Source organism: Musa acuminata, chromosome BXJ2-10 (assembly GCF_036884655.1).
Source record: "Musa acuminata AAA Group cultivar baxijiao chromosome BXJ2-10, Cavendish_Baxijiao_AAA, whole genome shotgun sequence".
Lineage (NCBI taxonomy): Eukaryota > Viridiplantae > Streptophyta > Magnoliopsida > Zingiberales > Musaceae > Musa > Musa acuminata.
The window spans coordinates 25,297,958-25,847,233 of record NC_088347.1 but is presented as its reverse complement, the minus strand read 5'-3'; the positions used below and the strand labels follow the sequence as shown (position 1 = coordinate 25,847,233).

Here is a 549,276-nt window from a genome sequence, read left to right as displayed (position 1 = left end):
TTACAGTTTGACTTGAATCTTAAAAGTTTTTTTGGGGATGATGTGTCAATTTAATATTTTGTCTTCACTTGAATTCCAGGTCTGGTGGTCATCCTGTGCAGATTGTACAGAGGCACCATTTTGCCTCTCACTTGAAAAGAATGGGTGTTATTGTTTGTATTCAAGAACAGTTTTTTGCATTTGTGAAGGTTGGTACTACTTTAAAATAATTTCTTATGTTCTTTTCCTTTTGGATCAATTTATGATGACTTTGTTAGTGCCTATGTATATTTGTTTCACTAATGTGTACGTGGTCAAAGGTTTTGATGAAGCTGGATGCTTTTACTTCATGTCCATACCTCATAAATGATTTCTTGTTCTGTAAATTTGAGTTATTTTTTCCCACTTGTCCTTAGGAATTATTTAGTTCAAAATCATATAATATTTCGTTGCTTGTATCTGAAGACTGTAGAAGCTGAATGAGTTTTCACATGGTTGCCTGAAAATCTTTTTTCTATGGAAAGAACAATCTGATTATGATGATTAACTGTAGTCGAAAGATCACTTACTAGTGTCTTCTCTCCCTTCATCATCTGTCACTTAATTGTATGTGATTCGCTACTTAATTAGTGTCTATTCACTTTGTGTTAGGCAGATGTTATTACAACTTCTGTTATTAGCCGAAACTCTGTTAGAATCTTGAAGCAGGGGCTAATTGTTAATGACAGGGTGCACCAGAGACTATTCAAGATAGGCTAATCGATGTTCCTGCAACTTATGTCAAGACATACAAGAAGTATACACGGCAGGGGTCGCGGGTTCTAGCTCTGGCATACAAGACGCTTCCAGAAATGACTGTAAGCTTAATTATGTTGTTGTATATTCTCTGTTACTTGTGAGATAATAATTGCATCTAAGAGATGTGTTTTTTTATCTTAAGATGTAAACTGTTGAGATATTTAGGCATATATTGGTTGTCAAAAAAATCATCATATATAATGACTCTTTTTGAGTTATTGTACTGATCACTATTATATTTTTCTTTACAATTTCCTTATTATTGGTTATCTTTGCTACTCTGAGGTTGTTAAATAATATACAATTATTATATTTATATCTTTTGCCACAAGATGGGAAACTGAATCAAATAAGTGCTAATATGCCTTGACAAGGGTATTAACTTATGGGGTTGTCATGTCCAAGGCATGAAATCCCTTGCAATTTCTTCACTATAAATAAAACTTGATTGAATGAACCATTGCCATGTGCTTGATGGTCTACTACCTATATGTTATGAAACTTGTGCAGGCTTCTAGCATAGTCAATATCAAAACTTGGCATGATTTATCCTGAAAGCACAGGCTAATGTGATAATATTGTGTGCTAACATATTATATAAGGGTAAAGGCCCATGTGAAACATAGAGTCATGTGGATTAGTTGTTGGATTAGATTCTTCGTTGGAAGGAACTCATATAGCAAAAACTACAAGTAATGGTAGTGCCACATGAACATTGTGTACTAAATTGCTAGTGTGAATTTAGTGGGTATGAATCCATAAGAATCAGAAAAAGAACATGGGGTTAGTCTTGTCATCAATGGTTGGTATTTTTTTCCTGTAAACCTTAATGGTACATCATTGCTTGAAACTAGGTTTTTGTCACAAAACAAACATCTTCGACTATTTGTGCTGTCCAGCGGCATGGGGTTGTGACAGTACATTTTTTCATGATATGGTTGGCTGAGTTTGATATGGTAATGGAGTATAAACCCAGAAAGGCAAATGTCATGGTCGATGCATTGAGTCGGAAAGTGGAGCGTGTGAATGTCGTATAATTGAAGGGCAGAGGCCAAGCAAGTCAGTTGCACTCCAACTTTCTTTCCAGGATCAAGGATGGTCTGTACAATGATCCTCAGGCAGTAACCCTGATGCAACTCATTAAAGAAGGCAAGGTACGACGGTTTTGGGTCCAGGAGAGACTCGTTTACACTAAAGGGAATAGGGTTCGTTTACACTAAAGGGAATAGGGTTTATGTTCCTCGAGTGGACAATCTGAGGCATGAACTCTTAAGAGAGTGTCACGATTCCCTTCGAGTGGGACACCCAGGCATTCACAGAACCTTGGCTCTTGTGGAGAGGGCCTTCTACTGGCCGAAGATGGGGACTGATGTGGAGGAATATGTTCGAACGTGCCTTACTTGCCAACAAGACAAGGTGGAGCAGCGGAAGTCGGTGGGACTTTTGGAGCCGTTGCCCGTACAAAAAAGGTCGTGGGAGAGCATTTCCTTGGACTTCATATCAAGCTTGCCGACAGTAGGGAGACTCGGATCGATACTCGTGGTGGTCGATCGATTTTCAAAGTAGAGCAACTTTCATTGCTGCTCCCCTACACTGTTCAGTAGAGGAGGCGACCAAGCTGATGATGAAGGATGTGGTGAAGTATTGGGGAGACCCGCATAATATCATCAGTGATCGAGACGCTCGGCTCCTGGGACGATTCTGGACCGAGCTATTCAAATTGTTGGGGTCAAAGTTATACTTCTTCATAAGCCTCCACCCCCAGATGGATGGCCAGACTGAAAGGATAAACTCGCTCCTATAGCAATATCTTCGGCACTACGTGAGTGCCAACTAACGAGATTGGGTGAAGTTGTTAGACATTGCCGAATTCTCCTACAACTTGCAACGGAGCTCTGCGTCCAACAAGAGCCCCTTCGAGATCATTACAGGGCAACAACCATCAACTCCTCACACCATGATAATCGGGTATACTAGGAGTAGTCTGTTAGCCTACCACTTTGCAAAGGAGTGGCACCGAAATGCAGATATTGCGCGATTTTACTTGGAGAAGGCAGCAAAAAGAATGAAGATGTGGGCTTAGCTGGAATTGCCTAAGTCGTGAGGCACCCTTGCGGCAAAGACGCGAACTTAGCTTGCGTTGCCTAAGTCGCGCCTATGTGTCCGCAAAGATCAGCCCACTTGCAACCTCTCGCAGGTTCCGAAGGACCTGTAAAAGAGAAAGTTGATTAGTTCAAAGAACGAGCTGTCACGGACTTAGCTGATTTGCCAAAGTCGTGCGGCACCCTTACGTGTCCGTCCGCAAAGGTCAGCCTCCCCGAAACCTCTCATGGTCCCTTAGGTCCTACAAAAGAGAAAACGGGTTAGAGAAAGCGCCTCACTCGGGATCCACAAGTAAACATTTCAAGAAACACTTCATAGACAATGTGAATTACAAATAGACTTATAAATAGGCGTAAATGGCCTATTTATAAATAAAGGTTCGTGTCTTGTAGTTTGCTTGTCTCTCCAAAGTATCCTTACCATATTTGATTTACACCTAATGAAATAAATATGTATCACAAAATGGAATTATGGAGAAAATCCGAGGGTAGTGACATTGTGCAACATATGCAGTGAAATAAGTTCTTAGATCATGTTTTAATCACCCTGCATTATCCAAGTGAATTGATGAATGTTAAACAGTTAAAGTATCCTAAAATTTTAGGGTTTAAATTTGGACAATGAATTCTTTATCAGTCCTAATCCCATTACCTATACGGCAGCAAATGTATAAGGTTCCTGCCAATGCTAGGTCTGACAAGTGTCAATGTGTGCAGCCTTACTTCTGCGAGCTGATAGATTGTTTCCTTGACACAAGCAATATTACTATGACAGAAACCCATAGTTATGATTCATAATATATAATTTTCTCCTGAGAATTATCTCCTAGAGTGGTTGAGTAGAACACATTATTAGAACTACACCAACAATCCACTTGAACTATTTGGATTTATTTGTCATTCTGCTTTTTTGGTATATAACCTTTTATATATTATTTGGATAATACGGAATCATTCTTTTTGATAAATTGGATGCGATTACTGTCCAGTTATATAGTGTAGTGACCAACATAAATATTAGATTTTTTTTAGTACAAAGCACTGTTTTGTTAAAAGATTGTCAAATCTTATGACATCTTATATTGACATGACAGGTAAGTGAAGCTAGAAACCTCGAAAGAGATGTGGTGGAGAATGGTTTGACTTTTGCTGGTTTTGCGGTAATGAAGCTTACAGACTTGCCATTTATGTTTCCATTTCTTGTACTCTGCCCTTAAGACAATTTTTTGAAGTACTGATGATGATCATAATGCCGTTCAAATTACTTGTGGTTTGGTCTTGATGCTTAACAGGAATTGTCTATCTACAGGTTTTCAGTTGTCCAATTCGTTCTGACTCTGCCACTGTTTTATATGAACTGAAAGGTTCATCACATGATTTGGTATGTCATGCATTGCCTGGCTTGATAAGCTCAAATCTTCTGATTTATTTATTATTACACTATTGAATCTTTTTTTTTTGCCTCTAATCGAAACATAAATCATCTCAATGGTGGCAAAAAAACATGTAGTCAACTCCAGATAGTTGGGAGTTTATCTTTTACTGTACCTTGGAACTCTGTGAGTTGTAAGTTGAATTGAGTTCATCCATTATGAATGTAAATAGAGTAGCTATATCTTGTTGTATTTTAGCTTTTCTATCTGACTTTTTTCTTTCAACTTCCTGTGAAGTTTATTGACGTCAAATCAGTATAGAGAATGTGAATTAACATCTACTATACTATAGATGTTTGTGATTAGTTAAAATGTGTCATACTGGTTAAAACCCATTTCTTAGAGAGAGGATGAAAAACGGAAAGCTCTTAGATGATTTCCTGTTGTCGATTCTGTTCTATCCCTGTAGCTATCAGAAATTAGTGGACTTTGTTTCTCTTTGTCAGTATTTACTATTTCAAAGGAGGATGGCACCTACAGTGCACAAGAGGACAAAATGGAGAAAGGAAATAATGAAAACCATGCTCAAGACTTAATTAGGAAATTAAATTGACATCTAATGATTAAAGAACATTTGCGATGAACAAGAATATGTTCTAGTGCATTATAGAGAGAAAAACTAGGAGCAAGAGAAAGGGAAGCAAGAAGTGTTCCTCTTGTTTTCCCAATCCTTGCTTATTGTATGATAGTTGTTGATTTTGATCATACTCCAGAATGTTTTGTCAGCATTTGGGTACTCCTTAAGTGTTTGCTATAACAATTGATGCAAGAAAAGGACTGTATCTCTTATAGGAGCAAGAGTCCTTTGCATATGGTGGTGGGCTTTTTATCTTAGTATCTCAACTTTCTACTTTGATTTGTCATCATGGTAACAATAGTCTTCTTCAAGGCTTGGTGGAATGGAATGGTAGAAAGTCATGGTGGGAATAGAAGTAGAAACAATCTTGACAAAGAAGAAAAGATATCTGCAGGCCAATTGGCCAGGGAAACAACTTCATTTTCATTATAACTTTATAAGTAAATTACACAATCATCGTCTTTCTCTAATGCGGATACCTGTAAATATTTTTAGACTCAGCAGTACAACTTACAGGAGAACCACAGACCACTGAAAGAAGAAATAATATAAAGGAATAATTAACCTACCCTGCTACCCATCCTTTCTAGAGTTTTACTTATTCTTGGACTTATAAATTTACCTCTATTAAATATTAGCTGTGTTCTACCTTCCTGTCTGATTAAGAGTTTAAGACATCTACAGAACTGGCTTTCCCTTTGCATAAATAGCCCATGCCACTTGTTTGAGTCTTAATAGGACTCTTGAGACTATATGTTAGCTACTTTAATGCCATGCCATCCATCTATTTTAGAGAAGAAACTGGAGTCTAAGTCTCTCTAAATGGAGGTTCTGAATCTTACCCATAAATGAAATCTAGACCATACTGTAACTTGTTTGGTATGTAGCAGTTACCTCCACCAATATTAGGTGGAAACGAGCTATCATTTCCTACTAACAAGCCGTAATGGCATTTCCTGTTATAATTAGGACTATACCTTTTTTAAGTCAGGACTTTGTGAATCTGATCTGAATTTTAGAACTATTAGAACTTATTGTAATTTGACTCCAAAATGGATCTACACCTGAACATGACTAGCTTTACAACTAGATAAATACAACACAATGTTGATTCAAACTTTATTTTTATCATAACTCTTGCATCATTCTGGATCATTCATCTAGTAGAATTGGAAAAGAAATATTCAAAATCTTTGTATTAAAAATTTGATGTTGTATATGCTAACAGATATATTTGTGTCAGGTGATGATTACTGGTGATCAAGCTCTGACAGCTTGCCACGTGGCCAGCCAAGTTCATATTATCTTTAGGCCTGCATTAATTTTGGCCCGAACAAAGTGTGGCACTAGCTTTGAGTGGGTGTCACCTGATGAAACTGAGATGTTTGCCTACAGGTAAAAAATTTGGTCAAGTATTGAGTCTGAGCTACTTGCACTTTTTTAGGTATCACAAGTAAAATTTTGTTCAGTCTTTAGCAAAGGATTACCTTATCATATAAATTTTGCTTTAATATCTTGTTTCTATACACAATATCTTGTCAGTGATACTTGCTTTAAAGAAATCAATCTATGATCTTTATACATCTCATTTGGATTTTCTTGAGATAAATAAATCTTGAGTTTGTGGTTGTTACAGTGAGAAAGAGGTAGAAGCGCTGTCAGATACACATGATCTTTGCATAAGTGGGGATTGCTTTGAAATGCTGCAGAGAACTGGGGCTGTTTTTAAAGTTATACCTTATGTGAAGGTTAGTAATGTCATCACAGTTTTCATGCCAACTTACCATATATGCGTCTTTTTTTTTGCAGCTGATGCCACTGCTATAATTTCAGGTTTTCTCACGGGTTGCTCCTGAACAGAAAGAACTTATTTTGAATACTTTTAAAGCAGTTGGTAGGATGACACTGATGTGTGGAGATGGAACCAATGATGTCGGAGCACTGAAGCAGGTAAGATGCCTTTTTCCATTCCATTTTGTTAAATATGAAACTGGCACTCAGTATGTAGTCCCTAGTTGAACCAAGATGCAGGTCTTACTTGTACCAGAATACTGGCACTCAGTATGCTGGTACAAGCTGTGGTTTCAAGAAGGATGGGGGAGGAGAGGAGAAGGAAGAGGAGGCAGTGGAGAATGAGGAGGTTATGGGTGGGCAGGCCGGTAGTGGCCAGCAAGAAGGCAAAGACATGGGGTTGTAGAGAGATCGTTGGCACATCATTAAGGAAAAATGAATCAGGTGTCTCATTGTCATCTAACCACATTGTTATACACTTAAGCATCAAAGACAACTAAATTTAGAGAATGTAAAACTCATCTGACAGATGTGAACCAAAACGCAGTACAAGAAACATTAGCAGTTTGAGAAATAATGTTACAATTGGGGTTTGAAAACCTGCTTGCATTGACTGAACCAGGTAGTAAATAGTAAATACCAGTTCGATGGAGACCCAGGCTGCAGACCAGCCCATTTTGGGCGGTTTGGGTCCAGTTCGAACTTCAGGATTATTATAAAAAAAAACCCTGGCTATTTGTTTATAATGTGCAAAGCTGGTTTTGTTCTCTCTGTGAAATGGGCCACGGAAAAATTGAACTATTAATTTATGAAACATTTGCTGTCATCATTACAGTATAAGCTATGCTTTTAAGTTTTACGAAACCTAGATTGATGTCTCCTAATTCCATTCTTCTCTTTTTAGCCTAAACACCATTTAATTTTTTTCTGATGTTCAGGCACATGTAGGTATTGCTTTATTGAATGCTGTACCACCAGCTCAATCAGGTGATGCATCATCACAGAAGCAACCATCAAAACCTGAAAATAAAGCAGGAAAAACTAAAAAGCCAAAGGCAACAGCTGAGTCATCTCATTCCGCTGAACCTGCCAAAAGTATTACAGCAACAAGCAACCGTCATCTCACAGCGGCTGAGAAACAGCGTCAAAGAGTGCAAAAGATGATAGATGAAATGAATGCAGAGGGTGATGGTCGCGCTCCAATGGTTGTCAAACTTGGTGATGCCTCAATGGCCTCACCTTTCACAGCAAAGCATGCCTCTGTGGCCCCCACTCTTGATATCATTCGTCAAGGTCGGAGTACCCTTGTGACTACGCTCCAAATGTTCAAGATTCTTGGTCTGAACTGCTTAGCAACTGCTTATGTGCTGAGTGTCATGTACCTGGACGGTGTGAAGCTTGGAGATGTTCAGGCTACCATCAGTGGGATATTCACAGCTGCTTTCTTCCTTTTCATCTCCCATGCTCGTCCTTTGCAGACACTCTCCAGTGCTCGACCTCATCCCAACATTTTCTGCGCCTATGTCTTTCTTTCCCTCATCGGTCAATTTGCCATGCACTTGTTCTTTCTGATTACATCTGTCAATGAAGCCTCAAAGTTCATGCCAGAGGAATGTATCGAACCAGACTCCGACTTCCACCCGAACCTAGTGAATACTGTATCGTACATGGTGAACATGATGATCCAGGTTGCAACCTTTGCTGTTAACTACATGGGCCATCCATTTAACCAGAGCATACCTGAGAACAAGCCTTTCAAATATGCATTATTTGCTGCAGTCGGTTTCTTCACAGTAATCACCTCAGATTTGTTTAGGGATCTAAATGACTGGTTACAACTAGAGCCGTTACCTGAGGGGATGAGGGGGAAGCTGATGCTATGGGCTACCCTCATGTTCCTGGGTTGTTTTGGTTGGGAGAGATTGCTAAGGTGGGCATTTCCAGGTCGAATGCCATCATGGAGAAGGCGGCAAAAGCAGGTGGCAGCTAGCATGAACAAGAAGCTTTTGTAACTAGTTTTTCTAATTAATATGGTACAGCCACAGGATGTTCACTTTGATTACTGATCAAGAGGCGCAGACACATTTGATGAGTTATGAGGGTGTTGCTCTGCCATTTCCAGTATAGCCCGACAATTTTGCTATAGATTTGATGAAATTGATGTTAAACAAGCATGCATTGATCTATGTCAAGGTCCAGATTGTTTTGCATTCTCTCAGACATGCCTGCGATATTTTTTTTTTTTTTTGCTTTGCATTCCCACTGTTGCGGGAGGGAAATCATATGCACACGAAACTGAACTGCAAATGCAGCCTTATTTTACCTGTCATCGAAAACAGAACATTCACTTGTTTCATTCTGAATTAATGGTTAAACATTTCGTTGCAAATGAATGGTGCTTAATTGCCTTGTTAGCAGGAGGTTGCTTGCAGATATTGATTGCGTGACATAGTTTTGTTTACTTTCCGTTTTAGACCTAATTGAGCTTTCTTGACAGGATGATTCTAACAGACAAAGATCAGCTTGCATGCATGGCTTGGCTATTTTCTACCTTCTGCCTATCAAACGAGTAAACTGCTTTACCTGAAGGGCTCTTCTATCTTTATACTCTCCTCAACAAATTACTGTAAAATCATGTTTCTTATCTAAATTAATCTCTAATGGATATAAATTTAATGACCATAACAAAGTTACATGCACTTCAAACACAAAGTTGATGAATCCAAGGCACAAATCAATCTCCAAGGAGGGAGAAAAAATAAAGGCACTACGAGAGTGGCGTCCATGAACTACACCGTTTCGGAGAGGATTTATCGCCTGGAAATTTGGGACCCACAAAATTGACATGAGCTGCGATAATTGAACGTGCCATCTCAGCACGCATCGCGCAGGCGTAGAATCTGCACGCACGAGCAGCATTTTGGGGAACACGAAAGTAGATCCTTCGTCGCCCCAACTCTGCCAACCCGACCTCGAGGTCTCTCGCCATGGATTTCTTCAAATCCGTCTTCTCCGCCGACCCGGTCTCCCCACGGGATCAGCATCAATCTCAGCCGGAGTCCCCCCACCGCTCCCCGGAGGCCGATGAGCAAGGCGATGGCGCCCGCGGAGCAGGCGGTGGCAGTGGTTGGAGAGGGCTCATGAAGACCTTCGCCACCAAGTCCGAGTCGGTGATCCAAACCTACCGCCGGGATCTCGAGGAGTTCGGGTCCGGCCTCAAGAAGGAGACGGCGTCGATCCGGGAGGCCGCCGCCCGTGCTGTCCTCGACCTCCCGGGCTCCCTCGAGGCCAGCGCCTCCGCTGCCCAGGAATCCCTCGAGTCCGTCGGCCACGCCTTCGACGACTTCGGCGGCTCCGTGTGGCGGGGAACAGCTGAGATCCTATCCCAGGGCAAGGAAGCGATCCTCTTGATGGAGGCCGAGGCCGGTGGCACCGATCAGTACCCAACTGACCATGGTTCGCAGAGCGCTACTCCTTCTTCGAAGAGGTACAGCAGATTCGAGGCGCAGGTGCTGGCGATCCAGTCCGACGTGAATACGTTCTCTGAGGAGCCGGAGGATGCCCAGGATTTCAATAACTGGAGATCAGGGTTTGATTTGGCTGAGAAAGAGGAGGAGATCGATAAACTGTGCTATGAGAATGGGGCTTTGGAGGGGTTTCTTCAAAAGCTTGTGCCTCGATTGGTGGATTACGAGGCATTCTGGTTCCGGTACTACTACCGTATTCACAAGCTTAAGCAAGCAGAGGATGCAAGGGCAAAGCTTGTGAAAAGGGTGATTTCGGGGGAAGAGGAGGAGGATTTGAGCTGGGAGGTAGATGATGATGCAGACGAAGAAGTGAAGAAGGATGACAAGAGAGGTGAAAAGTTGAGGGATAACAAAGAAACAGAGGTGGAAAAAGAAGAAAAAATGGATGAGATTAACACAGTGGTGCAAAAAGAAGACATGAGTCCTGAGCCCATGGAGCTGCCCAAACATGTTGAATCCCCGCATGTTGAGAACTTGGAAGCTTCAAAAGAAAAAGATGATGAGGAAGTGACTTCGAGTGCAGGAAAGGCTGAAAACTCTGAATTAACTACTGAGGGGATGAAGTCGAAACCGGACGACAAGACGAATGAGACTACAGTGCCAGAAGGGAAGACGGATGCCGCAGGGACATGCGAGGACAGTGGCACTTCCATTGTCTCAAGCCAAACTTCGGTGCAGGAGGAAGATGATTTTGAGTGGGATGAGATCGAGGATCTTGGTGAACACAATGAGAAGAAATCTGGTGACACGAGCGGGAGTCCTCTTAGGGTGGATTTGCACAAGAGGCTAAATGTTGTCGAGGATGATGAGGATCTGAGTTGGGATATCGAAGATGATGATGATTCTACCAAGCATTGATTGAAGGGTATTGGAATGCTAAGAACTTCTCGTAATTGTTTGTTCTTTGCATTTATTATGCTTGGTTTGCTGTTTGGCTAGTAATATTTCTCCTCTCATGTTGTGGATTTTAATGTGATAAGTTTTCTAATATATTGAGATACTACTTGTTATCTAATAATCTATTTGCATATTCAAATTTGGAGCAGTTGGTTGTGGCATCCTTGGCCTTGAATTATATTTTCTTATCTTGCATTCTTCAAATAAAAAAATGAAATATTTTCTTCAAATTGTGATTCCCATACTATTCCTATCACTTACATGGTTGCCAGTTAAAGATTGAACTAGTTATTGATGTTTCAGTGTGCTATTTCTTTTTTGTTGTACATTCATTTAGACAAATTTGGACTTTTGCCAGAGCATTAGTTTGTTTTAGTTAATGTATGTGTTCTTGAGCATGTTATGACCACTTGTATTCAAAGATGTTCCGACTTTCTGTTGATTGTAGTAAATCTCTGAACGGTTGCCACAAAGTTGTAGCTATTCATGTTCCTTAAGATGAGGCTCATGTATTCTGAAAGCATTATTATGGTTGTTGTTTAAGCATATGTTTAGCTTTTAAATAATCATCATGGAATAGGTCATGTATAGCAAAAATTCTTTATGTCATCCATAACCTAAAATGCTTGCAGATTAGTGTAGCGGTGTGCCTAAGCATATATTTATTAGGACATTTTTCTAATGCATCTGCACTTTGACTACCTTAAGTGTTGGGAGACTAGTCTATGGATGCCATATTGTGTCATGGAAGTTTCTGATTAAAATCTCCAGTAAGCAGCCTTAACCTCAGAACCATAATGACTTCGACAGGATCATACAGATCAAATTAGGAAGCATCATCAGTGTAGAATGGTGCAGTTGGAGCGACCTCGTAAAATCTCCAATTTTTAAGGTCGAAAAGCTATGAGTAGTAAATAAAGACAATTACCTACTACACCCGGATGTTAATGGAAGATGTTAGTTCTTCCTTCATACTGTAAAGAAAAGTGATACACTAGGTTTAAGCTGTAATAAACAAAGGAAACCACAAACTGAGAAGCCTTTAATCAGGTTCTGACATTGGTTCTGAATTGCTTTCAGCCTTGTGATGGAAACTTAAAACCACAGGTTCCAAGACTAAGAATCAGGAGCTATTATGATGTGGTATTATTGCATGCTTGCTTGATCAGATGAATGGCATGGGCATGTGCATGGTGGTGAGTTGGTTCTACAAACTTATCACAACACTATGATTTCAGAACCATCATATGAGGTGAATTGCAATGGTCTTATTTCATGACAGCTTATGACCTACCCCAGCACTAGAGATGTTGCTTCTTTTCACCATAGCTTGTCTCCGTCTGAGTTGATGCTAAAAATATATAGCTGTGTCAGCCAGAAGTAGTTTGATATATGTAAAAATTATTACCTCTCCATCGCTCCTTAATGCTCTCAAAATCTTGGAGATTAAAGCGATATCATACATGCTCGTGCAAACTCTCTTTAATGGAATACATATTTTTCTTATTAACTCTTCAGTAGGAATATTACAACAAGCTTCAACATGTAAACTAAAGAAATGACAATTACCACTTACAATATAGGAAACTGACTGCTGACCCTTGGTAATCTGAAAGGATTCAAACATGGCATTTCATACAGTTCTTGTAGCATATAACAACAGAACTTGCATAGATTTTCATTAGGTTGACATGCAATTCCTTCAATATGAACATATGTTAGATCATTAGTCGACACAAATAACTCTAAGGATTCGTCTAAAACTTTAGTTTCAGAGCAAATGGCATCTTGTCTGCGAATGGTGGGTCGGCAAATTTCCCAGTGAGTATTTGAGATGATACATGATGATTCGCAGCCTCCGTATAGTGTATGCCATCCCAATTAACATATTCCGCGGTGTCATCGCATGCTTTAGCCGTCACCGAGCCTCCGTCCAGAACCTTTGTTTGTCCGCAAGAGATTCGACTATCATAGTTTAAAGGCAGTCCACCATACCCACAGCATGCAGTTATTGGATTCTCAAAACCTGAAAAAACATTGTGAAGCAAATTAGGTTCTTTTCTTAAATCTACAAATGCTTCTGATAGAACTGGAGCATGCATACACACAAAGTACAGCAACGAACACAAGATTGTTCAAGGAACTGTAACTAGTTACATGATAGGGTAAACCAGAATGCAGCTACCAATCAGTGATTGTTGCTTTTGAACTTGTCCACTTTGCTCTATAGAGAAGCTTACAGTTTTATGGCTGGCGATCATATTTTCCCAGGATTCCATAACAAAAACACACGCTTCTCCTCTTAATAGTACAAGAACTTGAGATGGCTCAGTGCAGCATTATTGAAGATGTAAGTATAACTATTTAAGAAACATGATGCCTTGAATCACTAAGAAAATTCCACACAAGTAACATATATACATTTTCACACAACATAAATAAAGAATGATTGATTGCTTTAGTACAAGAACTTAAGATGGGGAAGAGGTAAGTATAACTATTTAAGAAACATGATGCCTTGAATCATTAAGAAACTTCCACACAAGTAACATAAATATATTTCCACACAACATGAATAAAGAATGATTGATTGCTTTAGTACAAGAACTTAAGATGGCTCAGTGTAGCATTACTGAAGTGGTAAGTATAACTATTTAAGAAACATGATGCCTTGAATCATTAAGAAACTTCCACACGAGTAACATAAATAAATTTCCACACAACATAAATAAAGAATGATTGATTGCTTACCATAACGAGAATAGTTTGCTATGAGGTTGAATTTTATGGAGAACACATCGATGTAGGTTATAGAAGCATCCCCGAATACACCTTGCAGCTTCGTGCAAAGTGCATGAAGCTGTAAATTGAAAAGCCTAGCAGCTTGATTGTGAGAGCTTACACATCCGATCTCATCAAGCTTTGATGGATCCTTGGCAAAAAAGGCTATGTTTTGAGCTAAGCACCCAAGTGGACCAGTATTATGAATCCAGAATCTCCTGGCACCTTGTTCATATAATTTCTGGCAGCATAACCAGAAGGCTAGGTTAAAACCATTACCACTAAATAAATTAAATCATTCACATCACAGATCAAGTACATTGAACTCAAGATGTATAAAAGCATAAAGTAGATGAATTGACAAGATAGAAGAGATCTAATAGTTTCAAGTGTTAATTAGGACAACAAGAGGCAAAGTTTAGTGTACAATTCGATACAAACTCAAAAGACTGCTTCTAAATCAGACTATTTCACATAATAAAAGAGCTACTCTGGCAGCAAAAAATTTCTTGAAATAAACATAAAGTGAACAACACCTTTAATCCATTTTCAAATTCCAACAATATTGTTGGAATAGAAGCAATGACTTGGTCCTCGGTTTTGTAATAGAATGCACCAGCAAGATCATTTTGGCCAATATCAAACATGTAAAGCCCTCGACTAAAGTAATCTGCTTGGGGAATGTACTTTTTGAACTTTTTGCCTGCAACAGGTAAAAGAAAATAGCTGTTATCCCAACAAGTTCAAATGCCTCTGCCATTATTCATTAGTGTTTAGGAAACGCATGAAGACAAGGGATTTTGACCAAACAAAATAGTAAAGGCAAGAAAAAAAACACATTTATCATTGACTGAGATCATACAGCTACTGTAGTTCAGATCAGAGTTAATGTTTTCCCAGATTTCAATCTGGTATTCACCAATACTCCATTGGTTAAATATAGTGTAATGATTTGAGAACATTTCCGCGTACCTTTGGCTAGTAACTGAAGAACTCTGTCTTTGAACTTAAAGAATTGAGCAACCTGCACCCCGAAAGAGAACGGGCTGATCGAATTTGCTGTTGCTGGAAGAATAGTAGATCCAGCTGCAGCAAAGTTGCAACCTTTGTGAAAGATTGGTGCACCAATCGAATCCAAATATGCATTAAGCAGCGGCATATCCATAGCATCCACTGCAGAATTAAGAATGACTTTGATAAATCCAAGCACCAAAAGACTGTACAAAGAAAACAGCTTGCAGGTTGGCACTATAAATGGCAAATATAGTTAGAAAGGTCGAACATTCATCCTGTGTCCCAACAAGTTAGGTCTTTCAACACTTCAGCTGATCAATCAATAGAGGCAAAAGGACTTCTAAACCTAACCAAAGAGTCAATTAAATTGCTCACGATATTAACACATACGAGACTGAATTGACTCCACATTTTTGGTGCAAACTTTGAATTCTTAGACCTCATTAAGCAATTAATGTATCCTAACTTCTGATGACTTTTGATAGGGATGAAGAACACCAAGAACTTCTAATCTTGTGAGAAATCAGACTTTAACAGCCCATTGTTATCAATGTCTCCTTTAATTATCCCTTTTCTTTATCTAACTAAAACCCTAATTTATGCCTATAGAAAGTTGCCGACTTATTAAAAGTTTAATCCGAACTTATGAACAGGGAAATGGAATGGCGGAAAGAGAGCAGTTGTTACTGAGGAAGTCAATGATGAGGCGGCCGTCGCAGAACCTCCCGGCCGGCCTGGAGAAGTAGGTCTGCCCATTCGGCGGCAGGAGGGGTTCCCCGATGCCGGCGGCAACGAGGTCTCCCGTGTCGGAGTTGGAGTCCCCGAAGTTGAAGACGGCCGGGTAATTGAAGTCCACGGCCGAGGCCAGCGAGAGGAGGCAGAAGGCGCAGACTGCGGCGAAGACGGAAGTAAGAGCAGCCGCCATCGTGGCTCCGGATGAAGGATGAGCAGGAGGAAGCGATGCCGCGAGCTTTATAGTGAGGCGGTCACGGTCGGTGGCGAGTCTACTGCCCACCCAACTGCTGCTACTGCGAGCGCCAGTGTCTTTGCACGAGGGAGGGTAACTGGCAAAGCCATGCTTGTAAGAAACAGGTGTCAGCCCGAAGTAGGCAGCACGGCAAGGAAGGCCAAAGAAGAATCGCAAATGAGAAGTTACTGCAGTGGGATAACACACTTCAACAACTCCGCGCAGGCGTCACATTTACTTCATTCGTCTCGTGTTCCTATCGAACAAAGAGAATAAAACCAGTGGATGTTGGAAAGAAAGCGGATGGTTTCGACAAGAACATCCCATTTGCTTGGATTTCGTTACCGTCTGCGCAGCTGTCATGCAAATGTCGGACGGAGACGAGATTGTCCATTATATCACGCAATTATCTTATATATATATATATATATATATATATATATATATATACAATAAGAAAAAAAAACAGAAAATTAGCATTAAAGGTATCAATATAAAATTGGGTTACGGGTCGACTCCCGCGAAGAATCCGTCGCTTCGGCTCCCGTCTTGCTGCCGTCGGGAGATGGAAGCCAGCGTGTTGGCGCCGCGTGTTCCCTTCCTCTTGCGCCCGCCGCCGCCGCCAAGACCGTCAGCCCGACCGATCGGTCTCAGCTCATGTCGGCCCGCTCTCAGACTCAAATCACCTTGGTTCGCAGGTTCTTGTGACCACCCATCTAATTGCTTGGCTTCTCCTCCCCTTCTCCTTGCGCCGAGCTTGGTCATCTTCGTTCACACTGACTTTTTCGTGTTTTGTCTTCTTTAATCCCTGCAGCTGCGCAGAAGAACGCGGAAGAAGCGGTTGGCGCGGGGGATGGTGAGCACGCTGGCCTCCCGGGGGAGTTTAATGACGATGTGCGTGCTCTTCTGACCTCGTATTTCTCTTCCCTTCCTTCATGATTGAACAAAAATTCAATTGGTGAGCTGTTGGTTTGGGATTTTCTTGTTTCTTCAGTCAGGCATTTCATCAACTAGATTGAAGCTGACTCACCTTTGCGACCTTTGGTGATGATATTGTTTGTTATGTTCTTTTGTTAGAAATATCCTCTATATTGCACCTGCTAAACCGTTAGATGGTGTTAATGTGGTGTTGCATAGCGTGGAGCTTTTGCTGCTAAAATATTTTGATGATAGTTGGAAATTTTCATTAGGAATTTTCTTGTCTCAGAGTTTTCTTTTGATGTTATGTGTTTGACTTTGCACTAAATACTGGAAGGTCGTTGGCTCAAATGGTTTAGCATCATAAGAATCAACTTTGCAAGCGTATGTACGAATTTATAGTTATAATAAACGTTTTGCTACTTGCATCATTATATTAGTTATGTTACAAATCATAAAACTTCCTACATAGATGTACGTTGTTCTGGTTAGCAATTGCATAGGTTTCTAAAGTTTCCTATGGATCAGCCGTCTAGCAACATATGATCGCCCTGGTTAAATTGACCAAGTTAAGATCCACCATTTCTGCAAGTATTGAAATCTTAATAAACCATCCGTGCATAGATAGTGTGGTCCTTTTCATGCTTGATGGATTTTCAATAAAGAATTTACTTGTTTTAGTCGGATTATTTTTTTGCTGTAGAGGACAATCTGTTCTGAAGGTCTTGTTTCTCTCCATCTTGTTACTCCAGTGCTTGGGTTCTGTTTTGCAACCTGCTCCCAAAAATCCTTCATGCCAGTCATTATAGAATGACACAGGCTCGGATTGGCTAGCACATTCTTTGTGCTAGCTAACACAGGTCGACTTGGTCTCTATCCAGCTGGTAAGGGTGTCTAACAAAGTTGTGTTCTCAATTGGCACACTTTTGGAACGACATCAAGCCCCATGCTGCAGCTATGCCAGTAGGAACTGATTGGTATGGTTGACACGTACTACTCTTTATCTAAAGTGATCTAGAAGTTGAAATCCTGTGTCACTCTCTAAAGTTAGTGTCAAGTGTTGATCCATCGTTATTTATAATATGGTTTCTTTGCTTGACACCTTTAAACTGAGATTTCAAGGTTTTATCTGTTTCACAATGCTGGACATGGAAATGACCTCTTCTGGTTTCATCACTTGTCATGCCCCATGCTGCTACTTTTCTGGTGAGAATTGATCAACACTTTCTACCTTGATAAGTAGAAATGCAAAGTCCATATTTTCTGAGCCACTCTCTAGTATTGGTGGAAGTGATGATACGTTTGCTTCATATAACATGATTTCTAGTAATAAAATCTGGCAAATGAAATCTCAAGGACTTTTTATTGCGCGAAGCTTGACATGGGTAAAAGGCCTTCTATTAGTTTTTTATCATTATTCTCCTTACAACCATATGGATTATGATTTACTGAATTTGACTGTGTTTCGGATTAGCTAGTCAGAATTTTTTTAAATATATTTTAGTTATCCTTTCACATTTATATTCCCAATATTTGTTACTGACATTGTCCTCACTAGGAGTGGCAAGCACGCCAACGAGAAAAAACAAAAGAGTGGCATGCTTACCGACAGAAGGAGGAAGAAGAAGAAAAGAGAAAGACCAACGAATATCGGGAAATAGGCATGCGCTTAAAGGGATACCCTGAGGAAGAAGTTCGCAAAGCAAGGAAGTTAGTTTCATCTTTTATAAGATCAGCCGAAGAAGTTGAAGAGGTAATTTTCCTCGTATAAGCAATTATTGAACATTCTTTTCGTGGTCTCATATATTTTTATGCCAATAACTGTGAGTTTTGACTAGAAAGAGACTTTCTTGTAGTATGTTAGTGACTAAATCACTGCAATTAGTACTGAATTGTCTTCAGGTTTTGGCTCACAGATATAAGCTATCATCTTGTAAGTTTCTATGAAATAATGTCTATGAAAGCCATAGTTGTGAAGAACAATTTTTAAAGCCTTTACATTCTCCTTTTCTCATTGCTGAAAGATTTTAAATCGTGAACATGTTGATCAGTAAATTGTGGTTTTACTACAGTGTTGGTTATTTCGTTTCACATCATATTTCAAATTGGTTTCCCCTGGTAATGTTTGCATGTACTTTTTTGGATTAAATTTGTATAATCTTGATTGACAAATTAGGTGAAGGGAGATGTCCACTCATAATTCTACTCCAACTGTTGAGAGGAATTTTGCTAATATTACTGTTCACAACCTGTATTTGGATTTTTGCATTAACTTTTTGGAGTTGGAAAATGATTGATCCTGTAACTTGCATATTCGATTATCATATAAACATAGAACATATGGAAGTATCTTAAACAATTGTGTTGCTTGAGGGTGTCTTGTAGAGATATAACCAAAAGTCTGAAGGCAAATTTTTCTGGGATTTGCATTCTGGGTGTTGATTTAAGTATTATTGCAGGCATAAGCATTATCTGCTTTGAGGGAAACAGTTCGGAAGTGAATCACAATGTTCCGAGTTAGTTCTTTATGTTTACATCTTGCTAGTCTGAATCATTATAGAAAATGCACAAGGACTGAAAATCACTATGGATCTTACCTTATTGAAAACACCCGATCATCTTGTATTTTCTTTCATAAAAGATATGACAAAATGTGCTAGAGCTTTTGTGCATATTAACAGAGGCTGCTAGGTTTAACTTGACAATTGCTATTCTTAATAGCCACAAAAATATTCTGTTGCTGCTTTAGTAATTCGCCTTCTAATTTCATGTCTTGATATTGTTTTATGAAAAATCGACATGTTATTAACTTTATTCTCTTGTTAAACATGGAATTTATTTACAAATAACTTGACTTCAATTTTCATTCCATCTGTTCTGCTTTTATTTGAGAATAAACTTATTTTGATATGTCAATACATTGTACATTTTCCTGAGTCTAGTCTCAATTTGACTTTCTGGATTTATAGTTGTCTGTGTGTTCCTGATGTCTTCATAAATATAGGATTAGGTTGTGATATTCAGTCTTTTTTAAATATTTAGTTGAGCTCTTATTGTTTATTTGCATAAGAAATCTGAAAATTTATGTATGTATATTAGTAATATCAATTTGTCTTATGTGCAGAAAATTGAGGAGGCTGCTGAAAAAGGAGAACTTACAGAACTTGTTCTTATGGTCATTTGGAATCGGCTTGATCTTGCTCGAAAAGATGTGTGGGCAGTTTTAACTGTTTCTTTTGTCTTAAATTGTCTTTATCACTATAAAAAAACTTGGTTCTTCTATTGTCATGATATGAAACTCTTAATATTGTTCTTGGCACCATTGATACTGTAGGTGATTGCAGTTATGGCATGACTGCTGTCCTTTGTTCGGGCATAGTCATCTGCTGAATATAGCATGATATTGTTAACATGAACCTGAAACCTGACCTATGTCCTTTCCCTCTAAGAAGTTTCTAGTCTTTGTTGAACTTAACAATCATGATTTTGTGGACATATGGAAAAATATCAGTATGCAGAATCTTTTGAACACTATCTTGGCTGAAAGACAATGTTGCTGAAACACGTTTCAATGGTTTATACATGAAATGTTGATAAACAGGTCCGATTTTAGTGCTATTTATGATTATTTTAGACTGAACAAAAGTGGCTAATCTTACCAATATTTAGTTTTATAGATGCTGCTCTACATACATATTGCAACTTCTATTGTTCTAGCCTATCGTATGCCCCTGCTCAAAGAACAGAAAATTGGCTGATCACCCTGGTAGCTAAAGTTGAATCCTATTTCTCCACAATCCAGTTTCCGATACTACTAATAGGGGTTGACAAAAAACAGATGTGCATGTTAGATAATATTGTTGAATTAACCTTTGAGCATGCACATGCCATCATATTTTTTCCACCTAATGGTTTATGCTGTTCAGTTTTGCCTTATTCTGCCAAATGGCTGCAGTAACTTATGCTTTGTGCATTTGTTGCTGTGTTAATATAATCATGCATTATTCTGTTCTCATTTCCAGGATGAAAAGGATGTGATTAGAAGCCTAGACCTGTTGTACAGAAGGATAGAGGTAAGAACCATGCTTGAAGATCTTCTCCATGAATCAATGCACATAGTATAATTTTACCATTTTCTTTTTCTTCTGTAGCATAGTTCCTGTTCATTTTCTTATTCCAACCAACAAATTCTTATGTTAGTTATCTGTGTTAAAGTTATATTACTTTGCCTGGGGAATGCTTGATTCTAAAACCTCAAAATATTAACATATGCAGACAGAGATTTTGAAGAGGGAATCTACACCTGCTATGAGATTGCTCAATGACCTCCTGAATCTCCATGATGGATTTGATGATGAAGGGTGGCTTAAGAAATGCAGGAAGTGCATGATCGACATGTTCCCAAGAGAAGATCCTTTCAGCATGCTAGTGCCTTCTGGGTTCGACATGGAAAATGTACGTCCCTTTAAAGTTCATAGAGCCTTTTACTTAATCCTGTTGGCTTGTTTTAAGTTGAATCAGCCCCTATTTAGTGAGTTTTACATATATGAATGTCCCATATGGAAGTGTTCTTGTATGAGTGCTTAAGATTAGTATGTGCAATGAAGAACCTATTTCCACAATTAGCACAACAAACTGTTTTCATCTTCTTATGTCTTTTCATCTTCTTAGATCTTGGATCTTAGACATTACATCATGTCTCCCATGGAACATGACTCTGACAAAGAATGGTTTGATGGTTCCATTGAAAATTAAACTTTGAAAATGTAGAACAATATATTCTTCCCCTGATAGATTTAAAATGAATCTCCAAGTATCAACTAGCAAATCGTGCCTAGTCTACAAGCTATTTCGTTTATATTTTGAATAAATATAGTTATCCAGAATATATTGTTGACTTCAATTGCACACTGCTGGCCGTAGTTATGCATGTATGTTGCAACCAAGTAGACTTCCACATCATTTGCTTCATCAATTTCTGTGGAAACTAAGCAGCAATACAACATATAACTTTTTTGGCTATTTGATGCATGCATGACTGGGAACTTACAGTTTAATTGGCAAGTGCTTCTCTTCTTTTGATTTGCACATTCTTTATGCTCCATATATATTCTGGTAAACCTACTAATGGTTGGAGCCTTCATTCTAGCTGTATTTTGTTTTAAGCATTTACATAATGCTGTCCCCCCTCCTTTTATCAGCATCAGGGCCACATAGGACTACCACCCGAGGATGATGATGTTCTACTAAGGGTTGATTTTGTCAGAGAGGTTGATTTGCTATTGCAAGAGGTCCGAGCCGAACAGCAAAATTTCCAACCTCCAGAGGGATTCGATCCTGAAGCAGTTGCAGCCAGATTGAGGCAGCAGGAGAAGCAGACGACTATTCAACTAGTAGAGGCACTGCTGGAGTTGGCAATTTCATTGAAGTGGTGAAGCTGCGAGGAGATCACAGCAAGTCTTTTATGTGCCGACCAACATTAGGTTCACCTCAGATGCTTCGTGTCAAGAGCCTTGCAGAGAATTGGATCTAATTTATGACACCGTTCATGTTCTTAGACATGGGTGATTCGATCAGTGGAAACAAGTGCTCAAAATTCTTGTTGCTGTTTCTCAGTTCATCGGCATTCCCTGATCTTAATGCCTGCAGAATGACTACAAAAGCGTGGATTCTTGGTCTCCGAGGATACATTTCCAGTGATTAGCGCAGTATATATTTAGTGAAGTAGTTGAGGGTTAGATTTCTGCTGTTAGCATCTGGTGCACACTGTTTTGCAATACTTGTATCAAACACTTAAAGGATTATTGAATGTAATGTTTGGGGGCATCATATTGTAATAATTCTTGGATCCTAATCTTTACTTGGAACTTCTATTTCACAGGTATTGTCACCGAGTGTTCTATACCAAAATTCTAAATATGAATGCACCGAATACAAAGTTTGGCCTCCAGAGATCGGACTTGCTGTGGTGAAACGTATGGAATTAGAAGTAACAAAGAACAACGAGAATGTCTCCTCTCTATATCTTGTTATTGGAATCCATTTTTGCTCATCCACTGTCAGCAAATCAACAAGAACCTTAACATTTTAGAGGTTAAACTCGTAAGCCATTTTTACTAAATTGGTAAACAATGTGATTGACTATGTTCTAAAAATTACTTTTCCTTGTAACTTAATTATTACTGGAACATCGAAATTTACATTATTATTATTTTAAGACAAATTAGACAAACGTAAAAGCAACATGATACTGGTCTTTTTCATCTCATATATAAGGAAGATTTTTTCTGAACCAAAATAAGGAAGATTTTAATACATGCATTGCATGTTTGGATTTTCAACATTTGATGCATACTACTATTACTTTATATTAATCACCATACAACAAAAAATAACAACAATCACTAAATCTTATTATCCTTCACCAAATATAAAAGGTGTATATTTATGTAGCGATCGTAGTCTCATCCAAATGAGAATGCGTAATTAATTATCTTAACGAAAATTATTTTATTTCCATAAATATGAATTTTTCGGTAATAAAATAATACAGCAGTCTTTAGAGTCCGCTATATTTGACACACTGGTTTTTTTGTTTTCTATTTATAACCATTTATCTATATTTATATTTTATCCCGTATTTATCGCGCACATTTGTACAGTACCAAAGTGAGCGTATGCGTCAGCCGTGTCCATTAACAAGTTGACAAAATGGCAAGGAAAGATCCCCTCGCCGCTCCGCCTCGGCGCACAAAAAGAAAGGGTTGGTACTCGGTCGGCCACTATCGGCACCGAAACCCCTCACTTCCTCCCTCCGTCGCCGTCGATTCGATGCCTGCGCGCCCCTCCTCCGCCCACCGAGCCGTGTCGCCCGTGGACAGCTCTCCTTTTCTCCGCGAAGAGAGGAGGGGAGATCTCCCCCGGCAGCCCCAAGACCCCCTCTTTAGATCCCGGAATCGCATGACCTAGCCCTAGGCGGTTGGGTCGGCGGCTGTAGTCCTCTCGATGGGGTCCTCTCGGAGGAAGGGATCTGGAAGAACCGCCGCCGCCGCCGCCGCCCAGCAGCAGTGGAAGGTCGGCGATCTCGTCCTCGCCAAGATGAGGGGATTCCCTGCGTGGCCGGCGATGGTACCGTCTTGGTCCCTTGATTCCTCCTTTTTTGTCCCTCCGAGTTTAATCCTTCTCGTTTTTTTTTCTGCGCGCCATTTTCTGGATGTCTTCGCGGTGACGCATCTTTTATTTAGTTTCTTGATCGAATCAAGGGAAGAAAAATGATAAGCCGTCTTTCGGGGCTATTCTTAGTTTTGATTAGAGATCTGGATGAAGTAAAATTTGCTTTTGTTGCCTTAATGCGACACTTGCACTTTACGGTTTTAACTTGTTATGGAGATAAACCAGAGTTTCTTGTCTAACCAAGACGCTTTCGTCTTGTTGTGGACCCTTAGTTAGTTCCTTGTTATTTTTGTGACTACGAAGTACCTTCTGTGGAATATATTCTTTGTTTCTGGTCTAATTTGGATGTTGCTCCCTTGTTGTGGATAACGATTTAGTTAATTCCTTGTCGATGACTACGAAGTGCACGCTGATGACTGTACTGTAAAATCTTACAGTAATCTTTTTTTGGTTCTTTATGTTCGTTGGGTGGACACTGACATACTTTGCTCGTTGACGTATTTGATGGTTGGCAGGTTAGTGAACCAGAGAAGTGGGGCTTCTCCGCTGTGCGCAAGAAATTGTTTGTTTACTTCTATGGAACTAAACAAATGTGAGTACTTTCAAACCAAATCTTTGTATTTCTGTATGTCATTTAATGATTTGATAGAAGTTTACTGGAAATACGTCATTGAATTATTTGATAAAAGTTTCCTGGACAGTTATGGTTATAGACAGGTTTTAGTCTACATGTTACTGGAAAAAATAATGACTGAATTATTTTGTTTTTCTAGTTTTTAGTACATGAAATGATTATCTTAGATGGGTATTGTTGTGTTTTAACATCGACCATATCTTTTATGTAAAAACCAATATAACAAATATCATGATCAGATTTAACTGTCTGGTTCCATGTATTGTTCCATGTATTCCGATACTATAAGTTGGATTTTGTTTTAATAATTGTGATCATGTGGGGCTTGAACTGTTCAACTTATATACCTCTGGTAGTTCGAAGTTGCTAGATTTGGTACATTCTGGTTTATCTTTGGAAATAAGTTTCAAATTTGTTGGTGCTATTTTCTGATTTGTTTGTTTCTCAACAATACTAAATGTGCATCACAAGGTTTGTGTTGGTGGAAGAGTAAGACAAGGTATTTACTTATTGCCTTGTTGTAAAATGTTTTTGAAGTTTGATGGAAGCTTTAAAACCTTAACATCATGGTTTTTTTTGAAAGGAACTGAATTAGGCCCCAATTTTTGGAATTTTGGAAAAAATAAAGATATTAATATTTTTGTTGGTATGAACATTTTTTTTCTGTTTATTGGTCATCTTACACATTTTGATGGCATCTTTTTATGTCTCAACTTAATAACAAACCTAACAAATATAAGGTGTTTGCAATATCTGGTTTCAAGGAGCTAGTTTCATGCATAAGCTTCTATTAGCTTATTTCTTACTTAAAGTGGTATAAAGTAACATAATGATTTGGAAGTCTAAAAACTTTAAATTATATTTTTTGACAAATTTTTCAAGTAACGATTACATTCTTCATGAGATTATAATACTACCTGCCCTAAGGTAAGAACTAACTCAATTACTGATGAATCATGTTTCTTGCCGTTAGACATTCCTTTTCTGAATTTTACTGTAGTCCAAATTGTCATCTCAAACACAACAGCCTTAAAGTGCTCACTCCCAACAAAATAGCTGCACTTGTGAAACTGAGACTAGCCTTTACACAACAGCCTTACAAGTTGTCTGTTATTTAATGCTCTGGCATAAATGACTTGTTCCTTGTGGCATTAGATATCATTAATCTTGAACTATTAGCTTCCTTTGATTGTATGTTGTCATCATATACTATTTATGGTTTAATCACTTTTTTTAATGCCAATAAATGTTTATGATAATTGCATTATGTACCTAGTTGCTTGTAGCTCTGTGGTACACTTCTTTGCGGTGTTTGGAATAAATATTTTTAGGTTATCATCTTGTTTCTGATGTGGAACATCATGTAGTGCCTTCTGCAATTATGCTGATATCGAAGCTTTCACTGAGGAGAAAAAGAAGTCCCTTTTGCTTAAGTGCCACGGTAAAGGGGCTGATTTTGTGCGAGCAGTTGATGAGATAATTTATATCTATGAAACTCTAAAGAAGCAGAATCTTGATGAATTTAGTTCAGGGGATGATGAAGTCAAATCAAATGCAGAAGATTTGGAATTTGTAGGAACTAGAAGCAATTCATCTAGCTTTAGGAACAGTTCAGAACTTGGCTTGCATACAGATGCCAACCATAAGTTAGAATCTGCATGGGTCACAATAGAAACCAATAATAGGGTGGGTTCACAAGAAGTTTCAGCAACCTCAACTGCTGATGAGTCTCAAAAGAATTTAATAATTGATGAGCCAATTCAAATGCTGACCATCCTTAATCAACCTAGACAGAACTCATCAGCTACTAATATTACTTCAATGAAGAAAAGATTAAGTGGTGCTTCCCAGCATAACTCAATTTTACAGAAAAAGGTGCCATCACTTCGGACATCCAGGAGTTCATTAATTTCAAAAACTCAAGTGTCAGCTTCAGTATGTGATTATGATATATCAAGTGATTTGATTTCTGATGTGATTCAGAGTGAGAACACAGATTGCAGGAGTAAGCAGAACATGTCATATACACTTAATTTTCATCTTATGGATATTCCTTGTACTGCTAGTATGCCTTTAAATGGTTGCAGGGAGGAAGTCAGTGCTAAAATAGCAGAAAAAGATCATGAAGCCTGTACTGATGAAGATAGGGTGAAACAAAATCTCAAACTCCCCACAAATAAGAAGAAAAGGAAATTAAATAGAAAACAAGTAAATGATGCTTCAGAATGTGCTGTGTTGAACAAGGACGATGACTTACAAGTTGTGCTTAGTAGCAGTCGGCCAAGTCCTTCCAGTGAAGAAAAAGAAGATGTTCACAAGACAGACGGAGATGAGTATCTTCCTTTGGTGAAGAGAGCTAGGGTTCGGATGGGCAAACCAGTGACAGAGGTGGCACAATGTGGTGGAATCGTTTGTGGTGATGAGAAATTGGAAACATCATTGATGATGAATAATTGTGATGGACATCATACATCTACTACTGCTGGAAATAATATTTTTCTCAATGAGAAATCATTAACAGCTAAAAAAGACTTGAATTCATCATCACTAAATAGTTGCTCTCCACCATTAGGGGAGACCTTTATGTTCTGGGAGGCCAAGTATAAATTGAAGGGTTGTATACTGGATGTTGAATCAGCTTTGCCTCCATCAAAACGCCTGCATCGTGCTTTGGAAGCGATGTCTGCTAATGCAACTGAAGCTGCAGATACTTGTGCTGAATCTCCAAGGGTCATTGACACTAATGTCCCCATGGACTCTTCTAAGATGAACTTCCTGCATCTTTCTTCTGATACAAAGTCTGAAAGCCCTGTAAGATTGCAGAGTATACACTCTTCTTGTAACACAAATGTGATTAGTCAACTAGGATCGCCCTTGCAGAATTTGGACATCCCTTCATTATCTTGTTCAGAAGTGAAAATTGATGATATTCTTACTGAAATTGTTAGGAGCCCAAAAAATAAGGACTGCAATAAAATATTGAAGGATGTTGATGAATGCAATGGTCTTAGCATATCCAAAGCCATACTTGGTACTGCTCAGAACGGAAGTCAACCTTCTTCTTCCAAGTTCAGTAGTAGTACTGCTGAAGGCATGGGTAATAGGGTATGTTCATTGTTGGATAAATCAAATAACAGTATCATAGAAGACAAGGATGAAAGTCACCATGTTTGTGTGGACCATACTGGTAGAGATGGAACTGTTGAACCCATTAAACAACGTAAGCAGAATGCTTTCTCCAAAGCTGAAGGTGGTGTTCACTCTGAATCTCCTGATGAAGGTGTTCTGTCTGTATCAGCTGCATATATGTTTTCAGTAGCAAGCAGTACATCTGGGGCCACTATGTCTTCTTTTCAGTCTGATGAAGACAGTCAAACTTGTGACAAGTAAGCTTTTAATTTTTGAATTATGTTAGCTAACGAGTTTTTGTTTAAATATGTATGTTCATAAACTGTAAATAGTTTCAATTAGCTATTTATGTACAACATCTCTCTAGTTTAATGATTGAGTTTCGGTGTGTTTGAGGTTTCTTGGTAGTGCAACATTTTAGAGAAAAAAGGCTTAGAGAAAAAGGAGATAATGTGTGGTAGTCCATTTCAAAGTTGTTTTTAGGTAATAAAAAGCCAATAATGAGCTTAGAATAAGCTAGAAAATTTTGGAATTAGTGTATACTTCCATTTACTTGCTATTTCATTGTATACAAGTGCATTCCAAACTTTTTAGTTTTACCCCCTTAAAAATATATTTTTGGGAATTTTGTTAACTGAAGTTTCTAGATAAATTTGATATATTTTGATCTGGCATAAACTCATGCGTGGGTGAGATTTGAATTGTAGATCTCGACACAATTTTGGTGAAGTGTCATTCACTCCATGTTAAATGCTAGAACTAGAATGCCAAAACTGCGAAGAGTTTGGTCGACTTTTCAAACGTTTAATACAGGTTAATGATGTTAGTTACTGTCCTTAATTAACCCAAGTTTGAGCAAACCATGTCAAGTTTATGGCAGCTCTGTGGACTGTTTTATCTTGGATGTTCTTTGTTTACAATCACCAAAAATACAGTGGTTCAGCTAAAGATCAAAAAACACTTCTAAAAGAAGTAGCATGTTAACACAACCTGTGCCTATTTATTCACTCAGTCTTTTGTTAGTACCTAATATGTAGATAACTGCATGAATTATTATTACTGTTAACTCTTTTTACAATGAGCCGCCTACTATTATGCTTTGAAAGCTGAAACTACTTTTTTATTTCAAACAGTTCATCTCTTATGGTATCCATGGGATTGTTTCACAGAATCTGTTAATTTATTTTTATTTGGCTTAAGGACAACTTGAGTTTCAAATCTATACTCAGCATGAAATCTGTTTCATGCATGTAGTAGTCCCAAGTTCTTTAGCTGACGACACTTGTAATTTAAGTAGATCCAGATCTATCAATGCGGTATTCCAGGAAAAGATAAAACATCGAGCAAAATGTTAAATTGCCAACCACTATTGGTACAATTTAATGGGAATCTCAAGCGAATATGAAAACATGTGACAGTGTCTACCAAAATTTTCATGATCAGCTTGTATTTGTTGCCATTTTGTCCAAGCATGTTTAAATAGGAAACAAGCATAGTTCAAGTGCTCATTGAAGCTTAACTTATGAGTAAACAACATGAAGCCGTGCTACTTACCAAAATGCTGGATATGAATTTCAACTTTCATATCCTTGCTTGTTGTGAGCTTGAAATCATAAGAAATTAATGTTCAAACTAAAATTGAAATAATAATCTTTTAGATGGTGATTTTTTATCTGGGAAGCATGGACACATCGTTTTGGCTAGCGGACACGAGTCGAACACAGATACATCACCGACATGGCTTGTCACATCTTATTTATTTATTATTATTATTTTTTGGGACATGGCATATCCCTGTTGTACATCTCTCACGTTTGTGCCCTGATGCTTGCATGCGATGCCGAGTCACGTGGTCTTCACATGAGGACGGGGAGGATGGAGGAATTTGGCGAATCCGATGAATTTGGGGATTTCTCGTCGAACCTAGAGGATCAACGCCGTTAAATTGCAGCCTTCGGGAGTTTAGGGAGACGTGAAATCGATGAATTCTTATTGGAAGGCAAGGTGTGCAAACACTAGCGACAAGCGGAAGCAAATTTAAAATAGCTAGATTGTAGTGGTAGTAGTAGAATGCCATATTGCAACTGCAATGGTGCCGCTGCAGCTCTGCCCTAGTGCCCCAATCTTGCTTTCGTCGTCCCACTTGTCATGTGGCGTGCGCCCTCACTGACGTATACGGCCGCGCCCTAGACAACCCATCGCTTAGCACTGCATGCGCTTGGTGTCCCTCCCACCCTCAAGAACCCATTGCCTATCACCAGCGGCCTCGCTTGTGAGTTTCTCTCGGCATCCCTCTCATTGATCCATCGCCGGCAACAAGGATTGTGGGTTCCCTCAACGTTCCTCTCGTCGACCGTGTGTAGAATAGGTGACCCATCGCTCGTGATTTCAATCCTTCCACTTGTTTTTAGTATTTTTTTAATCAATTGATCATCTTTTATATTTGTATTTAGATGCCTGCCTAAATTATATGTTAGAAATATAATGTCTTACTATTATAATGTCCGCCTACTATAATAAGCCTAAATTATGAATAAGACATAATAAGCCTCCTATAATGTCTGCCTCTTACTATACTGTCTAAATTATAATGTCGGCCTCTTATTCATAGTAACTCAGTGTATAACAATAGTAAGGTCTTGCTATTATGCTTTTTTATTACTGCCTCTTATTTATAGTAGGTTAGCTCTTATTTATTATGTTTTTTAGCTGTGATATATGTTACATTGTGAATATATAATGATTATTGCAATATAATTTTATTTTATTTTTGATTTTATGAAAATACATATAAGGCATATATTGACATGAAAATTCAACCAGAAATATAATTAGATTTATATGATTTTAATTATTTAAACTTGTGTGATGATATTTATTTGTTCACATTGCTAAGTCTATAAAATTTAAATATAAATGCTATAAACTCATGTTATATATATATATATATATATATATATATATATATATATATATATATATATATATATATATATATATATATATGATCCTCACCATATCCGTATCCTAATTTTTTTTAAAATTGATGCGTCACCATGTCCATGTCATGTTGTATCCATGTCCATGTCCGTGCTTCTTAGTTTTTTTGTAGGATGATGTGGTTAAAGATTTATCAACAATTAATTTCTATAAACAGTACATCACAAAGAGTACATTAGTTTTATTGTAGTTGCATGGGATCAAGGCCGAGTATTTCTTTTGGGGCTTTTGGACTATTTGTTGTTTTGTGGGCTTATATTCTGTTGTCCAGTTGCATTCTTTACATGAATCGTTTAGTACCTGGTTCTCTGAATTATGAGGGAACATTGCTTGTCTTGGCATTTAGGCAAGGTGCTGCAAAAGAAGCTCAACACAGACAAACTTCAGATGCGAGGTGCATCTCTTCTGATTTGACACCCATGAAAGGATTGATTGCTGCAGCTCATGCCAAGCAACTTTTGTCTCATTCCATTTCTTTTTCTCATAATTATTTAGATGGTAAGTTTGTTCCTGATGCATTGATAAGCCCATCTATCGTTCATAAAGGAGATTCTTCTGGGCAAGGCTCTGCTCTAAATAGTTTGGTCAACCACACATGTACTATCAATTATAAAAATGGTGCTCTTCAGAAAGATCACAGAAGTCCTCACATTGGTTTGCAACTTAAAGGCATAAACAGATCTAACCATGCAGAAGCAAGTGCAGCATGGAAAACTTTCCAAGCGTTGCTTTGTACACTGTCAAGAACAAAAGAGAATATAGGCAGAGCAACACGGCTTGCAATTGATTGTGGCAAGTATGGAATGGCTGGAGAGGTTAGAGCATTATCATTTTTCTGTCCTCTGCTGCTGGCCTGCTGCTGGTTGAACAGTGTTTTATGTCTTTCTATTTTTATGTTTCAGCTTCTCCTGCTACAATTGTTAAATTTATTTTATCATTTACTTGTCTGTAAGTATTACCTCTTGTTCTTGAAGGATAATTACACGAGTTTTGCTGATTAGATCTTGTTCTAACTTTACATTAGATTATACAGTTTGATATTTGCATTTTTTTTCCATATAGGCCTAACTTTACATTCTATCATTCTAACTTTACATTAGCATAATAATTTATCATTGTGAAATAGATTGTGGACTAGTACATTTGTTAATGTAAATAATTAAGGTTTAGTGTTTAGTTTGAGGAACAGTAGTTGAGACCATAGTTTGCAATACCGTATCGTACCGCTTGGTATGGGTGGTATGTACCGATCTGATAGAGGACCGGTATGGGTGGTACATCGTTACACATTAGTGTACCATGTGTCGATATGCTTGGTACAGCTCGGTACGTATCGTACTGATAGCTGATCGGTACACCGATATGGTACGGTATTCAGAAGTCAGAACCTTGGTTGGGACATGACTTCTTCTTCTTCTTCAGTGAACTGAGTACACAATTGAGGAACTATGTACTAGGAATTTGCAAGTGCATCCCCTTTGGCTTTCTGCAGATTTACACTCCTAGTAAAAATAACTCTGATACAAGTTATCATTTTTATAATTTAGGAAAAGCTTTTATCATGAACATTTCGTAGCATGATGTTTGGTTTTTTGTTTTAATGCATATGCTTGAATAGTAGTGAAAATTCTTGCATGCCTACATGAGCACACTGTTTGTTGCACTGTTATGTGCTATAAAACAGGGCATGGATAAACAGATTTTCTGTGTAAGTACATGATCTCTTGTTTGTTTTTATTATGGTGTTAATAACGTGAGCATATAAACGTCGGAGAAGCTAGGGAACTCTGAGAAACAACATGCTTAATTTTTGAATTTAATGGCTTTATGATCAGGAATTGAAGAATGATTGACCTTATGACCACAGCCTAAAAAGTAGTTGAAAGTTGAATGCCAAAAAGTTATCACCTAATTACTACTTTCTAGAACTGTCGATTTTTGCATGATCAGCAGCTGGTTTGTTGTCCTAATAAATTCTTAGCTAATGCAAGTTGATTTAAGCTCATCTCATATGATACAATTCGAGCTATAAATTTGAAGTTTGAAATAATTCTGAGGGTCTCTGCTTATGAGATTTGTCCTTGTTGTCATGGGCGTAGTTGCTCGCCATATGTTATTGCATTAATATTGACAATATCTCATCTATTTACGTTAATATTGATACCAGGTAATTGAAATTCTTCTCCAAAATCTGGAAAGAGAACAGAACTTGCACAGAAGGGTGGATCTTTTTTTCCTTGTAGATTCAATTACTCAATGTTCTCGGAATCATAAAGGTACTTGATTGAAGCTATTCTTTCTAAATGACTTTGTTTTTGTGTTTAAATAGCCATACATCTAACATTTGCATCTCTAAATTTCTAGTTGGAGCAGGAGATGCCTACCCATCTCTTGTCCAATCAGTGCTTCCACGTCTATTGTCTGCTGCTGCACCTCATGGAAATGCTGCTTCAGAGAACCGTAGGCAATGTCTTAAGGCAAGAACATTAAGCAATTGCATTTTGATTTTGTTTACCATGCAATGCTATTGCTCATCATTTTTTATTGTTAAATAAGGTTTTGAGATTGTGGCTTAAAAGGAAAACTCTGCCAGAATCAATTGTTCGCCATCACATGCAAGAACTTGACTCCACTTGTGAACTATCATACAGTAGTGGTTCTTCTCGATGTCCATCAAGAACAGAGAGGGCTATTAATGATCCTCTTAGGGAGATGGAGGGAATTCTTGTTGATGAGTATGGAAGGTACAGTTCTTATGTATTTTTTGTCAACTTTCCCTAATGTTTAGGATATAGAGAGATTTTTCTTGCTCTGATTCATGCAAAACTAAGTGAACTTTATTGGAAAAGGGAATAAAAAAGGTGAATACTGGTGCGCAGCTCCCTATCTCGTTCTGATGCTACTCAAAATTGCTTTGAATATACACCTTCAAGGATACTAATGGCAAGGATTTTGGTACCAAATTGGACCAACGTAGTAGTGACCTTCTATACTGATATTGTTTCACCACTGGTGGGTATCAATTAAAACTAATAAAAATGACCAGAAACAAAATTTCACACACAGTCTCTCTATATTTGCATATCTATACATATATATTTTTGCTTGCATGCTATCTATTTACACTAAAGGAATATGATTTTGGTCAGACGTCAGATCATTATATGTATGGGACCAGACTGTTGTGTAGCAGATGTAGAACTGTATCCCTTCTCTATTAATGATTTATCTTGTAGAAATTATATGATTACCTTATCAAATAATATTCTTACAATGCAGTAAATTGAAAGTTAAGCAAGACAAGAAACCAATATACTTTTTTTTATTGTTTTATGCTTAGATTTGACTACTAATATCCAACATAAATCACTAGCCTGTTAGAATAATCTACACCATCAGCAAACCATTCAACTATCATCTAACGTGCAGAATAGGATCCTGGTTGTGATTCTTTATTTAAAAGTTATCCATAGTCTGATGCTGAAGCTGTTCACATGGTTTGGCATGGATTACTGGTTGTCAAGTGACTAGGTAGAACAAGTTTGCTACTTATGTTTAATATATTACTTGATTAAATTTTGTGTTTGTTGTTTGTTGATGGTAAGCAGATGGACATCAGGTTAACTTTGGGGACATGATACTTTTAAGGAAATATTATCTGTTAAGGATTGCTGAGATGAGATATGTAACATGATTTGCTTGTTGGTAGGGGTTCCCTGATATGGTCCACACTGAATGTATTTGGTCCTTGGGTGCAAATTTAATATTATTTTAAGATATATTTCTTGAAATATGTTTTCAAAGAGAGCCACTAGAATCAATGTTATCCCCATGATGTTGTCATTGTTGCCATCATATTTTCATCATTATAGTTGCTTTCTTTTAAGCCTTTTTTCAGCTTGTGACAAAAAAATTCTCTTTTCGACTCAAGCAGGCTTTACATAATAACTAGCAACAAGCCCCATGCTATGCATGGAACAAATTGTCCTAATTTACTTGAATCAAAAGGGATAGAAGCAGTATAGGATATATATTGTATGGGAAGCCTGGCTTTTCAAAGGTTTTGATTATGAAATACCCTAGACATGGTTCTTTGTGCTAGCATTTTAAGGGATTCTAGTGTAATGTCCCATGCAGAAGAAACACTCTGCAGATACTTCTAAGAGATAGTCCTTATAATTGCATGGCATCATGATATTTAGCCTACTTTAGTTTGTTGCAGGCTGCAGTCCAATTGGGTGAAGTAAGAATATTTGGAAAAATGAACAAGCTATTTTATGATTGAACTTTATTACATGAAGGATATGATATTTGACATGTTTGACTTGTAAATTCTGTGAGCTAATAATTTCATCAGAAACATCATTCTTAGTGATAATTACTCTGATTACATGTTTTATTTGGGGCTATTGGTTCACAGTTATGGTTGCAGACAGAGATGTAACTTAAAATGTGTGCTTGTAGTAGTATATGTCAGTAGTGTGGTTTGATGATGTATTGTAATTTGTGTTGGCAGGCTTCACATGCAATTTATTAATATTTTTAGTGGCTATTATAGAGATTATTAGTGTGTTACAATATCATTTACTATGATGTTCTTTGCTTTTTCTTTTTTTTATGATTGAACTTTATTACATGAAGGATATGATATTTGACATGTTTGACTTGTAAATTCTGTGAGCTAATAATTTCATCAGAAACATCATTCTTAGTGATAATTACTCTGATTACATGTTTTATTTGGGGCTATTGGTTCACAGTTATGGTTGCAGACAGAGATGTAACTTAAAATGTGTGCTTGTAGTAGTATATGTCAGTAGTGTGGTTTGATGATGTATTGTAATTTGTGTTGGCAGGCTTCACATGCAATTTATTAATATTTTTAGTGGCTATTATAGAGATTATTAGTGTGTTACAATATCATTTACTATGATGTTCTTTGCTTTTTCTTTTTTTTTTCATGTATACTTGAACTGCTAATCTTTTTTTATTTCACTCCTACATCTCAGTAAGACAGATCCTTTATTTGTAATTCATTGTTTCCTTTAGATATATTAGTTCTTTGATATATGCAGAAAGATCATTTACACGATCTTTCTCTTTATCAACATCAGCAACACCAATTTTCAACTTCCGCGCCTGCTACATACTAATGTGCTTGAAGATGAAGGAAATGCTTTTGATGATAAAAGTTTTGAGGCTGTTACTCCAGAAAGATGTACCAAAATTTATCATGAGATTGGGGCAACTCAAACTTCTACTGAGAAGAATCGGCATGTCTTGGAAGATGTCGATGTTGAGTTTGAGATGGAGGATGTTTCTCCTCCATCTGAAGTGAATATGAACTCCACATGTCACGTGGCAGGAACCGAGACCATCAATTCCCATCATCAAATTGATCAACACTCAGTACCCTTTGCTCCTCCACTTCCAGAAGACAGGCCACCATCTCCACCCCCTTTGCCATCATCTCCTCCTTTTATTTCCCCCTGTTCAATTGCACATGCTGTTGTTCCACAGTGGCGATCAGGACTGGATGCCCTTGCTGATACTGCTGATTTGCATGTGCCGGAAACTGTCCCTGTGAGTATTATGTGAATGCATTATCAAAGGAGATCTTATGGTCACAGTACTAGTTGTCATTGTTTTAAGCATTTTTGTTGTGTGCAGAACATGCAAAATCTACAATCTAATTCATTTAGGCAGCGGCCTGCTAATCAAAATGCCTGTTTGATGTCTTGTAAGCCTGCTCCATACTATGGTCTCAGTTACGGATGTCTGCCTGGCCAGATGCCACCACCTCCTGTTTCTTATGCCAACATCTCTGCTTCTCATTCGTCTATTCATTCTCGGAATGATTTCCAGTCTTTAGCCAGCACTTCTTTGACGGATACGGGTTATCACTTGCAGCCACCTCCACCAATAGTTTCGAACCAATTTTCTTATGTTCAGGCTGAACCTCAACAAAGAGCACAGCCTTGGGGTAATTGTTCCATCCCTGAGAGATTTCAGTATCTACATGACAGCCATAGAGTCAATTTGCATGGTGAACAAGGTACAAGGGGGCCAGTCCATAATGAGATAGTTGCAGAAAACATGCAGCCTGGTAAGTGTGGTTCTCTTTAACCAGTTCCTTCAGTTTGTGCTTTTTGTTAACACTGTATTATTGCTAACAACGAACTTTTCCTTTTTAGGTCCATCTGTTAACAAGATTGATGCATCACCTGCTTCACTGCCACCTTATGGCTGCCAACCTGAACCGTCATTCATGCGATGCAATGGCTGGTCACTTCCTCCAAGGATGTCGAATTACTCTATACTTGCTTCAAGACCATCAGTAGAGGGTACAACTCCAACGATGACCGGAGGTGAAATAGTTGGAAATCACCTTTTCATTATTTTTAAAAATGTTTTTTATATGTCTCATCATCTGACATTCAAATCATCTTATCTTTGTCGTGTTAGTTTATATCAAAAAAAAAAATCTTCTGAGAAGATTCAGTAATCTCTCTCTTTTGCAGCATGCGACTACTGGAGACCAAGATAAGCATGTTGCCCGCACTAAGTGGTATGTTCAACACCACCATTACTTTGGCACATGTGTATTACTCATATTGATGCAGTTTTTATGTCATTTTTTTTAATAAAATCACGTTGATGTAGGTGTCTTGAAGTCTCAGATGTGAACTCAATACCCTGCTAGTGAAGCAAATTCTTTTTCCTTGGAAAAATATGGGAACCGAGATTCTGCAACTTCTGGAAGTTGAGCTTAGTGATCAGTCTCCTTGTACATACTTATTTTAGCGTGTTATTCTTCAAACTAACGCAGAGGTTGGAGGACACCGGCATTGCCGGCCGAGCTGTATCATCTCTCGGTAGGTTGCCAGTTATTCTTCTATTTATTGGTATATTTAGTTGGATAGTCATATACATATTCGTAGAAGGCAACTGTGATTTTGGCCTATCAATATGTATCATTGAAAGTTCTGCACCAACACTTACTTTGAAACTGTCAATATTGTGGTGGTCAAATCAATACCAAATTCAACATTATAATTAGTGCCATATGATGTTTCTCGACAAATGCTATATATAGTGTCTTCTTTGAAACTGTCAAAATTGTGATGGTCAAATAAATACCAAATCCGACACTTTAATTAGTGCCAAATGATGTTTCTTGGCAAATGCTATATGTTTAGTTTTTCAGAAAGATTACGAGAGAGAAGAAATGGCCATATGTGAAGCCCTGATGACTTGGTTGCAATGGGCATAGTTGTTGCGGAAACTAAGATTTTGACCATGTGGTCGAGCACAAACATCAAGCACTGGTCAAAGTCAAACCGTGACCAGACAGAACTCATTTTGAAGTTACTAAAAATTTATAAATTTTTCTTAAAAAATTAGTAGGTATGTCACGTTGTTTTCGAATAGAAATTCAAAATTAATATATTCAGGTCTTCAATTTAAAAAAAAAACTTAAAATTAAAAAATCACAAACTCAATCTTGCAAGGACTGGAATTATTAAAAATATCTATTTTAAAGGCATAAAAATAAATAAAAAAATATTTTAATCCTTTGTAATTTATTTTTAATTTTTAATAAAATTTGAGAATTTTTAGAAAACGCAAGTCGGATTACTAAAATTCTTTTTTCTTTAAATCTTCTGTGATAATATTCAAGTGATTTTTGATTCAAATGATTGTAAATTCAACTTAGATCGGATAAAGTTAAATAAAGCATAAATTTAACCTTTTAGGCTAAAATCAATGAAAATACTTATTTTAATAAATAAAATAATTATCATTTAGGTATTTGTAAGCAACGTTTGGTTTGGTTCAAACTGACACCGAACGAGCCCGGAAAAGACAAGACAAAAGTGTAACTGAGAGTAATTTTGGCCAACCAAAAAAAAGGAAAAAACTATAATGCATGCATATAATTATAAACTTAAGTTCCCTTTACAGGAAAAAGGATAAAAATATAAGGCTTTCTACGAAATCATCCTATATAATAATAATAATAATAATAATAATAATAATAATAATAATAATAATAATAATAATAATAATGTATGTATCAAAAATACCTGGAAATAAGAAAAAAATAAATAAAAATCTTTTCTACATCAGCCCTAAGCTAAAACGAGGGAATGGACCGTGAGGTCGAGACTAATATTATTTCAATATTAAAATAATTTTTATTAATTGCTATTTACATATATACAGGTTGCAAATGGCATTTACACAAAAAAAATAATTATTAATTATATGGGTGAAGGAATAGAATTATATGACATTTACAAAATCACTGGAATGGTGAGGAGACATCTGACAGGTGGATGGTCTGATCGGGTATTCGATTCACGACGGGATTTCCCGATGCATCAACATCAAGCATAAGAGTGTCTTCAGGCTTGTAATCTCCCGTAAGAATTGCCTCACTAATCACATCCTCGACGAGCCGAGTGACAGCCCTTCTCAAAGGCCTTGCGCCGTAGCTTCTGTCAAAACCTTGTTGACACACCAAATCCTTGATGGCATCAGATACTTGTAGACCAAATCCGAGAGACAAAAGCCTACTCTTCACTTGTTTCAGCATTATATCGAGAATCTCCATCATCTGAAAAAGGATTGTGATAAATTGAGTATATTATAATGACAGATAATGCCAACTTGACAAATCTAAATCTACGTGTTGTAGTAAATCTAAAATTAAAAGTAACATTGACAAGCTAAGAACAAACCTGAGTTCGCTCAAGAGAGCGGAAGACAATGACCTCATCAATTCTATTAAGTAGCTCAGGCTGGAAATACGCCTTTAACTCTTCCATCACTAACGCTTTCATTGCAGCAAATGAGTTAGACTGCTCGTCTTTTGAAATCAAAAAACCGATGCTCCGTTTGCCCTTGGAAATTGCTTCTGACCCGACATTGGATGTCATGACAACCAATGTATTCTTGAATGAAACTCTCCGACCCTATTGAACATGGAGAAGTGACTACAGGCAGAATATATTTCATGCAACACAAACAACTTCTTAAATTTCAGAGTTCTTAACTATCTCAGAAGAAAATGATATAAGACCTTTTAGATACAAGGGTGAAGTATAGGAAAAACAATCAGAGGATATCACAAGATATTGCATGGCAAAGAAGGGTGAAAAACTTAGCAAGCAATGAATACTTGGAACCACATGCCCATAGTCAATGGCACCTGGTAAATTCAATTGACAAAAATAGTAGTAACTAAGCTCTTCATGTTCATCAAAATAGAGAAAAAGAAAGAATAAAGAATTTCTGTGGGCATCATAAAGATAATTCACAAAGATAGCATCATGCTATGATAAGATATATAAAGGGAAAATGCCTATTTGAAATATATGACAGATGCTAATTATCTGTGGCGAGAATTAGGGAACAAACATGTAGTGGGCTTTTGTCATGAATTCATTCTGATAGTATGCATCAATATCATTTAGGACCTAAAAGCACCAGCAGATAGCAAATAAAACTAGAAACGTATACAGTGTCATATACCTTAGTGTCTCCTAACTTAAGGTGATTTGACAAATTATGCAACAAAATGCATGACAAGTGACAGCTAATTAAAGACATCCATGTCTGGTAGTATAAATGACTTCCATTTGTTGCAGTAGTCAACTAGTTAAGATGTTGGTCCATTAGACAAGATCAATGAAGCACACGGTCAGATGTCCAATAATAAAATTAAGGTTCAGAAAATCTTCATGCTATTGTCGACATTCAACAAGATGCAGAAGGATCACAATACTACTGTCTCAGGATTTATAACTTCATAACTTCACACACAGTATTGAGATCCTGAGAACTTCACTATGCTGTTGTCGTATAAAGCGGTGAAGCGTGTTTTGTTATGCATGAAAGTATTTTGTAACAAGTTTCAACTGTTATTATGTCAGTTGTTGATCAAGTAAGTCATAAACGTAGTTGCAGGTAAAATATTGGACCTATCACATGGGGACATAGGAAAACAAAAAAACAGGACATGAATAACTGTGACATCGTGCTAATTACTGCAAAAATTAAAAAGCAGCTTCCGCTTAAATTTTTAATCAAGAACACATTAATATACTTGACAAGCTTTTGTAGATAAAGCCAAAAGTATAGAGCAGCAGAAAGACAACGTCAACAAATCATTAATTAAATTTATGGTTAACAATCTTTAAGCACCAACCTGAGAGTCAGTCAGGTGACCATCTTCAAACACTTGGAGAAGGATATTAAATATAACAGGGTGAGCTTTCTCTATTTCATCAAGCAATATTACTGTGAAAGGTCTTCTCCTGACTGCTTCAGTCAAGGTACCACCATCTCCATACCCAATGTATCCAGGCGGAGATCCTATTAGCTTGCTCACAGAATGCCGCTCCATGTATTCGCTCATATCCAAGCGGAGTATGGCTTCCTCCTTTTTTGTTAAAACACCATATCAGACCATAGCCAAGATGCAGCAAAGTTTAAATGGATGGAAAAACTCGCATGGCTATTGCAACACAAAATGATCATCTTAAATCTGTTTTTTTTCACATAAAAACAGAAACCATACAATTTATTCAACTGCATATTCGACAAGGCTACCTACTACATATATTATGGAACTCATCTTCCATTTGAAGGATCCAGTGCCTATATAGTAATCCAAATGGTAAAAATAACTAACTCGCTATTCTGATATGCATACTGATAGATGGCAGAGATGAGGGGGAAAGGACAATACCGATCCAAAGTAGGATGCCGCTAAAGCTTTTGTCAGCTCGGTTTTACCGACTCCAGTTGGGCCACAGAAGAGCAATGCAGCAATAGGTCTGCCAGGATCACTTAGGCCGACACGTGACCGCTTAACAGCTCTAGAAATGGCACTAACAGCATCATCCTGGCCGATTACCCTCCTTTTAAGTTCTTCATCCAAGCCAACTAGAAGCTTTCTTTCATCAGCATTGAGCCGCTTAACTGGGATTCCTGACCAGAGAGAAGCAACTGTGGCTATTTCCTCTGGTCCAACGGTAATCTGTCTGCATCATAGACCCAAGGGAAATAGTTGTGGACTTTCAGAGGATTATGGCTGCCCATTGTGTCACAAATATAAAAAAGTGAAATATCTCACTCATCATAATTTAGCGAAGAGGAAATAGAAGACTCTGAAGCATCCTTCACATCACCCATAATTTTCGATTCATCTGTGACTCTAAGATCCGTAGAATAATTCAGCTTATTTGTCAATACCTGAATGGTAAACAGAATTTCACCATTTACCATTGAACAGAAAAACACAACTCGAGGAAGGCATGGTTTTTAATTTCATCAAAATGATCTACCACAAATGTACAAATTGAAATTCAAATCAGGATAAGGCTAACAGAGATACCATCTCAATATATTCACTAACTCGTGATACCATAGCATTTACTTGTTTTATTAAAGTTACAAGGTAATCATTCATACCACTCCAAATGAAGTTGTACTTTTGGTTTATTTATGTCTGCCATTCAGATTATACTATTTTAAGTTTATAATATATAGAAATGCCATAGAATTCAATTGGATGTTTGTATCACCTATAATGCATTAAAATTTACTTTGTTTAACCTTTTTTTCTAGTATTTTCTCAAATCTGAGTTTTACTAGAAATCCTTACTGTCTATGACACAAGAATGACCAAAACATATCCTGAAAACATTGTGACTGTTGAAACCAACTAAAACCAAACTGAAATTGGAACTGATCAGTAAACTTACCATTTCATGTAAAACATGACTTGAAAACATTGCAACTGTCGAAACCAACTAAAACCAAAACTGAAACTGGAACTGATCAGTAAAGTTACCATTTCATGCATTGCCTGGACAGCCCTAATCTCTTGCCAGTATTCTTCTGGTGACTTCGAGAGCACAGAAATCTGCTCCTCCTTCTTCCTCTTGAATGCATCCATGCGAGCTCTACTACCGGCTTCATCTATCAGATCAATTGCTTTATCAGGAAGATGTCTGTCTGGAATATATCTAGCTGAAAGATACACTGCAGCATTTATGGCTTCCAAAGTGAATCTGCACTTGTGATAAGTCTCATATTTCTCACGCAAACCCAATAAGATCTTCACAGCATCCTCCTATAGCATATTAAGTGAAAAATAAATAAATATTGGAGAAAGAAAACAAAACCAAGAAGATTAAAAAGGAAGAACACCTAGCATACCTGGCTAGGTTCATTTATAAACACTGGCTGGAATCGGCGAGCTAAAGCTTTATCCTTTTCAAAGTGTGTCTTATGTTCGTCTAAAGTTGTGGATGCAATGCACTGGATACATCAACTGATTTAGTATCAACATACAGGAAAATTTCAAAATCAGACTACTATAAACAGATTGTCAACAAATCTACTTCTAAGATTTTCTCCAGTGGAGAAAAAAAAATGGTGAGTCCCCTAAAAAGCTGCAACACTTTATAGCAGGTGCACTTTTGATTGATACAAATATAGCAAATACAGAACCAAATTCAGGTTAGAAACACAAAGACCACATAAGAATGAGTTGAAAAAGAGGTTCTTTTATCCAGATAAATGTGGTCCTCTACTGATATTTCGTTTATCTGAATTAAAATGAATGTGGACGTTAGGTGGCATCAACATGAAAATTTTTGGTGGTAATAGTAATTATTGTGGGGAACTATACCTGCAATTCACCTCTACCAAGGGAAGGCTTCAACAAATTAGCAATATCCAGACCAGAACCCTTGTTTCCTCTCCCAACAATCCCAGAACCAATAAGTGTATGAACCTCATCAATAAAGAGTATAATGTCACCTGCATTAGGCCAAACATTTATAATGATCTCAAAACACAAGATTCATATAGCCAAGATTCATATAATGATGCTCGAGCTAACCTGATTTTCGCACTTCACGAATCAAACCAGTAACCCGGGCTTCCAATTCTCCCCTCTCTTTAGCACCTGCCATCAATAAGCCCACATCTAGTGACAATATGCGTTTTGCCTGCATAAAAGAAAAACCTAGAGTTGTTAGTTCATGTAATTTGAGCAAACAAATTTAAATTCTTATCATAAAGCAAGCCCACCGCAAGAAAAGAAGTAATCTCTCTTTTAACAATACGAAGAGCCAATCCTTCAGCAATTGCAGTTTTTCCAACACCAGCATCCCCCAAAAGAATTGGGTTGTTCTTTCTTCTTCGGCATAGGATCTGAATAATCCTTTGAATCTCTGTATCTCGGCCAATTACTGGATCAATAAGCCCTTCACTAGCCCGAGCAGTCAGATCCACACAGAATTGAGTTAACAGACTTTTCTCTGGGAAAAAAAAAAGAATGACAAGTTGAATGACTTTGTTTATCGCAAGATATTCAAGAAGCAATTATTATGAGACATCATATGTCTATGGCTCTTGAAGAGGACCAGCAACCTTTTGTTTTCTCTGGGTACTTCAAACTCACAGGCTTTCCAGCAGGAGATTTCTTTTGTATCTTGCCAGATGATGCCAATGGTTCTCTACCATCCTTGGCAAGCTCCCCTTGGAGTCTAGAAAGTGCCACCAACGCTAAGTGACTGGGATCTGCTCCCAAGCTAAAATAATAAACCACTTATTAAATCATCATTCAATTATATGGAAACTGGTGCTTCAACTATCGAATCTATTTGAGAAAGTTTGGAAGAAAATGTTTCAAACATTCAGTATGAAGTATCTTTATGAAGCAATTGTTTTTTAAGAGAAATCTTAGCACTAAATATCATTGTTATCATCTAAAGTAAAGGAATATAAAGAAATCCTACACATAGGATCAATGTTATGTATGTTATAAGCTCGACTTAGTACTCATGATGTTTTATCACAAAATACTGACCTGCAGATCCGTTGCCACAGTAATATTCTACCACCATGAGCTTAGTGCAACTTCAAATGAGTGTGCTTTGGTTTATTTGTTCTTTTGACCAGGTTTCTACAGCTCTATGCAAAATTATCAAACTTACAGTATCCATCTATGTGTTCTTGTGCTGCAAAATTATTTCGGTCAACCGCATTTCCACATACAAGATAAGTAATATCTCTTCAAATGAAATATAATTCATTCTTCTATTCTGACATAGACACCACAGTTCTGCTTTTTCACTACAACACTTTCCTCAAACAGTAAACTTGATTAATTGCTTGGCATGGAATAAACATCGCTAAAATTACTTGGTTAAGTGAGCTTAAATAAGGCGGAACACACGAAAGAATCCATTCCTTTGATTGAGAGGTGGAGTTAGTCAGTGATGATCTTAATATGAAAACTTGGATATCTAAGGTTAGAAAAAATACTGGTTCTTGATAATCCTTTTACTCCATGTCATCAATTGATATGATGGTGGTTGGCACTGTGCAGGCGAGGTAGGAGACTGTACTACCTTCTGAGCACCTGTGCAGCGCTGCCGTCATCGGCGTTGAAGAGACCGATGGCTATGTGCTCGGGACCGATAAAATTGGAGCCCATGTTCCTGGAGCACTCGACCGCGGCCTCGAACACCCGCTTGCTGCTGATGGAAAAGGGCACGTCCGTGGCCAACCCGGAGGAGGGGGGCCGCATCCGCGTCGGATCAGCGGCGGCCGCCTCGGTCCAGATGGTGCGGACGGCTTTCCTGGCGCGGTCGATGGTGATTCCGGATCCGAGGAACCCACCAGGGCCGCGGTCCTCGGCGACGAGGCCGAGGAGGAGGTGCTGGTTGAAGACCATCTCCTGACCGAGTGCCCGCGCCTCCCGCTGGGAGAAGATGACGGCCTTGATGGCGCGCTCCGTGAACCGCTCGAACACCGCCGAGATTGCCTTCCTCGGCGGCCGGCGCTGGTGGCATCGCTGGGAGGAGGGCAAGAGGAGGGGGAGGGAGGTGGTACGGCAGCGGCGGAGGTCAATTAGAGAGGAGGCGGAGGAGGAGGCCTTGAATCCGGCAACGGTGGGGGAGGGATAGAGATGGGTGGCGGCGACCGTGACGGCGAGTGGGTGGCGGAGGGCGGAGGACGGGCGTAACGTGTGGCGTGTGAGGAGGGAGGCAGCGGAGGAAGAGGCGCACGCCGCCTCCATTACTTAAAACGTTCTTTTCTCTGTTTCTTTTGGAGGGGTAAAGCAAGACAATTAATTTGGCGGGAGGCGGGCGGGCAGAATGGATGAGCAGCGATGGTTGGCGGAGAATACGATGATTAGTTTCGCTTCGCGGAAGATGATATATTCTCATGACAATAGATTCTTTCTTTCGCTTGGCGTTACAGCCTCCCCTCCTCTTTTGTTCGCATATAGTTCTGAACGTCATATACTTTGCTGTCGATCGGCGACTCGTTCCAAACAAGTTGAGAAGAGAAAGTGAGTGTTCTTTTCTCCCGTATAACTGATATGCTTGTCTCGTTACACCTTACGTGGGTGGAAGAAGAGGAGTGGAGAGGAGGGAAGGGCTTCTTGCAGTCGGAATAAGGAAACGAAGGTCGGGACCGATAAGGAACCGTCGGGAGGAGGGGGATCGCACGCCAGGGATAGTCATCGCGCGTAGGTTTGTTTCCTTTTTCTTTCTTTCTTTTTGTGTTTTCCAACAAAAGCCAGTGACCGGCCGTATCTTGTGTAATTTGTGGCTGGATTCAGATCAGGGATCGGACCCATTTAGTAGGCAATCTAGTGTTCGCGGTCGCTCCGATTAAAAGCCCAGTCCCTGACGGACCAGGCCACGCCGTAGCGGCGATAGCCCATGGAACTCTCGTTATCTTGCCATGCCCTGCACTCTCCCCTCCGGTCCTGAACGAAGACGCACGCAGATCGTCCTTCCACCAGCCACCCACCCACATGATCAGAAGAACTGCTTACTCGTGTGCTTGCACGGACACTTTTCCTTACCTCGTGGATCGATGATGGATGGATACTATAACCGAGTTGTTCTTCTCCGATGTCGGCAATCGCATTTTAGGAAGATGGACCCGTCCTACGCTAGAAGAACATTAGAGGTTGCGCTTCACTTTTCACTCTATCCATTCATCTCAGTGTACCTCTCGTGGTGGAAGAAGAGTGAGGAGAAAGAGTCTGACGTTGGAAGACCATGCCTATTATCCACCTTTATTTCTTGTATTTTTTATTTGTTGGTACCTTATATTTTTTATGATGTGATGGTTGTGTGAGTGGGAATATTCACAGTTTATTCATAATACCGGCCTGCTCCGCCAACCATATTAAGAATCTAATCAAGCATTATAAGGGCAGTGATGAAGGCAAGATAACATCAGGAAACATCTTGCAAGTGCCCACGATATGCGTTAGGCATTATTGGCTGTCTCGAAGGGGCCAGGCGAATGACGTTCCTCCTCTTCGTTTCCCGAACACAAGAGCGATGATTTTTGGACATCTCTTTCCCTTTTCCCAGTTATCCAGTGACCTGTTGACGCACGATAAGAATTAGGTCTAAGGAAACTCTTTGGAATCCTCCTACTCGTGTCTTGCTCCCACACCACCGGTTTCACTCGCCAGGGAATGACTGTCACCGCGGTGCTGTGAATGGATGGAGTTGGCAGAGCGGCTTATCTGCCGAACTCCCGAGTACTTCCCTCGTTTCTGATCATAAGCTGGATGGAGTACATCAACACGTTACACCTAAGAATGCTAGAGAAAGAGGAATACATGTGTAGTATTTCCTAGTATAAGCTTCCAAACTTATGGTGCAGAGAACTCATGGAAACAATCCAATCATCATCCATAAGGCAACAAACTTTGCGCGGTAGGACGGACGAGCTAGTTCGTTCTATAGAACACCCATCACACGACGCATTTGCCAGGACATCATCAGCCATCCGAATCTGTCGAGTTCGTCGCCCACCCACAACCATGGCTATAGGTTACACGGTTCGATTAGAGCAGCAGCTACTTGAGCGTTGCTTGCGGACAACCTAACTATCCTTCCCATGCAGTGGAGAGCAGCTGCTCTCAAGGCCGACCATGGATGGCGATGCCGACAATAAAACCAAGAAACCAATGCCGGTATGCCATAATAAAGCATATCCTTTTTGTCCAACACCTGCCAGCCTCATATGGATTGCTGAACTCCAATAACATCTGCCGATTGGTTTCTCCCAACTCGTGCCATCGCCATACGATCCCACAAACGGGCGCCAATTCACCATGGAGCAGTTGTGAGAGTAGGTATGTCGGTTCACCTCGTGGAGAATTCGTCGACGGTTCGATCGGACCGAATCAGATCGATCTATCGAGGATTGTGTTCAGACCTGTCGTCTCTGGATTTATGCCCCAACATGCTGCCACCTCATCCTCCTACGGTTGCCGATAGCTGGACTCCGAGTTGACCATTTTGGGATGTCCAACTGCCCGCTAATTTCGCAGAGACATAGTCAATCTAAATTTGGCGACAATACAATAGTCGCAGATGAGGCAGCTGAGATCGTCGTCAAAGTATTATACACAATTCCGTCGTTTCCCTATCGACCTAACAAATGATGTGAACATTGAATTCTGTAGATAATAATTACAGCCCGAAGAACGAAAGATATATAGCATGAGTTAGTTAATCCTTCTTTTTTTCCCTAATCGGAACAGAAGATACCTACCATTTGAGGTAAGCTTAATTGGTAACACTCTTATGACCCTTTTGATTAGAGTTCCAAGAAGATAATTTTTTGTTTCTTTTATGCCGGTAATAGTCAGACAATTGATATTAGAATAATTTAAATCAAATCCTGTCTTCGAACGTAATAAAACCACCAATAATTGCTTCTTCGTGCTCGTGATGCACGACGAGAAGGATAAACACGGGAATAAATGTGATCTCTGATCACTGAGAATAATGTTGTAATCCCACGATCGAGACAAAAATCATGTGTCTCAAACCAAGTCGGAGCGAAATGAGAACGGGCGCATGCCGCAAGTTATTATTCTCGGATGTGAGGAAACCCGGGAACTTATTCGCCCGGTCGAGCACGACGTGGACGACTTGCCGCTCTTTTGTTTTAGCCCGCATGGAACATAACACCGACGTGACAGGGTGGGTCGGCTTCTCCACACGTGTATTCTATCACACGGGGAACGTAATATGGCCTAACTTCTGTCCTTAATTAATCATTAGACAATAAAATAGTAACGTTTGCTAAAACTTGTTGTGATGATAAAATGTTAGTCACATTAAAATTTCACCATTATCCACAGGTAGGCCACCTGCGGGACAAGAATGACAGTTGATCTAAAGCTTGATGAATATATAGTTAGGTTACCTAACTTGGGTTTGAAATAGATAATTTTTGCGTCGTCATAAAATTTCAGTTTCCCTTCTCATAAAAAACAAAATTGACTTGACAATGCGACAGCTTTTTGAAAAACGGAGCATATATTCTCTCCATTATTATTAACAGACGCTTCGCTTACCATCGGATGCTAGTGGAGTGATGCCCATCGATGATGGGTGGGCCTCCTCGCTATTTCAAATATCTATGATGGTGTTAGCAGAAGCCTTTAGGGGAGAAAAAAGATCCGATTGGCCGTCAAACTGGTCCCATAATTTTCTGTGTCTTTCCCTTCTTCTCATTGCGACCCGCTCGACGTGCATCGATTCGATTCCCCTGACATCGATCAAGTGTCGTCAGAGCTGTTTCCTTTAGCTGGAGATGGCCTTCGTTCATTGTATTTCCAACAGTAAGGTGCACTGTGGTTTTCTATTTGGGCCGCAAAGTCCAATGGTCCTTTGCTACAACAAATGGCATATGAAACGATATGTGCGGTATATCAATCTGTCTTACGCATATCATTTAATACGATTTATATATATCACCTTAAAATACTATTGGTTTATGTATGTATATACATATAAGACAAGGAAATGATGGTGGGCTCATGCGGTACAGCTCCTTATAAATGGCAGGGAGGAGGAAGAGGAGCAGGAGCAGGAGCAGGAGGTCACGGCATCCGACGACCCACGCCAAAAAAAACAAAACAGAAAACGAGCGGTTAGGAACAGAGAAAGCAGAGGATCCCTTCGCTCCTTCCCTTCCCCTCCACTCCTCGCTCTCCTTAGACCTCGCCTCTCCTCTCCTTCAGGGAGAGATCGAGGGGAACTGCTCAGTCGCTCCGCCATTTGTTCTGTTTCTCTTCCTCAGATCCATATCCCAAGAGTCTGAAGAGAGATATGGGGATTTACAAGCTCATCAAGAGCGATGACGGCGTGGCGGCCGCTCCATCAGCCGAGCCCAACAAGGTCGTCGTCGACGACGTGCTGTTGTCTCAGCACAGGGACATCGAGGCCGGCGGGAAGCACAGCCATGGAGCCCCGCCAGAAAAGGAGGCCTCCGCTTCCGGGAAACGCGGGCAGCGCCTCGTATCGCTTGACGTCTTCCGAGGACTCACCGTCGCGGTAAGTTAGCCGCTCGCTCCGCATTGTTTGGTCTCGTCACTATTTCTTAACGCCTATTTAATCTTTACGTTAATTCCGAATCCTCCTTCCATTTATTGCTCATCAATTAGGTCAAAAAATAACAATTATTGCACGATTCGATTCGGATTCTCAGCTATTTTTCTCCATAAATTTTATTGCGGTTTTCCTGATTGAGTACGTCCCTCCCGCTTCCGTTCTATTTACTAGATTTTATGACACTCATCCTATCAATGCCTAGAATTCTTTCTGTCTCTACAGAGTAATCCCTAAGAATATTTGTGCTTCTCTACTTCCCTTCCGCATTTAGTTTTCCTCACTGTTACTCGGTGCCATTGTTTTCATGGGTACCATAAAATATGGCAACTAATAATTCATGTCATGTCACTTCTCATCGAATCGAATTCCACTCGTGGATAGCATTACATCCCTGGGAATTGTATTCTCCTCCTTTTTCGGCCTCGCGCTCATTGTCCATCAAACCAGGGATATGGGAATTGGGCGCACACAAGAGGAAACTTGTACGTGTTAAAATGCCCGCTCCCTTCTCTTGCGTGGCTTTGAATCCATTGCTTCCTTTCCGCGTCCATGATCCACAAGTGTCGGCTCCCAACCTATTCGGCTTCCAGCTTCGTTGAAGCAACGAGGAGGAGGAGGAGGAGGCGAGAAGTTTCTTGTGTCGTCTCCTATCGTGTTGTTTTGATCTGCCGACACACATCTTGCGTTGTTCCAAGTGGTGTCAATCGGAGGTTTGATCGGAGCCGATCGATCTCTGCGTCTCAGCCGTTGCCCCCATATACGGCGTGGGTCCCACCATAATCTTAGGACACGAACGCGACCCGGTTGATCCATGGTCCCCGTCCGTTTAGGTCGCCTCTCAATTCTGGCCACCTAATGGAGATAACATAAATCATTTCCATTCATCCTTCAATTTACATTCATTGCATGCACTTTAATCTATGCTGTAAGTAGTTAAACTATACATGTCCGTATGTACTTCATAGCGACCTCGAAGAGCCAACCAAGCTCGAATATGACTCGTGTGGACGAATCCATTGGATGTAGACTTGGTCATGTGGTCTAATGTTGTTCTTGCTTTCTCGAATGATTGAAACACTAACTGGGAAGGTGGAAGTCATGCTATTTTTTATAACATAGAACAGTAGCAGTGACGGCATCATACTCAGAAGGCAGAAGCGGCGTGTCTGAGAGTTCATTTCTTTCGGAAGGTAACTACTGACCGCTGCAGCAAGCTTCAAATTCTGGGGCAGACCTCGATTGGATGCGCGGTCATGTCATAGAGGTTGGCACGCAAGTCATCAGTGCCGACCATTGGAAAGGAATCTCGCCAGCACCATATGTCCACTCCAACTAAGAATCGACAGCATCAGAGCTGCCCTTCTCCTGCTCTGGTTTGCTTCCCGACGCCCACCTTCAGTAAATAATCTGTACGTATAGCAGTTGCAGTGCTATATGTTACAGAACTTTCCTTCCATGTACTGTTTCCCACAGTCAACCTGTTCAGGTATCTGGATGCGTGGAGTGCTTGGCACGCTTGTATCATGTTCTGGTTACGGTCGGTGCTTTCCCTACCTAAATCCTCTCGTTCCATAGGACGTATGAGTTCTGGTGTAGAGTTTCGGTAAGGCAGAGGACCACTAGGGCAAGATCCTTTTGTCTGCAGAGGTGGGTAAAGTATATGGCTGCTGCAGACCTGATCTCAACCTTTTCTTCTTCTGGGCGGTGGCTGTGCCCATTAAAAAGTGGAAGCTCCATAAAACAATCACTCTTCGATACCTGGATCAGGATTTGGCTTAAGGGCTCCTGTACCTCCCATCCCTGAACTTTCCGCCGCGTGATCTGATGGATGTTATTGCCTTTACTGTCGTTGCACCGCCAAAACAAAATCCTGGTCCCGAAAATGAATACGAGTTCGTCAGAATTGCTTTTTGAGAAGCCTTTCTGAGAGAGTGGTCCCTGGTCCTTCGGTGAGTTTGAAGCCTCAGTTTGGTGCATTAATTGAGATTTTGACATTTTTCAGGTTTTCTATATTTAAAATAATTAGAAAGCTAGAGAAATAGCGAAAACATTCTCATGCATTGTAGACCTTAAAACACAACCAAATAACTATCAATTAAAAATGAAGTCTATGATACCTATTTTTAGGATTTCTGTGGGGCAATATAAAGTTCATAGACATGAAACTATTTCCTAATCCTACAAACCATGAAAATTAACATGTACTTCGAGCCTTTGATCTTTGTTTCAAGTGGCACTTGATAAAAATCAACATGATGTTGGACAGTGTCCCTTGACCTTTTTTTAGCTGAAGGTGTTCCGTTAATAGCAGAAATTTTGGCTGAAATGATACTATCTATGAACAATGCGGAATGAGCCTCATATAGGGAATACTCCCATTTACTTTTTTATGTCTTATGATATTGTTTCCTGTTTTTCTCTTTTGATGGAAATTGCGATATAATTCTTAGTCACATATTTACTGCAGCTGATGATATTCGTAGACGAAGCTGGATCATTTTTTCCTGCGATCAATCATTCTCCTTGGGATGGTGTGGCCCTTGCTGATTTTGTCATGCCATTTTTCTTGTTTATAGTTGGAGTTGCACTTGCACTTACATACAAGGTAAGCTAATTGCTTGACCAAATGCTTAATCCTATACTGGAAATTCTACATTTTAGTGGATTAAGTAATTTAATTTGGTAGTTAGAAAAGAATGTTAATGGATTATAGTTACAGCATGCATCTTGAGTACAAGAAAGATGCAATTTACACTTAGCTTTGTGCTCAGAGAGTCACAAACCAAGCCGTAGCAACTTGGAAAGCATTACTTCGAGCACTGAAGCTCTTTGTTGTAGGTCTCGTTGTTCAAGGTATACAGCCCTTCCCCTTTACTACTTCAAAATACACTAATATTTCTGTGAACTTATTTGAGGAAATTTGGTTCCTTTTTTGTTTTTGTCACCTTATTGTGTATTTGGTTACTTCCTAAATTCTTATTATTTTCTTAGGTGGCTATTTCCATGGTCTTCACAATTTAACTTATGGAGTTGATATTTTGAGTATGAGATGGATGGGCGTACTACAGGTAGGAGATGCACCCTGATGCTCACAAATAATGTGTTTTACACAGTGCCATTAAGCTTTATGATGATTTGTACACAATCATTGTAGTTTCAATTTTGCTGTCAAAATTAAGCAGTTACGTCGATTTCATCCCAAAAAGCCTTTTTTCTTTTTAAATGGATGAATTTAAGCACATTGTAATAATTTGTATTAGAGATGAACATTTGTTGTGCTCATTAAAATCTTCTTCAGACTCAGCTAGATTGGAGCCACCTATTTGATTTCTCTAAACAAGTGAAATCTAAACAAACAGTGTGAGATGAAATCTCTCTGAACAAGAATTCTCTGTAATCTTTAGAAGCTCCAATTAAACTCCTTAAGAGCCCACAGCCATTGGTCTAATATAAACCTTATAGAGTATATACAAGATATCTGCTGATAAGATGCTAATGATCATATCCACTACGTTGCAAATAGTGAAATTTGTGTTGTCCACTAATTATTAGGCAATCGTTTTATGAATTACTCTTGTCTTTTGTAGAGGTTATCTATTCAACTAAATAATCTTCCTTGCAGAGGATAGCGATGGCCTATCTGTTAGTTGCAATATGCGAAATCTGGCTTAAAAGTGACGATGTTGTTGATTCTGGATATTCCTTGGTCAGGCGATACCGATTGCAATTGTAAGTATGTCAAGTGTGTTTGATCAATCTTTCAAAGTTACTCTCCAGTCAAGCATCATGGTGACTGTATCAACAAAAGTGTTTCAGAAAGCTAAAAGGCTTAAATAAACAAATGAAAAAGAAAGGAACAGATACAGAGAGAGATTATTGGAGAGTCGAACAAAATAGGTAGAGAAGCATTAAAGAAAGCTAGGTAGCTAGACCAGTCTATGATTGTCGCATGTATTAATGATGCTGTAATTCGATTCAATGAAAATTCCTTGTTTCATGTAGGCTGGTGGGTTTGATTCTTACGATCATGTACATGGTTCTTCTCTATGGTTCGTATGTTCCTGATTGGGAGTACCAGATTCCAGGGCCAGGCTCCACGCCAAAGACCTTATCAGTAAGTTGCACACAGTGTTAGATCAATGCCTAGACTTTGTCATTTTGTACCTTGTGATCTCTTCCAATGATGAGTTTCTCCCAGTATATATTCCATTAACATTAATATTTATATTCATAAACTCTAGGTGAAATGCGGAGTGAGAGGTGACACAGGACCTGCCTGCAATGCTGTGGGAATGACTGACCGCCAAATTTTTGGCATCCGACATCTACATAGACGTCCTGTTTATGAAAGGACAAAGGTTTCACATACGCTGCATCTACTTCAGTTGATCAATCCGTGAGGTTTCCCCTCCATAACTTTTTGTTACTCTTTCTTCAGCAATGCAGCATAAACTCACCAGCTAGTGGCCCACTACCACCTGATGCTCCTTCATGGTGCCAAGCTCCTTTTGATCCTGAAGGATTACTTAGGTCAGCTTTTCTTTTGTCTTTCTTGCTGCCAATCTGCAGTTTTGTCTTCGTCTTCTTTTGATGTCATGGCAACTAAAGCAAACAAGTTGATGCTGCAGTTCTGTGATGGCAATCGTGACTTGCTTGATCGGTTTGCAATTCGGACATGTTATCATACATTTTAAGGTGCTGATAGTTGATATTTGTACACTATCTTTGGATCAAGAAATTTTTTGTTGCGGTGAATACTTATCACTGTTGAAACACTGCAGGATCACAAGGACAGAATCGTTCAATGGTTGATTCCTTCCTTTTGTCTGTTGGCCTTGGCCTTCTCATTGGACTTCTTCGGTATCCTCCGGATTACCTTCCTTAACTTCATTTTGGTTGTGATGTGTACAATCAACTAAACTCATCTTTGTTTCAGGAATGCGTATGAACAAGGCTCTGTACACATTAAGTTATACGTGTGCCACTGCTGGAGCTGCTGGGATGCTCTTTACTGGAGTATATGTGCTGGTTGGATATCCAAAACTTTTTTTCTTCTTTCCGAGCACTAATGTTCTCTGCTTGTATCTGAAACGCTGCTTAATCTTTACCATTTTTGATGTCTACAGGTTGATGTCGGTGGCTATAGGAGGCCAACCTCGGCTATGGAATGGTTGGGGATGCATGCGCTTATGATATACATTCTAATTGGCTGCAACGTCTTCCCAGTTCTTATCCAGGGATTCTACTGGAGGGAGCCTCAGAACAATCTTGTGAGTAACCTACTCCGGTAAACTCTTCCCTTCATGCCAGCTTCTGCTTCCCATACGTGCATGCTATAACCACACAAGCAATTGTTTCCATGGTCTATGAACAGTTGAAGGTCATTGGCATTTCCTAGACCTCCTCAATAATTGACGAAGGAATCAGATTGCTGCTACATTCTGTTGAGGATCGTAGTCTGGCTTCTAACCCTCGTCTTCACCAAAGTAAAGCTATCTCGAGCGTCTAATGCTTGGGAGACAAGACTCTAGATGTTGTAGGCTCTGCTGTGATGAACACAGAGGTCCATCCAACAGTGCCCTTTTCTGAGCCTATTATGTGGTGCTTGATAACTCGAGTTGCAGACTACCAAGTTTTGTCATGTAGTACTACCAGTTCTGGCGCTGACCAATTTCATGCAGTGCATGCTGTATACCCAGTAACACCAGATGTTTACTATTGATAGAGATCTACGTGGACGAAATTATTTATGTTACTTGGAGACCAAAATTATCCATGAAATTTTAGCACTTGATGGCAGCAGAATGGTACCACCAGAATAAAAGTTGCATGCTACTGAACAAAAGGAGGGGCAAGTAGGGGAATTAAATAGGGGAAATTAACTCAGTAGACGAATCATCTGGAGCAACAAAGATCAACAGCTGCTTGTTTTTTTCTTTTCTTTTAAACAGAAAACAATTTAATTGAATCAGCGAAAATATCCAGAGTCCCAAATACTCCGGACTTGAACTGGAGAGAACCCCGAGAGAAAGACTTATCTTGAGTAAATATATTCATATTTCTACTAATGTGACAAAAAATTATCATGACCCTTGACATGTCCTTGAGGATCTATTACAAGGACCAAGGAGGATGATGGTTAATATGGTTGATGATTTCTATCTAGCTAGCACATCGGATCGGACGATCACCTTCGTCCAACTAAGGTTTATAAACCTTTAAGCCTGTTAAGCCTGTTAACTAATATCTTAGCTAAAAGTTTATAAACCATATTATACAATACAATCGGCTGATAATCATTGGTGTTAGAACATTTGAGATTTTTTTTAAAAAAAAAATAAAAAATATTATCCCAACTTAAAGAAAAACTAGCTTGATAATGAAATTTGTTAAAAGCTTCAATAATGCTATCCTTGATGATGTCCCAATAAGCTCAAAAGAATTCCATAGTGTTGAACCCGTCACACCCCAAACTCTTGCCGAGACCTAGGGACTAAAAATCTCATCCATGGAAAGTTTTTGGACAAATCCCAATAGACATCATTAGATAAACAGAGAGGAGCATGCAAGTGCTTAGTATCCCAATGGACAAATCCCACCCCTAGAAGTAGCATTATCTCCCAATCGATTCATGTACCAGTCAACAAAACAATTAGATATTTCATCCCCATTCTCTACCTTAAAACCATCATCTCTGGTAAAAAAAGTTGATGTGATTTCTGTAAAAAAATCTAGGGGCAACATCATATGTGCAATGGAACAACATAAAATAAAAATCTTAAATTTTCTAAAAGGTATTTATCGTTCTACAAAGATTTATGTACAAAGACTCATAAAACTGAATATCACATGTGAAATAATTATATTACGTAGAGAGATTATATATCCCTGAATTCTTATATATCTATGAGAGAGAATGAAGGAGATCAAGTATCCTCCTCTCTAGCGATGATCCATATAGTAATAGCTACAAAGATGTTCCTCGAATCGCTATCCAAATCTCTACACTTGCTATCTGAGGAGGAGAATGAGAAAAGAGAATAGAAGATAGCAGTAAAAAAATGTTTAACGTATGGTCCTTTGATTTTCTCCTATAATTAATAAACTCATGAAAAAATTTAGTGTTTAGGTCTCTTTTCATAATCCATTAGGTTTTAGCCTTATTTCGTCATTTATGATGTAGTTGACAATTGAGAGCTAAGACTTTATTATGGAGATAAATTAAGTTAGTTTCCTCCCCCTTATTTAAACACTTTCAATCGGTTTTGTCCTCAAGCTTCTCAATCTCATAACTTATTTCTCTACGCTTCTGCTTAAGACTCTCTTTATACCTCCTCCATCTTATAGTGGAGGCACTCAAACCATTGAGAATATTGTAAACATGGTCTCTATGTTCCTATTCAAATCCAAAAATTTTGCTTTTTTTCTCCTTCTCAACCCTACAAGGAATCTGAACAACTTGGGTAAAACTATAGACATCCAACCAGCTATCATTCATAAAGATCCAATCAAATTTGACAGAAATTGTTACACCATGTAAACCTAAGACCATGAAAGTTGACTTCAATTAACCCAAAAGAAGAGATAAAATTCCTAAAATCCATAATAAAAAGAGAGTAAAAGAAAGGTTTAAACCCCCCCCCCCAGCTTTATCATCATGTGAGGAGATTATATTCATGTCTCCACACAGAATTCATGGCACATTATTAAACTCATAAGAAGCAAGTAAATTCCAATGATTCCTACGATAAAAGAAGGAAAAAAACAGTACTTGCATAAAATTATCGTAAGAATCCAAGAGAACTTACCTGTGTTGTTGAATACTATGCTAATACATTTGTGTTTACTAACCATCTTTGCCTGAAGTCGCTCCTCATCCCATATCATTAGAATCCTTGGCGTAATAAGTGCATAGCAAAGTAAACATAACTAAGTTATACTCTTTTATGAGATATTTAAGATGGGCTACGCAATTTTTCTTGGCCGCACATTTGCAATTCCAAAACAAAAAATTCATTCTTCTTTGACCTATGTTTAAATGAGATTACGAGAGGGTTGATACTTCCTAGAGGGAGTTTTTTTCTAGCTTTCCTTCCTTGACTTCGGGATCATGAATTTGGGTTTCAGCTCTTTAGCTTCATTTGTCACTCTTCGGAAGACTTTAGCTGTCTTTTTTTTATCAATACTAGGAAGGGGATGATGATGATCCTCATCACTAGCTTGGAATTAGTGTCCTCTTGTCTTTTCCATATGCTTCGCTGCTTGGAACCAAAAGTTGTCAGCACCAAGGTTTCTTTCCTTGCTCCATCACTGGGTCAGGATGATGATCCTCATCTCACTCTCCTCGTTTTTTATCTAGAGAGTTGTCTTACTTAGGGATATTCTTCTCGAGCAAGAAAAAATATATTTATTAATTATATCAAGAATGTAGTTTGTCTATATAAATACATGATAATAAAGATAATAAAAAATTGACTTTTGTCAATCCTACCTAATCATGTCATGCACTTTCCTGTCATATATAAATAAGAATTAAATAGAGAAATACTACATCTCGAATGTGATGTGGTAGATTGCATTACATGGGATCACCTGCTCTATCTAATCAACCATCACCGGCTTCTTGCCAAGCCATGCAATTTTTCACTTGCAAGGTACTGAAATCATGAAATTAGTACATATGGTGCCACAAACATTGAAGATTATATGGTAACCAATTTCATAACTATATCTACATCACGAGGACCCGAGTTCTAACCCTTTCACTAATTAATTCATCAGAAGTTTCAAAGCTAAACAGCTAAACTACTCTAGCACTGTAACATTTGCAGCAGGAACCACAGTGACAATGCTCCCACACATTTGTTTACTCTGTTAAAAATTCTCCTGGCAGGGCAGCAAAAATATCCATGTACATATACGATCACATAAAATCACACCATAAGTGTGTTAACGTTCAAGAAAATCGATGAATGCCAATTATTTTTACTAGCAATCACGGAGTGCGATTAGTTGGTCCACGACACTGGGGTCAGCAAGTGTACTGGTATCTCCGAGCTCGTCCAGCTGCCCGGATGCAATTTTTCGTAGAATCCTTCTCATGATCTTTCCACTTCTCGTCTTTGGCAGTCCGGGTGCCCAGTGAATTTTGTCAGGGGCAGCAAATGCACCAATCTGACAGGAAATCCTTTTTGGTTAGTGAATCAACAAAGGAGCTCATTCATGCTTGTGTTAGAGACAATGATCCTAAGTGAAATAAAAAAAATAGTTGTTACCGAGGTGATAAGGTGATACTGTGCATCCATATTCTGAATGTGAAAAAGTGAATAAAGCAATTCTATTGTTGTTCATTAACAGTATGATATATAGGCACAATCTTCTACGAAGTTGTTAGTTGGTGGTAATCAAATAGTTATTGGCCACTTGTATTTTGAGCTCAAGTACATTTTAGATTATCGAAACTATACCTGTAGTTGTACTTTTCTATCAGATCAGTTTTCTTGATTGGTAAGATACAAAGATCTACAAGAAGAGTGCACCTGGTTTCTAACTGCCAAAACAAGGCTTTTCCGGAGCTCTTCACTGTATGGAATGCCCTCCACCAAAGTGACAAAAGCATAAATGCCCTGCCCTTTGATCTGATAACAAGAATGGTTAATGAATCAGAGGATGACATATGAATGATGCTTAATGCTTTCTTTGTTGCAGCCACCACAAAGAAGGTATTATCATACCTCATGTTCAACACCAACTACGGCAGCTTCTGCACACTGGGGATGCGAGACCAGAGCAGATTCTACCTCTGCAGTGCCAATACGGTGTCCACTGAAAAAGAATTCAAACATTATAATCCATCAAGGTCATAAAATACAGCAATAGCGAAATTGTCGAGAAATGCTGTGGCTTGATGAAAATCTGTCTAATTGTAGTGAATATGCTAAGCATGTGTGTACCTCACATTGATGACATCATCAACTCTTCCAGTGAGCCAAAAGTAACCATCCTTGTCTCTACCATAATAATATAATAATGGAACATTATAATAATCAAAACCAAGATTTTTTTCCAAATTAAACTATGCAGAGATCAGCATTCATTAAACATATATTGGTGGAGATGAAAGAGGAGCTTTCGATCAACTGACAGTCTGGGGAAAGTTACCTTCTGCATCCATCGCCAGAAAAATAATAACCAGCAAATGGTTTAAAATATGTGGTTTCATATCTTTCATGGTCACCGTAAAGCGTACGGAATGCACCAGGCCATGACTTCTTGATGCAAAGATATCCACTGCATTCACCTTCTATCTCATTCCCTTTCTCATCAACTATGACTGGCTGCAATAGTATCTCAAACAGTATTGGAAAATTAAAAAAAATATATTTCACATTTAAAACCCTTATTTCCATATGTGAATTACATTAGTACATACCTCGATTCCGAAGAAAGGAAAGGTAGCAGAACCGGGCTTCTGGGGCCAAGCACCAGGTAAAGGCGTAATCTGTACACAAACCATAGAAGTTAAGCCATCGGACTTCGACTGAAGGAAAACAATTAAGTTGTGATTTAAATAAAAATTCACAGAAAAGCATACACATATTACATCAAAACAGCTACTGGCCACCAACAAATACAAGGACAGGAACATTCACTTACCATGAAGCCACCTGTCTCTGTTTGCCACCAGGTATCTGATATAGGGCATCGTGAATCCCCAACAACATTGTAAAACCACCTAGTTTGATGAATATAATACATTTAAGAAATCTTTTAAGCTACAAAAGCAAGACACAGAAAGGTAGTCCAAGGAGTTGGGGCCGAACCTCCATGCACTAGGATTAATTGGCTCGCCTACACTACCAAGAACACGCAGAGACTTCCGGTGGTAGCGAGTGACATACTGCATGAAAGCACGTGCCAGTGGGATCAATAAAAATACATACTCGGATAGTTAAATGGTTGAGGAAATATGTATAAAGAGAGTAAGTATGCTATTCCGCACAAGAAAATTACTTGTACACAATTCTTGTTAGTAGGGTAAATATACCAAAAGAAAGAACATTTACCTTTTTGCTCCAAACAGGAAAACAAATAAATATACAGAAGGTATAGCTATCTCTGTCATTTTCGTAGAATAGGTTATTCTGTTGGAAATGACAAATAACTTGAAAAACATATCCCTTTGACCAGTCAGAACAAGTTCCAAAAAGATAAGGTTATTTGGCAAGTTATTACAGGTTATTCTTATTACAACACGTATTCCACAATCAAACGGCCCCCCTATTGCCTAATAATGGACAGAGACACAAAAGTGTGACTTAAGGGAGCAAATTCAACAAGATGGAGTTTCTTGAATGCAATTTACAATATAAATGCTGGTGAAGTCATGCAAGAATGTTATAAGGAAACACATGCACAGTAGATGGCATGGTTTGTGGTCGAGGAACTTCACAAGAAATTATAAGACGAGAGGAGGGAGGTAACTTATGCAGGAACTTCCAGGGTATTAATGAAATGCTCAAGAACCTACTTTAGTTTATCGGGCATGTAATAAGACACACATTTAGGATACCATTGGACAGACATAGCATTCACTGGAACAGGTGAATGTCGAAACTAAGCAGCTATTAAAGTCTGAAGCAAAATGGACGTAAAAAAGTTGAATATGAAACAAACCAAAAAGTGCAATCATGATAGATGAAGTACACCCCAAGGTTATTACCTCATCACTCTCACGCATTAGCGAACGCACCAGGGTTGGGGCTGTGTAAAATATTGTCACCTTGTACTTATCAACAATGTCCCAACAACGTCCAGAATCGGGATAGTTTGGGGCCTGCAGATATTATTCACAAGGTATTAACAATATCAGAATACCTCATTAACATGAAAAAATAAAAACAGTATTGAGAGCCAAACATCTAGTAAAAGATAAGAAAAAAGGTGAACAAGGTTCTAAATTTGCAAACAGCCGATGAGCTGAATCTAAAATTTTAGGAATCAAAACTGAGGACATTGCATTCAGAAAGGACATCTATTCAACTTCTTTGTCGTTCAAAAGAGGAAAGGACTATTGCAGATAGTTACCCCTTCAAATATCACAACAGTGGCACCATTCAAGAGAGGGCCATATGTAACATAGCTGTGCCCTGTTATCCAACCACAGTCAGCAGTGCACCTGAGTCAGAAGGATAAGAGATAAGAAAGCGTTGCAGAACATATTGCCAAAATTACATTAATAAACATGCTCTGGAACAACCCGTGAACACAAACACCAGCATACCAGTATATATCTGATGGCTTATAGTCGAATGCATACTTGAATGTTGCCGCAGAATACACCATATATCCCCCAGTTGTGTGTAGAACACCCTGCATACGAAAGCATAAATAACCCACATTCAGCATTAAAAAAAAAAAGGCTGAAAACAATTAAGATAAGAAAGCTCTGTAACCTTTGGTTTTCCGGTGCTACCACTCGTGTACAAGAGAAATAGTGGATCTTCTGCATCAACCCATTCCACAGAGCACTTTATTGGAAATTGTGGGACAACATCCTGAATATTGCAATATGGAAGTGAAAAATGGTGTTTCATGTACTAATTGCAAATCAGAGAATGTAATCAAGACGCCAGTTTTGTGCTAAGCATTCAACGGTAACACATTTCATCAAATAACTCAAAGTTCATCTGAATTATGCTGATACTAAGCAACCTATCGGACTGACCTGCCACCATACATCTCTTCCTTCCTGCCACTTGCTGTCTTCTCTCTTCATGGCCGACTTGTTTTCAAAAGTCAAACAGAGGCCTGGTCAACCCAAAAGAAAAAGACACGAGTGTGATCAGTAAAAGGAGAAAAGAAGATCACTCAAAGGTGAATAATGCAAAGTATAGAGAACAAAAGCCGACAACAAAAGAGAATTCAGCTCGAACAGATAAAAAATCTTTCTATCATGTTGCACACAGAACATCGAGATTCCTTATCATAACAGCTTGACGAGACTAGATACACTTAGTTTAATCCCATGGCAATTCCAAAGGACATGTAATAATGTCATTCTCCATCTTTCTTTAAAACTTTGCATTTGATACTCCTTGTATACATCTTAGCCAAAATAGATAAATCAATTTGGTAGTAAATTAAATGGATTATTAAAAAACCCCGAATATGGATGTAAATCAACAAGGATGAGAAAAAACTGTCTATATTCAGAGGCAGACAATTCAATGACCTGCCATGATATACATGTATTACTCCATGACATATTAAAATTACACATTTAAAAAAACTAACATACCTACGGAGACTCCATTTTTGACAGATTCAATTAGAGCACTGTCAACTATCTCTTTGAGGCGAATTGCTTTGGAACCTCTCCTCACAGCATTGCAGGTAATTACAACTTTGGGTTTGCAGTCAATAATCCTTTGTGCAAGGGCCTCCGCAGAGAAGCCAGCGAACACAACCTTAACAGAGTCTCCAGCATGTCACTTTACCAACACAGATCTCAACTCCATTGCTCCGAAGGAAAAATCCATCAGCTTACCGAGTGGACTGCACCAATTCGCGCACATGCTAGCATTGCAATTGGCAACTCCACTAGCATAGGGAGGTAAATTACCACGGCATCTCCTTTCCGAACACCAACATGTTTTAAATAATTGGCAAGCTATCACAGCATACACAGATGATCAATTAAACCCATGGTTCTTTCAATCAAATTTGGAATGGTTCACAGCGTACCTGGCAAACCTTCTCCAAAAGCTCTGCATAGGTCAGCTGCCCATCATCACCTGGTTCATTGCCTTCCCAGTAGATAGCAACTTTTCCACCATTCCCTGCCTCAATGTTCCGATCCAAAGCATTATAACTTATGTTCGTACTGCCTCCTTTGAACCACTGCGATCAGCAACGACAATACCACATGAGGTCTAGTGCAGACGATCATTTCAAATCGGCCAAGCTTAAACATCACACGCTTACCTCGAACTTTACAGTCCCCTTCCTCACATCAATGTTCTCGCTGTAGACCTCCGGATCCCACTTGTTATTCCAATAGAACTGCGAAGCAATCTCCGACCAGAACCCCGCAGGATCCTCTATCGAGCTCTCGTACATTTTTCGGTACTAATAGTTCATGAAATCAATGCAGAGATCATAAGCATGCAGATTAATTGGAGTAGAAAAGATTTGCCAAAATAGAAGATATCATAATCTCTTTGTTCTAAAAAAAAAAGAATATTTTCTTACGGAAGGAAAAAATCTTCATAAAAAAACAGGATCTTTAAGCCAATAACCACCCTTTTCCTCGCGACAGCCCGGATCGAGGGCTTTAAAGGGACGGGACGCACCTGTTCGGGGGAGGAGACGAGGGCCTGGCGGGAGAAGTCGTGGGAGGGGAAGACGAGGTCGTTCTCCTCGGAGGCGAGGGACTCGCCGAGGATGACAGCGTTGAGATGGGAGATCCGTCCGGCGCCGGACGGCAGCTGGGCCATCGACTCCACGTGCCGGAGGCGGTCAAAGGACGCCACGTGCGTAGATGCCGCCTCCGCCTCTGCCTGACGTGCCGTCATCGCGGAACGAAACGGTCACGTCGACCCGCCGCCTCGGCGGAGACCAAGAGACGTACACGGGAAGAGTGAGGAGGAAGGCCCCGACGGAAGGAAGCAATGCCAAGGAGATGCGATGTCCATTCGAAGCAAGAATTATTTATTGCAATCGTGATGCACCATTCCGCAATACAATTCAAATATTGGTAACATTCATTTACCTATTTATCTATGAGATTTACTGGATGGGAGGGGTAGATCAGACAAGACAAAGATTGGGTTGGTAGTTGACTTCACATTGGATCACACCACTTGGTTGGCACCGCAAGAACCGGAAAGTCAAAGAGGATTTAGGTGACGGTCATGGCACGGACTTGAATCATCGTTGGGTAGTGGTAGGAATAATGTGGACATCTTGGATTCCGGTGTCGAACGTTTGGGTAAGCGACGAGCGTCGTAGCGAGGATTTGCTGATGCGAAAGGGAAATTTGCCGTATACTATCTATGTCTGGTATTCATTGATGATTGGTTGGTTGTTTGTTATTTGGGTATATTTCGCGTTGACAGAGGAACTAAAGTTCAAATCTTTCATTTGACTATGTCAAATTTTGTTTTGCGTATGTGAGCCCGAATTTAAGCGTACGGATCGGATGTGTGCATGCTATCTTTCTACTTACCTATTGGCGTTAGGTGGATCCCGAAACCTTCGACTACTCACCACGCAGAATGCCATCATACGAATCCTTATTTTCAAGTGATTGTGTATGGTGTTCTATAGCTGACAAGAAAATAGTTAGTATAATCATGTGATGCCCGAAGTGGTGGGGTTATTGAAGTCTTTGTCACTGGGATCGTTGAAGCTGGTGACATCCAATCATGACATGGACAACGTACAAACACTACATCCAAACATGGCAGAGGAATATGGGCCTTCATTGGGCCGTAAAGAAGGACGTGTTGATTTGGGCCTATTCGAGAACAATGTCTTGAATTCTTACGTCCATAAATCCCGATAGGACGTGACATGCAATCCGACCGTGTCTTGGAGTAAGAACACCAACACATTTTGGGGCTGATTGCATCAGAATCGAGATAAATTTCTTAGGAAGTATTACCATCGATGTTGGTTCAATGGTGCATGGCATGGCATGGATGATCGGGTAAAGCCAGCCTACTGACGAATCTTTGCACAGAAAAAGTTCTGTACAATGTCAGAGATGCACAAAAATCTCCTGCAGGTGCAGGTCATGGCCACACTGGACTCAGTATTCTCTTGCCTCTTGGCAAGGTTGTAAGGCCACTTGGAAGCAATGATAGGATGGCAATTGGATCCGAAAGAGAACCACTAAATATTAGTCACCATCAGGTCTGAGCTGATACTTTTTGTCCTATACGTGCAACCTGTCTGTTGTCTCATTAGCCAGGAAAAAGGTTCGTGTCTGAAGCTACTTATGTAAGTCCATTAGCTCATGTCTTCTACTGTATGGTCGGTCGATTAAGCTGTTGCAGGGGCTGTCAGGAGATCACATCCTTCCTAAACCATGCCATTGACATTTTATGTCTCTTTATCGAGACAGAATAATGTCATTCCCACGTTGATAGAGTCGAAAATAGTACATGAAAGAATAAAGAACGGGCAGTTTATCAAAAGAAAGCCTTTAAGAATGAGTTTTTAATGCATCTGTATTTGATTTTTATCCAGAAGACATTCCTTCTCGAGGTTGAATCTTATCTTCTTACCACCTACGAATGGATTCACAATACATGTTTTAATCATATACGTATAACCATCAGAAAAGTTTTCTTAAGAACAAGAAGGAATCGTGTTATATTGCCCACATTCAATCAACAGTAGTATAATAAGGAAATTTTCTATTCTTCTCACGTAGATCATAGCATTGAGCTGTGCTGGTGCTTTCCCATGTTTCCTTAGTTTTATGGCCATCACATAATTACACCCACTCTTTCTATATAAATGAAGAACAATTAGTGGAATCGAGTGAATATTATTGATCATCCAAGTCCGTAATTATGTCAATTTATAAGCAATCCGAGTCTTACTCCTTACCTGAAACAGTCTGTGAAGGGGAGTCGGCCGGGAATTGACCCGTCGACGGAGTCACGGCCAGAAAAAGTCGCTGAAAGCAATAGCGGATTGCACCCATCGAGGAAGCTTTCGTTACTCTGTCGTATTCGAAACGATACCTTTTATATCTCCTTTCTATTACGCACCAAAAGACAAAAAAGAAAAGCAATCCCATTTCCGATGAACCATGTAACATACGCAAATTATACCTCGAAATGTGTTATATGAAATAGAGTGACTCGATGTTGCATGTTATTCTCTATAATATTATAGTTATATTTAACATCTCGATTTATATATATATTTTTTTTAAATTATATTTGTTATTTCTATATTTATTATAAAAATAAAATATTTAATTATATTTATTTTCACATCATTAATTTTACTGATGAAAATATTATAGGATTTATCACTAGAATGACTCTAACTTGATTTATCATCAAGTATTGTGTACGTGTGATATTTTCTCATGTATGAAAAAAGAAATAATTTATTTTTATAAATATAAAAAATTAAATATAAATGTTAAAAATATAAAAAAATAAATAAATAAATATAAATGTTAAAAATATAAAAGATAATTAGTTGCTGGAGATCATATCTAATTAGCTCGGTTCCGAATCCATGCGTGCACGACGTTCGTGTTGCAGTTACGGTGCGTCACTCTCCTCTGCGTGGGCTATCCTCGGCCAGTCGCGGAGGTCTTCGGGTGGCAGAATTCGCGGCTTGCATGTCGCGGTGTGAGTGAACGCGAAGCGCGCCCCGCCCTCGAGCCTCGCTCTCTCGTCTTCTCTTTGGCCTCCTCTCCCACCACCTGCTCGCCTCACGCAAAAAAGTCCACTTCTTTTTTCTGATTCTGATGGATTCCCGCGGCCCCGCGACTCAATCATTCTGTCCCGACGCCGAGAGCAACCGATGTGTTCGATCCCATAATCTAATCTCAAGTTGATGGGCTTTTTAATCAATCAATATACGCAGTGGAATCCAACACGCATCTTGGGAAGCTGGTCAACCGGTCCTTCTTCTCCTCTATATCTTCCTCCCATCCGTGCCCTCCCAACCACGGACTCAGCCGAAACCTCCTTCAGGCTCCCAGAAACCCTGTAACGCAACTTCAGGTTGGCAGTCCCTGCACAGCGTCTCCTTTTCGTCTGCGCATTTTCCATCATCAGGTGAGTCCCTTGTGAGCCTCTGTACCCTTGCGCTTGATTTCTCTGGATACCTTGTGATTTATAGCGAGATTTGGTTTTGGAAGTTGCTGTATGCCGATAAATTTCTCTGCTTTTTTTTGGAGATTACGTCTCGGAAAGCTAGAATTTTGCTCGCTATGATAAATGTTTCCGACTCAAAATTTCATGTGCCTATAGAAGGAATGGTATTCTGGCAAGGTTTACTTGTATGTCGTATTTCTAGTTATCGGAATCAAGGAAAGCTCCTCCTGGCTACCACTTCGATCTGTTAGAGCGATATACCATGGGGCAAGCAGGGCATCTCCATCGTGTAATGATGCGTGTGATTTGAGTTGATGGAAGCAGTGGTACATGTCTCGAATCTGGTCTCGTTTCCTTTTCGCACCATGTGTTATCGTTTGGCTCTAAAGTCCCTCTCTCGCTTTGATTGCAGAAGGTGTCTCTTAAGAAATCAGGTGTTGGGACTGTTCTTGCTGGATCTTACCCGTGGGTTCATTCGTTAAGCAGAAGACCCCCCTTTAGTTGGCAGGTGATGCCTTTTGCCCCTTATCTGTTCGTGTAATTTCCCGTATGGAGAGGATGGATTTCAGGGAAGCAGAGGTTTTCTTTGAGGATATTGTAAAGGTTTCATCATTACTTTTATGTTACAAAAGATTGAATTTTAAAAAATTAATATACCATTATCCTCATCTAGGAAACATGTGTTTGCAATATAGAGAACAATCTTGCCACTTTCATTGTGATGAATTGCACGATTCATCAAATTTACACATTGGAGGAGTCAGTTTAATTTTATCTCGGACTGAGGGATGCTTTGTTTCATATTACAAGATTGTACAGCGACATATATGTTGGCCTCTTCATCCACTTTCCTACATATTTTCCCTTCCTTTCAATAGCTCGTTGAGGAACATAAAAAACCGATACAGTAAGCTTCCACCAAAAACAAGTTACTTTTGCAGGTTACCTATTGAATCCATATGTTGACATTTTTTTGCAGGTTATGTGTGTTTTTGAGTACAAGTGTAGAAAATTCTGTCATCTCAAGAAAAATGGGAGCAGAAATTTCTCTTGAAGAAAGAGCCAGGCACAACCATCAATGCACGAGAAGCCTCCCATTTCTATGTTCTGAGAAAATGGAGGAATTTGAGAAAAGTCCCAAATCTTCAAGTGACCTCAATGTCAGCTTTGGCTACCAGTGCAGTGCCTATCAAAGCAGTCTTTGTTCTTCTGAAGTTAATTATAAGTTTGAACTCTCTTCTGGTGTTAATATCCAAGAATCTAACATCAACAAGATGCGGAATAGTTCTTTCTCTTGTTTGTCTGGTGCTGCGCTCAGTGCAAATCATACCTTGGCAAACACAAATATATGCAATGGTGTCATTGGAGAGGAGATTTTACCTGAGCTAGATTCACCGCAGTCTTTCAAAAGGGTGTTATCTTCTGCATCTCTTTCAAGGCTGGACTTGCATTCACCATCTTCTCCCTCTGACAGTGGCACACTTGAAGGGGTTCGATCATCGAGCTTTTTAAATGCTATGGATGTACAAATGGCTGGTGGAGCAGCCGGGGAAGACCGCGTACAAGCAGTATGTTCTGAAGAGAATGGATGGCTCTTCTGTGGAGTATATGATGGTTTTAATGGACGGGATGCTGCTGATTTTTTAGCTGGAACACTTTATGAAAACATAGGCTATAACCTATTCCTGTTGGAGTGCAAGATTAATCAACAAAATAATGAGAAAAATGTTCAACATCCATCCGGAGGACGCACCACTAAAAGTGAGCTGTCTTTGGCCATCGAGAGCTTAAACAACAAGTTGAAGCCAAACTTGTCACTGAATTCTACAGAAGAATGCTCAACTGAGTCATTTCGGCTTGGTGTCCTGAATTGCCTTACTAGCGCCTTAGTCCAAGCTGAAAATGATTTCATGTATAGGGTTGAGCAAGAAATGGATGATCGCCCTGATCTAGTTTCTGTTGGCTCTTGTGTCCTAACGGTGCTTCTTCATGGGATGGTCTTGTATGCTATGAATCTAGGAGACAGTAGAGCTGTGTTGGCTACAAGTAGTCTCATTAAAGATGATCCACCTCGAGCTATTCAATTAACTGAAACTCATACACTTGATAATGAGGAGGAATATAGAAGAATTTTAGCTGATCATCCTGATGATCCTTCTCCCGTAACTGGCGGAAGAGTGAAAGGAAAGCTGAAGCTTACTCGTGCATTTGGTGTTGGTTATTTGAAAAAGGTAATTTGGTATTGTTAGCAATTTTTTTGTCAGTTTAGAATTTTGGCCAAACAGATGTATCGGTGTAAATCCTTTTTATGTCTTGTGCAGAGAAATTTAAATGATGCTCTCATGGGAATTCTTCGTGTTCGTGACTTGCGTAGCCCACCATATGTTTATACTCATCCATTCACCACAAGCCACGAGGTTTCGGAGAATGACTTGTTTGTTGTTTTGGGAAGTGATGGATTGTTTGATTTCTACACAAACGATGAAGTTGTGCAACTGGTTCATCAGTTTATAGAGGATCATCCATTTGATGATCCAGCAAAGCATTTGATTGAGCAGCTTTTGCTAAGAGCTGCAGAAAATGCAGGTATTTCACAGTTTATAATGTTCTTTAATTAATGATTCATGTACATATTCATGATATACTAACATATGTTGCAAATCAATAATTATATATACATTATTGTATAATTGATTTGATATCGAACTGAAGAGAACATGCAGCAACAGACACGAGTTTCGATACATGTGCATCAAATTTATGATTTACAGTTTTGTTATTCAACCTAACTTTATAATTTTAAAATTTTAAGCCTAATCATATGGTTTGCAAGCTTCATTATGATGTTAAATTTTAGATTTCCTCTGTCACTAGAAAAATTAGTTTAAGGTACGGGCTTATGTAACTCTGTTATTATTTGTTTTTTCTTTTTCGTCCTTTTCGACCAGCCATATAATCACCTCCTTTGGATAAACCACAACAAAAGCTGCAGCAAGTAATAAAATAATCTTTCAGATTTTCTTTCTAATAAACATGGATTCCTTTCATGTATAATTTTCTTATTTAGGTTTATATTATTATTTCATGTAATTTAGTAACTTCTTTTGGCAAACAGGTCTTACGACTGAAGAACTGATGAACATTCCTCTTGGGAGGAGGAGAAAGTATCATGACGATGTTACTGTCATCGTGATCATTCTAGGTAATAAGCAAAGAACTTCAAAGGCATCCACAGCAATTTAGATGAGCATTTTAGCATGTTAGTGTACGTTACTATTATCCTCGAGACAGTTTGACGGAGAAGCTTTAGCTGATGAATAAATGTTGTCGTTGCGTCTATATCAAGATGTCTGGCGATTAGTGCCCTGTTGCCCTGTTAAATGGTCTCATGCTCGATACATGTTACAAGTATCGCAAGTATTGCTTTGTTTTCCAAGACAAGTTATCCATTGGTATTTAGTCTTTGTTAGTCCATATGTTGATGTAGCGATTGCTCCAGCCAGTGTTTAGTCAAGTGTTACTTGAAAGATTTTGTCTTGATTGTGATGCTGCCAAGGTAAGGGTTGGATAGGAAAGGCAAGTACTCATGGAACGGTTGATGATGATGATGGTAATGTGTGAGTGGCAATCCATAAACAACACTTTCTGGTGCTCAAGCTTAAACCTTCAATAGAAAATCCACAATGGCATGCTCACAACCTGAAACGAAAAATCCAATGAAAACAACTGAGATAGGTAGATCCATGGAGCGGTGGCCACTTTTACACTCTCGCGAGTCTAATGGTTGTTGGCTTCACGATGATATCATTAGAAAAGTGCTGCACGACCTTTCAAGTTGCCCATATATGCGCCACATCGTTGTTGCTACAAAGGCACACAGACAAGCTTTGAGATAAAGGAATCCAGCAAACATTAAATGACAACAGGTACACACTGCCTTTGGGTTAATCATGGACTAGCGCAAGTAGATAATTTAGAACAAGCGTTAGTCTGACATTCTTTTGAAGAAAATAACACCAGATTTGTGTTCGGGTGCTCCATGTTACATAAATGACAGAATTTGCTTCACCATCCAAAATGCGGAAACAACTGCATGAAAGGTAGGAGAACTTTTCCGGAAGCAAATCTCCTCTACGAAGCTTGATTTTCATCAGCAGCTGCTTCAAATGTCTCTCCAGGCACCAGTTCAGGGACATCATCCTCATCATCATCCTGCTTTGCAGCGGGACCTGTACCCGGTGCCTGTTTCTGCAAGTGCTCTGCAAGCCTCTTCAGGTTCTCTAAGTTATCGGGCCCTGAAGAAATTAGAATATTATCATAATGTCATAACATAACAATCTGAGAAAAATGAAATCTTTTGTAAGTGTGAGATAGCAAGTGCAGCAATTTAGACAAGCTGTTCGCCAGTCCCATACAAACAAATGCAAACAAAGTGGAAATAACCACACAAAATAGTTAGTGAACGAGGAAATTTTGCCAGCATTAGCATTCAGCATTTTGAAAAGTAATAAACATAGTAAACATGAAATCAAAACAATGCAGCAAGATCAGACACAAACAGTTCAGCAAGGTCCCTATTTATCAAAGATATATAACTTGAAGCCATGATGCATGTGCATTTGCAAATTAGTAGACTAGCAGAGATGCATAGGTTGTGGTGGAAACCGAACATAAAGTCCAACCCTTTGAAGAAAGAACGGCAAAAACGGGCTGGTGGGAGTAATAGTACCGAGTTGGTTAATGATCCCAGGTAGCAGATCTTGAAGTTCTGTCACCAGAAAATGCCATGTGTAAGTTGTACCCAAGAATTTCAGAAGAAAACATTTCAACAAAAAATAATAATAAATAAATAAAATAAAATTCTGTTAACTATCTGTTAACATAAACCAAAATCAGACTATTACGAGAGATATTTATGTACTTTTTGTCTGAGGAGAGCCACTAACAACCCATGTATTGGCTGCAATAGAAGCTTGCACTGAAAAAGAAATAAAGTAGGAAAAAATCATTAGGTCCTTATCAAATAATTCAGTGTTTTTTTAATGCATACAATGTTCATTACCCTTAGGGTTAACAAACTGAATAACAAGATCATCCTTAAAAATGTTGACTTCTTCTATAGCAGGAATGGCATTTACGCCTATTCTTTTCAATGTGCTCTGTAGCCTCTTATCGTCTGTTGTTGTAGTCTTGTGAACTGCCTTCTTCTTCCTAGTCAAAATGCAGGTAAAAAGAAGACATTTACAGCGTTCTCTAATCAGCCTCTAAAAATAATATTGCAAATTGCAGAGTAAAGAGTTTCAGCCTCCTAACTATACAAAAGTAACTAGTGAAGGTGTTATCATTCCAAAGAAGGTGCCAAAACAATTAAAACCTGCGCATACTGCCCTTTCCACCAGTGCGAACAGCACCGGCCATCTTCATGAGCTTCTCCACATTCATCTGCAAGAAAAAAACATCATATGATGATGGAACTAGAAGGTGATATTGTCAAGCCCTGGTGAAAAGACATATTCCAACTAAAGCTTTCAGCTCTCAAAGCCAGCAAACAAAACCAAGTCCCTTTCGCTGACTGCCTATGATGACCACTAGTATAGGATCAGGACGATCTTTACCAGGAATGAAAAGCCCGAGTAGCAAAAGCAACAATAAGGACTTTCAGATAGGGATTAAACATGACAAGGTGAATGATTGAGAAGTGGTCATCGAGCAGCTATATGAGTTTTTTATTACATTAGTATTTATAGCATCTCCATTTGCTTCAATTTTTTTTCAGAGAAAAAATAACAATGATAACGATCTCTGCTGCTGACTTTTAATTATTATTATACATCACAAAGCTTAAAAATCTTAAGGTATACATATACGCAGCAAGAAGATTAATTTGGTTGACTACAAAGCACTCTACACACTCGAGGGGCGCCTTTTGCCTACGCCTGTGAGATACTAGCCCTTAATGCACCAGCTCAGATAAAATGGATCGTTAAAGAAGCCCGAACCATCTAACATTCAGCATCTCGAACAGAGGTAGGACACATCTATGCATCAAAAAACGACCAAATAAAGATCAACATGCATTCCCCATTCATAAGATGGCATCAAAAGTACTAGCCCTAAGAGAGAGGCTCTGGAAACAAATTCCACAGGCAAGAATGAGATGAGATCAGAATTCAGACACCAAACCTTTTCCAGATGGCTAAATAACCTGCAACATCTAGTGAAACAGCTAAAACCCTGAACCCTAATAAATGAGGAATCAGTCAACCCTTCGAAGCAGTCGTTAACTTAGCGGGACGGGGACATTTGAAGGTGAGATGACAGGAATCACCTTTGCAACGGAGGGAGGGCAAGACGCGAAGGAAGAAGAGGAGGTGGTGTCGCCGGTGGACGCCGACGCCGCAACTGCGCTACAGGAGAAGGGTAGGGCGGACGGAGCATAAATGCTTCGTCACTCGACCAGATTACTGAGGTGCCCCGGTCCTTGATTGGAATTACGAAATTGGTCGATTAATTCATCCAAACCCGACCCGATATATATATATATACATATATATATATATATATATATATATATATATGTATATATATATATACATATATATATATATATACATATATATATATATACATATATATATATATATACATATATATATATATATACATATATATATATATATACATATATATATATATATACATATATATACATATATATACATATATATATATATACATATATATATATATATACATATATATATATATACATATATATATATATATACATATATATATATATATATATATATATATATATATATATATATATAATATTCCTCATCTTATTTATATTCCAGTTAAAAAGGGAGGGAAAACACTTGCGTTGATATAAATCGGTGCCTTCAACATTTATTGGTGACGGGTGATACGTCCAATTGACATATATAACCACATTTCCCTGTGCTTATATAAAAAAATAGTCTTTTATCCTGGGCCGGGTCGAGAAACATCTTTTGCAGACCGGCCCGGTCAAGGTCGGTGCCGTCGCATGGAAACACCTTGGGCCGAGGCGTGGCGCATTCAAATTCTGTAGGTCTTCCAGGTAGTTCATGAGGCCATGCTTCGTCTTGGGGACAGAGCGGGAAATGGCGCTACGGAAAGGTTTCCCTCTTCCCTTCCTCTATTTCTTTTCTCTCCGACGCCGAAGGTTTTTTCCTCTAATTTACTCCACGTTTTTTCTTCTTTTCTTGATCGCTTTATCTCTATCTCTGTTGGTTGTGGTTTATGGATCTCTGTAAATCTATATTGGTTTTGATATGTGAGAAGCCGATGATGACGAACACTGTTGGCGCGCGCGATCTTGGATCAGTCGCCTTTGGTGATGGTGAACTCATGATTCTTATGATTATATATGGCCCTCAACATAGATCTTAAATCAATTGTATCTTCTCTTCGATGTTTCGTTTTCTGGTCGTTATAAGGCGATGGTGGGGCAGCTTGGATGGTCGGCATGGGAACCGCAGCAGCCATGTTTAACTCTTTGGATGGGATTCGGTGGAAGAGAGAAGAAAAAACCAGATCGCTTCTCCTCCGCTGATAAGAGAGGAGAAGATGCAACATCACTTCTCCTCCGCTGAGAAAACGGAGAAATGCAAGATCGTTTGTCCCCGTGATGAACAAGTAGCGAATCTGAACCTTCCCTATTTATTATTATTGTTATTAGATCTAGAGTTATGGCACTTATGTTGGAGTTCAGTCTGCGTCCACTTCCAGCAGCTGCCTTTCTCCAAGCCTAATTTTGGCACCCATGTTGGAGTTTAGTCTATTTGCTCAAGTGATTGTTTAAGGTAGCATTTTGCCCGGGAGCATCAAAAACCCTTCTGTTTTTGCATTTTGTTGAAATAAAGCTTGGGCATGAACCTGGGAGTATCAATTAATGTTGTAGAATTGTTTTTATTTTTCCAAGCTTATTAAGGATTTAATAGGTTTAGACCAGGATTATCCTATCTAAAGTATCCATTTGCTCCAAAGGTTGTTCTATTCATTAGGAGCTGAATCAGATTTATAGGAATCCCTTTTGTTACTCCACTCAATAGTTTAAGTGTAATACTCTGTTAGCAATGGTCGACATGAACCATGTTGATTTAGTTATTATTGCCTAAAACATGTGATGTTTGAAATGGAAGAAATATGTAAGCAATCACCTTTTGTGTCTTCACTCTTAGGCAACAGAGTCTTGATTCTGTAGAAGTATAAAAATTGTGTTGGCTCTGGATGCTGTCACACTGTTTGTTGTCACCCTTAGACTAGCAGAGTCTTTTAGTTTTTCTGCATATATATGATTTTTGCTTGATTCTTAACAAATTTTCTGCATTGATTTCAATTTTTTTTTTAACTCACCACTGCTCCTTATCATGTTGAATTTCTCCATACAAACGATTATTTTAGGCAGCATTTGAATCTGGGAGTGTTAATTGGTCGTTAAGAAGTTAATCCAGCATATTGTGGTAGGGAGGAATTATAAGCCAATCAAAGTTATTAATGATGATAGTTTTAGTTGAAATAATATGCCAAAGTATGGTTGTATTTTTAGCATGTTTAGAAAACACTTCATGTATAATTAGAAGTTTCCTTTGAATCTTGTTGGTGTATACATTCATCGTATTGGAAATTTTTGCTGGCTGTACAGTAGATTGTTGCAATGGTGTGCAACATGTTCAAAAGATTTACTTCCGGTGTCAATTGTAGATCTCTTGCACATAGGATTTGGCATTTCCATGGATAGTATCCAGAGATGTTTTTGTTTGAATAATTATTAATGACATGATTAATGTTTATGTTTATGTATATATCTAATCAGGTGCATATATGGGAATCAACATGTTTGCAAGATGTCACGTTCTTTATTACTGTCGGAGCGATCTCGTCTTAAATTTGCTTTATTGTTTTTACACATGGTGTGTCCTTTGAAATTGTCAATGCGATGATAATGGGTGATACCATGCTTCATGTGTTTGATCCATGTCTGTCCCTCACATTAGGTCTTTGCAAAGATGTTTTGGCAACTAAGACAAAACATGTGTTATCAAAATGTGTCAACACATTTTGATATTGGTTAAGTTTACTTTTTCGTTCCTCCAGTGTATGTATGTCATCACAATTTTTCAGGAAATAGAGCTTTATTCATGATTAAAGTCTAATTATCTTGTGTTGGCCATGCATGCACTTCATCTTTTTTCTAAACAAGTCACTGGCCTCTTTTCAAGTTTAATTCCTGGCACTCATGTCAGACTACTGGCTCTAAAAAGATTAATATATGCATTTGTTGGATCTAGGAGCGTTAATTACTGGGTTAGATATTTGTCTATCATAGAGGTTGCGAGGGATTTGTCAATCGAAGTAACTTGATGAGGATGATTTTGCTTGAGACAATCCATCAGGAAGTGAGGTATTGTTAGTATGTTTACTATGAATTTCTGTCTTCATAAGTTTCTCAATGTTATAGGTATATGTATTCGGTATATATGAAATATTTGCTGGTTGTACATGCTTCTGCAATCAATTTATTCTCTTGCTGAGCAAGATTTTGACGTTTATATGGATAATCTCTTTAAAAGTCATTTGTTTGTATAGTGATACAAGATTAGTGTGAACAGATGCAGAATTTAGTTAAAATAATTATTTTCTTGCTGTTCATTTTCTATGGATAACCTCTAGAAATGTTATTCGTTTATATGTTCATATATAGGATTAGTGGAAGAACATGCACATGTCTAATTTCGATACTTGGCTTCTTTTTCTTTTTATCGCCTCTCTGTTGTAGTTCTAAGAAGAATATGCACTTCATGTTCTGTGGGTAATATTCTCTTGTAGTAATTTCTACAAAGGTTGTTTGTTCGAAGGATCACGTTGGATTGGTGTAAATGTTCTTAATTTAGATATCTAGCAGCTTGCTTTTTCTTTTTTCCCTTCACTTTTGGGGGCAGTTTGTTTGTATATGATGTCTATCAAGGTTTTTACGTACACAATTTTGTCTAAAATATAAGAACTCTTGATCTTAAATTGCACAAGGATGACTTTATGGTAGCAAATTGTTTGGGATTTATATACAGATCTTAAATTGATTGCTTTATGATGAACTGTTAGTAGGGTTTCTTGCTATCTCAAACTTAGTCATTATCATCAGACACGGCATGCCTTTTATATCAAATAATGCAGTGTTAATTGTTGATTCTTGTTTACAGATGTTTCGGCTCATTAGTACCTCAATTCAAACTTCTTTTTCAGCTTTGGTGCATTTTGCATGAACAACACCTATGCGTATTGTGTGATAATATTGGCTCCATATGCTAGCATGAGTTGACGTTTGATATTAGTCTAAATTTAAACAACATTTTAATGAGAATGTGCTGTCACAATGCAGCTTGCATGCTACTTTAGGCCTTAATTTGAAACTTGGCTATAACCATAATTTCGCATGGGATATTACTTGCGTTGGGGAAGCCCAGTCTTTTTGTCAGATTTAACCCCTGTGAAATCATTAGTGCTAGTACGGCTGCCATTGTTTAAAATAATTTTAATTATCTTAATTTAGATAACTAGCAACTTGCTTTTTCAAGGACAAGAGATGGGATTTTGGATTGCCCATCGTGCAACGTAGGGCTGCGAGCCCGCCTCCGCCATCACATCAAGCAGTGTAGGGCTGCAATGCCGACACATCTTGGAGCCTGAAGTATCATTGATTGGTTGTGGTTCACCGCGCCACGTTGGGCTCACATATGTACATCTCTGGCTGTGGTTTTCCGTAGCGAGATGCGAATGACAAGTGCTTTCGAGGGAACAAGACAAATTCTGATGAATCATTAGTACTGATAGGGATAAAAGTGGCCGGATGACGTGCCATGACGACATCCCCCAGGAAAGCAATAACGCTAACTAGACCCACGTTGACAACTCCCACTGTCGTGCGACGACCTCCGACCTCGCACAGTTGACCACGGCAAAGCAGGACAACGACCTGCCCCCGCCCATGCCCTGCTGCAAGCTGCCCCGCCACGCGACCCCAGCGGCCGCGTCAGACGCCATCAGAGGCACCATCTCACTCCAGCAGGTGGCCACGTCAGGTAAACGCTAAACCTATCTATAAATACCCCCGAACTCTCAAGAGAAAGGGGGGGAACTCACTCAGACACAAAACACTCGGAGGCTCTTCTTCTGCCTCATCCACAATCCCCTCCACATCTTTCTCTAACTTGATCGTCGGAGGGGTCGGGCCGAGCTCCCGGCTCGACCTGTGTGCAGGTGCGAGACGGTGTCGCCTCTTCCCGAAGCTGCGGCGGAGCTGCCTCCCGACCCGAGCCGCCGACCCGAACCGCCGACCCGACCTGCCGAACCGACCTCCCGACCCGAACCATCGAGCTCGACCGCCGGGAGACCTCGAGGAGCGCCCCCACGGAGATCACCGCCTTCCGGACCCGAACCAAGCCGCGACGGCCCCGACGCCACGGCTTAAACAGGTGCAGACCGCATCAGAATGGCGCTAGAAGGAGGGCCCGGAATAACGGTACATAAGTCTTCTCCCTGGTTGCTCCACTGCAGTCGACCTGCACCAGCAGCAGCGACTTCTGGGGCTGGTCTCGGCCACTCTGCCTCATGCGCAGCCAACACGCTGCTGCCTCGGCCCCATGCGCGGCAGCAGCCACGCTGCCTCGGCCCCTCGGCCCCGTGCGCAGCCAACACGCTGCCTCGGCCCCGTGCGCAGCAACACGCTGCTACCTCGGCCTCGGCCCCCCGGCCCCGTGCGCAGCAACACGCTGCAGCCAACACGCTGCTGCCTCGGCCCCATGCGCGGCAGCAGCCACGCTGCCTCGGCCCCTCGGCCCCGTGCGCAGCAACACGCTGCAGCCAACACGCTGCTACCTCGGCCTCGGCCCCCCGGCCCCGTGCGCAGCAACACGCTGCAGCCAACACGCTGCACGCTGCCTCGGCTCCTCGGCCCCATGCGCGGCAGCAGCCACGCTGCCTCGGCCACTCGGCCTCATGCGCAGCCAACATGCTGCTACCTCGGCCTCGGCCCCCCGGCCCCGTGCGCAGCAACACGCTGCAGCCAACACGCTGCACGCTGCCTCGGCTCCTCGGCCCCGTGCGCAGCAACACGCTGCAGCCAACACGCTGCACGCTGCCTCGGCTCCTCGGCCCCATGCGCGGCAGCAGCCACGCCGCCTCGGCCCCTCGGCCTCGTGCGCAGCCAGCAAGCAGCCTCGCTGTCTCGGCCTCATGCGCAGCCAGCACGCTGCCTTACTGTCTTGCTGCCTCGGCTCCTCGGCCTCGTGCGCAGCCAGCAAGCAGCCTCGCTGCCTCGGCCACTCGGCCTCGTGCGCAGCCAGCAAGCAACCCGCTGCCTCAGCACCTCCGCCACATCCTGCCGAGCCCCCCCTTAGAGCAGCCTGCCCGCCTGAGCGGCGTCACTCGGCCGCGGCCTGCCTGCGCCGAGCTTCTCGACCATGCACTACCGAGCTCCTCTCAGGGCGGCCTATCCGCCTGCGTCGCGTCACTCGGCCGCATGGCCCTCGCGACCACGCCTGCGCGGTCAGCCCGACGCACGTCGTGCTACTCGGCCGCATGGCCCTTGCGACCACACCTGTGCGGTCAGCCCGACGCACGTCGTGCTACTCGGCCGCATGGCCCTTGCGACCACACCTGCGCGGTCAGCCCGACGCACGTCGTGCTACTCGGCCGCATGGCCCTCGCGACCACACCTGCGCGGTCTGCCCGCCTGCGTCGTGCTCCTCGGCTCTTCGGCTTTACGCCACCCGAGACCACACCTGCGCGGCCCCAGCCCGCCTGCGCCGTGTTCCTTGGCCCCATGTTCCCGAGACAGACCTGCGCGGCCTGCCCGCCTATGTCGTGCTCCTTGGCCCCATGTTCCTGAGACACACCGGCGCGGTCGGCCCTCTTGCGCCGAGCTCCTCGGCCATAGACGGCCGAGCCCACCTCAACGCGGCTTGCCCGCCTGCGTCATACTCCTCGGCAACATGTTGCCCGAGACCACCTCTGATCGGCTTGCCCGACGAAGTTGTGCTCTTCGGCTGCGTGTCGATCGAGACACGCCCATGCGGCCTGCCTGCCTGTCGTGCTCCTCGGTTCATAGCCCGAGTCGCTCCAGTTCGACCACCGACTTGCGACTCCTCGGCTTAGCTCATAGCCCGAGTCGCTCCAGTTCGACCTCCGACTTGCGACTCGTCGGCTCGGCCCGTCACCCGAGACACGCCTACGCAGCATGCTCGCTTGATCGTGCTCCTCGCCCGCACGTTGTCCAAGACCATGACCTCTACTCGGCTTCCCGATTGAGATGTGCTCATCGGTCGCACGTCGCCCATAACACAAGACACGCCTACGCGGCCAGCCCGCCTGCGTCGTGCTCCTCGGCTCTTCGGCTTTACGCCACCCGGGACCACGCCTGCGCGGCCAGTCCGCCCGCGTCATGCTCCTCGGCTCTTCAGCTTTACGCCACCCGAGACCACGCCTGCGCGGCCAGCCAGCCCGCCTGCGTTGTGCTCCTCGGCTCTTCGGCTCTACGCCATCCCGAGACCACACCTGCGCGGTTGCTCCGCCTGCGTTGTGCTCTTCGGCTCTTCGGCTCTACGCCATCCCGAGACCACGCCTGCGCGGCCAGCCAGCCCGCCCGCGTCGTGCTCCTCGGCTCTTCTGCTTTACGCCACCCGTGACACGCCTGCGTGGCCTACCCGCCTGCGTTGTGCTCCTCGGCCCCTCGGCTCCATTCTCCCCGAAACTGCGTTTGTACGGCCAGCCCACCTGAAGACAGAAGCCATGCATCGGACTCCCCTTGCGTGACAACCGACGCATAGCTCCTTTCGGGGGGGGCATATGATAGGGATAAAAGTGGCCGGATGACGCGCCATGACGACATCCCCCCAGGAAAGCAATAACGCTAACTAGACCCACGCTGACAACTCCCACTGTCGTGCGACGACCTCCGACCTCGCACAGTTGACCACGGCAAAGCAGGACAACGACCTGCCCCCGCCCATGCCCTGCTGCAAGCTGCCCCGCCACGCGACCCCAGCGGCCGCGTCAGACGCCATCAGAGGCACCATCTCACTCCAGCAGGTGGCCACGTCAGGTAAACGCTAAACCTATCTATAAATACCCCCGAACTCTCAAGAGAAAGGGGGGGAACTCACTCAGACACAAAACACTCAGAGGCTCTTCTTCTGCCTCATCCACAATCCCCTCCACATCTTTCTCTAACTTGATCGTCGGAGGGGTCGGGCCGAGCTCCCGGCCCGACCTGTGTGCAGGTGCGAGACGGTGTCGCCTCTTCCCGAAGCTGCGGCGGAGCTGCCTCCCGACCCGAGCCGCCGACCCGAACCGCCGACCCGACCTGCCGAACCGACCTCCCAACCCGAACCACCGAGCTCGGCCGCCGGGAGACCTCGAGGAGCGCCCCCACGGAGATCACCGCCTTCCGGACCCGAACCAAGCCGCGACGGCCCCGACGCCACGGCTTAAACAGGTGCAGACCGCATCAAGTACTATTCTGATACATCCACAAAACGACTGAGCCCAATTACTTGACAATTCAAACAATTGCATCAAATTTGTAAGTTATCGATTCGATCAAGATCCTGCGCTCTAAATTTCATAAGATATGATTTGATCCAGCGTCAATAGCAGGGCGATGTACTAATCGTGTTAGGGGCTTGCAGTAGATCGAGTTCAATTGTGATGGGCTACTAAGAATCTAAGAGCACATGTCGGGTCAGGTCCAACCTCATCTGGCGTGCGAGATGAGTCAGGTCAGCTTTGTCAGGGCATGGCTGATCCATGGCTGCCTGTTCGAGCCCCGATTGTATCCTCGACGAGCGAAATGCTTGACCCGAATGGAGAACCCGATTCGCCATAGAATAACTCCACCCCACAACGCAATCGATCGTCCAAAACATGTCCAGGCAAATTCCGCCTGCCAGATTTGCGTTGAGATTCGCGTTCGGGGTCGTCTGCTGCTGACGCTGTTTCCATGTCCTGCATCAGTCGCGATGTCGGTGGCCGAGCGGCTCGATGTATATATAACTCAGAAGGCCGGTCCCTTTCGGGTCCGATCGGTCGTCCATTAGGCGCGCCCAAAACTTCCAAGGTAGCACCTCAACAAAGTCCAGACGAGCGGGAATTAAGGCTCCATCATTCTTTCAATTCCTCCGTTGCTTCGTTCTTTCCTTGCATCAATCCCCTCTCGTTGCTGTCATCCTTGATGCGGTCTGCACTTGTTTAAGCCGTGGCGTCGGGGTCGTCGCGGCTTGGTTCGGGTCCGGAAGGCGGTGATCTCCGTGGGGGCGTTCCTCGGGGTCTCCCGGCGGTCGAGCACGGTGGTTCGGGTCGGGAGGTCGGGTCGGTAGTTCGGGTCGGTGGGTCGGGTCGGGAGGAAGCTCCGTCGCAGCGCCTGGAAGAGTCGACCGTCTGGTACCTGCACAAAGGTCGGGCCGAGGCGCTCGGCCCGACCCCTCCGACGGCTAAGTTAGCGATGTGGAGGGGGTTTTGGAGGAAGAGGTGCCTCCATACAAGTATGGAGTGTGAGTGTGTCCTCTGGCCCCCCTCTCTTTAGCATGCGAGGGTATTTATAGGGGAGTATTCTGCAGTATGTACCTCGGTCAGCGTGTTGGACCTGGCTTTTGCAGGATATTAATGTGCCTTGGTCAGTGTGTTGGACTTGGCTTTTGCAGGACATTAATGTGCCTCGGTCAGCGTTCTGATCAGTTTGACCAAGTGCTGAGGCGTGATGGGACAGGTGACGTCAGCCCGTCTTGTCGCCATTATTTCCCTCATCATATTCCCCCCCCTGAAAGGAGCTATGCGTCGGTTGTCACGCAAGGGGAGTCCGATGCATGGCTCTTGTCTTCAGGTGGGCTGGCCGTGCGGTCGCAATTTTGGGGAGAATGGAGCCGAGGAGCATAAGGCTGTTGGACAGGTTGGGCCGACAAGTCGCAAGTCGGAGATCGAACTGGAGCGACTTGGGCTATGAATTGAGCCGGCGAGTCGCAAGTCGAAGATCGAGCTAGAGCGACTCGGGCTATGGTTTGGGTCGGCGAGTCGCAAGTCGGAGATCGAACTGGAGCGAGCAGACCGCGTAGGCGTGTCTCGGGTTATGGGCCGAGGCGGCGAGTTGCAAGTCGAAGATCGAACTGGAGCGACTCGGGTTATGGTTTGAGCCGGCGAATCGCAAGTCGAAGATCGAACTGGAGCGACTCGTAACATGACTGGATCGCCGAGCCGCGAGTCGGGAAATGAACTGGAGCGGCTCGGGATAGCTTTTGGACTGGCGAGTCGTAAGTCGTGAAGCGAACTGGAGCGACTCGTAATGACTGGATCGCCGAGTCGAGGGTCGGGAACTGGACTGGAGCGATTCGTAATGACTGGCTCGACGAGTCGAGGGTCGGGAACTGGACTGGAGCGATTCGTAATGACTGGCTCGACGAGTCGAGGGTCGGGAACTGGACTGGAGCAGCTCGGGATAGCTTTTGGACTGGCGAGTCGCAAGTCGTGAAGCGAATTGGAGCGACTCGTAACATGACTGGATCGCCGAGCCGCGAGTCGAGAAATGAACTGGAGCGGCTCGGGATAGCTTTTGGACTAGCGAGTCGTAAGTCGTGAAGCGAACTGGAGCGACTCGTAATGACTGGATCGCCGAGCCGCGAGTCGGGAAATGAACTGGAGCGGCTCGGGATATGCACCAAGGAGCACGACGCAGACGGGGAGGCAGCGCGGGTGTCTTGGGTTATGGGCGACGTGCGACCGATGAGCTCATCTCAATCGGGAAGCCGAGCAGAGGTCATGATCTTGGACAACGTGCGGGCGAGGAGCACGATCAAGCGGGCATACCGCGCAGGTCTGTCTCGGGAACATGGGGCCAAGGAACACGGCGCAGGCGGGCTGGGGCCGCGTAGGTGTGGTCTCGGGTGGCGTAAAGTCGAAGAGCCGAGGAGCACGACGCAGGCGGGCAGGCCGCGCGGGTGTCTTGGGTCATTGGCAACGTGCGACTGATGAGCACATCTCAATCGGGAAGCCGAACAGAGGTCGTGGTCTCGGTTGGCGTGCGGTCGAGGAGGACGACCAAGCGGGCGGACCGCATAGGCGTGTCTCGGGTTATGGGCCGGGCCGACGAGTCGCGAGTCGGTGGTCGAACTGGAGCGACTCGGGCTGTGAGCCAAGCCGGCGAGGAGCACGACAGGCGGGCAGGCCGTGTGGGCGTGTCTCGGTCGACACACAGCTGAGGAGCACAACTCCGTCGGGCAAGCCGATCAGAGGTGGTCTCAGGCAACACGTTGCCGAGGGGTATGACGCGGGCGAGCAGGCCGCGCTGAGGTGAACTCGGCGGTGTATGGCCGAGAAGCTCGGCGCAGCCCGCTGCGCCGTCAGCCGAGCTGTTGACACAGGCTGGCCGTGCATGGGGCCGAGTCAGCAAGCTGCGTCGTCAGCAAGCTGTTGATGCGGGCTGGCCGCGCAAGGGGCTGAGGCAGCAAGCTGCGCCGTCAGCCGAGCAAGCTGAGGCAGGCGACCGCGCGTGGGGCCGAGGAGTCGAGACGCGCGGGCAAGCCGCTCTGAGGGGGGCTTGGCGGTGTATGGCCGAGGGGCTCAGCGCAAGAGGGCCGACCGCGCCGGTGTGTCTCGGGAACATGGGGCCAAGGAGCACGACGCAGGCGGGCGGACCGCGCAGGTCTGTCTCGGGAACATGGTGCCAAGGAGCACGACGCAGGCGGGCAGACCATGCAGGTCTGTCTCGGGAACATGGGGCCAAGGAACACGGCGCAGGCGGGCTGGGGCCGCGCAGGTGTGGTCTCGGGTGGCGTAAAGTCGAAGAGCCGAGGAGCACGACGCAGGCGGGCAGACCGCGCAGGCGTGGTCGCGAGGGCCATGCGACCGAGTAGCACGACGTGCGTCGGGCTGACCGTGCAGGTGTGGTCGCAAGGGCCATGCGGCCGAGTAGCACGACGTGCGTCGGGCTGACCGCGCAGGCGTGGTCGCGAGGGCCATGCGACCGAGTGACGCGACGCAGGCGGATAGGCCGCCCTGAGAGGAGCTCGGTAGTGCATGGTCGAGAAGCTCGGCGCAGGCAGGCCGCTCTAAGGGGGGGCTCGGCAAGATGTGGCCGAGGTAGCAGCGTGTTGGCTGCGCATGAGGCCGAGTGGCCGAGGCAGCGTGTTGCTTGCTGGCTGCGCACGAGGCCGAGTGGCCGAGGCAGCGTGTTGGCTGCGCATGAGGTCGAGGTAGCAGCGTGTTGGCTGCGCATGAGGCCGAGTGGCCGAGGCAGCGAGGCTGCTTGCTCGCTGCGCACGAGGCCGAGTGGCCGAGGCAGCGAGGCTGCTTGCTGGCTGCGCGTGAGGCCGAGGAGCCGAGGCAGCGAGGTAGCAAGGCAGCGTGCTACTTGCTGCGCATGAGGCTGAGGAGCCGAGGCAGCGTGTTGCTTGCTGGCTGCGCACGAGGCCGAGTGGCCGAGGCAGCGAGGCTGCTTGCTGGCTGCGCGTGAGGCCGAGGAGCCGAGGCAGCGAGGTAGCAAGGCAGCGTGCTACTTGCTGCGCATGAGGCTGAGGAGCCGAGGCAGCCTGCAGCGTGTTGGCTGCAGCGTGTTGCTGCGCACGGGGCCGAGGTAGCAGCGTGTTGGCTGCGCATGAGGCCGAGTGGCCGAGGCAGCGAGGCTGCTTGCTGGCTGCGCACGAGGCCGAGTGGCCGAGGCAGCGAGGCTGCTTGCTGGCTGCGCGTGAGGCCGAGGAGCCGAGGCAGCGAGGTAGCAAGGCAGCGTGCTACTTGCTGCGCATGAGGCTGAGGAGCCGAGGCAGCCTGCAGCGTGTTGGCTGCAGCGTGTTGCTGCGCACGGGGCCGAGGTAGCAGCATGTTGGCTGCGCATGAGGCCGAGTGGCCGAGGCAGCGAGGCTGCTTGCTGGCTGCGCACGAGGCCGAGTGGCCGAGGCAGCGAGGCTGCTTGCTGGCTGTGCGTGAGGCCGAGGAGCCGAGGCAGCGAGGTAGCAAGGCAGCGTGCTACTTGCTGCGCATGAGGCTGAGGAGCCGAGGCAGCCTGCAGCGTGTTGGCTGCAGCGTGTTGCTGCGCACGGGGCCGAGGTAGCAGCGTGTTGGCTGCGCATGAGGCCGAGTGGCCGAGGCAGCGAGGCTGCTTGCTGGCTGCGCACGAGGCCGAGTGGCCGAGGCAGCGAGGCTGCTTGCTGGCTGCGCACGAGGCCGAGTGGCCGAGGCAGCGTGTTGGCTGCGCATGAGGTCGAGGTAGCAGCGTGTTGGCTGCGCATGAGGCCGAGTGGGCGAGGCTGCTTGCTCGCTGCGCACGAGGCCGAGTGGCCGAGGCAGCGAGGCTGCTTGCTGGCTGCGCACGAGGCCGAGGAGCCGAGGCAGCGAGGCAGCAAGGCAGTAAGGCAGCGAGGCTGCACCGTCAGCCGAGCGGCTGACGCGGGCTGGCCGCGCACGGGGCCGAGGAGCCGAGACCAGCCCCAGAAGTCACTGCTGCTGGTGCAGGTCGGCTGCAGTGGAACAACCAGGGAGAAGGCTTATGTACCGTTATTCCGGGCCCTCCTTCTAGCGCCATTCTGATGCGGTTTGCACTTGTTTAAGCCGTGGCGTCGGGGTCGTCGCGGCTTGGTTCGGGTCCGGAAGGCGGTGATCTCCGTGGGGGCGTTCCTCGGGGTCTCCCGGCGGTCGAGCACGGTGGTTCGGGTCGGGAGGTCGGGTCGGTAGTTCGGGTCGGTGGGTCGGGTCGGGAGGAAGCTCCGTCGCAGCGCCTGGAAGAGTCGACCGTCTGGTACCTGCACAAAGGTCGGGCCGAGGCGCTCGGCCCGACCCCTCCGACGGCTAAGTTAGCGATGTGGAGGGGGTTTTGGAGGAAGAGATGCCTTCATACAAGTGTGGAGTGTGAGTGTGTCCTCTGGCCCCCCTCTCTTTAGCATGCGAGGGTATTTATAGGGGAGTATTTTGCAGTATGTACCTCGGTCAGCGTGTTGGACCTGGCTTTTGCAAGATATTAATGTGCCTTGGTCAGTGTGTTGGACTTGGCTTTTGCAGGACATTAACGTGCCTCGGTCAGCGTTCTGATCAGTTGGACTTGGCTTTTGCAGGACGCGGGCGGTTTGGCCGCGCGTGAGGCGCGCGGGTTGGCCGCGCGTGAGGCGCGCGTGGGACCGAGGTGCCGAGGCGCGCGGGCTGGTCGCGCGCGTGGGACCGAGGAGCCGAGGCGCGCGGGATGGCCGCGCGCGTGGGGCCTAGTGGCCGAGACGCTCGGCGCGGTCGGGCTGGCCGCGCGCATGAGACGCGGGCGGTTTGGCCGCGCGTGAGGCGCGCGTGGGACCGAGGGGCCCAGGCGCGCGGGCTGGTCGCGCGCGTGGGACCGAGGGGCCCACGCGAGGTCGAGGCGCGCGCGTGGGACCGAGGTGCCGAGGCGCGCGGGCTGGTCGCGCGCGTGGGACCGAGGAGCCGAGGTGCGCGGGATGGCCGCGCGCGCGGGGCCGAGTTGCCGAGACGCTCGGCGCGGTCGGACTGGCCGCGCGCGTGGGACGCGGGCGGTTTGGCCGCGCGTGAGGCGCGCGGGTTGGCCGCGCGTGGGACCGAGGTGCCGAGGCGCGCGGGCTGGTCGCACGCGTGGGACCGAGGAGCCGAGGCGCGCGGGATGGCCGCGCGCGTGGGGCCTAGTGGCCGAGACGCTCGGCGCGGTCGGGCTGGCCGCGCGCATGAGACGCTGGCGGTTTGGCCGCGCGTGAGGCGCGCGGGTTGGCCGCGCGTGAGGCGCGCGTGGGACCGAGGGGCCCAGGCGCGCGGGCTGGTCGCGCGCGTGGGACCGAGGAGCCGAGGCGCGCGGGATGGCCGCGCGCGTGGGGCCTAGTGGCCGAGACGGTGTCGCGGCTTGGTTCGGGTCCGGAAGGCGGTGATCTCCGTGGGGGCGCTCCTCGAGGTCTCCCGACGGCCGAGCTCGGTGGTTCGGGTCGGGAGGTCGGGTCGGCGGTTCGGGTCGGCGGCTCGGGTCGGGAGGCAGCTCCGCCGCAGCTTCGGGAAGAGGCGACACCGTCTCGCACCTGCACACAGGTCGGGCCGGGAGCTCGGCCCGACCCCTCCGACGATCAAGTTAGAGGAGGATGTGGAGGGTGTTGGGGATGAGGCAGAAGAAGAGCCTATGAGTGTTTTGTGTCTGAGTGAGTTCCTCTCCCCCCTTCTCTTGAGAGCTCGGGGGTATTTATAGATAGGTTTAGCGTTTACCTGACGTGGCCACCTGCTGGAGTGAGATGGTGCCTCTGATGGCCTCTGACGCGGCCGCTGGGGTCGCGTGGCGGGGCAGCTTGCAGCAGGGTATGGGCGGGGGCAGGTCGTTGTCCTGCTTTGCCGTGGTCAACTGTGCGAGGTCGGAGGTCGTCGCACGACAGTGGGAGTTGTCAGCGTTATTGCTTTCCTGGGGGGATGTCGTCATGGCGCGTCATCCGGCCACTTTTATCCCTATCACCGATGATTCTTGGCGTTCTTTATGCTTCTTTTATTCATTTCTCTCATGGAATGCAGTGAGCGCAACAGCGATCGTGGACCGAAGCGGGAATCCCAACCCTCTCGTTTGGGCTTCGTTCACCTTCAACCCCTCGGGGACCCGCCTGCGATCCGACCGGGTCTACACCGTCGGCCGGAGGCACCGCAATTGCGATCTTGCGCACTAAATTACATAAGATATATCGGGTCGGATCCAACCACGTCTAGGGACATGACGTGACACAGTGCAACTTCGAAGCTTCGTCAGGGTATTTGGCTAATCCATGGCTGCCTGTTCGAGATCCAATTTTATTCGAGGAACCAAACGTTTGACCCGAACGGAGAACCCGATTTGCTGTAATCTGACTCGACCCAAACATCTCCCGGTAGATTTCGCCCGCGTGATTTGCGTTGAGACTAGCTCGAACCATCTGTTGTTGGCGCTGTTTCGATGTCCTGCATTGGTCCCGATGTCGGTGGCGAAGTCGGCTCGACGTTATATAGAATTCATAAGGCCGGTTCCATTCGGGTTCGATCACTCGTCCTCAAGAAATAACTAGACGAGCGGGAATTAAGGTGCCATCATCCTTCCAATTCCTCCATTACTTCGTTCTTTTCTTGCATCAATCCCCTTTCGTTGCTCCCATCATTACATTGAATCCTTCTTTTCTTGGCATTTCTAGTGTTTTTCTTGAGTCAGGGAATTAGGGTTCCATCATTCTTTCAATTCCTTGTCTGCTTCATCGGTTTCTTGTGTCAATCTCCTTCCCTTGCTACCATCCTCGCATTGATTCTTTCTTTTCTTGTAATTTCTAGTGATTTTCTTGTTTCTTTAATCGGTGTCCGTTGCTGTTTCAGTCCTCTTTGATTTTTATTTGTTATTCCGATGATTCTTGGTGTTCTTTATGCTTCTTTGATTCATTTCTCTCATGGAATGCAATGAGCGCAACAGCGATCATGGAGCGACGCGGGAATCCCAACCCTCTAGTTTGGGCTTCGTTCACCTTCGACCCCTCGGGGAACCCGCCGGCGATCTCATGTGCCTGCGATCCGACCGGGTCTACACCGTCGGCCGGGGGCGCCGCTATTGCGATCTTGTCCTCCTCCAACGCTGCATCAGCAACCGTCATTGCCAGATATTTCTGGATGGATCCGATCGTAAACTCCGTTTGATCGATGGCTTCCTTTTTCCCCGTCGTTCCCATATCTGCGAGATCAGTCGAGGCTTTCAAGCCGGAAGGCAGTGCTCGAACGCTAGGGTTTCTCTCAATGGCGTCTTCGTTAATGGTCGCAGGGTCCAGCAAGGCGCGGTAGCAGAATTGTCTGTCGGAGATGAGATATTGTTTTCTTGCAGAAGTGGATCGAGCAATAGTTGTAGAATTAAGCGTGGGTTTGCCGTGGATAAGGTCTTTTTCTCTGAGGTTAAGATTGTTCGTGTGAATCGTTCACTCTCCACGTTGGAACACAGTCCTTTGGCCCCAAGATCATTCATTCTGCAGAGCCAGCTGAAAAGTATACTTGCCAGCTCCGATCCAATATCCTACCTGAGGAATTTTCTTGATTTGCAACAAGAAAAACATGTAACACTTCCATTGGCGTTGGAAATTGGATCCCCTGCTTCTCCGGACTCTGAGGGATGCTGTAAGACAGATGGTTTGCGGATTAATGTTGCTCAAAAGGTGGTCAGTTCCAATCCGAATGTTCTGAGTGATGAGCACAGAAAGTCCTCCGTAAATGCAGTTGAAATCATGGAAGTCGATAATTGTGAACTCCATCCAGATGATGATGGGGTAGTCAGTTATTCAGATGGCAGCACATTCTTTCTGAACCGTCTCAAGCCCACTGGTCCTGGCACATCTGTTCACTGTGATGGAGTCACTCTGCCTGAGCTTTTTCATCCAGTGAAAACACTGCTTCGAGTTTTTATTGCAACATTTACATGTGATGTTTCTTGGTGTGTTATATCTCTCAGCCATTCACAAATATTTTAATATGATCTCGCAATTCTATCATATGATTTCTTTTGTCTCTTGTGCTGATATTTAACAAAAATGAAAGTTTGACAGGTTTTTGTCATGTTGTCGATTACCAAACCACCTGCCAATAACAATTGCATGCCACGACAGTGTAAGATGTTGGAGTGCTTGCCATGATAGTAGGACTTCTGCACCATATATTAATTATCCAAACCTATTGTTGATGTATGTATCTTTCTATGATTACGCTTAGTTAAGTTCATTGCATTTTTTATGAGAAGTATATGTTATTTAGTAGCTCAAATTGATTTTCATGTTTATTGCCTTTTGTTTGCAGTTATCCCCCTTTTCCAGATGTAATAGCCTTTGGAAAAGATCGAAAGAAAAAAGGTGTTGCATGTCATCATCCAAAGCTTATTGTCCTGCAGAGGGATGAAAGTCTTCGAGTTATAGTTACTTCAGCAAATCTAGTTCCAAAACAGGTAAGTATAGATATATTCATGTTTGCTCACTGTCTACTAAAATAAGCATTGCTCTCTGTACATTGTATTATTTGGTTTCATCTTCCCATTCTCACTCATTTTCTATAGGGTACTAGCAAACGTGGTTGCATTGTACTCTTCAATGTGCATGTCAATCATCCACTTGTCCCAGTTCATGTTAATTGACAATAGTGTCTTGTTCTTCCTTCTAGACGGTTGATAAGGTTTAAATTCTAGTGAAGCTTCCTCTGGTAATCACGTTCCGTTTGACTTTGTTGTAAATAGATAGTTATGATCACATTGGTTGGCATTTGTAAATGCATGCCCTAGTACACCATATGAAAGGCAATCTGTAGTGTGCATATGCTATCTTTCTACTTTGGATTTCCTTAAAGGTTCATTGAAAATGGTTTTCCCTTTTTCCCCACTTTTGGCATGCCATTCACCAAACTATGCAGCTTCTTCAGATGTCTTCTCCAGACAACATTGCCCTTTAATTCTTTTTAATATATCTGGTTCTGTATCTAGCTCCTTTATTTCAATGTTGACTAGGAATTTCTTCCTCTAGTTTATTATTGGAATTTGTACTTTTTAATCAGACAAATATTGTTCATCAGTTAAGATCTCCGATTATCATAACTGTGCTATCGTACTTAGAATACCTGCAATCTTGTCCAACTCTAGATGTTTAACCATTTCAGTTATGATGAATTATTTGTATTTTTCCTGTTATCACTATTTGCTGCATTCTTATTTGAACATAGGTGTTTTCTTGACAGTGGGACTATTCAATGAACATTGTTTGGTGACTTATTTGTTTTTTTTCCATTATGATTTCACTATATTCTTATTTGTAAGTAGGTTTTTTCTTGACAGTGGGACTATGTGACGAACACTGTTTGGTGGCAAGATTTTCCTCGTAGAAGTACTCTAGATTATTCAGCTTTTTTTGGATCAATTGAAGATTTAAAATCTGACTTTGCTGCTCAGTTAGCTGGGTTTGTGGCATCACTTATTGTTGACGTGCCCAGCCAAGCGCACTGGGTCAATGAGTTGGCTAAGTATAACTTTGGACAAGCTGCTTGCCACCTTGTTGCTTCATTGCCTGGAGTCCATACACAGAGCTCTTATTATCTTGCGGCTGATTATTGCTTATCAGTGAGTAATTGTAGTACATCCTGATGTAAATTCAATGTCTGGTGAGCTGCAACTTGTTGGAGCATCTTAAAATAACTTTTCAGATATGGATAGTGTTATCTACATTTCATACATCTCAGATATGGCTGTTCAAAGGAAACGTAAGATAGCAATAAAGGATCATTTACCATTTGAAAGTATGAGAAAGAACTTAGATGATAAAGCATTTGGGAAAGTATGAGAGAGAGCTTAGGTGATAAAGCATTTGGAGCAGCCTTTTTGTTTATTTTACAAGGGTGATAAAAGGTATTCCATGAGGTTCATGACAATTTTGGAAGACAGATTCTTAAAATTGCCTGCCATAACTGAGATACTTACACGATACTTCTTAGATAGGTTGAGGTACTTTCTCAAAGTATCTGTTATTAGAAGAAATTAGTAATATTTTTGGATACTTTTAGAATACATTGGAATACTTTTTGGAGAACTTGATTTTAGGCAAAATGGATGTACGATTGGACAACTGTTTAATGTCATTTCTATTGATAATATATTTATGATTAATGATTAAACTAATGAGCCTACACCACTTATCAGAAGTCCTTGTTATTTTACATTTCTTTAAATTCTGTTTGTTGAAATAATTTTTTTCAGTTTGCATGCTAGTTAAGTACCATCGAAGTATATGTTGCTATGTGATTTAAGTATCTTTTCATGCTATATTTTATACTTTTCTTGAATCAAAATTGAATATGTTGGCATGTTCACATTGTTTTATATCTGATCTGATATCCATGTCCATGCATAACAAATAAGTATTAAAGGGTTTAACAAAATGGCTTTAGGTACATTTTTGATATGTAGTTAATATATTTATGCATGTGTTTTACCATGGTAAAAGATTTTTTTTCTTATAAATGAAACGAAGTATCATTTATATGTGTTCAGAAACTGATATCCAAGGTCATTTACATCAGACTATCAGAATAATGTTTTCTGTCTCAATGCATATATCAGTATTAAATTAATACACTTTATGTTTGATGATCACCTCAAGTTGATAGAGTTTGTGTATTTCTTTCTGTCTTTTAAACTAACTAGAATATGCAACATTTGGTTAAATGGGAATTAAAGGTGTTGATGTTAGCTTTCTTGTATCTATTCCTTGGAAAAATATATTAAGTTCAAAAGATGAAATAATTTTGACAATCTTATTGGACTGAAGGAGTGTAATTTCCTCCTCCATTGATTCCCTTGTTCAGGCAAATTATGTTTTCTTATGGATGCTTATACTTTATGGTTTCTTTTATATACAATGACTCCCCATGTATAAAGCCAGTATGCAAGCAGAGCATGTGATTTATCAGTATCTATTCCTTTCTCCTATGTGTTGAGCCTTACAATCCATTTCAGATCACATGAATTTGTCACGAGTGCTTTCTTCAATATGTTTTCCTCCTCTTTACTACATCATCATTCTTAGAATAGTGCTTCTTGAGTTTGATTTGTTCATGCAAGACTTCAATCCAAAATTTACTTCCTATTGCATTTGAAATTTTGATATGCTGTGTCTCAGTTATCTAGTAATCACTTTTTTTTTCCTAACAACCATTGAAATTAGCCTTTGTTGCAGGCTAAACAGATCATGCAATGTAAGACTTCTTCTGGGCATTTTTTTGGTTCAGTTCAAGCGACTGTAGTTGGTTTAAGCCATCGATTTCATGCTTCCCCTGACCCAAATGGTGGTCGATTAAGAGTTCTAGCTTCACTTTTAGGAAAGTGTCGAGAGAACACTAGTGGAATGGTAGAAGTTCTCCTGAAAAGAGCTACAAACATACCAGCAGATACTAACGCTGTGAGTGTGGTTGTTACTGCAGATTTGGATAAATTTTCTGTAGGAGGTAAGCACTTTCAATCTTTTTTACAATCTGGGTAACTTTTCTACTTGGTCATGCAACAAATGTTTACAGAGTCTGAAAAGCATATCCGACTCCAGATGTCACTGTTAGTGTCTGATAGAATTGAAGTGTCTTGTGTATATCAAGCAATCTTCTTGCAATTGATTTATGCCTGCATTTTGAGATCAAACATGTTCTGTCACATCTTCAAGATATAATTACTGACTTCATCTTTACTGCCCCAATAACTCCAAGATTCAACTGTTACCAATTCATTCAACAGATTCTGTGCAACTTGGTTTTCTGCCTAGAGATGTTGCAAAATGGTTGTCTCCTCTCAGTGACATTGGGTTTTTTAGTTTTTCGGCCTTCATCTATGCAAAGGAAGCCCTTGCAGCTGCATTTGGTGGAAGCAGCACTAGAGTACAGCTGTTAGTTTCTGTCTCAAAGGCAAGTTAGTTTAACATTATTTTAGGCATGTCAACATTGATAAGATGCTCTTTGAAACTGAACTGTTTTCATCCTTAATGTGCTTTGACGAAATTCTAGATACCTTCTCTGACTACTACTGTTGTCATGTGATGCAGGGGCCAACATTTTCTGAAATACCAAGATTGATCTGTCCTGAGCATTATGTGTCTTTGTGCTCACTTGTTGCTTCTGTGCAGAGGTGTCTTGGACTTTGGCGTTTAAGAGAGGTACTGATAGTACCTTGAAGCCTTTCATCCTAAATCTATGTGATATCTAGTTCATAGTGTTTGAGTTATGCATAATTGTAGCAAGGAAAGAAAATTAAGTTGCTGCAATGTTGATTTCTGGAAAAATCTTAGTTTTAATAGTTAATTAGGAGGGAATGCATGAGTTGCAATTTTAGAAATGATGTGAACGGAAGAGAACCAGTTAAATTTAGAAAATATCAGATACGAAAACTGTGGACTGATAGATTTTATTTTTAAAATGTTGGATCTAGATGACTATTTGTAGTTTAAAACTATATTGAAATACATGCAGTAGTTATGGAGAAATTAATTATTCAATCTTTCTTTTATATAATATGTTGGTAATAGGAGGAATGGGACAAAGTTATGAAAAAAAAAGTTTATATGGATAGTGGACATTGTAGTATTTTTTGGTGGTTGTTTCTGTTCAAGAGGTTCGTGGTACTGATCTTCATAGGTAGGGGTGGGTAGGAAGGTAGACAAGTTTTCTTTATTCCTCCTTGGCAACCATTTCAGAAGCCCTGGGAGTGGCATGTGCCCCGCATCTCAGGTTTCCTCTGGCCTTGATCACTATATTGAAGACCTACAGCTGTTGGGTAGATAATTGATGATTGTTAAAATTCAGCAGGTCATGAATAGTAGATCTATCTGAAGTTTATCCTAACATTTGTAGATTTTCAGTCTCCAGCTGATTGCTAGTTGATTATCTCTGCCCTTACAGATGATAGGCAATTAACACCACCGTTGGCAGACTATTGTTGATTGACTCTTTTTTTGCAAACTGAGATGATCAACAAACCGCTAGGTTGATTATCAGTAGTTAATAAACCTGGGCACTGTCCAAGTGGTCGCCACAGCCTGCTGCCGTTTGGCTGCATGCAGCCACATTCTACTTTGGATGACTCTAAATTCTCCATTTAGGAATTTTGAATGGAAGTGACCTTTAAGTTGACTTGCATATGGTCTTTTGTCAAAACTAATGGTTTTACTTTTCTTATTTTATTAAAGTATACAATCATCATATACAGTCACCATGAGCAGAATTATCATGTGTGTTTTACACCCGTACTTCTTCCTTAGGCTTGGGTAGAATAGCAGAGCAAATACATTTATTAGTAATATGACAAATGTGTTTTGTGTTATTGATGTTTGCTGACCAATGACCACATGCTCTTAGATGTTATTGGAGAAGTTGCAGTGGTTGAATTAACCAGTGTGGAAAGTTAGTATTGGAGAAAATGGTTTTCAATTAAGTGTTGTCAACTTGCATGCATGTTGAACAAATGAATCTCTAGTTGAAATAATAGCTGATTGATCAGCCTTCTCTTTGCAAGTATATATGTTGTTGCACCGGCAAACACAATTGACAACACTTATCTTTTATGCTGAGACAAGATTCATGTTGACAAGGATTTTTCCTCTTTTCTGTTCCCATCTGCTGCAAATTTTTTGTAGTTATCCATGAACTTTCTATCAGTTGGATTCTCACCAGCTTTTGGAGCTCTTTGACATTTCTCCTTTTTCTGGACAATTTATGAGAGTATATGGTGTGATCAGATAAGCAATGTAACTCTTATATTTGTTTTGCTTCACTGTAGGTCTTGTCGCGACACAAGTGGCCTGAATCACTAGAGGTTGATTTTGTGTATGGTGAGATCAGATAAGCAATGTAACTCTTCTTTGCTCAAGTAAATAATAAACAGTGCCTCATCTTACTAGTGTGTTTTTGTAATGTAAAGGTTCATCCTCCATTGGAACTTCAGTCAATTTGCAATTTTTTTCTGCTTTCTCAGCTGCAGCTGGGAAAAAGTCGTGTCAGTATCCTGATTCTAACGAGTCTGACCCAGCGGTAATGTACCCTTAGTTCTTCTGTTGTGATCTGGTTCTTGTTGTTCTGCGACCACTTATAAGCAGTTTTTTCAGTGGGGTTGCTGGACTTCTGCTGATGAGCTAAATAGACCATCAATTAAGATCTTATTCCCCACCATTGAACGAGTGAAAAATGGACGGCGTGGCATTTGGGATTCTAGGCACTTACTTTCTCTGTCAGAGGTAAAAGTCTTTTTCTTTATCTATTTGTCTGCCAAAGTACATGTTGATTTTCTTCAAGGAACTCAATTTGCTGCCAAATAGTTGTTGACATGATGAATTTCTAGGTAACTATGTTTTTCTTGCTAGGGCTTCAGAAATGTCGTCCTCTCATGTTATGGTCATGAAAGAAGAGCCACTTATTCTAGAAATAGTTAATAATGCTACGTTTCTCAAGATAACCTGATCTGTTACGCAGAGAACCTGGCAAAGGTTGACAACTACTGGTGTATTTCATGATGCCATTCCTTATCCATGTGAAAGGCTAGGATACCCAATGCATGTCAAGGTATCTTTTCCACATCATGAGTTGACTTCTGATTTCTGTAGTGTTACATTATCTGTGAGCCTGTGATTGAGGTATTTTTTATTAGGTAGCTCAGAGACGTTTCCAATCTGGAAATGGTATGTTCTCATTTGGTTGGATATATATTGGGTCACACAATTTCAGTCCTGCTGCTTGGGGAAACACATTGCTTTCTTCGTCAGAATCAAAGGCTCCAAAACTGCATATTTGTAACTATGAGCTTGGTATCGTCTTGATTGTGCCCCCGCCAGATCTTTCGGATACAGATGGTAGAAACAGATTTAATCTTGATGATTTCGTTCTGCCATTTGTTATGCCTGCACCAGAGTACCAAGATGGTGATAGACCAGCTACAGCACAGGCCATGCGAGAGGCCTGTGTTGAAGTCACTTCATCAAAGTTATTCTTGTCAGAAGATGCAACGGAAGAACTGAACGAGGATATCCTAGATGAAGAAGTAACTTTTGAGGAATCTGACTTTTCCATCCAGGAGAGTGAAGAAGAGAAAATTTATGCTGAGATGCTTTGGGGTCAAGTGGACTCCGCTGGAATCTCTTTGTGAAGTAATGCAGTTTCTAAATGTAGAGATCTGTGCAACTTATTCTGATATACATAGACAAAAAAACACACATATACTGTATGTTTGTCTATATATATATATATATATATACAAAAATACATATACTGTGTGTATATATATGTATATATTTGTATATGTGTATATACATAGACAAAAACATATATATATGTGTGTATATGTGTATATGTGTACATATATGTATATTCGTGTGTTTATATATATATATATATATATATATATATATTTGTGTATATATATATATATATATATATATATTTGTGTATATATATATATATATATATATATTTGTGTATATATATATATATATATATATTTGTGTATATATATATATATATATATTTGTGTATATATATATATATATATATATTTGTGTATATATATATATATATATATATATATATATATATATGTATATTTGTGTGTATATGTATATATTTGTACGTGTATATATTTATATATGTACATATATGTAGTTTTAATTCATATAGACCATGCTCATTATTTAGTCTATATATATAAATATTTTTTTTTTTAATCTCATATTTTAATCTGTGTTTTGAGTGACGCAGGATGCTTCGATCAGGATGAGATAATTAAAGTAGGAAAAATCATGTTGGGTCGGAGGAACATGTCAGAAGATTGGATGTCGGGCCGATGAATTGGTCGACGTATCGATAGAAGGTTTCGAGTCGTGGATTCGGGTATCGGGCCAAGAAGAGCGGAAATTACGCCAAGGATATCGGAGTTACGGAGTCAATTGGTCGATTGGGCAATAGGTCGCAAGAGAGGACGATGCGTCGAAGAATCGGACGAAGCCTCGAGAGACCAATGACATGTCGAAAAACTTAATTAATGCTTAGTATTAATTGTCTAGATCGAAGTTTGTTTAGCAAGGCATGAAGCAAAATGAAGTCCCGGAGTTAAGGACGCGATCACGTTGGGAGCTCGAGAGTTCGTCGGAAGTTCTAAAGGAACCAACCGAGAAGTCTCGGAGCTTGCCAAAGAAACTCGTTAAAACTCACCAAGAAGATCGTCGTGAAGTCCAGGAGTTTACCGGGGAGTCCACCGGAACATTGCCGAGAGATCGTTGGAAGTTCGTCGGAAGCTCGTTGGAAGAATAGACTTACGGACTTTGTTTAGCTTAGAATATGTCTTAGGAATCGTAGTTAGCACGGGCTTGGATTAGGCTAACCCAATAAGGGTTGTCTCCTAAACCCGTGAAAAGGAGAAGAGGGGTGTAAGGAGTTGGTCTTCGCCTACTGAAGGAAGACTTTCAGTGGACGACGGTGACCTCGTCGGAGGAGGAAGCCAAAAGTGGATGTAGGTCAAGATTGACCGAACCACTCTAAATCTTGGTTTGCATTTACATTCTGCGCTTTATCTTATCTGCATACTGCCTCCTTTTGATCTTAAGTTAAAGTTCTTTACGAAACAACTTTTACGTCGGAATCGGTTTTCAATGTACGAGAGATTTAACGAAGTTGACGTTTTTATCCATCGCACTAATTCACCCTAATCCTAACAATTGGTATTAGAGTCACGATTTTCTAATTTGGTTTAACACCGAAATAGAAATGGCTCTTTTCAGCTTTTAAGAGGATCACTCTCACATTCGTCCTCCGTTTTTCAATGAGACGGGCTATACTTATTGGAAAACTCGAATGATAGTTTTCTTGCTTTCGATTGATTTGAATTTATGGCACACAGTCGAAATCGGATTTGAAATGTCTTTTCTTCCAATGAACCATTGGAATGATTCGGAGAAGAAGACGTTTTCTCTAAATGCAAAGGCTATGAATGTCTTATTTTGTGTCTTAGACAAAAATAAATTTAATCGGATTTCTTTGTGCGAAACGGCTTTTGATATTTGATGCACTCTCTAAATGCAAAGGCTATGAATGTCTTATTTTGTGTCTTAGACAAAAATAAATTTAATCGGATTTCTTTGTGCGAAACGGCTTTTGATATTTGATGCACTCTTGAAATCACACAGGTACAAGTAGTGTAAAAGATTCTAAAAGGAACTTTTTAATGCACGATTTTGAACTTTTTTAATGCTCTTGACAAATGATTTTCGGATTTTGAACTCGTAAACAAGATTTTGTGTTCTCTTAATAAGAGGAAAATTTTGAACAATTTTCCTCTCGAAAAACTTATCGGGTCCTTGATGACCTATGAAATGATGTGCAATGCACGTAAAGAACTTAAGAACCACCTTCCAAAGACATGAAGGATTTGGGACATAGAACATTTGAAGACCACTCGAGCATAAGCTCAAGTGATGGTGAACTTAAACTCACAAAGAAACTTAAAAAGTTCATGAAACAAAAATTAAAGAACAAAAAGAACGGAACTACTTGCTTTGAACACAAGAAAAAGAACACAAATTGGGATGAATCGAACTCCTCTGAAGACGAGGAGAAAATCAGCAAAGGCGAGATGGCAAACTATGCCTTAACGGCATTCGACGATGAGGTAATCGAAATCCCCCGAATTTACTTCGAAATTACATGATGCTTTTCATGATGTATTTTTTTTGTAATTTAGTTTTGAATTAATTTTTTTGAAAATTAAATGTTTAAAAATAAAAATACAAAAATATGATCATGCTCGTAAGTTTGAAAATGATAATGAAAATTATATATTTTATGTTAATGTAATAAAATGTTAAATATAAATCTAATGATTGTACACTTAATAAGATTAATCTTATGTATGTTCTTTAGAAGCAAAAATGAGATTAATGAGTTTGATGATTTGAATTTAAAATGAGTTTTATCAAAATCATGATATTGATTTCTTGAAATAACATTAGATTACCTTTGATGATCATTTTGATTATTTTGATTCATAGAATTTTGGATTTATGACTTGGTCTTACATTTGTTTATAACCTTGTACCTTTGAATTATTCCCTTCTCATTTCAATTTTTCAATTTATGCATATTATATGTCAAACATTTGGAATCATGCATATCTAAAAAATGTTGATTTGATAAATTGAATGAGTTAAAAATGAATAATAATTTTTCTCTTGAATATAACTTGTGATATTTTTTATATAAATCATCATCTTGATTTCTCGATATTCGATACATGAAATTTTTCTATGAATCAAGATTCTTTCATGATATGATTCTTCTTGGTACTCGACATCTTGATAAATGATTTGAATTTTATTATGTAAAATTCCTTGCATTCATGAAATGTGTATCTCATCACCAAAATTCTCTTGATATTTTGAATGTGATGAAATGAAATTATGCATGAAATCCAAATGAGAAGTTAATGATCATGCATGATAAGATGTAATGAATTTTGACATTTAGATACCATCATTTGAATAGCTATGATCATATTGCCAAAATGATATATCATGAATGCTTGAATATCATGTATGATATGCTCATAATATTGATTGATTTTTCGATATCGTGCATGAAAAATAAAATGTAAGGTTTTAAAATTGTGCATGTCTTAATTTGAAAATATAATGATGCACAAATAAGATTAATACTTACCTTTGTCATGATTTAGATATTGACGTAAAAGTCTTCTCTTCTTTTTGCCAATGACAAAGGGGGAGAAAGAACTGCTAATGTGCACATCTCAAAACAAAAATTACTAACTTGCGCATTGCAAAGAAAGCAAAAATAGCACTTCTCAAAACAAAAATTACTAACTTGCTATATTGAATGAACATCACCAAAATTACTATCTTGCCTATCTCAAGAAACAAAATATGATAAAGGGGGAGAAAGAGTTGCTTTCTTGAACTTCTCTAATTTGTTAGCTAGCATGATGTAGAACTTATTATCTTGAACATTATAAAGAAATGCTATCTTGGAAAGAAAAGCAAATATGCTAACTTGCACTTGCTAACTTACTACCTTGCATATCTACAACTTGATAGCTTGAATGTTTTAAGCATGACGTAACACTTGCCAAATTTTCTAACTTACAAATTGCATGATGATAAAACTTCATGTTTTTCATGCAACGATTTGAATTTATGTTTAAACACATGAGAATTGTACTTCTCCTTTTTGTTGATGATAAAACTCGATATTATGTTTTTCATGCAATGAGTTGAACTTATATTCCAAACACATGAATAATTGGACTTCTCTTTTTTGTTGACGACAAAGGGGGGAAAGTATGTTGATTTCATGCATGATTTGATCATGACATATTTACTTAGATTTTTAAATCCAAGAGTTTCTATCAATAAAGCATATTGATAGGGGGAGTTTGGTTAAACTCCGAGAGTTAAGTTTAACTCTGTCATTAATTGGTTGTCATCATCAAAAAGGGGGAGATTGTTGAATCTCGTATTTTGATGATGAAACCAATTGATAATTGTGTTAATGTTTTAATCTGTGTTTTGAGTGACGCAGGATGCTTCGATCAGGATGAGACAATTAAAGCAGGAAAATTCATGTTGGGCCAGAGGAACATGTCAGAAGATTGGACGTCGGGCCGATGGATCGGTCGACGTATCGACAGAAGGCTTCGGGCTATGGATTCGGGCATCGGGCCAAGAAGAATGGAAATTATGCCAAGGATATCGAAGTTGCAGAGTCAACTGGCCGATTGGGCAATAGGCCGCAAGAGAGGACGATGCGCCGAAGAATCGGACGAAGCGTCGAGAGACCAATGACATGTCGGACAACTTGATTAATGCTTAGTATTAATTGTCTAGATCGAAGTTTGTTTTACATGTGCAAGATTAACTACGATAGCAAGGCATGAAGTAAAATGAAGTCCCGGAGTCAAGGACGCGATCACGTTGGGAGTTCGAGAGTTCGTCGGAAGTCCGAACGTTCGTCGGAAGTTCTGGAGGAACCAACCGAGAAGTCTCGGAGCTTGCCAGAGAAGCTCATCGGAACTCGCCAAGAAGATCATCGTGAAGTCCAGGAGCTTGCCGAGAGTCCGTCGGAACATTGCCGAGAGATCGTCGGAAGTTCGTCGGAAGATCACCGGAAGCTCGTCGAAAGAATAGACTTACGGACTTTGTTTAGCTTAGAATATGTCTTAGGAATCGTAGTTAGCACGTAATTGGGCTTGGATTGGGCCAACATAATTACGGGCCAACTAGACCCATGTAAGAACTATGTTGGGCCTAATAAGAAGCCCAAACAATGCCCCAAGAAACTTCATCGTCATGGCATAGTCTTCGAGACTGTGTTAGGCGATGGTACCACCAGTCTAGGCGATGGTATCGCTAGTCTAGGCGATGGTACCACCCAGCACTGGCCCCCAAGCGGTGGTACCGCCAAACCTAGGCGGTGGTACCGCCCAAGGCAGTGTCAGCGTCAAACTGACACTGGGCGATGGTACCGCCCATGCTTGGGGAACCCGGGATGAGATGTTTTTAGGCTCCAAGTTTGAATCAACTTGAAGCCTATAAATATCCCCTCTCATCCCTGGTTAAAGCACACAAACACAGAGAGCAAAAAAGGAAAGAAACATTGTAGAAATCACTTTAGAAATTCCCTCCTCCATTCTAAGTTTAGAATTCTGTAAGAGGAGTGTGAGTGCTTGTTAGTGTTGTCTCCTAAACCCCTATTAAAATGAGAAGAGAGGTGTAAGAAGGAATTAGTCTTCGCCTATTGAAGGAAGACCTCTAGTGGACGATGGTGACCTCGTCGAAGGAGGAAGCCAAAAGTGGATGTAGATCGAGATTGATCGAACCACTCTAAATCTCGATTTGCATTTACATTCTGCTCTTTATCTTATCTGCAAACTGCATTCATTGCTTTACACCAACTATACTTCTGTTTTGATCTTAAGTTAAAGTTCTTTACGAAACTTGTATATGTGTGTGTGTTTGTATACATATATATACGTTTGATCTTAAGTTAAAGATCATCTCAGTTTGCAAAAAAAAAGTCCATCAATAGTCTGCCAACAGTGGTGTTAATTGCCTATCATCCGTGAGGGCAGAGATAATCAACTAGCAATCAGCTGGAGACTGAAAATCTACCAATATTATGATGAACTTCAGATAGATCTACTAGTCATGACCTGCTGAATTTTAACAATCATCAATTATCTACCCAAAAAGCTGTTGACACCAATCTAGTGATCAAGGTCAGAAGGAAGCGAGATGGGGGGCACTTGCCACTCCCGGGGCCTCTGAAATGGCCAAAACATACCACAAACCTCTTGAACAGAAACAACCACCAAAACATACTACAATGTCCACTATCAGTATAAATTTTTTTGTTCATAACTTTGTCCTGTTCCTCCTATCAACAACATTATTATATAAAAGAAAAAGTTGAATAATTCATTTCTCCAAAACTACTGCACGTATTCCAAAATGGTTGTAATCTTCAAATAGTCATCGAGATCTAACATCTTAAAAATAAAATCTATTAGTCCACAGTTTTCATATCTGATATTTTCTAAATTTAATTGGTTCTCTTCCATTTACATCATTTCTAAAATTGCAACACATCCGTTCCCTCCTAATAAACTAAGATTTTTCCAGAAATCATCATTGCAGCAACTTATTTTTCTTTCCTTGCTACATATACTATGAACCAGATATCACATAGATTTAAGATGAAAGGCTTAAAGGTCCTATCCGTACCTCTCTTAAATGCCAAAGTCCAAGACATCTCAGCACAGAAGCAACAAGCGAGCACAAAGAGATGGGATGCACAGGATCGATCAATCTTGGTATTTCAGAAATGTTGACTCCTGTATCACATGACATACGTAGCAGTCAGAGAAAGTAGCTAGAATCACGTCAAAGCGGATTATGGATGAAAACTGTTCCAGTTTCAAAGAGCATCTTATCAATGTTGACATGCCTAAAATTATGTTAAACTAACTTGCCTCTGAGATGGAAACTAACAGTTGTACTCTAGTGCTGCTTCCACCAAATGCAGCTGCAAGGGTTTCCTTCACATTGATGAAGTCTTGCATTAACAAAATTTCAATGTGAAGTCGTGGATTGAAGTAAGCACCATTCTCAGAATGATGATCATGTAGTAAAGAGGAGGAAAGCATACTGGAGAAAGCATTCATGACAAATTCATGTGATCTGATATGGATTGTAAAGGCTCAACACATAGAAGAAAGGAATGGATGCTGACAAATCATATACTCTGCTTGCATACTGGCTTATACATGGGGAGTCATTGTATATGCAAGGAACCACAAAGTATAAGCATCCATAAGAAAACATAATTTGTCTGAACAAGGGAATCAATGAAAGAGGAAATTACAATCCTTCACTCCAATAAGATTGTCAAAATTATTTCATTTTTTCAGCTTAATATATTTTGCCAAGGAATAGATACAAGAAAGCTAACGTCAACACCGTTTCTTCCCATTTAACCAAATGTTGCATATTCTAGTTAGTTTAAAAGACAGAAATACACAAACTCTAACAACTTGAGGTGATCATATGCATTGAGACAGAAAACAATATTCTGATAGTCTGATGTATACGACCTTGAATATCAGTTTCTGACCACATATCAATCATACTTCCTTTCAAAAGAATGTCAACATTCACACTTTGTCCCATTTATAAGAAAAAAATTCTTTTACAAAGGTAAAGCACTTGCATAAATATATTAACTCCATATCAGAATTGTACCTAGAGCCATTTTGTTAAACCTTTTAAGACTCATTTGTGATGCATAGACATGGGTATCAGATCAGATATAAAAACAATGTGAACATGCCAATATATTCAATTTTGAATCAAGAAAAGTATAAAATATACCATGGAAGTAAAAGATACTTCAAACACATAGCAACATATACTTCAATGGTACTTAACTAGCATGCAAACCGAAAAAATTTATTTCAACAAACAGAATTTAGAGAAATGTAAAATAACAAGGACTTCTGATAATTGATGTTAATGATTATCAATAGAAATGACATTAAACAGTTGTCCAATCATATATCCATCTTGCCTAAAATCAAGTTCTCCAAAAAGTATCGCAATGTATTCTAAAAGTATCCAACAATATTACTAATTTCTTCCAAAAACAGATACTCTGAGAAAGTGCCTCTACCTATCTAAGAAGTATCAAGTATCTCAGTTATGGCAAGCAATTTTAAGAATCTGTATTTCATAATTGTCATGAACCTCATGGAATACCTTTTATCACCCTTGTAAAATTAACAAAAAGGCTCCTCCAAATGCTTTATCACCTACGTTCACTCTCATACTTTCCCAAATGCTTTATCACCTAAGTTCTTTCTCATACTTTCAAATGATATATAATCCTTTATTGCTATCTTACATTTCCTTTTAACATCGTTTACATTACCTGATATGAAATGTAGATAATGCTGGTCATATCTGAAAAGTTATTTTAAGATACTCCACCAAGTTGCAGTTCACCAGACACTGAATTTACATCAGGATGTAAGACAATTACTCACTGATAAGCAATAATCAGCCTCAAGATTATTAGAGTTCTGTGTATGGAATCCAGGCAATCAAGCAACAGGTGGCAAGCAGCTTGTCCAAAGTCATACTTAGCCAACTCATTAATCCAGTGCGCCCTTGGCTGGGCACATCAACAATAAGTGATGCCACAAACCCAGCTAACTGAGAGGCAAAATTAGATTTTAGATCTTCAATTGATCCCAAAAAAAGCTGAATAATCTGGTGTAGTTCTATGAGGAAAATCTTGCGACCAAACAGTGTTCGTTACATAGTCCCACTGTCAAGAAAAAACCTACATTCGTATAAGAATACAGTGAATAGTGATAACGAGAAAATACAAATAATTCATCATAACTGAAATGGTTAAACATCTAGAGTTGGACAAGATTGCAGGTATTTGAAGTACGAAAGCACAGTTATGATAATCGGAGCTCTTAACTGATGAAGAATATTTGTCTAATTAAAAAGTACAAATTCCAATAATAAACTAGAGGAAGAAATTCCTAGTCAACATTGAAATTAAAGGAGCTAGATACAAAACCAGATATATTAAAAAGAGAAGTGATATGTGGATTCAAAGTATAATGAGACTAAAAAGAATTAAAGGTTGGGGTCAACTAGAGAAGACTTCTGCGGAAGCTGCATAGTATGGTGAACGGCAAGCTAAAAGTGGGGGAAAAGGGAAAACCATTTTCAATGAACCTTTAAGGAAATCCAAAGTAGAAAGATAGCATATGTAACCGACAGATTGCCTTTCATGTGGTGTACTAGGGCAAGCATTTACAAATGCCAACCAATGTGATCATAATTATCTAGTTGCAACAAAGTCAAAAGGAACATGATTACCAGATAAAGCTTCACTAGAATTTGAACCTTACCAATCGTCCGGAAGGAAGTACAAGACACTATTGTCAATGAACACAAACTGGGACAAGAGGATGATTGACATGCAAATTGAAGAGTGCAATGTGTATGTCTATGAAGATGAGAAAACAGGATATAAATTACTTGAGTTCACCTATTCTGCAACCATGTTTGCTAATACCTTACAAAAAATGAGTAAAAAATGGGAAGAAGAGGGAACCAAAGAAGACAATGTACAGAGAGCAATGCTTATATTAGTAGATGGTGAGCAAACATGAATATATCTATACTTACATGTTTTTGAACTAGATTTGCTGAAGTAACTGTAACCCAAAGACTTTCATCCGTCTGCAAGACAATAAGCTTTGGATGATAACATGCAACACCTTTTCTGTTTCGATCTTTTCCAAAGGCTATTACATCTGGGAAAGGGGGATAACTGCAAACAAAAAGAAATAAACATGAAAACCAATTCGAGCTACTAAATAGATATATACTTTTCATCATAAATGAAATGAACTTAACTAAGCATAGTCATAGAAAGATACATACACCAACAATAGGTTTGGATAATTAAAAAATGGTGCTGGAGTCCTCCTGTCATGGCAAGCACTCCAACATCTTTCTCATATTTTCAAATGGTAAATGATCCTTTATTGCTATCTTACATTTCCTTTGAGCATCCTCTACATTACCTGATAGAATTGCGAGATCATATTAAAATATTTGTGAATGGCTGAGAGATATAACACACCAAGAAACATCACATGTAAATGTTGCAATAAAAACTCGAAGCAGTGTTTTCACTGGATGAAAAAGCTCAGGCAGAGTGACTCCATCACAGTGAACAGATGTGCCAGGACCAATGGGCTTGAGACGGTTCAGAAAGAATGTGCTGCCATCTGAATAACTGACTACCCCGTCATCATCTGGATGGAGTTCACAATTATGAACTTCCATGATTTCAACTGCATTTATGGAGGAGTTTTTGTGCTCAGCACTCAGAACATTTGCATTAGAACTAACCACCTTTAGTGTAATATTAATCCGCCAATCATCTGTCTTACAGCATCCCTCAGAATCCGGAGAAGCAGGGGATCCAATTTCCAAGGCTAATGGAAGTGTTACATGTTTTTCTTGTTGCAAATCAAGAAAATTCCTCAGGTAGGATACTGGATCGGAGCTGGCAAGTATACTTCTCAGCTAGTTCACCAGAATGAAATGATCTTGGGGCCAAAGGACCGTGCTCCAACGTGGAGAGTGAATGATTCTCACGAACAGCCTTGACCCCAGAGAAAAAGACCCTATTCACGGGAAACCCACGCTTAATTCTACAACTATGACTTGATCCACTTATGCAAGAAAACAACATCTCATCCCCGACTGACAATTCTGCTACCGGGCCTTGCTGGACCCTGCGACCATTAATTTAGACGCCATTGAGAAAAACCCTAGCGTTCGAGCACTGCCTTACGGCTTGAAAGCCTCGCCTGATCTCGCGGATATGGGAACGACGGGGAAAAAGGAAGCCATCGATCAAACGGAGTTTACGATCGGATCCATCAAGAAATATCTGGCAATGACGGTTGCTGATGCAGCGGTGGAGGAGGACGAGATCGCAATGGCGGCGCCGCCGGCCGACGGTGTAGACCCGGTCGGATCGCAGGCAGATGAGATCGCCGGCGGATGAGATCGCTGGCGGGTTCCCCGAGGGGTCGAAGGTGAACGAAGCCCAAACTAGAAGATTGGGATTCGTGCTACGCTCCACAATCGCTGTTGCGCTCATTGCATTCCATGAGAGAAATGAATCAAAGAAGCATAAAGAACGCCAAGAATCATCAGAATAACGAACAGGAATCAAAGAGGACTGAAACAGCAACGGACACCGATTAAAGAAACAAGAAAATCACCAGAAACTACAAGAAAAGAAAGAATCAATGCGAGGATGGTAGGAAGGCGAGGGGATTGACACGAGAAACCGATGAAGCAGACAAGGAATTGAAAGAATGATGGAACCCTAATTCCCCAAATCAAGAAAGGCACTAGAAATTCCAAGAAAAGAAATATTCAATGTGAGGATGACAGCAACGAGAGGGGATTGATGCATGAAAAGAACGAAGCAATGGAGGAATTGAAAGAATGATGGAGCCTTAATTCCCGCTCGTCTGGTCTTTGTTGAGGTGCTATCTTGGAAGTTTTGGGCGCGCCTAATGGACGACCAATCGGACCCGAAAGGGACCGGCCTTCTGAGTTATATATACATCGAGCCGCTCGACCACCGACATCGCGACTGTTGCAGGACATGGAAACAGCGTCAGCAGCAGACGCCCCCGAGCCCGAATCTCAACGCAAATCTGGCAGGCGGAATCTTCCTGGACATGTTTTGGACGATCGATTGCGTTGTCGGGTGGAGTTATTCTATGGCGAGTCGGGTTCTCCATTCGGGTCAAGCATTTCGCTCCTCGAGGATACAATCGGGGCTCGAACAGGCAACCATGGATCAGCCATGCCCTGACAAAGCTGACCTGACTCATCTCGCACGCCAGATGAGGTTGGACCTGACCCGACATGTGCTCTTGGACTCTTAGTAGCTCATCACAATCGAACTCGATCTACTGCAAGTCCCTAACACGATTAGTGCATCGCCCTGCTATTAACTCGATCTACTGTCGGAATCGTGTGTAAACATCAACGGAAGAAACATTTTTCACCATCACGGAGCCAAACTAACTTACAAATTTGATGCAATTGTTTGTATTGTCAAGTAATTGGGCTCAATCGTTTTGTGGATATATCAGATTAGTACTAATGATTTATCAGAATTTGCCTTGTTCCCTCAAAGTCACTTGTCGCTCGCATCTCGCTGCGGAAAACCACAGCCAGAGATGTAATATGTGAGCCCACAGTGGCAAGGCGAACCGCGACCAATCAATGATACTTCAGGCTCCAAGCTGTGTTGTCATTGCAGCCCTACACTTGATGATGTGATGGAGGAGGCGAGCTCGCAGCCATACGTTGCAGGATGGGCTATCCAAAATCTCATCTCTTCTCCTCCTCCGCTCGATCACCCACTGCGTCCACGCACCACAAACTTCCCTCCTCTTATCTTCCCCTTCTTATAAGCTCCCCTGTTTCACTTCTGCTGCTGCCGCTTCCCATCCTCTCACCGGCATGGCCTCGGCGACGCTCACGGCGGCCAATGCCTGTCTTCAGGTTCTCCTTTCCTACTGCTCTCACTTAAAAGAATTCAAATTGCAGATTAGTTCCAGCTTCTGAGAGCTCTTACATGTTGCATCTGTGGCGGCAGGGCAAGGGATTCTCGGACTTCTCGGGACTAAGGAGTGCTTCCTCTTCGATTCCCTTGAGAAGGATCAACTCCTCCGATGACTTCCTTTCCGTCGTCGCTTTTAGAACCTCAGCGGTGAGCTATTTTTCTCTTGCACTTCCTCGTATGTTTCCTGCACGGCTTAACTACTACTTCTTAGTGTTCAACATATCGTCCAGTGAATTCAATTTGAAGTGACGATTGCCATGGTGGATAGTAAAATCGTCAGTATCACCGATTGTTCTAATGAGTTTCTACCTCACTGTATATCTCATGTAAGAAGATGCAACCTTTAGGGAATGCTGTGTTAAGGTATCGAACATAGGTGGGGGGCGTAAGAGCGATGCTTCACGTACAGAACTGTAGGTCCCAATTAGAGGATGTGGGGCATGTCACCCGGGCACGACCGGGTTTGGAGTTGGAGAATTTGCACTACTTGGGACCCGAATCCGAAATCGAGTCAGTACAAGAAAGCATTGCTCAGACAAGTAGTATATATATAATATATAATAATTATGGCGTACGATTGTATCTTAGTGTTAATTTATGCAGTGTTATAGGATATGTCGATGATTGTAGGATATGGAATAATTTATTAGTAATTGCCACATAATTTATACATTTGGTCCAAATCTTTGGCTACTTCAGTCGTTTAATTTGTTCTTCTTTCCCGGCGGGAAGCCTGACGAAATGATTATGGGTTTCTCTGGTGGTGGTGGTGGTGGTGGCGGCGCCGCAGGTGGGCAGCAGCGGAGGGTACCGGAAGGGCGCGGCGGAGGCGAAGGTAAAGGTGGCCATCAACGGGTTCGGCCGCATCGGGCGCAACTTCCTGCGGTGCTGGCACGGGCGCAAGGACTCGCCCCTGGACGTGGTGGCCATCAACGACACCGGAGGCGTCAAGCAGGCCTCCCACCTCCTCAAGTACGACTCCACCCTCGGCATCTTCGAAGCCAACGTCAAGCCCGAGGGTGACTCCGCCATCTCGGTCGACGGCAAGGTCATCAAGGTCGTCTCCAACCGCAACCCCGCCAACCTTCCGTGGGGGTATGTTCACGTCCCTTCCTCTCACTGCGTGCATGCTCATTCGTAGATGGTTGCAGTCAGTCAATACTGTTGGCGTTGTCTCTGTCTCTCCTGTGTGTGCAGTGAGTTAGGAATAGATTTGGTGATCGAAGGGACGGGGGTGTTCGTGGACAGGGAGGGAGCAGGGAAGCACATCCAGGCCGGCGCCAAGAAGGTGCTCATCACCGCCCCGGGCAAAGGTGACATCCCCACCTACGTGGTGGGCGTCAACGAGGATGCGTACAACCCCGATGAGCCCATCATCAGCAACGCCTCCTGCACCACCAACTGCCTCGCCCCCTTCGTCAAGATCCTCGACCAGAAGTTTGGTGAGCCTTTCATCTTTGCTCTGCTAGCCTGCTATTACGAGATGTCATGACCTCTGTTTACAGTTGCATCATGTCTTTGTTTACAGTTGGATCCGAGGTTGAAACTATAAGAGGTCTTTTTAGTTTCTTCGAGTAGTATAATAATGACAGAAAACTTCCATTAATTCATTTCTATCATGAAAGGTGTCCTGTTCGTGTTTAAAGCATAGCCTGCTTTTGCTGCTTCTAAGAAACCTGCTCGTCATTCCGCTACATACCTTTCTTTATGATGAGATGCAACCTGTGGTCCAAGAATTAGAAGCTCTGTAGTTATATTTCTACCGATTTGTTCCTTTAGAGAGGTTATGTGCTTTTGAATCCATTGGATGTATGCTTCTTGAAGATATTGCGTATTTGTGTCTTCTGCATTGCTCTGCACCTTCTGCTGTCACACTCACATTCCCACAAAAGATGATACAGGGGATGGACACAAGAAATTTGAACTCTTCAAATTTTGAGTGTACAGAGGAACTTCTCAAAACATTCTTTCGGGAGCATTAAATTCATTGCATCACATGAAACCATAAATCCCATATTAGATTAACTGATGAACTACAATTACTTAATGTCACTACTGTTTTTGGGGCCCCTTTTCTTTGGGCAGGTGAGCTACTGTTTCCTCTGAAGACACTCCTAAATTTTCTGTATAGATTAGGAATGGATTTCTTAGTTGTGATGTTAGGAAAGGATGGAGATAGGTCTGCTCACTAGGGGATAAATGAAATGGCTCATTTCCAGTGGGCAATGGTCTCATCAGTTAAAGACAATATGACAAAAAAAGACATTGTGATATCTCCATAACGAATCTTAAAGCTGTCAAAGACAAACACAATCAAGCATCTTGCAGAACATGTTCTGATTACTTACTACATTTCTGTTGTTATCAAGTTAAACTTGACCCTTTGCAGCTCGCTGAACATTGGAATGGAGAAGAGATGTCAAATAACTATGTTTATAGCTTATAAAACTTTGTTCTATTCTGCATGAGCATCAGGTAAGCTTCCATTAATGTCACTACACCAAGCATAGGACGATGCTAGTTGTACAAGACTCATGGTTCATATTTCTTGTCTATCAGAAATGTCATATAGGAAATTCTTCATGCCCTCTAAGCTCTTAATAGAAGAAGATAGGTAATCGTCACTCGACGAATTCATGCAGTAGTGCATTTGAGATTGACAGATACAGTATTGATCGACTCTCATGGTCTACTCATGCTTGTGCTAATTATATTGGGCTTCGTGTTTTGTGATCTTCATAGGGTATATTATGTGGTTTCAAATGTGTGATTCATGATTGCTGTTTTGAGTTTTCATGATGATATATAATAGCTAACTTATGAGATGTGCTATCGTTAGCTTTTCTTGTTGCATGGGAACGTAACATGGTTTCTGCCATCCAAACCCATGACAGGAATCATCAAGGGAACCATGACCACCACTCACTCCTACACCGGGGACCAAAGGCTGCTTGATGCGAGCCACCGCGACCTCCGTCGTGCGCGAGCCGCTGCGCTCAACATAGTCCCCACCTCCACCGGCGCCGCGAAGGCCGTCGCCCTGGTTCTCCCCTCCCTCAAGGGCAAACTCAACGGAATCGCCCTCCGTGTGCCCACCCCTAACGTCTCGGTCGTCGACCTTGTTGTGCAAGTATCCAAGAAGACCTTCGCCGAGGAGGTCAATGCCGCGTTCCGAGATGCTGCCGACAAAGAACTGAAGGGCATCCTCTCCGTCTGCGACGAGCCTCTTGTCTCCGTGGACTTCCGCTGCAGCGATGTGTCGTCGACCGTCGATTCGTCGCTGACCATGGTGATGGGCGACGACATGGTCAAGGTGATTGCTTGGTATGACAACGAGTGGGGCTACTCGCAGAGGGTTGTAGATTTGGCTGACATCGTAGCCAACCAGTGGAAATGATCGGGGCGCATGAGAATGGACGATTAAGTTGCCAGCTTTTTGCTTCTACTAGATTTCCTGCTTTCCCAAACACTGTGATGAGAAAGAAATCCATCTCTTTTCGTTCTTTCAGTATATTATCCTTGTACAACTCCACCTCCGCTCTCAGTAATCTGTATCACATAAACTCATCACCCATCATGGAACTGTAATGGGCTATCTCGGCTTTGAAAGTCCATGTCATGTTCTATGTGCTGCATTCAGTTTTATCTTTTATAGCTTGTTTCTCAGTCTCTTACAGGATCGATTTCGAAGTAGACTTTCTTCGATTACCAAAAGGAACCTAATGATTCTCTACAAAAACTTCCTCCTAAAATGTCCTCTATATATACATTTGGGGGTATAGATGCCATGATTCGACATCGATAAGTATAGAGTTCAATGTTGATGTTAGATGATTGCTTTTGATTTGATTAGGGAGATTATCCTACATGCAGCCGATCCCATCATAATCATCTTTGTCGTCAAATGCATGCATCCACAGGTTTACCAGATCGTGTGGAATGAACCAAACGAATACAGACTTGCTTGATGCTACCAGCATTTTCTGACACAAGGCCACATATCACCTAACATTGAGCGAAGTCAGAAGCAGGAACCTAACATTCCTCTGAATCAGATAGCAGTTTGAGATAGGTCAAAGCCAACCATGTAGTTAATGGGTGGACGAGCTGACTTGATCCTTTCTTACTGGCAACAATGGTCAGGCATTGCGGCATCACAAAGACTCAAAGTGAGGCAAAATTTTCAGCCTGTCTGACTTCCCAGCTCCTTGGGTCTCACTAGTGTTCTCTTCTGACTCTTTCCACTGGTCTTCTGCCTAGTTTCAGAGCTGCGGCTCTTGCCGCTACATTGCCTCTCCTCTGGAAACACTCCGTTCCTGGTCCATCATAAAGATTCACGAATCTCGACGATTAGCATTACCTAGCAATTCAAAGGTCAACGTTCAAGCTTCCTTGTGTTTCTCCTGCTCTGTCATACCATATATACAAATCACTATCAATTTCTGAAAGGTAGCAGTAGGCATGCAGTCTTATAGGACTTTTCACAGGTATTGGCTGGATTTCTCACAGGAATGGAACAATAAATGGCCTTCCTTTACTGCTTCAACGTTGCCAAGATTACGACACCTTGCGACTCAAATCTGTTCAGAACGCGTCATGTACAAATGGTTTGCATCTGGAAAAACATGGGGTCTCAGATTGCAGTCAGTGCCGTGGTTTCTATGTTGGTTAACAAACTGTACAAGTAAGAGAGATGTAATAATCAGTTCTACAAACTTTCTGCATCAGATGGTGCACTGATTCAGAAACGTCTTCTTTCTACCGTAACCTCAATCAGAGGGATCATAAACTGGTGAAAGTTGACTCCTATCCATCTCCGGGTAAAACTAGAATTCATAGCAAAAGGAAACATATCACATTCAGCGAAATAATTTGCTGTTGACTATGCACTGCATAACTCCATTTCTGTTTGCATCCGGCACCGGGAACCCACCCCACTGTACACCATTGACACCTCTGCATCACTGGAATTTATTGTAGGAGCCACCATGGACCATCTCGTCCTACACATACATCCACCCTCCTCAGGTCCTGTCTACAATGGTGACCTCGGAGGTGGTCCTTGGCATCAGCCTTTCATGAAGGCAGCCTATTTATTGCAGTCTAATCGACAGCACGTCTGCGCATCTTTCCAACTGTTGTGGGCTGTGGCGGTCCTCTCCGCTCTCTCAGACGTCCGTCCAACTCCTCCAACGCTGCAGCTTCCGCCCCTGGCTATCGTCCAAATGACCCTCTATAGGTAGCACGTCTCTACCGGGACGAGTTTGCATGCCATCATATTTTAATCCAGTGACCAGTCTCCATCAGTGTTTTCTCCCTTGCTCACTGGCCTTGTATGAAGTTTACCACTGCCTTCCATTCTCCTCTTGTGATGATATGACGAAGTTTCACAAGATTAAGGGTCAATGAGAAGTACTCGTGTATAGGAATTACAATTTGCAGGATGGAACACGGGATAGGACGTAGTTTGGTCCCGACTGTGATGCATTTATTCTCTGGAGAAAAAGTAAATGTCCATGAGAAAGAACACATCGATGAGGCCAGAAGTCCGGCTGATTGAACGCTCAGAAACTCAAGGACATATGACTTCTGCTGCATGATAATTATTCATGAGGGAGACGGGTGTGTTTGATACGTATGCACACTGTTCTCACTACAGCCACGTAATAGAAAAAAAGAGTACGAAAAGGCTCTATCACATGCATGCATTGAATCCCATAGCAATCAAAAACAGCCCGCCCATCTTTTTGTTTCTTTTTCTCTCTCTTCTTTAGCGAAAGATGGAAACGATGAGCAGAAAAGAATATTTATGTCATGGATTTTCTCAACCTAGTCCCCCTCTCACTACAGTTGATGTCATCTTCCACATTCCCATGCACCGTCCATGGCTTCGTATTAAACCCCAGTTGGTGTCACACTGCATCAACCAACTGCTAAGAGTAGATAGACTCCAGGAAACATAGATATTCCCTCTCTCTCTCTTGTTAGAAGATTTTCCATCACATAAAGTCTAGTTTGGGTGCTGCAAGAACTTTTAAAAGAGCCCTGTAATGCCCGTAAAGGAAGCTGCCTTGAAGAGACGAAACAGAGCAAGCTTGCCTCCCCAAACAAGTGTCTGCTCTTAAAATAATAGGAGAAAGGACGTCCCACGCACCAAGGCAAGTAAACACTCACAGACTTTGGGAGGGGAAGAAAAGGTGGACCTTTTTCTATTGACAAGGTTGTGAGATTCGAGGGAGACCTCTTGCATTAGTTTTTGGAGGCTTCTTGGTAGCGGATAGCGGTACCCAACTGTAGCGAAGGGGAGGCGATAAAGAAACCCAGCAGCACTCCGGCCTAAGCTTCAATGGCCAGAAACCTGAGGCAAAGCTACAGGACATAGAGCTGGACAGGTCAACTGATATCCACGTTCAAACAACCTCAGCCGAACCCCCGTGGACCCCCACCACCATGCTTGAACACCACAGGAAGCCAAGGGTTTCGATGAGCATTCAGTACCCCCACCCACTGAGTGCAGGAAAACCTGTTCATCTGTCTTCTTCTCAAGGCGTTTTCCATTCCCCATGCAACTTAGGGCTCCATTCACTCGCTCAGCGTGGGTCAATTACCACCACCTGTTAAGCCAAGGAAACGGCCAGAAGAGTGTCGGACGAAAGCAAAGTGCTGCTTTAATATATTGTCACGAGGACACCGAGATATGGGTGACAACCATATATGCCTTTTCCCTTCATCTTCTCCACCGAACCCAAGACCGAGAGGACGAAGAGTTGGTGGGCTTAATGGGATGGAGTGGGTTTTAGCTTTCACCACTTCACATGCCATGGGGCATTACTCTAGTGGAAAATGACATAATGCATGCATATGGTTGGGCGAAAGAAACATGTATCGGTAGTCTAAAGCAAGGCATGTGAGAGCTTTGCCGGTGGCATCTGATGCCATAAATGTGATGCACATCACTTTTCCTTTTGTCCTGCTCCATAGCCTTCAAGCTTAGCCGAGAAAAAAAAAATTAGAAGGAACAAAGAAGAGACGAGCAAAAGAAAAAGAAAATGTTCCAAGCCATGGAAGGTTTCCACAGACGCTTTATTATCTCTCTGCTCTGCACCCTCTGCGGCCACTTTGATACAGTGTTTCAAAAATGGTTCTGTAGGGCGATTGCCTGCAACTTTACGTCGAACTTTTCTCAGTGCTCAGAACAAGGTTGAATGATACAGTCCAAAACTATCCAATATCGGCACCACTGCATACAACTTCTGAGGCGCTGATTGAACCCCATGTAGTACTAATTGCCAACACGATTCAGGACCTCTGTACGTCGGTAAACGTAGACGAGGACAATCGACCTGTGAGTTCAAGCATGTACGAAATTTTCACGTCCAGTACATGGTATTAATTGTGCTTGGAAGAAGGCAATCGCACATGGCGCGTGAAGAACAACCAGCCCAAGTTGCGTACCCCATCATGTCACATGCATCTCCCGCGGTTGCTTTTATTTCCGCTGCTTCATGCACCAGTAGCTACTAATGGTAACTGTTCATGTCGACCACTGCTTCTCATCCGGATGAATAGAGATCGTTCCCAGGGTTAGACGATGAACAGTGTGGTCTCGCAGTAAAACTCCGGGGGGTAGGAGATCAAGGTGAATCGATCCTACAACTCGGATGCAGGAGACGAACTCGTACCCACATGCTGCACAGTTAAATACTTCGAATATGGTGTCTCTACGATGGTATATTCATATATATGTAATCATCTAGCTTTGACCAGATTCATCGCAATCAAATGCGCTTCCCGATGAATATGTATGAAGCGTTAGCAACGAGCGGAAACGTCATTGAAGCTCCTGCAGATGTCGCAGGCATCAAACCTCGGGGCTCATTCTGGATTTGTAAGTCAAATATATCTATGTATGTATAATATTATATATATCCTATAGAATGACTCAAGATTACCATGGAGAATTCATGAGACCTCTTCCACCAAACAAACAATCCGATCACCAAATTCATGAGATCCTCCCTCCACCAAATGCCCCCACCCGAAACCTAAAAGCAAAAGAGGAAGTGATAATGGCACCACGGTGCGGAAATAATGGATGGCATGAGATAAAAGGAAGTCTCCCCATGAAACACCACCCAACACCTTCTTCCTTGGTTGTCTCAAACAAAATTAGTGGCGGAGTGCAGTGCATCCCATCTGTCGGCCTGCACGGCTTAGCCATGACACTAAGCATCCATTAACTCCTGACCAAATCACATGAGGCGGCATCATATAATACAACCAGAATACTGCCACTTTTGGTGTTTCCCCCCATGTCATTATTCTCTGCTATAAAGCCTATATAATAATGGAGCATATCCTGAACCCACCATCCATTACTTGTCTATAGTACACAGTCCGTGACGGGCCCCACGAGATCTTTCCCTTTCCCTTGTGTGCCCTGCCTCACCCCCGTGGCCCTCTTTATTAGGGTCATCTAAACGACAATAATAATTATCGACATATAATAATCATGCTGCAGTCTTCAAATAATTCTCCATACAAACACCGTAATCGGATACCCAACAGCTGGAGAGGCTAAAAGAATCCTCCTACAGCAAAGAAAGGGTTCGCTCGGAAGAGATCCCTTCAAATCCCAAATTTGAAGGCAGAGACACAAATGCATCGTGAGCTAATTTTGTGATAAGAAAACCACAGAACATAAATGCTTTAAATCTAGAAAATCTTTAGCAAGAAATAAATGTGCAGGTCTTACAAAGAGAAGTCCATACATAACAGGACTCATAAAAGGGACAGAAACGGACGGCCGAGATTTTCACGACATCGCGATCTGAAGGCACGCGTTCTTAGCGGAACCACACGCTGGACACGCGTCAATCATTGATTCGCAGATCTTGCATAAGCAAAGGTGCCTGCAGGGGAGCAGCAGAACGCACACGTCCCTTTCGCCGCACGACCTGCACGCCGCCCTCGGCCGCCGGCGGACCTCCTCCGCCTCCGTCGCCGGCGACGAAGCGTGCCTCCTATCCGCCACCGCCGAACGGCATGACTGGGCATCGTCGTCGGTGTCGCCGTAGCCCTCCTTGACCTGGGCGGCCGCGGCGTTGTGGAGGAGGACCTGCTCGAGATTAGCCCGCAGGCTGGCGGCGACGGACTCGTTGTTTTTGGCAACACCGAACCACAGCTCTGTCTCCGCGGTCAGCTGGCGCACCGTCTCCTCCAGCTCCGCGTTCAACCGCCGCGCATTCTCCAGCTCCGCCTCCTTCTCCCTCAGCCTCTTCGCCACCCGCTGCTCCACGCACCATAGCAGCGCCTTACAATGCCTATTCCGCACCTCCTCCAGCCCACTCCGCAGTCGTTCCCTCTTCAAACGGATATAGATATTGATGATTTTGGCACCGTAAAAGACAAAGAACAAACAAAAGTACTTGCAGAGACGGAAAATAAGAGGATAAGATAGTCGTAATACCTGAAGGCGGATGAGTTCATCGATCTCGGCATTCTGGTAAGAGAGATGGGAGACGAGATCTTGGGTGAGAGGGGACGCGGGCCGACCGCTGGTGGAGGTACCGCCGGAATCGAGCAGGCGGGTCTGATGACAGCCGGGGGCGGATAAGGCGGCAGCAACAGCCCTCTCCGGGACAGCTGTTACCGTCGCGAGGTTAGGGTAGCAGAACGGCGGCAAGACGGACTCGAGGTTAGATTGCAGCACCACCGCGGGCGGCTCTTCCCGCGCCCGCTTCCTCGTCCCGGAGGCAAAGCATGTAAGCTCGCTCTGGGGATCACTGAACACGGTGGCATTGTTAACGCCACCGAGGTGGGTGCTGTACCGGCCCAACATATCGTGATGTTCCAGCAGCATCTGGAGGTCTTCCATTACATTGTTCCCGGCCCTGCATATATATTGAAGCAAGGAACCAAGGTAAGTAATAGTACGGAGAAAAGAAACTGAAACCGAAACGCTTGGAATTATATGATCGACGCAATTACGTAATAAGCCTTCCTAAACTGAGCAGAGGTACACAGGATGCAGGATATGGAATCCCATGCGACAAGGAATGAATCGCTCGATAGCAAGTAAAAGTGGGAAGGCAAGGTTGGCTCACCGGCCGCGGAAATCCGGGGAGAAAGCAAAATTGGAGGGATACTGCGCTTGCACGGCCATGATCTTTTCTGTACGTGGTCGATCCAAATCAGGCTCCCACCACCACCACTAGGTTATGCCTCGCCGCTGCTATAAGCTGTAGATAGCGGAGGAGGAGGACAGATTCATTCGCGAGCGAGAGAGAGAGAGAGCGAGAGAGAGAGAGAAGGGGGGGAGGGTGAAGGAAAAGTATGAGATGGGAGATGGACGAAATGGCGTAAGGAAGGCGTGGTGGTGCACTATTTATACACTCACGAGACGAGAGAAAACGGGCAGAGTAATTGTTTACTGATAAACCATGTAAAGAAAATGAGGTTACGAGTTACTATTTTGATTATGAATTTTCCTCGGAGTTTGGGTACTGACAGTCGCACGTTGCGGACATCAATGAAGACGCCGGAGAGAGGCGGTCAAGCCAACAGCGAAGAGACGATGCACAGGAGATACGGAGTTGGGGGGTCGCCCTATCTCCCACACCTTTCAGCCATTGCTTTTTCCGTATCCGGTCGATTAGAACGATGAATCCTATCCTTGCCGCCGAGAAGAAAAGGCGGATTGTTAGGAGAGGGATCGCAGTCCATTATTATAATTCATGCTGCCCGTTTTTGTCAGCTTCGTGCAGGTAATACTGGGCATCTATTTTTCAGCTTTGTCTGCCGGAGAGAAGTGCCTGAATGGATGGGAATTCCCAGACGAGCTGTGTCGTTTTCTACTGAAGTTGATTGGCGTTCTGTCTCATTACAAATGTAAAAGACAGATTGTAATATAGAATACATGTTTGTTTGGATCGCTGGGACAAGTAAATCCGTGGATGCTTTCCATCGCAAGTTATCACAAGTCACAGGGACGATCATTTTAATTACCGGATTATGCGGAATAATCGAGAGTTTAAATCACAAAATCATATTACACATATTAAATGGAGAGTTTTAAGCTCTCCATTTAAGACAAAGATCATGATTTTTTATGTGATTGAGTTCGTTGATGAAACAAAATAATCAAGATTTAGAAAGCGTTTAATTATTGATTCGGTGCACGAAATCCACAGGCTATCGGATTGGATGCCTTCTGTAACCTTTCGTACTGAAATTTGTCTGTAATCGGATCCACACACCAATTCTAAATTTTCATACGTGTCTGTTCGATCAATATATTAGGTTTATTTTTTGAATAAAAATAAAAAAAAAGTATAAAATATGATGTCAGCAGAACAGAGGGTCTGACTTGATGCAGTGTATGAAGAAATTCAAATCAAATCAAATAAATTATCATTTGGGAACTTAACCAAAAGAAGCCAAATCAAGCGAACGTAAGATATTATGATTTGGTCTGATTTATATAGTAGAAGAATAAAGTCGAAAGGTTGTGTTTTGATAAAAAAAAGGAAAGAAAAAAATGGAACGCAGGTTGTCGCAGGACAGCAATTACAGAGTTCCCGCAAACTCAGTCGGTACGGGCAAAAGCTAATTGAAGTCCGTGCAGGAACCCAACCGAGCCACGTCCACATCACGTCGCCGGCGGGGACGTGTCCGTGCCTTGGCCACCACGGAAGCGTGGCGGTGCTGGGGGTCCGCCATCCCCAGTAAGTGGTGGTCTCAAGGAAGGAAGGAAGGATGGATGGATGGAGGATGATGATGATGCGGTGGTCGCTGCACTGATCGCTCGCCCTTTTAATGCTCCCCTCTCTTTTCCTTTTTCTTTTCTCTCTCTCTCTCTCTCTCTCTCGTTGACACCGCTGAATAGTCTTGTAATGATGATTCGTATGCTTCTGCTACCCACTGACCACCATTTGTACGGACGCCAAGACCAGGAAATGCAGCAGAGAAAGCTACAAAGTTGTGTCCAGAGAGAGAGAGAGAGAGAGAGAGAGGGGCATCTGCCATCACTGTTCTTGAGCTCCTGCTCTGTTTGTGTCTGCTGCTGTACATAGTTTATCTGTCCATGAATAGTATTAACCATTGCCATCGATTCATCTGCGGGCATACCAAGTGGGTGCTTTTGTTCTTACGTTAGAACTGCATCTGGAACGGCAACTCCGGCAGAGAGCCGTGAGGAAGGAAGGTGGGTACTGTTCCCGAGTCCTTTCACCTGTTTCCCTTTGCTTTAACTGCACACCTGCTCTCCTCGGGACTCGTAAAATTCCGTGCCTCCAGCAGCATCAGCCCTTCTTTTTTTTTTCTTCGTCTTCTTCGGCTTGCATGCAGTAAAAGACTTTGGAAAGGAGGGATAAAAGAAAGTATTCATTCATGTGCATGCATGCATGCATAGGATGAAAAAGCACAGTGGACCAGGATTCATCAAACGCAATGGAGACCTGTCCTTCACGCTGTATATGCTCAACGAAGAAGCCTCAGCCACGACAATGCAGTGCAACGCAATGCAAATGAAGGATCATGAAGTTTCACCGAATTGTCATGTTCTCCCTCGCCAGTTTCTGGTGACACAGCATCAATACTTTTCTTCCGGGAGACAACCTCTCACGTCTCGCCGGTGAACCCAGCAATGGATTGGAAGGGAGGGCTCGGTTTGGGTTGGCGTGGCTTAGCGAGCAATGGCTTTTGTCGCCACCGCCCACGTTGCATTCTATTAGAAATCTACTTGTCTCCTTTCCCCTAGTGTATTCTTTCGCTATCGCTCCATCACATGCGAGGCATGGTCTCCAAGGCGTCACATGTACGTCCATGCCGGAGCCAACCAAAGAGGACAACGTATCTCTTCACCTCACCTGTCTCTTTCCGGTCTTACATATCATCTAATCCAATCTACTTGACACTGCTCATCCTTGCCAACTCCGCAAGCCTTCCTCCTTCAACCAACTCTACTACGTGGGAGTTGAACCTTTGTGGTCTGACACTGGCCCTTTCCCCGACCTAACACCGAACGAGAAACACGATGATGCATAGACCTAATGGATGAAGGAAAGAACAAGCAGGTGATATATCATTTAACTCTTTGGAGATTAGGATGCCACGAGCTCCCCTCATCCACACGGCCTTGTATTCGATGGGACGGTCAGTGACATCAACGGGAATGGGAATCTGGAGCCAAGTATATGTCAGCTTCCATGGTCCGATGCCTTGAGTGAAGGGGCAATGGAGGATGGACTTGGGTAGAAGAAGCATAGTTGTTCAAGCAATTAAGAAGGATTAATTGTGATGGATCCCGTAACATCTTCCTAGGGGAAGAGTATATATAACCTTAATACTCGTGATAATGGTAGCCTGATCTACTGCTAATCACAACTTATTGCAAGGAAATATATTTATTCTTCTCGGCCATTGACTATAATTTTCTTTAGATATAAAACATCTTTTAACAATGCATGCTAGCTTAAACTATGATCGAGCACGTTGATGACGATTCGATTGAGATGTTTTGTACGATTGTATAATCCACTGACGTGGGGCCCATAAGGTGGGTTTGGGGTCAATTAGCAATGAAATAGAAAGGGGTGGGATGCAATGAACAAATATAGCCTTCAATGGGGCTGCAATCTTATAGCGAGTGATCGCAGCCTCCATGTGAAATATCTGCGAAGCAGAGGATAAGGAGAGAGAGAAGATTGATGAGCGCAGGGGCCACATAAATTGAAGGGGATTGATGACCTGCTTCACCACGCGAAATCGTACATATCCATCTAATGTCTCTCACTGAGTGGTGCTTTTGCCTCCAAATGTCATCAAGATCTCTCAATCCGGCACTTGCCATGCTGTTCCTGCTCTCGATTGAGTTTGACTTCCTTTCCAGGCAAGACAAGAAAGGTATACAAAGTATAGTGACTTCAGAATCAGGCAATATAAATCTACCCTACAATAATGAAAGTGCCATAATGGACTATCAATATAACAAACAATAAACAAAGGTACCGATTCCTTGGTAACCCAAGAGTCAATCAATCTGTCATCTCGTCCAGCCTCATCACAACCACTGGATTGATTCATCGAGCGAGCAGACCAAATAAATATCGAAATACGCGATGAAGATAAATAATGATATGCGGTTTCCTATTCTTGGATAATCAAATCTTGGGTAGAAAATTGACTTCAAACTATGTGGTTGGTCATTGCTGGTTATATGGTATATGCGTCACGTTGAATTATAATCTACGCTAAGATCCAATCGGAAACACTGTCCAAAATTAGGCCTAACTTGCCGACCAGACTAAGAACTGCATCTGGAAATAAAATTCAACCTTCAATTTATACTATCTATAATTTAGTCAAATATGCATACTATCGATCTTACGTTATATAAGAACAAAAACAAGATTGTCGTAATAGAATTAGCTGCTGGATCGGAATCTTATCATGCATGACTGTACTTCTTCTTGGAATTGATTGTGTATCTTATTCACTTTATTTTAAATCTGTGCTTATTCTTTGTCTTATTTCGTCGTCAAATTAGCTATGATGATAGCTTTTATGACATCCTTTTGACTAAAATAAGCTAATTTTATCTTAAATCGAATCCTGGTGGCATTTTCTATATAGCGGTTAAATTTCTCTGATGATCTTTTGAGTTGATACGATAATTATGTTATTTACTTGCATATACATATCTGGAAGGAATAGTCTATTGCAACAAAGGGAAAATTTCTTTCTTGTCATGATTAAAGAGATCATTAGATGAAGGAAAATTATGCCCTACTTCAGAATGGAAATTCCTACCTGGAAAGATCAAATTTTGATTCCAATCTCAAGTGGAATTATAATAAGGTTCGATTGTTCCGTCCGTAGTACCACATATTTGTTGTCTCGGTTGGAATTATCATACACTCATATATATATATATATATATATATATATATATATATATATATATAAAACCAGGTCAGGTCATTGTGTGGTAACTTTAGAAATCTTCATGCGGACTTGTCCCTCTCAAGCCATTCTGCGTTAGCTGTTCACATGAAGACCGGGCAAAGCAGTGGCCGCCTGTGGTTGGCTTTTGGGTAGTGGATTGATGGCTTCCTTCCATGTATTGGTTTGCCCAAAAGGTGACATCCCCAGAGAGAGAGAGAGAGAGAGAGAGAGAGAGAGAGGTTTGCTTTAAATTTATGTATCGCACCACCCATCACGTCACGTAGGGCCGGACATGACCGCCTCCTCTCTCTGTCTCGCTCTCTATACAAACACAGAGACGGCATGGGAGAACAGAAAGGGATGGCCATGGCTGTCTGCTTTGTCCTGTGGTGGTGACGGAGTTCTCCCCCGGCATGCACTTGCAGTGGTCCTCTCTCTCTTCCAACTTTGATCAAAAGTGACAACATCTCCGTCGGTTTCCTCGTGGATTCCGTCCTTGGGAAACCCATCGAGAGGGCTCCTTTACCATCCGGACTTTTCCTTTCGACCTGATGTGTATACCCTGCGGCCTTGCTCGGAACGGACCCTTGGGTGGCCACAGACGCCGAGTCCAAGACGTAGAAATAATCCATGGTAGATAAATGTCTTTGTTCTCTCGTGATGTACACATCAAAGAAACTAATGCTAGCAAAGATGTTGGATGCGTTGACAACTCCACATTGGCTTCCACGGCACGCATGTCATTGACCTTCTCGCTTGCTGTATGTATATCTCCAAACGTCAGCAGGGAATTAGCAGAAAGATTAGGGTTAGGAGTAACTGATAGGGAAAAGAACAAAGACTCATGCAACCTTCGTTTTTGACTGAAACAAAAAACAATCCATCTCCATCGTCCTGCCTTGAAACGGTAGTAGACTTCTTTGGTGGACTTGACTAATGATTTTTCAGCAAGTTGATGATAACATCATGGATTAGTTGTCTGCTCCAACCACAGCTCATGGCATTCAAACCCTGCGTCTTCCTCGCCGTTGATCGTGCCACTTTCCATACCAATTTGGCAGCCCATAGGAAATAATGACAAACCTCATCTGTAATCTCCACCGAGGAAGAAGAGTACAAGCGTGCAAGAATGCTTGATTCCGTTTATATTGCTTCCACCATATCCATAATGAATCCGACCATGAGAACAGCAAAAGGATAAAGAGGAACACGCAGCGTCCCTTCCTCCCTCCCTGGGTCTAAAATGGATGACTTAGAATTAGCATGCTTAATCTCGCTAGATCTTTCAGATCCAACATGCGAATCCATCATGTCACACCAGGAGGATGGGCCATCGTGGTTCGCAATCACCGCACGTCAATCGGCACGATCGCCATCCTTGTCTTGATCAGCTTTGGACCAAAGCACGAGAGTAGGTTTGGACCTGCGAAGGCTATCGGTTTCCTTCTTAACTTATTGTGGTCTCTCGAGATATATTGTATGAAAATAATACACATAGCCTCCGCATCGGTTTGGTTTTCCGATTGAGGTGTAATGTTGTTTTCAGTTCACAAACTTTGACCACTGTAGTGGGCTGCATCGACTTCCGAATGAGACCATTGAGAATATGGTTCTAATCAATGAAGGAAATTTCGTAAATCCTTCTCGGCTGGCCTTCATCAACAATGTTATGATTGTTAACACGAATAATATGTGGTATGATTTCCAGCCGCCTGCCTGCCACAATCATATAACACTATTCTTGTTGCTCGTCATCAATACAGCAAATATGTCGAAAGATATGCAGGTAATGGCCTCCTGTTATTTCATCTTGGTGCATGCTTCTCTAGCATAGGGTTGGTTGCCACGGTGCAATCGTAGTCTTCTCGACCAAAATACGATTCTTCTTATCATGTTTGCAAGTATATCTCCTTCATGACGTAATGCATATTTTTTTCTTTCAAATAATTTAAAATATTGCATAAACATAAATAAATTAATATGCATGCTAAAAGAGTATGCACAAGTCGCATGGCTGTTATATTCCCCTCCTGTATATACGTGCACGACGCATGCAACGCCATCGTAAATGTGCAGGATATGCGCCGTGAACATATGCGACATCACCTAAGCCAACCCCTTCCTATTGATCTTAACACTGTTTGGTAGAACATCGACCATCGAGAGGAACCCTAGATGTTAAAAACAAGACAAGCAACGAGAAGGGAACATAACGAAGCCATCAGTGCAAGAAGTCATTAGGTAATCGCCAAACAAAAGATACAAGATCGAGGATTGATGAAACGATGAATCGTAAGAAGGGAGGCGGCGACCACGACCTTAATGGATCGGGACAACGAATGACGGCAAATCGTAGATAATTCCAATGGCAAGGTGCCTCGCAAGAACAGTATACAATGATCTAACACGCTGCCTAATCCATTATGTCACGTATCTTATTAGTCATAACGACGTCTGGGATTTGCTAAGCAAAGATCCTCGTCTGAGAAGATTAATTCAAGCTTCTCGCTTACTAAGTTTGGTAGAATGAATCGGTGGTTGAGGTAAGAACGGGTTGCATCTTAATCAAATGACGAACGCATCCTCATCAAACAAATATTTTGAGGATTGCATCAGTGAGAAGGAACTAAACTAAGCCTTACAACAAAAGTCACGAGAAGGAACTGGGCCCTACAACAGAGGTCACACGAGGCTAAAGAACAAGTAAAAGAAGAGGAACGGAATAGTCAACACCGCCGCCTTTGTTGTATTTTGCTGTATGTAATGGCAGTTCTGGTGGTTCACCTAAATGTCGTCTTCCAATCCTTCTCGTCTCGTTCTGCAATTTTTCAGGTTGTGTACAAGAAGGAAAAAGAAAGGAGACAAACCATGCTGGGAATTCCTCGAGTTTTACTATGATGGAGGGGAAGTGTTTTTTAGGCTCGAAAAGAACGGAAGAAAGGAAAAGCATATAAAGACACTTCCATCCCTTTCTCCACCCAACCCCACATCACTCGCAACATTTCACATTTCCGTCGCTTTCCACAGCAAACGTCTCTGCCTCACAACTGGCCACCACACCAAATTCAAGGAGCCATCAATTACTCGTGAGAAAGAAAGAACAAGAGAGAACGATGTGCATATATATATATATATATATATATATATATATATATATATATATATATATATGATTTATCTTCCATGGAAGTTAGCTGGAAGAGGGGAAGTTCATCCTTCTCCCATCCGAATCTTCTTTGAATGAATGATACGTATCTGTTTCTTTATCGCTCGATTAATCTAGTCTCATCTCGATGGATATGTATAAAGATCGACCTTTCATCAGTGCACATAAAATAATAGAGTGGAAGAGCTTTTGTGGTGGCGGGCATCACAAGGAGTACTCTTGGTCGAATCTTATGACTTGCAGAAACAAGCACAAACGTGGAATGATGCTCCATGACTTTCTATTATTGTTTTTGATCGTAGCCTGAATAGGTCAGCCCCATTATTCTGACTGCCATTTCATATGATGACTTGCACAGGTCGCCCCTACTGTTTAATGGATCGATGGGCATGTGTTTGTCACATCTTGGCGTTTTGAATGCTAAACAAGACGTGATGCATCAACTAGTGATTCTTGCAGGAGGCAAAGCAGAACCAAACAAGTATTAGTCGAACAGAAACAGGTGGCCATGTTTGCCATCCTTTCAGCCTCCGGTCCTTCCACACCAAATCCAACACAATCGTGATGGATTCTAGAATTCATATCATATAGCATACGTGTCATGGATCGATCTTTTAGATTCCACCTCCACATCATGGATCGCAGAATGAAATCAGATCAAAAATTCCATCCATAAAGCTTCAGACACACAAGTCAACGACCGGGCCGAGGGATTCCCACCACCACCTCCGCTTTTCAGCTCTCCTCCGCCTTTGGCAGCAGAGGATGTATCCTTCTTTTCCTTTTCCCTTCCGACCATTATGACGCTTTGGATGGATGACTACAAAAGATTTGTTCGCTTCGGATGCTTCTGATGGCTAATGGTGGTCGTATAATCTGGTTGAGTTGGACACACCACCAACGGAAAGCATTATTATCAGTGCTCCTAATCGTGCTTTGTGGATTAGAGACCAGCGGTCAGCACATCTCCAGTGATTGTTCACATCATGTTCGTAGCTTAAGTTGCACTAGGCATAAAGCCGATCTCCCACAAACCGACAGCGATGACAGAATCGCAGTGTTGAGGAAGAATGGGCCCAAAAGATTACGCCCAAAGAAATCAAATGAAGGTGGTGGAGAGGTATCTTTTTTGACTTGGACTCGTGGTTCCTTCGAAAGGAACGGATCCAAGGAGTTGGTGGCAAGCAAAGCTTTTGGTTTCACAAATCTAATGTCATCTTCATTGTAGTCTCTGCATCTCTCAACCAAGTTTAGATATGGCCTCTGCATGTGCTGCTTATACGACGAGGTTAACTACGGGCCACCACTGTGATGATTAACGCGTGGTGTTCCGCACTTGCTGTGGTGGTCGGAAAGAGCGCGAAACACGGAGCTTCTTTGTGTGGAGGTCAAAAACAGACGATGGGAGAAGGACATCAGTAAAAAGTGGTGGTCATTGTGATTCCCCATCGCGTGGTTTTCAGTAGGCACTGATGACCGAGTGCACTCCTACTTCCCATGATCATGCCGTGTGGGTGGCGGCGCATGGTAACTACGAATGCGTGATGCCGTGGTGTGTTGAATGAAGTCAACATGCTTACACTTATTAGCAGGATGGGCTGTAACGCCACAGCCATGTAGAAACATCACATGCTGTACATATGTAAAGCAATTACCGACCGTACAAGCTTATAGCCAAGATGAAGCTACACATAAGCAGTCTTCTCACAGTGAATTATGTATACAGATGATATACGTACGTGCATCTACAGGGATCGAAGACCCTCTACTCTACATACAATAGCCAGCCGATGCTTCTTTCAAAGGACTCACATCCGGCCTTTATCGAACAAATGCACCTCGGCCTTATCTGATCCAAGCATGGATCCATAGGCCCAGAAAAAAGTCCAAGCCCAGGCCTGCGAAGAATCTCTCTCTCTCTCTCTCTCTGCAACTATAGATTGAAGTGGGCCATGGAATTGTGAGGTCAAGCATTCGTAAACATTGCATAAATATCCAGACAAAAATGATGATAAAGCGTTGGATTCAGAGGACAGTGTTTCATGTCTTTTGTCGCCGATGCATGACCTTTGCAGTGACAATGATCCGTCGGGACAGGCTTTTGCCCGTTTCGTCGCGACTCGGTGATCCATTACTCGAGAATTTTTAGGGACACAATAGCGTGTAGCGAGGAAATCGGATTTGTCGTGGCGACATTGCTCGAAGGTTTTCCGTGTTGAACGGGATTCTGGAGTGATGTTGAGAGGATTCGTCTTCATTTGTTGTGTTGGGATTTTTGGTCCAAGTGAATTAAATATGAAGAAAACTTATAGCCGTTCATATATAAATAAATAAAATTAATATAAGAATAATAAAATGATTGACACTTCAACATCATATGATCAATATAATCGACATCATATGATCGATATCTTGATGTCATGAAATCGATTACTTCCAACACCTTGGTTGCTGGTTGCATCATACCCTCTAAATTTAAGATGATATGATTACTTTTGAAACTAAATAAAATATTTAAATATTTGACATTAATTTATTTCTTAACTTTTATTCTCAATTAAGCTTTGATATCTACTAACGAATATCAAACACAGAAATAATTTTCGGAAGAGCTCTATTGAATATGCTTTTGACATAGTTCATGTAAGGTTCTACCGATCCAAATCGAATAGATTTGATAATTTCGGTCTCTAAGTTGAGACAAATACATAATAAAACTTTGATTGATTTCGAATTAACATCTCATTTGAATAAAAAAATTTTATAAAAAAAATATAATTACTGGCATCTCATTGTTATATTTAATAAATAAAATAAAATTGATATCACAATAATATGGTTGCCACCACATCACGTGAGTAACTTGTCATTGTTACTTTCGACACTTTAGTTGCTGGTGGCATTATACTTTTTTAGATTTAATATGGTATTTTTGATAAAGAATACGTATAAATATGTGACATTAAGTCATTTCTTAACTTCTTAGACTTTTTCACCTTTGATACATTCAATATTAGAAGCTTTGATATCCAACCAATACCTTACACTCAAAACTAATTTTCATAAGGGCTCTATCATATGTGCTTTTGACATAATTCTTGTAAGATTAACACATTCGAATCGAGTATATTCGATATTTTCCGTCTCTAAAGTTGAGATAAACTTAGAATAAAATTTTGTTTGATTCCGAATTAACATCAATTGAATAAATAATTTTTTTTTATAATAGTACAATTCTTACTCTTATAATTATTCTAAATACATCAGGTCAAAGGCTAGACGAATGAATCATTCGATAGAACTTGCGCTCAAAAATCAAAGTTTGAACATCTCATGTCTCTCGTCTCTCCATTAATGCACTATTGACTTCGTTCGAGAGCTTATCTCTTACTATTCTAATTTTTCTTTGTCTTGACATCCTTTACTATAGTAGATACATATCAAGACCTTTCATTTATCCACTTTTTATAGTAAAGTATGTTAAGAATACAAATTTATATATTGTGTCTCATCCTCATCTATAAAATTAAGTTTCTAGGTGCAACGTATTAAATGATATTAGAGCACAAGTCACGTATAAATATATAAATATATATAATATAAAAGAGGCTCTAATTAAAAGTAATGACATTGATGTATAACATTTCATAATACGTTTCTCCCGAGTATCTTCTTTTTCATGAGGACCCATGATTTGATGTCCATACGAGCAAGAAAATTATTTAGGTCGACTTCATTCTGACTCGACAACACCATTAGAGCTGAATATGCATTTTAAAGTGACTCAAAAAAGAAAAGATTTGATTCTTAATTCATCTCCGTGGAAGGTGAGAACCATGGAGGATCGATCTCCTTACACGACACCAATGAGTGCAAGCATGCAAGTCCACCTCCTTCACCACGTGTGTTTCTTCACCTAATCCTTCGAAAGCCAACCAATGTGATCAAACCCCCTTTGCGAGAGTTTGATCCTTCCAACGCATCTTCTTCCTCAGAAGGTATGACATCTCACCAACCATTGACTAGTGAGAGGGCCGTCGCTTTTGCGTCATGAAAGTGCCCATCGTTTACTGATCGTAGATTACGCTCTAATGTCGCCACAGCAGGACACCGGTAGCAGCAACATCATCATATAGACGTCAAAGACAATTAAGGCTCAGTTGTAATGGAAATTTCCTATAGTATCATCCGCCGTGTGCAGCTCTCGCAAACGAGGTATCAATACACAGATAGAAACTAAAATGCAGTATTCCATTAATTTTAGATCACTCTCTATCTACCGACTTTTCAGGCATATGTGTTTTGGTGCGGTAGCCATTTACTCTGCAGTCAACTCGAGCATCGAAGCAGGTAGCCATTCAACATGTCGAATGGAATGTCACACACACACGCATTTTGATGGGACAACTTTGGTCATCTCTTGCTACAACCCCAAGAGAACATAATTTCCCTGCGTAGGGAACCGAACGACGCGAATGGTGTCTCTCAAAGTACATGATATGTTTTGTGAGCACACTCCATTGCTTCCTCTCTTTGTTTTCGTGGACAAGCAAACTAGTCAAAGTTGATCGATATGGACTAATCGAAGGTGTCCTTTTCTATCCTATGACTATATAATAATAATACGAAACAAATGGTTTATCCATAATGAGCGACGACGGCGACGATGACGATGATGATGATGATGGTGGAAAGGTCTTTGTCAACGAAATAAAATTAATGCTACCACGTCTGATTCAATAAAAAAACTGAAGCTAAGTTTGAAGGGATTACCTCCGAAATTAATGATTGTATACATCTAAAAGGTTGCTTGTCTAACCTTCCATTTACTTTCTCCTTGAAGCAGGTAAGGGACTTGGCGATGGCTTTCATCTTTGACTTGTTAGAGTAAAGAAAGTAATCGAATCTAGCGATTATTCTTAGTTGATAGTGATTCCTTCAGGCTTCGAGATCAGTATTTAAAGAGTAGTATTACATCCTTTTATTTTTGAAATATTATTGTTCTTTTAGTTGGCTTATTAGCTTTGGCAGATTACATTAGAAAATATTTCTTTTGCAAAAATAATCGCAAGTGTTCAATTTAGAAGTCACACATGCTTAGATTTTTTTCTATATATTTTAATGCTACAAATGCGTAGGTGGAGAGATTAAAGTGACTTTCTTCAAGTTTAGTTTATTGTATGATTGTTCCGATGCTTGTCCCAAAGGTATTTCCAACATAAAACTTAGAGTGGTCAACGAGTTATAATCGACCTTTGGATCCTCTCATAAATCATCCTGTCCACATATCGGTCCACAGCCTTTCTTTTCTATGGACCTACCGATCCCGACCTTAAAAAACCCGAATTAATGACATGAGACTTGCACAAAACGATTACTTCTTTTGTATGTAAGCTCGTGGTCATGATTCTTCCGTTCCAACACAACCCGAATACGTGCAAAACGAAGCAAGAAGAGAGGAGAGAAAGAGCAGCGTCCTAATATATTTTTTCATTATTTTTATATAATTTTTTTATTATTTTGGATTAGATCGCCGAGATGATATACATTCCAATACGATATTGATTAGATATCGATTCAATTCAAAAACTTAAAATTTTAGATTATAGATCTAAGCTAATATATATAAATTACTCTTTTAATTCTTTAAGGCATATTTCATATTTTGACTACGTCATGATTCACGTCACGATCCATCTCTGGCATTAGCACAAACACGGGTTCTCGGGACATGGACCGGATGCCACGTCGGATACACCCCTACAAATTCAACGTAAGAGCCACCTTCACCTTGCATGAAGCTGAAGCTCGTACGGGGAGGCGTCTCCTCGGCAAGCCCCGTTTCGAAAAACTTGGGACGACGTTGCATGGCGTCGTCCCGTGCATACCGGAAGACAGCTACACGAAGGTACATACTTGTCACTCGAGGGTTTGACCGTCATGCCAAATTCGCATACGATCAACTCTCGGGCACCAGTATAAAAGCTCTTGACCAGCATCTAGCTAGGAGAGAAAAAAAGAGAGAGACAAGAGACAAATCACTGACTTAATCTATGAGGGGCCTAAGTTGGGAATCCCCCGACCCAGGTCTGTGCTCAGGGATGCGACCACTCCCAAACCAACTCAATCTCGCGCGCTGGAGATGCAACCACCCCGACTTTTGGTCTAGCTCGGTCTCGGAACCGCCTCCGATCGACTGAGAGACACGCTCAAGAGCATTGACAACATCGGACATCGACCCATAGTCCTCGATCACGACACATGAATTCACTAAAACATACCAATTATCCTTTTAGGTATATATATATATATATAATATACATATGTATATATATACATGTATATATATATATATGTATATATATGTATATATGTATATATATATGTATATATACATGTATATATATATATATGTATATATATATATGTATATATATATATATATATGTATATATATATATATATATGTATATATATATATATGTATATATATATGTATATGTATATATATATATATATATATATGTATATATATATGTATATGTATATATGTATATATATATATATATGTATATATGTATATATATATATATGTATATATATATATATATATATATATATATATATATATATGTATATATATATATATATATATATATATATATGTATATATATATATATATATATATATATATATATGTATATATATATATATGTATATATATATATATATATATATATATATGTATGTATATATATATATATATGTATATATATATATATATATATATATATATATATGTATATATATATATATGTATATATATATATATATATATATATATATGTATATATATATATGTATATATATATATATATATATGTATATATATATATATGTATATATATGTATATATATATATATGTATATATATATATATATATATATATATATATATATATATATATATATATATATATATATATATATATATATATATATATATATATATATATATATATATATATATATATATATATATATATATATATATATATATATATATATATATATATATATATATATATATATATATATATATATATATATATATATATATATATATATATCGAGTGGGCGCTCGTCAGATCAGTGAAGGTCAGTGTTAGGAGGCTATCGACATCAGCAAGGACGCGACGAACAAAAGGCCGAGTGCATGCATTACCGATCAAACAGTGTTGGAGAGAAGTTCTGTCGATACAAGTGAGGGTTTCCTCCTCGTGAAAACTCAACATCGCATTGACTTATGGTGCTGAGAAAGCAACGCGTGTTGTGCATGATCTTCCCGCACCTTCCACGACTTGCAGAAACGAGCAGTCTTGCTTGCTCGATTCATCAATTAGATGCGGGTAAGATTTCTCTTTTGAGAACGGCAGTCTAATCCGGTAAAAGTTGACTAAGAGAACTTCAAGTGTCTCACGTACGCTGCAAGAACATGAGATGAGTCAAGAAGAAGACAACCCAAGTGCTATTGCGCTGACTGAAACAAGAATCGGGGTGGTCCGATTCACACATAAGAACGTGTTACAACCTCTCTCGTGATGATGTGCGTGTGGGATCATCGTGGAATTGTCGTCGAAGAAGTGACCCAAAGCTCCACAGTTCCAAGTCTCTTATCTCACGTTTTGGTTCATAGCACATAGATTATGGATAGAGTCCGAGGTTGTTTTCCCTCCAACATCGCAACAGGTCATCACACAGGAGACATGAACATAGATGAACGTGATCATAAGAGAATCGTGATTGGACATTCTGTTCGATATGTGTGGCTTTCACATCACAAGCCGCCCCTCCAATGATTTTGTATTTATCCCTCTAGCAATCAATATATATATCCAAATAACAATTATATTAGATATTTTGTAACTTTAATTGACATCAGTATCATTTTGAAATTCTTTAAAATGTTAAAATTAATATTTAAAATATTATAGAAAATTTAATTTTCTGAAATATTTTCAACTCGACTTCAATATAATTTTTTTTATATATTTTCAACTCAACTTCAATTTATCTTGATTTTTGGAGGGACGTATAATATTACTCCAAATTTTGTAATGATATTTTCGTTAAACCTTCTGAGAAATTATTTCTTTCTTTCTTTGTTTTGTTAAGCAAATACATGATGGTTTTTTTGGGCTTACCAATTCGTATTTCATTATACAATAATAGTACACTAAGTTATTGAATTTGGTAAACACTTTGCAAGTTTCTTAATGTATGTATGGCATCAAATGTAGCATGGATTAGTTATAAACTTTAATACATAATAACTTTAAAACACTAGTTTTGCACAACAAATTATAATCGACTCTGATGATCACATGAAATATGTATTATAAGATATTCATAAATATATTAAACAAATATATATGATAATTGACTAATAATACTTTATGGATATAAGTATGGAACAACTAAGAAAAAATATATGCAAGAAGTTTATGTGATTGAGATGAGAATATTGAAATAGATGCGTGAAGTTATCAAGAAAGATATGAAAAAAATATTTTTATTTGTGACGAACTAGGTATCACTTCGATAGAGAAAAAAATTATTTAAGATGATATAGACATATACAAAAGAGACTTCCGGATGAGACAGTCAAAGTGGATGAAATAATTAATAGAAACTATTAATTATTTTAGTGACATTATGGTAGGTAGAGAAAGACCTTAAATTTTTTTTAATAGAAACTATAAATAAATTTAATTAGATAGATAATTTTTTATAGATCTTAATGATGATAACGGATGTCGATCTCAAATAATTAAGAATTACTATTATATTATTATTATTATGGTAATAAAAATGTCAAGTGATCTAAAACTAAAAGTGAGTCAATTTGAAGACGTGGAGGAAGTTAACCACATACGAGCCAACACGTAGAAACACAAGTGATGTGGAAATTGAGTTGTCTCACGATTACTATACGAGAAGATAGGAGAATGCGATGATTGAAATATGAGAGAAATACTTTAGTTTAGTCTATCCATCTAAGAGGAGACAAGTGTTAGGCCATAGTCCAAAGGTGCAGAAAATAATATATTCTGAATCAACCGATGTTGTCCGATAGATTCGAGTAGGCCTTCGCAGGGGATCCAATCGCGAGTCCAATCCTCTTCCATCGTGCTCGCATGGATACACACATTCGAGCATGAGTTGTGAGTCACTATGAGCGGCTGCGGATCAAAGCATCGATCACATCACGCGCAATTGCAAGCCACCGGACCACCACCCCAGCTGTTATCCCACAAGCACCGCAGTAATCGTAATCCCATTTTATCGCCTCCAATCCCCGTTGGCTCGCCTACCCGACGTACATGCTAGATTGGTGGGCCCTATCAACCTCACGAAGGATAAGAGATCGACATCGAGGCTAATGCCACCTAAGACATTCCTCATGTTTGGTAAGCGGTCCACGAACCGAACCACACTCCTTTTTCCAATTAAGACTGGAAAGCGCGATTGATCGATCATACAGTCAGTAACAGTGACCTAGCCATCGAGCCGTTCCGTAGCGTAAAGCACCCCATTAATATCGCTGACATCGTAAGACGGTATGAATTATCTTCGAGCAACATACGATCCGATCGTGCGGTCTAAAACCATCATGATTCCACGCGAAGCAAATAGCGGCTGTCTCGACCGCGAGGAAGTAAGCCTGAACCGGTCGTCGGTCAGCACCCTCCAACTTTGATCCTTGACACATCGAGGAATAACAAATCGAACGCTACATTTCGATACCCGCATGTTTCCGTCCGCACCCCCACCCAGCTGCGGGACCCGTTACCGGGGGCCCATTGCCTTCTTCCCTCCTCTCCGATCACCTCTCCGCACTGCACGTGGGTGGGTCGCGCGGTCGTCCTGTAAAATCGTTGCTCTTTGAAATTTTATTTTATATTTTAAACGTATTTTAGAGTTTTATAAATAATAGATAAAAACTATAATTTAAATGTGCTAATATTTTTTTTATATTTATTTAAAGAATATATATTTTTATATAAATAAATGTAATCTTATAAAAAAATTTCATATGACCCAAATATATAATATAATTTTAGATAAAATCATATGATAATTTTATAATTTTGAAAATTATGAGAGCATCTTGTAAATTATGAAATATATTATAATATTTAAATTAGATATAATTTTATTTTATAAACAAATATTAAAGATTAAATTATATTTAAAATATATTTTGAGCACACAATTCATATCTCAACTATGTTCTTATCGCACTCTGTGACCCGTCTGATGGTTGTAGCAGGCGAGTGGCGAAGATAAGCTTGCACCGGGAAAGGTCATATCGCTATGGGTCCCAACTATCGTGGTTTGTTTCGACGGATGGGGTTCACATGGAGCTGAGAATTACATCGGAAAGGGAACGGTGGAACATACACACACACACACACACACCCCATCGAGGATGATTGCCGTCACCAACCGCCGACTCTCTCTCTCTCCGCTTTCCCAACCATAGAGGCGTAAAAGCTCCGTCGCTTACTCTTTCCAATCTACAGCTATTTATTTACAGAAAAAAGTGGGATGAGCAGCCATTCCCTCCTTCCTTCCCGTAACTATAAACCCAAGGCGGGAGGATAAACCATGATTTAGCTGCTCCTCCACTTCTTCCCCGCCCTCTTCTTGTCTGTTCTCTGTAAATTTGAACGCCATACTTCGTTTGTGTAATCCGTCAGTGGGATTCTTCTATTTTTGGTTTTTGTCGAAGTCGGATTGGAGATTTTGGGGCTCGCAGATCTCTGATCGGGGATGAAGAAGATGGGCCCGACCGAAGAGGGGAGAGGGGGCGAAAGCCCGACGGATGCGATCGAGGTGGAGAGTACCGGCGGCCGCATCTCCTTTAGTGGCCCCTTGAGCGGGCCTCTCAACAAGAGGGGGGAGAAGAGCGGCGCCCGGGTTAGCTTCCCGGGCTCGCCTTCGTCTGTGGGGTCGGTTAAGGGGAAGGAGCAGGAGGAGGAGGACGACGATGACACGTACGTGGAGATCACCCTGGACGTGCGCGACGACACGGTGGCGGTGCACAGCGTGAAGGCGGCGGGGGCCGGCGGGGACGCCGCCGGGGACCCGGAGGTGGCGGCGCTCGCGCGGGAGCTGGAGAGGCGGTCGGCGTTCGGGGCGTCGGTGATGCGCACGGCGTCGTGGAGGTTCCGGCAGGTGTCACAGGAGCTGCGGCGGCTGGCGTCGTTCGGGCGGCGTCCCGGGGCGGGGAAGTTCGACCGGAGCAGGTCCGCCGCCGCGCAAGCCCTCAAGGGCCTCAAGTTCATCAGCAAGGCCGACGGCGCCGCCGGATGGGCTGCCGTCGAGCGCCGCTTCGATGAGCTCGCCGTCGATGGCACCCTCGACCGCTCAAAGTTCGCTCAGTGCATCGGTCCGTTCCCCTATCACTCCGATCGTTTCCCCTCTTCAACCGCCTTCACATCTATTTCCGTTTATTGTTTCCTTTCTTTTCCTCCAAAGCAAAAATCGTATTGTTTTCTATGCTTTTACAATCTAAAAAAATTGTAAGTTGGGATCGATAGGAATGAAAGAGTCGAAGGAGTTCGCAGGCGAGCTGTTCGATGCGTTGGCGAGGAGGAGACAGATCAAAGGGGATACTATCACAAAGGCGGAGTTGCGAGAGTTTTGGGATCAGATATCCGAACAGAGCTTCGATTCCAGGCTCCAAACCTTCTTCGATATGTAACGATTCAAACTAGTCCTCAGTTCTATAGAGATTACAAACAGAATAAATCATGCCATCATTGATTTGGCGTCCAATGCACAGGGTGGATAAGAACGCGGATGGAAGAATCACGGAAGAGGAAGTCAGAGAGGTGATTCAGCTAAAGTCCCTGTAGCCTTCTGATGAAGACAAGCAGATTGCGTATCACTTATTACTTAATTCTGGCACCATTATACTATTGAATTATAATAGTTTTTAGTCTTAGCATATACGTGGTTGGCAAACAGATCATCTCGCTGAGCGCTTCAGCCAACAATCTCTCCAAGATTCAAGATCAGGCGGAGGAGTATGCGGCGCTCATCATGGAGGAACTGGACCCCGACAGTCTTGGCTACATTGAGGTAAAGGATTCGGGCGGGGCACCGGAGAAATGCTCGGGTAGATTGGGTTATGTTGGCTCGATGATCTGGGGAACAAACTGACGGTGATCATGGCCTCAGATATACAACCTGGAGATGCTCCTGCTGGAGGCGCCCGGCTACTCGGCGCAGCTCGGCACCACCAACAGCCGAAACCTGAGTCAGATGCTGAGCCAGAAGCTGAGGCCGACCCGTGAGCCAAACCCGCTGGTCCGGTGGTACCACGAGGGGCGCTACTTCCTGGAGGACCACTGGAAGCGGGTGTGGGTGATGGTGCTGTGGCTGTGCGTCTGCGCCGGCCTCTTCGCGTGGAAGTTCGTCCAGTACCGGCGGCGCGCGGTGTTTCATGTCATGGGTTATTGCGTCTGCGTCGCCAAGGGCGGCGCGGAGACCCTTAAGTTCAACATGGCCCTCATCCTCCTCCCGGTCTGCCGCAACACCATCACCTGGCTCCGCACCAAGACCAAGCTCGGCAAGGTCCTGCCCTTCGACGACAACCTCAATTTCCACAAGGTACGACGACGACCCCCCTCGGAATTGCTCTACGGCCTCTTGTGCTCCTGAATGCAAAATGAATAGGACTGGGATTCGTGTCGTTGGCTGCGTGATGCAGGTGATCGCGGTGGGCGTGGCGATCGGTGTCGGGCTTCATGCGATCTCGCACTTGACGTGCGACTTCCCACGCCTCCTGCACGCGACGGACCAAGAGTACGATCCCATGAAGCACTTCTTCGGGGACACCCGGCCCAACAACTACTGGTGGTTCGTGAAGGGCACGGAGGGGTGGACGGGGGTGGTGATGGTGGTCCTTATGGCCATCGCCTTCACTCTCGCCACCCCGTGGTTCCGCCGCAACCGGCTCAACCTGCCCTGGCCCTTGAAACGCCTCACCGGGTTCAACGCCTTCTGGTACTCTCACCACCTGTTCGTCATCGTCTACGTTCTCCTCATCATCCACGGCACCTTCCTCTACCTCTCGAAGAAATGGTACAAGAAGACGGTTCGTGATCCACTGACACGCTCAGAGTTCAGCTTCCTCGAGCGACGATCCACTGACACTGTCTCTCTATGTTAATACGTTTGCAGACATGGATGTATTTGGCGATTCCGCTCATCCTCTACGCTAGCGAACGGTTGATCAGAGCGCTCCGATCGAGCGTGAGGGCGGTCAAGATATTGAAAGTGGCGGTGTACCCTGGCAACGTCCTGACTCTTCAAATGTCGAAGCCACAGGGCTTCAAGTACCGAAGCGGTCAATACATATTTGTCAATTGCGCAGCGGTCTCCCCGTTCCAGTGGTAAACACCGCACACTAAATTTTCCATACCGTACCTGTCAAATTTAACAGCGACTTCTTTCGTATGAGCTTAATCAAGTCTGTTGTTTGATTGTTTGTTTTTTCCAAACGACAACAGGCACCCATTCTCCATCACGTCAGCCCCGCAGGACGACTACATCAGTGTTCACATACGGACCCTGGGGGACTGGACCAGGCAGCTCAAAGCTGTTTTCTCTGAGGTATACTGTGCTGCCTTTTGTCTGCGCTATGCCGGTAGAGTTTTAGTAGACATGGCAGGATTAAGCGCTTTATTTAGTGATCTGCGAGCGAATGTTTCGCGAACTAGGTATTCTATTTGTTCTTTCTTTTGGGGGGCGCGAAGATGAAGTGGGTTTGGATTTGGTGTTTGTAGGTGTGTCAACCACCAACAAGTGGCCAAAGCGGTCTTCTTAGATCAGACTACGACAGCAACAACAACCTCATGTAAGTTACTTGCTCGCCTCTTCTGGCTCTCTTTTTGCCACCATGAACTGTGCTTGTCGTCCTTTAGCCTGGTCTATTGTAGGTAGCAGTAACTAATTGATCCTTAACGTTGTTCAGTATCCCAAACTATTACTGTAATAATCATTACAATGATGCTTGTAATGATAATCACAGAAACTAGCACATGGTACTCGTGCTACCACATGTACCAAAAGTCGTTATCTGTCAGCCTCGCATCGCGAACCTAAGAGGGGCCTCCTGCGATGAGAAAATTACTGGAAGAAGCTCTTATACGGAGCATTATTCTGCGTTGCTGTCCATGTTTGATGTTTTTTCATATTATGTTGTCATCCATTGTATGTTGATTAATTTACTAAAATTTCAAAGTGGGTTCTCATGAATTATTAGACCCATTTACGAATTGTTACATCCGTTTAATATGCTTGAGAAAAAGATATTAGGAGGTACCTAACGAATAATTGGATATGCAGCTTTCCAAAGGTGCTGATTGATGGGCCGTATGGAGCACCAGCCCAAGAGTACAAGAAGTACGACGTCGTACTGCTGGTGGGGCTGGGAATCGGCGCCACCCCTTTCATCAGCATCGTCAAGGACATCGTCAACAACATGAAGCAATGGGACCCCGAAGAGTCGTCCGACGGCGACGACGTTCGCGACGCGTCGGAGGGCGGCGGCGGCGGCGGCCACAGTAGCAACCACCGGAGGACGGTGACGTCGTCGACGTCGTCGTTCAAGACGAGGAGGGCCTACTTCTACTGGGTGACGCGGGAGCAGGGATCGTTCGAGTGGTTCCGGGGGGTGATGAACGAGGTGGCGGAGACGGACAAGAAGGGGGTGATCGAGCTGCACAACTTCTGCACCAGCGTGTACGAGGAGGGCGACGCCCGGTCCGCCCTTATCGTGATGCTACAGTCCCTCAACCACGCCAAGCACGGGGTGGACATCGTGTCGGGCACTCGGGTCAAGTCCCACTTCGCCCGCCCCAACTGGCGCAACGTCTACAAACGCATCGCCCTCAACCACCGCGATCAACGAATCGGTACGCTTCCTTCTCGACCTCCACCGCATGGAAACCCACAACATTGCTTTAAATTAATTCCTCCCGGCTTTCATCCTCCACGCGCTTACACATTTTTTTAATCCTCAAGTACACAAACGGTAACGCAATCACCACAATTTGAGACTATTAACCATCCAAAAAGAACAGATCCTGACAAGAGTCGAAGGTTTTGGTCTTGTATTTTAAGTTTTTAGACGAATCGAGTCTAATAGTTAATTCCATTGAGGTGAATTGACGATTCCTTCACATGGTACACCACAGATATAGTATCATGCAAGTCCTAATACGTTTCTGATATTTGCAGTTAGGTGGTACTCAACGATTTCTCCACCAACTCTCATCTCCATAAAATAAGCCTAATAAAACAAGGAACTTATTCCATTTTCTACTCCCAATTATGACTATGCCATGTGGACCAAATCACGTAATAATGGTCCTATGGTTGCATCTTGTGTAATATAAAGCTAGAATCCTGATAAACATACACATTAGTGCCTACCTGTGTTATTGTCCAAGTGGCTCACGCGCATGTACATTTTTTTCTGCTGCTTCTCGTTATAAAATATCTGGTAGAGAGAATCTTGTCCTGGGGTCAACCAGATATCCTAGTCATATTGGTTTATTGCCACTAATAATACCTGTTCTCATCTTTAAACAGGTGTATTCTACTGTGGAGCCCCGACCCTGACGAAGGAGCTGCGCCAGCTAGCCACGGATTTCTCAAGGAAGACCAGCACCAAGTTCGACTTCCACAAGGAGAACTTTTGAAACCATTCGATGCCATCACACAGTCACTTTCTCCTCCTTGTATAGATATTTACCTGTTGGTTTCTCCTTTAACATCTGAGGGCAGTGGCTGCGTAGTTGAACACAACCGCAGACACTGGAGAGTATGTAGGGTAGGATAGTATTTGCCAGCCCCATTGGGTCTACTTTCTTGTTGTTTCCATTATTTTTTTAAATTATTTTGGCCCCTGTTGTATTACTAGCTATTGTTGTGTTGTATAACAAGACATGTCCTACGCTTTTTTTTCAATCTCTAATAATGGGAGATATTCTAAGTTGTTGTTCGATGATACGGAAAATAATTCACGCGCACAGCAGAAGTAAGCAGGAGAAAGGAAAATTTGGCTGGCAAAAGATACTTTTGGACAATGTGTTCACAGTTTCAATCGGTATTCAAAGGCTAAAGGTGACTGACTACATAACGGTGAATTGTATCTATTCATCTCCTTCAAAGAACGGAAAGAGATGTGCACATTCAAAGAAAATCCAATGGGTGCTTCAAGGGAACATGGCAATTGTCTATGGCCCATTGAAAGAATGCAACATGTGAAGGAACAATATTCCCCAACTTTTCCACAGACTCGAAGGAGCACTACATGTCAAAGAATGGCTTAGTTAACGCCTTACTGGCTATAATCTATTAATCTAAAGGAAGTTGACGTCATGATTGGGCTGTATGTGATCACCCGACTTCACGCGTTAGGTTGAGCACGATGTACTACTCAACTCAGTCAATAATTTAAACTGACTCGCTAAGGCAACTAGGTTATAGTACTGTTCTACTTTGGCATGACAAAACCTAGTTTAACTCTGTTTACATAGTTTTCAAAATCATAACCTTATCCAGCATCAACTTATGAAATGACAAGATTCACCTTAAGCTCAGTTCAGTGGTTTCCTAACTGAAGCTGGAACCAACGACAATGACAGGCCCACCGGGTGCCGAGAAATAATAACTTATGTCGAGGTCAAAGCGCAAACCAGTGACCATCAAGTGGCTCTAAAAATACAACGGAGTTAGGAAGCATATTATGACCTGCTCCACATGTAGTAGTGCATCCTAACCTGGAGCCAGATCATGCACTCAATCTGCGTCATACAAGACCTACAGCGATACTGCTCCACGACGGTGACAGCCCCAATGGACCAAGCACCGCGTGAATAAGAGCACTAAGAGCAGACAATGAAATCGTTATAAAAAGATCACGGCTGATGCTAACACGCACTGCCCGTAGCAACAATTGCAGAACGCAAAAAGTAACCATGATCACCAGGATGTATCAGGTCATATAACTATGCTTTTTTAATCATTTTTTGATGTTGAATCCTAGGATTTGTTATCATGGATGGATGGATATGAAGCAGGTAAGATATGGCCCGACATCTTTGTCAAGCAAAAGAAAATTAATTTACCTGAATCTTGAACTCCAGTAAATTGATGTCAAGCTGCTTTCCATAAAGCTTCAAATCATCTCTTGGAGATAAGTGGAGGGCCAAAACCTACGTGAATAATGGATTGCTTTAGACCAAATAACAAAGGGGGTAAATTAACTAACTCCAGGCTCACCTTCCTGGGTAATCTCCAAGTGGACCAGGTGCCTTGTAGCAACAAAGAAAAGTAGAATTAGTGAATATTGTTATTTTTTAAAGAAGAACAGCAATCTAAGGGAGAAGTCCACAATCAAAATTTGAAAACATCATTTGTGGTGAGGAAACATTCTGCCCATTTTGGAAGCCATGTAGTTTCTAGGAACCGCTCACCCAATGTGGCGAACACATGAGATTGGAATCTGCACCAAGATCACCAACCCTTGTGGATACTACTTTTTGAATGCCCCACTGTTAGACATCAAGCTGCAATGAGAAGCGCAGGCATAACTGCTTAGCATGTTCGATGAAATAGACTGTAAAAACTCATTCCTAATCTACTCCAAGTTCTGGTGGACATTAGGACCAGCTTGTATAAGCATAAACATTACATAAACTAACGATTCCATAATTCATATTCAGCTCCTCTCAAAGTGGCATGTAGCTGAAATTTTAACCTTTGGACTTAGTGGCTGACCAAAGCTTGAGTTGAAATAATGTTATGTTTTTATATAATTAAGAACAGAACAAAAGAAATAGAAAGTTTGGTTCATCTAATGAACAATATTGATGCCTCTTACACCAATAGCTGTTCCTTTCTAATAAAGGGACTCCATGGAGGTGAATCCCTTCAGATGAAGAAGCCCCATAAAGGAAGTATATTGTTGGGCACACCAATGAATAACTACAAATAGCCTATTAAGCCACTGGTGTGAAAAATAATTTTTTCTTTATGAATCTACAATCTTTATGCTGTTTTTCTTCATTCTGTACTAATTTTGGTTTACAAATAAGGTTGAATTGAAGATATTATTACTTCACATGTTAGACAAGCATTCTGAAGATAAAATTTTCCCGTAATCATCTCCAAAGATAATTTTCTAGAATCATTTTGTCTAACACTTCTAATAATTTTATTTTTCTTCTCTAATTCTTAAAAATCGATATTGATTTTCGTTGTTTTTATTGTTCATAAATTCTGCATAACAGATACAATACATTTATAATAGAAAATACAGCATTTATAGAATAGAAAAGTTTAACCACAACAAGTAGTACAATAGCTTATTTTATCTTCACACTTGAGAAGTTGCTCGATTAGATTGTGGCACTTTTTGTATGTTTTTGTTGCTTCAGAGCTTCCAACATCTAGAAAAATCTTGACTTTTCAAATATGGAGATCAGTCTGATCTGACAAATTTGAAGTTTGAATATTAGACTTTGAAGTGCATCATTTGTCTTCATCTTTAAGGATAAACTATACTTGGACACGGACATAAGAATCAGATTATGACATGATATGCATCCAAGCTTTCAGCATATGGATTACAGCACATTAAGGACATTTGTCTTCAGTGGACCAAGAGGGCCAAAATGAAAATTTGAAAAATAAGAAAGAAACAAAATTTCTATAGATTACAGCACATTAAAATCAATGTCAGGGGAGTCAAGATTTCAGCGTATGGATCCATAGGGGACCTTGAAGGGTGAAGAGAAGTCACTCATTTGATAATAGAAGATATATAACCAAAGATTTAAAAAATTGTCCAACTCAGGAATATATACATGCACTCATATATATACAGATATATAGACATCAATGCAAAATGCCATATAATTATAGTTTCTTCCACACCATGATGCAAAAAAAATTCTTTTCTGATACTGAGTTGACTGTGATCATGGAAGATCATATAGTTGGACTGGGTATCCCACAAACCAGCTTATATGCATGTTCTATCATCCGACAAATCAGTTAAATAGCCTAAGATGCCTTTAACACCAAAATTTGAATTCCAAGAAGAGGTAAAAGGGTTTATTTATTGGCCTCAGACACCAGACGATTCGTAATGTCTAAGATGTTCCAGTGATGAACCACTTTGACTTGTAGAAGTATGACACGTACCTTGTTGAGTGTTGTAATCCCTTGGCCAACTCGAAGCAATCAGGCAAGTTTTAAATCAAGAAGAAAGAGCAAAATGTAACCAATGAATAATTTTGACATTCGAGAAATAGTTGTGAAACAGAACTATTAGTTGGATTAACGATGCAAAATAGTATCCACCATTAGTTGGACACTTTACAACTAATGCAACTAATATCTGATATAGTGCCTCCATATTGCACAAGTTAAGCTTTCAATATTAACGATTCTCTTAAACTTGCTCTTTCCTCTTTAAGAAGTTCTTCCTTCTCCTAAGTATATAGATGGGTTTGTACTGTTTAATTTTTACATATATGAAAACACATTGGATATTCAAAATAACAAAGGCACTTTAGGCCATGCTCTCTGTTTCTCTTTGGATTAAAAATTAAGGGCACCTTGACAGATCCAAGTGTTAAGAGAAAATGAATGAGTTTAGCCCTTTGCATCAGCTAATTAATTTTCCAACACCATGTATCCTATTAAAATCAGACTGCACAGTCGATCAATCAATGACGTAAGTTCCCTTTTGTCCCCGAACACGTCCTCGATAGACTGATTACAAATGTAAGAATCCGAAGATTCATATGAATCAGGATGACGATCTCACTCTACAATGACCTCGATATAGCCAGCAACACTCGATCGTACATTCTCGCCTTCCGCTCAATATCCTATAAAGCAACTAGTGTATCGAGTCTTTATATTTCAGTTTTCTCTTCAAGAACCAAACTCATGTCCGATGATCTTACGAAATAGAGATCATGACATTGTTCAACTAGTTGCATACTGACAATATGTAGTTTTGATTGAGATTACAGACGCATGGAAACAGAAAAAAAATGATAGGCAATACACAATTTTTTTCTAAGATACAAGAAGCCAAACCGTAGTATACCTCCATAAAAGATTCGGTCACGGGAATCCATGGCAAGAATCGGAAGTAGGAAGCCTTACAGCATCGACGGCATCGAAGATCACTCTGAGTAGGGGGAAGATCGTAAAATCTGATCGGAGAGATGGAACGAAACGATCAAATGTTCGTAGCGAGATAGGTCGGATTACCTGCTTCGATCGCGGAGCAGCGGAGGGCATACGGCTACAGAACGGCGAAAGAAGGGGCGAAGCGCCATGGATTCCTTTACTCGCAAGCCTCGACCGCGAGATTCAACTTTCGAATTCGATCGGTCTGTCTATTTATATAGCACCTGCCGCCTCGCCTTGAGATTCGTTTACATTGCGTTTGACACAGGCCCGAGAGATACAATCTGTCGGCCCATTGGTCCAAATTCGAAAAGAGTAGCCCATTCGTTGGGATAGAAATTTTATTTTGGGCACAGACAAGACCTCAAGATTAGAAATCTTCAAGCAACTGTATCTCCATCATGATGACGCAAACACAAAAGAAGCCACGTTCCTCTTCAGCTCCTGTTCTACGTGAACAAAAACTCACACCAAATCAATCAGAACACAAAGAAATCCTAAATACTTTCAGCTAACATTTCTCTACTATTTAGCTGGAGATACAATTGCAAAGCATCCTTCACAGTAATGACTAGCTTGCAAGGGAAGACGAAATCAGATTGGAAAAAAAAAAGGCTCAATAAAAGCATGAAAACTGCCCTTGATGGCTCAATTAATTGATAACTTTTGTTCTTAAGTCCAGACACTGAATATTATGAGCTCTGGATGATTGCAGAAAATGTGAAAATGAAAATAAAATTAATTCATTTTCTTCTTCTTCTTGGTTTTTCAGTAGCCTCATTGGATGATGACTGCACAGAATTGATCCCTCCTCCGTCGGAGCTCTTAGCCGATACAGGTTGGTTAAATTCTTCGGCAAACCCAGATGAGTACTTCTTTATCCTCAAGGATATGAGAATACTGGAAGCAATTCCAAGCAACGGAAAAATGTATGAGTAGACCTGAGACTTAGAGCCAGTTGTTGAGGCTACAGCAGCACCAGCAAGGCTGCCAAGAGATGTGTTCTGGAGGATCATGGGCAAACAACCGGTAACAGTAGGAAGAAGGAAGTCAACAAGAAAACCAACTTCTGTGGCGGCCAAACCATAATTGATGACATAGGATGGCAAGGGAGAAAACCGGGCAAGAAGCACAAATTTCCAACCGTCGCGTTCAACTCCTCTAGCGAGGAGATGGAAGTATCTGCTGCTATGTGCCCATTCTGTTGCTGATTTTGAGCTCCTAAAAATTGCCCTGGACAACAATTAAAGAAACCTCACCATTAGGATATGAAGGCCATTACTGTAGATATCGTGTGATCTAAAATGGGAAATTGGAATTTTTACTTAAGCGGTATATCAGGTTCAATCCATTCAGCGATATCATTCACAAATGCAGACTCAATGTTAAAAATCATCTGATGGGCTTCTTTATCAGGCACTTTCTAAGTCCAGCAGAACCCTCAATGATTGGCTCATCAGGGTCTATTGGCACCAGTCCATGTCAGGAATTGTAATGATTACAGTGGAAAGATAAACAGTATATAGATTAATGCAAGAAAAAGATACATAAAAAAAGAAACTGAATGCACAATATAACAATGAAAAATCTGATTAGGATCAAGAATTTTAGACATTTAAAGACAGATGGTACATAAGCTATCGACAGGGACTAATAAAAAATAGGACCTAACCATCAAAAATATCATTTTTTAAGATTATAAATAACAAATTATTAAAGGCTCTTTCACCAGCTCAACAGGATTAAAAGTTCAAAACTTGAATACTTAGCAGAACAGTGATCCATCAAAATTGCATCCTCCGCTTCTCAATGCCTTAAGATAGGATGATAAAAATATTCAAATACGCATCTGAAAGCTAATAAAATTTCTCATGCTGCAAGGATGGTATCAAAGAAAGCAACCAACAAAAGAAAACAAACTTTTACCAAATCTTTTCTTATGAAGAAAATTAGACTAAAAAATGTAATACAAGGCATACCGAGAACTTCCATTTGCCAATGACCAATTAACTGTGATCATGCCATCACCTGACACTTTGTCTGCATATTGAGTATCAAATCACCGAGGATCAGACCCAGGCAGAGGACATATTCTGCCACTGCAATTACTGAATTCTAGAGATCTTAGGTACAGGAATCAGAATGATTTTAAATTCCTATCTGGCATTCCATTAGAAGCTACCTAGACCTAAGTATTCATGCACAACTAAGAATACTGCACCATCATGAAAAATATCCAACTAATGAGAACAAACTCTACCAAGTAACAGATCTTCAAAAGTTGCCATCCCTGAAATCTAGTTTTTGGTACACTCTTCAGATGTGTTTTTGCATAGTGTAGCATACTTTTCTGACCTTATATTGGCTCACATATCTTATGATCACCCAGCAGATTTACCATGTCACAAAGTAGGCCGCCTATGATCATTTTGCATATCACTTTAAAAGAATTCAGGGATATTAGTGATCTAATCCACATTATAGAGGAGAAGAGGACCTTCAACATATTCTCTGTGAAAAGACGAGTAACAGTGTGATTGCTTCAATTCTTTCTAAACAAGCAGTCATTGTGCCACAGTTCGGAAGGTAACATATGCACATGGACAAACTCCTCGAGGGCAAATCTTGGAATGAATAGCTTTGATTGAATAAACCAATGACCAAAACATATTTTATATATCAGGAAAATTATTCAAACCACCAAGTTAGGTCACCTTTGTTCCCTCTTGTTCAGCAAAAAACAGGTTCAAGATTCTACAATGAGGCGGTAATTTCTCTTGATGAGTTGTGCAAGCATAATGTCCCACTAAACCCTTATAATTTCAATATAAGAGAGGCCTATTGCACACAAGAAGAATAGTAAGTTTGGTCACCGAACAAGGAAGCTTCATTCTTTTCTTATCAGTCGCATCGAACCAAAGAAAAAGATTAAGAGAGCGCTAAGAAAGAATACCAACCAAATCAAATCACGGATACCAACCAAATCACGGATCAAGACAAAGAAGGCAAAGAAAGAATGAAACAAAGGGGGCTTGATGACAAACCGTCCGATCCAGAAAGATAAGGAGGCGCCGAGGACTTTGGCGGAAAAGACGCAGAGGACGGCGGGAAGGAAACCGAAGAGGAGGGAAGCGCCGGCCTCGAAGAAGACGGCGTAGGGGAGGCAAAGCGCAAGGGTGAGGGTGTGGGCCGCCACGTACACCGGGATGGCCCACATCCCGAGCCGCTCCTCCAACTGCCGGAACGGCCGGAGCGCCGCCTCCGCGTCGAGCCCGTACCGCTGGCCCGCTCCCACCAGTAACGCCACGGCTCCCACCGCCACCCCCAGCCGGATCCACCCCTTCCCCATACCCCTCTACTTTCCTCCCTTCCCTTCGATCTCCTCCGGCCGCTATTCCTCACGCGCGATAGCCGTGCGAAGTTCCCCGTCTCTTCTCCTCCTGCCGCTGCCTCTTAACTTGCATAAGAAAATAATGTTTCCCGTTCCGGTGAAAGGTACACCATTTATCTCCATGGTTCTGATTGGACGAGATCAATGGGACCCGACAAAGGCGTCATTTCATCCAATGAAAAAGCAAGTGGAACCAGTGGAGATTTTATCCGGGTACGAAAGGGTATTTCCTCATCACCGCCGCGGACCTATGTACACGCATATCGAGTGAAGGGGACAATAGAAGGGCAACACGTAATTGAGGTCATGTCAAATGACTACTTTACCCCCTGTGATTAATTCTACCCGTTGCCAGTTTCGATAGAGTTTAGGCTTAACCACTGACATTGGCGTGGCAAACGGTGCTCATTGGTTGGTCCACCGTTTTGATCGTGCTCAGGACATCGATAACTTTGTGAAACGAGCCGGATAGACGGTCGAGCGAACTCCACCCGTAAACATATGATTAGGTCAGGTCAGGTCAGTTCAGGTATTCATACTCCCACCGCACACACACCCCGACGCACCACAATACGTCAGTTCAGGTCACCATACGTCCTTCCGGACACCCCAACTCTTGTTCTTTCTTATCTCCGGTCCATCCGTCCAGAGATCATTCTTCCAGCTTCTATTTCATTTTTGGAAGTCGTAAGGACTGTATCTCAAGTGGAATGACGAAAACAGAAGGTTGGATATCGCAAGCCACTTTAAGCTGTGGCATCGGGTTCACACGATTGGGTTCGGATCCGAATGATTGGGGATCTTCATGAGCGACCTTTGGGACTGATTAGTCCCACATCGAAAGTGGACATGATTAAAATTAACTTATAAAAGTTCGATGAGTGTATAATTATCAACTTCAGCTTAAACATTTTGGTTAGTGATTTAGACCAAACGAAGTTGATAGACTAGTTAACCCATCGAACTGCTTCCCTTTGCAGGAAGCAATATCATACACCGTCGCAGATGCCGTTGAGACTCACCTGCCTCCAAAACTATCTGTATCATCCATCTTGTCTTGTCATTTTAATTTTTTTAATAATAATAATAAAAATAATTAAACGAACGGTTCAGATTAGAAGGGGGAATGGATGGACGTTTTGGATATTTTAAACGTTTTTATAGTGCACGATTCAAAATATTTAAAGCTATACTAATAATTATAAATGCATCTCAACTGTTAACTCACTTCTGACAATTAGCATAGACTGCAAATATTTTAGAGTTGCAGGAACATATAAGGATGATTTTTTGAAGGAATTATGCATGCATGTTGGTTTTTTATTTTTATTTTTATTCAGACAATTAACATAGATTGCTTGCTTTCTATGATCTTACCATCAACAAATTAGACTGTTTTTACCAGCTTCAAAATTTATTCGATTATATTTTGAATGTTAAATATTTGGGAAGTAAATTTAGTACATTATAAATATTCTAAATTGACAAATACTAACCCCCAAGATTATTTGATTAAATTTTTCATGAGAATATCATTTTGATTGGTTCCATTACAATAGTTGTCTACGTGCGCATAATATGTGTATATATATATATATATGTATATATATATATATATATATATATGTATATATATATATATATACATATATATGTATACATATATATATATACATATATATGTATACATATATATATACATATATATACATATATATATATACGTATATATACATATATATATATATACATATACATACATATATATATATATACATATATATATATACATATACATATATATATATACATATACATATATATATATATATATGTATATATATATATATATGTATATATATATATATATACATATATATATATATATATATATATATATATATAGTGCAAAACATACGTCATTTAAAACTGAAAATTGGGAGATTCATCCGATCTTTTGAGAGGAATATAAATGCCATTTGCGAATTTGGGTAAATATATATACACAAAATTTTCCGGGCCATCGTTCGTTCGCATCTTCGTCGCGGCGGAGTTCCCAGCGAGACCATCCCAAGGATCATTAGCATTCCTATCGGGCTCTTCCGATCCGTCGGAGACCTGCCCTCTGTCGAGATCGGATCGAGGTAAGCCTCCTCTCTGGATCTTATCGATTGTTACGAAATGGACGGCGTTTCCCTTCCGGAAAAGACTAACTTTTTTTTTTTCCTTTGATCGCGAATAGATTTCTTCTTTCTCCGAGGGGATGACAGGATTTACGTTTCTTGCGATTCTTCTTCTTTTTGTTTGCGCTGTTTTGCTTCCACTGGTGCCCATCTGCTGCTTCACTGCTGGTTTCTATTTTTGTTCGTTTTGATATCCCTTTCAAGGGTCCATGGATGGTTATTTTTTTCGATGTTATGGAGATCTGATGCGATTCTGTATCATATCGATTGAAATGTCATTGTCTTCTCCAGATCTGTGAAAAGATCATAACTTTATGCGCGTCTCATGCTCCTATGAAGATGTTATTGCTAGACGTTGGACACGAAAAGGAGATCTTTTTGAAATACACGAGAGCTAGTTACTTAATTAAGTATTATCTCCAGCAACACTACATTTTGGTTGACTTAGCATGATTTCCCTGTCTTCTCTTCCCTTCTTTGGCCTATAATTACAGCAGATGAGTTGTTGGTGCTATCTTTTGGTGGTTGTTTGCTTAACAAGAGAATTTTATGCCGGGTTATGATTGCATGATTGAAACAAGAATTGTGTTATGAATAAAGAGGCTTGTCGGTCGTTCTTGGATCATATTCTACTTTCCTTGTCGTGAAACTGTGTATATTGATTCTAGGGCTTAGCTCTCGACATGGCGTCCACAGTAGGAGCAACAGGATGGCTGAGAGGAAAAGTCAAGGCCGTTCCTTCAGGGGATTCTCTGCTTATCATGGGAAGCACAAAAGCAGAGATCCCTCCCGAAAAGACCGTCACTTTGTCTTCTCTGATCGCCCCTAGACTGGTATGAGTGTACAGTATGGATATGATTGTTCTCTGACCATTAATTATGAGGACAAATAGACCAATCTGTGATTTGTTTGGTTCTCAGCGCATCCTGATTATGGTAACATACATTTCAGAGGAAAATTTTCAGTAATTATCTTACAAAGAGTTTTGATTCTTTAAATCAATGCCTGAACATGTCATAGTTTTCTTTTTTTTAACCCTTAATATGGAGAAGTACTACTTCTGCCTAATGCAATATTGGATTGTGAATTAGGCTCGTCGGGGTGGTGTGGATGAACCGTTTGCATGGGAGAGCAGGGAGTTTCTGAGAAAACACTGCATTGGAAAGGTCCTTGATTGGAATCTTCCTTGATTTCCGAGTATCTTATATATTCTTCAGAAGTAAACATACACCTCATAGTCTTGATTTCTTCAGGATGTCACTTTCAAGGTGGACTACACAGTTCCATCTATTGGGAGAGAGTTTGGCACTGTTTTTCTTGGAGATAAGAATGTCGCCTACTTAGTTGTTTCTGAAGGATGGGCAAAGGTACTAGTAACTTACACTCTTTGTTCTTTGCTTTATATGCTGTTCCAACAATTTCACTGCTGATATCTTATCTGTATTTTTTTCATCAGGTTAGGGAACAAGGCCAGCAGAAAGGTGAAGCAAGCCCATATTTGACAGAGCTACTGCATTTGGAGGAGCAAGCCAAGCAACAGGGCTTAGGTCGCTGGAGCAAGGTTATCTTGCTTTTTATCTGGTTCTATTTGTTATTTCTTTTGACTGTTTCCTGTAAAGAATAGCATCGTTTTCTCTTCTCACAAAATACGTGTTTGCATCCTTTGTCTTGTTTATCCTATATGCAAAACCACGAGACCATCTAAGTTTGGGCTTGCTGTGGATATTAATGTCTCTTGAAATTCAAACCTTAAGGGTCTGCTTTTTTATTGAAGTTTAGTTTGTGTTTATAAGATATATGACAACAACCAACAAGCATTAAAACATGTGCATGATAATTAAAGATTGGAGGAGTATCACACGTTTTTTATTGATCAACTTTTTTAGGTACCTGGTGCTACCGAGTCAGCTGTAAGAAACTTACCACCTTCAGCCATTGGTGATCCTAGTAATTTCGATGCAATGGGGCTGCTAGCTGCAAACAAGGGCAGACCCATGCAGGGCATTGTTGAGCAAGTCCGTGATGGCAGCACTCTTCGTGTCTACCTCCTTCCTGAGTTCCATTTTGTTCAAGTTTTTGTTGCAGGAGTTCAGGTATGTTTTAAAACATGACCAAGAATATTTTATTTTAAATGTGATTTTCTGAACAAAACTGTGGAATAAATGTTTACTTTTTGCCCTTCTTTTACTTATGTGGCAAAATTGTTTTTCTTAATTATAGGCTCCTTCAATGGGAAGAAGGCCCACTAATGACACAATTCTCGTGACTGAGGTGTCTACTGATGATACAAATGGAGAAATTTCAGGTGAATCTCAGCAGCCACTAACATCGGCCCAGAGGCTTGCTGCTTCTTCGCTGTCAATAACTGAAGTTTCACCAGATCCATTTGGGAGGGAAGCCAAACACTTTACAGAAATCCGTGTTTTGAGCAGAGATGTAGGTTCTTTTTGTGTTTTTAGCTACGTCTTAGTACCAAAAGTTCTATTCAATTTTTTCTTCATTTGTTTTCTATGATCTATATCCACTGAATTTCGAACTGTGCAGGTCAGGATCGTGCTAGAAGGTGTAGACAAATACAGCAATTTAATTGGCTCAGTTTATTATCCTGATGGTGATACTGCAAAAGATCTTGCTCTTGATCTTGTGCAAAATGTATGTAAGGTTATGCAATCATATAGCAAGCAATAATTACTGCTTATGTGAGAACACTGAAACATTGTGGCACAAATTTGACTTTTCTAGTGATAATATTACTAGGGATGGAAATGGATCAGATTCTGGAAAGGCCAGTTCTTTATTTTCTTGTAATTACCAAATGCTAATTTGGATATGAATTTTAGACAGACACTACATAATCAGTAATCATGTTTGCTTAAAATGCATATGGTAGATATGAATAACACGTGACATTTATGGATTTAACGTGAATGTTATATAATCAGCCACAATATCAACAAATAGTTAAGAAAATCACTTGAATATATTTTTCATATTGTCTGGATAGGATACATATATGAACAGAAAAAATAAGAATGAAAAAAGAGAATACACTGAATGAAAGAACAAATCAATTAATGTCTTTTGTGGATTAATATAGGTAAATTCAACAGCTTGAGATATATTTGGATATCAAATATGATAATTTAAATATGCATGTGAATATGTCATACACATTTATGCAATCACATAGTGAACAATTGTGAACGTATATTATCCCACCTACTTTTACCCAAGATATTATACATTTTTAATGTTGTGTTGTTTTAATTCTCTTCATTGACTAATTTTCTTTTAAATATCCTTGTTATTTAAGTGCATCCTCCCTATGGTCTCTAGTTAAACTTGTATGGTACCATGGAGTAATAAGGCATCTATGGTAGTTTCTAAACCTGTATGTTAACATTTTTTGTTCATGAAATAATAATAAGGATATCTGCAGCATTAGATGCTAGATTGTTAGCTCAGAATACAGATATAGAAAAAAATCCGTCTCTTTTTTCCTTCTTTTGTGTGGGTTTGTTGCGAAGGAGGGGGCATTGAAAACTTATAAGTTGTTTTCTGTTATGATACTTAGATTGCTAATTATGGGGCTTGACTTTCTGATGACCTGTAGCCTAGTCAATTCCACTGTTGATATTATCAACCCTCGCCAGTGATATCATACCGGGCCAAATAATCTTCCCAGATGATTTCAAGCTCGGAATTGAGGCCTCTAGAGGCAACGGAGTGTGCATACCCATTTACACTTCTTGGAATTTCCTATACTTAACAGAAATTTAATAATAATACAAAGACTAGTCTCATCACCTGAATGACATTCATTTTAGGCAGCTTATTCTTATACAAGGTTTATGCCTTGTTTTCTGTCTGAGTGCTTTTGTTTAGGTGATAAGCCATTGTGCTTTGCTATGCATTTAACTACACTTGGTATGCATACTTCTTTGCATTTTGCAAGAACCTGTTGTTGAAGCAGTAAATAAAAGATGATACCATGATCATATCAGTTTTTCTATGCATTGTCTTGTTTTTTTAATCTTGTCATTCTGTGGAGTGATGCTTTGGGCATTTCCTTTAAAGTCTGGTTAGGAAGGTAACTGTTGTTTGCGTATGAATTTTCTAGTTCTGCGTTAATATATTTACTCATACATCTGAACATTTTGATAACAGTTACTTCTATGCTCGTTATATAATACAAGCTATGTCCTGAATGCTAACATTGTTTTCCTTCCTACAAAGGGTTTTGCTAGATTTCTGGAATGGAGTGCAAACATGATGGAGGATGAGGCCAAACGAAAATTGAAGGCTGCTGAGCTTCAGGCGAAGAAGGATCGCCTTAGAATTTGGACAAACTATGTGCCTCCAGCTTCAAATTCGAAGGCAATTCACGACCAAAATTTTACAGGAAAAGTATGCGTTTTTTTACCCAGGTCTTCTTGAAGCCAATTACATATCATTCTTGTGCTTGAAGTCTGCAATTGATTTGTCAACTTTAGGTAGTAGAGGTTGTGAGTGGAGACTGCATAATTGTTGCTGACGATGCTGTTCCCTACGGCAGCCCCTTAGCTGAGCGTAGAGTTAATCTTTCAAGCATCAGAGCACCAAAGATGGGAAATCCTCGGCGAGATGAAAAGCCAGTGCCCTATGCCCGTGAGGCCAGGGAATTCTTACGTACACGTCTTATTGGCCACCAAGTATGCTTATTTGCTTGATGTATTGGATGGAGAAGATGTATAAAGTTAGTAGTCTCATAATGCATTTGTTGCCAGGTAAATGTGTCAATGGAATATTCTAGGAAGGTTGGTGTGGCTGATGGACCTAGTACAGTAGTATCTAGTTCAGCTGATTCTAGAGTCATGGATTTTGGGTCAGTCTTCCTTGTGAAGAGTGAGAATGATGAAACCTCTTCTCCATCTGTTAACCAACCAGGAGTAACAAATGTTGCCGAGATGGTTGTCTCACGGGGTTTTGCCACTCTAGTCAGACATCGAGATTTTGAAGAAAGGTCAAATCATTATGATGCTTTACTGGCTGCTGAATCTCGTGCGATTAATTCAAGGAAAGGGATTCATTCTGCCAAGGATCCTCCAGTTATGCATATAACTGATTTGACAATGGTCAGAAATGGAATAATTGTTTATTACATGACACAATCTTTGTTTGTCATGGTATGTAATAGAAGTTTCATGTTATCTGCACAGGCATCTGCAAAAAAGGCACGAGATTTCTTTCCTTTTCTGCAACGGAGTAGGAGGCATGCTTCTGTTGTTGAATATGTCCTCAGTGGTCATCGATTTAAGTTACTGATTCCTAAAGAAACATGCACTATTGCATTTTCATTTTCTGGTGTTCGGTGTCCTGGTCGGGAGGAGCCTTTTTCAGATGAAGCTATTGCTTTGATGAGAAGGAAGATATTGCAACGGGATGTTGAGGTGCCAATTGTCCATTTATTTAGCTTGAGGCATACCATTTTCATTACTAAGATAGATCTCATGGCTATGTTGGACAGATTGAGGTGGAAACAGTTGATAGGGCTGGGACATTCTTAGGCTCCTTATGGGAATCAAGGACCAATATGGCTGTTATCCTCTTGGAAGCTGGATTGGCTAAACTTCAAACCTCCTTTGGCTCTGACAAGATTCCAGATGCTCACCTCCTGGCACAGGCTGAACAGTCTGCAAAGCACCAGAAGCTAAAAGTAAGTTACGGTTGCTGAGTTATTTGTTATTGAAGCTTTGTATATCATGGTATATAACTTTTATCTTTCCTTTGCAAGATCTGGGAAAATTATGTTGAAGGACAAGAAGTTTCAAATGGTTCCTCTACTGAAGCAAAACAGAAAGAAATGCTCAAGGTGATCTTCAAGAAAGAGTATCTAACTTGCTTGCTATTCTGACACCTAACCTATAAGATGAACATCTTTCCTTGTTGATCAATGCAGGTCGTAGTTACAGAAGTCCTTGGTGGTGGAAAATTTTATGTCCAACCTGTTGGTGATCAAAAGGTGGCTGCCATTCAACAGCAGCTTGCTGCATTAAACATTAAAGAGGCTCCAGTAATTGGTTCTTTTAATCCTGCAAAGGGTGATATAGTTCTGGCTCAGTTCAGTGTAGACAATTCCTGGAATAGAGCCATGGTACGTCCTAAGTATTGCTATGATTTCTTTCATCTATTTGTTAGTCGGACTTAATTGTCGTGGTAGTGTTATTTAAGATTGTTTTAAGTGAAATATTGTTGTCATCTTTGCTAAGATTGGTCAATCACATTTTTATTATCTTGTAGCGACAAAAAGGTTCTAGGGTCAAGATACAGGACAGGGTGGCAATACAAAATAGCAAGATGACAGGACAGTGTGAAATTTGCATAGGTCATCCTATAACCTGTATCCATCGATGAAAAAGATAAGACAAGCGTACCTGTGATGCTAGATACAAAACCCCATGTAACTTAGGTTTTTTTATCCTGGCTCAGCCTCTGTAGAACCTGAGATCAGAGGGAAATCCTGATTTTCAAATTTGTTGTGCACTTCAGAAAAGGTTCCCTGAGACCCATGGCCGATTTGGGGTATCAAGATAAGAATTGTCATATGCTAACCCCTCATTGACCTCTATGATGAGGCCATCAAAGAGGACCTGTCCTCGAGCACTGTAGTGTACAACATTGGTCAGTGTATGTAATGGCATTGCCACAACTATTAAACATTACATTGTTCCATTTCGTTAGCAAACTAACCAGCAAGTTACAGGTAGACATTAAATGGAAGCTACATCAAGAGCATGCTCCTTTGTAAAGGTAAAAAATGAGTTTAGTTTATTAATTAAGTGCTTCAGTTCTATGTAAGAGTACGGGCACTTGTCAGTTCTTGCAGTTCTATCTTTTTGGCTCTTCTGATGGTAAATACTCTTGTTTTGCAGTTTGCAATATTGATTGTTCAACATTAAGCTTTTATTTTAGAAACATGTGCCACACCCTGTATTCTAGTCCTCGACTGTATGTGAATGAAAATTGTGCTTCATTAGAATTTTTTAATTGGTTTCTTGATGTCTGCCTCTGTAATTACTTCAACGCATGCAGATTGTAAATGGACCACGAGGGGCCGTGAAATCACATAATGACATATTTGAAGTCTTCTATATTGATTTTGGAAACCAAGAAATTGTCCCATATAGTCTCCTACGACCTCTCGATTCTTCAATACCATCAGCACCTGGTTTGGCTCAACTTTGCAGCCTTGCATACATAAAAGTGCCTAATTTGGAGGACGATTTTGGTCAAGAAGCTGCAGAGTATTTGAGCGAATGTACATTGAACAATACAAAAGAGTTTAGCGCTATGATTGAGGAAAGAGATGCCTCAGGAGGGAAAGCAAGAGGACAAGGAACTGGAACGGTGTTGGTGGTGACTCTCGTTGATGTTGGATCTGAAGTTAGTATTAATGCTGCCATGCTACAGGTTTGAGCATCTGATCTTATCTGAATATATTTTTTTCATTAACTTGATTTTTAGTCATCTTATTAATTAACTCCAGTAGAAATCGAAACTAGTTCAACCTTTAATAAGTCTGTAGGTTAATAATTTAACTTGATCTGTTGGTGTCAATCATGGATTGGATCTTGTACTTATCTGATGCTGTCTACAGAAGAACATTTATTTGATATGTTTGGTCTGGTAGCAACTGAAATTGCAAATTCCTTGGAGTTCTTTGCGGTTCTGTATGACAATGTACAATTGATCTATGGGAATGTTATCTTCTTGGATTTTAATTTGTACCACGAATTACTTCCTTTTCTAGAGAATAATGGACTGGATGGTCCCATGTCTAAAAAAATACTTGGGCGCCATCACCTCCACAAGCATAGAATCTCTTCAAGATGATACAAACCAACCAGTATGCCAAGGCCTGGTCGGCGGTGCTATGTCGCTAACCAAGTTTCTACAGCAGAAGCAACAAATGACTAGAAATGCAATTTGCATTTGCACTCCCCCTCTTCTAGATATATAAATTCTCCTACTTGACTCCAAAAGACATCCATGTTTATTTATTGCTTTTTACAAATTGAAACCGAACATATAGGACTTTATCTCATCCTACTGGCTTGTTCTGATCCGATGATCCTTGTTTGTGCTTGATATTCGACCTGTTTGTTCTTGATTACTCCAAAATTCTATTATATCATGCACATTCAGCTCGAGTTTTGTTAGTATCCTGTTTCTGATCTGTTGAATTGTACGAACACAGGAAGGGCTTGCTAGACTAGACCGAAAGAAGAAATGGGACACTAGAGAACGCAAGGTAGCTCTTGATGGTTTGGAAGAGTTTCAAGCTAAAGCAAAACGAGAGAGGCTGAAGATTTGGCAATATGGTGATGTCCAATCTGATGACGAGGAGTTAGCTCCACCACCTCCAAGGAAAGCTGGAGGCCGTCGATGAGAGAACTGATGCGAGCAAGGGTAAAAATAAGGTTCCGAGATATAGGGAGAGAGTTTGTAGTTCATAGTTCGCTTTGAGTAGCCATTTATACCTCTATATTTCTCACTTTGGATTTTGTTTTCCTTTTTATCCCAAGACTTGAAGAAGTCATTTTTTCCCCCCTAGCTTTAAATAAGGTATCACCCATAACTTATCTCTATTTGGAAACCAAGCTTGTATGTGCCCGTAGATTTAATTAAAACTCACCTTATCTTGTTTTCATTTTACTTTGTGGAAAGCAGGAACTTTCGTTCGATCTATATTCGTGACTTTTCATGTCAACCTTGTTCATGTTCTTTACGATTACGACTGCCGCCGGGAATAATTTCTCTGGAGCTACAGAAAGCTTCTTGTTTGAAATCTTCAATGTTGTATAATGTCATGTTTGTTTTACGACGATGCAGATTCCCTTGTCTTGCATATTACTTGAACATTTTTGTCCAGTAGAAAAACTATATTACTATTTGGCGTTGTAATACATAGAACAAGCACTGATTCATGATGGTTTCATAAATTGGTATTGTCTGATTCTTCTCTTTTTGGCAACTCGGATAATATGCACTCTGATCAATGATCAGGTCAGGTCTCATGTATGTAAACCCAAAATAAGAGGAACATTTAGATTATTTAAAATTAACAAGTCAGTCCAAAATAATGATCTGAGAATATTACAAAAATGATGAGACAAAGACAGTAGAATATTTTGTTTATATCATAGAATATTTTTCCCAACTAACCCATTATACTTTGATTTGATATAATAATTGAGATCAATTATTGTTTATTAAAATTATGTTATATCTGTCGGTTACTAACTTAAGCATCGATCTTGATCTTCGTACATGTTCATCATTAAAAATCGAATAATCGAAACCATATTAATTTTAGATGATTATGGTTCTGATTATGAAATTGCCGATTAAGGTTTCAAATCGACACTGTCATTTTTTTAAAGATTTTTTTTATTAATATTTAATTTTAATTTTTAATTTTAGTCTATAATGAGTTGAATCGAACCAAAACCGTGAAATCATTGATCGGTTCTGATTTCAATTTTTGACCGATTCGATTCCGATGTCGTTGGTGGTTGGAAGCGCCATTAGTTTAATGTGCAGGTACAGCAGAAGAATGAAGCGACGTGTGTGCAGTCCACGACCAAGCGAGCGAGTCCGGTCGGCTGCAAAGATTCGCAACTTCGCACGTACTCCCCCGCACGTATACGAGTCCCAGGAGTACATTCCTGCAACTCCTCCACACCACGCACCCTCGCCCCCTCTCTTTTCTGCCCCTCTTTGCGTGCCTGTTTCACCCATACCAATGCATGCATGGGTAAGGGTGCGACGCAGAGACCTGCCGTGGTTGCCACCCTCCCATCGGACCAAAGCAGGCACAAAAGACTATTCAAGTGGAGAGACCGGGAATGGGTTCCCCAAAGATGCCGTTTGCCTCTGAAGCTTTGAACGCTTCGGGGTTTTGGGACTTTGTGTCGATGTGTCGTGGTAATTTTCTTTCCAAGGCTTCTCCTCTGGGAATTATTCTATCTTGGACTTTGGGCGATGTGATGATAACCAGTCAAATCCCGCTTTCTGAATCCAACCATCGTCTTCATCTGATCCTCCATTAAGAATCGACAGCTCCAAGCTGCACCGAACTCGTGGTCAGACGGTGTGTGCCATTCGGACGTGCAAGTGGACCAAACACACCATAAATATATAATCACATTCAGTCTAAGAAAATAAAAATGATACCAATGGATTTGAATTAAAATTAAATTAAGTTAAAATAAAAATAAAAAATCAATCGATTCGCTAATTCTAAATTGAATCGTAATCGGACCTAGATGGTTCGATTATGATTTTTGATTTTTGAGAATCGAAATCGACGATTACTGAACCGATGATTCATAATTAAAAATATATATGATTTTTTATATATTTTTTTATTTAGATATAAAAATTTCTATGATCGAAATCGACGATACTGAAACCAAACTTGTGGTCAAATGTTATACCTACGTAAGCGGACAAAAGATATCTATCACAAAACGAAAATAATGTACATAAATATTTGTATTAATCGAGTTAGAACCAAAACCAAGTCAAAATTAAAATCGAAATCGAATTGTTCAGATGATTCACTAATTCTAAACCGAATCAGAATTTTTGCTAATTCTAAATTGAATCGAAATCGAACCTAGATGGTTTGATTATGATTCTTGATTTTTAAAAATCAAAATCGAAATTGATGACTGATGATTATATATATATATATATATATATATATATATGATTTTAAATTTAAATTATTTTTAATTTTAAAATAATAAAAAAATCGGTGGATTGGAATCGACCATTCCATTCGGAAACGTGAGTCTAAGTCTACTCGCATGGTTTGACACGGCCAAACCAAATTCGAGAGACAACAGCGGAGTCTCTATCACTCTCACGTTGACCGAGTCCATTCTCCTCTGACCACGCAGTCTTCGGCACGTGGATAGAGACAGTGGAGTCGCAACTACTAAATTCCCGGCCTCAACCGGCGTCATAGAAAAAGTAAAAGAGAGAGAGAGAGAGTGTGTGTGTGTGTGTGTGTGATGGGTTTCTAGAGATTCACATCCTGTCTCATCCAACGATGTGTCCCAGATAAAAGATCACAAATCGAACGGCGGAGGTAGAAAGAGGAGAGAGAGAGAGAGAGAAGTCAGTCAAAGTGTCAACCTGCCACCAAACCAGAACGAGAGGTCCTACAGAACAAAAAACTACTGTACAAAAGAGAAGAGGAACAGGAAAAAGAGAGAGAGAGAGAGAGAGAGAGAGAGAGAGAGAGATGGCTCAATAGTTGGACAGAGATGCCAGTCTTCTGCTGCTGGACATAAAATAAAAGAGCTCTTCCCACATCTCACGCTTCTCCTCTCATCCCCAGCAGCCCAAACAAAAAAGAAAAACCAAAGATGCCAATGCCTCACAGACTATTCTGCCATCGCCAGAGTACAGCCTTCGCTTTTTGTTTGAACCCTACGCTGGTCATACTCGCATCCATTATATAAATCCTCCCCCCCACACATGCCTTCTCTCCTCTGATCTCATCCTTATCACCCTCTTTCGACTCCACCCATCACGCCTTTCTCTCACTCTCGAGTGCTTCTCTTACGCACCTTTTGTTCTCCGACTCCGTCGAGCATAGACGAGTCGTGCGTGCGGTGTACATATGAGGAGTGGGATCGTCGCAGCATAGATGGGACTCGAGTCTCTCGGTCTGCAGATGATTCCATGGTGCTTCCACGTGGTGGCCGGCAGTCGGACCAGCCCGTCCCCTGCGGCGCAGGCAACGGGGATCAGGCTCATCGGCTGCGACGGCCGGGTCAGGGTGTACCACCGGCCAGTTGCGGCGGCAGAGCTCATGAAGGAGCACCCCTGCCACCTCGTCTGCCGCTCCGACGCCTTCTTCATCGGTCAGAAGGTCCCACCGCTGGCCGCCGGCGACCAGCTCCAGCCTGGCCACTCCTACTTCCTCCTCCCCGCCCACTTCTTCCGCTCCGTCCTCTCCTTCGTCACCCTCGCCACCTCCCTCATCGGCCCCAACGCCGGCGTCGCGGCGAGGAAGACCGCCCTCCTCAGGCCGTTCGACATCCACAAGACGGCCTCGGGGACGCTTCAGATCAGGGTCTCCGACGAGTTCCTCAGAGAGAGAGTCCGGGAGGAAGAGATCTGCCGCGGTAGCAGCAAAGTTGTCTCCACGGAGGCGTTGGAGAAGGAGTACAGGACGTTGGTGAGGTGCAGGTCGAGGCGGTGGAGGCCGAAGCTGGAGACGATAACGGAGTCGGAGAGGCGGAGAGTAGTCGGGCCATTCGGTGGCTTCAGGAGGAGAAAGACGACGACGACGACGACGAAGAAGAAGAAGGAAGAGATCCAATTAGTTCGGTAGTAGAGCAGCAATCTCTTCTCTCTTGTACATTGTAAATTAAGATGAATGGTGTCCTAAGCCCGCCCTAACTATATATTATTAGGATCGAAAGAATCTTTATCCTCGAAAGAAAGCTCTTCCGTGCTGGTCGGTTGGATGTTTTCACCGTTGGATTTGATGTTCGAAGTTTCTCGCTTAGCCGTTCAACCTATCATCCAACTATGCTTCAGCCCAATGAATTCCTTAGCGGGCTTATGGGCCACAACTAAAGGCATTTAATCTATCACACATCATCAAATCAAACTGCAGAGACACATTTGGCAGTATGAGAGACACACTTGCTGATTTCTGGACTCCTGCATCAGTGCATTATTCTTCCAGCACAGTTTCATTTGTGGAATAGATGCCATATATATGTTATATTTTAATTATGTGGAAAAATGAGTGCCACCTGGCATATAATATTAGAGCTTATTAGGTCCGATGTAAGTGACCGAAGGATGATGCCACCCATATGGTAATGGCCGAGCATTATTTTCGACACTCGATAGGATGAGCAGAACCACGAGCCATTATGATTGATTGATACCTTTGTCTGTGGCTCCTACACGCTCCTCAGCAGCATCTCTTGATACCTTTTGAAGGATTCCAGCTTCTGCAACCTCATCTGCCTGTGAAACCTCTTGATGAATACGTCTGCTGCGTGGTCGATCTCGTCCTCCAGCCTGAACTCAGAACCATCCTCCTTGGAGTTCTTGACGAGATCAATGACGGATCCGGTGGTGTTCCCAAGCTCGTCATCATCTTCTTCTTCTTCTTCCAAGTCAAAGAGTGAGTGCCTCAGATCTGGATAGTCGTCGTCGTCATAACAGTACATCGGTTCCTTGTCGGTTGGGTTCGTCAGGGCTGCATTCTTCGCAGCATCGTAGAGCACGATCGCCTTGTCGTGATCATCGGCAGAATGGGCACCTCCTTCACCTTTCTCTTGGCCCATCAGCGCATGGATCTTGTGGTTGATTGCCTTCATGAGGAGCTTCTTGTTCTGAAGGAGCCTCAGGACCAGGAGCCTGGTCCTCAAGGCACTAGTTTTGCTCTTCACCGCCATCGACTTGGCCTTCACCATGGCCACAACCGCGGAGCACATCTGCTTCAAAAAGGAGGAAGAAGCCCGGAACTTCATCTTTGAGGTGGTAAAGAACTGAAGATAGTCGCGGATCAAAGAACAGTTGGGAAGTGCATGAAATGCTGATCAAGAGAGAGAGAGGGGGAAAGAGATCTGGAAGGAAATGAAGTGCTGAACGTTGTGTTTGTAAACGGATCAGAATAAGTGGAAGATGTGGGGAGGAAGAAGAGAGTAGTAGTAGCGTTTGGAATAAGAACCAAGAGAAGGAAACATCGGAGAGTGTCGCAAGTGACTGTTTTTGCATGGGCTTTGTCTCGAGGGATGACATGGGTTTTTATAGAGGATTGAGGCAACGTTTATGCACTTGACTGAGACTAAAGAAAGAAAACTTAATGGCTAAGTAGTGAAGTGAGCAACCAGGAAAGTGAAAGCTCAAAAAAGCAGGAAAAAAAGTGGAAGAAAGCAACCATGGCATGTGAAAGAAACCAAGGCGTGGAGGAGTCGTCGTCGTTTGCCGCAAAGGACAGTTGTAATAGTAGGTTCTTTTGAATTATTTGGTTGCTTTGGTGGTCATCCACAGACCGAAATATCTGCTGATCCATCTTTTTCTTTTGCAACGTTTCTTTGCGCTCTTTGAGTGCACTGATGATTGTAATGTCTCTGAGGTAGCCTTTATTGCTATTGCTTTTTCTCTATGCCTTTTATCTGATGATAAATATCTGCCTATATCGTCCATAATTTTCTTAAATCTCCGCATTATGTATGATAGTAAATATTAGTTTAAATTTTCTTACTGGATTCTTCATATTTCTCATGGAATATTAATCTTATGATATACAGTAATTTTGGCTACTTGTTGACATGCCATCTCTAACGATCAAGCACTTGGAGATAGAGATTAAGCAAAATCACATATAGCGCCTGCATAGTTACGTACATAGCAACCATGAAGTATATTAGTACAAACGAAGGTTCGCCATACCGTACCGTACCGGCGTTTCGACCCGGGCTCGGTACCGATACGGTACGATATACCGCTCGGTACACCCAGGTGTACCGAGCGATACACTCACGTGTATCGAGTACTGTACACTACTACAGTGCTACTGTATATTGCTACAGTGTTACTGTACACTGCTACAGTACTCGGTACGGTACGAGACGATCCACGTACCGCTGGCCTGTCGAACCGGTACGTACCGGGGCAGTACAGTCCGGTACGACAAATCCAAACAATACAGAATAAAAGAAGCACACGAGTAATTCTAACCGTAGTGGTATGGCGCTTAAAGAATAAATTTCGATGGTGCTCGAAGTCCATAAGTTACGTGCTCAACCTCATCTGACCAATCTATCGATTTGACTTTTTAGGCGTATAGTTCAGAGAAGAAAAGCCACAGTTCTGTTAAATTAGCATATGAATCCGATTGCCAAATTGGGCACAACACATTTTGAAACAGTATCCAACCACAGATCATTCTCGTTACACACTAGACAGTTAAAAGGGGGAAGATTAATATATCTATACATTCATGTTACAAGGAGATAATAAAAGAAACATTTGAAGGAACAACAAGATTCGCTTCCACCGGTCCCCCCACACCGGCAAAATTAAGGCAGCAAAGTCCTCGTGTCCCTCGTTTCTGGATCGTTATCATCTATTGAAGGTTTACCCCATTCTGTGTTTCTAAGAGGAATGAACTTTGCTCGATCATAATTAGTTCCTCTGAAACCTGTTGTTCTTGAAGACACCATAGGCATTACAAGTACCGAAGAAGCGCTAATTGACTCATCACCAAGACCGAGTGAGAGAGAACCAGCTGCCTGCAAGAGGAACATTAGAAAATGCTAACAAAATATCTTATATAGTTATAATACCGTCTCATTGTTTTCTCAAAAGAATTTACAAAGCCAAAGTACCTTTGCCTTCAACAGAATAAACTTCACTTTAGTAAGCACTGCTTGTGCAAGTGACCTCACATCACTTATTTCAGGATCTTCTAATGGTAGTAGCATGGAGCCCCTGCAGTTCCAATTATCAACATTATATATCAGCTAGAGTAGATTATATACATCACCATAATTGCTTAATAACTTCAAATGGAAATCATCTCAATATATGAAACGTGTGAATCGGCCGCAGAGAAAGCCAACATGTAATTTGAAGTAATGTACAAATTAATATTTAATATCATACAGTTAATGGAACATCAATTTTATGACAAGCAACAAGATAGAGAGGGGATGGCAAGTACCTGTTCATATCAGTTGGAAGGTCTTGAGCTGAAGAAGGCAAAGAAGAATCCTTTGTTTCACTTCCTAAAAGTTGTTGGCAAAATTACTTTAGTTAACACTAATGATGCATAAAAAGAAGAACCATTAACGATCTGTAGGTACCTTTAGAATCATCAGGTGCTAATAAAGAAATGCCAATAAATACAAATGTCATCCCCACTACAAACATAGTTATTCTTAATGTGTTAAATACCTGTTAAAGCACTTAAGTTAGCTTCATCTAATGAAAAAAAAAAAATATATATATATATATATATATATATATATATATATATATATATATATATATATATATATATATATATATATATATATATATATATACACACATAGATTTCTATGGATAAGGCTCACTTGATATTCTTGAAAATAAACAAATCCTGTAAAGATAGAGAAGAAGGTCCATGCAATCTGAAACATGGGAACAATGAGGATTGCATCGAAAAGAGACAACCCTTCATTCAGTCTTGCCATCTGGAATTTAAGAAAAGCTATATCAGACATCTCAGAGTAAGGAAGTCTCAAGGTACAGTTTACTTGGGGCTTTGTTGACATCATTACCCAAAATCCTGCCGTGCTAAAGAACAACAACAGCATACAATATGTAAACCAGCTATGGAACTGATAGTTGCTGCTCATGGTCAGTCTTAGCATATTAGACCTGGAAAGTGTACACATCAAATATATAAATAGAAGAAATCAAAAGTATGCATAGAGATCAATTAAAAAATATTGCAGCTTATCTTGCAGAAACAAGGAATGAAATTCTTAAGACGCCAACTTACAAGGATTTTGCAAATAACACTGAGCAAGAACCCACAGCACCAGAAACAGTGGCATAAGAAAATGGAAGCAAAGTCCGCCAATAGGAACTCTCTGGATCAGAAACTGAAAGATATGCTTCTCCTGTCCTGATTGTTATAGTAATTAGGATAACTATAATTTGTAGCACAGGGATTGGATGATAAGGATAAGACAAACAAGGAGGCTGGCTTCTAACACCCAAAAATAAGCTGGCTCGACGTGCTAACAATTTTAGAAACTATTAGTCTGCTCACCTGTAAAAGTACTGGTTGACACCAACTATCAATAACAAAGTCAAGCAATAGAGAAGAAAAACCATGCTGCTGTATTTTGCAATCAACTCCTCTGGTGTATATACTGCAAAGAAAAAAGAAGAAATATCATTTAGTTGATTATTAACTATTCCTTCCCTCTATTAGGTTGATGTTAATACCAGGTGACTGGTGGTTTCCAAAAGACACTAAGAAAATGTTGCCAAAAACAATAAAAGTTGTTGCTACCATGACCCTGCAAAACAAGTTGTCATATGAAATCATATTTCTGCATTAAGCATATGTCCGTTTTAAAACAATGTCAATTCTGAAATGACTTACTTGACTGACACTGTCTTACTGAGCACAAAGTAAGCAAATGCAATATTAGATATGAACTGAATTGATCCCAATGCTGCAAGAAGTGACTGCAATCGCAAAACACAAAATAGCCTAGTCAGGGAAAAAAATAATCGAACTGGTCATGATTATACAATCCTCAAAAATAAAAACCAAATTTTAAAAGCATTTCCCACCCTGTGAACCATCCTTAAATTTTGGACCGTAAATTACCCACAAATTTCTTAAAACGATGGTGATATGTAAAGCCTTAAGAACTTAAACTTCGATCTAATAGGTAGGTAGTCATTGACTAGCCAATCAAGAGCATCTTAATGCCCTGAATCATTGTGAACATAGCCAATACATTAAGAATCAAAGAATTCTTGAAGAGATAAATGGATTAATCAAAGAATACATTCAAATCCTGGGTGACACAAATTTCTACTTCCCATCACTATCATCGTGGACAAAATGCCAACAAAAAAATAGTGTACATCACATTTACAACAGTAACATACATGTTTGTGAATAATGCTCTTGCTGAACCCAGATTTGAGTAGTGAAAGCCCAAGAAAGGCACATTATATCAAGATTAACATTTTATACTAGATGATATATTTCATCAGTAACTCATGAACAAAACCAAAATATTTAACTTGACCTGTGCAGCATATGCAAAGGAAACAAAGTTGAGGCAGTTCCCGAAAACAAACAAAAGAATGCCTGCATTAGAAGGTGCACCATTAGATCAGCTAAAATATATATTTTTCAAAATAGAAGATATCACAATGTAAAGTATCACCAATTCTCCAGGTCTGGAAATGTATAATAGATTTCACATTAACTTTGATATTGGTTCCATCACAGCTAGGCATATAATGCTTCTCTCGCTGCAAACACAGAGACACACACCATGGGAAGAAAATTGGCATGTTAGTACATGAAGTAACAGTGTATGTAGTACAGTATTTATTCGCAACAAGCTATGACAGGAGAAAAAGACCGCAGATTTTCACACTGGAGCAAACAATAACAGGAAATGGTAAAGTTACAGGAAAGCATGAACATGTAACACAAAAATACCTGATCATGACCCAATTTTAGAAGGTTAGTCCCAAAGTTTATAGTAATACTCCCAATTATATTAATAAATGCTCCAATAATCCACTCCCCCATGGATCAATGATGATGAGGAGCTCTTCTATAGTGAGATAAATCAGTTCAAGACTTTTTTGAAGGTCGACTCTTGCACATCATTGTTTTAGTCATTGGCGTTCAGGTCTTCTCGATCTGTAGGCAAATCCCATAGTGCATATGCAGACTCTTTATACAGTAGAAATGATTGAATCAAGTTCTGCACTCCTGAAAATATCAAAGTTATCCACGAATGCAGTGCGTATAAGTTGATCACTAGAAGGGTCAAGGATAACGTCAGATTATTAGATTAGCCAGAGAATAATAACAAAGACATCCAATGATTGGAAAGAACAAATAATGTGAAAAGATAACAACATGTGATGGCAATATCAAGGTTCTTGCTTAAACATGCTATGCCACTCCACAACCTGCATAACATTTAATATTTATCTTAAGAAAATTTGCCAAATACATAATCCATAACAAATTTATGGACAGTATCGACTTGAACATTTCAGCTTATGATATCAACAATTCAGGTTGAAAGAAGTAACTAAGAAAAAGAACAAAAAGACTACAAAGTAAATTAGTTTATGATTTACTGGAATCTTATTTATCTTAGAAAAAGCCGCCATATCTTCCATACTTCAGTAACAACAAATGACATACAAAAGATATAGAATAAGTTCAACTTAGAAACATATGGCTAGGTTCAACAGCTTGTTCCCAAAGGCAATGTTGAAATGTTTCCTATAATATTTAAATGCCTTAATCCTGCTATCCAAAGACTCCTTTCTATTCATTAAAATCCCCAGGGAGTGATTAGCATTAAAGCCACATAACTCTTTAGCAATCATTCTCTTGTTTAGATAAATATGGCAATTTTTGAATGCTCAGCTTGCCACGTAGCAATTGCTCTCCAGCTTGTTAAAACAACTCTCTCCATAAAATATCAGAACTGTGAAAATTGATATTGAAAAGATAGAAATTAAGGGCATGGCTCAGATAATAACTTTGATTCAGATAAAGTGTTGTTTGCTCCATCTTATTGAAAATCCAGCAAAAATACTTCCAAGTAATGCCTTCATGCGGTATGTGGTCAAGAAAAGCTCCGAGAACTTCGCTGGTCAATCAAAAATGAAGTTTTCTAAGTGTTCCAAGAAGTCTATGTGGTTCCCGATGGTACAGTAGGTCTGCCTATATCTAAGACAAATGACCATACTTCAAAAACTCACCAATTCCATTCCATAGAAGAAAAAAAACCCACACCTGCCGTACATTGTTCTTCCATAACTAGCCTTTTAATGTATGACTGCTGTACATTATGAATCACGCCTTGTAAGCCAGTGACTTCGATAAAAATTCTGATATGCCTTGGTAGCAATATCTCCAATAAAAAAGGCAATAGGTGCATGATGCTACTGCCAATATGATATAGGGAGGGTTACGAGGAGGAACAATGCAGGCAGCCCATATACTATTGAATTCCCCTTCAGCAAACAATTGCAAGCTTTTGTTAAATGAAATTCTCTAAACTCTGAATAAGCGACATATTTTAGATGTTAATCCTCATGGTAGGTACACACCAACAGTTTCTTTTTCCAGCTTCCTCTTTGTCTTCTATACCATAATTCCCTTGAAAGAAGGCACAAAGTCCACGACATCTGTCTTGTCCAACTATCAAGCCTAAATTCACGCGATTGGATGACGGAGCTGCGATTAGCGATCATCCGATAGGACGGAGAGTAGAAAACCCATCGCAAATCTAATTGCCAGCATAAATAAGCTCCAAATTATAATGATAAGATACAGATAGTGTTGAGAAAATTCATGGGCTAAGAAGAAACAAAAACACATTATATTCCCAAAGAGATTCTTTAACAAAATAAAAGAAAAAGAGAAAGAAAAGGAAAATCGTTCAAGAACCTTATTTGCTGTCACGTAATCTTCCAGCTCAAGATACGATCACGAGCACCAGATCTGACAGACAAACAAACGCATGAATTGACGATAAATTAGGATCCTATCTACCTCATCCGCACCGAAGCGGAAATGCTTAGTAGCCAGATCCATAATCTAGAGTCAGCGATTGAAACAAGAATGTATAGATCACACCGGATCTTGAAGCATTGACCAAGGAAGAGTCATTTTCCGGGGGCTTTACCTCGCGGGAATGGTCGCGGAATCCCCCTCCGGCCGTAGCCGAGGCCCAAGAAGAACGAATCGATCGATTCGAGACGAACAGGAGAAGAAGATGAACCCTTGAAACTTTTCTTGCGACGGAGGAGGACGAGGAAAAGGCGAGAAGATCTGCAAAATTAGGGGCGCAGATCACCGATCGCTTTTCCCCCCGTAGTCGAACGTCACAAAAATAACAAAGAATAAGAAGTCATTCACCGAGGCTACTTTTTATATTGGCGAATTCGTGAGTTCCCCGAGCCCTTTCCCGCCTGGTGAGGATCTTCTGTTATGGCACAACGACAAGAACCAATATTTCCCAATCATGCAACTGAAGGGACCCACTGATGGAAAGAGATCGCACGCTGATTCTATTTTTCTGGTGGATAAAAATGCTGAACTCTGTCTCGGATATAACAACTGTTAAGCCATTGTTCGATTAGTACTTTTTTCGCTTTAGTATCATTACAACTTTTATTTATTTCGAAGAATGACAAATAAGGCGTTAGGATCCCAAAAAGACGAAAGCCACGACTGAACGCTTTCACAGCCGTGGCTGATGACCTCATCAGCATCGGTGTCTTTCTCTCGGGTGTTTTCTCGGGGGAGACTCCTGAGAGTGTCTTTAAGGCGTATCTCGTCGTCTTAATCTCTGAATGGTCTTCGTTCGGTCCCACCGGTCCACGTTGGTGGTACAAAGTTTCGCGTTCCTTTTTCTTCGGCACCCACAACTTTCTCGCCCATACACCCAGTGACACGTAAGGCCACAGAAGCGGTGGACCCCGCAAAGCATCTCTGCATGCGGGGAGGAACCAAGGTTTGGGGACGATTGTCGGGCGGAGTCGCTTACTTTAACACCTTCATACGCGTTACGGTCACCTAAACCGTACGATCGGCGTTCACCACCATCTCACGTGGCTCTTTAAGACGGGGGAAATCACACCTGGCCCCACCATCCTCAATCACCATTACGTTCGTTACAGCAAATTTAGATGGATTCCATTCGATGAAGAGTAATTGTTCATCCTAGTGACTGATACAATCCAATCTTATCTATCCTGTTCCTTTTTTTGTGACCTTGTTTTGCAATGGTACAAAGAATAGTGAGTGCATTGTAATCATGACAATGGAAATGACAGTATCAATGGTGACCATGACAGCCCTCTTCATATCTGCTACCATATGTGGCCACAAGTTGAAGGATGGCAAAGCTGCAAAAGCAGCATTAAGACCTTTATTGTTCTGCAGTCCCTATCATCAGATCATAAGTTTACCAGTTCAGGACACAACAACTAATCATTCATTAAGAATCACAGAAGTTTGTTCAGGAGAAGAATTATCGATTGACTTCGTAAGATTCACACTCGGATAATATAAGAAGGTTTACTTACAACTTTGGATCTGACACCAGCATCCAAGATACTACTTTTAACGTCGGAAATATACACAGAAACCTCAGGTATGTACAGGACCAAAACTCTCCTTGAGACTGATGATTAAGCAGGGTCAATACATTATCACAGACAGCGAGATCGGGTTGAGTTGTGAAGAGGTCAAGCAAGAGCAGGGACAGCACAGTGGGATTCTGAGTTGCCACAAGCAAAGCCTTCAATTCTTACTTCCGGGGAAGAACCACAGCTTGGAGACCCTTTTTCGACTCTCCCTGCCTGCTTCATGCTGAGGGAGACTCCAATTGGGGAAGGTAAGAACTGGCTATGTTTGCCAAACTCTGCATCTCGGACTACGGGATTGTTAGTGCGCGCAGGAGGTGATCCACACAAAAGGCCCACCTGGCTGCCGAAGTCTCCATCACCCTCAGGGCATTCCTAATAAGCAACAAACTTGTCACTAGGACCATAAAAGAGGATCAATGAAAAACAAACTTTCTCCCAAAATACGTATTCACATTGCAAATGTAAATCATTACCCTTCTTTGGAGAAGATCAAGAGTTTCAGAAGCATAATCCACTCTATGAATTTGCAGAATGCTGGAAAACAATGATAATTCGGAGTAAGTGATAAAGTGATGCCATAAAGAAAAATAATTGATGATTTTAAACATTTCCGCTGCAGAGATAATAACAGTGGTTAAAAAGGTTCATTATTGCATGAGAAAATGGGCACCAAACTATCCATCTTATGCTACCAAAATGCTGTTAAACTCCAGACGCAAAGCATATAATTGACTGACACAGAACTGGAAGCATATTGTCATCCAAAAAGAATTTGCTTGTTGGATGTCATTACCAAACTAACATGTCCTATGGGGCTATCAGTGAGGAACTTGGTTAACTTGCTACAGGTAAGAAAATGAAAGGAATTAATGTTTCTAAATAATTAGAAAAAAAAACATACCCTTTTGGATTGGGACCGACTCTATTGCAATATTCCATGAAATAAGGAACCCTAGTTACCCAACGAGGTTGAGGACAGATAACTTCAGATCTAGGAAATGGTTGGTCATTGATTTGCCAAAACCTCGACTTCTTTTCAGACATAGGATCTTGACATAATTGGTTTGTTGTATTAAGTCTCATTGGGCACTTTTCCATTTCGACAGTCTCCTGGATCATCAAAAGAAAACAAATTAAGAAGCAAGCAAAATGAGAGGGATCTAGAAAGTAGTTCTACAAGACTAGTCTAGGCATAGTTATATAGAACAATGTTAGAATAGAACCACCAATCACAAGCATTTGTAGTTCTGTGAAAAGTAAACAAATTTTGACTCATAATCAGGGGGACAACAGGTGATGAAGTGATTTAGCATTCTGAATGGTGAAGGCTGAAAAAATTGTCTGGTTAACTTAGCTTTCTGAAAAATCCAAAAGAAATGTAAGAAGGTCAATAGCACCAATGAACTAAAATGTAAAAGAATAAACAATTATATCCTATGATGTTAAATTTAAGAAAATATAGCAAATATTTAAGGACCACCGGATACTTTATGAAAATGAAGTTAAAAGCAGACCTATTAGAAAAACATAATTTTGACAAAACCAAAAACTAAGGCCGAATGTACTGGCACAAGTAAGAAAAGTAAAGGTTATTGGTGCAGCAGCAATGTATCATCTATCTTAAAGATTCTAACATTGTAATTTTGAAGCAAGAAACTGTCAGAATGACAGTAGGCAACTACAAGCCTTCATCACGCAAGCAGTGACTATTTTATAGGTTAAAATGACTAAACAATAGCACACCAGTGCGGTACAAAGCTCCGCAATAGTAAAGAAAATAATGAAACTTCTGAAGCTAAACATAATCTTTAAAAGGCATGCAATCACAGCAAGCAAAACTGCCTTCATCTCGGAAGATTGGCATGTACATCTATCATGGGTTCATGAAACAGATGCATAAGTATGATAATTTTCAGGCATCACTGCGACAGTAGCAGCATATGCAACATACATCAGAATAACTAGAACCAAAGTCTTGATTTCACATATACATTTACTTGAAATCCCCTTAGCTGAGTCCAGAACTGATTCTTTCCGACCGGTTTTGCAGTTCAGTTCAGGACACTCTTCACTTTTGTTTAGGAAGTGGAGGGACGGCAGAAACCTTACTTTTTACAAGAACTGGAAGTAGCTCCAAAAATGAGCAGAAAGCATTCGACGCGACGATCTTTTGCGAATCCAAATTTGTGCTACAGCATGAAATAAAATAGTTCGGTCAAAATATTAAAACCCAAAGGGTATTCTCTCTTCCGTAGTGTGAGAGAAAAGGAACAATTAGGTTGGCTTAGAGCCATAAGAAGGCAGAGGAACCAGCAATGTCGGATTAGCAAGCCGAAGGTCGAAACTTTCGGCGATCAAACTCGCCAATCCCCATGTCTAGATCTCAATTCGACCCCGCAGGTTCCCAATTACAAACTATATCAGAAACAACATCATGGTCCAACCCATACCTCACAACAGGGAAGACAGAAGTATTTTTGCAGCTAAAAACACACAAATCCAAGGTAAAAGCTCATTCACCAGACTCTGTATCCATACCATCTGGAAACGGGCGGATCCGACGCGACAGCTCTAGACCACCTCCGAGCCGCCAGATCTAGCTCGTCATCACGGCCTACGAGATCCCCCTCATGATCGAAGCCACGGATAAAACGCAGCAGGCCAAGATCCCACCATTATATGCTGCTGCGGAAGAAGGGAAGCAAGAGAACCAAGGCGCGAGAGAGATCTTTACAACTCGCGTCCACCCTCCTCCCCTTCTCTTCTTCCCGCACGGCCTTTTAACGCGGAGCGGGGAGGATGGTGGTGAAGCGAAGCCGAGGCCCCGCGGTTAGGTTAAAATCCCAAGCCTAATCCGGAGGTTACGCCACGTTATTAATCTCATTAAGACTCCATTAATTTTGTTCCTTTCTCCAATTAATACACTTTAAGAAGTAGCAAATAAAATCGAGAACAAAATATGATTTAAAAATATATTTTTTTGTTATAAAGATGTGCTATTTTTTATTTTTTAAAAATAATCTTAATTTTTAAGAGGGCAATTTATTTAAATTCAGGTAAATTAAAATTAATTTATTTTATAAAAGAATATTACGCGGAAATTGTCGTTCGCAGACGGTGTTGTTCGTCGACAGTGATGGCGTGCGAAACGATCGGTAATTGGGAACTCTGTGGCGACACGTGTCGAGCGGATGGTGGCCCTGAGGAGTCAGCGCTTGGTCAGCATACTAAGAGGGCGAGGTTAAGCTTATCAGCTGCTACCGCACTCGTGACGTACGGTGTCGACATGTGGATCATACGAAACCCTCGACCGCTGATTTCATGGAGATGATGTGGCGTCAAAACTAGAATTAGTAATTGCACTATTCAGTAAAAATAATAAAAGTATTTTGGAATTCTCATAACAAAGGAAGAGAAAAATACGTGGTCGGCAGGATTCGAACCTGCGCGGGCAGAGCCCACATGATTTCTAGTCATGCCCGATAACCACTCCGGCACGACCACTTGGTTGTGGAATTGGGAAACTAATAAAATGATATGAAAGATAAAATGTCCTGCTTATAATACATGCACAGTACAGAAATTGCTGCTCGGAAACTAATCAGACATGTCTACATAATGCTGAACGATTAGAAGTCTGTAAGTTGTTAGCTTCTGCTGTATCAAGTTTGGATAAGATGCTTCACCAACCTTCGTACATGGTGGGTAATAACACATATATAGTTGCATGTCTTTATTGGTTTAGGCTCATAAGCAATTTCCTACCTTATCCAATCATACACCCACACCACCTTGTTTCTGATATCTAATTAATCGTCACTCGTCTTGCTTTCTAAAAGCATCCCACCTCGCGTTGTCCTCCAAAACCTGCACTTTGTGACTCGAATGATCTTTAGCTTTTGGTTATGGGAGCCATGTGTGCTGCTTCGATGGTCTCCATCGCAGCTCCCCGTGCTAAGTAAACAAAACTTGACCATGTTTTCAGCGTCGCATCGTCATCCATTATCCAAGATCAAGTGGGTGACGAGATCCACGAATCCACGGCTGTAAAGTAGTTGATATCCATCGTTTTATGATGCGAAGAAGTATAAGGAGTGTGTGGAGGATGTAGAATTCATGACGAAGAAGAGAGAGAGAGAAGGAATGGGAACTTGAGCTCGACTGGTTCCTGTTTTGACTTCGTCCTCTCTAAAGATGCGGAGGAAGAGGAAGAAACTGATCCATAAGGAGCTTGTCATCCTCTAGCTCCCCAGAGAAAGAGGAGGAAGACATGAACTGAAGCTACAGAGGCAAGTCATATAGGCAAAAGGGAGGCTAAGCCTCTCTCTCTCTCTCTCTCTCTGTCTCTCTCTGCTGTTGATGTTATGGTGCTATAGGATTTCAGTAAAGACGGTCCCTGAGACTTGTAAAGAGCTCTGTTCTTGTTGGGACATGGTGATGCGGTAGAAGCATCAAACATGTTACAAAGTCTCATTCTATTGTATCAATAATGCAACTTTGTTTGTACTTCGTGCTTGAGATATGGTACTACTATGTTCCTATTGTATCAATAATTAATGTGCTCGATGTGTTTGTTGGTTGTTCTCTTCCTTTCCTCTGTTCCTTTCTAATCTTCCAAACTACAGATTTATTTGGATGAAGTAAAATTTTGACGGATACTGAGACTTCAGATAGATTGTGATATCATTTATGTGAGGTGTTGCACTAGGAAGAGGGCTATGTAGAAGAAGACTAGTATGTGCTCTGTAAATAGGTTTTGGATATGTTCTATATGCAGTAGAAATCAATCTCTTCTTATGGATCATATCTTTGTTTTTGTTGATAAAACTGCAATTTTTAGCTGCACACCAAAGCAAGTCAATGCTCTATGGAATTCGAGCAAATTCTAGGCAATAATATTGGATTTATGTCAAGGAGGGTTGATGTGCTTTAAATATTTAAGAAGCACAAACAATTACTGATTGCCAATAAGCACATGCGCTGGCATCGCTCTCTACAATATAATAATATCATGAAGAACAAGTAAATAAAAGAAACTCTTTCCACAAATAATGTGTTAGTGCAGGAATAAAAAAATTAATATTCGATTAGGAAAAAATAAGTAAAAATATAAGATACATTAAATAGGGAGCTAGAAATCAAATATGAGGACACATGATCGTTAATTACTGATTGTCCTTAGTGTATTCCCTCATCGTTAATTCTCCACATACATGCACGTAGAAGAATCAACACAAATGTAATCCCAATCAGTTTCCTCAAGGGGTACCAGCAAGAGACCGAGTGAATCAACCAACTCCTTAATTAATTTATCTCACACTTTTAATCAATTTCGTTCTAATCAAATGCTAATTTTTTTTTATCACTACTAACACAATGTACTCAGCTCAGTGTAGCAAAATTCATAATGCTAAACAAGTATGACAGTAGAAGAAAAAGAGGTAAAAGTGTTAGCATAAAATTTGTAGTTATACTATCTATAATGCGGAAAAACTTTTATGTCAAGATTGAAATTAAATAAATTGAATCTAACAATATTACGATGCATACATTTTCTTGTTGTTCAGAAAAATAAACCTTATCTACTCTTCCTACCTTTTTACAGGACCACCAAAATCACCCAAGAATGAACTCCCCAACAAAATCACCCAAGAATTACAAACTATTACCCTATGTATATACCAATATGTGCACGTATAAAGAAGTCCTACAAGTATTAACATAGAATATTCAGGTTCAACTAATTATTCTTGTGAAAAGCATATTGTTTTACCATATACATCATCAACTGAGACTTTATGGTTATTGTTATCTCATCCGTGATATAATTTGTTCTGCATACTCTATTAGTAAAGGGCAGGTTCAAATTACATTACGAATTCTACACGAACTGCCAACTCTAGTAAAAAGCATCATTTGTGTTACGTCTTCTCGTTACTGACAACTAAAACAGCACCGAATTAAAACTCACGTATAAATTTGATTCCAAGCTTCTTAAAGATTTACCAGGAGAAAGGATGAAAAGCGCAGAGAGAGGCTCAATCGCCTTTTCGTCGGAAAGAGCAGCCCTCGGTGAGCCTTGCACGCACGCCAGTCGGCTGGCACAGAACGGTCTGGCAGTTTCCGCAAACCACAACAGTCTGCGAGTGGCTAAACACCGTAGTCCTGCGGCATCCAATCAATGATAGCTTCAAGAACCATAAAAAATTACGAACAACACGAGATCATCATTAAATGCAGTGATCAACAGCAGAACTTACACGCTGAAGCATCCTTGACATTTCACATCCTCCTACAACATAGACCAGAAGAAAGAAACATCAATCACAACCGAAAATTACGCGGGAGTGAGGAAAACTAAAGAACTTGATGAAACGAATCGGGGATCACCATGAAGAAGGAGCTGGGAGATTGAACGAGACGCTTGAGTTTGTGCCTCCTCTTCTCAAGCTCCGCTGGGGGATTGAGTAGATCAATATCATTCGGTAGAACCTAATCATCCACAACACCACCGGAAAAAGAAAATAAACAGTAACAATAACCAGACTCAGCATGTTCGAAAGGGACATATCGAGATCGGCGAGCGTACCAGCTCGTCTAAGCCTCCGGCGGCGATGGAAATCGGTTATCGCGGGGTTAAGAGCGGCAACGCAAGATGGATCCCCAAATTGAATGGAATTTATATGGAACATGTTTGTATTTCAGCCGTAGGATCGGGCTACGAGCGATCACACGCGTTAATCGGACTTCATCAAGAGTATGGAAAACATGTGGGCTCTTCCCCGGATCACAGCACAGGTTGACACGTGCTGTGCACGGCCTGTGACGCGCTTCGGGGCCGGCGCACTCCAGCCTGTGTCGGCTCGTTGTGAAGCTTACTTATGTTAAAAGCATCTCTTTTTCTCTAAAGCAAAATTAATCTTAATTTTGTAATGTCTTCTAAAGTTCTATGAAAAATACGTGTAATTTTAAAAATATATGTTTTATGTTTAAATCATGATAATTGTATCATGTTGGAATTTCTAATTAACATTTTTTCTCATTTCAAAAAATTCAATGATATGCAATGTTCAACAAAAAAACAATACTTTTCGCGAGTACACAAACAGTTAAAATGGTTCCGACCAAATCTCTTGAAATAAAAAAAAAAATCTCATAGTACACAAAGGTGGAAGAACAGTAAATCAAATTATAATATTATTTATGAACGAATGCGACACCAATTGTGATGAAATAAAAGATAGGTAGCAAAATTAGCGACGGCGGACCAGTTGTTATAGTTAATTAGGTAGCTTCCCTTTTTCATTAATGGGTGGCTAAAGTTCTGGCTCCTGTCGGGTCTCCCACATTCTTCATCAAAAGCACCTGGCAACCACCTGACACTTCCAACGTCATGAATTATCTGGCCTTGGGCAGTCATGGGTGATTTGGCGTCCAAGGCGGATTAACCAAGTATGCGTCGTCCAAGTCATTTGACTAAGTGGATGCGGAGGATTTATTTCAGGGCCCACTTAGCAGATTTTACGTATGAACGACGGACGCGACGCACACCGGTGGAAGGGAGGCGAAGTGCCTTCCCCTTGCGCGGTGTCACTGCTTCTCGAGTCTCGATCCGACCCTTCACGGCGAAGTGCATCTTCCAAGATCAGAGAAAGAGGGGCTCTTCCTCTACCCGTTGACGAGGGGCTCGATCGCCTTCTGGTCTGCGACAACCAGAAGGCCACGAGGTGTGCGCGCGGCAGATGAGAGATGAATAAATGCATGGAGTCGGAGTTTACAGGTTAAGTTTTCAGCTGACGGAAAGAGGAGGTGGTCACCCGCATGGTGGTCACTGTGCCTAGCCTCCCACCAATCATTCTCTGCTTCTCGTCGCTTCCCATCTGCTCGTCCGTTCAACCCAACCAGCCACCGCTATATATCTCCCGCCTCCTCATCTCCAGACCGAACCATCAACTCTTCGATCGACCTAGTACTTGGTCCTGCTCCCACTTCTAGCTCATGGCCAAGTTGGCGGAGATCAGGCAATCGCAGAGGGCAGAGGGTTCGGCGATGGTGCTTGCCATCGGCACCGCCACCCCTGTCAACGTCATGTACCAGGCCGACTACCCGGACTACTATTTTCGCATCACCAAGAGCGAGCACCTCACTAAACTCAAGGAAAAGTTCAAGAGAATGTGTACGTGCCGTTTCTTTAATCTAAAGTGTCATTCATTTCTTAGGTTCCCTCTTCCCTAACAAATAAATTCGACCTGCGCCTTTATATGTGTTACCAGAGAGACGAAAAAGAAAAGGCATCCTCTGACTGGTTTAGTTGTTCCTGCGATAATTACAACTGTTCAATAAATAAAAGAATAAAACATGAACATGATACGTGAATTCGCATGACATAGTTAATAAAAGAGACGAAGTTGTTCTTGTGTAATCGTGGTCTTTGCACTGCATGCTGGTTCAAGGGACAAGTGTGTGATCCAAAGACGAAGTCCTAGTTTTGATCCCTGTACTGCATGCTTGTTCAGGTGACACGTCGATGATCCGCAAACGTTACCTGCACCTCAACGAGGAGATCCTGAAGGAGAACCCTAACATCTGCGCGTACATGGCGCCGTCGCTGGACGCTCGGCAGGACATCGTGGTGGTGGAGGTGCCGAAGCTAGGCAACGAGGCGGCGGTCAAGGCCATCAAGGAGTGGGGGCAGCCCAAGTCCAAGATCACCCATCTCGTCTTCTGCACCACCAGCGGCGTCGACATGCCTGGCGCCGACTACCAGCTTACCAAACTCCTTGGCCTCCGACCCTCCGTCAACCGGTTCATGATGTACCAGCAGGGCTGCTTCGGGGGCGGCACGGCGCTCCGCATGGCCAAGGACCTGGCCGAGAATAACCGCGGCGCCTGGGTGCTCGTGGTTTGCTCCGAGATCAACGCTCTCAGCTTCCACGGGCCCTCGGAGTCCCACCTCGACAACCTTGTCGGGCAGGCCCTGTTCGGCGACGGCGCCGCCGCCATAATCGTCGGCGCCGACCCCGACCCCGCAACGGAGCAGCCGATTTTCCAGCTCGTCTCCGCCAGCCAGACCATCCTCCCCGACTCCGAGGGCGCCGTCGACGGCCACCTGCGGGAGGTCGGCCTCATCTTCCATCTGCTCAAGGAGGTGCCGGCCCTCATCTCCAAGAACATCGAGCGGAGCCTGGTGGAGGCATTCAAGCCGCTGGGGATCAGCGACTGGAACTCCATATTCTGGATTGCGCACCCCGGAGGGCCCGCGATCCTCGACCAGGTGGAGGCCAAGCTCGGCTTGGAGAAGGAGAAGATGAAGGCAACGCGGGAGGTGCTGAAAGAGTACGGGAACATGGCGAGCGGCAGCGTGCTGTTCATCCTGGACGAGATGAGGAAACGGTCGGCCGAGGACGGAAAGGCGACCACCGGCGAGGGGCTGGAGTGGGGCGTCCTCTTCGGGTTCGGTCCCGGGCTCACGGTGGAGACTGTGGTCTTGCACAGCATCCCCATCGCTGCCTAGTGACGCAAGCTTTTCCTACTGTCACGTGAATCTCCCTGTAACTGGTTGTGTGGCTACTGCCATTGATATCCGTCGTTGTGGATTTATTTGGCTATGAAGTTGTCTGTAACTACGACATCAAACCCTACTATTTATCGTGCTGAAGGCGTGGGAGAAAACGTCATGTAGTGTTATGTTCCATGGTGCTTAATAAACTCTCTTTCGTCAAACACGTTAATGTCGTACTTCCTCAGTGTGCATGTCTATGTGGGTCCCATAGGTCAGGCCTACAAGGGAGCCACGAAGGACGAGGAAGTCTGTGGGTTAGGGAACCTCCGTAAGTGTTTTTGAACCAAATATATATACTCAGTTTAATTTTGACGTAAAGTTTGTGGTTAATTATATATTAGTTACATTTAAAGTTAAGGTTTCTTTAATTAAAAATTGAAATATATAACTTCGTTTCTCTTCACGTTCAGTGGTTAAGGTGAGATGACTTTAAGTTTCGTTGATTTATTACGTGATCATTATATTGAAAAAGATGGAAGTCACACTATTTTCTTCACTCAAGAATAGATCTCTATGTCAAGTGTTTTGTCCGTGACTTTAGGGGGTATTCATGTTTGGCACATGACTGCTTTGACCGAAATCTTTGTGGATAATTCCTACTACAATTTGACAAAGGAACTTTAGGACACCCCGGAGGAAATACACATGGTGCAGTAGCTAATAGGATGGCTTTAGAAATGTGTGTATAAGCTCGTAACGAGGGACGTGATGTTGCTCTATTATTTGTTATTGGATCCATAGGATTGGAGAATTATGGATCCTTAGGATTGGTGGACTTTTCTATATCTCCTGATTTCAAGTCATAGATCAAGATCAAGCCCGAAAGGCTCTATTATCCATCCTATATATTGTTTTTTTCATTCCATGTTAAAATAAAATTTTAATTATTTGATTATATGAGAATAAATTCTTTATTTTTTATTTATAGAAATAAACAACTATCACTATTTTTTATAAAAAAAAATTCTATCAATATATATTGAAGTGATACCTTGACTTCCCACAAGAAAGAATCATTTCTTTCGATACTTACTCATTATTAATTAATAATCCTAAAGATTAGGATTAGATTCGTATGCTTAATTATGTAGAAAGACTCTATGGGAAAATGATGGTTCGATTCAATGTTGTCTAACTAGAAGTTAATAACATATTCTAAATGAGACAAGAAAAAGATTCTTAGTTAGAATCATAATGGTAATTATAGTTTCACTAATATTGAAATCAAAGATATTTGGAGTTTGATCTTTGGTGATACCATTATGACAGTTACTTTATATATTTTAATATTGAAAATTAGATTTTTGAGGTTGACAATGATAGTTCTTTGATAGTGAACTAGAAAAAAATACTTTCTAGTTATTTGAGTAGGGGGTCTAACAAAAAGAATCACTACTATTATCATTATATTATATGTATGATACTCAATTTAGTTGGAATAATCATATTAATAGTTGCATTGATAGTTATATTCGTTTTGAAGTCAGCATTAATAGTTCTATTTCGGGTGGTGCCAACAATTACTTACTTTTATAACTTTATTTATACTAAAAATAAAAAAAGTAGTGAGAGTGGTAGGTTTAGTAAAAGAACTAAATTTTTTTTTAATGATTTTCACGAAGAAGTAGAATCTGATTTCCGTAGAATCCAATAACTAAGATATAAATAAAAATATAGACATTTATGGGTTCAATGCAAAAAATTGTTATGAATTAAATTATAAAAAAAAATTAGCCAAAAATGAATATTTGTGAACAGTGTGGATATCATTTGAAAATGAACAGTTCAAATACAATTGAACTTTCGATTGATCCCACAACTTAGATCCTTTGGATAAAGATATGATATCTATAGACCCATTCATTTTCATTCAAAAGAGGAATCTTAGTGAGATGATATCGATTTTTAATCAAAGGAGGACAGCTAATGCTATTCAAACTAGCATATGTCAAGTAAATGATATTCCCATAGCAATTGGTGTTATGGATTTTCAATTTATGGGAGGTAGTACGGGATTTGCAGTAGGCGAGGAAATTACTCATTTGATGAGTATGCTACTAATCGATCTCTACCTATCATTATTGTGTGTGCTTAAGGAGGAGCACACATGCAAGAAGAAAGTTTGAGCTTGATGCAAATGGCTAAAATATCTTCTGTTTCATTTAATTGTTAATCAGATAAAAAGTTATTATATGTATCAATTCTTACATCTATAACCGGTGAACAATCAATTTTGATATGTTTGGGGATATCATTATTGATGAACGTACCGTCTATATTACATTTGTGGATAAAAAGAGTAATTGAACAAACATTAAAAAAGATAATACATGAAGGTTCAAAGTATTTATTTCAAAAAAGATTTTTTTTACCCAATAGTACCACATAATCTTGAATTTTGAAAAATATAAAGTATAACACTAGATTCAATTATTTTATTTGTAGCAAACAAGTATTTAATTCATCGTAATAAGGTGTTTTCTTTGGTGACATAAGTTCTCCTTATAATAAGAGTCAAAGGTTTCGGATAATTTTTATTTTATATTTTATTATTCTTTATTTATATTATTTTTTATAATTTATATTATTTATAATTATGATAAAAATATAATATATATAATATAATATATAATTTTTTTAGAATATTTTAGAATATAGAATATATAGTTTCTATCTAATCATATAGAATTATAGTTGATATTACTTATTACTTATGAATAAATAATATTTTTATATTTTTATAATATATTTATAATATAATAATGGCTTGATATTACTTATAGTAGATTTATCATAAGTAATAGATATATCATAAGAAAATATCTTTCTAATAGATAGAAATGTTAAAACGGATAGAAATATTAAATTGAGGCACAAATTAAGATCATAACTTAACCTCTATTTTTATGCTTTTAGTGGGCTTAGTATTTGCAACAATTGTAATGATTTTTTTTATTTCTTCGTGTAAAAAAAAAATAAGATTGTCTAGACCCAGTGTGACTTACTCTTATCAATTTATTTCAACATTGGATGATAATATAGATATTTATCTCGTATAATATGGTTTGATACGTGGCTTTTCCAAACACACATATATGTCGATATAGTTGATTCAAAATAGATTAGTGAATATTTTAAATATAAAATTACTGTATCTAACTAATTACTCCTAATGTTTCATAATAGTGCTAGTTGATGAAAGTTACTTTCGGATCAAGAAAGTTAAAGTCCAAATTTATTTTAGTTATTCGCTTTAATTTTATTGACGAAAAATACTATTCATACTATCATAAAAATAATATTAAAAATAAAAAAATAATTTATATGATTAAATAATATTAAAAATTAATAGACGATGGAAGGATTGATTCATGGATGTGGTGGACGTGCGTTCATTACTTCCTCCCTATCATCACTTTGGCATGGACTAGGCTGACTTGATCTGTTTTGGCCGGGGAGGATGTGCTCTGTTTTGACATAGTCCAAACTAGCCAAAGTGATGATTAGAAGTAACGAAGCTAGTTTTGGCATGGGAGTGATGACCAGATGATTTACCCAGTGGAATGAGCTCCCTCAACCCTCCTTGCTTCGTCCACTAGCCACCGGCTCGGTAGAATCAGAAAGGTCACTGTGACTCATATTGCAACTTTCTCTATGTGCCTCGCGGGGTCTCTTTCGTAGTGTCACGGACTTAGCTGATTTTGCCTAAGTCGTGTGACACCATTGCGTATCCGTCCGTAAATGTCAGCCTCCTATGATCTCTTAGGATCCACAAAAGAGAGAACGGGATAGAGAAAACGCCTCACTCGGGATCCACAAACAAACATCTCCAAAAAAACACTTCATAGACAATGCAAATTACAAACAGATTTTAGAACAGTTGCACAACAAAAGGTAAAATGGTCCATTACAAACCAAAAATCTCTCGCACATGTCCACATGACACAACCTTTATTTACAAGCCTAAAGCGACCACCAACCTAACTAAAATGAGTCTATTAAGCCTTTGACCGTCCCTCTACATGTTGTGCAAAGCATGAACATACCAAAAGACACGGACATACATAAGCATTACATCAAACATCTTGTTTAGAAGTTTGTCCGTAACATTCTCCCCCACTTATTCCTTCGACGTCCTCGTCGAAACCTTTGTCGACACTGCAACTCCTCGCTTTTGCTCGGTTTTCAATCTTCTGCTCCAACTGCAATGCGCCTCTTGGCTCCCAATTGCTCTCCGCTACTGTTTTTGAGTAGTCAAACATTTGATCCGTCATGCTGCTTCAACTCGCCAATGACTCTGACTCTACTGTGGGGTTGGCTAAGTTGTGTTGATCCCTGTTGGTTCATACAGATCCTCCAGATGAAGGAAAAGACTATCCTTACTGTGCTAGTCTCTCAAATGCCTCATACTGCTTGAACTGGGTGGATGCTTGTTAGAGCTTTAACGAGCATCATCTCGCAAACTTCTGAAGTTTTGGGTCCTTCCTCCATAAAATTTGCTCATTGACTCTTCTTTCACTTAGTTGTCACATCCAAGTAGATTCGTATCACTTCCGCTTTCAATTGGCATTTCGTTGGGAAATGAAACGGACAATCTACTTCTCAGTAACACTGATCACCATTGATGAAGATTTAACAACTATTGTCTTCCATTATCTTTGAAGGGTCTTTGAACATATGCAGAGCTCCTCTGCTGGATAGATAAGAGAATTGGGGTACTCGGTTTCACCCATTCTCTTACGAGTTGAGAAGGCAAAGGCTTCTTGACTTCGCCCGCCTCCTCAATGTTGTACTCCATGCATCGAGCTGGTTACTGGCCTTCGCCTGCTCTTTGCTCACACTTCTGAAGCACTTGAAGTGTTTGCACTCATTGCGTTAAGTAAGTTACTGTGATTCACCTTCTCAATGTCATCGAACTTCTGGAATGCAGGAAGTTTTCACCCCAACTTGGAGTAATTCTCTCATAGGTTTGGTCGCCTCTAGGATTGTACCGTCTTCTCCATCAACCCTACCGCCTACTCCACTGAGTAGCAAAGGTACATCACCGCGTACTGCCTATTTCGTTCCTTGGTCATGCACTCTTGCTTGACCCGAAGTCCTTCACTTTCGGCTATCTTGATGAGAAGCTCGTTGACACCGGTTTTACGAAGTTCCTTGGCCTATGCCCTTCAACCTTATCTCGGTACTTGGAGTTTGCATCTACATGCTCCATCTCCTTGGCCCCTTTCATGACCAAGCGCTCTCCCTCCATGAGAGCAAGAGATCAATGACTTTCACGGAAGTCCCGCCTCTGCGGTACCATGACGCTGCCATGCCCATGGCACTACTATTCGTCGTCTCGCATCTGCATCCATTTTCTTCATAATCAGTAGATATGCCTCTATGGTACTCCTCTGAGTCCACCTCCATTCTAACTGATGCTTGATTTTGGGTAGCTAAGTCCCTCTGGACTCATCGTCGCTTCCTCGCCCCTTTTGACCTCCTGCTTCAACACCTCTGTGTTCTCCAAGCAGCTCCCTTTGGTCGATGGAAAGACAGACTGCAACTCCCATGCATGGCCTCTGCCATCACATTATAGGGTTTGCACCGATTCTATTCTCCTTAGCTTCCTTAGTAGCAACGTTCGCTTACTCGACCTTGTCCTCTGACTTGTCGGGCTCCCTTAAGCGAATATGAGCTCTGGAGCAGTCCAACTCTCCAGCTGCTTTGATCATACCGCTGCATGATCAAGTCCCTCCTATGGGACTCATTGGTACTTGCATTCGAACTTTTCCCTTGGTGGAACACAACCCCCATATGCTGATGACCAAGGCTTTCATCCGATGCAAAATTCGATGCACGCACGGAAGACCCGCCTCTGCAGTGCCATGGCCTTCACTCCTTGAATACATAGCCCTTCTTGTCGTCGTGTTGTTCACCGAAGTGGAGCTTCTAGTAGCTCCCGATCATACCTCCGTTTGATCTAGTCTCTCACGGGGCTAGATTGTGTGTATCGCATTGCCACGAACTGTTCCACCATGATCCGCTGCACCATGTCGCCTCCTGGTGACATCTCCATTGCATTCTGATTCTTATAAGATGAACTCGAATTGTGGTCCCTCCATATGTGGCCTCTGCCAATACATCGCAAGGTCTCTTCCACCTTCGATTTTGTTCGCTCCTTTGGTAATCAACCTTCATCCACCCACTCTTAGGTCACACCTAGATGAAGCACCGCTCTAGGAAGTGTTTACCCTTTGTTGTGCAATTGTTCAGAGCTTGTAAAGTCTGTTTGTAATTTGCATTGTCTATGAAGTATTTTTCGGAGATGTTTGCTTGTGGATTCCGAGTGAGGCGTTTTCTTTACCCCGTTCTCTCTTTTGTGGGTCCTAAAGGACCATGGGAGGCTTCGAGGAGGCTGAACTTTGCGGACGGACACGCAAAGGTATCGCATGACTTAGGTAAAACCAGCTAAGTCCATGACAATGGAGGTTCCGCTTCAGGTAGGAAAGGATAGCTTCTTCAAATGCTTAATGAAGAAGCTACTGCGGATCAATGTCAAATTTGTAGTTAGTGATTGGAACCGTAGGTTTTGGATACAACAATGTGGACGGCAGATATTTTTAGGTTGGTTTGCAAATATGCGACCTTTTAGTCCATCGGTTCATATAGCAGATCGGTCATGTCAGAAACAGCAGTCAAAATTCCTTCACCTTTTTTTTCTCTAATTTGTCTAAATCGATTATTTATTCTATTAAAAGATGTGGATATATCCATGAAATTTGAGAAATTATTATAAATATTTTAGAGGCTTTGCAGAGCAACACATGAAGTGTGCGCATCCGAAACCTACAGATGGTCTATTGGGCCATGCGGATCATGTGAATTTAGCCCTCCGGTTCAATTCAACCTAAGCCCGGCCCGTTTCCGACTCAATCCGGTCGTCATGCTTATGGCACGTGACCGTCACCCCCCTGTCTCGGCGATAAAACCCTCGTCCAAGCCCCCCTCGCCGCTCCACTCCATTCTCCAGCTGAGATTTCTAGGTTTTCCGGCGATGTCGGGGCGAACGTTCATCTTGAGGCTTCACTCCATGTCCCTTTCCCCTCTTCTCTCCTCTCGAGCTCTCGCGCTCCCACCCGCCCGCTCTTCCCCTTTGCTCCGTCTCCGCCCCCTCCTCGCCGCCGCCAGTTACCCGCTCCGCCTCAGCGCATCAGGCCTCGGGACCCGATGCTTCTCCACCAGGCCCACCACATCGTCGCTTAATGATCCGTCGCCGAACTGGAGCAACCGTCCCCCTAAGGAGACCATCCTCCTCGACGGCTGCGACTTCGAGCACTGGCTCGTCGTCGTGGAGCCTCCGGATCCTTCCCTTACCCGGGATGAGATCATCGACAGTTACATCAAGACCCTGGCCGAGGTCCTCGGAAGGTAAGCTTTCTCCCCCCCCGCCTTTTTTTTCCCTTTCTTTTCCGCTTTAGTTCCTATTACTCTTTCTATTAGTACTGTAAAGATCAATTCTTGGCGTTAGTTTGAGGTTTTTGCTCTTTTATCTTTCAGATTAATGTGGGGATAATAGATAAAAGTGGTTAAGGGCAATAATATTGGATTTATGTCAACAGTTTGAAGGGTCTAAGTTTAGCTTCAACTTCAGCTTCTCTTAATTGTGCGGATTGAGTTCTTAATGACTTGCATAAGTCACTTTTGTTAATGAATTGTCACTTTTGTTAATGAATTGTGCGGTTAAGGTCTATGTTTTTCTCTGGACAATACTTGCATAAATCACTTTTTAGTTGGATTAAGTATATCTATAGCATTTGAATCACTGTTTTATTTGTTGGTTTCTTGGCTCTTCTGCTGGTCCGATAATTGGCATCGTGTTACAGTGAAGAGGAAGCAAGGATGTCAATATATTCAGTGTCAACAAAGCACTACTTCGCTTTTGGGTGTAAGGTTTCTGAAGAGATCTCGTACAAGATCAAGCGTATGTCCGATCTATTTAGTTGTTCTTATATATGTGTATTTAAATATTTATTCGTTCCACTTATTTCTGCTCATAATGCAGCTTTGCCAAAGGTGCGCTGGGTTCTCCCTGATTCATATTTGGATGTAAAGAACAAAGATTATGGTGGTAAGGGCCAAAAAAACCTGTTTCACTCTTTGCCCTTTTCTTTCACGTCTCCCTTCTTCCCTCTCTTTTCTTTGAAGAACCTAAAGTTATAAAGTGTATATTAACATGCGGTCTCTCATAGTAGATTAACATGCAGTCTCTCAGCTTGTGACTATGATATGATTGGATATTGTATCTCAATTCTCCATTTGTTTATTCTGGAGTGTGGGACATGGTTTTTAACTTTCCTTTTTGGCTAGTATCTTTTCTGGACATCTGTGCTCTTGCATTGCATTCCCTCAATCTGTTCAGTATGACATTTAAGCATGGATGGGCATGTAATAGAACTGATAGGAATAAGAAGGTAATGTGGTTAATGAAAGCCACGGTTAACATTTTTATGTAATGTCAGATTGGACCCTCACCTCGTTAATGACAAACTCGGGGGGCTGATATGGGTTGGTCTAATTAGATCATTGGATGAGAACTGATCAGGGTTTGGCCCAGGAATGGTGAGGAAGAATGGGATGAGTTGACATTATTTAATTTGGTTGAGTTTGCTTTGAACTTAACAATTTGGTTTGAAGCATTGCCAGTCTGTTGGAGTTAGCTAACTGTTAGTCATATTTGGTCCAATTCAGTGGGTTTTGTAAGCTTTTGTAGGGATGAATAGGTTTTTGTAAAAGAAGATTATATGATTCAAATTTAAAGGATAAAATTAGCAGGGAAATGAGCACAAATTGTATTTGCTTACTTCAGAATATTTGGCTTTTTACCAGATATAGTCTTGAGCCCATAATTCTTTTCACATAACGAAGTGAAAAGTTCTTATGCCTCTACAATCTAAGGTTTTCAGGTTTGCCAATTTCAATCAAAGATAACAACAAGATGCCAGGTTGTTGGTGATCTTAATTGTTCATCTTGTTCTGCATTAGTTCTTTTTCTGAATGATGGACATTGTTTCTTAGAGTAAAAACAGAGAACGATGACTTGCTTACACTTTTATTGTCAATGTTTTGCTTTAGCTGATCCTTTTACATGCAAATCCTGGAAATGCATTACTATTTAAGGCTAGTAACTTTGACACATTTTTTTTGGTGAAAATAACAGGAGAACCATTCATAGATGGTAAAGCTGTTCCTTATGACCCTAAATACCACGAGGAATGGGTCAGAAATAATGCACGTGCACAGGAGAGATCGAGGCGGAATGACAGGCCTCGCAACTTTGATCGGTCAAGGAACTTTGAGAGGAGAAGGGAAAACATGCAAAACTTCCAGAATAGGCCTCCACCAATGGCAAACCAGGATTCTCAGAATCATAATGCACAGAACGCCATGCCACCAAATGCGCAGAATCCTATGCCTCCTAGAGATGCTCCTCCGATGCCTAATCATGATTACAATGCTACACCACCTACCGCAGGTGGTATGATGAACTACCAGAATCAAACGCCTAACCCGCAGAACACCTATGTGCCAAATGCTGGTCCTAGCCATCAAGGAAGTGTTCAAGGCTATCAAGGATACCAGGGTGGCAGTCCTGGGGGTAATATGCCAGGTTATGTGCCAAATGCTAGTCCTAGCCATCAAGGAGGTGTTCAAGGCTATCAAGGACACCAGGGTGGCAGTCCTGGGGGTAATATGCCAGGTTATGTGCCAAATGCTGGTCCTAGCCATCAAGGAGGTGTTCAAGGCTATCAAGGATACCAGGGTGGCAGTCCTGGGGGTAATATGCCTGGTCGAGTTGGTTATCAAGGCAGTGACGCAGGTTACCATGGAGGTGGCTCTGCATATCGAGGTAGCCCTGGTCATCACGGAGGTAATCCACCTTATCAAGGTGGCTTCTCCGGTTATCAGCCAGGCAGCTCTACTTACCAAGGTGGCAATCCAAACTATCAACAAGGCGGAAGCAATTATCAAGGAGGTGCTCCTGCTTATCGAGGAAGAGACGTGTCTGGAAGAGATGAGTAGAGTACCATAATCTGTTTCATTACAATGAGGCTCTTAGAGACCCAGATTATATTTTCATCAATATCACCTAGTGTTTTATTTAATGATTTCTATGGTATTTTTAGGCTGCTGGAACACAAGTATAAGAATTTACTTAGAATTGTGATCCACTGCTATTCCTCGTGGTGGACTGCTCCCCAAAGTATTTCAAGTATTTCTGAAAATTGCCTGATGTAATGTTTCTGAAATTTCTTGTTAGAATCTGCTCTATTTGTGGAAGAGTTCATGGAACTGTTGAAAGGTGTATTAAGGTTGTAGTGTAGATTTAGATGCAGCTCTCTTTGACTATATATATATATATATATATATATATATATATATATATATAGTTTTAATTCATAATGGCTAAAAGTTTACTTTTGTTTTTTTTGGTCAACGTTTCCTGAACAAAGAAGCCCACCCAAACCCTCGCCTGTTTCACCTATGAAGTCATTATCTCTTTGTGCTCTGCATAATTTACTTGCCCTACTAAAGCCAAGAATGAAACTCGATTGAATATGATGCACCTTGCAGCATACATATAAGATATTGCTAGACAATTTGACATCCATTTCAGGAACAACAGAGTCACAATGCAATCAGTAACATGGATAACTGAGTGACCAAACTTACCTAAAAATTGGCTTGGATTCTCAATCACAGCCATTGGTTGTTCCAAGTTTTGTCAGGGGCAGACCTATAGCTTACATGCCCGGACTCACCTGGAAGGTCTTAACATTGGCAACTTAAAGATATGCCTGTGATTGAGACTGCCACAGAAAGTACTTCACAAAATTACATGTGTTATTCAAATCCTACCGTCTGCTGATTTAGCTTGAATGGACGAGGAACCATCAGCAGAGTGCTATGGCATGATCAGCTGCAGTAGGCTTTACGATGCAGAAGCTTGACGACACCGATAAGTCGGGAACAGTAGATACAAGTTTTTCTGTCAGAAGGTTTTTTAACGAATCAAGAGCTTCACGCATCCAATCGTAACGACAAAGTTCATAGGCTTCTCCCAAAGGCACCTATTTCGGGTAAAGCAAGAACAAAAACGTATATAGTTTCTCAAATGATGAAGTCGATACGCATCTTTATTAATGTGGAGTAGATTATACACTAACCCATTTCCTATCGCGGTTATCCTTCTCCGGATAGCAGTCTAACTCCTCGGTGACCTCCAAGGCAAACATGTAACCCTTGCAAGTTCCTTCCATGGTACAACTATTCTGTCTGCTCTTGCTTCTAAATTCCCAAACACCTAAGTCTGTATCCTGGAAAGACAAAACAAAGAAAAACACCAATGAAGATTGCATAATGATCATGAAGCAATAACCATGAAGACCAAGGACACACTTCTGGGGGTCGAAAAAAAGTGTTTAACAAGATAGTTTTATGTAATTTAAATAAGATTAATGCAAAAAAGACCTTCACTCGAAAATTCGTGATATAGCTATCTCGAAAGTTAGGTCTTCATTTGTTTCGGTTATAAAATGGAGAAAATCACGAATTTCTAGTTCACAAAAGAAAAAACATGGTAAATGATCTCTCTCTTCTCTCCTAATTTAATTCTGTAGAAATTCAACTTTAAAAAAATGCTACCTCCATGTACATCGGCATACATAAACTTCCTTAACAATGCTATCAAAAAATTGCAGACGGTCGTAAACTTGACCCACTTGGTATTTAGTACATATGCTATATAACTCCAATGTAATTATGTTACCCAGGAAGTGATTATATTTAATATAAGACTAAAAACCATTCTACTGTCCCACTAGAAAAAAAAAAAAGAAAAAGGAAAATTACTTGTTCAAGTGGTTTAGATTCTCATCACCGACTTATCGGAACAGCAGGAGTTAGGCAGACAAGAAACACATCACATGCGTGTTAGTTGGATAGAGCAGAACTTTAATCTTACTAGAATCCAATTGATGTGAGGGTCCAGAAAGATTTCAGGAGTAAAATATTTTCCATGATGTAACATGTATCAGATATGAGAAATGGAATTGCAAGGCCCACAAGAATGGTAAATTTATTGGTGTTTTGAATGAAATCATAATCCTCTACTGAAAGTACACTTAAAGGAGAACTCTTGTTCTTCTCTAGTCGTAAATCACTCATGATTTCGGAGTTTCGACGAATTTTCTCATGAAAAAGATGTTAGATGAATAGAACAGTAGGTATGTTCATCAGACAAGCTTCATCTCATCCAACAAAAAGTTTGAAATGCTTACATTCAAAATTCCCTTCACTCCTGCTTCTTCCATAGCTTCGCGGCATGCCGCTTCGCCTGCAGTCTCATCGATCTCCCATCCACCCTGTCGCAGCAGATGAATCAAACACATATTTCAAGCCAAAAATAGCTTCTTGCTCGGCTAAATCCAAAAGAACAAGGAATTCTATTTCTCACCTTCGGGAAGACAAGATCAAGTCGACCTGGAGAAGTGATCATAAGGACTTCCACTCTGCCGAGCAGATCACTAGATCGGTTACCGTCATCTGCTTTTACCTTGTAGGGTATACATCTGCCCCAAAAGGAACACACACGAGAAATCAAGCACTAATCCACTATGCTGGTTGATAATTTATGCTATTTTGGTTTCGAAAACACATAGATCAACTATACTTTTGGCACACAACCTTGGCAAATATTTTAGATGAAGCAGAATCCATACCAGAACATCACATAAATGCAATATCTGATGGGTCTGGAGCATCCATATTGCCACAACTACTTCAGACATTGTCACTCTCAATCAAACAACAATTTTACTTTTTAACTTCATGGAATTAGATTCTAGCACAAGCATTATGGCTTCCACTGTCAACTTTGTGCACTATGGATGCCTTATTTTCCAGCTTCATCTGCTTTTTTGCTTTAAAGAATACCATAACACAACCAGCTAAGAGCGGTTGAGAGAAATGATTCTTCTTTCTCATTGGAGCATTGCTACAGTAACTTTGAAGTCATCCAATCCAAAACAACATGTAATATAAGTTAAAAGTGAGATCTAAAACTGTGAGCTTTGGAAGTACCCTGCGACAAGCCGGAGCTGGTTGTCATAACGCTGTTGGTGGCGGCCCTTGCGAGCGAGCAGAGGAGACGACATACTTCGACGACAAAAGAAGGAGCTCCTAACTTTAACCAACAAAACAGGACCAGACAGATCACAGGAGATCAGTAAAGGCTACAAGACACCAACTTGTTGGGAGAAATTAGCCCGAAGCAACATGCTACGCCTTCCATCTCACCTGAGACAACCACCGACTCTCTCAATCGGCGAGCAGGACACCACCCTCATAACCCTCTCCCAACTGCGTCTTTTCCCCGGAAAGATCACACCTTTCTTATCCTAAACCTGCACGCTTGCTCTCCCAACCTTCCTCGCCGCTGCATTCGAGGTTCTCGAAGCCCAACGCCGTATTCAAAAGCTAGGGAGACGGGGAACAGAGAAACGACAGTCGTATGGAGGCGAGGAGGTGCTGCTGCCTCCTATTCCCGCCGCCGAATATAATGCCTCTGGGGTCAACCCAACCGCCCGAGCCTCGACTAATTTACGCCTTAAACAACGCAGCTTTAATTAAGTCCTGCAAACCCTCGAGCGCAACACCGACGAGGGGATAATACTACGGGAGCAGAGCCCGCGCGCCCAGAAACTAGGACTTTGTTAACCATCTACGATCGCAGCCACTACCAGAAAGCGGAGAGGTTGGGATCCTTCAGCGAAGCAACGCACCCCGTGCACCGAAGCTGTGAGCCAGAGACCTAAGATTCGAGGGAAATTTCCGGCGCGACCAAATCAACTGCAGTCGTAGATAGTGATCTACAAAAGTAGCTTTTTTATTGATGGATTCAACAACAAACGATAGGAAGGTACGAAGAGAGAGAGAGATCAGCTGATGATGTTCTTTCTTCTACTGCAATTATTGGACTAGTGCGTGATGTTTTCACGTTGTGTCTTGACGCTGCTGTTGATAGAAACAGGACACAGAGATGCTTGTTTTCTACGTGTTGTTTCTTTGGGAAATAGATGAACTGTTTTCTTCTAATATTTTAATGTTTTTATGTACATCTCATCAATCTTGTTGTGTACTTGTCTTCAAATACAATAAAGAAAAGGGTACTCTTCCTGTGAACGAGGTTCTTTCTAGGAGAGGCTCCCCTTGAAATCATCCTCGTCATATTTGCGAGGTTCGCGGAATGTGTCGAAGATTAATGGCTTATATCGAGTCCTCTCGAGCTGCATCCACTGAACCACTGGGAATTGGGAGTGCAATTGGTAGTCATGCATGCATGCATGCATGCATGCATGCACGCATATGGCGGGCGAATCTACGAACATTACGAAGCACCAAATTGTGTCTTTGGTTCCGCTGAGATACGACAAGGCTGGGGAAAAGTTGCACCCACGGGGATTAGTTTGTTCGTTTGCGCGATTAGACTTCACCGTGCGAAACATTCTTTCATGTGGATTATTTGAGTGGATTTCTGACTCGACTGACCACTGCTGTCTTCCTCGGGGAGAAAGGTCGTAAACAAGCCAAACCCGTTTCTGAGGCGATGTCCGTGTGCAGGCGAGGCTGTCTTGGAGCATATGGGCTCCATATCCATACGCGGACCATTCAAATACCAAGAGAAAGAAAATAACAGTCAGTCGTAAACACGAAAGAGAACTAGACTCGTCTTCTCATTTCTTTTTATTGTTCGTAACACATATCTATAATCTTTTTACTTATATCACATATCCACATATTCATTTATTATATATATAGTCATCGTGTCTAATTGTTGCTAGGCAAATTCGTGTTCATCTTCTCTTGCTCGTTGGTGGAGGCAAATTTGTGTTTTACATGGAAACAATCATACGAATAATTAATTGAATCGCTTTTGAAAGACCTGACAATGGTATAAGCTTTAACGCTCCAACTAATCATCATAAGCAGACAATTAAGCCGCTCATTTACTTTAAGACGGTCGCTTAGCTTACTCGAACAACCACACGAACCACAAGTTGATATTAATTAGCGATGGGCTTCTCCTCAACGTCAACATGCAGCAGCAGCGCCGCAAAAGATGCCGCTATCGATGACGTGAGAAAATGGATAACCATGGTCTTCAAAGTCTTTCTCAATGCCACGTGATGTCACATTTGTCCCTTTGTATTTATTTATTTTATTTGGAAGAATTAATTAGTGATTTGTATGAAACATTTACCATGAAAAGTCCTACCGACGGTGACAATTTTGTATTAATAAAAGGGGTTGTGATGATGAAATATCGAATGGTTGGAGATTTATAATTCCCGTTCATTGGGCGCTGTTACATGCAACTAAACCTATTGGCCGGTCGTGGTGGCACCCCACCTTTTGTGTGCCGACGTAGGCGATGCGAGGGGCCCTTTTAAATTGCATCACAACTTGGTCCATATCTATACTACACGGTGGAGTTGATAGTGTCGTGAGATGTGTTTTCAAGGCTGGGAAATTTTCGATGTTATCTTTATCAATATAATTGAGTAAAAAAGGCTGAGAAGATAGCAAGAAGAGTTAATACAAATCTGACATTTTTACGAGAGGGTTAATAAAAAGCGTTTGATGAATGATTAGGGACACATGGTTGGTTAGATGAGGGAGGGATATGGTGGCGACGCTTACCCAACATTTCTTCTTGTTGTTTTTATTGGTATGGAAGGATCGCACCGCCATGATGCCATGTTACCTGTCGAACATGGGGAGGAATGGCAGGGTTGCAATGCGGTGAGGGAAGGCTGCCTCAGCAATCCGCCAGCCACTTGATGCGATGATTTCGGCAGCGGACCGGGAAATCGGCCGGTTTGACGATAGGTCCGACTAATCTAATTTTGCTGCTATTTCCAGGATAATAATAATAATAATAATAATAATAATAATAATAATAATATTGCCCAACTGGCGACCGCCATCCGATGCATCGTGGCTTAGGTTAATTCAGCATTTCTAAATGATTGCTGATTGAAATTACCATAACTTAGGTGGCATCTTGAGGTTAGATCTAGCCAAACCGAGGAGACAAATGAGCCTTATTATATGTTTTATATCCACGGTGTGCCAACTATGTTTCTCGAGCATTATATATTAGAGGATAATTGTACCTATCATGTCATTTTCTTATTTAATTAAAAAATTAACTCGGATGATTGTGATTTAGAATCAAAGATGATCTCGAGCACTCGTTCCGACGCGTGGCTGATCTGTCACCGTCGGATGGTCTTGGAGTGTTCTCGACCATTCTCCGTCCACCCATCCATCGACGGTTGAGTCCACTACCCCCGCTTTTGTGGAGTTTTAGCAAGCATGAGAGAGGAGCCATAGCAAACTGTATCCTTCAACTCACAGAGACGTCTCCTTTAATGCCGTTCCTTATCTGCATCACCATCGTTTTGTCGTTTCACTTCTTGTCGCCTAATGAAGAGTCGTCATCGTAGGGGCTTAGGGATCGGTGTTTCTCGTCGTCTAATGAAGGGCCTTATGGAAGCTTTGGAGGAGCAGGTGCCTCGTCCTATTCACGTACACAGTAATAAACGTTTACATCACCGTCTTTGTCTCGCCTTTGAAATACTGACGTGTACCGGGTCCGGGAGTCCAACCACGTGAAAGCTTGCGGGCCCCCTGTTGCGTTCGATCTCCCACAACCCATTTGTCGTCGAGCGGCAAGAAACAAAATTGCAGTTCGTGAGCACGCGGGTCCCGTTGCGGCGATCGTTGTCGCTGCGGCCAAATATAGGGAGTGTCAGGATGAGAGCGTGGTGAGCCCGACGGGAGTCGCCACGTTTGTGCCGTCGTGCTCTGTCTGTATCGAGATGTATCCAAATGAAAAATAAAATGACGCTGCCACGTCGAACCATAAAAACAAACGAAAGACGCGCTGCAAAGAGACGATCTCCAACGTCTCTGATGTGGTTAATCGTTCGCTCAAATAGAAGCAGTGATTAGTCTATTCTTTGTTACCTTCGTCCAACGTCTCCTTTCTTTGATCTGCCAACTAATCAGCTCCATGGGCCCCATATGTCGCGTCGGCCCAGGCACTTTATTTCGCTAATTAAACTGTCTTTGCATGATTGAATTGGGCAGATACCGAGTTGGCAACCTCCAAAATGCCACATAATGTTTCTCGACTAAGTCAGGTACTCATCCGGTAAAGTCACGAAGTTAACTAAAATTACCTAAGTCGTGAAACACTCTTAAAACTTAGCTCGAATTGCCTAAGTCATAAGACACCCTTGCAACATATGCATCTGCAAATGGTCAACCTAGTTGCAACCTCGTATAGGTCCCGAAAAATCTATAAAATAGAAAGTTTATTAGATTGAAAACAAGCGACGGATAAGTCATGACATCTCGAACATAGAAGCTTTACTAACAATTCAACAAGCACTTTGAGTGCAAAAGAAAAAAAAGAGAATGGAGAAAAGAAGGACTTTAGCTGTTTTGCGACGTTGAACACAGGAAGCAACAATCGAGAACAATAAAATGAACTGTAAATCTTTATATATTTCAAATGTTATGAACTATAAATTTATATATTTTTGAAAATTATAATTTTTGAAAGTTTACTTAATTAATTCATCTCACACTTGTAAATATTTTTGTTACAATCGAATGTAAATTTTTTATTCCTACTAACACAATGCACTCAGCTCAGTGTAGCAAAATCCATTATGCTAAACAAGTATAACACTAAAAGAAAAAGAGGTAAAAGGTGATAGGGATATAAATAAGAATAACCTTTATATATGAACAAATACTAGAACACCAAGATATACGTGGAAAACCCCTTCAATGTGAATGATAAAAATCACGGGGCAAACTAGAGATAATCACTATGAGAATAATGAATATATAAATCTTAATCTCTTACCCTAAACCCTAGCAATAATCACAAGAGAATAACTGAGATACAAAGATCACGTCACTGCCTACAATATCTAAAACCTCCTCAAGTAATCACAGCAAGAGTCTACTGTAGATTTGATCTAACTTGAGATGAGAACACTACTAAATGATTGAGAACAACCTCTCTGCGTTGTCCTTGTCTTCCCTTTCTTTCTATTCCTTTTCTGTCTTGTTTTCTTCATTTTCTTTGGAATCCCGTGGATGTATCCTTCTCCCACGTTGTTGTCCTATTTATACCTTTTTCTGCCTCCAAAACGTAACAACCATACCCCCTAATGTTAATTAGGATTAGGTTAAGAGGGGGTGAGCTGTGGGCTGTCCAAACCCACTATGGGCTGAATTTGTGGACTGTCAGCCCAACAAAAGGAACAACAAGGAACTCCCCAACAAAATCACCCACAAGCATATTCCATCAAACAAATGAATTAGAAATTATTACCTTATGTATATACTAATATGTGCACGTACAAACATGTCCTAGAAGTATTAACATAGAACATTCAGGTTCAACTAATTATTCTTGAGAAATGCATATTGTTTTACCATATACATCATCAACTGAGACCGACGGTTATTGTTATCTTATCCGCTAGTATATCATATGACATTTTTGTGCATCTTCTATTATAGTAATGGGCAGGTAGAGATTTCATTACGAATTATACATGAACTGCCAACCCCAGTAAAAAGCATAATATGTGTTACATCTTCTCGTTACTGACAATTAAAACAGCATCGTGTTAAAACTCGCATATAAATTTGATTCCAAGCTTCTCAAAGATTTATCAAGAGAAAGGAAGAAAAGCGCACAGATAGGCTCAATCGCCTTTTCGTTGGAAAGAGCAGCCCTCGGTGAGCCTTGCACGCCCGCCAGTCGGCTGGCACAGAACGGTCGGGCAGTTTCCGCAAACCACAACAGTCTGCGAGTGGCTAAACACCGTAGTTCTGCGGAATCCAAGCAATGATAGCTTCAAGAACTATCCAAAATTGTTAAGAACACGCGATCATCATTAAATGCAGTTATCAACAGCAGAACTTACATGTTGAAGCATCCTTGACATTTCACATCCTTCAACAACATAGAACAGAAGAAAGAAACATGAATCAGAACCGAAAATTACGCGCGAGAGAGGAAAACTAAAGAACTTGATGAAACGAATCGGGGATCACCGTGAAGGAGTTGGGAGATTGAACGAGACGCTTGAGTTTGTGCCTTCTCTTCTCAAGCTCCGCTGGGGGATCGAGGAGATCAATATCATTCGGTAGAACCTAATCATCCAAAACACCACCGGAAAAAAGAAAATAAATAGTAACAATAACTGGACACAGCATGTTCGCGAGGGATATATCGAAGTCGGCGAGCTTACCATCTCGTCTAAGCCTTCGGCGGCGATGGAAACCCTAGATATGGCTTCGCACCGTTATCGCGGGGTTACCCGCGGCAACGAGAGACGGATTTCGAAACCCCGAAATTGAAAGGAATTTATAGGGAACATAAACGCATTTCAACCGTAGGATCGGGCTACGAGCGATCACACACGTTAATCGGACTTCATCAACAGTATGGAAAACATCAACCGTAGGATCGCAGCGCAGCTTGACACGTGCTCTGCACGAGCCAGCGGCCTGTGACGTGCTTTGGGGTATTAGGTTGGGCCGGGGCACTCCAGCCTGTGTCGGCTCTTTGTGAAGGTTACATATATTAAAAGCATCTTTTTTGCTCTAAAGCAAAATTCATCTCAATTTTGTAATGTCTTTTAAAGTTCAATGAAAAATACTTGTAATTTCAAAAAATATATGTTTTATGTTTAAATTATGATGATTGTATCACGTTGTAATTTTTATTTAATTTTTTTTTCTCATTTCAAAAAATTCAATAATATATAATGTTCGACAAAAAACAATACTTTTCACACAAACAATTAAAATGGTTCCAACCAAATCTCTTGAAATTAAAACAAAAATTCAGTACACAAACAGTGGCTGAACAGTAATCCAATTTATATTATTATTTATGAACGAATGCGACACCAATTTGTGATGAAATAAAAGGTAGGTAGCAAAAAATTAGCTACGGAGGACCAGTTGTTATCGTTAATTAGGTAGTTTCCCACGTTTCTCGTTGGTTGTAGCTAAAGTTGTGGCCCCTGTCGAGTCTCCCGTATACATCAACAGAAGCACGTGGCAACCACCTGACACGTCCAACGTCATGGATTCTGCGGCCTTGGGCATTCATGGGTCTTTTGGTGTCCATGGCGGACGAACCAAGTAGTCGTTGTCGACGTCATTTGACAAAGTAGATGAGGAGGATTTATTTCAGGGCCCACTTAAGCAGCGATTTTACGTACGAACGACGGACGCGACGCACACCGGTGGACGGGAGGCGAAGTGCCTTCCCCTTGCGCGGTGTCACTGCTTCTCGAGTCTCGATCCGACCCTTCACGGCGAAGTGCATCTTCCAAGATCAGACAAAGCGGGGCTCTTCCTCTACCCGTTGACGGGACGCTCGATCGCCTTTTGGTCTGCGACAACCAGAAGGCCACGAGGTGTGCGCGCGGCAGATGAGAGATGAATAAATGCATGGAGTCGGAGTTTACAGGTTAAGTTTTTAGCTTACGGAAGGAGGAAGCTGGTGACCCGCGTGGCGTTCACTGTGCCTAGCCTCCCACCAAACCTTCTCTGCTCCTCGTGGCTTCACATCTGTCCGTCCGTTCAACCTAACCAGCCACCGTTATATATCTCCCGCCTCCACCCCCTCTGCCTCCTCATCTCCGGACCGAACCACCAACTCTTCGATCGACCTAGTACTTGGTCCTACTCCCACTTCTAGCTCATGGCCAAGTTGGCGGAGATCAGGCAATCGCAGAGGGCAGAGGGTTCGGCGACGGTGCTCGCCATCGGCACCGCCACCCCTGTCAACGTCTTGTACCAGGCCGACTACCCAGACTACTACTTCCGCATCACCAAGAGCGAGCACCTCACTGAACTCAAGGAAAAGTTCAAGAGAATGTGTACGTGCCGTTTCTTTAATCTAAAGTGTCATTCATTTCTTTAGGTTCCTTCTTCTCTAACAAATAAATGGGACCTCCGCCTTTATCTATGTTAGCACAGAGACGAAAAAGAAAAGGTCTCCTCTGACTGGTTTAGTTGTACCTGCGATGATCACAACTGTTCAATAAATAAAAAGTATAAAACATGAACATGATACGTGAATTCACATGACATAGTTAATAAAAAAGACGATGTTGTAGTTGTGTAATCGTGATCTTTGCACTACATGCTGGTTCAAGGGACAAGTGTGTGATCCAAAGATGAAGTCTTAGTTGTGCAGTTGTGATCCCTGTACTGCATGCTTGTTCAGGTGACAAGTCGATGATCCACAAACGTTACATGCACATCAACGAGGAGATCCTGAAGGAGAACCCTAACGTCTGCGCGTACATGGCGCCGTCGCTGGACGCTCGGCAGGATATCGTGGTGGTGGAGGTGCCGAAGCTAGGCAAGGAGGCGGCTGTCAAGGCCATCAAGGAATGGGGGCAGCCCAAGTCCAAGATCACCCATCTCGTCTTCTGCACCACCAGCGGCGTCGACATGCCTGGCGCCGACTACCAGCTTACCAAACTGCTTGGCCTCCGACCCTCCGTCAACCGGTTCATGATGTACCAGCAGGGCTGCTTCGCGGGCGGCACGGTGCTCCGCATGGCCAAGGACCTGGCCGAGAATAACCGCGGCGCCCGGGTGCTCGTGGTCTGTTCCGAGATCACCGCTGTCACCTTCCGCGGGCCCTCGGAGTCCCACCTCGACAGCCTTGTCGGGCAGGCCCTGTTCGGCGACGGCGCCGCGGCCATCATCGTCGGCGCTGACCCCGACCCCGCCACAGAGCAGCCGATTTTCCAGCTCGTCTCCGCCAGCCAGACCATCCTCCCCGACTCCGAGGGCGCCATCGACGGCCACCTACGGGAGGTCGGCCTCACCTTCCATCTGCTCAAGGACGTGCCGGGCCTCATCTCCAAGAACATCGAGCGGAGCCTGGCGGAGGCGTTCAAGCCGCTGGGGATCAGCGACTGGAACTCCATATTCTGGATCGCGCACCCCGGCGGGCCGGCGATCCTCGACCAGGTGGAGGCCAAGCTCGGCTTGGAGAAGGAAAAGATGAAGGCAACGCGGGAGGTGCTGAAAGAGTACGGGAACATGTCGAGCGCCTGCGTGCTGTTCATCCTGGACGAGATGAGGAAGCGGTCGGCCGAGGACGGGAAGGCGACCACCGGCGAGGGGCTTGAGTGGGGCGTCCTCTTCGGGTTCGGTCCCGGCCTCACGGTGGAGACCGTGGTCTTGCACAGCATCCCCATCGCTGCTCACTGACGCAAGCTTTTCCTTCCATCACGTGAATCTCCCTGTAACTGGTTGTGTGGCTACTGCTATTGATATCCGTCGGTGTGGATTTATTTGGCTATGAAGTTGTCTGTAACTCCTCCATCAAACCCTCGTATTTATCGTGCTGAAGGCGTCGGAGAAAACGTTATCTAGTGTTATGTTCTATGGTGCTTAATAAACTCCGTTTCCTCAGACACGTTGTTCTCCTACTTCCTCAGTGTACATTTCTATGTGGGTCCCATAGTTCAAGCCGACAAGAGACCCACGAAGGACGAGGAAGTCTCTGGGTGGCGTAACCTCGGTACGTGTATTTGAACCAAATATATATTTTCCGTATAACTTTCACGTAAAGTTTGCACTCAAAATTAACGGTGGACGCCGTTACGGCGGTGGGAGAGACGTTTACGTAAGTCGTATTCTGGCCAAGTAAATTGCGCCGTGAAATAAAATAGATTTAATGCACGCCCATTACAACCACTACGACTCGAGTCGGAGGACGATAAGGTGAGATAGCATGCACGTGCTCCCATTAATAGGACGAGGAAAAATGCTTCTTCGCTATATAGTCAACTCTTCAACGACTTCGTTACATGAGACTAATCACAAGCATCGACTTCATCAATAAAATTCATATGAAAAAAAGAATTATCATAAATCACGATAAAATCTCATCGTTTTCATCTCATCATGACCATCTTCGTCTCACTAACATATCAGAAGAGAAAGAGAGGTGCCAATAAACGTTTAGGATATTAGATAAAAATAGATCCATCAAATAGAAAAAATAAAAATATTATCCAGAAAAGCTCAAAAATAAAATTTTCAGATAAATCATCCTAAAATTAATATGAAAAAAATAAATAAACTGAAGGAGAAAAGAGTATTTGGGCGTCTTGAATGTTGCATGTGTGGCCACCTAACTTCCTAATATGAGAGAAAACCACCGGACCATCGGCCAACTAGCTAATTAGCAGCAATGGCTCAACCAAGGATTTTGCAAGGCATTAATTCTATCTGATCACAAGGAAATGACAGAATAACATGGAGCAGGTTGGACAACGCTTGCATGGGAGGTACAAGTCGACCACCCGATAAATCGATCGCTATTAACCGATCACGCACAACTGATATTCGTTCACAAGTATAAAAGCCTATCTCCTGACCAGCATCAAGAGAGACACTTCGAACATTTAACTCCTTTTTTCCATATAACACTAACTTAAATTCAGAGGGGTTGAGTCGAGAAATCTCTCTCCCGACCTTGGCCTGTGTATAGAAGCCTAATGACGAAGAAGCAGACCACTCGTCAAGAAAAAAGATCACATTCAAGAGAGGAGTCTCAAACTCAACCCGACTCAACACTCGCTTCGACCACCCAAACTTTCGAGTGAACAATCTTGCGCATTCGGGATTGGACTGAGTCATACCGACACCTCGGTCATGACGTAAAAATTTATTAACAAATATGATGACTAGTATGTGAAGATTGGTTAGGCGTATGACAACTTATTATATATATGGAATCAATTATAAAAATAGTTATGAAATTATGAAATATATATAGTGTTATATGATTATTAATTATCTGTTTAGTTTTGATTAACCTATAACAATTATGCCTAACTTAATACTCGCATTAATTATTGCTTCTTCGGGTACGATTCGATCCAATTTGTTGAACATAAATAATACACTATATAAAGATTTAATATTGAAATAATAGAATATCAAGAAGCTGTTGCTATTGACACGTGTCCGGGGAGACGGATATCAATATATGTTGTTTTGTTGGCAGCAATTGTTGGGAGCAGCGCTCGATGGCACCTCCCGACTCTCACGTGCTACTCATTGCTTCCTTCATCCTGTTATTTCCCATCTCCTCCACTGGTTCTTCGCCACCGACCACGACAATACCAGCAGCAGGAAGGAGCGGAGAGGGCGCGTCTCCTACCCCGACGCCATGGCCGCCGCTGTTCCACTCCCTCCTCTACACCAATTATAGCGGCGCCCTCTCGTTCGTCGACCTCTGGTACGACTGGCCCAACTCCCGCAACTTCAACATCATCCAGCACCAGCTGGGCGAGCTGCTGTACGACCTCGAGTGGGGAAATGGCACCTCCTTCTACTACACCCTCGACGGCAATCGCCGCTGCCGCACCGTCCACTTCGACGTCGGGATACTCCGCCCGGACTGGCTCGACGGCGCTACCTACCTCGGCAGGGAGGCCGTTGACGGCTTTATCTGTGATGTGTGGGAAAAGGCTCAGTTCATTTGGTATTATGAGGACGTCGAAACCAGGCGGCCTGTGCATTGGCTGTTCTACACCGGTCGGTTCGATGAGTGTGCATTACCTGTTCGATGAAAATCCTCAACCACTGGATTCGTGCTTCGGAAACCGAAAAAATCCAATACTTTTGTCACACGATATCCAAAATCGTATCTTTGGAGGCGCCGAAAATTTTGATTTCGTGGTTTTTCTGATCTCTGATACAATTTTTTTCATACAAAATCTTTCTTTTTCTTTCCCCTTGAATGCCTCTGTGAAGTTGATTGGATGCTTTGGAATTCGTATTCGTGTAAGAGTCTCTTTTTTCTGAATTCTTAGATGTATGTTTAAGTACTTACGATTTTGCTATTTCCTAATTTTTAATTGCTTTTGGAGTCATGGTCTTTGAGTCTCTGCGTAAATATACTGTTTTATTACAAGTATTTTGATGTATATTATTGTGTGATGAGCTGCAGGGAGATCTGCTCATGTGATGACATTTGAAGTGGGAGCAGCACTCGAGGATGCAAAATGGCAAGCCCCTGCTTACTGCTTTGACAAAGACGAGGAAGAAGACCTAGAGTACCAATCTGGTCTGAGCCAAATGCTTGCAAGATCGCTGAAAGGACTATCCCAGTATGATATGTAACGATGCTATGTGCTAGTAAGTCAGTAACTTTAGTCCTACCTCAAGGAAAGATCCATTTCAATAAGATGACTGCCTCTTTCTCATTTGCCTTGCTATTGTTTGTGATATATATGCAATGCATGACAGACTCGTAATGCTGCCTCTTTAGTTTCCCTGAACCATTTTATGCTGCAAATTTGAATGAAGATGTTAAGAAACATAATTACATTCATACTCTGTAGTTTTTGGATAGAAATGATAAGAAACATCAACTGGAAAAATGTTTATGGAAACAAGTCTTTCCTCAGTGATGATATAGAAGTATTAGAATACAATTGTGGTATTTGCATCTGTACTCGATATTCCTCTGCATATCAAAAGTCACTACACATGAAGAGTATGAAGAGCGATCCATGAACTTGAAACAAATAGATCAGCTGATTAGATGACATCATTTATTTGCATTATGTAAGCAATGAGAATTTTTCTTCAACTATATATTCCTAATGTTCAAGGATATGTTCATCGACTGTGAACTGAAGGGATAAGGATCTTTGAGCATTTCTCTCTGCAATTTCCTTCCCTTAGACACCCAAAAAGCTGCTAGGAAATCTTTCTGTCACTTGCAACATTTTTGTGCAAGGATTAGATGGCAACTCAAATTTTGCAGACATAAACTGATTTCTAATCTGTCTTAGACATATACATAGATACATATACACAATCATACTTCATCATGCTGTTGCTACAGCTGTTGATTTTTGATCCATCTCCAGCTTATGTGGTCACTATTCTTCTACAAGCAAGGATGTATATAATCATGCATCTCCATTATTTTTGTACCAATCTAAATGGGGATGGATCTGCCTTATTCCAAACTGGTTGAAGTTGAACTCATGAACTCAAGTAGCTTCTTCGTGCATTGTACATTTATGCTACTGAACTAGTAAGGAGTGGAACAAAAGTTCTTTTGATCCTTGTTACCATCTGTTTGATTCAGCTCATTTCCACAATTTTTATGCTCCTAAGCAAGTTTTAAGTGGCTCTTTTTCAGGTTAAAACAAGTTATGTCTGTTTATCTCAGAGCTTCTGTCTTTTTACAGCATGTTGCTGTTGAATCTTGATGTTACATCTAATATCGAGCTTCTTTTTAACTACAGTGACCGCTACATGTATCTACCATTTCATGTTCAAAAGGATGAAGTATGATGCCCATCTATAATTCCAGGGGAAGGCATCTTTTTTGCTATATCACTGGATGGAACCAAAAAGTTGGAGAGCTCCTTACCACATCATCAAATAATGTGGCTTCATATCATTGTTTCCAGAATGCTGCAAGTAGTCTGAAAATTGTCGAAATAAAGTTGTGGCTACCTTCTAATTTGATGCGATAATGTACTCGTTTATGGTTGTATCTGAATGGTTTTGAGAACTGGCGTTTACTTATCTCACTGTTTGACAAACAAAATCTGACACTGGAAGCAGAATTCTTATAGTTACAGAAACATAGGAACCTTCGATTGAACCAAGAAAAAGAGCTTTGAAAGTTATGCAGTGTATTGCTTCTTGCCCAAGCCATGCTTGTGTTTGAACAGACTAGTAGACATTGTTGAGGTAGAAATAAAGGCCAGCCAACCCTGCAACTCCGAGCGCTATAGCGACAGGTAATGCTCGCCTGCAGAACACATGAATGCATCTGAGCAACCAATCTCACCCATCTAATTATGTTCAGTGGGATCAGTTTACGATCGTAGGAGTTACCCGATGGCTTCATCTTTTTTGATCTGTGCCTTCCTTGCCTTACGGACGTCGGTGTCATTAGCGTTCTTGGCTACTGCCGGTTCGTAAGCCCTGAATCTCCTTTTAGGAGCACCACAAACTGCAAGGAATAGAAATATCCTTGAATCAGCTTTTTCATGTCCAAATAAACTTGGAAGGAACAGAGAGTTGTTATTAGATTCGAACTCAAGGAGATTGACCGCACCGGGGCAGAAATACTTGTCAGCCAGCTTCTCAAATGGAGTCCTATCGTTGTAGATATAGCTGCAAGTACAGTATCAAGGAAAACACAGTGAGCGAGGTCGATGAGGGTCGAGTCACAGCAGGGAATCATGGAGAAGGAAGAGAAACCCGCAGTCGCGGCAGATGTAGGCCTGCTTGGACACCACGCGCATGGAGAACCGCGGCGCCGCGGCGGGGCCTCGGCTCGGCGCCGACAGCAGGAGTTGTAAGGAGGGAGAGAAGAATGCGGAGCGGAGGGCGTAGCGGTCTGAAGGGCCGCGCAGGCCTGCGTGGCTGGGAGGTGCCGACAACAGTGGCGGTGGAATGCTCGTCCGAGAGAGCGCGACGGTGGATCTCAGTCCCGCCGGTGCTTGAAGCGCCATATCCTTCTCTCTTTCCCTCTTCGCTATCTGCTCCGCTTCCGTTCTCGGTCTCTCGTTAGAAGAGGCGAAGGGATAAGAGAGGAGCGAAAAGGTTGGTGTGGGTCATTGGCATCGTTGTCAACTTGCCATTGGCGTCTCTCTCTTTTCGAGGACGACCTGCGTCCAGCAATAAGGAAACGTGGAAGCTTGGCTGCCATGTTAGTCTCTATTACATGCTCGGTTTTCAGCCTTTGACTCGACCCGAACTCGATTTAGTCCGAGCCAGACTTCACCCGCACATAGGTCTAAAAAGGCTTATTAATTTCTCGACATATTAAGGTGTAATACGCAAAATATTTCTACAGGAGAAGTCCTCTGCGACGTGCCCTTCTCCCGTTCATATGCTCGTCCGTGAAGGACGCTTATGAAATAAGAATTCCGAACGAGGGGCTTAATTGAAAGAACCTCGATTATTCCTCTATTTTACCGCTATCGATTTCTCTATCCATTGGCAGTACCGGTAGCGGTGGCAATGGCAGCAGCCAAGCCTTTCCTCCCTTCGTCTCTTCTCCCGGCCCCTCCTCGCCGGACCGAGCCGCGCCGATGTAGATGTCTGGGCGTTCCGGTGGGACCCCGCCGGCCGCGGCGGCAGGGGCGGGGGGCCTTGGCGGCGGTGGCTCGCCTGTCGCTCTTCCCTGACCCGCTGTTCCTCCTCGACGTCTCGGCGGCGGCGGGCGACGTGGGGTACTCCCAGGCGAGCTACTACACGTCGCTGGGGCTGTTCGTGATCTCGGTTCCTGGTCTCTGGTCCCTCATCAAACGCTCCGTCAAGTCCAAGGTCCCTTCTTCCTCGACTAACGCCTCATTCTTGGATTTTCGTCGATCATCCTTGAACTTTTGACTCAAAGTCTGGATTTTTTCCATGGTAGATGTTGGAATTAGTTTCATAATTCTAGGAAATTTTGGCCTAAAGGTGCTTTTGGGAATTTGCAAGAACAGATAGTGCAGAAGACGTTTGTAAGGGAAGAGGGAGCGGCGGTGACCCCGAACCAGGTGGCTGGAGAGATCTTATCCTTCTTCACTCGCAACAACTTCGCCGTCTCCGACCGCGGCGAAACCATCACGTAAATCCACCTCGCTTCTTTGTTTTGGGAAATTTTGTACCTTTGAAGCTTGATTATGTCTTGAACATTGAACATTCATCTATTGTGAGAAATCAGCAAGCTAGCACAGAATCCAACACAGTCAGGCTGTGACTATAAAGGCTGCTATCAAATTGGTGATTAGTAGTCAGGATAAACAAATTCGAGCTATTTACTCTCGGAAGCTCAATTACATTCTCCACAGCATATGTTCATCTTGTCATTGTGAGAAATGATGAAACTAATATAAAAAATCGAATTGGTTAGGGAAAACAGTTTCAAGATTTGATGTCAATTGGTAAGCTATTATTCAGACAGGTTATTTAAGCTATATACTCTGTGAAGTTCAGTTAGTTTTTTGGATATTCATCTTGTTGTTGACAATGATGTCGAAGCTAACAAAGTACTTCAAATGCTTAATGAAGATGCTACGTCGGATCAATGTCAAATTTGTAGTTAGTGATTGGAAATTTGGAACCATAGTTTTCGGATACAACAATGTGGACTGCAGATATTTTTATGTTGGTTTGCAATTATGTGACCTTTTAGAGTGACTTGGGTTGGTGTGTGCAATTTTTATACATTGCAGAGCATTATTATTATGTGGCGACCTAGACTCTTTTTTTAGATCTTTGTTCTTCTTTTTGAAATGAAAAGGATTCGATGATGACAATCTTGGGAGGCTACAAATTATACGGCTTAAATCGGTTGTTCCATGTTTCTGTTGTCTGCAACCATAAACTTTTGGTTAGGTTCAATTCTCTCTGCAATTTGTAGATAATTTGGGCCTTAATTAAGAGCTTTAATGACCAAAACCTTTTTTTTTTTCTCTTTTTATAAATGAAAAGAAAGAGAAGGTGAAACTGTGACATGGCACAATTAAGTTTTTTTTTCTTCCTTGGATTTCTTTGGATTTTCTGCAAATTTTCGTATGACAAGAGGCTTTTTGATGTTCTCTCAACTTTGCACATTAGAGATTTAGTTGATAATTAGGCATAGAGCCATCAAGATGGTGTCGAATCACCCACATTATGTCTTGCTTGGAATCCAACTATCGTAAATTCCTTTTCTTTGTCTGATGTTTTGTGGCATTTATGTTCTTTTGATACCATAGAGCGATGCTGATCTATAAAACTAACGAGTGCACTGTTCAAAAGATTTGAAGGCATGATGGTTCCAAGCAGAGGGCAAGCAGCACTACTGACCTTCTGCACCTGCATTAGTCTAGCAAGCGTTGGCCTTGTCCTGTCGATTGCAGTTCCAGAAGGAGGCAATAACTGGTTTTGGCTAACAATTCTAAGCCCACTGGCGTAAGTTTGTGAACAAATGTTCCATAGTATTTGCGGGCAATACATGTAAAATGATACAATCTGTTGCAATGATGTTTTAGGGGATTGTATTACTGGAAACGGGCATCACGTAAGGAAGAGATCCAGGTGAAGATGATAGTTGGTGATAACGGAAGCATTTCGGAGATCGTTGTTCGTGGAGATGACCAGCAAGTGGAGCAGATGAGGAAAGATCTCCGTCTAAGCGAGAAAGGAATGGTTTATGTCAAAGGCATCTTTGAGAGATAGAGATCGGAACTGTTCTTCAATATGTAAAAATCACAAAACCGAGGAAGAAAGAGATGTTCCTTTGTTTCCAATATCAATTTTGTAGCATAATTATCTGCATAAGAATGAGAAGTTATTCTTGAGATGTGAATATGAGCTCAATGAAATCTGAAGATCTTGCATCAGTGTCAGCAGTTACGACATTGTTGTTCTGTTCATCTCCGAAGTATTTGATCTCCACATATACTATCACTTTCATTCATAGCAGCAACTGGTTCTTAGATTTAGCAGCGAGTTATTGTTGGATTGAGACACCCATTCAAGATTGAGATGAGACTGCTTTTAATCCCATTATATGGGACGTGGATTTGAATTCCATAGCTCTCCATCGAGCAACAGACGGCTTCTAATAAGATCCGATTCCTCAGAAATCTCCAAGAAAGGTCAAAGACTCGACTCATCCATCACTTGTCCTCAGGACTCGGTCTTCTTAATATTTCAGAGGCAGGACGAGAAACAAGGAAACAGTTGCACACCACGAAACTTGGTCAACTAAACCTCTTCATTCCTAATCTCCATCACGCCTAGCTTACTCCTTAAATAGGTCGCAGGATGCACCATCAAAGGCCAGGCCACTCTCCTGCATCCATTGCCTTGCTCTTTCTCCTCGTTGCTTTCTGGCTCTGTAAAGTTTCTACACGCATTGGTTGAGAGCGAGGGGAAAGACCAATGGCCAAGCTCCAGCTTCTACCTGTCGTTGCCGCTCTCTGCTTCACCCTCGCCGGCGTCGCCCTTGCTACTCCAAACTTCAGAATTCAAGGCCGTGTTTACTGCGACAAATGCCGTGCCGGCTTCGAAACCAGCGCCACCGACTACATTGAAGGTAGCCTCCTCCCATATACAACGAGAATGCTATGAAACTATACATGCCTGGGCTACTGTTATTGTTATGTTCGCCTCCTGACGCCAAGGATTTGAAGGGAGTAGTAATTAGATGATGGCTTTGACGTGCAGGTGCCAAGGTAAAACTGGAGTGCAGGCAATACGACACTGGTGTTGTGGAGCAGACCGCCACGGCCGTGACGGACGCCAGCGGCACCTACACACTCGAGGTGGAGGACAACCACGAGGAGGAGATCTGCGAGGTGGTGCTGGTGGAGAGCCCACGCCCAGGCTGCTCCGAGATCATGACCGGCAGGGACCGCGCTCGCGTCCTCATCAGCGCCGAGAGCGGCCTGACTACCAGCGTCCGCTACGCCAACTCCCTTGGCTTCCTCAACGCGGCGCCCCTACCAGAGTGTGGGCTTTTGCTCCAGAAATATGCTCTAGGAGTCGACGGCTGAGAGACCGAGCATTGACAGAGGAGAGAGACGTTTCTTCCGGTGATGTATGGCCCCAATTATCCGCCAATAAATTATATCATAATAATTATTAATTGCCACAAGTTATTAATGAAGCCGTCTTAGCTCAGCCGGTAGAGCGCATGGCTTTTAACCATGTGGTCGTGGGTTCGATTCCCACAGACGGCGTTTCTTTTATTTTATATTGATTTTTTTATAATTAAGATAAATTAAATCTAGCTTTAGCTTTATGTGATAATTTTACCGAAGTCTTTTTTGGTCCTCCACAAGTTGGATGACGTGATGAACATTTTGATTTCTGAACAGATATAATCCACTGTATTATGCATATCAAAGAAATGGTGAGAGGATCCAATCGAACCAACATAAACACTGTGGTCGAACTCCCTTTTCATTCCCACTTGTATCACACCATATGTTATCAGAGAAGGATCAGCAATGAATACAGGTATTATCTTTCTATGAAACAGACCAGCATTTCCAAGTAAGTCCCATCCCTCAAACACAAGATTGGTCATTGTCAGGGAGGTCGACTGCTGTCTTTATCCTTGTGATCTCCATAAACCCATGAACCAGAAGAAGAAGAAGAAGAACTGTACGGCGAGTGAGACGAGAAGCCCAAGAACTGCGGTAGAGATCCCGACGTAGAAGATGGCGGGGCCTGAGAGGGCGCCGACGTGAAGGCGCTTCCGACGTAGAGGCCCGAGGCTACGCTCTGCAGGTTGTCGTCTCCACTCTGGAGGAGCTGAGCGTATCGAAACAAGTCTGGATATGAAGACGCCGGCGGCCGCGTCGGTGGCTGTGGTTGCCTTCTGGGGATCCCCGGGCTGGCGAGGAAGCTGAGCTCCGCCCGGCCTTGGACTCGCTGGGGGAAGTTGAGCTTGGCCTTGCTGCCTTTGAACCTCAATGCTGCCTCATCGTAAGCGACGGCCGCGTCCTCGGCGGTGTCGAAGGTCCCCAGCCACACACGTGCAGCCTTCTTGGGATCCCTTATTTCTGCTGCCCATTTGCCCCATGGCCTTTGCCTCACCCCCCTGTAGTGTCTTCTCACATTCCCTTCATTATACCGCGTATGAAAGAGAAGGAAGTATGGAGGTCAATATGGAGCATCAGAATCATCAATCCCCATGCAAAATAAAAAGATATAAGATGAAGATTCTTATATATACCCAAAGCTGCGTAAGTGCCCAACATAGATCACAATGACTCCATGGAGGATGCCACGGAATTCTCAAGAAGTGACAAAAAATTACCAGTTATTTTAGTAATTAAAACCTACATGATATATCTATCCATCATATATACAGACATGACTCTATTCTGTTCTAGATATTACAAGTGTTGCAACTAAAATCTTGTGTTCCGATCAATCTATTTGTGAGAGATCTCGTGATACAACCAAGAATCTTGATAGTCGCCTAAATTTTGATTACCAAAAGTCTCCTAGAAAGGCTATAAATATAGAGAGGAATTGGTGCAGGATGCTAAGCTCATACCTTGCTCTTCTGAGATCTGGATGGCTTGTTTCTCCCCAGGATCAGCGCCCTCCAGTTTAATCCCTTGTTGGTTCACCGTCGGCTCCCCGGCTGAGGCGTCGATGACCGACGAGCTCGAGCTGATCACGCAAGAGAGAGCAGAGACCATGGCCGACGCATCCTGGTCGGCGCGCACTGAGGTGTACTGCGACCACACGTGCTGATCTCCTTCCTTCTCCTCCGGCTCATCAGGAGGAAGGGGCCTTTTCCCATGCCGTCGATCCACCTTAAAGGTCCCTTAACCCTCCTTTTCTCTTCCTTCGCTCTCTCGCATACAAATTCCAGTGGACAACAAAAGATCTCACGATATATGTTGTGGTGATGCTGGTGACGATAACAAGAAGTAGGAAGAAGCAGGAGAAGCAAAGAAAGGATGGGTGGAGATTGCGATAAGAACAGCCTACTTTGTAAGGTTCCTCTGCTATTGGGTAAGGGCTTTATAGCTGTTGTCCTATTTCGGCTTGTTATATATTATACTAACATCTCTTAGGCCTTTGACTACGTATAGATAGAATCACAGAGTTTACAGGTAGATTTAACCATTGAGAGAGACTGAAAAAAGCAGTCAAATGCATGCCATGATCGCAGGTGATTAATGTTTAGGTAGAAGAACACTAAGATGGCCAAAGCTCACCAGGATCAGATCAAATCCAAAGAAGAGAAGTTTGGGAAGTGTCATTTGTTTCTAACATGTCAGCTTGAATAAATCATCCCAAGAAATCTCCATCAGGCATTTGACTGGGTAAACTAAAAAGCTTTGGAGCAAATCTAAAAGAAGAGGGAAATGACAAACTTGGATGCTTGTGGCACCTTACCAACTTTGCTTTTATCCAAAGTATATACATGTATGCATTATATATGTTTGGCTTTGAATGCCAAACTTGCCTCGTGCCGTGTCTGTCTTTGTTTCTTTCGGCTTTTGTTGGGTTTCCTTTGCGTCCGGAGAATGCTTTCCGCCACAAAACTATACCATTGATTTGGTCTTTTCCCACTCTCTTCTCTTCCTCTTGCTGTGTCGGAGGTTCCATCGCTTGATTTCTTGGCTCCTATAAACGTTTGATATGAATCCTATGCTTCCACTTTTCCTTCTTCCCAGAAGACACGTAGCCTAAACCCCAAGTCCCATGCATGGGTTTTTGGCTTCCTCCCCTGTGAGACAAAAAAGAGTTCCATCCCAGCCGAACTCCTCTTGGAAATAACTTCTTGGATATTGAACATCTTTTCAAGCAAAGATATCTTTGGACTCGTACAAGTTTCGACTATGTGTTGCTCGGGAAAGTGAGATAAATAGTTTGTGTTCCTTTTCTGTAGTCAAATGTTGAGCTATTTTTTGTCTTTGCCTAAGTTTGGCATGATCTATTCCAAGATGGTTTTCAAGATGACATCATTCACCCGAAATCAACAGCTATGCCATGCTTCATGTCTTGTTTCAGAAACTTTGACCAGATTCTTGACTCTCGGGACACATGACAGATGCATGAAGCATGGGCACGAAGCTTGAATTATGATGGTCCATACTTCTGACCTTATCACCGGTCTTTGGAACCATGCGCTGGAGATGGAAGGATCACATCCATTGGACTCCTATGCACCTTCCTGTTCCTCCCACCTTGGGATGGCCCTTTGTATGCTGTCACTTCTCTCTCTCATGACTCATCTTCGCACTGTGAAAGTTGGCATGGGTCTTGTTTCAACTACAGTTACTTAATCTTTGCTTGTGGACAAGTCGATAGATATCCTCTGCAACTCCACAGTTCTGCACTGTACATGATAACATGGTTAGAATGTCTTTTCTTAATTGAGACCCGCACTTGACGCATGCAACATGTCGACATACATGCATCTTCATGCATGCCCCTTATTAAGGCATACTTGAAGGAAGTGGTCGGTGACTTTGTGTTCTATATTCTTAGTTATTATAACCACAGGCAAAGAGAACGGGTGACGGTGAACCCATAAATCACATCAAAAACGTCGAAGACAAGACGTTAAGCAAGACGACATTGATATGCTGCAAAATAGAGCCAAGTTGTTGTATTAGCTGTAAACATTTTCTCGTTGAATATTTCTGATGTGCGACTTATACACAATACGTTTAACTGTAGAATAAGAAGTTGTGCTTCTTTACGAGTTCATGCCGTCTTTGTCCAAGCCCGGTTCATCTGATCCGAACCGGTTCGAGCTAAGTGCGGCCGAGTCGGCGAGCGGGCCGGTTTGGACTTGGTCTGCTTCATCATTGGTCGATAAAGTACGGTCGATTAGATTAGAGGAATATTTGGAAACGAGGCGATGACGGAGTTATCGCCGTCGGAGATCGAGTACGTGAGATATGGTGGTGAGCACCACCTGCCGCTCATCATGGGACTCGTCGACCGCGAGCTCAGCGAGCCCTACTCCATCTTCACCTACCGCTACTTCGTCTACCTCTGGCCCAACCTCACCTTCCTCGTACTTGCGAAAATCTGTCTTTCTTTTGCTTGTCGTTAGGGTTTCTCCGCCGTTTTTTGCGACGAATTAGGGATGATTTTTATTTTTGGTTTTACGGCGAAATGCAGGCGTTCCACGAGGAGAAGTGCGTCGGGACGGTGGTGTGCAAGATGGGGCATCATCGGAACATCTCACGGGGATACATCGGGATGCTGGTCGTCATCGAGCCCTACAGGGGCAGGGGCATCGGTAAAACAACCATAAACTGACACTTTTCAGATGTTTAGTAACGTTTTGCTATTGATTATGGCCTGATTTAGATGAAAAAGGTGCAAACTCTGGTGAATATATTTAGGTTGTTCATTTGGTGTCTGCTACTGTATAGCGAAAACCAATCGTAGACATTGATTTTAAGAAACTTTGATGTGTTTCTTGGTTGGTGATGGAAAGGGGACGCACTCTCATGTTATGATATGGCATCAGAGTGCTTGAAGGCATCATTAATGAAATTAAGAGCCTAAGACATCCTAAACTGCACTTCTCTGGTTTGAGGAACAGAAGAAGCCATCTCGAGATTAATCTAACTTAAGTTATGGATTTATTGCTGAAATAATTTGTTGGAAAATATAGGACAAGTTCTAAAGATGTTATTTAGTAGTCTTAGAATCCCTTTTATATAGACTTCTATCGCCTAAATATCATCACTGTAGTCTGATAAGACCAAATGGTCCTGAAATAATGTTACTGTCAACCCAATTTTTGCCCTGGCGGAACACCCAAGAGTTTTCAGCCTGTTTGGCTTCTCCTAAAGCTAGGATGCCTAGATATGAGCCTGCCACTTTCCCCTAGATCAAACATGGAACTCATATCTAATATGATTGACATTTTGACCCATCCCGCTGCAATTCGGACTACTCCTAAAGAGTTGCCATGTACCTCATCATCCTTGAAGGACCGAACCACATCATCTCCACCATTGAAAATTTTGGTTAAGTGCGTTCCCCGAGTGCATCACTGGCATGCTTAGTCATTTAGTTAGAAAGCTGGTAGTGCAGTTTTGGTTCCTTGGTATTGTCATGCAATTGAAGAACTGATCGGCTCTGAAAAGCCAATTTGTCAGGGTCACCACTGCTAAACCTCAGAGAAATTCATCATTAGCCTGCCTGTTTTCTGTGCTGACATTTTGTTGTGGTGCTTGACATGCATATTTCCTGCTGTTCCTGTTGGTAACTACACTAAGCTTATTGGTGCGGCAGCCTGTTAGTTAGCATCAGATAATGTTGTTGGCTGTGGCTGGTGCCCATATGGATCATACTAGCTAATGTTGCCTTGGCATGTTTAAAGGTGCTTGTGGAAGAAGATGGTGATAGGGTTATACCAAAAGCATTGTAGGAGCATGCTAGTCACCCTAGGAGTCAATGTGTCTTGAATATACAGTTTCCTATTTCATCTTAAGTTCTATAAAGCATGCATATGATTTGACCTTTGAGGAATCAGATGATTTTCTCCTTTGGATCTTGTAAAGTTGAATGACCAGATGATGTTATCCTTCATTCTTTGAAACTGACACTAGTCTTGCTTACTTAACAATATTTTCTGTCTGTTTTTGTTGTCTACGTTACCATCCTTTGGTGAATATGTTATGCTGCAACTTATTATACAAATTTTGACACCGCAGCAACAGAACTTGTTACTAGATCTATCCGGGTGATGATGGAATCCGGATGTCAAGAGGTAAATTGCTTTAACCATGATAGAAACAGTATGTTATGAAATTCTATAAAAAAATTGGAATGTGTTTTGACTACCTTATATTATGTGTGATAGTTCTGCGCCACTTCGATTTCATGCTGCAAAATATTTATGTGCATTACTCTTTTGTTCTCAAGATCTTTTTCTTGGGTTTTAAGTAATACACCTGATGTTTTAATGACTCTTTGTGTTGGAGTAATTTCTTTGGTGACAAGACTGTTGAATGCTTAGAAGATTGTAAGTAAGCCTGCATTGATCAACCACATTTTATACTGTAAGAGGTTGTGCGATCCAGCACTACAGCTAGAATTCATTTTTGCGTGGCTCGCTTTACTAGGAAGCATAGGTTCTGCCCTTGTCTAATTGTCACCCAAATTCGGAACTCTTTTATTTGCATCTTCAAGTAAGCTTGTTGAAAATACTGTTATTATTCATGTAAAATTGTTTAAATAGATGAATGCTGCACATCAGCTGCAGCACAATTTTCAGATATTTGCTTCTAGAAGCTATTCTCTGTAAAGTAATAGATCGAATAAGGTATGCTGTTATTGTTATTATGGCCCAAAACTTGCTTTAATGTGCTTTCTGCTCTAGTTTATGACTTTTAATCTTTTCAATTCTTGTTGTGTAAAAATCAATATTCTGATGTATTTCTACTTCTGGCGGAAGTGGATGAATTAATCTTTATACTCAGCTGTGTTTTCTGCACCGGGGAGCATCATCAGGCTGACATGTGAATAATGTACGATCATGTGCAGGTAACACTGGAAGCCGAAGTGACAAACAAGGGAGCCCTTGCATTATATGGCCGCCTAGGGTTTATCAGGGCGAAAAGGCTGTTCAGATACTATTTGAATGGCGTCGATGCTTTTCGCCTAAAGCTATTATTCCCCAAATGCAACCCCATGTTGCTAGCTACATCAAATAAAAATGGAGGCGATGACCAACCTGTTAATCGCTTATAGATGTCTCGGGATTTCTAGCCCATTTAACGATCTTGAGCATGATCTTTCTATTGAAGCGTTTTGTGATAACAGCTTCTGAAAATTTTTATCGGTCTCCATTTGGAGCTGCAAAGCATTTGGCTGCAGAGACCACATCGGTGATATTTTGTTGTTCCGTTGATATAGTCAGTGTTTCCTAATTGGGGCACGGGAAAATATTGAAGAATATTGTGACATCTTGTGTTATATTAATGAATATGCTCTCAATTACGGTACTCGGAAAGATGTTTCTGCAAGTCATGTATTCAATGTTTGGACCTAATTTATAATTTTATACTACGATCTCTTTCACAATAACCCTAGAGATCTTGACAGAAGGTTATATGTTCATCTCAAATCAATGCGAAGAAATCGTTACGTCTAAGTTCATCAGCCACAAGCATTATAAACAAACACTCAAAAAGAAATCGTTACGTCTAAGTTCATCAACCACAAGCATTATAAACAAACACTCAAAAAGAAAACGGAGTCTCAGAAGCAATTGTAATAGACAACAAAAATCAGATCACTTCAAAATTCATGCCACACGGTTGTTTATAGCAGGCATACAGACTCGATATCATGACAGGCAGAGCTCCCGTGAATCATTCGACCAGCCCAGCTTCAAAAATAACAGAACAGAAGAACCCAAACCAAAAGAGGGTGTCTCCAAACTCGGACAAGCACAAGAAAACCAGAGGAAGAAAAGGCCAGGAGATGAAACGCAGAGAAGACCTTCTCGAACCGCATCGCACAAAGTCATGTTATCCTGTCACTCTGGAGCTTCTGTACATTGTTTGCTCCTCTCGCGGCCATCCAAAATCTTAAAGTTCTCCCTGCGCAGTTGACCTTTGCGACTTCAGTTACTGCTTACATGAACCAGGAAAACTAGAAGCACTCTCACTCAGTGACACAGACGCAAAACTAAGGGCTGGAAATCAAAGTTATGGTTGCAGACTCTCTATTTATCAGCAGTATGAAGAAAAGTAAGGAAGGGGAGCAGAAGATGAGGTTGTGTTATGTGTCTGCTCCTCATAGTTAGTGCACCAGGATAAGTAGTATGGGTCACTCCAAGTCCTTTATAGAACCTGGAGGAGAGCCAGCTGCGTCGCGAGAAGCTTCTACATTTGCAGAAGTGGATGGACTTCCTTGGTGGTTCTCTTCGCTGCCACTCACAATCCTTGATCTGCCAGACCTGGACCTGATGTTAACCCCCATAGGAAAGGGCTCCTGTCGAAGAAGATCCAGTAAATATGTTAAGTACTCAAACAAAAATCCTGTCCCAAGAAAATGACCCAGCAAAAGATTCTAGTTCACAATAATGCAGAAACCAGAATGATCAGTATAGAGATCCAATGATGCAATAGTGAAGAAACAATCCATAAATGTCATGACTATATCAAGCAAAGAATCTTGAATCATTACATTTGGATGAAACCCTGATATACAAAACATGGAACAAGAATTTACTTGTTACTGTGGCTAGGCTGGTTGGTACATGTTTATAGTATGATTTACTAGGTAGCCACAGAGAACCCACTTGGTCTTTCATGGCTTGTGAACCAAGTTGAGCACTTTGCAATCAATGGTTAATTCAAACAAGTATAACATGCAATTCTTAGATGACCATATAAACTGAAGATCACTTGCTATAAGCAACATGGTCAAGAGGTTGTACTGAATACTGATGATCCACATGCATTATCAACTAAAGTCGGAAGAACATCAATCATGATAGCACTTGAGCTAGGTGAGAAACAAAATTTTGCAGAAGTATGAATAACGAAAAAAATTTCAGGATACTTTGAAGCTCAAGGCAACTATACCAAACTTGAAGCTTTCTTGGAAACATACATGATAAATCACCATGAAAAACTGAACTTAATGAAAAGGAAAATAAAAGACTTTGATCTCGTCGTACCTGATCCCCTGCATTCGGTCCATCTGAATGGAAAAGGATAGGACGGCAGCGTTTATCTTCATTCATCAGACTAGAATTCTGGAAATGTGCGATAAGAGCAGCTTTCCCCTGGATTCTAGCATATGCAAGCGAAGCAACTTTTTCACTGTTAAATTTCTCCCATTTCTTGCCATTAAATGACTGCAGAGAATCACACTTCCTATCTTTAGCATCTTTATCATGGAATAAAAAGAAACTGAATTGATAGTGTTACAATAAATCTAAACTAACACTGACATCAGTAAACAATAAATATCATGCAAATAAAAAATATATGTCAAGAATGCACTGGTATCCAATAGGAAGCACCAGAAACATGAGATTCAACAAATAGTTCTCTACGTTAAAATTTATCTGAGGTGATCGACCAACCTGATAGAATGGAATGATATGCTGAGGTTTGGTCATGTTTATAAATGCATAGCCGACATTACACTTGTTCTGAGAAAAGAGAAGAAGAACACATCCAATTAAGTGAACCAATAAGAGGAGTGAAAATCCACAAGAGTGACAATTTACAAGGGGTCGTGCGATTACCTTAAAATCAATGGGCAAATAGATGAAATCATAAGTTCCTCGATGATTTTCATCAATTGCAGCCAGCAGCATCTTTGACGTGTACCTGTAAACCAGGTTAAATTTGTTCACTTTGTATTCATATTGGTAATGAGGACTGCTTTGGTAGGAATTATAAGTCTTTAGGTCTAACAAACTTACTTGTTAGGGATGTTTTTAATCATAAGTGTTGTACGAGAGTCTTCCCCACGTATAATGCGTTCAATATCAAGTTCATACAGCTTTTTGTTATCAGCCTGACCAGAATTTGCATCATTTCTTCGGCTCTTCATCCGATCATTAGGACCATCGAGTGCACCAGGCATGGTAATAATAGGGTTCCTACCATTGAATATCTGGCACCTTTGCTGAGGTGAAGGAATCCCAACATGTGCAGGAGAAACAGAAGGGCCTATACAGTTTCCACTAGCACGAGGGAAGATGCCACGAGAAGCAAGTTCTAGTGGGTGCAACTGAGGGCTGTCGGAAAAGCTCATGCTTCCAACAGATCCTGGATGAAAAGCATGTGGATCTGTAAAATCACCAGCATAGCCATGTCGCCTGTCCCAAAGTGATGGATTGACTTGAGGTGCTGAACCAACATGGTGTAGAGGTAGAACTGTATTCAGCATATGAGATGGTGCTCTTGAAAGTCCATTCATCTGAGATGGAGCATGAGCAGGAATATTGTTCATGAATGACGACAAACTTGACCACAACATGTGTCTAGGAGGCTCCTGGTGGAATGAATTTGAATTATTCCATATATATGAATGTCCATGAAGAGGGCAGCTTCCATTTCCAGGAACTCCAATAGCTGTAAGCAGGTCATGTGTTAGAAAGACCAAGGAAAAGGTAAAAGGAAATAGATCATGAAAAACCTAAGTTTAGGAAAGAAATCACAAACATAAAATTCAACAATTTGATAGCTTGCTACTATCAGAACACTACCAGATTAAATGTCATTTTACACCTAAATCACTGCTAACTAAAGCCAACAGCACTCCTATACAAAATTCACATTTGCAATTGAGAAAGAATAACTGCATTAAGAAAAAAAAAAATTGTTCTATCGCACTTACAACCTTCGCTGTTGTCAAAATAATGGCTGTTAAAGCTACCAGAGTCTACTTTGTGAAGATGCCTGTTATCTGTTCCTTCAGCAGGTCTGGAGTTGATTTTGGTACCCATAGCTGATACTGGGTTTGATGATTTGTAAGGAAGGCCGCTCGTGACTCCATTTTGAAAATCTGGAAGTGAGTGAGGATGGAAACTAGGCATGCCTTGGAATCCAAAATTCATCTGGTTTAGAGAATTGCTAAGATCAGCATGGGCAGCTTGATTACTGTGACTTCCTACCGATGCAACTCTCACAGCAGATGATAAATTCTGAGGCACACTGGAAGAGATTCCATGGTGTGTGGTCTCCATAAATGGGTTATTTGTTGTACAGACAGCTGCATGTAGGCTCTGGATTCCTCCATTTTCAAGGCCATTGGGTGTAATTGCTCCAAGAGAGGCAGATCCTTAAAAAAAAGGGGAAAAAAGAAGACACTTGTTCAGGCAATGCAAGCCATAGGCATAAGATGACCCGAGAAATGCAAAGAAAATATCATGGTTATCTGAAATAAGAAAAGGCACAAAGAAGAGTACCAAAACATCCAGATGGAGAGTGACTGGGGCTGTGCTTCCATCCATTTGATTCTTCCAGCTCCAACTCGGGAGAAAACTGCTGCATCAAGCTGCTGGTTCAAGAAATATGTCACCCATGGATAATCCACAAAGGAAAACAAAATTTACCTAGGTAAACATAAAAAGAACTAATAAAAGATGAAAGACAACCAATACAGAAGCATAAAAGGAAAACACATATGACTTAAACATATTTATGCATATAAACAAGCATTAGGAATGTCTTCTTAGTTTTTGCCAAAAAACTTAATGTACTGATGCGGTTTGTTGGACCAACCCAATTTACTTTCAGTTAAATTCATCTAGTACAATGAAGACCAACTAAAACTAAATTCTTGCATGATCCGTCTTGACTGAGTATATTGGATACACCTATTCTGATCAATATGATCAATTCAACTTCAACAACATCAAATTCAAACACTGAACTTATCAAATTAAATCATGCCAAGGTCCACCACAACTTATGCCACAAGAACTAACTGGGGATCTTAAGTTCCGGGAACTTGACTTCCAGGTGAACAGACACTTGTGTGGAACTCAAGTTCAAAAAGAAATTTGAGTTCTAAGAATTCAAAATCAGGGATGATTTGTTACGGATTACTGAAGTTGTGATTTCATTGCAATGAGACAATTATTTTCTTTAATAACCAAATATAGTATATGCTAAGCTCTGATATATGGCTTGCAGAGCTGCCATAACCACACAAGCTAAACCAAAGAAAAGCCCATGAAGCAGAGTTACCACTGATGATAACAGTCTGCATGGAAATCCTGAAGCAGATGATGACTCTGGACATTTGCATCTTTTTCCATCTCAGGCTTCTCATCCATAATCATATAAGTAGATAACTCATCTAACAGCTTGGCAAATTAATTCCGTTAAGCTGCAACGTAGTACCAAAACCATGCAGATTTATCCTTTTTTTTCAATCACACAAAGAATATCAAAGTTAAAGAAGTTGATGGCATGGTGTCAAAACCTTAGCTCAAATCCAAACATGAAACCATGAATATTACTTCATTCGTTAAAAAGGGTATAGTACCAACTGAAATATAAAGACCAAGGCCTTCGTTTTTTTATTATTTGCATTTGGTGTAGCAAATAAATGACAGTATACAATCAAAATTCTTATCAGTATCTTCTAATGATAACATATCTACAGTAAATCCGATTCAGCTAGTAGTTATATGGACCCAATGTGACAAATATTTTTTTTGTTTTCTGGATGTTAGGCTCTCTTACAAACCAATTTTGTTTATTCCGCACACAAAACTCACACAAACTAAACAGATATAGCTTTAAGCTCAAGAAGAAAATATATATACCACATTATAAATATATTTGTCACAGAACTTGATGAGACTATTGCTTTAAGCTGCTAGAGGATTGTATATGAAAAGATTAGAAAAATGGGTTTGCTTGGATAGTACCCACCGTCTTGCACCTCCAGGACGGCTAGGCTCAAGCTTAATTTTCTTGCCTGCAATATCGCTCCTGTTTAAAGCACGAAGAGCAGCTTCGGCAGCTCTAACATCATAGAACTCAATAAATTTATGATGGCGCCTATGAGGAGTCTCACGTATCTGGGAGTTAAAACTCATGTTTAGCATCAATATATTTCAGTATAACATTAAAAATACATGAAAGAAGCATAAAACTGTCACCTCTTTTATTTCACCATAAGGGCCAAAAATCTGACGAAGATCATCATTTGAAACAGACAAATCAAGGTTGAATACCACAAGTGTCCCCTGGTTTATGTCTTTCTCTGATGGATTGTCCTAATAAACAGAATTGTGAACAAATAAACAAGAATATCAAGTCCATAGACATGTTGTAGACAGTTGATATGAATGAATAATTGTTCTAACAAATATGGAACAAAGCTTCAGTAAGATAGGATAGTCACGTCACTGCTTCTGTAACAACTTTCGAAGAATAGCAGATGAACATGTAAGTATCCAAATAAATGCATTGTGCATTTGTCCATGTAAGCCAGAAAAGAAAATGCTCATATTAAGAACAGGTATGCATATATTCTTCATGAGCAGTCACATGGTAGGCATCCATCAAAGTCGATTATTAAATTAACAAATAAATGCATAAAGTTAAGCTCAAATTTTACCAATTTGAAAGCAGCAGATATCAAAACTGTCATTGTCATCATCTGCTACCAATATTGTTGGCCATAGTATATTCAGGGTTCTCCTAATTCTTTCCGGATATGTCAGAACTTATAATCAACTGGGCTTGAAGAAGATTGTGGTGGAGCAACTATCATTCTGTAACATTCTTTTCTAATTTCTATATTGCTTCTAAAACACATTGAAATTGACACCACCTACTTGCGTGCCTTGTGACACATCCCCATTACTTCCAAGTATTCAGAAAAAGTTTCTTCCGATAGTTACATTGAATCCGCCTAAGAGGTATCCAATTTATATTACTCAAGAGACAATTTGCTTAAACAAGCAACAAAACAATTGCTTTATTTATATTACTCTCAATCAATACTGCTACCACTACAACAATAACAAACTAAATAGTGCATGATTACCTTTGGAATTGAAAAGTGGATATCCAGCTTCCGACGCCTCAATGGCTTGTTTTGAAGTGCTTTCATTGCATTTCGTGCCGCTCTTATGTCATAATAAGATATCATAACAAAACCTCGATGTTTGCAGGCAGTATATATTGTCCTTATGTCACCATATTGCTGCACATTTCCAGAAGAATACAATCAGGACTTGCTAGATTCATGACTGCACATATTCATTACATACTTAGAACTGCTTAAAGGTTTTGCCCAACAAAAATAAAACAATTGTCAACATCAAAATAAAAATCATAAGGTTTAAGTACCTCAAAAAGGACCCTTAACTCAGCATCCTCAACATTGCTATTAATGTTTCTAACAAAAAGCGTTCTTGAAGGATGTTCGCCAAAAGGGTGTTCACCGGCAATTGTGCCATTCGGTCCCACTTGCTGACCATTAGATGCTCCTCCACCAACAAATTCTAGACCTTTGCTCACATTAGTATCATCATCGGGCTCCAGTTCCATACCTCCCCCACTGTAGAATATGTCATCATCAATTTCATCTCCACTATTTGGTCGAGCAACAAATCCAAGATCATCAATAACACCAGATAGCAAGTCATCATCATCAGGGAGAAGATTTCCAATTGTCTGAGCTTCAATTTCCTCCATTGATTCAAAAGGCTCATCTTCCCCTAAGTTAAAGTGATTTTCATCGACAGACGTACAGAAAACAACATTACTTGATGACAATCTCACTGCCCCATCAAAATGATAAGAAAGTTAACTTTTTGAGTACGATAAGCAAGCAAAAATTCTGTAAGAGCAAACAGTCATATGTGAAGTGCAATGTCAAGAATCTATGAGAAATTAGTCCTCTTAGAAAAGAATAGTTTATGAAACATAAGAGTGAAAGAAGAAAACATACATTTTTTTGCAAATATATCTGATAAAGTGCTTGAGAAAAGACCATTCTCATAAAGGCATCCACTTTGATCTTTTGATTCCATAATTGAAGAAGCAGATTGACTTAACAGATCAGATCGGAAAGTAGAATCATGGTCATCGGCCTTCCACAAAGTTGTTGACATGCCAGTTATCGTCTCTGGCTCCAGCTGATGTTCAAGATTAAACTTATCTTTCTGCTCCTTGACCATGTGGGACTCCCACTGTCCCAGACCTTCCGCAGAGTCTGCTCCCGGCATATGAAACTTATTAAGTGGAGAAGAAGAAACTGACTGATTTCTTGACACCAACGTCAATTCCTGCGTTCCTGCAGAGGATAAACACCAACACACTAAAGCCCTTGACTGCCCAAGATGACAAAGGGGAGCAAATATATTCCTCCATTAAGATTGAACAGAATTCAGGAACAACCTAGCAACACACAGACACTGTTCATGAACTTATGAATTACCAACTCAGCCTGCTGATTTCATGCAAATGCCTTTCAATAAAGTTTTTCTATTATGAAAGCTTCCTAAGCGACAATTATCGTTTATCATCTAATTCTAACCAACCCAGATGAGTAGAATACCCAGTCTAAACGGACCCAACAGTTCAAATTCCCATTAGTAGCTCACAGTTGAACTTTTGTTTAACTGAAGAAAAGGAGCAAAGCCGACTAAAACCATTGGCGATCAATGAACTATGCAGGATTTAGCTTCTTACAGGTGGATACATTCTCCATCAACATAAATAAGTCCCTGCTCACTTTAAGAATTATCTTTGTAGAGATGTAATAACAACTTTCCAAAATGTACATTGAGCCCAACAAATTAAGAATGTTTGGAGGTTCGTTGCATAGGGTCACATAAAAACTCCAAGTTTGACAAAAGCAAAGAATGGTAGTAATATCAAACAAAAAAATCCCAGGCTCCACCAAAATGTTATGCTCACCATGGTGATCAGGCACTGACTCAGGTTTCCAAAATCCAACTTGCCTCTGTAATCAAGAAAAGATTAGCAAAAAGACATGCATTAGATATTATTTTGGTTTCGCCTGAGAATAATGTTCTTTCAGATGAAAAATACTTAGAGCAAAAGGTAGGAGGTGCCATCAGCATCACTTACAAAAAGAGCTTATTAACAACAAGAACCAAGAATTTAACAAAATAGAGAATAAGAGAGTACAGTGACTGATAAAAAACGAACTTCTTTTCTCAAAGAGCGAGGTCCATTGACACCCTGGAAAGCTAAAAATCTTACCTCCGTAGGAAAGCGTAGCTCCTCGGAGAAGAAGGAAGAGGCCTCCGAATTCCGGACGAATGGGGACAGGCGACTCTGATCCATTATTCTGGTCGGCATCTTGCAGCACCCGAACAAAGACTAAACTTTACTCCAGCAACAAACTTCCAATGACGCTAGCTACCCTCAGTCAAAGGAAACTCTCCTCCGCTGCGCAAAGACAAAACAAGATCAAGCGACCATTGGGTAATGAAGGCTTTAAAGAGAAACCAAATGTAAAGAAGAGAGGAAAACAAAAAGGGGAAATTATCATGACTCAAATTCTTCTGCTATTTCTGCAGACATTTTTAAGAAATAAAAGTTGTACTCGAGAATCGAAGAAAGAAGGGTCAAACTTTGTTTTTTTAAGTTTTTGGCGCTGAAAAGATCTGAAAGCAAAAAAGAAGACGATAATAGTAGTAATAAAATTCAAAATAATATATTCGGTCACGAGATCACTGAGAAACCAAACTGTAAGAACTAAGTCCGAAACGTCAAAAAGAATAGGAGATCATCGGTAATTAAGAAAGATCCGGTCGAATTCAAGTAGACCGAAATCAAGCCTGGATCCCATCCCTGACCTCAACATCCAACGTTTCCACAGCGATCACAACCAAATCGTAGATTAACACCAGAATTCCGACCAAAACCCAGAAGAAGGTACGAAAATACATGGCTAAGTCAAGGAAACCTCACCGGATCGACGTCCTTTCCCCCTCCCGTTCACCGACAGCCTGCGGAGAAGGCACAAGATGAGCTGGAGCGAGCCGTAATTTAAAAGAAGCAACCCGCGGAGGAATGGATTACGCCATAAGGCAAGAAGGAGGAGGAGGAGGAGGTGGCGATCGAAGAAGGAAGAGAATTCCGCGAAGGGATCCCCTCGGAATCCGTGCCGTGCGCGAGCGTCCAACCCCCACCCATGGATGCCCCTACCTTTCCCCAACCTCCACCCTTTCCCCTCCAATGCAAGCAAAACGAGAGCTCCGTCTCACCACCGCCGCATTCGAATATTATTTTACCCCAGGCTCACTCCCTCCCTCCCCTCTCCTTCTCCTCTGTGTCGCCTTGTTAAGAATTTGGCTCGCCGATCCCGAGCACGCCGAGCTCTCGGCGGTTTCCGGAAGCAGGCGCCGGTGTCGGCGGCGATCCGCCGCTGCCTCCGCCGGCGACGGAGGAAGGAGGCGTCGAAGAGAAACCCGAGGAAGAGGAGAACAAAAAATAACACGAGGAAAGGCTTCGCTAATGTAGGGTTAACGAGACAGAGCAGGGCGAGGCGGAGATTGAGGCGGTAGGGAGAGAGGGCGGAGGACCGGACCGCGGTGGCGAGGGGTTCGGCGGAATTTGGAGTTGGTGGGGATAAGAAAAAATGAGAGACAGAGACAGACGGAGACGAGACGGCGATGCTGCGCCGTTATCGTCTCACACGGAAGATATGCCACGGTGTCCCACCGATTCTTTCGGCGTCCCATGGACGCCTCCATCGAACGAACCATCAGGACCGTCCACTGAACGATCACGTGTACAACGGACGCTCAAGATTACCTATCACAGGACAGCGTTGCTATTACTTATTGACCAAACCGCCCTAGTACTCCCCCTCTATTTTCATGCAATCGCCATGATGGCAGTCGCCCGCAACAGGGAGGTGTCCCCACCCTACTCCCCGGAAACCCCGGTACTTACCCCAATCCCACAGGGCATTATAGTCATTTAGGTGATGTCACGTTAAGCTTGCGGAAAGGCGAGGCTTCGCGCCCGCAAGCTTGCGTGCACCTTCCGCCACGTGGCTGTCTCCGATGCGGTGATTCGAAGAGATAAAATCCCGCCACGGATAAACACGACCAAAAGATTGTTTCCCGACACCCCTTAGTCTCGGCTACCTGTTTTGTAACCGGACGCACTCACGTCCGGGAATAGGGGCCCACCTCCAATCACAAGAAGCCAAGTCAGGCGGGTAGCGACCGCGTTGTTGGTTAAAGAAAGCAAACGTGATGGCTATTTACTACTGTTCACGGGTAAGATATCGGAGATATTCCGAGGTATCCGAAAAAAAGATGCCGTAATAATACCACCTGTTTTCTAAAAATTACACGTCATAAATTAACCCAAATCCTCTGTTATACGCGACATTAATTCGATTGGATTATCGCGAAGTTGAATCAGGTGGGGTCCACCAGTCGAGCTGCTGTTTCGTGTCTGAGGCCAACGACGGGATCCAGCGGGGGTAGCGTGTGCGTGCTCTACACGGATTCAGATGTGTGTGTGTGTGTGTGTGTGTGATGCACTACGATCTTTTATTATGGCATGACAATGACGCAAGCCGGAGGATAAGGCAGAGGAGACGGAAGGCATTTCGAAGAGAGAGATAATTGATTTGGTAAATAGAAAAAAAAGAAAGAGAGAGAGAGAGAGAAATGGGACCAGCCTGCAATTTCTATGGACCTTCTGATTGGGATTGGAGGGACCAGATGGAACGGGATTGATGGAAGATGGGCTGACGCGACGGTGCGTACCTTGGTTTTGGGGGACCAGCCATCAGCATGAGCATGTGCATGTGCATGTGCATGTGCATGTGCATGGATGGCTCATTAATGTCACCATAGCCGGCCCAAACTTTAATATACGAGCTCGTCTCAAACCTAACGAGATGTTTATTTTTTTTTTCCCTCATTAATAGATATTTTAATGCGACTTTAGCGGATTACACTGATGCTATTGTCTATGAAATATAATAGAGAGAGAATGCTGAATTTAATATAATTGTACTAATTATTTAAATTCTCAAACACATTTTATTTCATGAATATTATAGACTATTGAGTTCCATGTGACTATAAATCTTAGAAAATATTTTTAAGCTATTTATGATTAAAAAAAAGAGTCTTTAATCATAATCAATGATATCTCTAACTGTAAAAGTGGTCTTTTCTAATATTAGCTTCTCACTCTTCTAATTTTAGATCATTTCTATTTTAAAAATTAACTTTTAAGCATTTACTCAATTAGGTTTCAGAGTTATTTTTAGGTGATCTTGAATATTGAGCTTTTTTTTATTTTTTATTTGTATGTAAATAAGAGATGTTAAAGATGATATTCGAGTCTAAGATCTTATGATAATCTATCAAGTTCTTTATGAACTAAACTAGTTAATGTGCCATGATTCATCTAAAATTTACAATATGCCAGGTTATAGTTTTTATATTATATCATCATTATAAATCTAATTCTAAGTACAATGAGACTTAAAAAATAAATAAATTTAAATTAATTATAGCATATCAAATTAACGATCAAATTCGATGTAATAGTATCGTGGATTCGACTCAAGTATCCATATTTATATTTATAATTATTCCAAACCCAAAAACTAAGCATGCATTCTCACTAGAGTGATCAAATCTCAAAATCAAGAATCGATAGATCATCAATAATTTTATTCCCTCGTATGAGTTTCATATACATATGAGACGGTAATATGAGATGGGAGCATAATCTTTTATAGTCTTCATCATGGGTTATTAATTTTCAATGATATCAATTTGATCAGTCTAATTATACTTGAAAGGATAAAATTATATAACCCTTTTATCTTTCAGATAAAAAATTATAATCAAGTTAGATGACTACAGTATATTGAGCTGCAAGCTAACAAAACCTACCACATACATGATTCATATTTGTTTTTTGTTATATAATTGCTTGCCTGAAATAAAATCAAATTATAGAAGCCATCTACTTAATGTAATATCTGTTAAAAGAGCACATAAATGAACATGTTATCCTTCTTGGTCTGATGGCCACAATAAGAACCATCATGGATCAATTGATCGGTGACTTTAACCTTTGTCTATTGGTTTTTTTTTTCCCTGCGCCTTTCTCTCTCTTTCTCTTCTCGTGCCTCGATCAAAATACTACAAGAAACTATATCCAAAAGGTGTTGAAGAAGATCACCACCTATCGATGAACTCTCTCTCTCTCTCTCTCTCTCGTAGAATCAAAACGGGAGAGTAAAATGATGGGTTAAGCATAAATCCATATACTGTTTGTGGGCACAGGACGGTGAAGCCTCGCTGCTTCTCCTCCCTCCGACCAAAGTTTTTACTCTCAGCTCAACAGTGCCACTCTCTCTAAGCTCTCCTCTCTTTCTCTCTCTCAGCTCATTCAGCTTTTATTCCGTTGAATGAGTTGGAGATTTCTAACGCCACACACACATATATAAATATAGTGTCTTTGACGACGTAAACAGAAAATTTTACCATTGTCATCTTCAAAAATTTCTACCCCAGTCCAAATTGTGCCTCCACCCTATCAACAACCCCCTTTCCTAACGATAAGTCACTATCTTTTTCCTCACCTATGATTGACGATGATGATAAGACATAAAAAGACTATGTGATAAGAAAGGGGCACAAAGAGATTCTATGGTCTCCCATCAAATCTAATTGGACCATCAACTCTCATTGTCATCGTTAATCTAAGAAACGTTATATAATGTCGATTATGCTCTTACTCGTGTGAGGATGGCAAGGATTGCCTCTGCCCTTACTTCCACAAGGATGATGAGAGTTATCGTTAGCCGTAGAGGTATTGTGTAACATCATCTGTATTTACTTCCGTGAGGGTGGCAAGGATTACCCAATCATAATAATGGCCAAAGGTTACAACGATCATTTTGATTTAAAAAAAGGACAGTGAAAAATTTTCAAACTTAAGATGTTATTTGAGAAATTTTAAAACTTAATTTTTTTAAAAATATATATATATATATACACGAAGAATTAATTATTTTTTTATTTCATGAAAACCGTTGGCTTCACTTGTAATGAATGCCTACCGATCTATAGGCGTCCGGATCCCAACTCGTGCGTAGTCCTCGTGGTCTCGGCGTGGGACCCCACTCGCGGCGCTCGTCCCATTGGCTCAGGCGCCCACCGGATCCCGCATGACAGTTTAGATAGAGTTCGATTCGAGACCGCTTTACCATGTGCTCTGATCCTTGGTTGGATGACAAACCAAATTGTTCTCCGCCACTTGGTTGATTGGGGCCCAGTCACTTGTCACCGCACCATCGTCAACTAATACCACCCCACCGCCTCACTGGGACCCAGCCACCATCTCCAGCACTGGGCATAGTTAGGTAACTCCAAGGTTTAAATAAAATAAAATAAAATAAAAATACAAAAGAAAAATTAAAAAATACGCACCTCGGAAATCGTGCGATTTTGTTCATGCCGCCATCGTGTCCGTCCACCGGACGCTTCAGATTAATGGATCCTTCAATGTACTTCGCGGCCGCAACCCGTGAGTATGGACAACGAGGGGGCACGGCCGACCACCCGAAGTGGGCCCCGACCTGCCCCGTAACGGCTAAATGGCCGCTTCCCGTTAGGTGACGGCGAGGGGACGGCCGACGTGACCTCTTTGCGTCCATCGACTTCGATATACCGGTGCTCACTCTGTTGCTGGCGGTAACCACGGTAGGCGGTGACTGTAGTCACGGTCTTATTTTTATTTGATCGCCTTCTTTCAACGGCTACGAGCTGTTGCTTGATGTGGGCCCGCCCCCGTTTCGTGATGGTGGTGGATTTGGATGCGCGCTGACGTGTTTAATACCTTTTTTTAATATGTGTATATAAATATCGCCACATACGCTTCAAAATTGAAAGCAATGTCTTCCACCGTCATGAATGTTGCCGGTGTTTGTGTGGATAACGTCGGTTGACCGAGTCGATTCGTCAATTTACGAGTCAACCAAGTTAGGATGGACGAAGTCAAATCTGTGTTCGACATAGCTTCTTTTGCTTGGAAACTTATATTGATGGGAGAGCACAAACGTTTCTTAGTCCAAGTTTGCATCCCCACACGCAACCTTACCATGAAACGTGTCCGCGTCTTCCAATAAACGCAAACAATTCAGATGTCAAGCTTATCCAAATTCCACACGCTCAGTTGACTCTTTGACAAGCCAGTAAGGCTTATATGCTTAGTTATATATCGCAGCAAATTCTTCAGCCTCACCACATCATGTCAACACCAATTTGATCACTCGATCATGTTCATGAGATCTTGCGTTTATTATTTCTTGGACCACAAAGTGGGTATGTTATTAATCTATCACCATTAGAAAGATTCTTGCAGGTCTCATCCCTGCCAAATGCACTTGCAACACCTTTTCTCCAAAGGCTATAGTTTTAACATACACTTTTGATTTTGGGAACCATAAGACGAGTATTTTGGTGAACTCTTCCATCACAAATCTCTCTCTCTCTCTCTCTCTCTCTCTCTCTCTCTCTCTCTCTCTTGCATGTTTTATGAGTAAATTTGGTGGGCAGAGACAAGATTCCCTTGCCATCACAGCCACACTTGAAGCAATCATTTATGGCACCCAAAACTAGCCAACAACATATTTCTGTTTTTTCCCTTCACTTGAAACCAAGAACCCACAACCACAGAGTACCTGCCCCAGCTACTCACTCCATCATCACTGGTAGGGAAGCTATGAGAATGGAGGAGGAGATGCAGATAAAACTAACAAGGATGGGACAACAATCTACTGGTGGGTCTTGTAGCTGATAAAGGGGCAAAGGCATCATGAATCTTGAAACCCATAGGAAACTTCACAAGGCAACCCACCAATCCACTCAGGTCAGCAGAACTTGCAACAGGATGAGATGGAGCTGTTCTGGCAATCAATGATGCAGAAAAAGGTAGGGATGAGAGTGACGGACTGGCCCCCAATGGACATGTAGAATTTTGTTCCAATAAAGAATTCTGGATCATCTATCTGCCACTGACTGGTCCAGTGTTGGTGGGCACACCCATTTCTTGTCCCATGTAAGCCTTACCCTCTTCAGGAACAGTGGCTGTTCAACACTACTCCACTCCACGGTCACTGATCCCTGAAACCTCTTCCATTCCGAACCACAGACGCCACAGTTCATTCCTGACATTCTCTGCGTTAGCAACATGGGTTTAGGATTCTAACCACTGTGATTCTTCAGGATCAAAAATGCACTTGGCATATGCTGCACTGCTAAATCATGGCTCCGGAGGCCCTGTTGGAGTCAAATGCCATCCAGCTCAGGGTGCAGTGAGTGTTGGGCAACTTCACTGGCGGGTGGTGTTCATCATGTCAGGGTTTGGACTGGTCGATGACATGGTGATTTGAAATGAGAGGAGCAGAACCCCAGCAGGACCTTAGTTTCTGTTCCATTTTGTACTGAAATCACCACTGATTTGGATGCTTCTGCTGCAATTTCTTCTGATGCTCAACTATTGTACAGTTTACCCTTTTGCTTCTCTTTCTACTCTCCTGTACCAAAGCTACTGTCCAATTATCAATGTTTGCAGCCAAGGTTATAGCTTGGAAGTTCTCTTCAAGATTGACACACAAGACCAGTGAAGAGGAATATTCATGGCATACTGCCAAAAAAACAAGACTAATTTGGCTTTTCGTTTACAACTTGAATGGATATTGTTCTCTCTCTTTCTCCTCCCCTCCATCAAGGTGCTGTACATAAAACAATTATTCCAGTCAGTGTTAACTTGGAAGTGAGAACAGTATACCAATGAAAAGGAATGCTCATGTCATACTGCCAAAGAAACTAACTTGGCTTTTGGTTCACAACTTGAACATTATTCTCCTTCTGCTCCCCTGCATTAAAGTGCTGTACATGAAATGATAATTCCAATCAATACTAACTTGGAGGTTTTTTAGGACCAAAGAAGAATACACCAATGAGAAGTAATACTCATCTCATACTGCCACAGAAACTAGTTTGGCCTGTAGTTTCAAACATTAATTGCCATCAACCACCCCAACTTGGAAGAAAGAGAATTGGTGGTTTCAGTGAGACTGATGGATCATGTGACCCTGAAAGCAAGCATTTCCTCACAAGGTGGGGTCCACTTCAGGATGTGATGGTAACAAAACAAAGGAAAAGAGATAAATTTGGTCTCCCCAACCTTCCCTTGCCACCTCAAGAAATGACCCAACACCAATCAAATCAAATGATGAATGCATTGCTCTGAGTCCTGTGTTTCAGTGGAACCATTCGCAAGAGAAAAGAAATACTCCAAAGCAGTTCCTGCTTGTGCACCAGTTCTGCTTATTATCTTGGTGAAGTTGATCCACCAATTCATGAACATGAGTTATGGCAAATTTAACACCCTCTGAAAGTTCATGGATAGAATAACAATTCTTCATATTATTCTTTCAACTGTCCACTTGCTATATCAAGGATTTGATGTGAAGGAAGAAAAGTAGGATAACATCTTAAACCACCACTTGGGTTTGACCACCCTTTCAGAAATAAGTTTGAATCAGAGATCATTCCCTTTCTTCTCATTTAACTTCTTTTCTGAACTCTTCATTGGATCATTTCTACAGGGGGGAAGAACAAGTTGAAACAAAGTAGCTTGTTAGAAAGTTGGGGTGAGGACCAGCCTAAAAACACCTTCTTCTTTTGGCTCTTAATGATGGAGAAGAGTGGCGAATGTTATATTCCCCTCCCCTCCCCTCCTCCACACAGCTGGACTCAGCCCCTCCTTTTCTTCTTTAGATGCCTCAACCTATAATGAATGCAGGCAGCTTAAACTAGTAACAACTACTGTGGACACCACTCAACAAGAAAGCATGAACTGCTCTGAGCCCCGTGAATTCATGTTCCTTTCTGGTTTCATCACCAGCTCAGAGCTTAAAGCATCCACTGACATCATTTGTTTAGTCCCAAAACAATCATTGATTGGGTGCAGATAAATAAAACATATTGGTGGTGTGACTTTGTCATGATAACAGGAATCTCCCTATAAAATAAAAGCCATAATTAAGCTGTTTGTTCGCATCTCAATGTGCCATAGTGCAAGAAAAAAACATCGACAACGATTTGAACTTGGTATCTCTATAAAGACATGGATGCGAATTCTATTATGCTGTGTGAGAGTTGACTGTGTCAAAAGAAAACAAATAAGGAGACTTGCATTGTTTGGCACAATACTATTGTGACATGTCTGGGGTTGCAGGTGTCATACCTTCTGTGATGCAGTCACTGTCGTGAAATAATGCTCCACCTAATCACAATCAAAGATTGAATGAATGGTTGCTGTGGTAATGATGTATCAAATGATCAGAACAAACCCATATAGTGGATAATCTAATAGCTGAGTATCAACTTTTAAAACCTTTCTTTTACAAATATCCTTAGATTAAAAAAAAAAACTAGTTGTAACCCCAACTTTGCTATTGATAATTTTTTTTATTTCATATAATCATCTTAAAATAATAGTAAAATATAATTTTACTAAACACAATCCCTCAATTACCAATCATACCTTTATTTTTTACATACGATCATCCCCTTGAGTGATAGCATCAAAATCATGGTTACATTACATACGATCATGTCTGACAATCACGAGAAGGATAAGAAGAAAGGAGAAGAAGGTAAAGAAAAAAAACTGTTTGGAATAGAACCGGGAAAGTATTAGAATTAAATGATAAGTTAAGAGTTTTACGATCAAAAGAATATCTTACAAATATTCAAAGTTCTTCAAATGAGGTTATAAATAATAAAATTAGATTGCCAATATAAATTTCTTCGATAAAAATAGGACTATCACAAATATTAATTTTGGATGATCTTTGAATAATATTAATTATTTTGATAATTACATCAAATATTAAAAAGAATTTGAAACTCAGAGCTAATCAAATCATATCACAAAAGAGGGTCGAAGCTTTACCCAACAATTGGAATCTCAATATCATTATAATAAACAATAATTAATCTGTAAAATGTTCACTTTTATAAGAATACTTGTAGTGAAAAACTAAGTTGGAAGGGCCAATAGATTTGGAGAAATACTTCAAGAGTATGAATAACTTTTTGAAGGCCAAAAAAAACATTCAATTGGAGGTAAGCATCAAGAACAAAATATCTGTGGTTATGTGGTGCTCATCTGCCTAGATCCGGCAAGAATCCATTGGAGTGATGGAAAGGTCAAGCAAGGGAATGATGCACTGGTGGCTGCAGGACTTGGGTGTTCAGAAAAGAGAAAGGTCCAGTTTTGGGTGTCAAAGATTTGGGCTGAGAAGAGGACAAACGACAACAGGCACCAACCACCATTCCGAGTTCTCCATGAGTGCCACACCTTTCTCGTTGCAAGATTTCCTTCTCTTGTCTGTCACATCACTTGTACCGTACTCGGTTTTGTGTGCCACATCCAGTTCTTGACAGCATCCCGTCCTTCGCTGAAGGAAAGAGAGAGTGAGAGCCCCATCCAATGTGATGTTTTAGAGAGGATTAGGTGTCCAGTCTCCCATCTTTTGCAGCGGAAATTAACTATAATTTTAACATTAAAAAAAAAATCCCAAATCCTAAAGCAGTAATGGAAATTACCTAATGACTTGTGGTCTTTGCTCACCGAGGGACCTTTTTTGTTTCACTGCAGCTCACTGCGAATGCACGGAGAGACAATTCTTGTCATCAGAAGCCATTACTGCATCAAAGAAGCCCACCACAGATCCTAATGGGATCCAAAGCCCAGAACTTCACAGGATTTTATGCATCTCTATTTCCACGCTCCTCGGCTGCACCATCAAGCTGCTGCAATGGCCATCCACAAAAGTCCTGATTGGCAACTGAAGGTATTAGACTGCCTACCTTATATAATTCTCCCTGATAAGTTGTCACGGACAAGTTCATGAGGCTCAATGATCTCATCTTGGACATGCAGGAGCACCTGAAGGATTGCTCATTGAAAGGTCAGGAGACTCTGTCCCAAGGAATCAATGCCTTCTTGGATCCTTACAGTGAAACAGAGCCATCCTACTAAGATGCCAGAGTAGTCCACAAGGTCCAGCACCTGAAGAGATGTAAGCTTCCCCATATCTGCAGGCATCTTGCAGACAGTAAGTCACGAACATGCCATTTCAAATCCAAAAGCCAAGTCGGAATGTGGTTGAGATCACAGTATGGGCTAAATGAATGGTCGACAAGTGTTTGGTTGCGTGTCCAAGCAGGCAAAAGTTTAGGACAGATTACAAGAACCCATAGTAAAAAGAAGGCACTAAAATGAAGAAGACGATCCTCTGAAAGAATCAAGTTCGAGGATAACTCATGTATGCGTAAACATGTCAAAGCTTGTGAGGTTGGAGGAGTGGGCTTTAGTCAAGTTGCCTGCAAAGAGTTCAAGGAGAGGCTAAAATCCTGGAGCCCAACAGATGCAGGCTTCAGGGGACTGCCCCGCACAACATCGTTAACACTCATATTATCAATCGACTACATCCGTCGGCCCTCCACCAATACCAATTGGGATTTGGAATAACGCGGAAGGTAAATTATATTGCAGATCAGCAAGGTTTTTGATGCTTCACAGTATGCGTTCCATGATATAGGTATCGTTGAATTAACCATGAGATTGAAGTTAAACATGATCCATCCAAGATTATCTCTTCAGGAAAGATCTGAAAGCATGGAAATCTACAGGTAAGACAGATAATGATTACAAATAAATCTTTCGTCTTACATAGTGCGCAGTACCCCTGAGTCTCGATCCACAGCTTTCTAGTCAATTAAAGTAATCTCTTAAGCAAAATTTGTGATCTCAGTCTTACCCATTTCAATCTCAAGTTACCAAAATGGAATTTTGATCATCCTTGATCTACTCATTTCGACTCAAGCATCGAGCAATCAAATTGAGTTCAGAAAAGAAAATTTCTTATCCATATGACCGATGCAAAATATGGAAACAAGTTAGGGCTTAGCACCGATTCGTAGAGAAGAAAGGGCAGCGGAGGAAGGACCAAGCCCTCGGCGTCGGAGACAGAGACCGCGGAGAGGCGGAAGAGGTGCTCCTCCGTCCTCTCCGGCGACCATCTTGCTCGCTCGTCCGATAGCGGCCTCCGTTTGGCGCGGGAGATTTTGGGGATCACATGTTACTATTAGTGGGCGAATTTATTCCTACTTATTGGACGGTCGAGATTTTTTCTTGATCGAAGGCCACTGATCTGTGAACGGGTTCGGGTTGGGTGAGGCTTCGATCGATTGCAATAAGATTCTAAATCGGGTTCGGATTGGGTGAGGCTTCGATCGATTTCAATAAGATTCTAAACCTTTACACTTGAGGTGGTGTCATCCTTTGTCTCCCATTATCTAATAACATTATATTCCTACCATCATCAAATCCATGAAAGTAAATCTTGCACTCATGCAAGAAAAAGGACATTGTCATCCAATTTGAATATTTAAAGTGGATGATATGCTTCTCTCTGCATCAGAAATATATATCTTATTTCATTGGCCATTGTGATTGGCCTTCCTGGGATCCATGTTTCCAATTCCTCAGGCAACAGATGTAGTTTAGTGGAGTAGAGTAATCAAGCATGGCCACCGAGATCACAGTAGGGGGGAAGGGGTATTTGGCATCAAATGAGTAGGGAATCATATCTTACGACTGAACTGCCTTCAAACATAGCATCATATCATAGGGTAATTGCTGTGTGGATATCCAAAGGTCAACCCCTATCAGTCTTTCTTCGGTAGTCAAACCATGTATGGATTGAGCTTTACAGTGCTTTTGAGAATTCAAGTAATTGGGCTGCATCATTATTGCGTATCTTTTGAAATGAACAGCATCTTTATCATATTCCTTTCCCCTAAAAACAAGAAAAGACTGCCATTAGTGACACTGAGTTGATCTGACATAGATGGCCCTTTTGGCCATCACAAGATGCAAGTGGGTCAGTAAACCTTTAATCGATTAGTGATGATAATAATAGAAATATTGATAACAATCATTGAAAAAAACTTATCGAAGAAGTAAAAAAGTTTAAATACATTAACATGTACCTCTCCTATTTATACAGATTAGGAGGAAGAATTTTCCTCAACAGAATAGAAAAATTTCCTCGTATAGTTGGAGAAAATTTATCTTCTATCATGCCTCCGCAAGATGGTGCTCCTGTCAATTATACCAATCTTGAATCGATGCAAAGAATGGTTTACGAACGAAAGTCGTGAGTAGAGCAAGAGCAGATCGCTACTGCTATTGCGATTGCTGTTGCTGAGGGCATAGGCATTCCTTTCATTCTCCTCAAGTCGGTCCTTCGTTCTTCTTAAGTCCATCGATTGTTGGCAGATCAACGAAGACTATCACGGTAAGGAAGATAAGGATTGACCGTGAAGCCTTTTAGGAATTTAGCTACATCGGCGTTGGTTGCTGGCCGAAGATAGCTTCGCTTTTCTCATTGTTCTGATATCATAATGATAATAATAAAAGATAAAAATAATTATTGAAGAAACTTTATTAAAGAAGTAAAAAATCTTAAATATATTAATATATCCCTCTCCTATTTATACGAGGAAATATTTTCATTAACAAAATAAAATGATTTCCTCATATAATTAAGAAAATCTTATCTTCTATAATCGAAACCTCAAATAAACTATTGCCTAGACTCACTTATCACCAACGATATGTTCGGGTCGAGCCATCATCAAGTCATGCATGCTCTTCCACCTCACGTCGTAACCCGGTGGTGGGTAGGAAATCACAAGCAATTTGCTGACACTTATGAATCGGAAAGGCGGTCCCATGAAGGGGATGACTTCTTTCCATCCCCACAATCGAAGGCGTTGTGGAAGACCCAAGATGCCATCGACATCCATTAAGGCTCCATCTTACCTTCCGGTGGCCGAAAGGGTCACCTCCTCCATGGAGCCATGGAGAGAGAGAGAGAGAGAAAGGGTGTCATTAGAGAAACGGACATGAAAACAACATTTAATGATAAAAAGTAATTGGGGTCGATTCCGACGTCAATGGAATGGTGCGTGTCGCCACGTGTCGGCCGGAAGTGTCGTTCGGCCAGAGGGCATCTCTCGGTCCCCCCTCCCATGACAAGGAGACCATGTCTACCCTAATGATTCCAAAGCCAATGGCCTCACCAAGCAAGTGCATTCTTCTAACGAGTTCAGTGTAGCCATTTCCTAGGGACGAGAGGCATTCACAATCGAAAGAGATGTTGTTGTTGTTGTTCATCATCGCCCTCGTCAACAAAGCTAATCATAGGCAAATATATGCTCTTGTTTGTGGCCTATCTTAAACGTTTCCGCAATGCTTATCCTTGACATTTTCTCCGAATCAGCATCGATAATTAGTTCAGCATACAAAGTTCACCGTTTAGCTTCAGAAAAAGTCAACAGCTCAAGTTGAGTGTGCCATCACTTTTTTTTTTTTTTCTTCATCTTTCTCGCACAAATCATTTCTTTTTTTTTTCCTATCCGTTTAGACAATTAATTTACCCAAATGCTTTCAATAATATCAATATTTTTCAAGCATATAAGCCAATCGTAATTGTTGATCGACTCTGATCTTCTATCGAAATCCTAAAAATGATGAATTATACTTGAGCGAGACGAAATCATTGAAAATTTTAATTGACTTGCCCAATAAATTTAATTTATTAAGAATTATCATATATTTTTTCCTTCCTTAATAATAGGCTAACTCACATATACTTAAAAAAATAATTAATCATTTCTTATTATTTTCTAAACTTTTTATGGTAATTATAATTTTTATTTCACTATAACACTCAAGCTTATAGATTAATTTTTTTTTAAAAAAAGAAGAGAAGAAAATGACATAATCTTAAGATACACAATTAAACTGATTGTAGCGTAAAAGACGAATACATTAAGTATGACTACACACCAAAACATCTCCTACAAAACGATTCGAATAAAGGAGACGGTCACGTTACGAGAAGGAAACACAAGAGGGTGGTGGTGATGGTGCCTTATCAACGTCCAAACAGGAAAAAAGATATCCCCTTAGCTTTCATGTATTTAATCTTGTATGGACTATCCCCACAATATCTTGACCATCCTATTTTAGTGGCAAAGATATCACTTTATGGTGTGGATTTATTTACACACACCCGCAATGATATTAGAATATCATTCATTAATTTAATGGCACCTATAGATATAGATAGGGATTATGAGGGGCCACGTTTAATTAGGACCTAATCAAGTCCTCCCCTCCTCCCTTCTCCCTATTCCACTCCTTTCCTTTTTGTTTCCTCTCTCTCCTTCGACTCCCTCCCTTCCTTCCTCCCCTTCTTAAGGGTATACATGCCATGGACGCCTAAAGGAGCCTCCATAACGGCGCCCTCCCAATTCCGTTAACTCTCCGTTAAACATTTACGTGGGTTTTACGACGACGTTGTGATCTCCTGCGGCTTTTGGCCATTCTTAATGGCCAACGCCGTCGACACGGCGGGTTCCAACGGCGACGACGGCGCAGGAGGAGGAGGAGGAGGAGGGGCGCGGCCTCCCCGTCTGCCGCGGTGGACGAGGCAGGAGATACTGGTGCTGATACAGGGGAAGAGGGTGGTGGAGAGCCGGGGCAGAGGGCGTGGAGCCGGGCGGGGCGGCGGCGGAAGCGGGGAGATGGGGGCGGCGGCGTCGCCGGTGGAACCCAAGTGGGCGTCGGTGTCGTCGTACTGCCGCCGGCATGGGGTCGACCGGGGGCCGGTACAGTGCCGGAAGCGGTGGAGCAACCTCGCCGGCGACTTTAAGAAGATAAAGGAGTGGGAGGCGAAGGGAAAGGAGTCGTTTTGGACGATGAGGAATGATCTCAGGAGGGAGAGGAGGCTGCCGGGGTTCTTTGACCGGGAGGTGTACGACATCCTCGACGGTGTAGCGGTCGCGGAAGTGGAGGCGGAGCCCGCCGCGGAGGAAGAGGAGGAGGGGAAGAAGGGGCTTGGGCGGACAGCGGCGGCGGGGGGCGAGGAGGAAGAGGCGGTCTTTGATAGCGGGCGGACCGCAGCGGAGGATGGACTGTTCTCGGACTTCGAGGAGGAGAAGGAGGCGGAGGACGAGGACGAGGATACGGCGCCGCCACCACAGCCGGTGGCGGCCGTGCCGATATCGGGTAATGGTTCTTTAGATGGATTAGTATTGTTCTGCCTAACCTTGTTGTTTAATCGACAAAGATTTAAGCTTTTCTTTTCATTGACATGCAGAAAAGAAGTGCGAATCATCTCAACATTGGAGGTCTGATGAAGGTAATGGCTGTTGCTCTCTCTTTTCCTGTGCAGTTCTACAAGCTTTTGTCACTCCTCTCAATCATTTGTAGACACTTGAATGCTAATTCTTTACGTTATTGCACATTTCATGCTCTGTGAAATGTATTCGATGGAACAATTTAGAGTTCTATCTGTTAGCTCTGTCTCGGTAAAGTAGTATACTATTTTGCTCGGTGTTGTATGTGCTTTTCTCTTGTTTCCTAAGCACCATAGGAAAACTATCAGGCAAACAGAGTGCAGAAGGGTAACCAAAGAAAGAATTAAGATTGTGAACCTCTGCAATTGTTTTGGCAGAAAAACTACCATAGATTCATAGTAAAGAACTCCAATTTTTTATGGGAAGAGATAGATGTTAGAAGAACCATTGAATACTCTGTTATACTCTGTCCTGACATTACAATTCAAGATTTGTTTCTTTTATGAAAAATGTTCAACATATATGTGTTATTTTAGTGTTGTCATGATTATTCACTTTGTCTATCGATTGCCATGCAAGATAAAGATAGATCTATCATAGTAATTTCATGAGATATCAAAAGCTTGCTGTGGCTAAGAATCTGTACTCGAGATGAGATGGGAAATGAATGCTATGCTCATACATAAATACATCTGTAAACTAATTGTTAGTGGTTTCCCTCTAAGCTTCCTGCTTAGATGGATTTCAAATGTTCTATTCTTAGCTTATAATATTTAGGTAATCTCCGTTGTACATCGGATCTTCAAGGAGAAAATCTAAACCAAGTCTAACAATCTTGGATGGGCCTCATTAATCAATCATTCAAGTTTCCAATGAGCACTAAGCTTTAAGAATTGGCTCGGAGTGTTATGTTATGGGTTTTGGAATTTACTTGATTGGCTTTAATCGTGCAGCTACGGCAAAAGATAAACCACAAGCTGAGAACCCCGGGAAGAGCTCTCCATCGCGAGGAGGACAGAAGAGAAGACGAACATCACCAGATGAAGCTGAAGACAGCGATCTACAAAGTAGACTGATTGAAGTCTTAGAGAGGAACAGCAGAATGCTGACGGCCCAACTAGAAGCTCAAAACATGAACTGCCAATTGGACAGAGACCAGAGGAAGGACCAAGCTAATGGCTTGCTCGCCGTTCTCGGCAAACTCGCAGACGCTCTCGGCAGAATAGCTGACAAGTTGTAGCAAATCTCCGTCCCAAGATCATCGGAGGAAACTTTGTCGATCTTGATGGAGGTGGGTTGAGAATGCGTCTAGTTGGTGTCTCAGAAAAACCAGCTTGTGAATTGGCTCCGGGAATGTAAAGCTCTGCTCCTCTTTCTTTGGAAGTGATAGGGTCGATAGGGTGATTACTTACAGAGAAATGAGAATTTTGGCAGCTCTGCGGTTGCTGTCTTGTGATCGGAAACTGCTGTCGACAGGAACACAGGCTGTGTCAAATTGATTTCTTCAAGTTCTTGTATAAACTTAGTGGAAGTTGAAATTGTAGCGAGATGACAGATAAAACAGTTAGAGCAGTTTATTATTTCGGCAATCAATGATTTCTCCTATATTTTGGGTATTAATTGTTGCTTTGAATTCAGATCAGTTCTGCTTAATGGCTAAACCAAATTATATACCGTCTGTATTGTGTCTCGTAAGCTTCCGCGTTGAGGCATCGATCGGTATGGATTCGGATCCTCTCCAACCTCCAAACCGATGGATTTGATCACGAAAACGAACGGCTGAGATGTGAGAACAGGGGAATGAAGGACGGAGATATGACGGTTGAAGGAGTGACCGGATCCGCATGAATTGGAGAGGATCCGAAACATCAAAGCCCTCACCCGAATTGCCGTCGCTGCAACGGCACAAGGCTCTCCCGTAGGTCGGGATCGCTTAGAGATGAAACGGGTCTTCGGCGCCAAGAAGAATAAGGAGCCGCCGCCGACGATCCAGGACGCGACCGACAAGGTCCGACCTCTTTTTAACCCTTCCTCTTCTTCCGGCTCTTGAAAGAACTCTGCTTTACCGATTTCTTTGTGACGCCCCTTGTGATATTATAAGGTCTTCTGCTAAATTCCGTGACCTTCATGATCGTAAGTCGATGTTCTTCTGTTTGATGCATACCCATTTCGATTCGTCCCCTCTTCCATGTTGTCCCCACCCAATCATCACAATCGGAAACAAAGGTGTCGCAGGTGTGATAATTTGAATGGTAACATGTAACTACTTGTTCTTTTTATACTTATTTTACACATCCTTCATAATCCAGCATTATAGTTAGTACTAAATCTTACTTTTCGTTCTGGAAGTCCTTGAATATGAACTTAATCAACTGTAGCCTGCTATATATCTAGTTCATGCTGAATGGAGACTTGGGACATGTTGTTTCTTGTGCTTCATTGTATGATTCACTAATAATATGGTTGTTTTTGTTTTCTGATTAATAGAAGGGGTGTCACAGTGGATGAGAAAATCAAGAAACTTGATGCTGAATTAGCTAGATACAAGGAGCAGATTAAGAAGGCTCGACCTGATCCAGCTCAAGAAGCTGTTAAAGCTCGAGCGATGAGGGTCCTTAAGCGAAGGAGAATGTAGGTTACCTCTGCCTTCTTAGTTTTCACATAAATAGGTAGCTTGTTTGACCGAATTGTCTGCTTGCAGTTCTAATATTCTGATAATATTGTTCATGTTCATAATTGTGGATGGTTCTATCCCCAAAACACATTCATGGGATGTACTTAATTGTCAATCCTATATGAGTTCTAGGTATATAGATAACATGTAATTGCATATTTAATAGATTAATTTGGAAACTATAATTTGATCGTAGATGTAGCATGGTCTTGACTGGAGGCAAAGAAAGGGCTTTATCGTGGGAACTTGGCCTCCTTATATTTAAGGTTTCCTTCGAGGGCTCTGCTGGGTTTGAGCTTTTCTTGTAGCTCCTGCTTTGCACTGTTGAGATAGAATGAGTTAAATAATTTGCATTATCTTACAAAGTAAAAAATATATGCTGGTGATATTTCTGTGCATCACTATCTTTTGACCTGTTGCATGAATATGCACAAATATATTCACTGACTGCAAATTTCACTTCCTTTTTCCTAGGTATGAGGGATAGCCTGACATGCTGCATAACCAGACATTCAACCTCGATCAAGTTGCCTTTGCCACAGAGGGAATTAAGGATGCTGAACAGACTGTCTGTTTTACAAGCTTTTACCACAATTTTATTGTCTGAAGAGTGTTCCCTTTGCTGATACACCAACATACCATTGACTTCTACAGATGTCAGCACTGAAGTCTGCTAACAAGGAGTTGAAAGGGATGATGAAAATTGTGAATACCTCAGACATAGATGTATGTAGGTTATATTTTCGTATGGTATGCTAGTATGTGCTAAAAGATTTTATGCCATTTCTACTTTGAACCAAGTTTTGTCCAAGACTATGAAAATGCAGTATTTGGTACTACAATTGGTGTCTGAATTCATTTTTGGAATACACAGAGTATGCAAGACAAGATGATGGATTTGAGTACAGAAATCCAAGAATCTTTGGGAAGAAGCTACAATGTTGCCAATGACATTGATGAGGAAGAACTAATGGGAGGCATGGTACCATGATAATGTTACATTACTTGTCTAAGTTTGTCGTTTTTATTAGGCGTTGATGCGTTGTGTCATTTTGCATAGGCTAGAGTTTATTTCAGCATGATATTTGTGCAATTCATTGTATCCAGTTTTATTTTTTGGTTTGGATAAGCATGATATTTGTGTAATTCATTGTATCCAGTTTTATTTGTTGGTTTGGATAATCAATGCAGAGCTAGATGCGCTGGAATCAGACATGGTTGCAAAGATGGAATCTGATGCAATTCCATCCTATCTTCAACCTGATACGGAAACGGATCTGGATGCAAAACTCAACTTACCTGCAGCTCCAACAAGCAATGCTGCGGCAATGCCCAACAGAGCGAGGCAGCAGGTATATCCATCACTTGGTGATAGTGAAATCATGGAACAAAATACATGAGCATTGGACAAAGATGATTTCTGCCAGGAACATGTGGAAAATTACTTGCCTTTTAACAATTTACATGCCATTGAATACCAGATAAATCTGTTAATTTTATAGTCTCCAAGAAATCTGTTGATGTTATCCTTGAAAGATGATTTTGGTTTGCATTAATTGCGTTGTTCTGATGCATAGAAATCTGTTAATGAGCATTCCATCCATCATGGATTTGTGGCATGCTGAAACTTTTCGTTTGTTCTGATGCAGACCGAGGATGAACTAGGTTTACCTGCTGTACCCCAAAGCTTCTATACTCAGTTAAAAGAACACTGTTCACAGAATGGCAAAGCTCATATTCATGACAGCCACAATGTTCTTCATATTTACAGGTAAATCTACCCATTTCATGTGCTACTTCTGGTGGTGCAACATAGTCAAGAGTATGATGATCATTTGGAGCTGAATTCAACATTTTTTTTTTGACTGGAAATTGTAGTTAACTTAAAGTTAGGAAATTAATAGAATGTTTCTTTCTTTTCAAAAGATAATAAAAGAAAGTAAATCTTCATGTGATGCTTGCTGGAGAACACATCCCACTTTGAATTGTTACCTGAAGCTAACTGATTCAATCATTCTGTGATTTTTCTCATGTTCTATTTTGATCCTATCCACAAGCTAGTGTGTTTTTGTATCCAATGAAATATGATGAATTGGGAATCATGACACTTGCATGGTTGTCAACACTTTCCTATTTATTATCTGATAGACACCTTAATGAAATGTTACGATGTAAGCTTAAGGCTAGAGACTCTGAATTGAAATGTTATGTCAAAATTATGTTGTGTGAAGGTATATATCAAGTTTCTTTTAATATTTAAGTTGATAGAAGTTGAAGGTGAGAATGAAAAGATTGAAAAAGTCTGAAGAAGATTTTCGAAGAAACAACCCCACGACCTTAATAATAAGCAATCAAAAAAATATTTTTAAATTATTTCGTGTTAGAATTCATGTTATTGTGACAAGATTCATGCAATTTTGATCTTGTTCTGTTTGTCAAGTTTTGATTGTTGATGAATATTCGCTATATCAATCGATAAATTTGTTTTCAATGTAAGATAGAGACTGAGATGCATCTTAGTTGATTTAAGAATTTAAATATTTCTGATATGTTTTTTGTTGTCACTTAGTGAGTGCATTACGGGTATATGGACACACATATACTTAATACTAAATTGACTGGATAATTGCCTTCTAAATGACTAAGGATGGAAATATCATCATAGAAATGTACAGAACGACTGAGCTTAATTTCTAACCCTTTTTTTTTGGCTTAATCATTAGTAGGACATACATTATGGGTATATGGACATACATATACTCCCCGATACCGTTCAGGAAAGACGAAGGAGAATCCTACCGTCACATCTCCGTCAGGACCGACGGCACCTCCTCCGCCTCCTCCAGTCGAAGATGGCGGCAAGCAGACAGGGCCCTCGCGGAGCCCCGTGATCCCGCAGGAGATTCGACAACCGGGCGCGGAAGCGGTCTTCGCCGCGTCCCCCGAAACCCCCCCGGCCGGCCGGCGTTCGTGCCGAGGCTGATGGGGCTCGAGGACCTGTCGGCCCTCACGGTTGCTGTGACACCGGAAGCGGCGGGAGCTGCAGCGGGCTCTGGAGAAGTGCGACGAGGACCTCAGTACCCTGAGGCGGATCATCGAGGCCGTCCGCTTGGGGGAGATCCACGCTAAGGCGGTCTCCTCCTCCGTCGGTTCGGGAGGGCCGATCAAATCGGACGGCCTGGATGCATGGGAGGAGTGCGACGGCGAGCAGCCGAGTCCCCCGTCTCGGTCCTCGACGCGATATCGTCGCCTCGGTATCGGTCAAAAAGACGCCCAATTGGTAAGCATCAACCCAACCTTTTTACCGGCTACAGAAACGTGCGTTACGTTACATGGCACCAATCTCGATGTAGAGACCAAGGATACTACAGCCGTCGGATCCAGGATGGTGAAGCCATCACGTCTGGGCTTTCTCTTCGTGGGTGAGCAAATCCAAAGACGGCAAAAGCCAATAATGCACCGAACGACTGTGCAGGAGAGAGTTACAATAATGCACCGAACGCTGCCAAGTTGATCGAAGCGATGCCGTTGGTGGTCGAGCCGACGGGACGAGAGATCATGACGATGGTCGAAGGCGTTCGGCAACAGTGCTGGAGGAGGAGGAGGAGAACAAGCCGGACGATGGCGGAGTCCGTGGAGGAGGTGTGGGAGGTGGCGAGGGTAGGGGTGTGGATGGAGTGTGTAATCTTGAGGGAGTTGGTGGTGGAGTTGTTGGGGTGGTGTTGCAGGTTGGGACTTGTAGGAAGAGATTATACTTTGACTTGCATGTTTGATTGATCCATGAGGCTCAAAAAATATGTATCATTAGGTGATTGGCATCAGACCTGTTTCTGCATTACCTTTGCAATGAAGCACCATTTGCAACCCTCAAACAAGTGGAAACTCCTAAAACCCACTCGCATAACCGAGCCAAAAAAGGAGAAGGAAGGGACGACTTGAAAGTCCTCACCCCCAGCTCGATCCTCGGAGCTTAGACAGACAAAGTCCAACCAAGAAAGAAAAAAAGAACCGGTTCTTGATCGGAACCCCCTTGTTGGTGTAAATAACTTTAAGTCGTGGCCTCGGGGTCGACGCGGCTCGGTTCGGGTCCGCGGCTCGGTTCGGGTCCGGATGACGGGGATCTCCCTGGGACGTTTTTCGAGACTGCTGAGGCTCTCGAGACTACTGAGACGACCGGCTGCGGTGGTCCGATCAGGACGGAGTCGTTGTTTCCTCCGGACAGGAACTCCTCGCCTGCACGTCCAGTGAGGACCTTCGGCTTTGCACATGCACAAAGGTCGGGTCGAGGTGCTCGGCCCGACCCCTCCGATGATCAAGTCAATGATGTGGATTGGTGCGGTGTTTTCCTGTGTCTCTTTCCCCTTTTCTCCCTTTCTTCCCCCGGCACTTAGAACGCGAGGGTATTTATAGGGAAGTTTAGTGTTACCCGATGTGCCTGTCCGCAGGGAGCAGGATCGTACCTCTGATGGTGTCTGACATCACTATTGACGTGGCATGAGAGATCGAGCTTGAGCGGTCGTTAATGGGTCTCAGCCTATGTTCTGATTCGTTTGTCCAGGCTCTGTCAGGTTGATCGAGGCGTGAGCTTGGTCTGGATCAGCTAACGTTAGCCGAGTCTTGTCGCCATTTATTACCCTCATCACCCTTAAGAATGAGAATGAAACGGACGGAGAAGGAGAAGGGACGACCTCGGGGTAAAAGAGCAGGTTAGGGCGGGAGCGAAGGGGGAGAAGGAGAGAGAGGAAGGGGCTTGAGAGAAAGAGGAGAAGAGGCGGCGGACGAAGAGGACGCGGAGATGGGGAGGTAAAGCCGGCCGCAGAAGCGCCATCGGCGGTCGTGGCCTTCAGCTGCTCGACGCAATGTTTCCCCCGCCCCATGCTTTTCGGGTTTTGCGCTCTCTTTTCTCAAGTGCAAGTCCAGAAAAGAGGACAGTGACCGCCACTCCTGGTTCCTACGCTCTGCTGTGTTCACTCTGGGTGGTCCATGTGTATGGTGCAGTGATGAGACTGTTCGTTTGCTTTCAGTTCGAGTTGCCCAAGAATCGAAGTTTGATGAGACTCTCGACTCTCGACCAAAGGTGTTGGAGAGCTGCCGCCGTGATGATGATTGGGCTGGTCATGAGGATGTAATATTCTTGTGGTAGGACTGGAACTGCTTCGCTGCATAATAATGGCTGTCCTTCAATTTGGGTACAGTGGCGGTAGAGTTCCCTGATTCCTGGGATTGGGTTCTGAGCAGGAACAGTTCTCTTACCACATTCATCACGTCTGCATTGTTGTACTGTAACTTAATCTTTTGTGCTACCTTTTTAACGAGTCTGCTTCCATCAGTCCAAGCTTTTAAGAATAGAAGACTAACCAATGCACTCACTTTCTTGCCCACTATAAACTCCTCATGACAGTCGTAGAAGGGTGCGGTAATTGGGTTTGTCGGACACTCGGTGGTACTAGTATGCAGTTACCCTCTGTTTTGGATCTTTCCGGCAGTGGTTTTCCGGCCAAAGATTGGATTTTGGTGAAGCGTCGGAGCTTCCGAGGATAAGGCGAATTTGAGGTAATTCTTGGTAAGCGTAGCTGTGCTTGTTTAGGTAATTCCTCCTTTGCACTTATTCACCATGTTGATATTGTGGCAAAGTTCTTCCTTTGGAGTTGAAACCCAGTGATGCTGGAATGGAAGATGGTGTCTTCTTAAAGTGGACAGCGGAGTTTGGAAGCACACTTCAGAACTGCGCGATCTTGGGTGGAACGAGGATGGAACGCAGGCCTGCTTCAGCCAATCTAAAGGGTCAGTAGAAGACAATGGGAGCATACCAGAATGGGAGACGTGCCAAACACTTGAAATCAGATAAGTAGAACATTAAGACCACAAACGATGCATACGTTTTCTTAGAACGAAGAAAGAACTACAGCAGAGATACCCGCGAATAAAAACCAGGACAAATCCAAACGAGGTAAACTGCGGGCGGCCGTCAGTTGTCGACGGACAGCTTCCGCCGCTTGTATCGCACCATCACTTCCCCTTTGACCCCGACGACCATGGCCTTCCAGTTGTTCTCGGGGAAGGGAGATATCAACTCGAACTCGAAGTTCCTCAGCAGGTGGCTCCATATCGCCTTGATCTGCAAGTAAGCAAAAGGCTCCCCCAGGCATCCATGTCGCCCGCCCCCAAAGGAAATGTAGGAGAAGGCTCCCGCAGCCTTGTCTTCCTCCCTCCCGGCCGCAAACCTGTCAGGATCGTACGTATCCGGGTCCTTGTAGATGTGGGGAAGCCGGTTGGCGAAAGCTGGGGATGTCGCTACGATGTGGCCCTTGGGGATGTCGTACTCTTTCCCTTCTTTCGTCGTGACGGTGAAGTCGTCGTGGGAGTAGCGCAGCAGCATTATCAACGGAGGATGAAGCCTCAGAGCTTCCTTGATGCAGCGGTAGAGGACGTCCATCTCGGACAGGATGTCATGGTCCAACTTATTCCCGTGCCTCGCCATGATCTCCTTCTGCTCCTCGATGGCGGCCGAGAAGAACTGCTTGTGCCGGAGCATGTAAGCCCCGGTCCAGGTGGAAGTGATGGAGCTGGTGTGCTGCCCCGCGAAGAGTGCGGCAATGAGCAGCCCTGTGATCTCGCCTTCCGTGGTGGAGCGGCCGTCCTTGTACTTTGAGTCGATGAAGCACTGCAACATGTCGTCCTCTGATTTGCCGGAGCTCTTGCGTGACCTGATGATGGTGGAGAAGATCTCGGCGATCCTGGCACGGGCACGATCGCGTCTGCGGTGGGCGGGGATAGGGAGGTAGGGGAAGATGACGCTGATGGGGCGCATGCCATTGTCGAGGTCGTGGAAGAGGGCAGAGACATCATCGAAGAGCTTGTCCCTGACCTCCCTCCCCAACAGGCACCGGCTTGCCGTCAGTATGATGAGATGCTCGAGCTCGTACTTCAAGTCCACCGTGCCGCTGTCTCCCCATTTGGAGAAGTAGCCCTGCAGAGAGCACCGCCAAGCATTACCGATCACATAGTTCATGCTAATAACAACAATCTGGACTCCAGCAAAATCTTGTTCTTTCGATCAGATCAAAATGTGAGTGTCGATCGAATCGACCATTAGAGACAAAAGGATTACCTCGGCCTCGACGACCATCTGGTCCACATAGCTGCGCAGCTTGGTCACCCGGAGCGCCTCCGTGAAGAACCGGAACTGCTCCTGCCGCACCGAGTAGTCCACGTCGAAGACCACGCCGGGGCCGAAGGTGGGCACGTTGAACTGGTACACCTCCTGCTGGCTGAGCTGTGCCTCCGGCGCCTTGAAGAAGTGCCCGGACACCTCGGGCCCGATGAAGAAGCTGATCTTGCGATTGAGGATGTTGAGCGTGAACACGCCGCCAAGCTTCGCGTACTCCTCCCGGATCATGGGGATCGGGCCCCTCATGAACCGCAGCAGCCCGCCGACGACCGGCGGAGCCGAGACCGTCGGCGGCAGGCGCTTCCCAGACCTGGGCGCCAGGACAGAGGCGACGAGCTTCGCCAGGACCAGGGTCGCCGCCAAGAGCAGCCCCGCGGCGAAGAGCTTGTGCTCCGCAAGATCCATGGCGCCCAAAACTACAATCTGAAGCAAGATTCGACCTTTAGCCCAAAAACCTTGGGATCTTTGTAGAATAAGCAGAGATTTAGATCATTGTCAAGAACTTGAGATTAACTGAACAAAGACGAGGGTGTTGCAGAGAAAAAGAACTCAAGAAATCAGAGTTCAAATGCAGGATTACCTGTGATCGGGAAGGGGGGAAGGGGTTGGAGAAACAGCGAGATATGGGTAGGTAGAGAGAGATCAGAGAGGCTTTAAATAGCAGCTGAGGCCGCTCAGATCTGGGAGAAAACGACAGAGGAGAAGAGGAGGGAGAGGAGGGATTAGGGAAAGAAGGAACAGGGGGCGCAAAACCGCAGTCCGAAGGTGGTGGCTTTGCTTTCTCTCATATGAATGAATAATATTTATGAATGGTATTTTGGTTGTGTTTTAATGAAATTTGTTGGACTAATGTAAATGGCAATTTGATATCAATATAACTTATAAGGTTAAGTTGTTTAATTATACATCAAATCCATTATGTGCCACTTTTATTTTTCTAATAATATATATATATATATATATATATATATATATATATATTCATGTCATGTTTCCGGTAACTCTATTATCGACTCATAATATCATGATCTTCGATCGTCTTGATCAATGATGTTGAGTATTATGACTAAGTATATTTCTCTATGAATTAGAATTTTTGAGGTTTTTTTTGGTAGATAATTATATATTTTAATTTAATGATTCATCAATAAAAAATTAATTTGTGAGTTGAAAGGATTCTCGTGAAGAATAATCCTTTGTTAATTTTATAGCTCAAGCTCATACATCTTTTTTTTTATAGACACTAATGTTAAGAAGTTAAAATATATTTTAAATTATTTTTATAAATTAATATTTTATTTTTTTAAATAAGATTTAATAGAATTATAGTTTAAAAATTAAAACATAGTTTGAAAGATCTAAAATATGTCTTACCTTTTAAATACAATTAAATGAAGTTATAGATATTAAGGACTCTTGTATTTTACATCTATAAATTATTTTGTGCTATCAGATTCACAAATCAATTATTTTACAAGGTGATAATCAAAGCATCTTAAAATTAGCTATAAAATCTAATTTGTCATGAAGATGAAATGTAAATACAATATAGTATATTTTTCCAAATGACTATTTGAATATCTTTGAATCATGTCACTTATTTCTAAAAATATACTTTAAGGAGGTGTTAATATCTTATCTTTTAAATAAGATTAGATAGAGTTACAAGGATAATAAATTATTAGTTTAAAAATTAAAATATATTTTGAAATATCTCAATTTTATGTCTTATCTTTTGAATAAGATTAAATAGAATTATAGAGATTAAAGACTCTTATATTTTACATATATATATATATATATATATATATATATATATATATATATATATATATATATATATATATATATATTCAAGCCTCAAATATTAAAGTCTATATGGTTAAAGTCTAAAATCATTTAAAATTTATAACTATATTATCTTGGGCTAGTAATAACTTGTTACTATTATTTGAAAAAGGATTGTACTCGTATCTAATCCCTCTATTTCTTCGTATTAGAACCCGTAGTAGTACGCTACACAATGGGATGTGATCGAATTCATTTTATCGAGCACAAGCAGACAATTGAAAATAACATTAATACTCTTAAATCATAAATTTTAATTTAATATTCTAATTTCATCCGGGGTTACTTCTAAATTATCCTATCGCTAATTGCATCAGTTGAGGAAAAATAAAAGAAGAAATATCCTGTTCTAGGAAGAAATATTGGGGTTCAAATTGGAAACGGCTGTCACTCAATGGCATAGTCTTCTTCTAAATATTGTGGCTTACAGAGCATGTCGAGCACTGTCTCCTACTTTCATTTAGATAGAGTCCTTTTTACTTATTGAAAAGGTCAATTTAAAATGACATTAACTATATTGAAAAGGTATTTATTATTTTAATCGTGCTCATCCCAAATCAAATTAATTGTTTTCTTAATTCGATTTAAATGGATTGGGTATACGAAAGAAATACAAACACTCTTTTTTTTTTTTTTTTGAAACAAGTATTAGTTGAAAGCCAAAATTTTCAGATATGATTAGAATGCTCCGTGTAATTAAATTTTTTCTTTATTTTAATTCATTTAAGCACGAATCGAAGTTCAAATTAGGTACATATTTTTAAAATAGAAGTTAAACACATAATTGAAAATGATATAATTATTGTAATTTTTAAGTATAAGATTGAAATCGGTTTGACCTCCAACAATTTCAATTTGGAGGCCTTTTATTTTCTTCAAATATTACACATAAAAAGTCATGTCCTGATTTATAATAAAAAAACTTTTTTAAATGGACAACCATTTTCCTTTGGATTAAAAAAACTTTTATCATATTATTCTCTCTTTTATTTTAATTTATTAAACTAATTCACTAAAATGATTCTCGTTTCTCTCCTCATATTATAAGAGTGACAACAAACGCGTACTGAAACTATCGATACTTTCTCGAACGATCCCAGAATTGCTATTGTGACTTCAATCCAAAAAACTCTCTCGGAGCCCCACGAGTAATGACAAAGATAAATGAGTGAAAGAAGAAAAAAAAAAATGAAGAAGATCGAATCAGTTTGATCATATAATAAATCGAATGATTATTATTTTATATAAAAATAAAATAAAACTATATACATGGATTTATTTTGAAACAATTAAATCGTTCCGACAATTATTACATACTCACTGGATAGGGGATAAAGTCGTTCAAGCATGCATACGGGATAAGGATGGATGGATGGATGATCCCCCAAACGTGTGAAGCATTACTATTACTGTATCGGCCTCCTCCTACTAAACAACAACAACAACACACAAACACACCACAAAGGCAGGAGGGCAGTACGCCCACAGACTTGGTTTTGCAGTGAGGTTGAGTGGGTAGGTAGGGATGGGGATTGGGATCTCCCTGCAAAGATGCCCTCCTCGGATGCAATGAAATATACATAGATTCCTCCTGCTCGACTGTCGTCCATCCATGTGATTACATGTGCAAGTTTTCTCTCTCTAAGAAATATATATATTATTATGAACATAAAATTTTAAAGGAGAAATAGATAGATAGAGAGAGAGAGAGAGGATATATTTATGGTCTTTCCACATGCACGTGCCAAGTGGAAGTGTTGCGAAGATCGTGTCCTTATCACATGCTTTTGTCTTCGTTATTTATTTTTTTATAAAAAAATAAATATTTAAAATTTTATCTAATTGATTTTGAATCTCATGTGTTTGATCTATTTAAAGGGAATTCATGAAAGTATTGAAAAATAATAATAATAATAATAATTGATTAAGCTTATTTGAATAATAATAATAATAATATTTTTTTTTCTTTCGTCAATACGATGGATTTTTTATTTATTAATCATGATAATTACTCGAATAGAGGGTGATAGATTATCATCGAAGATGAATAAACAATGAGCACATATAATCGCATCCCCTTGTCGACTCAAATCTAAATAGATATTACTATACTAACCCGGTTGAATGAATTAAAAGATGTATGGATTAATTTTATTTTTTGGTATGATTTTTCTGCAAGTATTTAAGTATTTACGTAAGACGACTATTGTTTTTGTTAGTAGATTGTTTAGATTTTTCTTTAGCTATGATGGAATTCCAAGTTGACTTTCATTCTTCTCTTTTATGTCAAATAAAAATTTTGAAGTATAATTCTGTAAGGGATCGAATACATTCGTTGCCATTGACAATTAAGAGAACATGTAGAATTCTCCTTTCTTAATCATCTATGTGACACCCATATGACATATCAATCGACAATTAAACTCTCAATATCTTGGATTCAAACTAATCGTAGTGGGCTATCGACGACATGATTCATAGCCCCATGGGCCAATAAAGGAATGTCTTTTAGTCAAAGAAAAAGAATTCAACCTTCTTCTCGTGAAAGCTTTTTGTTCGATAATGGAAAATGAATTTTTGTTGAATATAACAATAGAATAAAATTTATTTTAGTACTTACCCATAAAAATGCAAATTATCAGAGATATTCATGTATTAAAAATATAATTCTTAAAATAGATTTTTAGTTGTTTAACGTGTCGAGTCACGAGTCCAACCTCGAGAGATAAATGGGTTCAACTATATCATAATAAACTTAAATTGGTCTATCTATGTTAGTGGTAATATAGGACTTGAGTGGTTCAACGAGCTCTGAGCGAGTTAATATATCGACAGCCTTTTATAGAATACATTGAGAATTAGATGAGAGAGAGAGAGAACTAACCCATAGGAATGATTTTATAGGATTATTATCCATTGATTAAATATGAAGAGTTGTTCCAACTATAGTAGATGTTGAGCTGATAATGACATGATATTAATACGCCTATGTGTTAAATTTTTTATTTTTTATTCCATTTCAATTTGCTTTACTATATGTATTTCCAATACAAGTAAACTTCGTCCAACTCGATCCCCTTAGTAACATTGTTTTAAATAAAAATTCATACAAGTAGGATACGAGGATATTTTCCTATATTGTATATAAAACCTTATGTTCGTGAAAAGATAGTTCCGTTGATTTTATATTCTTAATAGGTTTCATAAAAATTATTCATTCTAATAAATTTATGACCCATCTAATTTGATCATATGATTGAAATGAGCTATTAAATATAGTATATTTTTGGAATAATATAGATTCATTGATTCTATATTCTTAACAAGCTTTATAAAATTCATCCATTCTAACAAGTCTATTATCTATCTAAGTAATAGTAGTTATGTGAGGATATTTTCATATTTTTTTTCCATTTCAATTTGCTTTACTCTATGTATTTCCAATACAAGTAAACTTCGTCCAACTCGATCCCCCTTAGTAACATTGTTTAAACAAAAATTCATAGGATGTGAGGATATTTTCTTATGTTATATATAAAAGCTTATAATCATGAAAAGATAGATAGTTTTGTTGATTTTATATTCTTAATAGGTTTCATAAAATTTATCCATTCTAATAAATTTATGACCCATCTAATTTGATCGTATGATTAAAATGAGCTATAAAATATAGATTCATTGATTCTATATTCTTAATAAGCTATTTCATTGTATAATCGGAATAAAATTATTGGTTCAAAGTAATAATAGTTATGACTCTTCCAATCATATGTTCATTAACCTCTATATAGAGTTAATCGGGGGACCCGAGAGGTGATGGTTTACCCTATGATATGGGAGCCCGTCAATCTAGTGATACTATTTATTCATGAATGTGAATAAGACCGTATTGTCTAATAACACATTAGGTTAGGATAACATAATAGCCTTAGCTTAATGACAATATCGAAACGAGGAAAGGCTTCCGGTTGGATCTCACGTTCAAATCTAAATGCATTCCGACATTCGAATTCATATTCCACTAGATTCAATGTACCGCCCGGGAATTCTCTGCAAACTCCAAGTAGTCTTTTTCCACGAGATAGAAAGCCAAAGCATGATAACATGTTTTTGGTAGAAGACAAGTCTCTCGGAATCATTCACTCCGAGCTGATTCTTTTTTATCTCTTGGAAACATGCATTGAACCGAAGCTTCCTCGAAGAAACAAGATCATGATCTTACCATCAACTCACCCAAAGCAAATTGGCTTACATGCATGCATCGTGCTCGGCCACCACCACTCGCATGCACGTCTCCACAATCGTTTGCTTGGTTCAATGAACATTAGATGCGTCATCGATCATACATGCGTTGATGGAACAACGCAGAGGATACAGACACCATTCTCATGTGTTCCTTTCATGAGCCAATCGATAATAGTTGAACTCCAAAAGGTAGGATGATAGCCATAATAGTTTCTCCGTGTCTTGTTGCTTTCCTTGATGACTTGCTTTATGTCCACTACGAAGAGGAAGGATTTGATTCCACAAGAATAGGCACCCCTCATGCTGTGGAGACCGTATTTATTATCATTCCTAATATATAGGAAGATATTTCACATACGCAATAAGGCATTATTAATCTTTTCTAGTTTTTCTCATGTTTTCATTTCCTAATTAATACATAGGAAGATGTCAACTCATAATAGAAATATGATTTTAATAAGGGTTAGTAAAAAAAAAATGATTTTTAATCTTTTGACGATGAGATCTAACATGAGATATAGATCTTCGGTTCCACGTGGAACCAGGAATCCGCTGTGGATCTTGTCGAGCTCTGGTTGGGCTATTTCATGGGCCCCCTATCTTGTCAAGTACCTACAGCACGACTTACGCTCGAACTGCGATTTGACGCGTCGTACGGTAACGTTAGCCGGATCGATCATTAGGAGCGTATCTTCGAGCCGTAATCGAGTTCGACCATCAGCCTCGTCGGCGGCTCGCACGAATTCCAAAGTCGATTTGTCTGTATCAACCTTGTGTTCCACACCGAAACAAGTCACGAGAACCGTAACTGCTGCTCCACCTGTTCCGTTGTCACGGCGCCTCGGTCATCGTGGGCGAGCACGAATCTAGTGACTTGCCCGAATCGTAAAGCGGGTAGTGCTGGATTTCTCGTGCTCCTCGGACCCACTCAGCCGTTTCCATCGTTCCTTTGTTTTTGTTGGAGCCGATTAGATGCGAATGCACTGCATGTGTGTCCGACTTCCTATGGATGTTTGATCACGATCTGTGTGCCAACTACCATCTCCAGATCTTTTATGTCTCCATCATGCATCATCCATCAACGGCACCATATGCCATCAGGATTGCATACTTTTGTTTTGGGAAAGAGAAGCAAGGCATCGTTTCCTTATCCCCCTTGAAGGCGATGATCCACTGGCTGACAAGAACTCAGGCATCAGCTCATGCTTTACCTGTTCGTCTAATTTCCTTTTCAGAGGAACCATAGATGTTGGAGGAAGAAACAACATTATATACATATAGAGAGAGAGAGAGAGAGAGAGAGAGGGGCCGGTGGTTTCATTAGTGCTCTGAGGAGCTCACAATGGTGGTCTCGGCAGAGGGTTGAATGATCCATGTACGGGGAAGCAGCGCCATCGCAGGGGCACCTGCGGCGTCTGCCCCCCGCAACGTGGGCTCGTCACCCACAGCAGCAGAGGCGGCAGCGGCAGCAGGAGGTGGAAGAGGGAAGAGGATGAGGAGGAGCAGCGTCCGGTGTGGCCAAGCGGGGCCCGGCACTTGAATCCAACCAGGTGCGGCTGTTGGTGGTCCTCCACTCACGCCAGCAACCCCCACTTGGGTCTTCCTCATCCTTATCGTCCTCTTGGCGTACCTGCCCAAGCTCACCTCCGTCCTCCTCGCCATCACCCACTGTCTTGTCTCGCCACCAAGCAAACCTCAGTCACTTCCTCCTCCCCCGGGGACGTGGTTGTCTCACAACCACCAAATCCCCCCTCGCCACCACATTGGTCAAATCATGTCCCGCTGGGATAAGTGTGAATTACCCGAACCAAGGGGGTCAACCACGGTCCGGGCATATCCGTGCGAATATTTCAAGCTACCAACCGGGAAAGAAGGCCTGCTCACCGGTCTACTCTCACCCGCTCTAGACTTCGACCAGCCGGCCTTGTTGACTAATTTGCTCATCCATCTTCTTTGACTAATCATCTACGCTCATGCACAGGTTTACTTCGTATGTACGTATCGACGGGTGTATGCAACACCAGTTGTCGTGGTACAGCAGTATGACGACAGACACACGATGTATCGATTGATCATGCCAAATAGTACTATTAGATTCGCACAAGAAGGCTGCCATGTACGCATACGGCACGTAGCAAACGGCCGAAACCGGATCCACGTTGGTTCAGCGCGTGGCCCCGAGAAGCTGCCGCATCATCGTGATGCGTGCCCGTCCTCGATGTGGCTTCTCTGTGCGCCATTCGCGTGCACGTGAAACCGTCGTCCTTTCTCTCCAGCCCATCCAACCAAAAGCCGGACTCATAATCGCGCAATCACAATTATTACGGTTTGACCAGTCGTACGACCATCGCGTCGTTTTAAGGACGTGTGTTTATTTATAATAAGTCGGTCAAATCATGCACTCGTGTCTTACACACACCATTAAAATAATCGGCCCAAGATACATGACGCTGACGTGGCCACATGAATCAACCTCTCCGAGATTTTTTCTTTTTGTACACCTCGCGACACACCGCAAAGAAAATAAATCTACATTAGCTTGCGAACAAAGAATGTATACTTCATCACACCGCCTACTCCAATTGGACGGTTGAGGTAAGGGCAGCGGGTCCCGCTTTGCCAGGCCAAGCGCGCAAGAGCTTGTCGGCTCAGGCACGGGCACGGTCGGGACCCACCCTCCTTGGTCTGATGTTCCTCCCGCCACGGATCCCTTTGGGGCCCGCACCCACGCCAACCCACCCGTTTTTCCTTCCCTCGCCAAAAGTATTCCCACGCGACCGGTCCTCGTGACGTGTCGTAAGCCACGCGTCACATGCTACAGCCCGTGTAGCCCGTCGCCGCGACCTACTCCTCCACGCATCCGCCCTCGGAGCTAACTATCGATCAGCTGCATCAACATAACAGCAATCAGCGATCGCAACGAGCTGTTACGCTTGGTCGTGGGCAACCAAAACGCGACATGTGATTAGTTTGGTCGGTTGCTCGCCGGTTCGAGACAGCCAAAGCCCCGGCCCGGGGGAGGGAGGGGGGATACCTCGGACGAGTAAGGCATTGAAACGTGGCGGAGGAGGCGTTACGGCACATCATGAGGTCGCTGGAGGTGTTACGGTCACCTCCCCGGTGCCGACACCCCTCAATTATGAGACCCTTCGCGGCTCCACCATCGCCCGGTAGTTTCTCGAAACGTGTCCTCCTCCGATGCGGGGACCACGGGAGCACATCCAGCGACTAAAAATAGACGTAAATATATCAAATTTAATATACATGTATATATACATAACCAGCAAGGGAGGGAAAGGTGATAATATTTTATTAATATCGGGAGACTGTCCGTTAATAGCACGACATGGGCGCTCTCCGGGGACGAAACGGGCAGGCGCGGACGCCGTCAAGTCGTTTCCGTTGCCTTGGAGGGGTCATCTAACGGCACCTTGACGGAGTTCGGTTGACCCCGGGCCTGGTTGGGGGATCGACCGTGGTTGAAATGATTGTCCCGGGATTTTGACCCGAGTTAAGCGTCCCTTGATGATCCCGCACGGAGCTTACCTTCCTTTGAACATTTTCCAATTCTGCTCGTGGCCCTTCGTTCTCGTAGGTCTCACCCTAAGTGCGTTCGTCAAACTGAGAAGGACCGTTGATTGTACTGTATGTTTTGGATAGGATCCGGGTATGCCATGGTCGAGGACAGTACGAAGTCTCTCTCCTCTCTTCTGTGCTCTTTCTTCTCTTTGCTGAAAAGAAAAGAAGGGAAGATGTAGAGAGACAGAGCCGACTAGATTGGGGAGAAGCGATAGGAGGAGGGGGTAGCGGAGACGGGCGATTGTGTAGGGTCTACTGGGCATATGCAGAGGCCTTTTCTTGCTTGTTGATTTCGACTACTGCGTTGGATCTCGATCGCTTTGAGGTACCGGGAGGTGTTTGGGAGCTTCAATTTAGGGTTTATGATGGGTTCTTTTGGTTGAATCGGTGGTGGATGTGGAAATTGAGGTTTCGAGGTGGATTTTGGTGGCCTTGGAAAGGAAGTTGATGGCGTCATCGGAGGTGTCGGTGAAGGGGAGCAGCGTAGGGCGAGGGCAGAGCTTGTCGTCGGGGTGCAGCGAGCCGCACGAGGGCGCGCCGGTGAGGGGGGGCGATGCCGAGGGAAGCATGGAGTACTCCGGCGGCGCTGTCAGCGGGAAAGGTGGGTTTCATCCCCGATCGCCGGTGGTGGTGGTGTGTGTTGCTGTTGCTGTCGATGCAAGGTTTTGATTTTGATTTTTGGCGTGGCTTTTGTTTCAGATTCCGAGGATGCGTTGTACACGGAGCTCTGGCTGGCTTGCGCTGGTCCTCTGGTGACAATTCCCAGATTTGGGGAGAGGGTCTTCTACTTCCCACAGGGGCATATAGAGCAGGTGCGACATGGGAATTCTCATAAAATCCAATTTTCGCTTGAATTACCTCCAAAGTTTCGGATTCATGGGGTTTCACTTACCATTCTTAGGACTTCTCTATGTTTGTTCGCCTTCTCCTTACCTCCCAACTATTGCTGGTTGTTTTAGGTTGAAGCGTCCACTAATCAGGTGGCGGACCAGCAGATGCCGGTTTACAACATTCCATGGAAGATCCCTTGTCGCGTTATGGATGTCCGACTGAAGGTGCTGTCATGAAACCCCTAGAAATAAGGAATTCTCCTCATTTTTTCGGTTTTATCATTAAAAAATGATTCGTTTGTTGATAGGCTGAGCCGGACACTGATGAGGTATTTGCCCAGGTGACTTTGATCCCTGATTCGAAGGTATCTCTTCAAAACCTAATCATTTTGTATACTTTTGGGTTGTTTACTATGAACTTTTTGTTGAGCTATGAAGAGAAGTTAAAGAGTTTTCTTTTGGATTTTAACGAAGTTGCTGTTAGTCCAGCAAGATGACACAGTGGAGAAGGAGATGCTTCCGCCTCCACCACCACGGCCTCATGTGTATTCTTTCTGCAAGACACTGACTGCATCTGATACAAGCACACATGGTGGATTCTCGGTGCTAAGACGGCATGCTGATGAGTGCCTACCTCCGCTGGTATAGAATTCAAATCTGTTTTTCTCTCGCCCGGTGGATTCTCTGTGTAAGATTTTGCTTTTTGTTGATTATTTGGTTGGTGATCAGGATATGAGCAGGCAGCCGCCAAGTCAAGAACTGGTGGCTAAGGATTTGCACGGAGTAGAATGGCGCTTCCGCCACATCTTTCGGGGTATTATAAGTTTATTGCCTATACCATTTGTCCTAGGTGTGGTCTGATTGTGGGCTTTGGATCCTCTAAGATTTGGTAAATAGTCATAAGAATGGCACTACCTGTCTCTTTTTTACCAAATGATCGTGGTCTTTATGTGAGAAACATATGCCCATATCTTTGATAATGTGCAGACTATAAAGTTGGCATCTCGAAGTTGGCTTGTCATAATACATTGTTTTCTTTTTCATTAATCTTTTGTAGACAAGTAGTTTAGTATCTCTGACTATTGTACTTTGCAGGTTGAAGTTGTGATCATAATGACATGATTCTATCGTTAACCTTCATATGCTTAAACTGAAATCTAGTTAGATATGTACTGTGCTTTTGACTTTGTCCACCTGATCTAAAGTTATTGTAGTTGTGGGCCTTATTATTTGCTCTGTTGTCTTTAAACTAGGTCAACCACGAAGACACCTACTTCAAAGCGGTTGGAGTGTCTTTGTTAGTTCTAAGAGGCTCGTTGCCGGTGATGCCTTTATATTTCTAAGGTCTGTTAATGTCCATGCTCACCTGACATACATAAATTTTAGTATTATATTCTAAGTGGTTGCTACACGGCTGGCAGAGGGGAGAATGGCGAACTCCGTGTTGGAGTGAGACGTGCAATGAGACAGCAGAATAATGTTCCATCTTCGGTTATATCCAGTCATAGTATGCACCTGGGTGTCCTTGCCACAGCATGGCATGCTGTCAACACTGGAACCATGTTTACAGTTTACTACAAACCACGGTATGCGGGCTTTGCTTTGAATTCCATGCATCATATCACACATAATAAGGCAAATGGTATTTCGTCATTGATTTTAATTAATGGTCAAGAGAAATTTTACAAAGACTAGAATGTTCTCATTACTTTCCAAGCCACTGCTGGTGATTGTTATACAAACCGATCTTACACATCATTCATCTACCTTGTCTGTTTGGTTGTTCCGACAGGACTAGCCCATCAGAGTTCATTGTGCCTTTTGATCAATATGTGGAGTCTATCAAGAGGAACCATTCTGTAGGGATGAGGTTCAAAATGAGATTTGAAGGCGAAGAGGCCCCAGAACAGAGGTATAAGCTTTTTTTATTTCACTTCACTCTATGCATCAGGTCACTTTAGCAGCACTTCAAGTTCGGTAGAATATTTTCTGACTACAAAACTATTTATGCTTAAAGGTTCACCGGAACCATTGTTGGCATAGGAGATTCTGACTCTAGCAGGTGGCCTGGATCAAAATGGAAATGTCTCAAGGTAACTTATCCTGATTTGTTGATAATATTCCTTGAATTAAATTGAGTAGCACTATGTTTTAACTTTTAGGTACGGTGGGATGAGACATCTTCAATTCCTCGTCCGGACAGGGTTTCACCATGGAAAATTGAGCCTGCTCTGACACCTCCTCCTCTCAATCCCCTTTTGATGCCTAGGCCAAAAAAGCCTCGAACAGCTGCATTTTCTTATTCCCCCGACTCATCTATTCTAAGAAAAGAAGGTAAAGTATCATTTTCATGGCCCTAATATTGCACTTGTCGTGATGCATTTTAAAGATAAAATTGACCATTGTGACATGCTACTCAGCTGCTCCGAAAGTCATTGCAGACCCTTCCCAATCACATGGAAGCCCTAGGGTCTTGCAAGGTCAAGAAATCATGACCTTGAGAAGTGCTTTTGCTGATAGTAATGAGTCAGGTGCTGCTAAAAAATCGATCATGTGGTCGACAAATGCTGAAGAGAAAAACGATGTTTCTTCTCAGAGACGATTTGGATCAGATAGCTGGATGCACACAAAGAGGCATGAGCAAACCTGTGCTGAGATATTGTCAGGATTCCGGGCTCCTGATTCTAGTGGGTTTCGCTCACCACTCCTTGAGCATAATTCAGGTGACAAAAGCCTTTCAAAGCCTCACCTCCAAGATCAAGAGTCCAGACATAACTATTCTCCTGGCTCATGGTCGCTGATGCCTCCACATTCAGATTTTAGCATGGGTGAATGCAACTTGAAGACATCCTCGCAAGTTGGTGAGATTTCTCATCTAAAAGCTGAAAGATATAGATGTGGCATGCAGGGTGGTCTTTCTGAGTTTCAGGGTTTAGGAGGTGATCAAACTTCACTGAATTGGTTAGAGCATATGATGCCAGAGTCTCGAAAAGATAACCAGCCACAACCAAAGGTCATCAAACCCCAGCCGCTGGTGCCATCCCAAATTGATGTGGCAAAGCCAAAAGCAAGTAGTGGTTATAAGCTATTTGGGTTTCATATAAATAGCAGCCCGATGATCTCTGAATCAGCTGTGCCGCAGAGCAACTCAGCGGATATTTTGATATCACATAGCTGTCAAACTTCAACATTGCCTCAACCACTTGGCTTGGAGGCTGACAAACATTCTGAGTCGTCCATAGTTGCAAAATTAGTTGGTACAACACCAACAAATGGTGATGCAGAAAAACTTATTCAGGCTTGTCCACAAGCACCTAAAGAAGGCCAGAGCAAGCTGCAAGGTGGTCCAATTAGGAGTTGCACAAAGGTAACCTCTGTTTCAATTTTTACTTCTTGTATCATTGTTGGACATGCTTCTAACAAATCTGAGTTTGGCATCATATGGTACAATTGCTAAGGTGAGTTCTGTCTTGCAATGTAATTATTTACTAGATTACAGATTTAAGTGGCTGGGTTCTGAAATATGTTTTCTATGTCATGTTTTATGCAGGTATCAGTTAATCATATATGTCAATTTAGGTTTTCCCCATTCGATGTACAATAGAGAAGCTTGAAGGAGAACTTATAAATTTGGTTTAAGTAATAAACAGCCAAAATAATTTGGTTTCTTATATAACATACAAAACTTCTCTGGGGTTGCTTGTGAAAATCCACAGTAGGAGTCCTGTTGAATTCATGCTTTAATGAGAAGGTCCATAGCTGGATGAATGCCAACTGAGACCAAACTTACATAAAAAAGTTTCTATTTGTAAATATTGAAAGCTCAATTGCTTCTTGCTATAGAGTAATTTGCAGATTTGTGGCTAGCCATTTATATTGTGAGAATATGGTAGAGTATATGGAGCGATCATTATCCATTACTTTGATTTAGCCTCTGACCTGAGTGTACACATTTCAGGTGCATAAGCAAGGTATTGCTCTTGGTAGATCTGTTGACCTTACCAAGTTCAATGGTTATGATGAACTGATTGCTGAACTAGATCAAATGTTTGAATTTGAGGGTGCGCTGGTGGCTCCCAACAAAAATTGGTTGGTTGTGTACACTGACAATGAAGGTGATATGATGCTTGTTGGAGATGATCCCTGGAAGTAAGTGCTTGGTTTAGGTCCTTTTTTCTACTCCATCATTTTGGTAGTTACTATTTAGGCTGACCTGCTGCTGATTGCAGTGAATTCTGTAACATGGTTCATAAGATATACATCTACACTCGAGAGGAGGTCCACCGGATGAACCCAGGAACTCTAAATTCTAGAGTTGAAGAGAGTCCAGCTGCTTCAGATGAAAAAATAGCTGGCAAAGAAACAAATGGCCCTGTGCCTACTCCTGACCCTGACAATTCCGAGGGCTGTCCAGGTGTTGACGCGGTATGCAGATTTTGCTGTGCTTAGTGTGATGGAAAAGCATGTTACTTAATGAATGTGTCTTTTGTGCAAACCATATGTCTATGCCTACCTTTTGTTTGTTCATGCTATTAATTTAGTGCCATTAAATATTTACACAGTTACATCAAAGGTGCAGAGGAGTTTTTTATGCCCCTTGAGCTTTTATTTTTATACCAAAATGACCGGCCCATAGACCAATTATCAAAATATACTCGTAGAAAAACTTGTGCTCCAATTTGGAGCATCCTTTTTTGTTTTCAGATGATCAAAACTGAAAAGGACTCATCTTTCTTGTCTGTCTGTTGCCTTGTGCAGGCTTTTTAAAGATGTCGAGAAAAGAAAAAAACAATGTGGAAAGTAGCTTTTTTGTGGTGGGTCTAACTTTTGAGATACTTTGTGCTTGCTGGTAAGCCCCATCTTGTCCTCCGTATGCCTGCTGCTGGCCCTAGGCTGGGGCATGGAACCTTTCTTATTTCCTGCAGTTTTGGTGGTATTGTAATTTTGCTTACAAGGCCCCTTTTGGTATATATATACCGGATAGGTAAGGTAGGTCTTAATCCTTTGCACCTACCATGTAAATAGCTTATCCGTCTATTATATATTTATAACTCACATTCCCTATCGTTTTTGTCACTCGTGTGTCATGATACATTTTCTTGGAATGAACCTTAGAGCTTGTTTATAGGCTTTGGTTTGATCAAATTATACGTCTAATGAAATAGCTATTGTAGATTTTATCTTCACTTCTTTCTCTGTGTGAGCTCTAAATTCTGTGTGCTTATTGCCCCACTGGTTCCGCAAGAAGTTAAAAAAGCCTAATATCGACAGTGTGTCTTTGGAGCTACTTGGTTGATGCTTGATCCGACTCCAGCTGACAATATACAGGCTTTCCCTGTAACAAGTTGAACCAACCTTGGATGCAGCTCAAATGTGTTTGTGTTGTGGATAACGTTAGAGCGGAATCATGATCCCATCTTTTCTGCTTCTTTCTGGCTCTGTGAAAGGGACATGGGTTTGTTGAGCACATCTAATTTCCAGAATTTGGTTCCACGAAAGAGACATTTGGTTAGTGGGCAGGTAGCATCGCCACAGGGCTGGCTGGCTGGCCTCTGTATCATCTCGAGCTTGTGGTGGTAGCTGTGAAGTCGACTGCCTCCTACAGCTCAAACATGGACGCACGCTTGTCGACATTCAAATTTTGGATCACATTCAAATTTTGTTAGCGTGATGAGCCCGTGGTTATCAGCTTTGTTTCGTCTGGAATCCAGTCTGTAACCAACGCATGTTATTCTTGAGTTTTATTTGAGGAGCCTTTTTCGGAGAAATGCTAGCGATCGGACATGTGTTCACCTTTTCCCCATAGTTGGCATAGTTGGTTGGTGATCGCATCCTACAGAGACAGCACAACACGGCTTCTCTAGACCATGGAACTTGCATGGTCTGAAGGGAGGAAGATAGCAATAAGTCCTCCAAAAGGAACTGCACCAAGAAGCAGAGCATCTCTGTTTCAAGGCCAAGCTACAACGACGGGCAGAGAAAACGCGGACATGGTGATCGTGATCGCTCCTTTTCCTTGTGCTTTGCTCGACAGGATTCTGCAAGCCTACGGATGCTGCTGCCACCATTTTGTGGGCGTAATACGCTACTATTGCCGTTAATGCTGGTGACTACCAGGAAACATTGCAGCCACTTGGGATCGATTCGCGGTCCATTCTCTCTCTCTCTCTCTCTCTCTCTCTCTCTCTCTCTCTCTCATCTTTGAAGCCCACTATGAATCGACGACATCTTATCCAAATATACCATGTTAATCCACAACTGGCTCATACGATACTCCATGCGAGTCGGCTAGTGTTTTCGGGCACCGACGTACGTTGACTATCTATATCCACTTCATCATCGATATGCAACCGCTGGCTGAGATCCTGAGACAGAGAAACGTTCCCTTCGCTTAATCTCTTCGATTATGTTTGTCAGCTTTGCCATACAAACCTCTTCACCATATTCACCCAAACTTTTAGCTGTTGCCTATCGAAACTCTAAAGCATACGATTTGCTAAAGGCAGAATAACAAAATAGGAATTAGCTTCACCTTTTCAGATCCCACCGAGGGGCTGTTGCCAGTTCAAATGAGACACCCCTTATCAAGTGTCATCATCCCATTCAAACAACAAGTACACACGCAATTCTTCGAGAGAGACAAGGCCCCGAGAAAGTTCCAACAAAGAGAGTCCTACATTTATCATTATGAGTATTTTAGATGACCAAATACTGTGTGAAGGACTGATGCATGTGTACCTGCTGATCTAGATGCCATTCTTCTTCATGATGGATAAATACCATGGATCTCAGTTCCTAGTACCTGTCAAAGTATCTCGATGCTGCTGCTTTGGAGGAACCAACCCATGATAAAGCTCGTTTCACTGTTCACCGGTCTAGCTTCTGGTTTGAATACTTCCAAGCAGAAGAAGCCAATCAAGCAGCCTTTTAGTTGTCACTGTTGCCTCTGAGGACTTCTGAAAGCTTTTGGGGACATCCATGTGGCAGCAGAAACTAGATAGTGTCATCATCCGCTTGCAGTTCGAGTCATGGGGATCACACCAGAGATTTGATAGCAATGCGAAGATGCGCCGCAACCTGATGACACAAAATGACTGAGAAATCGATACTGTGCAGACCCAGAAAACAGTTCATTTCTGAACAAGGTTGCCACTCTTTTATCTCCAGGGTAATGGCTCCAGCTATGGTTTGTCTTGATGGCAGTATGGGGGATGAATGACCCGAGAATGTGACAGAAACAACAGTAACAACAAAGAGGTCAGTGAGCTGGTGACGGTCGAGGATCTTGTCAGTGATGACACTGGCCAGTGAGCTGGTGATGTGCAGTGGAAGCTGAGAGGACGATGGCACCAACACGATATAAATGAATGAATTTAATGAGGGTGCATCCATTTGCTGGACCAAAGATAAGGGAGATGAGGTCCAGACCTGTCAGGCCACACAGATTCAATCCACATCATCCGATGGCATCTCTCTTCAGAACACGGATGAGAAGCCATGACGGATAGCAATTAAAGAACATGAAAGAACAGATCAGCTGCAGAGACTTGCAACTCTTTCAGCACTTCAACCTTGTTCCATGCAATTACTCAGCAGTCCTTTCCATTGGTTTCAGAATAACTGGACAGATCAGATTTCAACCTCATCAGATAAAGCTTGTTGTTCATGTCAATTGCATGCCATTGTTAGTAAACAAAAAGCAAATACTTGGGTTTAATTAGTTTCTGAAAGGGAAGTTTAACTACAAGGGAGAAGGGAAAAGTTACTGAGCGCTAGCACACATTCAACATGAAATTACATCCGAAAGAGGTCGTAGAAGAGCAAGACAGGCTTCCACTAATCCAATTCACCATGATACTATGCGAAACTGAAGTCGAACAAATTAGTCATGTCGGATGATACAAATATTCCACGGTAAACTCTTATTCCATGATGAAAGAGTAACAAACTGTTCATTGGCTACAGAACTAGCTTAGTGATGTGTGACATCGACACCTTCCTTAAGATATGAAACACAAAATGCTAAGAAATTGCTGAAATGCTCACATGACCTCTTCATTACTGCTTTTAAAACGATATATAAAATGGCTAGAACTTAGAAGCACCCTCTGAGCACCATTAAAATCAATGCAATTTCTGATTCTCCTTGATTTCTCATGACACTGTATTATCGAAGCCGGCAGAGTTTAAGAGCACCGCCTTGATATCTTCTGGCAGAACACCAGGACCTTCCTTGGATTGCTGATAAGGGAACAAGAAAAAAGATTACCATCCTTGGCAAGTAAACAATGAGGCAAACCCAGCTAAAAGATGAGAGGATGTAATGAATTTTGTTAATATAAGGATACGATGAGACCAAAGCTTACCTCAGCTCGGAAAACATCCATGGCAAACCCATTGAAACAGCTGATGACAGCCTGCTGGATGTCAATTCCAAGGCCATCGAGTGCCCTCATAGTGGAGAGCAATAGGCCAGGTCTTCGGGCACAAAACATATGAATGTTAACTGCTCGGCCTTCTCTTACCCTGACCTCAACCTATAAAATAAGCAGTGTAGATCAGTTTGTCACATAGCAGCAAAAAAGTAGAAACCTTGAAGACCCAGTCCAGTAAAATTGGCAACCATGCTTTTTATAGTCTATTCTGATCTTACGTTCCTGGGATGACAAGGATTGTTTGTCAAGAAGTTTAAGATCAAACAAAGTGAATGCAAGCAGCCATCTAATTTTCTGAGGACAATAATTTAGATGAATATATGAAAAATCAAAAGATTGTTCCGCGGTTGTGAGGTTCAAGTAATAAGGTAAATATTTGTATATGGCATTTGGGCCTTTATGTCTTGCGACAAATGGCTAGCATACATTTGCATCGATTAGCAATTGTAGTTTGTGAGGATTACATCAGATTGACCAGTTATCAAATTTACAAAAAACATAACGAAGTCTACTTGATCAACAAAAGCTGCATCTTTCAGTGCTCACTACATTTTAGAAAAGGAAGAGTTCATTCAGTTAAGTTGCTACTCCTGGAAATTAGCATAAGAGATGGCAATATTTTATATTGGCAGTAAATGAAAAAAACAAGAGGCTCATGCATAGATACTCACTCTTGCTGGCTGAGCATTTGGGCTTGGTACAGAACTTGGGCAGAGCTCCTCCTTCACACGGCATGATAAAGTGGGTAGTGTTGGCGTCAACGGGTGAAAGCTTGTTGCACTTGTAACAGGCACCGAAGAACTGGAAGGTGTCGATTCGAGTTCATTGTGAAGGTCGTTGATCCTTCGCAAAAGCTCTTTCAGGTACTCAATTGCATCACCAAGAATGGATGCTCTGTCCATCTAACAAGACCAGATTGATTAGTTGTACCGAACTCGGAAAAAACACAAATAAAAAGATAGGATCTTCATTGACTGAATCAGGAAAATATCCCTGTAAAAAATGTAATGATTTCTGTATAATAAATATCTAACATGTGCAGACAACAATGTGCGTGCGAGTGAGGATATCCAAAATCACCTTTGATGCTGAGCTCAGAAAGAACACAAATAAAATGATAAGATCTTCCTGGAATATGTCCTATGAAAATGTAATGATTTGTGTTCAATGAAGATCTAAAATGTGCAGATAACAATGTGTGTGTGAGGATATCCAAATTCACATTCAAATAGTAGATAAAACAAATTGTATGTTTCGTTCGACGCAGCATAGGAGCGCTATCAATAATTTATTACTAAACAATGCGTAAATAGGATTACTGATAAGTTGTTATTTGCAAAGGACTCGAGTCCATTTAATCATAGCAATGCAGAACTCTCCAATAGCTAGAGATAGTAAGTCACTAGAAATCTTGCAGCTAAAAACCAAATGGAATCTATGTGTTGTTGTATAAATTTTACGTGTGCAGATTACAATCTATGTTGAATCCTACAATTTTACACTGTAAAGAAGAAGTGGAGGATACAAGTCTTTACCTTGCTGATCTTGGGAACAACAGACCTAAGCATGTAAAGCCGGTCATTGAGCTTCTTCCTTCTCCTCCTCTCGGCCATCAAGTTCTTCGCAGGCAGGCCCTTCTTCTTCCCTTTCTGATCTCCACCTCCGGTCACCGTGCTGTTGGCATAAGAGTTGCTACCTCCACAACCGCCGCCGCCATTTGCGTTCTCCTCACCTATGACATTCTCCGCTGCAGCATCATCCGTGTCATAATTCAATCCCGATGCGTCGATGCTCCCGTCGTCCATCTCATCCTCCTCATTCCCCTTCCTCCTCTTGTTGCTCTCTTCTTCCAACTCAGTCTTCCCACGGTTCCCCGGCACCACCCCTTCCCACTCCCAAAGCCCCAAGAGACCACCTTTTTCGCCGGAAACTGATGAATTCTGCCGAAGAGCGGCGGCCGCCCGCTTCTGGAACAGAGTGGGCTGCGCACCCACGGGCGGGAAGATCTCCAGAGGCCTCAACACCTTGGGCCGGTTGAGAAATGGAGAACTCTCGAAGCCGTCGAAGCCCATGGGGCCGAAGGCGGCACCGGAGCTGGAACCAGAACAGTGCCCGGACGAGGGCAGCAGATGGTCACCAGAGAATGCGGCTCCGGAGCTCAGATCGGGACAACCAAGCTGCTCGCCCGCCCCCATTCCTGCAAAACCAAGGACTCCTCCCCCGCCACAACCTCTGTTCATCATGACCGGGAAATTGGACACTTGGGAAGCCTGGAGAAACCCCGGGGCGTCGCAGCCGACACCAAACCCGGTGTCGAAGGGGTTGGAGCTAACCGAGACGAAGAGAGAGGAAAGGGCTGATTTTGCAGTGAAAAATGGCTGGTTTTGATCGAGGTTGACGACGGGTGGGAGCATCAGGGCCTCGTGCGGCGAAACATTCGAGGGAAAGGCCACGTCCGTGAGCTCCTGATGTGTCTGGAACGCCTGAAAGGAATGGTGGGAGGCGGCAGGCGGCACGGGGTTGGAGGCAGCGGCGCTGCCCAGGTACCAGTCGTTGTCGTCGTCGTCGTCCAGCATGGACTTGAAGCTGAGGAGGCCGAGCTCGTCCCTGCGCCCTCCCATCACCCCGCTACTGGCGTTGGACGCGTTCGCTCTCGTCCACGACGCGGCGTCGTCCTCGTCGCCTCCTCCTTCCGTCCACACCCCGCCATTGATCCCCGAGAGCATGGCCGCTCCTGTCCTCTCTCCGCGTTACAGAAGAAGACAGAAGACGGTGTGGGGTTGGGTATTAAGGCCTTTTAACCTTTTCTCTACCGTTTCAGAGCTCGCAGCACTCCGCCTGCGAGGGGATGCATTCAAACCATTGCGTTTCACGAAGGGAGAGCAGCAGACGTGTGGCGTGGTGGCCTTCCGCTCCTTTCCTGTCACTTCCTATTATTGCCATGTCGGAATCCCCAATATGCCCACGAGCAAAGGCTCTGCTCATCATCACCGGCAGAGTCCACAGACCATTGACAGGCGGTGAACAATGCTCATGTCTTCATACAATTAATCTCTGTAGGTCTCACAGTACAATTCACATCAGTTTGGCCAAGAATTCCAGCATTGTTTGCTGTTGGAAGCTGCTGTGATCTGCTAGCTTTTCATCTACTACAAACCTTGTCATTTGCTGCAGTAACTTTAGTTGTGTGCGGAACAAAACATTACTCATCTACAGATCGATGAGTGGTCCAAGTGGTATCGGTAGTCAACAAATGAGGCCAGCCATATCCATGTGAAGGACATAAAGCTTTGTTTTGTGTTGGATGATGGAGCGAGAAGGGAACACAGACATGGGGAAGTCCTTTTCGACAGTGCCGAGGGAGCTTAGTCCAGTAACCTCTTGATGCCAACACTTCGAGGAGCAGAACAGATGCTCTTTTGTTGTGAGGTAGAATGATACAGCAGGTAAGGGATATTGTAGCCTGCAACCTCATGTAGAAACACCATGCATTCCATATCTTATCTCATGCATCATTGTCCAAACTACAGAAGAACATGATTCTGATTGCAGCTGTAGAAAAGGAAGGTAAAAAAAATGAGTAGGGAGAAGGAGAGGCTTTCTTTTAAGGTATTGAAGGACAGTAATGTCATGATGAATGCATCTCTAAGGACCACATCTGTTATTCTTCCAAGGGAAGTGGTAATAACTCGAGAAAGAGATGGAGGTCTGCAGTATTCCCTGGTAAATTGGGCAATCACCAACTGAGGTAGACGGAGAGGTGGGGCTGTGCTTTAACGGCCGGAAGAGGTCCCAGGCACAGCGTTATTTATGGTAGAGGAGACAAACAGGGATACGAGAGAGAGAGAGAGAGAGATGCAAGGTGGGAATAAAGTGGAGAGAGAAGAGGATGGGAGGGGAAGCCAAGTATCTCGTGATTGCTTCTATTCAACTCGGATGGGTTTCCTCAGCTTTCATGCATCTCGCACTGATGGTTACTGCCAAACCTGGTTTGTCGTTGTCCACAGACTGCAACCCAAACAGTTCATCGTGTGTGTTCTTTGACCAAGAAAATTAGCACCACTGCAGCAAAAGACAGCGAGACAAGACTGAGAGTGAGAAGAAGGATTTATGATGCATCACCTGCTGAATTAAAGCTGTGCGACTCTAATAATCTCAAAATATAAAACCAACAAGAGAAGAAGAACTTCTCAAAATGTTATCTACACAATTAGCATATGTATCTCTTTCAATTAAAATTAATTATCCAATAAAATACATTAATATATATATATATATATAAATTTTGATTTTAAGAAAAATAAGCATAGAACCACCCAACCCCATCATTGGACCAAGTTATCAGAGCCCAGATTTGTCTTGGGCCACTTCATCTTGGGCCTATTCATTCTTATAGCCATCTACTTAACCCAATTCTGGGCTCTTGGGCTCTAATAAATTGGTCTATTCATTAGGCAGTGGTTTTATGCTTATTTTCCTTTATATATATATATATATATATATTCACTGGATTAATTGCATAAATGTGTTGGTAATGTGATATAGTTCTATTGATGGAAGCATGGTGGGCAAAGGTAGAAACATTGTGATTCGAGGACCAACATCTCACATGGCTGTCATCAATAAGCACTAATTCCAGATGCCACTGATGGCAATGCAGGCAGACCGCCGGTTGCGCAGTTCCTATCCAAGCCAGGTAGATGAAGCTTATGTTAGTCATGGAGGAAATGGTTGCTCTCTTCCTCTTCCGGCCTCGGCATGATCTTCTAGAGTTGAACTGTCCGCTGTAGTTAGGATGCACAGAAAACAAGCAAAACACAGGTTGCAGCAAACTATATCCTGACATGTACTTTGCGCCAAAGGAGCAGGAAACAAAGACAACTATAGCTCGAGCCTGTCGGGCGTCGGCAGATTTAGCTGCTTGTAGCTTGTGAATCCCCCGTCGAGCACCAGGTTATGACCTGTGATGTACTTGGAATCGTCCGACGCCAGGTAAACGGCTGCCTTGGCGACGTCGATCTCCTCACACTTTGCTCCGTTCAACTCGCTCAAACCATCCACTATCTCCATTATCTTTTGCCTTCCCACGTCGCCGTATATCTGAGCCAACTGATCCACCACCAGCCGCGTCGGGATCACGAATGGCGAGATGCAGTTGACTCGGACCCCGCGGCGGCACAGTTCGCCGGCGACCGACTTCACGATCCCGGTCACCGCAAACTTGGAGATGGTGTATGGGTGCGTGCCGAGCCCTCCCATGAGCCCGCTGACGCTTGAGATACAGATGATGGAGCCCGAGCCGGTTGGGGCCATGACGCGGGCCGCGTGCTTGATTCCGGCCAGGGTTCCGCGGACGTTGACGCCCATGACGTGGTCGAAGTCAGCCAGGTCGAGGCGGGCGACGTCGGGGGCCATCGGCGGGCCAGCGATGCCGGCGCTGTTGTGCATGATGTGCAGGCGGCCGTGGCGGGCCACGGCGAAGTCGACAGCTTCGGCCACTTGTTGCTCGACGGTCACGTCGCACTCCACGAACTGGGCGTGCGGGCCGAGCTGTTGGGCGGCTTGCTCGCCCAGTAACGCGTCGACGTCAGCGAGGACGACGGTGGCGCCCTCTTCGATGAACTCACGTGCCGCGGCCTTGCCCAGCCCACCTGCTCCTCCGGTGATCAGAGCCACCTTCCCCTCCAACCTGCAACCATGCATTTCGCAGAGGGAAACAGACGCTCATCCATAGAGATTTACCGACGAGACATCAAGAAGCTCATAATTTAGATGCTACAAGTTAACCTATCAATCATTGCCATATCAGTTAACTGTAGACGACAGGAACGAGTTTGCCACCTCAACGCATAGCAGACTCACCTGCCTCTCTGCCTCGCCGACGAGAACTTGACCTGTTTTCGCCATGAACTCTCCTTCGTTCCGGCCACGGCCACTCTCCTGCTTAATTTCCGAGCCAGTGTAATCACAAATCGAGAAGAATAGACACCATCGTCAGCTTAAATACTCAGTCTCCACAAGTTTGAGAGGACAAAGGCGGAGGACGTACCGGGAGACAAGGCGGAGCATCCTGGCGGCGGAGAAGAAGAGCGGATGGTCTCTCAATATCTCGATGGCCTTCTCTTGTCCGTTGGGGCTGCTCTCTTTCTTCCACGACTATATAACGACGACGAGCTCGCTTCCCATGCAACCCGTTTTCCCATATAAATCTGTATTACTAGTATATCTCTGTTTGGATCAGAAAAGGCCGATATAGTATGGACAAAGTTGGTGGAATTTGAAGGGGAAAGCGTAACACAAACAAGGAAAAAAAGGAAGCGAAGCCTGTGACTCCCCACACTAACATCGCACGGGAGAACAGGCGAAGCCTGCGACGCACCCTGTGAGAGAGAGTACAGTCAACGACTGCTTTCTTGACGCGTGTCCCGCCTCAGGTGTCTGGCCGTACGTTGGAGCTGCGTGTGGCTGTATGGTGGACCGCGTGTCAGCAGCAGCTCACGGCTTGCTTTGATATCCGTGTTGGCGCCCGTCGCGGAGTTTATCTTCTTCTTCCTCCAGCCTGCCTGCGAAGGTTGCAGTGTGAGTCATCCACATGAAAGAAGCGTTCGTATACATTTCATCAAACATTCTGTCAAATATGTAGGATTGGAATTCTTTTGGGATACATATACGTAGGTTAGAGATGATGTCTTTACTTGTAAATTCTCTAAACAAAAGAAAGGTTCTCAGCATCATATCCTTTCTGCCTAATGGTGTAATAGTTATCGCACCAAACAATACGAGGGCATCATTTTATTAGCAGAGCATTGGGTGAATTATTTGCAGCAGACGTAGAAAAGTAAGTCCGAAATCAGGTGAAGCATCACATCTTGGGCTACTAAAAGACAACAAGCGTGACAACATTCTAGTTACGAGTCACCTTCGTTTGCTTAATCAAAGTCATAAGAGTACACAGAGAACATGAAACAGGCAGGAAGCTGGCATGATAGCCACAGGTGGCTTACCTTCTTCAAAGGAGCAAGAGAAAAGCTGCATTGGGTTTGGTTTGGCGTCAGCTAAATGCAGGAAATATGTATGTCCCAAAGGGCTCAAACAACCCACTGCATTTGTTGGCAGTGGATGAGGCTGTGCTTTTGACCCCCTGCAGTGGATGAAGCAGAGCATCCGCAGAGTTATGCCGCCACATATATCCAAAGAGCAGCCCCCATCAACTTCATCTTTCTTTTATCCCCTCATGTAGGTTTGTGTGGTGCTCCATGAAATCATGGATGCAGTTCCCAGGTTGCCTTCTTCGTCAGGGTGGGGAAACAACACCGGGACAGCTTTGGTTTCTCCCAGCTGGCGTCGCTTGTTGTTTTAGACGTAATGGTGGCTTTGTTTACGAGTGCGCGTTCCCATCGATCATTACTTTTGCCATGCATGATTACAGCCTGGTCGAGCCGCACGATCGCGATCCGACGGTCCTTGATAAACTAGAATGCCTTTTGTCGGAGACACTGTCAGCGCCATGTTTGACGTTGGCTTGTCTTAGGTTCTTTCGCTGACAAGGAAGCTTGTTCATGTCTCGTTCTTTTGTGCCTTCATCTGCTGAGACGACCCAATACCTAGCGTGCTTTCATGCACAAAACAAGCTTTTGGTTGCACATGGAACAGAATTAGCTTCAATCATTGCACACAGTTCGTGGTTTATATGAGTAATTAAAGAATGATGTGATGGAAGATGCATTGTCTAGCTTCATCAATATCTCTAACTATACATGAAACGAGAGAACACAAAAGTACATGGAAAGATTATTGAAAGCAGAGTGGTTTCTTGCTGTGTAATTGCCAATAAACGACTCCAAGACCATTTTGTTATGGTGCATCGAGGAAAATGAATGTACCTTTATTTTGTGACAAGTTAATACAATTTAGGCAATATATAATATAAAGATGGGATTCGATGCACATCGAAGGCCAAGACTTTTATCAATTAAGCTAAACCCCTCTTATTTTAAGTAATGTTATTCTTTCTAAAGTAGATAAGATATTTACCTTTTCAACCATAATTTAAGTTCATAGAGATTCGAAGGGGAATGACAAAAGGATCAACCTTTGACTTATAAACCAGTCACTCAAGTTTGCTATACATAAGGAAGAAAAGAAATGACGGTTTGTAGTATTCGAGAAAAAGAACGTTTCCATCTAAAAGGTTTATGATTTTGATCATCATATCATATATATATGTCATTATAGTCCTTGAATAGCCAACCTAATGGCTTTATAACTTTGGTCACGATTCCATGCATCTATATGACAAAATTCATCTAAATAGTTAGTTATAATTCTCAACCAGATTATGTTACAACTATATCAACCTTAATTACTTTAAGGAGCGTTTTGACCAACATGGGTCAACTCTTCCCTTCCCATAATACTAACGTGACACCAACGCCGCGTTAGCATACGCCAACTTAGCACATAGGGCACGTTGAGGCCTCGTGCATCCACAGTCCAGTGCCATGCGACATAAATAGAGTTATCTAACGCCTACATGGGAAATTTAGGACCTGAGTTATAAATATTGCTATTAATGCGAAAATTAACCATTATTCATTAAAATTCGACCAGTGAAGGGGTTTTTTTCTTTATTTATTTATCACAATTAACCATATTATGTTTTGTTTGAACCAGAAACAAGTGGAGGTCGTATCAATTCACAAGTGGGTGTATCGTAATCTATAATTTACTGTATGTAAAACATTCATAAAAACCCAATTGGAATTTAATTTCTGTAAGGGAAACAAAGGTCATATGGTCAAAACATCTTTGCTTTCCGAACAAAATCTAGATATTTGTTTTAACATCGACGTCAAGTGGAACAGTCAACAAGGCATATGCTTACTTCTTGTTTATGCGGGTATGGATCCGTAACCTTATCGGATGGTCCTCAGAGGGGTAAATTTAGGGTTTTCCGGTGCTTAAAAGCCTACCCAAAAATTAACGACACCGGGCCCAGTTAAGCAATCACAGAATCTCCGTGCCTTCCAAAACTGCTCCTTCCAACTAAGAATGTTTGGTTTCCATATGAGATTTGACTTCACAGACTGACGGTAAAGCTGGTCTGGGGATTTAACCACTTATCGTGTGATGAGTTGCCGATTATAAGAACCATCTTAACCCTTCTTCCAGACATGAATTAACAACCTAACCAGCTTCGTACACACCTTTCTCATTCTGCCTCACATTCCCTACCAAAGTTTCGTCTGATGGATTAATGGTGTTCCTGCATCATCATTGGGGGCCAAGGTTAATTAGATGTGTGCTTTGCGATAACTTTCTTCGTCATTAGTTAACTGCCTCATTTCAGAAGTTGCCGGTTAACATGGGTCAAGGGTGGGGTTTCTGAGTTGGTATGATGAGTGGATCATGTCATGGTTTTAACCGCGAAGTCGTGCTCGTTCGCCCGCCGATAGAGAAGAGCTGAGGCTTCTACCCTGTTCAACAGACATTTGTATTAGTCCACAAACTACTTTGAGAAGAAAACGATCATAATAGCTACGAGAGCTTGCAATAGGGCACAAGTCAACTCTGGTTGCTCAATGTTGCCAGGTTACCGGAAGCATATGTTAAAATGAAATTTCTGAAAGAGGCATTTCTCACCAGCCAGGATGAACAACAAATCTTCCGGTGGATAGAGCCCAATTCACCTGAGATCCATAAACCAATGAGAAACTGGATGTAACATCTAAAACACAATCTCTTTCTCATGTCATTATATCTTGGGTTAGACAGGCAAAGTTCCTGAGCGCGGGAAAGAGGTTAGATAAATTAGATACCTTGTCGGTTCCAAGAGAATTGGCAACGACATGAGTAACCTGTTCATCAATCTGGTTAGTGCAGATTGCACCAAACTGCTCCGCTGTCTGCCACAGTGGGTGCAGATGTGGATTTGCTTCCCCAACTGGGAAGACCCGGCTGAAAACTATACGACAGCCAGCAAGAATCTTCCGTTGCTCGGCTGCAAGTATATTTCTAACATCAACATCTTTTAGGGAGTGATGTGAGAAGAAATTTTGGTGAATTCGTTCGATGACCTGGTCAAAAAAGAAAGCAAGGTATTATAATGAGGAAACCGAGAGAACTAAATCTTTCAACACTCAAATGCTGGGAAGTGCTTACTGCCAATGAAGAAGCCAGAGTCCCATCCTCTGGCCTCTCATCATGATCAATTTCGAGAAGTGAAGGCCCAAGAAGTCCAAATTGGCGTCTACTACTGGGGAAGTAAGTATATCTGCAATGAAAATATGAAATTACGACATTAACATCAGGTTCAATTTTTAACCTTAACATGCTAATAAGTTAATAAAGAGGACTGTCAATACCTCTCGACGACAATCAAGTTGAGTTTGTTAAGCGGCCAGACCCTCAGAGAGTCATCAATAATCACCACAGCAGATTCCATACCCAGAACCCCATCTAGATCCTTGCTTTTGGGAACCCTTTCATCGCCATCAACAGTATCAGCATCATCACCCCTTGAGATGACACGCCCAGAAAACAAAGTCCCAGTTGGATCAAGAACTTTTGCCATCTCAGTAGCGTACAACTTGTTTCCCATGGTATATAGATGTAGTTCGTAGAGCTTGCTAGCCTACAAGAATCCAATGAATTTACTTCAAAATATAAACAGTTGAAACCACAGCTAAAATCTAGGGAACATTAGTAGCAAATTTCTTTTCATTAAAAGTAAACCTTATCCAAAAAATTCCAGATGCCTGGCCTCAATTTTGTCCACATTCCCATGTGATGGAAGCAGAAAAGATGTCGTTGTGGCTTCTCCCTGTCTTGCTCTTCTTTTCTTCTCAAAATCTCTTCATGAACTGGATCTACTTCTACAAACTAAAGAGATGCTGTCCATTTCAGCAAGCCACTATGTATATGCACCTACTCAGTTTGTGCAGAAACCAAGATTTGAAATTTTATATTTTACCTTAGCTGAATTAAGTAGAGTGTGGTCCAAATCAAGAACAAGACAAAGCTTCCTAGCGGCAAACATTTTATTCTGTTCTGCAATCCTTCTCGCTCTCTCTTTTTGGATAGCTGCTCTTTGTTCGTCATTATACCCATCAAGGAAATGATCTACATCTCCCCAAGAGTTAACTGATTGAGAAACACCTTTTGCAGTTGCTTCAGAAACCAGAGTCTTCGAATCATTCAACTCTGCTGACGCAGGCCTTACATTCACCTGATTAGCTTTACTTGGAATATATTGAGAAACTGCTTGGGAAGTGGCAGCCAATTGGGAACTAGACACAATATTACCAAGATTCTTGGTTAACTGCCGAGACATATTGGGTTGGGGAACAAATTGAGTAGCCAAAACACTGGCCTGTGCCTGCTCTCCTGGTTCTCTGGCAGTTGAATGTCCCATGCTGCTCTGAGGACCAGGGATAGCCTCATTTATTTTGTTCTGTTCAGATACAATGACGTTTTTCATCTGAACCATATTGTTATGGAGAGCACGGCGAGGATCACGAGGTTTCATGCGAATCCTTCCAACATCGTTTTGAGAGCTCTGTAAACATATACAAAAAAGTAATCATGGATGGTTATTCAGAAAGCAAAATCAAAGGATGAAACCACAATTGCATGCAAAAGACAATGCAAGCAAAATCTAAGAAGGCATGAAGCTTTAGACATTATCAATATTCAATAGACTACCAAGGTATCCAAAATATTCTATCACATGGCAGAAATCAAGATTCTCAGTCCTTAGATCAATTAAGTTGTATAATGAGAGTCCTTGGGAAACTACTGCATGCAGCATGTTAAGTCTTCAGAGTGGCTATCAGTAGGAACAGATTAAAAGACAGTAAAAGGGAAAAGATCAATCAAATATAGCAACTATTAACAAAAGTCTGGAGCATGTGACAGAACAGATGATTAAATCCTAAGCCTCACCACGGAAGCTGACTGAGAAGGAATCTGAGACATTCCTAGATGATTCTGTCCAACTTCTTGGGACTTAAGTGGAGTAGAATTTACTGAAGAAACTGCTCCAGGTAATCCATTAACTTTTGAAACATTTGTCACATCACTTGTTGAAGCAGTAACTATCTGATGATTCTCTGCTGCTAATCTGTGTTGTTCCATTTGAAGTAGCTGCACAAATATTGTTGGATTTACAGCCTTCAGCAAGGGAGGCAAAGAAAGAGTATTTGGAAGATTACCCGAAGGATTCGGTATAAGTCCATTCAACATGCTGAAATTCATATTAGAATCAGATTTTTTACCAGAACCAACTTCTCCACTTCCTGGTTTTCTAACCTCGACCTGAAAATTTTCATTTATTTGATTCCTGTCACTTGGTTGGGGGATACTGCTGTCTTCTAGCCACCCACCTCTCCCTGATGTCATCTGCATATCTCTGGAGCCCGTAAAACCATTTTTCTGCCTTTTCATTTTATGGTCCCCAGTTACAGGATCATCAACTGATTTGTGCTTCCTAGCATTCATAGTTCCTCCCACAAGCCTGTTATCAAGGGCATTAGAGTCGATACCCTTATCTCCCACTGAAGGGCCTCTGACTTCATTATTCATGAGCTTAAGCCTTGGATCTCTGCGCTTCAATGTAGGTTTTGCAGATGATTTTGATCCAGAGCCAACCTGTCCAACCAGCTTGACAGGATATGGTTGATTTCCAGCTGAGCTATTTGAACAGGCTGCAGTGCTACTAGACTTTACGGCCTGATTTTGAATCGTGCAAGCAGTTTCGGCATTACTAACAACAGAAGAACTGGATGCTTCTTCATGGGAATCATCATCTTTGTCACCCTCCTCTGAGGGAGTTGGGCTTGGAAGTCGATTAATTGACAGAAAGGAAGTACTGCCATATCTCTGTTGGTAGCATGAGACAGCCTTGAGGGCATCAGTTACATATGGATGTAATGTGGCCTCTTCAGCTTCTTCATTTTTGGCAGTTCTTGGCTGAGAAGATACAACTGGCAGCATTCCAAGACCAATGGGCTTTGGGATAGAAAATTGTGGCAAGTTCTCTCGAGTAGGTGAAGGAAGACTGTCTGCGTCATAATCTGCATGAAGATCCAACAATGGACTAAACTCCAATCTATTTCTAGAGGGTGTGGGGAACTCCAAATTGGGCAAATTAACTGTTTTTGAAGCCCTACATGGCGTCTCCAAACAAACCAAACCATCACCATGCTGTTCTTTCTCTTTATCATGATCCTCCTCAAACACTAATGAGTTCACCAGGGTGTCGATCTGTCGAAGCAGAAGAATGACTCAAGATTTAACTGAACTCCATCAACAATGACTTTAACTAAAATATATGGAATTATTTACAGACCTCTCTCACTTGTTCAGGAGTTAACAGGGTATAATACTGGTTCTTTATGTGAATCAGCAACCTACACCAGATTCGACAGAGTTAAATTTAGTTAATGACATCCAGCGGTCACGATTGACAGGAGAACATATAAGAGATCTAACCTCAACAGCAATTGCTTATTCTGCTCCTTCTGTATTGCAAAAGAATCAAGCGCCTGCCACAGAAATACCAGTATCAGATTATATTTCAACAACTAGAATTATAACAACTACTCAAGAATTGAAAACAAAGTTTTTTTTGTTTTTCTTACAGAATAAGTTGTTTGGATCCCCATGACAGCCTGTTGAACAACAGCATGCAGCACGGTATCTGAACTCTCTATCCCTGTAAACATCGGCTTCAAGTCTTCAAAAGATTTACGCAGACGTGCACATACACCTTCAAAGGATCTACATGAGACAAAATTAACATCAAAATGGGTTTTCCCATCACCCAAAAGCTTAAAAGATTCACTGATACGTATGCAACACAATGTTGCATCCATCTTTTAGATGCAAATTTTAAGTTTTGTTTTTAATTTCTGATGCTTTTTACTGCAAAATTTATTTCACTGGTGTCACATTATAGTTCTTTCTTCTTGAAGGTTCTTCAAATTCTCGAACTTACGCCTCAGCCTCTTCCATGGTTATCATCTCTAGCTCTTCCAGAATTAAGCTCACACGCCGATCAAAATCATCGAAGCCTTGTGACTCTTCCCCATCTGATTCCTTCTTTTCTGGCTCGTTCTCATGTTTATCTGAAGAAACATCAGTCGCTTCATCAACCATCATCGGTTCTGACCCAAAGTCGACCTCCCCTTCCTCCAATTCCCCTTCCTCCTTCTCCATTGCACTGTCATCCTCCTGACTGCTATCCTCTATAATCACATCACAAGCTTCCTCCTTTTCCGGCTTAACTCCGGAGTCATTCTTCACGGCGAGATCACCGGCTCTCGTCGGCGTTAAATCCAGACCCAGAGGCTTGTTCCGCACGGCCTGAGCCCACGCAAAGCTATAGAGACTGGGGCCATAGTTCTTGGACATGGGGTAACCCATGAAGACACTGGATCTTCCGGCCCTGGCTTCCTGCTTGAAATCCTCGGCCGAGATCTCCTCCAGCGACTGCGACGAGTCGCCGTCGGACGTCTCCCCATCCGCGGCACGACCTCCGCGGGGGCAATCCGTCGCCATTCGCGCTAGGGTTTCCTTCTCGCTTGGGTTCAAGAAGAATCGATTGGTACCGGAGACGCGCATAAGGCAGGCGGCCCTGGACTCCCACGGCGTCACGGTAGTTCCTCTGGACTACGGATCCGTCGATCGCACTGCTCCTAGGGTTAAAATTCTCGACCGATGTTTTCTAGGTTTCGATTCCGCGGTGCGAGGCCGCCGTTTCAGGCGGATCCGAGCTCGTTCTGAAGCGCTCGGAGAGGATAATCGATCAAGAGGGCGATCGATCCACGGATATTTCGGCCCTTCGGGTGAGATCCGCGAGAAGACCGCGGCGATAGAGCTCGCGAGGGGAGGCAGAGAAGCGGGAGCTGCGACCCGTCGGCGGAAAGGGAAGATTAGGGAAACGACGAAAGGACGCGAGCGGAGGCGATCTAATTTTAAAACCGACATATTTCAATCTGAACCGTACACGTCACGGCTCACCACACCTCTCCACGCCGCGTTGGTTTCCTCGTGGACCTCTCCTTCTCTTTGACTATTATTAACGAGATTGTTTTTCCACCCGCCAGTGCGTCGCCCGTCCACTTACCTCGTCAGGAAGACTGGCCTGCTCGGTGGGTCCGACAGGCGGCTAACCGAAAACACGTTCTCCGAAGAAAAAATATTTTTAAAATTAAATTTTATTTTATTTGAAGACGAATTCTGTTTGAGATCAGAGATGGATTTTATTGCTTACGCACTCAACGGCCAGTGGCGGCGTGGCTGATGAAAAATAAAATAGAAAATTATACTATTGGAAAAAAAAATATATCATTTATGTTTTATTATACAAAGTGACTATCAAAATTTTCTCCTCCAATTTATAATATTATAATTCAACAAACAATTTATTCTAAGAAAATATTAAGTTATGACAAAACTTTTTCTTCCGCTACTTTAATTTTTCTTCTTATTCTTCTCAAACTTGTATTGGAGTATCTTAAGTTTACATTTAGTTTCTCATTTAAAAACATTTGATTCGACTAATATAAGGATTTCAAGGTGACAAGTATAAAAAAAGTTTGTGTCATTCTTAGAACAAACATAAGTGACACCCTCCTTAGGTTTGCTAGTGATATATGTCCTTCATTTTTTTTATTAAAATCTAATATAAATTTTTCACAAATCATATCACATTTCTAATATTTATATTTAGGTCGTTATATTATAAATAGATCCTTACATAATTTTTAAAAAATGAGAAGTGTTACAATTATAAATGGATAAAACACATGTTTATTGATTTTAACTAGGAACACAAGAATGGAGCTCTTGATAAAATGATATTTTTTTAAGATAACAATAAAGAAATGAGATGGTAATATGAAGATTATCGATTAGTCTATAACAAATCTGCATATCTGAGAATTATGGAGTCATATTATAAAAGAAAACCCATCACTCATCCATAAGGAAGAAAAACTAAATTGATGTTTCATCATAATCTTCTAGTCCTTTATCAAGTACTAAGAGCAAAAGAATAATTAAGAAACACTATGCATTTATATCAAGTCTAATCAAATAAATTATGGTTTATATTTATAGATAAAATATGCTCTAAATTTGTCTTACCAAACAATCTTTCTTTTAGTGCTTGTGTAAACTGGACAGTTGTTTTTATCTTTTTTTTTCTACTTACTTTTTTATTTTTTTTCTCATAACTAATTTTAAATATAAAATTAGAAATATTATAGTTCACATGCTAACTTATGAAAAACAGAGATCTTAAACGTAACTTTAGGGTATAGGATTATTACTAGAAATCATTTACCAATGACAACTATTACAATTTATCATGTATCCATGTGGTGATGGATAGAATCAATTAGATTCATCTCGACACTCTATCGATCCGACTATAGAATGTCAAATGAATGGATGAATTTGATCATGCCCTATTGCCTCGTCTCGCTCTCATAATCGGGTTTAGAATTTTACCTATAAGATAAATAATAAAATATAGATAAAAATTCTTCATGTTTATTCTCTTTAATGATAGTTACTGTCATTTTAAGAGAGAAGAAGTTTTTTTTTATCGAAGGAGGACGAGATGAAAACCCTCTTTGGCATGCATTATTATTTTTGTAGTTTAAAAGATAATAACCTCAATCGTGGAAGAATGAAAAAATTAAATATCTTTATGAGATATAAGAAAAAGAGCATTCATATGTCAAGATAGTTGTGACTAATGCACTACAAGAATAAAAAAAGAACCCTATTAAAAAAATATTATTGAGAAAAATAAATTAGGATAAGATTAGTATGATCTTTTCAATATTTTGATACTATGTTATCATGATTCTAAATCATAAAAATTATGATAATATATTATCATAATTCTATCGATAATGAAGATCATAATCTTAACATATATATATATATATATATATATATATATATATATATATATATATATATATATATATATATATATATATATATACTCATTATCAATAAAATTTTAGTTAGTGGTATCAGAGCACAGTAGAAAATTTTAATAACCATAAAATAGAAGAGTTTCAAGATGCTCAGTGAATTATGAGAAGTATGGAGATAACCAATCGCTAGTAATATATGAACTATTATGCTGCATTAATGTTTTGAAACCCACTATCGTAGATAGCCTATCTGGAACCTATGCCCACAAGGGTATACAACATACAAATCTATTCGGTTATTTCAATGTCCATCTCAAGTAATATATAATTAGAATTATTTAAAATTTATATTTAAAAGTGAATTAGTCTTATTATCGTGATCTCATGATTTGATTCATATTGTATAAATCTATAGACATCATAAAATATATAACATGTGACATAAAATGAGAAAATATCAATAATAATAAGTAAAAAAATTACATAACGTGTCATATGTGTCATCACTCATGTGATTGGCTTGCAGAGTACCTATGACTAGCATTTAAACTAAATAAATATTTTATTATTTTTATAAAAGAATCTTAAAATTTTATTTTTGAGGCTTCTACTATTAACCAAGCTTTAAAAATTTTAGAATAATGAGCAACAATATATGAAGAATATAATAATTTATTATGGAATGGTACATGTGATTAAGTCTCATCCCATCAGCGTTAAAACCTTATAGGGTGCAATTGGGTTTTTCGCATCAAACAAAATCATGATGGATCCATTAATAAGTATAAAGTAAATTATTATAAAGGGATTCCATCAACGTCTAAACTTTAAGTACCATGATATATTTAGTCTAGTTATGATACCAACAATAATTCATATTATTTTATGTCTTGCTTTGTCTAACAAGGAGATACTTCGAAAGTTAAAAGTGAATAATACATTTTTTTTATAGTCATATTTTTTATAATATATTTATGTGGCAATCTCTAGGTCTTATTGATTATAATCTTCCTCAATATATTTGTAAGTTATGTATAGCTCTTTATGGTCTCAAGTAATCTTGGTATCATCAACTTCGAATACATTTAATCTAAGTTAGATTTCATAATTCTTAATTTGATAATTCGTTATTCATTTATTCTCAATTATTCATCAACTTCGAATACATAATCATTTTTGTTTTCTAGTTTATGTGGATGACTTAATTATTACTATAATAAACCAATAATAAATAATTAATTTATTCAATAGCTTGAAAATAAGTTTTCTATCAAAGATTTTAGGTCACTCAATTATTTTTGTTGGCGTTCAAGTAATCCACATCACAAATGATCTATTTCATTCTCAACATAAGTATATTTATGACCTTCTTGATAGCACCAAAATGTTTAAAGCCAATACTTTTTGCTAAGCCAACCTCTACAAGTGTTTTTCTTATCCTATTTGATAATGCTAATCTCAACGAAGCTACTGATTATCGTCTAATTGTTGGCGGTCTATAGTTTTGGCATTTACTCGTTTAAATATTGCATATGTTATGAATAAATTATCTCAATTTATGTACAAGTCTATTTTCAATCATCGAACGATTGTTAAATATCTTCTTTAGTATTTAAAGGGCAGATCATGACTTATTTCTCCGAAAGTATACTTCTCTATTGCTTCATATATTTTTAAATATCGATTAGGCATGTAATAAGGATGACGAGATATCTACTAGTACTTATATTATATTTATGGATCACAATGCAATCTTTTGGAGTTCCAAGAAACAATGCTTTGTTGTAAGATTTTTTAAGGAGACTGAATATCGAGTGAATGTTTCTACGACTACTAGATGTTGTTGGATTCAATTATTGCTATATAAATTATTTGTCAGAATATCTGATCCTCCGTCTATATATTATGATAATATCGGGACAATATATCAATGTGCTAATCTTGTATTTCACTCTCAAATAAAGCACATAGCTATCAAATTTCATTTTGTTCGTGGCAAAGTTTAAAATGGTGAGCTACATATCTCTCATGCCTTATCTTCTGATGCTCTTACCAAATCTTCGTCTTGCCAACAGTTCCTTCAACTTCGGTCTAAGATCGATATCTCCGATGGAAGCACCGTTTTACGAGAGCATATTACAAAATATATTATTAAAAATAAATTATAATAAGATTATAATGATTCTATTAGTATTTTAATTCTATATCATCATGATTTTAAATCATAAAAATAATAATAATAAATTATCATGATTAATCATGATCTCAACATAATTTTCTAGCTATAAAATAATTTAAAGGATACTTTATATTTAATAATAATATTATTATTATTTTTTGTATATATAAATTCATACTTATTATCAATAAAAAATTAATTAATCATTTCTTCTCGATCCCCACATATTTCTTCCTAGCATATTCCATATAAACTTACAGCTAACGTGACGAGTTTGCAATTCGTTAACGATCACTAGCAGCTGATCGATGTGATTTTATCGTGGCTGTGAGTGATACAGCCACGTACATGGGTTTCCGAGGTACCGTGATGGATCGGCCGTGGTCTTGAGGCGGTGACATCGCCACGAGACGACGCACGGTGGCCTGCTCCAAGCCCAATCCACAGGGCCCATCGGTTTACAGGTCCCGTTCCAGTTCGGATCAAACCCTTTCGGGCCATGCAAGTCGTCAGGGGATTTTAGCTTCTCATGTCTTCTCCTATTTGGAGTGCCGTGTCATGTACGATCTACTTCTCACTCGAGCAGTCTGAAGATGTTACCATCAACGCACATGAACTGCTTGTCTCAATGCGTATAAGAACAAGGATGGTGCTCCGGCTTACTTGCTCCTCCATGAACGCACATTTCTGATATCCTGTTCACGGATTCGGTCGTTCCTTCCTTCCTTGTCGACAGCAACAGCAGCGATCAGAGTTTGGACCACTGGCAGCGCTGCTGTGCAGGTGGCCGGTGCAGCTATGTTCCGCAGAGAGACCATGTACAGCGACAGCCTTCCCTTCGTCACATCCAACTATAGGTCGGCAGTTGAAGACTTGAAGTGACCTGCAGAATTCAATCAGTTTGGGACAGACAAACTGCGGATTGTTCATCTATAATGCACTTTGCCGACCATTCAACGCTCGAATCTAAATAGTGGAATCGTTCAATGTCTCATGAGCAGTCCCGACTCCTCATCACTCCAAACCCATCCTCAGATGGACGTACGATTTGACATCTTAACCTCTCTGCTGTGTGGTCTTCGGCTCCTGGTACTGTTCCGGAGTGTGAAGGCATTCAAGGCCTGTCTCTTTTGGTCACAGAAGCTTTCAGCAGTGGGGATGGGCAATTGCCAGACTCTCGGCCAGCAGACGACATGACATGCACGAGTGCATTATTCCATGGTTAGAACACGTCTTCTTCTATATGCATTATTTAGCGTCACTGTGATTGTACATCGTCAACCTATGGATTCACCGTCATTTCATATGATGGCAGAAGTCACAACTCTGCATCGCAGGCAAATATTGGACTCACAAGCACACACAGCGCACAGATGGAAGGACAAATCAAGAACATGGACATGTGGGGGATGGGTGGCCCATGCGGTCCACTGGACCACACATGCCCGCGCGAAGACATCATCGAACATTTAATGCAATTGTCATCTTCCTCCTCCAGACAGCGCCACACTCCCCACCATGCCGCTTTGCTCCACCTCGGCCGTTTGGTTTTCCGGACCCATCGAGCGCTGCCGAACCCCGGTCAGGCACCGCCCCGTGTCGGCCGGGCCCAAGCCGCGGAGATGACCAACTCCCACTGGCTTATCCGTCGGTCTCCAGGAACAGCAGAACCATTGAATTCGTCAAGTGTTCTACACCCCAGAGAGATGGGAGAATTATTACTCACGGAGTTATTAGTGCAGGCAATGCGGATAAGTTGATGGATTCGAAAGAAAGAGGCACTTCCTATTCTGAGATCTTTGATTTTGATGGATGAATCATACAAAGTTCTCTGACAGTGAAACGAATCATGCTCCAGCAGCGGGAGATAACCATGCCGCGACAAAGTTCCATGGTCATTGAGGTTGGTTCTTCGGGCCAAGTAGTAAGCCCTGTACTACTGTTTGATTGGTCAAAGGATCCTTGCAGCGTTCCATTAAAGTAGTCTTTCAGCTGGAGATGGGAAAGAAAATTTCTTCGGCGATGATTTGGCTTTTTCTCTAGTATAGCCTCCTTCGCAGGCTTCACTCTGCAGCATGACACAAAGGACGAAAAGTCCCTCCATTGATGGCTCCGACCACGAAAGCAGGTCATGTGCAGCGTAAGAGAGGCCACCGCATAGTTCCATTGATCTCAAACTGCTCCATCTTTGTAGAGCGTGCAGTTGGCTCAGACCTTAGAACAGTAGAAAGATTTCTTCTTTTCCTTCAAAAAATACATGTCGTACCCTCAAATCAGTCGCAGGAAATTACAACACAGATTCTGTCGGGATATAAAGCACTAATTTGTGGCGTATAAATCTCAAGTCAGTCTGAGTAGTGTTTATGATGCTATCTTTTCTGTTTCCAAAGATTTCACCTGAAGATGCTTTTAGTTGTTTGGTGAGAGAATTCACATGGATATTGACAGTCCAACCAAGATTGCCGCAAAAGCTACTAATTCGAGTAAAAGGAGCATATTTACAATGGTGAAAGATTCATGCAGCGAGTCATCTCTCTCTCTCTCTCTCTCTCTCTCTCTCTCTCTCTCTCTCTCTCGCCCTGCGCGACACTGTAAAATTGCAGACTGCTGCAAAACACAGTTCCTACTATTTTGCTACCAACATGAAAGGCCAGCAGTAAGGATCCATTGGAGATATGGTCTTTATTTTTGTCGCTCCTTCTTTGTCTCCCTACCTTAACCCTTTCTTCCGATGCAGCAACGAAGAAGCAGCCATTGGCCACAGCATGCAGTCTCTATCATCTGTGCACACACTGGTAATGCGCGACAGAACTGAGAAGACAAGAACGCTATGGACATAACATTTCAGCCTCATCTATGTACATGCGGAGGTAATACATGAACGCGCTTAGAGGTGGACTACAACCCGATCGACATAACATATCAGAATTATGACAGAGGTGTACTGGTTTTACAAATAGTATCACGGGTTTCTTCTTCCTCTACCGGAAGGAGGAACAAGTGTTGACATCCTCTGCTTGGCTGAGGAACCCTCGCCTTTGCTCGCCCACATTCATCATAAAACTGCTACCATTCTGAAAAGGATGTTCTTGAGTTAGTAAACGGGGACAAGAGTTCTGTTTTCATCTGTTGTTGGAAACCATGAATGAGCTTTGTGATGGAAAGATCAAACCTCAGGAAAGGAAGTGGTCCCTTGGCCCTGCAGGAAGGGATGAGCAGAGTGCCCCATCATATGGTAATTACTCGTACCATCCTCCAAAGCTACGGACCGAAGGTGATTGGTTTGGCCAACATATGACGCTTGCAGTGGGGTGCTTCTCATTACTCTCTGAAAATTCGAGTGTATAGATAGAGTGTATAGATAATGAGTGTATAGATAAGAGTTGATCCTTAGCCTACCTCTGCTTCGTTCATGTAATCATCGGAGTTAGCATCAAAATATAGCATGGGGCTGAGAGAAGCAAGCTTCATGGAGAGAAACTGGAGACAGGTGATCAGACTGGGTCAGAGCGCGTTGTACAAAGAAGATATCAACTCATCGCCTTTTGCTTACCTCAACTTGGTTTTGCAAGGATTGAACATAGTTAATTATCTCATCCAGCATCAGTGCCTTTCCGGTAACCTACTCGGTAGAATCATCAGCAGATCAGAGAACAGTGTGATTCCATGAAATGGGAGAAAAGAGAGATGGAGCTTCATAATTCACACCTTCTCACAGCCAGGAACGAGGCTCTGCAGCACCTTCATCCTCTCACTGATCTTCTCCCTTCTGACCTGAAAACCACACGCCACAGATGAAGAGATCATGACGATTGCAAGAGGAAGAAAGGATGCTTTTGGAGTTGCGTGCGTACTCTTTCCGCAAGACTGTGGCTATCTGTCGCTTCACCTCTCCTTGCTCTGACATGAATACACCCTGCAGGAATCTCCTCACGGGGCTTTGGAGTCTTCATGTCGTCGTCGGCTTTAAGATTCTTGTCGTTTGATTCCCTCAGTCCACCGTGAGGACGCCTGTGTTTGCTGATGTTGCCTTCCTTTGTACGTCAAAATACAAAGAAAACCCAGCTCAGGACACAATTCGTGGGAGCAAAAGCCCATTAATGGAAGCTTATAATGGATGATTTGATGATGGTACTACCTTGGGTCGACCAGCGATGAAGCTAGTCTGATCTTTAGCAATCTTTCTCTTCTTTTCACCAGAGACTTGTTGTTTTGGGGCTTTCTCATCATTGGGTTCGGCCACCATTGGCGTGTGGCTAATTTGGTCGACAACAGAAGGGGGCGGTAAGACAGCAATGTCAACAGAGTCGCTGCTATCCAAGTTTCTAGCGTCAGCTCCTGGGAGCTGTGGGTTGTCGTCAGATGAGTAGCAGTGGAGGAAGCAAGAGGAAGCATTGGTCACGTCTCCCACTTGCTGTGGGAGGAAGGAGTTCTCAGTGGGCATGCATGGAAGATAGGCACAATCGATAAGGGATGGGTGATGCTCAAAGTATGAGAACGCCATTAGTTTGGTAGAGCTGTGGAATGATATCAATATATGGATTAGAAGAAGAAGAAGAAGAAGAAGAAGAAGGAAACAGAATGAAGCAAGGTCGATCTATGCGAGAGAGAGAGAGAGAGAGAGAGAGAGAGAGAGAGAGAGATGTGAGCATTGAGTCCTTATAAAGGCGAACGGGTGGTGGGTGGAGGGAGGAGGATGGCCCATTATTGACACTCGAGAGAGACTGATGCCCATGACAGGCAATTTTCTAAGACCAAGTTGATAACTGTTGACCCTTGGCTTGGCTGGATTGTGACCAAAACTCTTAATTGACTTGTCTTGTAGGTGTTTTATTTTCAATCTGAATTCCTACATAATGGAAGACAAATAAATAATGTGCTAATTTGATATGTAATGCTAAATAATAATCTGAGCTATTCATAAAAAACAATGTCCAAAACAGTGTCTTATACTTGCAAATGAAAGTGCTTAGCTAGATCAAATATGCTCTATAGTTGCATGCTGACACAACACTTACCTAAGCTTCCTTCATGTCTTCAATCACCACTTGTTTTTGCGCTGCTAGAATTCCCCAGTTATCCAAATACAGATACTTTAATAGGAAGGATCTATAGATATTTGGATTCTTTTATGAGACTGGATATGCTAATCTGCTGCACATCATGGAGGGCAAAAAATCAACTCTGATATATCAAATACCACTGATGTGACAAGCAACATCAAAATTTTCTCAAACATAATTAACTCATTTATCATGATGCCCAGAATCAGACAGACTGAGCCTTCGACTAAAAGTTTTCTTTTGTATTCAATGAATGAAAGCACATGAAGGCAAAATCCAGTGGTATTTCTTGTACATAAGAGTTTTGGAGATCTGTGGACTGTAATCCATCTTTGAATTCCACCAACTTCCTTACAGTACATTGAAGCGAATCTATAGCTAATATTACTACAACATCACATAAAGAATTAACATGATAGTGACTGCATCAAACAAAAGCAATGCTTGGAACTTGCTACACTCACTGTACATGACATATTAGAGAATCAAATCGTTGAGAAATATTTTTTTTCCCAAGAACAGCCTAAGTAGATCCACTTCAAAGAGCATACATAGGACAAGATAAGGTTGATGCAGCCCATGATGTCCCTCGTATCATGATTTCCGGTGAATCAACAACTGAGCCTTTTACTACAGGTTTTTCTTCTGTTCTGCAACTTTAGGTGATTCTGCAGGGAAGTACTTGATGCCCACAAGGTCACCAACTTTGCTGATCACCTGGAGTTGTGTAATAAGGAATGAGTATAAGATCAAAGAAATTGGATCATCTGAAGCAAAACAGAATGTATGAAATTAACTTACCTCCAAACCTTTTACCAGGTCTTCTCTGGAGTGTGAAGCAGATATGCAGATGCGAGCTCTTGCAAGAAGCAGTGGTGTTGCAGGAAATGCAACAGTCACAACCGCAACCTACAGTGTTGGCAGCAATAATTGTCATTTTTTGGTATTCACCAGTTGAAAGGAAAATAAAGGCATCTTATAACGGATGCCATGAGAACGAGCAACAAAGTCAGAATATGGATGAACATGGTCAAAAAGAAAAATGAAGACACATGTGTACACACATCAAAGTGCTATCTCATTTGTAAAGAACACACAAGTGTCTATAGGATAATTCCTCGTAGAAAATAATGGGCACTAAACATTAAAATTGCAGTTTTTGCCTACAAAACCACCTAGGTGTTCATATGAACATCTATTTGTGTAATCAACCGATGTATCTACTCTGAAGAACTCCATGTGTTCTCATATCATTGCTGAAAATATAGCATGAAAAATAATGCAAGAATACAAGCTCAACACGTCTACAACTCAATGAAGACAAAAGCATATACTGGACTTCAAAAAGTTGTATATATAATATCAATCATAATAGTAAAATTGTCAACAAATGGCATGACACTTACATTCTGTCTAAGACATTCCCTTGAGAAGGCTGGGATCTTTGCTGGGTTGTAGAGCATTATTGGCATAACTGGAGAATCATTATCACCAAGAACCTCAAATCCCATTTTCTGAAGTTCTGACCTGAAGAAGTTGCTATTTTCACGGATGCGTGCAAGTTTCTGAGCCCCTGGTACAACCATACCAATCACAAATAAAAACTTCTGTACTTCGATATACATCAAAGAAGACATCTTTAACTAACTAAAAATTGTTGGTTGCATCACAAATGTTCCATTAAGTACCTCTATTCGAACCATCTTCCCCAAGGATAACCTTAATTGCAGAGATAACTTGTTGCACAGCAGGTGGTGACATGGATGTGGCATACAGATGTGCAGGACAAGTGTACTTAAGAAATTGGATGATTTCCTGAATAAGACATAAGAAGGTTTAGGAAGTATATCCTAAATTGGCCCTACTTCATAAGTGATTTTGTGAAATTTGGTACAACAAGAATAGGACCTTTGATGCTGCAATGTAGCCTCCACAAGATCCAAATGATTTTGTAAATGTTCCCATCATGATGTCCACATCAGCTGTATCTACTCCTAGGAGCTCACAGACCCCTCTGCCTGATTTTCCAACAGCGCCGATGCTGTGGGCTTCATCCAAATATGTGTAGGCCTGTTTTCATATAAAAAGAAGTGCACATTATTATTATTTTAATTATTATCCATCAAGAAGCTTCTTTCTCATATCTGATTCTCCCGGATGCATGTGAATTAAAGATCAGAAATTAAGATTTGAAATGTAAGTCATCAAACCTTATACTTTTTGCAGACTGCTATGATTTCAGGAAGCTTGCAAAGTTCTCCTTCCATGCTGTAGATACCCTCAACAATGACAATTATCTTTTTCCAAGGTCTATGAGTCCGAGGTTGTCCCTCAGCTATCTGCTCTCTCAGAACCTCTTCCAAATGCGAGGGGCCTAGACAACATCAAAATGTAAGTTAAAAGCAAGGAAGAATGTGGACAATACAGCATCTGACAGCTTAAAACTTACTGTTGTGCTGGAAAACACGTACTGCTGCACCAGATCCTCGGGCACCATTGACAATAGAGTTATGGTTCAAAGAATCACTAATGATCAATCCTCCCTGAAAATGACCATGATTAGAGTTAGTCCATCAACAAAAGCTGCATGAATCTCATGATTGCAAGTGCAAAGCTTTAAGGTCTAGTGCCTTTAAGAACTTAAACATACCTTCCCAATTAGAGCAGGGATAATTGCAGAGTTTGTCACATAACCCATGCCAAAAAGTAGAGCAGCTGGTTTTCCCACAAACCTTGCAACCAGTTCCTCCAGCTCAGTGTGCAGGTTTGTAGTCCCTGAAACAAGACAAAGCATAATCACATTAATCCAAACTCATCAATATCTACTTTTCTAATTGACATGGCATGCAAAAGATTCATACCGCCATCAACACGAACACTGCAGGTACTGGGTGAATATTTCTTCAGAGAATCAATAACATGAGGTGTACAGTATTCATCAGCTGCTGCAAATCCAAGGTAGTTGTATGATCCCAGATTCAGGCACTTTGTAGTATTTGAGGTCCGGCTGCATTAAGTAACAGGAACAAATAAACCTCAACACATTCCAATTGCAATCACAAAATATATTCCGGAGACTAGAAAATAGGAATGATTTGAAAGTTTGCTCATCTATATTTTTCTCGAGAAGGATTTACAGTTCCCAAATCCTTGGGAGAAAATAAATGCCACATATTTCAGATAAGATGCCTTGTACACCTTTACTTTCTATATAACAAAAACTCATATTCTGACAGAAAGTCCCTATTAAAAATACTTACTGCAGTGTCTTGTTATTGTCATTAGAGTAACGGTCAACTACATCAAACCAAGCATCTGGTGCACTCGCAATTGGTCGGCTAAAACAGTCCTGCCAAATTAGAATGCTATCAATACATTGTTCAAAACGAGCAGCTTAACAACAGAATCCATTGGTAAGACCTACTGATTAAAGGATGTGCATGACCATTTCATCTGCAGCAGATCTAACTTTCTCTGATGTCACTAATAGAAGGAAATTGAATATCCAAATTCACCTATATTCTCTCACTTAAAAGTCTAAGACTATGTTCAAACCAAGAATGAAATTAATATAAATAGTAACAAGCAGTTGGTGCAGGATAATACTCGCACCTTGGTCTTGAAAATTTGTAATGAGATCGATTGATGAAAACAATAGTTACTTTAAAAGATTAGATATCATAAATCAACATTTTAAAAGTTGTTAGACAAGATAGGCTTTATTGTAGCCAACTACATAGAGTTATTTCCTTCACAAACAACGTAATTAAGTTAAACATAGATCTTATCGTATTAAATCTAGTTTAGAAAACAAGTAAACTACATCAGGTGTTCTCTTTCTGTCCTATAATTAAATTAAAAAATCAATAGTGAAACAATCATTAGCATTAAGTTTACAACGCCAATTTCATTACGAGTGCAGCTCATGGCAATTTTTTACAAATGCAGACCCTTTCTATCAGCATTTCTTGAATGGAAAACACTTGTGTTGAGATATTCATACTGTGAATGTTTCCCTCTCCCAGTTTTATATTATGATGAAATCAAGTGAACAAATCTATTTTATCGGGACATCCAATGAATCATTTAGCGTCGGAATGTCTCATATCAGCGATTCAGAGAGGCAAGACCAATCAGATCAAGACGATACAGAAATTTGAAAGAAAAGCCGGGTACAGAATGAAGGAAAGGACAAACCTGAATCCTGAGATAAAGCCGGCGGGTGTAGAAATCTTCTAGCCCCAAGCAGATAGGCGCATAGCCCTGTCGCAAATAAAAGACGAAATTGAATCCTCGATCAGAACCCAAATAATTCAACGTATGCTCAAAGAAATAGGTTGGGGATGGACCTTGAGGTCCTTGGACTTGGATTTGGACCAATCGATGAGCCTCCGAAAGAAATCCCTCATCTGCCCGAAGGCGAAGAGGAGACCATAGCTGAAGAGCGTGGTGAGCGCGGTCAGGTACGGCAACCTCACCATCGTTTCGCGGCGGGTGTTCGGCTACCAATCCGGCAATGAATCAAGGGAGAGCGAGAATCGAGGGCGAGAGGAAGGCAATGTGGGGGGACGAGGAGAGCGAGGAGGAGGTTGGCGTTTAAATGGACCGAACGGTCATCGTTGGCGTCGTCGAGAAGAGTGGAAGAGAAGACTTCGACTGGAGGGCGGTATGTCGACCGGTTGAACGACGAAAGCTCCTCGACTCAGTTCTCACCTCTCTCTCTCTCTCTCTCTTCTAATTTCACTTTATCGAATATTAAATAATTGGATATCGTATATTACACAATAATATTTATATAATGTTATTTATACTAATTAATCGTATTAAACAGCGAGGTCGAAGAACCTTTCCTCGTTTGATTGCAATAATAAAACATGAGCTCTACATAATTGAATTAGTGTTGCTGAATTCAACAAGTGAATCCATCAGTCAAATACGACGTTGTTGCGTGACCTCTTCGCTACGGCCGAGCTCAGCATCACCCCACCCCATTGACTACGGCAGCGAAGGAGAGACAAGACCTATTCTGGTATGATAAACTCATCGCTATTCATGAGGGTATAATAAATCCTCATTATTGCCAAGGGTTTCTTGACTTCCGATTCTTTTCATATTGTTAGATCGAATAAATAAAAATATAATTTTAATTTTTTTTTATTTCTAATAAATTTATTGATAAAAAAATAATTTTAACATCTCACATGTTAAAAAAAAATATAAGAAATATTAAAATTATCTTTTTGTTCGTCACTTTTGCGTCCATGCGTCCATGTAATACAATACGATTTCACTTTCAGAATAATAAGGATCTCAATATAATTTTTTTAAAGTATAAAGATTATAATATTAATAGAATCTAAGTATAAAAAATAATATGTAATTAGCTCAACTTTACAAATAATTTCTAAAGTTTACTTACTTTAGAAATCCTACACATTTATTTTGTCAACGATTTATATGGTAAGAGAGACGAATAGTTGCGCGCATTGATAAGAAATTTCATGAAATATGTTTGAAGATTGATTGAATAAAAATCCTAATTAGCTTTCCTTTGCAGCTCTATCGAATGATTTTTTTCTCAAAAAAAAAAAAAAAAAAAGGTCAACCTTGACAAAGCCGACAAAGCAGGTCAGGTTCTGAGTTCCAATCATGCAAGAACTGGTCTTGGCCAATCAATTCAATCAAGTCCTTTGGGGACTATATTTTCTCCCTCAAATGCCTGTAAAATATTGATTTTGTAGATGGGTTAGATTAGTAAATTTAAAAGACATAAATGCCATGTTTATTTTGTTCTTTAATTAAGAGCCTAATATGGTTTTGGCAAGTAGGAAGACCCCTAAAATATTCGATTGGTTCAGTCGCAATATAATGGACTCTGGAATTGATCGTATTAGAGACGGGCAATACTTCATAGCGTCTCTTTGCAAGTAAAATAATTGGCATCATTCGAGAATTTTCTTTTGTTGGTAATTCATTCATATAAAACATTTAAGATGCTTTTAAACATATTTTGGAATGAATTTTTATGAATTAATACTAACAATAATAATTAAAAAAAGTTTATCGAAATGATTGTTATAATTTAAAATTTGAAAAATGAATACGAATTATTTTTTAATATATTTATGAGCATCATCTATACCTCCTATTTACTCGGAGATAATTTGAATAGCTTAGTTACCTACACTTTGATTCCACAACAATCCGGCTAAACCCAATTAGACATGCTGTTGTTGTTGCCGCCTTTCGAAAGGAGGAGGAGGAGGCCCACAAGGTCATAAAGTCTCTTTTGACTCCGATCACATCGGCAAAAGGAAATTTCCAAAAGCTAAAGCCTGCATCGCAGTCATCTCGTGCAAAGATGGTGACCGAGATTTGCTTCTTCGCCCTTCCATGCCATTGCTCGTTTCGAGTTGAGATCAACATATGCTGTTAACGTTAGTTGATGAGTCAACTCATCTGATATCTCTTTTCGTATATTTAAATCACTAATCCAAAATAATTCTAACTTAAATTAATAATTTGAGCTGATACATTAATTACTATTATTCTTCCTAACCATAAGCTCTCAAAATAATCTCATCTCCATACTCCATCGTGGCATTGGAGCTTCTCAGATGTACCGACTTGAACTGCTTGTATGTATATATATATATATATATATATATATATATATATATATATATATATATATATATATATATATATTAATTATCACATCGTGCACTATTACAGTTCATGCTCGCAGGCCAATCCATATAATTATATTAAACATACTGGACCTCGTACCTCACCTGCACTGAAGAACTTATAATACCAACCAGAATAACAATAACAGTTGGTTTGAATCATCGACGTATTTTGTTCATGGTTACTGCATTCGAAAGACTCGATGAGAAACAAATACAAGCTTCAAGCATAGTTAAGCTATGCTTGAATAATCACTGTAAACAGTGAATGATAATTATGACCGATTCAACTTCGTATATGGGTATGAAGTGATATTTCCATCCGGTGCACATCTATCTTATCGACTGAGACCCGACCCAGAAATGGCGTCGCAGCATTATCCATTCAGCTGGCCATGCCGTAGGGTGGCCCCACCATCACCCACTAGTTGGGTGCAGGGATGGGTAACGACTGTCACGTTATGGCTGTTTTATAATTGCCCCATAATGGCCAAGCAAATCACACCGGAAGCGAACGTACCCGTCGCCCGCTCCCGTCTCCCTAAACGACAAGACGCGTGCGGAGGGGCCCACCGTGACCCATCAGCAGCCGTCCATCAGACTCCATCTGATGCCCGCCACTTGTCCACGTGACCGTTCCATCAAATTAGTGGGGAATTATTGGAAGGGACAGCAGAGAGAGCGGGGCGTCAATCCCAACCCGTCACCCTGATGCCTTGTCCACCGTCCGATCAACCGTGATATCACGCGATCCACCGGATCGAGGACGTCCGTTCTGCTGCGCTCCCCCCGAAATATTCGTTTCTCAAAATAATATAAAAAACAATAAATATTTATTTTTTCCTGTCACACCTAATCATTAAAAATCTAATGATTTCGTTACTAATTAAAGCGCCGGTCCGATGGCAGACACCGTAATTACGCCAACGATAAGGTCATTTGTGGACCTCGGGAGACGGTATTCTTCGTTTCCTGCTCTCCTTGTCCGCAAGCGACGGACAAAGACCAGCGGCACGAAGTTAACGGTCCATATCACTCCACGCGAACCGGCAAATTTATATCAACCGTCGGATTAAAGCACCGGGTCAGAATAACTAAACCGGAGTCTCAACTCCGGTTAGTGAAGCGTGGAAGCGAGAGAGCGAGAGAGAGAGAGAGAGAGAATAAGAAGCAAATACATTAGAAGCGGAGGCCCTCCTTGTCCTTTAGATCTCAGGCTAGGGCTTATATCTTGTGCACTTGTTTGGATTGATCGCTGGGTGGTGTTGTTGAAGGGTTTGTTCTTTGTGGTTTGTCTGATTTTTCTTTCCTTTTTGGACTTCTTTTTTATCCATGCGGTATGAGTGAGTTTCTTCCCCTAAATCTTCTCCTCGTTGATCCGATATGATCTGAGCGAGTTTTGATCCTTGGTCCATCGATTTATTCCGGAAAAGAGAGGTTTTTAGCATTTCCGAGGTGGATCTAAACCTGATTCCGGGTCAAATTGAAGAAGGGGAATGGTAGATGAAATATGGGATCTTTTCTGACTCTGTTACTTCTGTTCTGGATAGTTGCGGGTGGAGTTTATCGACATCCCTGATCGAGTTCTTGCTCTTCTGCTTGTTGTAAGCCGAGGGGGAAAGGGCGAGTGAGGAAAGATCTAGTTAGTTGTAGTCTTCAGCCATGACTTACTTCCCGGAGGAGGTGGTGGAGCACATCTTCGACTTCCTCGGCTCGCACCGGGACCGGAACGCGGTGTCGACGGTGTGCAAGGCTTGGTATCACGTGGAGCGGCTCAGCCGCCGGAATGTGTTCGTCGGCAACTGCTATGCCATCCGGCCTGAGCGAGTGATGGCGAGGTTCCCCGGGATGAAGTCGCTCAGTGTCAAGGGGAAGCCCCATTTCGCCGATTATAACCTGGTTCCTTATGACTGGGGTGGCTTTGCTCTCCCCTGGATCAAGGCCGCGGTGCGCCGCTGCCCGGGCCTCGAGGACCTGCGGCTGAAGAGAATGGTGGTTACCGATGATGACCTTGATCTCCTTGCGCGCTCCTTCCCCAACTTCAGATCACTTGTTCTCGTCAGCTGCGAGGGATTTAGCACTGATGGGCTCGCTGCGATTGCCACTTATTGCAGGTGAGCTGCCTATCTGTTATTACTTCGTTTCAGCGGAATGTATGGTTAATAAGTGTATCTTAAGGGTGTACGCGCATTTGTTTTCTCGGATTGTCTGCAATTAGTTGTTGTAGTTGAAGGTTATATCTTTTCTGCATGTACATCTCTCTCCGTTTATCATTAGGTATTGGAAGTCCAATCAATCTGTAGCATTTTTTCCTCAAGCAGGATATGCTATAGCTAAATTTTCTTTTTACTGTTCTGCTAAAAAAAATTAATCTTTGCTCCGTGGAGAGATTAATAAGGATTCATGGGTTGGCTCTGTGAGCATACAGATTGATTATAAGTTGCTTTTCTTCCCTATGTGTCTTGAATAAGTATTAGCAGCGTTTTGTAAGGATGAGATGACTTGATGAATTTAAAGGTGCTCACCTGACAATGTGGTAGGCTTAAATTCTTGTAATTATAAAGTAACATTAGCTTTTCCACTTTTCTAAAGAGTACGATTACTGGTTATAACATTTCTCTTGTTTGTTTTCCTCTGGTTGCTGCTTATTAGAGGTCTTAGGGAGCTGGATTTACAAGAAAATGAAGTGGAAGATCATGGGCGCCAATGGCTCAGTTGCTTTCATGAATCCTGTACTTCTCTGGTGTCCCTGAACTTTGCTTGCCTCAAAGGGGAGGTCAATGCAGGCGTTTTAGAGAGGCTCGTGGCTAGGTGCCCAAACCTCAGGAGCTTAAAGCTTAATCGTGCAGTATCTGTGGAGTCACTAAATGAGATTGTTGCTCGGGCTCCTTACTTAGTGGACCTTGGAACTGGTTCTTTCGCAGTTGACCACCATACCGATGCTTATCAAAGGCTGATGAATTCCTTTTCCAAATGCAAGTCATTGAGTAGCTTGTCAGGGTTCTGGGAAGCTTCTCCTCACTGCCTTGATGCAGTCTATCCAGTCTGCATCAATCTGACTGTTCTAAACATGAGCTATGCTCCTGCAATTCAGGCCGATGACCTTATCAAGCTGATTTCCCTTTGTTTTAAACTTCAAAAACTTTGGGTGAGATTTTGTTGATTCGTTTCTGAGATCATATAAGTTTCTCTGTATCATACGTTAACTAACTGTGGGCTGATTGTTTCACAGGTGTTGGATTGCATTGGGGATAAAGGATTAGCAGTTGTCGCCTCCACTTGTAAAGAACTGCAGGAATTGAGGGTATTTCCATCTGATATCTATGGTGCTGGAGCTACTTCTGTGACCGAGGAAGGTTTGGTTGCCATATCTTCAGGATGCCCCAAGCTTAATTCATTGCTTTACTTTTGCTATCAAATGACAAATGCTGCGCTTATAACTGTTGCAAAGAATTGTCCACATTTCACACGGTTCAGATTGTGTATCCTTGATCCTTGGAAACCAGACCCTGTCACTAATCAGCCACTTGATGAAGGTTTTGGGGCAATTGTGCGTTCGTGTAAAAACCTCAGGAGATTGTCACTATCAGGTCTTTTGACGGACCAGGTTTTCCTATATATTGGCCTATATGCAAAGTGTCTCGAGATGCTGTCCATAGCATTTGCTGGTGATAGTGATAAGGGGATGGTTTGCATTCTCAAAGGATGCAAAAATCTAAGGAAACTTGAAATAAGGGATTGTCCATTTGGTGATATCGCACTCCTGAATGATGTGGCAAAGTATGAGACAATGCGATCCCTTTGGATGTCGTCCTGCGACGTTACCCTGGGAGGTTGCAAGGCTCTTGCAGCAAAGATGCCAAGGCTTAATGTGGAGATCATAAATGAAAGCGAGGGAACTGATAAGCTTGAGGAAAATATTAGCGATCTCCACAAAGTGGAGAAGATGTACGTTTATCGGACTGTTGCTGGGCCAAGGAATGATGCACCAGATTTTGTTTGGACACTGTAGAATTGGCCAAGACATCTGTATTATTGTTAGTTTCCGGCGGTAATGTTCTTAAGTTCTTCCGATGTTTTATTTGCTTTAATGTTGTGGAAGTGGCACTATGCAATATCTGTTTAGGTTGGTTTTTTTAGATTGAAGCTAAGGAAGCCAAACGGAATTCCCGGGTTTGTAGCCTTTGATCTTGTGTAATTTTTCTAGGGGCTTGTGGTCCTTAATGGTAGTAGCAAAAGATTACTAGACATCATCATATGTCTTTTTATTCGACTTGCTTCCACTTTACAGTTTTAAAGTGAACACATCTTTTGAAAGTTTTCATGAGTTTAAAGAGTGAAGCATCTGCAAATTTGCTTCAATCATAATGTAAGTCTCATTCCTTGCTCTGATGTCTTGCCTGTACAATATCCAGTATACTCGGCATGACGAAAATGAGATGCTGGTTGATCCAACTAATAATCATATGGTTTAACTGTGCAGATTGTAAGTATGTAAATTTATTTATTTGAAGCTGGTACTATATTATGTGATGTCTTGACTCCAAAATCCAAGTTGATGGCCCCTTCACTCTCATTCGATCCATACAACTACTTTGTCATCAGATGTAACATTTCTTGATCCAAAACCATCAGCCCCACAAAGTCGATTACTAAAGAGAAGGAACTTTGTGGATTGTTCATCTCTGCTTTTGTTGCTTCCAACTCCCACCATGGAATGCCACACGTGCAGATTCAAACATGGGCAACTCTCTTTTTTCTTTGGTCTCTTGACATGGCTTTATTTTCTCGACACTGATAAGGTACAGATGGAGGGAGAGTGGGAGAAGAAGAGCATTGGTGGTGTTGGTGCAGTGATGAGATTGTGTCCCATTAAACTCATCATCGTCTTTCTTGTGTTTGGTCATATGGCCTTTTTCTTTTCGTCACTGTGGTTCGCAGAGGACGACCAGCTTTTCTGACCATTTGCATCTGCTTTTGGTCTCCCCGCTGTAGAATCCGCTGAATTCTTCCCTTGTGATCGTCTCTTTTTCGTCGTCACATGACAGTCCAGCCTGACTCGAACCAAAAAACATAGATAGGGGAGACTGAAATGAACTCTGTTCCTGCTTTCGTATCTTAAATAAATAACATTTTCTATTCTTAAAGTATCCAATTTATTAAATGCTTCTCAAGTGTTTTACAGCTTTTCTCTCGGCAGGAAATGTTCCATCACCTGCCAAATCAATCCAGCTGAATTAGTCACGAAATTGTTGCCCAGCCATGTACCACTCAATAGAAATTATTAAGGAAATTCCAGGAGCTCTCTCTCTCTCTCTCTCTCTCTCTCTCTCTTGTACACACACAATAACTACAAATGTCTTCAAGATCGTTTCATCAGAAAATGAAGATTATGGACTCTATTGTCTAAACTAGAGAATCAAACTGATTAAAATATAATAAGAAATGGGAACAAATTTGGCCTGTTGGGTATCTGTCATCTTCCTGGGAAGGACAAATACATAATAGGAACTTGTTGGTTGGAATGTAAGGCCAAAGGATACAGTATCGCAACAATTTTGGTCACTTCTATTTGCTCCCAAGTTCCATGAATACATCGCTGGCTGGCATCAAAGGACAGCGAAAGGGAGGAGTTAAAGAAGTCTTAGATTGCATCATTTCGCTATGGCTCCTTTACAGCAACAATACAGCTCAGATTGGTAGCGGTTGGATTGGACTCGTGGCATCTACAGTGACGACAGTGGTTTCAGCAAACGGCTACTGCTGCTGCTGCTCCTGTTGCTGCACCCCGTATCTTATCACAACCTGTCTTTGGCTGTGGCCTCGGACGCGTCATGTCTCACCACGCAAATAGATGGATTGTGGCTGGCAAATGTTGTCGGAACTGACGATACTGACTCTTCTCTCTCTCTCTCTCTCTCTCCCTGCAGAGATTCCCGTTTGCCAGAGGACGAAAGGTTCCTTTGTCTGAAGCAGTTAACTCCTTCGTCTACCCACCTTATTCCCTTCTCAGTCCCCAGAAGGCAAAAGAATTCTACTATCTTAAGCTTCTTATGCACAGTTGGGGTTTGGCTTTGGTGTTGTAGAATCCAAAGCATATGTTTACTGCGTCATGAGAAAGACAAGTAATGGTCGATAGAAAATACAACGGGGAACAAAGCCAATGATCTCCGAAATGACCCTTACAAAAGTACCGTTCCGTTACAGAACAGAGGAAAGGATACAAGTAGATCTCCACGCGCGTCCATATCCCAAAGGCCCGCAACTGCCATGGATGACGAAAGATCCAATTCCGGCGTGGTCCTCTCGTACCCATTCGGAGTGTCCATCGCGTGATCTGCGTTCTTGGTGCTTTGAGATGCACGCGTGGACGTGATTTGAGATTGGAGCTCGGCGTGGGCGACGTGGGGAGTGAGGCAGGACCAGGGAAAACAAGCACACCTCATCGCTTCAGAGTCCACTACGCTTTTGTTCCCCGCGTCCAGGTTGGCGTGGAGCCTGAACCAAACATGGATGAAGAGGAAGAAGACGAAGAAGACGAGAGAGTCCCACACGGAGTGCGTGATTGCGGTACTGAGCCACTGATAACAACGATGACATTCTAAAGAGAACTCTTAATGAATTCAATTGATTGATCCCTCCTGTTTGTGGACTGATGTCATCTCTATGATTCACATCTGCGTGTAGTTCGGAAAGAAAGGGTACAAAGATTGCAACTTGCATGTTCATAAAAACGCGATCTTTGACACTGGATCAGCTCAGGAGGAGCCGTTGTTGCCGAGGTGGAAGAGGCGGCCACCGCAGCTCGGGCAGACATGGGCGCGCTTAGGGACCATGAAGTACGTGAAGCAGGCTCTGCAGCCGGCGGCGACAAGGACGTGGCCGCCGCCGCCGCCGCTGCCAACGTCATCGACGGACGCGGAGGTCTCCGTGGAGGAGGCGGAGGAAAGGCTGGAAGAGCCGGGGGTGTCTCCGCTGGCATCGTAGCTGGAGCCGGTGGTTTCTCCGCTGGCGTCGTAGCTGGAGCCGCTGTCCTCATCATCCGAGGCCTCGCCTTCGTCGGAATAGGATGAGGCGATCGTGGAGTTTCGCGGGTCCTCCGTGGTTCTGATGCCGGTCTCCCAGTTGATGTAGTAGACTTCCCCTGTCTGTAACAGTGGGAACAGGAGACATCAGTACGAGGCGACAACAAAGATCGAATTTTTGTGAGAAAATTTGATAAGAAATGCATCACTTGGAACGATCGAAATATTTGTCGACAGAACATATAACAAGATTCTCGGGAACCAAAGAAAGATGAAAAGCTTGAAAAGCTGACGGGACAAAGGAGACATGGGAAGCCGATGAATCTGAACATGTTTTCGTGCTTGTCATGTATAAGCAACAAAAGGCCTTTTTTTTTTTTTTCTTTTCTTTTCAGTTCTTTACAATCATGTTCCTTTGGTTGTGCTCATCCTTGACAAGCAAATCAACAAAAGAATGAGCTGAGAAGGAGCAATTCCTTTCTACTACTAATCATCACAGTCTTTTTGCAGCAGAAAACCATAAGAACAGAATTGGTGCATTTGCGGTCAACGTTGGAAAAGGTTGCGGATGCAAGAGTGGCATTTACTACAAGAAAACCAGACGAGAAACATCAAGGAAGGATTTCGACGAGGGAATCGACATCTTAATGAGCATTAATGGCCAAATGATTGGGTAAACAGGGAGAGGAGTGGAGGAGGAGGCAGAGAACGCACCCTCATGTCGAGGTACTGCTCCCAGTTGTGCGGGAGGGCGGTCCCCGAGTTCAACTCCACCGTGACTCCCGCGATCTCGTCGCTGTCCTCGACGAGATGGCGCCGCTGCTGCTGCCGCCGTGGCAGCGGCGGCGGCTTTGGCTCCCTCCGGCCTCTTCTCAGAGAGCAGTTCCGGAGAGAAGCGGTGATCATGTCGATGTTGGGCCGCGTCATCGCCGAATGCAATGCCCGAAACCAAACCAAAGCAAGTTCAGAGAGCAGAGAGGAGGGAAGAGCTCCTCCGGTCTAAAGACGAGCCATCTGGTTGATTTCTAGTCAAGTAATATATATATGTATATATATAAATAGAAGCGGCGGGGGGTAGAAACACGATACGAACTCATTTTTAACGCCATCTTTAGATCTCCTCTTGAGTTTAACTTGGATTCTTTTACTTGAAGCTTTACATCAGGTCACGAAGACCACACACAAGAATCTTTTTTGGATCCTTTGTCTGCAACTGATGCATTGAACCATATTTCGAAGCTCAATGACTTACGCAGAACTGTGATTCCTCACGAATCATCCCTGAAATCTAATCTGCTTTCCTACACATATACAAGCAACAGATTGGAAATTATGCAGAGCTATGATTCATGGATTTCCTTTTTCTACCCGCTATAACCATTTCATTACTGCAACAACAAGACCAAATTCACAGACGAAATCGACCATTATATTTCCTAGTGATCCTACGACTTGGACAGATCAAAATTTGATGGGATGGAAAACCCTCAACCTATAGTCTCAAAAGCATTCTCAAGAACAGACCAACCAGCTGCCACCAGGAGATCTAATCACCATCTCTTCTTCTTGCTTGACTTGCAGCACTTCACTTTGATGGGCTGGCAATCACACGAGTATGGCCAGTGATCCATATTTGGTTAAAAAGCTTCTCTGCATTAAAATCTTAATTTTCAAAGCAAATTGGATCAAAGATACAAACTTTAAGTACAGAAATACAAAGAGCGGATTAAAAGCAGAAGACTAACACCTTTGCCTGAGCGTGTATTCCAGCAGTAATGGATCAGATAATGCGTCAGAAATCATGTAATTGGATGTTAGAAGTTGCAGCAAATAGTTATGTCACAAAATAGACTGACAAATGATCTGAAGCAGATAACTCACTCATTAAAGTGGTAGAATTGGCGTAGAATAAGCATCCTAGATCAGATAATTAAGAAATTTGTCCCAGAATATTCAGCTAGAGAAGGAGGCAATAAAAGAATGCCAACATGTAGGTGATAAGTGTCTCAAATAGGCATCCAAATGAATACCAAACTTGGCACATTTTTATGGTTCTGATGGATCACCAAAATTGACAGATACCACAGGCTCAAAATAATGCATCTCAAATGTATAGTACCACTTAAAAGTATTAAGGCAAGAACAAACCTGTAGATCAGCTGATGCCTTTCACTTTAGATTCCAAGACGAATGTGTGAGAAGCAGTTGTGAAGATAAATGAGTAGTGAAACCACTGAAGACACAAAAAACCATATATAAAGATAAAATCAAACGAAAGAAGCAAATACATTTTGCATGTATTTGATGTGATCAGACCTATTCTGAGACCAACAATCATCAGTAAGGCTCACATCATACACAATCCTGAATTGTTGCCAGTTGCACTTTTAAGGAATCAGGCTACAATAGTCAGCCAATTCAAAGCTTACATGAATTGGCTAAAGAATCAGTCATAGAACTGAAACACCTCAAAGAAGCATACTTCACATGACTACATATACATACATACGCAATACAGCATGACTGCATCCCTAGTGCAAGAGAACAAACTCGAATCACGAAAAGAAATCTCATATGCAGAAAAAGAAGGAGAACGTGAGTCGATGCCCATCATAAAGAATACGAGATTCTAACGTAGAAACACTGCATTTCCCCTGTCCATAGTGAAAGAGAACAGAGGCCATTAATGAGGATGCTAAGGATCCATGAAGAACAATGGAAAATTTCCAAGTGAAGAATACCTGGGAAGCAAATGAAAATGTGTAAACATCTGACATCAAGAGAACAATGATGTGGGCAAAGTGATAACTCTCAGTTCCAATTGCCAGAGAACAATGCATGAACATAGACAAATTGATTGAGATGACCAGTTGATACCAGTGGCCTGGTACCTGATTCTAAGATATGTCTTTCCACCAGTTAAGATAAGGATTCCATTCCAGGACTGTAAAGTCAACCATAAGCTTCTTCTTGGCACTAACACCTCATGGAACATAGAAAGAGTAAGCAGCCTAGCATGAAGGAAAAGAGCCACTTAGATTAGCCAAGGAGACTGCCTATAAACCACACAAAGGTTTTGATTGCAGCACTGAAGACCATGGAGAGATCATAGGCAAGTCATCCTTGGCTACCCAAGTCAGGATCTTATCTTCATGTAAGGCCACTCTTCCACCTACTGCTTCAAGGATTGGCATACCCTCTCAATGGTTGTGCGCCTATTTATAATGCAGGAGGAGAGAGAAGGGACTGGATGCAGCCCGCCACATAAATTTGTCACTACCTCATCGCCTGATCCATGAGTCATTATCTCTGAGACCTACTGATGGCCTACTCTCAGAATTTATCCATGCAGAATATATTCTCCTGATTTCTTGGGACCAATATAGATGGATGTTAGTTCCAATACAGTTCACACACTCTTAGTTTCTTCCTAATAGCACTCTTAGTGGTTCTCCTCGTTGCGTTAATGCAAAATCTTAACTTCTGAGCAATTCTAATTATCACATGCTTTGACCTCTTGCATCGAACAGTAAGCGTCATGATCTTGCACAAAGTAGAATAATATATTCCGAGCCTTTTAGCAGCCTACTTGTTTTCTGATTGGTGAGGCACAAGTGGTGGAAAGAATTGACGAACTTTAATTCCTTTTCATGCTTTCAGTATATTGTTCCGATACAAATAAAGTCAATGCTATCCACCACTCTTTAAAGCATTTTGTTCTCTCCCAATTGGTTGACCCTTAGGATCCAGTAAGGTCAAGGCTTTCAGGTGATGGCAATTCAAACTTGGCTATATGCCAAGCTTCTTCGACAAAAAAGTTCTCCAGTCACACACATACATATCCTCTGCATTGGCAGCCCTACTTATGGAAGCTATTGGAAGGCTTAGGTGCCATGAACTTGTGGTCAAGGCAATTGCAGAAAAGATGGGGAATGTCATTCATGTCTGTGTCTGGCTGCTAATGAATCAGATGCATTATTGGATCCTATCAGTGCCCTTTCCTGTATCTATCAAAACGTTGCATCAGTTTCAGTACATTGCAGCATTGGATAAACTCGACAATATATATATATATATATATATATATATATATATATATACACACGCAAAAGAAATAATTCTCTAGCATATTAGATGTCGAAAACTTGCACTGTTTTGAGGGACATGGAGGGCAGAGCTCAGAGACTCTGAACTTATCTTTAAAGAATCATGGACAAGAAATGGTGGACCACTGGCAGAATATTTTTGGGTACCACATGTTTGATCTGCTCGTGAAGGAGTTCAAAAAAATTTGAGGTCCATCTCATATCAACAATTAATTTGCAGGTAAAGATTATTCGATCGCCAAGTACTTGGTTGTTGAATCAAGTGCAGGTTTTTAGTATATGATCTAACAGTGGAATCCAACCTTTTCAAGAGCTTACCGAGCACAGAAGCTTCAGTTCATGTTTCTGCAATCAATGAACCATGTGAAATGCGAGCAAAACAAGATTGCAGACTCTCTCTCCTCCAAAGCAGCACTGGGAGACGTTGCTGATGATGTTTGACTTGGGAATTTCCCAACTGTTGTCGTGTACAAAGAAAGATTGTCATTCACCCAGAAAATAAAGGAAAAGTAGAAATCTTCCATAGATGTGGGAAGAAAATGGTTGAAAATATCAAATCTGCTAATTTTACTGCTATTCCAATTGTTCAAGACTTGGATTAAATAGTTAGTTCTCGTGATGATGATGATGATGATGATTTCTAGATGTACAGATTGTTGGATCAAATATATGCAAACAAACTAAAAAAAGAATTTTACTGTGTTCTGTATTAGGAAAGATATTATTGAAAAAAATAAATCATAATAATATTATCATAATTCTCAATATTTTGATATTGTATTATCATAATTCTATTGGTAATAAAGATCACAATCTCTAGTGAATTATTTTATATTTTTATTATTGATTAAAAAATTATATAATTATCATATTTTATAATATCTCTTTATGTATATAAATTCATACTCATTATGAATAAAATTTAATAATCTATCAAATAATCAATTATTTTTGTTTTATGCTTCACTTTATTTAAAACCTCTATCGATATTTTAATTACCAGTTCGATACATATCTTTACAATCTAATTTTATTCATACATATAAATAATATTTAGTTATTTTTATTATATGATCAAGAACATTAGAACGATTGGACCGGTTCAAGCGAACCCGACCGGCTGGCGGACCGGCAGAGACCGGTCCACTGGCGCCAATCTCTCTCTCGTCTTCGCGGCAATAAAAGTCTTCCAAGTACTACTATTTGTTGTAATTTATTCTTCGAATTGCCGACTTGGTTGCTGCTCCTCCGCCGTCGCCATGTGAGCCCCTCTCGAAAACCGCGAAGGATCTCAATGTCGAACCCCCGAGACCGAGAGAGATCTCCTCCTCCCTCCGCTCGCATCACCCGGAAGCTTCTTCCTCTGCTTTCGCTCGTCAGCATCTCCTTGCCCCCTTCTTTCATGTTTGCACTGTGGATTTTGATCGGTTAGCTTGGGGTTTTGGTGGTTCCTCCAATGGCCGCCAGGAACCTGAAAAATCTCATCTTTTGATGAACCTCTGGTGTTTCCCCTGCTTTTCTGCGCTTGCGAAGCTTCCTTTAACGCTGCTACTTCACTTTTTGAATCGTGGCAACTGTAAGAATCTCATGTTTTGATAAGTTTCTTGTGTTTTAGCGTTTTCTTGTGCTATGTCTTTCTTGTTCCGTCCCTCTGCTTCAAATTTCACTTTAGTTTTTTCTAACCCTTAGACAGAGCGCCTGCAACTGAAAAGATTGAATCTTTTTCGTTATTCTATATGCAATGCCTGTTATAATTTTCGTCTTTCTTTCAGCAACTACAAGAATCGCATATATCTGGATTTTAGTGTTGCGTCCCATCCTTTTATGTTCACTTATTTTGAAAGATGGTTTCTAAACACAATTCCAAGTCGTTCTTAATCCATGGTCAATTTCTCACGGTTATCTTCAAAATTCTTGACATTTCTGTATTTTCACTCGATTCTGTTTTCATTGAGCTTATTGTTTCTGTTGTTTCTTGATGGTATGCCTATGCCAGGATGTTTGGGATAAGACACTGTCCAACATTCGAGAAGAATGGGTTGCACTTCGTCTATTCCGAAAAGGTATCCTATGGGAAGGAAGAAGAAAAAGCACATCAGCATCCATGAGGTTGCGGTATTTGTCCCAGCGGTCCGGGTTCCTGTGGCTGTGGATATCATTCGCCCTCTTAGAGGATTGGTACCTCATGATCTTCTTGACAAGCTGTCTGCGCTTCGGGGTCGAATAGTGTTGCTGACTGAAGAGAATTGTACACGATCTTAATCTTATCTTCTCAACAACTTTGTATCCGGATTTTAGATCCATGCGTTCTAACTTAAACTATTATTAGATCTTTCATCAGTACCTACTGTTTCAGAACTCCAGCGAGCCCTCGAAGAATACCTACGGGTCCTTCTTGGTATGTTGAAACCAGGTATGAACCTCTTATTGATTCATTATTTTCTTCTTTTTTAACCTGATAGGCGGTCTGACTAAATAAATGATTACCTTGTAGAACACCGGCTTGAGGCATCAGTAGAATTTAAGTGGAAAAGCCTTGGAGATGATGGTCATGTATGATTCTATTCTGGTGAATTTATTGATCTGGTATGTTTCATCTAATTTCTTGAAGTAAAAAGGTTGAAATTTCTCTTAGGAAACTTGTCTTGCGAGTGCTTGGTATGAAGTGCTGTCAGTCGTTCATATGATGGCAATTCTTTCATTACTGGAGGCGAACCTAATGCTCGTGCCTAAGGATAGTCTAGATTCATGTGAAAGGAAAGTATCAGAAGGTTTGTCTTTTGTTTTATAATATTGGAGGATAACATCAAAACACAATCTTGATTCCTGCATAGAATTTGTTGGTAGCTAATTATAAATATGAAACCTGGGCTCTGGAAGATATTGATTCCTGATCATCATTTGCTCAACAGATTCAAAGAGGGTTGCTATTGATTTGTTACTCAAGGCTTCAGGATGCTTGGAGTACTGTGTTCACCAGATACTGGTGCATTTACCGATGCAGATAAGGTAACAGCCAAAGTTTGCATGACATTTTTCCCGTGCCATCACATGATAGCAAATTACCAAATCAAAGTATCATGGAACCTGAAATTATGGTTTACATGATTTGTTACTCGAGGCACTTGGGCCCCTTAGACTATAAACTATGGCATCATTTATATGGGTTGAGTGGGTGTAGGTGCACCTAAGATTTTGTTTATTTTTTGAGCTATAGGATCCCAGATGTTGGTTATTTCATGTTTCATTTGCTACTATTTCATGATGTAGCCACACTCTTTTGGTTGTTACCTCACTCTGACTTCAGCATGTTATTCTAGGAAAAGTCTGCCAAACGACTTGCAAGATGGAATATTGGAGTCTATCTCTTCTCAAGCATTGGCCCAGGTGGCTTAATTTCACTAACTATTCAAATGTATTGTTGGTAGATAATACTAGAATAACTGATGATTTTGCATGGTAAACATATTATTATACTTTTCTATTTGGACATTTTTACTTCATATTGTGTTAAAACAAGATATTTATTTAGATAACGCAACAGATTACTTAGATCAAGGATTGTCATGTTGGTCAGCATGGGTAGCATGTGCTTTGCCAGAAAGGTGATGGCACATGGTGTGACCATGCTGAGACGTATGACTAATACAATTTCTGTCCTAACTTGTTTTTGTCTTGATAAGATTCCTTCAATCAGAACTTAAATTTTGAACAAGAACTAGTTATGTCCTAAAGGACCTAAAACTTATGAGATAAAGTCAACAATTTGAAGAAACTTTTGTTCAATTGGATTGCAGAGTGGTATCAAACTACATAAGAATCATCATAAAATATGCCAGATTATCTTTAATTTCAATTAGAATTCCTTTTAGTGTGTGTTTCATGTTTCTCTGACATGTCTAACCTCTTTTTTCATCTCAAAAAGTCCTGGAAAAGAATTTCTGATATTGCTGTCTAAGTAGTCTAGAAAGGTAAAAAAAACATATTTGAGACTAACAGTTAACAAGGCAACTCTTTTTTAAACAAAAAGGCTAATAACTTTGTGCATTTAAATGTGAAATACCTTTCTTTATGTTTTGTAAGGCTTTCTAATACTTCATCGAGTGTATAGATCATGTTATATTCTGTATTATTGTCAAATGCAGGGTGTTGAAATGCAGCTGGGGTTGGCGATCGAGTCTGAAAAGGCTACTTTGTCTGTAAAGAGGAGGTTGGCCTGTGAGGAGGTCAGCTATTTTTCCGAGGTCAGTGACTTGGAGCAAAATCAGTGCTAAGCGTTGCCAGTATTGTAACAGAAATTTACTTCACTATATCACAATACCTTTAACAGCAACTAAGGGCATCAAATGTATTTTTGAACAAGGTTTATATCATTATATTTTATACCTATGGTGTTATTTTTTATTCAAAAGTTTTTTGTAGTTTGTGCACTTGAGATACTTCTTATCTTCTTGGATAATTTTCATTTCTCATTTTTAGAAGTTACACCACTTGAACTTGGACATTGGAGAAAGTGCAACTTCAATTTCCGATTGACTCCCTAAGCTTTCTTCTCCTGTTGTTTCCTCTCTTTTCTCCTCCTTCACTAGTGATGATTTGATCGGTCTGGCTGAGCCGGATGCGTATCTTTTATGAACACCCATGTTGCAGGTGCATATGCTGACCGAATCATAATGACACAGGTTTATTATTGATTATTTAAGGTCTAAATTCTGTCTTAGACTGGTTTTGATCCTGTCGGACAGGTACACTATTGTTATATTGGATGCTATACCAACATGTACTGCTCAATATCATTAAAATAATAATAATAATAAATACAGACTACTATTGAGCGATATGATTAGTATATATCAGTCAGGCTGGTATTTGAAACATCGGTCCATTTAACCTTGGATTATAGTTTGGCATCCTCTCTTCTGGTTATCATTGACATATTTTGCTAGTGTCCAAAAATTAATTTGGTAATGGTGTTTATACACACTGTTCAGAGGTAATTGGTATTTTTCATGCCTACACCATTTATAGGTTAAATCTAAATCGAATTTTGGCATCCAACAGTATTTCCAAATTTTTCTTGATTGATTTGTGTGTTTGAGATTCTACATCTTACTTATATTTATGGGCCATACATGAGATGCATGGATATATTCTTTACATGATACATATGAGGGTTTTGCCTTGTATATATAGGGCAATGACCTCCTCGAGTCTCATGGTCAGAGCAAATTGGGTATTTGCTTCCTGGCTCTCTTTTCTTCACTCTATGATCTTTTCACCTGCTATTTCATCCATGTATGGACTTCTGTTCAAAATTGGTTAAGCCTTTGGCTTGGACCATTGATTCATTATCTGACTTGTGTAATTCTAGAGCTTGTCTATATGTTTGTGCTTTTCTATGCGGCTTAAATTGTTTTGAATCAAAGTTTCATCCGTTCTTTTTTATTGACTACTTTTCCTTTCGTTGATCAGGCTCACAACTGGTTGTCAGGGTGTGACACCAGCGATGCATATGGGAAGAAACTTCTCCTGTACATTAAGTGGAAATACCTGGAGGCTAAGGTACTGGAAACTTAGTTCTTCTCCTGCCAGAGTTGTCATGTTTATCACTAAACAAGCTTGCATGTATTAACCTTGCATTGTTTAATCAGGCAGCAGCATATTATTACCATGGCCTTATCGTCGACAAGGGCAGTGAACTGAGCAATCATGTCAGTGCAGTTTGCTGCCTGTTTGCAGCTGATGAACTCCTCATTGCTAGCAAGAGAGCCAGCTTAAGCTTTTGCCTGGCAGCCCCTGTTACCAGGTGTTTTTCTTTTTTCTTGTGTGTTTATCTCAATTTTGATTTTTGCTTTAATAAGATGTGAGATTCTTTGCTGTTCTTTTTTTCTCTTTGCAGGGTTCCTCCTACATGGGGTGTCATGAAGCACTTACACAAGAAAATTCCTGAAGTGGTGTCCAAGAAATCACAGATGTACGGATATCTTTTTGAGCAAGATAAGAACGAGTATGAAACTTCTAATTAACCTTGAATTATAGATATAGTTCATTTTCACTCTTTCTCTTCAAAGTTGCAATTTGTTATTTCTTTCCAAAGTTCAGTGGATATATATACACACACACACATACATACATACATGATTTATCTTTCCTGATTGAAAGGACTGCATATTGGTCAAACCGATTTGCTTCTAGTATCATATACACATTTGAACTTATTCAACTTTTCTTCATGCTTTTCATTGGAAAAAATTAGGTATCACCTATTTTTATTGTTTGATTACTAAACCATGGTATCATAAACTGGATAAGTTGTGTTTGTAATTTATGTACCAGTCAGCAGAAACTGCTCTTAGGGGTAGGTAGTGTGAATCACATACCATGTCAAGTTATATTACTATCCATTGTTAATCTCACCTAAAGGATTCTGTGAAGTGATATTTTGGAAACTTAGGACCAAAACCTTTTGCCACCTTCCATGATGCTTTGCCTTTTCACTATTCAGAGGTCTATTGGGTTTTGCCATAGTTATACCTTTAACAGTGTCCACAAATCATACGAACCACATGAAAATTAATCGTGTAAGAGTTATCATCTTCATTGACGCCCGTCTGATGTCCAAATAGTTTCCAAGAAGAGAGACCGAAGAGGATGACAACAAAAAGGCGATTAACGTCTCAGCACCTTCCTGAGACAACATAGTGTGCCATGTCTGAAAACAATGAACTAAAACTTGTTCTCCCTACTTTGGTTTCTTTTCTTTCCTATTGCAATCACAGTTCCTTTTTATTTTTTGTTCTTGGAACAGGGCTTTTCAAGCCTTGCCAGATCTTCCAGAGTTTCCCCTGTCCTTGAGGCCTGACGACTACGAGTTGCCAGAGATTGATGCAGCATGGAACAGTCAGAATTGCCAACCTCAGATTCAAACTCTCAAGGCTCATCTCAAAGATGATGAGGAAGATGTGGGTTCACATTGAACTGTAGCTTTCTTGTCCGTCAAGACTTTTGGCAAATTGCATTTTGATCGATGACCTTTATCTTGTATTTATTTATCGTTAGCACAGTACAGATACCCGCAAGACTGTGATGATATCATTGATGAATTCGCAGCTGACAATGTTTGCATTCTAACTTTGTACAGTTTACCATTCGATGGTAGAAGCTGCTTTGAAGTCATTCTCCAACCCATCCAATCTTGATTTATATCGACAGTTCATCCCACTTGATTTTGCATATCTATCAGATATATAAAGACATATCTCTATCAGATATAAAGTAAATTTGCACTTGATTAAAGCTATAGATTTTGCATATCTATCAGATACAGACACATGTTTTTGCAGATAATAGTTTCACAATTTTCTGCTTGGAACACATAGTAAAGATGTTTTTGAACTCAGAAGGAATAATGAATGATCCACCAAGTTAATTTTCCATGACATATATTTTATAAAGCGAAAAACTATTGGTTCCAGTAAAACATCTCAAAATAGTTGTTTTACCATTCCACATAACCTCTGAATCCAACTCCTGCAACGATTAAAATTCAAAAACTTAAAAGTTCAATAACTATAGAAATCATCACGGAACAGACCTCCTACTAAACACAATATAGAAGACAAAGATGCCTATAAAAATTTTTGTTTCATGTAAAAATTATCTAGTGACAGACGAATGAAGTGCTCTCTGTATTTGAATGTGACTACAAGTCGAGAAGAAGCCGATGTGGATCTTCAACCACATCTTTGATACGTTGCAGGAAGAATACGGCTTATCAGCCATCGATTAGTCGATGATCATAAGACAGCTATGTACATCAGGGGACAATGTTACCATCAACCACCATTGGACGGGACACTATGGAGTGCATGCCTAAGATGGCAGACTGCAAAAAAAATGTAGACATATTAGGTTAAATTATAGAACACACAAAGAACTATTCATCTAAATTAGGCTAATTACTTGTGGGGGTTGATTATCTGTGTACTCAGAAGACTCCCATAAACTCCACCATTTCATCTATTGATATTGTCTATTGTTTCCTTCCTTGCGAGGTTATTGATCTCATTTTGTATTTCTGTAAAATTTAACCTATCAGCATTCCGGATAACTCAAACCATAAGTCTCTGCGAAAAATTAAAAATTTGAATAGCCAATACATGCCGAAAACAACAAGGTGAAAGCCACAAATTTGGCACATAGATTTATATACATGCCGAAGTAACAATTTAACCACAAACCACATCAACAAACCTTCTGTGTGCCAACAGCTATACTAATGTCAATGTAGTCTCTATATACAATATCATCCCTGTCGATGACTGAATCGATGATTGGCTGGTTCTGGAGTCCAGAGACAGTGACCTGCCAACATAAAGAGATGATAAAAAATAAAGAATCAAGTCATCAATGAAAAGGTATCTTTTTTATTGCTCGTCACATGACAGACCTTAACGAAACCTGACATGAGACCCAACTTCATGCCATGCTTTTCTGCAAAAGCATCTTTATATTCAGACCGAAGCTTCATCAGATTTGTCCCGCGATATATATTGCACAACATGATTGCCACAACGCAGAAAGAAATATGTGAAAAATACTATGATAAACTTCAGCAGAGACAGCGACCTAGTCTATAAGACCATTGTCAATGCAGGTACATCACACTTAACCAACTCAACAATAAAATTGAACCAAATTGGTGCATTTGGTTTGATCTAGCTCATAATTCGGATTTTTTTTTCAAATGAGTTGGTTTGGTTTTTTTAATTTAAAATATATTAATGTAAACAAATATATAGGCCATATATGCATGTCAAATTTTTCCAGCATATTTGACAGATAAACATAGTATATAATGAGAAGATTATAATATGTTCAGTTCCATCTATAAATTACCTTAGAAAAATGCACAACCCCAAATCAAGTTTCCATAGGTTTACTCCAACAAAGCAAACAAATTGTTTCAACAATCTGATCTCATCATGTTCAGATCACAATAACCTGATAAACATGTGCATAAGGGGCTTCAACGAATTAGTATGCAACACTTACATGTCAACTTCATTGAATGTTGTTAACGTTGCAATGAGTTCTGAGAATCCTTCAAACATGTGGTCACCCTTTTTCTAAGCCTTGGCATTGGAACCTGCAAGGAAATGAAATTGAATAGGCAGAAGCAGTAGTTGGACAACAATTCAAGAAACTATCCATTGTCTTAACCAGACATAAATCTGTTATCAAGACCTAAATATGATGAGCAAAACAAAGAGCCTTACTCATCTTTCCCTTTCCTTGGGGAGTTAGTTGAGGTTCTGAAGGTGAGGATTTGGGGAGTACAGCAGAGGATACTTTAAGCACTTGTTTGTCAATCTTCTCTGCTGTAGGACCTGGTCGTGGAGAATCTGCAGGAGGAGATGGTTGTCGAGCATCTTGACCACTTTATCATCTGATGAGGCAACATGTGTCGCCAGGGGAAGACTTAGATATCACAGCAACCTTGGTTCCTTGTGTGACAGTATCACCTTCCTTGGCTATAAACTGTAAATGGAAAAGATCACCATATTTGCATCACTTATGAAAACCAAGAATCAACTATATAAGAGAAATTTATTTGAAGCCAAAGTAAGATGAACTCTAACCTTTTGGATAATCCCAGCTTCAGGACTATTTACATCAATGGTCACCTGAAACAAAGATCCAAAGGTGCTGAGAACAGCTCCAAGTGACCTATCACTATAAAATCATGGACTAATACCTTATCAGTCTCAATCTGAGCAATTGGTTCATCAGCTTCAACCCTATCACCGGACTCTGAATGTAAAAAGAAAAGCACATTCCACATATTTGTGAGAAATAGCCCCTAAAAGCTTCAGGTAGGAGCAATCAGATATCACCAAACAAATAAATATGCTTCTTCAACCTAGCTTTTTGAACTTAACAAGTCTCTTCAGTGAATGGTGAGCTTATAACGTTTGTGCATACAGGCATACACCTGCAAAAGCATGCACCACTATGCTTATATGCATCCAGTGAGAGCAGAGAAACGACATGCTTTTTAAGAAGGTTGCTAAAGTTCAATCGTTGATAGATTCACCCATGAACGGAACGACAGCATCAACCAAGTTGCCTGAAGAGAAAATTTTCAAATAAAAAAGTTCTCACTGCCAAATAAATCACAGCAGCAGATATTTATCTAACCCTTGCAAGATCAGGCAAAGACAAGAATTAACTGCAAATGCATACCATTCTCAGAAGAAAATGACCTACTCCACATTTGATAAGGAGAGGCCCTGGGGAGTAACCTTATAAATTTCCTGCAATTTTCACGCAAATAAGCAATCGAACACAGGATAAGCACTTGAGCTTTCAAGGTTTTCTTATCCATAACAACCACATACAAATTGAAATGACACAATGTGAGATCGATGCGACTGCTTTAACAAAGTGTAATCATGATATATGGAAATCACCTGGAAGCGTATGATGGCTACGGTGGTGGACATGTCCACAGCTTCTTGCAACGAGTAGAGCCTGCAAGGCCGTACAAACTACCAAATTTAACAGCAATTTTATGATGATTAATCGAAAGGGCATATAATGTACGATAATGATAAAGAAGAACGTCACTCGCAGCCCGAACTCAGAAGCTTTGCATGTATGAGCACACTGAATCAGGAAAACCCAAAGAGAAACTTGAACAATATCGTCGTCTCTCGTCGCCACCTATTGTCCTCTCTCCCACTACGGCGGGCACGGATTCAATTAAATTCATTTACATTAAACATAGCAATATAAAAGACAAAAAAGATTTCATCTTTGCGCCTGATAAACGTCCAATTGCATCAATCTTTGTCGAAAACCACAAAAATCACATTGCTTGTTTGGAGCAACGAGATAGAAATAGATGGCAAGCAGAGGCAAAACGAGAGATGGAAGAACTCATCGGGTTAGGAGCTTACGGCGGCGGCATGGCCGGCGTATCAGAAAGAGATGGAGGATTAGCGAGAACACCACTTCGACGGCTTCCTTCCTTTTTTTCTCTCTCCTTCCCTCGTTCGGCGGGCTTCTGCACGTGTTATTCACGTGACATAGTGGCTCCACCTCTCTGAGAACTGGACCTTCGCCCAGGTGGGCGCTCAGTCAGGTGCCCATTATTGAGGCCGTCATGGTCCCACCGGTGGTCCAGCGTTTGCTAACACGGGTTGTCCAGTAAAATGTCGGGTAAACAATTCGAGTGTTACAGACGAGTATAAAGACTATTATACAATTTGCCAAGAATCATTTTTACTTGGCCCACATGACATGGCCAATAAAACGTCGGGTAAGGGACGGAGTAGCGTAAGATGGATAGCAAAGATTCCCAATTTGCAAAGAATCAGTTGCACTGGCCCACAAGGTTCAGCCAGTAAAACGTCGGGTAATAAATTCGAGTAGGGTAGATGGGTAGTATTTTTGCTCGTGCATTAATACCTTCTCATTAATAGTTTGTGACAATGATCATTTAATTAGCCCATTTTTATTGATTGAAACAATTAATTAAAAGTTCATATTGTTTAAGTTTTTCTTTAACTTAGTTATTTTGTATATATTTTTCTTGTACATTGTGGACATTCATTATCAAATAGCTGATAAGTATTTCTCTTTAGCATATTATAGAACCCTGATATGATATTTTGAATAATTACAAAATTATATTTGGCTGTGGTAAAAAAAGAAGTTCTAAATGCATCCATGTTAGATTTAGATGTTGAATTATAGTTGATCCAAGTCATTTTCAAAGTCAGTCTCAATTCAATTTCAGACGAGATGTGATTTGTTTTATTTTGAATATCGATGATATTTTTGATAAAATATTTATCTAATACTTAAAGTTAATTTAGGGTTCAAAGGATTTGGAAGGAATTTACAGAAAATTCCTTGTGTATAGAATGCACTTAGATCATTACTGTTATAATCGTTGATAGTTATGAAAAATAGTTACACGTTGCATTCAAGTTTTTAATTATCATCACAATATCATATCAAATTGAGATATAATTAATAGTAGATAAGATTTTTTCAATTATACGAAGAAATCCTCTGTTTTGTTGAGAGAAATCCTTCATCCTAATCTGTATAAATAGGAGAGGGACATGTTAATGTATTCAAGCTTCAAGATTCTTCAATTAAGCTTCCTCAATAATTTTTTACATCCCTTGTCTCTCTAACCCTTGCCCGCTCCTTCCCTCTTCTCCTCCGGGTGTTGCCTGCATCAATCAGGTTTCTCCACCAAATCGCTACAGCTTCCTCCTCGTGCAACTTTCTCTTCTATTATAGCATCGCTGCAGCTACCTTCTCTGTTGCAGCTACCTCCTCTACTGCACCTTCCTTCTCTGTTGTAGTTATCTCCTCTATTATACTTTTATTGTAGTTTTCTCCTCTACTATAGTATCGCTGCATCTTCCTCCTTTGATGTAGCATCACTATAATATCGTAAACTGTTTACTTTGCATCGATCCAAGATTGGTATCCTTGACAAGAGCACCATCTTGCAGGGGCATGATAGCAGATAAGCTTTCTCCAACTATATGAAGAAATCTCTGGAAATCCTCTATTCTGTTGAGAGAAATCCTCCCTTCTAATTTGTATAAATAGGAGAGGACATGTTAATGCATTCAAGCTTCAAGCTTCTTCTTTAATAATTTTTCTTATCTTCTATCCTTTCCACCAAGGTTCGTTGTATCATACCGTATCGGCATTTCGACCCGGGCTCGATACGGTATGGTACCGGTGTACTGGGCGATACATCAAGGCGTACCGAGCAGTACACCCTGGCGTATCGAACAATTTTATATTTTTTTCATAATGTAACAGTGCTACAGTATAGTACTGTAGCACTATGGCAGTGTCACAGCATAGTACCGTAGCACTGTAGCAATACCGGGTGATCCACGTATCGGTAACCTGTCGGATCGGTACGTACCACCTGGTACGGGCGGTACGCTTCGATATGGCAGACCTTACTTTCCACGATAATAACGGTTTATTCGACTTAGTCATAACGTCGAAGTATCAATCAAGATATCGACCCTATGTCATCTACGTGGTGATATCGGACTATCAATCAAATGTCATATCATCATTTTTCATATCGCAAACCAAATCAAAGTTCAACTTATCATAGTAACAACTACAATTTATTTTTTTGTTCTCTTTAAATTATTCCCGTGTTGTTTATAGTGATTTACCTTTGTTTCTTTCTTCAGCTGGCGAAGAAGGTAAGGAAAAGAAATCGCATACTTGGTCATGAACAGACTAGCACCAATTTAATCTCACTAAGAAGCTCTCTGTCTTATTTCTTGGATTACATGGGAGGAGGAGCACGTCTTTCACAATTGCTTGTACGCATGCTGGGTGACCACACCATTAGCTCTTCCTTGGTCAAACCACCGTGCCTTCCACCCTGAACCTGAGGATGAACACATGCAGCGTGATGATGTCTGCGTTCCTTGTTCAGCTCAAATTCCCCTCCCCCCCAACCCATCAGGTGGTGGCTGGTCAAAGAATCTGGAAGCTCAAACAAAGAAGACAGCAATCCCACGCCGCACTCCTGTCTGATGTTCTAATGGGTTGACTTCCGGCAGGATCCGACCCGTTAATGCCCATCATAGTGCATTCTGAATCGGGTTCTTGCCTTACCGGATCACCCAGGGCTAATAATTAATACAGGAAAGGAAAGGGACAGAGAGGATGAGAGGGGGACAAGAGAGCTTTCGTTGAATTGGGGGACGGCAAAAAGAAACACATGCTGTGTCGTGAACGACCGAACTCCCAAAGGTTTAGTTGGATGTTGATCCCAAAGCCACACTCACAAGAAACCCCGGCCGGCTGGCTTCGTGGCAATCACGTAAGCCATTATTTATGCACCTTACGGTAGTTTTTAGATCCCTCCGTGTTCTTATTTAGCTCACCTTTCTTGTTTCTTTTATGTTGTTGGCTGCCTCCTTGTTCTTATCTGCTATCCTCCCACCATGTGAGCTTGACACACTGATATGAGCCTTAAAAAAAGGGTGATATAAGCTTGTAAGTCATCTATATATTTAGATATGCCATGCCTGCTGCAATCGTGGTTAGGGTATCATGTCAGTGTGGTTGCAGATCAGCTTTCATCATGTTCTAACACATTATTAAGCTCATCATCTTTCCTGTGTCCTTGGTAACAATTTTAGAGTGCAGCAGCAGTTTCTAGTCTACACCTGCAAACTTGGAATTCAGATCGATCATGGGTCTCATTCTGATGTGATCTCCACTTCAAAGCAAACCCCTGAGCTAATATTATTGGCCAAGGAGGGGGGGGGGACCCCCATGCCTTTGACTGGCCTCTTAGCTCAGACCCTCTTTTCTCAGTAGCATCTCATCTCTTTGGCACACCAAATGCATTCATGCCCTCCTCTTTAAGAATTGTTCAGCTTTTGTTCCTGTCTTTTGGCAGCATTGGATCCTCTTTTGTGCATGTAAAAGCATGGGTCTCTCGATGGCACAAGCCACCCGGGCTCAAAAGCAAGATGCAACCTGTCTCTTCATTGTTCTAGCAAAGAGGACAGACACATTGGGACTAGCCGAAGCATGTGATTTCATTAAGATCGAACATTCGTTGCACATTAACTACTGGTTCAGCTGCTCCATGAAGCTCTCTCGCGTCTAAGTTGTTGAAGATGAACGCTTACAAGAGATGAAGAAGAAGAGTAGTAGAATTCCCAGAGTTCAGCTCAAAGGTTATTTGGACTTTGGCTTCCGAGAGAGGAAAAAAGGAGGCGGCTCTAAGTTTTGATACACTGATACAGAGGGTTTCTAGGCAGGCCTGTTCACTACGGAAGTGATGTGCCGGAACTGGTTTCCTCTCCACTGCTGCTTCCGTAGGAGAGCTCGGTGACGCAGCTCGTCTCAGATATGGAGGATGCAGAATGGCTCCGATCTCTATCTCGCTGCCCCATGAAGTCGATGAAACCAACTCCATGATTCGTGCCTCCGTCGTCGGTCTCCGCCTCCATCTTGGTAGCTCGTTTCTTCTTAAAGATGCGACAGAGAACCCAGTCTCCGCTTGGGACGGCCACACAACTCTGCATGATCACAAGCATTATGGAGTTCAGCAAAGATTCCACACTGATGAAGCCAATTTGCGAAAGAGGCTTGTGATTACATTCTCTGTAACTCACAGTGAAGTGATCTCAAAGCAGAGCAAAATCAACAACAGTTTGGAGCTTACTTGAGATGAGTTCTTTCTCTGGGGGAAGATGCAGGCTGTGGTGTCAGGGCCGGTGAGGCGGTACTCATGCATGATCCAATCCGTCTTGGTACCGGTTGGGGGCTTCCCCTGATAGAACACCAAAACCTTCTTCATCCCGACCACCTGGCTGCACCGAGACGACGTGATCTGCTTGTCCTTCCCCGTGGCCTTCCAGTACCCGGATCTCGCCGCCCGGTTCGATCGGCTCCCCTTCGTGTACTTTGCCTCCCGTAGATTGAAGAAGTATCTCTCCTCTTCGCACCCACCTGAGCATTGCCATCATCACTAGTGTCACTTCATCGGCACTCCAAAGCATGATATGGTTGGGGTTTTCGGAAGTTACACAGGGGAAGTAGTAGTAGTAGTAGCAGTAGTAGTAGTAGTAGTAGCAGTAACCTGGCAAATCCCATGGATCGAAGTTTGAGAGATTGATGTCAGGGATGATGGAGGCAGGCAATGGGCATGAGAAGACCTTCGTCCTGAGGTACTGCACCACCAGCTCCTCATCAGTGGGGTGGAACCTGAACCCAGGGGGGAGCCTCAGCACTCCATGCCTGGCGACAACACTCGGCTTCGTATCCATATGAAACACGGACCAGGAAGCAGAGGAAAACAGCAACGACGACGACGACAACAAGGAGGCCTCTAATTTCTCGAGCTAGAGACTACAGCCGCGGGTCCAAAACGGGTGGAATCAAAAGGAGCTAACGATCCATGGTTTTCTGCTTCTGTAGCGAGAAAGAGAGAGGAAAGAGGAGGGGGGAAAGAGAAGGGCGGGGAGGGGCCAAGGAACCGGGGCGGGGAGGGGAAGGGGCGTGGGTCGAAGGTGAGGGAGGAAGCTGGGGCGGTGGCAGGTCTTTTATAGCAAAGGTTGCGGCCACAACGCGACGACTTGTGTAGCGTGAACCGGACTCAAACCTTTGACGCATTTTATACCCATATACACACGTCTGGTGACGGCGATTCACACATCTGAGAATTTACCAGCACACATCGATGCATGAATTTTATAATGCTCTGATGATGATGTCCAGATTTTTATGTTTAGAATATTACTACGTTGATGATCGAATCCACTTATTGGACATTCAAATTTGGATTTCTTATCCTATAATATAAATTTATTTATCGATACGTATTCAAATAAAAAAGTCCTTTTTGTGCTGGGATTTTTCTTTTTTTCTTTTTAGAATTATCCGATTTAAAAGAAAAAAATAATAATAATTCTGTACGCAAATTTGGATCAGTGGTTGCATCGATTATATCTTGTCGAGAGGAGACACCGATGTCCGGCCTCACTCGTCGCATGACGTGATTGATCGTGAGAGAGCCGTGCGAGATATGGAACCTGAGAAAGTTGGACGCAAACTTATCTATCTATGTATTTATTATATATTCCAGAAGGTCGATTTTTCTTACAAATAAATATTCTTTGGGTATTTTACGTGACTCTTATTTTTTGTTTTCAAATACTATATCTAATTTGAAAAATATTTGAACTGTTCCTCAATTTTTATTTTTTTTTTACATATTGCAGTGTTTTGATCCAAAAACAAAAAAAATATACTTAAAAGCAAATAATTTTTCAAATTATTTTGAAAAAATAATAGTTTGCTATAGTGTTTAATATGTATTATAATATACTAGAAATAATTTTGATATATTATAATATTATTTAATATGCAACATCACTCAAATAAAAATAAAAAGTTAATTTGCTATGGTGTTTTGGCTATCATAATAAAAAAATTACTATAAATAATCTAAATAGACTCTTAACATTAACAAATCTAAATCTAAAATATGATATCTGGATGCATATACTTCTGAAACATCCTTACCCAATGATTGGAAGTACGTAGATACTCATCCTAAGGAGCTACTTCTAGGAGATATATCTAAGGGGGTTCAAACACTTTCTTCTCTTAAAAATATTTGTGCCAACACCGCTTTTCTCTCTCAAATTGAACTTAAATATATTGAAGAAGTCATAAAAGATGATTCATGGATTATCGCAATGCAATATAAGTTAAATTAATTTGAGAGAAATGAGGTGTGGAAGCTTGTTCCTAGGTCAAATGACCATTTAGTTATTGGTACTAAATTGGTCTTTAGAAACAAGCAAGATGAATATGGTATCGTAGCTAGAAACAAGGCTAGATTAGTAGTCAAATGTTTTAACCAAGAATAAGGTATCGATTACAAAAATACATTCACTTCTGTGGCTAGATTAGAAGTCATAAGGATGCTTTTTGTTTATGCTAATAATAATAATTTTAAGTTGTTTCAAATAGACGTTAAAAACGCTTTTCTTTAACTATGAATATTTTCTAAAAAAATCACCTGTTTTGTTTTATGATTTGTTAAAATGGTAAAGTCCAACATGTAATTTATTTATGGAAAAAGAAAAATGGAGGGTAAACGGTGACTCAAATTGCAATCGATGAGAGCCTTCTGATCAATTAATCCATGATCGATGCCTTCTGATCATTTATCACCATCAATTAATCGATTAATTATTACGAATTTAAATATATTTAGGCTAAATTAAGAATAAAGGGTAAGGGAATAAATAATGCAGTTCTCCTCCTTTTTGGTGGGTCCCATTCCACTAATCGATCTAACGGACATCTGTCAATAAACCTTACGATCTGCGAGTCAAAGTCGTCTCGTGCTTGCGTCACGCTTACGATCTAACGGGGTGAATAAACCTTTGGGATGACCTGTTATGACGGAACTACCCTCAGGTCCGGAGCGCCAATCATTCCCGTCCATCGTCGGAGATCAGACGTGATTTCGAATCACGAAGCAAAATTAGTTGGGAAAGAGGGCCTACTTGCGTCCAAAACCACCGACAAAGAAAGGAGCAAAATGACAAATTTGCCACCTAACGTGAAAGGATGCTTTCCATTTATTCTGATCGACCAATCGATGGGCTTAGTAGGATTCTTTAGCGAAAAGAAGAAGTAATTGCCTTCAAAGATCAACAATTCTGTGAAGCCAATTAATTCCAAGCAAAAAGCTGTGGCAATGCAATGCCGCAGCGCATGCGTGTATGGAGGAAACTACGGCATTGACATTGCATGGCTTTGGCTGCTGCCGTAGGGCGAAGGCAACCTTTTCATTTGCCCCGAGAGAGAGAGAGAGAGAGAGAGAGAGAGGAGAGCGAGGGAGGATGAAAAGGAGGCAGAGGAGACATGTAATGTCCCACTTGCGATGTGGAAACATGGAAGAAAAAGTGCTGCTGGAGATGTGCTCCCCTTAGCCAAAATGCGGCTGGTTTTTCCTTTTCCTTTGCCAATGATACGATACCATCTACTTCCCCAGTCTTTTTCTCTCTTTCACATCTCCTTTTTCTGGTGTTGTTTTCTTCTCATCAGATGGTATCCGATTTATCATCATGATCTGTTTCTGGTCAAGGGCGTTTGCGTGCGGGGATCGAAGAGGGCTCGAGGGAGGGAGCGAAAGAGAGGGCGTCAAAAAGGTAATACTTTTGTGGTTTGGAATATGCCGTCCTTTTCTGTGTCATCTTTCTTCTTCTGCTTGGCCCTGGCCTTGCTTTGTGTGTTTCCTATGCCACTCATCGGTTGGAATTGAAGCGAGGGAGAGAAGGTAGCCATGTGTGGTGGAATGTCCGTTAGCTACCCCAAGCTCATCTATTGAGGGTGGTATCGGGTGGTGGTGGGTTGCACATGGTGGGACAAAGGACCACAAGGTCTTTACAAGGTAAAATAGGGTTCGCACAACTCCATTGGTGATGAGCATTCGTGATTCAGAAACCCTCCTTGTTCTTGTTACTTGTACTTCACAAAGAAACCAGTACCTAATGCTTCCTTTTTCTCAAATTGAAGCAATCAAGTAAAATTAGCTCTTGTGGGGCATTTCTTGGGTTCCAAGGAGTCAAATCTGGGCTTCCCTACATATATGAACTTAGGATTAGGTTAGGGAAACTAAACCTGAGGTGGTGCATAAATTGCATGGATTACTAGTGTTTACTGAGAAGAACAAGCTATTTAAAGATCACTAGAGACCATGAATTGTTTACAGGTGCAACATATTTACTGATGGCTTCTTGCTTTATAATCCTAAATAGTATCAGAGTCTCCGATTTCTCCCAAAACAGGGTGAACAAAATAAATAAATCTTTTTTTTTCATTACATGCTTCCATCTTGATTAAATCTTAAAACGGAATATGGAGGAACTTAAACTACTGGATTCCAAAAGCATGCTAATTTCATAGATATGTGGTTTACGTATGCCAATAAGTTAAGGTATCATGGACATCATCTGTCAGCAAGCATGTAGTTGAATCAATTAGAATGATGTGGGCATTTGTTGTATCAGCCAAGCAATCTAAAATAAATCTTTTTTTTTCATTACATGCTTCCATCTTGATTAAATCTTAAAATGGAATATGGAGGAACTTAAACTACTGGATTCCAAAAGCATGCTAATTTCATAGATATGTGGTTTACGTATGCTAATAAGTTAAGGTATCATGGACATCATCTGTCAGCAAGCATGTAGTTGAATCAATTAGAATGATGTGGGCATTTGTTGTATCAGCCAAGCAATCTGAGATAGCAGATCTTCCATTGTCGGAAGAGGTTGATACTCCCTGTATCAACTAGAGACTGTCTGCTACCTTAAGTCTTTATCGTTTCATGGTTCTGAGTCTCAACTTTAATGGCTTTCACTTTCTTGATTACTCCTTTGGGGAGGCATCCAAGATGACTTGTGGTTATCGGATTGGGATTCTGATTTCTATGGAAATGTGACGTTGGATGTCGGGGTTATCCTTTAGTTAGGAACATAAGTTGAATCCTTCTCTTCCACGATATAAGACAGAAATAAAATTGGGAATAGTGAGGGAAGATAGAAAGAATTTATGATGCTGATTGGTGTTGCAAGTTACAGGACATGTCTCTCGTGTCTGCTCTCCTCCAAAGCTTGACTAATTTCATCCACAAATCACATCATGTCCCTATATTCTGCTGATAATATTTCTGAATTGCATGATGCTTTTAAGGATAAGTTTCATCGAACAAGATAGGCAATCATTTTAAGCAGGCAAGCATCTACGGAATAACTTAAAACTTGATTTATATTTGATGTTGTGCTTCTAGTTTTCTTCAGTGTTTCATGTTAAACAACACCAGTGTTAGGCCCTTGTGTCTTGACTCATGAAGGAAAGGTACACTCAGAGAATCACAAAAGCGATCCTAAAAACACTGAGATGACTTCAACTGGAATCAAGGTGGATGGACACGAAAGAGCTACTTAAAGATTGTGGATAAGCATATAGGATCATTCTGGAAAGCTAGTAGTATTCTCAGGCCAATCATAGCATACATTTTTTTCTCTTATTAATCAAAGGGTATCAAAATATGTTCTCTTTTTCTCCAACTTTGGTCGCTTCCTGCAACAAGTATTATGCATCGGTGGTGCCACCAATCCGAGTGACAAGTAACAGTAACATTCTTCCCGCAACAAATATTAACAAGACTTTGATCGCTTCCTGCAACAAATATCATGAATCGGTGGTGCCACCGATCCGAGTTTTGTTTACTAAATTGTCAACATATTGATAGCCTCATACAGGAAAAGAATTCGGAAAAACAACATCCTTTATGGGTGAAACAACAGCTGAATATTTGAACTGCTTTCTCATCCAGGCTAGATATTGGGACAATTCGTTGAAATACAGTTAGCACAATCATTTTTCATTATGGCTATTTTTTCCATTTATAGTTCCATGTTAACATTTAATGAACTTCTATTTATACTTCTCAGCTAATTTATTTGCTACTCTGCTTTAATTATGCTTCCTGTCACAAAATGAGGAAAAGGATTAGTTGTGACTGAAAACATGATCAGCAATCTAGGTTATCAATTATCATGATGTTCATTCGACAGTCTCTGCAGGCAAAATCTTAATTCATTTTCTAAAGTTTACTACTATATATTATATGGCCACTTGAGCATTTATCTTTCGCCCAAGCTTGCAGATAATTTCTTTTTATAATCATATGGTATCAACATCCTCATTTTTTTTCCTTCTCGTGGTTAAAAGGTTGACAAACAAATGGTGGATCCAACCATGGAACCTTTCATAAGGCACAAGACAGAGAAGTAAAGCAGATATCTCAAGTCTTCCTACCAAGACCTTGGTGTTCAAAAGCTGCAAGTGCTTGCTTGTTTGACAAAACAAAGCGGCTATGTCAATGGATTTGCCGGTGCTCCTGGATCTATTACCACCGTTCCCCATGATCTAAGCAGCACATGGATACAAGTTTAATTAATATGCATATATCTCTCTCTCTCATGTGAGGCCATAAAAAAACATTAAGGTTGCTTGCTCAGGAGGATCAGCAGCATCAGTGATCCATCTGTGTTGATGGATCTCATCATTCAATCCACATCTATGTTGATAGATGAAGAGTCGATGATATGAAAACAAGCTGCTTTGAACTGTCAATCCATGCCAAACAACACTTATAAATGGTTTGAACCAGCCATTTTGGCAGGTGAAGTGTCTGACCTCTGCTTGAGTCTTCTAAGCCAATCCAAGAGTGAATGTACATGGATTTTATACACTTAAATCAAAGCTAAAAACTATTAGATCCTCCATACGAACCCATATACATATACCAAACTTGTTTCTCGGAAAGAGGCAAAACACTTACCGCTATATTTCATGTTTTGGAACACTTAACGTATTCTGAGTTTTAGCTTTGCCTTTGGTATTTTCACTAAATGAACGTTTTACCATTGATGATAAGGAAAATAAAAACATTTGATTGTTATTCCAATATTCGATGGTGAATGTTGTTTGGGATATATACGTACAACCTTGTGGGATATATATATATATATATATATATATATACATATATATACTAACGAAAAGGAAGATTGTTTGATTGATGAACACTCTCATCCCAAGGAAATCGAAGAAAGAGTGAGAGCCCATATCAAATTAGTGTACAGCGATTACCCCTGAAGGGGAACATCGAAAAAAATTCTACATAATCTCGTACACGAAGACGACAGTAAGTGTCATTGTTGTACCAGTTGAGGTATGAGCCTCAACAGAAACGAAAGCTCATGCTGGGAAAACTTGGGCCTCGAAGCCTCCTTCACCTTTGCCTCGACCGCATCTTCTGCGTCCGGGCTGATGAACTCCGAAACAGCCTCAGTGATATCTTGGACCAAGTCCACGATCACGCCGTTGATCCCCATGAGGTGCTGCATGTAGACTGCCTCGGGAACGTTGCTGCAAACGCAGAGAAAAAGTCATCGATCAACACCAACAAAGCAGAACGGTAGATACTGTAGCTAAAGGAACTGAGTGCAGGTAATGGCGTACTTCAGTTGTCCGTATGTTAGGAGGGCAAGTTTGGAATCTTTGATTATGGCTATAGCTGTTGGATTCATAAAGATGGCTTTGACTTCGGACACTAATCCCTGCAAGCCGTATGCCAAGCAGAGCTTGATTCCCTCATCCAAGGAGTTTCTCCTTGCATCCCCGTAGATCTGCGTTCCTCCATTGGTGAGGAAGAACACCTGTGCCAACGACAGCCAAGAAATCAGATTGGAGCCCGTACGCCTTACACTCTCTTCTTCGTTAGCTGAGATCAAAGCCGCTTACAGGGTAGTCATTTTGGAGTTTGCGAATTAGTCGTGCGGCGTCGGGCTGGAAGGACGAGAAGATGATTGACCTCTCGTTGGCGAACTCGTAGACAACCTGCAGAACGAAGGAAAGAGGAATTAGTAACACCGATCACGAAATGCAACAGGGACGTGTAACCCTTGGAAGATGAGGTGGTGGTGCATCGTACTCGCAAGGTCGCTCGAAGCGATCGAGTGAGCTCTTCTTCTTCGTAGACGACATCGTCGACGAACTTTAGCTCGATGTTGAAGCCGACACGGGGATCGACACCTTGGAATGCTTCTTGCAGCGTGCAAAACGAGTCATCTGCTTTGACGGCCCAGTTCAGGATTCGCCCGTCTTTTGCCTTCCTCAGCAATGGTTTCCCCACCTGTAATCCAGTCAACAGCAAAAAATAATGAGCATTGATTCTAACTATCGCCCGAATGAAAAGACGCAGCCTTGATAGTGATTACCTTTGTATGATGATCTCTTTGGGGGCCGTAGGAACGGAACTCCTCCAAGGAAAGATGGGTGACAAGCTTCTCGGAAATCTTTCCCTGTGATAAAGAAACAATGAGAGATGAACATTACATTGAGCAATTTGATTGCCACCGTAGAGATTACGTACAAATGGAGATTTAAGAGACTTACATCTTCGTCTTCGGTGAGTATGAGATCGTCATGGAAGATGATGGGGCAGCCATCTTTGGTGACCTACAGGAATTGATTGCATCGAGGGTAAACTCTTGTGAGAATTCTTGCTCAACCATTCATAAAGGAAAAGTCATCATCATCCTAGCCCAAGAGTAAGATGCAAGAACCAGTCGGTGGGGTCAATCATCGAGGGGGTCGAGGATGATGTTGACTTCAGCGGCTAAATTTTGGTGCTCATCGGAGGATGTAAAAAGAAAAATAATTAAAAAAAGAAAAAAAGATAATCCATCTACACCAAAACACGAAACAAGGGGGAATCAAACGGCTCGTAGGATGCCACGACACACGAAAAAGAAAACGATTCTTTTCCGTCACCGCCTCCGGTTTCGACGCCAAAATCACGTGAAAACCATCCGCCCAAAACCGCGGCACCTAATCGGGCAAGGAAACAAACGCGGCGTTCTCGGACGCCGCGTCCTCCCCCCGCCACTCCGACGCGGATCGCCGCGGACGGAGACTGTGGACAGCCAGAAACCCAATGGTTGCTGTTTTCTTGAGTAACGACCGAAAAGAGAGCCGTGAAGTGGCCGGAAAAGGTAACATTAACGGCATTAGCGTCGGTGTAAGAATTGAATATACCTGGACGTCGAACTCAACGAAGTCGATGGGGAAGCGTGCGGCCTCGTTGAAGGAGCGGAGCGAGTTCTCCTTAACCTCCCTCAGCCGCGGGTCCGGCGACGCCAGCGCGTTCATCCCCTTCCCTCGGTGCCCGATCACCACCAGCCTCTCCGCCTTGTTCACCCATCCCGCCCCTGCTCCGGTAGATCACCGATCAACATTCAAGCTTCCACTTAAAAAATAGAGGTAGGGATGGAGGGAGAAGGAAGGGACATCCAATACCTTTGTGGAGACGGGAGGAGGTGGAGAGGGCGACGACGGGGGCCTCCGGCAGCTGGTCGAGCGAGGGGACGTCAGAGACGTGCACGGCCTTGAGCGCCATGGAGATCCGATGGGACTAGGAGGGATTCAGAATTGAGGGCTTTGGGAGCGGAGATCGAGTCGAGACGAGACGAGGGGCGGAGGCCGAACGGGGATGGGATTTAAAACACGACGGGGGAGTTCGAGTCGGGGTGGGAATATTCGCGGAATTCCGTATTCACAGGATAATGCCTTGGGATATCCCACATCGGGCCTCCCACGACGGAATCTTTTGCTCAATTTTTATATGATTACTATTATTTCTTTTAAGTGGGAGAGCATATACCGTCGCTTATGCCGTCACGGACGAAACGGAGAACGCGTGCGGACCGTTCGGGGGAGGCATCGGAATATGCCGGGGAGATATTCCCATCGCGTTCTGACGCGTAACTCTCGTGTCCTCCGACGAATCCTAATCCATCCGTCTTATTTAGCGATAAAGACGAAACAAAGCAGAGAAATCGTCAGCCGACACGTCAAACCAACATAAGGAAAAGCTAATGTTCTAAATAAAAGAGACCAAATCCTCCGACCCGCTTTCCCACCCTATTCGCGATTGGAGAGGCAAAGGGATCACTCACCATGTTACACGCTCCATTGTCAGGTAAGACGTCCTATTAGTAGATCGCCTAAAGTTGCGTCGGGTTCCAATAATTAAACTTGGATTACTGATGCGATTAAGCAATTATTAGTTTAATTTTCCTCAACAGTTTAGTGGGATCCAGCTGCACTTAATTAAGTATAGCGATAAGCATGACACCTCAACGATTAATGTGCCATTGAAAGCCCACAGACGCGGACGAGGGGATCGACCTTTCTCTCCTTTTCCTTGTTCCATGAGGTGGTGGAGAAGCCTCGAGAACGAGGCCACACGAGACTACACAAATCGACAGATCGCAGCACGTCAGAATGACGCGGACCAACTTGTAGAAAGACGCAAAGACGTTGAGCTTCGACGGTGACGGAATACGCTCGTAATTGTGATCCGAATTGACCCGGTCGGCGTCAGCTGTTCCTATATCAGGATCTCCCCGGTCAAATTAATCCGCCGTATTAGGGTCCATTCCGGTCGATCAGGGTCAACTTAGGTTGGCGAGACCAAGTTAGCTAAACTGTTAGACACGCAGCATATGCCGAGGAAGAAAAGGAGAAGGTTGAAGATGAAGGGAATCCAGTGAAGCTCTGTCTTCGGCTGGCATGGTAAAACTATGACAAAGAAAGCATCGGGTTCGCTGAGCACCATTGAAGGACAAAGCAAAAGTTTGCTTGACGCAGATTACGTGAATCGAATGTAATAGGATCCCTCAAACGAATATGAAAAGAAGCTGCTTAGTAGCTTCTCTCATCCGCTGGCTGGTGAGACAGTGCAGCTGATGATTCCTTAAGATATTAACTTCATTCAATCAAAACTTGGCATCCAAGTAACTGAGAAGGTGTCGGTCATCATCCAAGACAGCACCGGGTAGGAGATTTTAGTTCATTGCATGAACACTTGTAGTTTCCTGTTTGGAAGAAAGGGAAAGGTCACTTGTATGGTCCTTCAAAACCTATTCTTGAGGAACTCTACCATATCTGTTCTTTTTTGGTTGGGTCACAAGTTGTAGAGGAGGAGGAGGTGGTGAGACATCCACCACTGTTTCTCTTGTATTGTCCTGACTACTGGAGAGAAAGGAAGTGACGCATCTGATCTTTCTTTATGTATTAATCCCTAAAATACTTTTAACCATGTTAAAGCTAATAATACTACACTCATTAAATCCTCACAATCCAACATAAGTTTTCAGAACTTAATTGTATTACGTGTGTGATGCACAAAGAAACCAATTAATGTTGCTCGTCAACTATAGATCTTAAATTAGAGCTAATATTGTGCAGTCAGTATTCGATTGTAGTATTGTGATTAGCATTAATCATACATGTCATTGGCAAACACAGATCAGAACACATGCAAGAAGCTCAAATGTTCACTGAACATGCTATGCTTTCATGCATACCACAAGAAGACATTTCATGGTTAGGAAAGATTGCAAAGCTCCAAATTCTCAACAATCTGTGACAACAAACAATGGCCAAGGTGTAAACAAAGATGTAAGCCTTGCACAAGACCAGTGTCATGATATTGAATGTTACATTCATCTTGTCCAATATATTAATGCATATTTCAGCTTATAGCAAGTTGATATTCTTGTAGGAATGAGTGTCTTGCTTGTATGAGAAATTGTGTGGCAAAAACAGATCATTCTGGACAATAACATGGGGTGCAGCAAGGATTGTGAGGGGCCTGTGACCCAAATCAAGATGGTCTTAGCTCATTCAGAATGGTCTCTTTAAGATCCATGTTTCCGGCTAGCTTTCAGATTCAACAAACTAAAGCATCAGAAGTAATGAAGCTGAGAGAGAGAGAGAGAGAGAGAGAGAGAGAGAGAGAGAGAAGAGAACAAAAAGGAACAAGTCTGTGTTCTTGTCTCCTTCTTACCCTTTTGTAACGGCACAGAGCAACACTTGGAAAGCATGAAAGCCGTCCGCCTATGTGTGCTAACGCCATAAGCGAGCTATTGGTCACCAATGAACTCCCCCTGAAACAAGAGAACAAAAGCAAAAAGGAGAAAGACCAAAAAACAGAGTCTAAAATAAATTATTAATCTTGAATATATGTGCAATCCTTACGATAATACATTTGGAGATAGATAGGCTTTCAGGTGTATCCAGTGGAGTTTTACATGGTGTATACGACAGAAAAATTAGAGCTGGTTAACTGAAAAGGAAATCAACATTATTCAATTCAAAAGAGAGGAAAACTGGGGGAAGAAAAGATGGTGGAAGTCGCAAGTCATGGAGGAGGAAAGTAGGGTTTTGTGGAGTGTGCACACGAAGCAAATGAAGGCACCACCCCAATCATGGCTTATGCCCATTCGTTGTAACGTAAATAGAAGCTTCAGCATGCCAACATGAAGCCCATCTGAGTTCATATCTATGTATCTTTCATGATTCAGAGTACCATACAACAATTATTTACATGTTTCATGTAGAATAAGCTAATCAAGCCTCCCTACTCCCCCTTTAAAATGGGACCTTCCTCACTCCTCAGAGCCCCAAGCATCCAACCTCACACCTACTTCAGCCATCACCACTCCCGCATGACCTCGGAGGTCGGCGAGCCCCCTCGTGACCCTCGCTGAGCACTTGGAGGAGGAAGATTCTACTTCCTTTAAGTGCTCGACGCAAACTGTTCTCTGAGGAGGTGGGAGAGATGGCCGGGCTTTCCTTGGACCACCCTTGGGCATTCACCATTGGCATCCTTGGTACATCAACACTGAAACCTCTCTTTCTCCTCCTGCATGAGTCTGCAATGAACTTCAAGGTTCACCACCTGCACTGAGGTGGAGGACTTTTGAGGTCCAAGGAAGATGGTGCACTTTGTTGTCACTATCAAATCCTTTCTGAAACATCATTGTCCATGCATGATATTACACTGCTCGAGTCTTGGAAATCAATGTCTCTAATTCTTCATTCTCTCCGATGAGATTTCTAACGCAGCTTCTCATCCTGATCCTGTCCCAACAGGTAACATCATCTCACTCATGGTGTTTCTTGCGCCACTGTAAGCTCTCTCTCATTAATATTTCTTTCCTTCACAACTTCTTTGATCGTTCAAGCTTTCCAGTGACTGTGCTACTCTACTATCTGATGAACTCAAAACCGCAGGCCAACATTCTATAGAATGTACACAAGGAAATCCACTGAAGGGTTCCAATCGGTGCCATATGTCGTTGCTCTGTTCAGCTGCATGTTATGGTTCTGCTACGCATTCCTCAAGACCGACGCATATCTTTTGATCACCATCAACTCGATCGGGTGCGCTATCGAGACAGTATACATAGTCATATACTTGACGTATGCACCGAAGGTGGCAAAGGTGCACAAAATGTAGCTCACGTCCAAGTTTTCTTGACCATTGCTTGCAAGAGTATATATTATACGTCTAGAGTCTATCTCTCGATATGTTTGCATTCGGATTGCAGATATTTACCGCAAAACTGGTTCTGCTTGTGAACGTGGGGATGTTTGGGTTGATTCTTCTTCTCACGCTGCTGCTAGCAGAGGGCTCCAAAAGAGTTGGGGCATTTGGATGGATCTGCGTGAGCTTCTCCGTGAGCGTCTTTGTGGCTCCCCTGAGTGTCATTGTGAGCACAACATAATCTCGATAAAAAGTATCACGGTGAATACAACTTGTAGACTCTATACATGATTTGATTCGTGCAGAGGCTTGTGATGCGAACAAAGAGCGTCGAGTTCATGCCCGTCTCGCTGTCTTTCTTCCTCACGTTGAGCGCCATCGTCTGGTTCGCGTACGGTTTACTGACCAAAGACATTTACGTTGGGGTAATCACTTAGACACTCACTTGTATGTATTGGCTTTGTCATCTCAGTCTTTCTGCAGAACGAAGTCACTCATGTTGTCCTTTTTCCTATCTCGTTGCTGAATCAGCTGCCGAATGTCGTGGGATTCATCTTTGGGATCCTTCAAATGGTGCTCTACGTAGCTTACAGGGACAAGAACAGGGTCGCCATCGAGCACAAGCTGCCCGAGCACATCATATCGATCGCGAAGCTTAGTGCTGAGAAGGCCTCCGAGATCTATCCCATCGACTCTGCCACACCGGTAGTCGATGATCAAGACACGGTGCAAGAACAGGGCGGTGCAGAAGAGGCCAAGGGAGGCATGGCAGCTCCTCAAAGGGAGAATGAGGCGAACAGTGTTGAGGTCTGACTGCCCATTAATTGTTGGATGGATGGATGGATGGAAGGGAATGAACGGAGCTACGTTTGAAGAAGAGCCACACAAATGTTCGCTTGTTCTCTCTGTCATCTCTTTCGGTTACTTGACTTTGGTCTATTGCGAATTAATGAGGTGTTGTTGCATTGGCTTCTCTACCGTCATGTTTTAGTTGCGAGACTTTTGTTTGGTTGCAGATTGTGAGGTGGGCGCAGGTGAGTTGGATATGTAGGTTTATAACGTGTAACCATGATTCTATAACATGATGAATTAATTGGTCACTCATAAATAAAGAGGAGCCAAACATGAATGATTCTGTAATATGCGCAATATATGAATGGCCAAACAGTAGTATATGAAGTCACAAGGAAAGCAAGAGAAACACAACACTGCTCCCGTCTAATTTAGCTGCCGGACTGCAAAGCTGAAGGATCTGTCATATAAATATTTTACTTCAATTACTATTCTGATGCTACATGACTCTATTTTTTAGTTATCCCATAGTCATGGTTTCAAGTATCGGTCCGCACCGAATTAATTAATACTTGATATAGTGAATATTTTCGATTAATCAAGACTCGACGCATGCGAATAATATTATTGATACCAAACCCATCACATCAACATGAAAATAATATTATTGATTCATAATATATTTTCATTGTCACTCTAATATATTTTCATCAAGCACACTAATTTTACGGTGTGTCGTAAGGGGCGTATAGTTCTCGAGCACAATAATATCGAAAACTAGATCAACGATACCGATCAAGATATAACCATAAGTTCAATAGCACTCAATACACTAATTATTGTTTTTGTTTATCGATAAAATCAACATCAGAATAAAACTGAGAAACCAATTCCATGGCACTTGACTTTCTTGAAGAAAGCAGCATCAGAATAAAGCCACTAGGAAGGTGGGCACAAGAAACAGACATATCAAAAGGCTAGCAGAAAAACCATGGCGTAAATCAAAAGGTCTTCTTATACTATAATAGATTGTTGACTCAACATAAAAGGACATGGGCATGCAATTGTTCTTTGTCCATAATGGTCCATGGTCAAAGCTTAGGTTGCTTTCCTACTCCAAAGGCATCTTAAACAGGAAAAAAGCCTTCCTAGTAGAAGCCAAAAGATACACTTAGATATGAAAGCACTTGTATCAACTTTGGTGATACTGAACGATATAAAAGATTGGTACATCTCCAAGGCCATATGAGCCAAATAAAGGTCAATCAATGTACCTCAATCGTTTCTACTTCACATTTGGTGAGGAATATACGAAGTTGTACCACAATTACGCACATTTTTTTGTTTTCGTATACGCATCTAATTAATTTCCTGTATTTGTTTGTAGTGTATATAATAAACATTGTTGAGAAACTAAATTGTGTGAATAATTTCGAGGAACAATAATTGGAGAACGTAACTACAGAGAGGCAAAGAGAAAAAGGAGGGAGCCCCGAGATTGGACGTTGGGCCACACACAATCTTGTGGAGATTCGCGCCATGGGATCGCGCGTGCGCCGGGGCGGCCGAGCTGGCGGCATCGGGTAGCGTGGAGGCACGCCATTGGCCTAACACTCCGACAAGGATGTCCCAAAAGAACCGCTTCGTACCGGAGGAGGAAGTTGGCGGGCGTTGTTTGTCCCCCTCACCCAACTCTCTCTCTCTCTCTGCACCTGCGATGGACTGAAGGTTATGACCGTCTATGACTGAACTCGAAGGACTATGCCTCCATGTGAATGCAAATGCAGCCCACCTCTGCGACCCATTTGAATCTTCTCTTCTCTTCTCTTCTCTTCTTTGTTTATTACTTGTTTGTTGTCGGTGTGTGTGGTAGTTTGGAGAAGTAAAGAGGTGGAGGATTCCTCATTCTGCCATTTCCAACCTTCAAATTATCTGATATATATATATATATATCTTTAATCAATGAAGAACTCAAAATTATTTTCTCTGTCAACAGTACACAGTGTTGCATTGTCCCACTTCAATCAATGCAGACTAGGTAGGACATATATACAACAACAGAAAAGAGAAAAGAAGATCAAACACAGAACTTGAGAGTAACATCAAAAGAAAACAAACCCAACTTCTTTTTTTTTTTTTTTGGATTTTTACTTGTTGAGATCTTTCTATACATATGATCAACATCATCATCATCATCAAACAAAGTGACACTCGTTTCTTCATCACTACCATGCATCTCAAACCCCACATAACTCCCACCAACCCTCGGAAAACCCAAAGGAAGAAAAAAAGAAAAAAGGAAGAACATTAGAAAAGAAGACATGCATCCCACAAATCCCATGCATATTCATCTTGCACCCAAAATGGAGGACCTTAAAAAAACCAACCTCCCCTCTCCTCTCTCTCTCTCTCTCTCTCTCTCTCTCTCTCTCTCTTCTCTTTCACTCTCTTTGTTAAGTAACCATTAGATAGAAAAACGCACATTGCTTATAAAAGTTGGTGTTCTGCAGCTGACATTATAACAGGAACATCTCACTATTAATGTTGTTATACTGTTTTGAGGTTTCGGATGTAGCTGGTCTCAGAGCCAGAGGGCGCCGGCTTCCTTGAGGAGGGGGACGAGCGTGCCGTTGATGTGGGCGGCCATAACCCGGTCCATGGCCCCCACGAGCTTCCCGCCTATGAACACCACGGGCACGGCGGCTCCGCCCGCCGCCCCGCCGCCGAGGAGGCGGGAGAGGGCGCGCTCCATCTCCTTGCCGCGCGGGTCTTCGTCCAGCTCCACCACCGTCGGGCTCACCCCCATGCCGCAGAAGAGACGCTTCACGGCGTGGCACATGCAGCACGTGCTGACGCTGAAGATCACCACCGCGCTCTCCGCCGCCAGCCGCTCCACCCGCTCTAGCGCGTCCATTGTCGCCCCCCTCGCTGCCGCCGCTGCCACGTACCCCCACGCCTCTGCCGCTGCCGCCGCCGCCTGGTAGTGCATCCTTGTTCTTCCACCCAGGTTAAGCCTCGGCCGAAGCTGAAGCCCTCTCTACGGAGTGTTTGAGGAAGCAGAATAGCTCAAAGGGGACGAAGAGGAGAGACGGACGGGAGAGCTGCTGCTTGTGGAGAGTTTGGGAAAAGAAGGCGGGTATTTATAGGAAGAAAAGAGGGGCATTTTGAGACCAAAAGATAATAGTAACGAAGGGGTAGAACGGGATGTTTGGGGGAAAACCTGTGAATAAGCTCCTGCAGAAGGGAAAAGTTTCGGAAGGTGTCTATGTTTAATTGCTGCTTCAACTTCCATTGCTTATGTCATTCATTCCTGTTGTAAGTTCATTCCATGTGAGGTTACGTAGGCAAGTGAGTTGATTCTTTACTTGTTTCAGATATGGTCAACCATGTTAAGAAGCATTCAATGCAGTATTTCTCAGAAATCATTCTTTTGGAAGCCAAAAAAGAAATATAAAAGAAAGGAAGGGAGAAAAGAAAAAAAAGAACATTACAGCAATATTTTTACTGGAATTGCAATAAAACTTTTGTGCTGCACAAGTGTATGAGTCTGAACTTTAGAGAACAAAACAGTACAAAAACATATATCAGCAAAGAAGAAAAAGAAGAAAAGAATAGAAAGACAGAAGAGGAGGGCAGGCTTTATCAGGCGGATATAGGCGTGTCTGGCAAATGCGGCTGTCATCGTCCTTGTTGTCGCGGTGGGGTCTGCGTCGTGACCCGACCCCACTTCAACTAATTCTGAACCACTTTGGAGAACAGAACTGCCCTAAGAGATGCCCGCATCATATAAATATATATATACATGTATATACATTCCTCCTCACTATTCTACATCACTTCTTTTCATTGTATTTGATCTCTTTTGGTTTTTTAGTTTCCTTCTTCCTTCTTTTGCCCTCCGATGTGCTTTATCCAGCGGGCATCTCTACTGAGAGATGGGACATGTTTTTATCCATTTTGGATCAGCTTTTGTTCCTCACTGCTTTTATCCACAAATCTTCGGTAGTTAATCCATGCAAAAGCCGCTTACGTGGCTGGCTACATAACGGCCGTTATTTCGGACAGTGCACCGTGGTTCTCATCCGACGAGCGAGGTCAATGGTCAAAGTGGCCCACCACCTGAACCCGGAAGGGCGGGCCCCGGGGTGAGATAAAAGGGGGGGGGGGGGGGAAAGGTGTAGTTGTGCGTCAGCACGTGGGAGGCAGGGAGATGATGGTGTCGGCAGGAAAACGGCACGTGGGAGCAGGGACGGGGCAGCCCGCCGCGAATATTAAAGCCCAGGCGGACGTGTAGAGAGTTTGATGAGGGGAGGGGCGAGACTCGGAACACGAAGCGAACAGATGGATAAAGAGACGACGGGGGAACAAAACAAAAAGCCATCCTTTGCGTGCGCACGTTTACCGCGGCCAACACCATTCTCTTCCTCATCCCTGAACTTTGTCCCTCCTCTCTGCCTCTCTCTCTCTCATCCGACCTCCTCCTCCCCTCCTTAGTTTTGATATGGAGGGAGCGTAAGAGAGAGAGAGAGGCGGTGATTGTGATCCCTAAGAAACCGTTCCCAGTGGATGTTGCATTGTGTGGTTGGGGATGAGGAGTTCAGAAAAAGTAAGCAGTAGCAGTCGCAGCAGCAGCGGAAGAGCTGACTTGGGTATGCGTACACAGAGACCAAGAAAGGAGGAACAAAAGAGCAGCCTACGCACGAGAATAAAGCAAAGAGGCGGAAACATATGTACCTTCCACAGTGGGCTTTTCCGAAGCATTCTACAGGTGGAATAGATGCAGCAGACATGTCTTCCTGTACGTCCCCCATTAAAGTAGAGATATGCAACTTCGAACGCATTACTCTGTGAAACAAAGAGAGAGGAAAAGGGTCGGTCTGCTTGAGAACCATAAAATTCTAGCTATTATTTTTCCTGCCAACACGAATCTATCAACTGTCATTTTTCTACTGAACTGATGAATCTTATTATCTCTTAGCCGGTTTGCGTGTGCAAAGACGTGCAGCAGGAAATTAACAACACATAACTAGTAGTATCTGAGCGAGTTCTTCAGATATAAAGATAGAATCTTGGGATGAAGATGTCCACAAGTAAACAAGTCAAAAACCGTATCTACTGACTGCATCCGTCTGCGAGAGTCGGTTGCTGGACACAGCTTTTGATGACCATTCAGGAGATAGAAGACAAGTATATGGAGTATCACAAAAAATCCGAGTCAAAGTGTAAACTTTTACTACAACTGAATGAGACTGTATGGGGTACAAATGGAGGAAGGAAAGAACAAAGTTGGTACCGTGTCAGATGTCTTTGTCTGGTGGTCTCCCTGTGTTAAGAAATGGCATGCACCAGCCAAAGCCCCTCCTTTCTTTAGCCATCCACTATTATTATTATTATTATTATTATTATTATTATTATTATTATTATTATTATTATTACCCATCCCACTGGGCATTCTTTCGGGGTTTGGCTTGCCGTTAACAAACGCAGGAGGAGAGCGGACATGACGGCATCTGCTTGAGGCTTACGTGATGCTGGTTGACTGCTGACCAGTCCTTCTCTCTCTCTCTGTCTCCTCCTCTTTCTCTCCTTTCCTAAACCTTGCTTAGCAATTTCTAAAGAGATAGTGAGTGGTGTGGGCGTGGCGAGGCAGCACATCCAACCTTTTTTGCTCATGTACATATGCGGGGACTCCTCATCCAAGCTTTTTCGATATGAATCCAGGATGGTGGCACCACCTGCACACTGCATGCCTAGCTATGTGTGGGGGGGGGATGCCATCAAAAGTGGTCATAGATTGTGGTCCGCTGCTTCAACCTTCTCAAACATCCAGCGGAGGCAAAAACTGTGCACCAGGTTGTGATCCTTGAGACTGTTGGGTGTAAAGGTGAAGAAAGCCACACCAGGTTGTTTGCCGGCATGTCTGCTCCCAAGAATCAACTCAGCGAGCCTTGTCATGAATCATCATGCCATTCCACGTCAGGTTTTCTACCTCTCGAATTACCATGCAATGTGTATTATTCATTTGTTTTCCTACTACTCCTTCTGCTCGGTTGCTTTACGTGTAAGTGTATGTGGTCCTCCAGTAAATGAAACGTCGCTCCCAAGTTATAATTATGGGAGTAGGAGACATGCTCGTGCAGCTGAGAAATGGGGCTTCATGCTGTAATCATGGGGCCATAATGAGGCCGGTGGTCAAATTAAGTGGGGGAAGGGGGTGGTGGTGGAAGGAGAACAGGGTTTGGGTTGGAGAGGATCCCACCCCATGATGCTGCCTGCTCTGCTCTGGTCCCATGCAAGCACGACACGATTGGATTAACCGGTGTGGTATTAATGAGCCAAGACACCAAGATTCATCACCACCATGGCCCACCGGGACTGGGTTCATAGCCTCAGGAGGTGGCCTTTTTGGTAGATTGAGGAGTGGCGTTGGGTAGATATCATCATGGGGTTGCAACACGGGGGAGTAGAAAGAGGAAGCAGCAGCTTCCAGCATCACCTCAACGAGATGCCACCCCAAGTTTTGGGTACAACAGCTTGATTTGGTCTCTCCCTTTCCATGACACAATCATTAAGATGTGTGCTGGTTTTGTTGAATTGAATGTGCACTATCTTTCACATTTCCATATGAACCACATATTTCCTCTTCACTTGACCTTTAAGGAGCTTTACCTCTTACTAGGCCTAATGGGCTGTCTTCCTTAGGCTTTGCTTCATTATCCAAGCCCGTCACAGCCCAAATCCATACCAATCCATATACATATGCATAAAACCTAAGCTTGGTCAATATATATATATATATATATATATATATATATATATATATATAATTGTTGAGGAGGTCATTATTATATAAAATAAAGTTTTGGAACTTAAAAAGATCTTAAGGAGGACAGGAGAAGCTGATTTAGGATACATGGTTATTGGTAACTATGCTTCGGATGACAATGATGATGAGGATGCAGAACAAAGCTTCTCGTTTATTCCATCACTTCTTGAACTTTGATATGGGAGTTTGGATCCTCACATCAACATAATTCATCCGTTTAAGATAAAATTATTCCATAAAATAAGTGTATTGCTGTAAATTTTTTATATCACAAGGAATTAGATAAATTATATTATTTTTTCACAATGGCTCGTTTTTTTTTAATATAAAATTATAAATTTATGTATATCCAAAACCTATATATTCCCTTATAAGTCATAATATTATATATTCTTTTGAATAGTAAATATGTTTATATCGTTGTCTAGCTATCTACTTGCTCGTATTATCATTGGTATATGTCGAGATAAAAAGTCAAACGTTATCTAATTCATGATCCAAGTTACAATGAAATAGGAGAACTCCTTCCATGACGATTGACAATGATTGAAGATGTAGATCCTAAAATGAAACTAAGTTACGACACAGCTTTACCTATAATAAAAGTTATATCAGATGCATTTATGATAAGAATTACTTTAAAAAAAATGAAAATACTTTTATTAATTTAAAAAAAATTATTTTTATTAAAATTAATATTTATTTTTGATAATAAATATTCGAAAAAAAAAATGATGTGGACTTTCTTCTCATGGGATCAAACTTCCACGAAATGCTTCTATCGGTGTCGTGGCTGGCTCCGCATTCTCGGGTGGGTCCCGCGTGAATAACAGCGTGCTCCGAGAGAGAGCTGATTCTGATACGGTCCGACACTTCTGGAAGATTCCTAATGGAAATATCTTTCCATCCTCTCTGACGCCTCCAGAAGGTACTGGAACATCTTTCCATCCTCTCTCCCGCCTCTAGAAGGAACTGGAACATTTTTCCCTGCCCTCACCCTCTCCCTTCTTCCAGAATTATCCCTTCCTTCTGCTATATATAACACGCATCTGTTTGATCCCAATCCACCACAAAATCGTAACCGACGTCGAACGAGTTCCTCTCAAAGCTTTCAACCAACACAGATAGGGAGAGATGGAGAGCCCCTTCTTCTACTCGCTCGATCCATGGAGCGCCGCTGGCCGCCGGCGCGGACAGAGAGACGTCGAGAGCCCCTTCTTCTACCCCGCCGATCCATGGAGCGCCGCTGGCCGCAACTACCCACACGGCCCTGCGACCGTGCCCACCTCGAATCCTCGCGTCGTCTCCATTCCCGTCCACTTTGTTAGGTCCGAGGAGGCCCCCGCCGTCACGAAGCCTTCCATGGCGCCGCCGTCTGAGGCGGTACGGTCGTCAGCGGCCGTCGCCATCCAGAGGTTCTTTAGGGGCCACATGGTGCGGAAGAACGTGAGCATCGTCTCTCAGGTCGCGATGAAGGTGGAGGAGATCGATCGGAGGGTTCGCACGGAGGCGGAGCGGCTGAGGGCGGACCCCAAGGAACGGCTGCGGATGGGCGAGATGCTAATGTCGCTGCTCCTCCGTCTGGACTCCGTCCGCGGGGTGAGGGAGTATCGGAAGAAGGCGATCCGGAGGGTGATCGCGGTCCAGGATTTCCTGGATTCGATCTCGTCCCAAATCCTAGAATCGTCGAATTCTCATTATTCGGAACCACTGATTCCGGCGGAGACGCATCAAGATAACCGTGATCCGGATGCCGACCTTGAAGAGGCAGAGGAGCCTCCTAAAGGAGGTAATTTCGATGGAGAGTCAGCCCTCGACGCCAACGCCGAAGAAGCCTCGACTCAAGAGTGCCAAGACCCGGATTTTGCTGCTGCCGATGAAGCTGCCTCTCAACAGAGCCAAGATCTAGGAGTTGTCATCGTCCAAGATGCCGAAGCACAAGATAGGGAACGGGTGTCTGATGCTTCTGATGAGGGATTTGAAACCTTAGATTTCATCGATGACCTCGAGAAAGAAGAAGCGAAGGATGAAGGCTTCGTGGTGATTCCGATGGATGAAGCTGAAGCTATCGACACTTCTCCGACAAAGGCCAACTCGGAGGCAAAATTCCAATGCGACGAGGCTGCCACGGGCAAAGCTGGCGTTTCTGATTCAACAGAGCAAGAAAGCAGGGAGACGACCGCTGTCCGCTCGGAGAATGCTCCGGAGGTCTCAACGGATATGGTTGACGCTTCAACCGGGGAGGCAGGATCGCACATGGCCGAGGACTCGATGCACGCAATGGCGGAACCCACAAAGGATTCAACGGACGCCTCGGGGACGGGGGAGGTGCTGAAGAAGGTGATGGCGGAGAGCGAGAGGCTGCAAGGGCTGGTGGCGGCGTTGTGCGAGCGGAGTGCGCAGCAGGTCAGTCTGATGGCAGGGCTGTTCGAGAGGGTCGAGCACTTGGAGCGGGCGATGCAGAGGATGGAGAAGAATAAGAAGAGACGTGCAAACCGCCCTCTTGCTTCCCCGATCGATAAGAAAGGAAGCCAAACGAAGCAGTGATTCCGTCGTTTCTTGGTTTGCAAATGCCATCTCTGCTTTGCTTTGGTTTTGTTTTGTTTTGTTTCTTTGGTTCGATAATGTGGTTTGTTCTGAAGCTTGTAAGAGAATAGATGAACAAAGAAGTCGAGGTTGCCTCCATGTCTTATTTACCTAGCGGGGAGAGTTTTTGATAACGTTATTAGAGAGAACGCTCCCTTCATCGAACCAAAGAAAAAGTCAATTACCAACCAGGGAGTATAAATCGAGATTTGCAGTATTCTATTAAATGCGAATCGAAATTGGTGTATTACAAATCCACAAGCCGAAAAACCAATTCCTTCTATCTTATAACAGATTTGAGTCTCGACCTTTAAGGCTTGACCTAAGCTCCGAACCGGAATTCACAGGGAGAAATGGTATGCCAAATCTCCCTCTCTCGTGTGAATCGTGGAGTTCTTGTCTCATTGAGTTCGCCTTTGAATTTGTTTTGCGCAATGGTTTTCTCTGATAGATTACTGTTTTCGTGGATTTTGGGATTAGTTGTGGAGTTTCGTGACCACGAATTGTTCCATCTGTTAGGCTCCTAAAAGAGGCAGAAGAGTGCCAGTCTTGGCGAAGAAGAAAGCGGTAATCTTTTTGTTATTGTCGAGAAAAAGTTATTCAGTTGGTCTGGGTGGTGATCTCTTTCTGCTGACTGCTGTGATGGTCTCTGGATGCCAGGAGAAGCGGCCGAAGCAGTTTGGGATAGGAGGTGCTTTGCCGCCGTAGAGGGACCTGCACCGGTTCCTGAAATGGCTGAAGGTTGCCGGATTCGGAGGAAGAGAAGAATCCTCAAGCAGCGGCATTAGGTCCCGCCGGCACTGAACCAGTTTACCAGAACTTTGGACAAGAATCTTGGTATGTACTATCTATTAATCTTTTCTCAGCTGTTGCTTCTAGCTGTTTTTAATTCGATTAGTAGATTTACGAAAGAGAAACAGCGATCTTGATTCGTTTCGTTGTTCACAATTTGATTTTTTTTTTTTTTTGCTTGAATTTTTGAAAGTTTATGAAGACAGTAGAAAATATCAGTTAGCCGAAATTTAGATGAATAGAGAATAAAAAGGTATTATTGTAACATGCTTAAGTAAAAGAAAGTTTAATTTCTAACCTACATGTGCCTCTCTTATACCCAATCTAACATGCTCGAGAAACAAATACATGGATTCTTTAACCAAGATACTCTCATGAAAAGTATTCTCAAACATGAACTGAGCTTCAAAACTCTTGTATTTGAGTTATTCATTTGCTAATTACAGTCATATAATGTAGGTTCTTATTTCCGTATAGATTGGATATCACAAATGATTCATTCCCCAAATTTGTCAAGTAAAATGTAAATGACTACACATACCTTTTAAGTACAAGGTAACTCTGTTTCACCATTCCATAATCATGCTAAGGGATAACCTTCTTGAGAAAATGTTCCAACCAAAGCCTGCTTGTTAAGCACCACAACTTGCCATCATGACCTGATATGCTATTCCTCATTTTATCAGTCATGTCTTCTTTTTATGTACTCTCATCAAGTATCTAATCTTTACTCAGTTTCTAATGACTTATCTTCCTGTGTGGTTATGGGCTTCGCCGCTTTCCTCCATTATCTGTTTTCAATTATAGTGTTTCAATTTTTTTTGGTGCAATACAACTTATATGCAATTACCTTATAAACTTATGGTGTGCTGCTGTTTGTTCAAGACTGTTTTGGTAAATGTTTTACATAATCTATGAAGAATTTGGCGTGTCGGAAGCCACTGTTGCATTATCTCTTTTTAAGTTGGCGAGCTAAAATGTGTTCCAAAGTGGCAATCGGAGATAAGATCTACATCCATTTAAATTTTGACCTCAAATAATAAAGAGTGCAACCAGATCTGTCACTACTACTGTGCCTTTATGATTCGAATATAATTATGAAAGAATATGTGGATTTCTTAGCTCAGTTTTCCTACTCATAAGGTTTGATGGTAGATCTTCTGTGACTGCAAAGGTGTTTTGATTTTGTTGTGTCAACTGGAATCATACATGTATTACCTGGTTTCCTCTCTGCATGTGTGGTAGCGTTACTGTTTAGTGTTTTTTACTTTCTCCTTGTGCGTGTATATTTCAATGCCCTGAACCAAAGTCTGCTGTTTGATTCAGGACTTAGAATGCTATAATTTACATTCCATCCATGAAGCTGAGTTTTAGGTGTATCTGCACCTACAAACCTGTTCAAGGTGCTTCTAAGTACCGAGCTGAAGACAAAGCTGCAAAGAAGGAAAAGCTTCTAAAGAGGGCACAAGCCTGTTGTTGTTAAGTACAGTCTCAATCATGTCACTTATCTCATAGAACAGGTTTTAAATCTTCACATTTGACTTCATATATCAAATGAATGAATCTGGATTTTTCTTTTTTTGCCAAATGCCTAAGAAGCATATACAGAAAAACATCACCACTCTCTTCTACTGTTGCAAGTATATACTTTTACACTTTCTATTTGTTGGCTAATAGAACAAGGCACAGTTGGTGGTGATTGTTCATGATGTGGATCCTATTGAGCTTGTAGGTGCCTTCTTCTGTACTGACACAATTGCTAAGCTTATTCTAGTATGCTGATATACATTTGCTGGCTGTACCGATTTGAATTTCTTCAGATTGATTGTGATTCCAAATTCTTACAGATCGTGCACAAGAAAACAACATCAGTCCTATGCTTGACCAGAGGATAAATTGGAGTTCAGCAAAATATTAGAAGCCATCAAGGTGAAGAGACAAAAGCTACAGTCATGCATAAATTTTTATCTTTAAGCTGTGAGCCTTAACCCCATTCCTTACCGACTCCACTTCTTCTTGCAGGCTAATTTCAATGATAAATTTGATGAGATCAGGAAGAAATAGCGTGGTGGGATAATGGGATCCAAATCCCAGGCCAAAACAAAGGCCAGGGAAAAGATGCATACCATCAGAGGATGAGTTAGATCTTCTCTCTGTGTTGTTAGTTGATGATAAATTAATTACCTTGAGCATATTTTTTGACTTCATTACGAACACTATTAAAAGGATTTTGTACTTGTTTTTAATTAAATGCATCTCTGATCAATTGATTGTAATCAATCCAATCATGAACTCAATTGGTGGACAAACAACAATCTTCGAATACAAATCCAACATTTAGCCCGCAAAGATCCTTACTCGTTAGCTAATTCACCCATCAACCGAATCCCATCCGTCCAGATTCGTTAATCACGACCGTCCCTTTGCCAACTATATCCCATTCCCCCCACCCTGTGTAGTCTCTCCGCCACTGGCAGACAAGCCACCCCCAACCCGCACGCGTCGTGAGAGACGAAAGTATGGCAGAAGGCAACGACAATGCCAACGGTTCAATGGCGCAGCAGCTCCTCTTCCAGCAGCACCGGCAACAGCTCTTCCTCATGCAGCAGCAGCAACTCCAGCAACAATTGCAACGTCAACAACAGCAGCAGCAGGCCGTCTCCCGCTTCCCCTCCAACATCCGATCCCTACACTTCCAGGCCCCTACGCCGCCGGCAGCGGCGCAGCCTTCCTCTTCACAACCATTGCCATCCTCCGTTCTCCACCATCCACCGCAGCCCCAGTCGGCGAGGCCTGCAGCGGTGGGCGTCGAAGTCGGGGTCGGGAGGCCCGGGAACCCCGTGGAGGTCGAGATGGCGCAGAAGGACGCCTTGATGGTCTGCAACCCCGACTTCAAATGCCCCTTCGCCTCCGTGGAGGATGCCGTGCTCAGGTATGCCCCACTTCTAGGGCTTTTCTTTTTTCGGTTGGATCTTAGATCTGTAGCTCCCTTGCGATCCTAGGGTTTTGTTGCCTCTTCCCTTTTTCTTCAAAAAAGAGAATTTTGGTGTTGGTAAAGAAAATAATTACGTTGGGGAAACTAGTGTCTGATCGATCGATAGGATAAAGGGAGGAGAGGACGAGAATCTGAGAGTGAACTCACAATGTATCCCCAGGTTTGTTCTTAACTAGCAGTACTATTTGCATCTTGTTCTGCGATAGGTAGGCAGATCAGAAGGAACAATGAAAGCCCGATTGCAAGACAAAAAAGTGCTGTATGTAGATATCTTTCCAAATTCGATAAAGAAAAAGGGATTTTTTTCTTGTACTAACCAACATAGACAATCTTTGGTACTACCACGTAGCTACTAGGAGCTTCAATTTTCTTTTCCTATATTCTACATTTCAGTTTTGCTAGTTTTCTTATTAGTTGCACCTTCAGATCAACAAACTTTGTTCTGTAACAGATATCATTCCTCTTCACATGAATTCTCTCAATAATTTCATCAAAATGGTCAACCGGTTCTAGGCTGCAAGTTCCATGAGGAAAAAGTGTGAAGAAAAACATAAAAATCTCCATGCTCATGATTTCATCGAGAGTAGCATAAGCCTTTGATGATCGATGCCCAAAAATATGCCTATGTATATGATGGTTAATAAGAATATATGTACTTAATAAGAGGCTACACAATAATATAAAAAAATGTTTTGGTTTCTTTCATTCCCTATTTCTTTTTCCAATCTTGTTGAGTAACTTATTTACGTTATCACATATATGTTGAAGAGGTGACATCATCCACATGTTCCTGTTATTCGAATGGATGGCTGGCGACTAAAATGATACTTTTTTCAGTACACTATACTATAACAAGAAGTTCTTTTTGATTTATGGAAAACGATTATATACCAATGCAGTTTAATTGTCTAAGGTCAAGTAGCATATTTAAACCTGAAGTGTTCCAGGCATCATGCTAGATGGCTCAGTGAACTGTTGACCACAGTCCAAGGTTTTAGGCAAAGGTGCACATGAATCTAGGTTCGCCTCCTCGACAAAGTTGTTTTCCCTTAGATTCATGAGACCATACTGCATGTTTGACAAATAGAAAAGTTTCTTATGTGATTGATTGCAAATGGTAAAACATTTTTCTTTTTGCAAATATAACTTCACCTTATGCTATGCCTATTTGGAATAAAGGCTTGCTGATTAAGTTCAATGTATTTAATCTAATGGTCACTCTTCATGGAGACAACTAAAGGATTTCATCATGAATTATGGACTTAAGGATTTAATGGTAAGATTGAAGTATAGTATTGAGAACTAGAGTGCATTTACGCTTGTTCCACTTCAACTTTGACATGACAAAATTGCTTTGTGCTTTAGTCAGTACAAAACCTTCACAAGTGAAAGAGGCTTCAGGGGAAAGTAAGCAATTCTGCCTTGCTGCTTTGTGAAATTTGTCCATAAATTTTGAGCTTGATCTTGATTTTGATAGAAATCACATTAGCATCATTCTAAACCGAGAATAAATTTGGTTGTTCCATCACCAGGTAGTTGGTCAAAGAATTCAGGATGATGATAGAAGAAAAAGATATGTTGTATCAATTATCTTGAGGCATTTCTGGTTTGTAAATATCTGCTTGGTAACGGGCAAGGGGCCTTGTACCTTACAGACAATGTACCAATAAACCATCAGCGATGTGATTGGTTATATTGGTCGATGTGGGATCTATACTATAGTCTCAACTGCTATATGGCACATAATGGTCTGTCCTAGAAGAGTTCCATTATCATTATATAAAACTATAATCCTTAACTAGAGGACGATCAAGAATTAGAATAACTATATATCGGAAAGTATACATGGCAAGACAAAAAGTTGATCAAGTAATTTATTGTGAATTAATTTCTCATCGTTGATGGTTGCATTACTATCTGCACAGGTTTACAGTGATTTTTTTTTGTACTTGGAAGTCTAGAAGGATTGCTTTGTGTTTGTAACTACTGTTAGAAAGATTTGGAATTCATTATGCTTGCATGTGACTTACATTCTTGCACTTTATTAGTTTCTCATTTTCAATCATACTTCTATTCAACTAATTTATTGTACTTTTTTTTATGGAGTGATTTATGGCATTCTGTCTAGAAAACTGCGTGACTGGATAAATTGGAACTTTCATGTCATGGAAAGTTCTTTTTAATGGTCTTCGCCATGAGCATGTCTTTAGCAGATCAGATCACTGTCTTACCCTGAAATGTGCTGTTATGACTTATTTATATTGCTTCAATACATAGTGTGGTTAAACTGACTTAAAATAATTAACTTTGCATAGCTGCAAGGAGTTCATTGTACCTGTGTGCTACTTGTCTCCTTGTCACATCTTCCTGTAGCTTTACTGCTTAGCTTTTTTGTCATTGTGGATCATTCCATGCAGTAGTGTATTGCTTATCATGTGGAAATCACAAAACTTAAGATTAATTGATTATGAAGACCATTAAAACTTAAAAGGGTTCATTTCATCATTTGCTTCTGACTTTTCAGGCTGCTGCCTTACCATGTGGTTTCCGATTATGAAGCTGAAGAAGATGACAGAATCCTCGATGGTGATACCCTTGGTCATATTATTTCACGACTCCAGCAATGGGACCAAAACATTCTCACAAAGATTGCAGAGTTCACGACTACATTTGAGAAACAAGTCCTTGCTTTCAACATATTGTCACGGAAGAGAGCACAAGGAGAATTCAGGTCAGAGGAGAGGCTTATGATAGAGCAGGCTTTAATGCAAGAAGAGAAGCAAGCTTTGCTGGAAATAAGAGCAGAAATGGAATCTAGAGAGAAGGCTGGTAGGGAAGCCGCAGAGGCCAAAATGCGGATGGCAATGGCTCAGGCTGAACATGCTCGAGCAGAGGCTCAGGTCCATGCAGAAATGTATGTTCGTGCCCCGATGAGGGCTAGTACTGCTACATGCCTCGGTGACGAGGGTTCTGGCCATGATATGGGGCAGGAACAGGGAGGTAACATGGACGAAATTCATGGGTGGGGAAGCGCTCAAAGAGAGGATGAAGAGCCATCACAGGATTTTTTGAATGATGAGAACGGAACTGAGAATGTAGACACCAGAGCACAAGGTGAATGGCGAGAAGCTGGTGAGCTGGACCTGAACTCCAGGTGATATAAGGTTAACGTTGGCTGCTCTTCTGTGGAGGAGATCCAAAACTCTTTCCAGCTTGCATTTAGTAGCTTATGCACAAAGTCGGTCGGTCACAAATTGTCAAATTTGACATGAGCAGATCTGTCATGTTGACAGAGATCTATTGCTGCATTTATTTAGAAAAAAGAAAAAGTTTCTTTTCAAAAGGAGAGTACACTCTATTGCTAGATCTAATTTGGCGACTATCAAAATGCAGCTGTGGATCAGATAAGTTGGAAGCCTGTTCATGATGTTAAGCAGCTTTTAATATCCTGAAGATTGGTTTTGGGCAGAATGATTCGAAGGCTTACATGGCTATACCTTTTAAGCATCTTTGTTCCTTAATAGAATGCTATGCTGCTGAAACTGAACACATTACTTTCTGGATGTCTTACTAGTAGGCAGGAAATACTTTGGACAATATCGCTGAAGAATTAAGTTGCTTTTGTAGACTGATTGTTGGTTACAAACACCATGGTTGAAACTATATTTCTGCTTGGCATTGACTTGGAGATTTCTTGGTACCATGCAGTTCTGAGGCAGAGTATCTGTACGTTATGAAGCATTGGATCTCTCGGAGACTCAGGTAAAATATCAAATTTTCGCCAAAATATTTGGATTTCTCTATACTAAGAGGATTCATAGCATTTAGTCCTTGTTGTTTCATATTCCAACTTTTGTTTCTCCTACTTCTTGCCTTATCGTCTTTCCTCTAATGCAAGAAGCATCAGAAGAAAATAGGGTTTCAGAGGCAACACCTGTAGACACAATTTTTTGAGCATCCCAGTTGGTCACTTTTATTTGTGGATAAGGAGACTTGTAGCTTCCTTAAAGTAAGTCATTATCCAATTCTGAAGTCCTTTTAAGATATTGACTTGCCATATGGTAACTCCTGCACACATAAGAGTAATATCATACATGCATCAATTACGTACAGCATCCACTTTGGTATTCTTTTGTTCATTATACTGATATTACAAGCAAATGGTTAGGTTGAATATAGCACCAGAATATATTCTTCTGCTAGATATTTCAGTATTAATAGTGACTCAACAAAAGCCTACTATTCCCTTTCTTCCAGAGCTTGGGCAGCACCATACCCTCCTGTACTCTGATTCCTTTTTTTTGCAAAAGGAATCCTAAATAAATCTCCAAAAAAAATTGTTCTTAATCCTTAAACCATTGACATAAATATAATTCATAACTCAAATTATGAAATGATTTTCTTGTCCATGCACCCCTTTTTGATGCAGAGGATAAGTGTCATCTGCCCTCCTCCAAAGCATCCTGGCTTGATGTGACCAGATTGGTTTACAAGTAGCTAAGTAACACTAGAATATGAATATCGACTACAAAGCACGCTACCCATCTCAGACAAACAATTGTCATCTTTTGTGATGGCCATATATATATGTATATATACTGTTGGCAATCTTAGCAGTGCTGAAAGGAAGGAAGAGCATGACAAGCAGTACTTATGAATGGAACCCTAATCCAAAGGGTACAAGGTGGCGGTAGGATCCTTCAAACTCGTAACATGTTGTGATTGGTATACAGATCGTCAGACTCTTGAAGCAGATACATAACACTTGCATACAGATCAGACTGGTATGTTCATACTGCAGGCTGCTTAAGAGTAGTTCAGGGTAGTTATTCACAGGGTTCATATTGCAGCCGTTGTCTTCTTTGCATCTTCGGCTACTGGCACGGCCGGAATCGCCCCATTGTCTCACCAGCAGTTCACTTGCAAGCTTGCAGGCGACATCCTGAAGGCCCTGTCCCATGCGTACCGGAACTTGACAGAGAGCGAGCTGGGGATGCCCTTCCCGTCGTTGACGAGGTAGCCGGTGCCCTCGCGCCGGAACAACTTGGGGTCGACCGTGGCGGAGCTGGCGAAGCCTTCCGACCGCAGGAACACGTTGGTGATGGTGCAGCGGCACAGGTTCTTCACCTCCACCTGGAACACCGGGTCGTAGCCGACCTTCCGCCCCGTGTTGGTCTGCTGCACCTGAACGCTCGACAGATCGCACCGCTGGCTCGCCACTGTCAAAGATCCCAACACACAGGACGAGAACAAGGATCACCTATGGGTCCTCAAAAAAGCAGCACCTCGAGATGGGAAGAGGGAGGGCACGTACCTGTCGCGAGGAGATGCAGGAAGAGTGCAGCGGAGAGGAGCTTCAGGACAGCCGCCATCGGAATTGCTTCGTTACAATTGGGTGGGGAGCCTTGTACCGGTCAGTATATATAGAAAGCGGTCGTTTTCCTTCGACTGTTGACAGATCACTTGTGCTTTCCACTGAGCTCCTGTAAAATTCGATATCTAATTACTGGGTGGGGAAATCCTTTTACTTTGCCTTCAGCAGTGGGAAGCAAAACAGTAGTGTTCTGCTTTAGTCACCACCATTCTGAGCCACAACTTTGTGGCATGTTAGGCTGTGGGTTCGCTTTTACCCTCTCCTGTATTAGGCTTCCTTCTCCTTCCTTAGGCTCCACGCCATGATCCAAAAACTAAGCAGGAGACCAAGTCAGTATCGACAACATGAAGAGACCGAGAGTAGGAGTTTCTATGGTCTTTCATCTTCACTTTCGGGTCCTCCTCTAACAATTCTAATTCTTCAGAACCTCTGTAGTCTTCCATGCTACGAAAGTCGCCTCATCTTTCAACACCTACTACTCTCCACTGAAACCAAACAGTAGATGGAGTTCGAAAGTTGACCTTGTGTCAGAATGTGGATCCCATGACAGGAGTTATATCTCATAGTGAAAGGAGAGATGAGGGTTCTAACGGTGTTGATCGGAGAAGACCCCAAACCAAGGAAACATGTTTGTGCAAACAATTTGAGCTTTCAGAAAGAAAAATAATGGTGTATAGATCGAGCTTGGGCAGGCTGATGTTGATGCCCACAGGAGGAAAGCAGAGAGAGAGAGAGATCAATCAGGGATGGTCACTGCATACTTAAAAGTCGGAAAAGCCACCGAAGAGGCCAATCCTTGCTGATGACCTAAAAGTCAAGAGATCCTATCAGATACTAAAAGCCGGGATTCATGATGATTCAGATGAGCTCCCGGAAACTTTATGCACCCCGCAGGAAGTCCCATGCACATTTTTATAATGCCAAGAACCATGAGACCTTATCAAATCGACAAGCCATGTGTCGATCTTAGATAATTCAAAGTCCCAAAAAATATCCCGTAGAATAAATCTTTCAAGTTTCCTTCCACCGATACAAAGGTTACTAGACGTCGTTCCGCATAATTAAACACGATAAATTGATCTCCTCAAATTAGCGATTTAAGTTCAACAGGCCTCCTCGAGGAAGAAAAAGAATTTTGATCACCAAGAAAACATCAAGATTAGATAATGAGGAAGAGTGACACATTGCATGTCTTTTGAAGAAAGTACACCTACTTCGAGTTAAAGCAGCGGAGTAGAATAGCGCCTACACCAGAATGAACTAAACTATGGGAAAGCAGACTTCTTTTGCATGCTGAATCGTTCCTAACTTCGCATGATGTAGTGAACTTTCTTAACCTGTGTTAAAGTAATGGCATAATGCAGAGGGACCTACTCAGAGTTCTCCATGCAGTGGCAACATCAGAGTGTGGAATACTGAGCCTTGCATCAAAACATACCACTCTTTGTCATCCCTTGAGGAGTTGATCAGACACATAAATGCAACTGAATCATGTCTTTTCTTCTCTTGAAGAATAGATTGTAAAGCTTAATCATATCATCAGGATCAAGGCATCATAAAGTTTAAGACAGCTAAAATCCCACTTGGAGCTTCGTGATTTGTACTGCAGTTGATTTGGGCTTTGTGGGTCCAAGTAAATGTGGGCCATGTAGCCCGGCCTGACCCACCCATTGACCGTAATATAGAAACTTGGATTTGGAATCTATTTACTGAAGCTCTAGTCATTACTCTGGGAAGAGTGAATCGTATGATTAATCTGTAGACCGACCCTTCACTGCTTTTATTATTTGGTTAGAGATTTCTTCCTGCTACTTCAAGACGAATCAACATAGAAGAAGCCACATGAATTGTAAGAGCAATGGACAGATTAAGCTTCAGTAAATCTACATTTGTACATGTTCTTTACAGACTGGGTGATGTGTATACTGTCGTCAGATCTTTCTACGAGCGGTGATCAGGAGTGGGATCTGACCAACCTGAAGCTCTGCAAGGAAGCTTTGAGGAGATTACCGAAGAGGAAGCTGGTGGCACCGGCAACCTCAGGAGGCTTCGGAGCGAGAAGAGGAGGACTCTGCTTCACCCTCACCACCATCTCCCCGAGCTGCCGACATATCGAATCGATCGTCTTGGCTTCCACAGGTTTGCCCGACATCTCCGAGAGGTAGAACGTATCCGATGCTTTCCCTCCCTGTGTCGAAATCTCTGCTCTTCTGATCGTCAAGCCATTCTCTCGGAAAACCCTCGTCACGTCTGAAAGCAGACCAGGTCTGTCTTCTGTCCTCAGCACCAGCTCCAACCCCTGGGTTCGACCGAACAATGGTACTTGAAATAGCGAGACGGAGATCATGAGCAGTTCGTAATGGCTGGGATCGAGTGATGGATACCTCTGTAGTTCGTCTCTCGATGGCTGCCTCGAGGCACTTGATCACGCGCTGTCGCTCCGCCTCAGAGTTTATGGGGCACCCATCGACATGTCTGATGTAGTATTCCTGAGGTCACAAGGCTACCGATGCTTAGCGTCCATCAAATGACAGGGAGAAAGCTCTGCAATGGTGCGATCCTGTCCTACCTGATAAGCTTCGTCGTCTCTCGTGTCAACCGTGCCATGAAACACGACGTACTGCATGTCCGTAAGCGTGCACACGGTGTCGAACAGAAGCTTCGGCCGGTCTCTTGACCTCAGAATGACCACAGAGTAATCCTTCTCGGCGCAGTCCATCACGGCAACCTGAGGCCTGGGCTTTTCGTCGCCGGCTCCCACAACCGTGCTCTCGTAGTCCCGGTCGCCGAACATCATCTGATGCAACCTCCTCTCGGTGTGGGTGCGATCCTTGGAGACCGTCATCCTACCCATCCTCGAATCGTTATCGCCTCGAAGAACATTGCAGAGGAGCTCCTTGATGGTGGAGAGCCGCTCAGGGTCCTCGACCGCTGCGCCGGTGGACTCCTCGGTAACGAGTACCACCGCTGCAACTCTGGTGTTGTGCGTCCATAGCTCAGCTTTGGCCACGCTACAGTTTCGGTTCGCTAGCACGGCACATATTTCCGATAGCAAGCCGGGCCTGTCGGTGCCGGTCATCTCGATGAAGGTGTGCTCCTTTGAGGGCACAATATCCACTGAATTCCCAATTCTAGGGAAGAAGCAAGCATCTGATCCGAGCGACTGTAGACATAATGTTGTATTAAGCACAACAAAGAAGATGAAAATGCCATGTTAATAGCTGGAATCCTAACAGTAAAAGCTTACATTTTGTATGCAGGAGATTATCTCTTTGTCTCGTACTTTATTCCCATTTCTATCAGTTACATTAAATACTGAAGCCGTACAAACAAAGATCAAACTCAGCATAGTTTCTTCTCAAAAGAGGATTAGTTTTCTGTGAGAGATTACCATCCATAAACCAACTTCCATCTGAAGAAATGTAAGCCTTTGTGATTATAAGGTCCAGATCAGTAAGGACTTGAATTACCTCTAGTAGAATCCCATGCTTTTTTATGCTATCCACCTTAAAGGAGAGAGAGAGAGAGAGAGCTTAAAGCTTTTGCAGATGTAACATGCGCAGCAGGATAATGGCTTTGTTGCATGAAAAGAGCTGGATACTTACTCTGATGACAGTAGCGTTATCACAAGCATCATTATCTATCACAACCCTGCACCCAAAACCATAAGATCAGATGTGACTTTGAGGAGGAGGAGGAGGAGTTCATCAGCACATCTAGTTTTTGAGGGGAAAAGACTGAGAAGAGACAAATGGGAAAAGAAGGAACATGATAAATCTAAATAGTATTATTAAAGCACCAGAAATATTGGAATTCCTCCTAATCATGAATCAGTAGATTGAACAGAACATCCTGGAAAAGAGAAAACCCAAATAGGTCCTGATTTCAAACAACCAAGATCCAACAAGTGATCTATGAATCATAACATGGATAGGAAAAAGAAGAAGAGGAAGACCAGAGTGACAAATCTGCTCGATGATTGTCAGATGCAAAAACTCTTATTCGATTACTACAATCTCAAAACACTCCAGAAAGTACTTGTCAACAAAACAAAGCATGCAAGCCAAAAGCCAGAACACGGAAGATCTTTAAGCTGCAGATCTCAGCTGAAGACAAGCACTTCAGAAGCGAAAACACAGTCAGGCGCCAATCCATGCAACACAGCAAATCCAAAGAAGAGATCATTCGAACAGAATAAGAAACAACAGGAAAACGCTGAATTCTGCTAGTCTCAGCTAAAATTGTGCTCCAAAGAACAAATCCAACCAAACTGGAAGAGGAAGAGGAAGTGGAAAAGAAAGAATCGATGCTGCAAGCTACCTTGGGGGGTTCATCCTCCTGATGAGCTTGGCATACTCATCATCGTCCACCTCCACCACTGAACAGCTCCCCATCCTCGCGGCAACACCCCCCCGTGTAGCAACGCCAAATAAGTAAACCAAGTCCAAGGAAACAGAGAGATTCCACCCTCGTCTACATCAAAGTAGAAAGTACACGCGAAGAAGAAAACAGAGGAGGAAACGGGAGGATGATGGAATAAGGAACGGAGAAGAGTGAGACCACCACCTATCTTGAATTAACGACCGTTCTTTACCCTATTTTTACCGACGTTTCATCTAGTGATTGGTTATTCTAGCTGTTTGGTGTAAGGAAGGGATCTCCGTCTACTCTGATATTTGCACCCTTTTATATGAGGAGAAAGTGGTGATGGAGAGGGGGAGGTGAGAGGAGAGGGCGGGATAAGGGGAAGATTGGGAGTTAGGGTATCAAGTCGCACGTTAATTGCTGAGTGGGCGTTCCCACGTGGGAGCCGGACCGGACCGGCTGCCGGTTTACCCCACCTGATGTTGGATTAATGACCTGCTTTGTTGCATTGGATTCCAAGCACAAATATATATATATATATATATATATATATATATATATATATATATATATATATATATATATATATATATATATGATAAAAATGGAGCACTTGATCTGATAACAGGAAATTTTAAGACATGATAAAAATTGGATCTCATTGGACTAATCTGATAATAAAATGAAAATCATACCTTAATCGATTTACGGAACACTTAGATATTTTTTTCTTTATCTATTATAAAATATATTTAAGTTTTTTATTTTATTAAATTTATGATTTTATCAGTTGATTTGTGGGTTCAACCAATGATCTAAGACTCTATCGGATATTAATAATTATGCCTTTGAGTGTTATTGAAATAAAATTATACTAAATAATTAATAATAATAATAATATTTTTATTATCGACTACTTTGATTAGACTATATAACTTAATTTCTAATAATTAACGTCTTTACAATCTATTTTTGAAATACTTTATACAATAATGATCACCTTGTAGACTAATTTTGTGATGTTTAGAAACATATATTTGTATGCAACTTCTTATAGATATTCATATAGCACGATAAATAATTTTTATTACACAATCTGATATTTTATGAAACTTTATTTTTAAGAATAACGAGAATGACTTTTTTTTTTTCTTATAAAATCTTGTTATGCCTTCGTATTATCATCATTATCATTGACATCATCGTCGTCGTAATCATAATTATCATTCAATCTTATTTTGAAGTAACAAAATGTGGTTGGGACCATTACCATCATTATCTCATCATCCATAGCTACACAAAAATATCAGGTGCGCATGGGTCCCAAAACATATCCACGTTGTTCTCGATGTGAGAAAAACTCATCTCTGTTGAGCAAATACTAGATGATCCTCCTCGTTTAAAACCACATACTCTAGCTAGGGAGGTATCCAATTATGTTATTTCAATTTGGACCAATGGTGGGGGATCTTATGTCCAAGGAATATCCATGCACAGGAGCTGTCATGGGACCAAACATTATGAGGGACTGAAATGTGGGATTGATTATACATTTAATGCACATGTTGGGTGGGAAGCCAATTAGGTCAAGTGGCCCAACTTTGTGGCTTCTTAATGCAGTTTAGGTGGGTAAGGAAGCAACAACACAAAGGAGGAGAGAAGACTTTTGCAAAGAAGATAAAGATTTATTAGCCTTGTATTTGTAGATGTGATAGTCTATTTGATCCATCTAAACATGAGCAATTATCGTTTTATTTTTCATGATATATGTCTTTGTTAATTTAATATCGACGATAATTTTGAGGAAGAATTTAAAGAATATCTTTAAGAGTAAATATTAACATTTGATACGATAAAGAAAGACTAATTTGAATAATCATGTACAAGTGTAAGATCGTAAGGATTTCACGATGGATGAATGCTTGCAACATAAATTGATTCTAATAATAATTTTAAAAATAAGTACTAAGGTTAGATTGATCCACCCATCAACAAAAAAAAAAAAAAAAACAACCCTCAATAAACAAAAAGAGAAAATATTTGATTTTCAAAGTTTTCTGGTCACTATGTGTAGTATATATACACTTCAATTCTTTTCACTTCTTTTTCCTAGTTCATCTCTACTGATTCATTTAGATAGACCAATAAATAAATAAATGAGCTTAAAGTCTCATGCCAATTTCAATAAAAATAAATCAATGAATAGGTCAACTGAGACCACTGATTTCCAAAGGCTATAGTCATGGCTACTCATGTGAGTTTTGTTCATTGATCTCCCTTCTCAAGATATCCAATATAAGCATCAGCTTATAGAATTACTTTGTCTCTGCAGTGAAAAAGGACCAGAGTCAAAGCTAAACCTTCACAGTGAGCTACTCAGATCAGCCAAATCTTGGAAGTTTGAGTTCTGTTCATTTGTTTTCTTGGGGTCAAAACATGAGGTTGTGTGGATGAACTGTTGCCCAATCAATGACTCTGGGTTTGTATGTATTCTTGCAGAATCAATTGCCCTTTTGTTGGGTTAAGCTGCCAAATCATACAAGACTTTGAGAGAAGTTGACAAAGAAGACAGTGCAAGGAAAGAAAGGAACATAAATCTTTTTCTTCAACAGTTGTTGCCTGCTTCCTTTGAATGTTTGTAGAGAAGAAAAATGGAGTTGGGGCTAAACCTGGATGATGAAGAAAAGGGATTGATTAGGAGTAAGAGAGGTCAGTGGTTAAGCCTAACTTGGAAGAAAAGGTTTTGATTAGTTCAAGGCAAAATAGGGTTGTTGGTGAACTAAACAGCAAAAGATTCACAATGATGAGCAACTATCTGCACCAATATCAGTACAAACATCAAGTAAAAAAAGTTCCTTTCTTTTCTTCTTGCTGGAATTAATTATCTTTGAATCTTTGGGTGATCGTTAGGCAAATGGAAGTTTTGGTCTTTTGACATGGAAGGAGGCCAAAGGTCATCATTATCCTATCATAATCCATCCCCAATTTTAGGAATAAGTCAAAGGGCACATACATGATTAAGCCATTGTTTAGAGGCCAAATATTTCATATTCCTATTGCATGACACAGCCAGTGGTGTCATGATCATCTAAAAAGAAAGGGGATTGACTTGGACAAAGCAAAGACCTTAGACTCATGAGACATAAGTGGACTCAATGATGGAGGAAGCAATCAACATGGAGAGGGGACAATGTCACCATGCAATGGAACAGCTAAAGACATTTTGTGACACAAAAATATGTGTAGATCCACATTTTGTGTAGAACATGACTAACTTTCTATGATGATATTTGTATTTACTTATAGCTTAACAAGTTAGAGCCTCAACAATCAATGTAAGTCGACTTGACCTAAATCATGAGCTACACTTATGTTCACAACATGCTTAGGATTTCCAATAACATTGATCATCATCTGATATGATTTAGATTCTTCATGTTATTTTTAGGGTATTTCTTCCTTTATAACCTGTAAACTGCTCTTTAAATGTTATTGGGCCACATTAGTGGGCTTATTTGGGTTTCACTTCTCTCTCTCTCTCTCTCTCTCTCTCTCTCTCTCTCTCTCTCTCTCTCCACCAAGTTGGTTCTAATTTAAGTGGTCATGGAAAGCTTTGGGCGCCCGACAGTGAGAAAATTGAGTTGTGAGGTCAACACGTACACGAGCGTACATAATGGTCTCTCTGCAGGATCGAGCCGAATCTATGGGGATGATCTCAGACTACAGGAAGTTTCAAGCAGACAGAGATTTAGGAGAGATTTCGGTGGAGTCGAGCCAAAATCTTAGGGATCCGATTCAGATTTCATCCAAGTATCTATCTGTCTGCCGACTCGGTCTTACCTGGCATTGTATCCGATTAGAGCATGGGTGGGTCGTGGTGGCTGTACGGTGTGGAAGCTTCTTACCCTACTAACATATATTGGCCAAATCTCGGCCCCACTACCTATGATTGAATCGGTCCCGGAGTATTATGATTCCAAGTGACACAGGATCCGTGGCAGCTGGTTGTGGGCTCACCAAATCTTAATGTCGGCCGACCCGATCTCCGTACGCCCACCCGGTTGCGGAGCCCAATAAATTCCCTCACCCACTCCGATGTGGTCATCGTATGAGCATCCTTGTCCTTATAACGGTTGCAACAGTTATGGCGGTTAACACGCATCGAGTCATAATGAGTTATTTGGTGTGCTCATGATAATATTATCGCACGGTGACCGGAAAAGCTTATGCGACTTCGCCCGAGCCGGCGGTTGGGAAATTAATGCTGGTGTTCGTACTTAATTGTCAGTGGGAGCAGCTCAGAGGCCGTCCTCGAATTGCACGAGATGAACTCCATTGTCCCTTCGGTGCCTTATCTACATCGAATGAGAAAACAAATAAATAGATCCCATTGTCCGTGGGACCCACACGCCAAGACGTCCGTACAGTCGCTCGCTCGCTCGCTCGCTAATAGAGCGCGTCGACAAAAATAATGACAGGAAAAGCTGAGCGACCATTTAGAGTTGGAAGATGTGTGATTACTTGAGAATAAATATAGTTAGCTTATGTTATGTATCGTTGATCCAAAACTTAGGAGGACGAGAGAGAAGAAAATCCTTGTTTATATATATATATATATATATATATATATATATATATATATATATATTCTTACATAGCATTCATTTTTTATTTTTTTATATAACTTTTTTGTATTTTTATGAAAAAATAAATTATTATTAAATTCCGTGCAAACTATTTTTTTATCTTGATTTATTCTCGCTTATTACCTTGCATTTCTCTTTTCCGCTCTTCTCCTTTTAAGGTTTTCTTGCTTATTTTCTCTTATCCATCCTGAGTGTATGTAGTCCTTCGACAAGAAACATAAGGGTGGCTACCAATAATGGGAATTAATCAACTCAAGAAAATAATCTTTGTACCTCTAACGTTGAACCCTTTTAGCTATGGTATAACTGCGTATGATTGTAGCTACATGCTTACGAGGGAACCGACAATGGCATCTCCTCTTTCATCTTCCTCCTCGGTCTTCTTAAGCTCTGTACTTGTCATGCTATCGTTGATCGTATATTGTCGATTGATTATTATCGTGCTCTCACCTTCCTCCTCCTTTATGACTATGATAGTCAAGACGGTCTTTATCACTTCATTCATTATCGTAGTATCTCACTTTGCATCCTCGATCATTATTTCCTACTCCAACCTTTATAATTATTATATCTTAACCATTATCATCGATCGATATGGGGTAGAGAGGAGTGTGATGGAATAGAGGTCAACGACAATAGATTGTTACCACGGGAATTAAAGAAACTGAGCAAGGTGAAAAAAAAAAAGGGGGTAAAATTTAAGATTTTTAAAAAAATTATATATTTTTCATTAGAGGGGGAGCAGCGGATCCAAGATGTGGCCGACAAGATCCCGGTGCAGCGGGGACACGCGGACACGCAACTGTATGGCTCGCACCGTCCGCCAACCGACCGGTCCCTTTCGGTGTCAGCTGTCCCCCACGCGTCCCTGCCCCGGTCCTCTCCTTCGGCATTTACACGTGTCGCCGCCTGGTCGGCCCATTTCACTGTTCCCGAGCCCGCTGCTCTCCACGGTTCTCAGGCAACGGGATCCGCTCCGTGGCGCGTGCCGGATTTCGGGGACCACCGTCTTAAACGCCTTGGACCGCCGCCCCCCAATTTATGCACGCCGTCATTGACTTTTCAAAGACCGGCTTCTTCATTCGGATATCGATATCGACTATGACATTAACGGGACTCGTTCTCAGTGTAAATAGTATTATGACACCTTAAAACTATTAGATTTACTTTTTGAACTTGCTTTACTTATGTTTTCGTAACATTTCGATCCTACAGCCATGAATCTGATTCGAAGACAAAGGTTTATGGTTCGGCATCTCGGTCTCCATCCTCCTTTTTCTCCTATCAACTTGATTTGCAACACATTTGTCCAGCAGCTGGAGACAGAGCTCCTCAGGACCGCATAAATTCAACGGAGATTTACGCTGCACTCGAGCTGCTTTCGGTAAAGCCGAGACAAAGCTTTCGAGGTTGAGACTTTGTGTCCGCTTCTTAGATTGTTTGATTAGCAACCAGTAAACTATCGGATCGAAAGTTCATGATTTTTCTACTTTATATATTTTTTTATTGAAGTGAATCCCAAGTTTGGTCAAGAGAGAGAGAGAGAGAGTGAGTGATGAGTAGGGAATGAATTGAATTGAAGTGAGGGACAAGAGTTGGATCTGATGTGGTGGAGGAGATGGGGACATGTGTTTTGTTCCATTAGACATGGCTATCTCAGCATCGGATCAGCGACCTGACCTCCATCATCATCCCCTCCTTGAATCCCTCACCTGTTTGTAGATTCACAGTATGCCAAAACACTACCGGAGAAGAACATTAATACAGTGCAGTAATAACGAAACGAATCGTAGTACATCTGCAGATGTCGATTGGAATGCAGTCAGAAGAGTAGCAGCAAGCAGCAAAACTATAAATGAAACAAATAATGCTGTTATACATTTCTCTGGTCCACCGATAAAAGACACCATAGAAAGATGTGAGCAAAGATTCCACGACAGTAATCCCATGACCTCGAACTTGCAAAGATTCTTATCGATCCAAACAATCATCACTTGTTCTCATGGTTTCTCGACTTCATCGTAAGTTTTTGGCTCCATTTTACTGCCTCTTTGCAAAGAGTTTGGGTGCCGTCACAAATCTGAAGCTGAAGACTACTGCAGATTAGGCTAATCTGGGTTGTGCCAAATGGTATTAAATGACCGATGACAACACTTCAGGGAAGAAAAAAAAAGGTTATCCTTCCTTGACTTCAGGGAGATTATCCAAATCTATCAGCATGTGCCGATGCGGCAAACGTGGAGCCATGAGGGAATATACTTGTGCAGATTCTATCATCTACTGCATGTGGTCAACAGTCACCGACCATAGATTCCAACAATTCAGTGAGACCATATGCTTTGTTTACACCTTGTCGGAATCCAAACCTTGTTCATCTCTTTTACAGCTTGACCTTTTCACAAACTTCACCTGTACTGGGTTAAGTTAAGCAGTCTCCTCCTGCCTGATGCCACAGATGCAGGGCTACTGCATCGGCACATGTGTAAGTGGTTGGACAGTGTGTTCACTGTCAATCCATGGCAGAGATCAAAGATAAAGAAATATGTCTCTGAAGATTCCAGCTATCCTTTGATTCTTATAGTATGCCAACAATCTTTGACCCACCTACTTCTTCCATATCCCTTTCAAATCCGTGTCCATTTCAAGTTCCCTGTCGATTTGGTTCGTGGAAAATTGATTGAAGCATATACTAACTCGGCACAAACATTTCCAGATACAATAACTACATAAACTGGACCTGCTTCGGAGGATTGAAGAGGAGAAAGTGGAAGAAGATAAACTCTGTCAATGGACTAGATTCCATTTACAGCAGACAACAGCTTCTCATACATGTTATCTTCCACAGGCCAGTAGCACCCACTCAAGGCCAAAGTCATGGTGTGCATGGAGTTAGATGACAGATTGTGAGACAAGTAGATGCTACATAGACCGAGATTCGTTAAGAGGAAATGAGTCTCTTGAGCTTGATCTGATCAACCCTAAGTTGTGCAGTATCTTCTCTGATCTGGACCTGAAGAGGCTACCAAATGAGAATTTCCCAGTGTTTTCTGTTGAAGAATTTGGATTCGCCTCATCCTTCACCTGCAGAATCGTCTGCCCGATTTCGTTCCTCACTGCCTCAATCATTTGGCTGCAAACAGGATTTCCTGATGAATCTGTGACATAGAACACATTGGTAGCTTGAGATCGCCTTGTAGTGACCTCAGCTCGGCTGACCGAGAGCCCGTTCTCCCTAAATATGCGAGTGACATCGGATAGAAGGCCAACCCTATCTTCACAGCATAGTTCAAGTTTTACACCCTGGTCATAGTTATGGAAGCATACTGTTATTAGACCATTAAAGTTAGAAAAAAAGGAACAAAAAAATTTTGATTCAGGATTCAGTCAGACCTCTGTATTTCCTCTTCGGATTGCAGCCTCCAAGCACAGAATTAGTCTTTGCCTTTCTCCTTCTGAACTGATGGGGCTTCCATCGACATGCCTAATGTAATACTCCTAATGACAAACAATTTAAGAGAATTAACAAACATTTCAATCACTCATGCATATATCCTGGATGCAATCTTGTTCATCATGATGCTGGATGGTATTAAATGATCATAATGAGTTGGCGCAAACCTGATATGCTTCAGGCCCTTCAGCAATGACAGTTGCATGAAACACCACATACTGCATATCTGTGAGAGTGCAGACTGTGTCAAAGAGTAGCTTTGGTCGATCTTTACATCTCAAGTTCACCATCGAATACCCTTTCTCGGTACAATTCTCTACGGTCACGACTGGCTTGCTCCTATCACTTGTGGCGTCTTCACCATCTGTGTCATCCTTGTCATAATCCCTATCAGCATACAACATCTGATGCAATCTCCTCTGAGTATGAGTAACCCCCACGGATATTGCAGTCTTTGCACTCTTGTCTCTGTCGCCTTTGAGTATGTAGCGCAGGAGGCGTTTGACCTTAGCAAGCCTATCGCTGTCATCAATTGGTCCTCCATTTACTTCATCTGTGATGTAAACAACCGATGCCATGCGTGAATTGTGTGTCCAGACTTCGGCTGCCACGACATTGCACTTGAGGTCCACAAGAACTGCAAATATCTCAGATAACAGCCCTGGCCGATCTCTGCCTATTAGTTCGATCGAAGTGTGCTCTGAAGAGGCTTGTATGCCTACAGATCTTCTCAACGACCAGGAGCTTAGTGCCCTTGTTGATAGTGACTGCAAGGTGGACAGTTAATCATTAGAGCATGAATTCTAAAGCAAGGAAATGATGACTAAAATTTTCTCTGATGAATGTAATATTAAGAGGCAGCTACTCTCAAACAATAAGACTAGATACACACTCTACCAAATGGAACTAGTTAGTATCAAGTTTCCACTCATATGGGAAGATCATGACTTCAACTTGGTGTAATTACTAAAGATGAGTATTACTGAAAATAAAGAAGTTTTACATCTTTGACCCAACTGAAAGCTACAACTTTGGCATCTTTTCTATTCTCTGTTCTCTGTAAGCTTCAAAAATCTTATAGCAAAAGAGTAAGTATTTCAGCCTACTGGAGAACATGTCCAACGCACAGAATATGCTAATTAGGCAAAAAAAATTGAATGGATCCAACTTCTGTCCTGCAAACTAACCAGTTCATGGTTGATTCCCCCCTTCTTTTTTTTGTTGCAAAGCAGACTAGTGATTTCGAATGACAAATAATTTTAATATACATACCTGTTGAATACGGTCAATGACTTCATTATCATAGATTTTATTCCCACACTGGTCAACAACATGGAACACTGCAAACATCAAAGGAGGAAAACAAATGATATAGATCAAGGAGAAAGATGGTTAAGGAAGACCATACAACACAAGGGAATGGAGGAGCAGCTACCATCCATAAACCACTCTCCATCGGAAGAGATGTAAGCCCTGCTGATGCTTAGGTTGAGATCAGTCAAGACCTGCACCACATCTAACAAGCTCCCGTGCCTATTAGCACTGGCCACCTGCATTGAAGCACACAATTCAACCCTCAGAACACACAAAGCCATCAACAGAAAGCCCAGTCACCCAAAGGGAAAAGCCACAGCCGAGCAGCTGACCTGCACCAAGGTGGCCTTCCTGCTAGAGGTATTGTCCACCGTGACCCTGAAAGATTGGGAGCTTCACAAACTTGCAGAAACCACTTCAATTCAAACGAAATGTGAACGGACAAGGGAGAAGAGTTCTTTACCTTGGAGGGTTCAGCTGAATCACCAACTTTTCATACTCATCATCAATGTCAGCCAAAGAGCCACTGTCCATCATAGCTAGAACAGTTCTTGTACTTGTTCCCAGTAGCTGGAGAGGACTAGACTAGCAGGAGAACAAGAGAAGAAGCTAATGGAACAAAACAGGCTCCCCTTGTTCTTTCTCAACAGTAGTACTGTTCCTTTTCTAGTCATCTATGCTATCTCACTCACTCCCTCTGAAAGGCTATGCCTTTTTTATATTGCTGTGCTTGTGTGTTCCCAGTGGCCCTGTGGCTGTTGGTGGCCCTTGGCTCGGGCAAAGGGTGAGGGGGCAGAGGGAGAAGAAAAGGCTGAGAGGAGGGATAAAGAAAGTTTTGTTTTGTTTGGCTTGTGTTCCACAAAAAGGTGGCTCACCATACCACAACACATCATGTGTGGATAGGTCTGTGTGGGGGGGGAGAAGGATGGGAGAGGGTCCCGTCACCCGCCTTCCAAAAGTGGTCTTAGGGTTATGGCCAAATGCTTCAGGTGGGCAACTGTTTCATCACCAGAGTGACTCTTAGTACCTTGTTCTTCCCATCTTAACCATAATCTAACGCACCAGAGACTGATCTGGATTGTGTGGAGTAGCTCTCCTTTGTTTGTATGGATTCCATTCCCTTTCTCCATCCTTTTTATCTGGGTGAAGAGATTCTCCATCCTGTTTAACCTTGACTTCATTCGAAGCATTGTCTATCGATGCTTGAACTACAAAAAGAAACCATATCCTTCCTGAGAGGATTGGAAGTGACAAATACAATAATCCATTTACATTGTGGAATATATGATGCAAAATTTGTTGGATTAGGCCCAGAACCAAGGTTTCTTACTTGACCAAAATTGAAGGATGTGACATCTGAGACATTAAGACAAATAATACTTCCACGGAATCTGACAGATCACAGAACACTTTTTCTTTTAGATACTAAGAAAACTATACTTCCACTATATCCAAAAGCAAACTATTCCTTTCCTTTTACCCAAGAATAAATCAAAAGAAACAAAGGTAGGCAGTGTCAAATCATGCTCCAAAATGAGGTATACAATATTAGCAAAAAAGAGTGGGCATGATCAAACTGTTTTTCCTAATCCAATTCTTAAAATAGGTTGTTGAAAGATTTTTATTAGATTTGGCAATCCTCGTTAACAATGATTGAGGAATGATTGTTAAGCCCATCAGTAGTAGAACTCAGATGACATATACTTCAAATCTGTAATTGTTTTGAAAGAGCAAGTGATCCCAAGCTGCCCTCCTGTTGAGCAATCCATATCCTACTCAAGATGGAAAGTGGATGTATCTTCCAATTTAATGATTTTAACCAAATATAATGAAAAAAATGGAAGTATACAACCAACCAGCAACTTTGTTAGCATAACAAGCATGCAGGGCAAGTACTGCAACCAGAGAAACAGTATCAGAGGAGGCCTGCTGCTACTACAACTATCATTTGCCACATTCTAAACACACACACACACACACACAATTATTTGCCATTTCACCTTTGCAATACTTCACAACTGCTTTACTTTGATGGAATAAATCCACACTGAAAATTTATAATCTAAAACATTTAACGTTGTTTTAGATGAGTTGTAATTCTTGTAGCACTAGTTGTAATTTTGCATTGTTAAAGTTCTTAGATTTAGAACTCATTCTTGAGCTGATAAGTCTGCTATCAGCTTTGATTATTGTATGAATTCTTCAACCTAGCTGTCAAAGAAGGTTCAGGTTCTATGCAGAAGAAGAACAAAACAAGGAGGAGGCCCATGCTGAAACAGTTTACCAGCGATAAAATAGTCATCGGTAAGATCATCTTCTTTGACTTGCTTTAGCATCTAAAAAACTAATGCAGGATTTCCCTTGGTGTGATGCATAACAAGAAGCTAAAGACAGCAGGTATTTTGATCAAGAAAGGATTCACTGTCAGTGCTGCCTGCAATCTCTGGTTGGTAGAAGAAGTCTTTTGGTGGAGCTGTTTGGCATAAGAAGAGGGGGCTGAGCATCTGCTGGTGCAGCGAGAATAAACAAGAAACATCCTGTGAGCTGCCATCTTCATAAAGATGCTTGGATCTTGTTTGGTTCATTGGGTGAGAGACCTCTTCTTTCCTGTTGTTCCTGAATAACATTTGTGCATTCTTTTCTTTCATTCAGTGATGGGATAGTAATACAATTTCACATCACAACATGGTAATTATTTGCAGGAAATGCAAGTGAAACTTCCCCATTTCATACTTCCAACCTTGCAGTATGTCACAGAAGGTAACCAGTTTAAGGTTTCTTCGTCGTGAAACAGCCACATCACTGGGTCAACTAGGAATTCAATTAGATCCAGTCTTCCCAAAACCTTGAATAAGATTAGAACAAAAGAATGCTTATGGGCTTGATTATACTGATCCAGGAGAAAATGAGATCCTTGGTAAAAGTTTGAAAAGATGTATGGCAGTGAAGTGTGAACTTGTATCAAGTGTAGTATCAAGTGAAATGTAGAGACAAAGATATGATTGAAAATTGATATACACTGTAACACCTGATATATTTAGATCAATATTCCTCAAGGATCCTAATCCTTCTTCCTTTACCTAAATTACATGAAATATTTAATAGCCAATATCAATGGTTTCAAAGCGAAACCTGCGAGTACTTCGAAACTGAGGAAATAAGAAGAAGAAAGCAAGAGACTGCAAATCTTAGTCAACACCAATTAGAGCAGAAAGCTTACCTGCCGTTAGGTTAGAAACCGAGAGAGATCACATATCACTTCTTAATGGTTTATAAAGAGATTTCAAAACCCCTCTCGGCACAGTCATCTTGTCCCGCTTTTAGTCATCAAACATCCATCGGAACCTTCTCATGTTTATGCTGCTTATTCATCATTCCCCAAGTCTCCTTTACTAAAAACATATTACACTTGGAAGTTGGGAGTTACACGACAACCTCAGATAAATCACTATTAAATAAAGATGTCACTTGTTGATCTACCATGCTCCTCCGTATATTAATTTATTACCTTTGATACTATCTGGTGCAATGCAAGGAATCCACATTCAAGAAAAATAGGACATCTTTTGTGTTTGAAGTATATGTGATGTTGACAAGTACCGAACATCAACAATAGATTTGTTAGTTCTTCCATGAAGTTTGATGGATTCTTTTGTTCATCTTATTTCACACTAAAATTCAATGTTCTTGGCATCTGTTTAGTTCATTGTTAAAGATTTTGACTCCTCTTCAACCCTCCCTGAATGGTCTGCTATAGTGTTCAACTTGATTTCTTATCATTATCTTCTTCTTTTACTCCTGTATTTGATGAATATACTTTATAGCACTTCCAAATAAATAGCGAAAGGTAGCTCCTACACTGCAAAGTGCAAACAAACATGCTCAAGAACACATCTAAGTTCGAAGGGTTTATTTTATTGCATGACTTTGGATCTATCATAAACATAAATTTCAGTTTGACCTGCTTCTTCCCTAATCAAATTTAGTTAAGAAATAAAATGGGGGTGGAAGAGAGAACAGACATGGCCTCTCTCAAGACATGCGAGCGCTGAGCAGTAGCAAAAAAAAATCATAAAAAGGATCCTCAGGTACTAAAGTGATGATATCAGAAGCAATTCTTATTCTTGAGGCAACAAAAGTCAATTTACCACTCCACCTAACCAAACAATAAAAATTTCCAAATGGTGCTTTGAACTTTATATACAAACCTCAAGATAAAATCCTTACTTTAATTCCCTTCCAAGCATTTCAGCTGCATGCATCTGCAATCAAAACTGACATCTAATCATCCAAATTATTCTCAACTAATGAAATGGTTTCAGCAACTAAAGAATCAAGAGAGGACATTACCATTGATTAGGGGCCCTCTTGTGATCTCTTGCATGCAAAGAGGAGGCAGAACCAACTCTATGCTTAAAACCAAGTGCAGATAACATCAATCACCATCATCATCTCTCTCTCCAATACCTTTGAACAAACAAGAGAACCATCGAACCAACAGAACAAGAATAACAAAGGAATTCTATTATCTCCTGACAAATCTTGTGCATCTCTCACCCGATTCTCCTGCAAAACCCCTCTCCTATTCTGCTCTTCCTTACTCTGCAGACACCTTTGATTTTTTGTTAGGAGTAGGAGATTCTTGTTGCGGTTCTTGTTGCACCTGCTGATGCTGATGCAGATGCAAATGGTCACTGCCCTGCCCTATATGCTGATAGAATTGACTCAGTGCCTGAGGATTGAAAATCCTAACTTGCCCATGTTGTGATAATCCGAGCTCCAATCCGGGCATCGGCGGCCTCTGGCCGCCCAGCAATGACGTGAAGCTCATTTGATTGGGATTAGTTCCAGGGAATTCCAAAGCAGGAAATCCAATTCTCGGCAAATTCGATGCCACAGGCATCGCGGCTGCCGCCGAATGGAAGAAACTCGTGTCGAATCCGTCGACCGGCGGCAGCCACAGTTCTGGGTGCGGCCGCCCGAACGTGGCCCAGTTGACTCTGCTCTGTCCTGATTCTTGAAACTTGTTGTGGTGCAGGCCGGAGGACGCCGTGGCGGAATCGGCCAGATTGGTGCTGGCGGCTGCGGACGACGACGTGAGGACAGAGGCCGGGATGGTTCCAGACCCGGTGGCGGCGATGATGGAGGATTCGGCCTGCTGGAGGAGCCACTGGATGGTCTCACCGTCGGATTTGTGGCCGAGCTCCCGGGTGAGCTGGAAGATGCGCGCGGCGCAGAGGGCGGGCATGCGGACCCGGCGGCCGCGGCCGTCCACCTTGGTGTGGCGGTCGTTCTTGGAGTTCCGCTTCGGCGCAAGGTGACGCCTTTGTTCACCTTTCTCTGCCGTGACCGCCAGGTGGGCGTTTCTGTTGGGCTGGGAGGTCATATCACTGCCTTGAGGACTCTGCCTTCTTCGTAGAGTCCTCTTCTAACAGACCGTAGCAGGCCCAGTGCCTAATGGAAGCTGCGAATTAGCAGAGGCTTCATGATTCATCGGAGACGGAAACAACTGCCGGGATGTATATGAAATAGAAAGCAAAGTGATGGAAAGTGTGGAATTTGGGTTGTCAGGGATGGAGATGAAGAAAAAAGTTCTTTTTTGTATAGAAGTTGAAGTATGGAGTGACAGAGATGGCGATACAGAGGGGAAAACAAGAATGAATTTGTGCAAAGATTGCAGTTTGGGTCTGAGAAAGGCCTCGGAGGAGCAGAGAGGTCCAGGTGCTAGGCTTTCATGGGCATATTGCCTGGGAATGTCAATGCAGTCGGGGAGAAGGGGAAGAGAGAAGCTTACTTAAGGGAAACCCTCAATCTACTGCTTTGTTTGTCTCTCACTTGGTGGGTCTTCTTTGTCTGCTTCCTCGACTGTTTGACCTGATCGGTGGCCCGTCATGCCCAGCTCAACAGACAACAATGCCATGGATAAAATTCCCTTGATCGTTCTTTCCTGGAGACCTCGCTTTCTCTGCTGTGTTACAAGATGGACACCATCTTTTCATGGTTGATTTCCTCTCTAAACATCATTATCTTGCAGGATTAGTGCATCTTCAGCACCAGAGGGTTCTTCTGTTCAATACAGATATTTTTAGACCCTTGTTGCCACTGTAGAAAGCTGACATTTTCCCAGAAAATGATGAAGCTGACGACGGAGAAGAATGGTTCAAGGGAATGTTTTTTTGTGACAATTCAATGTTTTTTGTGATTTGTCTGTCATTAAGCCGGATCTTGACGGTATAAGAGATCCCATCTTATGAGTACTTTGATATCCAATTCAAACTTGGTAAAAACCAGAAATCGGAAAGATTTGAGAGAATGGTATCAAGTTTCATTGCGCGTGTGGAATCATTCATCCTGTGTTTCTCTTGCCTCTTCCTTACTGGAAGAGAAGCATAGGATCCTAGGGACGATGGTCAGCATCAAAGACGATGACTCGATTTAAGAGGCTTCTTGTACTGTTCTGCAACTCCACTTGGCAGGATATCTTTGAAGATAAAGATGATAAAGACATGGCAAACAACAGACAATAAAAACCTTCTTTTCAATACAGCTTTTACTTTCTGTCTCTATTTTCATGATAATTATTTTGCTAAGAAGAACAGACATATGTGTCTTTCTGATCATTCGATTGCCTCATCTGTTTGATTGTTGGATTTCTGACGTGATGTTTCAACTAGCTTGAATAGAAAATTAGAACCGAGATAGGTAATAAAAGATCATCTTCGTGAAATGTTTCTCCCTAAAAGTTATATCCATTCTTTGTATTTCTCCGCTTTCAAGTCACTGTAAACTTTCCGATCATGAATTAGTTCTTTCTGTGGGTGACATCCAAGTCAAAGGAATAGCCTTCGATCTTTACTCCACTCTCTATCATGATACTCGCGATATCATCAACTTGTTCTTCCCCACAAGTATAGCATCTATAAAGAGGAAAAACTCAAAATGATCACAACAAAAATAATGTATATAAAAAAGGATTTAGCGTCACTGACAGCTCCCCCCAGGCTCATCCTTTCTCTTCTTCTTTGCATTATAAGATAACCTTTAGAACCTAACTGGATATTACAGTAACATGCAGAATGATGCTGACAACTTCTTCTTCTTGTTCTTCTCTCTCTCGTGCAAAGACGTGCCTTCTTTTCCCACGCTGAGAACATGGAGGGCCTACTCTACTCGAGAAACCATGGGAGGAGTAGGTTTGACATGCCACTCGAGATCACATGACGCCAAGGAATAAATATGATGGATCTAATTACTCGGTGAGGTGGAAGAACATTCTGGGTTGGATAAGCTCTGTCATGCCACTCCATCTGTAAGGTTGGAATGTGGAACAAGCTTCGGTAAGCTCTGTTTCATCAAAATGACTTGTTTTGGAAGGTACTCCAAAACCTTTGCTTACTTACAAACCATCCATTCTGCCTCGAGATTCTCGCACGCGTTGATCCCTGGCAAGCCGCTTCCTGAGACGGACGGCCGGGATGACGTTTGATTTGTCGCGCCATATTGCCGCGCGCATATTGTGCACGACTGTGCTCAAACCGTGGAATCACCGTCCCTGCCCTCCGGAATCGCAATTGCACGAATCGCAAAGCAGACTCGATGCTCCACCCGTATAAGCCACCCAAAGGGGAGGGAAACCCCAACACGCTCAAAAATAATTCCGCAGGAGAATAATTCCAGAAAAGAAAGAAAAAGAAGGAAACAATATGCGGCGAAGGTATCTCCGGCTGCCGAGCTCCTCCGACGAGGACAACGACCTGCGACCCCAAACCCTCAACGATCCTAACCCTAATCCTCCGCTCGATATCTCCGATGATGACTTCGTCGACGTGCCGGACGACCTCCCCCCGCCCTCCCCACGCTCCGCTGAAGCCCCGCCCGAGGACCAAGGATCGGCCGCCGCCGCCACTGTAGAAATGGTGGAGGAGAGGGCTGGTTCCATCGGGCCGATCGATGAGTTCCTCCGGAAGCTCGGGCTCCGTCTCCTGCCGGACTGGCTGGAGTCGTGCGCCGACAGGTTGATGGCCGCTGGATCAGGATTTGAGGGCCTGGATGTCGCCGGGATGGCCAAGAGGTGCTTCGACCAGTTCCTTCTCTCCGATATGAATGTCTCCGGCGCCGGCGTCCTTCCGGAGAATGTGCACCTAATGCACAAGATCGAGCTTGAGGGGCCTTTTGTTGTTCAGGTAAGTGCTTCCTCCTCTAGGGTTTGCATTGTAGGAACTAGGTCCTATGAATGTAAATGCGCGTGTTTCCTTTATATTGATCTTCCGTTGAATGATATGGTAAGAATTGGGAGAAAATATCCTTTTTGGTTACTTGGGGTCTGAATCACTGAATAGACTAAAATCAAATTAGTAATGTGGCCTTTTGGACCACTGGAGTCTGAGATGAGTTGATTTTCTTTTCTTGCTTTCTGCTTCTTCCTCTGGGTTGTATTGTTTTTGGGGCTGTTTTCATACCAAAGCAGGCACTAGTGGCTTGTATCCGAGGATACCATGGACTGTTGGACCTCACTGAGTAATAGGGTTGCGTTTTAGCTAGAGATTTCGTGGAGACATTTTTTTTTTCTTTTTTGGGTTCCCCTTTGTACTCTTTTGTTCTTGGGTTGCCGGGTGAGGTGGCTCTTGTCGGCAGATTAACGTTGTGTGTGTGTTATAATTTACTCATGTGATTCCGCATAGCCTGTTAGTGGGGTTCATAGTTTTATACTGTTGTTTGTATTTTGCAACCGGTTTGTGCCTCGGTATAATAGTCAGAAATATTAAAGGAAGATTTAAAATCTACACTGAATATATTCATCTTATTTGAATATGATCTAAAGACTCTTAAATTAGAATTGGATTGAGATATAATCTAGGAATACATTGCAAATCTCCTTGGTACTTGAGTTCTTGCTGGTTGAATATTTGGACTAGCTTGTATTAAGATCAATCTTTGGTAACTTTGGTAAGTGTATGAGCTGGTTGTTCTCTGCTCATTTTTCTGGGAGTTGTCTCTTTCAAGTTTCAACTTTAGGATGTTACCATGTGTTTCTAATCAATCAATGTTGTGTATCCTTGGCCTCTGAATTGAATTATCTTTCAGTCTGCAATTTTTTTGTTTTCGCAAGTTGCGTAATAGACACCTATAGTTTGTCAAACTTCCTCAGAGTCTGAAGCCTTTCCATCGCCCTCTCAAGCTTTTTTAGCAATTAACTATCCACTTTGTCATCCTCTCCATCTGAAGATGATGCTACATAAGTCATGTTCAATGTAGAATTTTTAGTATGATGCCATTGTTTTGATGTAACTCATACTCCGGAGGCTTCATGAGTAATGTGGGTCAGCTCATTCTGAGACCAGTTAGGGATTAGTTGATAGATATCGGTAGGTTCAACTAACAGCTAAGGAATTAGGAAATTTTATAGTAGTCATTTCTCATTTGATATTACTTTCTTGTCATGGCACAGTAGTTTGGGCATGTGTCAGAACAAATTCCATTCACCTAATGTCAGGCTTCTCCTTTTCCAGGTTGATGAAATAGTTAACATCTCTGCTCCACTTCGGGAAAGATATCACGACACGCCTGCTGGATGCAAGAGATGCCTGAAATTGTCAATAACAGATGGCGTTCAACGTGTATTTGGCATGGAATACAGACCCATTAAAGAACTTGAGGTTCTTGCTGCTTCTGGTCTTAAGGTCTGCTATGAGGTTCTTTAGTGTCATCTCTTTCCAAGATTGCTTTCTATCTTGTCCAATCTCATTGGGCTATGATATGACCTTTTACATAAGATCTGGCTATGAATCATTGAATTCTCCACTGATGTCTTTTGTCCATATGATTTCAAAAAATGCCATTTGTTGTTGCTCGAGTTCAGAAATTGTCAAATACAGCTATTTTTGCCTACTATATAATCATTTTTATTGGCATGAATTGTTGCATCTCTCTTTACCATATCACACTTGGATAGAAATTCAGCATCAGTCAAGGGAGATTATGTTAGTTTAATGGATGATATTCAGAAGTTCAAAAATCTTGTGTTGCAACATGTAAAAGTATTAAAGTAGTTGACTTTTGAATCAAGTTATACTTGTCATTCAAGTTTGCTGCTCTATCCTATTCTCATTGTTTTCATCATTAAATTTAAATTATGTTTATGGAATTTGCCCTATCCATATATAAGGTTGATTTTACATCTGGATATTTGGTTAAAATATTTTTCAACTCATTCTCACATAAAGACAGTCCTCTATGAATCAGTGAATAGTTTCAGAAACAGTAACTTACACACACATATGGATTAATTGATATCAGTCATATTATCATCACGATTTAGAAAGGAGGATGGTTTTATCAAGATGGTCATTTTCCATTAAACATAGAAGAGATTCAATTTAACATGTTTTGTTGAATTCTGTCCATTTTGTGCAAGTATCAGGTTGTTCCCTGTTGGTATGTATGATGTGCAACTATTTTCTTGCATCCAGTAACAAGTCTGAACGATCAATTAAAGTTGCCCAAATTGGTTTTTTAGCTTTGTTCTTGAGTTTTCGACCTGTAGGCATGAGATGATTATTTTCTCTGGTTTTACTGCTTATCTTTGACAATCCTGTTATGACAATTTTATACAGTCTAGCTATACTTTTCATGTATGATACGTTTTTAGCATTCGACATTGACTTTCTTGGTGGATCGTTTCCCATGGATTCTCAATATCTCAATGGTAAATTGTTCTTGATGAATTGCATTGTTGAGGATTAAGACAGGATTTGGCAACTGTAGGTTGTTCTTCGTAATGTACACATACGAAGAGGACTTCTGCTGCTAGTCCCAGAAGCTTTTGCAATTCTTGGAGGGATGGCTGATGAATTAGATGCAGCACGGAAGAGGCTTGTTGCTGAAATAAATAAGCCCCCAAGAGGGATAAGGTACCCTAACATCTTTGAAGAATTTTATTGGCCTTGTTTTATGTGTTCCTCACAGTGACATCAAATGCCATACATGTCCATTTTTTTAATTGTATACTGTATGTTTTCTTTGTCTTGTAACTTCACTTATATTAACTTGTGCAGGAAGCATGGTAATATATCTTCACTGACCACCAGAGCTTCTCTTGCAGCTTGGCCATCTGATTCAATTAGTTTGGGTCCACAGACAACTTCGACATTGCAAAATTCAAATGAACCTCAAATATTGAATCAAGGTACTCTGTCTTGTGAAGGATTACTCTTTTTATGAATTTCATTTTGTTTCTTAAACAAAGTTCCCATAATCATAGAACAGACTGTGGAAAAATTAAGAAAGAAATTAGTTTCCAAATTTCTAAACACTGATTGTTTCTCGCTGCTAGAGTAAGAGTTTTCTGGCATCCATTGATTTGTTAATCTTCACAACCTTCCTTCTTCCTTTGTGATTTCTTCTGCATGTTCTAGTTATTTTGATCCCTGTGCTTGCACCTGTCCTTTAGCACGTTAAATTTCTCGTACTTTGAGATGCTTGAACAGGACTAATTGATAATGTGAGATTAGATAGTGAAGGTATGCTGGGAATAAAAAAGTCGTCACTAGTGAAAGAGTTCTTTACATGAGCTTACATGGAAAGCTGAAGGTCAGAGAAAAAGTTGTTCTTATGGGGACAATTTGACATGATGTAGCACAGCATGTATTGCCAGCATGGCATGACATTGCTATGCCTAAAATGATTCTTGCGAGCTGTATTCTGTTGCAAAAAGTTTCTTGGTATAAATAATTATGAAAACTGCTGCAATTTTTTAGAATGGCTTTATACTTGATCTGCTAGCATAAATAGGTGGGCAAAACTGTCTTTTCAGAATCTGTTAAAATACCACAACCTATGGCTCCATGTGAAGTAAACCTCGGTGAGTTGATATGGCGAGGTTGCTTCATTGGAACATGTGTTATCGGTCATAGCTGTAGAATCACTTTTTGTGCTTGCAGCATTAATGGCTAGTTTCTAGGGCCCTAGAAAGAGGGTGGAGCTCATGCCTTTGGCTTCTCCCCCTAACACAATATGTAGGTAATAAAAAGGAATTCAAATAGTTTAAATGAAAAAAAAATCTTTAGATGCCTCTGCTAAATCAAACCGTGATAGTCAACGAAATTTAAATATTTTACCTTATTTGGAGTTACCTAGAACTGTTTGTTCAATGGTATTCTTCATGACTTTGATAATGATGAGCTATCTCTGATGCTATCATGCCTGAAGAAAAAGTTTTCTAGACGTTGAAACTTGAAAGTGCATCTGCCTTAACTGAAATCTAATTTCTAGGTGCTGTTTCCAAGATCTTGTATATGTCTGTTTCAACTTAAAATTTGCAGTCATATTCTTAATTATGATTCATGTAGAAGTATGAAGAATTATTTATGTCACTTTGAGAGAATCAGTGTTCTCATACCAGATTAATTTTTTTCCTGTACATATTAAGATCATTTTGTAGTTCCTGAATTGGCTATCTCTGGGACTGGCATTGGAGGAACGATAACCGAAGGATTTGTTGATCCTAGCATTGGGAGAAACAACACCGAAGAATTTCCTACTCGGGATGTGAGAATTGTTGCTGCTGAAGAATCTATTGCATGCACTGAACAGAATATTTTGAAAGAGGCAGCTTATGACAGCAATTGGCCAGACACAGAACATATTTTAGCCCATAATTCTGCTTCAGATATGGAAATTGCCTGTGCTTCAGATGAGGAGGATGCAATTGGCGAAGTAGAACATCCCCTCATTCTAAGTGGTGACAATGAAATCCCTTTCACATATTTGGCTTCTTTATTTGCTAAATGGGCCACACAGCAGGACAACAAACCATGTGTTCAAGGGAGAATCAAGGTTCTTTCTTTTGCTCTTTGGGACTAGTTCTAGTTTTGTGTGACCCTGTATTTTTGTTGAAATCTCTCTGTATAGGAAATGCTTGAACAGCTCATGCATGCTTTAGATTTGTACTAAGCATCATGATCCGACTGATGACTCTTAACTTAAGAAGAGAACAGTGAAATTTCTTTTGTTTTAGAATCACAAACGGATTTGATGAAATTTTATGCTACTATGAATGGCATGATGATTTGCTAAACTTCATGAGCAAATCTAATCCTGGATTTATAAATATAAGAAACCACACTGCTATCTTCATTCCACTTGTGTTAGTGCAATAGCAGGATGAAAAACTATATATCTAGCTGCAATTTTATTTGGGTTTGTCTTTAGTGGATCATCACTTATTGATTAAACATAATATTGACACGCAGTGCTTTTTGACTGGTGTAAAAGGATTTCAGTTCAAACAGCGGAGTACCTATGAACTTCATGTTTATGTTGATGATGGAAGTCTCATATCTGAGGTCATCATTGATCACAGAGTAATTTTCTTTTCTTGTCTGATTCTTTTATTTTGTTTTTGTACTTTCTGTTTATTTTTTTGAGTAGAAACATCCTTTGTGCTTTCCAGGTTGTACAGAAGGGTATCGGCCATTCTCCAGAAGAGGTTACTAGTGCACTTTCTTCCACTGAAAAGAAAACTGTATCAGATATGAAGGACACTTTGAAAACCTTCCAGCTTTTCTTGGCTAAATTTGAGGTAGTTTGGTTTTGTTGCTTGAATTTTCTCCGGGCCCATTTTTGTTTTACACTTGAGGTTATACAAAGTTTGTGAGCACTGCCATCAGTATCTATGTGATGCTTCTTGCTTTGGCAACTTTTTGACTAGTATTCTTTTCAGCTGATGCTGTGGTCTCATGACGTCTATTTATCACCATGAACAATTAAGTAGGAGCCTTCCAGTATGGAATAGTCATCCGTGATGTATGTTTGCATAATCTGGTGTTGAGTGTCATTGTTTGATACATTGATAACAGGCAAATGCCTGTCATGCTTTGGGTGATTAATGTTTAATGATTTGTTTTGTCACAAATCATATCATGTTTGGCAAATTTATACCTTCTAAATGTGAATCTCGAGTTGTTTTCTTTGTCAGTAGCAATCATAATCGGATCTTATAGAGAAGTTTTTTTTTGGTGTTTGATTAGACTGAGTGTGCGACTTTATGATTAAATAGTCTGTTCTGGTACTAGTATCTAATTGAATATGTTTTGCATAGATTATAGTAACTTGCTAGTCTCTAGCAATCTGAAATATATGATTTTATACAACAGATATTTCATTAAGATGATTTTATACAACAGATATTTCATTAAGATGGTTTTAATTGTGGTCATAGCTCACAATTAAAAGCACCATGTCTTAAGGCTGGCCAATTATCATTGACCTTCTATGGGGGAGGTTCCATGTCTCAAGTTAGGATATGCAAATCCTTGCTGCCTTATAATGGAATCGTTAGCTTTTTCACAGCTGAGAATTTTGCTTAAAATTTGGGGTGTTACATGAGCTGTTAATGAAGCTTGTTTGCTGGTAGTAAGATTTGTATTATATTGGATGTTCTTTTTAGGTATGGAAAGCATTTGTTTCATTTTTTGTCATATTTTTTTATTGTTTTTTTCACTTTATTGATTATACGTCAGATCGTGTTATTTAGCAGAAAACTAAAAACTGAAATCAATATGGTATTTCTAGCAAAATTCTCTATTGGTTTACTTGTTAGTTCCATGCAACAAGCATTACCAGTACAATGATTATTACACTGAGTTCTCTTTAGAAATATTAGTGCAGAACCGAATTATCCATTGGACACATATATAAGTATTAACACTACTACCACTCTTCATTTTAAATATTTTCAGATATTCTTATTAGAAAATGTTATGTTTGAACTATAGGGCACAATGCTTCTGGAGATGAATAGAAACTCTTCACTTCCTGTTGCCCTCGCAATGAAGCAAGGGGTTTCTTCATCAGCTCCGTGGCTGCTTCTTAGAAGACTGGCAAAGACTGCTGCACAAAGCTCTCAACACAACAATTTGAATCCCATTAATTTATCTCCTTGATGGATATGTTTAATTGATGGATGCGAGTGCTGTATGACATCGGGAAAGTTGTTGCTGGAGGTTAATTCTTTAAGGTATTTCTCTAGTCCAGGGTTTTGAACTATACTTGTAATGGATCCAGATCCTCTGATGAAATAACAAGGTTTCTTTGTCAGGGTCTCAAGCATTAAAGATATCATGTTATCGTTGCATCGAGAGTTAAGTCCATTTCCCAGCTTTTGTTGTCTCCAGTGCTTTGTTTAAAGGTAAACATTTGTCTGGTTTGTTTTACTGTTATAAATAAGTAATACTTAGCAGCATGTATCCGCTTTATTTTGTTAACAGTTGCTAGAACATAAGTTGCTAGGGCATTCACTGGCCAAATGATCTCCTAGATAATACAGATGCTGCTTCTATCCCAATTCCCAAGAGTATTTTCATGCCAATTTGAGTCTTTCTAAGATCTTCACTTCACAGTTTTAACTGGTATATATTCATAATTTTAATAATCTTTCTACACAATGGGTTTGATCTTTTTAAACCTAGCTAGAGAAGTCATTGAATATTAATTTTTATTTTACCGATGTGATTGTTACTTCGGTAGAATTTATACAAACTGTACAAAGGCACTGCTCAAAGTTCTTCCATATGACTTTTTTTTTTTTCCAAAATAAGAACTTAGATCAAGTGTTAATGCTGCTTTGTGATTGGGCTTCTGTCTATAGCAACAATGGGTTTAGTTGTGTGGCAATTATTTTTTCCTTTTCCAGTGTCATGCATGTTAGAAAGCTTTGAAGAAGAAACAAATTAAAGTCAACAAGCTGTTTAGATGGTAGAGTAAATGAGCTTCTGTTGTAAATGCATCTTTCCTTGGTGATTCTTTTAGGGTCTTTTGGCTCAGATTTAAGCTAGTGTCCTGATTGAGAAAAACACATTCCTATTTGTTGACCACTAACATACGGAGAATCATGTGACAATTCAAAGATATAGATGTGTTTTTCTAGTTAATTTGCTTGCATTTGACTGAAAAAAAGAACATTTAGATCTTCCTGTAGAAAACATCCTGTACTTGTTTTAGTTTACCATGACTACATACAACGCTAACTACGTGTGGCTATTTCTAGGGCTGCAATGTAATCCCTTTGAACAGAGCTGCATGGAAGTTCTGTGCCAGCCACAAGGTGACTCGGCAAAATCATTTTACAGCTTATTGGCTTTAAGTTATGGAGCGCTTATGGAGAAAATATCCATCAAATCCTGTTTGCATTAGCCACAGCAGTTTCCTGGCTGATCAGCTTCAACTCATTTGTTTTGGGTATGTCTGCAATGTATGCATCATTGCCATCCAGGAAACAGCCATGAGGACATGCTTTCTCCTTCACAGATGCTCTCCATGATAATCGGTCAGCTACTTGCTGGTGAAAAAGGAGGCTTGCTAAAGCAATTAAAATTGCATATGTTTGCCAGTAATGATTTCAATTGCGGATATTGATCTCATCTAATCTTTGCCTTCAGTCTTGGTTGTAAGAAAAGAAAGGAAGAAAACTTCGACCAATGGGCAATTTGGTTAGTTTGACAAGGGAGTCACATTTGGAAGGATGCTCTTTGGTTTAGTAGACAAGTTGGGTGTTGATCATCACTATTGAGGCTTCTGACCGTTTGGTATTGCTATAAGTTATTGCCCCTCTAAGATTGCACCACAGATGTGAGTGATACTGTGTTATAAAGACTAGATTGTATCCCAAGATCTTGTGATGATTTAACAAGATATAGATGAGCTAGTTAGTATCTTCAGATAAAACTTTTGTTATACTAGCTTGACTTGCATGCATTTTGAAGTTCCTGCATTGATAATTTATGTGTTTATTCTAATAAAGATGGGCATAAGAATCTTTCTTTTAGATGGTAAGATCACTTACATTTTACTAACCTGTCCTACTTTGTTCCTACAAGTTGTGGCAAGTAAATACTAATTACAAGAAACGGATCACTATAGCGAACTTGAAAATGTGACTGCTACAACAAAAACTTTGGAGGCCTAACTGGAGACCCTGATAACACCAGTGATGATCCAAGAAATCTACCACTGTGACATGTTCAAGTTTCCAATATGTCATCTTTCGTTGTCCAGCATTTAGAGGTCCAAGTCACATGTGTTTAAGATCACTGCATTGCTGCTAACAACTGGATTTGCTTCTTTACATGACATAATGTGCTGAGTCTAGTTTGAGTGCATGCCTACAAGCAACATTATCGACACAAAACTAAGACGGGAGAGCTATCAGCTGTAAAGATAGAATACAGTGGTCACACCAGAGAAAGATCAACCTATCTCAGACAGAATTGCACTGAAGACAAAATCTCCCAGAAACATACTGCTTGCTTTGGTTCTCTGGATTATTTATTGGAGTCTTGTGCCAAAATGACAGCAAAAACATCAAGTTATGTGGTCTCTGATGCACTGAGGTCTCCCCAGCGAACATTGTAATTTGCGGCAAGGTAGTGTGCTCCTACTGGTCCGCGACTCCCGTAAGGGTAGAGCTCAGGGCCTATCTTCTTCTCTTCCAACTCTTTGAGCAGTGGTGTGAACAGCTCCCAGGCAGCATCCAATTCATCAGAACGAATGAACAGCCTTCGTTCACCCTCAATGGCATCAAGCAGCAGCCTCTCATATGCATCTGGTATCTCTTTTGAGTATCTACCAAAGCCAGAAAAAGTTTCAGACTGATAAAAAAAGGAAAGGAAAGACATTAAATTACCAACTTGGTACGGAAAACAAGTAGCATTAGCTTTGATGATGAAAATAACAACCATTACAATTATGAGTGTCACAAGGCTCCTGCTGTAGAAACCCTTAATATTAACTCAGTCTATATTTATCTAAGTGAATTGTAAGGGTCATGATCTCGAACATTTTTCACAGTAACTTACAAAATGTTGATTAATATGTGCCAGTGGTTTAAGAGAAAGTGAAGAATAGCTAACACCATTGTGAGTTGTCATCAGGCATTCTAGGAATTGGTATATGTTCCTTTAGAAGAAAATTTATTACTTGTACCTTGATGCATAAAGAAGATTCAGATTACTGCGGTCCAATCTCATCCCCAATCCGGGAATCTTGTTATTGATTTTCAAGTAAATAGCCTCATCGGGTTGCACCCTAATTACGAGTTCATTTGTAGCTCGATCAAGATCAGTTCCAAAACTACGCTTGTATAGATTGCCAGGGACATGGCGAAACTGCACTCTAATCTCTGTTCTGCAAATGGAAATTTCCAGTGCCAAGTTATCATATTAAAGTGGTTGAATTTCAAATGATACTAACCCAAACTACATAGGAAATGCATAATTATTCATTTACAACCTACCGACGATTGTGCAATGCTTTTCCAGCTTTCATGAGGAACGGAACTCCGTCCCACCTTGCATTATCTATAAAAAGGGCAGCTGCAGCGAATGTTGGAGTAAGGCTGCCTTTGGGTACAGTCTTATCATCTGTATATCCAGGATATGTGACTCCACCCTTAGTATGGCTCTTATACTGTCCTATCACCACATCTTCCAATTGCAATGGCTTCATAGAACGAAGAACTTTCACCTAAAATTGACAAAGAAACTTATTTAAGGAAATAAAACCAAAATATGTTCCACTACTATGCCGGTCTTCATCCAATGAAAGGACAACTGCACCACACTAGACATGAATCTGAAGCCATCGGGTCACATCTAGAGCCAAAACTTAAAAGAAAAAGGGTCTTTGTCATATTTCGTCGCACAAACCTTTTCATTCCTGATATCTTCTGCGTCCATGCTAACAGGAGTCTCCATTGCAAATAAGGCTAAAATTTGAAGCAGATGATTCTGCATAATATCTCTAATGATGCCATAGTTATCAAAGTACCTGCATAATAGAAGACAAAAAGTAACTGGAAATCTCACTTATACTATAAAATTAACTTCAACGGACTATAATGTGTTCAAACCTTACCCTCCCCGTCCTTCTGTACCAAAATCTTCGGAGAAGATCAGCTGCACATTCCTGATATATTGCCTAGACCACAGTGGTTCAAAGACGAGATTCGAGAAACGAAGAATGGATAGATTCTCAACAAGTTCCTTCCCTAAATAGTGGTCTATTCTGTAGAATGATAAATAATCATCATAAGAAAGAATTTTTTTTTCAAGCATTGTCAAATATGAATATCTTTAAAAAGGATGTCATGCTACCTAAATATTTGATCTTCCTCCAGGTATTGTTTCAGACCTCTTGTCAAAGCAGCAGAAGATTGAGAGTCCCGGCCGAACGGTTTTTCAACTATCACCCTGGTCCAGCCATCCTTGGACGAACCTGACTGGCTTGCAGATTTTACAACATCTATAAATATGTTTGGTGGAATTGACAGATAAAATAGCCGGTTTGGTAGCCTCCCACACTGCACGCCAAATAAAAAATCCAAGACTTTTCACTAATTATGGATATTTTTGGCAAAAAAAATAAAGAAGGCTTAATAAAGATATATATTTGATGATCCAAACAAACTCAAGCTAAATGTCATCATCAAGACCTCCATCATTAGCAACAAAGTCACGCTATTGTGTGGAGGTTCATGCAAATTTATAGTCAATAAAAAGGAAAAGAGTCATTAAATCAGCCTAAAAGGTGTGTTTTCACATGGGATAAAAGCTTAATTCAAAAGTCCTGTATACTATATGCAATTAAATGAATTCTTGCAGAAAAGAACTAAATATAAGAGAATTAAGAAGTGGAGGCAAGAAAGGATCTAAATTCAACCAAGTAAAAGAAGCCACTTGTCAAATGGAGTTTAAATAGCTGGATCATACTCAAATAAGCAGGGAAAGAAAACAAAGGAAAAACACCATATATTACAGATTCTAGAATCATTGGTCTCAAGAATAATGTAAACTCAACGAAAAATGTCCCAATAGGAATGTTAATTTCTTATTGGCCTAGAGTAATGTGGCTCGTGATTACTGTTTTGAAAAGGAGGCTTGCAGCTCCTAATTTTGAACTTCTAAAGTTATGAGGACGTCCTCCTTTTATGATACAAATATTACCTCATGTTCTTTCAGCTTCTTGTCGAGCTCTGCAAAGTTTTCCTCGGAGTCATATTGACCTGAATGATAGAAGCATCTCTTTAAAAACTGCTCCATCTTCTCACTACAATTTTCGCTGACAAAAACCAGCAAGAACATTTAGCATCACTAGATTTCTGAGGCTAAGAAGCACTCAGAATCAATTATCCTGATGAATTCAAAAGTAGAATGTCCAAAACAAAGTCTAGCACACCCAATTGAGGAATTAACGTAAAAACCATTAATCACCTTTTGTCAATTCTGCACGTAAGTGTTTTGCTAACCATGGTTCTTAGTTCAGCATCAGTCATCTTACTTCGAGCATAACCAAATATAGTGAAATGCTGCATAGAGAACATAAAATTACAGGCTAGCACCGTGAGAATGAGCTATAAAAATAATGCTAGTAGCACCGCAATAACAAAACCAGACCTTTGGAAGGCAATCTTCATAATAAAGTGCGAAAAGAGCAGGAAATATCTTCTTTTTAGCAAGGTCCCCAGAGGCTCCAACCACGGTGATACTAACTGTAGACTCCCTTTCACTTGCATCAAGACCAATCGCATGTCCGTATTCCTCTGAAGATAAACCAAACAACCCACCATTTTCCACATTCTTGGAAGGAGCTTCTTCTGCACTGCTGGATACAGGTACAGCGCCAGCTGCCGTGCAATCACCAAGAAAAAGGTTGGCCATCTCGAAATTGTAGATATAAGCAAAACAAATCAGGGAAAGAAAAACCAATCGTAGTAAGAAGATCTATAAAAGTCACCAATACGATAAAAATTAACGAAGAGACCCGCAAAATACCAAATTTACACAAGTCGAGAGCTTAATTCGCCAACCCAAGTAGAGGTCGAGCAAGACGGATCGAACGAGATTATGGGAAAACGGAAGATGAATATCCGGACCTTCTTGCTTGCAGACAACGCTCAAGTTCCAATTTTTGAAAGACCGGGAGGGGACTCTTCGTGCAAGAGCGCTGTTAGGAAAGGGCCGAAGGAGAGTCGACGATCTCAGAGACGGGTGGCCGAGGGACAAGCGGGCGGCGGCGGAGGAGGAGGAAGAAGGGCATTTGGCGGCGGAAAGGGCCATCTTTCCTCCTCAGGCGCCAAAGGGAAAGAGAACCGAGCCGGTGGGCGCGTCAGATAGCGAGAGAGCTCGTGCGAAGCACTTGGAGCGACCCCTGCAGGGGCAGCAGGGGAGAGCGTGTCGTCATCTTCGAAGTGGACAGATCCTCTCCAACGCCTCCAGTTCCGATCGGACCGTCCAGGTTCAAAGCCTATCATGGCCCCACCTTTGATCGATCGGCTCCACATCAGTGAACGGTCCTGATCCAGGAAACGGAGCGTTCCATTTCAAGACCAGCCGCAGAAGACGCGCATCGCCCCACCCTTGGAATCATCCAAGGGCTCCTCGCCGAGACAAACGAGAGAGAGAGGGGAGGAAGACGAACTTCGAGCATGGGAAGGGGCAAACAGCTCTTTGGGTGGCTGGATCGGTCGCTCCGGCTCTTCTTGGGTTAAATTAGGGTTCTAATCTAAGTGATTGTTTCAAGGTTTGGGCTGATGGGGGGAATTCTTGCGTGGGACGTTTGTCACGTGATATACACGTGCCGATGCGTGGTCGTAGGATATAGGATACGCTGTGGCATCCACCTCCCGAGGTAATGTTTATGATCAGTCTTCACTGATGTCTTATATCATACATAATTCATTAATTAAAGACCTCACCTGTAGACTCTGCATGGCAAGCTTGTGAGGGGCCAAAACATCAACATAACTATGTCGGACGAATCTTTTGGGTACAGCGAACATTTCGATCGATCGATCGAATTTTGGCTTCACATTACACTAATCGCTTGACACGTTGACTGTGATCGCCTCGTAACCAAGATTCGACATCAATATATGTTGACCAATACGAAGGATCCTTCAAATAGAGTCGACCATCATGACCACGTGAGGCTTTGGGATCCTTATCTTCTCAAGGGAGCGGCCGCCACGCCCGACGCGTCGGTAAGTCCACCGGGAGATTTAATGAAGTATCTTGATCGTACTTATGGTAGATAAATGCACCTTTGAAATGTAACTTATTTAACGATTTCGTGCCATTAATTAAGCTGTAGAAGTTTGCCTTTCTTATTTTGTTTATGTATTAAGACTGTGCTCGATCCAGCGACGAAATATGGGCATCGTAGGATCGAAATCAGACGAACGTCTGAGCTCGAGTCGCATTTGCTAGCGTTTCTTATCTCGAATATATATATAGGAAGAAATAAACATTTCAGAACTTATTAGGTTAACGAAGCGGTCAACTCAATTGCGGTGACGATACCCCTCCCGTCTACGGTTTTCAATCTCAGCCACTCGTCCGATCTCCTCGATATAAATACCTTCGCCTCAAATGTTCGCCAGCCTCTCGCTCGCTAGCTCCCTCGCTCCTCAGGGAACCCAGTATGGCCTCCTCTACGGCGGGGGCCGCGATCGCTCCCTCGAAGCCCTCCCTCTGGCCATTCTCCGCTGCATCCCGTCTCTTGGTCCCCTTCCCCAAGCCTCTCCTGTCCCTCTCCCCGAGCCACCGCAATGTTCGGGCCATCTCCGCGTCCGCGGACCGCCAACAGACCCCCTCCGCCGCCGCCTCCACCGCCGCTACCACCGCTGTCCCCCTCCTCCGTAACTTTGCCCCCGACGAACCCCGCAAGGGCTCTGACATCCTTGTCGAGGCCCTCGAGCGGGAGGGCGTCACCGATCTGTTCGCCTACCCTGGAGGCGCCTCCATGGAGATCCACCAGGCCCTCACCCGCTCCCCATCCATCACCAATCACCTCCTCCGCCACGAGCAGGGCGAGATCTTCGCCGCCTCCGGTTACGCCCGCTCCACCGGCCGCCCGGGCGTGTGCATAGCCACCTCCGGCCCCGGCGCTACCAACCTCGTCTCCGGCTTCGCGGACGCGCTCCTCGACTCCGTCCCCCTCGTCGCCATCACCGGCCAGGTTCCCCGCCGCATGATCGGTACGGACGCCTTCCAGGAGACCCCCATTGTCGAGGTCACCAGATCCATCACCAAACACAACTACCTGGTCCTTAACGTCGATGACATTCCTCGCATCATTAAAGAAGCCTTCTTTGTCGCCAGCACTGGCCGCCCTGGCCCGGTGCTGGTCGACATCCCCAAGGACATTCAGCAGCAGCTTGCCATCCCTGTTTGGGACCCGCCGCTACGCCTTCCCGGATACATCTCCCGCCTCCCTAAGCCTCCTTCACGTTGTCTGCTTGACCAAATCATCCGCCTTGTGTCCGAATCCCATCGCCCGGTTCTCTATGTTGGTGGCGGCTGCTTGAACTCCAGCGAGGAGCTTCGCCGGTTTGCGGACCTTACTGGCATCCCCATCGCGAGTACCCTGATGGGTCTCGGGGTCTATCCCACCGATGCGGAGCTATCGTTGAAGATGTTGGGAATGCACGGGACTGTCTATGCCAACTATTCGGTCGATAAAGCTGACCTCTTGCTCGCACTTGGCGTCAGGTTCGACGATCGTGTGACTGGAAAGCTTGAAGCTTTTGCTAGCAGGGCAAAGATTGTGCACATCGATATAGATCCGGCTGAGATCGGGAAGAACAAGCAGCCACATGTTTCATTATGTGCTGATGTGAGGCTGGCTCTGCAGGGGATGAATGCATTGATGGAGGAGAGTGGGATTCATCAAAAGTTCGATTTTTCCACCTGGAGGAAAGAGCTGGACCAACTGAAGAAGACATACCCATTGAGCTATAAGACTTTTGGGGATCTGATTCCTCCCCAGTATGCAATTCAGGTGCTTGACGAACTGACGAATGGGGAAGCAATCATTTCCACTGGTGTTGGGCAGCACCAGATGTGGGCCGCACAGTATTACTCATACAAGAGGGCACGCCAGTGGCTGACATCGGGCGGACTAGGTGCTATGGGGTTTGGTTTACCAGCAGCTGCCGGTGCAGCCGTTGGGAACCCAGGAGTTACTGTCGTCGACATTGATGGGGATGGGAGTTTCCAGATGAATGCTCAGGAGTTGGCTATGATTCGGATAGAGAATCTCCCTGTCAAGATGATGGTGTTGAACAACCAGCATTTGGGCATGGTTGTGCAATGGGAGGATCGATTCTACCGTAGCAACAGGGGACATACTTATTTGGGGAACCCAGCAAACGAGAGTGAGATATTTCCTGATTTCTTGAAAATCACAGAAGCGTATGGTATACCTGCTGCCCGTGTGACAAAGAAGAGCGAGGTCAGGGAAGCAATCAGGAAGATGCTGAAGACACCAGGACCCTACTTGTTGGATGTGATCGTGCCACATGAGGAGCATGTGTTGCCTATGATTCCTAGTGGCGGTGCATTTAAGGATATGATCCTCGATGGAGATGGAAGAACGCCACCACACTAATATATTTTAATTTAGGTAATCAGTTCTGTTCTGTTATGGCTTCGAACTGTGAAGTCAGGAAATATGTAGTGCTGGCTTTCGTGTTGTTACAATGAGCTTTGGCTATAGTCACATCTGTGAACTTTGAGAATTGGTTGACCTATTTTTCCTGTCTTTTTGTGCATTTTGGTAATTAGCTTTTCTTTGTTTTGTTTGCTATCACTTATTTGGTATTGTTGAGTATTCTTGCTGCCCACTTTACGGATTTTGCTACATGATCTTTGGAACAGTTTTCTGCTTGTTTAAGTTCCATCAGAATAGAATTTCATTGTTTTGCTTCCATTTCTTGATTCTAACTTAGGTTTTTACTCAATAAACATCTGAAGATTTATCTTTGCTGGCAGAAATGGTGGTTATAATGCTTTATTCCAGAAATTACTTCAGTTGATTCATGTAATAATTCAGTCTACCAAGTAATGAATTAGTTAACTCATCGGGCTGAGTCATGATAGGATGAATTTGTAGTTCAAGTGTACTTGCACCAATGAATCAATGTAAGCAAACGTGCAGGGAAAAGGTTTGCAGCTGCATGTGCTGCTTTGTCCTTTCTCTTTTTCCAAACAAATTTTCTTTTACTTTGGGTATTTATTTTACATGCTTTCTTAAGTTAACCTGAATGAATCTATGCTAAATGAATCTGAGAACAAAGATCTGGTCCAGGAAATAATGAACTATAAACAAGGTAGTAATCGAATTCAGAGGCATGGTTTTCTTGCATTTTTACAGACAAAGAGTAAGATTGTGTGGATAAATAAAAGATACATAGTCTAGGATCTTTTTCTTAAGCTTTACATCAGTCTTATAGTAGTTGTTCTTGTTTAGTCCAATTCATGTTGAGAATTGGGTCCTTTTGATTCAAATGGAAATTGTCCTTTTTATTATATATATTTTTAAGAACATATTGGGTTAATGAAGGTTTTAAGTCAGAGTTGTTTAGGTTTGTATATATTTTTGTGTAGGATTCTGCTGACTGTTCAGATATTTAACTCGAGAAACGAAAACTCAAATGTTCTCTATCCTACTGTTGTTTTTTTATCGATGTAGTACATGCTCTTTCTGCTGTGGACTGAAATTTCCAGAATTGGTTTTGGAGCCTTTTCATTCAAAATTATTGTTTAGGACAAATCAAGTAGATCTTTAGATAATGTAAATTTGACCTATCAGTGCAGGCTAGATATATTCTAGTTCAAACTATTATAGATTCAGATCTGTGTGTGGTTTTATTAATTCCTGATCCAAGATGGATTGAACAGAAAGCCGAGCCATCAATTCCTCTAATATGATGCAATAATTTAGTATGTGGAAATGAACGCTGCCACTTGCACCACTGTTCCATCAATTCTGAGAACTTTGATGTATACCTTCCTGGCTTTACACAGCTATGGCTCAGTTGGATGAGAAGGATGCAGCTCAGAGATCAAAATTGTGTGGTCTTGCTTGATCTTAGCAGGATATGGATTTGGGTGGAAGTTCTGAGTTGTCTTGGCCTCTCAATTTATCTCCTCATCTGAAAGAAACTGGGTCTTGGACCATCTGACTCTGATGTCCAAAATTTCCTTCTTCCCAGTCCTTGCATGAAATTTTTGAGGCTTCATGTCCCTCATGCATTGGCACATGAAAGGAACAGTAGTTTCCTTCTTTTTTTCTTTCACCAGTTCATTTTTCCTGTTACTATATGGCTTCAGCCTTCTTGTATTGTTTCAACATGTTGCCTGAGTTGTTTGTTTCTGGTTTAACATTGATCTTACTTTTGAGATGGAAAACTTGGTGGTGTGTATTCCTCAAGAGTCCAGGTCTCTGATTTTGTAGTAACATGCAACATGACTCCATAATGTATATGATCAGAAAAATCAATCTCTCAGGATCAGGTATGAATTCTTGTTCTTTCTGCATTTTGACCTTGGAGGAGGTCAGGTAATGTGTAGTTATAAGATTCTTCTCCTACGAAGACACACAACATTTAGGCAATCACCAAGAAGAAAAACAAGTGTTTGGATGTTCTGATGTCTAATGCTAGAATATAACCATTTACACAGTCAACTATTAGTCTTTCATCTCCATTAGACATGTCCTTGGCCTTCATCATCAACCCAGTCTTGCCAGTTATTTATGCATGGCACCAGAAAGCATGAGCCATCATTTTTGTTTTTGCTTTATTATTCGATTAGAAATTGAAGGACTAGCATAAACACTACTCTTTTGTGATCAAAGACAATGAGGATTCCAACTGAAACAGGAAATCTGATTTTTCTTTTTATTTTCATGTTGTCATGATAAACAAGACTCAGTTGAGGACAAACCACTCGAAGCTTTTCGACTCCAACAAGAAAGATTAATGGAACGAAAAGAAAAACATGGATGCTTTTGCTATTTGAATCCTGCATGCTTGACTGTCCTAAACATTGATCTGCATCATAAATCCCCTTGAACTTGTTGCAGTAACTCAGACCAGGGTTTTTTAGCAGGATAACAAATATCTTCTTATTGATGGAACCAAGTTTGAGATTTATAGCCAAAATTCATCTAATTCCCGTCAGCTAGACTTAGAACATCAGACAGAGAAGTGCATCTGCATCCAGTGATTCATCACCTGGTTCTACTTTGATGCCCAATCCATATGCTTAACCGTGTTTCTCGTTGTCATCTTCTCAGACTCGTTAATGGTAGAGAAGAATCAATTCGAGCACCTTTTTCCACAGCTTTTTCTCAGGTTCAGCTGACTGCTCTTTTAAGCTGTCATACACTCGTATTGTTTCTGATACTCCAAATTACTGCATACACATGCATTCTGACAAGAGAATTAGCAACAGGAAACTGAAGAAAGATTATCTTCACAACTTCTTATTACTTCATATGAATTCCTGCAAGATTAATAAGAAGCAATCTGCTGCTTTTGGCCCCCCCCATCTTTCGTACGAATAATTGGATGACAATGTGACTGAGTTGAGGAGGATGCCTTTTAGGTTGCATGACGCCTACATGGTCCTGTAATCTGTGGCCTCTCCACTTAATTATGCCGATGAAGAAGATCTACTCTGACGAGAGACTGATGCTCTTGTTAGGGTCAAGATTCTCACAGTTGCATCATATCTACTACGAAGAACTAGTGATGGCGGATCTAATGAGAACAAGAGAAATCAACGTGAGCTTTAGCTAAATCCAAAATGGATCTTGGTCTTTTGGAATTATAGCTCTCCTTAAGAACCTTGGATTCCTGTGCTGATCAAATCCTTTCGGTAAATCATGCAAGCGATATAGAGAGAACGAATATACATGAGCATGACATAAAATCTTAATCAACGGACATGAGCAATGAAGCAACAAAAACATGGAAGAGAAGCGACATTTGTGTATGTTTCTTCCTCGCTAGGAACTGGGCGGCGCCGGGGGTGGTGGTGGTGGAGCAGCAGCATACCCTGAGCCATCCAACCCCTGACCAGTGCCGTCCTCCGGCAGCCCCTGGTGCCACAATGGCTGCCAAGCCTGCGCCGGTTGCTGAACGTAGATCGCCGGATCTATTCCGGCCACCGCAGGCTGTCCCATAATCACTCCTGGCCCCGGCTGTCCCACCGGAGGGTAGTAGTACGGCACGCCGGCGGTCGCGCCACCCTCGCCGCTTCCTCCTACCAGTCCCAGCGCCTCCTCCTTTATCTCCTCCCTCGGCACAATGTCGACGAGGAAATCAAATATGTCGGTCCTCGAGATGGCCGCGGCGATGTCGTTCTTCTGCAGGGTCCGGCGCTTGTTCTCCTCCGCGTGGAGCCACGAGCGGATCGTCAGCTCGAGGATGAAGAGCTCGCAGGCCTTGGCGAAGAGTATCGGGGCCTCCGCTGATATCATGCGGACGTCCTCGTCGGCCTTCATGATCTTCTTGATGCGCGCCAGGGGGAGCTGGTGGTTCTTGAAGTCGGTGGCGTGCTCGATCTCCTGCCGCTGGTAGTTCCAGAACATCTGGAGCTGCTGGTGCTGCTGCTGGAGGAGGTGATGGAAGGGGGCTTGTGGATACGAGTGTGGCGGCTGGTTATCCATTCTACGCTCCTTCTCCGGACGTATAAGCTCAGAGGAGTTGTGTGTGTTCAAGCCTAGTAAGAGAATAAGCAATGGAGCTAACATGAGCTCTTCGCCAACTGTTGTGGGATGTCTTCAACATACAATATCTTACTTCTTATGGACACAGAATAATCTTTCTTATATTAGAGTAGGCTACGGATAGGAGAGCAATTCTACCTTTATGAATCTTGAGCTTTATCTTCACACGGAATCAGATTCTTGAAGAAAGCAGCAAATGGAATAAAAAGTACAGTCTTTTACTGCTCATCATCGATTCTTCTGACAGAAAAAAACGCAATTAATCTTCGTAAGATAACAGATCGCAAGTGAAATCTGGACTCGAACTGGATTGGTTCAGACTTGGCAGGAGAGAATCTCTTTTACCTTGATATCAGGAAACAAGAGGCTTTCTTTGCTGCCTCTAGACTTGAATCTTTCTGCCTTTTCCCCCCCAATAGCTTCTGTCTCTTTTACAGTGGCAAAGCTATGGAGGAATGGGTCAGCTTCAACATGGCGTCAGTGCTCTCTGATCCTGCAGATGGAAGCAAGAACGAGGTGTGAGCTTAAAATGAGTAGACCTCAGACTTTCAATGAGGTTGAGAAGGTGGGGGATATAGTGATAGGGGAAAAGGATAAGATGTGGACTGCTAAGAAGTAAGAGCCTCATCCTCCACAGCTTCTATGTGCAGAGGTAGACTAGAGATATTTCAGCTTTCTTCTTTGTATTGTCTCTGAGGAGATTTACTGACAAAAAGAGAAAATTATGAGTAGAATTGAGCCTAGTACTGCATGCTCCACTGATATCTTAGCCTACTGCTGCTACATCATCCTCATGTATGTGTTTAACAGCTCGGCCTCCATCTCTGATTTGTCCCTTATGTTTAGCTGCCATCATCTAAACAGGAGCAAAGCAACACTGGGTTACTCTGATCTGCAGTCATCCAACACAAGAGACGTGACTGTGAACAGCTCCATCTGCAAATGAGAGTGGCTAAATTCCATTTTGGGGTGGATAGGATACCACTGCCTGTCCAGAATGAGAAGCTTCACAGAAAGTCCAAATACAAATATTATGTGTTGACTTCAAAACCACAGGAAACAATACTGGTCTACATTGATCTCTCTATTGGGAGAAAATGTGGCCAACTCTTCTTGCGAGCAGAAACAAACCTGACAAAAATCAAACACCCAGAGTTAGAAGAGTTTGAGATTAATGATACTGTGGTGTAGACAATCCCTGTCTTATAAATTAGGCTCAAGATAAACTGCAATTGCTTAAACCAAGGTGTGTGCCAGTAGGTGCATGCAGAACAATTTAACAGTTCCTGCATCAAAGGTGAAGAGCTTCCCCTGTGTGGGCATCTCTTCTTCTTGGCTCTGATAGCTCCATCAACAACAGCTGCAGCAGCTTGGAATTGTTTTTCGTGCAAGCGAGCTATTCGCTTCTGCACTTTCTGATGTCGGAATTAGGTCAACGTTCTCAACCTCACTGAGAATTCTTCTGAAGGTTTCTACTTGCCCCTTCCTCCGGAGGACGACGCAGGAGAAACTCTTTGCACGAGATTTGACGTCCACATGGAGGCCCAACATAAAAGGCCGAGACTAGGCCCAACCTATGTGTTAATGGGCCCTAAATAATAAAAATGGGCCTCCAGCGTCGTGTATACGCGTTCTTAGATGAACTCAAATACGATAGAGAGAGAGAGAGAGAGAGAGAGAGAGAGAGAGAGAGAGAGAGAGTTGCCGTCCCTGTACTTTGATTGGCGGTCAAGGCGGTGATGGATCCGGACGCGGTGGCGAAGGCGTTCGTGGAGCACTACTACCGGACGTTCGACAGCAGCCGGGCGGCGCTCGGGGGGCTTTACCAGGACGCCTCCATGCTCACCTTCGAGGGCGACAAGATCCAGGGCGCCGCCGCTATCGTCGCCAAACTGTCCTCCCTTCCCTTCCAGCAGTGCGCCCACGCCATCGCCACCGTCGACTGCCAGCCCTCGGGACCCTCAGGCGGCATGCTCGTCTTCGTCAGCGGCTCCCTCCAGCTCGGCGGCGAGCAACACCCCCTCAAGTTCAGCCAGGTTTCTCTCTCGCCCTCTACATTCTAGGCTTCATTTTAACTTTCGTCATGATTCGTTCTCTTTCAGTGTTCTAATGTCCATGACGAATTTATGGATTTTATTGGATTATATCTGGTGACATAAGCGAATGCTTCTAGTTTGTAAACATGCCCATGGTTCTAGGGTTTGATCGATGAAGATGATCTGATCCAGGGTTCTTTCTTGTCCGCGCAATTGTAGGCCAATGGTTGCCAAATTTAATCCCTTTTGCACCTTTTTCTGGTCTTTACACCGAGAGAAAATTATGGAGTTGAGTCTTTATGATCCGTCACCGATGCAACAAGATATGGGATCGAGATCCTGGAGGCTCTATAGATACTTCTGCTCAATTATGATTATTTGAGAAGCAAATGTGTTCTCAATTACCTTGTAAGGCAGACTGACATCTTAGTGTTAACTTGTATGGGTAATTTTTGCAACACGTTTGAATCGTCTTAGTGTTAACTTGTCTGAGATCTGAAATATATTCTCTGCAATGTAAATGTAAGATTGTCTTTATAGCCATTCATGTCACTGATTTTAGAAGTTCTATGTCCAGAGCAAATGCATATCTTTGTGAGAGAGATTCTTTGAAACACACCTTGACTTGATTTATTATAGACCATATGATGAACTTTGTGTGATATTTAATTTATAACTATATTGGTCATTAGACATCTTCGAGTAACTGGGATGTGTTCATTCATCGGTAAGCTCTTGTGTTAAGAATGAAGAATGACCATACTGAGGTTTGTTTTTGTGGGGGCCAATGGCAGGTGTGTTCAAAACAGCATTAATATGGGTCTTTTAACATCATATAATTTCGCAAACTGCTTGAGGTCGTCTGTCTAAATGACCATTTATGTTCAATTCCAAAGAGGTAGACAATATGCAGTTACCATCTGATAACTATATTGGATGCTGGATGCTTTTTGATGTTGGAGTTTATACATGTTTCACACGAAGGTGCTTGATTCTCGATAAAACCTACAAAAGCACCTGTTAATAATTCTCTTCAACGACAAATTTGTCGCATGCCACTGTATTTGATTATTTTCTGTGTCTGTAGTTCAAACATGTTTTTACCTCTTGCTCTCTTTTCCTGCTTTCCTTTTTCTGTTATGCTGCTTTGACTTATTATTTGGAAGTGTTATGCATTTGAATATTTAGTAATAGGCTTGGTTGGTTTTTATTCTACTGCATGGAATTCTATAATATGTTTCTCTGCAAATATTAGAATTCCTGAGTGGCTCTATGAACTTATTGAAGAATCCTTCATACAGTTGAGCCTAGTCTTAAAACCACCTTTCATTCTGATAGTGTTTAGATTATTGTTATTGTTTGTCATTGTTGCCTAATCAATGACCTATTGCTGACCGTGGTATTGATTATAATCTGTAGATGTTCCATCTGATGCCGACGCCGCAGGGGAGCTTCTACGTGCTGAATGACATATTTCGCCTGAACTATGCCTGAGCAGATCTTTTATACCGTCTGGAGTGTGGTGTTTGGATGACAGGAGAAGAAGCTGCTTTGTGTAGTAGATCTCCAATTTAGAGAAGATTGTTGTTGTGAACATCGATGGTGGTTCCGAGAAAGGAACTGAACCTTTTCTACATAATCTTGCCTCTTCAAGGGGGATAGTGTTTGTGATGAAACCGATGGATTGTGTTACTGTCAGATTCTTTTTGAGTTAATTCTGTGGCATTCGATCGATGATGCCTTTTGGTTCACCGCAGGCATGTTTTGGTATGGACAAGTGAAATTTGATTACATTTTAATATTAGACTGTCAGTAACAAAAATAGAAAATTAATATTGCATTTATGCAGTCTGAAGGAAGTAAGAAAATTATCATCCATAAATAATAGGATGAAAAATAAAACAAAGAAAAATCAATGTTTATTAAAATCATAAATAAATTGGAGTTTTGTTCACATGAATTCTTACTGATTTAACCTACTCAATCTCTTATTTCAGATTCGTTCTCTTTCCTTAAGGAAGAGAATAACAACCATAATGTCCTCTAAGAACTAATGTAGCCAAGGATTAGGAAGAAGACAACCCTCAGAATTTGGTCATGCATTCTTTATTTTTGTTTTCAAAGGTAAACTGTGGTTTCTATTTCTCCATCTTAATTTCCTCTAATTTGTCATGTGCTGACTAGTGTCTGTCGTACCGCCCGATATAAGCGGTACGTACCGATCCGATAGGTCAACGATATGCAGACCGTCTTGTACCGGTCCGTACTGTAGCAGTACAGTGTACTGTTACAGTACAGTATACAGTGCATCAGTACACTGTAGCACCTGTATTGCAGTGCTACAGTGTTCGGTACACTGTACCGTATCGGTACCGAGCCCAAATCGAAATATCGATATGGTACAGTATTACGAATCTTGGTGCTGACAATATACTTTTTTAATGTTCTGTATGTTTCACAGTTGGAGGCGAAAGAAGACTCGTGAAATTGTCTTGGAGACAAACATTAGATGATGTTGCTATGAACTATTCACAGCCATTTGGAGAGAAGCGGTTGAATCTACAAAAGCAAATTTGTACTCGGATACTATGTGTTCAACCTTTCACAGGAACATCAAGATTTTTCTTCATCTTGAACAAATATATATGTAGAAAGTATGTAATCATAAATATTGTGCTTTGTTCTTGTAAATAAACCTTACATTATGGTCCGAAGTCATTACAAGGATCCATGAACAAGTTCACTTAAAAAGGACTACATTTGCCCCAAGAAACTAAAGACCTCCTCAACAATGAATGCTGAGAGTATATTAAGGATTATATTTGGACCTTTTCTAATAATTTGAGTCATTGTGATTCATGATCACCAAATTATATCTTTAAGAAAGGACAATTTTTTTTTGAAGAAAAATAATATCTAGAACATATGACAAGCAATTAATGTCTCATTTAACTTTTTCTTTGGAAGATAATGCAGACCAACTATTGGCTTATAATATGCCTGCAGAATTCTATCAATCAATGTTTTTTGGACAGCCCAAAAAACTGTATTTAAATCGATATGATCATTTTCAAGTAGAATAAATCATTGGTTTATTCTATTAATCAATGAGGTTTACTATTTATTCTGTTGTTCTTTTCATCCCATCCACCCATCAACTCAATTTGCTTTCTTATTTTTTACCCCATCAAAATGCATGCATGATTGGAACCAAAAAGATTTAGTGGATGGTTGATTCCCAATCTTGTCTTCATAAATTGTCTGTCCATCAAATTGTTACTATTAAAATTTCAACATTAATTAGAAAATATTTGTCAACTACTCTGACACATCAGTGACTTAGCATTTGAATTAATGTTTTTACTTTTTGCATCAAGAAGAAAACAAAGATTTGCTATGTTATCAACAATGTGGATGCTTCCTAAAGATTTGTGCCCCTTGATCAAATTCATTTTTATTCTTCATGTTCATGCTAGTGTATCATAGAAACATATTTCTATGGGCTATAAATTGGATAATCATATGATCTAAGTTGAACATACTATCTACATATCTATCTTCTTCCCGTGATCATTATCTTACCATATGATAATTTTTGAGGTTCATATCATTTTTTAAATGAATATTTTCATATAATATTAATATTTTCTAAATTTCTTCTTCTACGAAGAAATAGAGGAATCATATGTTAGTACATTTCTTTCTCAAATAGTGGTAACAAGATACTACTAGTTCAAAATCAAATCAAATAGAAGAAGAAGAAATCAAGACGGAAAAGAAAAACAATATTGAATTTCTTAAAAAAAAAACATTTACATATCTTTAAATGATTATTATACTTTAGCTTTATAATTTGAATACTTGATGCTTGGATAGATCTATAATTTCATCTATTTATAGAAATAAAATATACGAATCCTTAATCTCTATAACTCTATTTAATCTTATTTAAAAGGTAAGACGTCAATTTGAAAATTTTCAAGAATTCCTGGAACTCTGTCTAATCTTATTTAAAAGGTAAGATATTAATTTGTAATATTTTAAAATATACTTTAACTTCTTAACACTTTTATCTCCTACATTTTTATTGAAAAAGAGAAACCTCACTATAATTTTCACTAAGAAATCCTAGAAAGAAGGGTGAGGAAGGTGACAGCTGCATTCTTCTTTTTCTCTTCAAAGGTTAGCAGAATTCTCATCTATAGTTTCTACTGCCATATAGTTGTCTTGGTCATCTTATATTAACATCATCCATTCATGTTTGCAGTCATTAAATTCTCCTTTCAAGACAAACATCAGATGGTGAACGACAACCTCCTCAGTCAACTCATAGGAAACTCCAAACATTTTCACAGGAGATCAAGTTTTTGTTCTTGTACATTTTGAGCTGATGTGTACTCAGTTCTTTGTGCTTTCTCCTGTAAATAATCCTTGAATATTTATTGAATTGCAACAAAGAGAGAGATAGTGATTAGCTTTGGGCATCAGCAACACAAACTTCCAATTCCATTTTTCTCACCAAAAGGAGAACTTCAATTCCACGACAATCATATGCTCCATTTGATCGTAAACTAGAATTCATCTCACCAATTTGATCACAATCATCAATGAAACTAGCAAGGACTTCAATTTTCTTCTCTAAATAAGGTTTTGCTAATGAAACTAACAGAATCCTGTAGAAACTCAAGATTCTTAATTTCTGTATAGATATGCATGTAATCATATACAAGAAAAAGTTGCCACAGTTTGGCTGTTTGTAATGACTGTTGACAACTTGACATCATATCATCACAACTCTAATCTGTAAAGTATCTGTCCTCACCACAAAGTTGTTTTAAGTACACGATAAAGCATAGATTTTCTGTATCAAGTTGCTTGAGAAAAAACCTCTTCTGAGCAGACAACAACAACACTTTTAGTTCTTTAAAGATTGTTGATGCTTTTTCATCTTCAAACTAGAAGGCATGAAAGGAGAATGCAATTTGCATACTAGCACAATAGGCAATCGACGATTATCTCAATATGAGTTTTGTCTGTACCATTACATTCGGTTCTTACCTATCTCAACAAAGACAACTTACTTGCACTGCAAGCACAAGATCAAAGGAACACACACACACAAATAAAACAAATAGTTGCATGCACTCTGAAAGACGCTCATGACCATCTCTTCTCTTGACTGAGTTAGAAGACAATCCTGAGTAGATGCAGGCCATTCTTTGTATAGATTGGGAGCATGATACAGAAGAAACACTGATACGATTGAAATTTTTTTCGGTCATGGGGATCTGGTTGTACGAGTCAGAGATGACCTCATATTTACAATAGCTGAACCATCGGCTCCTAACCTCATGGCCTGTTTTCCGGCTTCTAAAAATCTTGAAACAGCTCCATTTACATATGCACTGGCCTCCCTGACCTTCATTTGCTTGCTTGTTTCATGGCTGAAGCTGCTCAAGAAATAGTCGCCATTAAGGACGGCTGCTAACTCAGCCAACTCTCTCTGAAACTCAGAAAGCAACCTATCTTCTTTTGCATCGATGTTTCTCAGAGGAGGAACATCAGGTAATACTTCTGCAAAAGGACAAAAAAAGTATGAAATCAAGCACAACTTTTCTCTGTTGACATTAAGTTGAGCAGAAAGCATCCTTCAAAACTATTTGCCCATCTGCCCAGAATAGTCATAGTTGTCAAATTGATATATTATTTTAACAAAGTATAATACTGTAAGCACATGTAAGGACTTCAACTTGCAGCATTGCAATACACTTGTAATTTCCCAATTGGTAGTATATGAGTGAGTCAGTCTCATTTCTTCTTTGTCATCACAATGAAACATGAAATGCTTTCTTTTTCAATTCTGAACACATAATAAGAAGTAGCAACAATTCTTTACACCAAGGTGGAAACCAATTAGAAATTTAGAATTAATTTATAATGATAACACTTACACAGTGGCAAGGACTACAGTGCCAATCAGCATTGATTAACATAGGTTGGCATGTATCACATTAGGGATGATACCGACACGCTTCGTATCAAGTCTTGCAGAGGGCCAATACAAGAATAGGCCAATGCTTGAACCATGCAAGCACAAGGGCATCACATGTCATTGCCAAATTCCATAGCGGCAACCCTTACTCAACGGGGTGATATGGTATCTTCTCATAATCCGATACAAGAAAAGTTCAAAGAAAATAACCAAATGCTCATCTTGAACATATTGGAGTAATGATCCAATTTCCTTTCACTGAACAAGATAATATGTCTTAGAATAGTTTGTACCACGATAGAAAAGATCTTTTGTGGCTACATGACAAATCTTTAGTTCAATGCTTACGGGGCACAACAAGGAGCAAATTCAGATGCAAGAAAAGGAGAGGAGACAGAGAAAAGGAAACGTATGTTTCTGTAGCTCAAATAGCAAGCAAGATTTCCCTTCAATAGAGTAAGGAAAAAGAAGAAAGAAAAGGATTGTCACTCCCTTAGGCTCTCAACTTATCTCTTCTAAATGAAAAGGGCTTACTGGTCAACCTTATAATTAATAACATCTGATACCCTGCACTAGGTTGTAGTAATTTGACCAACATAACTTGTTGATTCTTCTAAATCTTCCCATTATTTTGTTTTTTATACTAGACTAACTAATTGCTTCTTTTTTTGCAAAGGGTAAGTGACGAAGGCGGGATTCAATCCTAGGACCTTGTGAAAAACTAATTGCTTCTTGCTGCTCTAATTTAGGGGAAGTGGCATATTTCGTGTACAAATCGTCAATTCAATTGCTGCATTCTTTAATCATGTTCTGTCTATTTCATAGTGGTTGAAACAAATATATGGAGATAAGTGGATCAGCAACTATAACCTTCATCATGGCCTCCAGAATAATTAAATAGAGGCAGAGATAATAAAACATAGCTTTCAGAGATGGATTGGACACCTCTTGCTAGATCACTGGAATTTTAGCCATATCAAGAAATTAATTACTACTCTTAGCTTCTAAATTTCTATGTATCTTGTAAGCAAATTCAGACTTATTCGAAAGCTGAAAATAACTGTTATATGCAGTATCAGAGGACCAAAAGTTGAGGAAATAAAAGGACATTTTAACAAGCATACCAGGACAATCTGTTCTAGGCGAGGTTAAATGTCCCACAATGTCTTCGAAGGTGCCAGCCCATGCATCCCTCTTCGTCAAGAAATCTGATTTAAGTTTGAACAATTTCTTTATGGTTGCAGGAATCGATGAGTGCTCGAATTCTGAGGTTGAACTTGGTCCATGTGGTCTGCTCATCACTGCCCAAATTTAGACCCCCAAACTGTAAGTAGTATTCAAATGGCAAGAGAGGCAACCAAACAATAAATACCACTAATACCATGAAAATAAGACATATCGGGACCATTTCACCGAAGTAAATATGACCTCCCATGTTCATTTCACTCGGGAAAACAGATGATGGCAAACGATCAACTGCTTACAGAAAAAAAACCTTCTTTTCGACAAACAAGCAAATTACAGGTAGGTAACTAGCTTTCTTCTACAGAAACTACTTAAACTACGATACAGAGAAGAAAACACATGCTTTGCTCTTCTATTTGAGAATGTGGGATCGTAAATAGCCATAATAGATCTTATTCAAGACAGAAGAGCATACCTGTTCCTTTCTTGATCCAAGGAGAAACCATAATTGTCGGAATTCGAACTCCCAATCTGTCAAACTTAAAGAAGAAAGGATCTGGTCCCATAATTCCATCTGGATTTGGAACACCCTCATAAGGTGTCGCAACATGATCATAAAAGCCCCCATGCTCATCATAAGTAATTATCAAAAGGCTCTCATTCCACTGCGGGCTTGACCTCAGTGCTTCATACACCTCCTTCACCAACTTCTGTCCATTAGCAACATCATGAGAAGGGTGATCGTCATCCGCTGGATGCTCCAACAAATCAAAGTACCTCGGCTCTATAACACTCAAGCTTGGCAGCTTCCCTCTCCTCGCGTGATCCTTGAATGTCGAGAAGAAATGGAACTTGGAAATGTACTTCAACCTCCTCAAATTCCTGTAGAACAGAGTAGTGGGTATGTTCTTGAAGTAGATACCAAAGTCCAGTCCATCTTCTTGGAGCGAGTCGAAGATGGTCTTCTGTGGATAGCCCAAAAGTAGGTTGAACTTGTCATGGCGTATCGCGCCGTGGGAGGTTGCCGAGTACACGAACAGCCTGTTGGGCTGCGTTGGCCCGGGAATCGACGAGAACCAACGATCGAACACCGCGAATTCTTGTACCAAGGCTGCGAAGACCGGGACGCTCTCGGGGTTGAACCCCTTCATGACAGTGCTCGACAGGTTCCGCGAGATGGTCAGCGCCTGCTGAACGAAACCGGACATGGAAGGAACGGCACCGGAGCCAAACACTTGTTGCACGACATCCTCGAAGGAGTGGCCTGGATCCGGGTCGACGAACTGCGCGTCGTCGGAGACACAGATGAGCTGAGACTTGGGGTCATCAGTGGAGTGAGGATTGCATTCTCTACCCGTGAGGCCGTCGATGGATGGGTTGATGGACTGCTTCATCCAGCCAAGCATGTGGTCGAAGGACCTGTTCTCCAAGACCAGCACCACAACGCTCTTAATTGGCCGCCTTGCTGCATCGGAACAGCAGGGGTGGTGGAGGAGCGAGGCGACGATGAGAAAGAGAAGAACGCGGAGCTGGTGCTCGGATCCTTGCATGGTATGGTAGCCTCTCTGCAGCTAGAACAGATCTTTGAAATCTTGCCTGAACTCCACGGATCTTCTAAATTCTTCTCTGGAGCAGAGCTTTTCTATGCACCAAAGACATCGTGAGAAAGCTTTCTCAGTCCTGGCAGCTTAGCAGAGTTCAAGATGATGGATCAGTGGCAGAGGCAGAAGAGATTGAGGGACGAGGAGAGCAGCATCAAACGAAGAAGGTAAAGTAGGAAGAGAGTGACACTACCGCAAGGACACGGTGAACGATACAGGGTAGGTTGCTTCTGCACAAATCGAGAAAGCCTAATTTTGGTTTCATGGAGTGTTACGAGCAGATGATGCCGAGGAAGAGGCCAAATGGTCAAAGACCACGAGGACAGAGACCAACAGTGAACAGTATGCCATTACAGAAATCCAACACTGGAAATTGCATGACAAGATCAATTCTTTAGACATTAGATTTTGCTTGCGGTGAGAAACCTCTGCGGCCCACATGATTGATTTGTAGACCACGGATTGACGGTGCCAGTGAAGGATGCCAATGTTCATGGAGGAAACTCCAAACTTGTGCCGCCCCACATCGGATGAGGCCAACTGTTTTCCCCTCTGATCTTTTTCCATCACAGCCTTTCTGTACAGGAAGAAAGTATCTAATTAATTATTTCTTTACAAAGGTAAAAAATGTGTATATATATATATATATATATATTTCTTAGTCCGCCCATTGGAATGCAATGGGGAGGAGGATCCAAACCATTGTTTTAGAACTCAAACCACATGATGCAACATGGTTATAGTTGGACTGGCACTGACTCAGCTGGATTTTGTCCATGCCATCAGCTGACAAGAAACAGCTGTTCTGAAGAATGAAATCTTGACTAGGGTTCTTCGGAATCAATAAAATAATCTGTCACAAGCCTGCATCATATATTGGGCATACAACTCATTAAACATTTTTATGGTATTTGGATATCATGAACTTTAAGGTGAGGGTTTGGGTTGGGCCGTATATGGGCCCGTTATGGGCCGTATACAATTTTTATTCCTTGCTTGGCCCCCACTTTTGTCCGGTTTCCACTTTACATCACCTTTTTATTTCTCTTCCCTAAATAGTACGTTAAGATACAAAACAATAGTTAATGTAGTTGAAGCTGTATAAGAATACCATCCTCATCGATGTATGAACAATTATGCGGCCTGTTATAGTGAATTATGTGATGCATTTATTCATGGATATTGGTGGTGACAGGGAGTATAATAACGTTCATCGATCATAGTTCTAGCTAATGACATTTATTTGGTAGTATCTTTTTCCACGAGTAAGGTGGCGAATGCAAAAGGAGAATATGGATTTCTTCTGGTTGAAAAATGCATGCATTAAGTAGGGTCGAGAGAACTTTAACTCGCTTTTGCAGTGCTCCCACAAGAGGAGGAAGACAAAGCGAGCCATGCAATTGCAGGTGGTGGGTTGAGACAACAATGGTGGAGAAGTAAAGCCAAGCAAGTGCAGGGAAGAACATGAGGTGGTTCGGTGAGGCGTGGGTGGTGACCTTGGTGCAGGGGTTTTGGATCTCTCCCCCAGCTGCCTTGATTCCATTCCCATGAAGCTTTCCACCACTTTCCTCACCCCCTACCCCCCCCTCATCGCCTCTCATATAGAGCATCAGCATTGGGAGTAGGAGGAGGAGGAGGAGGAGGAGGAAGAGATGGCAGACTGGGGGCCAGTGTTCATGGCAGTGATACTGTTCGTTCTTCTCACGCCGGGCCTCGTGTTCCAGGCCCCCGGCAAGAGCCGCTTGATCGAGTTCGGCAACTTGCAGACCAGCGGCATCTCCATCGTGGTCCACTCCATCATCTACTTCGCTCTGGTTGCTGTCTTCCTCCTCGCCGTTCATGTCCATATGTACATTGGACACTGATCCTGCGATGAGAGTCCATTGTTGCTGCTTCATATTTCTCTGCTCTCTATTCCATTTAATAATATCTTTTAATTCCTTCGTTGTTGCAATGACCGCAGTGCATGAACTCCATGCTTCTGACTTCATCTTTGTTTGAGTTAATGGAAATCCCCACCACGAATGCTTGAAACATCTAATGAGTGACTGCAGTGTCTCAAATTCTTGCTTCTGATGTCATGTTTGTTCGAGGGAATGGAATTCGTTGTTGGAGTTTGGCAGGAGAGAAAGAGAGAGAGAGAGAGAGAGAGAGAGAGAGAGAGAGAGAGAGAGAGAGGGTGGTGGAGTCGAACATGAACGTGAACGGGATGTTGGTGTGAGCCCCGAGGCCAGACGGGTTAACTGCACCAGATGATTAGACGAACCAGTAATAAATGAAATGCATGATTACGTGGAGACGATGTCCATGATATGAAACACACGTAATGTGGACAACCTTTGAGGGTTATATGATATATCCGCCAAAAAATATTTCTTTCATTAAAGCGTTTTGCTTTCTAATTAGAAAAATAATTCTGAAAAATAAACCGTACTCCGACGAGTGATGCCGATTATAATAATGGCCATTTTTAATCGGTGAGATGAAGTGTTACATCGGGTAGTATAAATCATTAAAAGGATCATTTATTCGCAACCTTGTCCACCGCCAAGACCGTGTCGAGATGAGATCGCGGCCGTCCATATATGTTTCATCAAGGTCCCTCCAAATCTTTGATATTGGTGGCCTGCCGCTTTACGGTGGGAGGCTACTTGTTCTCGGCTGTCAGCTATAAAATAGCAACCAAACTGGAATCGTATCTGCCGTTGCGGAATTCGGAGAAAGAATCGCCGGTTCGTCGCATCAATCCGACTGTCATCGACGAACCATGCGCATCCGATCGCCAAAAATTCAACCTTTGCCCCTTTTTTTCGAGTAGGAGAGGAGCTTCCCCCACTTGGATTGGATCAATGTAGTTGGGCGGATGAATATCGGGGGAAGTATCGTTGATCATCTGAACCTCAATCGCCATTCTTTCTGTTTCATTTGATCTCTATTGTATCTTTCTAGTCGTTTCCTGATCGAATTTCCGTCGGCAAATGGATTTGGAAGCAAATGACTCATTTTTTCTCTTGATCTCGCTATAAGATATTAGGGTTTACTAAGATTTTAGTTCGATAAGCGTGAATCTATTGGGGATCTTTTATGCTTTCGTATGTAGGGTTCTTGAATGTCGATTTTTAGGGGTCAAGATGAAAACTTCATGTAATTTAGTTTACTTTTTGGCGAATCAAGAAAGGGAGATATATCAGCGATCGTTTGATGATGGAAAGCAATACACAAGTAGGTGATGACAAGGATACTGGATGGTTCGAGGTGAAGAAGGTACTGCGTTTCTCCTTCTATTCGTCATTTTATATTTTGTATTCGTGTATTGCGGGATTTGTTTGATCTTCTGTGGAATTTTCTGACTCTTTAAATTACGATGCTGTTTTAAATCGGAGTCTTAAGAATGATGCTTACGGAAAATAAAACAATGGAACCCAAGTTATCCTTGTGTATCTCAGCTGGAGCTTTTTGTGAATGGCTACTGAAATGTTTGCAGCATAAACCCAAAAGAAATCCACATAATCCCAAAACAAATTTCAGCATATGTTAGGTGTGGCTGACCTTGTTATGTCAGTTCATATGAGTGAATTCAATGCTTTAGGATCCTTGAGAACATTTTGAAATTAAGATGTGAAGATAGAGTCACTTGACTTCTCATCATTATTATCACTTTTACAGAAACATAGAACTAGCAGAAAGCTTACGATCCAGAAAGCTACTGGAGGATCTTTAAACAACACCTTCTCTCCTCACTATTATTCATCCACCGATGATGAGACTGGGAACTCTGACAGCAGACTACAATTCTTACCATCTAAATTGGCACTTGATTGTTCTTTAAAGGTTGTTGCTGCTGTTGACGTTACCCCTTCATCAAAAACAGACCATGATAAGGTCTGCATTGATGAACTGGTTGTCCAGGAGAGCGAAAGTCTTGAGGTCAGAGCAACAGATTTCAAAGTTGGGGTTACAACAGTCGAGAAAGTGTCCACACATGAAACATTCAACAATGTTGCAAAAATTAAGTGGGGTGATCTTGAAGATGTTGCTTTAAAGTTGCATGACTCTTCTGAATATAGAAGTGCTCCTGTGAAGGCTGCAGGTGGTGATTCTGCCTCTAGTAACTTACAGGAACTTGGAAATTCTGAAATGGAATCAATATTACATCTATCAACCCACGATCCTCTTCAAGAGGGAAGGGTTATGGAGTCCTCTGCACATGTAGAACAACTTCCTGCACAAATTTTAGCTTCAGATATACACAGAGAACCTATTGAATTGACTTGGAAAGAGGTCAAAGAGTTTCCTTCTGAAGAGATAGAGGTGGGGATCGTCAATCAGACTGATGCTATTCATAGTTTGAACATAAACCTTGATGATGTTGTCAAATCAACATGTAAAACTGGAGGTGACATGGTTTCGAGTGATATGATGATTGGAAACTCTCCTGCATCACCTGTTCAAGGAGTTGTCCAAACGACACATCGGGAACCTCACCTTCAGTCCAAGGATGGGGTCTTTGACACATCCAAATTATCAGATACTAACATCAATGCATCCATGATACTTGATCTGGGAAATGGTGTTACACACCTGAAGAGTGGTGTTGAAGCTTCGGTGCATGTTCCAACTACAACTGTCATTGAAAGTCATAATGAGCTTAGTGATGGCTTAACAGTCGGGACGGGTCTTGCTGATGGTGAACCTGGGGAGAGCAAAGAAAGGTTTAGGCAAAGGCTTTGGTGCTTTCTCTTTGAAAACCTGAATAGAGCAGTTGATGAACTTTACCTTCTCTGTGAATTGGAGTGTGATATGGAACAGATGGATGAAGCTATTCTTGTTCTTGAAGAAGCCACATCTGATTTTAGAGAACTGAAATGTAGAGTCGGGCATTTTGAGAACACTAAAGCCTCCTCACAATCATCGAGAGATGGAAATCCAATTATTGTAAAGGCTGATCATCGCCGGCCACATGCATTATCTTGGGAGGTAAACATGATTAGTACTCCATCTGACTATTTAATTTTGCAGATGATTGAAAATAATTTTCAAAATTTAGTCCTCGAGAACATTCTTTGCATGCACACTTCCTCGAGATTAGGGGCTCGATATAACAGTAGACATAATAGTTATCTTGATTATATAATGAATGTACTATATTTGACATGTAGATAGTAATTAGTGTTGCATAGTGCAGTTATCTGTTCTGAACTTCTGATTAACAATATGAAAGCATAGTAATTCATGTTGATGCAAGCTTATTGTAGCTGGCAACATGAACAGAAGTTCTCTTATTTGTTGTCAACAGTAAATTGAACTCTAACCACAAAATTAAATATTGGGTTCCCTTTCTGTCAAATGTGCAGTCAAAAAGTTGAAGGGGGATTAGATTCTTCTTATTGGATTCGAAGCTTAATTATTTTTATTGTGTTTTTTTTCATCATGTTTGCAAATCACTGAAGGTTGAAACATTCTTTCACAGTTCCATTTGTAGAATACTGTGGCTGGTTTGCTATGTACTTGAAATGCTAAGTTTTTAATGCTATCTTTCATTCGAGGGAATGCATTAGTTGATTGTTAGAATCAAGATGGCCATTAAACAAAAAGTGGTTTGAGTATTCTGGTGATCAGAATAGATTAAACAAACTGGAATTTATGGATCTTATGAGAACTAGAGGTTTTGTATGGTTTTTGGCTTATTATATAGTTTTAGTTTCACAACATCTGATATTATGATGTTTTCTATGTATAGTAAGTCAGTTGCACTTGTTAGGTATTTCTGTCCCATATTTGTTATATAATTATTCAGGGGAAGGTGAAAAGATTGCCACATTGCAGCACTGGGGAATAGAAAAGGGAGGTTGGTAATTCAAAGGGTTTTATTGGGTTCCTTCCTGCTACAGTTAACAATACAGAGTAACACCAATTTAACATAAAATTGGAAGATAAATAGGCTGCAGATCTTTAATGAAGCCTAGAAGATGTGTAAAGAAATGATTGGATAAATGCCTTAAGACTGGTCAAAGTCTACACTTATGATAAATTGAAATTTTCCTTCAGAATTAATGTGTGGAAAGTTGATACATGATAAATATTTGGCTATGAACTAAAGGGTGCTCCAACTAGATTCTACAATATTTTATTTATAGTTATGAACTAGATAGAGGGAGGATATCATGTCACAATCCAAGTCAGCAGCCATGTAGACTTTGCCCCGGAAAGTAGCCAAGAATTTGTCTTAGTGGTTGATGAGTCTGATGTCTTTGTGTACACTATGCTTTGCTTGAAAAAGGACAAGAGTTATATCTCACCCAATGTGAGACTGTTCTTGTACAATATTATTATATTAAATCCATGGCTCTCTTATTTGTTGTTCATCTTTCTAGACCCAAGGATTTTGGGGAAAAAAACAGGTGAGAAATCATAAATATAGCATTTCTAAAGCAACAACTAGGTGTGAAACACTTAAAATGGAATTACAAGTTATTGAATAATCTTCGCTCACTGGCACCATTCAGAAGTTTCTGCTTAATTTGGCCTCCAATCAATCCTTGCAGATTTGAATTTTTGAAGTATCTACATTCCTTTGTTTGTTGATATATCTATTTCTGAGACTTGTGATTACAAGCAGATGCTCTTTGAAGAAATGTAGTTTGGAAATTTCATTCAGTATAATTTACACAAGTAGATGGCCTGCAAACGTATGGTTCAGGTTAACAAGCATAAATTTATTGTCTTATTTTGACTAAACCTTGAGCTTGTATTATATATCATCAGGGACTGTGCCTTTATCTGCTTAACCATAGGATGAAATAGTAAAACATGCTAGCATCTGGAATTCTGCAGGTTCGCCGCATGACAACTTCACCTCACAGGGCAGAGATATTATCTTCTTCACTGGAAGCTTTTAAGAAGATTCAACTGGAAAGAGCTGCTAAAGATACAACTAAAGATGCAAAAAACTTGGGTGCTATCAGCTCAAGTCATGAAGTTGCTAGCAGCTTATCTGGAGTAGATGAAGTATCCAATGCTAGATATCTGCATGTAAAAAAAGAAAAGCAGACCATCGTCTTAAATAATAATGGGATGAATATGGATTCAAATAAGCAGAATACAGACACAAATAGGCCAGGCAAAAGACATTTTGTACAAAATGGGCGCTTGTCTCCACATAGCTTGCCTGCTTCTGCATCTGGCAAGTGTAAGAGAGAACCTTTGGGACCTGTTACTGAAATTCAAAAGCAGGCACTTAAGAAGGATAAAGAACTAGCTGAAAATAGGATGGAGAAACATATAAAGGCTGTAGATATTGTTAAAAAGCAGAGTTCTTATCTTGACAAAGAGAAAGACAAGCAGAAATTCAAAACAGCTCATTGGAAGGTGATGGATGCTTGGAAAGAAAAGCGAAACTGGGAGGATATTCTCAAATCTCCAATTCACAGTTCTTCCAGAGTCTCATATTCACCAGGTATGGGCAGAAAAGTTGTGGATCGTGCTCGAGTGTTGCATGATAAACTAATGTCTCCCGATAAAAAGAAAAAGAGTGCCATGGATTTAAGAAGAGAAGCAGAAGAAAAGCATGCAAGAGCAATGAGGATTAGGAATCAACTAGAAAGCGAACGAGTGCAGAAGCTGCAGCGCACTTCAGAGAAGTTAAACCGTGTCAGTGAGTGGCAAGCTGTTCGTAGCTCTAAAATGAGAGAAGTTATGTTTGCACGCCATCAGCGTAGTGAATATCTCCATGAGGCATACCTGGCTAAGGTTGTAAAGAAAGCTGGTGATGAAAGCAGCAAGGTTAATGAGGTTCGCTTTATTACTTCATTAAATGAACAGAATAAAAAGCTGATGCTGCACCAGAAGCTTCATGACTCAGAAATGAGGAGAGCTGAAAAATTACAGGTAATCAGAACAAAACAAAAGGAGGACATAGCGAGAGAAGAAGCTGTGCTGGAACGTCGGAAGCTCCTTGAAGCTGAAAAGTTGCAGCGGCTTGCTGAGACACAGCGGAAGAAGGAAGAAGCTCAAGTTAGAAGAGAAGAGGAACGCAAGGCATCAAGTGCAGCAAGGGAGGCCAAGGCTGTGGAACAACTTCGGAGAAAGGAAATCAGAGCGAGAGCTCGACAAGAAGAGGCAGAACTCCTAGCTCAGAAGCTGGCTGAAAGACTCCGTGAAAGTGAACAGCGTCGAAAATATTACCTGGAGCAAATACGAGAGAAAGCTTCAATGGATTTTCGGGACCAGTCTTCCCCTCTACATCGCCGTTTTAACAAAGAAGGTCAAAGTAGATCACTCGGAACCAGTACTGAAGACAATCCAGTGTCAGCCAATTCAGAATCTGCTGAAAAGTTAGTCAATGTCACTCACCAGCATTCTTTGAAACGAAGAATTAAGAAAGTACGCCAGAGACTTATGGCGCTTAAGCATGACTTTGTTGAGCCTCCTATTGGCAGTGAAAATGGAGGAATAGGGAATAGAGCTTCCTTGGTTGCTGCTAGAGCAAAAATTGGAAAGTGGGTTCAGGACCTTCAAAAGCTTCGCCAGGCCCGAAAGGAAGGGGCTGCAAGCATAGGATTAGTTATTGTTGACATGATAAAGGTATGTTTCTATATATGTATATGTATATATAATTCATCATCTGATTTCTCGAGTTCCATATGCATGCATACTGTCTAACATATTGCATGGCCAACTGCATAATTTTCTCAGCTACTAAAAGCATTTTCAGCTATATTGATGATCCAGGATAACATTTTCAGCTACTAAAAAAATGCTTTTTTATGTTGTATATATTTTTTCAGGCTCATGCTGTTTCTTTTTATTTTCCATGTCAAACAGTTTATTGAGGGAAAGGATGTGGAGCTACATGCATCCCGTCAGTCTGGTTTGCTTGACTTCATATCCTCTGCCTTACCGGCTTCCCATACTTCGAAGCCAGAAGCATGTCAAGTGACAGTACACCTTTTACGACTACTGCGAGTATTACTGTCACTTCCAGCAAATCGGAGTTATTTTCTTGCACAAAATCTTTTGCCTCCCATAATCCCTATGCTGTCTGCATCACTTGAGAATTATATCAAGGCTGCAGCATCTTCCAGTTCTGGAAGCACAAACCTTTCATCAAGCAAAACATCCAATGAGAATTTGGAATCAGTTGCCGAAATCATGGATGGCTTCTTATGGACTATAACCATGATTGTGGGCCATATACAATCTGATGATCGCCAACTCCATATGCAGGATGGTTTGGTGGAGCTGATAGTAGCTTATCAAGTTATTCATCGTCTTCGTGATCTGTTTGCCCTCTATGATAGGCCGCAGATAGAAGGATCTCCATTTCCATCATCAATTCTCTTAAGTTTGACCCTTTTGTCAGTCATAACATCAAGACCTGGTACATTTTCTGCCATTGATTGGGAATCTTGTGTATCTAAAGCATCAGCAATTTGTGAAGTTCAAAGGTTAAAAGATTCTGAAAATGTGGCTACAGGAGAGTCCTCTAGCTCCATTAATAATTCTGGAGATAGCACATCACATCCAACTTTGCACCAGTGTACTGAACCACATATGAGCAGATTTGTTCACTTATCTGAGGAACAGAATATACTTTCAAGCGGAAAAACTCTAGCAGATGCACCAGAAATTATAGATATGGAATCTGGAAGAGAGACCTCTGATACTTCATGTCGTCCAGAAATTGTTCAATCTGTGTGGCAGATACAAGAGAAAGCTTCATCAGGTGAATCCCATAACCCTGTAGTAGAAGAGCATGCAAAATCATTGCCAGTGAAGAAGGATGAAAAGAACTCCAGTTGTTCTGTGGAGAGAAAAGGAGCTGATGAGCACACCACTCGTAATAATTCTGGTAACAGGAAGGCGGTCAGCTTGAAGCAGCCCCTAGCATTTCTTATCTCTGCTATTTCTGATACTGGCCTTGTTAGTCTTCCATCACTCTTAACAGCTGTGCTACTTCAGGCGAACAACAAATTGTCATCCGAGCAGGTACTTTTTTACATAAACAAGAGAACATGCAAATCATCTTCCATTGCATATCAACAGTTTTTTTCATATAAAGTTGGCTTTTGTGACCCAGCCAAGAACATCTTTTTTATATAAATACTATTAATTTTTTCTTACCATTCTTCTTTCTGAAGCAACAGTAGCATGTCTGGGAGTACAATTGTTTTGTTGTTCAGATCCTTATTTGTTCATACATTCAGTTTCAATGCAGTGTTTTTATTCTCTGTCTCTAGTTGTTGGAGGTGTCAGTTTAACTAGTAAAAATTTTGACTACTGATAGCAATGTCTGAAGTGCAAATCTCACCTTCACCTTAAATTACTTACAAAAAAAAAAAAATCTAACTAATAAGTAAAAGAAAAATATTCACGTAGGTTCTTGGAATGGCCTAAGTGTCAAATTCCCAAGGTCCTTTAGAAAAGAGGACTGCCTTGTGAACTTAGACTTCATGTTTTGATAAACTTTAATTGCAGGGATCGTATGTCCTTCCATCGAATTTTGAAGAAGTAGCTACTGGTGTATTGAAAGTTTTGAATAATTTGGCAAGCTTGGATATTGCTACTCTGCAAAGTATGCTGGTAATATTTTTTTTTTTAGTCAGTGCCAATTCTTGGTGTTTTACAATGCCCAATTCATGAGTTTTAGTTATCCTTTTCACATAAATGGCATGATGTGTTGCATGTTTTAGTATCATGTCCTCATATTTGCAATTTGTTTCAGGCTAGATCAGATCTAAAAGTCGAATTTTTTCACTTGATGAGTTTTCTTCTGACCCATTGCACGAACAAGTGGAAAGCAGCTTATGATCAGGTAAGTGCAAGGTTCTATTATATTACAAGATGGATGATGTGCCTAATGATTGGCTAATTTGTTTTAGTGCAATTTTATATAAAATATTTTAATCTTAGATGCAGATTACAAGGTTCTATTTCGATTCAGCGTCACAGTATCTGATATATAGGTGTACATGCAATTTTTACCAAATTACCAAGAAATGTATTGCCTATTCTCTGTGTTTCACCCAGATGTTATATAAAAAAGGCTAAGAATGCAAAATTCTCCAAACCAGTATGAAGCAACCTTTCTAAGCCTTCAGCTATTAGACTTGCAAGTCAATCAATCACATTATCGTACATGAGAAAAACTTATGATTCTTTTTCTGTCAATCAGTCATGAAATTTTAGTTCTAATTTACTGTTCCCTTTATGTTTTCATCAATTCCTCCCTTTCCCTTGAGTTTCCTTACAACTTCAGGGTGTTAGTTTAAGGGAAAATATAGCGACAAGTACCAAGTCTGAACTGAAAGGTAATCCAAAGGGCTGGGGACAATGACCTGAATTTGGCAATTGTGTGCCAGCCAAGTTGTATGTCAACAAAATTTAATTTTTTTTTCTTGTAAGACTGCTTTTTAGTGTTGCATTTGGTCAAAGAAGGCAAGCCTACTTGTCAACTGTTAGTCAGTTAAGGTTGCAACTATGCTACCTGGAAATCATGTATTTGTTGTCATGGAGCAGCAGTAAGATTATGCTATTGTCATGAGAACTTGATGTGTGCAACTCACAGAAATGTCCCCTAGTGATGTGGGTGCAAGACAAAAAGAAAAACAAAAGTGTGGGTGTAAGGCTACAAGAATATGACCTTTCCAGACCCTGCAACAGTGGAAATATCACATATGTTTAGTTTGAGTGTCTAGTCCTATCTGCAGATGCTATGGTTGAGTTCAGTTTGCTTGAGACTAATGTTCGCCTTACTAGCCTGTATAGATGTACCAATCGGCCATCGGTATGATACGTATCAATCTGTACTGATATATCGACACATGGTACGATGGGGCATACCAATAGATTGATATGTATCACCCATACCAGTCCCTTATCAGACTGGTACATATCGCCTGTACTAGGCGGTATGTCGTGATATGACAAGCCTTGCTTGAGACTACAGGTTTAGCTGCCTTTTGTTAACCACATTCAAACAAAGTATTTCAGATCTCAAGCTGGTGTAACTTTGGTTGGGTGTGGCTTAATGGTTGATTATTACATCTTTCTTTTTTATTTGTTAGTGCATTAAGGAACTTTCAAGGAGACAAGGACTAAAGTGAAACTTCTATAAAGATGCTTTTTGGTTCCTAATTGGCACCTAAATCTTTCTCCTATAACATATTTTGCTTATTTATGCATCTATTTAGGAAATATCCATAAAAATTTCACTTTGCAGATCTTCTTTTGTCCAGATATATATATATATATATATATATATATATATATATATATATATATTACATTTTTGTTGACAAACTTTTTGTGTCTTCGAGCACCATCTCCTTATCCATTGGTACAAGTTCCCCATGCATACATATAAAATTGGTAATAAGATTGGTAAAGTCCATTTCTTGTGCATGGAATGTTACAACTGTAGAAGCTGAACCTAAATGGTCCTTGCAAATTTGATGCCATAATTTCCGTTTATAATGCAGGTGTTCCCTAAGGATCATTGAATCTGATTTTATAGTGGCTTGTTCTTCCCTCTGTAGGCATCACATTTTACTGATCATTGCATGGCATTGTCTTTTTAATGTTCTGATAGTACAGGTGTTGTACATACTTTCTGAAGGTCTATCATTATGATTTCTTGTGCTTTTTAGGTCGGTCTACTTCTCCTGGAGTCGTTGTTGCTTCTTGGTTATTTTTCTTTATTTCATTCTGGGAATCAAGCAGTTCTCAGATGGGGAAAGAGTCCAACCATACTGCAGAAGGTAAATATCCTTTTAGAATCAGTGGATTTTTAAATATTTTGTTGCCCTCAAGCAAATCTAATTTGCTTATCAAATCAAAATAGGTCTGCGATCTACCCTTCGTTTTCTTCAGTGACGCAGATTTGACTCCTATTTTGGCCGGCACACTCGTGGCTGGTTGTTATGGATGTGAACAGAACAGAGGTATTGTTCTGCAAGAACTTAGCACCGACATGTTGCTTTCTTTGCTCAAGTCCTGCAAGCAGGCATTGCTGTCAGTCCAACCTGATTCAGTGCAGTCAAATATTTCCGTAAGTGATGCAACTGATAGTAATCAGATGGTTTCAGATGCTAGAAAGCCCCAGAGTGAGATTCATGCAAGATCCATCCGTAAAAACACTCGAGCTTCATTGGGAAAAGGTCTTTCAAGCAGCACCACCAAAATTAACAAAACAAAAATCCAAAGGGATTGTAGAGGAACTAGGACTTTTGACGAGTGGGTATTCAAACACAACCTATCAAGCACAGAAGCTTCTTCATGTTTCATGTTGCATTGGAGATTTCCAATCTCTTTCCTGGATAAAGCCGAAGAATTCTTTTTAGCCGAGGCCCTAAGCCAGCAGGTGTAGCATGGCTAGTCAGAGTCAACATCCCACAACTTTAAAAAAGGCCCTGCCATAGCAAGTTTGTAATTGGGATGCTCCTTTAAGATTCAAGGAACACTTCTCACTTCAATTCTCACTTCTGCAACTGCCAGAAGTTCTTGTCAGGACTTCAAGCTGCTGCATCTGCACAGGAGAGGACACAGCATCGGCTGCCAAACAAGGTGTATTGGTACGGATCTATGTTTGCCTGATAGCTGAGTGCTTATCGCGTCACCAAGGAATCGATTTTTTCAAGTCTTTGGATGATGGCTACAGCAGGTTAGCATTAATGCTCTAGATGACTCAACAGGAATCCAGATAGCAGATACTGAACCATTATCGCTGACTGTTGGATTTTTAAGAGGTAGCTGATCGGTTATGTGGGAAAAGGAAATATTTTTTTTTTTCTTAGAGAATGACCAATAGATGTACTTTACCAAAGATGCTCCTAAAGAATGTCATGAACCCAACCAGATGGGTGTTCAAGATGACTGTATAATAGCCAACCCAGAATAAGCCTACTTTTGATGTATGAATTGATACATCATGTTTATAACTATAGCTCATGTTTCTTTCAGAATTGCCCTGTTGTTGCTTATGACTAATGCTTCTTTCAGAGTTGCTGTGTCCATAATAAACAGCAGAGGAAAGCAAGCATGGAGACAACATGCATGCTGATCGCTGCAGTATTTTTTTTTCCTTTTTTTTTTTTACTACATGGGCTCATTTGTTTAGATTCTCACAAAGATTATGAAGCATTATGAACAAAAGAGGAACTAGCATTCAGAAAAGAAAAAAATGCATAAAATTTAGAGCATGAAGAAAAATCAACATGGAACCTTGATAATCAGAAACAATTGTAGTCACATTATACTGGGGAAGAACTGAGGTTGTCATATGGAATTACAGTTGTTCTTCAGCTAATTCACTGTGGGAACTAGGAAATAGGAAACTGATTTGATTTGTTACACAGATGGAAAGAGTAAAACACTGTAAAAGGAGTAATTGATTTCAGTGAAACCTTTGCCCTCTGCAGTAACCCAACACACACAATCAGCTAATGCAAGAGAAAAGCCATCTTTCCCAGCATCAGCTAATGCATTCAATGAACATTTTGGATCCAAGTTGGCTAATAACACTCGTGATTTAGAATACATCCATGCAATGCACAAGCTACCAAAATCGAAAGCCAAATTTATCTAAGTCACAAGAACAAGCTACAAACATTATGCAGATTAGCACACTTATTCAAGTAAAACTGAAGCCAAATGCATGTGTATTTTGAGTATGAAAATGATGACATTGGTAATGAATTAGAATAGAGGATCATAAATCCCTTACCATGAAAGAAAGACATCATAACAAGAGTCACTTCTGAAACCAACAAAACCTTCTCAAACCAAGCCATTTTTCTGAACATAAAGTTATACATAACAAATATTCTTGAATCTTTAACGAAAAAAATAATATGTATTTATATATGCACACCATTTAATGTTGGAAAATAAACACATGGGACCATGAGCATTCAATTTAGCTATCACCAAAAAAGAAAAGTCACCAAACTGATCATTTAGCCTGTAGATGCTGGCTTGCTATCTTGAAGAGATATCACAGTTTCAAAGGCGCCAACCAATGCCTTCACCTTGCTCCTCCTGCTCTCCACTAGTTTACTTGCTGTTTCTTCGATCACATTGTTGAACAGGCCTTGGATGTCTTTCTTCTCCTGCATATCTTGATGTTTCAGCACAACACCTTTAGATTCTGGACTAGGATCACTAGCTGGTGCACCCATCTCACTCCTTTGGAAGTTCATCCTTTCGACTTGATCATCATCGGCACTCTTAGACATTAGTCTTCCTCTTCTGAATCTCAGCCTTCTTAGACCTTTGCATTCAGGTTGAAGTTCAATTATCTTACCTCTCCTAAACTTCAATTTGTGAGGTGTGGAAAGTTTATCTTCAGGGTGGACAACTGCATCTATTCTGGACCTTTTCTTCTGTTCATCTTTTGAAGGTTCATTTACTGACTCTGATTCAGATGATTCAGAAGAAGCAGACTCTATTTCCTCAATCTCTTCATCATCTGATCCTAACTGGGATGACTGGTCATCACTGGGATACAGCTCAAGGGAATCAAGATCAATGTTCTCTGGTTTCAGCAGCTTCTGCTCAAGAAAATCCTTATCAGCATTACCTTGTTCAAGCAAATTCTGAACGTTAAGAGAATCAAGATCAATGTCTTCTAGTTTCAGCAATTCCTGCTCTAGAGATTCGGTGTCAGCACTCTTTGGTCCATGCAATTCCTGGTCAGTGGGTTTCACCAAGGACTCAAAACCGTTTTCTTCTGGCTTCAGCAAATTTTCCCCTAGAGAATTCTTATCAGCATTTTCTGGTTCTAGCCATTTTTTATCATCAGGTATCAATTCCAGAGAATCAAAATCAATGTTTTCTGGGCTCAGTGATCTCTGCTCTAGGAAGTCCATATCGGCATTCTTTACTTGGAACTTTTTTTTATCATCAGGTCTCAATTCAAGAGAGGCAGCACTAATGTTTTCTGGTTCCAGCAATTTGTGCCCCAGGATGCCCGTGTCTGAATTATCTGGCTTCGGTGATGTCTCCTGAAGGGAATCCGAATCAATACTTTCATATTTTGACAGTGGCTGTTCTGAGAGATCATAAACAGTGTTCTCCACTTTTGATGAGTTCTGCTCTACAGAATCCAAATCGACTTTCTCTGGAATCTTATCAATGACATACAATGTATTCTTCTCATTGTTTCGAGTAACAAGCTCAGCGTTGTTCCCAACTTTCTGGTTCTTCATGGAGACTGTTTGTTTTCCATTCTTGTATTTACTTTGCTTTGAACTCGAGGTTTCATCACCAATATGCTTGAGCGATGGAGAAGCTGTGGATGGTTTCAGCATCTTCCTTTCTAATGTTCTTGTTATTTCCCTACTCTTATCATATAATACCTTCTTGTTTCTTTGCTCAATTGGTCCATGTGAAGGAGTAAGTGATGATCCTGATCCTTCGGTTGGACTTTTAATGGCTTTCTTAGATGTCACATGTTTAGCTTCAACTTGAGGAACCTCATTATGCACTAGTGGCTTTTGTCCAATTTTTTGAGGTCCATCATGTGTGATGTCGCTCTTCGAAGACGTTTGCCTAATCAATCTCGGTTTAGTAGAGGAAGTGGCTTCTTGGAGAGGTGAAGAAATATTCCTCTTGATGATACCTGACTTCTGACTTCCATCAATTCCATTGCCAAGAGAAGTACCCATCTGCTCACCAACTTTAAGCTTGGAAGAGAATGATTGAGACTTGTTTAAAGTCTTCGATTTGGTAACTTGTTTCATCTTCTGATCCCCTATGTTCATACTTTTCACCTGAGTTTCTTCATTCTGTGATGTTGGAGGACCTTCCGAATCACTAGATATACTGCTTTTCTGGATTGATGATGAAATTTGCAACTTCATGTCAGCATGTTGCTCTAGCAATCTGACCTCCTTGATCTTTGATGCAGCTTTCTGCTTACTGACTGCTGTAGTATCAGGAAATTCAGCTCTTTGATGAGATGAGGACTTCGGCTTAGTCGTAAGCCTCTTCCATCTCTCTTCTACATTTACACTGTTCACTTGCAGCAACTCTTCTCTAAGAGTCAACTTCTTTCCTGATTTGAGAAGAAATGGATGCTTAGTCTCAGCATCGAAATCATGTTTCCGTCCGTATTTACAAAAATCATGGCAGGAGCTTGTAGAAGCCCTTAGATAATTAGGAAGAGGTTTTTCGCTGCTTGTTGAAGAAACTAATGAACCTCCAGTACTTAATTCACCAGTTGAGGATATCCTCCTCTCTCGTTTTGTATCAGGGTTTACGGAGATTGCACGCGTATCCATCATCTTTTTGGTCATTGGACCTTGAGATAGCTAGAAGCTTGTTTTTGTTACGCAAATCTGCAACATAAAGAAAAAGAAGGGAAAAGGGAAATAAGAGTTAAAGAAGTTAACATTGATACCAGAAAGAAAAGGCCAAATTTAAACAAGTTCAATTGTGTAAGTTCTACTAGTTATCTTTCCTGTAAGAAATATCATTTACATGCCTGTGCAGCATAGCTGAATGTTTCAACAAGGTTTTAATACTGCGATATTGACATTCATTGTACCAATGGTAGCTGATAAATGGCTGTCAAGACTTCCAGTGATGTGTAATCAATCTCAGAGTAACTCAAGAAAAGTGATGAACAATTAAGAAAACAAGAGAACACCTCAGGCTAAAAGAACAGAGTTGAGGGTGGATGTTTCCTATAGACCACATCACCAAGGGCAATCTGATTGGATTAGGACTGATCTAATCCTGCTTCTGGTTATCATCTGCTATTTGTTTGTTTCAGATTGACCAAAAAAAAGAGACAAATAAAGAGAAAAGAAATCAAGGAAAAGGGTGAGACAGGAAAAAGGTATATCTAAGTTTTTCAGTTTTTCATTTGTTCATCTCTGCTAATATAAGACGTAATCAGCGATGTATTTGAACAATTTCAGCTATCTGATATAAAGCAAAATAACATATAATACTAGAAAAACGATCTGATAACAATAATCCATGGCCTCCAATTATTTAATCCTTTCTACTACAAAGTTTTGCTAAATGCAATATCATTAGTCAACTCGAGATCATCAGATCTCTTTTAATTGGTTGACACAGTTTTCTTTGGTCTTCCTCTACTTCAGCCTCAGGAAAGTAAGAAACATGGTTAATCTGCTTCAGGAGAAGAATTTATCTTCAGCAAGAAGAAACGTAGTAAATATGCAAATCAAGTTGCTATAACCTGAAACAAACAACTATAAAGATAAATCTTTGCACAACTACAGAATTATAAATTGTTTCTGAGAAAAAAAGAAGCATCGTCTGAAGAAAACACAGTATGACAAGAGCAAGAGAAAAAAGCCACCCAAGAAACTTGAAGCCTTTTATTAGATGTCTTCGTCGGCTTCTAGTTTCCAAGAAACCCATCAAGGCGTGACTCACAGATATTTCCGTCATAAGAAAGCCAATATAGAAGGCATGCTAACGTCAACGAATTGTAGCTACGAACTCGTTTAAGCCAAAAAGAGAACCTATACCAGACTTCATTTGGTGGTTCTACGCCTATCTAAATCGGTGAAGAAACACTAACCCCAAATCAAGTGAATAGAAACCGTCCGAGAGACAGAAGCCAAAGAATCCATCAAGATCGCGTCTTTTGATGGTTCTTATTACGAAAAGTTTCGATATAGTCTATGAACTAAATCAATAAACAAAAAAAGTTTGGTCATTTCCTTGGAACAAATCCGAAGAGACCACCGATCAAGATCACATCTTTAAGCAAAGGAAGAAGCAATCATCACGAAATCCGCCAAAAGAGATCCATCTTTCGACCCATCAAACAGTAAACCGGCAACCATACCAAACGAGACCGCGAGAAAGGATGGAAAACGAATCATGACTCGGAACAGAAGTCGCACCTTTCGGTGAGTCCCGTCACCAGAAAGCGAAGAAGCAGGCGCCGATTCGAGGACAACCAGTCTCCCTCCCATCAAGGAAGAAGACCTTTGGAGATCGTGCAAGCAAGCTAGCAAAGCAACGCTTATTACTTTAAGATGGCGTGTGTTACCTGTCACAGAGCATCACCAAACCAGGTCCCGATCACCTCACGAGGGAAACGGTCGGATACGACTGTTAGAAATACTTGGGATCGAAAGCGTCAAATAATTCTTCGTGCGCTCCCCAAGCCACTACACTATTCGACAACCCTGTTTCTTGGGAGAGAGAGAGAGAGAGAGAGAGAGAGGGAGGACAGGTATTATATGGTTAGGGAAGGGAAGGAGGGATGAACGCAAGAAAAGGACCCGCAAAAGTGAGCATGGCTTCGAAGGAAGGTGGCAATCGAAGGATTTTGTTTAGCCATTAAGGAAAGCAATTAAGATATGGATTCTACAGGGGGTGTTACTTAGTAAGAGAATCTTGGAGGTGAGGAATGAGTGGCTTTGATCATTAAAGGAAAAAAAGTAAGAAGCCACTTTTACTCATGTAGGAGAAGTGACAATTTCAAATTAGATTGTTGGATCAGACTTGATTAGATTGATCGCAGAATAAAGATGAGATAGATGATATGGTTTTCAAAAATCAATAGATCGATATTAGTGAGGATCGAACCCAATTGTGACTATTATCTTGCAAATGTAACTAAAACATGTATAAATAATATATAATCGCATATGGTAGTGATATTTATACCTTCTTTTAAACAAAATTTCTATTTGAAGTACATGAGGTATCAAACAAATGTCTAATTTGCTTTCTTTTTTTTTTTTTTTTTGGTAGTAAGAATGAAGATCTTTAATTTGCTAATTATGCTAACTAACATTCAGAGGGAAAAAAAATGGAAAGGGGCTAGCAATTTAAGATGATAATTTTACTTGTAAAAATAAAAATAGATAGTAAATTTTATTAAAAGTCTTAGCTCCAAATGAGAGACATCTTAAGTAATTTATGTTTTGCTCACTTTAAATTTTTATTTATGATTATTTATTAATTATATAGTTTAAAGTCAAATGATTTGAATGAGTGTGATAAGTGGAGCAAAACATAAATCATCTCAATATCTTGAGATCTCTGGTCACAAAAGACTAGATGATGATGAGTCATGATTAGTAAGATAATGTTGTTCCGTACTTTGCTCGTTATCCGTCTACTTTAAAACGTTTTTAGGTGGTACAAGGTTGGATACGACTTTCGAGTAGCAAGATAGTATCACTTTGCACTTTGCTTGTCGTTTGTCCACTCATGACTCACTTATGACTAAAAATGATCTATTTTGATAAATTTTTGAACTGTTTTTGTAATGGGTGCGACAAGTAAAGCAAAACATCAATCATCTCAATATCTTGATATCTCGAGTTTTAAATGACTAGATGCGAGTAGTGGGTAGCAAGATAATGTTGCTCCATACTTAGCTCGTCATCTGTCGACTTTATAACGTTTTTAGGTGGCGCAAGATTGGATGCGACTTTACTTAGATTCAAACCAACAAATTATCAGTGGATCATATGGGTTGATAATTGATACAATCCTTCACAATTCTATTGAGTACATATGTGGAGTACCTAGCAAATGTTCATGGCAGGTGTGTCACAATTTGTGGAGTACCAATCTAGATTTTAATTGAGTAGATGGTGTGGTACTCCACCAAAATAGGTAGATTCATTAAAGGTTTGTAAAATCTAACCTTCATGTAATTCACTTACGAATTGATTAAAAGAAAACAAGGTGCTGCTAGCCAGATCATCATGCACAAACCACAGTACAGTACTAAAAACATCCACAACAAGCACAGTTCAGGAGCTTCCAGCTTCCAGGAAACCAGACCCACAAGTTCTACTTGCTGTCCATGGCAGAAAATTCTAATGGAAAGACTATTTCAACCAGATAGATAGAATTTAAATTAGAACCTTTTGGAGAATCGCATGACATCTTGGCATGAATGTTCGTAGTGCAAATCCTTGGGCAGTAACAAGATAAACAAAACTGAAGTAGCTGCCGCCACTGTGGATGTCTTCTACTGGAGGATGGAAGAGGACTCTCTGCTCAATAAAAGAAAATAAACAAAAGCCCGGTTCCGATCTTTCGGGCATCAATTGTAAAACAGCATCATAAGATGGAAACCACAATTTGCAGACAAGCCGACGAACAAGTAAAACAATTGAATACCAGGTATGAACTTAAGCTCTTTGTACAATAATGAATAGCTTACCAACTTGAACATCCAAAATAAATGAGAACAGCATGAAAGACAAACAAATTGAAGAATACCATGAAAAACCATCAAATGGAAAGATATATGATTTGCCATGATGCCATACCACGAATGATATACACTAAAACCAGAATGTTTAAACTTTAAAGACCTTGCCCATTCAAGAACACTACATTTTTTGAGGTGGAAGGTAATATTAAAACCTCCAACAATCTAAAGATAATGCCTTCCCAACATATATTAGCTGCGACTACCACCATCTTCCACGAGCATGATGGCTAAGTGCAGAAATTTGAGATTAAAAGAAAACTATTGTACACAAATTACAGTCGGTAATAGAATTTCAGAGAATTAATCATCCATCCATTCACTCGACGATTAGCAGCCATCAGTTTAGAGCTGCCTTGGCCAATAGAGAATGTCATGTGAGGATTTCCCTGACAAGCCAATCCAAGCTAGGGTATGCAAAATACAGAACCAAAACGGATGGCACAGCAAACAGGATTGTGATCAGGATATACAGCACCAAGATGGCAGCACTGGCAGGAATGGCATAAAGAACTATAAGGAGGAAGATTATTACAAGTGGTATCTTAGCAGTCTGTTCAATAATGAACGCCAGAGACTTCCGAAATGTAGCATGTATCCTCTCTGTGTTGAAATAAACGCCAACAAGGTGGCCTAGACCTGTTTGGCTAGAGTTTGATTGCTCTGCAAGCACATGGGAAGATACTTGGTTGTGATGATCGTAACCATGATTTTGTAAGAGTTGGCTGCCGCTTGAAGACCACAGATTCTGGCAGACTGTGGACTGAGATCTCTGACTATCACCATTCAATCTCTCAACCATCCAAAGCAGGAAGTAGTTTTTGTGAGGAAATCTGAGGTTGCCCTTGTAAACCAGACGGAAGGATAAGATGTTGCACCATGGGCATGAGATGAACAGAGGTAGCCGGACGGGGACAGTTGGAAGTTTAACTACTGCCGGCTGAAGCCCCAGGACACAATTCTTGCATAGGGTGTGGCCACACCACAAGACATAAGGCACATTCTCAACAATGTTAAAGGATTCCCAGCAGATCGGGCACTCCAAACCGTCTTCCTTGCTAGTGCATGAAGAAACCTCATCATCAGAGCAATCAGGATTTTGAGAGCTTGATTTTTTGGTACTTGCGCATAATTTTCCGGTAATTGCTTTCGATGCAAATTTCCACATCATGTGATAATGGAAAACTTAACAATATATGGAAGAGGTGTACGTGCTCACAACCACAAAGATTCGAGCAGAATTTATCACGATGACCACCAGATATTACTCTTCAATCGAGCTGGATTGTAAGAGGCCCCTCGAAGCAAACCTGAAATGAGAAGATTAAAGCAACACTAAGATCTGACTAAAAGACCCTTCACCATCAAGTTTGACATATACATTATATGCTTATTAGAAATTGCAAAATTCCAAAAAGATGATTAAGATTGGAAAGCGGCATATAAATGCAAGATTAGTTATGAATCATCAACTTCCATACCCCTGCAATATAGCATGGTAAACAAAAAATACTGCAATCAAGCCAAATACACTGACAATAAGTGAATCATAATGTTCCTTGAATATGACGAATACAACACATTTTAATAAGAAAAAAAAAGAAATATATACGACAAGGATGATCAGCCAATAACAGATCCCACAGAAGTTACGACAAAATAAGAGAAAGGGTAATCAACTACGCGCACAAATTGTTGACGATGCAAAAAACGAACAACGGCTATGCAAATCGCCATAGAGACAACACGCACGTTTTTTCATCCACTAGATATATGTAAACGTTTCATGATCCGTACAATCGGAATTAATCGTTTCCAGCAATATAAGTGATGCTCTCGCTCGATCTAATACGCTAATTATGACGATTTTTCCTTTCTTCTAAGGAAACCATAAATTACGACAAAGAATTAGCTTCCATGGAAACCCAAGCCAGAAAACCATATATCCGTCAGTATATTTGTGCACGATCAGAGAAAACCTAAACTCCATATCAAAATCCAATAAATTTGTGGATTCACGATGAAATGGGGAAATGCATCACTCACAGTAATGCAACATAATTCACCAAAACTTCCTAAGAGAAGGACAAAACAACGACATACCGATTGCTCGATAATAACAAAGAATTCATCAAGCACGGACAGAGTCCACCGGAATAGACAAAAATCTGCGGTTAAATACGAAATTTCTACAAACCAACTAAATAAACATCGCATTTTTAGCGACCAATAAAAAAAACGAGATTTTCCACAAGACGAATTTTCCGCCATGTGAGAGAGAGAGAGATAGATAGAACGAGAGATCGATCGAGGAAACGATCTTACCCGGCAAGAATCAACAAGCAGAAACGAACGGGAGAAGGATGGCAATGGAGGAACGAAGAGCCGCCGCATACCCTCGGCCCTCTTCCGTCTCGAGCCCTGATCCCCATATCAGGAATGGAGATTCCGAGCTCCTATGGGGCCCGCAACGACGGTTCCATGTTTACGAGATTGTCCTAAGCAGAGGGATACCATGAGTCCATCTCGTCCATCCATTTCAAATCTGACGGTGCACCGATGGCAACGGGATCGTATCGTGGTTGCCGGCTTCCATTCGGTCTACGTGGGATGTTGTGATGTATCACGCGAAACATGACATGGCGCGTGTCATCGTCCACGCCTATGTACGACTAGAAATGATCTTTCCAGCGCAGACGCCCACATAACTCAATGTCGACTAAGAGTGGTATGTTTTGATGAGAGCCATCTTTGATTGAAAAATCAAAACTCAAGTTAATTTAATTTTTTTAATAAATAAAAAAATCTCCTCTTATATGTACTTAATTATTTTTTTTCATATGAGATCATAATCGTAAAATGTTGATGATTTAATTATAAGAATGATCGCAATCGAGTTGATCGAGGAGTGATGTTATTATGATATTTCATAATGACTATCGACTCATAGGCATCGATATTCGTATATTCGTATGATGATGAAACATAAATCATGATACAATAAAAAATAAATAAATAAAACTTAAATATATCTTAAAAAGTAAGCAAAATAATTAGAAAATTTTATTTTGTGGATGTCATCATCATATTTTACTTATGGACTCACTTTTAGTTAAATCCTAAATTTAAATTATTTAAAAGCTATTATAAAGTGCACTGTATCAATCAGTCTTCCTCACCATATTTTACTCATAACCTTGTTAAAAAAAAATACTTTTAATTTAAACCATATATTATAAATCAACATCATTTTAAACCAATTAAGAATCCTGTGATACTTTCCCACTACATTCCAATTTCAGTTCAATTAACAAAAAAATATTATATTATTATTCCAAATTAGACTTTATTCTTAATTCCAATAAGAAAACTCTAATGCTAAATAAAATTATATTCCTAAACCATTAAAAATTATTATTTTACTTTGGTTTTTCCTAACCATGTTCTAACTTTGTTCCTAATTCAATTATAATGTTTATCGGCTTTCTAATATTTTAGTTACCAAAATATTTTTGGGTTTTTTTGAATTATATATTATTTTTATAATTCCTATGGAGCCATTACCTTTTTACAAATATTCATAAAAAAGTATTTTTTAATAGAATTACGACTTCTTAATTCAATAACTAAAAATATCATATCTCACTCTTCTATTGTTGTCTTTCCTTACCATAAATGAATACTTCTTCAAAATATATAAACATGAATCTAAGAATAAGTAAAAATTGATTAAAATACTTGTTATTATTTTTTGAAATACGTTGAAACTTTCATAGTTTCCATCAAACCTCCTATTAAAACTCATATAAATTATTTTCTAAAATCTTAAAAGACATAATAAAGCAAATAATTAAAACCCTAAGACTCATCAACACTATCGTTATAAATCCATTTAAAGATATTATAATCGGCTCATATCTTACCTTTGTTGTCATTCTTTTACCATAAAATAACTAAACATAGACCTAAATTTAAGATTGTACGACGAAAAAAACTTCTTTTTGTCATAATTTGTTTTGAATGATATCGAAATATTCTTACTTTTCATCCAAAGACACTGAATTCCCCCTATATTAGTTTTGATCCAATTAAGTTTGATTATAGTATTTTTTTAATTTATAATGATTTAATTTGATTAAAAATATTATAACTAGACGACGATCTCTCATTTTTTTAAATATTATCTACATATCAAATGGATATACATATTATATTTTTTTTTTCAAAATATGTGTATTTAAATCTAACGTCAAGTAGAAAAAAAAAATTTGAGGATTTATCATTCTATACTATCAAAAACCCATATAAATTATCTTATTAAACTTTAAGATATATATGATAAAATTAATTCTCAAGATTGTGGGGATTTCTAAACATTAAAATTTGAACCCAATTATATTTCAAAACATTATAACTAACATTGTAACTAACATACCGGAATCGGTCCGATGTAATCGACGGATTTGGGTTTGAGGGAAAACATTTATTTTTGATAGGCAGATATTTTAGGCATTCGAGAAAGATAGGAGTGTGTATTGGCATTACGAAGCACAGAGACAGAAAAAGCGAAATCGCTTTCTTTTTTTTACTTTACTAGTTTGTTTTAATTATGACAAATATCGAATTCGAATAGACGATAACTTCGAGTGAAGAAGATAAGCAAAAGGTACTGTAATTGTAACTATAAATCTCTCTCCCCCCCCCCCTTCTCGCGGAGTCGTCATCGCTCTCGTTTTCGTCTCTGCCCGCTACACAAACCCTAACTCGCTCCTTAATTCTCCCCCTCGATCATCCCTCGAACGCTGACCTTGACCCTCGCACAAGAGAAGGCCCCTCCTTACCCACGTCGTCTCCGATGGCGACCAAGAAGCCCCAGCGATCCGCGGCGGAGATCGAGGACATCATCCTCCGCAAGATCTTCCTCGTCTCCTTCGCTGAACCTGCCAAGAACGAGCCTAAAGTCGTCTACCTGGAGCTTACGGCAGCCGAGATCCTTAGCGAGGGCAGACCCCTCGTTTTGTCTCGCGATACGATGGAGAGGGTCCTTATCGATCGGCTTTCCGGTGACTTCCCCTCTGTCGACCCCCCCTTCCCCTACCTGGTCGGGTGCTACCGCCGTGCATGCGAGGAATCCAAGAAGGTCGCCTCGATGAAGGACCCCTCTGTCCGATCGGAGATCGAGTCCGCCATCAAGCAAGCTCGGAGATTGATCGCCTCTTATTGTAGGATCCACGTGGGGAATCCCGAGATGTTTATGCCCACGGGACAGGCTGGTGCTTCGGCTACGTCGGAACTGTTGTCGATGATCTTCTCGGAAGTTTCGACGCCGATGGATGGGTTCGCAGGCAATAGCTTGGGTGGCGGATTAAGTTGCCCGCCTGGTTTTATCGAGGAGTTCTTTAGGGATGGTGATGAGGAGAGCTTGGAGCCTGTTCTGAACGATTTGTTTGAGAAATTAAGGCAGAGTGTGGCCAAAGTATCGGCATTAGGCAACTTTCAGCAGCCATTGAGAGCGCTGCTGCTGCTGGTTAGCTTTCCTAAATGCGCAAAGGCTTTGGTGAATCACCCCAGGTGGATCCCGAAAGAGACTTACCTGTTGATCGGGGAGGGTAGGATGATTGAGATTGCAAGTATTTTGGGTGCTTTTCTTCATGTTAGTGCATTGCCAGATCATAAGGAGTTTAAGAGCATACCTGATGTTGGGTTAGTTTCTGACTGTTTTTCACAAATTCTTTTATTCTCGTAGTGTAAAGTTGAAGGACTTTGTGTGCAATGATTTTTTATTTTTAATAACGTTTTATACAATTAAGATTATTACTGCCGTTAAAGATTAGATATTTTTAATTCTTCCAGGTTTAAAGTAAAGGTCCTTGTGTTTGAAGTTATATGTAGCTGAATCTCCTTATCAATCATTGCATGTTTGTGATTTTCCTCTTCACTCCTAATTCTGGTCATACTAGATACAACAATTTGGACAACCAGCTGGAAAGCCATTTGTAGGTCCACATCTAACCTCTCTAGCGAAGGAAAAGAGATCTTATTTTGATTTGTTTAGTATTTGTGCTGATCGGTACTTTTACATAGTAGTCATGCATTTATTCTTTGCAAACTGATGATGAAAGCATGCTGATTCATCCATTGAATTCCATTTACATTTTGTTTCACAAAGATTTTTGGCAACTTTTACAACATGATGTTATTTTTTTACAAAGGTATGTCTTTTACCTTGTTGGTGCTTGTGAATGCTTCGTGATTTTTTCTGTAAGAACTCCACTGTGTAATAATAATTTGTCCTAGATTCCTTGGAACTGAATAATTTTATAAAAGTGGGATTCGATGATCCCTTGTCATGACATAACTTAAGTGTGCATAATCTTTGTAAAATGAAGTGTCCAAATGAGTGGAATACCTAAAATTGTTCTTATTTATACCATTTTGTTTGGCATATTCCTTTATATTCGTTTTCTTCATTCTGTTTGCACTATCTCTAGATACTTAGTTGGTTTTTGTTCACTTTATAACTTTCATAAAAAAATTATTTCTTAAAATCATAAACAGATATTATGTTTGCTTTTAATAGCGTCCATAACAATTGTATAATTATATATCGTAGAAATAGTGGTTGAGTTTTAAAGAAATATTTTGTATGGTACTATGGTTGCTATTATCTCAATATTGCATTTTTGGCTCTAGCGTGTTTTGTTTATTTATACACATTTACATATATAGACACTACTGTTCTCTTTTCATTTTTTTTTTCATGATATCACAGACAGCAATGCTTTTCAGAATCATCAAATCGGCGCCCCGCTGATCTGTTGTCTTCTTTTACAACAATCAAAACAGTAATGAACATTTTGTATGATGGTATGGGAGAGGTTTCCCTTACCTTACTTAAAAATGTGGATACACGAGAAAGGGTTCTAGAGTATCTTGCTGAGGTGATCAAGAGAAACTCATCAAGATCTGGCATGCAGGTAACTTATGCATATCCATCATATTTTCTTTTTATAAATATATTTTATTGCTTAATCTATTGTTTTTCTTGATCTTGTAGTAACCGACTTGCCATGTTGTAGGTTGATCCATTTTCTTGTGCAAGCTCTGGCATGTTTGTGAACCTTAGTTCAGTAATGCTTCGCCTTTGTGAACCTTTTTTGGATGGAACAGCAACAAAGAGAGAGAAAATTGATCCAAAATATTTATTTTATAATAGTCGATTGGACTTCAGGTGAATCTACTGAAGACATTTTCATCTTTATCATTGATTAAGCAATGTTTTGCTTCTAATTAGTTTCAGTTTGTTGTACTAGACAATTGACGTCTATGCATGCATCATCTGAAGAAGTCACAGCATGGATAGAGAATGAAAATCATGGGAAGACTGACAAAGTTTTGGAGTCTCAAGAAGCCACAAGCTCTGGTTCTAATAGTGGGACTTCCATCCTTCAGGTTAAACCATTAAAAAGTTGTACAAAAAAGGAGAAGTATTCATTTATTTGTGAGTGCTTCTTTATGACTGCAAGAGTACTTAACCTTGGGCTCATGAAAGCAATATCTGACTTCAAACATCTTGCTCAGGTATGTCATAGAAGACTTTGCATCTTTGTTTTTAAATGTCTTTTGTACTTTAGTTTCCTAACTTTCTGATACATCTAATTGTTGGTGCCTATTTCTGTTATCATCAAATTGTTGATAGCTTCCTACATTGGGAAGCACTAATGCTGCTGACAATGCTTTAATTTTAGAAGCAGAAATTAGACAATAAGAAATACCTATGTGACTTTCTTGTAAAAACTGGTTTTGTTTTGTATAGGTTTGTGCCTTAAATAACTAATTGTAGTGACTAATAACTTGTAGCCGCTTATCTGACAAACCTATGTGGATTTAAGTTCAACTGCCACTGTGTTCAGACTTGTGCCTAAGCACATTTGTCATTAAAGCATCCACAATGATTATAATCTAGAAAGAGTTTCCGCTTAGATCTAGCGTCCACATCAAAGCATCTACTGGGTTCATCCTTTTTATTTCTTGGCCAACCCTATAAATCTTTAAGTGTATCTATTGGACATCATGAGTTTTATGTGATCACTGGAAAACAACAATGCTTTATGGACCGTTTGAGTATTGTTAAGAAATAAACTAAACAAAAATTTGTGCTGCTGAAGTGAGAATGCTATGGATGGATAAAGCTACTATGAGAGATAGAAAAAGAAATATTTTCATTCGTGAACAACTAAGTGCAACTTCCGTAGTGAACAAAATGAGGAAAAAATATTTTATATTTAAGATGGTACAGACATGTGCTATAGATATTGTAGATAGGGATTGAAAAAGGCCTTTATAGAAACGATAAATAAAGATTTAATTAATATTAATTTAATCAAGGATATGACTTTATTTATCTATGCAGTTGATCCAAAATAGTTGGATTTTAAGACTTATTGTTGTAAATTTTGTTGATGTATCTGACTTGGTAGTTGGTACTGAAATTAAGCACATCAGAAATTCATATTTTTGAACTAGAGCATCAGGTCATTGGATTTGGAGGTCATTGTGTTATTTATTTGAATTTGTTAATACATGTTTGTTAATAACATCAATATGATCTTGAGGTAAGGTTTTGAACAATCTTTGGATGATTAGAACTCGCCAATTTGTTGCTGTCCTAGCAGTTTTTTGTCTTGAATCTTGAAGCCAATAATTGAAGTATGAATCATAGAATGAATAGAGGTTTTTAATAATGATGAAATACAGCATAAATATGATTAACCTTAGCCATACGGATGTGTCCTAGGAGTGTAATCTTAGGAAGGAAAAAAAGAAACATCAATAGGTACCTTAAAGTGACTTTTGAAGCATGGCCTTCTAAACAATTTTTGTTAACCACTTATTGTGCTAGGAAATTAGGGCAAGTTTCAGGATAATACATATGCTTAGATACTGAGGAGTTCTTAAAACACTTTGTGGCTGATCTGTTCTGCAGGATTCAAGAATAACTTGTGAAGCTTTATGAAGCAAGGAGCAAAATCTCTTATGGGGTTTAAGCAACCAACTTTTATGAGCATCCTTTTAGAAGGATGAGTTTTTGGGCATCACTTTTTATTTAACTCAGGGGGTATAAGTTTTATAAATGGTTTTAAGCATTTAATGTCATTGTTTAATCACTGTGCTAAATCTGCAAGGGACCAAGTGGTGATTACCTAAACTTCACTCAGGCATAAAACAGGATGTGGTTCTACTAGTAGGGACTTTTGAGTTTTCTTAGTTGTTTTTAGTGGTGTCCTTTCTCTAGTATAGTTATAAGGGCACAAAAGATATTACACCGCATCTACAACTACAGCTGCACAAAAGAAATGACACCACATCCACATCTACAGGCACATGATAGTAAGCTACAGATGCACTGTCATGTACCTATTGTTACTTATGTACTTCTCTAGGAGTTGCAATATGTTGTGGTTTCTCACTAATATTATATTTTATTTAAGTTTGAGAATTCATAGTGCAATTCAGAAATATAGCAAATTTGGTAAACTTTCTTGCATTTTATATTTTACAGGAGTTGGCAAGATGTGAAGAAGATTTGTCTTCATTTAAAGCCATGAGGGAACAAGGAGCTTCTCCACAACTTGAGGCTGATATAAAACGTTTGGAGAAAGTAATTGAGATATTATCACAGGACAGGCTTTGCTATGAAGCTCAGATTCTACGAGTATGTTTGAGATGGATCATGAACATTTTCTTTAATCTTTGTTGGCATTAATTTGTTATTCTCATTATGTTATTCTGTTATGGCAACTATTGCTTTATTCACTGTTTTTTTAAGAGTGGAAACTTTTCTGCTTTGCTATCAATTTCTTACACTGACCAACATGTTCTAGTCAGTATATTCACCAAGTGCTCACCATTTCCCGAGTTAGCTGACAAATTATTTAAAATGTACACCTCTTGTCAGAAATTTATGGATTGCCTTATTGTTGTATGTCTCATTGTCCATCTTACCTTGTCACTAACTTCATTGACAGGCTTGTTTGTTTGATTGTCACTGGTACGAAATGACTTCCAATGTTAGTTTAGTTGAGTGATGAAACATAAACAGATGTGATATATACATGATTAAAAATATTGTGAAAGTTTAGTCATTTAATGCTAATTAGTCATATATGGGGTTCAGCTTTGGTCTTTGAAGTTTAATTTAATTAACTGAAACAGTTTAGGGTTTGATACTACCCAACTTATGATCTATTATCACTTTTAATTTCTCTTTTATCACTACTACAAGAGTCAAATTTATCACTAACAGGTAGGGATTTACACTTGTAATATGAATGTTTTTAGTATAGACATATTGTTTCCTTTTTGGCAATCCACTGAAACTTTTAAAAGTTGCATCTTATGTTTTTCTCTAGTCATAAGTTTACCTGTTCAGACAACATTGTTTCTTATTTTTTATTTTTGTTCAAGGATGGTGCACTACTTCAACGTGCATTATCTTTCTACAGACTAGTTATTATCTGGTTGGTGGATCTTGTTGGTGGATTTAAAATGCCTTTGCCATCAACTTGCCCTATGGAATTTGCATGCATTCCAGAGCATTTTGTGGATGATGCCATGGACTTGCTTATTTTAACTTCTCGAATCCCAAAGGCTTTGGAAGGGTTTGTGTTGGTAAGTCACAATTTTGCACTTAATTTCAATAAAATTTCCTTGTTTGCTATTGAATTTTATCAAAAAATTCACATTATGCTAATTCCTTGTCAGGATGATTTCTTGAACTTCATTATAATGTTCATGGCGAGTCCTACTTACATCAAAAACCCTTATTTGAGAGCAAAAATGGTTGAAGTTCTGAATTGTTGGATGCAACAAAGAAGGTTGATCAATGTTCAATTGATTAGATGTTAATATTTCAGTTTGACTCAGTTTAGATTCTTGCTATTGACTGTTGCAGTAACTTTTCTTTTTTCCAGTTCTTCCAGTGGATTTTCTGCTAGTGCTTCTCTCTTTGAGGGTCACCAATTATCTCTTGACTATCTAGTCAGAAATCTTCTGAAACTTTATGTGGATATTGAATTCACTGGTTCACATACACAGGTAATTATTCTGGTAGAACAATATGATTTGTTACTTTGGACATATAGTTCTTTGTGCTTTTCCATTTGTCCGATCTGCAGTCGCCCTTGTGTGTTGCTCAATATCATTCTTGTGCAGTTTTTTGATAAATTCACAATTCGCCACAATATTGCTGAACTTCTAGAGTATCTCTGGGATGTTCCTAGCCATCGCAATGCATGGAGACAGGTACGGTGACCCTTGTCATTGTGCTACTATCATTTTTATTTCAATTATATATATGTTTTATCATAAACAAAATGTTTTACTAATTGCATATAACTGCATATTAACATATGAAAATTTAATGTGCAGATTGCTAGGGAAGAGGAGAAGGGAGTGTATTTGAACTTTTTGAATTTCCTTATCAATGATAGCATCTATCTTCTTGATGAGAGTTTAAATAAAATTCTTGAACTCAAAGAAATAGAAGCAGAAATGGCGAATTCTGCAGAATGGGAGCGGAGACCAGCACAGGAGAGGGAAGAGAGGATGCGGCTATTTCATTCACGAGAAAATGTGAGTTCTCTTCGATTCTATTATGTAGAACTTTCAAATATGGACTTTTTACGACTACCAGGGCTTTCATTCAACTACGTGAGCTTCACATGGGCTTTATTGCAAGTTAGATGTTTCCTTCTCATAACCAATTTGTTCTTTCAGATTGTTCGTTTTGATATGAGGTTGGCAAATGAAGATGTTGGGATGCTTGCGTTCACATCTGAACAGATACCTGCACCATTCCTGCTTCCAGAAATGGTGAGACATTTATTCTGGACATTTTAATATCAATTGGATGACTTGAAAGATGCAATTGAACCCTTTTCCACTCAAATATCTCAAATCTGTATTTTTCTTGCTTGACAGAGCAACTACATATGCTTTATAGAAGCAAATAGGGAACTATAACTTAAGTTTCAGTCTCGACACATATCTCCTCAAACAGATGAGGCATACCTTATAGTTTGTAGTATTGAAAAAGTAACTGTCGACATAAGAGTTTTTGTGTTGTACTGAGGTTGACTAGAGTATGTAGTCTTTCACTATTAAAATTTGTTGGCTTGCAAAGAGTTCTGAACTGTTTTCCATCTTGAGAAGGTCTTGAGATTGCTACAACTCTACCTTTATGTGGTCAATTTCAATCAACTGTTCTCTGTTTGATCAATGTTATTCAAAGTTTTTAATCCTATTTTTCAGGTTGAAAGGGTGGCTAGCATGCTAAATTACTTTCTCTTGCAACTTGCTGGCCCTCAACGGAGATCTCTTAGTGTAAAAGATCCAGAAAAGTATGAATTTAAACCGAAACAATTGCTAAAGCAAGTAAGTGCCATGGATACTTTAATTTGCTTTTGACTTTTATCTTTTTCATTAAGTTTAAGATTTGTTTTGTGAATGACTTTTGTAAAGATTGCCAAGATTTATGTTCATATTGCAAGAGGTGACAAAGACAATATATTCCCTGTTGCAATCTCAAAGGATGGACGATCATATAATGAGAAGGTACTTTTCCTACAAAAGAACTGTCTTGCATGGTGTGGATGTCCTTTGGACATACTTTCTTTCTGTCAGTACAATGTCTCCTGAAGCTCCGAAATTGAAACAGCTGTTTGCTTCTGCGGCTGATATTTTGTGGAAAATTGGTGAAGATGGAAGGGTAATTGAGGAATTCATTCGACTTGGTCTTAAAGCCAAAGCAGCAGCTTCTGAAGCAATGGATGCGGAGAATAATCTTGGGGAAATACCAGAGGAATTTATGGACCCTATTCAGGTACAGTTTCTTCTCTTTCTAAGAAGCAAAGGTTTAAGTCAACAAACCAAAAGAAATTACACCTCAGTGGATGTGAAATCCATGGGTTCCCAGGTTATGATCCCTCTAGCATGCATGGCTGCACCTGGATTGAAAAAAAGTGCTTGTCAAAAAATCAAGATGTTAGGGTGCTTGGCTTTCGTGTAGGTGCGTGCAGCATAAGCAAATATAGAATACTGTCAAAGTCTGCAAAGAAGATATTGTATTGTATTCAGGTGTTTGATTTTAAAGTTTCTTTTCTATAGAAATCCTGCACTGATGGACAATAATCCTGGAAGTTTAGATACTGAGTTAAAACTAATTAAGACCGAAGAATCCAAACAAGAATATAGAGAAAAGATGAGCTACATTCCAGCATTAGATACTGCACTAAACTTATCAAGACCAAAGAATCCAAACAAGAAAAAAGGGAAAAGATGAGCTATGTTGTAGACTAAAATAACAAATGATATTAGATCTTCTTTCTCCTTTCTCATACATTTTCTAGTCCTCTAAAAAAACATTTTATGGAGGGGATAAAATAGGTTAGTATTTTTTGGTTCTTTCTCCATTTTTTTCCATTTTGCGTGTCATCTCTTCTTCTCATCTTATTTTCTTTCTCCGTTACTTTCTTTGCACAAAACTTGCATATGTTGGTTATTGCCAATATGGGGCACTCGTCTTTACACTAACTTATTTGAGCAGCCACTGTTGCTTCATTTTCCTCGTAGAAAATGGAGCTGGTCAACTTAACCAATTCCCTTCCTCTATTGTCTTTGTTCATATTCCCTTGAAGAAGTTGTTAAATGACAGATAGATTTAGCTTCTTCACTCGTAGTTGGTAAAGCTTAAGCTTAGATGACAAATGTACCATTTAAAGTGACCGTCAACTAAAAAGAGGATCATGATAATTAACCTTTTTCTGTTGGAATTGATCTTCAAGCCTATCTGCATATAATTGTGAGAACTACTGGTATTGCTTATTTGTTAATTGCTCTCCTTCTCTAAGATGCTGACTAAGATCTCTGTCTGATAGTACGAATTGATGAAAGATCCAGTGATTCTACCTTCATCAAGGGTAACAGTGGATCGGGTTGTTATCCAAAGACACCTACTAAGTGACAATGTAAGATCATTCTGTTGCAGTTGCTTTAGTATTATTTGATTGGCTAAATTTCTTCCATGACTAATGCTGAGAATTGCACGCAGACGGACCCATTCAATCGTTCACATCTCACTCAAGACATGTTGATACCCGACGCAGAGCTGAAACAAAGAATTGATGAGTTCATCAGATCCCGCCGCGGAGGGCATGATGCTGTCAAGCCATCTAATGACGTTACGGATATGGTTGAGTAACCCCAGTAATTTTGAATTGGCCGATTATGAAGGCATGGATTTTATTAAAGCCAAGGTTTTGCAGACCGATCTAATCTTGTGTAGTACATACAGTCTTCAAGCTCATATTGTTGGACATATAGTCTTAAAGGCAGAGCCATTCATTTCAGGAAAATGGGGGAGTGGAAATCCATCGTTTGGAGGATTTGTTCTTGTAACCATATATACTTTCATATCCTAATTTAGCTTTGTTTATTTGATCATTGTCCATCATAAATATTCGTGTAAATAAAATCCATTACTTCATTCAGAATCTGCATTGTCCGACCAGCCAATGCCTAACCTCCCTCCCTCTTTGGTTTTGCCAGCACTGCATACGTGTCATGGTTGCACGGTCAAATTGATTCAGTCACCCGAGATATCCCAATTGCCTGTTAGGCTGATAACAGACGAATCTGCATCATGCAAGATGATAACAATCATACAATCTGCATCATGCAAGAGAGATGATGATATAGAGAAAACCTAAATCTAAGACAATTTTCAATTTTCTTCATATTAGATGATAACATGCAGCGTTTGATTTGAAGGTTTACTTCATTCGTATCTTTGTTCTTCCGTCATTTCCTGGAATAATCAACACACTATGCGTGTGCTCTTCCTATCAGCAAATTCCAGAATTCCACATAACATGCCCCAAAAAGTACCGCTAACTATATATATATATATATATATATATATAGACGAGTGAGCTTGAGGTTTCCGAAACCCAGTTTTAGTAGAAAGCAGACTATGCATATAAACAGATGAAGGGCATCAAACCAATGTTACAAGGCCTTCGATAGAGATCCACTCCAGACTACGCCTTGAACAGACCATGTTCCCTAAACTCCATAGAACCTGTCGATAATATTTTGCAGGCCATCGTAATAATTTCTTACAGAATAGTTTGACAATACAATCCACCATTGCACTGCAAGAAATTTTGTTTCTGACTAACCAAAACCAGCATTCCACTACAAGGACTCGTCTGACACGATCGAGAGCTGTTTGTGATCGCCTCCAATCCTTTAATTATTTTAATCCCTCGTGCCGTTCATTTTAATCTTCAGATATTTCTCTGCTATTAAATCCAGCAGACATCAGAAACACAATCATGGAGTTGGAAGTACAAGTGACAGAAATACATAACAAGTATTCAATAATTAACAGCTTACCAGTGAAACGAAACGAAAACCTCATTTGAAATAACAAAGAAATGATGACAAAGAAACAATATGACTGCTATTTATAGCAACTGACCTGCCGTGCAAATGAGAACCAAATCAAGACAATAAATCCACCAAGAAATATTTCATACCAAAAAAGGTAATATAAGAACTTATATGCAGAAAAAAAATTCTAAAAAGGCAAAGAAATGATGATGGAAATGAATCTTTCTGAAAACACAAAGCGTCACTAGTTTCAGAAAACTGAGACACCACAAATGAGAACCAGAACCTAATCAACACAAATAATAACAAGTACAATTTGAAACATTTCACAATAAATTATAAATATAAGAGCTTATGTGCAAAAAAATTCACTAATAAAAAAAACACCATAATAATTATTTGCAGCAGACTGATCCACCTGAAATGAGAACCTAATCAACACAATACAATAACAAATCTAAAGCTAAATTGTAAAACTATAAATGAAACAAATCACATGACAATGTCACTAGAAGCAGGAAACCAGTCATGTATATCACAATCCCGGTGCATCTAAAGAACACATAAATGTATAGGAAAAACTCAGTAATGCATGTCAATCTATATAGGGCAATTTTTTTCAGAAAGAAAGCTGGTACATCGGTTACACTATTAGTTGAGCTACAGTTAAACTGATCTGTCAATCAACCAGCAAAATATCAATTGACAACCAACTTTGGTAAAACAAAACTTCTTTTACCATTAATGTGACTTAAGAATGACCATTGCCAGATGTAACTTGTGAAAGTTGTGAATATCCAAACAGGACCTGTGAAGCTAAATTTCATATCAGTGATAGCATCCTTATTTGCTTCTAAACTGCATTTTACATTTTTTTCCCCAAAAATTAACTACTACAAGAATATGTACAACGAAAGGAATGGAAAACTAGACTGAAATAAACACTACATCCAGTTATGGTGAAGAAGGTTGATCTGGAGAAGACCGAGAACCTCCTCTGTGAAATGAACTATAACTTTGATCATATGGGCCACCTTCTGTGATTCTGTCACCCGCCCTAGGTGCTCCATTGCCACTAGACAGATGCACAGGCCTCAGAGAGCCAAACTCAAGTGGTTCAGCTGGTAAACCATAACCAGCTCCTTGGTCATATGGGCACATCAACACAACAGGAGGAACTGTTGGGTCAGAAGGACTAACAGCATCTAAACTAAAAGCAGTTTGTGGATACATGCCTAAGTTATGTGATGAATTTGTAGATGAGAAAGAATCGCCGTGACCATGGTACGAGGCAAGAGGCTCATGCATTTTTTATTCCCATTTTCTCACTTCTTGGTTTTTCGGTGCAGCCAGCCGGTCAGGCCGCATACTTGGTCTCTCAGCTTGGTTGCGCCCATGGCTGCGATCAAAATCTCTTGGTTTTGAACTGACCCAATTTGCTTCTCTATCCGCAAGATCATGACGGTCATAGTTACGGTTTCCTCGCTGGATTCTTGAACTTGACTGTCGATCTCTAAAAGGAAACTTCTGTATAAACATAAAGATTGTGTTACTATTATCAATGACTTAATGATGCCAAATAAAGTAATATTCCTTCAGAGCTTTCATCGTAAAAGGATTTCCTCGTCAATAACTTCTCATAAATTTGTGAAAATCATGAGTTAGTTCCATTTTGCAAAAGCCACCATCAGAGGCTGCTGAAGATCAATGAAAAGCATCTAACTAAACAGATTCATGTTCCAAGGAGAATTTGCATGAAAAAGTTGAAGCACATTTACTTACAACAGAATTGGGTGCAATAACTGGTCCATGGTACAACTGACTGTTCCAAAGTTGACTTGGAAAGTAAATAAAATTTATCTTACCACTGCTAACACACTATGATATGCAATTTTACAGATCCAATAGACACAGGATATCCGCTAATAAGAAAAAGCTACATTTAAGACTGGACAAGCATTGTTAATGTGCTCAAGTATCATTAGCACCAAGCATTAGCAAAATTCTTATATTTTTGGAAGATCTCTGCTGTTAAGAGCAAACTAAAGCTCCCATCAATGAGGTATCAGAACTGGAAGATCAAGCTTTGTACCAGCTTTAAGCAGGCATTAGTTTACAGTAGGAACATCAAAACACAACAAAAAAAGTTTTATACTTGTCCAGTAATATAAGAATTGAAGAGAAACTATATGCTAATATTTTCCATATAAATGATTATTAGCAAGCATTGTGTTTTATGGGAGGGGTTCACAAGCAGTGCTTACAAGGAATCAGCAAAGACTGCCTAAAAAATTAAAGCACTTGAACTCACTTTTGAGTGTGCCTTCATAGATATTCATAGTTCTCATGCTTTGCAAGGTCTAAGAATAACGTTGATAAGATACATGGTATAAACAATTCCTCACTAGCTAAAAAAGAAACATAGAAAGATAAATCTCTAAGACAACATGTGGATTGCACATTAGACCAGTGATTTCAATAAGCGCTCGGAGGAGGCGATGCGCGGGCGCCTCGCTTCATTTACAGGAGACACGCTTCAAAGAGATGTCGCCTGAGCGCTTTGGGCAAGGGCCCGGGTTAAACCAAGCGACCGAACCAACGTTTTAGGTTCGGTTCGGTCTCCGGTGCTTTAGTTGGTTCAATCGAACCAACTAAAGCACCGGAGACCGAACCGAACCTAAAACGAAGAGCCCAAGCACCATGTGCTTCGGGCGAGGGCCCAGGTCAAACCAGGCTGAACTAACTAAAGCACCGGAGACCGAACTGAACCTAAAACGAAGAGCCCAGGTGCCATGTGCTTCGGGCGAGGGCCCAGGTTAAACCAGGCGACCGAACCAACGTTTTAGGTCTGGTTCGATCTCCGGTGCTTTAGTTGGTTCAATCGAACCAACTAAAGCACCGATATAAGCCTTCCTCTCGTGACTTCCTAACCCTAACTCTACTCGCCGCTCCCACTCCCGCTGCTCGCCGCTACCGCTGCTATCACTACCACTGCCACTGTCGTTGCTCGTCGCTCCTGCTGGTACTGTCGCCGCTCCCACTCCCGCTGCCACTGCCACTGTCGTCACTCGCTGCTTGCTGCTACCACTGTCGCTACCACTGTCGTCGCTCGCCACTCCCGCTGCCGTTGCTCGCTGCTACCACTGTCGCTACCACTGTCGTCGCTCGCCACTCCCGCTGCCGCTGCTCGCTGCTACCGTTGTCGTTGCTTGCTGCTACCATTGCCGCTGCCACTGTCGTCGCTCACCGCTCCCGCTGTCACTTCTCTCAGTCAGCAACCTCGATCTTCCTCTTACACTCGTCTCACTTCGATAGTATACTATTAACATTATATTAATAGTATACTACTAACTATATACTAGTAACAATATTTTTATTTATTAAATTAATAATATATTATTTTTGATTTTAATATTATTAATTTTTATTTATTTGAAATTATTATTATTGTTTTGAATTTTGAGACTTTTTGTTAATGTGATATTGTGATTTACAAGATTTTCTTAATTTAATATCATATTTTTATTTGAATAATTAATTAATTAATTAATTATATATTTTTATATTTTAGCATCTTGCTTCGCTCGGGCAAAAGCCTCTCCTCGGACATTTTTGGACCTTGACGCCTAACGCTTTTTAAATCACTGCATTAGACTAGAATGAAAGTTGCCTATTGACTAATTAGAGAATAAAAGATGCTTACTTAACATTCAGGTTTTCTTCTAATATGTAAAAGAAACTGTGAGAATCTTACAGGATTGGGCAGGTAGGTTCCGGTACCACCACGATATCTTGGTGCTTCATCTGCATGATGCTGGAAGACACCAGAGGCCTGATCAGGACCAGGTTGGAGAGGAATCACAGGCACAAGTTGAGGACCATGCCCCATGATCTGTGTATAGTTCAGATTAGATGCAAGGGGTCTGCCAGAACCATCCCACGGAAAATGACTGTTAGGATAAATTGGTGGCCCTACAACAGGGGAAGAATACACGAAAGGTTCATGATAGGAGTTTTGGCAGAACCGTCCATATACCAGATTTTGCCAATGGCCGTTTAGATCACTGTTCAGAATGTCAGAACTAGTCTCTGCAGAGGATTCAGGTCCAGAATCTCTTGAAACAGTTGGGCTCATCAGAGCCTCGGACAGGTTGAGACTCTCCACTGAATCAATGTTCTGACAAGAAGAGCTTGATGGAAACTGATCTGATTCTTCCTCTTTATCAAATTGCCTTGCATATCCATCAGGATTTCCTGTATTAGATGTAAAATTACCAAAAGGAAACACTAAGTATGGAACTGGAGGACCTGTAGCAACAAATGCCATAGGAAGAATCTTAGAATAATCCACACCCCTTTGCTGGGAAGTGCCGACAAGCACTGGTGAATATGGAATAAATGGATCTGATTGAAATTGTGCTGATTCAGAGTCAGGTAGATGCTCACTTCTTGCATGTGAGGAAGCCAACGATGCAGATTCTACAGTTTTTTCAGATGTATCATTTCCCATGGCCGACAAAGATATCCAGCCTGAAGTGTTATCATCTAGTTTTAAAGAAACATTGTCAGATGAACCCTCAAATTGCAACCCACTGTTTTCTTTTCCATAATAAGAAGCTGAAACTGAAGGAGAGGCTGGTTTTCTCCCCCACCTGTCCCTTGCTGGCTTTGAAATGTTTGCAGCTGATACATCCCTCGGATTTTCTGATGCAGGTTTGTTTCTGGAAGAACTTGCCTGTGACAGAGAGAACCTTGAGTTTGAACTCCTGAAATTAGAGTGAATATCACCTCCTCTACTTGTTTTAGCTTGAAACGAGCCATTATAATCTTCCCTTGTCAAACTCCTGCTTTCTCTACCAAACTTATTCTGTCCTCGTGGTAAAGAACCAGACCTAGTGCTTCTTGCTCCATGACTTGAGGTTAAACCACCTTCTAATTTGTGTTGCTTGTCATCAAGATGAAGAATCTGAGTACCACTATCACTAGGATTAAGACCTCTGGAAGATACAACATCATCTTCATGTAAGCTGCCATGATCATTATCCTCTGTGTTGAGTTGCATCACAGAAAAACCATCATTAAAAGACTCATTAACATCTTTAAAGTTTGAATAGGAAAGAGGAAAAGAAACAAGACTTTGAGCAAACTGCATATTGGGTCCCCAGGGAGGCCCGATAAAGGATATATTAGATGGTACAGCTCCAGCCAAATTTCTCTTGAAATAACCCATTGGAGTTGGAAATGTCAGAGGCAGATGAAGAGGAGCTAGATGCATCGGAAATTGAACCAGTCCATTGAGACCATGAATGTTGGAAGATCCCATCATATTCACCAAATCCTGTTCTTCCTGCTGCATCTCCAATGTCTCTGAAACAGAAGCAAGTTCCTCCCCAGTGAAACCAAAATCACCCTGATGGCTATTTGAAACACTGTTTGCATCAGAAGCAACATCAACGTTCTTTTGGGACGAAGTCTGCCTCGTTGATTTATAATCATCAAGAGAAGACTTTGAACTGTGACTTCCCATAACTTCAGAACCCAAGTTCCGTCGTCTGATACCAGAATCAAAGTTTGCAGGATTTTGGAACTTTGCTGTTTCTATTGCTCTGCCATGACTTCCTTGAGACAAATCAAAGGATGTCTCTGTCAGCTCAGGACTAGATCTTGTCCTTACAAACTGAAATCTACCCTGTTCTTTCCAGTCATATGCAGAGTAATTAGGTTTAAAATTTTTCTGATTTTTGTTACTATGATCAGATCCACCACTTCTCTCCAGCTGATCAGTGAATCTCAAGTTGATTTGCTTTTCGTTATTTATCTGGTTCTCAACATGAGAAAGTGCAGATACTTTGTTTGACCTATATACATTCTGGTCATTGCCTACCATTTCAGAGGTAGAATTATGAAAACCATGACCAGTTTCAGCCAGGTGCTCCTTGATAACCTCCAATACACCATTTTCAAACTTCTTTTCGACACTTGTGCATTTTGAGTTGTTTGATTCTTCAACTGGAACAGTTTTCAGAGGTGGCAAGTGCCGTAAATCTAAGCTAAGAACATCAGGACGATCGCCACTCCCATGTCTTTTCCACGTGTTCATAAAGAATTGATTGACTTCAGCAATTATGTCATCTTTTGGACATTCAATCAGCCTGGCCAATCTTTTGGCCCCAAATGCAAAAGCACTACGTATCCTGAAAAAATTGCCTAACAAAGAGAGTTTGTTTCAATTAGAGAGCATCAATAACACCAATACCTCCCTGGCCTCCACAATACACACACACACAAACTCAAAACAAAGGCAAATAAAGAATTCTATGCACTGATCCTATGCATAGCGATATAAAAATTTTATATGACCAAAGTTGTATTTCATGCATCCACATGATAGACCAAGGAAAGACAAGTTATTGACTTTTCCAACTTCTAAAGCAAAACACAACAGATGTGCATATATTACAAAATCACAAACAACACTAGGTTGAATGATGGAATATTGATGGTTAAACCAAGAAATAAGGACAAAATATGTATGTATTTATGTGTATCTAAGTTCATTTTGGGGAGTCTAAAGCACAACAGCAATGTTCGTATAAAATATAAAAGTCCATTAAATTCATACGACTGAATGTGTACAAAGACTCGTATCTGCAGGAATGCCGAATCCTGTCTCCACTGACATGCATTATGGTTAACCAACAACAAGTAACAAAAACTTGAGCTTTCTTGCTTAAACCTTCACCGGACATAAACGCATGGATATGTTTTGATGACATGTTGCATAAATGCATGTCAGCTTCTGTATAACCAGATAGCTGAATGACATGTCAACATACCATGTGGTCACATCCTATTTCAGATGGTATGCAATGAGTTGCAACAATACAATAATTTTGATAAAAACTGATTGAGACGAAAATAGGAATCAGTTAAAACCCATCAGGTTTCAATTGGGATCGGTCAAGAAACTGAAGAAGCCCAAGAAAAGCCTCCCAAAACCATATCACTACCTTTCCATCAACCCTTTGTCCTGTTCTTCTGTTCTACCTCCCTCACACAGCCACAACTACAAAATCAGGTCAGCCATGGGTTTCACTAGATAATCTAAAAGAAACTAAGATTCAAATGAATAACTATCATCCTATAGATATTAAAAAAAATATTAACCCATAGAAATTTTGTTAGAAAAAGTTTCAGAAAAAACTCAATCATAACATTATTAAAAAAATCCAAATATGCTAAATTGAAAACTAAAAATGAAACTCAACTCAAAACCAGAACAACCTTTGAACATCATAAACCACTTTTGGCAATTTGTGCCACACCAAAAAAAAATCCTGAATAGAGAGTAACAATAAGGAATATGAGAACATAGTCAACCAAACTTTAAAAAGTGTTATATTAAGACCAATCAAATTTAATTAATTAATCAGGAATACTCAACATGAGGACAAGATCAGTTAGAACAAGTTATCAGATAAAATAGCTACTCCCAATTGGAAAACTAATGTTCAAGAGTCAAACCTTTGCTCACACTGCGTCCAAGATTGTTGTTTCTGCGTAAAGGATCCACAACATTGAAATGCTTTGAAACAAAAGGTTGGTTGTGGTTTTCTTGACCACCTGGTGTGACAGAATATAATGCAGTACGGTTGTCAAGAAATCCCTTACTAAACAACAACTTGCCATTATCTTTTCGAGGAGGTTCCGCTGCACGATATTTAGATTAATAATGATATAGTATCAGACACTTTAGCTCCAACGTAGTATAGAAAAATAATCATAGACTCACCAGTCATATCTGGAAGTGAACTAATAGGAACCGGCCCCCATAGACTAATACAATAGTTATCCCAATCAAAGTTGCTAAAAAATTCTAGAAAACGATACAACACCTGTATAGGCAAAAATTAGAAATAATTATATAAAATTAATTTGACACGTATAGTACAAAGTCCACTAAAACAAAATTTAAGTCACCTCAAGTGGCCCAGCAAAAGAATTATTGAAGACATGAAATATGTAAAGAACCAAAGTCTCCAAGGCATATGTAGATATAAGTCCATGATGAGCACCCAGTATACGACTTTCATAGTAACACCAAGCCTTAATTAGTATAATACTTCGCTTGAAAAGATGATTTTGATTTATCACTTTGTCCATCTGTGAAAAAGAAGAAGGTTATGTGAAGCATAATTATACATGAGGTTAAATGATTCCAAGAGTGGTATCAAAAAGAAGTTCTCAAGCACCGCATGCTAACCTCTTCAAGGAAGCAAAGGGTGCATAGTCCACCAACTTGATTGAAAGAGATGTCCACAACAATATTTTCAACAAGACACTTTATGAGTTTTACCTGTACAGGTTGAAAATAATATCTAAAAGAGTGTACTGGAAAAAGAAAGACATCAAAATCATCTTTGAACTCTATGCACAGATAAGTCTAGCCACATGCAAAAGCAAAATCTGTATCAGAATAAACAGGAAGAACAAGGCAAATAATTGACAAGCCGGTTGGCCAAAAAGACTGAAAACTCTGTAAATTAAAGTTCATCATGAGAGCATATTGGTCGATTTGCACAAATACAAGTTGGGAGTTCTGCAATCAAATTAACAGCAACATTGTCTGAAAAACAGATTCCAATCTGAAAAATCCTAACCCAGATAACACAGCAAAACATAGAAATAATAATAGCATAAGAAAATACGATTAGGAAACGAGCCAGCATCCAAAATAGAATCATAAGAATAAAACAGGAGAAATTCCGACACACCTCTGCTTGGATGTATTTGACTTCTTTCACACGAAACTCGGCATTCTCACTCTTCTCTTCATTCTCTAATACACCACAAACAGCGGTAGCCCATGTATCCTTCAAATTTTCATTATCACTGAATGCAGTCAGGTCAATGTCTCCATCTGGTAAGTAGGTCTTAAGAGGTACCGACCCAAATGTGAAAACCTGAAACCCAATGTTTTACAAAAACTGACAGATTATAAAAGAGCAGAACTTGATTTTCTTGAGCAACTATGATCTGAGCACAGGAAGCAAATAGCACGTGAGGAAAACACTAACCCGGCAGGAGAGGCACTCTGTGATGAGCCGTTGGACATAGTTGGCTACAGCATTTCTGCGCTCCTCGGATGATTGATTGGGCTGAATCCGGGCAATCAGCTCTGCAGTTTGCTCCTCTGCATTGAACCATCTGTCGGCATCAAGCACTTGGGTCACCTTGGCTGTTTCCTCAGGCAAAAGGCCATTGGGCGGTAGGCAACTGGGCGGCTCCCAGCTTCCATGATCGCCCATGTGAAGCTTTTGTACAGTCGGTGCTCAATGCCCAGCACTTCCTCACTCCTCTCTTCCAATGGAGAAAACTCAAATAACCGTTATGCGAACAAGTACAACTAAATGGAATGCACGAAGTAGCCACTAGAAATGAATTAGCAAAAAGGATGAGCCTTCTCTCAGATATTCAATCACGATGGAAACAGAAACAACAAAAACCAAGTCCTTTTGCCACAACACCAAGAAATCAGCATCTAAAAGCGAAATTGACCAACCATCGTTTGCCACCGAGGTCTGATGAGCCTCTCCTACTGGAAAGATTCAACCTTTAACTGTTCCACTCGGTAATCCAAGAAAGGTAAGTCTATCACCCACAGAATAGGAAAAAAGGAACACCTTCCTTCCAAATTTACTCCGAAAACCACGAGAGCGAAAAGAACAGGACGTCAGATCAAACTAAATCCGTGGCAAAACAGATGAATTCGACTCCTCCCCAATGCCCGATCGAGCCACACCCTAAACTCGAGTGACGTACCGACCGCCAGCAGGGAGCGGCCTGCAGCGAGATTCTCCCAATGCCGAGGAACTCGGGCGGCCGACCAAGGGGCAAGACCGTCCAGCTCCCATCAACCGCACAAACCCTAGAAGCAGAGGGGAAAGGCCGGAGAAGTCCCGAGCAAGATCGGGGAGAGAAAAATCCGAGCTTTGGGGCGCGAAAGGAATCTGGAGGCCAAGGTTCGAGCGACGGCTCCAAGGCTTTTGCAGGGATTTGAGGGAGGATCGAGGAAGCAAAGTGAGAGAAAGAAAGCGGAGAGAAAAGGAGAGGAAATGGGTGGAAGAGAGCGATCGGTGTTAGGGCACAAACCTTTTTCAAAACGGGGTTTTCATCTCGTTTACATATTTATAGAGAGAAAACAGTAAATGGTTTGGTGGTGAGCCTTTCGATCACCGTGTTGGGTTGATGTACGAAAGACAAATACTTTAGTCAATTCGACATCGAATTAATGATTGAAACGTATATGCAAGACTTCCCGAAGACACCATAAGTGGACGCCCCACCCGCATCAAACGGTGTTTGGGACGCAATGTGATGTGTGAATCGAGTGACTTGAGCCAAAAAGTCGTGATCGAACGTCTTCGATGGGGACCCAACGTTTGCTCCACCTTTTTGTTATTTAAGGTTTAATCTTCGCTGGTTAAGTTACAGTGAGGATTTTACGCATGTTATTCCCCATTATTATATGTTTTCATGCATTATAAATATGGTTGAGAGATTGGCTACATATATTCTTTCATTGTCAATTAACGACTTTTAGGTACGAGTAACCTAAGCCAATTTTAAGTAAATAATTAATGACTAAAAACTTTTAATATTTTATTTTCATGATGAGCTTAAAAATATTAATATGATATGTAGTCTCAACCAATAAAGATAAACTACATGCATACGTAAGTAAATTTTGAGGTTGCATATGTTGAATTAAAAACTAGAGGGATGAATAAAATGTATCTGATTTTATAGGAATAAATACATGTAAATTTGCCTTGTAGTAAAAATAGAATATTATTTATTCAGAAAGGAAGACACTTTTGGGATGAGAGAGCTTCAGGTGCAGTTACAATGATCTAGCATTCAAATCAACCTGCTTATTGCTCAGAAGATGAAATCAAATGCAGAGCCTTCAACAGAAATTCTGCATCCAACATATGAGCTCCAAAGATTTACAAACACCTACTCGATTCAAAAGGCTTAATGGTTACATCAGAAAGTGACAACGGCATAAGCAGGGCGAACTTCTTCCTTGAAGCACAAACACACTTTTACATATCAAAACATATAGTTTTCCCTGACTATTTCTTGTTTGGTAGGAAGAAATCGAATGTGACATCAACAGTGCCGGAAGTTTCTCCAGTGTCTTTGTACTCGATGTTTGATATTTTTCCACTGTAATCTTCTTCAGAATCTTGGTACCCAGGCCGCACACGCCGGACTGGAACAGTTACAGAGTAGATGGTACCAAGGTCTGTGTCAGTGGAGATGTTAAGTTGAACTTTGTCCTGTGAGTCAATCTCCACAAATTCGGATAGGGCTTCGATAACATTGCTTACAATCTTTTGCTTTGCTTCATCGCTGATATCACACCTATCAGAGAACAGTATCATCTTAAGCCTCTGCTTTGCGATGCTTGCATTAGAATTATTTCTCTCTTTTGTCATGGGAAATAATATCCTCCATGCCAAACTAAGGCGGTCGAAGAAGCTCATGTTAACAACATTTAGAAGAAAGCCTTCCGCGTCTTGGTTTACTGTTGGTGACAGTTTGTTACCTCCCATCCCATGGCACACTTGGCTGTGTTTTACTGTACTACTGGCTGGTGATTCCGCTCGTAGCCATTTCTGCACAATTCTGAGGTCACTAGCTCCATTAGGGACACGACCAAAACGTATCTGCATTGTAACGAAACAGAAAATACTCGTCGATTATAAAGGACTAACGACAGAGAAGGATCCAAGATATGATAATCCGAGGGCGCAGCAACTATAGCTCCACATAACTCAAAATTCACCATGCAATAATAACTTCACTATGCTAGGAAAGGAATAAACCAATGATCCCATTTGCTTGAATGGTTTTTTTTTTTTTTTTTGAATTTATGATAATTCATAATACCATCAATGTTGGTCTCGATGGAAGGCTACATTAGATTAGACCACTAACAAACAACGTCAAATAGTGTTATACTTCATAAGCATAAATCTTAACTATTTGAGATCAATGGTGGGTGAAATTTAACAAGCCAACCTTAAGTATTTGGGATTGTATGGCTTGTCATTCTTGTTGTTTACTTATGATAATGTACAGGCAGACTGATAGATAGGAAATAAATCAAATACTATATAAGTGTAGTTACAAGTGCTATTCAATGAAGATTTGCATGCCATTTTTCAGCAATTTTAATCAATGAGGATGTACATGCCAATTATCTCGTATTAAGCCCACAAACTTATGATAATATTTGTAATCCTTAAGCAGTTAGACATGCATACCATGCATGGCTAGGTAAATATCAAGACAACGGCCTAACAAACTCCAAAAACTGCTGACATGGAAGAATATTTATCAAGATTAGGAAATTGGTAAGATGAGTTGCCTAGTGGATAACTGAACCACGATGGCAATAAAATACTTTAGTGGCATCAGGTGACCATTTATTTCCATTTACTTTATAGTATCCATCAAGATTACAGAATTAACAAATGTTACCGAGGTAGGCAGAAAAACAAAGATACATGTTTAGAACTTGATGCTTAGAGAAGTGTGTTACGATTGAGAATATGCATATCAAGCATTTTAAGCAACAGGTCAAGTAAGCAAGAAAGAGATTTTGGGCATATATCTTGTTAAGGGGATGATGCTTGCAGTATCAATAACAAACAGCCTGGTCCAGCAGTCCAGATTGGAATAGTTGAAGTCTGACTTAAAAATACTCGATTTTGGGGAATCTAGCTGACCTCTGCCTGTCCAGGTTAAGTAAGTATTAGCACCACTAGGGAAATTCTAACTAGTTCCAGTTGGAATTACTAATTCCAGATGACTTTCAGCCGATTCTGAGATTTCCAATGGAACCCATCATATATCTAGTTCTTTTTCCGAAAACCACAAACTGAATTAACCAAGCCAGACTGAATTAAATCCTAAAATATGTCCAAGACATATCTTAACCCTTTCTTGTGGAACTTGAGACAACAACGCATATGTAACTTGTTATGAAAGATGATGCCTCTTCAAATATATAGACTTTCGTAGGGCAACATGTCGGTTGTCAGTTTATCAAGTCCATGAGGTAAACTCATGCCAACCAAACCAATAAAGATAGTCCTCAGTCCTCACACATGCTATTTATTATGAGTTGATTTGAAGGAGTTGGGATCAAGAGTTTCCACCTCTAGATAACAAAAATACTGAGTTCTGGATGAGGATGTTTGAGTGTTGTTAAAAGAAATGATAGAAGAATATTTTTATTAGGAAATATAGAACTCAAAGATACAAACAATGCACTAGTGATTAGTTGAAGGTCGCAACAGTAAAGGATAAGGAAATGTCAAGTTAGGTGTTCCAAAGGATCAGAGGGACAAAGAGAACTATGCAGTTGGTAAGTAATTCATATTAGGAAAGAAGTATCATAGGAGGACAGGTGAACCGAAGAAGACCTGGAAGAAATAAGTGAGGAAAGGAATCACAAAGATGGCAATTCTATGGCATGATTTCTAAGTGTTATGATATATCCAAGTCAAATTCAATGGATTAGAGTCCCACAAATATGGTCCCAAAATCTACATGTTTGATGTCATGCTTGTGAATATAAAAATGTATGAACCGACTATATACTTGTTTTTAGCAATATAAAGCCAAGATTACCATAATCCATAACTTTCAATCTGAAGGAAAGAAAGAACTCTGTATTGGCACAGCATGCAAATGTAGTGTGTAAACAAGCTACCAAATGATTATGCTAGTAGGTAAGCTCTGCTCAGGGAAATTTTTTATGTGGATGCCAATACACTTGTATTTAGATTGGAATTAAGTACATTATGCAACAAGTGGGATGCGGAAGTCAGTTGTGGTCAGCTCAGTAGGATACACAATTACTGGTTAATATTGTAGTTCATTTACCAGGACAAAAATAATTTTCTTAAAAAACTTAGGCTTCAATTTAGCTTGTGTCAAGATGATAATTATATTCCATTCACTTGATCGAACTAATATAGGCCCTCAGGTTGAATTGTCTACGGAAGCTATGCATGGACCAGTTATGGCAATCTCTAAGATCATGGAACTTGACTTCAGCAGTTCAGCTCTCACCAAGCAGAAGTCAAAGTGTGACAGCCAGTTGGATCCATAAAGTGGAAATAGAGATTGGTTGAATTCAAAATTGTATGCTTTCAAATTTCGTGAATGACTTCATCCAAAACAAATGGCCTGCAGATCACCACTCTACCCCTCGAATAACCCACATGAGATGAAAGATGAGGATCATGATGAGTGACAACTTGAGGATGATGCATCAAGAAGTAATACAGACTCTACAGCACAATCTTAAGGTTGATAATCTATATTAAGAAACTAATGATAACTAGAAGACCTTATGATGGCAAAACAAGATTATTTATGTAACACCCCATTTATTTCCTCATCGAAAGTGGATTAAGACTAAGATTGACTTATAAAAATATGATGAGTGTACTACCACTAGGCTATGCCTCACATGCACCGTGCTAAGGCTTGATAGGAGATTATAACACTCTGATTAGTCTCACATCCAAAGTAAACTATGACTAATATTGACTTAGGCTCCATGAAAGCAGATGTCACAGGCCCACCTAGAATCTCCGATCATCCAACATTATTACAAATCTACAATCAGCATCAATAGTTCGTTCATGAAATTTCTGATACTTACAAATTCCTTGAATATAAACCACTAGATGTTCCACTTAAAACACAATGGCAATTAGCTAAAATGTTATATTTATCAGAATAACAGCCGGCTCCTTGCAGAAGATGTTGGCCGAAACGTCTAGGAAATCTAACACTCATCATTAACACTTGTACACGGTTCCCTTCTGAATCATCAAAGAGACAGAAAGACGGTCTAATCTTCACAACTTGTGGAGGTGACTGACATCACCATTTGAGGTCAGCATCAGCTCCTTTTCTAAAATGCACTCACGCATTTCGAATTCAACGAATGATTCAGGAAATTTTAAATAAAAATATGTAATCCAGTAACAAAACCCAATCAGTAATTCGACAAGAGAAACTAAACCTAATCTCAAGTAAGAGGTACTCACAACAGCACCACTATGAAAAGTCACAGATGTTACTAATTCGTAAAGCAAAAAATCTATCAAATCCTAGGCATTTCAATCAGCAGAAGCAGAAAAGGAAGGGAAAACCCGACCTTGGAAAAGGGGACGGTGGGTTTAGGAGGGCGGTGACCGGGATGAGAAGCGAAGGCCCCGACGAACACCTTGAAATCTCCGGAGATCGCCATGTGCGACTGCCTCGCTCTCGAGCCTCTCCGGGGAAGACAAAGAAGCCGAGCGAGTGTCAACTAACGTTAGCCGCAAGAGATGCGTGAGTAGTCATCTCTCGTTCTCGGGTTCCGCGCCCGCTGTGACCGGTGGTTAGGTCAGATGGAGACTCCAATTAAGGATGCCCCTTTGCCGTAACCTAATCGACTAACAGTCAAAAATTGAAGTAATACCAATTACTAATGAAAATTTGAGAAAGGAATTCCTTTCAAACAAGATAATGTGTTCTATTTTAATTTATACTTTTTTTAATATATTAAAATATTTATATGTACATTATGGAAATAGGGATGAATAAAACTATCACATCACTAAATATTAGGAAAATTGAATAATTTCATCAATATTGTACTAATTTAAGTTTTTGAATTGTATTAATGTCTAATTTGTATATATGTTAACCTAAGTAATTCAAACTCAAATTTCTTAAAATTCAAAAAAAATACAAACAAGTATGTCTGGCTTATTTTTTTTTATAAATCCTACTATTACAGTATTCATGTTAATAATAAAAAATGTTATATCAAAAAAATCATACTTTGTAAACATATCTATTGATATGAGATATATTGTCAACAAAAGCGATAAAATATCTCTCTCTACTTCTCATACTCATTTCAGAACATTTAACATTCTTATAACATCAAAATAATCATGTATCATTGTCATACATCGGAAGAGAACATTCTTATAACAGATTAGATTGCGAATGATGTGAGGAATCAATGCATTCATTTATTTTATTATTCATTTTTATTTTCTGAGGATTAAAGTGGGTTTACTACGACAGTAGGAAGACAGTTTTTTATTATTTTTAATGTGAAATTGTTGGAAGTAATGACAATACAATCTAAAATGACAGTAACATATAAAGCATCTGACAAAGTGGTCAGCGAGTTCGTATTGCACGTTGAACGAGGCAAGCAGTGCAATCCTGCAACAGTGACATCATGCAATACGTCTGGCTTTCATGATCAAGAATGGTGTCATCGACTGATAATATTCAATGCATTCAAACCCATCACGTTTCTTCGCTTCTCAAATGAAAACCTGTTCTTTTGCTGCCATTTGTGTCTTCCAAACGGAGAAGCCAAAGCATGATCTGCTGCTACGTGATGCTCGAGATTAATTGTTCGAAGAAACACCATATAAAGTGATCGTATGAATCGACCCATATCGAATGAACCAATTTAAATTCTTCGACAAATATTTACAGTATCAAATGGTGGGAAAGACGGAAGAGAAAACAAAGCATGAAATTTGAGCAAATTACTTGTGAATTGGAAACGAACAACTCCATGTACGATCAGATAAGTCAACTGCGACCGCTAAATAAACACGATTTAAACGACACCAGTTCACTGCACGGTCCAACCACAAATCTATACTAGTCCTTCTCGATGATCTCATGAGATTAACAAAGATGCTGGTTAGATAGATGCTCTCAAATGTCAGGAACCAGATACATGCATATGGAGTTCACGATACTTTCTGTTCTTCTTATCCTCTCCTCCATTTGTATTAATTTATAATGGTGATGTGCACCGCTTGCTACTTTTCTAAAACTGATGTAAGAAGAACTCAGTCAAAGATTCATGGCAGTCTTTTCCTGATGATGAAAGAGGAGGTATGAAGGCACTCCACGGACATCTTCGTCTTTAGATAAGCACACACGTGCGATCTTTTGGACCTGGAAGACATTGGAGCATGGAATCCACGGCTTGCTTGCGTCCCGGGTAACTATGCGAATACATGGAAAGAGGGAGACGAGCTCTCGGCCAACTTATAGGATTCCTTTGACCAAATCAGGATGCTGAAAAGTCCACGGAACATAGTCTGTTGTCGGGTCTTCAAGTGGGGTTTCTATGGAGCCGACCACGGTGAGATTTCTCTGGTTTCCTCTGAACTTTAAAGCTTGAGCCGGGGGAAACGTGTGCATGTGTTGGATAATGACCCACGTGAGTTGGACCGGGACTTCGGCATGTTTCCATTAGGAATAGTCCACGCTTGGACTTCCTTCACCAAGAATCCATCGGCCATCGTGCTAAACGTCGGAGATGTTGCAGATGCTGCAGACGTTCCGAGCAATGGCAGCTTGCCGTTCATGCCCTGTCCATTCACGGGGAGCATATGTTTTGTGTTGTAACTTCTGGATTCTGTTCGTCTTCTTCCTTTGTTCATGCTATCTCCGGTGTCAGCAACACATCAATCCTTTCAACAGCAATTGATGTTTAAGCACGTCATCGACAAGATAAAAATGCAGATCGCCTGCAGCGACCGTGGTCGAAGTAGTATGTCACGGAGGGCATCATCACAAAGGAATCCTATAAAGAATTGTCAGGCTAATCAACAAAATCCGCTTTGTTTCGGAACCCATGCATGGTAGACATTTCATGCTGCTTTCAAACGCCACCGAAGACCCATCCAGTCGCGTTCAAAAATGGCATGCTTACATCTCTCTCTATCGCTTTAATAATCTGTAATTCTAGATGCTTACAAGGCATGGATTCGGCATGCCTAACACACCCACGTTTCATTGTCCAAGTGTCTCTCTCCTGGCTCATGCAAAGCCTAAGCTGACGGGAAGTCAACAATGGCGGCTCCCCGCTGCGGTAAAAGCTTAGAGAGTCAAATGGGACGACTAGTCTGGTGCAGGTCACAAAACACATCAAGCTAAACAAGCAAAACGTGATTGTGACTCGTTGGAGATCCATGCTGGTTTTGTCATAGCTCTCGAAAGGCTGAAACTTCCCGAAAAGGGAGATATAATACAGCGGTAAGAGAGGAAGAAGGTACCGCATTATTCATACCTGCAGGCTGATGCCAATATTTTATGCACGATCACCTACCTGACTCCGAGGATCGTTCTAATTGGCAGGAAGAGGGAGGAGGAAATCTAGGAAGAAGAAGTTTCTGTGGAGAGTTCTGATTTGTTTATTTTTAGTGTGAATTTGTTCTTCTTCTCTTCCTTCGATGAAAGCAACCAGGACATGTCGTCGGAGGAGGTGAGCTTCTGTTGTTGTATCATCCTGATACTGTCCTCGGTTCTTGTCTCGAGTAATGGCCCTCTCCTTTCTTGCTTATTCCTTTTCCTGCTTTGGTTGCTCTGTGTTTTCTTGTCGAGAGCATTCTTCTCAAATTGTTTGTCTCTCTTACAGATCAGGCGACCTCCGGCGCCACGGACAAGGAGGTCTTGCTCGAGCTCAAAGGCCATCTCGAAGCCAAGAATCCGATACGCCAAGGCCCCTATGCTCGGTGGAACCAATCCGACCCTTCCCCCTGTGATTGGCTTGGCATCACCTGCGACGGTGCCGACCGCGTTGTCGGTGTCGATCTCGCAGAATCAAACATATCCGGCGAACTCTTCCCCCACTTCTACCTCCTCACCGAGCTCGCCCACCTCGACCTCTCCTCCAACACCATCAGCGGCCCCATTCCTGCCGACCTCAACCGGTGCAGTGGCCTCAAGTACCTCAACCTCTCCCACAACCTCCTCGACGGACAGCTGAACTTGACAGGGCTAATCAACCTCGAGACGCTCGACCTCACGCTCAACCGATTCAATGGCGGTATCCGCTCCAGCTTCCCTGCAATATGTCTTAATCTTGTCACCCTCAACCTTTCGGCGAACAGCTTCTCCGGCGACATCACGGGTTGCTTCGACGAGTGCCCGAAACTCCAGTACTTCGACTTGAGCTCCAACCAATTCACCGGACCGATATGGCGAGGCTTTCCAAAGCTCAGGGAGTTCTCAGTCTCGGAGAATAACCTCACAGGAGACTTTCCGTCGAGCACCTTCACGTCCGGCTGCGACCTCGAGATCTTGGACCTCTCCGCAAACAAGCTCTCCGGGACGTTTCCAAGCTCGATCGCCAATTGCTCAAAGCTGACATCTTTGAACCTGTGGGGGAATGCATTCATCGGCGCAGTTCCCTCCGGCATCGGTTCGCTCTCGGAGCTCAACGCGCTCAACCTGGGGAAGAACTCGTTCGACCGGATCATCCCCGAGGAGTTGTTGAATTGCTCCAAGCTGGTGTTTCTCGACTTCAGCAAAAGCAACTTCGGCGGCGATGTCCAGGAAATCTTCGGCCGGTTCACGACGCTCGATTATCTAATCCTTCAAGGGAATCAATACACCGGGGGCATCGAGTCGTCGGGAATTCTCAAGCTTCCCAACCTCGTGAGATTAGACCTGAGCAAAAATAGTTTTTCCGGCGATATCCCGGTCGAGATCACGAGAATGCGGAAGCTCAAGATCTTAATTTTCGCCTACAACGACTTATCCGGCTTCATCCCGCCGGAATTCGCCAGCATGACCGGACTTCAGTTACTGGATCTTTCGCACAACAAGCTCACTGGATCGATCCCTGTGGAAATCGGGAATTTGACGTCCCTCCTCTGGCTCATGCTCGCGGACAACAACCTCACGGGCGAGATCCCGCCGGAGATGGGCAACTGCAGGAGCTTGATGTGGCTGAACCTTGCCAACAACCGGCTCTCCGGCAGGATCCCGCCAGAGATATCGACGATCGGGATCGATCCGTTCCCGACGTTCGAGGCCAACCGCCGCGAGATCCTGGGAGGCATCGTCGGTTCCGGCGAATGTTTGGCCATGCAGCGATGGATCCCGGCGAACTATCCGCCGTTCAACTTCATCTACATGCTGATGACGAGGAAGACCTGCCGGGTTACTTGGGAACGCCTCCTGAAGGGTTACGGGATCTTCCCCATCTGCTCCAACTCCTCGTCCAGGGTCCGAACCCTGGCCATCTCCGGATATCTCCAGCTCTCCGGCAACCGACTATCGGGGGAAATCCCTTCGGAGATTGGGCGGATGAGGAACCTCAGCCTGATCACCGTCGACAACAACAGGCTCTCCGGCCACCTTCCGCCGGATATCGGCGGGCAGCCGCTCGCGGTCCTTAACGTCTCTGACAACTGGCTGTCCGGCGCGATCCCGGAGGAAATCGGCTCCCTGCAGTGTCTCTGGAGCCTGGATCTCTCCCGGAACAACCTCTCCGGCGAGCTTCCGGCGAGCCTGAACAGCCTCTATGAGCTGAACAAATTCAACGTCTCTTACAACCCCCTCCTCTCCGGCGTGGTTCCAAGGAGCGGCCAGATCTCCACCTTCGATGGCGATAGTTTCCTCGGGGACCCACTCATCAGCTTCGCCTCCTCGTCGGCCGGCGGTGGCTCGCCGCCCGCCGGGAGCGTCCGCTCCATGCGGTGGCGCGGGCGTTGGAAGGTGGTGGCATTCTGGGTTTTCCTGGCGCTCTGCTCGGTCTTTGTCGCCTGCGGTACCCTCTTCTTCACGCTCATCAGGCTCGGGGGCGCCCGCGCGGCAGTGAATCCGTACGCGGATCAGGAACCCGACCCGGAGGGGCTCCTTCTTGGCGGCGTGAAGCGGCGGAGTGACGCTGTCGGGTCATCAACCCCGACGATGACCACGACCACGTCATTGGCAGAGGCGGCGTCGGGCTGCTCGTCGGCTGACGGGGCGGGTGTGAGGGTGTTCCGGCTGGACAGGGGAGTTGAAAGGACGGCGTTTACGTACGGGGACATTGTGGTGGCGACGGGAAACTTCGACGACGGTATGGTGGTGGGGCGGGGCGGCCACGGGGTTGTGTACCGCGGAGTGCTGCCGGACGGGAGGCTGGTGGCGGTGAAGAAGCTGCAACGGAGGGGGAGGGAAAGTGGGGAGGAGGAGGACGAGGGGGAGAGAGAGTTTCGTGCGGAAATGGAGGTGATGGCCGGACGGTGCCACCCCAACCTGGTGGCGCTGCATGGGTGGTGCCTGGCGCGGTCGGCGCGGTTGTTGGTGTACGAGTACATGGAAGGGGGCAGTCTGGAGGAGGTGATCGAGGACTGGGGGCGGTTCGGCTGGGAGCGGCGTCTGGCGGCGGCGACCGGGGTCGCGCGGGCGCTGGCGTTCCTGCACCACGAGTGCATGCCCGCGGTGGTGCACCGGGACGTCAAGGCCAGCAACGTGATGCTGGACGCGCGGGGCCGGGCGCGGGTCACGGACTTCGGCCTCGCCCGCGCGATGGGGCCCGGAACGAGCCACGTCAGCACGGTGGTGGCGGGGACTGTCGGTTACGTGGCGCCAGAGTATGCTCGCACGTGGAGAGCGACCACGCGGGGCGACGTGTACAGCTACGGGGTCCTGGCCATGGAGCTGGCCACGGGCCGCAGGGCGGTGGACGACGGGGAGGAGTGCCTGGTGGAGCGGGTGAGGCGGGTGGCGACGGGGGAAGGGGGGCAGAGGTTGGCAGAGTCGGCGGGGGAGGAGGAGGGTGCGGCGGAGATGCTCGGGTTGCTGATGGTGGGGCTGCGATGCACTGCGGAGGCACCGGGGGCGAGGCCGGACATGAGGGAGGTGCTGGCTATGCTGCTGAAGATAGCCGACAGGAGTGGTGACGGCGCAAGAGAGACCGGAAGTGAAGGAAGCCAAAGTAGCGCTTCTCCTCCTCATTGGTCGCTGCAGAGCCACAATACATCATCATCATCTTCTTCCTCCGTGCAGAGTTATTGGGAAGGATTCTTTCGACAGCATACAGAACGAGACGTTTAATGTACATAGACAGACGTGTTCTTTGACACAACATCGTTGTTTGATATATTCTTTTTTCTTCTTTCATTCCCGACACGAAAAATAATCGTATCATCGTTGGTTTGGTAATGTTATATATAGAGCTTGAGATTTTCAAATTTATAAATATAAATATATATATGTCTTAAATGGAAAAAAATGGCCGTCACTTATTTTAGAAGGATGTATAATTTTATCCATTAATCGCAAGTTTACCGGTGGAGCTCAATGCTTTTTGTCGGTGCTTATACAAAATCACTGGTCGCTGTTAAAACGCCATGTTGTTAATGTGCGTCCTGTGGTTTAATCGGATCCTGATATCAATCATCAAACGGATCCATCAGTTGACCGATAGTTCGATAACGCCAAGTTTGTGACCTTTCGGCGCACGTTATATATCACGCAACACATGACTTCCCACGTGATCCGAGACCGACGAGACGGGAACAAGAGGAATGCCCCAAACAGGACAAACGTACAGGGGCACATCACCATACGTTACTCGTAATTCCCAGCATAGATGAGGGATATTTACGGAAGACGAAAACACCTTACGGAGCTGCCACCGATGACCTCACGACTGCCTAATATCTTCCTATAGGCCGCCAAATAAACATAAAACCTGATGTAGTCGTCCAACGACGAGCTGAGTCGTGACTCAGGTCGAGGTCGACTGATGTGGCAACTCAACAACCATGTCCTCGTCATTTCTTTCAAGCTGCGCTATAATTGCCGGTGCCAACCGTGCTAACATGCGCGACTCGATCAACCGTTTAGATATCGAGCGATCAAGTCATGCGACTTGGCATGGCTGATGCGGTTTCTTTATCTGGCCACGTAGGGTAATTAGCGGTTCGGATCATACAACTTTTAGAGGAACACATCATACAAGTAAAATAAAGGAAAACAAATCGTAGTGGCTAATGAATTGCATTGTTTGTGCAGGAGTTGAATGTTGATGATGTCCGGCATGATTGGGACACAAATGGGATCCACCTCGGGTATGATCATGTACAGCTTATATCAGTAGCAGTAGCAGTTGGTGAACTAGTTAAGAAAATGAGTTTGATGGTCTATTTTGATTCACATACAATCCCTGCAGAGATCAACGATGATCCTCCACAATTCAGGACCTCATTTGTACCACAAATCTTGAATCTCTCTTGCCTTCTCCAAGGATAATGATGGTGCGGGATGAGAGATGGAGCCCCTCTTCACCTGCAACAGCGCAAGGTCGCCTGATTAAAGGCTGGTTGCTTTCTCCCCAAGGTTGGCAGAGACAACCCTTAAATGATCTATGAGCCCTTCATGTACCAATGGAATGACAGGTTGAGCTTTCCAAGCTGCCTCCTGCTCAGTGATTTTTTCCTTTTTTTCACTCTCTCTCTCTCTCTCTCTCTATATGTATATATATAGTACATTTTAGAGAGAGAGAGAGAGAGGATGTTGTAGTTATAACATCCTTTAAGCATATTAAAGTCCATCCATGATTCCCCCAACTCCACAATGGGTTGAAGGTTGTCATGTACTGTGCATGACCCTAACTGAGCTAATTATAAATAATGTCTAAAAATCTTTTGGAATGTGGTCTGTGATCTCCAAAAGTTAACCCACCAGGAAAGCTTTAACCAATCTAAATCACAATACTAAAAGAATCTGAGTTGATAAAGGTTTGGTTTTTCTTTTGGGATCAAAAAAGGTTAGTCCACTTGACCCTATGTTTAACTCTTAATCAATCAAGCAACTTCCCAATTCCAACCACAGCCAAACCCCACACCAATCTGGACTTGTTATTAAGAGTAAAACCTCAGCCCCACACAAACAAGCGCTGTCATTATAGTTATAATCTGATGCCACCACTTCAAATCTTTCTCACATATATTTTTTTCTTGGGGGTGTATGAATGGCACATGGTTCATCTCATTCCCAGTCTGGTAATAATCCCCAAGTGGAGTGGCATTGCCAGTTTGCCACCAACTTTTGTTTAATCCCTGGGTGGCCCCACACCAGCCTACAATTCTAATTTGTCAATATCCACAAACCCCATGGGAGTCAAAAAATAGTACAAAAAAAAATGGGTAGTGATGAGAAAAGATGGCTGGGTTTTGTAGATTTTAGGTCTGCTATTGTCCTTTTTTGCAGCACAAGAAATAACATCATTCCTTTTAGTTCTCCAGTTTTTCTCAGCACCAGGAAACAAGGAAGGTGGGGGAGAGAAGGAGAATCCCAAACTCCAAATCTATTTATTACAAAGATATTATTGTGAGGAATTTTGAGGGGAAGGAGGGGTGGGGGGGTGGAAAAAAGGAGAGAGAATATTAAGACCAGAGGTTGACAAGTTTTCTGTCACTGTTGTTGGAAGGTCGTTCGATGTTGTGGAGATTTTCTTATCTGGGATCTCCCTCTCCTCCCGAGTTCCAACCTTTTCTTCTCTGTCCGAGTGCGTGCGCTTTGTGCCTTCCAATCTGATGGAGATCTGTAGCCTTTTTCTTCCTCCAATGGTCTTCCGTCACGGCTTCTAAATATTCTTTGCTGCCCTGTACCTCCTCGACTCTCTCTCTCTCTCTTTCTTTTCCGGAATCACGACGCCTTTGTAATTACGGAGGTAAATTTGCCTCGCGTCGCGCCGCGCCGTATCTTCTTGTTCATGTGGATTTCGGGTTTTGCTTGCTTGTTGGGTCGTTTACTATCGAATTATCGCGTCATGGCGAGATTTTTGGCTTGGGGATCGTTGTCTTCAGCTCGTCTGTTCTATGTCGAGCAGTTCATTCTTTTGTCAGCGATCGGTGTTTCTTTTTGGTATCGCTTGATGGTTCTGTGGATCGAGGATTTGCATTTTATGATGCTTGTTTTGGCCTTAGATGGAGATCTCCCTTTTTCTTCGTCTAGGATTTTGCTTGAATCTGTGTTCTCAATCTAGAAAATGTTGTGCTTAGATTATGATTCTAATCACAATGTGCAGTAGATTTTGCGTTATATTTTACAGCTGGGCTTAAATTATGCTATTTAGGGGTTGACTTTGAGTTGTAAAATCACGCGTCAAGTCTAGACTCTTGTTCCTTGTTTCTGTAAACAATATTCATGAAAAGCATGTTGCTTCTGATCTGTTACTTAACATTCGCCGCTTTCGTCCATGAATGGAGATTTCTATTTTATGCCAACACTAGAGGCCTCACATTCCCCAGCACTAATAGCGTAGGGAAATTCCAAAATTGTTAATTCAGTATTAGGAGGTTGGTCCTTCAAGTTGACATTGTTCAAGGCTTCTTTTACTTTGATGTATAATGCGAACCAACCTTAATTAATGACTTGATGGGTAAATCTTGCTGACAATTTCTCTCTATCTCTGCCATATCGCAGCTGGTATATTCTATTGTTAGCCATACAATTATGTAAAGTTTTGGAAAACTACCTAGATATATCTTATACATTATTGAGATTCGGAACTGAAAGATGAACAGAGCCTCTGAATTGCCTTTTACATGTTATCTCATTCTCCTCAATCGTCATACTTTGTAGTATGTATGAATGTGCACTTGCACATTTCATAGTTTAAGCTATCTGTCAAACTACAAGGCGATCCTTTCTTTATATGTATCAAAGGTCATGTCTGAATAACTCATGCATGAACCACCTTTAATTGGCCATCATAGATTTTCCTTCATTAAAATTTTCCCAGGTTGTCTCTTAGATAACTTATTTCTTACAACTATGATTAGGAAGATGATCTTCACTTTGCACCTGGGTATATTCGCTGCGGTTATGTTTCAAATAGTTGTAATGTTGTAATTGTGAGTGCTGACAACAGGACCAACCATTTGGAGTTTCCTTGTTAAAATCCTGCATTACTTTTGCTTTTTCAGTCCCTAATCTGTCTGCTGGTTTCTAGCAATGCTGCTATTTTCAATTCTGAATATTGTAAAACTAATGCATAAACAAACTGTTATTGATAGCCTCATCAACAGATCCAGCATGAAAATATTGCTGATGACAATTTTCAGAAGATGGGTATGCTAATATATTCTTTAAATTTTATGCAAATTGAAACTGATTGAAATCAGTTGATATTTTTTTAATTGCATACTTTTCTGATTTCTACATAGTTTACAATCCTTTCACTTATTCATCTTTCCATATTCAATTATATGTTCAGCGTTGTGCATTTCTTACAAATAATTATCTTATGGTAGTTCTTTTGTAGGTAAATAGAAAATTAATCAGGTTTTATTGTTGTCCCAGGCGTGAAATATATGAAACTTCTGAGCTTACAATGTAAACAGCAATATATTGTGTTAATTCTCTAGCAGCTGAGCCTATTGGCAGATTGTTCTGCTGGACACTTTCTATTGCTAGTCTTCTTTAACTGGTAATTTGAATTGTTCTAAGAAAATTTATTGCTTATCTTTTATGTTCGTACCAACTTAATCCAGTATACGGCTGATGGTTTGCTTACTTGCGCTCTAGTCTTCAATATTTTTTGTTTTTTTAATATACTTATTTGAAACTTAGTTATGGAGAAGTAGTAGGCGTGAGATGCCATTATTAGTCTGAAGACCCTCTGCATTATATAGGTTAAGATGATAATGGTAGTGGTAGCAGTAATAACAAAAGTAGTAATATGTATGCTAACTAAATTAAGTTTGTCCAGTAATATCACTTTGCTGCAGTACTCTATAGTAATATTTGTTGTGAAAATAGTGGTTGATCCTCTTGAAAAGCATCACTATGCCAAAATATCTGTTTAAAAATGTCCTGAAGATATTGTTTCAGCCTGTAAAAGAGCAGGTGAAATGAGTCCATAACAAACCAGTTCTCGATAATCTGAATTCAAGGCTATTAGTGAAACTCAACTACATTTAAATTGTCTGTTAGCTTTGTTTTTTCCTTGTCTATAATTTAATTAGTGCATAACCTACATAAATGTTAAGATCATGCTTTCCTATAGTAAACATATTATGTGAATATCTGAAAAGTAATGTAAGGGACATGTAGATAGTAAATATCAACAGATGCACAAATGCAGAGCTGATTTTGATGCAGTAGGTCAACCGAAGACTAACTTCTAGGGCTCTATAATACTTTCACTAAAGCTCAGGTTCTTCATTTAACATTTCACTTAGATGAATGAAGAAGATTTGGTGCCCATAATTTAGTAGAGTTCCGAATGAACATTTGACAGCTTGTAAGAGTGTCCAATAACTGAGTCAAGATTTCTGTTTATCATACTCTAAACTAAGAGGAGGAAGTGAGTCACCAATCAGATCTTTTTTTAATGCTTACTTGCTACGTTACTAAGTACTTTGCTTGCTGAAAACAACATTGAAAATCAGGAACACAAGTCATTAATCTCATCACATTTTTTCTTCAGTATCCAAGTTGTTTGTTCTAAAAATGACTTCAGTCTCTCTTCATGTTAAAGAGTGCTAAGAAGTATGGGACTCCCATAAGCTTATCTAATATTCTTTTCTATACTTGTACCAGTCATTTTTGTGTTTGCTAAGAAGCATTGTGCTCATGAATCTCACTACTGCAATAGAAGTAACTTGTAATTTGGAGATCCTCAATCAATAGAACTTAAGAAATGCATCTCTTAAGATCTTGTTATAATTACTTCTTTTGACCTGGAATTTTCTTAGGAATGGGAACAAAAGTGCAATGTAAAAGCTACCTCCCAGGATATCATCCAGCAAGGAATCTAATCAAGGACAGAAACTTTAGTTGGAATCCTTTTTGCGAGGATAAAGCCTTGAACGATCAACTATGCAATAATTTCAAGTCAAGGGGAGTCAGTAGCTGGTCAGACTATGACAAAGAAACGTTGAAGCAAACTATGATTGAACATGAAGCTATATTCCAGAAGCAGGTTTGTTTTCAAATCAATGTAAAATTTTGATTATAACATTATACTGAATCCTCGATGCTATCTTTCTAGATGTTATACATGCACTGTGAGCAAATCACATGTAATAGAGACTACCATATGGCTTCCCATTGTATCTTCATGTCTCAAGTTATTGTCCATTAGACACCCTTTGAACCAAAGAAACTTGTTAAAAACTTCTGGTAGTTTGAAGTATACGATGCTTCTGTTCTCTTTCTGTTGAAGTTACTGCATTGGTCCTTCAGGATACGAGGATGTATTTTGCTAAGATACTGGTTGGTCCTTTTCAGGGCAGGAAAATGAACATTTATCATTTATCGTATTTTTTTCAGCAGAAACTGTTTTCTAACAGTCAAGTTGCACTTTTTGATCCAGGTTTATGAACTTCATCGACTTTATAGAATACAAAAGGAGTTAATGCATAAACTTAGGAATAAACAACCGGACAGATCTTCTGGACCAGCGGAGACATCTAAGTTGAGTATGTTTCTGTCTCAAATGCCTCCTGAATTTGGTGAAAAGATGTGGCATCTACCCCATCCTTCTCTAGCAAATACCAGTCACACTACAGCAAATGTCAGAGACAATGATGATGACAGAGTCTCAAACTTTCTGAAGGAAGGTGCAACACAGTGCAGTTCAACTAAAAGTGGAGGAAATTTGAAGGATGATGGACCACATACTAAGTTTAAGACAATTCCTAAAAGAATGTTTGACCTTGATCTTCCTGGTGATGCTTACATTGAAAATGAAGATATAGAAAGAACAGAAGGGGAAAATGTCTCTGAGCCATGCATCATGACTGCTGAAACTCTTAAGAGGATTAGTGGAATTAAGGCTGATAACAATGTCAAGTTGACTCTTGGCAATGTTGAAATCCATGTCTCCGGTAAAGATATTTCAAAATCAGATTTGCATCCTAGAAATGGTCTATCCATTCACAGGTTGGCTGATCTGAATGAGCCTTTTAAAGATTCATTTGAGGAAGGTGCTATAAGTTTAGGTTCTTATAAATCCAGTGGCTTGAATTCGGACATTGAAGAACTTCAACAGCCATGGAACCTGACAAGATCAAAAAGTAATTCTCCACAAAGGAACCTTTTCATGGATAAACACATAAATGAAGTTAGCTTGAACTACCTCGACACAAACAAAGTTGAAAGGGGACGTCAATGGCTGTTATCACATGGTGATTCTGGTAAGTTAAATGGCTCATATTTATAATGATCTGGTAACTTGTTTATATTGATGCAATTTCTCAACCACAGATACCTTCTAAATCTCAGACCTCAAGATTATTCATGATTTTAGCTTGTTGGGACATATTGTTTGCTGTTCTCCTTGATGACTATAACCACAGGTCCTCTACCAAGCGATGTCATATGCACATAAATTTTTTATTACTCACTTTCCACTGCATCTCTAATTATTTTTGTATCTTTTATTAGGTTTTAATGCTCCAGATGTTTTGTATATAATTCAAATTTTCAAAATATCTATTTTGTTATTCCCAGGTCAAAGCAAAATTGTTGTCAATTCCATCGATTCTGGCCTCTTTAGTGAGAAGTATCCAATGTCATCCGAGTCAATAAAGCTGAAACTTGATAAAGCTCGAGAAACTCAGTTGCCTGATCAGAATCAAGCAGAGATGTGGTTTGGAGATAAAACTACCCACTCCACTGAAATCTTTGGACGTCAAGATTATGTTACCTCGAACTATCCAGGATGCACATCTTCTCAAGTCAGCTCTGCATTGTCAGTTGTATCCCCTTTTCCCTGTGCAACTTCTGCATCTGCATTGACTCCTTGGAGGATGCCATCCAACAGTGTAAACCAGATTCCGATTGCAGTTCAAGCATTTCCATGCTTCAGTAGATCATCAACGTTGAATGGACAGGGCAAGAACTACAATGCAGCAAATCAAAGCAACAGGCGTGTTTGTGACAAAATAGATTTCAATGGTGATCTGCAGCCACATAAAAGACTTGATTATAAATCCTCCTCCCCTGTGAATGGTCATCATCATGGTATCCAAATGTGTTCTACTTCAACAGGAATACACCGTTCACCATGTAATCTAGAGAAGCCAAACCTTGATGCTCGTTGCAATACTTCACCATACAAGAACTCCAAAATTCATGAACCACTTAAGTGCTCAAGGGACTTGCAGTTTATAGATATAAACTCTGGAAAGGATTTGAATCTGAACCAGGGAATCCTTGGTGGTATTCAATATGGCTTCACGAACAGACAAAGTTTTGCCAGAAAGCATGATGAATCATCAAACGATGTAATTTGGCTTAGAGAAAAGCCTTCTTGCAAAGGTTCTGCTGAATGTGACATGTTTGTCAAGGATTATACCTATCCTTCTAAATTTCTATCAGAAAAAGCCAAGGATAAAGGTTCTTCTGTTTGTGCCTTGAGGCATTCTTTGTCATCATTTGACATCAACGAAAGCATAACTTATAGAGCCATAACAACTGACATTTTGAATGTCGAAGGAAATTTTAGTCCACCAGATAACTCCCATAGGATTTTTGACTGCTCAAATTCTGTTTCATGTGATGGACAATTGTTTGTCAATGATCTGAAGAGGCATGGGAAAGGAAAGGCAATTAGAAACCCAGGCTTAAGAAATGACATCAATCTGAACTCTGATCTCATGCCTGCTGATGGTGTTAGGTTGTTTGGGATGTCAGCGGAAGATGAGAGACAGACTCCATCATCACTTTCTCTGGCAAGGGTTGCTGACAATCTAACTAGTAAAATTGATTTGGAAGCACCAACTGATGAAATGCAAGAAGCAAATAATTTTTCATGGGTTGAGATCGTAGATATGAATTGCCCAGTGACACAAGTTGCAATGAAACAAGAGAAGACATCCTTTGGGGATGCTTGTGCAAGACTGGCAGCAGATACTATTGTTTCCATCTCAGTGGATGTTCGTGATCATATGCAGCCCCTTTGCTCCTTTGCTCCTTCATCATTTGATTCCTTGTATCTGTTGGCAGAGGCGGTTAAGTCCAATGCAGAAATTGAGGCTTCAGATGATGATGGTGGATTAGATACTTTTGAGTCATTGACATTGAAGCTGGAAGAACTCAAGCCAGATGAGTACTCTTGCAAACCATGTCAACAGGAGAAGCCAAAGGATGATGAGAAGTCCATGGCCTCGCTGCTTCTTCCCAGGCCTCGTAGGGGCCAGGCAAGAAAAAGAAGGCAGAGGAGAGATTTCCAGAGAGATATCCTACCAGCACTTGTGTCATTGTCGAGGCATGAAGTGACTGAGGATCTTCAGGCTCTTGGTGGAATGATAAGAGCAGGTAAGTCCCGACAAACCAGTTCCGCTAGGAGGAGCACAAGCCAAAACATGCCAAGTTCTCGATCTAGGGGGAGGGGACGGCCAAGGAGTTTGGCCATCACCATTGCGGAGGTTTGTGATGACAGTCCCCCTCGGTTACAGCCTACTCATACCGATTTGGAAAATGATGGGAAGAATATTATGGCATGGGGAAGGACGACAAGGAGGTGTCATAGACAACGAATACCATTGGGTCATGCATTCGCTCCACAGGAGTAGTTCTTAAAGAAGTATACTTGTCAGGGTTGACGAAGTGATAGTTTTCTCAGTTAATCGCTAGAGTTAGACATCAGATGCATTGTACATGTTGGCTGTCGATTGAGCAAAGTACAATGTGCTTTTACGCGTTTGTAGATTTCATGCAATAATTGATGAACTATTTGTTCGAAAATAGAACTGTAAGAACCATCGGATTTAACGAACTCTTCGACTTCTCAAGTGTGTGATTGATATTTATCTTTATAAATGAAACATATTATATACCAGGGAAGAAGATGATCAATTCAGGATAAAGTTGTTTAAATTAGCTGATTTAGCCTCATGTTTTTGTCTCTTTCATATTTTTATGCCTCATGTTTAAAATAGCTGACTTCGCCTATGTTTTCCTCTCTTTCACATAGTTCATTGCAAGTATATCATTTTGTATAGGGTTTCAAACTTTGTTTCTTTCCAATTGTAAAATTCTACGGGATATTTCTTAGATGCTTTGTAAAATAATATGATTAAAATTGATTTATAAAGATTTAATGAGTGTATTATTATAAAAGTTTGATAATCGTTTGAGTAAAAAAAGGATTATTCATGAAAAACATAAAAAATTAATTAATCACTATTTCTTCAATTGATTTATTTTTTATTTTTTATTTTTTATTTTTTATTTTTCTCCTCTTCAATCGAACCAAAACGTAGAAATTTGGCTTAATCACCATTGCACGAGCAAAAATATGTGGACGGATTCACAGCTGTCCCATCCAAACCAGAGTACAGGATTTCGGATCTGTTGGGGTCCTCTTTCTTTATGCGGGTCCCAATAGATCATGTAGAGGTGTTGCGTAGGTGGCAAGTTCTTTCTGGATGCTGCATGGATACCGACAGCTGATCTGATTTCAGCGCATTCCCGGTATATTAAATAGTCTCGTCATACGTGTTCCTCCCCGAGGCTGTAAGCTGCCTGTTTTTGCCATCCCGAGGAAGGAATCGAACTCATGGCAGCAACGGTGAAATCCCGCGAGTTCGACGTAATCATCCTTGGAGCCTCCGGATTCACCGGCAAATACGTCGTCCGCGAGGCCCTCAAGTTCCTCTCCTCCGCCTCGGGCCCCCTCAGGTCCCTCGCCCTCGCCGGCCGCTCCCCCTCCAAGCTGGCCGCAGCCCTTCAATGGGCCGCCGCCGCATCCCCCCCTCCGCCCCTCTCCCTCATCTCCGCCGACGTTTTCGACCCTACCTCCCTTCTCGCTCTATGTCGCAGCACCAGGATCATCCTCAACTGCGTCGGCCCTTTCCACTTCTACGGCGATCCCGTCGTCGCCGCCTGCGTCGAGGCCGGAACCGACTACCTCGATATCACAGGTGAGCCCGAGTTCATCGAGAGGACGGAGACCAGGTACCACGAGCGGGCCGAAAAGGCGGGATCTTTGGTGGTTTCGGCTTGCGGGTTCGACTCGGTTCTGGCGGAGCTGGGGCTCATGTTCCATTCCCGGCAGTGGGTGCCTCCGGCGGTGCCGAACCGGGTGGAAGCGTATTTGAGCGTGGAGTCGGAAAGGAGCATCGTGTTGAACATCGGAACGTACGAGTCGGCGGTTGTCGGCATGGCAAACGTGGGTCGGTTGCTGGATCTCAGGAGGTCGAGGCCGAAGAGTGCTCGGCCTGTGGTAAGCAACCTTCCTCGTTATAGATGTGATCTCTGACCTATAAATATTAGCTGAGAAAGGGGTTGTTTTCTTCTGAGCATGTCATGATTTGGTTTTTAACCCGTGTGATCTCAAATTCTTCTTCTCTGATTTGCATTTGTCGAACTGTCCAAGTGTTTAGCTTCAATCCACTGCACTAGATGAATGATGAATCCTTTTGGAGATCCTTGTCGCACCTGAAAACAGATTCTATGAACATTATAATATATTTTCTGTTCATTACAAAACACTTATCTTTGTGCTTCCACTTCCAAGTTGGTTCTAGTAATCTAGCAACATTCAATCTGTTCTCTGAACCCTGAAGCTGGAGTCTGTTTGTACAATGTTCTAAAGAAATTTGAATTTATCCTCTTGATATCTGTAACCATGTTATTTCTCAATGTTCTGTTCAGATTGCAATGCTTGTCTCTCTATTTCATGCCCTCATTACAATCTTTTGATAATGAGGTCTTTTGATGCACAATGGTTGTTTGTGCTTTAGGATTTTGATGATGGCACTAGTTTGTTTCATTTCTTTGGTTCATCTTTGTGGTTAGTAACTTTAGACTACACATTTGCAGCAATTGTATTTGTGAAGAACATTCTGTCCACCTTTGGTGACAAGTTTGTTGATTGAATTAAAACCAAAATTTCTGCCCAAATGTTTGCTTTGTTTATTATTTTGATCAAACATGCAATAGACTTTGTGTAAAAATAACAGGCAGCAAAAACCTTGTAGATTTGAGCAGTATGATTTTGCCTTTGGTAGCACTGCTAAGATCCCACATTGCAGATTGTAGGCCCCCCACCTGCCAAAGGACCATTGATCGAACATAATAAGACACTCGGGCTCTGGGCAATAAAGCTACCTTCCGTTGATGCTGCAGTTGTTCGAAGAACACATGCAATACTAGCAGAGCATCCTCATGGCCTTGCAGGCGTCAACGAAAGTGATGAGTGTGCAGAGAAGAGGAAGTTGTACTGGTCAACAGTGAAGCCTATCCATTTTAGTGTGAAGATTTGTGCCAAATCTATACTGGGCATTTTGCGGCTCGTAGTAACTGGATTGTTCCTTGGGCTCTTTGGAATGTTTGCACTTGGGAGATCAATTCTGTTGAAATTTCCATCAGTTTTTTCTCTTGGGTGGTTTAGAAAGACTGGACCTACGGAGGAAGAGGTCAGAAGTGCTTCTTTCATTATGTGGTTCATCGGGCATGGCTATAGCGACGGCAACCTGGCTTCGCAAAGAGGTCGGAAACCAGACACAGTGGTAATTACCAGGGTATCTGGCCCTGAGGTGGGATATGTGACTACTCCAATCATCCTACTTCAATGTGCTCTTGTTGTATTGAGCGACCGTGACAGCTTACCAAAAGGTGGTGTTCTTCCACCCGGAATAGTCTTCAGCCACACCAATCTTCAACGGCGCCTCGAAGAAAATGGAATTTTTTTCGATGTCATCTCTGTGAAGCCTTCTTCACTGCATCGATTTCTCCGTTCCAGTTCTCGCAAACAAATGGAAGTAGTTTTGCTTTCTTTCTAGCCTGAGATCTGTATTCTTCCAAGATTTATAAGATACTGCTTTGCATCCAAACTTAGTTTTTTGAGATCGACTTTGCGGAAAAATAATGAGAATCTTTGCTATTCTCAACAAGTATTGTGCTATTATGAAATTAGTAGGGAAATTTGCAATTTGTTCTATTGCTCTAGTATGAATTTGCAACTGAATTTGCAATTTGTTTGTTGCTACAGCAAGGAGATGAATGCCTGAAAAGAAAAAGAACAAAAATAGATCTGCAACTGGTGAATACTGTTTGCTGTTCATATATGCAGCAAAGAAATAATAGCTGAGTTTGAACTCAGATTTATTATTTATGTTCATGCGAAGTTATTCTGCACATTATTTGGACCAATGAAACTAATTCTTACAATTATGATCTCAGGACTTCACTCGATGGTTTGCCGAAGCCTAATCTATTTGCTTAATGAGAACGAGATATTTTTTGGCATCACTGCAAAACTCGAGGCTCTCATTCCTCGCGTCTTCGACTCCAATATGTTCAAACGCATAAATATGGCAGGCTTAAATCCCGCCCTTCGTAAAAGCTCATCCGCATCTGACGGCTGGATCTGCTGCGGACGCGACGCGAGGATAGGGGCGAATTTAATCGAAACCCTAGGCCGCTGCTGGAATCCGGGCGGTCCTCCCTTTCGAGGCGTGCCGCTATTTAAGCCCTTCCGCTGCCCCTCGCCGCCACCTCCGCCACCACCGCTTCCCCGGCTTCTTCCCTGACGATCGATACGGGTAGCAAACTCTAGTCACTTCGATCTCTTTTTTCTGTTTTTGGATCGCCCGATCTAAGTTTTTGCTTCTTTTGGATCGCTGGATCGGTCTAAATCTCGTTTCGTTTCTCCCTATACGGATATCGGAGTCAAGCAGCATGTCGGACGAGGAACATCATTTCGAGTCGAAGGCCGACGCTGGGGCTTCCAAGACCTATCCGCAGCAGGCCGGAACTATCCGTAAGAATGGGTACATCGTCATAAAGGCGAGGCCGTGCAAGGTTGATCTCGATCCGATCTGACCTAGTCTGTTTTATGTTCATTGGTTCCTGTTGCTTTGGTGAAAAATTTTGACTGTTTGATGGATTTCATCCTACGCTAATTGGTCAGGAGACGAGTTTTGTTGGGGCTTCCCCATTTTTAATGACATTTTGATTGATTTTCCGAGTTTTGTACATTTCTGAGTAATTGTCGCAACCATTGATGTTTTTTATTTGCGTGGTTTATTTATAGATCTATTGAATCTTAGTTTATTGTATCTATTAGATAGATCTGGATCTTTATGTTTGTTGATGATAGGACTTCTGGGGATCCTTCTCAGAGGAGTTGAGGTCTCATTAGGGCTAATGGTTTCATGCAAGTTTCACTGTTTACAAGGAAGCCTTGTTTTGAGAGTCAACGCATAGTATACGATTCCAAAGCTTTGCATTTGGATCCGGTCCTGTAAATGAAGATCACTGAATGACAAACGTTGATTGCTTCAGCTACTTGTGCAGTAAGCAGTAGCATAATATGTTCTATTGCAATATTTCTTAGAAATATTTCTTGAACACATCTTGAATCAGCCAATCTTTTTTCCTGTATTTCATCTAATATTTTTTATCATGTTCTTTAGTGTGAAAATAATAGAATAGTAGAAATGTTCTGGGACGTCTTTTAGTGGGGTTATCGCCCTGGCTTGGAGGTGCAAAAACAGCCCATCTGTGTGTCTTCTGTAAGTTTAGGCCATCAACCTCTTGATCCCAAAAGAGTTCTTAACTGTTGTTGGATGTGGGAACTTCTATTTATGTTCTTTTTTGCAAAAGTTTGTTTTAATTTTGTAATATTAGGTCATCCTTGCAATGAAAAGATGAAATATTCTTTTTTTGCATATCTGTGATATTTTGATGATAATGTTGGAATAATCATTTTTATTCTAGAATCTTTAAATCACCTCTAATAAATTTTCCATGATGATACATTTTCTTCACATTTTATCTCTCATTGATTTATTTAATATCTCAATTCTATAGACACTTCATGACAAGGAAAAATGCCTATCAAATGCTTTTTTCAATTTTTAATTAGCTTATAAAATAAATGTTATCAGGTTAACTTGATCTTTGTAGTTGTATCTTGAGTAGAATCCACTGATAGTTATCTCCCCCTGAATATTCATTTCAAGCCTCACCTGTGTTTATGTGATCTTAGACATGGTGTTTAAGTTGACCATTAAAGTGGCCAAATGTATGTGCTTAGTATACTTCTTTATAACTTTGCCTATCAAAACTAAATGAAAGAAAAGGATCAATCTAATCTGCCAAAAATCGTTATTGCTTCTCAGTAAGTTGGAACAAGTGATTGCATGATATGTTTATTTAATTTAAGCATGTGGACCTTTTTTTAATTTATGTGCCACTGTTTGATACAAATTCTGTAATTGCTCTACTAGGTTGTAGAAGTTTCAACCTCCAAAACTGGAAAGCATGGCCATGCAAAATGCCACTTTGTTGCCATTGATATATTCAATGGCAAGAAGCTTGAAGATATTGTTCCGTCATCTCACAACTGTGATGTAAGTTATTTTTTAGTTTCCATGGGTGAATATATATGCGTGTAGTTTCTCAACATTGTTTTTTCATTGGTTTTGCAGGTTCCCCATGTCACACGTACCGACTATCAACTTATTGACATCTCAGAGGATGGTTTTGTATGATCTGTAGATATGATGTTATTTTCATTTTTGGTTAGTTTATTGAACTTATATGTTTGACTCTGTCGCATGTGTCAGGTTAGTCTGTTGACTGAAAATGGTAACACAAAGGATGATCTGAGACTTCCCACTGATGAAACACTTCTTACTCAGGTTATTGCACTAGATGTATTTGCTTCTACTTATTGTGTGCATGCAACTGTCTTATCTTTTTTTTTCTTCTACTTATATTAACTTTGTTTACATTTCTCATAGATTCTTAGAGTTGACTAGTGTGTAGCTCTGATTTGGTAAAGCAGGGAGATTATGGTGGACAGCTCAGTTGGCCTCTGTGTATCTCTCAGTCTCCTGCATCTTTTTTCCACCCTTGTCGATTTATAGTCAAACCATATGTCCTATACAAACTTGTAACTGTGTTAAAATTTGCAACTTGACCTTAGGAGGCAATTAACATGGGTAAAGAACAAATTTTGTTACATTTTGTATACTGTTTCTGGGCATCTTTGATTAATTGTCTATATGATTTGAGACATAAAAATAGAGAATATTTAAAATAAAAATATATTAGATAAGGATAAAAAACATCAACCAATGAACTTCTTATTTAATTGACCCTTCTGTTCTATTAGGATGACTTGATACCTTAGGCATATGATATGATTTTGTTGTACTTGATTGTTTGCTCTGGAAAAATAAATATTTGGAACACACTTTTAGCAATGTATATAAAAAGGTTAATCAAACTTCAAATTGGTAAGTGTCTATGCTCGGACAACTGGGCTTAGTCATTTTTAGGACAGTTTTTTTGTGATTTGGTGTACTTCATAGGGATGTCTGAGGTATATGGCATAATAGCACAATAAGAAATAATTCTTGTTTTTCTTAAACTTTTTTCTCAGTCGTGGTTCTGCAGTGATCTTTTGCTTCAGATTCTCCAAATTTTATTTTTTTTAAAAATGTATAGGTTAATGACAAATGTGTGCCACGTGCTAACTCTCTGAATAGTATATATACAATTATAGTTATGACAATGAACTTCTGGTGGGATATGAATTATATATGTGACATGGGTCCCCTTGAACTGGATGAGCAATCAGAAACAGTAGGATTTGTATTTATCTAGAACAGAGATCGATGGGTGCACCCACTATGATTGAGCTTGAAAATTACTGCAAGTAGTGATTTAAGCAAAATGCTTGGTCTTTTTCAAGGTCAAGAATGTTCTCAGTTCAAGCAGATTTATTTCAATGTATCATGTGTGCAACTTACGTGTCTATTCAGGTTTTTTTCTGATCAACACTAGTGTGCAGGTCTTTTGTGGAAATAGGCTAAACTTAGTTCACTGTTGAAGTATATCTCTACATTTTGCTTGATCACTAGAACTATGGTTTCCATTGTGGGTGTTATACCAATGGTCTCTCTAGAATTCTCGGGGAGCATTGACGTCGATATCTAGTCAGTAGTCAATCGATCTAATCAGCACTTTCGATATCTAGTCAGTAGTCAATCGATCTAATCAGTAGTCAAGCGATCATTCCCTTAATATAAGTCTGCAGCAGTTTCAATATTGAAAAGCCTTGTTTATATTAATTATCCTTTATTGCATGTTCCTGCAAGCTACTCACACCTATTGCTTCATTACTTTGTAAATCATTTGCGGCCTGTTCCTTCTTTGCGACACAAAGTGTGGTTTTTTTTAAAAACTAAGATGTGCTAATTTGAATATCTCTATGGTTGGTGCAGCTTAAAGAAGGTTTCGGCGAAGGGAAGGACCTGGTGGTGACTGTCATGTCTGCAATGGGTGAAGAGCAGATTTGCGCATTGAAGGACATTGGTCCTAAGTAATCTGCTGGCTTTGGTTTTCGGGGCAGTGGATCTGTAAGAGCATTGTGGAGCCGTGTGTGAACTCAAGAAGATATATATGCCTATATATCATAAGACTTTAATCCGTTTGATCGGGCTGTTGCCCCCATAAACAAAAGTGCAACGTATGATAACTTGATATGGTGTTCCGCTATATTTGACTCGAGGACATGCTTTCTCCAACCATATGCTGTCAAAAGCTGTACACATGTTTACAGTGTTGGCATTTATGTTAAATATCTCTCTTTATTCTTTGCCTTTTAATTGTTTATGTCTTAGGTTTGTTTTGGCATTGTCGTTTTGAATGATCTCAGATAGTACGTATCCCATCATTGTCTTTTTCATCACATCAAAATGCTCTTCCGATTCATAGATATATCAACTATAGGTGGTATTGGCTCGTGAGATCAATTCCACCTTTATGGTTTGCCTTGCTCACTTGTTTCTGTTAATGCACCTCGCTAGTCCAACTGTAGACATACTCTGGCTATGATGTGGAGATAGAATTACATTTATCCCTGGGTAAGGTAGCCGATTGGAGAGAAAATTACGGAGATCCGGTATTGGTCTCATGGACTAAGATTTGGAGTATTTAAGTTACTCTTTGGATGTAGATTGCAATTTGTATATTTAGATTAAAGTCCAAATAATTGTTATTCTGGCATTATGTTGCCGCGATACCAAGTAAAAAAAATCGCAGGAGGCAAACTCCAGATAGTATTTCAATTCGTATATCGATCAAGTTTGCAAGCTATGGCCAATGTAAAAGTAATCGGATAAAAATATTACTCGAAATAGATGTGACCAAATCATGGGCTCAGTCAATTTTGGGTCCTGGTTGAACTTGGATCTTCTCAGGATGGAAAAGCCTAAACCCAGAACATCATAAAGCAAGACTAGTCGATTCGTGGGAGAGTTCGAGAGCGCCGTTGGGGGCGGAGGGATGAGCATTCCGTCGCCTCCTCGGCCTCGTCGCGAAAGCGATGAGGAAGGGGGCAAGGAGAGGGATCGGCCGAGGGTCTTCGACGCCAAGGCCAAGGCTCTGTGCTGGCAGAAGGCGGAGGTGGTGCCCGGCCGCCACCCCGAGCGGTGGCGCAAGGACCCCGCCGGCAACGTCGTATGCAAGCGCTTCTGGAATTGCCACGGATGCATTTGCTACGAGTACGACCACATCATCCCCTTCTCCAAAGGTGATCCTGATGCGTCGTCGGCAGTCTTTGAGGAAATTTCTATTTTGAGAGAGAGCTTGGTGAAAAGAGAGTTTGCCTTCTTCGGCTGTGGTTTTTTCGTGTTGCCATCAAAATCGTGTTTTGAGACTTGTCGTTTCTTGAATCTACTCTTCTTATAATTTATTACCTTGATGTAGGTGGGGATACAACTGCGGAGAACTGCCAAATTCTGCAGACGAGAGTGAACAGGTTGAAGTCGGATAAGCAATTGGTGGACAAAGCAGAACTGGAAGGTTTCTCATGTGACGTCAAGTTCACCGGTGCTGTTTTCTTCCATCTACACGCGATTGTTTTGTTATCATGCTCCAAGAAGTTCCTTCAAAATCTATGTTTTTGTCGTGGATGATTTTTATGGTAACGAAAAATTCAAACTCGTTGAATTTTGATGATGACATAGTCGAACTCTTTTAGGTAACAATGATAATAGAGGTTTCGGATATTATGACAAGAATAACTGAGTTTTTAAACAAAAGATGCCAAAAGTTACATGGATGGTGTGGAAGCATCTACCTTTAAGTAAAAGACCGAACGACTACAGTGAAAAAGTTACAGCCAGATACAGTTTTCATCTTCTTTTTATTTAGTTTGAAACATGCATGAGACTTTCGTATCTCCAACGTATGTCATATTTGATTAGTTATTGATAGATGTTAAAGGCTATCCCATTCAATTTATCCTTTATTTATCATAGATCTCTTCATCACTAATTTTTGTTAATTTTTCAATCCTTTCCACATTACTTTTGTAAGAGCAAGTTTGAAACACAGAAAAGTATATCGTTCAGATCAAAATTCTTTATTAAAACTATTATATATATTATATTGGTTGTTATTAGAAGGCTTCTTATATGATATTGGATCTGGCTGGTGCATAGAATCAAACTTGGATCAAGTACATCTTGCTGTTGGACGTATGGATTAATATTTGTTTTGTTGATCTATATTATATGTTGATTCACATGCCCATTCTCTTTGGTTGGTTAGCCTTTTTGATTTGCACTTATTATTGAATAGATAATTGGTCCTATCTGGACCCAATTTGAGGTATATTTACCTTCCTCTTTGTTGGTTGTTTGGACCATGCTTGTAAGGCCTTGTAGCTTGCAAACTTGTTAGCAAGTATGCCACCTGTTCTCTTGTTGTTTCTCTCTCTCTCTCTCTCTCTCTCTCTCTCATTGTACATGTTATAAATAATATTAATATTGAATATTTTGTGCATTAATTTGTCTTTATTTTACTGCATACTATGCATTTCATACGAGATTTATTTTTCCATGAGGTTCTACTCATTCGCAATTAAACATTGTTCTCAAAGAACTTCGATTTGAAGAGTCATATTGAGTGTCCTAGTCATTTTGAGTTTGTATAGTTTGCACAGCGTTCATTTCTTTTAAGTCGTAGATGATGGTGGAATCCACTAATTTCATGTGCTAATCAAACTAAAAAGATAAGCTTCTGTAACAAGAATTTATTCAAGTACATCATTGTGTATTTATCATTATATAACTTTTGTTAAGATGAGTGTCAGATGATAACACATAAAATTCATTTTTGTGTAAGATGAGTGTAATAAGATAGCACATCAAAGTCATTGCTTATATCAATCTAAAGTCAGGCAAAAACATTTGTATTACATATATACCCAAGTTGTCCATTTCTGAGAATAACTTTATGCTTAAGTTTAATATACCAATCTCATTTAATATGGTTTTCCCACTAGCATAAATTTCTCATGCTACAAGATTACATGTATTCTATGTTGCATGGAAGTAATATTCTATGTCAAATGAAGCTTTCTTAGGGCCTTTTCCTTGTTATTTTCTAATAGTTAACTTTTATAAAAAAAAAAAAAACTATAGTTTTGGGTCCTAGACTGCTCCCATGGACAAATCTCATTTCTTTTTTTTACAATTGAGAACTGCAACCAGTGATAAACCCGTTTATGTATTGCTCTTAGAGAAAACCATCTCAGAAAATTTTTGTTGAAAAGATTATGGATGTCTTGGTATATACACAGTACAAATTTGGATATTCATTATGAAGCTCACAGTTATAGGTGGTGTCAAACATTGAAACTTGCTTTACTTTGTGAGTCTGGATATTTATTGGTCAAATTATGGCTTAGCATAGATTAAATTTTCTTAGTTAATGAATTCGATGGAGAAATTTTCTAATCATGTCACCCAAGGATTGGAAGGGTGATCATTACCTTTGTGGTTGCCATTGATGTATCCATAGGTAACCTTCACATTCTCATAATGTGTTGAGCATGAAAGGTAACTTGAAGAGATCAAAGATGGAACATGGCCAAAGGCTGCAAGGGGAAATATAGGTGCTTGTGCCTGTTGAGCTTTTATGAGGCTTTGAATCATAATGTCAAAATTTTGGATTTTCATGACTTATGTTGCATGTACTCACTCCCAATAAAGGTAATTGATACTCGAAAGCTGAACTGATGGTATTGTCTTGGACAGGGTGTCATCATCAAAGAGGAATGTTGGGCTAGGAGGGTGACATTGTTGATAGTGACTGATTCTTGAGTTTAAGAGTTTAATATCAACGAAAGATAATAAGGGTGAACTTTTGTGCTAAAGTAAAGTTGCTTCAAACATTACCTTGGTGTCAAAGACTCCAAGTCATCTGAAGAGCTTGCATTTCTTCACTGTACATGGCCATCATAAAGTCCAAGAATACAAACATGCATGTATTTAAGTTTAATAATTTGATAACTAGGGAAGATGCCAGTTAGCTTAGTAGATAAAGATTTGACAGTTTATTGTAAGGTCCTGGGCTTGAATCCTGTTTTCATCACTTACCCTGTGCAAAAACATGATGAGTAGGAACTTATTGTATGTAGTATGTACATTATATATATCAACAATACAGACATTTTCTAATTGACTGCAAGTATCCCAAATGAGCTGTTAGCCTGTGTCATAAAAATCTTAGAGCAGTTCAGCATGAACAGCATAGGATATCCCATTATTGGTTTATCAGGAGCTATTTTTAAGAGCTATCTCTGCCAGGTCTGATAGTTTAGGTTATCAGCTGCCTAAAAGGCTGGGCATGTACAACCACTACTTTCGTTTTTATATGTGGGTTTCACTTTTTTTTTTTTGTAAGAAGATTAGTTTTAGACTCAAGGAGAGAATTAGATTTTCTTTTTGGCATGGTAACAAGATCAGGTCTCCCTAGATAATAAATGGAATGAGAGGATGGGAAGTAGAGAAACTGCACATAACACAGATACATGTAAGTTCAGTGGATAGGTCTACATTCATTGGAGATGAGGATTAGGGAGACTTTCACTAAATAGAAGTATGATTCAACGTGGTGGCTTTCACCCCAAATCAAAAGTCTTTTGTCTCCAGTTGCCTCTTTTAGATCTCATATACAGATGAGATGGAGTTAGGCTTCTGTATCTGATGTGCGAATGTGTTACACCATGAACTATTGTACACGTACTAGAATTATGGCTCTGAAACTTCTGTGATTTTCTTCAGCACCCTAGTATTTTAATTTAATTTATGAAAGACATTAGACCAGAAGGAATGTTGATGACAATGGAAATATTCGTCCATGCTGTAGTGATTTCTATTACTTGTTGCAAATAAAAATAATATAGCATTTTTTTTATTCCTGTTACAAATATTATGAGGCCAAAAATAGGAATCAGCAATCCATTGTGGCTTTTCCAATTTATATACTTTTCAGGAAATAAAATATCTACCAAATTGAAGAAACATTGGAAACAGTAGGGTTTCTACCTCAACAACATTTTCTACTGCATTTAGTATTTAATTTATTCTTTTGTATGAGTAACAGTAACCTGAGAACCAACATGGCTCACAATTGATGAGAGTTGTCTTAGTGATTACATCATGCCTAAGGTGACCTATAGAGTTTATTGTCATCATTGTTGCTACAGCTTATCATTGTAGTGATTACACTTGTCTTAGCAGTAAGTTCCACGTGGTGGATGATATCGAACAATTTGTTGCATTCAGCCCTTGAATCCTGATATGCTCTTATGTTGGTGGATTTTAACTTAGCACATGAAATATATCTTGCAGACAAGGAGCTCGATATCATCGAGATGGCTGCCTATGGGGATGTTATTCGACCAGGCAATCAATGTCGTTGCAGAACTGTAGCAGAAATGCTGGGGAAAGTGAAGTTGAAGAACCCGTTGGCTGCTTGTGAACTGCCATACAAGGAAAACCAATGATATGCTATCATGAATGCCTCATCCATCTGGTACCCCCTTATTTCTCTGCAGTACAATGAAACATTTGTGTGATGAACTGCCATTCCGAACCTAAAAAAAAAAAAAACTATGGTTTAATTTTTGGTAACTTGAATGACAAACTAATTGCTTAGAACAATCTGATCATTGAGCTTTATCAATCATCTGTGGCAATTGACACTGGTAACATGCGCATGTGATCCATTTGCTCTTGGCTGTACTAATTTTGAGATTTTGCTTCCTAAATGCAGGTTAAAATGTTCATCAAAACTGGGATATGCATGATATCTGCGACCCTCTCCGCTCCTTATCCCCTTTGGAGCTTGTGTGGTGTTCAAGCAAGGTACTTGTCTGTCGACAAGGCGAGTCATTAGGACTTCCAATTATGAAACATGTCATTTCATTTGGGCTTTCACCGTCGGCATTAAACCTCAAACATCATGATATGTATTTGCTTTGACCCCCTAGGGTGTTTGCCTAGGTCTTATGACAGATTGATCTACAGCTCTTTTCTCCCTCGCAAGCACTCGAGCATCATGTTGCACTTGTTGTTAGACCCAGTACACGAGATTTCCGGCAATACTAAATTTTCGAGGTGTCATTGTATTTATTTCTGGACCACTAACTTAAATTGATCTTGGGCATGTATTTTTCACATTGTCATTATGTTCATTTAAAATGAACGATTGACACCGACGGTTGTGACCACAAAAATCCTCATCCCCAAGCTATATGAGCACGACAGTGGTAAAGACAGATGTGGATGCAGCCTCAGTCCTCACCAGATAAAAAAGAAAGCCCATCATCTCACTTCAAGGTGGTGGCGTTGTGCATTTATTTTCGTGTGTGAGCAGGTGAAGTGTATCTACCTCCGTTGACAAAGCGACGACAGGAAGCACTCAATTTAAAGCGGTCGGTCGGGAAGAAAGCAGACGATGAGCGAAATGCGAAGACTCTCATCGCCGCAAGTCATCGGATGCTATTTCTGGTTAGGTGAGTTAGTAGCGTACTCCGCATTGGTTGATGAGCTGCAATACTAACTCCGCCCCCATACATGGCAAAGTCTCGCAGTTGACCCAACTTCCCCTAATTGGACCGAAAACAACCACACACCAAGGCACGAGATTTCGTGATGAAATCACAAGTATATGAGTCAGGTTTCGGATCGATTCAAGTACTTAGGAGAGTAGTTCTTGTCAATTTGGGTCCCAGTTGGTACAATTTGGTGAAGCTTGAGCCACTTAATTATTGTACGGGGTCGACTTGGGTCGCACCTCGAACCCTAGAATTGCCGGACGTGGTCCATTGTGAATCCACACGATGTAGGCTGGACTGGGAATGTCGAGGAGAGACGGGGACAATTTAGTCATTAGATGCGGTATTATATCTCTTGGCAAGCGCCGATCGAACCATCCGAAAAGTCAACGTTCCTTTTTTCTTCAAATTTGGAGGGAGTTTATATCCTTCAATGTGTGTCGCGTGTTTTCTTCTCAAAATGTAAGAAAAAGAAGCCAAAATAAAGAGAGAAAATTCGCAAGTAAAAGGAGGAGAATAAGAAGTCAAGGAATTAGATTAAGCTCCCTTTCTGCCGGGAATCGAACGCCGTAGGAGGACGGGAGAGGTTGGTTTCGGTAGGCGGATGGCGGAGAGCGGCGCGGGCGGAGGGGCAGGTGGAGGAGACGGGACGTCTGCTGCGGCTGGAGCAGGGAAGCCGCCGCGGCCCACCATAACGCTTCCACCCCGCTCTGCACTGGAGAGCCTCTTCCATGGCGGCGGCATCCCGGAGGTCAGCCCCGGCCCGTTGACGCTGGTGTCGAGCTTCTTCGCGGACGATCCCGAGTCCGAGTGCCGCTCCTTCACTCAGCTGCTCGTCGGAGCTATGAATTCTCCGGCGTCGGCGGCGAGGAGGCCGGCGGGGATCACCGAAGAGAAGGAGAAGGTGATGGAGAGTGGCTCGGAAGACGGCGGGACGGAGAGAGGAAGCGGAGGTAGTGACGGAGGCGGCGGAAGTGGATTGGTTCGGTTGGGGCAGAACCGGCCGGCGAGCCTGGCAGTGAGCCAGACGCAGGCGTTCGCGATTCCTCCAGGATTAAGCCCCGCGAGCTTGCTGGATTCTCCCGGGTTCTTCTCGTCCGGCCTGGTATGGGTTCATAAATTTCGATCTTAATTTCTGATTTCGTAGCAATTTGAACTTGATTTTTGTTCTTGCTGCTCTTTCAATGATAGCAATAATTATCCTGGGAAGGAGGAATAAATTTTTGGCTGATGGAAATGATATTTTTCTTTGATTTGGCGTTTGAGTTAACAAGCTTGATGCGTTGATGTTGTGTTGCTTGTTGTAAGATTACACCTTTTGGTATCTCTCGAGACAAGGGATCTTGTTACCAAATAAGAAATATTTCTATTTTTGCAGCAGACCAAATGGATTAGATTTTATTTACTTTGACAAAGAATCTGTGGTGAAACACAAATAGCAAGTCACTAGATCCTGTTTCCTATCAAGTTAAATTATTGTCAATATCAGACTATTTCAAGTTGGTCTTAAAACTGCTCTGCTTACCGAACATACCGACTATGGGTTGAAAATAGTGTCGAGGATTTGTGAATAAGATACTTTAATGTATTTGGCAGAATGGAATTCAACCCTGATTCCTGTGCTGGGTATTGGCATGATCGAGCATGATGTAGTAGGGGTAACAACTAGTAGCAAGAAACATGATTGACCTTGACTAAATTGGGACTCATATTTCATGCTTTGAAAAGTTTCAAGAGTGAAGTTTGACTTATTGTGAAGTTCTAGTTTAAGCTAAAAATCTTCATGGCTTCATTTTTAACTCGTTTTAAACCTCCATTAGTAAATTTTATTATGTGTTTCAGTTTTAATTATAACTGATTTTTGTTGTACCCTATGTGAAGATCTGATCCAATGAGATAACTGACACATTAACTTGATAGACCTACATCACTGATCTAAAATACATCAACCCGGACTGATATCAGTGGATGCACGTGTGGTCTAACCCAACTTCACGACATGATATGCCTCTAGTCCTATCCATGGATAATGTTTCTCTAGACACTATCAAATTTTAGGTCAGTATTGACTTGATAGATTGAACCAATGGTTCCAAGTTAATATGATAGATTTATCTTAGTCTTCTAAACTAATTCAATTCTACTCCCATATTCGATATGGGAAACACTGGTGTGTCACACCCTAACCAATGACGATTTTCTTATTAGATTGTGGAGTTAGTTTATATAGGTTAAGAGAACTTTCTCTCTCTCTTGCAGTCTTTTCAGTCATGCACCTACCAGCCCACAAATTAGTGTACTCCCCAATAAACTGTCTTGCTTTAGAGAATAAAGAGATTACTCTTTGTACTAAACTATTTACATATTGTCTTTCCATTCTAGTCAAGTGCAAGTCACCTCAGGGTTGTCCCTAGAAATGAGGTCTTAGTCAAATATCATGGTGCATTTGCTCTTCTGTCAGAGTTTGGTTATATAGAACTCCATGGTCCATAACAACTCCTATTATTGGTTTCATCACATCCAATTCGGATATTGACAGGGTACCTTTGGAGTGTCTCATCAAGAGGCTCTAGCTCAAGTCACAGCCCAGCCATCTCATTCTCAGTACTTCATGCTGAGTCAGGCAGAATACCCATCCACATTTGTGGCAACTTCATCATCACAACATCCAATCCAGGAGATTTCTACTCTAAAGCCAAACAGTACTGCATATGAATCTGCTGGAGTCCCTCATTCTGATCAAATATCTCAGCCTATGGCCATAACAGTTGATAAACCTGCAGATGATGGCTATAATTGGCGAAAATATGGCCAGAAAATGGTAAAAGGCAGTGAATATCCTCGGAGCTACTACAAATGCAGTCATTCAAATTGTCCAGTCAAGAAAAAGGTAGAACATTCTTTAGATGGTCAAATAACTGAGATAATTTATAAGGGTCAGCATAATCATAAACGTCCTGTACTAAATAAGCGATCCAAGGAAGATGGTATTTTTCACAGTGGGTCAAATGGGATTACTGAAAGTGTCAACAATCCTACTACATCTGAATCAGCTTCTCATGGTCATCTTGGGAATCTCAGGAGATCAAGTGGCATGACTGTTGCTACTTCATCTTCCAAAAGAGATAGAGAATCTGATTACAGTGCACCTCAACAATTATCTGGTTCATGTGATAGGGAAGAAGCATCTGAAATTCAGAAAGATGGAAGGGATGGTCACGATGCTGATGCCAAAAGAATGTAAGCAGTAAGAATATATTAAAATTATCATTCTTATAAATTTTTTTATTTCACGAGAAAATTTCTGCTGTTTGATAGGAGTGTGTCAGTTTCTTCACAAACAACATCAACAGAACCTAAGGTTGTTGTGCAGACAACAAGCGAGGTTGATCTTTTGGATGATGGTTATAGGTGGCGCAAGTATGGGCAGAAAGTTGTGAAAGGAAATCCCAATCCAAGGTAGGACCTAGTCTAACAATTTTCTACTATTTTTCTTTGACAAAGTTGCAGTTGTTTGTATGGCATATGCTGATTGAAGCCTTCTTTCTTGACATTTGAGATTTTATCCTCATATTCAAAATTCATGAAAATGTGCACTGCATATTGTTATTAGTGTTGAATTGCAAATTCATGGCACCTTGTGGCACGCCATGGGAAAGATTGCATCATGGTACAGTTGCATGATGCTGGTCAATACACTCTTGTGCTAGCAGGCACAAGCCGATAGTTGGCCTAGCTATATATCGGTGCCTTTGGCATGGGTATATATGGAGTCTGCTGACTTTTTGATCATGGTATGTTTCAACATGTGCCAATTGGCATGACAAACCTTTGTATAGTGATTTATGCACATGAGGTATTTATTAAGGAGAGAAAAAGCACTAGATTATTAAGGCCAAGGATCTCACAATAAAAAAATCCACCCTACTACTGTCATTTTCATCAATGTAGTAATAAGACAATGTCCTATATCCACTGTACCAGGATTCTATTTGTATATGATAGACCTGGATGCATAGACTACACAATTATCATGTCATTACGGCCGATTCTTCTGATACTATTCTATCACAGTCTAGCCTATGTCCTCAAGTATTTTTCCTATAGTGGATTGCTTCATTTACTCTGTAAAACATGGTGCATACTGGACGTAGGACCAAGGGTTCACATCCGATCGTTATCTTGTTCACACACTCTCATGCCATCCCATGCCAGGTACTTACCGGACTTCAATTTTACCATTCCACTATCGAGTGATATTACAATACAGATGTACATCTTTTTATGATTTCAAGGTTTCTTTCGAACTTCTACATTTCCTTTTCAAGTTATTCTTTATCTATATGTCATTTTTATCTCCATTTGGCCTTCTCAATGAACTAGGCACTTCAATATGCTTTTCTTCATATACAGGTCTATGCAATGTTGATTTTCTCCTCAAGTGCCTAGGTGGTCATTTAGGATGGTAATGACATAAATCATAAACATGACAATAAATACTCGGTATGAGACTAAAGACTTGACAAGTCACAATTTACTGTGCTGCTATTGTCGGTCTTGATCAACCGAGATATAATATCATGAACCTGCTATTGTGCAAACTGCAACAAATAGTATCTGTGAAGCTATAATTTCTCATTGTTCATAAACTATTCTGGGGTAGATGTTGTGTAAACTTGCCATATTTCGCTTTTGAGCTAATTGAACTAAGTATATAGTGCTCTGGACGTAATCCAGACTATTAAACCCATTTTCAGACTATTCTGGGTCACTGACAGAGGGTAATTTGCCTTTAGTTAAAATTATTTCGATCCAAAGTGGCTTATTCGTTTTGACTTTTTTACTTTTTTTTACCAAGTGACTTGTCTTTATGACATAATACTCTTTTTTTTTATTTTTGGTGAAAAATAATATAGCACTTTGGCACCAACTTGAGGATTTCCTCTCATCTAGAATTTTATTTGGCTACAGAATTTTGAATGTTCAACAAGCTAAATGGTGTTGATCTTCCTTCTAAGAAACACATTTGCATCTTAAAACCGAATAAACATACTCTAAATCCTAAATGATGGTCAATTGAAGAATCAGCATGAACCTGACGGAAGTGCCAAAGTCAATATTTACTTTTTTATTTGATAAAAACGAGTTAATAATGGTACTTCAATAAATATGATAGAATTTTCCTAGTGAGAAACTGGCAAACTAAGACCTAACACAAGTGAGTTTGATTGAATTGAAAAATCTGGCTTCATATTCAAGAGACTACACTATCATGATAAAAAAACTGTATAGGCCGGACCATGGATCGGTTTGAATCGAAACTGAACCGACCTTATGGTTCGTCGGTTCTAAATTGAACTGGAATTATCCTGGGTGGTTCAGTTTCGGATCCTAGGTTTGGAAAACTGGAACCGTCGGTTTTGGTTTCGGGTCAAACCACCATTTTCATAATTTTAAATTTTTTTATTATTTAAAAAATATTATTTTTTAAATAAAAAAAAAAATGCTGGTTCGAACTAGAACCATAATCAGAACTTCTGGTTCCGATTCCAAAACTGACCCTTGCCAATTTGATTTTGGTTCCTGGTTTTAGAAAATCAAAATCATCGGTCCTAGAATTGTGATCTCCTGACTAAACTTATATACATGCGTGTTTTGTGCTTGCTCAAGCGTTGTCATCATGATGATGTTCATTTTTATCGTAAGATCTTAATGTTGTGGAATTTGTCTAAAGTTCTTGTTCACTTTTAATCTTACATCTTTGGTTAAATGTATTTTATAGCATATGCCATGCAGAACTTGATATATCTCATCTCAATGTGCAGGAGCTATTACAAATGCACTTATCACGGATGCAATGTCAGGAAGCATATTGAAAGAGCTGCAACAGACCCCAAAGCAGTCGTAACAACATACGAGGGGAAACATAATCATGATGTGCCCTTTGCTAGGAACAGCAGTCATAACATGGCAGGAGCTGGTGCCGCTTCCAGCACTGTGCAATCTAATAACCAAGGCTTCTTTAGGACCACCAACTTCAGAAATAACGATCAGCGACCAGTTGCAGTTTTGCAGCTTAAAGAAGAACATGAGATCACTTAGTTTATTGGAATTTGCTTCAAGATCTGAACCGAAGCTCATGCGACAGTATACTGTATTAAGTGGATTTACTGATGGATAGATAATACACCAACAAGCCAGCAGTAATCTCAGACTTATCAGATGTGGAAGGGTCTTCATTTGGCGGGGCTGTTAATTAGAAGGCCATCCTCCTACATTATCTGGTAATGTCCTTGGTGATATTATTCAATCTCTGTATTCATTTTAGCTCCCAAAAAGGTTTTTAATAAAATTTGTTTGCATATACATCACCATGAACAACAAAGTGTGTATTGTTCTCTTCTGTGTGAAATACAAGAGTACATGATTCAGTAATGGCTTCCACACTCTGTAGCTATTGTTTTGGCTAATAAAGCAGAACGATTAGACCTGTTTTAATCATATTCTTTTCATTGTAACAATGAGACTAATGCTACTTAGATTTTGATGAGACCAAATAAGCATGAGCAAAATTGTTCAACATGAATGGAGAAACCATGCTTTCTCTCACATGGTGTGCTAACCCAAGCTTTTTGCCTTTTCTTTTCTTCCATCAATTGAGGGTTGTTCTCCTTTTTCTGGATGAGATTATTCAATGGTTCACAGGTTCATCATTCACTTTCACCCAGCTGTTGTCTTTGTGAGCTAGTTGGCAATGGCCATACAACAACTAGCATACCACTGAGGTAGCTGACATGATTGGGTGGTGGGATCTTTGCATCCTTCTTTTTCCTGCTCATCCATCTTTGCATCTTTGTTTCTCCATGAGCTTGCCACCAGTTGTTGTTGGGACATCTGCAGCATCGACAAGTATGAGATTTGGATAAGAAACAATCATCCACTACAACTTGTCGAGCAATTGGTGATTTGGTTGTCAGGACACAGATATCTCTGTGAAATAGGACGCTACATCAAAAGACAAAAACAATCAAATATACTGTTCCAGAAAACCAGTGAAATAACAAGATTTCATATATTATTATAGGTAAGTTTGGTGTGTCATGTGATGTATATAGATGATATCCAATACAGATAGCATTAAACTCACATCAAAAATTTCATGCAACAATATAATAGCAATAGTATAACAATAACAAAAGATCGGAAGATGAGAGTCTTTTAATAGTTTGGACTTTTTTACACTGTTCACGTGAAAAAGTAGGGGTTGGACTCGAGAAACCATACGACCTGTTCTACTTAGCATCACATGACTTGAGCTCCTCCAGACTACTACTGTCCAACTTCAGCTGCCATTTCTTCTTCGAAACAATAAAAGAAGAACACTACTAAGTATGTTGTTGTTGTCGGCCAGTAAGATCTTAAAGCCTATGCAGAAGACTGATGAGCAATTCAGTGTTAAGGCTGTCAAATCATACAGAATCTCCTCTCAAGACTTGAGCCTTTAGATGGAATGATGGCAGTGATCAAATATAGCAACAACAACAACAACAACAACAACAACAATAATAATAATAGAATCGTAAGTTTTAATTATTTGAAATCGATTACATAAATCTTTCATCGTCATTGATCAAATAATTAAAGTAAAAAAATATTATCCTCGAGAGTTTTGGATGCTAAAGTTTCTTCCTCTCCTTCTATCTCCTGAAGAAGCTGTAGAAGTAAACTTCCAACCTCTAAAAAATATTTACAGAAGCAAAAGGTACAGCACATCTAAATTTTCTGTGACTGAAGTGTTTAATGAAATGAAGAGGGAAAAGAAATACTGGTGATTTCAGTAAAGTTAGAGTGGACAAAGAAAATGAAGGTAATCTCCATCAGGCTGTAGCATACTTCTATGCTCTTTTTTTCTTGACTTACATGAAAGTGGAGGCCTAAAATAAGCTCAAGAAAAGGGGGGGTCCTTTAACAGAGCAACTTGGACAAAGAATTATGTGGAGTGCCTGACATAGAAGTTGTCTATGTGATGCATAAGTGCAGCAATTAATGATTTTTGGATCTGGTCAACCTGCAGCCATGTCTGTCCTCTGAGTGCACAAATGTTGACCATCAGTGTTGGCCCACTCCAATCAGAGTACCAATTCTGTCTTGTTTGAGTGGTTCATACATGAGACCTTCTCCAGTTTTAGGATGAATGAGATAGACCCAAATCTCTAATTTTGTATTTAAGATACATCATCATCTAGTTCTCACCACTACACATTCTTGCCCCCACCAAGGAAAGATCAGCATAATATCCTCAAGTTCAGCAGAAGGCTTTTCCTTGGTCATTGCACAAGTTCTTGAGATGTGTCTGTCTTCTTTCTGGCCAGTTTTTCTTCATGTATTTACCACACACTTGTCAGAAATCGATCACCAAATGCCATTAATGTGGGGAAGTCAGCTTTGTCAGATAGCAGTAGAAGACAGGGAATTCAGACACAGGTATCCTTGCTTCTGTAGTCCTCAACTCATCAGATGCGTTTTAAGAACTGACAAGAAGAGTCCAAGAATCACAGCTCACCGAGGCCTAAACAGCCAAGAATGGAATAAGACTCACCCTCATGTTCTTTTCTCCTCCAAGACAAGGCCATAACCCCTCTCTCTGTACTCTTTCCAGCAACACATTCTCAAAGAATGCATCTCTCTGCTAATCTCAGAACTCAGATATAGAGATTCCAGGATTCAACTTGCAGCATGGCTGGATGCATGTAGAGCCTCACACACGGAAACAACTCTAAATCCCTCGCAATTTTCCACTATTTTAAGGGGGACATGCATGATTGGCAGAGGAGTCATGTCTATGAATAGGCATTTGCAGTGGCAGGGATACAAAGTCATCCCTGTAGTATTTGTTCTCAAATGATTGAAGAATAACCCAATACTAACTACAATATGCCAATTGGTACCAGGACAAACACAAGGGGACCATGACCAGCAGCAAGTCTTCCACAATTACAGGCTTTTTGGTGCTATCTACATGGAAAAGGTGGGCAAAATAGGACCAGTCTGGCTGAAGCTTGGACTCACATCAGCTTCTTTTAGGTGCTTAAACCTTTTCCAGAGGTTTGCTAATGGTGGATTTGGCTTCTTTGCTAAGCCAAAAGCATGGTGACATGCTGATACGTAGGGACTAGTGCTCCTCGAGCCATCAGGATCCAATTCATATTTATACAAAATGAGATGACAGCTCTGTCCATCTTCTTTGACCAAAGCAGCACAGCTGCCCAAGAACTTGTGTGTGTGTTCGCGTGAGAGAGAAAGAGAGAGAGAGAGAGAGAGAGAGATTGTTGAAGGGGGGCTTATGCCAACAGGGAACCACACCACACTATCCTCTCAACATCTGTTCTCACCTCAAGCCCCACCTCTTACCTGAGGAGAAGGGCATGTGTTTCAGGTAATTATATGGTTATGCAAGGGTAAAAGAAGCACAATCCAAGCCAGCGATCATCTCAATCTTGATGCTATTTTACCTCAGGCACACCAACTAGATCTTTCGTTCATTGGGAAGAAAGGTTCACAGGACAAGAGAAACCCAATCTTGATGCTTTTCCCCAGACGTCCGAGCCTCACTGGATGTATGGTTCCTGAAGCGACACTCCTCCTTCCCCCTTCCTTCCTCCTCCTCCTCCCAGCAGCCGCAGCTGTTGCCACATCCATTTGCTTTTCACAGAGAAAAGATATTTAGTGGGAAAGAACACATCTTGCCCATTTTTCTTGCGTGGATTCTGGTTTCTCCAAGCCAAAATCTTCAACAATCGCTGCTCGGCACCACGCCTTACAACCAGGAGCTGGGAAATGAGGAAACATGGGTGGCAACTTCCTTATCATCCTCTTCAGGCATGTTCTATTTGCTGTCCTTTTTCTCCTTCTCTTTCCTTTGCCTCGACGGAATCCGTTGCGGTTGACGTGCTTTTGTGACTGTAGGTGGTGGCGATAGCTGTGTTTCTGGCGCTGGGGTTTGCTTTCTATGTGTTCTTTGTCCCATTTGTTCCGACAAAGCCGTTTCAGTATGTGGTGATGGGGCTTTACACTCCCCTGGTACGCCATTCTAGTAACACCATTGTAATCCGTGTCTACCTTTGCTTTCATCTTCTTTTGTTTGAATGCTACAATTTTGTACCTATCTCTGTGCGACTTTCAGTCCTTTTTCTCCACCAAGAAATTGGATTGTTCCATTGATTTTAGTACAATGTTCGTCTACTTTTCATTGGGGATTTGTTGAACATCCTCTATGTTCATTGAAGTGCATCAGTTTTTTGGTCTCTGCAATATACATTCATGTCGCATAGGTTGAATGATACGTGACCAGAAAGAATGTGGGCATTCCCCAAAATTGTTCTCTAAAGTACGATTCTTCTTCCTTTACTTCTTGTAATTCTCATTAATTTGCTCTAGCATTCTCAACTGTATAGGGGTGAACTGCAGGACAAAACCTATGTAACTAGCTCCTCATAGATAGATTTTATAATAGTGATAAAAAAAACCAATAGCGTATTGTCTTAGTCCAAAATGCACTTTGTGTAACAGTTATTCTTGATGCATGGCATGAAATGTTAAAAAGCTTTGGAGAACCAGTAAATAGATAGATGTAAATGCTCTAGCTAATTAAATCTCTTAAACTTACATGTATATCCAATTTGAACAGTACAGGAACCTTGATTGATTCTGGAACCATTAATTTGAGATTAAGAATTGGGTCATTAGTGAAAGCATGAGTGATTCTTTGGCCAGCATTGTACCTTTCTGCAGCTTGTTCTTGTAAAATAAGAGGAAACCGAGTAAGAGGGTTGCATAAGGTAGATATTGATATCTAGAAGGTTGCTAGGCTCATCAACTTTCTCATTCTTGCTTTGCTATGAAACTTATTTTGTTTGACATTTGGTCATTTGGAATTTAATCTAGCATCTTGTAAAGTGCATTAACATTAGCCACCAGTGGACTTGGTAAGAAGGTACTGTATCTAGTATCTCTGGAGGAGTCTAAAGGATGCACACAGTAATGGCATAAGACATCAAGATCGTAAACAGAGTAAATCTGAAGAGATGGCTGGTCATCATGGCACCTACATTTTGCATACTTAACAGGGCTGCTTGATTCTGTTGTTATTAACAGGATTGAGCATTGCATGTTGATTTTGTTTCTTTAACCACTTTGGAATATGTTCAATGATGTAAAATTTGTGCAATATTTTTTAGAAAGCCAGAAATTTCTTGACTAAATACTGTTCCAGAGCCTACTATATATTACCTGCACAACATGAAAATGCATGGTGTATAATGCTCTTTAACAAACAATCTGTGGTTAATTATTTAATGATTTTTATATGAAATTAATATGTCTAGTCTCTTATAAGTTTTGATCTGGTAGATAACCATGCTATTCGAAAATTTTTATGATTCCATGCATGACTCAAGATGTATAAAACTTCATACAATTTATTTTTTCAAGATCAAATTGCACAGAGAGAGAGAGAGAGAGAGAGAGAGAGAGAGAGAGAGAGAGAGAGAGAGAGAGAGTTGACCACATAGAGATAATGATGTTTTTGGTGTTTCTTGACAGGTTACATGTGTCTTCTGCTTATATGTCTGGTGTGCAGCAACAGATCCTGGTGACCCTGGTATTTTCAGATGTAAGAAGAATCTTAAAGTAGAGGGCTGCAGAGAACAGATTCTTTCCAAAGAGTCTAAGCAAGAAGGTTCAACAAAGCAACTAAATGTTGAAACAACAGCCCAAAAGCAATTTGAAGGGAGCAAAGATTCTGTTTATACCAGGGGTGAATTACATTCCAAACATGAAAGTGAGAGATTGCCTTGCAACAGTGTACCTTGCTTGGCTGTTCTTTTGAGCTGGTGTGGTATGTCTTGTATGTGTAACTGGTGTCAATCACATGAGCAATCTTCTGAACAGCAAATGGGTGAGGAAGGGATGTTCTACTGCAGTCTATGTGAAGTTGAGGTATGTCAAAAATGCAAAAATATACAAAATCATGTCATTTTCCATCCTTTTGCATTATACTTCTTCCTTGAACATTCTCCTGAAATAAGTTTACTAGTCATATTGCTAAAGTTGCTAAGATCAATTTCATTTGGTTTGTTGTTTATCTCTTGTGCGTTGAAATACTAAATAAAGTTGAAAATCATTGAATAAAGGACACTTTAATTCTCTATGTTCAGATCCGATGATTCTTTAAGCATTCAGGGCTTGTCACCACACTGTAATCTGCCTTCGCCTCTTACTTCAATCGATAGTTGTTGGCATCAAACATGTATTTATTTTCCCCAGTGATTGTGTTTATCAGAGTTGGTGATAGGAAGTTATGCATGCTGTGTTGCAGAGAACTGATACTGACCCATCATCTCATTCCTGGTTTACACATGAAAGCATTTAGTAAACTCAGACTTATGTTTGAATTCTTAATTGTTGCATGTGTACTGACATTCAGTGTCCAGTCTATGTATCAAATTTTTTCTTCGCTTTCAGCTACATCCTTTGCAAATTTAGGGATTCCATAGCTGGTGGTAAACTATGCCCTCATAAATAATTCAAATTGAAGTTCTAATGGTGGATTTTCTGGATAACTTAATACTTGATATTCTGTTAAGACAAAACCTGCCATTTTGTCTTGTGCCTGAGCTTTTCATGACCAAAATTTTCACCTCTATGGTTATCACCTTTTCTTATCCCTTCTGCTTAATCATATTATCTTTCTTCACTTTTTTCCACTTACATTGTTAGGATTGTGCATCAATTAAGAAATTATATAATTGTTGATGATAAGTTGCGCACTCTGTTGTTAGCAATATTTAATTAAACAATTTAACAAGCAAAGTTGAAGATAAGAACGAGAATGATTCTTTTCATATAATTGATTAAGAAGGTATATCATAATAACGTCATGAAAATTAGGTTGCTTTAAGATGATTCTGTAACCAGCCATGGTTGATGAAACGTAATGTTAATTATCTAGAAAGCAACAGATACAAAGCTGACATCAGGACCTTGAGATGGATGAACGATTACTTCATCATGAGAAGTCACACATCCCTTTCATGACAATGATAATCAAAAGTACTTCCCGGTAATTTGACTCCTCGTTCATTTGATTTTGGGCTATACATTCCGCAGGTGTTAAAGAATAGTAAGCACTGTAGAGTTTGTGACAAATGTGTTGATGGCTTCGATCATCATTGCAGGGTGAGGCTTTTCATACCTTCAAACTCTTTCTTCTCTTCTTACAGTGATGTGTAATATTAAATATCTTGTCATGATCTTGTAGTGGATCAATAACTGTATAGGAAGAAAAAACTATAGAAGGTTCTTCATCCTCATGGCATCTGCTCTTCTCTTGGTAAGCACAAGTCCTTTTCTAGTAATCAGTGTTGGTATTCGTAAGGAGCTTTACCATTTGTCTGAACATTAGATGCTCTTGTCAGTGTGTCTAGTGTCACCTCAGAAAACACTACAAACTGCACCATGGACCTGATATGTAGCATGCATTTTATGTCGGGTCCTGTTCATTCTGATTGACTATTGACAGGTCTCCATGCTTTGTCCACCTTGGGCCAGCTTATTCTGCAGTGGTTGATTGGGATCCTAGTCCTGATTTTCTGTTTCCTTGAACGAAAGCATTTCTCTGCCGAAATCATCTCAAAGTTGGGAAGCAGCTTCTCTTTAGTACCCTTTGTTGTTGTGGTGGTGAGTCTACAACTTTTTTTTTTCTGGACCATACCATTCATTTAATTGCTATAGTCAATAGTTTTTTGGAGTATGAATTGAGTAAACATGGCTAACAACATGACTCTCCTAGACTTTGCCTTGTCTAATAGTGTGATTCTAAATTTGCAGGCTTCCTGTACTTGCTTAGCTATGGTTGCCACTCTACCACTTGCACAACTTTTGTTTTTCCACATTCTTCTAATAAAAAAGGTAAATGATTGCTTAATTCTCTTTCTTCTATTGGACCAGATTTTGCAATATGGTTCCACATGCATACATATGGACAAAGCACTATACTTTTTTTTTGCCCTTGCTCCTAATTATATGCTTATATATGACATCTACTTTTTTTGTAATTAGCTGAAGGGTGCTTTTTGTTCTATGTTTTCAAAATACAGATGGAGCTATTTGGATATTATAGTTATTGACCATGCAATGAATAAATGCACTATGATTTAACACAAGATCAACTAGTTCACAAATATCTGTTGAATACCTTTTGGTGGTAGGAAAGATCTGATATCAATCTTATATGCACCTGCTAAGGTGATTTAAGTTATCAGAAATGTGTTTTGCACTTGTTATGAGAACAAAGTAACATCCTTAAGTTGCTAAATTTCTATGCAGTTAGAATCTTGAAATTTTAGCTCATTATCTGTATGATTTCCTTATGGCCAACTTGAACAAAAACTTTGATGTCGTCATAATTTACATTTCAACATCTTATTTTTCAAGTTTCACTTTTTATAGTGAATCACTTGGTAAGTTATCAATAATGTTTGCTTCAGCATCCAACTAACTTTTTTACAACTTGTAATTTGAACATAATAACTCTGCCATCGAGGAACAAAACAGGAATAACAATTAGCTGGATGATATTGTGTCGCCGATTTTACTTATGAGCCACGACTTGGAAATATCATCAATTTGAACCACCTCATGATGGCTAACATTTCCAAATGATGTGGGCACAGGGAATCAGTACCTATGATTACATCATAGCTCTGAGGGAGCAGGAGCAGGAGCTGGAGCTGGAGCAACATGCTGTTGGTGAACCGCAAAGTCCACAGATGTCCCAAGTGAGTTCTTTCACTGGACTAAGCAGTGCCAGTTCTTTCAATGCGTTCCACCGAGGTGCATGGTGTACTCCACCAAGATTATTCCTGGAGGATCAGGTACTATCTGAAATTTCTTATAAAAAAATTCTTGTTCAGAAAAGATGACTAAAATGAAGAAAGAAAGACACAAAAGTGTATTTAAAACCTTTTGGCAAACAATTTTAGCAGATTTATCTATTTAACCTGGTTTTTCTCTTTCACTTTTCTGGCCGATCAGAGATGTATTTCAAATCTTGTTTACCATGCTATCTTTCTTCCAATATAATGTGGATTCCATGCAATTGCATATTATGAAATTTCATATGAAAAAAATTATTACATTAATGTAGGTTTAGCTTAATTAACTTAAATCCTAGTCTCTTGATAACTGAAATATTATCTTCTCCTATTTGAACTGTGAAGTCCGGATGCATTTAAATAATTATTTCCCTGATTGATAATTGCTACAAGATAAGATTTGCTACAAGAAGCAATGCCAATCTCGAAGGCATATATCTACAATTCAGCTAATTTAAGAAGCAACACAATTTATGCCCACATTTTGAAGAATTTATCTACGTCAGGGGATCTAATGGCTCTTGCAGTAAGGAAACAATATTGTATAAATACACATTATTAGTATGTGCAACATAGCTTCTGTGGCTGTTAGAATAGCTTTTCTTTAGTTTGCATGCTACCTTTAAGAATGGAAATGAGAAGGCAAATGATGCTTTGTTTGATAAACATCATAAAATCCCAACTGAAGAGTCTCTCAACAATAATATAGTCTAGAATTCAAACATGGTTTTCTAAAACTTAAGAAGTTCTTCAAGTGGTAGAAAGGAGCTTATTCTGTTCCTTTTTATTTTGTGTTACTTGTTGATCATTGACAAGAGGTTCCATCTTTTCCCAGTTTGATGTTGTACCCCCAGAGACTGGCACATCCATGAATCACATAAGCAAGAAGATGATGGCAGAGGAACCAGTCAGGAAGAGAAATGCTGGAAAAGTGAAAATTAGCCCGTGGACCCTTGCACGTCTTAATGCTGAAGAAGTTTCAAAAGCTGCTGCACAGGCAAAGAAGAAGTCTAAAATCCTGCAGCCAATTGTTAGACGAGAAATTCTTCTTGGGCATGACACAGATGGTAGTATTGGCAGTAGTAGTGGCAAAATGGTCTTGTGGCCTGATAACCGTAGGCAGATGAACAAAATAGGGAGGATTCCAGTGGACCTTCCTCTTGAACCTCTTGCAAAAATTTCTGATAGTGCAACTGACAGTAATGTTGGTGACCTGGTTCCCGAGACATCCACCAGTTTAGCACCTCTACAGCTTGAAGCCAGGAGTGCTTTTAGGCCTAACATGCCAATGTCATCAGCTAGAGTTGTTGCTTCTTCTCCTGATAGCAGTTTGGGTTCACCTGATCTACATCCATTTCGCATCTCTTTGTCAGGAGCTGAGGAAGTACAGCGTCTCAGTTCTCATTCTGTCTCGGGCACTGTTGCACCAAAGGGGATTCAATTATCAAGATCAACCAGTGATGGGTATGAAGCATCTGGGGGCGAAGACAGTGACCGGATTCCATCCAGGATTGTGCACCGATCTTCCAATTGGGCTAGCATTGCCCTCGGTGCTGAACATGGTCAGATGGAACATGATTTGAAGTTCACGCCGTCTGCTAGCTTGCAATCATACATGAAGTCACAATAATGCAGCATGCAGCCTGGACGTTATGTTTTAATCTCCTTCATTCGGACATAAAAGATCGAAAAATGGCAATTGGGAACCGCTGAACAATTGCTCTTATGACATATTGACTGGAACTCCATCTGACATGGAGACGGCAGTGGCTGGAGACTACAAATTTGGAAGTATTTTGGTATTGGAACTTGCGGCTATTGCATAGAATGTGCATCACCTGGTCACATTTGTTATCAAGGTTGACCAGATGACAGATTTGCTAAACTCTCTGGTTACACTTGCATTGTTATACTCATTCATTTGCCCAAGTGTGGCTTGTTGCGGATGCTTCGTGTTGGCATTAAGTTCAACTGAAGTAGTTTTCAGACTGATATTGTTGATGTACTCTAAAATTTGATTATTAACATGAGTTTCTGAAAGTTATATCGTCACTGGCAAAATATATACAGCTTTTTCAAAGATTACTATAAATTAAGTCATGATCCTTGTTATACAAGACTAGATATCAAAGATGAGTTTGTGCTGAGACGAACTGACTTCTCTGCTGATGTTGGAAGTTCTGCTGATGATCTTTAGGTGGCGGCTAATGAACAAAGGATGATAACACATCATTTTTTCGACCACATTCAACGTGATTACTGGCGTGAAGCAATCTAATCTGCAGATAGACAGGTATATGGTTGACATTGACCAACTCCTAATGAAAAATCAAAGAGACAATATTCAAGGAGGGACCTTTTATTAATAGACAATGGCAATAAATTGGCATCTCTTTTGAAGCTTTTGACGATATTGACTGCTGTGGTCGTCAAGCAGCAAACACATTATCATCGCTGTTTTGCCTGCAGTGTCATAACAAACAAATAATATGCAAGAAGCAAACATCTTGATTCAGTATTTCATTTAGTTTGCCACGTTTGTAGCTTCTCCGATAGTTACAGTGAGATTGCAATTTCCAAGTACTTACAAAAATAAAAATAAAACTAATTACCATAGACAGTTTTGAATGATTCTGATATATCGCTTTGGGTCGATTCTAGATCTGGAGTCAATGACCACCTCAATGCATATGAGAACTGTACCAAGTTGAACAAAGATGGAGAGAACAGAATCACCAGTTCAGGAGAGAGAGTGTGAGTTGGGTCAGGTTGATAACCAAGTCCACCATGCATGTCAAGGACTCATTATGGTCTTGCAATTATAAGATAGGAAGTACATGTTATGGTGGGAAGTGGCTCAGAATGATGGTGGGGTTCGCATGGTTCCTAGAATCGTAGCAAGCCACTTGACTCCAGCAAATGCTCCAGGAACACCTGAAATGAATCATTCAAGTTCCAAGTTGAGGGAATATAGTTATTGGATTCAGTAGATCAAAATTGTCGAATACATCAAGCAATCTCAGAACATATCATCTACCTTGGTAAGTACGAAGAGCAAACTCAGAAGAGATGTATTTTCTCCAGGTACGGTAGTTGCTCCAAAACTGCAAATTTAACTACTCCAAATCATGTAAATGCTTCAAGCATTAGATGAACTCAAGGAGAATATTGGATGTTCATGGGACAGCAGGATCTTTTGTCCTTGGCTCCAATAGTTAATTGTCTAGTTTCATAGATCCGAAATGACAGGAAATCAAATTTGAAGAATTGATGCCGCTTGTGTGGTTGGTTGATTACTAATTAACATGCTCCAAAACTTGTTGCAGAACCAACCACCTATTTAGTGAAGTAGACACTGGCCAAAACCAAGGCTCATTCTGCATCTTGATCTAGCAGAAGATAAGTAAGAAGTGGTATACCCACTATACCGCAGAATGGAAGACCTTGGTCCACTTCTACATGACATTTCATGGCAGACTAGTAAGGCAATTAGTAAATGATCAACTTTTTGATGTCTGACATCTTTCTATGCATCTGAACATTTAGGTTCCATATGTTTGTCCCTGAATATGCTAAATGGGTACAAATAATGTAATAGAGTCTCTAAACTACTAGAGACCAAAATCAAAAGTCCTGGAGACTCCCTGCCCACCATCGGATCATGTGATTGATGTTGGTGACTTGTAAATAATGTGTTCAAGCCTAAATCTGGTAATAGGCATTTGTCTGCATCATCTATATATGACATATCATTCCTACGGAGAGTAGATACTATGATCATAACAAGGCTAGATGAGGTTTAGGCTCATGTAGCAATTATTCTATCACCAAACTTGTACAAAATTACCTCCTCTTTGTTCATGCTTCAACTGCCATAAAGCCAAAACATGAGCAAACAACGTTTAGGTTATGTTTGAATTATTTACGGATAAGGGAATTCATTCTAAGTTGAATATTAAGCAGAACACTAGCGGCTCTCGATCATGTTATTAGCTGACAGGCTTACATTCCTAAGACTTGCTTCAAGGAAAAAGGACTTGCTTCAAGCTGTTTTCTAAACCATGGTTGAAGCTACAAAATCTGTTCAAGCAGAAGATTACCTTCCTAACAAATAATTCGATGTCAATGGAGTTACATCAGTAAATCCTTTTTCTCTTGTTGATTCTTTTTGCTTAATGAAATGTTATCTAAAAGTTTCAGAGTTGCCTCCTCATCCAGTGGTGCTATTTATGCAGTTTGGACTTGGGGTGGAGCTCCATATTCTATTGTCTCTTCTATGTAAACCATACACATTCTTCCTTATCTTCAAATTTGAAACTGGAACAATGAATCTTTTAAAAGCATTAAACTCTTTTTGCTTCCTATTTATAATTAGTGATAGGAGACTATAACAAAAGATTAGCATGTTAAACATGATCAGATTCAATTACTATTCTAAAATGAACCGTTTCTCTGCTACCATATAAAGTATTAACTTGTCCAGTCACCATTATCCAAAAACTAGTATTTTTAACATTTTTTATACTTCTCAAAAAATTTTACCTGTTGATTGCCTCAACTCCCATATGAAATCTATCTCATTCTCTTGGATTCCTTTTAAACACCCACAAGTTGACATAGAAAATTTTTATGCCATCTAAGATATTAGAGTCATCATACACAAACTACATATATGTAAAATATTTCATTTGCACAATCCTTAACTCCATAGCAAAAACATGTTGTATCTGGGTGAACTCACTCTTACACATCCAATATGTATCATGATTAGAATGAGGACAAATCTACTAACATGAATGACATACACTATGGTCTTATCATGGAAGTACGTGGGATTTTAAACATCGGAAACTTTGATGAAATAATGGAACTGTTTTCAGCATAAGATACCATACAAAAAACAGAAGTTGACTTATCTTTAATTAATTTAATAGATGTATATGTATCATTAAAAACTTGACCTCTTATTACGATATACTATGATTAGTGGTAGATATTTCTCCAATACAAAGCATAACAGGAGAACTATCGCAATGGTTAGTTGCATGATAAAATAGTATGAAAGCTGGTGCCTTATGACAAAGCAACAGTCACAAAAAAGCGGAGCAAGTTCTTTTTGATTGTTAAACAAGAACCTGAAACACATGAGACACCTTCAAGTTGGTATGAGATAATGCATAGTTTAACTAACTAAAGAAAGCATCACATATCTTCATTTGTACAAAAATAAGCATTCATAGGTGTATCAAGTTACATACCTTTCATTCTTGATCATCAATATTTTGACAGCAGACAGACTATGGTTGGGGATTGTGTAACTCAAGACATGGATCGTAACCAAATCATTTCCACGACGATCCATAATTCCAAAGTTTCTGTATTGTGTAAGCAAATCATCATATGTTAGCCTGGAGTAAGATACCTATCTGGTCACATTGGATCTTCCACATCTAGAAGCACACAAAAAACCTTTAGTTTTGTACTTGATCACAGAAAATTGCTTATCAACAACATGCAAAAACTCATTTTGATAATGTTGCATCTGCGAAGTAATATATATGAGAAAAGCTCTAACAAGAACTTGCATAAATAACAGATGACACCTCTCCAAGACAAAGTAATCTATGTTTACAACAGTGACTGATGTACTTGAGATTGACATGCCACACAAAGGAGTTGAATTGAGACTCTCTTGAAAGTTTGGAGGCACAGTATCCCATGTCAAAAGGTTGCAGTTTCGGGTCGAATTGCAGGCATCAATTCTCATACTTCTACAACAAAACCTTTCTAACAAATTCCATGATTTGCCAGATTTAATGATGGATACATTGCTGGTTCTTCTCTGACAAAAACGAAGACTCCTTACTGCATATTATTTGAATCAAAGTGATTGTTTGAGAAGCTTTCTTTCGACAATTCTGCTCACTTGATATCGGTCACTTCAGTAGAAACATTCTCCTTTTCTTCGAGCTCATGGACATCCTCATCCGTTTCTTCGATGATAGAGGATCTACAGGTAAAATAGAAGACTGCGCTCATCATTGAATCTACTAGTACAACAAACGAATACATGAAGACGAGAAGTGGTCCCTCCCACAGCCGCGATGAACCATCTCCGTAGCTCACCGTCTTCACTCTATGCTCGAACAACCCCTGCACGAAACCCATGCCAATGGTCGAACCAAGAAACATCAGCAGCCCCACCTGTCTCTTCCCCCTAATCAGTCTGACCGACCTGAGGAAAGCGCGTAGGCCAGAGATCTCTTCTAAGACGGAGACCACGCCCGCGAGGTTGCAGACGATGATGGTGTGAGCGTAAACAATTGAGAAGACGAGCACGACAAGTAGCGCCGGGTAGACGATGATTTCGGGCGGGTAGCCCAATATAGCGCACAGATTGCAGACGAGCAGGAGAAGGGCGAGGAACAGAACGACGCAGGCAGAGATGGCGGCGCAGATCCAGAGGTAGGTGAAGAGAATGCAGCGCCAGATCGGGCGCACGGCGGCGAAGAACTCGACGCGGCGGACATTCCTTGCGGCGTAGGAGCAGGCGACGGAGTAGGCAATGGAGGAGCGGGCAAGGAGGAGGGCGGTGACCAGGAGGGGGAAGCAGGCGGCGGCAGAGAGGAGGATGGCAACGAAGTGGCGGCAGAGCTGGAAGAGGGGACGGGCGGGGGGGAGGCCGCTAGCTACGGCGAGGAGGGCGAGGCGGCGGGAGAGGAGGGCGGCGGTGGCGAGAGGGACGAGGGCGCCGGAGAGGAGAGCGGCGGAAACGGGGCAGATGAGGGCGAGCGCGGTCATGAAGGGGGACGGATCAGCTCGAAGGATCCGCACGGTCTCACGCAGGATCTCCAGCGCTCTCGTCGGCGGCGCCCCCCCTCCGACCCAGCCGCCGATGGCGTCCATTTGGATCTCTTTTCTCCTCCTCCCTCCTCCTTGAAGACCAAGATGCGTCGTCGCGGTGTGAGAGATTTCAACAAGTCGTCACATTTATCCCAAACCGCGACGGCGAGGAGGAGGAGGAGGAGGAGGAGACGAAGATAGAGAAAAGACTTGCTTTTGGGCGGAGTAGTATTCCTTGCCCGACGACGTTGCGAAGGGAGGCCGGGGGGAGCGCGACCAGGGAGAGGGCGCTTGATGTCCGGTTAAGATGTGATGCTGATGACGACGCGACTTTTAAAGTCGCCACCTCGACCTCCACCTATTTTTTGGAAGTCTAGGCTGGGTTTCAATCTGGAAAGCTTCGCGTGTAGATACGCTTGTTCGATGCATCGTGATTCGTGAATTCCTCTCGGCTCTCATATCTTACATTGAACCTACACGAAGCGGAATTGAAGCTTTCGTCTTGTTGATGAAATTGAATTACCAAATATGATCCAAGAACAACAAAAACAACGTAGACGAGTGATTTCAGGAACAGGTGGTGCTGATTTGTAGAACAACCAAAACCCTCAGTCCTCGGTGTCGGTGGTGACTTCGCCCACGCACGGACGACACCTGCGCTGTGCACAGTTGGGAGGACGTAGCCAATCTGCTGGTTGTCGGGAAAGATTGGATTCACAAGCGATGTATGTCGGTGACGGTAAATTAGTGATCGAAACGCCTGGAGATCTCTCACTCTCTCTCTCGCTCCTCCATCAATCTGCTGTAAGTTGTTTGTGCATCAAACAAGGAAAGAAATCGTCACCATTGAAATGGCTTCCCATCCGACCCTACTTGGTCAATGCATGCAGGCTTGGTCGACAAGAATATTCTGAATCCTACTCAGATAACATGGAATTTAACAGGCTAAAATACAGTCAGAATCCTACAAGAATTAGTCAGGAATCTAGTGAATATGACATTTATTTCTGCATCATGGTGAATCAGATAATCTCAGTTGTATCCAAAAATTGCCAACCAACAACATTATCTAGTTTGACAAAGCAGAAAACTGAAAAAGAAAATGCTACTCATCTTAGAGGGAAAAATAAAATCTCTCTGCGAGATAAATTTGGTATGGTCCACTACTCCATAGTAATCGTTACCCAATCTCGGAGGTCGGAGAAATGCCACTTACCCAAAGGGGTATGTCTTCACGCATTTTAGATGCTTGTTGAATCTATAAATGTTGCCACAAGAGAGAGTGACAGTGGTTACATGTCCCCCGTAATGCAATCTTCTGATGGAATTTTTGTTCCTAGTCCAAAACCAGGTTTCATGGAGCTCCCCTTCTTTCCAGCGGATGTTAACAGTCGTACTACCTCGTGCTTTCAATCCTCTTACATAACCTGTAGGCCACTTGTCCCGTGGGAGTGCAGGGAGTAAATACAGGTCATGATCGGTGCTTTGTATGAGCATTTCTGCAATTGCTGCTGCAAAGCTGAAGATATAATAAATTAAAGTATGGTGTTAATAAAAAGAAGAAACTTCCTTTGTGAAAATAAATCACAACTTGCCAGAATTAGGAATCTTAACACACTATACATCTAACAGTATAAACATTTATACCCGAAATTTGCGTCAATCTGGAAGGGAGGATGTGCTGTGAACAAGTTGCTGTACAATCCTCCTTCATAATTTGCCTCATGATCAGGATCAACCAAGATAATCAACTGCTTGATCATGCTGTATGCATGCTCGCTGTTGTGAAGACGAGCCCATAAAGCCATCTTCCATGTAGTTGACCATCCTGGACCAGCATCCCCTGAAACAATTAACCAAAGCTTAGTCCAAGGAAATTGAGGTTGACATGTCATATCCTCTAATGATCATCATAATTTACATATTTTTTTGTCAATGTAAAAAAAATATTCTTTCTAATCTTATGCTTTTGAATGGTCAAATTGTATCTGATGCAATATGATCATGAAGCATGTTATCATGATGTTATAATTAAAAAATCCATCCTGCAACACTTATATGTATCGCACGATTTTTCATTATGCTTTCTAAATTTTGTTCCTTGTGCTATCAAAGACAAGTGAATATCGGTTATAGATGGTCCAATTTTTGCATAAAAAATATGTTAATTTCCTTAATCTTAGGTAACATAGCATGAGAAGTTGGAAACCATAACTTTCATAATGTTGTTTCAAGTAGCATATACTGACCTTTAGTGACGATGATAAAAACTTTGATTTTGTTAATTAGCTATACGCAAGTTAAGAAATAATTCATTGTCTCAGGCAGGCAAAATTTGAACAAAAAAAACTGTCATGGTGTTCTATTTGTTTTCACCTCTCTTGTAAAGGCTGTTAGCAGCAGCTTTACATAAATCAGGTGTTTTTCCAATTGTTATTGTATGGCCAGGGAAAAGACCAAATAAGTGTGAGACATGACGATGGTGGACATCTGGATCTTCAAAATCTTGGGCCTGCAATGGCACAAAAACATGTAGAACCTCAAAACCTGCATGAAACTTGCAACACAAGAATAGATCATTGCAAGAAACACAATGCAAATGCAAAGCAATTAAACTAGACTTCTACTTGCCCATTCCATGATTGAACCATCTCTAGCAATTCTAGTTGGGGGTAGCCGTGAAAGTGCCTTCTTGATCTGCTGGACAAATTCACTATCAGAACTCCCCAGTACCTGTGATTACGGTGGAAAAAAATCAGTATTTTTTGAAAGGATAATAGAAGAAAGATATACACATGATAGACCAAAAGTTGCATCAATAGATCATAAATGTCCTGGTGACTTAGAGGTTTCAAGTCATAATTACCTTATCGGAAGAGATAACCGCAGAAAACACTTCTTTTATGATGGCCATATCCATTGTTGTTGAATAGCTAACACTGGCAGTCTTACCATCTGGAGCTATAAAAGAATGCTCTGGAGACGTTGAAGGATTAGTTTCCAAATAACCTCCACGGCCTTCGATCAGCCAGTCCAATAGAAAGGAAGCACATCCTTTCAGAAGAGGGTATGCTGTATTTTGTAAAAAGTCCTAAAAATACATGGAAATAGTCAGTGAACAGAAGAGCAGTGAATAATCAAAGTCAAACAACAAAATACTACTGTTTCCTTGTTGGCTATACTGACTAATATGCTGTAAGATCTTGGCACTCTTTTCAAATGAGTAAGAAAATATCATGGAAACTCTTTTTCTTCAATTTATAACAACTACCGGAAATAGCTACTGCATATATATCAACTCAAACAAATTGAGGATTCAATGTTGGTCAACTAAAAATTTCAGGCATTCATGAAATATAAAGAGGAATATTATAACTCGAAAAATGAAGGACACAAGTTATCATACTTTAGTTTAGGTTGGCGAAGTAAACTCAGAAAACAGTTAGATGTCCATAACCTAGCATGGAAACAGAATAGTAGTATAACAAAAATAAATTCTTTATAAATTTACTTTATCCATTGAGAAGCTGTAATGCTCCCATAGATGTGTACAAAGCCAAGCCCCACCCATCGGCCAGAGAGCCCACAGTGGATCGCCACGATCAGGTGATGTTTTTGCCCATATGTCAGTGACTTGATGAGCCACCCAACCACTAGCTTCATAATTGACCTGTTTGGACAGATTGAGAATTGACAAGTAATTACATTAAAAAAAAATTTGGTTCAAGAAAACAGATGATTTGGCAGGAGTAAAAGGGCCAAAATATTAAGTGATGCTTGCAAATTTTGGTCTCATGCTTAGTTACCAGCTTAGTGATTTCCAAATACCATGAGTAGTAATGCAAACTAGTTACATCATAAATATCCTACTAAGAGTAAGTTTTGCGAACTATTCAACTTTAAATGACAGCAATTACTTTTAAGGCCTAACATGGTTAATAGTACAGATCAATGTTAAATGACACATTCAATAATTTCAGACATTTGCTGGACTCAGAATTCTTATAAAAATCTAGACATTCATCAATGCAATTGTTAGCATGTAATCTCAATAATGTCTGTTACACAAAAAGCCATATTATCATATATAGCACCACTCCCTGCTCAGCTGAGCCTCAAAAGAGGAACATGCTAATAGGCATGATCAGGAGACTGATGCTTTCAGAGGGGAAACACAAGGATCAGATAGTGTTGGATTTTAAACTGAGTTTCACAAGGAGAACCGTGCTTTACTGTTCTACAATTAAAATCAAACTTACTGGTGGGAGGTGATGGGAAAAGGCAGCACAGGTAACAAAACTCTTTTGTTAGTGTAGCTATAAAGGGAAAATCTAGAAACTCTGATATCACTTAGTAATCTAATCAACATTCATGATTTTTCCTGTTGCATTTTGACAAGTCATGTTAATTCAGGCAAGGGAAATTAATACAATGTCTTCATTGGCAAATCAAAAAAGTTGTGAAAATTGACCTTGTTTCAAATCTCTCTGATCCAAGAAATACTTTGCTATTTAAGCCAATGTCTGATCCAGCAATATCAGCTGAAATTTTAAAATCTACAGCATATATATATATATATATCAATTAAGCAAAGTAAAACATTATTATCATTCTGATCATATCAATCAAATGTTATCTTGACATTTAAGTGAGATACATTACAGACATTCCAAGTGTAAGGTAGTGTCTCCAAATATACCACTGAAAGTTTATCCAGAAAAACATTTCATTGTTCAACCTAATGCTGCTTTTCAAAATACCAAACCATGCAGCTTCATATCAGGAACAAATTTATGATCAAGAAAGACCAGAAATCTTACTTTAGCTGTTTTACTCCCATTACGAACAAGAGAAGCTATAAAATCAAACAGCGGTTCTTGACACTCACTAAGATTGCAAGGAAGAGATGGCCAGTAATTCATTTGCAAATTGATGTTCAAGTGAGGAGCTCCACTGTAGGAAATAAAAAGGAAAAAGTCAACAGTAAGCTTTTTAATCATTCATGGAGCAAAGTTGGTGAACAGCAAATCAGGACAGCATCTCTAGTTGACTTGCACATGCATAAGCCAATGTCAATATATTAGACATCAATATTCAGTAAATTTCTTTGTTACAAAAGCTATAAATTGTTCCGTAGCTCATTGATACCAACATTATGACCAAATAATTATGTAAATACAGATGTGACATACAATTACAAAAAACAAAATCAGCTGAATGGAAAGTTAACAAAAAACCATGAGTGCAACTCTAAGCAATTTGTTTGACTTTTATTAATCTTTTTCCATGTACTCCCGAAGCTGTGAAAGAAAATGGTCTGATGCATTAAATAATTTTTTGCATTCTGTAAATTTAACTTTAGTTAAGTCTAGTGGCAGTAAAAAATCAGAAATGCAGCATTTTCTGATGTGCAAATTAGACAGCACATATTATCAATGAGCAATCTAGCAAGTTAGATGCGATGTTTAGTTCTTTTTCTTCGCCTTTTAACTTTAACTCTACTCTGGTACAAGAAAACAATAATTATGTGCGATTGTTTATCAAGTTCGTCTAGTCAGCTTTGGTGAAAGTTGATTCCGATGGCAAAAGAGGATGTTAACAGAGTCAAAAGTGAGCCAACAGCTTATGACATATAACTCTATTTTTGTGCAAGCATATCGAAGTACTTGTAAGAATGAACTTTGTATGGTACCCTAAATATCATAAGTTCAGATGATAGGTAAAACATAGCACAAATAAGCACAAAGACAACAGTAAGACATACTCCCATGCTGGCTCCGTATCCTTGTTCCATATTCCTTGTAAGTTTGCAATCTGAGTTCCAGGCCTCGAACAAGAGATAAGCAAATAACGACCATAATGAAATAAAAGATCTACCAAGGAAGGATCTTCATCATTTTTAAAAGATTTCACTCTTTCTGCTGTGGAAATGGTTGAAGAAGCAAATCTTGATGAATTTCCTTTTTCTACTTTGGGCGCATCTGAATCCGTTTTATGACCTTTCTGAACAGCCACAAAATTTTCTTCTTCAAGTGCATTTTTAGATTCTTTTGACAGTTGCAAAGTAACACGATTAAAAAGACTTTGATAATCATCCAAATGATAGGCATATAGCTGAGTGTAAGACATGTTCCTAATGGAATTTATTGTATTCAAGGCAGCCGATGTAGGATCTTTCTTTGAATCTGAAGGCTTTGTGAACGGTCCTTCAAATGAGGAAGAAGCTGCAAGAAGCAAAATAACCCAATCTGCACCTTCAACTTTCAATTTCCCTTCATCTAGGGCCTGTACCTTACTACCAACACCGCCACACTGCAGATCAAGAATCGCCGAGAACTTAATTCCACTTGATTTATCAGATTTAATTTCGCCACTAGAGATTATTTGCCCAGGGCAACTACCTTCCATGACTATCTGACTTGTCCCACTTACGCTGGAGTGATGTTGTAATTTGCTGTCTAAATATACTATAAAGGAAAGCGACCCTGCTTTATCTGCAGAAAACTTCGTGACAACTACTTGGTGAGGATTTGAAGAGAAGTGTTCCCTCGTATATTCAACATCTTCAATTGTATACTTGACATTTACTGTCGCAGTTTTCAAGTCAATATCTCTATAATAAGCACTATATCTAGTATCTGAATCTCCAAACACTAGATTGATGTCGCCGAGAGGCTGGTAGACCTGCAGTCGAAAAGAACAAATTGAGCGAGGATTATTGACAAAAAAAAAATCTTTTTATTTCTCATCAAGCACACATGACATTCAGGCAGCAAAACTTAATTCTGGCCACTGCAACCATGTTTAACAGCACAACACGAGCAATTAATCCTCATATCCGACAACACATTCTGCTGCTTGATCTTCTACGTCTGATTAGCCATAGATATCTCTGTTTAGAATTAAGATGATTCTTACCGGAGAAAGTTGTCCACTTTTGTTCATCAACAATCCAACATACAAGCAGGGGAAGACGTAAACACCAATAAACAGAATGCATTCCCCATCAGTATGCTAAGGTAGAACGATTAACGTACACCAGAGTGGAGACCAGATAAGCCAAAGGCAGCGGCTGTAGCTGCTGCATAATCTCCACTGTCCACCAGTTTTCTAACTTTAGCGAGCACGGCAGGCGCATCTGGATTCGTATAATCTCCGGGCACGCCCGTCCATAGCGTATCATCTGCACAAAAGATCCGCATCTCCCTGGTTTCAGCTCTATGATCAACCAAATAAAAACAAAGAAACTCATTTTTTAATGTGTAGCAATATTTCAACCGTAGATTATTCTGAGAACCGCAGAAGCCAAAAGAACATAAAGTTCATCACGTTCTTTGCTTTTCGATTAATTAGCTTCGTTAACCTGCGGAAAAAGAAAAAGATAAAGGCTTGAGAGAGGCAGGTTACCGTTAAGTTGGATGGTCTCGGAGGCGACGCCGCCCCACACCATGGCGCCGAGGCGGCCGTTGCCGAGTGGAGCCGCGTCGGTCCAGTGCGCCGCGGGCGAGGTGAACACCACCTTGAGCGGTCGCTCCACCTCGTCCTGGAGCCCGGCGGCTGCGGCGGCCTGCCACTCCGCCGCGTCCGCCTCCCCCGGCCGCCCCACCCACACCCAATCCACCTCCTCCGCTCTATCCATCGCGACACACGGAGAGAGAGAGAGAGAGGAGGGGGGATGGAACTGAATTGAGAGGGACAGAGGCTGATGGCAGAATTGATGATTTTGTTGGGATCGTCACGTGAAGCTATGCAGCGATGAGAGAGAGAGAGAGAGAGAGAGAGAGAGAGAGGGAGAGGCTAACAATCAAACTCGTCGTACACCTCGCCGTTCGAGTTCAGCCTGACGCCCGTCTCAGCATCATTTGGCACTACGCGGTTAGTGGACTCGTTGCCAATCCAGTTCATCGTCCTTTTCCTGTTGCTCGCAAAGTCTTTTAAGTTACCAGCCTACTTTTCTGAAAGACTGCGAGACTGGCAATCTACTAATGCAACGAGGGATTCAAAACAGGGCCTCGTCTAAAACCCAGTGTCCGGGGAGCACGCCGGCTGCATGGTGACATCGAGAACCGCGGCCGGATGCGGAGCGGAGACTTGCAGTGTTTGGGGGCGAGAAGCAGAACGTAATCCTCGTTCGGCGTGCGCCCTCCAGCGTTGCGTTTGGCCCATTCGTGACAACGAGAACACGAAGCGGGGAAGCTTTCTTTTATCTTTTGCTTTTAGTTTGGGGGTTACGTGTAAGCTGATTTATGCGCCGGGAGAAGCGTGGTGTGTGTACTGAGGCTTGATCTTCTCCTGCGGTCCTGCTGGATTCCGATGTCATCCCCCTCGAGTAGAAGTTTCCCTTTCAACCCCCGTTGATGCCGCATGTTTTTTTGGATAATGAGAGGTCGGTCCGTAATCACCGATAATTTTCTTTCTTAATATAAATTAATTATTATAAATAATATATTATTTTATTTAAATTATTAACTTATGTATTTATATAGTATGATTAAGAAAATAATTAAAATTAATTTTTTCCCCTAATCATCTGAACAAATAAGTAACTTTATTAATTAATTAAATTATTATTTGATTTATTTCCTAATGAGTGATGTGATTTTTAGGAAGTAAATAATTTATATTTTCTTTTTATGAGTAAATTATGATAATATCTAGGAATATTGTATATATATCTGAAAATCTATAGATCTATGAGTGAGGATTAAAGAGGTCAACTGTCCTCCTCTTTAATGGTAATCCACATATGCTACGAAGACACTTCTAAAATCGCTATAAAAATCTTTTTTTCATATACACAGGATCAAGAAGGGGTCGGCTCTTCTTACTATCCACACGTCTCAAATAGGGGCTGCTGGATGAGGAGGAGAGGGGGAGAGGAGAATAAGAGGTAACAATAAAAAAAGTCTAGCCCATGGCTCTTTAGTTTACTTATATTTATAGAGGTCCCCTATCAACTTAGCCCTAATGGTTCCTGCCTTCTTATTCGATACTAGATCTTCATCCAACTACCCAGGTCTTTTAAATTAGTGGATATCTATACGATAATCTCTCATTGGCTCTTATTGAATCTTATCTATAAGATCTAATAATTCATGAGACTTATTAGATATCCAATAAGATAAGACATCAAATGGATATCTCATATCCGAACTTCTACTCATCGCAATACCTAACATATGTGTGTGACCTTCTAAGCTCAATCTTGATCTAGCCGTGAGTCATACCTGTCAAAATTATTATCTTTATAATAATTCACCCGACTCATCAACTATTGATGTATTACACCACTACGTCGTAGTCCCCATACGATATAAGGGAATCCAATCCATTGGATATATTTGTCCTTAGTTGTCGTGTATATATAGTCTCTCATTCAAATATGGTGTTGTTAGGCCTATACGGTTTCTACTCAAGCCTTGTTGTAACCAGATTTTTCGGGAGAACCCTTTCTCTCTCAATCCGAATGACTTTGACCAGCGATTTGCTTGAGCAAGATCACATAGGATATTCTTCTCATGACACCGAGAGCGAATAATCCTCTATTGACACTTTATAACCCTTGTAAAGTTGCTATTACTCTCAACGATCGGTTATGCTAGATCTGAAACTTCCAAGTTTATAAGTCTGACTTTGACCAGCGATTTGCTTGAGCAAGATCACATAGGATATTCTTCTCATGACACCGAGAGCGAATAATCCTCTATTGACACTTTATAACCCTTGTAAAGTTGCTATTACTCTCAACGATCGGTTATGCTAGATCTGAAACTTCCAAGTTTATAAGTCTGATATCGAAGAGTGGAGTACTCATATAGGATATCCTTGGTATCTCAAGTCTAAGAACTAGATATACCACTAGGACGATGAAATCATTGTTTGACAATAAGGTATTATCAACCATCTAGCATTCATTGAGTGGATCGATCAATGAACTCATTCCCCAATCAGCACCTATGTTGTATCCTTAGTGTCCTCACATGAACGACTATGAGACCAGCTACCTCCATTATATGGATGAGCATACAGCGCACCAACTACCTCCATTATATGGATGAGCATACAACGCACTAATATATTCGGTTATCTCAATATCCCTCTCGAGTAACCTATGATTATGATTATTTAGAATATATATTTAAAGGCAAATAAATCTCATTATCATAATCTCATTACGATCTGATTCTCATAACACAAATATATGGACATCACAATATATATATCAAGCAATATCAAGTAAAAAAAAGGTCAAATATATAATAAGCAAAAATAGTGTATATCATGTAACATATGTTATCACTCCCATGATTGGCTTATAGGACACCTATGACTAGCAACTTGTCTTATGCCAAGGCATTTTGATCCTAACTTTGTCTTCTAAAGTTGAGTCATCTTAGTTCTGCTTTCAAATGTTTCGTTGAGATAAAGTGCATGTACCTTGAACCACCATTCAATTTTGGCATCATGTAAGATAAGTTTGCTTTATTAGAACAAGAGACCCATGGAATAATATTATCTCGATCTTATATTTGTAAAAGTTCAAGTCATTGACCTTCGTCTAACGAAGGTTTCGTGCCTCTACTCTATGTTTTATCTTCTTTGTTGACTCCCTTCATACGGTTTAGACACTTCACCAAGTTCCACCCAAGTTGGTCTACTACTTGATTTGCATTGAGTTAATAGTGGCCCTCGCACTCACTATTCTATAGGTCAACCCTCCGTTAAGTCTGATCTCTACATCGACTCTAAGTGTGTTTTCGTTTAATGTTGTCTTATGTCACTTTCTTATTTTATCTTAAAATACGTTTACCAACGTAGTACATCACGTAAGATCATACGATAACTTCTTATCGCTCATTCAGTTTGTTTAGCTTTATGAAATTGTTGTCTTGAGATTATCATCATCAAATATACAATTAGTTGCATATGATTCTCCCTTTAGAGAATCATGATTTATACCTTTTGAATATCTATCTTGTTAGCAACTTAATACAAATAATTTATTTGTATTAGAATAAATGATTCCTTCATCCACCGTTAGGAGGAACATGTTCTATTTAGATAGACAAGAGATACCACTCCATCCGATGTTGAAAGTGCTATATGGGTTCTTTCCATTCTTAAGGAGAAATCTATCCCGTGGAGTATAACTCTTCATTCGCTATTGGAAGAATGTGTCATCAAATGTGATGTACGTAATTATTATCTGACTATTATTATTATTATTTTGATGCATGAGTTTTATAATTAATCGATATATTATTATTTTTATATTAAATTATTAAAATATATTTAATTAATATTAAAGATTATTTTTATAATTTTTAAATATTTCTATCTAATTCTTGATATATTTTTATATTATATTTATTTAAAAATTATTATTATTTTATAATAGATCTGAGTCCGGATGAAAGAGATTTTTGGTTACTTACGATGTGATCATTTTTTAGCTTATAAAATATTTAGTATGATGAAGACTTATATTTGAATTAAGAATAAAAAAATATTAATAATAAAATAATAATTTATTATTTTTTTAAAAAATCAAAGATGTGAAATGCACAGTCCGCCATTAATTCTCCCGACATCATCACTACACGAACTAAAAAGCAACCAATTGACGCTTGAAGAGCCCAATACTTCTCTCAGCTTTACCTTTCGGTGTTCGAGCATGGTTATCTGATTAAAATTCTTAACCAAATGAACAAAATTATTCTCAGCAGACGGGATTGGATGGTGGTGACATGACTTCAAATCCAAGAAATACTGACAATGATGAGGATCATTTCTAGTAATGATAGAGGTTTCTGAAATCATTATTATTGCCAACGTTTCCTTTAGATATGATAGAAACAAGGCAAGGGCATGTGAAGATAATTTTCGACTGAACCAGATCCATCATTCATGTTTGCCACGAGGAGAGAGAATGCACATACTTCACCCACAATGACATATTTGAGAACTTAAATGTTGCTTCATTTATTAGATAAATTTTTTTTTATATATCATTAACTATGAAGATAAAAAAATTATAAAAATTTAAGAGTTCAACTCTAAACTTGGGCTAATTATATATTATCATTTATTTTAAAAAATATATATTAAAATTAGTTATCGTCTTGATATCATTGATCGGGGAGTCAATACGGTTTGATCTTATTCCGAAGGTACAAGCTTGTCCTGTTAGCCCATGTGATAGTCACAAGAGGTGGTTGGAATGGAGGAAGGTCTTGTTGAAGTAATCCCGATGTGCTGCTTGTACAGCTAAGGTGGATTCTAATCGAGGTTATCTAAGCTCCCTCGGGATCTTGGGGATGTGCTGAGGTGTATTTTGGCTTTGAGACTGTAGCAAAGGGGCTCGATGTACGTCATTTTATTAATTTGTTAGGTCGAGGTCAATTGGATCGGACTCCTTGATTTTCATATTTTGGGTATATCGTATTTAGTGGGCTTGTTGTGATCGGACATATAACGTTGGTCGGATTTTTCAACTTACGCGTTTCAAGTGCTTTACCTAAATATCTTTGACATACGATTATCTTTGTCATAGTAGGCCTTTGTCGCCACTACAGCAGGTCAAGTGCTTCCACCATAGTGGGCCCAAGCTCTTGTCGTGATGGCTTTTAGCTTACATTGGGTTGATGACTCCATCGTAACAGGTCGCGAGCTCCGTCATAACGGTTTTCTCTCTCTATCGTAGCTGGCTGTGGGCTTCGACGTAGCGGGCCTAAGACTTCCGTTGTGGGCTATGTCGTAACAGGCCATGGGCTAAGCTGAAGTAGGCTGTGGGTTCCCGCCGTAGCGGGTCTACGCTTCCGTCGTAGCAGGCCATGGGCTTTGTCGAAGCGGGTCTTCTACCGGGTCTCCGACAATCCTCCGATGTTTTCAATCAGGTCGGGATGTCCTTGCCTTCTTGCCTTCCTCCTCCGGTTCGAAGATTTGTAGTACAACCAAAACCCTCGGTCGTCGGTGTCCGTCGTGACTTCCGCACGCACCGACGGCACCTTCGTTGTGCGCCGTTGGGAAGACGAAGCCAATCACTGGTAGTCGGGAAAGATTGGATTCACGAGCGACGTATGTCTGTGACGGTAAAATGGTGATCGAAAAACAAATAACTGGTTGTCTTTCTCTCTCTCTCTCTCTCTCTCTTCTCAGTAATTATTATATGGTGATAGCTGTAAGTTGTTTCTGAATCAAACAAGGAAAGTAAACGTCACCGTTGAAATGGCTTCCCTTCCGACCCTACTTGCACATCGCGGACGGTTTTAGCGAATGCATGCAGGCTTAGTCGACAAGAATATGCTCTGCCAGAGATTTCTGAATCCTACTCATATAACATGGAATTTAACTGGCTAAAACACAGTCAGAATCCTACAAGAATTAGTCAGGAATCTAGTGAATAAAAATACACACCATTTATTACTGCATCATGGATCTGATAATCTCAGATGTATCCAAAAATGGCCAACAAACAACATTAACTGGTTTTACAAATGGTCCACTACTCCATAGTAATCGTTACCTAATCCGAGAGGTCGATGAAATGTCTCCTACCCAAAGGGGTATGTCTTCAAGCATTTTAGATGCTTGTTGAATCTATAAATGTTGCCACAAGTGAGAGTGACGGTGGCTACATGTTCCCTGTAATGCAATCTTATGACGGAATTTTCCTTCCCAGTCCAAAACCAGGTTTCATGGAGCTCCCCTTTCTTCCAGCTGATGTTAACAGTCGTACCACCTCGTGCCTTCAATCCTCTTACAAAACCTGAAGCCCACTTGTCCCGTGGGAGAGCAGGTAGTAAGTACAGGTCACGGTCGGTGCTCTGTACGAGCATTTCTGCAATTGCCGCTGCAAAGCTGAAAATAAAATAAATTACAGTATGGTATCAACAAAAAGAAGAAACTTCTTTTGTGACAATAAATTACAACTTGCCAGAATTAGGAATCTTAACACACTATACATCTAACAGTATAATAAACATTTATACCCGAAATTTGCATCAATCTGGAAGGGAGGATGTGCTGTGAACAAGTTGCTGTACAATCCTCCTTCAACTTTTGCCTCACGATCAGGATCAACCAAGATAAACAACTGCTTGATCATCCTATATGCATGGTTGCCGTTGCGAAGACGAGCCCATAAAGCCATCTTCCATGTAGTTGACCATCCTGGACCAGCATCCCCTGAAACAATTAACCAAAGCTTAGTCCAAGGAAATTGAGGTCGACATGTCATATCCTCTAATGATCCTCTAATGTATCACATGAATTTTCATTAAGCTTTCTAAATTATGTTCCTTGTGTCACCAAAGACTAGAGAATATGAGTTATAGATGGTCAAATAATTGCATAAAAGGTATGTTGTTGTTTTCCATAATCTATATAATATAGTATGAAAAGTTGGAAACTGTTACTTTCCTAATGTTGTTTCAAGTAGCATTATACTGACCTTTAGCGACGATGATAAAAACTTTAATTTTGTTAATTAGCTATACGCAAGTAAAGAAATAATACATTGAATCAGGCAGGCAAAATTTTAACAGAAAAAACTGTCATGGTGTTCTAATTGTTTTCACCTCTCTTGTAAAGGCTGTTAGCAGCAGCTTTACATAAATCAGGTGTCTTTCGAAGTGTTATTGTATGCCCAGGGAAAAGACCAAATAAGTGTGAGAGATGCCGATGGTAGACATCTCGATCTTCAAAATCTTGTGCCTGCAATGGCACAAAGACAAGTAGAACCTCAAAACCTGCACGAAACTTGCAATACAAGAATAGATCATTGCAAGAAACACAATGCAAATGGAAAGCAATTAAACTAGACTTGTACTTGCCCATTCTAAGATCGAACCATCTCTAGAAATTCTAGTTGGGGGTAGCCGTGAACGAGCCTTGTCGATCCGCTGGACAAATTCAGTATCAGAATTCCCCAGTACCTGTGATCACGGTGGAAAAAATTCACTAATTGTTGAAAGGATAATAGAAAAAAGATATCCACATGATAGACCAAAAGTGGCATCAATAGATCATAAATCTCCGGGTGACATAGAGGTTTCAAGTCATAATTGCCTTATCGGAAGAGATAACCGCAGAAAACACTTCTCTTATGATGGCCATATCCATTGTTGTTGAATAGCTAACACTGGCAGTTTTACCATCTGGAGCTATAAAAGTATGCTCTGGAGATGTTGAAGGATTGGTTTCCAAATAACCTCCACGGCCTTCAATCAGCCAGTCCAATAGAAAGGTAGCACATCCTTTCAGAAGAGGGTATGCTGTATTTCGTAAAAAGTCCTAAAAATACATGCAAATAGTCAGTGAACAGAATAGCAGTGAATAATCAAATTCAAACAACAAAATACTGACTAATATGCTGTAAGATCTTGGCACTCTTTTTAAATGAGGAAGAAAATATCATGGAAACTCTTTTTCTTCAATTTATAACAACTACCGGAAATAGCTACTGCATATATATCAACTCAAACAAATTGAGGATTCAATGTTGGTCAACTAAAAATTTCAGGCATTCATGAAATATAAAGAGGAATATTATAACTCAGAAAATGAAGGACACAAGTTGTCATACTTTAGTTTAGGTTGGAAGAGTAAACTCAGAAAACAGTTAGATGTCCCATAACCTAGTATGGAAACAGAATAGTAGTATAACAAAAATAAATTCTTTATAAATTTACTTTATCCATTGTGAATCTGTAATGCTCCCACAGATGTGTACAAAGCCAAGCCCCGCCCATCGGCCAGAGAGCCCACACTGGATCGCCAACATCAGGTGATGTTTTTGCCCATATGTCGGTGACTTGATGAGCCACCCAACCACCAGCTTCATAATTGACCTGTTTGGACAGATTGAGAATTCACAAGTAATTACATTAAAAATAAATTTTGGATCAAGAAAACAAATGATTTGGCAGGAGAAAAAGGGCCAAAATAATATGTGAGTGATACTTGCAAATTTTGGTCTCATGCTTAGTTACCAGCTTAGTGATTTCCAAATGAGTAGTAATGCACACTATTTACATCATAAACATCCTCTTAAGAGTAACTTTTGCAAACTATTCAACTTTAAATGTACAGCAATTGCTTTAAGGCCAAACCTGATTAAGAGTAAAGACCAATGTTAAATGTCACATTCAATAATTTCAGACAATTGCAGGACTCAGAATTCTTATATAAATCTAGACATACATTAATGCAATTGTTAGCATGTAATCTCAATAATGTCTGTAACACAAAAAGCCACATTATCATATAGCACCACTCCCTGCTAAGCTGAGCCTCAAAAGAGGAACATACTAATAGGCATGATCGAGCGACTGAAGCCTATTAGCATCAGTCTGATCATACATACATACAAAACATTATTATCATTCAGATCATATCAATCAAATGCTATGAGGACAGTGAGATACATTGCAGACATTCCAAGTGTAAGGTAGTGTCTCCAAATAAACCACTGAAAGTTTATCCGGAAAAAACATTTTATTGTTCAACCTAATGCTGCTTTTCAAAATACCAAACCATACAGCTTCATATCAGGTACAAAATTATGATAATGACCAGAAATCTTACTTTGGCTGTATTACTCCCATTACGCACAAGAGAAGCCATAAAATCAAACAGCGGTTGTTGGCACTCACTAAGATTGCAAGGAAGAGATGGCCAGTAATTCATTTGCAAATTGATGTTCAAGTGAGGAGCTCCACTGAAGGAAATAAAAAAAAGAAAAGTCAACATTAAGCTTTATATTCATTCATGGAGCAAAGTTGGTGAACAGCAAGTCAGTACAGAAACTCCAGTAGACTTGCACATACTTAAGCCAATGTCAATATAATAGACATCAATATTCAGTAAAACTCTTCGTTACACAATCAATAAGTAGATCCGTAGGTCATTGATACCAACTTTATGACCAAATAAAAATCCAAATTCAGATGGATTACAGAGAAGAAAATCAGCTGAATGGTAAGTTAACATAAGCAATTTGTTTGACTTTTCTTAATCTGTATCCATGTACTCCGGAAGTTGTGAAAGAAAATTGTCTGAAGGATTAAATAATTTTTGGCATTTTGTATAATTTAACTTTAGTTAGTCTAGTGGCAGTAAAAAATCAGAAATGCAGCATTTTCTGATGTGCAAAGTAGACAGCACATTTTATCCATGAGCAATCTAGCAAGTTAGATGCGATGTTTAGATCTTTTTCTTCTCCTTTTAACTTCAACACTATTCTAGTACAAGAAAACAATAATAATTTGTGGTTGTTTAGCAAGTTCATCTATTCAGCTCTGGTGAAAGTTGATTCCGATGGCAAAAGAGGATGTTAACAGAGTCAGAAGTGAGCCAACAGCTTATGACATATAACTCTATTAGTGTGCAAGCATATCTAAGTACTTGTAAGAATGAACTCCGTGTGGTTCCCTAAACATCATAAGTTCTGATGTAGGTAAAACATAGCACAAATAAGCACAAAGACAACAGTAAGACATACTCCCATGCTGGATTAGTATCCTTGTTCCATATTCCTTGTAAGTTTGCAATCTGAGTTCCAGGTCTCGAACAAGAGATAAGCAAATAACGACCATAATGAAATAAAAGTTCTACCAAGGAAGGATCTTCATCATTTGTAAAAGATTTCACTCTTTCTGCTGTAGAAATGGTTGAAGAAGCAGATCTTGATGAATTTCCTTCTTCTACTTTGGGCACATCTGAATCGGATTTATGACCTTTCCGAGCAGACACAAAACTTTCTTCTTCAAGTACATTTTTAGATTCTTTTGACAGTTGCAAAGTAACACGATTAAAAAGACTTTGATAATCATCCAAATGATGGGTATATAGCTGTGTGTAAGACATGTTCCTAACAGAATTTATTGTATTCCAGGCAGCCGATGTAGGATCCTTCTTTGAATCTGAAGGATTTGTGAACGGCCCTTCAAACGAGGAAGAAGCTGCAAGAAGCAAAATAACCCAATCTGCACCTTCAACTTTCAATTTCCCTCCATCTATTACCTGTACCTTACTACCAACACCGCCACACTGCAGATCAAGAATCGCCGAGAACTTAATTCCACTTGATTTCTCAGATTTAATTTCCCCAGGTGAGGATACTTGCCCGGGGCAACTACCTTCCATCACTATCTGACTTGTCCCGCTTACGCTGGAGTGATGTTCTAATTGGCTGTCTAAATATACCGTAAAGGAAAGCGACCCTGCTTTACTAGCAGAAAACTTGGTGACAACTACTTGGTGAGGATTTGAAGAGAAGTGTTCCCTCGTAAATTCGACATTATCAATGGTATACTTGACATTTACTGTCGCAGTTTTCAAGTCAATATCTCTATAATAATCACTGTATCTATCAGCCGAATCTCCAAACGCTAGATTGATGTCGCCGAGAGGCTGGTAGATCTGCAGTTGAAAAGAACAATTTTGAGCCAGGATTATTGACAAAAAAATAACATATATTTTGATTTCTCATCTAGCACACATGACACTCAGGCAGCAAAACTTAATTCTGGCCACTGCAACCATGTTTAACAGCACAACACGAGCAATTAATCCTCAGTTCCGAGGACACTTTCTGCTGCTTATCTTCTACGTTTTATTAGCCGTAGATATCTCCGTTTAGAATTAAGATGATTCTTACCGGAGAAAGTTGTCCACTTTTGTTCATCAACAATCCAACATACAAGCAGGGGAAGACGTAAACACCAATAAACAGAATGCATTCCCCATCATAATGCTAAGGTAGAACGATTAACGTACACCAGAGTGGAGACCAGATAAGCCAAAGGCAGCGGCTGTAGCTGCTGCATAATCTCCACTGTCCACCAGTTTTCTAACTTTAGCGAGCACGGCAGGCGCATCTGGATTCGTATAATCGCCGGGCACGCCCGTCCATAGCGTATCATCTGCACAAAAGATCCGCATCTCCCTGGTTTCAGCTCTATGATCAACCAAATAAAAACAAAGAAACTCATTTTTTAATGTGTAGCAATATTTCAACCGTATATTATTCTGAGAACAGCAGAAGCCAAAAGAACATAAAGTTCATCACGTTCTTTGCTTTTCGATTAATTAGCTTCGTTAACCTGCGGAAAAAGAAAAAGATAAAGGCTTGAGAGAGGCAGGTTACCGTTAAGTTGGATGGTCTCGGAGGCGACGCCGCCCCACACCATGGCGCCGAGGCGGCCGTTGCCGAGTGGAGCCGCGTCGGTCCAGTGCGCCGCCGGCGAGGTGAACACCACCTTGAGCGGTCGCTCCTCGTCGTCCAGGATCCCGGCGGCTGCGGTGGCCCGCCACTCCGCCGCGTCCGCCTCCCCCGGCTGCCGCACCCACACCCATTCCCCCTCCGCTCTATCCATCGCGGCACACGGAGAAAGAGAGGGGATGGAACTGAATTGAGAGTTGCTTTTGGCCCGTTCGTCGACAGCGAGAACACGAAGCGGGGTAGCGTTCTTTTATCTTTTCTTTTTTGTTTGAGGGTTACGTGCAAGCTGATGATTTATACGCCGGTAGAAGCGTTGTCTGTGTTCGGTATCTGAGGCACGATCTTCTCCTGCCTGCGGTCCTGCTGGATTCCGATGTGATCCCGCTCGAGTATAAGTTTCCCTTTCAGCCTCCGTTCACGCCGCATGTTTTTTTGGAATGATGAGAGGTCGGTCTTTCTTAATATAAATTAATTATTATAAATAATATGTTATTTTATTTAAATTATTAACTTCCTTATTTATATAGTATAATTAAGGAAATAATTAAGATTGATTTTTTTCCTTAATCATGTGAAAAAAATTAGTAATTTTATCAATCAATTAAATTATTAATTGATTTATTTCCTTATGAGTGATGTGATTTTTAGGAAGCAAATAATTTAAATTTTATTTTTACGTGTGAATCATAAGAAATGAATATTACATTTCTATTTTTTATGTGAAATTGAAATAAAATCAATTTAAAAAAAAAGATAAATTATTATTTGATTTATTTATATAATAAATAATTAAATAATAATAATTAATTTGTAATGTAGAATGATTATTTGACTTTTATATCATAATATTTTAATATTATGCTATAATTATAAATGTCAATAGGAGTCTTAACTTTGCATCAAGACATTTATGTTTAGTAAATTGTGAAATCAACGTGCAATGTGTTTCATTCAGCATAATATCTCACAAAAAAAGGTTCTCTTCTCTTAAGAAATTAGCTAAGGATTTAGAAAACTTTTCTTATTTGATTTTTAGAAAAAAAATGTCAAAAAGAAATTTCAGTATAACGTTAATTGATTTATTTCCTTATGAGTGATGTGATTTTTAGGAAGTAAACAATTTAAATTTTATTTTTACGTATGAATCATAAGAAATAAATATTATATTTTTTTTATATAAAATTAAATAAAAAAAATAAAGAAGATAAATTATTATTTGAATGATTTAAACAATAAATAATTAAATAATAATAATTGATTTGTAATGTTAGAACGATTATTTAACTTGATATCATAATATTTTATTATTATGCTATAATTATAAATGTCAATAGGAGTCTTAACATTGCATTAAGACATTAATGTTTGGTAAAATGTGAAATCAACGTGTAATGTGTTTCGTTCAGCATAATATCTCATAAAAAAAAAAGGTTCTCTTCTCTTAAAATTAGCTAAGGATTTAGAAAACTTTTCTTATTTGATTTTCAGAAAAAAATGTCAAAAAGAAATTTCAGTTTAACTTTAAATATTAGATTTTTTTCTCTCTGAGATAAAAAAAAAACTTCTTCAAGTTATTTTTGATGGATTTTAGTATATTAAGGTAAACAAAAAAATTACCTTTACATATCACGTTTCATTCAGTTATTTTCATTATGATCAAATAACATATGTTACCTTTAGACTTATGTATGACAATACACTAATCGGATATCGCAAAAAAAATATTATTATTATTATTATTATCATTATTATTGATAATAATAATAGGATCGTTTAACTTATTTCACTAACTTAATACAAGATGTAGAGGGTCAATGGGCCAATGGACAGGTTAAGCTTTGACCGAGTCTTTCCAAACCCTATCTTTGTTGGGTTGAAGTGATCATATGAATACAAAAGAAGAAATATTACTTAAAAAAAAAAGGGTCAAACAAATGTGATAACTATATTATATGAACAAAAATTGTGATAAGTGATAAAGAAAAATCTGGATGGTGCAGATAACATGGTGCAAGATCTTCTATATTGAGAATTTAGATAGGTGTCTGGAACATAGTTATAAATTCATTTATCATGAGAATTAGGTGCCTCAATAACCCATACACTACTCTACTTTGAGTTACCACAGTAATCCATCTACTTGTATAAGTTTGATGTGATTTTTGTTTAAAATCTATTTATTCTTTCAAAGTGGTTATTGGTCTGACTAATATTTTGAGTTTCTAGATGCATACAAGAGTATTAATATACAAAAATTATTATTTAAAATATTCTACAATCATTTGGAGTCCTTTTAAGGATTCATAATTGAAGTATATGATATTTCAATACAACTTGATCATACCCAACGTTATGTGACTGACATCTTAGTGTGACTGACATCTTAGTATCGTATGGTTGACACATCAATATAACTTGGTTGATACCTAGTGTGCTATGTGATTGATACCTTAGTGCTATTGTATTATTACAGATTTAACTAGTTTTGTCTAAGTCGTACAACGCCATTGCGTGTCCATCCACAAAGGGTCAACCTCCCCGAAAACTCTTATGATCCCTTAACGATCTACAAAAGAAAAGACATATTAAATGAAATGTTTAACTCGAGATCTTCCAAGTAACTATTTCATCAAGCACTTGATAGACAATGTAAATTTCAAACATAGACTTCATAAGCTTTGAACGATCATACGATTGCCACGACTAAAAGTCACAACAAGTGTCTATATGATATTATTATGGAATAAAACAGTGAACCATCCTTAGACATTACCCCAAAAGCTCATCCAATCATGTGTCATCAAGTAGCTCTTGGGTGCTACATTATCTGATACTTCGTACTACTTTATGGAGCTAGAAAATCTCCAAAATGATTATTTATATAGTCTATTTTTAGATATTTTTGTCTCTACAGCACACAACCTGTATTTACATATCTAAAACAATCACAAAAGCCAAATAAAATGGGGCCACGAAGCCTACTATAAGTTCTCTACATATTGTGAAAAGTATAAATAAAGCCGAAAGATATATACATACATGAGCACTATATCAAACAGTTACGAAGTTTCATGGCCTCTACTTTAAAGTTTTGTCTCAGTACTTAGAGTTTGCATTTGTATTCTTCACCTCATTGATCCTTTCTTATGACCATACGCTCTCCTACAATGAGAGCAAGAGATTAATGACTTTACGAAAGTCCTACCTCTACGGTACCATGACACTACCGTGCCTATTACTATATTATACATCATCTCACATATGTATTCCTTTCTTTGTGTTCGATTAATCTGCCTCTATGGTGTTGTTACACTTCTTTGAGTTCACTACTATTTTAACCGACGCTTGGTTTAAAGTAGCTAAGTCCCTTTGGACTCATCATCACTTCCTTATCCCTTTCGACCATTTGCTTTAATATCTTTATGTTCTTTGAGTAGTTCCTCTTGGTCGATGGAAAGATAGATTGCAACTCTTATACATTACCTTTACCATCATGTTATAGGCTTATGTCAATTTTGTTCTCTTTTATTTTATTGGAAGTAATGTTTGTTTATTTAGCTTTGTCTTTTGACTTATTGAACTCCCTTAAATGAATATGAGCTTTATCGCTAGGGATTAATGCTCCCTATGACCAACTCGTGTGGACTTTCCCGAGGCAAATGGGCTTCATCGCTAAGGGTCAGTGCATTGGCCTGTGCGAACTTCCTTGAAATTAGGGTTGGCCGAGGGCAAAAGGTTGCTTCCTTGTCGCTCGTTATAGGGAATGAGAGGTGTGCGAGTTCTCCTACCCATGTCATCGTCTAGGTGGCAACAGGT

At 40.9% G+C, this 549,276-nt stretch overlaps 78 protein-coding genes, 4 long non-coding RNA genes, 2 other non-coding genes and 1 pseudogene across 161 annotated transcripts in view; 41 read left to right on the top strand and 44 right to left on the bottom strand.

The window, feature by feature from the left end:
- LOC135624712 (probable manganese-transporting ATPase PDR2) overlaps positions 1-9,083 on the top strand; it is a 21,992-nt gene extending 12,909 nt beyond the window's left edge. For both annotated transcript variants that reach the window (XM_065128606.1, XM_065128605.1), the window contains exons 15-22: positions 80-188; positions 708-836; positions 3,974-4,039; positions 4,189-4,260; positions 6,133-6,284; positions 6,526-6,637; positions 6,723-6,839; positions 7,619-9,083. In XM_065128606.1, the coding sequence (XP_064984678.1) occupies positions 80-188; positions 708-836; positions 3,974-4,039; positions 4,189-4,260; positions 6,133-6,284; positions 6,526-6,637; positions 6,723-6,839; positions 7,619-8,692 (1,831 nt within the window). In that variant the 3' untranslated portion in view covers positions 8,693-9,083. The remainder of the gene's footprint in view (positions 1-79; positions 189-707; positions 837-3,973; positions 4,040-4,188; positions 4,261-6,132; positions 6,285-6,525; positions 6,638-6,722; positions 6,840-7,618) is intronic.
- Positions 9,084-9,550: 467 nt separating this feature from the next.
- LOC135624714 (uncharacterized) lies at positions 9,551-11,265 on the top strand. Its single transcript, XM_065128607.1, has one exon. The coding sequence runs from the start codon at positions 9,668-9,670 to the stop codon at positions 11,063-11,065; it is 1,398 nt and encodes a 465-aa protein (XP_064984679.1). The 5' UTR covers positions 9,551-9,667; the 3' UTR covers positions 11,066-11,265.
- Positions 11,266-12,585: 1,320 nt separating this feature from the next.
- Positions 12,586-16,133, bottom strand: LOC135624711 (GDSL esterase/lipase At1g54790-like). The gene is made up of 5 exons (XM_065128604.1): positions 15,587-16,133; positions 14,858-15,058; positions 14,422-14,588; positions 13,856-14,126; positions 12,586-13,130 (listed from the first exon to the last, which is right to left on the bottom strand). The coding sequence occupies exons 1-5, from the start codon at positions 15,822-15,824 to the stop codon at positions 12,862-12,864; spliced, it is 1,146 nt and encodes a 381-aa protein (XP_064984676.1). The 5' UTR covers positions 15,825-16,133; the 3' UTR covers positions 12,586-12,861.
- A 203-nt stretch (positions 16,134-16,336) lies between these two features.
- LOC135624710 (protein PALE CRESS, chloroplastic-like) lies at positions 16,337-22,355 on the top strand. The gene is made up of 7 exons (XM_065128603.1): positions 16,337-16,564; positions 16,681-16,760; positions 18,343-18,537; positions 19,909-19,995; positions 20,807-20,857; positions 21,060-21,239; positions 21,986-22,355. Exons 1-7 carry the CDS (start codon positions 16,432-16,434, stop codon positions 22,217-22,219), a joined length of 960 nt encoding a protein of 319 aa, XP_064984675.1. The 5' UTR covers positions 16,337-16,431; the 3' UTR covers positions 22,220-22,355.
- A 1,116-nt stretch (positions 22,356-23,471) lies between these two features.
- LOC135624709 (protein HUA2-LIKE 3-like) lies at positions 23,472-37,785 on the top strand. 2 transcript variants are annotated; one of them, XM_065128601.1, is made up of 12 exons: positions 23,480-23,912; positions 24,473-24,549; positions 25,959-27,977; positions 31,067-31,535; positions 32,888-32,996; positions 33,085-33,197; positions 33,277-33,464; positions 35,835-36,303; positions 36,391-36,826; positions 36,915-37,088; positions 37,242-37,288; positions 37,384-37,785. In XM_065128601.1, exons 1-11 carry the CDS (start codon positions 23,790-23,792, stop codon positions 37,265-37,267), a joined length of 4,203 nt encoding a protein of 1,400 aa, XP_064984673.1. In that variant the 5' UTR covers positions 23,480-23,789; the 3' UTR covers positions 37,268-37,288; positions 37,384-37,785. The 2 variants fall into 2 exon arrangements, with proteins under 2 accessions (XP_064984674.1, XP_064984673.1); XM_065128602.1 differs by lacking the exons at positions 36,391-36,826; positions 36,915-37,088; positions 37,242-37,288; positions 37,384-37,785 and having other exon boundaries at positions 23,472-23,912; positions 35,770-36,301.
- A 1,189-nt stretch (positions 37,786-38,974) lies between these two features.
- Positions 38,975-46,237, bottom strand: LOC135624708 (chaperone protein ClpD2, chloroplastic-like). Its single transcript, XM_065128600.1, has 12 exons — positions 45,156-46,237; positions 44,173-44,333; positions 43,831-44,060; positions 43,640-43,748; positions 43,427-43,557; positions 42,952-43,053; positions 42,584-42,865; positions 41,864-41,982; positions 41,477-41,771; positions 40,934-41,167; positions 39,465-39,698; positions 38,975-39,340 (listed from the first exon to the last, which is right to left on the bottom strand). The coding sequence occupies exons 1-12, from the start codon at positions 45,824-45,826 to the stop codon at positions 39,026-39,028; spliced, it is 2,883 nt and encodes a 960-aa protein (XP_064984672.1). The 5' UTR covers positions 45,827-46,237; the 3' UTR covers positions 38,975-39,025.
- Positions 46,238-49,655: 3,418 nt separating this feature from the next.
- Positions 49,656-55,944, top strand: LOC135624706 (uncharacterized). Of its 5 annotated transcripts, XM_065128596.1 has the most exons (14): positions 51,093-51,562; positions 51,676-51,726; positions 52,657-52,794; positions 52,961-53,042; positions 53,181-53,257; positions 53,812-53,918; positions 54,192-54,303; positions 54,431-54,547; positions 54,628-54,719; positions 54,818-54,884; positions 54,971-55,049; positions 55,126-55,217; positions 55,316-55,459; positions 55,564-55,944. In XM_065128596.1, the coding sequence occupies exons 1-14, from the start codon at positions 51,509-51,511 to the stop codon at positions 55,585-55,587; spliced, it is 1,236 nt and encodes a 411-aa protein (XP_064984668.1). In that variant the 5' UTR covers positions 51,093-51,508; the 3' UTR covers positions 55,588-55,944. The 5 variants fall into 5 exon arrangements, with proteins under 5 accessions (XP_064984667.1, XP_064984668.1, XP_064984670.1 ...); XM_065128595.1 differs by lacking the exons at positions 51,093-51,562; positions 51,676-51,726 and adding an exon at positions 49,656-50,132; XM_065128598.1 differs by lacking the exon at positions 51,676-51,726 and having other exon boundaries at positions 51,102-51,598.
- A 2,947-nt stretch (positions 55,945-58,891) lies between these two features.
- LOC135624705 (acetyl-coenzyme A synthetase, chloroplastic/glyoxysomal-like) lies at positions 58,892-64,889 on the bottom strand. Of its 2 annotated transcripts, none has more exons than XM_065128593.1 (18): positions 64,544-64,889; positions 64,176-64,319; positions 63,936-64,091; positions 63,739-63,861; positions 63,490-63,658; positions 62,917-62,999; positions 62,645-62,746; positions 62,473-62,561; positions 62,277-62,367; positions 61,912-62,025; positions 61,013-61,089; positions 60,846-60,924; positions 60,622-60,690; positions 60,351-60,526; positions 60,143-60,199; positions 59,924-60,014; positions 59,729-59,827; positions 58,892-59,363 (listed from the first exon to the last, which is right to left on the bottom strand). In XM_065128593.1, exons 1-18 carry the CDS (start codon positions 64,763-64,765, stop codon positions 59,178-59,180), a joined length of 2,127 nt encoding a protein of 708 aa, XP_064984665.1. In that variant the 5' UTR covers positions 64,766-64,889; the 3' UTR covers positions 58,892-59,177. The 2 variants fall into 2 exon arrangements, with proteins under 2 accessions (XP_064984665.1, XP_064984666.1); XM_065128594.1 differs by having other exon boundaries at positions 59,230-59,363; positions 59,657-59,827.
- Positions 64,890-67,505: 2,616 nt separating this feature from the next.
- LOC135624703 (probable protein phosphatase 2C 39) lies at positions 67,506-71,515 on the top strand. 3 transcript variants are annotated; one of them, XM_065128587.1, is made up of 6 exons: positions 67,506-68,002; positions 68,244-68,367; positions 68,454-68,549; positions 69,021-70,272; positions 70,363-70,627; positions 71,157-71,515. In XM_065128587.1, exons 4-6 carry the CDS (start codon positions 69,073-69,075, stop codon positions 71,282-71,284), a joined length of 1,593 nt encoding a protein of 530 aa, XP_064984659.1. In that variant the 5' UTR covers positions 67,506-68,002; positions 68,244-68,367; positions 68,454-68,549; positions 69,021-69,072; the 3' UTR covers positions 71,285-71,515. The 3 variants fall into 3 exon arrangements, with proteins under 3 accessions (XP_064984659.1, XP_064984661.1, XP_064984660.1); XM_065128589.1 differs by having other exon boundaries at positions 68,198-68,367; XM_065128588.1 differs by having other exon boundaries at positions 68,125-68,367.
- Positions 71,516-71,934: 419 nt separating this feature from the next.
- LOC135624704 (nascent polypeptide-associated complex subunit beta-like) lies at positions 71,935-74,517 on the bottom strand. The gene is made up of 6 exons (XM_065128591.1): positions 74,370-74,517; positions 73,416-73,483; positions 73,104-73,252; positions 72,963-73,019; positions 72,771-72,809; positions 71,935-72,336 (listed from the first exon to the last, which is right to left on the bottom strand). The coding sequence occupies exons 2-6, from the start codon at positions 73,481-73,483 to the stop codon at positions 72,173-72,175; spliced, it is 477 nt and encodes a 158-aa protein (XP_064984663.1). The 5' UTR covers positions 74,370-74,517; the 3' UTR covers positions 71,935-72,172.
- A 487-nt stretch (positions 74,518-75,004) lies between these two features.
- LOC135624450 (uncharacterized) lies at positions 75,005-76,173 on the top strand. 2 transcript variants are annotated; one of them, XR_010491691.1, is made up of 3 exons: positions 75,005-75,205; positions 75,371-75,428; positions 75,526-76,173. It is a non-coding gene; the product is annotated as an uncharacterized LOC135624450 (long non-coding RNA). The 2 variants fall into 2 exon arrangements; XR_010491690.1 differs by having other exon boundaries at positions 75,005-75,251.
- A 13,826-nt stretch (positions 76,174-89,999) lies between these two features.
- LOC135624700 (uncharacterized) lies at positions 90,000-98,806 on the top strand. 7 transcript variants are annotated; one of them, XM_065128580.1, is made up of 13 exons: positions 90,000-90,142; positions 90,519-91,520; positions 91,633-91,767; positions 91,880-92,024; positions 92,901-93,182; positions 94,783-95,062; positions 95,343-95,509; positions 95,647-95,757; positions 97,377-97,428; positions 97,518-97,627; positions 97,702-97,830; positions 98,066-98,155; positions 98,241-98,806. In XM_065128580.1, the coding sequence occupies exons 2-13, from the start codon at positions 90,604-90,606 to the stop codon at positions 98,733-98,735; spliced, it is 2,913 nt and encodes a 970-aa protein (XP_064984652.1). In that variant the 5' UTR covers positions 90,000-90,142; positions 90,519-90,603; the 3' UTR covers positions 98,736-98,806. The 7 variants fall into 7 exon arrangements, with proteins under 7 accessions (XP_064984652.1, XP_064984656.1, XP_064984651.1 ...); XM_065128579.1 differs by having other exon boundaries at positions 90,081-91,520; positions 94,795-95,062; XM_065128578.1 differs by having other exon boundaries at positions 90,081-91,520.
- A 6,348-nt stretch (positions 98,807-105,154) lies between these two features.
- Positions 105,155-110,270, bottom strand: LOC135625714 (uncharacterized; annotated as a pseudogene).
- Positions 110,271-111,116: 846 nt separating this feature from the next.
- LOC135624699 (glyceraldehyde-3-phosphate dehydrogenase A, chloroplastic) lies at positions 111,117-114,973 on the top strand. Its single transcript, XM_065128577.1, has 5 exons — positions 111,117-111,273; positions 111,368-111,481; positions 112,125-112,429; positions 112,532-112,776; positions 114,229-114,973. The coding sequence occupies exons 1-5, from the start codon at positions 111,232-111,234 to the stop codon at positions 114,729-114,731; spliced, it is 1,209 nt and encodes a 402-aa protein (XP_064984649.1). The 5' UTR covers positions 111,117-111,231; the 3' UTR covers positions 114,732-114,973.
- Positions 114,974-120,030: 5,057 nt separating this feature from the next.
- Positions 120,031-121,956, bottom strand: LOC135624698 (probable BOI-related E3 ubiquitin-protein ligase 2). The gene is made up of 3 exons (XM_065128575.1): positions 121,441-121,956; positions 120,804-121,227; positions 120,031-120,698 (listed from the first exon to the last, which is right to left on the bottom strand). The coding sequence occupies exons 1-3, from the start codon at positions 121,497-121,499 to the stop codon at positions 120,150-120,152; spliced, it is 1,032 nt and encodes a 343-aa protein (XP_064984647.1). The 5' UTR covers positions 121,500-121,956; the 3' UTR covers positions 120,031-120,149.
- Positions 121,957-139,903: 17,947 nt separating this feature from the next.
- Positions 139,904-145,531, top strand: LOC135624697 (respiratory burst oxidase homolog protein B-like). The gene is made up of 11 exons (XM_065128574.1): positions 139,904-140,902; positions 141,054-141,213; positions 141,299-141,347; positions 141,484-141,597; positions 141,697-142,128; positions 142,229-142,615; positions 142,702-142,913; positions 143,031-143,133; positions 143,307-143,377; positions 143,869-144,437; positions 145,117-145,531. The coding sequence occupies exons 1-11, from the start codon at positions 140,284-140,286 to the stop codon at positions 145,224-145,226; spliced, it is 2,826 nt and encodes a 941-aa protein (XP_064984646.1). The 5' UTR covers positions 139,904-140,283; the 3' UTR covers positions 145,227-145,531.
- Positions 145,532-150,359: 4,828 nt separating this feature from the next.
- LOC135624696 (uncharacterized) lies at positions 150,360-153,148 on the bottom strand. The gene is made up of 2 exons (XM_065128573.1): positions 152,784-153,148; positions 150,360-150,972 (listed from the first exon to the last, which is right to left on the bottom strand). Exons 1-2 carry the CDS (start codon positions 153,086-153,088, stop codon positions 150,483-150,485), a joined length of 795 nt encoding a protein of 264 aa, XP_064984645.1. The 5' UTR covers positions 153,089-153,148; the 3' UTR covers positions 150,360-150,482.
- A 1,969-nt stretch (positions 153,149-155,117) lies between these two features.
- LOC135624694 (ribonuclease TUDOR 1-like) lies at positions 155,118-164,002 on the top strand. The gene is made up of 17 exons (XM_065128572.1): positions 155,118-155,274; positions 155,982-156,146; positions 156,405-156,479; positions 156,567-156,680; positions 156,770-156,874; positions 157,200-157,406; positions 157,534-157,749; positions 157,858-157,965; positions 159,550-159,720; positions 159,807-160,004; positions 160,080-160,427; positions 160,512-160,742; positions 160,820-161,008; positions 161,087-161,164; positions 161,252-161,446; positions 162,385-162,762; positions 163,550-164,002. Exons 2-17 carry the CDS (start codon positions 155,997-155,999, stop codon positions 163,739-163,741), a joined length of 2,955 nt encoding a protein of 984 aa, XP_064984644.1. The 5' UTR covers positions 155,118-155,274; positions 155,982-155,996; the 3' UTR covers positions 163,742-164,002.
- A 2,773-nt stretch (positions 164,003-166,775) lies between these two features.
- Positions 166,776-167,816, top strand: LOC135625839 (uncharacterized). The gene has a single exon (XM_065130935.1). The coding sequence runs from the start codon at positions 167,015-167,017 to the stop codon at positions 167,702-167,704; it is 690 nt and encodes a 229-aa protein (XP_064987007.1). The 5' UTR covers positions 166,776-167,014; the 3' UTR covers positions 167,705-167,816.
- Positions 167,817-168,083: 267 nt separating this feature from the next.
- On the bottom strand, positions 168,084-169,126 carry LOC135625840 (uncharacterized). The gene has a single exon (XM_065130936.1). It carries the CDS (start codon positions 168,861-168,863, stop codon positions 168,288-168,290), a length of 576 nt encoding a protein of 191 aa, XP_064987008.1. The 5' UTR covers positions 168,864-169,126; the 3' UTR covers positions 168,084-168,287.
- A 1,080-nt stretch (positions 169,127-170,206) lies between these two features.
- On the bottom strand, positions 170,207-176,024 carry LOC135624693 (probable magnesium transporter NIPA8). 7 transcript variants are annotated; one of them, XM_065128569.1, is made up of 16 exons: positions 175,800-176,024; positions 175,562-175,615; positions 175,222-175,470; positions 174,871-175,125; positions 173,582-173,860; positions 173,301-173,388; positions 173,160-173,221; positions 172,499-172,584; positions 172,339-172,412; positions 172,160-172,262; positions 171,887-172,012; positions 171,456-171,762; positions 171,204-171,294; positions 171,062-171,125; positions 170,727-170,829; positions 170,207-170,630 (listed from the first exon to the last, which is right to left on the bottom strand). In XM_065128569.1, the coding sequence occupies exons 5-16, from the start codon at positions 173,672-173,674 to the stop codon at positions 170,418-170,420; spliced, it is 1,410 nt and encodes a 469-aa protein (XP_064984641.1). In that variant the 5' UTR covers positions 173,675-173,860; positions 174,871-175,125; positions 175,222-175,470; positions 175,562-175,615; positions 175,800-176,024; the 3' UTR covers positions 170,207-170,417. The 7 variants fall into 7 exon arrangements, with proteins under 7 accessions (XP_064984641.1, XP_064984639.1, XP_064984640.1 ...); XM_065128567.1 differs by having other exon boundaries at positions 175,222-175,400; XM_065128568.1 differs by lacking the exon at positions 174,871-175,125 and having other exon boundaries at positions 175,222-175,400.
- A 1,108-nt stretch (positions 176,025-177,132) lies between these two features.
- LOC135624692 (uncharacterized) lies at positions 177,133-180,082 on the bottom strand. The gene is made up of 4 exons (XM_065128564.1): positions 179,806-180,082; positions 178,169-178,377; positions 177,741-177,801; positions 177,133-177,639 (listed from the first exon to the last, which is right to left on the bottom strand). The coding sequence occupies exons 1-4, from the start codon at positions 179,806-179,808 to the stop codon at positions 177,367-177,369; spliced, it is 546 nt and encodes a 181-aa protein (XP_064984636.1). The 5' UTR covers positions 179,809-180,082; the 3' UTR covers positions 177,133-177,366.
- A 607-nt stretch (positions 180,083-180,689) lies between these two features.
- On the bottom strand, positions 180,690-180,771 carry TRNAS-AGA (transfer RNA serine (anticodon AGA)). Its single transcript has one exon. It is a non-coding gene; the product is annotated as a tRNA-Ser (tRNA).
- A 1,379-nt stretch (positions 180,772-182,150) lies between these two features.
- LOC135625713 (small ribosomal subunit protein eS27y-like) lies at positions 182,151-184,903 on the bottom strand. The gene is made up of 4 exons (XM_065130802.1): positions 184,793-184,903; positions 183,658-183,759; positions 183,528-183,556; positions 182,151-183,432 (listed from the first exon to the last, which is right to left on the bottom strand). Exons 1-4 carry the CDS (start codon positions 184,901-184,903, stop codon positions 183,306-183,308), a joined length of 369 nt encoding a protein of 122 aa, XP_064986874.1. The 3' UTR covers positions 182,151-183,305.
- Positions 184,904-185,215: 312 nt separating this feature from the next.
- Positions 185,216-186,990, top strand: LOC135624689 (chalcone synthase 2-like). The gene is made up of 2 exons (XM_065128560.1): positions 185,216-185,443; positions 185,784-186,990. Exons 1-2 carry the CDS (start codon positions 185,266-185,268, stop codon positions 186,779-186,781), a joined length of 1,176 nt encoding a protein of 391 aa, XP_064984632.1. The 5' UTR covers positions 185,216-185,265; the 3' UTR covers positions 186,782-186,990.
- Positions 186,991-193,818: 6,828 nt separating this feature from the next.
- Positions 193,819-197,161, top strand: LOC135624686 (multiple organellar RNA editing factor 8, chloroplastic/mitochondrial-like). Its single transcript, XM_065128557.1, has 4 exons — positions 193,819-194,239; positions 194,695-194,792; positions 194,874-194,939; positions 196,029-197,161. The coding sequence occupies exons 1-4, from the start codon at positions 193,866-193,868 to the stop codon at positions 196,889-196,891; spliced, it is 1,401 nt and encodes a 466-aa protein (XP_064984629.1). The 5' UTR covers positions 193,819-193,865; the 3' UTR covers positions 196,892-197,161.
- Positions 197,162-197,445: 284 nt separating this feature from the next.
- Positions 197,446-200,782, bottom strand: LOC135624690 (nudix hydrolase 13, mitochondrial-like). The gene is made up of 6 exons (XM_065128561.1): positions 200,168-200,782; positions 199,952-200,054; positions 199,326-199,440; positions 199,150-199,233; positions 198,037-198,186; positions 197,446-197,940 (listed from the first exon to the last, which is right to left on the bottom strand). Exons 2-6 carry the CDS (start codon positions 200,023-200,025, stop codon positions 197,764-197,766), a joined length of 600 nt encoding a protein of 199 aa, XP_064984633.1. The 5' UTR covers positions 200,026-200,054; positions 200,168-200,782; the 3' UTR covers positions 197,446-197,763.
- Positions 200,783-205,506: 4,724 nt separating this feature from the next.
- LOC135624691 (small ribosomal subunit protein eS27y-like) lies at positions 205,507-206,305 on the bottom strand. Its single transcript, XM_065128562.1, has 4 exons — positions 206,215-206,305; positions 206,018-206,116; positions 205,888-205,916; positions 205,507-205,792 (listed from the first exon to the last, which is right to left on the bottom strand). Exons 1-4 carry the CDS (start codon positions 206,215-206,217, stop codon positions 205,666-205,668), a joined length of 258 nt encoding a protein of 85 aa, XP_064984634.1. The 5' UTR covers positions 206,218-206,305; the 3' UTR covers positions 205,507-205,665.
- A 1,300-nt stretch (positions 206,306-207,605) lies between these two features.
- Positions 207,606-209,413, top strand: LOC135624687 (chalcone synthase 2-like). Its single transcript, XM_065128558.1, has 2 exons — positions 207,606-207,858; positions 208,209-209,413. The coding sequence occupies exons 1-2, from the start codon at positions 207,681-207,683 to the stop codon at positions 209,207-209,209; spliced, it is 1,179 nt and encodes a 392-aa protein (XP_064984630.1). The 5' UTR covers positions 207,606-207,680; the 3' UTR covers positions 209,210-209,413.
- Positions 209,414-211,011: 1,598 nt separating this feature from the next.
- Positions 211,012-213,562, top strand: LOC135624684 (uncharacterized protein At4g14100-like). The gene is made up of 3 exons (XM_065128555.1): positions 211,012-211,549; positions 211,965-212,152; positions 213,277-213,562. The coding sequence occupies exons 1-2, from the start codon at positions 211,039-211,041 to the stop codon at positions 212,135-212,137; spliced, it is 684 nt and encodes a 227-aa protein (XP_064984627.1). The 5' UTR covers positions 211,012-211,038; the 3' UTR covers positions 212,138-212,152; positions 213,277-213,562.
- On the bottom strand, positions 213,526-214,579 carry LOC135624685 (uncharacterized). The gene is made up of 4 exons (XM_065128556.1): positions 214,247-214,579; positions 214,101-214,159; positions 213,878-213,995; positions 213,526-213,791 (listed from the first exon to the last, which is right to left on the bottom strand). The coding sequence occupies exons 1-4, from the start codon at positions 214,498-214,500 to the stop codon at positions 213,713-213,715; spliced, it is 510 nt and encodes a 169-aa protein (XP_064984628.1). The 5' UTR covers positions 214,501-214,579; the 3' UTR covers positions 213,526-213,712.
- Positions 214,580-214,985: 406 nt separating this feature from the next.
- Positions 214,986-217,328, top strand: LOC135624683 (protein COFACTOR ASSEMBLY OF COMPLEX C SUBUNIT B CCB1, chloroplastic-like). Its single transcript, XM_065128554.1, has 4 exons — positions 214,986-215,317; positions 215,479-215,603; positions 216,779-216,931; positions 217,012-217,328. The coding sequence occupies exons 1-4, from the start codon at positions 215,012-215,014 to the stop codon at positions 217,196-217,198; spliced, it is 771 nt and encodes a 256-aa protein (XP_064984626.1). The 5' UTR covers positions 214,986-215,011; the 3' UTR covers positions 217,199-217,328.
- A 463-nt stretch (positions 217,329-217,791) lies between these two features.
- LOC135625532 (pollen-specific protein C13-like) lies at positions 217,792-218,579 on the top strand. Its single transcript, XM_065130448.1, has 2 exons — positions 217,792-218,060; positions 218,192-218,579. Exons 1-2 carry the CDS (start codon positions 217,907-217,909, stop codon positions 218,518-218,520), a joined length of 483 nt encoding a protein of 160 aa, XP_064986520.1. The 5' UTR covers positions 217,792-217,906; the 3' UTR covers positions 218,521-218,579.
- Positions 218,580-218,633: 54 nt separating this feature from the next.
- TRNAK-UUU (transfer RNA lysine (anticodon UUU)) lies at positions 218,634-218,706 on the top strand. Its single transcript has one exon. It is a non-coding gene; the product is annotated as a tRNA-Lys (tRNA).
- A 205-nt stretch (positions 218,707-218,911) lies between these two features.
- LOC135624682 (ethylene-responsive transcription factor ERF113-like) lies at positions 218,912-220,434 on the bottom strand. Its single transcript, XM_065128553.1, has 2 exons — positions 220,035-220,434; positions 218,912-219,594 (listed from the first exon to the last, which is right to left on the bottom strand). The coding sequence occupies exons 1-2, from the start codon at positions 220,180-220,182 to the stop codon at positions 219,059-219,061; spliced, it is 684 nt and encodes a 227-aa protein (XP_064984625.1). The 5' UTR covers positions 220,183-220,434; the 3' UTR covers positions 218,912-219,058.
- Positions 220,435-222,333: 1,899 nt separating this feature from the next.
- LOC135624681 (N-alpha-acetyltransferase MAK3-like) lies at positions 222,334-225,471 on the top strand. Its single transcript, XM_065128552.1, has 4 exons — positions 222,334-222,521; positions 222,629-222,749; positions 224,179-224,234; positions 225,011-225,471. Exons 1-4 carry the CDS (start codon positions 222,363-222,365, stop codon positions 225,215-225,217), a joined length of 543 nt encoding a protein of 180 aa, XP_064984624.1. The 5' UTR covers positions 222,334-222,362; the 3' UTR covers positions 225,218-225,471.
- A 272-nt stretch (positions 225,472-225,743) lies between these two features.
- On the bottom strand, positions 225,744-235,597 carry LOC135624680 (protein MEI2-like 4). 7 transcript variants are annotated; one of them, XM_065128544.1, is made up of 15 exons: positions 234,907-235,597; positions 234,193-234,381; positions 233,884-233,929; positions 232,913-233,281; positions 232,309-232,742; positions 232,004-232,162; positions 231,111-231,227; positions 230,881-231,029; positions 229,404-229,495; positions 228,833-229,276; positions 227,913-228,567; positions 227,733-227,817; positions 227,568-227,636; positions 227,157-227,336; positions 225,744-226,465 (listed from the first exon to the last, which is right to left on the bottom strand). In XM_065128544.1, the coding sequence occupies exons 2-15, from the start codon at positions 234,289-234,291 to the stop codon at positions 226,301-226,303; spliced, it is 3,063 nt and encodes a 1,020-aa protein (XP_064984616.1). In that variant the 5' UTR covers positions 234,292-234,381; positions 234,907-235,597; the 3' UTR covers positions 225,744-226,300. The 7 variants fall into 7 exon arrangements, with proteins under 7 accessions (XP_064984616.1, XP_064984618.1, XP_064984621.1 ...); XM_065128546.1 differs by having other exon boundaries at positions 228,836-229,276; XM_065128549.1 differs by having other exon boundaries at positions 232,309-232,679.
- An 8,358-nt stretch (positions 235,598-243,955) lies between these two features.
- On the bottom strand, positions 243,956-246,131 carry LOC135624153 (uncharacterized). The gene is made up of 2 exons (XR_010491599.1): positions 244,608-246,131; positions 243,956-244,459 (listed from the first exon to the last, which is right to left on the bottom strand). It is a non-coding gene; the product is annotated as an uncharacterized LOC135624153 (long non-coding RNA).
- Positions 246,132-249,233: 3,102 nt separating this feature from the next.
- On the top strand, positions 249,234-251,822 carry LOC135624678 (trihelix transcription factor ASR3-like). The gene is made up of 3 exons (XM_065128540.1): positions 249,234-250,146; positions 250,238-250,279; positions 251,171-251,822. Exons 1-3 carry the CDS (start codon positions 249,468-249,470, stop codon positions 251,455-251,457), a joined length of 1,008 nt encoding a protein of 335 aa, XP_064984612.1. The 5' UTR covers positions 249,234-249,467; the 3' UTR covers positions 251,458-251,822.
- A 144-nt stretch (positions 251,823-251,966) lies between these two features.
- On the top strand, positions 251,967-256,384 carry LOC135624679 (uncharacterized). 2 transcript variants are annotated; one of them, XM_065128543.1, is made up of 9 exons: positions 251,967-252,225; positions 252,705-252,848; positions 253,366-253,459; positions 253,546-253,617; positions 253,766-253,873; positions 254,083-254,243; positions 254,541-254,662; positions 255,618-256,171; positions 256,245-256,384. In XM_065128543.1, the coding sequence occupies exons 6-8, from the start codon at positions 254,106-254,108 to the stop codon at positions 256,018-256,020; spliced, it is 663 nt and encodes a 220-aa protein (XP_064984615.1). In that variant the 5' UTR covers positions 251,967-252,225; positions 252,705-252,848; positions 253,366-253,459; positions 253,546-253,617; positions 253,766-253,873; positions 254,083-254,105; the 3' UTR covers positions 256,021-256,171; positions 256,245-256,384. The 2 variants fall into 2 exon arrangements, with proteins under 2 accessions (XP_064984615.1, XP_064984614.1); XM_065128542.1 differs by having other exon boundaries at positions 255,615-256,171.
- Positions 256,385-258,740: 2,356 nt separating this feature from the next.
- On the bottom strand, positions 258,741-260,801 carry LOC135624677 (obtusifoliol 14-alpha demethylase-like). The gene is made up of 3 exons (XM_065128539.1): positions 260,643-260,801; positions 260,003-260,485; positions 258,741-259,861 (listed from the first exon to the last, which is right to left on the bottom strand). Exons 2-3 carry the CDS (start codon positions 260,465-260,467, stop codon positions 258,860-258,862), a joined length of 1,467 nt encoding a protein of 488 aa, XP_064984611.1. The 5' UTR covers positions 260,468-260,485; positions 260,643-260,801; the 3' UTR covers positions 258,741-258,859.
- Positions 260,802-269,878: 9,077 nt separating this feature from the next.
- LOC135624676 (auxin response factor 24-like) lies at positions 269,879-275,750 on the top strand. Of its 2 annotated transcripts, none has more exons than XM_065128538.1 (15): positions 269,879-270,335; positions 270,434-270,546; positions 270,694-270,789; positions 270,873-270,929; positions 271,054-271,206; positions 271,294-271,378; positions 271,818-271,908; positions 271,986-272,150; positions 272,357-272,476; positions 272,582-272,657; positions 272,727-272,898; positions 272,985-273,931; positions 274,523-274,713; positions 274,794-274,989; positions 275,323-275,750. In XM_065128538.1, exons 1-15 carry the CDS (start codon positions 270,182-270,184, stop codon positions 275,329-275,331), a joined length of 2,625 nt encoding a protein of 874 aa, XP_064984610.1. In that variant the 5' UTR covers positions 269,879-270,181; the 3' UTR covers positions 275,332-275,750. The 2 variants fall into 2 exon arrangements, with proteins under 2 accessions (XP_064984610.1, XP_064984609.1); XM_065128537.1 differs by having other exon boundaries at positions 271,039-271,206.
- A 2,710-nt stretch (positions 275,751-278,460) lies between these two features.
- LOC135624674 (transcription factor ICE1-like) lies at positions 278,461-281,872 on the bottom strand. Its single transcript, XM_065128532.1, has 4 exons — positions 280,535-281,872; positions 279,671-279,901; positions 278,931-279,101; positions 278,461-278,805 (listed from the first exon to the last, which is right to left on the bottom strand). Exons 1-4 carry the CDS (start codon positions 281,723-281,725, stop codon positions 278,719-278,721), a joined length of 1,680 nt encoding a protein of 559 aa, XP_064984604.1. The 5' UTR covers positions 281,726-281,872; the 3' UTR covers positions 278,461-278,718.
- A 1,891-nt stretch (positions 281,873-283,763) lies between these two features.
- LOC135624675 (zerumbone synthase-like) lies at positions 283,764-286,127 on the bottom strand. Of its 3 annotated transcripts, XM_065128534.1 has the most exons (5): positions 286,004-286,127; positions 285,379-285,562; positions 285,049-285,227; positions 284,862-284,939; positions 283,764-284,688 (listed from the first exon to the last, which is right to left on the bottom strand). In XM_065128534.1, exons 3-5 carry the CDS (start codon positions 285,066-285,068, stop codon positions 283,881-283,883), a joined length of 906 nt encoding a protein of 301 aa, XP_064984606.1. In that variant the 5' UTR covers positions 285,069-285,227; positions 285,379-285,562; positions 286,004-286,127; the 3' UTR covers positions 283,764-283,880. The 3 variants fall into 3 exon arrangements, with proteins under 3 accessions (XP_064984606.1, XP_064984607.1, XP_064984608.1); XM_065128535.1 differs by lacking the exons at positions 285,379-285,562; positions 286,004-286,127 and having other exon boundaries at positions 285,049-285,318; XM_065128536.1 differs by lacking the exons at positions 284,862-284,939; positions 285,049-285,227; positions 285,379-285,562; positions 286,004-286,127 and adding an exon at positions 284,787-284,818.
- Positions 286,128-287,732: 1,605 nt separating this feature from the next.
- On the bottom strand, positions 287,733-293,958 carry LOC135624673 (RNA polymerase II C-terminal domain phosphatase-like 3). Its single transcript, XM_065128531.1, has 12 exons — positions 292,996-293,958; positions 292,640-292,778; positions 292,491-292,543; positions 292,348-292,408; positions 290,943-292,262; positions 289,972-290,556; positions 289,734-289,880; positions 289,364-289,632; positions 289,161-289,272; positions 288,818-289,075; positions 288,642-288,688; positions 287,733-288,475 (listed from the first exon to the last, which is right to left on the bottom strand). The coding sequence occupies exons 1-12, from the start codon at positions 293,619-293,621 to the stop codon at positions 288,406-288,408; spliced, it is 3,687 nt and encodes a 1,228-aa protein (XP_064984603.1). The 5' UTR covers positions 293,622-293,958; the 3' UTR covers positions 287,733-288,405.
- Positions 293,959-300,540: 6,582 nt separating this feature from the next.
- Positions 300,541-302,777, bottom strand: LOC135624672 (transcription factor BC1-like). Its single transcript, XM_065128530.1, has 7 exons — positions 302,272-302,777; positions 301,988-302,167; positions 301,842-301,907; positions 301,687-301,755; positions 301,533-301,613; positions 301,306-301,461; positions 300,541-301,207 (listed from the first exon to the last, which is right to left on the bottom strand). The coding sequence occupies exons 1-7, from the start codon at positions 302,635-302,637 to the stop codon at positions 301,115-301,117; spliced, it is 1,011 nt and encodes a 336-aa protein (XP_064984602.1). The 5' UTR covers positions 302,638-302,777; the 3' UTR covers positions 300,541-301,114.
- Positions 302,778-303,417: 640 nt separating this feature from the next.
- Positions 303,418-307,893, bottom strand: LOC135624671 (long chain base biosynthesis protein 2a-like). The gene is made up of 12 exons (XM_065128529.1): positions 307,546-307,893; positions 307,394-307,459; positions 306,457-306,545; positions 306,058-306,203; positions 305,847-305,971; positions 305,646-305,739; positions 305,407-305,570; positions 305,105-305,266; positions 304,885-305,011; positions 304,603-304,769; positions 303,998-304,105; positions 303,418-303,913 (listed from the first exon to the last, which is right to left on the bottom strand). The coding sequence occupies exons 1-12, from the start codon at positions 307,675-307,677 to the stop codon at positions 303,827-303,829; spliced, it is 1,467 nt and encodes a 488-aa protein (XP_064984601.1). The 5' UTR covers positions 307,678-307,893; the 3' UTR covers positions 303,418-303,826.
- A 3,135-nt stretch (positions 307,894-311,028) lies between these two features.
- Positions 311,029-314,158, top strand: LOC135624670 (transport inhibitor response 1-like protein Os04g0395600). Its single transcript, XM_065128528.1, has 3 exons — positions 311,029-311,999; positions 312,538-313,033; positions 313,118-314,158. The coding sequence occupies exons 1-3, from the start codon at positions 311,548-311,550 to the stop codon at positions 313,895-313,897; spliced, it is 1,728 nt and encodes a 575-aa protein (XP_064984600.1). The 5' UTR covers positions 311,029-311,547; the 3' UTR covers positions 313,898-314,158.
- Positions 314,159-315,330: 1,172 nt separating this feature from the next.
- LOC135624668 (protein CURLY FLAG LEAF 1-like) lies at positions 315,331-320,114 on the bottom strand. 17 transcript variants are annotated; one of them, XM_065128522.1, is made up of 4 exons: positions 319,227-320,114; positions 319,059-319,143; positions 317,625-318,572; positions 315,331-317,033 (listed from the first exon to the last, which is right to left on the bottom strand). In XM_065128522.1, exons 3-4 carry the CDS (start codon positions 317,835-317,837, stop codon positions 316,644-316,646), a joined length of 603 nt encoding a protein of 200 aa, XP_064984594.1. In that variant the 5' UTR covers positions 317,838-318,572; positions 319,059-319,143; positions 319,227-320,114; the 3' UTR covers positions 315,331-316,643. The 17 variants fall into 17 exon arrangements, 16 of the variants coding, with proteins under 16 accessions (XP_064984594.1, XP_064984593.1, XP_064984597.1 ...); XM_065128521.1 differs by having other exon boundaries at positions 317,625-318,560; XM_065128525.1 differs by having other exon boundaries at positions 319,652-320,114.
- Positions 320,115-322,247: 2,133 nt separating this feature from the next.
- Positions 322,248-328,202, top strand: LOC135624701 (uncharacterized). Of its 2 annotated transcripts, none has more exons than XM_065128586.1 (12): positions 322,248-322,391; positions 323,013-323,264; positions 323,346-323,429; positions 323,511-323,569; positions 323,652-323,787; positions 323,929-324,025; positions 324,337-324,403; positions 325,162-325,260; positions 326,489-326,578; positions 326,668-326,822; positions 326,916-326,990; positions 327,825-328,202. In XM_065128586.1, exons 2-12 carry the CDS (start codon positions 323,051-323,053, stop codon positions 327,991-327,993), a joined length of 1,245 nt encoding a protein of 414 aa, XP_064984658.1. In that variant the 5' UTR covers positions 322,248-322,391; positions 323,013-323,050; the 3' UTR covers positions 327,994-328,202. The 2 variants fall into 2 exon arrangements, with proteins under 2 accessions (XP_064984658.1, XP_064984657.1); XM_065128585.1 differs by having other exon boundaries at positions 326,916-327,023.
- Positions 328,203-328,561: 359 nt separating this feature from the next.
- LOC135624665 (dihydrolipoyllysine-residue succinyltransferase component of 2-oxoglutarate dehydrogenase complex 2, mitochondrial-like) lies at positions 328,562-332,117 on the bottom strand. Of its 7 annotated transcripts, none has more exons than XR_010491764.1 (12): positions 331,978-332,072; positions 331,646-331,759; positions 331,489-331,549; positions 331,262-331,332; positions 330,939-331,145; positions 330,774-330,829; positions 330,658-330,702; positions 330,295-330,556; positions 329,466-330,164; positions 329,270-329,380; positions 328,979-329,093; positions 328,562-328,901 (listed from the first exon to the last, which is right to left on the bottom strand). XR_010491764.1 is itself a non-coding variant. In XM_065128508.1 (8 exons), exons 1-3 carry the CDS (start codon positions 330,858-330,860, stop codon positions 330,461-330,463), a joined length of 228 nt encoding a protein of 75 aa, XP_064984580.1. In that variant the 5' UTR covers positions 330,861-330,926; the 3' UTR covers positions 328,562-328,901; positions 328,979-329,093; positions 329,270-329,380; positions 329,466-329,509; positions 330,071-330,164; positions 330,295-330,460. The 7 variants fall into 7 exon arrangements, 2 of the variants coding, with proteins under 2 accessions (XP_064984580.1, XP_064984579.1); XR_010491766.1 differs by having other exon boundaries at positions 331,659-331,759; XR_010491767.1 differs by lacking the exon at positions 331,646-331,759 and having other exon boundaries at positions 331,978-332,117.
- Positions 332,118-335,613: 3,496 nt separating this feature from the next.
- On the bottom strand, positions 335,614-337,100 carry LOC135624664 (NAC domain-containing protein 83-like). The gene is made up of 3 exons (XM_065128506.1): positions 336,681-337,100; positions 336,264-336,550; positions 335,614-336,117 (listed from the first exon to the last, which is right to left on the bottom strand). The coding sequence occupies exons 1-3, from the start codon at positions 336,865-336,867 to the stop codon at positions 335,866-335,868; spliced, it is 726 nt and encodes a 241-aa protein (XP_064984578.1). The 5' UTR covers positions 336,868-337,100; the 3' UTR covers positions 335,614-335,865.
- A 2,677-nt stretch (positions 337,101-339,777) lies between these two features.
- On the top strand, positions 339,778-342,811 carry LOC135624666 (uncharacterized). The gene is made up of 2 exons (XR_010491768.1): positions 339,778-340,010; positions 342,359-342,811. It is a non-coding gene; the product is annotated as an uncharacterized LOC135624666 (long non-coding RNA).
- A 424-nt stretch (positions 342,812-343,235) lies between these two features.
- On the bottom strand, positions 343,236-345,701 carry LOC135624663 (glycerophosphodiester phosphodiesterase GDPD1, chloroplastic-like). Its single transcript, XM_065128505.1, has 8 exons — positions 345,494-345,701; positions 345,233-345,405; positions 344,591-344,653; positions 344,413-344,496; positions 344,127-344,327; positions 343,937-344,032; positions 343,655-343,851; positions 343,236-343,561 (listed from the first exon to the last, which is right to left on the bottom strand). The coding sequence occupies exons 1-8, from the start codon at positions 345,591-345,593 to the stop codon at positions 343,345-343,347; spliced, it is 1,131 nt and encodes a 376-aa protein (XP_064984577.1). The 5' UTR covers positions 345,594-345,701; the 3' UTR covers positions 343,236-343,344.
- Positions 345,702-348,679: 2,978 nt separating this feature from the next.
- LOC135624421 (bidirectional sugar transporter SWEET14-like) lies at positions 348,680-350,478 on the top strand. Its single transcript, XM_065128014.1, has 6 exons — positions 348,680-348,873; positions 349,136-349,172; positions 349,277-349,487; positions 349,594-349,755; positions 349,835-349,954; positions 350,061-350,478. The coding sequence occupies exons 1-6, from the start codon at positions 348,822-348,824 to the stop codon at positions 350,340-350,342; spliced, it is 864 nt and encodes a 287-aa protein (XP_064984086.1). The 5' UTR covers positions 348,680-348,821; the 3' UTR covers positions 350,343-350,478.
- Positions 350,479-352,808: 2,330 nt separating this feature from the next.
- On the bottom strand, positions 352,809-353,441 carry LOC135624273 (glutaredoxin-C5-like). The gene has a single exon (XM_065127707.1). The coding sequence runs from the start codon at positions 353,308-353,310 to the stop codon at positions 352,903-352,905; it is 408 nt and encodes a 135-aa protein (XP_064983779.1). The 5' UTR covers positions 353,311-353,441; the 3' UTR covers positions 352,809-352,902.
- A 4,840-nt stretch (positions 353,442-358,281) lies between these two features.
- On the top strand, positions 358,282-359,694 carry LOC135625712 (uncharacterized). The gene has a single exon (XM_065130800.1). The coding sequence runs from the start codon at positions 358,282-358,284 to the stop codon at positions 359,692-359,694; it is 1,413 nt and encodes a 470-aa protein (XP_064986872.1).
- A 255-nt stretch (positions 359,695-359,949) lies between these two features.
- On the top strand, positions 359,950-369,058 carry LOC135624661 (mediator of RNA polymerase II transcription subunit 15-like). Of its 6 annotated transcripts, none has more exons than XM_065128503.1 (8): positions 359,950-360,089; positions 360,214-360,300; positions 360,394-360,570; positions 361,852-362,454; positions 362,548-363,457; positions 366,045-367,282; positions 367,422-367,529; positions 368,455-369,058. In XM_065128503.1, the coding sequence occupies exons 5-6, from the start codon at positions 363,045-363,047 to the stop codon at positions 366,676-366,678; spliced, it is 1,047 nt and encodes a 348-aa protein (XP_064984575.1). In that variant the 5' UTR covers positions 359,950-360,089; positions 360,214-360,300; positions 360,394-360,570; positions 361,852-362,454; positions 362,548-363,044; the 3' UTR covers positions 366,679-367,282; positions 367,422-367,529; positions 368,455-369,058. The 6 variants fall into 6 exon arrangements, with proteins under 6 accessions (XP_064984575.1, XP_064984573.1, XP_064984572.1 ...); XM_065128501.1 differs by having other exon boundaries at positions 367,422-368,304; XM_065128500.1 differs by having other exon boundaries at positions 367,422-368,304; positions 368,371-369,058.
- On the bottom strand, positions 368,172-368,968 carry LOC135624662 (uncharacterized). The gene is made up of 2 exons (XM_065128504.1): positions 368,835-368,968; positions 368,172-368,739 (listed from the first exon to the last, which is right to left on the bottom strand). The coding sequence occupies exons 1-2, from the start codon at positions 368,890-368,892 to the stop codon at positions 368,426-368,428; spliced, it is 372 nt and encodes a 123-aa protein (XP_064984576.1). The 5' UTR covers positions 368,893-368,968; the 3' UTR covers positions 368,172-368,425.
- Positions 369,059-370,723: 1,665 nt separating the features above from the next.
- Positions 370,724-373,441, bottom strand: LOC135624660 (ACT domain-containing protein ACR4-like). 2 transcript variants are annotated; one of them, XM_065128496.1, is made up of 7 exons: positions 373,215-373,441; positions 372,500-372,545; positions 372,286-372,400; positions 372,142-372,209; positions 371,464-372,057; positions 371,279-371,383; positions 370,724-371,193 (listed from the first exon to the last, which is right to left on the bottom strand). In XM_065128496.1, the coding sequence occupies exons 1-7, from the start codon at positions 373,286-373,288 to the stop codon at positions 370,849-370,851; spliced, it is 1,347 nt and encodes a 448-aa protein (XP_064984568.1). In that variant the 5' UTR covers positions 373,289-373,441; the 3' UTR covers positions 370,724-370,848. The 2 variants fall into 2 exon arrangements, with proteins under 2 accessions (XP_064984568.1, XP_064984569.1); XM_065128497.1 differs by having other exon boundaries at positions 372,142-372,271; positions 372,365-372,400; positions 373,215-373,243.
- A 7,137-nt stretch (positions 373,442-380,578) lies between these two features.
- Positions 380,579-388,443, bottom strand: LOC135624659 (ACT domain-containing protein ACR4-like). 3 transcript variants are annotated; one of them, XM_065128495.1, is made up of 9 exons: positions 387,228-388,443; positions 387,021-387,137; positions 383,134-386,932; positions 383,003-383,048; positions 382,792-382,906; positions 382,629-382,696; positions 381,524-382,123; positions 381,296-381,400; positions 380,579-381,205 (listed from the first exon to the last, which is right to left on the bottom strand). In XM_065128495.1, exons 3-9 carry the CDS (start codon positions 383,205-383,207, stop codon positions 380,825-380,827), a joined length of 1,389 nt encoding a protein of 462 aa, XP_064984567.1. In that variant the 5' UTR covers positions 383,208-386,932; positions 387,021-387,137; positions 387,228-388,443; the 3' UTR covers positions 380,579-380,824. The 3 variants fall into 3 exon arrangements, with proteins under 3 accessions (XP_064984567.1, XP_064984566.1, XP_064984565.1); XM_065128494.1 differs by having other exon boundaries at positions 383,134-386,944; positions 387,021-388,443; XM_065128493.1 differs by having other exon boundaries at positions 387,021-388,443.
- Positions 387,268-388,056, bottom strand: LOC135625711 (transcription factor TCP20-like). Its single transcript, XM_065130799.1, has one exon. The coding sequence runs from the start codon at positions 388,054-388,056 to the stop codon at positions 387,268-387,270; it is 789 nt and encodes a 262-aa protein (XP_064986871.1).
- Positions 388,444-389,874: 1,431 nt separating the features above from the next.
- LOC135624658 (recQ-mediated genome instability protein 1-like) lies at positions 389,875-399,492 on the top strand. Of its 3 annotated transcripts, none has more exons than XM_065128491.1 (10): positions 389,875-390,853; positions 392,180-392,350; positions 393,435-393,580; positions 393,725-393,855; positions 395,110-395,504; positions 395,921-396,031; positions 396,121-396,249; positions 397,445-397,686; positions 397,768-397,857; positions 398,716-399,492. In XM_065128491.1, the coding sequence occupies exons 1-8, from the start codon at positions 390,374-390,376 to the stop codon at positions 397,610-397,612; spliced, it is 1,731 nt and encodes a 576-aa protein (XP_064984563.1). In that variant the 5' UTR covers positions 389,875-390,373; the 3' UTR covers positions 397,613-397,686; positions 397,768-397,857; positions 398,716-399,492. The 3 variants fall into 3 exon arrangements, with proteins under 3 accessions (XP_064984563.1, XP_064984564.1, XP_064984561.1); XM_065128489.1 differs by having other exon boundaries at positions 389,878-390,853; positions 395,098-395,504; XM_065128492.1 differs by lacking the exons at positions 397,768-397,857; positions 398,716-399,492 and having other exon boundaries at positions 395,098-395,504; positions 395,943-396,031; positions 397,445-397,582.
- A 251-nt stretch (positions 399,493-399,743) lies between these two features.
- On the bottom strand, positions 399,744-403,927 carry LOC135624657 (glucose-6-phosphate 1-dehydrogenase, chloroplastic-like). 2 transcript variants are annotated; one of them, XM_065128487.1, is made up of 10 exons: positions 403,496-403,927; positions 403,118-403,381; positions 402,935-403,029; positions 402,668-402,782; positions 401,819-402,024; positions 401,580-401,729; positions 401,372-401,492; positions 400,960-401,189; positions 400,650-400,850; positions 399,744-400,289 (listed from the first exon to the last, which is right to left on the bottom strand). In XM_065128487.1, exons 1-10 carry the CDS (start codon positions 403,778-403,780, stop codon positions 400,034-400,036), a joined length of 1,923 nt encoding a protein of 640 aa, XP_064984559.1. In that variant the 5' UTR covers positions 403,781-403,927; the 3' UTR covers positions 399,744-400,033. The 2 variants fall into 2 exon arrangements, with proteins under 2 accessions (XP_064984559.1, XP_064984560.1); XM_065128488.1 differs by having other exon boundaries at positions 403,118-403,347; positions 403,597-403,913.
- Positions 403,928-405,098: 1,171 nt separating this feature from the next.
- Positions 405,099-407,241, top strand: LOC135624654 (acetolactate synthase 1, chloroplastic-like). Its single transcript, XM_065128483.1, has one exon. The coding sequence runs from the start codon at positions 405,144-405,146 to the stop codon at positions 407,109-407,111; it is 1,968 nt and encodes a 655-aa protein (XP_064984555.1). The 5' UTR covers positions 405,099-405,143; the 3' UTR covers positions 407,112-407,241.
- Positions 407,242-410,405: 3,164 nt separating this feature from the next.
- Positions 410,406-411,781, bottom strand: LOC135624655 (nuclear transcription factor Y subunit C-1-like). 2 transcript variants are annotated; one of them, XM_065128484.1, is made up of 3 exons: positions 411,585-411,781; positions 411,378-411,479; positions 410,406-411,232 (listed from the first exon to the last, which is right to left on the bottom strand). In XM_065128484.1, the coding sequence occupies exon 3, from the start codon at positions 411,177-411,179 to the stop codon at positions 410,517-410,519; it is 663 nt and encodes a 220-aa protein (XP_064984556.1). In that variant the 5' UTR covers positions 411,180-411,232; positions 411,378-411,479; positions 411,585-411,781; the 3' UTR covers positions 410,406-410,516. The 2 variants fall into 2 exon arrangements, with proteins under 2 accessions (XP_064984556.1, XP_064984557.1); XM_065128485.1 differs by having other exon boundaries at positions 411,378-411,476.
- Positions 411,782-412,910: 1,129 nt separating this feature from the next.
- On the top strand, positions 412,911-415,026 carry LOC135624656 (nuclear transport factor 2B-like). Its single transcript, XM_065128486.1, has 2 exons — positions 412,911-413,275; positions 414,695-415,026. Exons 1-2 carry the CDS (start codon positions 412,979-412,981, stop codon positions 414,767-414,769), a joined length of 372 nt encoding a protein of 123 aa, XP_064984558.1. The 5' UTR covers positions 412,911-412,978; the 3' UTR covers positions 414,770-415,026.
- A 3,214-nt stretch (positions 415,027-418,240) lies between these two features.
- Positions 418,241-422,421, bottom strand: LOC135624653 (non-specific phospholipase C6-like). The gene is made up of 4 exons (XM_065128482.1): positions 422,247-422,421; positions 420,928-422,139; positions 420,392-420,568; positions 418,241-418,849 (listed from the first exon to the last, which is right to left on the bottom strand). Exons 2-4 carry the CDS (start codon positions 422,000-422,002, stop codon positions 418,554-418,556), a joined length of 1,548 nt encoding a protein of 515 aa, XP_064984554.1. The 5' UTR covers positions 422,003-422,139; positions 422,247-422,421; the 3' UTR covers positions 418,241-418,553.
- Positions 422,422-423,705: 1,284 nt separating this feature from the next.
- LOC135625860 (uncharacterized) lies at positions 423,706-424,006 on the top strand. The gene has a single exon (XM_065130972.1). The coding sequence runs from the start codon at positions 423,706-423,708 to the stop codon at positions 423,916-423,918; it is 213 nt and encodes a 70-aa protein (XP_064987044.1). The 3' UTR covers positions 423,919-424,006.
- Positions 424,007-424,726: 720 nt separating this feature from the next.
- LOC135624652 (uncharacterized) lies at positions 424,727-436,014 on the top strand. 2 transcript variants are annotated; one of them, XM_065128479.1, is made up of 8 exons: positions 424,727-425,317; positions 425,720-427,030; positions 428,888-430,636; positions 430,877-432,040; positions 432,530-432,634; positions 432,777-432,866; positions 434,701-434,811; positions 434,895-436,014. In XM_065128479.1, exons 1-8 carry the CDS (start codon positions 425,255-425,257, stop codon positions 435,417-435,419), a joined length of 5,118 nt encoding a protein of 1,705 aa, XP_064984551.1. In that variant the 5' UTR covers positions 424,727-425,254; the 3' UTR covers positions 435,420-436,014. The 2 variants fall into 2 exon arrangements, with proteins under 2 accessions (XP_064984551.1, XP_064984552.1); XM_065128480.1 differs by having other exon boundaries at positions 434,924-435,060.
- Positions 436,015-436,825: 811 nt separating this feature from the next.
- Positions 436,826-441,316, bottom strand: LOC135624651 (uncharacterized). Of its 2 annotated transcripts, none has more exons than XM_065128477.1 (2): positions 440,938-441,316; positions 436,826-439,389 (listed from the first exon to the last, which is right to left on the bottom strand). In XM_065128477.1, the coding sequence occupies exon 2, from the start codon at positions 439,345-439,347 to the stop codon at positions 437,008-437,010; it is 2,340 nt and encodes a 779-aa protein (XP_064984549.1). In that variant the 5' UTR covers positions 439,348-439,389; positions 440,938-441,316; the 3' UTR covers positions 436,826-437,007. The 2 variants fall into 2 exon arrangements, with proteins under 2 accessions (XP_064984549.1, XP_064984550.1); XM_065128478.1 differs by lacking the exon at positions 440,938-441,316 and adding an exon at positions 440,610-440,922.
- Positions 441,317-443,286: 1,970 nt separating this feature from the next.
- LOC135624650 (uncharacterized) lies at positions 443,287-445,745 on the bottom strand. Its single transcript, XM_065128476.1, has 2 exons — positions 445,602-445,745; positions 443,287-444,586 (listed from the first exon to the last, which is right to left on the bottom strand). The coding sequence occupies exon 2, from the start codon at positions 444,445-444,447 to the stop codon at positions 443,650-443,652; it is 798 nt and encodes a 265-aa protein (XP_064984548.1). The 5' UTR covers positions 444,448-444,586; positions 445,602-445,745; the 3' UTR covers positions 443,287-443,649.
- Positions 445,746-447,975: 2,230 nt separating this feature from the next.
- On the top strand, positions 447,976-457,828 carry LOC135624649 (probable ubiquitin conjugation factor E4). Its single transcript, XM_065128475.1, has 16 exons — positions 447,976-448,979; positions 450,049-450,253; positions 450,356-450,507; positions 450,590-450,857; positions 452,839-452,991; positions 453,744-453,947; positions 454,041-454,153; positions 454,250-454,373; positions 454,491-454,580; positions 454,707-454,910; positions 455,055-455,150; positions 455,589-455,711; positions 455,799-455,891; positions 455,995-456,159; positions 457,214-457,303; positions 457,387-457,828. The coding sequence occupies exons 1-16, from the start codon at positions 448,132-448,134 to the stop codon at positions 457,534-457,536; spliced, it is 3,078 nt and encodes a 1,025-aa protein (XP_064984547.1). The 5' UTR covers positions 447,976-448,131; the 3' UTR covers positions 457,537-457,828.
- Positions 457,829-458,268: 440 nt separating this feature from the next.
- On the bottom strand, positions 458,269-468,900 carry LOC135624648 (uncharacterized). Of its 4 annotated transcripts, none has more exons than XR_010491762.1 (9): positions 467,807-468,900; positions 467,504-467,692; positions 466,993-467,085; positions 466,710-466,892; positions 466,522-466,624; positions 466,254-466,439; positions 462,484-464,936; positions 458,733-458,817; positions 458,269-458,638 (listed from the first exon to the last, which is right to left on the bottom strand). XR_010491762.1 is itself a non-coding variant. In XM_065128474.1 (8 exons), the coding sequence occupies exons 1-8, from the start codon at positions 468,035-468,037 to the stop codon at positions 458,624-458,626; spliced, it is 3,450 nt and encodes a 1,149-aa protein (XP_064984546.1). In that variant the 5' UTR covers positions 468,038-468,900; the 3' UTR covers positions 458,269-458,623. The 4 variants fall into 4 exon arrangements, 2 of the variants coding, with proteins under 2 accessions (XP_064984546.1, XP_064984545.1); XR_010491761.1 differs by having other exon boundaries at positions 458,269-458,635; XM_065128474.1 differs by lacking the exon at positions 458,733-458,817 and having other exon boundaries at positions 458,269-458,635.
- A 778-nt stretch (positions 468,901-469,678) lies between these two features.
- LOC135624647 (cell division topological specificity factor homolog, chloroplastic-like) lies at positions 469,679-474,208 on the bottom strand. The gene is made up of 2 exons (XM_065128472.1): positions 473,980-474,208; positions 469,679-470,464 (listed from the first exon to the last, which is right to left on the bottom strand). Exons 1-2 carry the CDS (start codon positions 474,070-474,072, stop codon positions 469,868-469,870), a joined length of 690 nt encoding a protein of 229 aa, XP_064984544.1. The 5' UTR covers positions 474,073-474,208; the 3' UTR covers positions 469,679-469,867.
- A 2,701-nt stretch (positions 474,209-476,909) lies between these two features.
- On the top strand, positions 476,910-480,796 carry LOC135624646 (probable LRR receptor-like serine/threonine-protein kinase At1g74360). Its single transcript, XM_065128471.1, has 2 exons — positions 476,910-477,169; positions 477,271-480,796. The coding sequence occupies exons 1-2, from the start codon at positions 477,103-477,105 to the stop codon at positions 480,681-480,683; spliced, it is 3,480 nt and encodes a 1,159-aa protein (XP_064984543.1). The 5' UTR covers positions 476,910-477,102; the 3' UTR covers positions 480,684-480,796.
- Positions 480,797-482,794: 1,998 nt separating this feature from the next.
- LOC135624645 (uncharacterized) lies at positions 482,795-490,381 on the top strand. Of its 2 annotated transcripts, none has more exons than XM_065128469.1 (5): positions 482,795-483,240; positions 484,941-485,067; positions 486,338-486,564; positions 486,958-487,780; positions 488,097-490,381. In XM_065128469.1, the coding sequence occupies exons 3-5, from the start codon at positions 486,340-486,342 to the stop codon at positions 490,160-490,162; spliced, it is 3,114 nt and encodes a 1,037-aa protein (XP_064984541.1). In that variant the 5' UTR covers positions 482,795-483,240; positions 484,941-485,067; positions 486,338-486,339; the 3' UTR covers positions 490,163-490,381. The 2 variants fall into 2 exon arrangements, with proteins under 2 accessions (XP_064984541.1, XP_064984540.1); XM_065128468.1 differs by having other exon boundaries at positions 482,795-483,306.
- A 728-nt stretch (positions 490,382-491,109) lies between these two features.
- Positions 491,110-498,214, top strand: LOC135624642 (eukaryotic translation initiation factor 5A-2-like). Of its 5 annotated transcripts, XR_010491760.1 has the most exons (8): positions 491,110-491,814; positions 492,626-493,635; positions 493,776-494,137; positions 494,273-494,396; positions 494,695-494,890; positions 495,011-495,109; positions 495,827-495,949; positions 496,028-496,057. XR_010491760.1 is itself a non-coding variant. In XM_065128466.1 (6 exons), the coding sequence occupies exons 2-6, from the start codon at positions 494,274-494,276 to the stop codon at positions 497,930-497,932; spliced, it is 480 nt and encodes a 159-aa protein (XP_064984538.1). In that variant the 5' UTR covers positions 493,865-494,137; positions 494,265-494,273; the 3' UTR covers positions 497,933-498,214. The 5 variants fall into 5 exon arrangements, 3 of the variants coding, with proteins under 3 accessions (XP_064984538.1, XP_064984537.1, XP_064984536.1); XR_010491759.1 differs by having other exon boundaries at positions 494,695-495,109; XM_065128466.1 differs by lacking the exons at positions 491,110-491,814; positions 492,626-493,635; positions 494,695-494,890; positions 495,011-495,109 and adding exons at positions 496,166-496,240; positions 497,831-498,214 and having other exon boundaries at positions 493,865-494,137; positions 494,265-494,396; positions 496,028-496,084.
- Positions 498,215-498,846: 632 nt separating this feature from the next.
- Positions 498,847-504,034, top strand: LOC135624644 (uncharacterized). Its single transcript, XM_065128467.1, has 4 exons — positions 498,847-499,140; positions 499,317-499,439; positions 503,252-503,435; positions 503,676-504,034. Exons 1-3 carry the CDS (start codon positions 498,894-498,896, stop codon positions 503,404-503,406), a joined length of 525 nt encoding a protein of 174 aa, XP_064984539.1. The 5' UTR covers positions 498,847-498,893; the 3' UTR covers positions 503,407-503,435; positions 503,676-504,034.
- Positions 504,035-504,841: 807 nt separating this feature from the next.
- On the top strand, positions 504,842-510,894 carry LOC135624641 (probable WRKY transcription factor 4). Its single transcript, XM_065128463.1, has 4 exons — positions 504,842-505,564; positions 506,999-507,699; positions 507,778-507,918; positions 510,285-510,894. Exons 1-4 carry the CDS (start codon positions 505,064-505,066, stop codon positions 510,559-510,561), a joined length of 1,620 nt encoding a protein of 539 aa, XP_064984535.1. The 5' UTR covers positions 504,842-505,063; the 3' UTR covers positions 510,562-510,894.
- Positions 510,895-513,702: 2,808 nt separating this feature from the next.
- LOC135624638 (probable protein S-acyltransferase 22) lies at positions 513,703-521,436 on the top strand. The gene is made up of 10 exons (XM_065128461.1): positions 513,703-513,895; positions 513,977-514,338; positions 514,426-514,539; positions 516,061-516,456; positions 517,627-517,695; positions 517,778-517,849; positions 518,068-518,196; positions 518,347-518,427; positions 519,192-519,392; positions 520,228-521,436. Exons 2-10 carry the CDS (start codon positions 514,297-514,299, stop codon positions 521,020-521,022), a joined length of 1,899 nt encoding a protein of 632 aa, XP_064984533.1. The 5' UTR covers positions 513,703-513,895; positions 513,977-514,296; the 3' UTR covers positions 521,023-521,436.
- A 98-nt stretch (positions 521,437-521,534) lies between these two features.
- LOC135624640 (uncharacterized) lies at positions 521,535-524,643 on the bottom strand. The gene is made up of 4 exons (XR_010491758.1): positions 522,430-524,643; positions 522,005-522,326; positions 521,749-521,855; positions 521,535-521,671 (listed from the first exon to the last, which is right to left on the bottom strand). It is a non-coding gene; the product is annotated as an uncharacterized LOC135624640 (long non-coding RNA).
- Positions 524,644-524,917: 274 nt separating this feature from the next.
- LOC135624639 (uncharacterized) lies at positions 524,918-526,766 on the bottom strand. Its single transcript, XM_065128462.1, has one exon. The coding sequence runs from the start codon at positions 526,296-526,298 to the stop codon at positions 525,315-525,317; it is 984 nt and encodes a 327-aa protein (XP_064984534.1). The 5' UTR covers positions 526,299-526,766; the 3' UTR covers positions 524,918-525,314.
- Positions 526,767-527,221: 455 nt separating this feature from the next.
- On the bottom strand, positions 527,222-534,000 carry LOC135624748 (alpha-L-fucosidase 2-like). The gene is made up of 10 exons (XM_065128666.1): positions 533,643-534,000; positions 533,273-533,418; positions 532,000-532,919; positions 531,056-531,188; positions 529,747-529,905; positions 529,102-529,326; positions 528,867-528,968; positions 528,612-528,747; positions 527,883-528,078; positions 527,222-527,754 (listed from the first exon to the last, which is right to left on the bottom strand). Exons 1-10 carry the CDS (start codon positions 533,872-533,874, stop codon positions 527,448-527,450), a joined length of 2,556 nt encoding a protein of 851 aa, XP_064984738.1. The 5' UTR covers positions 533,875-534,000; the 3' UTR covers positions 527,222-527,447.
- Positions 534,001-539,672: 5,672 nt separating this feature from the next.
- On the bottom strand, positions 539,673-545,791 carry LOC135624747 (alpha-L-fucosidase 2-like). The gene is made up of 10 exons (XM_065128665.1): positions 545,386-545,791; positions 545,016-545,161; positions 543,739-544,658; positions 542,823-542,955; positions 541,928-542,086; positions 541,305-541,529; positions 541,070-541,171; positions 540,815-540,950; positions 540,227-540,422; positions 539,673-540,095 (listed from the first exon to the last, which is right to left on the bottom strand). The coding sequence occupies exons 1-10, from the start codon at positions 545,612-545,614 to the stop codon at positions 539,789-539,791; spliced, it is 2,553 nt and encodes an 850-aa protein (XP_064984737.1). The 5' UTR covers positions 545,615-545,791; the 3' UTR covers positions 539,673-539,788.
- Between the last annotated feature and the right edge of the window lie 3,485 nt (positions 545,792-549,276).

Coding starts and splice junctions, on each gene's coding strand:
- LOC135624714 (XM_065128607.1), top strand. CDS start 9,668: ATGGATTTCTTCAAATCCGTCTTCTCCGCCGACCCGGTCTCCCCACGG.
- LOC135624711 (XM_065128604.1), bottom strand. CDS start 15,824: ATGGCGGCTGCTCTTACTTCCGTCTTCGCCGCAGTCTGCGCCTTCTGC. Junction 14,589..14,857: donor TCTTCAGTTACTAGCCAAAG/GTACGCGGAAAT, acceptor TACCTGTTGCAG/GCAAAAAGTTCAAAAAGTAC. Junction 14,127..14,421: donor AATTTGAAAATGGATTAAAG/GTGTTGTTCACT, acceptor TTATGCTGCCAG/AAATTATATGAACAAGGTGC.
- LOC135624710 (XM_065128603.1), top strand. CDS start 16,432: ATGGAAGCCAGCGTGTTGGCGCCGCGTGTTCCCTTCCTCTTGCGCCCG. Junction 16,565..16,680: donor CAAATCACCTTGGTTCGCAG/GTTCTTGTGACC, acceptor TAATCCCTGCAG/CTGCGCAGAAGAACGCGGAA. Junction 20,858..21,059: donor TGTTGTACAGAAGGATAGAG/GTAAGAACCATG, acceptor TAACATATGCAG/ACAGAGATTTTGAAGAGGGA.
- LOC135624709 (XM_065128601.1), top strand. CDS start 23,790: ATGGGGTCCTCTCGGAGGAAGGGATCTGGAAGAACCGCCGCCGCCGCC. Junction 32,997..33,084: donor ATGTTCTCGGAATCATAAAG/GTACTTGATTGA, acceptor CTAAATTTCTAG/TTGGAGCAGGAGATGCCTAC. Junction 36,827..36,914: donor TGCAGAAAACATGCAGCCTG/GTAAGTGTGGTT, acceptor TTTCCTTTTTAG/GTCCATCTGTTAACAAGATT.
- LOC135624708 (XM_065128600.1), bottom strand. CDS start 45,826: ATGGAGGCGGCGTGCGCCTCTTCCTCCGCTGCCTCCCTCCTCACACGC. Junction 44,061..44,172: donor GTACCCAGAGAAAACAAAAG/GTTGCTGGTCCT, acceptor TTTTTTTCCCAG/AGAAAAGTCTGTTAACTCAA. Junction 39,699..40,933: donor GTCACCTGACTGACTCTCAG/GTTGGTGCTTAA, acceptor CATGTTCAATAG/GGTCGGAGAGTTTCATTCAA.
- LOC135624706 (XM_065128595.1), top strand. CDS start 49,908: ATGGGGATTTACAAGCTCATCAAGAGCGATGACGGCGTGGCGGCCGCT. Junction 52,795..52,960: donor CACTTGCACTTACATACAAG/GTAAGCTAATTG, acceptor CTTTGTGCTCAG/AGAGTCACAAACCAAGCCGT. Junction 55,050..55,125: donor CTTCTCATTGGACTTCTTCG/GTATCCTCCGGA, acceptor TCTTTGTTTCAG/GAATGCGTATGAACAAGGCT.
- LOC135624705 (XM_065128593.1), bottom strand. CDS start 64,765: ATGACGGCACGTCAGGCAGAGGCGGAGGCGGCATCTACGCACGTGGCG. Junction 63,862..63,935: donor TTTTGGAGAAGGTTTGCCAG/GTACGCTGTGAA, acceptor ATGCTGTGATAG/CTTGCCAATTATTTAAAACA. Junction 62,747..62,916: donor GAAGAGATGTATGGTGGCAG/GTCAGTCCGATA, acceptor TGCAATATTCAG/GATGTTGTCCCACAATTTCC.
- LOC135624703 (XM_065128587.1), top strand. CDS start 69,073: ATGGGAGCAGAAATTTCTCTTGAAGAAAGAGCCAGGCACAACCATCAA. Junction 70,273..70,362: donor GTGTTGGTTATTTGAAAAAG/GTAATTTGGTAT, acceptor TGTCTTGTGCAG/AGAAATTTAAATGATGCTCT. Junction 70,628..71,156: donor AAGAGCTGCAGAAAATGCAG/GTATTTCACAGT, acceptor TTTGGCAAACAG/GTCTTACGACTGAAGAACTG.
- LOC135624704 (XM_065128591.1), bottom strand. CDS start 73,483: ATGAATGTGGAGAAGCTCATGAAGATGGCCGGTGCTGTTCGCACTGGT. Junction 73,253..73,415: donor GGAAAGGGCAGTATGCGCAG/GTTTTAATTGTT, acceptor CATTTTGACTAG/GAAGAAGAAGGCAGTTCACA. Junction 72,337..72,770: donor TGGGATCATTAACCAACTCG/GTACTATTACTC, acceptor TAATTTCTTCAG/GGCCCGATAACTTAGAGAAC.
- LOC135624700 (XM_065128578.1), top strand. CDS start 90,496: ATGGAATGCAATGAGCGCAACAGCGATCATGGAGCGACGCGGGAATCC. Junction 97,831..98,065: donor ACTTACTTTCTCTGTCAGAG/GTAAAAGTCTTT, acceptor TCTGTTACGCAG/AGAACCTGGCAAAGGTTGAC. Junction 98,156..98,240: donor GATACCCAATGCATGTCAAG/GTATCTTTTCCA, acceptor ATTTTTTATTAG/GTAGCTCAGAGACGTTTCCA.
- LOC135624699 (XM_065128577.1), top strand. CDS start 111,232: ATGGCCTCGGCGACGCTCACGGCGGCCAATGCCTGTCTTCAG. Junction 111,274..111,367: donor CGGCCAATGCCTGTCTTCAG/GTTCTCCTTTCC, acceptor CTGTGGCGGCAG/GGCAAGGGATTCTCGGACTT. Junction 112,777..114,228: donor GATCCTCGACCAGAAGTTTG/GTGAGCCTTTCA, acceptor AACCCATGACAG/GAATCATCAAGGGAACCATG.
- LOC135624698 (XM_065128575.1), bottom strand. CDS start 121,499: ATGGCCGTGCAAGCGCAGTATCCCTCCAATTTTGCTTTCTCCCCGGAT. Junction 121,228..121,440: donor TCCCCGGATTTCCGCGGCCG/GTGAGCCAACCT, acceptor ATATATATGCAG/GGCCGGGAACAATGTAATGG. Junction 120,699..120,803: donor ATGAACTCATCCGCCTTCAG/GTATTACGACTA, acceptor ATCCGTTTGAAG/AGGGAACGACTGCGGAGTGG.
- LOC135624697 (XM_065128574.1), top strand. CDS start 140,284: ATGAAGAAGATGGGCCCGACCGAAGAGGGGAGAGGGGGCGAAAGCCCG. Junction 142,616..142,701: donor AGAAATGGTACAAGAAGACG/GTTCGTGATCCA, acceptor ATACGTTTGCAG/ACATGGATGTATTTGGCGAT. Junction 142,914..143,030: donor GCGGTCTCCCCGTTCCAGTG/GTAAACACCGCA, acceptor AAACGACAACAG/GCACCCATTCTCCATCACGT.
- LOC135624696 (XM_065128573.1), bottom strand. CDS start 153,088: ATGGGGAAGGGGTGGATCCGGCTGGGGGTGGCGGTGGGAGCCGTGGCG. Junction 150,973..152,783: donor TTATCTTTCTGGATCGGACG/GTTTGTCATCAA, acceptor ATTGTTGTCCAG/GGCAATTTTTAGGAGCTCAA.
- LOC135624694 (XM_065128572.1), top strand. CDS start 155,997: ATGGCGTCCACAGTAGGAGCAACAGGATGGCTGAGAGGAAAAGTCAAG. Junction 157,407..157,533: donor TTTTTGTTGCAGGAGTTCAG/GTATGTTTTAAA, acceptor TCTTAATTATAG/GCTCCTTCAATGGGAAGAAG. Junction 160,005..160,079: donor CACGTCTTATTGGCCACCAA/GTATGCTTATTT, acceptor ATTTGTTGCCAG/GTAAATGTGTCAATGGAATA.
- LOC135625839 (XM_065130935.1), top strand. CDS start 167,015: ATGGGACTCGAGTCTCTCGGTCTGCAGATGATTCCATGGTGCTTCCAC.
- LOC135625840 (XM_065130936.1), bottom strand. CDS start 168,863: ATGAAGTTCCGGGCTTCTTCCTCCTTTTTGAAGCAGATGTGCTCCGCG.
- LOC135624693 (XM_065128569.1), bottom strand. CDS start 173,674: ATGGGGGAGTGGATTATTGGAGCATTTATTAATATAATTGGGAGTATT. Junction 172,585..173,159: donor CCTTTGCATATGCTGCACAG/GTCAAGTTAAAT, acceptor TTGCGATTGCAG/TCACTTCTTGCAGCATTGGG. Junction 171,126..171,203: donor AGCACCTGATGATTCTAAAG/GTACCTACAGAT, acceptor AACAACTTTTAG/GAAGTGAAACAAAGGATTCT.
- LOC135624692 (XM_065128564.1), bottom strand. Junction 177,802..178,168: donor GTCGGTCCCAATCCAAAAGG/GTATGTTTTTTT, acceptor ATTGTTTTCCAG/CATTCTGCAAATTCATAGAG. Junction 177,640..177,740: donor TTGATCTTCTCCAAAGAAGG/GTAATGATTTAC, acceptor GTTGCTTATTAG/GAATGCCCTGAGGGTGATGG.
- LOC135625713 (XM_065130802.1), bottom strand. CDS start 184,903: ATGCACTTCGCCGTGAAGGGTCGGATCGAGACTCGAGAAGCAGTGACA. Junction 183,557..183,657: donor CTCCCAGCTCCTTCTTCATG/GTGATCCCCGAT, acceptor ATGTTGTAGGAG/GATGTGAAATGTCAAGGATG. Junction 183,433..183,527: donor TGTCAAGGATGCTTCAGCGT/GTAAGTTCTGCT, acceptor TGGATGCCGCAG/GACTACGGTGTTTAGCCACT.
- LOC135624689 (XM_065128560.1), top strand. CDS start 185,266: ATGGCCAAGTTGGCGGAGATCAGGCAATCGCAGAGGGCAGAGGGTTCG. Junction 185,444..185,783: donor GGAAAAGTTCAAGAGAATGT/GTACGTGCCGTT, acceptor ATGCTTGTTCAG/GTGACACGTCGATGATCCGC.
- LOC135624686 (XM_065128557.1), top strand. CDS start 193,866: ATGTCGGGGCGAACGTTCATCTTGAGGCTTCACTCCATGTCCCTTTCC. Junction 194,240..194,694: donor CTGGCCGAGGTCCTCGGAAG/GTAAGCTTTCTC, acceptor ATCGTGTTACAG/TGAAGAGGAAGCAAGGATGT. Junction 194,940..196,028: donor AAAGAACAAAGATTATGGTG/GTAAGGGCCAAA, acceptor TGAAAATAACAG/GAGAACCATTCATAGATGGT.
- LOC135624690 (XM_065128561.1), bottom strand. CDS start 200,025: ATGTCGTCTCCTCTGCTCGCTCGCAAGGGCCGCCACCAACAGCGTTAT. Junction 199,441..199,951: donor CAGCTCCGGCTTGTCGCAGG/GTACTTCCAAAG, acceptor CTTTTGGGGCAG/ATGTATACCCTACAAGGTAA. Junction 197,941..198,036: donor ATAACCGCGATAGGAAATGG/GTTAGTGTATAA, acceptor TACCCGAAATAG/GTGCCTTTGGGAGAAGCCTA.
- LOC135624691 (XM_065128562.1), bottom strand. Junction 205,917..206,017: donor AATCTCCCAACTCCTTCACG/GTGATCCCCGAT, acceptor ATGTTGTTGAAG/GATGTGAAATGTCAAGGATG. Junction 205,793..205,887: donor TGTCAAGGATGCTTCAACAT/GTAAGTTCTGCT, acceptor TGGATTCCGCAG/AACTACGGTGTTTAGCCACT.
- LOC135624687 (XM_065128558.1), top strand. CDS start 207,681: ATGGCCAAGTTGGCGGAGATCAGGCAATCGCAGAGGGCAGAGGGTTCG. Junction 207,859..208,208: donor GGAAAAGTTCAAGAGAATGT/GTACGTGCCGTT, acceptor ATGCTTGTTCAG/GTGACAAGTCGATGATCCAC.
- LOC135624684 (XM_065128555.1), top strand. CDS start 211,039: ATGGCACCTCCCGACTCTCACGTGCTACTCATTGCTTCCTTCATCCTG. Junction 211,550..211,964: donor GCATTGGCTGTTCTACACCG/GTCGGTTCGATG, acceptor GATGAGCTGCAG/GGAGATCTGCTCATGTGATG.
- LOC135624685 (XM_065128556.1), bottom strand. CDS start 214,500: ATGGCGCTTCAAGCACCGGCGGGACTGAGATCCACCGTCGCGCTCTCT. Junction 213,996..214,100: donor TGACAAGTATTTCTGCCCCG/GTGCGGTCAATC, acceptor TATTCCTTGCAG/TTTGTGGTGCTCCTAAAAGG. Junction 213,792..213,877: donor AAAAAAGATGAAGCCATCGG/GTAACTCCTACG, acceptor TGTGTTCTGCAG/GCGAGCATTACCTGTCGCTA.
- LOC135624683 (XM_065128554.1), top strand. CDS start 215,012: ATGGCAGCAGCCAAGCCTTTCCTCCCTTCGTCTCTTCTCCCGGCCCCT. Junction 215,318..215,478: donor AACGCTCCGTCAAGTCCAAG/GTCCCTTCTTCC, acceptor TTGCAAGAACAG/ATAGTGCAGAAGACGTTTGT. Junction 215,604..216,778: donor GACCGCGGCGAAACCATCAC/GTAAATCCACCT, acceptor ACTGTTCAAAAG/ATTTGAAGGCATGATGGTTC.
- LOC135625532 (XM_065130448.1), top strand. CDS start 217,907: ATGGCCAAGCTCCAGCTTCTACCTGTCGTTGCCGCTCTCTGCTTCACC. Junction 218,061..218,191: donor CGCCACCGACTACATTGAAG/GTAGCCTCCTCC, acceptor TTTGACGTGCAG/GTGCCAAGGTAAAACTGGAG.
- LOC135624682 (XM_065128553.1), bottom strand. CDS start 220,182: ATGGTCTCTGCTCTCTCTTGCGTGATCAGCTCGAGCTCGTCGGTCATC. Junction 219,595..220,034: donor CCAGATCTCAGAAGAGCAAG/GTATGAGCTTAG, acceptor GGTATAATGAAG/GGAATGTGAGAAGACACTAC.
- LOC135624681 (XM_065128552.1), top strand. CDS start 222,363: ATGACGGAGTTATCGCCGTCGGAGATCGAGTACGTGAGATATGGTGGT. Junction 222,522..222,628: donor GGCCCAACCTCACCTTCCTC/GTACTTGCGAAA, acceptor GGCGAAATGCAG/GCGTTCCACGAGGAGAAGTG. Junction 222,750..224,178: donor CTACAGGGGCAGGGGCATCG/GTAAAACAACCA, acceptor TTGACACCGCAG/CAACAGAACTTGTTACTAGA.
- LOC135624680 (XM_065128544.1), bottom strand. CDS start 234,291: ATGCCGACCAGAATAATGGATCAGAGTCGCCTGTCCCCATTCGTCCGG. Junction 229,496..230,880: donor CGTCCTGGAGGTGCAAGACG/GTGGGTACTATC, acceptor TTCTTGAACCAG/CAGCTTGATGCAGCAGTTTT. Junction 228,568..228,832: donor TTTTGACAACAGCGAAGGTT/GTAAGTGCGATA, acceptor ACCTGCTTACAG/CTATTGGAGTTCCTGGAAAT.
- LOC135624678 (XM_065128540.1), top strand. CDS start 249,468: ATGGCCAACGCCGTCGACACGGCGGGTTCCAACGGCGACGACGGCGCA. Junction 250,147..250,237: donor GGCGGCCGTGCCGATATCGG/GTAATGGTTCTT, acceptor ATTGACATGCAG/AAAAGAAGTGCGAATCATCT. Junction 250,280..251,170: donor ACATTGGAGGTCTGATGAAG/GTAATGGCTGTT, acceptor TTAATCGTGCAG/CTACGGCAAAAGATAAACCA.
- LOC135624679 (XM_065128542.1), top strand. CDS start 254,106: ATGGTTGCAAAGATGGAATCTGATGCAATTCCATCCTATCTTCAACCT. Junction 254,244..254,540: donor CCAACAGAGCGAGGCAGCAG/GTATATCCATCA, acceptor GTTCTGATGCAG/ACCGAGGATGAACTAGGTTT. Junction 254,663..255,614: donor AATGTTCTTCATATTTACAG/GTAAATCTACCC, acceptor CTTAATCATTAG/TAGGACATACATTATGGGTA.
- LOC135624677 (XM_065128539.1), bottom strand. CDS start 260,467: ATGGATCTTGCGGAGCACAAGCTCTTCGCCGCGGGGCTGCTCTTGGCG. Junction 259,862..260,002: donor AGATGGTCGTCGAGGCCGAG/GTAATCCTTTTG, acceptor TGCTCTCTGCAG/GGCTACTTCTCCAAATGGGG.
- LOC135624676 (XM_065128537.1), top strand. CDS start 270,182: ATGGCGTCATCGGAGGTGTCGGTGAAGGGGAGCAGCGTAGGGCGAGGG. Junction 270,790..270,872: donor TTATGGATGTCCGACTGAAG/GTGCTGTCATGA, acceptor GTTTGTTGATAG/GCTGAGCCGGACACTGATGA. Junction 273,932..274,522: donor CAATTAGGAGTTGCACAAAG/GTAACCTCTGTT, acceptor TACACATTTCAG/GTGCATAAGCAAGGTATTGC.
- LOC135624674 (XM_065128532.1), bottom strand. CDS start 281,725: ATGCTCTCGGGGATCAATGGCGGGGTGTGGACGGAAGGAGGAGGCGAC. Junction 279,902..280,534: donor TTGTTCCCAAGATCAGCAAG/GTAAAGACTTGT, acceptor TGGTCTTGTTAG/ATGGACAGAGCATCCATTCT. Junction 279,102..279,670: donor CAAATGCTCAGCCAGCAAGA/GTGAGTATCTAT, acceptor CTTATTTTATAG/GTTGAGGTCAGGGTAAGAGA.
- LOC135624675 (XM_065128534.1), bottom strand. CDS start 285,068: ATGCTCCGCCTTGTCTCCCG. Junction 284,940..285,048: donor ATGCTCCGCCTTGTCTCCCG/GTACGTCCTCCG, acceptor GAAATTAAGCAG/GAGAGTGGCCGTGGCCGGAA. Junction 284,689..284,861: donor TCGGCGAGGCAGAGAGGCAG/GTGAGTCTGCTA, acceptor GCATGGTTGCAG/GTTGGAGGGGAAGGTGGCTC.
- LOC135624673 (XM_065128531.1), bottom strand. CDS start 293,621: ATGCGCGTCTCCGGTACCAATCGATTCTTCTTGAACCCAAGCGAGAAG. Junction 289,881..289,971: donor CTCTACTTAATTCAGCTAAG/GTAAAATATAAA, acceptor GCATCTCTTTAG/TTTGTAGAAGTAGATCCAGT. Junction 289,273..289,363: donor AACTTGATTGTCGTCGAGAG/GTATTGACAGTC, acceptor TTTTCATTGCAG/ATATACTTACTTCCCCAGTA.
- LOC135624672 (XM_065128530.1), bottom strand. CDS start 302,637: ATGGCGTTCTCATACTTTGAGCATCACCCATCCCTTATCGATTGTGCC. Junction 301,756..301,841: donor TCGTTCCTGGCTGTGAGAAG/GTGTGAATTATG, acceptor TCTACCGAGTAG/GTTACCGGAAAGGCACTGAT. Junction 301,614..301,686: donor CCTTGCAAAACCAAGTTGAG/GTAAGCAAAAGG, acceptor ACCTGTCTCCAG/TTTCTCTCCATGAAGCTTGC.
- LOC135624671 (XM_065128529.1), bottom strand. CDS start 307,677: ATGGTGAGGTTGCCGTACCTGACCGCGCTCACCACGCTCTTCAGCTAT. Junction 307,460..307,545: donor CCAAGTCCAAGGACCTCAAG/GTCCATCCCCAA, acceptor TATTTGCGACAG/GGCTATGCGCCTATCTGCTT. Junction 305,740..305,846: donor TCCCTGCTCTAATTGGGAAG/GTATGTTTAAGT, acceptor GGTCATTTTCAG/GGAGGATTGATCATTAGTGA.
- LOC135624670 (XM_065128528.1), top strand. CDS start 311,548: ATGACTTACTTCCCGGAGGAGGTGGTGGAGCACATCTTCGACTTCCTC. Junction 312,000..312,537: donor GCGATTGCCACTTATTGCAG/GTGAGCTGCCTA, acceptor GCTGCTTATTAG/AGGTCTTAGGGAGCTGGATT. Junction 313,034..313,117: donor TTAAACTTCAAAAACTTTGG/GTGAGATTTTGT, acceptor ATTGTTTCACAG/GTGTTGGATTGCATTGGGGA.
- LOC135624668 (XM_065128522.1), bottom strand. CDS start 317,837: ATGACGCGGCCCAACATCGACATGATCACCGCTTCTCTCCGGAACTGC. Junction 317,034..317,624: donor AGCAGTACCTCGACATGAGG/GTGCGTTCTCTG, acceptor CCACTGTTACAG/ACAGGGGAAGTCTACTACAT.
- LOC135624701 (XM_065128585.1), top strand. CDS start 323,051: ATGGGTTGCACTTCGTCTATTCCGAAAAGGTATCCTATGGGAAGGAAG. Junction 323,430..323,510: donor TCTTGGTATGTTGAAACCAG/GTATGAACCTCT, acceptor ATTACCTTGTAG/AACACCGGCTTGAGGCATCA. Junction 323,788..323,928: donor TGAAAGGAAAGTATCAGAAG/GTTTGTCTTTTG, acceptor TTTGCTCAACAG/ATTCAAAGAGGGTTGCTATT.
- LOC135624665 (XM_065128507.1), bottom strand. CDS start 330,860: ATGTGGAATGTGCTTTTCTTTTTACATTCAGAGTCCGGTGATAGGGTT. Junction 330,703..330,773: donor CTCAGATTGAGACTGATAAG/GTATTAGTCCAT, acceptor TCTTTGTTTCAG/GTGACCATTGATGTAAATAG. Junction 330,557..330,657: donor AAGCTGGGATTATCCAAAAG/GTTAGAGTTCAT, acceptor TTCCATTTACAG/TTTATAGCCAAGGAAGGTGA.
- LOC135624664 (XM_065128506.1), bottom strand. CDS start 336,867: ATGGATACGAAGCCGAGTGTTGTCGCCAGGCATGGAGTGCTGAGGCTC. Junction 336,551..336,680: donor CGATCCATGGGATTTGCCAG/GTTACTGCTACT, acceptor GGCAATGCTCAG/GTGGGTGCGAAGAGGAGAGA. Junction 336,118..336,263: donor AGAGAAAGAACTCATCTCAA/GTAAGCTCCAAA, acceptor GTGATCATGCAG/AGTTGTGTGGCCGTCCCAAG.
- LOC135624663 (XM_065128505.1), bottom strand. CDS start 345,593: ATGGCGCTCAAGGCCGTGCACGTCTCTGACGTCCCCTCGCTCGACCAG. Junction 344,328..344,412: donor AAAGAGATCATCATACAAAG/GTAATCACTATC, acceptor ACTGGATTACAG/GTGGGGAAACCATTGCTGAG. Junction 343,562..343,654: donor CTAACATACGGACAACTGAA/GTACGCCATTAC, acceptor CTGCGTTTGCAG/CAACGTTCCCGAGGCAGTCT.
- LOC135624421 (XM_065128014.1), top strand. CDS start 348,822: ATGGCCGGGCTTTCCTTGGACCACCCTTGGGCATTCACCATTGGCATC. Junction 349,173..349,276: donor ATGGTGTTTCTTGCGCCACT/GTAAGCTCTCTC, acceptor TCAAAACCGCAG/GCCAACATTCTATAGAATGT. Junction 349,488..349,593: donor ATGCACCGAAGGTGGCAAAG/GTGCACAAAATG, acceptor TTCGGATTGCAG/ATATTTACCGCAAAACTGGT.
- LOC135624273 (XM_065127707.1), bottom strand. CDS start 353,310: ATGCACTACCAGGCGGCGGCGGCAGCGGCAGAGGCGTGGGGGTACGTG.
- LOC135625712 (XM_065130800.1), top strand. CDS start 358,282: ATGGAGAGCCCCTTCTTCTACTCGCTCGATCCATGGAGCGCCGCTGGC.
- LOC135624661 (XM_065128502.1), top strand. CDS start 363,045: ATGGCAGAAGGCAACGACAATGCCAACGGTTCAATGGCGCAGCAGCTC. Junction 363,458..366,044: donor GTGGAGGATGCCGTGCTCAG/GTATGCCCCACT, acceptor CTGACTTTTCAG/GCTGCTGCCTTACCATGTGG.
- LOC135624662 (XM_065128504.1), bottom strand. CDS start 368,892: ATGGCGGCTGTCCTGAAGCTCCTCTCCGCTGCACTCTTCCTGCATCTC. Junction 368,740..368,834: donor CCTGCATCTCCTCGCGACAG/GTACGTGCCCTC, acceptor GATCTTTGACAG/TGGCGAGCCAGCGGTGCGAT.
- LOC135624660 (XM_065128496.1), bottom strand. CDS start 373,288: ATGGGGAGCTGTTCAGTGGTGGAGGTGGACGATGATGAGTATGCCAAG. Junction 372,401..372,499: donor ATAACGCTACTGTCATCAGA/GTAAGTATCCAG, acceptor CTCTCCTTTAAG/GTGGATAGCATAAAAAAGCA. Junction 372,058..372,141: donor TAATCTCCTGCATACAAAAT/GTAAGCTTTTAC, acceptor TTATGTCTACAG/TCGCTCGGATCAGATGCTTG.
- LOC135624659 (XM_065128494.1), bottom strand. CDS start 383,207: ATGATGGACAGTGGCTCTTTGGCTGACATTGATGATGAGTATGAAAAG. Junction 382,907..383,002: donor GGAAGGCCACCTTGGTGCAG/GTCAGCTGCTCG, acceptor GCTTCAATGCAG/GTGGCCAGTGCTAATAGGCA. Junction 381,401..381,523: donor AAGGGCCTGAAGCATATCAG/GTTTGCGCCAAC, acceptor GTTTGTCATTAG/GAGTATTACATTAGGCATGT.
- LOC135625711 (XM_065130799.1), bottom strand. CDS start 388,056: ATGACCTCCCAGCCCAACAGAAACGCCCACCTGGCGGTCACGGCAGAG.
- LOC135624658 (XM_065128489.1), top strand. CDS start 390,374: ATGCGGCGAAGGTATCTCCGGCTGCCGAGCTCCTCCGACGAGGACAAC. Junction 393,581..393,724: donor AAGCCCCCAAGAGGGATAAG/GTACCCTAACAT, acceptor TAACTTGTGCAG/GAAGCATGGTAATATATCTT. Junction 396,032..396,120: donor AGGTCATCATTGATCACAGA/GTAATTTTCTTT, acceptor TGTGCTTTCCAG/GTTGTACAGAAGGGTATCGG.
- LOC135624657 (XM_065128487.1), bottom strand. CDS start 403,780: ATGGCCCTTTCCGCCGCCAAATGCCCTTCTTCCTCCTCCTCCGCCGCC. Junction 403,382..403,495: donor TCTCGACTTGTGTAAATTTG/GTATTTTGCGGG, acceptor TACAATTTCGAG/ATGGCCAACCTTTTTCTTGG. Junction 401,493..401,579: donor GGTACAGAAGGACGGGGAGG/GTAAGGTTTGAA, acceptor TCTATTATGCAG/GTACTTTGATAACTATGGCA.
- LOC135624654 (XM_065128483.1), top strand. CDS start 405,144: ATGGCCTCCTCTACGGCGGGGGCCGCGATCGCTCCCTCGAAGCCCTCC.
- LOC135624655 (XM_065128484.1), bottom strand. CDS start 411,179: ATGGATAACCAGCCGCCACACTCGTATCCACAAGCCCCCTTCCATCAC.
- LOC135624656 (XM_065128486.1), top strand. CDS start 412,979: ATGGATCCGGACGCGGTGGCGAAGGCGTTCGTGGAGCACTACTACCGG. Junction 413,276..414,694: donor ACCCCCTCAAGTTCAGCCAG/GTTTCTCTCTCG, acceptor TATAATCTGTAG/ATGTTCCATCTGATGCCGAC.
- LOC135624653 (XM_065128482.1), bottom strand. CDS start 422,002: ATGCAAGGATCCGAGCACCAGCTCCGCGTTCTTCTCTTTCTCATCGTC. Junction 420,569..420,927: donor TTGGATCAAGAAAGGAACAG/GTATGCTCTTCT, acceptor AAATTTGGGCAG/TGATGAGCAGACCACATGGA. Junction 418,850..420,391: donor GCCTAGAACAGATTGTCCTG/GTATGCTTGTTA, acceptor GTCCTTTTGCAG/AAGTATTACCTGATGTTCCT.
- LOC135625860 (XM_065130972.1), top strand. CDS start 423,706: ATGGCAGACTGGGGGCCAGTGTTCATGGCAGTGATACTGTTCGTTCTT.
- LOC135624652 (XM_065128479.1), top strand. CDS start 425,255: ATGATGGAAAGCAATACACAAGTAGGTGATGACAAGGATACTGGATGG. Junction 430,637..430,876: donor TTATTGTTGACATGATAAAG/GTATGTTTCTAT, acceptor CATGTCAAACAG/TTTATTGAGGGAAAGGATGT. Junction 432,867..434,700: donor GGAAAGCAGCTTATGATCAG/GTAAGTGCAAGG, acceptor TGTGCTTTTTAG/GTCGGTCTACTTCTCCTGGA.
- LOC135624651 (XM_065128477.1), bottom strand. CDS start 439,347: ATGACCAAAAAGATGATGGATACGCGTGCAATCTCCGTAAACCCTGAT.
- LOC135624650 (XM_065128476.1), bottom strand. CDS start 444,447: ATGATGTGGAAATTTGCATCGAAAGCAATTACCGGAAAATTATGCGCA.
- LOC135624649 (XM_065128475.1), top strand. CDS start 448,132: ATGGCGACCAAGAAGCCCCAGCGATCCGCGGCGGAGATCGAGGACATC. Junction 450,858..452,838: donor ACTTCAAACATCTTGCTCAG/GTATGTCATAGA, acceptor TATATTTTACAG/GAGTTGGCAAGATGTGAAGA. Junction 455,151..455,588: donor CATTCCTGCTTCCAGAAATG/GTGAGACATTTA, acceptor CCTATTTTTCAG/GTTGAAAGGGTGGCTAGCAT.
- LOC135624648 (XM_065128473.1), bottom strand. CDS start 468,037: ATGGGCGATCATGGAAGCTGGGAGCCGCCCAGTTGCCTACCGCCCAAT. Junction 467,693..467,806: donor CAGAGTGCCTCTCCTGCCGG/GTTAGTGTTTTC, acceptor ATTGGGTTTCAG/GTTTTCACATTTGGGTCGGT. Junction 466,625..466,709: donor CTTTTGCTGGGCCACTTGAG/GTGACTTAAATT, acceptor TTGCCTATACAG/GTGTTGTATCGTTTTCTAGA.
- LOC135624647 (XM_065128472.1), bottom strand. CDS start 474,072: ATGGCGATCTCCGGAGATTTCAAGGTGTTCGTCGGGGCCTTCGCTTCT. Junction 470,465..473,979: donor CCACCGTCCCCTTTTCCAAG/GTCGGGTTTTCC, acceptor GTTACAATGCAG/ATACGTTTTGGTCGTGTCCC.
- LOC135624646 (XM_065128471.1), top strand. CDS start 477,103: ATGTCGTCGGAGGAGGTGAGCTTCTGTTGTTGTATCATCCTGATACTG. Junction 477,170..477,270: donor GTCCTCGGTTCTTGTCTCGA/GTAATGGCCCTC, acceptor TCTCTCTTACAG/ATCAGGCGACCTCCGGCGCC.
- LOC135624645 (XM_065128469.1), top strand. CDS start 486,340: ATGGGAACAAAAGTGCAATGTAAAAGCTACCTCCCAGGATATCATCCA. Junction 486,565..486,957: donor AAGCTATATTCCAGAAGCAG/GTTTGTTTTCAA, acceptor TTTTTGATCCAG/GTTTATGAACTTCATCGACT. Junction 487,781..488,096: donor GTTATCACATGGTGATTCTG/GTAAGTTAAATG, acceptor TGTTATTCCCAG/GTCAAAGCAAAATTGTTGTC.
- LOC135624642 (XM_065128466.1), top strand. CDS start 494,274: ATGTCGGACGAGGAACATCATTTCGAGTCGAAGGCCGACGCTGGGGCT. Junction 495,950..496,027: donor CGTCATCTCACAACTGTGAT/GTAAGTTATTTT, acceptor TTGGTTTTGCAG/GTTCCCCATGTCACACGTAC. Junction 496,085..496,165: donor ACATCTCAGAGGATGGTTTT/GTATGATCTGTA, acceptor CGCATGTGTCAG/GTTAGTCTGTTGACTGAAAA.
- LOC135624644 (XM_065128467.1), top strand. CDS start 498,894: ATGAGCATTCCGTCGCCTCCTCGGCCTCGTCGCGAAAGCGATGAGGAA. Junction 499,141..499,316: donor CATCATCCCCTTCTCCAAAG/GTGATCCTGATG, acceptor ACCTTGATGTAG/GTGGGGATACAACTGCGGAG. Junction 499,440..503,251: donor ATGTGACGTCAAGTTCACCG/GTGCTGTTTTCT, acceptor TATATCTTGCAG/ACAAGGAGCTCGATATCATC.
- LOC135624641 (XM_065128463.1), top strand. CDS start 505,064: ATGGCGGAGAGCGGCGCGGGCGGAGGGGCAGGTGGAGGAGACGGGACG. Junction 505,565..506,998: donor GGTTCTTCTCGTCCGGCCTG/GTATGGGTTCAT, acceptor GGATATTGACAG/GGTACCTTTGGAGTGTCTCA. Junction 507,919..510,284: donor AAAGGAAATCCCAATCCAAG/GTAGGACCTAGT, acceptor CTCAATGTGCAG/GAGCTATTACAAATGCACTT.
- LOC135624638 (XM_065128461.1), top strand. CDS start 514,297: ATGAGGAAACATGGGTGGCAACTTCCTTATCATCCTCTTCAG. Junction 516,457..517,626: donor GCAGTCTATGTGAAGTTGAG/GTATGTCAAAAA, acceptor TACATTCCGCAG/GTGTTAAAGAATAGTAAGCA. Junction 517,850..518,067: donor TGGCATCTGCTCTTCTCTTG/GTAAGCACAAGT, acceptor ACCTTGGGCCAG/CTTATTCTGCAGTGGTTGAT.
- LOC135624639 (XM_065128462.1), bottom strand. CDS start 526,298: ATGGACGCCATCGGCGGCTGGGTCGGAGGGGGGGCGCCGCCGACGAGA.
- LOC135624748 (XM_065128666.1), bottom strand. CDS start 533,874: ATGGATAGAGCGGAGGAGGTGGATTGGGTGTGGGTGGGGCGGCCGGGG. Junction 533,419..533,642: donor CGAGACCATCCAACTTAACG/GTAACCTGCCTC, acceptor TCTTTTGTGCAG/ATGATACGCTATGGACGGGC. Junction 528,969..529,101: donor CGGTTATCTCTTCCGATAAG/GTAATTATGACT, acceptor CCGTAATCACAG/GTACTGGGGAGTTCTGATAG.
- LOC135624747 (XM_065128665.1), bottom strand. CDS start 545,614: ATGGATAGAGCGGAGGGGGAATGGGTGTGGGTGCGGCAGCCGGGGGAG. Junction 544,659..545,015: donor TATCTGGTCTCCACTCTGGT/GTACGTTAATCG, acceptor TTTCAACTGCAG/ATCTACCAGCCTCTCGGCGA. Junction 540,951..541,069: donor ATGGTTCGATCTTAGAATGG/GCAAGTACAAGT, acceptor GTGCCATTGCAG/GCACAAGATTTTGAAGATCG.